Source organism: Panonychus citri, unplaced genomic scaffold (genome assembly GCF_014898815.1).
Source record: "Panonychus citri isolate SS breed McGregor unplaced genomic scaffold, ASM1489881v1 Contig00134, whole genome shotgun sequence".
NCBI lineage: Eukaryota > Metazoa > Arthropoda > Arachnida > Trombidiformes > Tetranychidae > Panonychus > Panonychus citri.
Genome location: NW_026515539.1, coordinates 1,341,619 through 1,888,928, shown reverse-complemented (window position 1 = coordinate 1,888,928; position 547,310 = coordinate 1,341,619). Strand labels below are relative to the sequence as shown.

The 547,310-nt window shown below is 31.5% G+C and overlaps 71 protein-coding genes and 9 long non-coding RNA genes across 121 annotated transcripts; 39 read left to right on the top strand and 41 right to left on the bottom strand.

Moving 5' to 3' along the window:
* The first annotated feature begins 1,611 nt into the window (after window positions 1-1,611).
* On the top strand, window positions 1,612-31,510 carry LOC128391146 (adenylate cyclase type 6-like). 2 transcript variants are annotated; one of them, XM_053350993.1, is made up of 22 exons: window positions 1,612-1,951; window positions 14,463-15,559; window positions 17,394-17,620; window positions 19,783-19,932; window positions 21,686-21,822; window positions 22,297-22,536; window positions 22,599-22,757; window positions 22,850-23,000; window positions 23,200-23,302; window positions 23,360-23,451; window positions 23,604-23,733; window positions 23,806-24,032; window positions 25,360-25,457; window positions 25,694-25,895; window positions 26,462-26,575; window positions 26,694-26,851; window positions 28,265-28,325; window positions 28,396-28,554; window positions 28,620-28,760; window positions 28,830-28,922; window positions 29,011-29,122; window positions 30,800-31,510. In XM_053350993.1, exons 2-22 carry the CDS (start codon window positions 14,575-14,577, stop codon window positions 31,375-31,377), a joined length of 4,317 nt encoding a protein of 1,438 aa, XP_053206968.1. In that variant the 5' UTR covers window positions 1,612-1,951; window positions 14,463-14,574; the 3' UTR covers window positions 31,378-31,510. The 2 variants fall into 2 exon arrangements, with proteins under 2 accessions (XP_053206968.1, XP_053206967.1); XM_053350992.1 differs by having other exon boundaries at window positions 23,200-23,451.
* Window positions 31,511-31,953: 443 nt separating this feature from the next.
* LOC128391499 (ubiquitin-associated protein 2-like) lies at window positions 31,954-36,633 on the top strand. Of its 2 annotated transcripts, none has more exons than XM_053351396.1 (8): window positions 31,954-32,111; window positions 32,807-32,882; window positions 33,071-33,365; window positions 33,452-33,942; window positions 34,031-35,408; window positions 35,499-35,666; window positions 35,745-36,181; window positions 36,296-36,633. In XM_053351396.1, the coding sequence occupies exons 2-8, from the start codon at window positions 32,811-32,813 to the stop codon at window positions 36,569-36,571; spliced, it is 3,117 nt and encodes a 1,038-aa protein (XP_053207371.1). In that variant the 5' UTR covers window positions 31,954-32,111; window positions 32,807-32,810; the 3' UTR covers window positions 36,572-36,633. The 2 variants fall into 2 exon arrangements, with proteins under 2 accessions (XP_053207371.1, XP_053207373.1); XM_053351398.1 differs by having other exon boundaries at window positions 31,973-32,111; window positions 32,769-32,882.
* A 385-nt stretch (window positions 36,634-37,018) lies between these two features.
* LOC128391501 (bridging integrator 3-like) lies at window positions 37,019-38,356 on the bottom strand. The gene is given in 3 exon segments (XM_053351400.1): window positions 37,019-37,361; window positions 37,364-38,037; window positions 38,148-38,356. Coding segments are annotated over 3 exon segments (879 nt in total). The 5' UTR covers window positions 38,156-38,356; the 3' UTR covers window positions 37,019-37,164.
* A 7-nt stretch (window positions 38,357-38,363) lies between these two features.
* Window positions 38,364-39,832, top strand: LOC128391502 (oxidized purine nucleoside triphosphate hydrolase-like). Of its 2 annotated transcripts, none has more exons than XM_053351401.1 (4): window positions 38,364-38,470; window positions 38,682-38,871; window positions 38,991-39,081; window positions 39,180-39,832. In XM_053351401.1, the coding sequence occupies exon 4, from the start codon at window positions 39,183-39,185 to the stop codon at window positions 39,756-39,758; it is 576 nt and encodes a 191-aa protein (XP_053207376.1). In that variant the 5' UTR covers window positions 38,364-38,470; window positions 38,682-38,871; window positions 38,991-39,081; window positions 39,180-39,182; the 3' UTR covers window positions 39,759-39,832. The 2 variants fall into 2 exon arrangements, with proteins under 2 accessions (XP_053207376.1, XP_053207377.1); XM_053351402.1 differs by having other exon boundaries at window positions 38,991-39,095.
* Window positions 39,833-39,925: 93 nt separating this feature from the next.
* LOC128391498 (nardilysin-like) lies at window positions 39,926-43,840 on the top strand. Its single transcript, XM_053351395.1, has 5 exons — window positions 39,926-40,071; window positions 40,204-40,488; window positions 40,574-43,179; window positions 43,238-43,315; window positions 43,396-43,840. Exons 2-5 carry the CDS (start codon window positions 40,260-40,262, stop codon window positions 43,780-43,782), a joined length of 3,300 nt encoding a protein of 1,099 aa, XP_053207370.1. The 5' UTR covers window positions 39,926-40,071; window positions 40,204-40,259; the 3' UTR covers window positions 43,783-43,840.
* Window positions 43,841-44,054: 214 nt separating this feature from the next.
* Window positions 44,055-46,417, top strand: LOC128391500 (CAP-Gly domain-containing linker protein 1-like). The gene is made up of 2 exons (XM_053351399.1): window positions 44,055-44,208; window positions 44,357-46,417. The coding sequence occupies exon 2, from the start codon at window positions 44,375-44,377 to the stop codon at window positions 46,148-46,150; it is 1,776 nt and encodes a 591-aa protein (XP_053207374.1). The 5' UTR covers window positions 44,055-44,208; window positions 44,357-44,374; the 3' UTR covers window positions 46,151-46,417.
* A 13,458-nt stretch (window positions 46,418-59,875) lies between these two features.
* On the bottom strand, window positions 59,876-67,283 carry LOC128391284 (uncharacterized protein DDB_G0271670-like). Its single transcript, XM_053351137.1, has 5 exons — window positions 66,845-67,283; window positions 66,347-66,543; window positions 61,649-62,643; window positions 61,187-61,266; window positions 59,876-60,835 (listed from the first exon to the last, which is right to left on the bottom strand). The coding sequence occupies exons 1-5, from the start codon at window positions 66,975-66,977 to the stop codon at window positions 60,390-60,392; spliced, it is 1,851 nt and encodes a 616-aa protein (XP_053207112.1). The 5' UTR covers window positions 66,978-67,283; the 3' UTR covers window positions 59,876-60,389.
* Window positions 67,284-68,242: 959 nt separating this feature from the next.
* Window positions 68,243-73,194, bottom strand: LOC128391597 (uncharacterized). Of its 9 annotated transcripts, XR_008325831.1 has the most exons (7): window positions 73,007-73,146; window positions 72,416-72,942; window positions 71,442-71,730; window positions 71,096-71,249; window positions 70,261-70,994; window positions 69,780-69,954; window positions 68,243-69,644 (listed from the first exon to the last, which is right to left on the bottom strand). It is a non-coding gene; the product is annotated as an uncharacterized LOC128391597 (long non-coding RNA). The 9 variants fall into 9 exon arrangements; XR_008325833.1 differs by lacking the exon at window positions 69,780-69,954 and having other exon boundaries at window positions 68,244-69,644; XR_008325834.1 differs by lacking the exons at window positions 68,243-69,644; window positions 69,780-69,954 and adding an exon at window positions 70,081-70,098.
* Window positions 73,195-73,319: 125 nt separating this feature from the next.
* On the top strand, window positions 73,320-75,861 carry LOC128391595 (transcription factor kayak-like). Its single transcript, XM_053351509.1, has 3 exons — window positions 73,320-73,459; window positions 74,134-74,523; window positions 74,791-75,861. Exons 2-3 carry the CDS (start codon window positions 74,212-74,214, stop codon window positions 75,031-75,033), a joined length of 555 nt encoding a protein of 184 aa, XP_053207484.1. The 5' UTR covers window positions 73,320-73,459; window positions 74,134-74,211; the 3' UTR covers window positions 75,034-75,861.
* A 1,000-nt stretch (window positions 75,862-76,861) lies between these two features.
* LOC128391596 (eukaryotic translation elongation factor 2-like) lies at window positions 76,862-80,863 on the bottom strand. The gene is made up of 4 exons (XM_053351510.1): window positions 80,711-80,863; window positions 79,245-80,545; window positions 78,434-79,154; window positions 76,862-77,567 (listed from the first exon to the last, which is right to left on the bottom strand). The coding sequence occupies exons 1-4, from the start codon at window positions 80,711-80,713 to the stop codon at window positions 77,058-77,060; spliced, it is 2,535 nt and encodes an 844-aa protein (XP_053207485.1). The 5' UTR covers window positions 80,714-80,863; the 3' UTR covers window positions 76,862-77,057.
* A 3,317-nt stretch (window positions 80,864-84,180) lies between these two features.
* Window positions 84,181-85,899, bottom strand: LOC128391593 (uncharacterized). The gene is made up of 2 exons (XM_053351508.1): window positions 85,765-85,899; window positions 84,181-85,573 (listed from the first exon to the last, which is right to left on the bottom strand). Exon 2 carries the CDS (start codon window positions 85,547-85,549, stop codon window positions 84,191-84,193), a length of 1,359 nt encoding a protein of 452 aa, XP_053207483.1. The 5' UTR covers window positions 85,550-85,573; window positions 85,765-85,899; the 3' UTR covers window positions 84,181-84,190.
* A 976-nt stretch (window positions 85,900-86,875) lies between these two features.
* LOC128391184 (uncharacterized) lies at window positions 86,876-87,596 on the top strand (the record flags this gene model as incomplete). The annotated part of the gene is made up of 4 exons (XM_053351032.1): window positions 86,876-87,023; window positions 87,089-87,193; window positions 87,258-87,347; window positions 87,418-87,596. Coding segments are annotated over 4 exons (495 nt in total), but the record flags the coding sequence as incomplete, so codon positions are not given.
* A 161-nt stretch (window positions 87,597-87,757) lies between these two features.
* On the bottom strand, window positions 87,758-89,499 carry LOC128391592 (uncharacterized). The gene is made up of 2 exons (XM_053351507.1): window positions 88,343-89,499; window positions 87,758-88,289 (listed from the first exon to the last, which is right to left on the bottom strand). Exons 1-2 carry the CDS (start codon window positions 89,362-89,364, stop codon window positions 87,758-87,760), a joined length of 1,554 nt encoding a protein of 517 aa, XP_053207482.1. The 5' UTR covers window positions 89,365-89,499.
* A 3,068-nt stretch (window positions 89,500-92,567) lies between these two features.
* LOC128391426 (uncharacterized) lies at window positions 92,568-93,203 on the bottom strand. The gene is made up of 2 exons (XR_008325787.1): window positions 93,042-93,203; window positions 92,568-92,822 (listed from the first exon to the last, which is right to left on the bottom strand). It is a non-coding gene; the product is annotated as an uncharacterized LOC128391426 (long non-coding RNA).
* A 173-nt stretch (window positions 93,204-93,376) lies between these two features.
* Window positions 93,377-97,340, top strand: LOC128391421 (actin nucleation-promoting factor WASL-like). Its single transcript, XM_053351310.1, has 7 exons — window positions 93,377-93,747; window positions 93,820-93,963; window positions 94,079-94,250; window positions 94,476-94,550; window positions 95,205-95,380; window positions 95,454-95,648; window positions 95,746-97,340. The coding sequence occupies exons 1-7, from the start codon at window positions 93,661-93,663 to the stop codon at window positions 96,421-96,423; spliced, it is 1,527 nt and encodes a 508-aa protein (XP_053207285.1). The 5' UTR covers window positions 93,377-93,660; the 3' UTR covers window positions 96,424-97,340.
* A 592-nt stretch (window positions 97,341-97,932) lies between these two features.
* Window positions 97,933-100,381, bottom strand: LOC128391422 (adenylyl cyclase-associated protein 1-like). The gene is made up of 4 exons (XM_053351311.1): window positions 100,218-100,381; window positions 98,938-99,998; window positions 98,706-98,849; window positions 97,933-98,578 (listed from the first exon to the last, which is right to left on the bottom strand). Exons 1-4 carry the CDS (start codon window positions 100,225-100,227, stop codon window positions 98,495-98,497), a joined length of 1,299 nt encoding a protein of 432 aa, XP_053207286.1. The 5' UTR covers window positions 100,228-100,381; the 3' UTR covers window positions 97,933-98,494.
* Window positions 100,382-101,441: 1,060 nt separating this feature from the next.
* LOC128391424 (probable serine/threonine-protein kinase fhkB) lies at window positions 101,442-103,071 on the bottom strand. Its single transcript, XM_053351313.1, has 2 exons — window positions 102,244-103,071; window positions 101,442-102,126 (listed from the first exon to the last, which is right to left on the bottom strand). The coding sequence occupies exons 1-2, from the start codon at window positions 102,374-102,376 to the stop codon at window positions 101,687-101,689; spliced, it is 573 nt and encodes a 190-aa protein (XP_053207288.1). The 5' UTR covers window positions 102,377-103,071; the 3' UTR covers window positions 101,442-101,686.
* Window positions 103,072-103,208: 137 nt separating this feature from the next.
* On the bottom strand, window positions 103,209-105,614 carry LOC128391423 (protein ABHD18-like). Its single transcript, XM_053351312.1, has 8 exons — window positions 105,363-105,614; window positions 104,965-105,235; window positions 104,779-104,863; window positions 104,518-104,684; window positions 104,363-104,453; window positions 104,183-104,289; window positions 103,751-104,088; window positions 103,209-103,672 (listed from the first exon to the last, which is right to left on the bottom strand). Exons 1-8 carry the CDS (start codon window positions 105,470-105,472, stop codon window positions 103,612-103,614), a joined length of 1,230 nt encoding a protein of 409 aa, XP_053207287.1. The 5' UTR covers window positions 105,473-105,614; the 3' UTR covers window positions 103,209-103,611.
* Window positions 105,615-105,745: 131 nt separating this feature from the next.
* Window positions 105,746-112,624, top strand: LOC128391420 (uncharacterized). Its single transcript, XM_053351308.1, has 7 exons — window positions 105,746-108,464; window positions 109,274-110,078; window positions 110,154-110,314; window positions 110,409-110,495; window positions 110,567-111,577; window positions 111,645-112,220; window positions 112,290-112,624. The coding sequence occupies exons 1-7, from the start codon at window positions 107,556-107,558 to the stop codon at window positions 112,401-112,403; spliced, it is 3,663 nt and encodes a 1,220-aa protein (XP_053207283.1). The 5' UTR covers window positions 105,746-107,555; the 3' UTR covers window positions 112,404-112,624.
* Window positions 112,625-112,730: 106 nt separating this feature from the next.
* Window positions 112,731-113,622, bottom strand: LOC128391425 (small nuclear ribonucleoprotein Sm D1-like). Its single transcript, XM_053351314.1, has 3 exons — window positions 113,470-113,622; window positions 113,186-113,319; window positions 112,731-113,074 (listed from the first exon to the last, which is right to left on the bottom strand). Exons 1-3 carry the CDS (start codon window positions 113,481-113,483, stop codon window positions 112,845-112,847), a joined length of 378 nt encoding a protein of 125 aa, XP_053207289.1. The 5' UTR covers window positions 113,484-113,622; the 3' UTR covers window positions 112,731-112,844.
* A 1,347-nt stretch (window positions 113,623-114,969) lies between these two features.
* LOC128391183 (uncharacterized) lies at window positions 114,970-115,791 on the bottom strand. The gene has a single exon (XM_053351030.1). It carries the CDS (start codon window positions 115,789-115,791, stop codon window positions 115,234-115,236), a length of 558 nt encoding a protein of 185 aa, XP_053207005.1. The 3' UTR covers window positions 114,970-115,233.
* A 7,393-nt stretch (window positions 115,792-123,184) lies between these two features.
* Window positions 123,185-131,595, bottom strand: LOC128391152 (protein mab-21-like 2). Its single transcript, XM_053350998.1, has 8 exons — window positions 130,495-131,595; window positions 129,584-129,693; window positions 128,524-128,625; window positions 127,976-128,087; window positions 127,752-127,891; window positions 127,590-127,661; window positions 126,795-127,063; window positions 123,185-123,774 (listed from the first exon to the last, which is right to left on the bottom strand). Exons 1-8 carry the CDS (start codon window positions 130,727-130,729, stop codon window positions 123,693-123,695), a joined length of 1,122 nt encoding a protein of 373 aa, XP_053206973.1. The 5' UTR covers window positions 130,730-131,595; the 3' UTR covers window positions 123,185-123,692.
* A 3,900-nt stretch (window positions 131,596-135,495) lies between these two features.
* Window positions 135,496-136,476, top strand: LOC128391419 (RING-box protein 2-like). The gene has a single exon (XM_053351307.1). It carries the CDS (start codon window positions 135,745-135,747, stop codon window positions 136,213-136,215), a length of 471 nt encoding a protein of 156 aa, XP_053207282.1. The 5' UTR covers window positions 135,496-135,744; the 3' UTR covers window positions 136,216-136,476.
* A 135-nt stretch (window positions 136,477-136,611) lies between these two features.
* LOC128391418 (casein kinase II subunit beta) lies at window positions 136,612-137,694 on the bottom strand. Its single transcript, XM_053351306.1, has 2 exons — window positions 137,172-137,694; window positions 136,612-137,042 (listed from the first exon to the last, which is right to left on the bottom strand). The coding sequence occupies exons 1-2, from the start codon at window positions 137,536-137,538 to the stop codon at window positions 136,744-136,746; spliced, it is 666 nt and encodes a 221-aa protein (XP_053207281.1). The 5' UTR covers window positions 137,539-137,694; the 3' UTR covers window positions 136,612-136,743.
* A 198-nt stretch (window positions 137,695-137,892) lies between these two features.
* LOC128391416 (bystin-like) lies at window positions 137,893-139,458 on the top strand. Its single transcript, XM_053351304.1, has 3 exons — window positions 137,893-138,151; window positions 138,229-138,937; window positions 139,001-139,458. The coding sequence occupies exons 1-3, from the start codon at window positions 138,011-138,013 to the stop codon at window positions 139,417-139,419; spliced, it is 1,269 nt and encodes a 422-aa protein (XP_053207279.1). The 5' UTR covers window positions 137,893-138,010; the 3' UTR covers window positions 139,420-139,458.
* A 124-nt stretch (window positions 139,459-139,582) lies between these two features.
* LOC128391414 (membrane-associated guanylate kinase, WW and PDZ domain-containing protein 3-like) lies at window positions 139,583-144,912 on the bottom strand. Its single transcript, XM_053351300.1, has one exon. The coding sequence runs from the start codon at window positions 144,609-144,611 to the stop codon at window positions 141,285-141,287; it is 3,327 nt and encodes a 1,108-aa protein (XP_053207275.1). The 5' UTR covers window positions 144,612-144,912; the 3' UTR covers window positions 139,583-141,284.
* Window positions 144,913-145,036: 124 nt separating this feature from the next.
* Window positions 145,037-146,728, top strand: LOC128391417 (uncharacterized). The gene is made up of 7 exons (XM_053351305.1): window positions 145,037-145,196; window positions 145,334-145,465; window positions 145,740-145,941; window positions 146,007-146,111; window positions 146,176-146,265; window positions 146,338-146,454; window positions 146,512-146,728. The coding sequence occupies exons 1-7, from the start codon at window positions 145,164-145,166 to the stop codon at window positions 146,550-146,552; spliced, it is 720 nt and encodes a 239-aa protein (XP_053207280.1). The 5' UTR covers window positions 145,037-145,163; the 3' UTR covers window positions 146,553-146,728.
* A 221-nt stretch (window positions 146,729-146,949) lies between these two features.
* Window positions 146,950-150,812, bottom strand: LOC128391182 (DNA (cytosine-5)-methyltransferase 1-like). Its single transcript, XM_053351029.1, has 5 exons — window positions 150,037-150,812; window positions 149,654-149,978; window positions 149,455-149,588; window positions 147,176-149,399; window positions 146,950-147,084 (listed from the first exon to the last, which is right to left on the bottom strand). Exons 1-5 carry the CDS (start codon window positions 150,810-150,812, stop codon window positions 147,013-147,015), a joined length of 3,531 nt encoding a protein of 1,176 aa, XP_053207004.1. The 3' UTR covers window positions 146,950-147,012.
* Window positions 150,813-150,992: 180 nt separating this feature from the next.
* LOC128391415 (huntingtin-interacting protein 1-like) lies at window positions 150,993-158,993 on the top strand. 2 transcript variants are annotated; one of them, XM_053351303.1, is made up of 22 exons: window positions 150,993-151,230; window positions 151,759-151,834; window positions 152,068-152,210; window positions 152,524-152,661; window positions 152,952-153,028; window positions 153,128-153,189; window positions 153,322-153,462; window positions 154,066-154,123; window positions 154,235-154,310; window positions 155,012-155,149; window positions 155,244-155,338; window positions 155,421-155,493; window positions 155,608-155,868; window positions 155,942-156,010; window positions 156,103-156,364; window positions 156,490-156,582; window positions 157,035-157,232; window positions 157,295-157,539; window positions 157,625-157,714; window positions 157,808-157,870; window positions 157,938-158,038; window positions 158,111-158,993. In XM_053351303.1, exons 1-22 carry the CDS (start codon window positions 151,210-151,212, stop codon window positions 158,490-158,492), a joined length of 2,862 nt encoding a protein of 953 aa, XP_053207278.1. In that variant the 5' UTR covers window positions 150,993-151,209; the 3' UTR covers window positions 158,493-158,993. The 2 variants fall into 2 exon arrangements, with proteins under 2 accessions (XP_053207278.1, XP_053207277.1); XM_053351302.1 differs by lacking the exon at window positions 150,993-151,230 and having other exon boundaries at window positions 151,464-151,834.
* A 4,253-nt stretch (window positions 158,994-163,246) lies between these two features.
* On the top strand, window positions 163,247-174,584 carry LOC128391309 (uncharacterized). The gene is given in 9 exon segments (XM_053351167.1): window positions 163,247-163,721; window positions 166,862-166,963; window positions 172,612-172,712; window positions 173,051-173,220; window positions 173,400-173,492; window positions 173,494-173,637; window positions 173,740-173,890; window positions 174,031-174,181; window positions 174,274-174,584. Coding segments are annotated over 9 exon segments (1,302 nt in total). The 5' UTR covers window positions 163,247-163,606; the 3' UTR covers window positions 174,549-174,584.
* A 599-nt stretch (window positions 174,585-175,183) lies between these two features.
* LOC128391304 (uncharacterized) lies at window positions 175,184-211,368 on the bottom strand. Its single transcript, XM_053351163.1, is given in 12 exon segments — window positions 175,184-176,047; window positions 176,155-176,363; window positions 176,467-176,512; window positions 176,515-177,174; window positions 177,177-177,583; window positions 177,663-177,932; window positions 178,016-179,860; window positions 179,863-181,239; window positions 181,862-182,071; window positions 183,212-183,335; window positions 184,533-184,720; window positions 210,999-211,368. Coding segments are annotated over 12 exon segments (5,508 nt in total). The 5' UTR covers window positions 211,117-211,368; the 3' UTR covers window positions 175,184-175,993.
* Window positions 211,369-212,036: 668 nt separating this feature from the next.
* On the bottom strand, window positions 212,037-215,611 carry LOC128391306 (peroxidase-like). Its single transcript, XM_053351165.1, has 6 exons — window positions 215,142-215,611; window positions 214,314-215,054; window positions 212,881-214,084; window positions 212,534-212,808; window positions 212,305-212,474; window positions 212,037-212,233 (listed from the first exon to the last, which is right to left on the bottom strand). Exons 1-6 carry the CDS (start codon window positions 215,153-215,155, stop codon window positions 212,166-212,168), a joined length of 2,472 nt encoding a protein of 823 aa, XP_053207140.1. The 5' UTR covers window positions 215,156-215,611; the 3' UTR covers window positions 212,037-212,165.
* Window positions 215,612-217,267: 1,656 nt separating this feature from the next.
* LOC128391307 (protein NDNF-like) lies at window positions 217,268-233,299 on the top strand. Of its 2 annotated transcripts, none has more exons than XR_008325778.1 (4): window positions 217,268-218,204; window positions 218,292-218,404; window positions 230,326-232,282; window positions 232,371-233,299. XR_008325778.1 is itself a non-coding variant. In XM_053351166.1 (4 exons), the coding sequence occupies exons 1-3, from the start codon at window positions 217,936-217,938 to the stop codon at window positions 232,224-232,226; spliced, it is 2,283 nt and encodes a 760-aa protein (XP_053207141.1). In that variant the 5' UTR covers window positions 217,269-217,935; the 3' UTR covers window positions 232,227-232,251; window positions 232,371-233,299. The 2 variants fall into 2 exon arrangements, 1 of the variants encoding a protein (XP_053207141.1); XM_053351166.1 differs by having other exon boundaries at window positions 217,269-218,204; window positions 230,326-232,251.
* LOC128391313 (uncharacterized) lies at window positions 218,978-222,803 on the bottom strand. 4 transcript variants are annotated; one of them, XR_008325782.1, is made up of 4 exons: window positions 222,501-222,798; window positions 221,928-222,329; window positions 221,104-221,432; window positions 218,978-220,391 (listed from the first exon to the last, which is right to left on the bottom strand). It is a non-coding gene; the product is annotated as an uncharacterized LOC128391313 (long non-coding RNA). The 4 variants fall into 4 exon arrangements; XR_008325780.1 differs by having other exon boundaries at window positions 221,950-222,329; window positions 222,501-222,796; XR_008325781.1 differs by having other exon boundaries at window positions 221,104-222,329; window positions 222,469-222,803.
* A 185-nt stretch (window positions 233,300-233,484) lies between the features above and the next one.
* Window positions 233,485-240,154, top strand: LOC128391311 (uncharacterized). Of its 2 annotated transcripts, none has more exons than XM_053351171.1 (6): window positions 233,485-233,806; window positions 234,043-234,361; window positions 234,676-234,804; window positions 234,890-234,949; window positions 235,016-235,708; window positions 239,464-240,154. In XM_053351171.1, the coding sequence occupies exons 2-5, from the start codon at window positions 234,073-234,075 to the stop codon at window positions 235,471-235,473; spliced, it is 936 nt and encodes a 311-aa protein (XP_053207146.1). In that variant the 5' UTR covers window positions 233,485-233,806; window positions 234,043-234,072; the 3' UTR covers window positions 235,474-235,708; window positions 239,464-240,154. The 2 variants fall into 2 exon arrangements, with proteins under 2 accessions (XP_053207146.1, XP_053207147.1); XM_053351172.1 differs by having other exon boundaries at window positions 233,485-233,810.
* LOC128391305 (uncharacterized) lies at window positions 235,863-239,470 on the bottom strand. The gene is given in 7 exon segments (XM_053351164.1): window positions 235,863-236,106; window positions 236,192-237,029; window positions 237,032-237,844; window positions 237,937-238,388; window positions 238,470-238,812; window positions 238,980-239,142; window positions 239,260-239,470. Coding segments are annotated over 6 exon segments (2,595 nt in total). The 5' UTR covers window positions 239,275-239,470; the 3' UTR covers window positions 235,863-236,106; window positions 236,192-236,220.
* A 2,820-nt stretch (window positions 240,155-242,974) lies between the features above and the next one.
* Window positions 242,975-245,561, bottom strand: LOC128391310 (ETS-related transcription factor Elf-2-like). Of its 2 annotated transcripts, XM_053351169.1 has the most exons (3): window positions 245,353-245,561; window positions 245,062-245,102; window positions 242,975-244,918 (listed from the first exon to the last, which is right to left on the bottom strand). In XM_053351169.1, the coding sequence occupies exon 3, from the start codon at window positions 244,848-244,850 to the stop codon at window positions 243,840-243,842; it is 1,011 nt and encodes a 336-aa protein (XP_053207144.1). In that variant the 5' UTR covers window positions 244,851-244,918; window positions 245,062-245,102; window positions 245,353-245,561; the 3' UTR covers window positions 242,975-243,839. The 2 variants fall into 2 exon arrangements, with proteins under 2 accessions (XP_053207144.1, XP_053207143.1); XM_053351168.1 differs by having other exon boundaries at window positions 242,975-245,102.
* Window positions 245,562-249,753: 4,192 nt separating this feature from the next.
* On the top strand, window positions 249,754-250,695 carry LOC128391312 (uncharacterized). Its single transcript, XM_053351173.1, has 3 exons — window positions 249,754-250,037; window positions 250,119-250,286; window positions 250,348-250,695. Exons 1-3 carry the CDS (start codon window positions 249,995-249,997, stop codon window positions 250,557-250,559), a joined length of 423 nt encoding a protein of 140 aa, XP_053207148.1. The 5' UTR covers window positions 249,754-249,994; the 3' UTR covers window positions 250,560-250,695.
* A 4,863-nt stretch (window positions 250,696-255,558) lies between these two features.
* Window positions 255,559-256,540, top strand: LOC128391382 (CDGSH iron-sulfur domain-containing protein 1-like). Its single transcript, XM_053351258.1, has 2 exons — window positions 255,559-255,755; window positions 255,985-256,540. Exons 1-2 carry the CDS (start codon window positions 255,746-255,748, stop codon window positions 256,275-256,277), a joined length of 303 nt encoding a protein of 100 aa, XP_053207233.1. The 5' UTR covers window positions 255,559-255,745; the 3' UTR covers window positions 256,278-256,540.
* Window positions 256,541-257,267: 727 nt separating this feature from the next.
* LOC128391381 (probable 18S rRNA (guanine-N(7))-methyltransferase) lies at window positions 257,268-258,609 on the top strand. The gene has a single exon (XM_053351257.1). The coding sequence runs from the start codon at window positions 257,446-257,448 to the stop codon at window positions 258,292-258,294; it is 849 nt and encodes a 282-aa protein (XP_053207232.1). The 5' UTR covers window positions 257,268-257,445; the 3' UTR covers window positions 258,295-258,609.
* A 242-nt stretch (window positions 258,610-258,851) lies between these two features.
* On the top strand, window positions 258,852-266,045 carry LOC128391378 (LIM domain-containing protein A-like). The gene is made up of 3 exons (XM_053351251.1): window positions 258,852-259,001; window positions 259,102-260,187; window positions 265,811-266,045. Exons 1-3 carry the CDS (start codon window positions 258,975-258,977, stop codon window positions 265,835-265,837), a joined length of 1,140 nt encoding a protein of 379 aa, XP_053207226.1. The 5' UTR covers window positions 258,852-258,974; the 3' UTR covers window positions 265,838-266,045.
* On the bottom strand, window positions 260,496-266,612 carry LOC128391380 (uncharacterized). 2 transcript variants are annotated; one of them, XM_053351256.1, is made up of 6 exons: window positions 265,794-266,612; window positions 265,284-265,520; window positions 264,901-265,038; window positions 263,963-264,218; window positions 263,593-263,775; window positions 260,496-261,777 (listed from the first exon to the last, which is right to left on the bottom strand). In XM_053351256.1, the coding sequence occupies exons 1-6, from the start codon at window positions 265,983-265,985 to the stop codon at window positions 261,764-261,766; spliced, it is 1,020 nt and encodes a 339-aa protein (XP_053207231.1). In that variant the 5' UTR covers window positions 265,986-266,612; the 3' UTR covers window positions 260,496-261,763. The 2 variants fall into 2 exon arrangements, with proteins under 2 accessions (XP_053207231.1, XP_053207230.1); XM_053351255.1 differs by having other exon boundaries at window positions 260,496-263,775; window positions 265,794-266,611.
* Window positions 266,613-267,586: 974 nt separating this feature from the next.
* Window positions 267,587-270,650, top strand: LOC128391376 (protein PFC0760c-like). 3 transcript variants are annotated; one of them, XM_053351249.1, is made up of 3 exons: window positions 267,587-267,778; window positions 267,994-269,272; window positions 269,353-270,650. In XM_053351249.1, exons 2-3 carry the CDS (start codon window positions 268,036-268,038, stop codon window positions 270,219-270,221), a joined length of 2,106 nt encoding a protein of 701 aa, XP_053207224.1. In that variant the 5' UTR covers window positions 267,587-267,778; window positions 267,994-268,035; the 3' UTR covers window positions 270,222-270,650. The 3 variants fall into 3 exon arrangements, with proteins under 3 accessions (XP_053207224.1, XP_053207225.1, XP_053207223.1); XM_053351250.1 differs by lacking the exon at window positions 267,587-267,778 and having other exon boundaries at window positions 267,788-269,272; window positions 269,383-270,650; XM_053351248.1 differs by lacking the exon at window positions 267,587-267,778 and having other exon boundaries at window positions 267,789-269,272.
* Window positions 270,651-271,417: 767 nt separating this feature from the next.
* LOC128391375 (helicase ARIP4-like) lies at window positions 271,418-278,265 on the top strand. Of its 2 annotated transcripts, none has more exons than XM_053351247.1 (6): window positions 271,418-273,908; window positions 274,037-274,532; window positions 274,598-274,772; window positions 274,861-275,161; window positions 275,546-277,317; window positions 277,394-278,265. In XM_053351247.1, exons 1-6 carry the CDS (start codon window positions 272,078-272,080, stop codon window positions 277,460-277,462), a joined length of 4,644 nt encoding a protein of 1,547 aa, XP_053207222.1. In that variant the 5' UTR covers window positions 271,418-272,077; the 3' UTR covers window positions 277,463-278,265. The 2 variants fall into 2 exon arrangements, with proteins under 2 accessions (XP_053207222.1, XP_053207221.1); XM_053351246.1 differs by having other exon boundaries at window positions 275,528-277,317.
* A 183-nt stretch (window positions 278,266-278,448) lies between these two features.
* On the top strand, window positions 278,449-281,940 carry LOC128391379 (innexin inx2-like). 2 transcript variants are annotated; one of them, XM_053351252.1, is made up of 3 exons: window positions 278,449-278,663; window positions 279,894-280,361; window positions 280,790-281,940. In XM_053351252.1, the coding sequence occupies exons 2-3, from the start codon at window positions 279,942-279,944 to the stop codon at window positions 281,498-281,500; spliced, it is 1,131 nt and encodes a 376-aa protein (XP_053207227.1). In that variant the 5' UTR covers window positions 278,449-278,663; window positions 279,894-279,941; the 3' UTR covers window positions 281,501-281,940. The 2 variants fall into 2 exon arrangements, with proteins under 2 accessions (XP_053207227.1, XP_053207229.1); XM_053351254.1 differs by lacking the exon at window positions 278,449-278,663 and adding an exon at window positions 278,721-278,914.
* A 905-nt stretch (window positions 281,941-282,845) lies between these two features.
* LOC128391586 (cell adhesion molecule DSCAM-like) lies at window positions 282,846-330,840 on the top strand. Of its 2 annotated transcripts, XM_053351498.1 has the most exons (13): window positions 282,846-283,361; window positions 284,606-284,920; window positions 306,738-306,899; window positions 309,398-309,550; window positions 310,541-310,912; window positions 311,403-312,539; window positions 320,170-320,478; window positions 324,333-324,635; window positions 324,738-325,040; window positions 325,502-326,317; window positions 327,750-328,046; window positions 329,358-330,070; window positions 330,264-330,838. In XM_053351498.1, the coding sequence occupies exons 1-13, from the start codon at window positions 283,163-283,165 to the stop codon at window positions 330,321-330,323; spliced, it is 5,139 nt and encodes a 1,712-aa protein (XP_053207473.1). In that variant the 5' UTR covers window positions 282,846-283,162; the 3' UTR covers window positions 330,324-330,838. The 2 variants fall into 2 exon arrangements, with proteins under 2 accessions (XP_053207473.1, XP_053207472.1); XM_053351497.1 differs by having other exon boundaries at window positions 329,358-330,840.
* A 775-nt stretch (window positions 330,841-331,615) lies between these two features.
* Window positions 331,616-335,438, top strand: LOC128391588 (histidine-rich glycoprotein-like). The gene is made up of 2 exons (XM_053351504.1): window positions 331,616-333,453; window positions 334,448-335,438. Exons 1-2 carry the CDS (start codon window positions 333,002-333,004, stop codon window positions 335,142-335,144), a joined length of 1,149 nt encoding a protein of 382 aa, XP_053207479.1. The 5' UTR covers window positions 331,616-333,001; the 3' UTR covers window positions 335,145-335,438.
* Window positions 335,439-336,384: 946 nt separating this feature from the next.
* On the top strand, window positions 336,385-344,442 carry LOC128391587 (liprin-beta-1-like). Of its 4 annotated transcripts, none has more exons than XM_053351499.1 (9): window positions 336,385-337,142; window positions 338,727-339,064; window positions 339,150-339,236; window positions 340,279-340,797; window positions 340,897-341,482; window positions 342,546-342,669; window positions 342,746-342,850; window positions 342,943-343,744; window positions 343,836-344,442. In XM_053351499.1, exons 1-9 carry the CDS (start codon window positions 336,500-336,502, stop codon window positions 344,013-344,015), a joined length of 3,384 nt encoding a protein of 1,127 aa, XP_053207474.1. In that variant the 5' UTR covers window positions 336,385-336,499; the 3' UTR covers window positions 344,016-344,442. The 4 variants fall into 4 exon arrangements, with proteins under 4 accessions (XP_053207474.1, XP_053207477.1, XP_053207478.1 ...); XM_053351503.1 differs by having other exon boundaries at window positions 336,386-337,142; window positions 340,897-341,386; XM_053351500.1 differs by having other exon boundaries at window positions 336,386-337,142; window positions 340,897-341,425.
* Window positions 341,416-341,773, bottom strand: LOC128391591 (uncharacterized). Its single transcript, XR_008325830.1, has 2 exons — window positions 341,613-341,773; window positions 341,416-341,538 (listed from the first exon to the last, which is right to left on the bottom strand). It is a non-coding gene; the product is annotated as an uncharacterized LOC128391591 (long non-coding RNA).
* A 69-nt stretch (window positions 344,443-344,511) lies between the features above and the next one.
* Window positions 344,512-345,550, bottom strand: LOC128391590 (uncharacterized). The gene is made up of 3 exons (XM_053351506.1): window positions 345,239-345,550; window positions 344,995-345,162; window positions 344,512-344,934 (listed from the first exon to the last, which is right to left on the bottom strand). Exons 1-3 carry the CDS (start codon window positions 345,279-345,281, stop codon window positions 344,723-344,725), a joined length of 423 nt encoding a protein of 140 aa, XP_053207481.1. The 5' UTR covers window positions 345,282-345,550; the 3' UTR covers window positions 344,512-344,722.
* A 1,361-nt stretch (window positions 345,551-346,911) lies between these two features.
* On the top strand, window positions 346,912-352,805 carry LOC128391589 (LIM/homeobox protein Awh-like). Its single transcript, XM_053351505.1, has 5 exons — window positions 346,912-347,756; window positions 348,297-348,438; window positions 349,135-349,288; window positions 349,384-349,508; window positions 351,808-352,805. Exons 1-5 carry the CDS (start codon window positions 347,602-347,604, stop codon window positions 352,234-352,236), a joined length of 1,005 nt encoding a protein of 334 aa, XP_053207480.1. The 5' UTR covers window positions 346,912-347,601; the 3' UTR covers window positions 352,237-352,805.
* A 6,029-nt stretch (window positions 352,806-358,834) lies between these two features.
* LOC128391109 (uncharacterized) lies at window positions 358,835-359,612 on the bottom strand. The gene is made up of 2 exons (XM_053350954.1): window positions 359,191-359,612; window positions 358,835-359,120 (listed from the first exon to the last, which is right to left on the bottom strand). Exons 1-2 carry the CDS (start codon window positions 359,521-359,523, stop codon window positions 359,028-359,030), a joined length of 426 nt encoding a protein of 141 aa, XP_053206929.1. The 5' UTR covers window positions 359,524-359,612; the 3' UTR covers window positions 358,835-359,027.
* Window positions 359,613-360,621: 1,009 nt separating this feature from the next.
* On the bottom strand, window positions 360,622-364,040 carry LOC128391107 (tyrosine--tRNA ligase, cytoplasmic-like). The gene is made up of 8 exons (XM_053350953.1): window positions 363,507-364,040; window positions 363,167-363,299; window positions 362,752-363,014; window positions 362,522-362,669; window positions 361,768-362,324; window positions 361,496-361,628; window positions 361,139-361,401; window positions 360,622-361,007 (listed from the first exon to the last, which is right to left on the bottom strand). The coding sequence occupies exons 1-8, from the start codon at window positions 363,909-363,911 to the stop codon at window positions 360,801-360,803; spliced, it is 2,109 nt and encodes a 702-aa protein (XP_053206928.1). The 5' UTR covers window positions 363,912-364,040; the 3' UTR covers window positions 360,622-360,800.
* Window positions 364,041-372,475: 8,435 nt separating this feature from the next.
* On the bottom strand, window positions 372,476-384,239 carry LOC128391042 (uncharacterized). Its single transcript, XR_008325739.1, has 3 exons — window positions 383,221-384,239; window positions 380,932-381,154; window positions 372,476-373,155 (listed from the first exon to the last, which is right to left on the bottom strand). It is a non-coding gene; the product is annotated as an uncharacterized LOC128391042 (long non-coding RNA).
* Window positions 384,240-389,829: 5,590 nt separating this feature from the next.
* On the top strand, window positions 389,830-392,587 carry LOC128391603 (innexin inx2-like). Its single transcript, XM_053351517.1, has 2 exons — window positions 389,830-390,412; window positions 390,932-392,587. Exons 1-2 carry the CDS (start codon window positions 389,984-389,986, stop codon window positions 391,919-391,921), a joined length of 1,419 nt encoding a protein of 472 aa, XP_053207492.1. The 5' UTR covers window positions 389,830-389,983; the 3' UTR covers window positions 391,922-392,587.
* Window positions 392,588-392,655: 68 nt separating this feature from the next.
* On the bottom strand, window positions 392,656-397,093 carry LOC128391601 (serine/arginine repetitive matrix protein 5-like). Its single transcript, XM_053351516.1, has 5 exons — window positions 396,233-397,093; window positions 396,108-396,150; window positions 394,594-395,308; window positions 394,178-394,523; window positions 392,656-393,924 (listed from the first exon to the last, which is right to left on the bottom strand). Exons 1-5 carry the CDS (start codon window positions 396,383-396,385, stop codon window positions 392,857-392,859), a joined length of 2,325 nt encoding a protein of 774 aa, XP_053207491.1. The 5' UTR covers window positions 396,386-397,093; the 3' UTR covers window positions 392,656-392,856.
* A 140-nt stretch (window positions 397,094-397,233) lies between these two features.
* On the top strand, window positions 397,234-400,926 carry LOC128391604 (uncharacterized). The gene is given in 2 exon segments (XM_053351518.1): window positions 397,234-398,992; window positions 399,956-400,926. Coding segments are annotated over 2 exon segments (1,782 nt in total). The 5' UTR covers window positions 397,234-398,005; the 3' UTR covers window positions 400,751-400,926.
* An 8,712-nt stretch (window positions 400,927-409,638) lies between these two features.
* On the top strand, window positions 409,639-413,552 carry LOC128391039 (cullin-2-like). Its single transcript, XM_053350865.1, is given in 4 exon segments — window positions 409,639-410,319; window positions 410,721-410,796; window positions 410,799-412,298; window positions 412,405-413,552. Coding segments are annotated over 4 exon segments (2,337 nt in total). The 5' UTR covers window positions 409,639-409,810; the 3' UTR covers window positions 412,657-413,552.
* A 673-nt stretch (window positions 413,553-414,225) lies between these two features.
* LOC128391040 (guanine nucleotide exchange factor for Rab-3A-like) lies at window positions 414,226-417,820 on the top strand. Of its 2 annotated transcripts, none has more exons than XM_053350868.1 (5): window positions 414,226-414,537; window positions 414,717-416,386; window positions 416,545-416,905; window positions 417,043-417,203; window positions 417,295-417,820. In XM_053350868.1, exons 2-5 carry the CDS (start codon window positions 415,327-415,329, stop codon window positions 417,369-417,371), a joined length of 1,659 nt encoding a protein of 552 aa, XP_053206843.1. In that variant the 5' UTR covers window positions 414,226-414,537; window positions 414,717-415,326; the 3' UTR covers window positions 417,372-417,820. The 2 variants fall into 2 exon arrangements, with proteins under 2 accessions (XP_053206843.1, XP_053206842.1); XM_053350867.1 differs by having other exon boundaries at window positions 414,227-414,537; window positions 414,717-416,437.
* Window positions 417,821-419,611: 1,791 nt separating this feature from the next.
* On the top strand, window positions 419,612-455,830 carry LOC128391433 (solute carrier family 12 member 4-like). Its single transcript, XM_053351325.1, is given in 7 exon segments — window positions 419,612-420,138; window positions 433,266-434,420; window positions 440,649-441,297; window positions 442,495-443,009; window positions 445,425-446,229; window positions 454,810-455,003; window positions 455,006-455,830. Coding segments are annotated over 7 exon segments (3,375 nt in total). The 5' UTR covers window positions 419,612-420,134; the 3' UTR covers window positions 455,059-455,830.
* LOC128391442 (uncharacterized) lies at window positions 442,924-445,343 on the bottom strand. The gene is made up of 3 exons (XR_008325804.1): window positions 444,795-445,343; window positions 444,111-444,164; window positions 442,924-443,065 (listed from the first exon to the last, which is right to left on the bottom strand). It is a non-coding gene; the product is annotated as an uncharacterized LOC128391442 (long non-coding RNA).
* Window positions 446,247-454,811, bottom strand: LOC128391440 (uncharacterized). Of its 13 annotated transcripts, none has more exons than XR_008325798.1 (12): window positions 453,965-454,811; window positions 453,418-453,699; window positions 453,191-453,276; window positions 452,744-452,999; window positions 451,651-452,203; window positions 451,225-451,556; window positions 450,627-451,081; window positions 450,380-450,489; window positions 449,868-450,065; window positions 449,445-449,684; window positions 447,864-449,314; window positions 446,247-447,738 (listed from the first exon to the last, which is right to left on the bottom strand). It is a non-coding gene; the product is annotated as an uncharacterized LOC128391440 (long non-coding RNA). The 13 variants fall into 13 exon arrangements; XR_008325797.1 differs by having other exon boundaries at window positions 446,247-447,701; XR_008325792.1 differs by lacking the exon at window positions 446,247-447,738 and having other exon boundaries at window positions 448,882-449,314; window positions 451,651-451,856; window positions 451,956-452,203.
* Window positions 455,831-456,328: 498 nt separating the features above from the next.
* LOC128391438 (transmembrane protein 120B-A-like) lies at window positions 456,329-458,321 on the bottom strand. Its single transcript, XM_053351331.1, has 4 exons — window positions 458,122-458,321; window positions 457,832-457,950; window positions 457,481-457,747; window positions 456,329-457,189 (listed from the first exon to the last, which is right to left on the bottom strand). The coding sequence occupies exons 1-4, from the start codon at window positions 458,191-458,193 to the stop codon at window positions 456,580-456,582; spliced, it is 1,068 nt and encodes a 355-aa protein (XP_053207306.1). The 5' UTR covers window positions 458,194-458,321; the 3' UTR covers window positions 456,329-456,579.
* Window positions 458,322-458,421: 100 nt separating this feature from the next.
* On the top strand, window positions 458,422-459,241 carry LOC128391439 (uncharacterized). The gene is made up of 2 exons (XR_008325790.1): window positions 458,422-458,577; window positions 459,005-459,241. It is a non-coding gene; the product is annotated as an uncharacterized LOC128391439 (long non-coding RNA).
* LOC128391437 (protein spinster homolog 1-like) lies at window positions 459,210-461,181 on the bottom strand. Its single transcript, XM_053351330.1, has 3 exons — window positions 460,039-461,181; window positions 459,553-459,913; window positions 459,210-459,474 (listed from the first exon to the last, which is right to left on the bottom strand). Exons 1-3 carry the CDS (start codon window positions 460,806-460,808, stop codon window positions 459,304-459,306), a joined length of 1,302 nt encoding a protein of 433 aa, XP_053207305.1. The 5' UTR covers window positions 460,809-461,181; the 3' UTR covers window positions 459,210-459,303.
* A 487-nt stretch (window positions 461,182-461,668) lies between these two features.
* LOC128391436 (beta-galactosidase-like) lies at window positions 461,669-464,720 on the top strand. The gene is given in 9 exon segments (XM_053351329.1): window positions 461,669-461,892; window positions 461,956-462,128; window positions 462,202-462,352; window positions 462,497-463,011; window positions 463,272-463,428; window positions 463,496-463,762; window positions 463,817-463,951; window positions 464,031-464,136; window positions 464,139-464,720. Coding segments are annotated over 9 exon segments (1,914 nt in total). The 5' UTR covers window positions 461,669-461,826; the 3' UTR covers window positions 464,483-464,720.
* On the bottom strand, window positions 464,614-467,553 carry LOC128391435 (uncharacterized). The gene is made up of 2 exons (XM_053351327.1): window positions 465,356-467,553; window positions 464,614-465,283 (listed from the first exon to the last, which is right to left on the bottom strand). Exons 1-2 carry the CDS (start codon window positions 466,606-466,608, stop codon window positions 464,614-464,616), a joined length of 1,923 nt encoding a protein of 640 aa, XP_053207302.1. The 5' UTR covers window positions 466,609-467,553.
* A 13,631-nt stretch (window positions 467,554-481,184) lies between these two features.
* LOC128391434 (uncharacterized) lies at window positions 481,185-483,491 on the bottom strand. The gene is made up of 2 exons (XM_053351326.1): window positions 482,194-483,491; window positions 481,185-482,113 (listed from the first exon to the last, which is right to left on the bottom strand). Exons 1-2 carry the CDS (start codon window positions 483,447-483,449, stop codon window positions 481,435-481,437), a joined length of 1,935 nt encoding a protein of 644 aa, XP_053207301.1. The 5' UTR covers window positions 483,450-483,491; the 3' UTR covers window positions 481,185-481,434.
* Window positions 483,492-484,804: 1,313 nt separating this feature from the next.
* LOC128391327 (titin-like) lies at window positions 484,805-503,871 on the bottom strand. The gene is given in 21 exon segments (XM_053351187.1): window positions 484,805-485,125; window positions 485,208-485,371; window positions 485,446-485,634; window positions 485,723-486,175; window positions 486,255-486,384; window positions 486,563-487,033; window positions 487,108-487,277; window positions 487,358-487,716; window positions 487,792-488,284; window positions 488,369-492,067; window positions 492,148-492,402; window positions 492,469-492,615; window positions 492,704-492,955; window positions 493,034-493,177; window positions 493,310-495,344; window positions 495,404-497,640; window positions 497,712-497,855; window positions 499,466-500,260; window positions 500,263-501,495; window positions 502,922-503,241; window positions 503,500-503,871. Coding segments are annotated over 21 exon segments (13,896 nt in total). The 5' UTR covers window positions 503,562-503,871; the 3' UTR covers window positions 484,805-484,981.
* Window positions 503,872-504,615: 744 nt separating this feature from the next.
* Window positions 504,616-505,955, bottom strand: LOC128391181 (protein spinster-like). The gene is made up of 3 exons (XM_053351028.1): window positions 505,936-505,955; window positions 505,029-505,784; window positions 504,616-504,914 (listed from the first exon to the last, which is right to left on the bottom strand). The coding sequence occupies exons 1-3, from the start codon at window positions 505,953-505,955 to the stop codon at window positions 504,800-504,802; spliced, it is 891 nt and encodes a 296-aa protein (XP_053207003.1). The 3' UTR covers window positions 504,616-504,799.
* Window positions 505,956-509,957: 4,002 nt separating this feature from the next.
* On the bottom strand, window positions 509,958-510,518 carry LOC128391331 (protein spinster homolog 1-like). The gene has a single exon (XM_053351191.1). The coding sequence runs from the start codon at window positions 510,416-510,418 to the stop codon at window positions 510,071-510,073; it is 348 nt and encodes a 115-aa protein (XP_053207166.1). The 5' UTR covers window positions 510,419-510,518; the 3' UTR covers window positions 509,958-510,070.
* A 29-nt stretch (window positions 510,519-510,547) lies between these two features.
* LOC128391328 (N-acetylneuraminate 9-O-acetyltransferase-like) lies at window positions 510,548-515,591 on the bottom strand. Of its 2 annotated transcripts, none has more exons than XM_053351189.1 (9): window positions 515,334-515,591; window positions 513,842-514,298; window positions 513,635-513,731; window positions 512,199-513,561; window positions 511,966-512,122; window positions 511,675-511,859; window positions 511,459-511,599; window positions 511,217-511,387; window positions 510,548-511,139 (listed from the first exon to the last, which is right to left on the bottom strand). In XM_053351189.1, exons 2-9 carry the CDS (start codon window positions 514,122-514,124, stop codon window positions 510,888-510,890), a joined length of 2,649 nt encoding a protein of 882 aa, XP_053207164.1. In that variant the 5' UTR covers window positions 514,125-514,298; window positions 515,334-515,591; the 3' UTR covers window positions 510,548-510,887. The 2 variants fall into 2 exon arrangements, with proteins under 2 accessions (XP_053207164.1, XP_053207163.1); XM_053351188.1 differs by lacking the exon at window positions 515,334-515,591 and adding an exon at window positions 514,749-514,934.
* A 285-nt stretch (window positions 515,592-515,876) lies between these two features.
* LOC128391332 (uncharacterized) lies at window positions 515,877-517,012 on the top strand. Its single transcript, XR_008325784.1, has 2 exons — window positions 515,877-516,746; window positions 516,888-517,012. It is a non-coding gene; the product is annotated as an uncharacterized LOC128391332 (long non-coding RNA).
* Window positions 517,013-517,819: 807 nt separating this feature from the next.
* Window positions 517,820-519,174, bottom strand: LOC128391329 (prisilkin-39-like). Its single transcript, XM_053351190.1, has 2 exons — window positions 519,015-519,174; window positions 517,820-518,870 (listed from the first exon to the last, which is right to left on the bottom strand). Exons 1-2 carry the CDS (start codon window positions 519,024-519,026, stop codon window positions 518,268-518,270), a joined length of 615 nt encoding a protein of 204 aa, XP_053207165.1. The 5' UTR covers window positions 519,027-519,174; the 3' UTR covers window positions 517,820-518,267.
* Window positions 519,175-522,122: 2,948 nt separating this feature from the next.
* On the bottom strand, window positions 522,123-524,725 carry LOC128391324 (uncharacterized). The gene is made up of 3 exons (XM_053351184.1): window positions 524,560-524,725; window positions 523,304-523,942; window positions 522,123-523,173 (listed from the first exon to the last, which is right to left on the bottom strand). The coding sequence occupies exons 2-3, from the start codon at window positions 523,313-523,315 to the stop codon at window positions 522,571-522,573; spliced, it is 615 nt and encodes a 204-aa protein (XP_053207159.1). The 5' UTR covers window positions 523,316-523,942; window positions 524,560-524,725; the 3' UTR covers window positions 522,123-522,570.
* Window positions 524,726-525,220: 495 nt separating this feature from the next.
* On the top strand, window positions 525,221-526,707 carry LOC128391323 (exosome complex exonuclease RRP42-like). The gene is made up of 3 exons (XM_053351183.1): window positions 525,221-525,867; window positions 525,943-526,213; window positions 526,320-526,707. Exons 1-3 carry the CDS (start codon window positions 525,377-525,379, stop codon window positions 526,380-526,382), a joined length of 825 nt encoding a protein of 274 aa, XP_053207158.1. The 5' UTR covers window positions 525,221-525,376; the 3' UTR covers window positions 526,383-526,707.
* A 127-nt stretch (window positions 526,708-526,834) lies between these two features.
* On the top strand, window positions 526,835-527,834 carry LOC128391325 (mitochondrial import inner membrane translocase subunit TIM14-like). The gene is made up of 4 exons (XM_053351185.1): window positions 526,835-527,116; window positions 527,182-527,304; window positions 527,376-527,532; window positions 527,676-527,834. The coding sequence occupies exons 1-4, from the start codon at window positions 527,111-527,113 to the stop codon at window positions 527,741-527,743; spliced, it is 354 nt and encodes a 117-aa protein (XP_053207160.1). The 5' UTR covers window positions 526,835-527,110; the 3' UTR covers window positions 527,744-527,834.
* Window positions 527,816-528,726, bottom strand: LOC128391326 (cytochrome c oxidase subunit 6B1-like). Its single transcript, XM_053351186.1, is given in 4 exon segments — window positions 527,816-528,031; window positions 528,278-528,389; window positions 528,482-528,563; window positions 528,566-528,726. Coding segments are annotated over 4 exon segments (285 nt in total). The 5' UTR covers window positions 528,603-528,726; the 3' UTR covers window positions 527,816-527,977.
* A 1,933-nt stretch (window positions 528,727-530,659) lies between these two features.
* Window positions 530,660-531,957, top strand: LOC128391488 (uncharacterized). The gene is made up of 2 exons (XM_053351386.1): window positions 530,660-530,820; window positions 530,968-531,957. Exons 1-2 carry the CDS (start codon window positions 530,809-530,811, stop codon window positions 531,607-531,609), a joined length of 654 nt encoding a protein of 217 aa, XP_053207361.1. The 5' UTR covers window positions 530,660-530,808; the 3' UTR covers window positions 531,610-531,957.
* Window positions 531,958-532,327: 370 nt separating this feature from the next.
* LOC128391478 (oplophorus-luciferin 2-monooxygenase non-catalytic subunit-like) lies at window positions 532,328-534,552 on the top strand. The gene is made up of 2 exons (XM_053351375.1): window positions 532,328-533,118; window positions 533,198-534,552. The coding sequence occupies exons 1-2, from the start codon at window positions 533,073-533,075 to the stop codon at window positions 534,376-534,378; spliced, it is 1,227 nt and encodes a 408-aa protein (XP_053207350.1). The 5' UTR covers window positions 532,328-533,072; the 3' UTR covers window positions 534,379-534,552.
* The last annotated feature ends 12,758 nt before the right edge of the window (window positions 534,553-547,310 follow it).

The following is a 547,310-nucleotide window of genomic DNA, read 5'->3' as shown; positions in this document are numbered from 1 at the left end:
GATGATGATTATTTATGATAAATAATGACCATAGTTTTTTTACAAATTATTTTCATCTTTCATTTCTTATATCCAATTTTCATGGGGTCACGTTGATTTTCATGATAAACTCACAATTCAATAATTGTAAATAGTTTTTCAATGATGATTCCTGATAGAAATCATCATCTTTATCATCTTCCTAACGTGACTTGGCTTTAATGAGATATCAATCAGTTTCCATCATGGTCATGGCTCTTTAACCATGTTTATTTCCAGAGGAAAAAGAAGAAAATAAAGTAAATTGTTCAATTTTTGATTTCGTTTCTCAATTCGATGATTCAAAACGATCATTGTTCCTTTATTATTATTATTTGATCATCTTAATAAGATTCTCAATCATGTTCGCCATCTTCAGGGTATTTATTTATTCCCATTGTTTTATTACTTTTTGATACAAGAACTTGTAACTTTATTATTTTCACGAGAAACTCAGAACTTTATTTTCAGCATTAATAAGAGTAAAAAAGGATAAGATATTTATTCCAACAAGTTCTGAATGAATCTGATAAAAGACCTAATGATAAAGTCTATTAGGTCTCGAAGTTACAAAGAGAAATGAACTGAATTGAACTTAGGCGATTCCATGAGATGAAAATGAGATAAATCGTATTATCCAATAGACCAAAAGGAAAACTCCACCTTTTTGAGTAATAATAATTCTCAGTCTGTCAGAGCTTTTGTCCATTCAAACCTGGACATTTCTATTCTTTTTTTTTCTTCTTTTTAAACTTCCATTGGTCATTGGTCAGTTTTATTTGCTAAAAATTTTCAATTCAAATTCATCATGTCTACATTTAGGTGTATCTATTGTGTTCTGATCAACAATTAATCAATTCAAGGGAGTTGAAAAATCCCATGAATTCAAATCTTTACATGATATTGTTTAACTTTCTCTACTGAAAAAATTTCATCCAATCTATTTGTTGAATTAAAAGGTCAATCCAATGACTTTTGGATGATTTTCACTTAATTGTGATTGAGATTTGATATACAGGGTAAGCCAACTACTTTTTCTGTTCTCCTTTTACAATTTTGCAAAAATTTTCGAGTCTATCACTTCAAGATTGACTCAAGATACTCCAAGGTCAAGGTAACAGGTTAATTCAAAAAGATCAATATGACCTTCAAGCGCGTTATTTGCTGGTCTTGACCTTGAAATATTCGGTAAAACTTCCATAGATCAATTCCTGAAGCTATTGGCCCGACAATTTCTGAGAAACTGTATAAAGAAAATAAGAAAAAACTAAATGAGCTGAATTGCTTTTTAAAATCTTAAACCTTTGATTACAGACAAAGTGATCGAAGGTTAAACATTAAACTAAATTTAGATTGATTGATAATCAGTTTGCTGTTTTAATTGTGTAATCAGATATCCAGCTAATGTGTTAATAGTAAATTATCAATGGTTTAAAAGAAGATAATCAAAGGCAAAAGTCCAGTTTGATTAGGATGATGATGATTATGATGATTAGTATGACAAGGAAATTGTAAACCATTAAAAGGTATCATGATCATTGATTGTAATCAACGAAAAAGTAACAAATGTAATCACAGAGTAATCGCAGTTGCTTGATCACAATTTCAACGTTTGCGTGATTCAAACTACTGTTGATAACTTTTCACACTCAGTCAAAGACTCACACACACACAACCTGATTCAGTTTCCATCAACAGTTTAGTGAATCAACATCTAAGTCATCATAACAATTAAATCATCGTCATCATTTCAACCAACATCCAACATAAACTTTCATCAAATATAAATAATTGTAATTGAAAATCATCTTGGTTATCAAATCCAAAGAAAATTATGTTCCAATTTGATTGAACGGTGTTTTCAGTTCTTCTAATTGTTTACTTCTAATTGTGATTATTCATCTTCATCAACATAATCCCAATAAAAGTAAAGGTAAGTGTTAAAAATAATCCAAACTTAATCCAACAATTGAATTGACAGTTAATCCGTACTTTGAATTGCTTTCAAAAATGAACAAAGAGTGTGATTGTGATTTTAATTACTTTTAAATTGATTGAGAATTCAGTAATCTGATTGTCGTGAGTTTCAGTGTCATGATAATATTAATTATACATATCATGTTATTATTTCATGAATTGTAATATGAAATTATCTAAATTGATGAGAATAGAATTTAAATTAAATTTTGTAAATCAAATATTTGCTCACAATCATCATGATGAGTATTAACTAATTCCTTGAGCTTGATAATATTGCTGATTGAAGTGAATATTATTCAATGTTGATGACATTAGATATTAACATGGTAAAGGAAAAGGAAATGTGAAAATGTGCTTAATGTTTATTATTCAGAATCTGATTCAATAGAATGAGCAGGAAAAAAATAGTTGAGAATTATCAGAATCTTATCTTTCGTTACTTATTTTTTATTTCATCTTCCATGAAATTTTTGTATCTCTCATTCTGATTCCATTTCCATGGTTCTAATAGTACATATAAATATATATCTTTTAAGAACTGAATCCTTTTTCCTTCCCCTTTCAGTGTTTGATTCCCTGTGAATAATTTTGTAGATTCAGATTCTATCATGTTGTTGATGAGAATGATGATAAAATACGAAACACTGAATTATCTTCATTTTCCTCAGAATTTTTTTTCTCTCTTCTCTCTCCTGTTCTCCTGTTTTCTAATACTTTCTTACCTGAAACTTTCTTCTCCATGAAATTACATTGAATCATTTGGTTCATTGAATTGCCTGTAATTCAAGTGACAATATCTACTATAGTTAATAATATAATGATGATAGAGATAGAAATGATGATAATAGGAATTGAAATCTGAACTTTTTGACTCTGTTTCTTGTTTGCATGATTTAATTTGGAAGGTAAAACTTTTCAACTTTTTCCTGTTTTCACCTTCATCAGCATTCTTAGCATATGCAAGACTTAGAATCAGATTCATCGGATTCAAAGTCTCTCTCAAAAATATTCATCACGTATTATAATTATTACAAGTAAACTGAATGTCACGAAATCGGAAATACAGGGCTTTTCATTTATTTTTACCGATTTTTCTCATTTTCTCAGTGATGAGAGTCTCTGAGTCAAAAAGACTCAAAGCTCGAACCGTATGAGCTAGAGCGATACTGAAAGAGTCAAGGTCATTGAGGTTATTGGTGAGCTAACTTTTTCGAAGGTCATTTGCAAAAATAATCGAATCCATGTCTTTCATCTTAAACTATTGAGCATCGTCCAAACTCATATGGTTAAAATCTTGAGTCTCTGAGACTCACAGTCACTGAGAAATTGAAAAAAACACCGGAAAAAATTCTGAATAGCCCTGTAGAAAAAGTTTCAATCGAAAGACATATTTCTTATCCTCATATTTCCTGGGAAATGTTAGTATTTATGAATTTAATTCTGTCATTTACTGTAGAAATATCTTAGAATTTTCTGATCACTCTATGGAAACGGTGAATCTTTTCGAGTTTACTTGAAATATTATCTCAGTTCTATCACTAATTTCGTTATTCAATTTTCTGAATTCTATTGATTTTGTTAGCTCTTCTATCCTTCTACTTTCATAGTTCCAAATATTTATCTCCTTGCTTTTCACTCTCCTCATCTTTATCATGTTGTCGCTTCTTCTATTATCATGAAATTATGAATTTCTACTCAAGTATCTTCTATTCTGAAATAAACAGTTCTAACCACTTTGGATAATAAAGTGAGACTCTATCTCTCACCATAACTCTGATCATCTTAACATTGACAACAACAAGTGAATACTATCAAAACATTTCTCAAGAGTCTCATGAAAATGAACCTCCATTATGATCGTTATCATGATTATCGGCAATTATTATTTTCCATTATTATCTTATCTGAAATAATAATACATCGACTCTTGTGTTATATCTGATAATTAATAATTAGAACATTTTCTGCTCCATAGAAGAAGATGGAAGAAAAATATTCTGTATTCCTTATTATTCTTGAGATGAGAAACTATTACCATGGTTTAATATCATACTCATTAGAGGTTGAATGATATTCTCAAAGTTCCGAGTATAGAGAAGCTCAGGTAATAACAGATTACATGGATATACATTTGTTTTTCCTTCTTATTCATCAGTTTTTTTCTCTCTCTTCTTTTTATCTATTATAATGTTCCAATGTTTATATATCAACATTATATTTCTCTTTGGTTACTTCCTGGTTATTTCCGGTTACTTGAAACCGAAACTATTTCCATGGACAGTAAGATGAGATTGCTCCCTATTCCTGTTTCAATTCAATTCTCAATTTCCATTTACTATTTAACATCCTACTCCCAATCATCGCTTAATCTTTCATCATCCAGCAATCAGTTAATTGCTAAGAATAATATTAGTTATCATCATATTCTGAGTTCTGTAGTTTCTTGGTTATCTCTCTCTCTCTCTTGATATAAATGATTCGCTTGAATATTTTCCAGGGTAAAATTATTTCTCCCATGATAATATTTTCATCTCTCTCGCCTTGAAATTCATATTTGCGATTTCATCACTTAATGATTGCGATTCAATTTGATGATTATTCAGCTTGGCATGATGATAATTGAATCGTTTGTCAAGCTAATTATAAAAATAACTCAGGGAATTGGTTCTGACAATTATTAGTAAACTTAAATTGATGTGAATTAATTGATATCATGAAAACAATTTTTACATTAACAGTTTCCTGAATCTCAGCAAGCTTAGTATTAAATTGTACACTTGATTATGATGATTGATTTATTATCAATCATCTGATTATATTCCCATAATCAATGTAATCACTTGATTACAATTAATTTGTAAAACTGATCAGCTTTTCAATCAACTCATTTAATTGTAATTGCAAATGGTGAACTAAACCTTTGAATGATTAAAAAGCTTTTTTTTATTCAGTAAGATTTTAATTGTAACAAATTAACTTTATTATATCAATTATTTACTTTACCATTGTGATTAAGATGATAGTCTTTTGTTAAATTTGTTGTAAATCAGTAAAAGAAACTTTCTTAATTGTATTAATTTAATTCATTGGAAGCAATTAACTCTAATTGGATTACAAGAAAGTACGACGGTTAAAATGTTAAAATCTTTATTGAAAACTCTGAATTTTTGTACCTGATTGCTATTGATTCTGATTTCATGATAAACTTTCACGATACTTTTCAATTTATTGAGCATTTTTCTACTCAATAATAATGATACCTTGTTATTTTCAAGGTATTTTATCACTTGGTGATTTTCATGTTAACCAGAATCAATCATTTGTTAAATATTGGTTATAATATTTTTTGAACGATCATTGAAACCCCATGATGATCAGATTGAAAATGCTCATGAACTGAATTAGTTATCATGAAAATAGATGATAATCTGTATTTCGCCATCATCATCTTTATCTGCCCATCCAAATTTTAATGTTGATTATGATAATCCGATTGATTGAATTGCTTCAATGAACAAACTGAACAGTAACATGGTAGATTCATCATGTTATCATCATCTCTCTTCTCATTCCTTGTTGAGGTTTGGCAATTTACATGAAACGATAATTTAAGTGAATGAAGATAAAATCGGGATGATGATGATTATGAAGATAAAAGTTCTATGTATGAATATATTATCCTTCTTTTCCTATTGATGTCATCATGTTTTCATCGTCATGAAAAGGGGAAAGATCAGAAGACGGAAATGCCTCTGAGGTTTTGTATACATTAGATTTTAAATGAACATGAATTTTTCACAATGGGAATAACATTGGAATAAAATGTTCACAATTAACTTAATTGCTTGAGGGTTTAAGATGTTCAGCCAATGAGAGAAATAATGGAAAAAGTTGATTCTAATTAATCGATTGGTATGAGAAAAAAAGAGTTACAATTGTTCATGATACTGGAATCAAGTTTCTCACAAGAATTAATTATTTCCCTGTCAACAATTTACTGAATATCTAACATGTTGTAAGTTACATTGATGATTTTTGTCCGAATATCAATTGTTTACTTATTGTTGACAATCATTAGATGAACTTAATTAAACAACAATTAGTTAACTAAATATCAGAAACAGTGACAAATAAAATAAAACAAAACTTGAAACAATCAAACATGACAATTTGATTGTTGATCAGTTTGTTTATTCAAATTGTCATAGTGTTTTATTTATCCAAGTTAATTAATGTCGCAATTTGTTTGGTGATAATCAAAATAATTACAATCTAGTGTAAATGTTTATCTTTTTATATTGCTTGACCACTTTGCCTAACTGATAATGGATAACATTTTCATCATGGTTAACAGATTATTCAGATCAGCAAATTTCAATGATAATGAAGTAATAACAGTCTAATCAGAATGATATATTCAGATCGGTAGGATGATTACTATGAATTAGTATTTGATGAATTATATGTGTTCAAATGATTGATAACATTCAAAGTGATTAATGATTAACAGAAAGATGATAATTGTAATTGTTGTGATTAAAAAAAACTAGACTAAATTATTAACATGAATCACTAATCTAAAAGAAAGATTTGTAAATATGTTCATGATTAATCATGAATAGGTAGCAGAAAATAAACCGATCAAAGTGTTAATTGTAACAATTAAGGGTAGCATTTATAAAAAGGGAAATCAGCTGTGAGGGAGAGGTGAAAACGTAATTAGCTCAAGCAATTAGTTAATCAAACGATGAATTAGATTTACCATTTTTGTGACTCACTAAAATTCGTATCTAAATTAACCATTGAATATTTTTCTGCATCAAATTGATTCGATGATGTTGATGATGATGATGATCACCATGATCCTGTGGATCACCAATGGTTACTTAATATTCTGAACTTTTTTTCCTTCTTTCCCTGGATAATCATTAATTTCATCTGTTTTGTACACTATCGTTGGTCTATGTTTAGATTTACACCATTAATGTGAATAAGCTTTGATTTGATTACCTTTTTGAACATGATTAACATTGGTTTTATATTGAGTTATCATGAATTTCATTCAATGTACATTTGAATATCTAAGACACAAGAAATAGAGTAATGATAATCATTTGAAGGAGAGAGAGAGGTGAGAGGGTGATTAACTTAGATTCAATGAGATGTTAATGGTAAGAGAATGACAATAGATGTTTAATACCCACGCCCAGGTAAATGAGAGAGTGTATTGAATTTAGAATTTTTGTTTATCTTTTCGTTACACTGAAGGTGTAAAAAAAGAAGAAGAAATCTGATTTTCTTTTGAGAAGAAGAAGAAGATGAAGAAAAGAAAACAATGACAATGAAGATAAAAGATGATAATAGAATCGTATTTAGATGGTGATGTCGATCTCATGTTGTAAACTGAAAGAAAATTGTGTTAACAGGGAATAAGAATGAAAATGAGAATTAGATGAAGAGAAATGAGATTTCGTTTTTTCTTCCTTGAAGATAAAAGATGAAGATGAAGATGAGGGTAAACAAGGTATGAAAGTATAGATAATGCCAATCAGTTTAGTGTAGCATGAGGTTAAAGAAGAGTAGAAGAGGCATGAAGGTAATGATGATGAGAGGAAGAAGATGTTGAGAGAATGAATTGGATATGGAATAAGTTAAAAGTTCTGATTATCTTCATGTGACCCATGAATTAGAAAGTAGGAGAAGTGATTTACTTTGATTATTTTCCTGTGGCGGGAAATCGTTGCTTGTGTAAAGCGCTTCAATGATCTGTCAATGCCAATCGAAGTAAATTTTATATCCTAGAATTTTCTGACTCACCTTAATCCAATTCTAACTGTTTTTTATGTTCGAAAAAAACTTTTACGACCCTCGTCCAGTGTTTCGTATTTATCTACCTGATAATTTACCTTCTCATCCATGTACAACTGTCTTGTTTACGTCACTTTGAGATCAAAATAGAGATAAATTAGTTCAGTTTTTAAAACTGAATCGTTATCATGATATATTATCATGCTGTTGGACATAAAGAGTTACAATATCGACTGAGAATAGAATGATAAGAATCGTTGATTGGAAACTTTTCTCCGTTTTTGTTCTCATTTTCCTTGTGATCCTTAATAGATAAACGATATAAAATGGTCAATAGGTATTGTTAATATTGTTTATCAGAACTTATTGACTATAGATATGATTTCATGATGAGCCATCCCCAGTTCTGGTCAGTATTATCGCACAATTTGATCTTTGCAGCACAGCTCTGATCTGAAAGCTCAATGAAAAGGAGCTCATTCTGTGAAATGCTGATTCTTCAAAACAGAACTTTTTATCTCTTACAATTCAATTTCTAAGGAATAAGTATGAACTTTCAAAAAGAAGTTCTGAACTGAAGAGCAACTGAAAATGATTGTGCTTATAATAAACGATAATATTGTTGACAGAAAAAAAGTTAGAAAGTAAAAGTATCAGTTCGATGAACATTAGAAAACCAATTAAGATCTGATTTACCAACATTCTCCTTAGCTGATTATCACAATCGATATTTTCTATCAGGAAAGGGACGAAAATCTCTTTATCGATTTGAATATCATCAAAAGGAAAGAATAAAATTGTTAATGATTATTAAAGATTCTTAATAAATTCAGTAAACAATTTCGTTTAATTCAACATGATAAATCTCGAATATCGAAAGTTTTTTTATGGTCTAAAATGATTCTAAAATCATAACAATAAATTCAATATAAGATTAAGATCATTTCCTTGATTCTATTCACATTTATTTCCACTGAACTGAGTCTCATGAGGACAATTACCATGTAACATGTAGTTTTTTTTCTGTCCAAAACAGTTTAGACTTTGATTGAATAATTAATAGTTTCTATGATTCTATTGAATATAAATAATGATCTACATTGTTATCATCATGAAAGGGTGTGGTAGATATTGAATTGAGTGTTTTTGGTGTAAATCTGAATTCATATTGATAACTAAATTTGATTGTATATGTTTTACTATTGATTGTTTTGGTTAATAGTCACTTTCTGGTTGTGAAAAAATGAGACACATGAGAATTGAGTTGAAATTGATTCAGTTGAAAGTCATGAATCAATCTGATTATTAAATAGAATCATGATTTTCAAATCATAAAAAGTTGAATCAACAATAAAAATGCTATTATTGTAGTTGTATATTTATGTAAACTCAACAATTTAAATTGTAAAGTTATAAACTAATCAAGTTAATCTATATTAACGATTAGATGGTCACTAAATTGTTGATAATCTTCATTCAATATTGACAAAGTGATTTAACAGTCCAATTGATAATCTGATCTATTATTAGATTGTCACAGATTCTGATAAAGGTAAACTCAACAGTACGACTTTAATTTAGTTCAAATTGTGATAATTATCACATTAATTGTCATTGAAACTTAAAATTTGAATTATCATGGTAATTCAAAGTGATCCTCAAGACAAGTATTCAATTTAATTTTTCATTATTAATTACTTTCTCTGTCCACTAATTACTCAGATATTAAAACTAATCAACAGAACTGAAATGGATTATAAATCAGTTTGAATGATCATAAATTGTTATCATTGTGATTTAGATCCGATTTGATTTCTACATTGTCCTCTTCATGTGTAAATCATAATCCTGGTAGATTAGCAGACTAAATCAGTTGATTAATAACTTTCCATTTCTATCACTTGAGCTGTTAAATTATTTCAAAGTTCTGTTGATTTTCAAAACGAAAAATATTCAACAATGGAAACTGAGTTTTACCATAACAAAAGTTTATTAGAAAGAAAATCCTAAATCTTGTTCATCTCTTGGTGAACACAAGTAATGAGCTTTTACTCGGAATCGTTAATTATCCTAACTTTTATTCATCACGATGAGTTACAACTTTTCTTTCCGGGTTACCATGAATGATAATTGTAAAGTATATCCGTTTCCTGTTGTTGGCATATTTATCCCATGATAAACATTAGATTAAGACTATTGTTATTACTCATGATACTTTATGGTAACTAATAAATTATAATATGAGTTTCTTAATGTTAACATTAGAAATGATAACAGTTCTGATGAAATATGTTGAATCTTATTAACAGAGGATAATAATGAATTCCCTGAGTAAACATGATCAGAACTTCATGGAGCTCAGGTTATTTATCATTGTTTATTTCTGGTCGTTTTCATTGAGTATTCAGTGTAAGTCTATCTAATACATGTGTAGATTTATTGATTTGCATGTTAATTCAGCATTCTCACGGTGAATTACATGGGCAAACCGAAAGGGTTTTTGGATATTCAAATTTTTCTTTCTCTTTCGCCATCATTATCACCATGAATACTCATGAATATCAATGATGGTGAAAGTTTTACACACAAATTGTTAACTTTCATTACTGGACAATGATCATAATCAGTCTTGGTGACAATCTAATCCAATTATCATGCTGATTTGCATGATTATCAAGTGTCAAGTTAAATGAATACAAGTATAACTTATAAATATTTTGATAAGATTAATTATCTCACTCATTTGAAATGTTCATCATGGTTGAACTTTTAATTGATACCATGGCGTTGAAGTTATGAATTAATTAGTTAGAAGAAAGCAATTTGTCATTTTTTTTTGTTCTATTGAATCTGAATATTTTCTCGATTGAACTGACATTCTAATTGAGTTGTAATGATGTTAGAACTTTTTTCTTCTTCCTTTCTTTTCTATGTCTCCATGTTGTCAGAATTTTTATCATGCTGATTATCATTCGTTTGATCATTATCTTTGATTCAATTTCATTGAATAATTTTCGTTCATTTCCAATTCTTATTGTTGCCTCATTAAAATATTATTAAATCAGACTTGATGTTTGCAGTTTTATTATTTGAATTTTGTTCAGAATTACAAATTCTGGTTACATGAAAATGATTCAAATTTTCCAGAATTAATTGATCATGATTGGGTTTCTTATTAATTTCATCAGTTCTGTTTCTCTTGAACATGTTCTGAGATTTTGTTTCAGCTTTTGTGGATAAAAATCAAACAATAGGAGATTCATGGTGTAATTCACCATTCCTCTGAATACTCATGTGACTCAGAAAAAGAAATGATTTTCATGACGAGAAAAAAAAGTTCTGTCAGAATTTTATTTCTCTTTTTTTTGTCTTATTTATTTGCTGTCATCTTCATGGAGTTGCGATTGTTACTCTCAATAAGAATCAAGATGAGTTCAATATCTTCATGAGCATCATCATCTTCATTGGATTTTATTTATCATGAATCAATGAACTAATATAGTTGAAATAAATTCATTCTTGGATTGATAAAGACTCATTCAAGTTCATCTCAACTGATTCATCAATTTCTATCGTGGTAATTTTTCCTCATCGTTTTCATTGATTAGCAATAAAAAAAATAACACATAATAGAATTTATTATTTCCATGAAAATAGATTCTCTTTTTCTGTTTATCTCTCTTCTGAGTATTCCCTGTAAATATAATAACCTTTGAACTCTTTGGTTTTTTTGTTCTTCCATCAACTTTTTCCACGCTTTAACCAATATGATATACTCAGCATCCTGAACTTTCAACAGAACGCAAAGTTTTCCCATTAAACAAATAGACTCATTAAAAGTCACTTTTAATGTTGTACTTTTTTTGTTTATCCTCCTCTTTTATCACCATAATCATCATCATCATCATCGTCATTAATAGCTACTCCACCCAATAGATTCTGATCCCTTTTTTATATATGATTATCTGATAAAATTCTGAATCTTATTGTTTTCGCATCAGTCCACAGGGTGAATGATGTATTACTTTGAATTGGTTCAACTGAACATTATTAAGCTTTAATTGTGATCATCTAATGAATTTATAGCTTCAAGTTCAATGGTGAATCAGTTAATCGTCCTCGTGATAATTAACATTTTCATTATTGCTTCTCAATCTAATCTTGGCCTAAATTAATCAATAACAATAATTTCAAGTTGACAGTTACAATTAACAGATTACAATTTGGGTTATCAATCTGTAAATTTCAACGGCGTTTATGAAAATGAGGGTTAACTCAATGAATTGAATCAATATAATGGTTGAGCTGAACAAAGTTCCGGATAAAGCAAAGTTCTGGTTTAAGAATAAGTTTCATTGAGTATCAATACTTTCCTCTCTCTATTTCTTATTTCAGGTAAATATATCTTTAATTGTTTCCCATTTTTCATGGGATTTCTCATGAACTTAATCATCATGATTTTTATTGTCTTATTCCCACAACTCTCATGAAAACTTTCAAGAATAAGAGATACAATATTCGGCGAAAAGTAAAAGCAATGGCCTCATTTTATGGTGATCAATAAGATCAAGGTAATTTTATCTCATAAAATCGTGAAATTCAAGGTTAAACCAGAAATTCATGGCTATATTTTCATAATGAATTCTGTCAAGAAAAATCTGGTCTAGAGGTTGAATCACAATCAATAGAAATACTCTGATTGAACATGAGGGTATTATTATTGACAATTAACTTGATACACACTAACCATCAATCTAATAAAGTATTTAGATCAGATGAATCATTAAACTTGATTTTCCATGAAAATTTGAATCAGATAATCAATGGAAAACCAACAATCTATTCAAATAGTAATCTATTTATAATCAACTTGAGCAGAAAAGTTAATCCAAATTTGATTATGACGTTACAACGAAAGCTAAAATAGCAACAAACGAAAAGTAATGGACTCAAAACAGAAAAAAATTAGTTTGACCTTTTGTTTTGTAGATAAAATGATTTCGATTGAATATATTAGATTAACAACGAAAAGATAAACTGTATTTATTGAGGAAATTCATTTTCTATTCTATTTTTCTGATATAATATATAATCGGAAATAAAATTCTTCCTTTTTTTTATTCTATTTCTATTTGGTTTTCTATTTTAGTCCAAGTTATAAATCAGATGAAAAGTCTCAGTATTGATTCTGCTCAGTCAGGTGACCAGTCATTCTGATTTTATCACATGAAATGATCTGAATAGTATCAATAATAATTCACCTTCAGGGTCAAAAAAGGTCAGTGTATTTATTTTGTAATCTATACGATAATGATATCACAGTCAAAGAGAAACATCTTGTAACAATAACATTGGAATGGTTTCTTCACTTGGAATATAATCATTTCTATGGTTCAAGTTTGATGAGTTCGACAGTTTTTAGAACTTTTTTTCTCTCTTTCTCCCTCCCTCACTCTCTCTCTTTCTTCAATAGTTTCAGGTTCTCATTCTAGACTGAAATTTTTTATCATCTACGATAAATATTAGGTTGATTCTTTTTTCGTATCATGAAATTAATGACTCACCCCAATTGATTTCCAAACAAGATTATCTGTCAAGATTATGTTGTAATGTTTGTTTATCAAAGATACAATTACACAATTCTGGTGGTTTTCATGTTACTCGGGTTATTGTGTTATTATCGTGATGAGTTATTTGAGTCTATCATGAAGATATTAATAACAGTGTTGAAATAATTGTGATAATAATACCAGTTGACATTCAGAATCATCCAAGCAAAATGTTGAGTAAACTGTAGTATTCATCATGGTGATGAATCAACAGTAGACATATAATACATGAGAACCCAATGAACTACTCAGGTTAATAATTTACATCTTTCAATGGTGATGATGATTTAATTGTTATCCATTAATTATCCTGAATAAATCTCTAATCTCTATTTTAATCAGTGTAATTAACTCACTTTGATGTCTAATATTTAAATTGCAAGAATCAACTGACAATCAAATAAGCTTGTAGCAATCATAGAGACTTTAAATTCATACTTGAAATCATCTCAGTTTTATTACATTTTTTTACCTTTGATTTTATCATGAACATAAGAAATAATCTTTTGTTAATTGTTGATTCAATTTGAATAGATATTAAATTATCTTACTCTTGTATTATATGAATAAAAGTAATAGCCTCCGGGGGAAATCATAAGTACATCTTATTTATTATTTTCAATAATTTCATAACTGATTCCATGCCGATGATTCAGTTTAACTGTATTATAATATTTCGTGATCTTAACAATAGAAAATATTGAATTTGAAATAAGTAAAATTAATCTTTAAATCATCAGAATGAGATTATGATTGTTTGATAAATGATTAAGAGAGAAGTTGATTAGATTAGATTTAAAATCTATTTCTTAATCCTTTACATACGTATTGATAACTGGTATGAACGAATTAGATTGCTAATAAGATGATAAGATAATTGTAATTCATCTTAACCAAGATTAATATTTAATAATCGGAAAGGTTAATCTGATTAAGTCAATTCTCATGTGAGCTTAATTGTTTGTTACCAAACGATAAATTATTTCGATATTATTAATCTGATGATAAGTTAATTATTCTCATTTCCATTAATCTCTTACTTTTCAGATCGAAACAGAATTTCAAGTGACCAGAGTTTATAAAAGTTTATCAATGGACAGGATCAAGTTAAATTAATGACTATCTTTGATTGTGATTTAGTTTAATTAAATTAAATTCAATGTCATGTTCCAATCAGATTGCTTTGAAAAGTTTTGGCAGTGGGAAACTTGGACGTTTGAACTTGAAAGACTTGACCAAACCCACTTTCATTTTGAAAACTGACCAAACCTCTGAGAGTGATGATTCCAATGGACAAGCGATAAAGATAAAAAATGTGAACACTGAAGATTCACCTAATCAATCTGATTGTTGTCGAATTGAAAGTTCATCGAGAAACAATTTATCAATCACTTTGAATGACCATGACTCGGATTTTCATGAGATTTCTTCAGGGAGAAGTGATAAAAAAGGGTCAAGTGACAAGGAGAATGGTGAAGGTAAGATTAGTCGAGGTTCCAGGTTAAGGTCATCATTGACATCGACAGCGTTTTACTTTCGTCGTAAGCGAACTTGGCAAATTGGATTAAGAGGATCAACTAGAAGAAACAATTCAATAGAAAACAATACAACAACCACAACCTCTAATCCATGTTCACCGGTCTCAGGTAGTTCAATTAATCAAATCGATGGAGATCAACAATCAACAGTTAACTCTTCATACCGTAATCATAATCCATCCCAACGGACACTTTATTTCGCCTCGGGGTCAAGTGATTTTGTTGGTGTCCATTTACCCAAGTTGTCCAATGAATTCAATGATGACCATCTTGAAAGCGGATATCAAAAGTATTCCCAAAGGCAGAGGCAAAAATCACTGGTGATTGTCAATCTAATTGATATAATATTGAAAATATCTTTCCTCACAATTAACCTAAAATCAATAAGATCCTCATCAATATCATCTTCAATCACTTCCTCACCACCTCCTCTCAATGAGTATTCCAACTTTACCAATACTGATTCTGCCTTTGGACCTTTATATGCACTTCCATGGCTATTGAACAATTGTCTAATCATTATATTCATTACCTGTTGGAATTACTGTGCAAACAATTATCTTCATATTGCTGCTGCATTTACATTGGCAACATTTAACTTGGAAGGTAAGTTTAGAGTTGATTATCGTTCTGTAATGTCATTAGTAGAATTGAGACAAAAATTTAAGCCTTTTTTTAGTTATATTTATTAGGATGATCAGAAATTGATTATCAACACGTATATTAGAGAAGTCTAATAAAATTGAATTGACAATTGTATGATGAAATGGTTCAAATTATTACAGTATGATGATTTCAATATTTTTATTGAATAAATTATTTTTTAGTGAAATTTCAACAATTAATTAATCACAATTATTAAATTTGTCTTTTTCTATGAAAATTCATCACGAGATCATGAAATTTTCCATACTCAATGGTAAAAATTTCATTTCATAAATTTCAATTTTGCTAAGACCAAATTGAATTTAATTCTCCTTAATAGATTATTAATTGTTTCACTTATCAAAGTAAAATATCGAATTTTATTTTCAATTTTAAATATTGAAATCATTATTCATTTCTAGCATCGACGATAAAATAATTTGAGGCCATTTCATCATTTTGACCTGAAGTTTTTAATTTTTCTAATAGTTTTCTAGTAATCTTAATTTTATTGTTAAATTACTCTCTAAGATTTTCTTAGTTTAATTACTGTTGATTGTTAGTTAATTTCTGACTTTGATCATCCTAATACATGAGAATGATGATAAATGAATCGATGATCATTAGATTGAAACTGTTTTTCATTAGCATGATTTTCTATCCTGTTTATTATTATTGTTTTCTCTTAATAATATAACATTTTCTTATGTTGTGACGTTTATTTATATTTATTTGTATTCTCACTCCCAGTAGATTTCGTTTTTTTTACAAAGGGATTTTCAAATTCTGTTCACTTTGTTCTCACTCAAATACTTTGGAACCTTGAAGTTTTTTTCGTATTCAGAGTTGTATATTTATCTCTCACTCTCTCTCCTTTTCTTACTTTATTTTTGGAATATTTCGCTGAAAATTCTGGTGATGATCATGTACAATGTAAATTCTGTTTCCCCTCGTGTACCCGTAACTTTAAATCGAAACTTTTTCTTCACTTTTTCTTTCTTCCAATATACAGGGTATTCAACTTTATTTTACGCGCGTTTTCAATTATAACCCAAGAACCTTTCGCCCTACAACAATCGAACTTCGTAAATAGATACTATTGAACATTGGAGAACTTCGAGCAACATGTAATGTAAACATGGGTAGTTTTATGATCTTTTTCCCAAAAAAAACTTCCAATGACCTCTAAATAAGTTCCTCTGAGAAATAGCTTCAGTGACCTTGAAATTTTTCACTGGAGGTTCACCAATGTTCAAAAGTATCTATTTACGAAGTTTGATTGTTGTAGGGCGAAAGGTTCTTGAGTTATAACTGGAAACGTGCATAAATAGAGTTGAATAGCCCTGTATAACCTATTTCTCTACAGTTGAACCTAATACTATCTGATAGAAAAAAAGAAAACCTTTTCAATATTCAAAACAATACAAAGAACTTATCATCATCTTTTTTATCTTGATTCATTCATCTTCATATTCACCCAATTTTTCATCATTACAATCTCTCTTTTCTTTCATCCTCCCTGTAAATCTCAAGAGGTTATAGTGATCTTGTTTTTGTAGAAATGCTGGATTATTGTTTCAACTCATTTACATGGGGTGAAAGTTTCAATGCGACGCCATTAAATTAATCATGAAAAAATTCAAAGTTTATCTCAATATCTGATTAACTTGCTATTTTTAATTGGAATAAAAATTTTCTATTCCTCATTGAATTTGTTCAAATCAACTGATTGAAATTGTATTACTTTTATTAATGTTTCATTTGTTCAATTTTTTTTTCTTCATCTTAACTTTAGCTTTACTTGGCTTCCAATTTGATGAAGATTTCAATAGGTTACACTTACCTAAAGGTGGGATTGTTTGGCCCACCGTGTTCATTGTTTTTGTTACTTTTGCCATGATGCCGTTACCCCTTCGTTGGTGTGTCCTCTGTGGCCTAATGACCTCCATATTTGATATAATATTTATGTGCCTCACTTTCATTTTTGATAGTCAAGAATCACCTTCAACATTTAGTAGAAAGGTGAGAGTTACCATTAAATTCAATTGCTTGCACAACAAATCAATCAATCAAACTGTTTGATTTGTAAAAATCTCACACAATTTGATGACATAATCTAATTTAGTTTACAAAAAACAATCTTCATTTTTTGATTGTTCAATGGTTTGTAGTTGATTGTCTCACTTACCTGGTACAAAATATTATCTTTTTTGTTCAATGATTTGCTCAGCATTTTGATGATTTTCACCATTCTAATGATCAAAAAGTTAATGATTCGTATCGATATTAAATGTCAACAGGGAATTCAAGTTCATAATCATGATAAGCGTTTCAAGGCCACAGTTCATTAAATTTAATAACTTTAAAGAGAGGAAATCGTAATATATTTATGAACAGCTCTGAGATAATTGAAATCAGAATTTTCTTGATTCGTTTATTCAATTAACTTTAAGTATGTTATCTTTTGATCAGAAATTTTCTCAAAATTGAGTTACAAATGATACTTTTATCATGATTTTTTCTATTTATTCATTGACCTTCATGAAATATAAAAACTCGAAACTATCAATCAAGAGTTAGAACGATATCAAATATCGCAAGTTATCATTATCATTATTGTTCTATGAATACCAATGAAATGTTAACATTTTATGACACCTACATGGATTTAGAATAAGAGTATTGAGAATCCAGGAGATATGAACCACAGAATTTCACTGAAAAAGAAAAGAATACGATAGTTTCTATTTTTCTTGCGATATTATTTTTAGTTCTAAGAATCAATTTCAGAACTTATATGTTGTATTTTCTCAACAACTGTTTATCGATCAATCGACCAATTGAATATATTCCATCTGATTCCATGATAATAAAAACATGAGATACTTAACCAAGTAAAATGATCAGAAATTCATGATAAGAAGGGTATTCATCTTGATCCAATATTTAGTAGGGTCAAACAATGATAACACAGTTATGATGGACACAACAAATATATATTAATACTAATATAAACCCTTAGGTTATACATGATATTGAATCAGATGAGACCAGAAAGCTTGAGATAATTAAGTTTGATAACATGATTATTATCATTACATGATAAAGATAAATATTGAAATTGTCAGAGTGTAAGTTTCAAAGGGGATAAGAAGCCTGGAAAAAAATATGTCACCAGAATCAGAATTGAAATGGTAAAGTTAATAATTGATTTTCTTTTGCGATATTTTTTTTCCTTACACCGAGTTTTGTCTTGCCGAAGTTATTTTCATCATTATATCTGGACAACTGAATTTACCAAAGATTCACTACCATGAAATATACTGAGTACATGATAGTCAAGGTTATCATTTTGTTTTTGTCCTCTTTTCACTTGAAGCTTTTGATTTTTGAAGCCTTTCTATTGGTGACAATTCTGATTAGTCCTCCTGTTGCTTACATGATGTTCAATGATATTTGACATGAATTTGAGTCCAGAATTCATCTTGACGATCATCATATTTTCATTTTTCCATTTTCTCATGTATTTCCAATGTCTAGATGTCATCTGATGATAGTTCAACTTTCCAAGACAATATTTTCTACTTTTTATCATTTAATCTAAGCCCATGATAATGGACATAGATTCTGTCTTTTAATACCCTGATTTCATCATGAGATTACATGTGTACGAGTTTTACACACTGTAGAATATATTATAAGAACTTTTCTTTTCGAAAAATTTTGTCAAAGTTACATCTTTGTCTTCCACATCATTGGAACATCAACTCATCCTCATCTCTGGTTTTCACCTAGAAAAAGACATAATAGAAAAAGATTACACATGAAATTCATGTCATCGAAATACAACAGAATTGAATTTTTTAATTTCGTTTGAACTCTCAATTATATTTGTCATTATCATTGACATTTAGACTCCAATGTCTCTTTCTGATTGATCAGTTTTAAAGTCTTATTGGGATCTTAACTGTTACTAAATCATCTCAATGTTTTCACCCTGATGATTTCATGGAAAATGAAATATTCAAACTTGATCCTTCGTTCATTGTTATTCATCAAGAATACTTTTAAATCTGATTAATATCTTTTTCATCGCCTGGTGATAATCCAATGGCATTAATTTTGATTGATGTTTTTTTCCTTTCTCTTGCCCTGTTTCCTTTTCCTGGTTCTGTCTCCTTTAGTTAACTGCAAATATATTGATATATTTATGCATCAACTTTGTCAGTTTATATACCAAATATTTGACTGATTGTGCCCAGAGAAATGCTTTTCTTGAGACTCGTCGATCCATTGAAACAAGATACAAAATCGAGCGAGAAAATGGTAAACAGGTAAGAACTTATTTCTCAATCCTTACAAATAAACCGAATTTGGATTCTCAGTAAAAGAAGAGAGTTCCAATAATCATTAAAACGAAATTTCCTACGAAGAACTCGTGATAATTTAGAAATGTATGAAATTACAGGGCAATTCGGCTACTTTTCTTATTTCTTACCGATTTTTTCTTCGATTTTTTCGGTAACTATGAGTCTTGAAGGAAGCTTGAACAATATGAGAAATACTCAATCGTCCTATTGAAAGATCTATGCCAGCGGTGAAATAACGTGTTTCAAAATCATTTGAAGGTATTAATAGTTTATAAAAGAGCATATTAAATGTTAATGTCAATTATTTACGTTTATATGAGTGTAACGTCAAATTTTACATGTATGATAGTTTTACTGAATGAAAGATTTTCAGTAGGATTTAAATCAAAATTCAATATCTTACAAATGACATTTACAATGGACTCAAAACTGTGATTCTGATCTGAAAAAAATGCGACACTAATGAAATTTTGAAAGTTGATATTATCTGAAATTTGTCGAATCTGTTAAATGCAATATTAACAACGTTCTAACAATCTCCGATTTGTTCATTAGTTTCAACAAAGAAGTAAAACTTTTAGCCCATTACTAAACTTTCTTGTTAGAACTTTCTAATTTCGAGTATGGAAAAAATTTCGAATATTAAAGTTATTAAAAGTTACATGAGGTGTCAACTCGAGTTTATTATAATAATAGTTTCCCTTTTTTGCTATTGTTTGAAACTTATATATATTCAGATACACACAGAACTTTTACCATGGGAAAGAAAATTTGTTCAAATTAATAAACGTCATTGAGTTTTTTTTCGTATCATGATTATCATGATTATCATGAAGTTATCCTGTTCTTGCATAAAAAAGTGCTGAAGTTTTCAAATTCACTCCTGATTCAACTTCAACTCAATTAATTAGTGTATTTAATTATCGAGAAAATCTCATACAATTTTCAAGTTTAATTCTGGTGATAAAAAGTGATCACCATCATGAGCACGTAATGATAAGTTCCCTCTTCTCCTTAATCATTTGTCTCATTAAACTTGAAACTTGTTGAAGTTCATGATGAAATGGTGACAATTTGAAACTAACTCATTAATGAAATGAGCTAAAAGTATATTGAGATTATTTAACTTTTAATAACTGAACTGAACTTACTCATTACCAATCCTCCCATAACTTTATTCATGATGAATCATTTTGTCTATCATGATAATAACCACCAAATTCATAATTCCACAGAAACTTTGAGTTTTCATCGTAAATTATGAGCAACTACTGTTAATAAGGTCACATGACATTCAGAAACTTACTGAATTCACCCTGATAATTAAACTGAAACATTTCCATGAAATTATAAAGAGATGATAATGATTTCATATGATGAGTTTTATTTCATTACATATAAGATAATATAATCTGAAGAAAATGCTTTAATTAATTGAATTAACATGATAATGAAAATCACTAATTGACATTGAATACATTTAATAGGATCAAAGTTATGGTTAACTGTTGTAATTAAATCATGATGATCATGATTAACATTTCAAGAATTTTTCTCTTAATGATTGTTATCGTTTCAATTCCTAATATTATTATTTTCAGGCTCATTTGCATCTCTGATTAATTTCTAAATCTTTTTTTCTTCCTTATCTCTTTCTATTATATTTATCTCTTCCCACATCTCGATTATCATGATAATTTTCATGATGATTCTCCAGGAGAAACTGTTACTCTCTCTTTTACCTCGTTTTGTGGCTTTAGAGATAATTAAAGATATCGCTGAAGAGGAAGATCACAGGAAACTGTTATCAGCTCAATTTCATAAGATTTATATTCACTGTTATAAAGATGTCAGGTAAGTTCATTCAGATGATTCTTAATGTTGATGAGAAATTAACATTATCATGATGTATCATCTTATCAAACCGTAGAAAAGATGAAGATGGAAATAATCTGAATTCTGTAATCAGAAAGTTTCATCTCCATCGTTATTATTTGAGAGAAACAAAATTTTCACCAAACATTGAATTCTTTTCATCATTTATCATGTTGATTTATTTATATATCTCTTTTTTTCACATTCCCCATGTCTAACTAATATTTGAATTCATCTTGTCCTCTCTAACAAATAAAGTTTAATCATAGTCAGAATGATGATCTGTAAATATTTCATCTCTTATTCTGGTTACCATGGTTACGTTCTGAATAATTTCTAACTTTTTCACTGCAATTGAGAAAAATGTTATTATAAATGTGATAAAGTTTTAAATTTCTTATGATTCTCATGACCTTTTTTTGGTAATAACTTGTGATTTTTCATTTTTCATAGTATTTTATTTGCTGATATTCAAGGATTCACTGCTCTGGCATCGAGATGTTCAGCTCAAGAATTGGTCCGTCTTTTGAATGATCTATTTGCCCGCTTCGATAAACTGGCTGCCGAGAATCATTGTCTTCGAATTAAATTATTAGGTGATTGTTATTATTGTGTCTCTGGTCTTCCTGATCCTCGACAAGATCACGCTCAATGTTGCGTTGAAATGGGTCTACATATGATCCAAGCGATCAAGTAAGTCAATTTTAGTTCGAGATTTGATGCCAAAATGTTGATCTATCATTCTAATCTTTCAGACGAGTTCGAAAAAAGACGGAATTCGATCTAAACATGAGGATAGGTATTCATTCGGGAGCAGTTTTATGTGGTGTTTTGGGTCTGCGAAAGTGGCAGTTCGATGTATGGTCAAATGATGTTACCCTGGCCAATCACATGGAATCGGGTGGACTTGCAGGGTATGAATATTTTTTCATGTAATTTTATCTTGGTCAATATGATTCACTTTTATACATGTAATTGATTTAATTGTTTCTTTTTTTTTAATCAGCCGAGTTCATATTTCAAAAGCAACTTTAAATTATCTTGGTGATTCGTATGAAGTTGAACCTGGCGATGGACAATCAAGGGACAATTACCTGAGGAATCATGAGATTGAAACATTTCTGATCAAACGAACTGAACCAACAAACATGAAAAGGGTAAATTATTTTGTTTACTTTTTTCTATCATGTTTCATGGGTTATTATCATGTTGGAATTTTAGATATAACCTTTCAGAACTTTTCAACTTTGTCTGATTCTTTCTTGTTATATGAGATTATTGAGGAAAATTTGTTGTTCTCTTTACCTATTTGATTTATTATTTTTTTCTTTTTTCTTTCTTCATTCGATTCTTAAGGTGTATTCATCTCATGGTGTTATCTGTTCATTCAAGGATCGAAGTCTAAGTCAAGATTCTACCTCAGTTTTCCCTGATAACTGTAATCCACCCAAAAGAAATGGTAAATGTTCAGTTAATACCTTAGGCTCTGAACCACTGAATTCAATTTCATCTACAGATGAAAGCAAACGTATCTTTAGTTCATTAAGTTCACAAAGTGGTGAAGATGATGGAACCGTTGAATGGACTCCAGAAATACCCTTCGGCAATGTAAATATAATTTATCTTCATCATTTTCTCGTCATTTTTCATCATAAGTCTCAGAGAAAGATAATTGATCTTATTATTATCAATTTGCTTCGTTTTTTCGTGTTCTTTTCCATCAAAATTTTCCCTCTGACCATTACTATCAATTTGGTCAGTTTAATGATTTAAGATACTCTCTTGATGATGATCCATTCGAGATTGATTCGGCCACCAAGATTGCTCGAAACTTAAATAAGGTCAATGCAAAAGGTTTATCAAAGGCTCGAAAAAGTGGCAAAAGTTCAGGTAAAAGTTCAAATAAAATGATTATTTCAATCAATTCAATTGATGGATCAATGGAAATGGATAAAATTACAGGACCCATGGGAATATGCGACTCTGAAAGTCACCGGAAAGATGATGACGATGATGATTACGTTGATGAAAAACCAAAGAAACTTAAAGCTGAAATAAGATTAACGGTCAGTCAACAAGTAGATGAACTTATTGACCATTCAATTGAAATTGAATCAAACAAGAAGATGATTAAAGACAATGTTAAATGGTTTACATTGTCATTTAAAAACTCGGACATGGAAACAAAAGTAAGTCATGAAAACGCTGGAAAAAAATATCAAAATTTCACTAGAATCTCAAATTAATCAGAGTAATCCAATAAATAACCCAAACCATTAACTGAAAACAATCAAATAACCTTTAAACACCATGTAGCTTATCACCGATTTCATCATTACCTGTAGCAATCATTTCTCTATCTGATTGTCATTAACTTAATCCTCTCAGAATCACCAAGAATCCTAATAAATATCTTATCAATTTTCATCACCAGATTCTAACCTTTGATATCCAATTGAGACAATTGAAACAATTTAGATATTTGAAAAAAGCCTTTGGTTAAATGTGTTTACTATGTAATAACAATTTGATTCCCTGACCTTACACTTCTTGATTGTTGACTTTACCTTTTCTCATTAATAACTCAACAATCAACCAAATAAAACAATCGAGTAACCACTTTAACAGGTAACAATCAAGGTTGAGATTAACTTTCTATTTTCACTCTGATTCAATCATAATGAATTAATGGATAAAAAGTTAATTTATGTTGTTGACAATTCTGAGATTGTTATAACCATTATTGTCATGATAACAATATTAATATATTAGTATCATTATCAATAAATGAAATCACTTGAAATCAGTTTAATGTACTTAGGAAAATTTAATTGTTGCTAATAATTAATTGTTATTAATTTGTTACCCTCTAAACTTTAAGAGGTGATACTTTGATTGACAAAATTAATGAGAGATAATTAATTGTCAAGATAATACAATCCAATTAATCAGTTACTTATTGATCTTTCACAACTTTACTCAGTTAGCACGTTCATTTTTTTATTTTATTTTTTTCTCTAAACAATTAATAGATTGTTATCATAACTGTCATGATTGTTAACATCATTATCTTAATTATCAGAATAATTCAGGAAATAACTATGATATTAATAAAGTCTCCTATTAATAATAGTTTCTTGCACAATGAAGTTATTAAAGAAGAGAAAAGTTCTGAATAGATTCTGAAGAAATTAATATTATTATTTACTAATTAACTTATCATTATGATTATTATTTAATAAAGAACTTGAATTATTATTCTAAATCGTATTCTTTTAATACAAAAAAAAATAGGTGAAGAATAAAATAACAATAATGATAATAAGTCGACTCGGAATTCTGAAGCTCATTTATTAATAGGTGAAAGAAAAGTCTTAGAATCGTCAGAATCTCTCTCTCTCTCTCTCTCTCTCTCTCTGAATTTATAATTGAACTTTTTCGAATGATATAAGTACATATAAAACTAAAAGAACTTTTTTCTTCATTTCTTTTTTGTTCCATGGTGGTTATCGATAGTTTCATCAAACGAAAGACAGTGTATTCAGGTCCAATATGCTTTGTATTGCTGTGATATGGCTTCTACTTTGTGGCTCTCAACTTATTATATTTTCAAGGTAAATCGTTAATTGTTACAATCAATTGATTATTTATCGCATTATCATGTAATCATAACAAGATAATGTTTACTTAATCATTCCAGCAATCAACTTAAACGCTGTTTGATTGATCAAATCTTCATATTAATTAATTTGTAACAACTTTTTTTTTTCTTCACTTTTCTCTTTCCCTATTTATCTCTTCAAATAATTAAACCTGATTATTATCATTACTTAATTATTATCATAATTAGATCTTTAATTCTTGTTACCTTATTCATAATTGGTTCACTTATCATGGGATTATCGTTGGCAATTACCTTATCATCTGAGTTTGATTGGTGTTGTAAATCCTTTCAGAAACTTTCACATTCCCTGGATGAGTCTCGATTATTTTGTAATTTCTTAAGCTGCTTGTTAATTATAATCATTTTTTTAGCGACTTCATCAACAATCGTAAGTCCAATTAAACTCACAACAATTAACTCGACCCATAATTAAGTATATTCTCCAAGTCAACTCAATCTATTGTGACCTGTAAATAAATTAACGCTCACAATGTAATCAGACTATTAGTTTAATTGTATAAATGGTTTACCAACAATCTCAATTATGTCTACAATTGAACGCAAAGTTCAGCAATGAACAATGTCATCTATCATGATGAGTCCTGAATTTTGAATACCAACACATAATAATTTGCTTTCCTTTTTTGTTATAAATTACAATGATAAAAAAAGGAATCAAAATATTCAATTGTTAAGAATTTCAGAATTTACAAAATGTTCAGAATCTTAAAGATTTCAATCTCTTTTATCCTGTAAGAGTGAAAACTAATACCTATTGGAAGCATTTATTGCTAAGAGTTATTATCATAACTGTTAATATACTTTTCTCATGGTTCGAGGTGATTTTCAATTTATTTCACTCCCCATGAACATTTGAATAACAATTGAACTTTTTTTATTTTTTCTTCTTCTTTTTCAATTATCTCACATGTTATGGAACTTGAATTTTCTCAGTTATTCTGTGATTCAATGGATTATCATCTTAGCATCAATTCAACTGAAAATTCATCTTCTCCATCTTCGCCCTGGTCCCCTGGTCTTTCAAGTCAATGTTATGTTTATCGAGAGGTTTGTTCGTGATAATTTCAAGCTAATTAATGTTTCTCACCAGAGTTCTGATCTAATCTTTGTTGGAATGGAATTATTTTTAATAATTGATCAACTTTTCTTAAATTTTCATTCTCAGTACTTCATTTACTCTTGGCTATTAACTATGGTCGCTTCAACAGCATTTCTTAAACTTCCTTATACCCTGAAATTCATCATACTATTCACCATGACCTCTGCTTATATCATGATGGTTATATTTTTACTCAATCATATTCCATCCATTCCAAGAGATGAGTAAGTTAAATATTCAATTATATCATTAATAATAAACTGTCATTATAACGGATTAGCAATTCAATTCTTTATTGATGAATCAAAATTAAGCCTGAAACAAGAAAAAAAAGTTTATCTCAAGTTTTTATCATGTTATTTATTAATTTATCCTTTCATCTTAATAGTAATTCATTAATCATAAAGTTAAGATACATGATGATAAGGCTTTTCATGTAATTATTGAACTTTTCTGATCCTTTTTGAAGATTCACATGATTTCATTTCATATATTTCATGTCTTAGCGATTAGCTAATTGTTGCCATTATGTTTCCGGTCCGTTAATTGATTCACAGAAGCTTGACCAACATCCGGTTGAATGAAAACGAACTTGAAATTCATGTGTATCATAATTTGAATTAAATCTTTTGAAGAAAAGAATAAAAAAATTCTATTTAAAAGTTCCAAGCATAATTTGAACATTTTCTTTGTCAGAATAAGCTCCAATGATCTTCATGGGCAAGAATACACAAATCAGAAGTAAAATTTTCTCTAAAAAGTAAATAAAAAGTTCTGACTGAAAACTTTTCTCATATAAAAAAGCAAATGAAAAAACTTTTCCATTGACGAAAAAGATTACAAAACTGAGTTCATGATAAAATCACCGGAACTCAAATAGTCTTTTATCATCATTGTAATTCTCAATGGAAAATACCGTTACAACGAAAGAGAAAAAAGTTCGGTCTCTTGTTCATTAGAGTTCATTTTATGTACATACTTTGAGAAACTCACAGGAAATGAGGAATAAATTCAGATTCATTTTGCTTCATCAGAATTTCAACCCCTATCTGAACTTGGAATAAACAAACAATCAAAAAAAAAGAAACAAATCTTCATGAATACAAAGAGAAAACTTGGTCGAGAATATAATCGGAACGGTGAAAAATATGGATAACTGAATTTTCACCAATTGCTTCTGGGAATGATTCAGGAAAATGAATGAAAAGATATTTATAAAAGAATACGAAAAAAGTTTGGAATCAAACTATTGAATAAATTAGAATCAATATTTTCATGGTGATATTATTATTTCCTAGTCATATGTTACTCTATTGTTTTTATTACACCCAATTTTTCAATTCTGAACTTTATTTACTCTTGAATAGGTTCTGAGCATTCTGAGTATTTAATCAAAAGTATAAACAATTGAGTAAAAATTGATATTATACAATATCAAATAATATTTACATGAAATAAGTAAAAACGATCAGATGAACGATGAATATTGGATAGAACTCAGTTACCTCGATAAACTTTTCATGGAAAAAATATAAATTTCTAGTTTAAATTTTGATTCATTTGTTTTTCTCAATAATTTTTGATTGATTTACGATTGAATAATTGTTCTGATTACCATAATTTTTCACATCTTTCAGAACTAGACCGTTGATATTGATTATTTTGTACTTCTTTGTGGTCATCTACCATTGTCGATTGGTAAGATTCAGATGAGTGTTTATAACGAAACGAAAGTTAATTGATAACTTGTCTATTATTTTCAATTCAGATCGAAAGAACTTCGAGATTGGATTTCCTATGGAAATTACAAGCTCAAAAAGAGCTTCAAGATATGAGGGAATTGAGACACTACAATACCCAATTGCTGAAAAATATTCTACCTGATCATGTAGCTACTTATTTTCTAACTCATGACAGAACTTCAGATGTAAGTATCTCATGGAATTGTCCTGATTAATTGCTTATAATTAACTTTTCCAAACTCATCTACAGGAATTGTATTCTCAATCATATGCTTGTTGTTCAGTTCTATTTGCTTCCATACCAAATTTTGCCAACTTTTACTCTGAAGATATTAACAATGGTCTTGAGTGTATACGATTACTAAATGAGATTATATTTGACTTTGATCAGGTAAATTGTTACAATTATGAATGATTAAGTTAATTGGTTAATTGTCTAATCTTTAATTTGTTAATGAAGCTTCTTGATGAGGATCGATTCCGTTCAATTGAAAAAATTAAAACAATCAGTTCAACCTACATGGCGGCTGCTGGTTTAAGTCCTAAGGATCAGGTAATTAAGTTAATTGTGATTCACTTTGAATTTCAATCTCAACTAATTGGGACAATTTATATATTATACTTTCTCTAATCACAATCAGAATAAATCAGCAGCTAATCATTTAACCTGTTTAATTGAATACACATTTGCAATGAAGGAATCACTTGAGGAGGTTAATAAACATTCATTCAATAATTTTAAATTGCGAGCAGGTAAGTTAACTTATTATTATTAATTGTTGGTTAGATTGTTACTGATTTAGCAATTTTGTTTCATTGTTTGATTTATTTATTAATTACATTGATTGTTTTACCTTTATTATTTTAATATGTTAAGGTTTAAATGGTGAATTGACTTTTGTAATAATGTAATTATTATCATGAAAATCAACAAGTAAAAAATTAATCAATGATTATCATTATGAATTAAGTAAACAATTGATTTAATCAATGTTTATTTACCTTAATTATCATGTATAAAATTATATATTGAGATATAAATTATATATTAAATATTGAGTCTACCAAAGGGTAAGGTAATATTATTAATATATTAATAAATGTACTAGTATATATGATTAACTGTAAAAATAAATTGTAAACTAAATTATTCATCATCTTAAATCAATTTAAATTAAATCATCAGTCGATTGTTTCTTGATTTGATTTACATTGATTCATATTAGATATTAACATTATCCTGATTGTTAGTCTTATTACAATTGAAAGTAAATTTTGCTCATCAACAATCAACAAGTTTCTCATTTGATTGTGTACATTGTTACAATCGGTAAACAAATTGACTGTTGATTAATTTAAATGAAATTAAGTTTTAAGTTGTTATTACATTAGTTGATTAGTTTATTATGATTGTTATTACTTTTCGTTGAATAATAAATTATATCAATTAAGTTTTCTTATTATATAAAAGTTACGATTAACTTACAATTAATGTATTCAGAGTCTAGACTTGATTATTTCAAGTTGATTATCATTAACTGATATTAATGGTTAACTTATTGTCATTAAACTGAAATGATGTAAATAAATTGTGGTCTAATAATGATAATTTGGTTGATAATATTGATAATCAATTTGATTGTTAATCGTTTTTATCAATAGTTAATTCAATATCATGAAAATAATAACAACATAAAACTTAAGTTTGATGTTGTATTAGTTTTTTGTTGATTGTTTGTTTGTCTGATTTTGTTTGATTGTCTAATTTAATTGCATAACTGATTAGCATCACTTGCAAGGTAATTGTGATGATACCGTTAATTAGATAGCTGATTAGATGAGTTGATAATGGTTAAATTATCTAATGGATATTATCAGGAGAGAGACCAGTAGATTGGTCAGTGAATGTTAACTGTCAGGTAAATAATTTAATTATTATTAAATCAAATTAGAGCCCAAATATCGTACCTGATGATCAGAATACGGTGATAACAATTAGGATGATAATGGAGATGATGCTGAAATTAATGGGTCTAAATATCGTCATTGCGACGTTTGATTAATATGTAGTTTTTTTATTTCGCCTCATGATAAATTTAATCTCATTATGAAAATGATGAGGATGAGAAATTTATCCTTAGAGAATCAGAAATGAAGTTATCTTGAGTTTCCTCATGGATCTTTTTTTTTATATTAGTCATTAACGTCATCAGAACAATTTTCGTCTAATTGACCTTAAACTTTGTTTACTGATTAATCGATTAGCTTCAACTTGGGGATATTGATCAACATGAGATAATAATGTTGATCATAATTCTGTGTTCGATTAGTGTTTGTTTGTTTGTTTGTTTTTCGTGTTCTCTTTGAACGATCAAAGGTCAGAATTATGGCTTTGAATGTGAATAAATTATCTCGTTTTTCGTGTATTAGGGATAAGCTTTGGTCCATTGGTCGGAGGTGTTATTGGTGCCAAGAAACCAGTTTTCGACATTTGGGGAAATACTGTGAATGAGGCCAGTCGAATGGACTCAACGGGTCAGCTTGACCATATTCAGGTTCCAAGATCGGCGGCTGAGATACTTGAAGAGGAAGGTTATCGTGTCCAGTATCGAGGGGCCATTCCGGTTAAGGGTAAAGGTGAAATGGAAACATTTTATGTGACGGGTAAAAAGATCGAAAGGTCAAAATCGTTTGGTAAACAAAACAATGTACAGAATAGTTTAGCTGAGGTTATGTATGGAATGGTACAGGTTCGTAAGAAACAGGCCTTAGGTGCTGCTTTATCGGTTCCAGGGCCAAGAATTAAATCTCCTGGACTTTCGGCAAGTCTGACCATGAAGAAATCTTCCCGACCTGGGCCTAAATTGAAACGAATGTTATCAGAAACACCTAACACTAGAAGGAAACGAAATCGATTAGAAGAACGTCGAATGACAGAAACTGGTGCTCATTCGTTTCCCGATGTGACAGATTCTGAGAAAAAACCAGAACTTGAATCACATCCATAGAAATTATCATTGCTTAACAAAGAACATAAACTTAATCATAACATTGTAATTCTAAATCTATTATTGTACCAATAGAATCAACTGGTTAATTATTAAAAAGAAAAATACTTTTACATTTCCAATCAAATCGAAATTAACTTTTGGTTCAACTTTCATTTCTTAATAAAAACCAACAACTAATTGTTATATCAATTTCTAAAATTATCAAATAAACTATTAAAGATTAATAGAATCAACTTGTTAATTAGTGTATCATGTGAACGTTGAAAAGTTACAAAAGTAAATATTACAACTTTCATCAATATTTGATTAACAATGGATACGAATTTGAATTGAATCAATAATGTGATTGTTTATTTTAAAATTTTCTCTCATTGATCGACACACAAACCTAAAAACCAAAACACCGCCAGTTAATTGTGATACCCAAAACGCCGAGATGCCCCAAGACCAAAAAAAACTAAATGTTCGAGAGCCGAAAAACGAACTGGTGAGTTTTCAAAAAAATCGAATGTGTAGTGCGTCGCACGACCGAGAGATGGCGCAACTTCTAAAATGTGTTTCCGGAGCTTGTGACGCATGTTTGTTTCTTTTGTTCGGTTTTGTATTGAAAATTGTATGAGAAAAACGAATAAGTAAAATTTGTTAATAATCTTTGGTTTATTTTCTTTTTGATTTGTAAATTGTTATGAGGTTTTAGCTTAAAGTTGATCTCTGAGGACAACGTAATTAAGGTGAGTGACTTTCTAACTCTAATCGTCAACTTAAATCACAGTCTGACAGGTAGTTTTGGTTGTGTTTCTATTTTGTTTCCACGGTGTGTGTTGTGTGTTGGGATTAACAACTCAGCCACCATCTTGGGTTAAAACTCACCGTTAACCAATTTCCATTCCTTGTTACTCTCCTTATTTTATCTCTTTTTTATCTTCATTCTAAGAAATTTTTTTTCTTTCTTTCTATCTCTCCTTCTCTCTCATATTTTTTTTTGTATTTATTCTATTCTCTTTCTACCATCTTTGTTTTTGCTCTATTTGTGTTCTTACTCTATCTCTCGTTTATCTCTCCCTCTAATCTTTTACTCACTCATTGTTTTTCTTTTCCATCTTAAAATCTCCCCTTAATCTGGTCATCTTGTTTATCCTGTTTTATTCCTAATCCCCTTATCCTCCCGGTCTACCCTTAATCTGTTTAAATTGAATATCACCATTTGCATTTTTGTCTCACTCTCTTTTTTTCTGTATCTCTCTCTCTCCTTGTCTCTTTCTCCCTCCTCATTCATTCTTCATCGCCTATATCATCAGCATCAGCTCTCTTTCTGTCTATCTATCGCCCTTTTTTTCTTGTTTTGTTTTTCTAAATTTATTCGATTTTAATTCATTTTCCATCGTCAGTGATAAATTTTCATCCTTTGGTGTTTTTCTATTCCCAGGAACATGTCCACATCAACTAAAGACCGAACACACGGTTCGGCGACCACTGACCGGCAAGCTAAAGTGAGCCCAAAGGTAAGAGATGATATTTTGTTTACCACCATATGCAAGCTCTGAATTATCCTAAATTTATTTGTATTTGTCAAGCATCAAATTCAATGATGATGACGGATTTAGTGCGCCTTAGATTGATTTATTTCCACTTCAACAGGTATCTAATTAATTTTACTAATCTCATATTTCTCTCTTTTTTTTACTTACAGCAACCATCAGCTGAACAGAGAAGAATTGCTGATCTTATGATTGATAAAACTGATATTTCTGAACTTCAAGGTAAAGTTGAGAAAATAATTGAGTTGACCAATGCTACCCGAGATGAAGCGGTGGTTGCTCTACATGATTGTGACAATAGTCTAGACAGAGCCATCGATATGATTCTGGAAGGGGAATCAGTTAAAAATACTGAATGGATAAGCACTGGAAAAAAGAAGAAACCAAAAGCCGTCGTTGTTTCTCAATCATCGCAACCAGATAAAGAAGATAAATCCAATGCCAACGGTATGTTTGTCATTTTGTTTTTTAAGCATTTTTTCTGTTAATTGGCTTCTTTTCTTATACTTATTTCTACTTGTTCTTGTTTACAGAGTCTTCATACACTGGAGATAAGAAGGTATCCAGCAATAGAGGACGCGGAGGACCTCGTCTTCAAAGAGGAGCAGGTGGCAGCGGTAAATCCTCTAATTGGAAACAAAAGGACGAAAAAAGTGATATAACCAGCGAGAATAATGAAAACACGGCACCAGATGATAATGCCAATAATAAAAATTTACCTCCAAGGCGTGGTGATAGCCGGAGAGGCCGGGGTCGTGGCTCAACTCGAGGTAATTTCTCAAACCGAGGTACAGGTAGTGGTCGTGGAGCTCGTTTATTCCAGAATAAGGGTTATAGAAACACCACAACCACGGCTAATAGTAGCAACAATGATGGTTTCCCCAATTCTATCGATACATGGACCAACAGTACAGCTGATCAAGCTAACAGCAAATTAACCAACGAGTGTACCACAATGAACGTCGGTAACTGGTCTGATTTTGCCGGTAATGAAGACTGGAGTGAAGAAGATTGGGACTCTAGTGTAAGTAGAATTTTTCTCGATTTTTGCTCGTGTTTTAATTTTACGTAATTTCTCATCTTGCTCTCTTTCTCTCGCTCTCTTTCATTAGTTAATGGAAACAAAAGTTTTCACACCAAGTACCAAAGCATTGACAGAAAAGGAAGATATTGGTGGTGATCTACCGTCTAATCCTATCACCAACTCTACTAATCAAGGTCTTAACTTTGGTAGTCTATTAGGTAAACAAAGCAATGATTCACCCAACCAACCAAGTCAACAATCGATGAGCTCTATTTTAGGCAGCAATGTGCCTCGAAGTAGCGCGACAAACTCTTCTGCCGGAGCTGCTCTACTACAGCAATTACAACAACAAGCAGTTTCTTCTCAAGCATCACCTCAAATCAACAAATTCTCTTTAAGTCAGTACACCAAACAAGCAACGGAGAACATTAAATCATTGGTTGGAATTCCAACAACAACTTATAATTCAAACAATGCTAATATTATGAATTCGGATAGTCTAGACAATCAGGTATCTGATTTGTCGCAACGGCAGCTGGAGGTTGCAGTCGATAATTCTTCTGGTAGCCTTTCTTCAGCTAAACCTCCACGACTTACTGTTAAGAGATCGAGTAAAATACCTGAATCTGCCGTAGAAATGCCATCCAATGACTCTATATCTGCGTTGAACGTGCAATTTGGCGCTATGCCTTTTGATCTAGGGCCTGAGGCCAATAATGCCTTCCATGATGCTGTGAATCATGTTAAATCTAAAACAAACCAGGTTAAACCAGCTCCTGGTCCCACTTCTGTTCCAGGCGCAAATAGCCTTGGTTCATCTGGTTTATTAAACCAAGCGGTCTCTGATAATGCTTTCCGTGCAGCCAATAACAATCAGAACACCGGAAGTGGTAATGTAAAATCTTCAGCCGGGACAGCATCGGATCTAGTTTTACAAAACTCTGTTCTTGGTCATCAGACAATAGCTGCTGAAATGGGTCTCGACAGAAACAAGGCCGCTTCAGCTAATTATGGAACAAAAGTATTGGATGGTAACCACAATAAGAACATTTACCAAAGTGGACCATCGCAAGTTCAAACCTCCTCGAAAACTTCAACAGGTGATATGTCAAGCTACAAAAATACATCTTATCCACAAGCCGATCCAACTTCTGCTTATGGAGCTAATATTAACTATGGTGCATCTACTACATCCACACCCTATTATTCAACTAATCAAACTCCTGGGGCATATTCATCAGCTACCAACTACTCTAATTTCCAACCAGTTAGTGCAGCAACGAGCCATGTAAATGTTTCAGGGCAAAAAACTGGAGGTATTAAAGATTTGGACGCATCCAACACTCAACACAAACACAATTATGATCTTACTCAAGGTGTACCTAATGTTGCCCCTGGAGGATCTTTAGGCCTTGTTTCAAATTCAACTGTTACAACTAATGTCCTGAAAAACTCTCTTACTGCAAGTAAGTATTCCTACTGCAAATGTTACATTTTTATCATTTTGTGACATATTAGTTTACTAATGAACATATTTCTCATCTCTCCTTTTATAGCTGGTAAGGGAATACCTAATGTCCCTCCTGGAGTTACACCTCTCATGGGAACTCAGTACATAATGAGTCAAGCTGGATTATCGGCTTTCTATCCTTTCTATGATGTTTCCTCAATTCCAACTGCGCCTCATGCTAGAGATCACAATTTTGCCTACTCTGCTAATACAGGTAAACTATTAAACCTAATCTGGTTCAAATTTTCACACCTCGATTGTCATACTAATTAACTTTTCTTTGTCTCGTTAGATCTGAAGTATAGCCGAGCTGATAATGATGGTTCTAATGTTGTGTCCACACAGTCACCAGTGTCTCAGACTCATAATCAAGCTATTTTTGGCCAGATACCTCATGCCGCTTACAGCTTCTTTTACACTCCCGGTGTTAATATGATGCCGCAAAGTTTATACGGTCCTGCAGCTCCAATTTTCCCTGTAACACCAGCCACAAATACTGGCTCCACAGGATCGGCTTTCCCTAAAGGGACAACTGGTTATGGATCTCATTCTTATGCTTCGGCTGGCTATGATTCCTTAGCTGCAGTTCCTCCCCCAACAGATTATGTCAAAACCAATTATGGTCCATCAACAGGTCAACAACAGGTTAAAGGAATCAATGTCAGTAACGCTAACGATCTTTCTGGTTCTAATGCCATGTATGGAAAAAGTCACCCTCAACTGAACAAAGTAAGTTTCAATTCTGAAAGTATATTAGTTGGTTATCCTCAGATTTACATGAGAGATTATGCTTATGCTTATCCACCAATGATTGACACTTTTTGTCTCTTACCAACTATTCAGAGTTACGACAAACCAACTAGTTTTCAAACAGCCACCCCACCCCCATTCAACATGGCCGGAGCCCAACAAGCAAATACGTTAGGATCAACGTATGCACCTCAGCCACCAAATCAATATATCCCAATGATGCCGCAAACCCAACCATCTATGTTACATCACACACTTCAAGCTGATACTTCTCAAAGTGGAGGAGCCGGTGTAGGCGGTCAAAGGTCTATGTACCAAGCTCAAAAAGGTTCTGCCCCAAACAACAAATCTTACTGGAATCAAATCTGAGAGAGAAATAATCTAAGACCTGTAATATCATAATTAACTAAAACTTACAGTTAATCTTTTCATTGTGATTTGTTTTCACAATTTTCATATTGAAAATGACTTATTTCGGTGAATTAATTTCGGGAGAATTTATTCATTCAAAAGTATTTAAACTTGAAATCAATTTGATTATCCTATTTTACATTCTGATAATTGTTTCCATTCGTGTCGTTTATTAATCTGTAAATTAGTAGAGTTGATGAAAATTAATTGATGGGAAGGTTGTTTCTTATAAATTCTGGTTTGTCTCTTATACAGCCAAAGACTTTGAGTTTTCAATCAAATACAATCAATGAGAGATAAATTCAACCAAAGCAAATTATACCCTCTTATTTAAACGATGTAATATCTTAAAATGGTCATTTGATTATCATCACCTGTACAAATGATTTAAAGATGATTAAGAACTCAAAGTCTTTGACTTGATTCGTTTAATAATTTTGATTCTCAGGTTTACAAGAATTGATTTTAAATTGAAAAAAAAAATAATGAGAATTTAGAAAAAAAATCTGATAGTTGTGTAAATAAATTAGTTAAACAGTTAATGATGATGATTAACCCCCTTGATCACCAACAATTGATAGAGATGAAATTGAGGATAAAAGTTGCGCTTGTTTGGCTGAATAGTCGTTCCAATTTTTGGTCGAAATTTGTGAAAATTCATTGGACATTGTTGAATGTGAATTAAATGTACCAAAAGAGTCGCCCCAGAAAAGCAATTCTGATTTGATTAGTCCTTCAAGACAAGGTTGAAATATTTGATTCGTGAGTCAAGTAATGCAGGAACTTGATCAGCAATTAACTTTGATTGTTTGTCAAATTTTTCTTCCGTTTCAGTGAGCTGAGTTTTAGTCTTTTCTAAAGCGACAAAAACATTACCAGTTTTCTCCTTCTTACTCAATTGGGAAACCTTTGAATTCAATTTGATCAATGATTCGGATAACGTTTTATGCTTATTCAATTCGTTTTTCACATCATTCAGAATCGATTGGAACTTTTTTGTTGGATCAACAATCATCCTTTGAATTGCCACTCCTAGATTATCGCCAAATTCACTGGTCTCGCAATTAAATGTGTGCCAGTCTTGAACCAATTCACGAAATTGTGGATAATATTGTTGACACAATAAACTGTTGGCTAAATCTTCACTTAATTTACTTTCATGTCGACTAAATTTAATAATCGTTTCGGTCAATTTTTTACCACTTTTGTGAATCTTTTTAGTAGCTAATTCAACTCCATCAACTCGTCCAGTTAATTTAATCACTTCATCAGGTAATAAAGATCCATCAGAATTTGTAGTTGAACCGAAATTATCTAAACCCGAAAGATTTACCAATAATTCATCATTATTATTACCATTATTGTTACCAGGAGTTGGAACGGAAGATTGGCCAAAAGATGAAGTAATTTTCCTCAATGGATTCCTAACAATTTAAATCAATCAAAATAACAAAACAATCACAATTAAAAACAAATAAACAAATAAAAACATTGAATCAACAATCATTAGACTAAACAAAACACTTTCACTTACCAGCTCATCTTTTAAACTCAAGCCACAAATTTAATGTAAAATTTCAATTGTGGACTAGTTAAATTAACTAATTTACTTTAAACAAGAATAAATAAACAATTAGAAATTAACTTAAATTAACAATCAACTTGATCACCAAAATTTGTTGACATTTTTCCTCAAAAATGTTTTCATTTTCCACCATCGATTCAGTCAATCGATGTATCGACGATCAGAATTTAATGTAAACAAAACTGACGAAATTGTTGATCCATTTAATTGACTATTAATTGTGTTGGAAATTAATTGTCACCTTGATGATTGAATTTGAGATTATATGTTGGGTAAGGAATCAAATTAAGTGTGATGATTAAGTTGATTATCATCCCTTTTACTATGATTAACCGGAAGAAATGAAAGATGATTGAATAGGCTTTTCTTTCAATTTTTAATTACGATTTTACTCTTTAATTATCTGATCATGTTGATTTAATATCATCACTGTTGATCTAATACAATAATAATCAATGGTACACTTGTTGTATCATGTTTAAGTTATTCTACCCCCCAGTAATTGGAGGAATCAGAGCAATTACATCCGACTCATTAAGGATTATCTGTGATTGTTGATGAACGTATTCCTCGTTAATTGCCAAGATAATTGTTGATTGGATTACAGTTAATTGTGGAAAAAGATTAACACAAATATGTCGCTTCAGTTTATCATCAGTCGACCAAACCTTAGGTAAGTTAATTGTAATCTCTGATTGTTTTAGCAAGTCTCTTGCTGAAGCGAAAGCAATCAATTTGACTTTAACACTTTCCATTGACATTTTCAATCCCTTTGTTTATTTGATTTCACAGATTAATTTGATCACTAAATTACTTAATAGTTGTCTTTCCAATCGCCTGTTGATTATAACCAATTTGTTTCACTTTTTTAAAACGATCATAAGTAAGTCATCATAAGTAAGTCATGTTTGTGACTCTAATTCATATTAATAATTTGTATCAACATCTTCTTCTTAATCTGATAATGGATTAATATCTTAGGAAATGAATAGAGGGCGAAAAGTGTACAATTTAGTTCTGGTTACTGATCAAGAGACTAATCAAGTTCTGTTGGGTTACAAGAAGCGAGGATTCGGTGTCGGAATTTGGAGTGGATTCGGTGGTAAAGTTGAACAATTTGAAGATATCGAGGTCTCGGTTCGAAGGGAACTTTATGAAGAATCATCGTTAATCGTCAAGGAGATGAACAAAGTTGGAATTTTATGTTTCGATTCTGATACTTATTCTGATGTCCATGAATCTCATGTTTATCAAGTCACCTCTTTCTCTGGAACTCCAATGGAATCAGAGGAAATGAAACCAAAATGGTTTCCAATTGATTCTATTCCCTACCATCTCTTATGGCAAGACTTCAAGTTCTGGTGGCCTTATTTCCGTTCAGGTTCATTGTTTTCCGGTTTCTTTATGTACAAAGGATTGGAATATATTACCGATCATCGGTTAATCACAGTTAAAGATGTCCAACAATTGGTGCCAATCAACTTAAACGAACAGCCAACAATCAACAACATTTACTCTTCATCCATGGAAAACCAATTAATCAATTTACCATCATACTGATGATACCCTTTTACTTTCAATAACAAATGAAAATCACTATTAAAGAATAAATTTCCAAATTGTCCAACAATTAATTCAATTTCATGATCACCATTTAATTTAATTTAACCGCTATTCGGGTAACCATAGTTTTCGGATGAATTTTGATAAACAGGATTTTCTTCATGTTGTCAACATGTTTTGTTTAATTTTAATTCTCTAACTTAAAGAAACGCTGATTAGTCTGGATGATTAGCTGTTGACCATAATCAATAACCTTCTTCTAATCATCTTTAGCAATTTAATTACTCACATTAATTTCCATCCATCAAAAGTAAGTAAATTGTGTTTGTTTTGGTTTTGGTTTTGGTTTTATTTTATGTTTTGTTTTCTGTTGAGTGGCCATTTTTAATTAATATCATCTTGTTGATTGTCTTATCCTTGATTTTTTTTATTGTCCATCCAGTTTTGGATATTATTTACCAACAATTAGTGTCGTCAACAGGTAGCTGATTGAGCGCAATGTTTGCCAAGTACTTAGTGAAAGAAGGAGCCATTCTTAAGTCAATTAATGATAAGAAAAGGTATAAATTGGTTACATTGATTAATGGTTTACGAGCTCTTCTGATTTCGGACCCTTGTGGTCATCCGACTGATTGTCCACCATCACCCACACCATCGGCCACTTCATCGGAAACCTCTCATCATGATGATGATGAATCAGATGCTTCAGATGAAACTGCGAGTATCGGTAAGGTATTTGGTGATTTATCCTTTTTTCTCATTGGAATCAATTACTTTTTATTCAATTTCTGTTTCTTTCTCTTATTCAACAGGTGAACAAAAAGAGGGTAAAAAGCTTTGTGGAGCTGCTCTTTCAGTTCGAGTAGGTACACTTTCGGATCCTCTTAATGTCCAAGGATTAGCTCATCTGGTGGAACATGTAATTCTCATGGGCAACAAGGAATATCCTGAAGAGAATTCATTTGACACTTTTCTTAACAGAAAAAGTGGTTATGTTAATGCTCACACTGAATTCGAGGACACAGTCTACGAGTTCCAAGTGCCCAATCGGTACCTTCAAGAGTCACTTCAACGATTCGCTGCCATCTTTGTATCTCCATTGTTTAGAGAATCGAGTTTATATAACGAAATTCGTCCTATTGACAATGAGTTTCTCAATTCTCTTAATGATGATGAATGTCGGACTGACAGTTTATTCGCCACTTTAGTCTTACCTGATCACGATTTGTACAAATTCTCTTTTGGTAATGCCAAAAGTCTTGTTGATGAGCCAAAGGCCAAAGGTATAAATCTCAACGAGGAAGTGGTGAAATTCTGGACTCAACATTATCATGCATCCAACATGAGCCTTGTGGTTCAAGGTGAATACGATCTGGAGATCATGGAAAAGTGGGTGTGCGAATATTTCTCTAGAATTCCACCAACAAGTGAATCTTTCATCCCGTTAGAGTCACGAGTAAATTCATCGAATGTTTTCCCGTACCAAGAATCTAAATTTTGTAAACTTTTCTACATCGAACCAGTGTCATCGGGAGACTTTTTTCATATCAACTTTTGGCTTCCACCAAAATTCAATGATTACAAATCCAAACCATTATCTCACCTTGGATCGCTTCTTGGAGATGAAGGCAAGGGAAGTTTATTTTCAATTCTCAAGAAAAAAGGTTTTGCATTGGAAATGGTAGCAGGTAACGACGATAACGGGTTCGTTTCTAATCGGTATCAAGCTCTATTTACAATCCAAGTGAAATTGACACCGCTTGGAATGGAAAACCTGGACCAAATCGTCGATTATATTTGGACTTTTATCGATAAAATTAAATCTTCAGGTCCTCATTTGAATCATCTAAAGGAAGATCAAGCAATTCGTCTTTACTCTTTTGCCTATGCTAATGAGAAAAGTGGTACTAGAAACTGTGTTACAATCGCCGAAAATATGAATCATTTTGGAACTGAACATATTCTAACTGGTCGTAAAATCATGTTTCAAATCGATGAAGATTTGATTCGTCAAGCTTTTCCCCATCTTACACCATCTCGAGCCAATTACATAATATTTTCGAAGAAACTTTTCAATGGATCACAAGCTCCCATTGAGACCGAAAAATGGTATGGAACTAAATATAAGGTGAACAATATACCCGATAGATGGTTGAACTACACTAAACCAGCTGATTTCGATGTCGATGTTAATTTCCCGTTGCCCAATGAATTTATTCCCGATAATTTTGAAATTTTACCGAATGTTGATGATTCGATTCCTAAGGAATATCCAGAATGTATAAAGGAAACTCTTAACTGGCGATTGTGGTACAAATTGAGTAACAAATACGAAGTGCCTAAAGTTTGTGTTAACATGATTTTCCGATCACCAATGGCCCGTTCTTATCCTTTAGTGGCCGCAGCTCTTGATGTTTATGTCAGAGCTTTAATAATGAAGGCAGAGGAAGACGTTTATCCGGCCTCATTAGCGGGTCTCCGTTATTATGTGACGGTTCATGACAATGGACTCATTTTATCCTTTGTAGGTTTTAACGATAAAATATCAAAATTTATCTCTTGCATTGTTGATCATTTGGTTTCACTTGAATTCGATGAAATAACTTTTACAAATATTCGCCGTGATCTATGCAATGAATACTTTAATGCCTTCAATGACTCAACCGAATTATCAAATTCCCTCCGTATATCAATAATTAAACCACTTTTCTGGACTTCATTAGTTCGACGAACTTTTCTACCCCAACTAACTCGAGAAATGGCCATTTCCTCTGGTCGACAAATTCTAAGTAATTCTTTTCTCGAGTGTTTGGTTCTCGGAAATGTTACCTCGACCGAAGCTCTAACTATGATCAAACAAGTGGCCGCAAAAGTTTCTGCTTCTCCAACTTATCAATTTAATATTGCTCAAGATCGAGTTAATAAACTACCACCAGGTCATCACATTTGCCGTGTATTGGCCTTTAATAAGGAAGAGAAAAGTTCAGAAATCACTAATTACTATCAATTCGAACCTGCCGATGTTCGTAGTAGTGTTTTAAACGAGCTTTTAGCCTCTTCGATGTATGAAAGTCTTTTCGATACCTTAAGATCTCAAGAAGGTCTAGGATATCAAGTCTACAATAGTCACCATCAAACCTCCGGAGTTCTTGGTTTCTCAATAACTGTCATGAGTGATGCAGATAAATTTGATTGTTCATTCATTGATTCAAGAATTGAAGCTTTTCTAGTGAAATTTGCTGGCATATTGATGGCGATGAAAGAAGAAGAGTTTGACGAATCGGTGAAAGGACTAATCAAAGTGAAAAGTGCTCCATTTATCACATTAAACGAAGAGACTAAATTCTTTTGGCATGAAATTTTAGAACAAGAATATCGATTCGATAAAAGATCGAAAGATATTATCGCTTTAGAACAGGTGAGTTTCCTTTCAACAAAAGTGATTCAAATAATCAAATATCTTTTCTTAACAACAGTTGACACTTTCGGAGTTTATAACTTGGTCTTATGTTCAATTACTAAATACACCATATAGGAAAAAATTATCCATCCAGGTAATTAATTGTGATAACATTAAATTGAACATTTTTCTCATCTGTTTAACTGTTAACTTTCTCGTTAAATTATTGATCAGGTGGTTGGCAATGGATCGAAAGCTTTAGGTGAAAGTTATGCCATTGAGAGGAATCCATTTATGCCTCGTCGATTTGATTGTGATGATGATGATGGAATCATCAATGGAACCGTTGATTGTAAGGAGATTGAACAATCAGGAGATAATCCAATGGTCTCTGAGATTAATTCAAACTTTGAAAATAATCATGAATGTTCACATTTAATTGGTCGTCAAAAGAGATCAGCAGCTTTTGATGATGATGATGAAGATCGAATTTATATTCTGAAACATCTTGGACCAAGATCAATATCATCCGATGCAAAATTAATCGTTGATATTAATGAATTTAAAAGATATTTATCAATTTATCCAAAAATAAGAAAACTGTATCCAAATAGTAACTAAAAGTGATCAAAGAAACAAAAATAACTAATAAATCTCAATCAATCATTTTCATCATAAATTTAAACGAAAACAAAAAAATCCAATTCATTTCTTCATATAGAATTCAACACTCTTATTCAAATCGAACATAAATTCTTTCCAGCAATCAGAATATTAAATCAATCACAATCAACAGAATAACAATTAAAATAAACACTTTAAACAAAGGAAATTAAAAGAAATTTAAAAACAACTGTTGATTTTTTTCTCGTTTGTTTTGGCGAAAAATCGATTTTCGATTAGTCGAAATTCTTTTCTAATCGATTTTTAGCGAAATGGACCAATCAGATCGCGTCTTCTGAATGAACATAAGTTAACGTTTTTTTTGTCTGTTACCAAAATTCAAACTTCATTTAATTTTCATCGTTATATTTTCCCTGATTGTTGGTGAGTTAATTTAGTAATTTATTGATTGTGATTTGTAAACAGCTTAATGTGTCTTAATTCTTATTGTTTTTGATCTGTTTTTTTTTCTTATCCCGTTTATTAATTTTTTTTGCGCTTCTCTTTCTTGCTCTTTGTGTTTTTGGTTTAGCTTTGAAGTCTCAGCAAGATGAGCACACCGATCATTAAGACGCCATTGCGAGACCGGAATCGGTCTCAATCTCAAAATAACAAAGAGTATCATATTAGCCGTGAACTTATGGATATTAGAAAGAAGCTCAACAATGAAAGAGCTCGAGCAGATGATATGGAACTTGAAGTTAAAAGTAAGGATTCTATTATTAAAAAACTTCGAGAAGAGCTGGATATGGCTAAGAAAAGGGTCCATTCACAAAATGACGAGATGGCTAATATGGTTAGCTTGGATGTTCATGACAAACTAAAAAGTGAATTTGAAGTGCTCAAAGTGAAACAAGAATCTATTTTTAGTGATTTAAAATTCGCCCAAACTCAAGTTAGAGATTTGGAAGAGGAGCTTCGATGCTCTTGGGCCAGTAATCAAGAATTAAGTGTTAAATTTGAAGGAGCCATGAAGGACATGGAAAATATCGCCAGAGAATTTGTTGATTATACTGATTTGAAAGCTAAATATGAAGATTTATCGCAAAGGTATCAAGCCACATCCATGGAGAATGAAGAACTTCAAAAAGCATTGGAAGCCATTAAAGAGCAAAGAAAAGAGGATTTACTAAATGAATCTGGACAGTTTATTCCTCTCGGTGTGGAAATGCCCGCTTTAGATGCTGAACCAGTGTCTCTTTTCACCGAAATTATGTTGAAAGATCAAGAAGAGGAATTAGAGAAAGTTAAAATTTCGAATGAGAAAATGAAGAACGAACTTGATGAATTGAAACCTAAGGTTCTCAGTATGGACCGTTTACAACAAGAAGTGGAAACTTTGAATGCTCAATTAATTCTCACTAAAAGTCGTTTAAGTGACTCTTATCGTGATCTCAAAAACTGTATTTCTAAAAGAGAAGCGGATAAAAGAAGGTCCGCCGAACAGATTAAAAAGTTGGAACAGAAATCAGCTCATTGGGAGAAAGAATTAACTTCATTAAGGAAAACATGTAATGATTTAATCACACGAAATGGTGAACTTACCAAATTGTGTAATGGCCTCGAAGCCAAAGTTCGGGAACTTTCTCAACAAAATTCTGTTCTCGAAAGTGAAGTTAAACTGTTGGATGAATCTTTTATGATGGAAAGACGAACCAAGGAAAGATATGCCGATGAGAATCGACATCTAGAGAAAATGTTACAAATGGAGCAAATAAAACTTTCTCAATCAGTTATAATGCCTCCTCCTCCACCTCCACCTTCATCAATTTCATCAGCATCATCATCATCTTCAACAATGACAATCAACAGCAAGAACAATAACAATAACCCTCATCAACTCTCAAACTCTACAATAAACAATCAGAACAGAATTAAACATAATGAAACCTTCACCATGAGTACACCAATTTTCCCTAAAACTGTTAAAAAATCTGCTCCTTCCTCTCACTATGCTTCATCATCCATCTCATCATGTAGTTCAACTCGCTCCTCTTTCCATGATATGAGCAAAAAACGACGTCCTCTCCCCCCAGGAACAGGTCGATCACTTCCTATGGCGGATGAAGAGGGTGAATTCATGGATCCAAGGAACCTTGAGGATCTGAAAAGCGGCCGATGTCTCTTACCCGATCCCGAAGATCCATTCAAACGTCTCAGTATCCTTCAAGGTCGCAATTCCCTCTGTCGACCCCATTTAAAGTCCTCGTATCCTGTTGAGATGCAGGATATCAACGTCTCTGAATCGGCAATCAGACAAGGATCAAATCAACACGAAAGACCATCAAGACCCAAAGCTGAAGCTTTCACAATTTCATTCAATTGAAATGATTTTTTTTTCGTCACATCATCACCGGTTATAGTTTTTCCTTCCTACTTGTAAATTATGTCGGTGATTTATTATTATAAATATTAATTCAAATCAACTGCTGATCAAGAAATTCAGTAATCAATTTCTCTTCTTCATTAGCAGGGGTATATAAATATTTCCTTCTCTTCCCAATCAAACCAACAATCAACTTGATTAATCGACAAAAGTTTGTAAATCTATTTTTTATTAAAAATCTTCGTATTTGATTGACACACTTTAAAATCTCCATGTGGTCTAATTAATTTCAATCAATTAATCATTCTTGCAATTAATTTTATAACCTAAACACAAGTTGAGAAAATTTATTTTAATCATTTTGCCTCTTGATTGAATTTCATTAATCAGATTAATCAACATTTATCATTAGCCTTTAGAGACAACGATTAACCCTTTAATTGCTTGAATTGACAAAAAGTTACAATAAATCAAAAAGCACTTCAAGTCAAATAAGTGTTAAAGATAATACAAAACTTAATCATCATCTAGTTAATTAGTTGATTCAGATAATCAAATAGCTCTCAGATTCCATAGACTTGTTTTTAATTATGAAAACATTGTTGACAATGAACTTATTCCGTTTCCGTAAATTGATCAAGTTAAAGACACTTTAGTCTTGTGTATTACTACAATTTAGTATTGAAAATGATTTCAATTAGATTGATTGTTTTTAGTTACTTAATTGTTGCATCAGCAGCAAACGTTTGCAATTTCATGGGGAATCGTTGTCATTTGCAATTTGCTAATGATTCATATTTCACCTCATTTGTTTATCGACCTAACAATGGTGCCGATGATTCCTGGTCACTCAGTATTTCCCAATCAACTAGTTTTCAACGTGTTTCTGGACGATTTTCAGTCAAGTTCTTGAGCCTCCTGCTGGACCATCGCCATTTTGTTTAATGATGCGCTACTCAACGAATCAACCTGGTTTTGTCTATTTAATTGTTATGGTTCAATCGGATGATTACGAGTGAGATTTTGTTTTCAGGATCAACAATTATTAGTAAATAATGGCAATTTAGTTGAAAGCTATCGAGTCAAACAAATTGCTATTCCATTTTCTATGTATCCTCGAACTCGATTAGTTGTCGATGTTTCGATAGCTGGATATCAAGGAAAGAATTCAATCTCGAATCATTTTGGATTTCAAGGAAGATTGTTTATATGGGTTTAATGATCGAATGTACGATTGTGCTGATGACGCTCCTTCTCAGGAAACACAATCAAAAACTACTGGTACACCGAGTCTCAATCCCACCAGCTCGTCCAAAGCTTCGATTTCAGAGACAACGACTCAATCTACTGGTACACCGAGTCTCAATCCCACCAGCTCGTCCAAAGCTTCGATTTCAGAGACGACGACTCAATCTACTGCCACACCGAGTCTCAATCCCACCAGCTCGTCCAAAGCTTCGATTTCAGAGACGACGACTCAATCTACTGGTACACCGAGTCTCAATCCCACCAGCTCGTCCAAAGCTTCGATTTCAGAGACAACGACTCAATCTACTGGTACACCGGTCTCAATCACCAGCTCGTCCAACCGATTTCAGAGACGACTCAATCACTGCCACCGAGTCTCAATCCCACAGCTCGTCCAAGCTTCGATTTCAGAGACGACGACTCAATCTACTGGTACACCGAGTCTCAATCTCATCAGCTCGTCCAAAGCTTCGATTTCAGAACTAACGACTCAATCTACTGGTACCGAGTCTCAATCCCACAGCAGCTCGTCAGAAACTGATTTCAGAGACGACGACTCAATCTACTGGACACAGGTCTCAATCCCACCAGCTCGTCCAGCTTCGATTTCAGAGACGACGACTCAATCTGCTAATTGAGTCTCAATCCCACCAGCTCGTCAAAAGCTTCGTTTCAGAGACAACGACTCAATCTACTGCCACCGAGTCCCAATCCCAACAGCTCGTCCAAAGCTTCGATTTCAGAACAACGACTCAATCTACTGGTACGGTCTCAATCCAACCAGCTCGTCCAAGCTTCGATTTCGAGACGACGACTCAATCTGGTACACCGGTCTCAATCTCAGCGTCCAAAGCTTCGATTTCAGAGACAACGACTCAATCTACTGGTACACGAGTCTCAATCCACCAGCTCGTCCAAAGCTTCGATTCAGAGACGACTCAATCTACTGCCACGAGTCTCTCAATCCCACCAGCTCGTCCAAAGCTTCGATTTCAGAGACAACGACTCAATCTACTGGTACATCAGTCTCAATCCACCAGCTCCAAGCTTCGATTTCAGAACAATCTGCCACACAGTCAATCCCACCAGCTCGTCCAGCTTCGATTCAGAGACGACGCTCAATCTACTGACACCGAGTCTCAATCCCACAGCTCGTCCAAAGCTTCGATTTCAGAGACAACGACTCAATCTACTGGTACCGAGTCTCAATCTCACCATCGTCAGCTTCGATTTCAGAGACAACGACTCAATCTACTGGTACACCGAGTCTCAATCCCACCAGCTCGTCCAAAGCTTCGATTTCAGAGACGACGACTCAATCTACTGCTACACCGAGTCTCAATCCCACCAGCTCGTCCAAAGCTTCGATTTCAGAGACAACGACTCAATCTACTGGTACATCGAGTCTCAATCCCACCAGCTCGTCCAAAGCTTCGATTTCAGAGACAACGACTCAATCTACTGGTACACCGAGTCTCAATCTCATCAGCTCGTCCAAAGCTTCGATTTCAGAGACGACGACTCAATCTACTGGTACACCGAGTCTCAATCCCACCAGCTCGTCCAAAGCTTCGATTTCAGAGACGACGACTCAATCTACTGCCACACCGAGTCTCAATCCCACCAGCTCGTCCAAAGCTTCGATTTCAAGACGACGGTTCAATCTCTAATTGCAGTCTCATCCCACAGCTCGTCCAAAGCTTGATTTCAAGACAACGACAATCTGGTACACAGTCTCAATCCTGACTCGTCCAAAGCTTCGATTTCAGAGACGACGATCTACTGCCACACCAGTCTCAATCCCACCAGCTCGTCCAAGCTTCGATTTCAAGACGACGACTCAATCTACTGGTACACAGTCTCAATCCACCAGCTCGTCAAGCTTCGATTTCAGAGACGACGACTCAATCTACTGGTACGAGTCTCAATCCCACCAGCTCGTCCAAAGCTTCGATTTCAGAGACGACGACTCAATCTACTGGTACACCGAGTCTCAATCCCACCAGCTCGTCCAAAGCTTCGATTTCAAAGTAAAAACTCAATTAACCCTCGTTAAAAATCTAGAAGCTACCAGCTCGTCAATCAGTTCGAGTTTTGAAATAGCTGCTCCTGCTCGCACAACCACAGAAATCAATACTAGCAGTAACATGACCACTCAGATTCTCAATAGCTCGATAAACTTTTTGAATTTCGGTGCAACAAAGTTGACAACTCAATGACTCACCTCTATGTTAACATGTCTCGATAGTTCGGATATCAGTTCCATTTTACAAACGTCAAAAACAATAAAATCTTCTTTCTGTCTGAAAATATATCTACCATCGACACTCAATAGAATATACAAACAAATATTGTGTGACTTCAATCCAGTGAACATCTCCCAAAGAGCCAATCAACTGACTCTACAGAACAAAGTCAACAGGTACGACTAATAATCTAATTTCTATTGAATAGCAATCCACATAAACTTCTCGCCAATGTCAAAGAGGTAAAACTCATTATTCTTCAAAGGAGATTGTTTTTTACAATCAAACTCTTATCAAAGTGATGTATGAAGTTCTATAGACTAACACGTGGATGCTACAATAATTCCTAGAAAAAGCATTAGGAAATGGCCCAATAATCTGTAACTGCATGTTATATGTCACATTTTTTACTCTCCCTCTATTATTCTCTTTGTGTAAATATTTCAATAGAATAAAAAAACTCAATATCAAAGTCTATACATATTAATACTACTTGTATATTCCTCTATCAAGTGCTTATCATTTGATTGAATTAAAATGTTCGAGATGAAGTGTGTCGAAAGACAATAAGTTCAATTCAACGGTTTCGAGGTGAATTCGCGGGTCATTCATTGTATCTAATGTTTCGGCTTCCAACTGATATTCCATCACCTCCTTCATTTGAATTAAAGTACAATCAAAAGGTTGACTAGTTAATTCATATAATCACAATTTGATTCTAACAATCAGTTAATTTGATTAGAATACATTAGTTATGTTGGTTTAAGTACTGAGGCAAAAGCAAAAGGCGGTAAAAAAAGTTAATCATCTATTTTACGGTTATATTGATTCATGATAATAATTTATTGGCTGTTGATTGATTATTGTTTAATTTGGTAAAATAAAAATTGATCATTCTAATAACATATCAATCTAATTATCGTGTTAATCAAGTTAATCATTAAAGGAAACGTTAGAGAGACAAAATTAATCCATTGCTCTTTGGTTTTGTTAACCCTGATCAACTAATCAATTAGATTGATTGGTTTTGTTTTGTTTGTTATAATTTTTGTTTCAATTTATCATCGATTCAATTATCAATATACCTTTGAATTAAGATAATTAAGTTAATTCAATATTTTTGACAGATTAAAGTGCATTAACTTAACCATGATAATGATTAAGGAAACATTATCAATGTCAATGTCTGAAACTTTGTTTGATTGAAAGTTACTTTGATTAAATATGATCTTGAGATTGTAACAATTAACAAAACAAACAAACAATATAACACTAATCCAACAATTACATAATTATAATGATGATCAAGTTTAATTCCCAATTGATTAACAAGTAGTAAAACAATTGAGTAAGAAAAAAATTGAATAAGGTAAAAATAATTAACTAATTTTTTTGCTTCTTTTCCATGTTGATTCCTATTGGGAATTTGAACAATTTGTTTCCTTGAGCTAATTTGGTTTTGATCAAATTAAATTACCTCAATAATTTACTAAATATTAATGTGTGTATGATTATCATCAATTTTTCACAATTAACAATCAAAATTGAATACTAATAATAATAATTCAACTTAATTTACTTCACCTCGTTTTCCGTTCATCAACCTACTTAACAATTTATTAGAAGACAATTATAATAACATTATTGTTTCAATCATGTTTTGTTTAATCATTAGTGTTGGTGATTAACAATTAACTTGTCTCATTAATTGTATAAAAAATAGGATAACTAAATTAACTATTAGTTAATCATCTTTTCCGTTGGGTTGTTAATTTAAATTATCATAACCAAATGAGTTTAAATTGTTCATGTTGATGAACCAACAAGTAAATATAATTGAGTAAATATCATTAATATGATGATTTTGTCTTCGATAATTGTTACAATTAGATTAACTAATTCTCTTTCAAGTTAATACAATTAACTCTCTTTTTTCCCTTAATCATTATCATCTCTTCAATTGTTAATTAACTTGATTACCTTTGTAAGGTAAATATCATCATAATCTTAAGCTAAGAGTTAATTTTTCTCATCATTCTCATCATCATTATCTAATTGTCACTGATTAATTATCTAATTATTAGCACACCCAATCAATAATAATAATAATTTAATCTATATAAGTGTTAATTTAATCATTATCATTTAATAATTTCATCGTTGATTGTCACTGATTTTTAGTCTAACTTTTAATCATCACAATCAATTACTTGGTTCAATTGCTGATTCTTTTAAATATAATAATCGTTGATTATGTTTTGATTAACTGATTTTATGCTGGCACTGTTACAATATAAATTCAATTAATTATCACAATTATCAATACGAGACCAGAATTAACAATTAACCTTTACGGTTAATCATTATGATGATTAAAATGATTCGTTTAACAAGATAAAAAGGTTTTCTTATATTATTATTATTTCAATTGGATTAATTTAATTATCTTTCATCACAATTTGATTCGAGTCTACAACAATCAACCTTCTTGCCTGTTTTTCACCTTAATCATCAATCTAATTAGTAAATTGTTAAAGCCAATCCAACGATAATAGTACATTGATTAACGAGTAAGAAAATTAATTCAATTCAATTGCAATTCATGTCAGGTTTATTAAACTGATCAAATCAAATTAAATTAACAGTTAGATGGAGATATAAATTTGATCAATTAGAATTAAAAAGAAGGTTGAAAAAAAACAGTAAACAATCAATACTAATAATTGAGAAATTAAATTAATCAATTGTTAGATTACAATCAGATTAATCGATCCAAAATGAGGTCAACAATTAACTCGACAATTAAAACTAACTTACCAATGGTATTTATTTTACTACTCGAGTGTATTAATGATTAAGGTAAATTGCTTGATAATAATAATTTATTTTTCTCTGTCATATTTACCCTCAGGGTATAATAATTATCCCTAATTGTTAAAATCAAAATGATATTCACAATACTAATTGTGACTCAATAATCAATTTGATTCAACTGATTATTGAAATACAATGATTAAAGATTGTGTTTATCAATGTTTTAATTGATTTGATTGTTAGCACATCATTAAATTATTATTACAATTAGACTAACAATTTGTATTATTATTTGCCCTCAAGGTAATTGTAATATATTGACTCAATTTTCAAATGATCATGAATATATTAAATCAAATGTGAACAACAGTTAATTGTTAACAATGAATTCAATCTTGAATTGAAATTATGAAAACAATTAAATTTCATGTACACTAAATTTATCATCGGTGGCGGTGAATCAAATTACAATCTTGTTCAATATTATTAACAATCAATAAATTACATGATGTAGATTGTCAACATTTTGATTAATCTAATAATCACCATTGATAAAAGTATTTAATTTACATATTATTGTTTTCATACATGTATATTATTATATCCTCATCTTACAATCAATTTAATCATCTCTGATCTGTTATATGCAAATGTAATTTATTATCATCATTGTGTCAATTTGATTCAATTTTTTTTCTGTTGTCTCCTTAATCAACAATTAACTTCATTAACACGAGAAACTTTTATTAACTCAAATAATCATCATAACTAAAATGATTACGATTATATCTCAATTGAGTGTGTGTCAGTTATGTGATTATCTCGCATAATCATGATGAAGATGAAGATGAGGATGAGGATGAGGATGAAGATGATATTTGGGTCGTTGATGGAAAATCCAATTTGTGGATAAAGATGATGATAATGATGATGAGGAAGAAAATAAAGAAGATGAGAGGAAGAAGAAAAAAGCTAAATTGAATCGATAGTTTCAAGATGATGATGAGGTTAACATGGAACCTTAAATTCCTATGGGAGTCAAACAGTAGATGATGAAGATGATAAGGTGAGATGAGGATGAGGATGAGGATGAGGATGAGGATGATAAAAAACAGTTAGTTTTTTATTATTATGAATGAATAAGTTTTCTATCAGATAATATTATGATTAGTTGTAATTCTGTTAACAGATCAATGAGGATTGGGAAATTTGTTAATGTTGATCATTGATGGAAACAATTTAATTAATTATCATAAGAAAAACTTTTTCATCTCTTCATTTGATTTCATGATAAACTCACTGGTGGATTAACATTGTGTTTATATGATAATCCAACATCATTTATTCAACAATTAGTTATCACAATTGATATTGTTTTCAACTTAGCTAATTTTTAAATCATGGGAATTGTATTGAAAGTTCAGTCCTGAGTTTTTCTCTTCATGAAATCGATTCAGATTCTTTGGCGAAATTGTTGATCCAATTTATAAGGTTAACGGTAAATTGATAATGATAATCGTATTTCTTATTATATGTAAAATAATAATAATAATAGTTACACTTTCATGACCATAAAAGCTTAGATATTGAAGGATAATGATTATTATCATTGACCAGTGATTATAGATGAATATATGTGAGTATGTTCATGATGACCATCATCATGGTCATTCTGATAAAGATAAGATCTTATTTAATGATTTCTCATGAGAGATGATATCGAGGAATTGGTAATCATTGGATGATCAAGATAATAAATATAATCAAAGATTCAGTTAAACTATTAAGAAACTCAATTACTACTAATCATCATTATCATCATTATTTGTATCAATTCATTAATTGTGTGGATATTGTGAATTGGATAATTTTTTATCATAACCTTTTATTTGATTGTTGATTAAAAAAATTATCCAATTCAAAGTTTGTTTTACTTGAAACTAATTAACAATACACAAGATCAATTGATCAACTTAACCAAATTTCGAGTCAGATATTAAATTGTAAATGAGTTTTAGATGATATTAATTGTTGAATAAACTATTAAATGAAGAACCAAAAAATTAGTTAAAACATGATAATGATTAACCATGATAAACAAATTTATCAATCGATGATTAGTAAGATTAAATAACAATCAATGACAATCAATTAACCTCAAGAGTGGCATTAAAAGTTGTGAAAAAAAAGTCATTCATAAATCAGATAATAAATTTACCGTTATCATCATCACTTGACTCATCTTCTTGATGATCATCATCCCAACAAAATAAACAAGCGAATCTTAATGATCCTTGAAACTGATTTATTTAACCAACAAACAGTAAATACAAAACAATCAACTAACTCAAACTAAATCAACATCAACACTCCCATTGAATCAAATGATTATAATGATAATAAACCAATGGTATAGGTTTGAAAATGTAATATAACAAAATGATAATAATTTATTCTGATTGTGTATTCATCACAATAGTAAATGATGATAACAATGGTGAAGATGAGGATGAAGATGAAGATAATCAAACAAAAAAGTAAGAAGCTAAAATAGATTAGCTTTTTATTATTAACCTTTATCATCTTTATTGATAAACAAGTTATCATCCTCATCATCATCATCAGCTTCAAGATGAAATAACAGTAATTTCAATGGTTGGTGATGAGGATGGAGATGAGGATGATAATGATGATAAAGGGAATAATAATAATGTATTTTACACCTCATTATTTCACAATAACAAATAATAACATTTAGTTAATTTCCAATCTTTTTATCATAATATATTGACCCTTCTTGACCCCCTGGGTGTGTCTTCTGTGTTTGTGGTCATCATGAATGATTTTTTGCTTCTTTTCTTGAATAAATTAACAGAGAAAATAAATCAACATGTTAATCAACTAATGATCGTTAAGGAGTTAATATAACATCGAGTAAATCATTATATTATTATTACATTTGGTCAGTGGAGTTTTTTTTTACTTGGGATACCAAACTGACCGGAAGTAGTTGCGAGTCCAGACAAGCAGCAAAACAATTACTTTGTTTATCATCATCATTATTTGATCATATGAATCAATTGGTGAACATGAATCAGTAGATTTTGTGTTTTTTATGATCCATGAAATAAAACAAAAAATTCAGAATGAATGTTGATGTTTGTTTCTGGAAGAAAACGGAAACGGAACCACTTTCCTTTTTGCAACTTTTCCATCCTCATTGGGAGTTAAATGGTTACCATTATGAAGATTTGATTGATCTCAGGTCATTAGGAACTTCTTCTGAATTCTGAGATGTTCAATGGTGAGATTATTCAGATTTCATGATGGAATTAATTTTTTCTTTCTCAAGTTCAATTAAATCAATTACGATTAATCAACAATCTATTTGCTTATTCATCATTTCTCATCAAGGTAAATTTCGTTTTCTTGAGTTAATTAGTCCTGATTAAGCTTATAATTAGTATATTGTTCATATAATTGAATCTAAATTGTGCTTGATTAAAGGTAACAACTAAATGGTTAATTAATTAAACCTCATGTGAAACTTTTTCTGTTACAATTAAAAAAACAAATTGATATGAAAAATAAATGATGTTGCTTAATGTTATTAAATTGTGAATCGGTTGATTGTTAAATTATTAATTGTTATTATGTTATTATTACGATTGATGTGATAATAAATTTATGATTAACTTAGATAACAATTTATCAAATTAATTGTATCTCTATGTGTATGTTTTTCCCAATGTAAACAAAATAATTAATCAAATCAATTTATCTAATTAAAATTATGATTACAATTAATGTTTTTCTCAATTTAATAACAATCTTGCTTATTATTATTACATTTAGTAATTAGTTGTAACAATTAAACTTGAAATGATTAATCAAATTTAATTGTAAACTGAATATTATTCTTGTAACAATTTTCGGTTGATTAACTTGATCTGAATTGTTAATCACAATCAAAGATATTCAATCAACTTGATTTGGTGATAATAAAATTTTTCTTTACATTTCCTCTTCCTGTTTAATCAACTTGATCAACTCGATTACCATGAAATATAAAATGATCACAATTGATGACGATAATTAAATTGATCAGATGATTTTCATTAAATCTCTAATTGTTGATTGATTATTTGAAGAAAACAAAATGATGAAAAGTAAATTAAAATCTCACCAAGGTGATCATTTACTCCCTCGGGAGACACACCCAAAGTGATGAGGATGGAAATGATTAAGATGGAAAAAGTTTCCAATAAAAAGTTAACTGTAAATTGGAAAAACTCAGTTGACAAGTTAAATTAACTAACAAATGGTTTACATTAAATTCAAGTTGATTGTTGTTCTCAATATTTAATAGCGATCAATAAATTTCACTTATTATTTGAAATTGAAAACTATTAGATTGATAATATTGATGGTCAAGTCGATGATAACTTTTAAACTGACCTTTGAAGTCAAGGTTCAGTTACTATTGGTCATCATTATCACCATTTCTATATAAAAGTTAAATGGTCAACTTTTCATTTCCATGGGTCATTTAATCAAAGTTATCATCTTTATCGTTAAATAATACAATACATATAGATAGAGATATTTGTTAATTTTATATTTATCGAGTTTAATTGATTGACTAATTATTATAATTGTAATGATTACAATTGATTTGTTATCATAATGGTGATTTAATTTTTCCGTTTTAATGGTAAAAGATAATATAATTTGAAATCAGCTGATTTTCATTGTGATTTGTTGTACAAATATACTAATGATTGTGTTTGTTGTTTGTTTACCATTAAACTAACAATTAACTTTTATCATTTTTCAACAAATTGTTGTTTATCCTACGGCAAATTATATAATAATAGTTACAATCAATTTTAACTATCGTTGACTTTACCTGTTGTCACATTATCATTGTTATTTCAATGATTCTCATTCTTGTAATCATTTTGATTCAAGTTTTAAATCACATTTCAACCATTGCACTGATTTAGCAATGATTATAATGATCATGATTTATCTTAAATTGCTGATAACAATTTACTAACTATAAGGTAAAGAAAATGTTGAAAATCCCTTGGAGCAATTGAACTTCAATTGGTTGGACAGGTAAGCAAACAAACAACAATCACATTTGTAATGATGATGAATTAGAGAGAGAGAGAGAGAGAGAGATTCAGATTCACAGCCATGGAACTGAATTCAACTGAATTCTGAGATAAAATTGTTTAGTGTATGAAGAAAATTTGAAAATAATGGATTAGCATTTTGAGTTATAAATTGATTGTCAAATAGAGTTGATACAATTTGACAACAAGAGATGTCGAGAAATTGAAAAAAAAATCAAAACAAGAATTGACTTCATTTGAATAGGTTATTTGAATAATAAGAAATCAAATTGAATTTTTTTTGTTTGATTGATTGAAAGAATCAAATAGTTTACAACACACAAATAGTATTTGTAAATGTGTCTTCTGGTTCTTAAATAACAGTATTAGGTGGATGAGTTAACGGTAAAAATATAACCAGTGATGTATTGAGATGATGGTGAAGATGCTGCATGATAGACATCATCATATGGTGATTAGGGGATGAGGTGAGATAAGATTAACATTTAAAGATGAATTGAGTTTTTGAATAGTTTGAAAGATGAACAAAAAAAAAAGAATAGGGAAATTATGTTGATGGTGATGATGATGGAAACACTGTTAACACTTTCACCATGATTAAACTTTCTCCAGGCAATGAGTGTTTTCCCTCTTCTTTCACTTTTAACAGAATTTACTTTATCTCTCCTCTTGTGTTTTTCTCATGAAAATTTCTCACCTTCTTGTTATTCACCATATTTTATCCACTGAATCATTTTGAATACAATATAACGAAAGGTGTAAAGTGTTAACTCAATTGGCTCCCAAGTGAATTGTGACTGAAACAAGAAAATAAGTTGAGAAAATGTTGATTCCAGGTAATAAGAATTGGGGTTGACCTCGTCAATTGATGCAAATTGTAAAAGTAAAAGTGATTGGACAAGCGAAAGGGGTTACAGGGTATCCTAGAATAACCATTGGAATATACGAGTTCAGTTCTGTTCTTTTCATCTTTTTCTCTATTAACCTTTAACTCCTCTTTCTCTCTCATCTGATATTTAAATACAGAATTTCAACCAATTATTGTTAAGATGATTTTCTAATTCGGTACAATACAAGGTTAACTCTCTTTCTCTATCAGAAATATTACTCATCTTCGCCATGGAATCGCTTTCTTTTTGCTCACCTTTGCCTTTCCTTCAATTTGAATCAGATAAATTAGATTATCATTGAACAGAAAAGTAACAATTGTTAAATTGATAGAAAACTGAAACATTGTATCAAATTAGGAATAAAAAATTATAATGATCAACTAATTAACTTTTCATTTTGTTTCATTTTTCATCCCCGGAAGAAAAAAATTCAATTCATTTGATTGAATTAACAAGATCATCGATTCGAGTATTTAATCAGCTGATTAACTGTTTTCGTTTTGACAATTTGATTGATTTTCTTGTTTTTCTCTTTCTCTCAAGTTTATTTAACTTCTTATTCCAACTCTGATTCTATTAAATATTATGTTAAATTGTTTTTAATCAATGATTGAATTGGTTCATTTGATGGGTTAAGTTAATTATTTATGAAGCCAATTTATGTTTACCAAATTCAATTATTTCTTTTCCTTATTTTCTTCTGGTCTTTTGATTCTCTTCCATCAAAATCTTTACCTTTTTTTACCTTTATCATCATTTCTAACTGTTTGTGACTTGTTATCATCATCTTCACGATTCTCTAACAACCTTAATGATATCAAATTCTCCCGGTAACTTTCATTTATTACATTCTATCATATGTGTGAATCAACTGTTGTTTTCTATGGTCAATCCAGAGGTAAATTGTATCTTCCTAATATCATTTTTGTCAACTTTTTATTGTTCTTCATCTTTATCACAATTCTAACATTTTCTATCTCTTTCATGATAAATATCATAACCCAAGAAGACAAGCTGATAGCCGACTAACCCTTGACTTAAATCAAGGAAAAATTGTTCAGTTGCTATTTTCTAATATGATAATCTAGTTGGATATTTATCGTGTTGTAGATTAGATCAGAAAATTCAGTGAAATTAAGGTGAAACTAACACCATGACAATACAACGAACAATATCTTCACTCAATTTACTCATAAATCATTTGAGATGTTTTTGTTTCTACTTCGATCAACTTGATCATCTTGATTAAAGTTTTATGATTTCATGGAAAAAAGTTTCATTACTTTCAAAGTTTTCCTTCAACAACAATTATCTCATTGGATCAGCGTACTGAAGTTTCAATGTCAAGTTCAATCAATATTCAGACAAGGAAATGGTTTTGATTGTTTTCATTTTTTAATTGTTATTTTTCATATTTTTTACTTTCATTGAGTTGACTTGACAAACGAAAATCATATTGGAACTATTTGTATATTAATACAATCGGTTATAAACATGGTGATTTAATATTTAGATTACGGGAAGATTGCATCGATGGTTTTTCTTGTTCTTTGGTAATTTTTGCATGATGGCTCAGGATATTCAATGGATTATCTTCAATAATTTAGATTGCATTAGATTAAGCATTTGAATGTATAAATGTTAATAACAATCATATTTATCCAGCAAAAGATTGAACAAAGTGTGTAAATGTTGATCTCTTGTTATGATTTTCCAAGTAAAAGCAAGAAAAACAATCAGCTTGATTGGGATAATCTCTCGTTGATGTTGATATCGATTCAATTACACAATAATTACTGCTAATTGTCTTTTTTATTTTAGAAAATTTTCAAGATGATTAAAGAAATCGGGAGAACAGAATTAGAAGTCTTGATTAATTGATTGCATATTTATTCAGTGATCAACTGTTCCTCGATGCTAACAAGGTTTCACAGTGTTCCTTGGCCTTACGACGTAACTCGTTGACACCACTGGAAGCTGTTACGACCGTTGATGATGAGGAAGATGAGGATGAAGATGAAGGTGATGACGAGGATAATGGAGATGTTGATGAACAAGTAATGGAAATCGGAGTTATCGTTGATGAAGATGCTGATATTGTGTTGATTGATGAATTTAATATTGATTCTTGACTTGTAACCGGATTTATGGTTGTTGTTGTTGTTGAAGGATGAGGAGGAGGTGGAGGTGGTAAAGGTGAACTACCTGTTCGAGGTGACAAATCTAATCGATACTTGGCCATGTTATTAATCAGTGTTGAGCTCAGTGAATCAGCATTCGCACTACCTGATGACCCCGAATTTGAACCGTTCCCAGAATCAGTTGGAAGACAACATCCACACATACCTGGAAAATCAATCAATCAATTAGTAATCAAGCTATTTACAAATGTTACTTTTAGAATGTTTTTAAATTGATCTTCTCTTTCTTTCTCTTTCTTTTTCTCTTTCTCCTTCTATACCTGACAAAAAGGTGGAGTCGCAACTTTGTCCTACCCTATAAGTTAATTTATTTACTTTTTCCTATTACACAGTTGATTGGATCAATTAGATTCAATTGTAATCATTTAAATTGCTTCTTTAAATGTTTAACTCTTTTCTTTAATCACTTTCATTTAGTTGAATCAATGATCATCTATTATCTTGAGGGTAATTTGATTAACCAACTTTGATAACAAAATTGAATCGCTTTGCTTACCTTTGAAATTAGCTGATGAATAGGCAGCTAATTGTTGAGAGATGAGCATCGGATGATAAGCTGATAGTAAATGAGGAAACCTGAATATGCAAATGATGATAAGACAAGAGAGAAGTGATTGTTAAAATCAATTAACAATTTACATGAGTTGATTAGATACACACTTTGTATTAGTTGTTAATTTAAATGTTCAATTGATTTGGAGAAATGTATTAGTTTATTTTAATGTGATCAACAACATTAATTTGCAGAGTCTAAAGTTAAACTCAACTTGTTAATTAGATTAATAAGAATTGAATTTAAAATTGGTTCGTGTAAGTTTTTCAATTTCAATTGTTCATTTTGTGTTTCAATTGATTAATGAACATTTGAATTGACTCATACCGTTAATTTAACACTAATCCTGATCAACTTTTATCACCTTATTATTGAACATTTAAGTTAATTGTTTCATTTAATTACCTTTCAGTGACTAGAGGAGACATGAGTGGATAACGGAAGTTAAGTAGAGATGATGACATTCCCAATGATGGTCGCCATAAGGAATGGTCAAAATGTGAGGCCATTTTACTGATTAATGGTGAAGTTAATGTTAAATTGTCTTTAACTATTGCAGAGGATGAAGATAATGAGGTTGGTGTAATTGTTGTTGTTGTTGTGGTTGTGGTTGTTGTCGAGGGTGATGATGAGGTTGTCGTTGGTCCTCCGGTCGGTGTTAATGTTGTCATCATTGAAGGTGGTGTTGTTATTGATGAAAGTGACAATGATAATGGCGATGATAATGATGAGGGTGTTACTGATGTAATTGTTGTGGTTGTTGAAGATGTTGATGTTAATGAGGTAGATGATGAAGCGGAAGATACTGCTGATGAGGATGGAGATGATGATGATGAAGATAATGCCGGGGATGCTGATGATGATAACAATAATGAAGTTGTCATATTATTGTTGAGTATAGGTTTAACAAGGAGTCGAGATGAGAGTTGATGGTTTAAATGATGATGATGATGATGATGATGATGAGCTGCAGCAGCATTTAGATGGTTAAGATGGTTTAAATGGTGGTTAAGCTGATTATGATGAGCTGTAAGTGGATGATCACCCACACCGAGACTCCCATTTCCACCCACAACTGAAGATGAATTAAGATGAACCGCATTAAAAAGCATCTCTTCCGGACTATTGTAACAATTGGTAACTTTTGATGGAACTGCTGAAACTGTGATTATATTATTGGATGAAGAGTCACTCATATCTAGATCATCGTCATCATCGTCATCTTCATCTTCTGGACAAACTGAATCAGGACGATCCATGATATTTATGTCATCTCGATCTTTAGGTGACCCATTGATGGAAAGGTCAACACTGTCCACTCCATTTCTATCTCGATCTTCCTTTTCTTTGCGAAGTCTTTCCGCTTTTCTCCACTTGGCTCGTCGATTTTGAAACCAAACCTGAATTCGAAAATAGTTCAAACACAATTAACACAATAAATTCAATGATCTGAATCGAAATCCTCAGAAAAAAAGTAAAAGATTAACCCGAAAGTGTCAAAATAATAAACCATCAACAATATTGGCAAGTAAATTGGATGATAATTTGTGAACAATTTATCTCATCCCCTGTTAATTTTATCTCACACCGATTATGTTGCTTGTCAATTGGAACAATATTTTTCTTTCTTCGACTGTATTTCCACCATGGTTGATGATCTAATCTAATCTATTACCTTCAAGACTGTTTACCCAATCTATTAACTGTTAACTTTATTGTGAAAATTGGTGAGTTAAGTTAATTTACTGTTTGCTTACATGTTAACTGTCCTTCTCTTTTTTTCTGGTCATTTCTTCACATTGTCCAGTTCTAGAGACAAATGGATAAGTTTAAAAAGTTAACCTGATTTATTCATTCTTATTATTGTTTCTTTCCTTTATCAAGTTATACCTTATTTATTATTATCATCTTTTCACTGGTACTTTCATGGTCTCAGGAATAGTATATAATCAAATTGAGTTGAAATTTTGAGAATCAAAATCAATAACGGAATCGAGTAACAAGTGAGTTAACTGGTCATCATTATCGGAATACAGAAACGTCAATTTTTTTTTCTCAGCGAAATGAAATAACCTGAGAAAAAGTTTTATCAATTTCATTTGGTTTCTTCTTTGGCTTTAACATCATCTCTTCCTCATCCCAAAAATAAAGAAAACTTTCATCATCATCATCATCATCTTCTTCGTCTTCTCTTCAATATTAAGGATGGTAATGTGTAAAATCCAATAAAATTACCTAATCGAATGAGATTTGGGAGTAAAACTCAAATCCAATCAATCAACCTGATCCAGAATTCAGACAACACTTTCAACAATAACATGATAAATCAAGAATCCAGGGAGAGAAGATGAAAATTAAATAAGAAAGAAGATACAAAACTGAAGATAGAGAAAGAGAATAGCCAATGGAAAGAGAGAGAGAGAGAGAGAGAGAGAGAGAGAGAGAGAGAATAGACAGAGAGAATTCATTTAAGATGATAAAGAAAGTAGATTAGAAAACAAAAGGAAGATGAAAAAGTGATTCTCGCCCTAAGCTGAATTCAATTCATTCAGTTTCATTGATTTAGTTCAATTTACGATTTCATTTATTCATCAGTGATCTCACCACATTCACTTTCCATCCTGATCTTCATCATTATCATTTATTACTTGATTACTTTAACCAGACGAAAACAGAAAAGGAAACAAATCTTTGATCATCCAACTAATCAGTTATTCTCATTGATCAATGAAATTTAGTTAATTACTTTTCACATTATTCTTGACAATTAAATTCTCAACACAAACCCAATTAGAATCTCAATGTCAATTTCCTTTCATCTTATACAACATTTAACAACATTAACTGATAATTAATCAATCTCACAATCAGACATTAATGATTAACCATCTTTCCATCTCTAATCTCAACAATTAACTTTTCTTGCCAATAATTGATTTTATCTTCATTTTTTAATCTATTGATTTCTGATTATTCTCATTATTAGAATCACTATTATCTTACTAATCTTTTCTGATACTAATTTAATTTTCGATTTTCTCTTCTTCTTCTTTTATTCAATTTCTAGGTTCGATAAGATTATTATTATTATCAATCATATTTACTCCTGAATTTTTACCGTTATCATCATCAGCAAACTTTGTCTTCCATTTACAGTTAGATACAAAATATAAATCAATCTACTGGGACATACATTAAATCACATTTAGTATTTGTCCATAACCATCATCTGAATGTTTCGAGGAGCCGGAAAAAGGATGAGGATTAGATTCACATGGGAATTGAGTATTCGATTGCGAAGTTGATTCAAAAAAAAGATAAAATAACAATCGAAATATAAATGTCACGAAAAAAAGTGCTGACCTAATATGAAGTACAAATCGAAAGATAAATATCTGATATTGTTTTCCAATGGAAATGAAAATATCAAATAGCTGATGGTGATAATCAACTAATAATAACTTTTATTGCTGGTATTTTATTTGATGAAGAAGATGATTATCATCATCATCTTCATCTTGTACTTTGTCACCAAACCATAAAGTTATCTAATAACCAGAGTAAGTGATATCATTATATCAACTACTATTATTGGAAAGTGACCAGAAGAAAAGGAGATGACCAGTTATTCAATTGAATTTGGTAAAACAATCATGATGATGATGATATATCACCCAAAGAATCATGATGATAATCAGATGATCTGTTGAGATGATGGTAGAATTGTGGATTGATACAATTAAATTAACTCTAAATGGATCCAGATGATGAAATTTACTCTCCTTTTCTATATTTCTTTCATCATGTAGATTATTAAATATTTAAATTGTTATATTACTCCAAACAAATTAAATGTAATTTTAATAATAACAATCTAAAGAAATCGTAATCACATTCATGGTTCAATATATCCAATTGATTTATTTTCAATATATTTTCAGCTGATCAATTGAAATGAACACAAATTCACTTGGTCAGTTGATTAATTATTGATTGACACACAATCTGATTATTATAATTTAAGTAAATTCAAGTTGATAAATTGAATTGAATTGAATCAAAGTGAAAACCTTTCAACAACAACAACAACTCACATCTACAAGCAAAAGGTAAAGGTAAATGTAAATCCAACTTGATTAATTTGGTAAATTAAATTTACTCTCAAACTAGTTAATTATTAATTAAGGTGAGAATACATTTACCTTATTCTTTTGCTTATTTCTAGTAGTTGAATTAATTGTTCATCATTATTGTTAATTAGTTAACTTGATTACATTTCCAGAGAGAGAGAGAGAGAGAAAACTAAATTAGGTTACTAATTTAATTATCCAATTGAATTGAATTGTTGGCAATAATAAGGAACCAGAAAAAGTTACTTTGGTAAAAAAAAGGTTAATCTTATATTGGGAATCATCATCAAGGTAATTTGAGAAGTTATTTAACTAATGTTATTATTGTCGATTGTTATTATTATTATATTATTATCATTATTTGAGGATTAAATTGTGATAATCAATAATTGTATTTGATCAACTGTTGATTAATCAAATTGTAACGATAGTAAAAGTTTTCACTTTTAATGTGTTACACATTGGAAATTGTTGGAAAAAAAAGGAAACTCATAAGACAATCCAATCATTATTATCATCACAATCTAATCAGGATTAACCATCAATTTAGACAGTTAACTAGTTAATCCAATTGTTATTCAGAAGAAAAAGATTTACTTTATTTACTATTCAATTGAAAAGGTGACAATTGGATTTGCGACTTTTTTTTTGTTCAGGATTAGTGTTGAAATATTTTCTTCCAATATGTTATTACCTGTAAAGAGACTTGACTGTGAAACTTTTCACATTTAATTCAATTGTAACTAATATTTGATTAACTGTATCATTAGAACAATTTACAATCTGATTAGTGAGATAATTTAATCTTTTCAATTCGATTTAAACTTCATCAATGTTCATTAGATTCTCAGTTTAGTTTGATTTTGAAGTTTCTCTTTTTTTTGTCTGTTTATATTGTTGGTTAATTGTGACCAATTTTTTTCTACTCTTTTTGGATTAATTGTTGGTGGAAGATTAAGATTAGTTAATTTACCTGAACTCGAGCTTCTGTTAGATTTATTTTCAATGCAAGATCTTCGCGTGTGAACACATCGGGATAATGAGTTTGAGCGAACGCTTTTTCGAGTTCTTCCAATTGTTGGACTGTAAATGTTGTTCGATTCCTTCGTTGTTTTCGACGGACAAATGCATCGTCTTGAAGATCACTTGAGTATCCAGAATAATTCGGATCTAAAATTAGGGACAAAAGATGAATAGAAACGGAAGAGAATGAGTATCATAATGAGAGACTGTCAATCACTGACAATTAACAACAATGAATCAAAGGATTGTGAACATTTAACACGATTGCTTATTGATTGTTAAGTTGATTGCATTTCGCTATTATGATTAACAATTGAATGAAACATGAAAACAAAAACGGAAATTGAAACTGATCTAAAAAAGAAAGGAAATCATATCAACCGAATTAAATGTCATCGGCATGTTAAGTAATTAACTAATGGTTAAGACTAATTGTTGAATAACTCACAATGTGATGGTTGAGAGAAAAGAGGAAATGATGAAATGTTAGTAGGATTTGGTCCATGGGGATGATGAGGATGAGGATGATGATGATGTCCAAGTGACGAACCGTTAATTGTACAATGAGGATAGCAAAACATTGAGAGAAACGGTTAATTGTAACTTAAATTGTTGACCAAACAAGTAAACAAACTTAATGAGAATCACTAATTGAATCCAATTGCAATTTAAATGCCGATGTAAATTAGCAGGACAAAAAATTTACTAATTTCAATGGTTAGAAACAATCAATTGAATAGGAAGAAACAAAAACACAATTCACATGTAACAACAATTAGTTGATTCTTTTGATGGTTGATTGTTACAGTTATTTGTACAAGTGAATTGATAACATCAACATGGAGTTATCTTTAAAGTCAATTGATGCTCTCATCATCCTCATCACCTTATAGGGTTTGACCCAACAACATTATCATCATCCTCATCCTTTTTATCATCTTCCAATATATTAACTAATAGATTGGTATAAATGTTTATGCGCATTCAAGTTAAATGTTTATTGAATTGATTTAATGGTTATCCAAGCATCTTCATTGGTTGATAATCAAGGAGCATGAGCATCCACTTTCACTCCCAGTTAGTTAGTTAATCACAATCATCAAGATAATTCAAATCAAACAACAATCATGATAAATGTATATTAATAATGATATCAAATTGTAATCATCAGACAATTAGTTAATCAATCAGATCTATTGATATTATGATATTATTATTATTATATTCATCTAGTTATGATATGTTGCTGGGAGTTTTTTTTATCATTCACACACAATCAATTATATAATTGTTGTTGTTGATTTAATTTTCCGTTTGTAATTGTAATTGTGACTTTGAATATTTTTATTTTTATTTAGTTAATCATAAGAATCAAATTTTCAATAAAAATAATTTGCAAATTTAGTTGAGTTGAGATTTGATTGCTTAAAGCAATGAACGTGTTGTTGTATGATTAACTTTGTTATTATTATTATTGTATCACAGAAAATGATTAAGGTGATAATCTGGATCACAATTAATTTGAATAATCAGAAATCGTGATAAATTGTATTGTGATTAACATTTGATTCAGATCAATTACCTTAAAGCTATTCATCTAATAATCATTTCAACTAATGATTTACTTAATTAACAAGAAATAAACTAATCATGTATCAGCAAAACAAGTGATTATTTCAGATTAATGAGTTGATTTATAATTAATTTTAAACAATTAACTCAATCCATCCAAATATCATATAATACATTTTTTTTATTGATTATTTATTGGAAAATTAAATTCATCTAATACTATGGAACAGTTAATTTAATTTGATTGATTGCTGTGTTGAGGTTGATTGAATCAAATTATATTCAGTAATTTGAAATAATTTATTAATTTGTTAATTGTAAAATGATATTAATAGTTAATCTTAATTGGATGTTATCCTTTTGAGTTTAATACACAAATCGCATTAAGTGTTACAATGTTGATTAAGCTTTAAATAAGATTAACAATTTAGAGGGTGTAATATGATCACTTGATGATTATAATCAGATGCTGATCAAGATGATCAAGATGATGATGGGATGATGAGTGGATGAGGGATGATGAGATGAGTATTTGCCTTAAAGATACAACAAAACTCATTGAATGATCACAATTTAATAATTCCAATATTGAATTCATGTATCAAACTGATAATATTTAATATCGATCATCATATTGATCAGTTGATTTGGTTATCGTTAATTAGTTTGAATAAGAAAAATTTAACAATTTGAAATTTGAAGAGGTAATTTAGTTACTAATTGTTAATCATTAGGTTTTTTTTTCATAGGGTTGACGATTAATTGTTGAATTATCAAAGTTAATTAATACCGTTAATCATTTGAATTGTTAATTTGTGTAGTGTTGAATTGATTCAGATTGAAATTGCTTAAGGGTAATTTAAAATCATTGAACTATTTTTTTTTACCAATCAAGTTGATTATGATTAGTATGCTGGTAAATTAATGACAACTTGATTAAGTTAATCTGTTAATGATGATTATTTTGATTATCAATTCAATTTGAATGATTAACATTCAAGATTCTGGTTAATTTATATGATGAACAAAAATGATTAGTTGATTTAATCACTTTCCTTTTTGTTATTATTCCTTATTCAATGATTAATCTGATTCCTGGTGATTAACTCATCTCTTTTTATAACTGTTGTGTTACTTTTATCATATTTAACAATAAAGTTGATACAATTACGTCAATAGTTAAATCAACTAACGGGAAGAACCAATTCCCTGGACAATTAAAGGAAAGATAATCTAAATCAAAGATTAGATTAATTTCACTGGGGACGCAATGAGATTGCAATTCTCAGTTGATTTAGTTAAATACAGTTAACGGTAAAGTTAAATTATTATCATTTCATTTTCTCTGTGTTAATCATTCTTACTAAACTAATAACTGCGAATAGTAAAATGATCTGAATTATTATTATTACTGCTCAAGATAAGTAATTAAATTGAATGTTAATCATAATAATCGTCATAACAATCGTAATGATTGTCCGAAAATCAGCAAATTAAATTGTCAACGCAAAGAAATCAACATTGATTGGCATTATCACCATAATCAGGATATAAACTTGATCACAATTAATTTACTTCTTCCTGATTGCTGTTGATTATTTTTTCCATTAGAACTTCAGATTTCCTTAATTGTTGGTTAATTTTGACTATTTCCTTTGGTTCTTCATATCTTGAGTCTAGATTATAATTGGAAAAGAAAACGAAAAAGTTAAATTAAAATTGATTGTTGAAACAATTAAGAATTATGATCAACAGAGGGAAAAAGGTTAATTATAATTGGAAGGCAATTTAATAGATGTTAATTTTTTTACCTTTTCATTTAAATATTAACAATTTAAATTGTTGATTTTAATTCCTTTTCTTTTACAAGATTTTCATTAAATCCTCAACATGATGAGATAAATAATTACATCATTTTTTTTTGTTAATCATCATCAGAATTAAATTGAAAGGGTTGAATTAAACTGTAAGGTAAATGATGATTAACTTTGATAGGAAAAAAAATGATAAAATGTAAAGTAACAATTAATGATAATGTTAATTAACTTTACCGAGAAACTTTCAATTAACTTTTGTCTATGTCATATTTTGATTTGACAAAATTGTTTGTTAACAATTAAAATGTTCAACCTTTAATGTTAATTATAAACATAAAGGGAAAGATTATAAAAAAGAAAGAGAAACAATTAATTAATTGTTAAGGTTCAGAAATCAAAGGTAATCAACTCATCAGGTAATAATAATGAGAGTTGATTACTAGTGATTAATGATCATAATTGTTATAATAATTACGGTGGATTGGATGAAATTAAATTCATTGGCTAATGAATGAATTCACATTCATAGTAAATTCAATGAGTTTTATAATGTGAACAGGTAAACATTTTGATTACTGTACAATCGGGGATAGTTAACAGGGCAACTAATTAATATCATAAAGATTATTTTAATCATGATATTAAATGGAAATTAAATGAATCCATTGTAATGAGGTTTTACTTTCAACCTAAAAGTAAAAAAGATGAAGAAAATCAAAGTTCAATTATATCTATCATAGTATCATCATTGAATCATCTTCTCATGGGATTTATTCAATGATCAATTTATCATTATCATCATTATCGTCATCATCATAATCATGCTTATTATCACCTTATCAAGATACCTTAATGATCAATATCAGAACCGTTAACGAGTATAAATAGATGAAAATAAAAAAATAAGAGGAAAAAGTTAACCTCATCATTAAATTGATGAAACTTTTTTGTCCCTTCGCTTCTGGTGTTGGTTTTATGTTTGTTTAAATGATGATTATGGTTGAATCAACTGTGATTTGATGATGAAAAGAGTCCGTAAGTTAATTGAAAATGTCCGTTTTAAAGCCATTTTACATCTTTCGATGATATTAAGGTTTAATTCCCTGAAGAGGATGAGGTGAAGGAAGAGAATCTTCAAAGTTCCATATCCTTTGGAACGTCAACAATAATGGTTATGAAATATCTCCTTGGATTATGGCTTTTTTAAGGCTATAGGAAGAGAGAGAGACAGAGAGAGACAGAGAGATGATGATGATGATGATGATGATAATTTGCTTCACTTGGTTGATCAATGGAAATGGGATTTCAACCTGATATACTTTGAACGAGGTTTCAACCAAAACTTGAAGATCCACCAAAATATCAAAGGGATGAAAATGTAATGAATCTCACAGGATTTTTCCCTCGCTCTTTTTTTTATAAATTTTGTTTTATATTTATGGTCCTTATTATGATGAATATAGCCTATTATCGAAAAGAGAAAAAGATGACAAATAAAAGAAAAACTTTAGTTAGAAATGAGTACTAAGGTAGAGAGAGAGAGATAGTGAGAGAAAGCAAAGGGTGGATGAAGAGAGGGAGAAGAGGAAGTGATAGAAATCAGTTTTACTCTTTTATGTTTTTTTTTCCAACAGAAACTGTTAATTTTTCTCTTACTATTACTATTATTGCCTCGATACGAACGAAGGTCACTCAGTGTAACGGAACAAATCCTTTCCTTCCTTCACAATCCATAATAACGGCTCGTATCGTGTGTGGTGTACATACAGATCAGAGTAATGATAATCATTTATAATCATAATAAAAAAATTCTGATTCCTCTTTATCATTCTCATTCATTATCAATTGCTCGCTTTTCAATTTACATTATAACCATGGTTTTCTTAATGGTGTAGTTTCACTCTTCCTTTGGAAATCATCATCATTCTGATTTATTCTTGTTTCTCTGGATAATAAGGAAAAGAAAAGATAAAAAATATAATAGATTAGTAAAAAAAAGTTCCATGTAAATAAGTGAGTTTATTGCATGGTCACAATTTGTATATAACAAAACTAAATAATGTTTATATCATGATTATCGAGATCTAAATTAGCTCAATCAGCTATTAATCAGGAATCATAAAGTTGGTTAAATTGTAGCTATTTATAAAAAAGAGTATCAAAAAATTGGTTATGATGTTAGTTAAGTTATCATAATATTGTCAACAATTGTCATCATTATCATAATCACAATGGAAAAGTTGATAAAATGATGAGGATGAAAAAAAACAGATGAAAAATGAATTAATACTTTTTTCTGATTGTAATGTAAATGAGAGCGAGTTAGTTAGATGATTAGTATTTGATTACGATAATTTAGGTTATAATAGAAGAGAGATAATCAAATTGAGAGATGAGAGATTAATGAGTTATAGGGAAAATGTTATCATGTAAAGAGAAACAATTGACTGAATTATAATTGTTTCTTTTTACATGGGATGGAATTTTTATCTGATTTCTTTATCTTCTTCTTCTTCGTCAATCTGATATTCTATTTGTTGCTCATTCATTGAATTTCGCTTCTTCTTCCTGTATAATGATCTCTCTTACCTATAAGATATTATTCATAACAAGTTGTAGTTTTTTTTTACCTTTTCACTTTCTTATCCTTATCCATGGTTCATTCATATTGTTGGTATCACATCTTTGCCAATGATATTATTTTTATGATGATCATGATGATGGACTAACTCGAGGCAACCATTTTCTCTTGCATAATGTACATGTAATATACACACACACACACTATCTTCCAGTAGCACAATTAGGATAAAGACATAACCTCCAAAATGTATATTGTAGCAAATATAATATTCAAATGATATATTCTACTTGTTTGCCTTGAGTAAAGATGAAAATTTGATAAGGTCCAGTGGATCAGCAGGAAGTAAAATTGAGAGAAATAGAAAAGTCAAGGATCAGTAATAGAAATAGAAAAATGCAAATGATACTTGTTTACATTTCTATTCCATTGGTCATCAGCTCGTTTGTCCAGTTTTTTCTTCTTCGATTTCCTCCAACAGCAAACGATTAGAAACATCAGATGATTAGGATTAGAGAAGAAGAATAAAAAAGTGAAGAAAAGGCCACTAATTAATCCATTTTGAGTTGGAATTTTCTAGAAATGAAGAGAATTAGATTTTCAAATTTAGAATAGAATTTATCTTTAAGATGATTTGTACTTTTTTCCTTATTATGGTTAACTCTTTGGTAATTGATATTCTTACTTTTCAAACAATTAGCATGATGATGATGACGAATTGAGGACAGTGATGATGTAAAATTGGACAAGAATAGAAACGGAATAGAAAGAGAATTAAAATGTAATTTGCTTGAAGGCGAATACAAGAAAGAAACACCAGCGAAATGCTAATCCCTTAGGCCTTGAGAATCGAGGAGAAAAAGACAAGGAGAGAGAAAGAATTGTCACTTGTTCTTCATCATTTCTCATCATCACTTGTCGTGATTTAAGGTAGAGATAATTGTCCTTTGTTGATTACCAAAAAATGAAACAAAAATCAAAATTAACGTTGTGAAACCAAAACCAAAACCAAAAAAACAGAAAAAAAATAAATTGTTTGTTGTGTTTACATTAATCACTTTCAATTATTGACCAATCACAATCTTCACTAAACGTAAGTAAACCTCAAGTTAATTGTCCAATTCTTTAATTAGAATCCAGTTAATTAGTTAACCTTGTTCTCAATAAAAGTAATTAAACTGTTCTGTCAGGAGATTGTCAAGAGTTGAAGAAAATTTTGTTCGACCTTCAGTGGAAAAGGCTATTCAATTTTGGCGCTTTTTCTATTAGAATGAGTCATCGGTGGATTTTCATCTCTGAGCAACAAGAGTTCAGTTTGTTTTCTGTTGACTTTTTGTTGGAAGGCAAAGGAAAAGCCTTTTAATTGTGATCAAAGGTTAATTGTTAAGCCTCATTAATGAACAATTTTTTTCTATTTTTAATCATCTGTTTATAATGTTAATTATTCGTCTCTGAAAGAAATTATTCTTTTTTATATCTACATCATTCTGGTTGTTTTTTCTTTTCATTATTTCTTTGTGTTTGTTTTTATCTTCGCTTTTGAACCATTCATTTAATCAACAATATAATTGAATGAATTTAACCTTTTCAATAAGACGAATTTTTTTCCTTTTTGTTTTTTTCTTTTATTCTGTTGTTTTTCTTTCTTGTTTTTCTTTTTCATTTTTGGTTATTTTTTCTTTTCTAAACTGTTGTTATAACAGAAATAACAACTAAAATATTATTAATCAATAAGAGAACATTTTTTTTTCTTCCTTTTTAAAAAAGCAACAAGTGATTAAATCTAAAGGTATATTCGGTACTTTTTAATATTCTCATCTGGTTAATTTCCTTCTTTTGTTAACCATGAGTGTGGCACGAAGACTTGATCTTAGTAATTTATCTCTACCCTTGGCCAATTCAAGTGTATCCACGATCACAACACCGACCTTAACACCAACTACGTTACGTTTAATTGATGATGTTCTTAGTGCTCCTCATTCAGAACCCATGGAACATCAATATCAAGCTGGTTTCATGCCTCCGACCATCACTCCATCCATAACCTCAGACAGTGATTCTCAATTTGACAGCGATGATCTTTCCAGAGGTGCATCACCTAATTTATCGGCTACACCAGGAAACAATGGCTCAAGTGGAGTTAATCTCAAAGATAAGGTAAATGTTTCCTTTTTCACTTTCACCCAATTTGGTTTCTCTATTTTTTCAACCGTTTACAGTTAGATGAATTGTTTATTTCTATTCCATCTCTCCATTTAAAGTTGGTTGGATTGACAGTTGGGAAAATGTTTTGCTTTTTGCTCTTCATCTATTTCAGTTTCCCTTTTTTTCCTTATTTACACTTTTCCTTTTCTAACCTCGTGCTTGTAAAACAACAAACAACTGTTATTAATTTGTTTTCTTTTACTATATTTACATATTTAGACTCCTGCTAACGATGAAGAACGTAAACGGATCCGAAGGGAGAGAAATAAACAAGCAGCAGCTCGATGTAGACAACGTCGAATTGAATACACGAACAAATTGGCTCGAGAAACCGAGGAATTAGAAATTGGAAACAATGAACTTCGACAAACACTTCAATCTCTCATTCAGCAAAAGGCTCAGATCGAGGCCACTCTTAAAACGCATAGTCAACGATGTCGACAATCAACAATCTCATCATAATACATTCAAAGAGACACGAATATGCTAAAAACAACAACAATCAAATATTTTCTCCTTGAGGTTTTTATGCCATTTACACAGAAGCTCAATTTCATGAAACAATAACCATAACCATCATCATCATCAACCCTTGTTTTCATCACTTTTAATGAACCCTTTTACCGGCCCACACATCATGTAACATGGGAATCGCTCCAGCCAAATAACCTCTAACGCATATTCATATATTTTTGTGATTATCAGCCTTAGATGGATGAGATCACCTATGCAAATACAAGACAAACAAAATATACTGACTAACAAAGGCAGTAGATCAAAGGGTGAGAAGAGACAAAAAAGATAGAAATTGAAAATTTTCTATCAAATCGACAGAAAAATATTCGCCTTGAGAAAACAAAATATTTATTTTCTATGTACATATTACTATTTTAACGTAATTACCTCTTTTTCCCCCTTAAATCTTGTATCTTTCATCCATCAAGGTCATTCATTATTCTCTCTCTCTTTCGTTCATTTCTTCTCTTGTATTTTTTTCTCTCTCTCTCTCTCTTTCTCCTTTCCTTCCACCAACATAAATATTTCTTTAAGATTTTGCTTTGTTGAAAACATGAAATTCTTAAACTAATCATCATCTCCACAATTTTCACACAATTGCCAAAATCGCCAATCTAATCAATTTGGTTCTAAATCGAACCAGAGCCAAACGTCCTTTCGCTCTCTTTTCTCTCCTTCTCCCATAATATTGAGCCCAGTGTCTTTTCTTAATTCTTTCAAAAGCAATATTTTTCGCTAATACAAATCATTTAATAAACTGTGTCTCTAATTTTACCTTCGATTAAAGATCTGTAAACTTTAATTTCGCATCAAATTAAATGTGTTGTTTTTCTTTAATTAGAAATGAGATGTCGCTCTCATCGCAGAATTTAAATCAACCAATAAAATCGAGAGAAGAAAATGACTCATACCAACTTTTCCGAACTTGAAAGAGAACATCAGATCTAATTGATTCTCTTTAATTCTTAATTAATTTCTATAATCTATTAACTGTTCAACTGTTTTCATCTAATTCTCAAGTTTCTATTTTGTCAAACTCTCAGCAATTTCCTTTTCTCTAGTGATAACAATCCGTAATTCGATTACATAATTAGTTTTACCTTTTGTGCTCTCGGCACAAAGGTCTTCACTCTCGGTGTCACATAGTTACCTGGTCGCCATTTTTAATTTCTTTGTTCAAATTCCTCGTTTGTTTGTGTTAAAATCTTCTGATTGTTTTGTTCCAATTTGCCAGGCATTTGCTCAGCTTTCAACTGACGTTCTCAAAATGTCAAAGACAGTTAAAGAAATGGACCAAGAGAAACTGAAAATACGTCGAGAAAAGAATAAAATGGCTGCGGCAAAATGCAGGTTCATTAAACTTAAGTACATCGATAATTTACTCAATGAGACTAGTGAATTGGAAAAAAAGAACAATCATTTGCGAAACATTTTAAAATCTCTTTCAGTTCAACTAAAAGTTTTAAGGAAAGATCTTTTCATGGATTCAAATCGCTGTTAGTATAACAAATTGTTATTAACAATTTCTCTTAAAACTCCAAGTCTCTCCAACCCGAAACTCAAATAACTCAAGTATAAATACAATGTATTTACAATTTCCCCGAAAAAGTTAAATGAACCCGATTGATCTTTATAAAAATCTAATTCAACAATAAATGAAACGTTGTTTTTGTTAAAATTTTCTTAAATCATTATTTCTAAAATTGAATAATCAATTATAATCCCTGCAAAAAGATGAAAATGTGTTAATGAGTTAAAAAAATCAACAAGTTGGTTAGGGTTTTGTTTCCTTTAAAATATTGTAATCAATTTAGTTGCTTATTACAATATGTATAGCGATAGTAAATTCAAGACGAAGACCATTTGTCGTCCTTTTGATTTTTTTTTGTTTCTTTAAATTATCAGTAATGTTAATTTCTTATTTTTTTTTTATACTTGAAATTGAATTAATTTAAATTCAAGGAGCATAATTAAAGTTTATCCAAATAAGATTCAAGATCGGGTAAAGATTCTTTAAGACCCTTTCGTTTACGAGTATCCATAACAATAGTGTAAGGTCGGGATTTTCCGTCCAATGGGTCACCAGGTAAGATTTGCCAATGGTCAAATACACATTGTGGGAATGCTTGACCTCCAGTGTTTGATCTTAAATCAGCAGTGAAACCGAATGATTCGTTTACGGGAAGGTGAGCCTTGACAACGAACATGGGAGTACCGGGTACTTGAGCTTCTTCGAAGACAACACCTCGACGTCTGTTGAGTACACTGTAAATACCACCGACAGCAGATTCGGGACATTGGATCTCAACAAGGTAGACGGGCTCCAAAAGTCTTGGGGCAGCGGTCAACATACAAGCGAAAAGACAACGACGAGCAGTGGGAATGATTTGTCCACCACCACGATGAATAGCGTCAGCATGAAGAGTAACATCATAAATATTGAATCGAACTCCTCGCATGTTTTCATCACAGAGAACAGACTAAAGAAAAAAAGAAAAAAAGAAATTGATTAGTCATAAAATTCAGATCGAAATTAAAGATTAATCTCTCACCTCTTTTGAAGCCCATTGGAAACCTGCAACAACACTATCTTTGATTTCGTTAAGATATTGGACTCCCTTGGTAACATCAACAAGAAGATTTGGTCCAGTACCTTCGGGTCCGAATGACCAAATTTTTCTGGCCTCAGTTGCGTCCCATTCATATTTCTCTACTAGATAACGAGCTCGAGCTTTGAAATCGTCTTTGTTGGAAACATCACCTTTGTCAATATCCTCTGGTAATCCATCGGGCATTGGGACAGCCTTCATGAAGAGACGATTGTGCTTGTTGGGAGACTTTGAAAGACACATGATTGAAGATTCCTCGCTAACAGTTTCCCGATAAGAGACAACAGGGTCAGAAGTTTTAATTGGAATCTGAGCGTGATCTTCTTCTAAATCTTTTAAGCAAATTTCAAGATGCAATTCACCAGCACCGGCAACAATGTGTTCACCTGATTCTTCAATGATACATTGTACCATAGGATCTGATTTGGCCAATCGTTTAAGACCTTCAACCAATTTTGGCAAGTCAGCAGCATTTTTGGGTTCAACGGCAACACGCACAACAGGGCTGACTGAAAATTTCATGACTTTCATGTTGTGAGCATCTTTAAAGGTGGAAATGGTACCGGTTTTAACCAAGTACTGGTCAACACCAACCAAACCACAAATGTTACCAGAGGGAACATTTTCAATTGGTTCAACGGCACGACCCATCATAAGAACAGTTCTAAGCGAAAAAAAGAAAAAAAGAAATTGATTAGTCATAAAATTCAGATCGAAATTAAAGATTAATCTCTCACCTCTTTTGAAGCCCATTGGAAACCTGCAACAACACTATCTTTGATTTCGTTAAGATATTGGACTCCCTTGGTAACATCAACAAGAAGATTTGGTCCAGTACCTTCGGGTCCGAATGACCAAATTTTTCTGGCCTCAGTTGCGTCCCATTCATATTTCTCTACTAGATAACGAGCTCGAGCTTTGAAATCGTCTTTGTTGGAAACATCACCTTTGTCAATATCCTCTGGTAATCCATCGGGCATTGGGACAGCCTTCATGAAGAGACGATTGTGCTTGTTGGGAGACTTTGAAAGACACATGATTGAAGATTCCTCGCTAACAGTTTCCCGATAAGAGACAACAGGGTCAGAAGTTTTAATTGGAATCTGAGCGTGATCTTCTTCTAAATCTTTTAAGCAAATTTCAAGATGCAATTCACCAGCACCGGCAACAATGTGTTCACCTGATTCTTCAATGATACATTGTACCATAGGATCTGATTTGGCCAATCGTTTAAGACCTTCAACCAATTTTGGCAAGTCAGCAGCATTTTTGGGTTCAACAGCAACACGCACAACAGGGCTGACTGAAAATTTCATGACTTTCATGTTGTGAGCATCTTTAAAGGTGGAAATGGTACCGGTTTTAACCAAGTACTGGTCAACACCAACCAAACCACAAATGTTACCAGAGGGAACATTTTCAATTGGTTCAACGGCACGACCCATCATAAGAACAGTTCTAAGCGAAAAAAAAAGAAAAAAATTAACCAATTAAGGAGTGGTAAAATGGAATAAATTTTAAAAAAAATGGAACAAGTTAATGACATACCTTTGAATTGCTTTTTCAACTAAATCTTCCTTTTTACCAGGAACATAATTTGGCCCCATAATTCTGACTTTTTGACCAGAAGCAACAATACCAGAGAAAACACGACCGAAGGCATAGAAACGACCTTTGTCAGAAGTTGGTACCATCTTAGAGATGTACATCATTAATGGACCATTAGGGTCACAGGATTTAATGGCAACAGCAGCCTCATCATCATGAGGACCTTCGTAAAGCATTTCCATACGATACTTTTGAGCAGTTACAGGTGATGGCAAATGAATGGCTATCATTTGAAGTAAAGCATCACCAGCAGGAAGCCAAGTTCGCATTACGACCTTCAATAAATTCTTACCATCTTTTTCTTTGTCGTCACCTTTGAGGACAACGTTCAATTTTTCTAAGAGTTTAGTAATCTCTTCTTTCTTGAAGTCCATGATGGCTTTGAAAACTTTGTAAATTGGATCCAAAACGAAGTTACAGAAACCACGACCATAACCAGCTTCTTGTTTGGTTGACCATTTTTTGGTTTGTCCATTGTAGAAGTTTTCACCCCAGAATTTTTTCATCAAACGAGCTGGATCAGTCTTGAACTTTTCGGCGTAAATTTCAGCAAACTGTTTAAGAGTGAAAGCCCAACCATGTAAACCAGAACCAAAACCAACACTACCTTTAGATGGGTCAACTTTGATGTCACCCATTGGACCGGCATCATCAGCATAAGTGGCAATGATGACGTTGACGTTTTCAACGATACGGGTGAACTTTTGGTAAAGATCTTCCATGTCCAATTGAAGGGTCAATAAGGCCAAGTCAACTTTGTTCATGAAAAGAACGGGCTTAATTCGTTCAGCAATAGCTTGTCGTAAGACAGTTTCGGTCTGGACACAGACACCAGAAACACAGTCAACGACGACCAAAGCACCATCAGTAACACGAAGAGCAGCAGTAACTTCAGAAGAAAAGTCAACGTGACCGGGAGAGTCGATAAGATTGATCAAGAAACCTTTAACCTCCTTGTCTCGTTGAGATTCCTCAGTGATGTAAGTTAAATCAGCATCGGAAAGCTCAAAGTACATAGAGATAGCAGTAGACTTGATAGTAATACACCTTTCTTGTTCATCCTTTCTAGTATCAGTGAATCTCATCTCACCAGCCTTACTACCAGCAATGATACCAGCCTTAGTAACAAGAGAGTCAGTTAAAGTAGATTTACCGTGATCAACGTGAGCAATAACCGACATGTTTCGGATGCTCCGTTTACGGTTCATCATTTCACGAATTTCATCTACAGTGAAGTTAACCTAAAGAGTCAAAGGTAAAATAGGGGAGAGGGTCACCAACAAACAAAGAAAATACCAATGCGGGGGGGGAGAGAAGAGCAGAAAGAAGAGAAAGAGAATGTTAAGAGCCAATGAGACAAGATAAAAGAAGAAATGTCAACGCAATAGAAATAAATGACCACTTACCATTTTGGTTGTTGATAATTGACGACAATCAAAATATAAGAAAAAACAAGAGAACAAGTAAGGACAAAATCCACTTCAATATTAAACCACAAAGAAAGAGAACGAAAGTCTACACGTCTTCAATGGAAAGGGATGGAAGTTTGAATACCAAAAGCAAGACTTTTAAAGATAAATTTATTCGTAAGAACCTGTTTTATACAGAGTTACTTTCCGTTTCCGGACAGTAACTAGGGGCAACACTTAAGCACCCCTACAGGAAAGGCTTTGGCCGCCTTTTATAAAAGTATAGAAATTAATTTGTCTTGAACAGATTTGTGAAATTTTCTCAGGTCGATTTGAGGAATAGGTGGTGTTTTTTGTAGTTTACATTCAATTAGAAGATGAATAATTTTGCTTTCCCTGGTAATACATTGGTCTCTAATTCGAACACATCCTTTTATCAGCCATAAAAGATATTTGATACCAGCGAAAGAGGGCAGTTGCCAAAGCGAAGGGTTTAAATGAATAACGAACGAGTTTTGACTTCGCATCATGAAGATAAAGAATTTCTTGAGAGCCATTTCCACCTTCTTCTTTTGCATATTCCTCGTAGTCCAGAATAGTAAATCCATCCGCTCATTGGGTCTCCTCCTGTTTCTTTCAATAGACGGTCCTTCAATCCAATTCCATTCATGTTCGTAAAACTTCATAATTCTTTTCACCTCCATCCAACTATTTGCTCTACAAATGTCCGTCGGTATTACAAAAGTCGTTTTAATATCTGATCCTATTTGTGAAACAACACTGAAAAGAACATTAATCATAGCAATATACTTGTTTGCCGAATTGTCACCAACAAATTCAACCAATTCATCATTAAGTAATGCACCAACCCTACCCCCACTTAGCTTAACAAGTTCGATAACATTTTGATTCAAAGACGAACTTCTCTTCTTCTCCATTACAAACTCGGGTATCATGTTTTTAATCCGAATATCACTCAAAAGGAAAAGTTTGACCAACGGATGTTGATAATCTTCATTATCCAAGAGATTCATGATGAGCATCTTAAGATGTGTAAACCAAGGGTTCACAATACCTTTCAGGTAGAATTGAGACCATTTCCCAAGTCCCTTAGTGCCGGTAAGAGGCTGAAAGTACTCATTGGTATAATTGATCATCTGAATCAACCTTTTTTCCATATCAAACAGGTTACCCCCTTCAATTACTAGGTTATCAGCCGTGATGTTTCCCAAAGAGGAGCCAATGAAAGCGTTCAACAGTTCTCTCTGAATCCGAATGTTGAGCTTTTGGACCAGTGTTATGTTGGGTTTTAACAAATCACACGATTTTTTTAGGTATTCATCTAGTAAAAAATGATTAATAGTATTCTTTAGTTTAAAACCAAGAAAACTCATTCCAGTTTCAACCTTCAACGGCACTTCTTTTAATGCTCTGGACACTTCATTTCTCTGAGTTTGTATGACTGTTTTTTTCATGTTAAGGCTTAGTCCCTTTTCCGAAAAAAGTTTTATAATCCATTGAAGCAAATCAGCTAATTCATTAATCTTCTCGATCGATAAAACCAACACAATATCATCGGCATAGCTCACTAATCTAATTTTCTTGTTTATCTCAACTAACGTATCGTCGATTCCAAGAATAAATGTTAATGGTCCACAACTTGATCCCGCTGGAGTACCTTTATCTGGCATATAAAAGGTTTTCTTCTCAAATTTAATTTTGCACCATCTATTTTCACAGAAACACTTTAGCATCTTAACCGTGTCCTCATCCATAATATTCTCGATTTTTTTATAAACAGCACCCATGTCAATATTTTCAAAGGCTTTGGTCAAGTCTAATTTGATCAAAATGTCATCCCGATTAATTAATTTTTCTAATGCCGCAGCGGCTTGTATACGACCAGTTTTCTCCTGGTAAGCAAACTGCGGGGCTTCAATGAGTATTGGTAAAAGAATTTGTAGCCTATTAGCGATTATTTTATCCACAATTTTTAAGATGTGATTCTGGAGTTTGATCATCCTAATTGAGACATTATCAGGTTTAATCAGCATCGAAACTCCCGAGACTTTCAGAAAGTCAGGAATGTAATTATTGATAAACATCTGATTTATCAGGCAAGTAACAAGTTCACCATTTTCTTTCATCATTATCTCCCACTGTCTGATGTTGTAAAAATCAGCACATCCTGAACTCGAAGGTTTCATGTTCTTAATCATTTCCAATTCATTCAAGGTAAGCGGATGACCTTCACTTGTATCACAATTGCTTTTATTTTTAAGTTTCGAGAATTTAAACTGCCTTAAGGTGATCATAACCTGTTCTCTCACCAGTGGATTATTCTTAGCAATTTGTTCAATCTGAGGTTTTATCTGTTTATTCAGAATGAATGAATTTATCATTTTCCATCTCTTCACCGAGTCCTTGGTATTTTGAATGATTTTGATTGGATTGAATTTCGATAATTTGTGTCTAATTATCTCTCTACTCCTTGGATCTTTCCTCTTCTTTAAATTGGTCAATCTCCGACTGTAATGATGTATTTTAGTCCAATGTCCATTAGAAAAAGGTAGATTGATAATCTTTCTGGAAACCAGATCTATTTGGTCCTTGATATCAAAGGTATTCAAATCTGTTTTTACTTTGATATGATAATGTCTTATTTTGTGTATTTGTTTATACGAAGTCTTCTCCTTTGGAAGATTGATTGTTAATGAAGACTCAATTAGGCGATGATCAGAATTCGGAATTGTTACCAGTTCAACCTCTGCAGTCCAGTGTTCGCTAATTAACACCACATCAATATAACCCAATGACGTTTTTTGATCACCAATACTAGTTCGTGTGAAATTTTTAACAAGAGGTGCGATTGCTGATTTCAAATGACCAATTCTGTATCTGACAAACATATCGAACCAGGACGATTTATTATTCTTATTAATTATCTGCCTCGGAGTCCAAAGAAGAGAATGAATATTCAGATCTCCCATAACTAGTAGAGGGTCTTGGATTTTTTCCAGCCGACTAATAAGATTAAAGGCATGCGTTTTAATGGCCTTATTTGGATGAAAGTAGACATTAAAAAGATTTAGACGAGTGCCCCCAACTTCAATGACTACATGAATAATACTTTTCATCGAAATGTCCAAATTAATGAGAGTAATTTTTCTTGGTAACCTCATTACCGTGTGACCATTTACAAAAAGTTTCGTGTCTTCAATTGTCCTGAGAGCTTTAAGGTTAACCTCTTGTAACATCAGAATTTTTTCCGGGTCAGATATCATCATATCTAAAGTGGCTTGTTCATTCTTTGCGCAATTAAGTTGTACGAACTTGAATTCAAACGTTTTTATTTCACAAGAATAATTGTGCTCATTCAGAGGCTGTTACAGAATTTAGATATAAGGAAAGAAAAGAAAAGTATTAAATTCATGTAATAAAAGAAACAAATAGTTCCATTGAAATTAAGCATTCAGATTATTCTATTTTTCCTGCCATCACCCAATCATATGTGTAATTGATGTACTGAAGTTCATATGACATCTTATTTTGAAATACTTCACATGAAGGATCATTAAATTGATGTCCATTTCGCATACAAGATTTACATTTGTACAGTTTTTTGTCACCCTTTATCTTACACTTTCCAATATGACCTAAGCTGCAATACCTACAGTAGATCTGTTGACTGCAGTTAATATGTCCGTAAGACAGGCAGTTATGACAGATTTTGATCCCAAAACAATCTGAGACTTGAAAGGTTTTGTATCCGATCAAAAGTTTTCCCTTTCTTCTGTAGATTAACTCTCTTATTATTGGTGAAACTTCTAATATGAGTGTCATACCATTCTTACGATTGGATCTGTGAACAATCTTCATTAACGTTTCCTCATTAAGATTAAACTTATTTTTTCTGACAATTCTCTCTATTATTTCTTCATCTTTAAGAGTAGTTAAGCTGTCAATGTTTATGATTCTCAGACAAGGATTTCGAAGTGTTGGAACCTTAACTGTCCATCCATCCTGATATTTCTCAGCATAACGACAAAAAATGTCTCTGTTGTGAGTATTCTTGAAAATAATTTTCACAAATTTGTTTGTTGTTGTGATTTCCTCGATCTCTCCAAAATCAGAGTCTTCAACCTCAAGGATACCCTTTACATGTTCTAACATCAGATCAACTTCCTCAATTTTTTCAATCTTCTCGATAAGTACAATTGGCTTTGGCGCAAGGTGATCAACTTTAAACCATCCTTCAGGAACTTCATCTTCCTCTTTATATCTCTTCGAGATTACCTTTGATTTCTTGGCTTTACTGAGATTATAATCATCAACTGTAACTCCAACGACATCAACATCAAAGTTTATCTCTTCCAATTCCGATTGTACAGCCTCTGGTTCAATCTCTGAGTCCGTGATTCCATCAGTTGTAACTTCTTCTGTGTTGTCACTACCATTGCTGACAAGATCAACTTGATGAACTCTAGTCCTTTTATTTGGTGTTGTGAGAAGTGAATTACTTGATCTCTTTTTACCAATAAATTGAGAGAGAGTCTGTTGATTAGCAGGAACCTGATTTTTTTGCTTTTGTGGAGTTTTCTTAGGTGTTTTTCTAAGGTTAACCTTATCTCCAAAGAACTTAATTATTTGATTAGCTGCCACGATGTCTTCAGGTGACCAAGTTGAGACTTCCTTTTCATCTTGTAATTGACAGTTGATCTTAACAATGGCTTCATTTAAATTTTTCTCCGACATTTTATTTACCAAGTTTTCATATGTGATATTGGAGGTGATGGCCGTTCCAATTTCTTTAATTAATTGGGTTGTTTCCGTCATATTTTTACCTTTTCTCTTTAATTCCTAAGAAAATGTAAGTAAAAAATATTAGTTTATAATTCTGAATATTTGAAATTCTGAGTATTTGAAATTCTGAGTATTTGAAATTCTGAGTATTTGTATTTAGAGTGTTTGTTTTTCAACAAATGCTCATTCACTTTGTGTTATCATTTTGAACATTTCAGTGTTGAGATTAAAAGTGAATTTCGACTTACCCAATATATCAATCGACGGCTCTGAAATCACTCTATCAGATATATATTAATTTATCACTTAATCAAGAAGGAAAAACAGGTAATTAATTAATTTTTAATCACTTAATTTCACTTAACCTGAACAAGAAGAATTTGATTAACATCCGTTTCCTTTGAGTTACTATTGGAAACTTAAACTCCCTCAAGAGGCGAAAACTTTAACCGGTAAATTTGAAAAAGAAAAGAAAAATAAAATTGATTAATGGATTTGGGGGAAAATTAAACGAAAAGTTTTCATTAAATTTTCAGTCTTATTGATTGATTAGTTTAATCTTCTAATCATCAGCAAATGAAACATCGAAAAGTTTTAAATGAAGTTACATTATTTCGAAGATAATTGTTCAACCAACTAATCATGTTTGAGAAATTGAAAAACTTAACTAAAGTTAATCAACATTACTTATGTGGTTTCCCAATGTACAATAAAGTAACAAAATTTTTTTCGAATGAGCTATATCATTAGAAATTACGATTGCTATGTTTTTCGAGTGATAAATGACTATTCTCGTTAGATTTCATGTCATTGACAAATTTCATGATGGAACAATTTAAGAATTGATAAACTTTTAACAGCTAAGTGAGTATTAGTCGACTGACATGTCAAGCTTTCGACTCAAGCAAGTGATCTATTTTATGATACCAATTTAATGAATGTGAGGAACAACAATTCTATCAGCTGCGAATCGACTTTCAGAGAATCGATTATGCTCTTTTCGGACATTATTTGCTTTCAATAAGTTGATTTGTGTGATTGTAACATTTTCTAATTGTCTTTAAGACATTGTTTCATTTTTTATTCTATTTTATCAATTTTATCAATTGCTCAATTCTAGATTAGTGTCAAGTGTGTGTGTTACGTTTGATTTGGTGTGAGATGCAAAACTAAGAACGAATACCAATTAAAGGCCCGGAGGGCTCTCAACCCATACATTAAACAAAAACTAGCAACCTCGGACTTCCAACGTTATCAGCACCAAAACCTATTAGTTCTGAGATTCTTACTTCACTTAAGTCAAATAAACAAAGATAAAAGAATTATCAATATTTACTTAAAAGTCTACAAATCGGTTAATTTGCACCAAACCATTTGAATTTAGAAAATAATTCAAAAGTGATTAATATCATATCTAAATCAAGTGGAGCTCAGGCTGATATTTGTGCTGAAGATGGACAAGTTATTGATTGTGGTTTGATTAAACTAAATGTATCTCTCACTCCAGGTAATTTAAGCTGATGATTGTTTACAGTTTGTGCTTAATTGATTTGATCATTTTCTGGTTGAAAGGTCATACCAATGGTTGTATGAGTTTAATTGATCACGATAATAAACGAGCCTTCACCGGAGATACTTTGTTCATTAGAGGTTGTGGTCGAACCGATTTTCAAGAAGGTATTTAATTGTTTGCTTTCATTGATTATCATTTAATCTAGTTAATTATCTGTCATTCATTTAGGATCATCATCCAAGCTTTATGATTCAGTTCACTCCAGGCTTTTTATATTACCTGATGATTATAATGTTTACCCTGCTCACAATTATAATGGTATGTAATTATTTTCTTATTGAATTGTTAATCATTCAGTCAATTGTTTTATTTTTAATCACAACTTTAGGTCAATTAACATCAACAATTGGAGAGGAAAAAAAGTTTAATCCAAGATTGAGTAAATCATGGGAAGAATTTATTCAAATTATGGAAAATCTTAATCTTGATTATCCAAAAATGATGGGTAAGCTAATTGAAGATTATTTTCTTACAATATAATTAACTTGATTTGATTCTTTGATGATTGATGATTGATAATCGATAATTGTCATTATTTATTGGTTATTGTTTCATATAAAGAAATTTTTGTAAGCTTGAAGCTGAATGACGGCTTCAAATAATATATTTCAAAAAAACGTGACTCAATTCTTTTCAAAACGTCTTAATATCTATGTTATCGGTCGCATTTATATTTTAGATTGAAGATGGAGTTTTGGTAGATTGATTGACGTTGATACCATTGCAATTAGATTTTTTTCTGTTTCGATCTGTGAATCGAAACGCCATTTTTCAAGCTGTTTATCGAATTCATAGATTTTTTTCGATGCTTTATCACAAACACTGAGCTTTCCATTGCTATTGAAAAGCTCCAAGCTTTGGAAATGTAAGCCGTCTTCATCAATAAACTTGAAAGTTTTTACAGTTTGATCTTTTGGACTCCTATAGAACAATTTAAATGTCGCGTCGAGTACATAAATTGTATCTTGAATCGTGCATGAATGTAATCGCGAAGAAGTGGATGGAGTAAGGAAGACACTTTTGTTTCTAATAGTTCCACAGCAAGCTATATTTGAGTTCTGAACAGAAAAACTTGGCCCATAGGGAATAAGAGTCAAAGCAGTGAAATGACTTCCAGAGTCAATGATGCATTCAGCTGATGTTAACACAATCTGCGTTCTTATATGCGCTGTGTTTCTTATATCCATGTAAAATATATCACTGTGGAATAATTTTATTAGAATTTCAATTACGCTTCGGTAGTTTTATCTTACCTCTGCATATCAGTATAATAATTCATCATATATTTTGATATTTGGCCATAATAAGAGCCCATTCCACCAAACATTCTGAGATGTATATATTTTTTATTCTCCCAATCCAATCGAATGCCTTTTCTACCGGAATCGTAAATAATATCGGTAATATATTCATTTATGAAAAGAGATGTTGAAAGTTCATTACATCTAACAAATTTAGCCAAGATCGACCAATATTTTGTCTTTGTTAGCATAAGAACTTCAACATTATTATTAAGTTCAAAAATGGCGAATGAACCATTTGATTTAATTGTTTTAGCGCAATCTTTTTTCAGGAACTCAGTTACTTTGGATACTATTGACATTTCCATAACCAAAGGATTAGCTTTTATTTTGCTCATCTCAAAAGCACTCAAGCGAGACCAGTGGATAAACTGAGACAAATTCGATAAAAGTAACTTTCGACCATTTAGATCTTGTCTTATCCATTGCATAATTACTTCGAATTTTTGATACTCTGAGTCAACAATGACATCCAATCTGTAAATATATTCAATAGTTTTAAGTGGAAAGTTGAGAAATGATGGAGTATTCGAAATTTTAAGAAAATGCCGTTTGATAAAACAATCGATTTTGGGTTTACTTATCAGGTTTAAATGACTGGAAGCACATTCATTTTCCAAGAGAGAATCAACAACAAAGGGTAAATGATCAATAGTGAAATATTGCGTGAAAAAGTTATGACACTGGATTTTAAGATTATCCATCATCAGGTAATCAGCAACGCTCATGGTTTTCAGAACGGTGTCAAACGAAAGGTGAGTATAGCCATTGATCACGGTATAGAGGATGTTTCTCAAAGCATCTTCATCCAAATCCAAATTCACATTCAACGTTTTAGACTCAGAATAATCATTTGAGAACATTTTTTCAAAATAAGGGATTTTAGAACATAAAAATTCCTTTGGTACTTTAAAAGATTGCGTTCGATTCGTAATCTCAATCTCCACGGAATCAACTCGTGTCAAATTAGCCATAGTTTGGACTAATAAAAAATCGACACTTCGAGTCCAAACTGAAAAACTCAGACACAATGAACAATAATATTAATGAGTGAAAAGGTCAACTTACTTTTAAAAAAATCTGAATAGATGAGATTTAAACGAGTTAAAAGTAATGAAATACATTGAGGCTACGTAAGCTTAAAATAAAAGGTGATAATTACCAGGTGATTATCAATTCATATCTTTGGTTAATAATACTATACGGTAGTTTACTAATTGTCACACTAATCCATTCGGTGGCTATGAATGAAAATATCATAAATTTAGTGTATGTACTAAATGCGCTTTTTCATGTTCAATCACTTACGATTTATCTCAGAGTAACAACCTTTGAGGTTTGAAATTTTCTGTTAAATTTCCAGTCGAGTCTAAATCTAAATCGAGTGGAGCTCAGTCTGATATAATTGCTAAAGATGGTCAATTAATTCAGTTAATCATTTACCATCTAGGATCATCGTCCAGTTGTCTCCAGGCTTTTTATATTACCTGATGATTATAATGTTAACCCAACTCATGATTGTAACAGTTATTACATTATTATTTTCTTATTGAATTGCTAATCACTCAATCAATTGATTTATTTTTAATCACAACTTTAGGTCAATTAACATCAACAATTGGAGAGGAAAAAAATTGCGGATTGAGTAAATCACGGGCTGAATTCATTCAAATTATGGAAAATCTCAATCTTGATTATCCAAAAATGATGAGTAAGCTACTTGATTGAGATGATTGAATATCAATCAGGTAAACGAGATCTTACCGTTAGTGATACCGACATGAGTCAATCTGTCAACATCTACAAATGTAAAGATTGTCTGGTTGTGATTAAAGGAAAGGTAAATTCAATCACCGTCGATTCTTGTACCAAACTTTCATTGGTATTTGATGACATCGTTTCCGTCGTAGAGTTTGTCAACTGTCAAAATATCCAAGCTCAGGTAAGAAAAATTAACAAATCTACCAACAAATAACCTGAGAACAAAAATGTAATTCAATATTTCTCCTCGTTTTCTCATCTTCTACCAGAGTATGGGCGCTGTACCAACTGTCAACAGTGAGAAGATCGATGTAGTCGATCAACATATTGAAAAAAATAGATTTTATATTACTAATTTAAAATTAGTAATTTTCCTCTTGATTTGACTCTCAAAGGTTGAAATTAGAGTATTTATTTTGCTATCACGCGATAATTCAAGTATAACTTCTTAATTCTTTACTTCCTAGAAAATCTAAGAATTAAGGGGATGTGAACTGTTTTAATTCGCATGTCGACCTGATTCTTAAGAAATAAATATTCAGTCTATGATAATGATCAAAAATCTATGGTAATCAATCGATAATTACTATCAGTTGATCATCATCATCATCTTGTTGATTAAAACATACACACAGACAAGTGACATGAAGATTAACAGAAAGTGTCATCGAATAAAAGTTTTAAATGATAATTTAAGTACGAACTGAATCGTCTTTTAACCCTTGTGATTAATGGTAACCCATGGAATTCAGTATATTAGAGCAGAACTATGTAGCCTTTGGCTTTAAAGTGATTTTTTCATTGAATAAAATCTCGCTAGATTGAGTTTTGTTTTTCATTTCTTTAATTGTGATGTGAAAATTATTGCATTGTAAGTAATGACTACAAATCAATTGGAGAGATATGCAAGAACATCAGTTAATCTGGACAATATTACTAATTTAAATCGACGACGATCACGACAATTGCTTAATCGTCATAATAACAAAAATCACAAAGACTTTAATATCTCTAATCGTCATCATCTGAAGGATTTGAATGATTGGAGACCAATAAGAGGTTCTTATGGTAATCGAGGCCGTGGTCGTTACATTGGAGTTGAAAGTAGACTTGGTCAACATTTAAATGGACTCAATTTGTTAAATCACCAAAAATCATCATTTTATCGTAACTCTTATCCAAGTGTAACGGGACTCGAAGTGACCGTAATGACTTCTGATTTTTTCTCACAAGTTAGATTACCTTATAGTGAAGTGATCGAAACGCTTAATTTATTTTTCCGTCCAAACATTAAAAATGATCAACAACTAGAATCAAATCGGTGAGTAAACTTCAAGTAGTATCTATTTATTGAAACTCTGTTCAAGACTCTCAGTACTTGAACCATAATTCTGGGAATGATTTCGGCAGAGTAACTGATAATAATCGATAGAATGAGATCTAAACGAAACTGCTAAAAATCAATGTAAAAGTTTAAAATTCTGATTCTCCTCAATTTTTTGTCAATCGATTACAAAAATGGCCGATATACTGTCTTTTTCTCATGTTATTAGTTTAATTGCTATTTAGATCTAAATTGCTAAAAAAATAAATGAATTTGTTTCATAAAACATCATGATAATCGCAGATTTTATCCTCAAATAATCTCGCTATTCAGTTGATCAGCGATTTGTGACTCTGATAATTGGATAAGGATTCTTGATGGATTATAATTTTACTTTCATTTTAATCTCATTTGATTATATTTATAATTTGATACAAAGAAATTATTCTGAAAAGTCTTAGAAATTGATTGATTTCTAATTTTCTCAATACAATATTGTGTAAGTGAAGTTACAATGTGAACATTGAGATAATATATTTTTTGTCTAATAGATTGAGATTATATAATTGTTTGAGGATAAGAATTAAGTAGATGAATTGATACCATTGTGATCAATTTTTTTTCTGTTCTTATTTCAAATAAGAATTGCCAATCATTTTTAGATGAATTGTATTTATAAGCTTTTTTGGTGTCTTTATCACAAAGAATTAGATCATCATTGTGATTCAATAATTCCAAGTTTTCGAAGGATAATTTCTCATCGATAAATTTTAATGTTCGCATCTTTGGGTTAGACACATCGCACTCTTGAAAGTCAAGTGACTCATCACATTTGTAAATTGAATTGTTGATAATACAAGCGTGTGCCGATCGAGTCTCGGGGTCAGTTGAGAATAGGCTTTGGTCCATAACGGGAATTGCCCTTGGAAATACCCTTGAGGTAAATTATCATTTCAACGACGCTCGTTTCACCTGTTGAGTTTATCGGGTTCAAGGGTTATCCATTTTCTTTCAAATTAACATTTCATTTCAAATCAACAAAATTAGATTAAAGAAACATTCTCAATGGTTCATCACCGAACATGTAAGATATTTAAACTTTATCTCCTTCCAATCTAAACGAATACCTTTGGTCCCAAAACCATAACGCTATCGGTGGTACTGTCATTGGTTATTAGATTGATATAGAGATCATTTTTCAAAGTGAATTCACCAAAATTGATCGAACGATTCAATTACATGATTTCATGAGGTCAGCGAAAAGATCAGCTGATGGTGGTGAAGGAGTCCCCCAACAGAACGAGCACCAGGACCTGTTGGTCAGCTGGAGAAAAAATGGTTTCTCTTCTATGCAAATCAAACAAAAAAGAGAAAAATGCATCAATTTCGATGAAAAATAAAACAAGAAACACAAAATTAATCAAAAGAAATTAACAATAAAAAGAGAAAATAAAATAAATCCATTCGATATAAAACAAATTCTTCTCTTCAAGAAATAAAAATACGATGATAATCAGAGAGAAAGAATAGAAAACAATACAAAGAATAAGCAAAGATCGAACTTACCAAAATCCATCTTGGGACAACACACACACACACTTGATACTAATTTAGAATTGAGCAATTGATAAAATTGATAAAATAGAATAAAAAATAGATCAATTTCTTAAAGACAATTAAAAAATGTTACAATCACACCAAGCAACTGATTCTCAATGAACATTCAACATAAACAACGCCCGTAAAGAGAATAATCGATTATAAGATAATCGATTCTCAGCTGATTCTTTAATCTTATCGTCACTTTTTTCATTCTCGCCACTTTACTCATCATTTAACTCTAATTCAGTTACATTTAATTACTTTATTTTCTTAGCAAATTAATTGTTTCCTTGTAAACTGCTCTGGTTAACACAATTATCACCATCTATTAATCATCATTCCAGTTAATCAATTGGTTAACTGATTCTTTCAATTTCCTTTTCTGTTGTTGTTTCTTTCATGGTGAAAATTTGCTTCTTTTTTTTTATTCTCCTTTAATTATAAACCAATCAATTGATTGTTCTGTGTAAACATTTTCTAAACATCAATTATTGATAGAATTATTGTTGTTGACATTGTTCCTCATATTTCGACTTGATTTATAAGAGATTAATTCAATTTGTGTATTAGAATTTCCATCTTTATGGCATCAAACCAGAATAAAGGATCAACATTACTCAGCAGAGAAGAAAATGATTTTTTATTCAGTCTTCTAGGAGAAAAGTGTGTGGTAAGATGATTTCCTCAAAACCTTCACAATTTTCCATCAATTATCCTGTTCTAACATTTCCTTCACCTTTAGACACTTTCAAGTACAGTTATCCAATTACTGGTCACAACACCACCGACCCACTCAAAATGGACCAAACATACCACCGGAATGGTTTGTTTTGTCAAAGACAACATAGTTCGCTCCTATTTTATCAAAGTTTATGATATCGACAATGTAAGTTGTCAATTGCTCATTTTTTTCCGCCATCATCTCCTTCAATTGTCCTTCCCCTTAAATTTTCCGTAAACTAGGATAACAATTGTGTCCATTTTCGTAATTCATATCCTAGAGAAGACAATGTGTTTGGCAACAAGAGCTTTACCGTTACTTTGATTACAAGGCTACTCGAGTCAATTTTCACACCTTCGAAGCGGACAGTTGTCGAGCTGGTTTATATTTCGCCGACAGTAACGAAGCCAATGATTTTCTCAACATAGTCCAATCTAAAGTGAAAATTTTAGGTAAAACTTTACTCTTTTGTTCAATTGATCACTTTAAATATCAATGTTATCATTTGTTACCAATTGATTCAATATTTACTCGCTTCATTTCATGTGAATCATCCCAATTACATCAACTGATTATTTAAAGTAACATTGATATTTTTAAATCTCTCTTTTAATCTAAATCATTTTTTCATTGACTAATTATGTTCATTTTTTTTTTCATTCTCTTTTATCACACAGAAAAACGAGGAAAAAGTTCAAGGCAACAAAACAATAATAGTAATAGTAACAATTATCCTAGTATAACTGGACCAGGTTGGATCATTTTTACATATTTATCGTCATTCATTCATCATTTTGATATTAGACTATTGCCAGACTTAAATGATTTAAATGTTGTGACCTTTTTTACCTGCGAAAACTTTACGACTTTTACCTCACGTAGATGAAAGTTTAACATACAATTAATATCAATCATTATAAGTAGATAATATATTGTTCAGTAGGTTTAATTGGATTCAGGTGATCAAGTTTCTTTCACTGACTCACTTACTCACTGAATTTAATGTATCAACTACTCTACTTTAATATTGGATGAACTTGATCACCAACTTAACAATTTCTTAATTGGGTTATCAAAAGATCACTAATCAGTTACCTTTCAATCAAAACTATAGATGAACAAATCAGCTTTTCCCTTCTTAAGATTTGATTGTCTTTTCATTTCTCTTATTGTTTGTGACATTTTCCTCCTTCAAAAGCTCATTAGTCTGATGACATGAAAGGGATCGAACAATAGAAATCAAATATTACTAATAATAAGCCTTTTGAATACCTAATTAGTTGAAATGGAAAAGTAATCACAGTCAAAGAAACAAATTAAGTCACTAATGCATAATTACTATTAACTGACCTGTTTTATTTTTACTCTAATCTCTCTCTCTCTCTCCCTCTCCGTCTCTCTTACAGTTTCAGACCCATTTTTAACACATACTCCGATTGCGAGTAAAAAAAAAGAGAAAGGTAAAAAGAAGGAAGAAAAGAAAGACAAAAACAAACCCAAAGTGAGAAAGGAAGATATTGGTCTTCCAACCGACTTCCAGCATCTTCGTCACATTGGTTGGACACCCGAAACCGGCTTTAATGTAAATACTAAAATCTACTTATTAGCATCATGAAAGGTTATTGATTCTAATTGATTAACTTTCTATCAATCAGGTTACTAATATCACTCCAGAGTACAAGAGATTTTTTGAATTCGCTGGTGTCACTGAAAAGCAACTTCAATTGCCCAATATTCGTAGTTTTCTCTATGAGTTTGTCGATAAACGAGGAGGGATTCAAGTATGTCTACAAGATATGGATCAACATCTTTCACAGAAACTTCCTCTACCTCCTTACTCACCACCTCTTGTAAGTTTCAATCTTCATCCGATGATAAAAAGAACAAAGTTTATTGGTCTTTTGATATGATTATTGATTATTATTCGGTTTATTTTGTAATTTTCAGCCCCAATCTCAAACATGGCATCCACCACCTCCAACTGGGGCTCCTCCACCTCCACCAGCTCGAACACAGCACCATAGAACACCAGCTCCACCACCACCGCCTCCTGCACCAATGAATCCACCAGTATCGAAGTTACCACATTCAGCGCCACCACCGCCGCCTCCACCTCCATCTTTTGGTTCAATGGCTCCACCACCGCCTCCGCCACCACCACCGCCACCTCCTCCTGGTATGGGCATGGGTCCACCACCACCTCCTCCTCCACCCCCACCTTGCTCTGGTCCACCTACACTTCGGCATGATGAAAACCGATCATACAATGCAAACGGCGGGGCACCGCCACCACCACCACCACCAGTTGATGCCCGATCTGCTCTCATGGACGCCATACGAAATGGTCCTAAATTGAACAAAATTGACCAGGAAAGTTTATCTTCCAAATCAAACAGTTCCGCTGAGACTGGACGAGATGCTTTGTTAAATGAAATTCGTAAAGGAAAAGAATTGAGAAAAGTTGAAACCACCGGCGCTGATCGACCTCCAGTCCAGGCCAAACCAATCGGTGGTATAGCTGGAGCTTTGGCCAAAGCTCTTGAAGAGAGACAACGAGCCTTACAGGGTACAAGTGATGAAAGTGATGCCTCAAGTGATACTCCGTCTGATGATGAATGGGAATAATTTAGAGAAGAAACAATTGAATGAATTCTTTTTTCAAGGTTTTGTTTCAATTCTTTTATTTTTCTCTCACATTCTCATTTCATGATAATACAGTTTGAATTTTTTACACACCCAAAAATCAATACAATCATCAACACGATTTATTTTCAACAATATTATTACCTCTGTAATCATACTCTTCGTTATCACGTCGACATCATCACTCGCTGCCGTCGTTATCATACAAATCCTGTTTCCATCAATGAATTTCCCCTTTTCTCTCTCTCTCTCTCGCTCTCTCTTTCATTACAATTAGAGGAAAACAAATTATTATCCATCAAAGTTAAATAATCAACACACGAAACAAAAGCTCTGTTAACAATTACCCACAGTGTCAACAAGTTAAAACACTCAACAAACCACAAACACTTAAACATTACCACCAATACAAACATGATTTACTTAAAAAGGTAAAGGGTTAATCCAACAAATTAACCCTCTCAACACATTGTCAAATCACTCTAAACTTTAGCAAAGGATTTTTTGATCATCACAATCATCATAATCATCACCATAACCGCCACCATCACCGTAATTGTTATTAACTTAATGAAGACTGTTAAACGAAAAAAAGACAATTTGTTTCTCCTTTTGATTGTCTCACCGAAAACAACTGAAAGACAAAACCACCCGATCGTCGATCAACAAAACAAAACGAAAAAAAGATGATAATATTGTTACAAAGTTTAATTTCAAAAAAAGAGTCTCCTGAGTACTTAATTACACTATAATTATATAAAGAGTTAATTAACTAATATTATTATTGATTATTACAAGAATGAAATCTCTGTAATCTATTTTTTCTGTAAAATCTTAATGTTAAACATTAACACAAGAATCAAGCAAAAAGCAAAGATAAAAATCAAAATTATGATCAATTTCATCGGTATCATCGATTGTTTTTCTCGTGCGATAAATTATCTTGGTTAATTGATACTTCGAATAGATTGATAAATAGAAAATTAAAATATTTTATTCGAATAATCATTGAGAATGTTATTATTTTACGAATTAAAATAATTCGATCAATCAAAAGTTCTAAAACTTTCGAAAGGCAAAGTTGAGAACAATATAAAGTCATAAATAGAATAGCAAATTGATTGATTGGTTTTGGTTAGAATTAGATTTTAAATTAGTCAAACAATCGAGTGTGAAACAAATCAAGATGATCAATATTTGTAGAAATTAATGATTAGTCAATAATCATCCAAGTAAATCAAATATGAATTCACACGAAGCCGGAAAAATGAATTGAGATTCTTAACCTTAACTGACAATTATGAATATGAAAAAGTAACTTTTTAAGTTGATTGTAAGTGTTAGTAATTTAGTGATGAGGAACAATTGTCAATTGGTTGATTGTTTACACTCAGAGACAAAAACTGATCAACAATTTAAACTCGGTCACGGTTATAAGATTCAAATTAATGTTGGCAAAAATGTTCTAAGGTTAAACTGATTCATCGTTAGTCATTTTTTCAAGTTGCTTTAATTAGCTTCTTCCTTTCATTCATCATCATCATCTATTTTTCACCCTGCACTTTGTTTACCGGATGATCCTCAGGTTTTCATCATCATCATCACTACCATTAAGATATGAACAATTTACACTTTTTATCACCTTAGAGATGAAATTAAACGTATTTATTATCTGGAAACTTGTTACTTTTGGGTTCTTGTTTTGCCTTTTATTGATTTTCGGTTGTTTTTTTTGTCTCTTTGCTCCTTTTCTGATGATCATTTAAAAATCTCGTCGATAAGATCATTTAAAGTTGTTTTCCACTGATTAAATTTGATTGTCTTTTACACCTCTCCTGTTTTCCCATGTATTGCTCTCGTCGTTGATTTGTTTCAGCTGATAAACTCTCGCTTCTCAAGTTGATATCATTCTGATATTGATTCAATGGTTTTCGCCTATTAGGGTTGTGTTCACATAGATTATTAGGTAAAATTAGATAGAGAAAAGGTAGCAGATAATGAGATACAAATGGAAAAAAAAGACAGAGGGATAAATGTAGACAGAGAGAAAAGATTAGGCTGCTTTATCAGCAGGTTCCGTTTTGAAGACTGATCCGTTGAAAATTGATTTGAATTGTTCCGGAATAGGATGTTCAACCTTCAAGAGCCAAATCAAGAGGAAAATTAGATAAAATTAAAATTTTTTTCAACATGTTGAAATTGGAAGAGGAAATAACACCAATAAGGTGTGGTGATAAGCTTAAAATGAGTTGACAGGTACTTACGAAATCACCATTGGCAGAAGGGACTGAAACATTGACTGATGATGATTTGGCGGTGACGATTTCAGCGGTAAGTGATTTAGCGTTCAAGTAGACCTCGACTACATCGGTCTTCTCAATGTTGACAGTTGGTACAGCGCCCATACTCTGGTAGAAGATGAGAAAACGAGGAGAAATATTGAATTACATTTTTGTTCTCAGGTTGTTTGTTGGTAGATTTGTTAATTTTTCTTACCTGAGCTTGAATATTTTGACAGTTGACAAACTCTACGACGGAAACGATGTCATCAAATACCAATGAAAGTTTGGTACAAGAATCGACGGTGATTGAATTTACCTTTCCTTTAATCACAACCAGACAATCTTTACATTTGTAGATGTTGACAGATTGACTCATGTCGGTATCACTAACGGTAAGATCTCGTTTACCTGATTGATATTCAATCATCCATTTTTTACCTTCCAACTCGAAACGAGGAGGTTTTGGTGGGGCAACTGATTTAACAACTGGTTGCGAAGTTGATGAAGGTGCTTTGTAAGGTGCTGGACCTGAAGATCTTAAAGCCGGATTCTTGTGAGTTTGTTGATCAGCGGTGATTTTCTTGAGACCTTTGGTAATTTCAGTTCCTCTGTTAAGCTCTTTAAGCAAAGCACTTCGAGTATCATCACCACCGGGTCCTGATTTCATGGGGTCGGCAAAAAGATCAGCTGGTGGTGGTGGTGGAGGTGGAGGAGGTCCACCTGCAGAAGGAGCACCAGCTGATGCAGTGGCAGGGGTTCCTCGTGAATTCCAAGTAAGACCAGTGGTATGATGAACTCGAATATACTTTTGAAGATCATTGAGAAATTGAAGCCAAGCTTTGGCCCAATCAATGTGTGTCTTGTCCTTCTCTTTATAAGCCACTAGAACTTTATTAGTATAAAATGTAGCAGCATCGGTCATTTCTTTCACAAAGGGAGCAGGAGTGGGAGAAACTGTTACCCAACCAAGAGCACCAATAGATTCAGAGATGGCGGACAAATGGTTAAACCAAGAAGAGGCTCGATTTTTTTCACGAAATTCTTGAATGGCCATTATACTTTCTGATAAGGGCTTAAGTAGCTGCATAAATATTCCTGTGTCTGGTTTACTGTGGTTACCAGTTAAAATAAGTAAAGAATAAAGCTTGGAAACAGCTTCACGTACCATTTGAGCATGTTGATTAACTAAATCACCGATTTGTTGACTCAGATTAAGATAAGCACCGAATGAACCTTCAATGATGTCTTTACATTCTCGAAGAAATGGTTTCTCTTCTATGCAAATCAAACAAAAAAGAGAAAAATGCATCAATTTCGATGAAAAATAAAACATGAAACACAAAATTAATCAAAAGAAATTAACAAGAAAAAGAGAAAATAAAATAAATCCATTCGATATAAAACAAATTCTTCTCTTAAAGAAATAAAAATACGATGATAATCAGAGAGAAAGAATAGAAAACATCAAAGAGAATAAGCAAAGATCGAACTTACCAAAATCCATCTTGGGACAATACACACACTTGACACTAATTTAGAATTGAGCAATTGATAAAATTGATAAAATAGAATAAAAAATAGATCAATTTCTTAAAGACAATTAAAAAATGTTACAATCACACCAAGCAACTGATTCTCAATGAACATTCAACATAAACAACGCCCGTAAAGAGAATAATCGATTATAAGATAATCGATTCTCAGCTGATTCTTTAATCTTATCGTCACTTTTTTCATTCTCACCACTTTACTCATCATTTAACTTTAATTCAGTTACATTTAATTACTTTATTTTCTTAGCAAATTAATTGTTTCCTTGTAAACTGCTCTGGTTAACACAATTATCACCATCTATTAATCATCATTCCAGTTAATCAATTGATTAACTGATTCTTTAAATTTCCTTTTCTGTTGTTGTTTCTTTCATGGTGAAAATTTGCTTCTTTTTTTTTTATTCTCCTTTAATTATAAACCAATCAATTGATTGTTCTGTGTAAACATTTTCTAAACATCAATCATTGATAGAATTATTGTTGTTGACATTGTTCCTCATATTTCGACTTGATTTATAAGAGATTAATTCAATTTGTGTATTAGAATTTCCATCTTTATGTAATCGATACCATTATTACAATAACAACACTCTAAATGAACTGAATTAAGATAACAAGTTGTTGGTTGTAGAAAGAACAATTTACTAATTGTTACCCATAGAACCTTATCCATCTAAAGTTTCAAATACTTTGTTATCACCTCATCATCTCTCTATCAGTTGACTATAAATGGTTATGATGATTATCCCCAACTCATAGTGATTAACTTGATTGTGACACTTTCGGTTCTTTCTTCATGATTTTCCTCTTCCACCTTCACCACAATTTCATAAATTCTTGTGTAATGAAAAATGATTCAACTTGAATCTTTTTTTGGCTTCAAGTCAATGATTTACATGTTCACTCAAGTATATTCACTTTTCCAAGGTTCAGCTCATGTTGAAATTCATCACTGATAAGTTATCAGTCTTCACTTGAATCATAATCATTGTGATTAACTTAAATGGTGAAAATAATTTGTTTTCAATTGATTGAATTATTGATTATCCATATTTAAGATCAACTCAAAATCAATAATATTTGATAAGTTTTAAGCTTAAATGAAACAATCATTTTATTGTGATCATTGAATTGTTCATTCAAAGATTGAGAAAGTTTTCAATTGTTTGAGGTAATAAATTAGTTCGTTTAAATTTAATAATAATGATGATTTACAAAGGTAAATGAGAATAAAGATTAAAATTAGTTAATTGTTAATTTACACAGTAAATTATTAATTTTATCACTTTTGATGATCCAATTTGTATTAGATGTTGAATTAAACTGTCCAATGTTTTTTTTTCAACTTCGTTAGCCCGTAATTTTTGGTGACAAACAAAAGGTCAATTGTTTTAATCAATTAGCAAACAATTAGACGATAATCACTCGATTACCGTTAAGAATACCAGCTAATTGTCCTTGTTTAGCCATTTCCGCTAATCCAGGTTGTTGTAAGACGTAAGTTCGAGTTGCTTGTTGATTGTTTTGTACTCCCGATTGGACAGTTTGATATAAATTGTTACTTCCTTGAACTCCTTGGCCTCGTTGTAACAAGTAGGTTGTACCTCCACCGCGACCATTGGTCATCAAATTACTGACCAAATTTCCCTGAAGATTTGATCCTCTTTGTCCACCTAAACCTTTATTGTTTTGAGTTGTAGTGTAAGTGTGACCAGTATGACCTGGACTTGAGTGACCAGTGTGACTGTGTTCATGTCCACCTCCGGTGTGATGATGATGATGATGATTAGCATGACTATGTGAGTGTTTGTGTCCATGGCCGTGGCCGTGCTTGTGATGAACTTTGTGGCCTGTGCACCAAAAAATAAATGAAAAGACATGAAATGAGTCATCACACAGAAAATTTCATTAATTCAGTAATTGAATTTGCTACTCCAATGGTCAGTTAATTTATAAAATGTTCTTACCTTCATGGTCATGGTGATGATGAACCTCCTTTTTACAACATTTATGTTTATCACAACCACAATGATGATGATGACCAATTACTACAAATGCCAAATTAAACACAATTAAACTAATCAGCAATAAAGATTTCATGATTTTTGGTCACTTGTTGGATTAACTTAGATTAGATTAAGAAATGAGTTTGTTTAATTCACTTGACACTTTCTTTTGGTGATTCTGAGACTTGATTATCACTTATCTTGTCGTGATTAACGTTGATCGTCAACTAATTGTGGTCTGTGTATTTACAACTCATTTTTATACTGATTAGCTGTCTCACTCAATCAGCAATTAAACGTAACAATTAAAAAGTTTTTAACTCTTCCTCCCCACTTTGCATTTGAATCTAATTGTCCAAATCAAATAGTTCAAAGATCAAATGTAAATCACAAATCAACTTAATTGTTAAAAATGTTTTCTAATTGTTCGGGCCTTTAACTATTGTTAATTACATTGAAATGTTTTTTACACTTTGACCGATTAGCTTCAATGATTTAACCTAACAAAGGTTAACTTTTCAATTGCAATTAAAATCATTTATGATGATTAATTTAAATCAATTGACAATCGAGGCAAATTCAATTGATTTAACACCAACAATTAGATGAGGACGAAGTGATTACAATAAAAGCCTCAACCGGCCTGATTTAATTTGATTGTAAATCAAATAAATCGCTCTAAGGTCAACTAAACGTATTTTCCGACAGCAATTAAGTTAAACAATTAGTTATAATTGTTAAGAATCTATTGAAGATTCAACTTAAATTTGATGGTAAATGAATAACAAACAGTTAATCATTCAAATAAACAGGAACAACTAATTAAACTAATCATCATATGGATAATTGTACTAATTAACTTAACCTAAAAGTGGCAATAAGTTAATCAAGATTCACACTTGGGACTGAATTAAATACAAAATATATTACATTGGTTTACAATTTAACTTTTAATTAATTGTAAAGTTAATCTTTCTTTTTTAATATAATTGCATTTCTGGCTTCATGGTTGATTATTACTAATTATGCATCAATTGAATCAGTTAATTGTTAGAAATGATTATCTCACATGGAATAGGAAAAGTAATAATATATTTGTTGAGAGTTTAAATGATTTAGATGATTATGAAACCAGAGATGATTAACAAATTGATATTTTTCCAGGCAAATGATGTACATCAGCAATCGGCCAAATTATTAATTATTTGATGAAATGTAAAAGGGGAAATTTGAAGAAGGAGTTTTATCACATTAATTGGATCTACATTCATCAATTAAGTTGTATTTTTGATTGTTAGCAATCTCGTAATAAAAGTGGCTTGATCATTATCACAGCTCTTGTCGATAATATCTCTGTGCGTTCAATTTAATTGAAGATGTAATCATTTCTCTGTGGGTAAAACAATTAAAAGAAAAACATAATTTACAATTTTGATCACAAAATCCAAATGGCCAATTAACCGATTACCTGAAAACATCCATGTTAAAAAGTATCGCTGTTACATGTCCACCCTCAAGAGTATGTAGTTTAGCTCCAGGCCAAATTTTGGTCAAGGGTATGATACCATCTCTCGGTACATAGGCATCTTGAGAAGCAGTGACAATGGTTACTAATTCGGGATCGACCGGTGGACCAAAATTACCAAGGTGAGTACATTCATCCATAATACCACGCATGAAATTAAGACAGTCTAACTTGAGATCAGAGTTTTGCTCATCTCCTTTGGAACCATTTCCATTGACCATTGAATCGAGACTAGATGGAAAGTTTTGAGCGAATTTTCTTCCCGCATTAAATACCTCATCCTGAGAAAATGAATTAACCATGAGAAGAAAAAAAAAGAAATAAAAAAATTCCAATGAATAAATGACGCGTTCTGATTATCGATCTCAAACTTACCCATTCAGGTGAATGGATCATTTTCTTGACTTCGTTTTGAAACTCTGAACCATATTGAACGTATTGATCTTCTAATGTTTGCCAGGGAATAGCACCACTTAAAACACCTATGAAAATACAGTTATCTTATTAATATTTCTTTCAAGTCTTAAGTAATTTTCACAATCAGATATTAATCACCTTGAGTGAATGCACAAGAAGCCGTTGTCCATGAGAGACAAGGTATTATTGAAATCGGCTTGTTCCAACTAACACCAGCCAAAGATGCCATCTAATGAATAAATTGTTCTGGTTCAATGAAAACTGTTCAATTATGATTCAGACGATTAACTTACATGTCCACCCATGGAAATACCCGTTACACAGAGAGGAGCAAAGTTCATTTTCTCACACCAATTGAAAAGCGCAATTGACTCAAGGATTAAACAACCACCCATGATAAAAATATCTGAAACTTTACGAAGACATGAACGAATTTGATCCGGAGGTTTACGAGATCCATCTGAATTAGAAGAGAGACAATTAACACACAGATTCTAACGGTTATTAATCACTAGCAACAATTAGAATACAGCAAAGAGTAAAACAAAACATACAAAAAGGATTTTCCAAAATGATTGAACCAATTCCAGATTCACGTAGCAAAGGTTTCGCCATTAGAGCTCTTCGCCGCCAGAAAAACTGATAATATGAAAACAACAAAACAGAGAAATAGATAAATTAATTACAATGAATCACACAAAGATCACCATTAACACAATTAACCCATGAAAACAACTAACATGATCACCGGTTCCAGCTAAATGAAGGCAAATAGGCTTGAGATATGGATGTCTCCATGTTTTGGGTACCAACAATTGGAATCTTGCAATTCTTGATTCCTCTGGAATACCTTCCGATAGATATTCTTCCAGGGGACTGATAAAATGACCTTCAGTAAGAGTATATTCTTTGGTATCTTCGACAACCTTATCGATATAAATTGGATGATTGGTTGAGACCATTTTCATACACGATTCTCGGTTTGACATAATTTTTCTTAAAGAAAATATCCTGAAAAAGAACAATTTTAAAAACAAAAGAAATTAAATAGAATAAAGGAAACACCAACAGTTAATTAGAATCATATGAAATAACTTAGAATAGAATAGAAAATAAATAGATTCTCTTGGTGACTTACTTTTTCATATTCTCGGGGTCTCCCCATCCTTGGGTGAAAAATTTACTCAACAAGATACTCCGATAAATTGTATCAATTTTACTCGAATTAGGATTTAGATTAAATCTCATGGCACTCGGATGGAAAATTAAAATAAAATCAAATCGAAAATAAAAGAAACAAAGATCAAATTTAATTCTAAATGGAAACTAAATCATGATGAACAAGGAGAAAAACAAACCAGAGAGATGACAGAGTCATCAACAAAGAAAGAAAAAGAAAGAGAAAAAAAGGAAAACATAAGACCGATAATCAGCTGATTTTCTTGTTCTTTTTTCTCTTTCTTCTTTTCTTTCTTTCTTTTTTCCCCTTAGCTATTGTAGCGACAACCAGATGAAGGAAAACAAGTTAACTGTTAATTTTTTTTTCTTCTAAATTGTTAACTAATTATTTCCAATTCAACTAATTAATTTAATTCTGTTCTGTGTAAAAGAAAAGAAAATAATCTCTTGACCAGATTGAAAATTTCTTTTTTCATTTGAGTCACTTTTCTCTAAATCATCATCATTATCATTTAGAATAAATTGATTTCTACTAATGAGAATTAATTTATTTCCGTAGTTCTTATTTTCCCGTTAATTGTGATTCTCTCTAATAATCCTAAGATCAACAGGTAAGTCTAAAACCTGAAGTGAATCTCTATCGGTGATAAAGAAAACCGACCAGTTGATCGAGAGAAAAATTTGTTTTCATTTTATTCTATTCGATTCTGTGATTAGTGCTGGTACACTTGTGTTTTCTATGAATTAACACACAGAAAATGTGTAAAGAAATTTGATCAACCCATCGTTCACTTGTTGATTAATTAATTCTCATCAAATCTACTCAAACCGACTCTCTCTCTCTCGCTCTCTCTGTGAATATATAATTTATCTCTGGTTCCTTCTGGTTTTACATTGGTTTCCTTCTGTATGGAGAATTGTATGTTTTCAATGGTGTAACTCAACTGAGATTGATCACTTCCATTCGAGATTAATGAACGCATCCTCTCTTCCTTTTCCAATATATAATATATAGCGAATGAATAAATGTAATCATTGCCATTACCATCATCATCTCCATGAAAAAAAAATCAAAATTCGCTTGTGTTTATGTGCTAATCTTCATCTAAATCGTAACCAACACGCTCACTAATCTCCATCATCATCTTCATCTCTGTGAGTTTTTCTCATCCATTGTGAGGTTACATCTGAATTACAAGATAGAGAAAAACCGAGAAGCTCAATTTAAATTACAAATTGATCCACAATCAACTGTTTCCTCTTGCACTTCTTTGGTTACCAATTGATTCAGCCTTGGTGTTTTCGGTGAACAATTTCAATTCTCTCTCTCTCTCTCTCTCTCTCTCCTTTCTTTTTCCATGATTTCAGTTCTTATTGTTTCTCTGAGCGATAAAAAAATCCTCCATCACCACACTACTCATTCTATGGTCAATTTAACCAGGATTGTTTTTCCTAATCATGTTACAATGTAAAGGAAAACAACAAACCTTGATAACGAAAACTGAATCTTCCCTGAGTGTCGACATAATCACCACCATCATCACCACCTCAGTTCATTTTGTCAATGGAGAGGAAGAAGAAGATAATGTTGATGGAGAAAGGAAGAGATGAAGATGAGAGCTTCGTTTTCTTTTATTCTAAAATTGTTTTCTTCATCTTCTTCCTCAGTGATTCTTTTGGTTAATCTTCTCATCCACACTGTAGATAGTGTTTACAATCAATTTGACTATTTGATTAAGAACAAAATGTTTCACCAATCAACTGTTTCTCATCATTGGACCAAATTAAGACAATTATGTTTGAGCTTTGGTTAACCAAACGAAAACAAATCAAAAATCTCTGTTAATTTATTGTGATCAATGTTTCCATTTGTAAATCCCTTGTAATAACAAATCAACAATTTCCTTTTATTACTACAATTATTCTGGCACAAGAAGACAAATAATTTTCTGATTAACATAAATAATTTATCTAATTGTCACAATTAGATATCATCAGAATCACCATCACCATCTTCATAATCATCATCACAAATCAAGTTAATTTTGGACAACAACAACAACAAGATCATCGTCATCATTAATCTGAATCAGTATTAAACCGTCTCAACTCTTTCTTTTTACTTTTAATTGTAATTAAATTAAACCAAATCATGGTTTCTCTCTGTTTTATCTGCGAGCTTCCAATTTTACCTCATCAAACCTGGTCAACCTGGAAAGAGTTGGGCAGTAACCTACTGACCGCCGCTGGAACCACAGCATCACCAGGAAGTTATGTTAATAATTTGTACCATGAAGATTGTTTAATTTGTTCAGTTTGTGGCATTCGTTTGGAACAAAATAATTCAAATTGTGCCAAAAGATATGGTAATAAGGTTTATTGTCCATTACACTTTTCAGATATATCGGGAATTGGAACCGGCGGAGAAGAGTTCATGGCCAAATTGAAGGATTTTAAACGGCAAAGTTTGGGTTATGCTGAGGCTCGAAGGAAAAGTAGTACCACTCTCTCATTTCCGATTCCCGTTCAGGCCTGTCCAGGGTCACCCTATTGTTCAGGTTATCCTCATGGTATTAAACCGACCTCATCCTATTGGATTGAATGTTGTGGAACACCAAACTTTACTGGTCCACCAGGTAGTTACATTAACCAACAGCAACAGGCATTACAACAACAGCAACAACAACAACAACAGTCGTCACAACAATTACAATCATCATCATCATCACAACCCCAGTTAATAATACAACAAGCCTCATCTTCAACAGGTGATTTCTCAATGGGTGATAAATCAGATAATCCATGTTCATCTTCATTGCTTGATTGTAAAGAACCTAAAGAAGGTGAAAATCTTTTACTCGGAATTCCCACCATGATACCTCGGAGTAACACTTCCTCGGAGGGTTTTAATGTCAGTCGATTGGAGAGACAAGACACATCCAAATCAACCAACGATATGTGTCCCTACGGTCGATTACAACCACCGACGATTCAAGTGATCGAATCACAAACACCAATGACCAAAGATGACATTGAGCTTTATCGTAAACAGCCCAACATTGTACGTTAATCATTAACAATTTAAATTAATTTCATCCCTCTCTTATCCTTTATCGAATCATATTAATCAAATTTTCGTTTGGTCAGTCGAGGTCAATTTTTCTATGCAAAAAACAAACAATTCATCTCACAATCTCATCCACCTTATTGACAATCTAAACTTGGTTATAGTTTTCAATTGGTGCGATAATTAATCAATTAGTTTCACTAAAACTCTGAAAAAATTGTTTATTCTTTTGATTTGAATCAATTAATCTTGCAAATCATTTTCATCAGTGATACTTGTCAACAGATTAATACTTTTAATGGTTAGATTAACTTTTCTCATCAATCATCAACGAATTAATCTTTTGCCTTCAATTTCTTAAAGTCACTACGAGATTAAAGCCACTTTCGAACCTAAAATGCATCTAATTTAGGCATTTTCTCATCATCATCTCAATTCCCACCACCACCTCTTCCTCACCACCTCCTTACCTGACAACTTAATCATCTTCTCCTAATCATTTATTTACCTCTAGTGAAAAAACTGTCATCATGTCTATACAATATTGATTCTCTTTCTTTTCTCTCTTCCTCTTCCTGTTCCTCTTTCTTTCCATTAACATCTTCATCACTTTCATCCCTTTTTTACCTCATCACCTCTGGTCTTACATATTTTTTTCTTCTTCCTCAACTTCCTTCTACCTGAATATATATTATTTGTATAATTTTTTTTCTCTTCTTCTTCTTCTCTCCTTTTTATTCTATTATTTATCTCTCATACTCACTCTCTCACTCTTTATTTCTATTCTTTTTTTCTCATTCTAGGTCATAACGCAAGCTCACTCAACTTCACCACCTCCATCTCCTCCTGCTCCTCCAAAAGGTGAACCTGAACCTTTACCATCAACAAATCAACCTCAGAGTAAATCAGAGGATCCATATGAACTTATCTCCTTCCAAGAGGAAATCTACGAAAAGCATTATTATGGTAAAGAACATTGGAATTATTTTACCAACGATGAAGGTCTTGGTCCCGTTATATTGAGTCTTAAACAGGAAAGTGCCGCTGGTCGGGATCAATTTCGAATTCTTCTTAGAACAGTTTCCTATTCTTTACATGGTCTGGTTCCTGCGAGTTCGATTTGTGCTGATCGTTATGATCGAGAAGCGGTGGTCAAAGCTCTTGGTGACGAAGCTGGACTTAAACCATCCCTTAGCCTTGGGCAACTTCCATCTATACCTGATGAATTAATCAAATTGGATCAAGTTTTCGTTAAATCTGAACTTAAGGTCGGAATAATTTATATCAAAAAGGGTCAAACTTCGGAAGAGGTTATTTTAGGGAATAGGGAAGAGTCACCTCGGTTTGCTGAGTTTCTCGAAATTCTCGGAGACAGGATAAGGTTAAAAGGTTTCGATAAATATAAAGGTGGCCTAGATACTGTTCACGATCTGACAGGAACCGAATCAGTCTACACTAATTGGAAAAATATTGAAATTATGTTCCATGTGTCCACTATGCTTCCCCACGAGGAGAACGATCCTCAAAAGTTACAAAAGAAACGACATATTGGAAATGATATTGTTTGTGTTGCCTTCATAGAAGCCGATGATACCCCTTTTTGGCCTGGTAAGTTCACTTTCCAACTTAGAGAGAAAAAGTTTTGATCCTCTTAATTGACAATTTTGACTTTCCATTTTGTAGGTTGTATCAAATCCCATTTTCTACATGCATTCATAGTCGTTCGAACAACACCTAAGCCTCTCGCTGAGGACGAAGTGAGAAAATACTCAATCAGTGTTGTCTGTCGAGACGAAGTCTCTGCTTACAAACCCTATTTATGGCACGAATCGACATTCGAAAAGGTTAGAAAATAATCAATCATTCAACAAGTGGTTGCTCTGATTCTATGCACTTTCCAATCTTAATTGTTTCCATTTGTTTGTATTTCTTTTCAAGGGACCACATTTAAGAGATTGGCTCTTAACTAAGATCGTCAATGGAGAGAGAGCGAGTTATTCTGCTCCAAAATTTGCACGAATGCAGGTAAATAAACTTTAGCTCCTACAATTTGTTAAATATGTTGATACATTGTTTTCTTTTTCTTTTTTGCAAAGGATCGAACTCGAAGTCAAATGCTTGAAGATCTTGTTACCAATTTAGCGAATCATCTTGCAACCGGACAAATTCCCAAACCATATCGCCGAGGTTCATGGAGACCTATTGGTCACATGAGACCTTCTAGTCCACTTTTAGACTCTGTACGTGATCTTTTTGAAGGTTACGATCAACTGGCCAAAGATTTTAGTAGTGCTTTCAACAATAATGCTAAAATGATTTGTGATGTCGCATTTAACGTGATGGGTAATCCCGGAAATGGTTGTCATGAAACACAGATCAGACGAATTTATGGAGTCCGAGCAATTTTGGCCATTCGAAGTCGGGTTTTTCTTGAAATGTTGTATGGCTTCAGTCCACCAGGAACCGTTAATCCATCATCCGCCCAAATGAACAACCCTGGTGGCTCAATTAATCCAACCATGGGAGGAATTGGAAGTAACTCTTTATCACCTTTAATACCTGGAAGCTCATCAAGTGGTGTTGGTATAAGTAGTTCATCATCTTCAGGGATTGGTTCCTCGACCATCAATCCATCTCTGACCACCATTACTGGACATCAGCCACTTGGACCAAGTAACTCCCTTAATAAGAATCAATCATCATCACCTGAAAAACCTCGAACCACTCGAAAAAGTAGCATCACTGCCAGTACAATTCATAAAATCTCACAAATCCCCAAGATAATTCATCCATCAGAATCGAAAAGTAAACGTAAAGAATCAACCATATCAAACTTTTCGAATGCCTCAGCATCCAAAACACCGACTTACCTTACGGTTCCTGGAGCCTCATCTCTGGGTGGAAGTTTTCGTGCCGCTTTCTCGAGGTTAGTGTCCGGTTCTTGGGCGGGTTGGGGAAGCAAAAATCGAAACGATTCAATTAAAAGATGGCAAAGCGAATCAATTTATGGTCGCACTGATTTAAATATCGATCCATCTAAAATCCCGAGTCTCTCGGTGTGTGCTGATATCGCTAAAATTGATAGAAATAAATTAGCCCAAACTGAGGTAAGAACAACAATTAATTGAAACTCGCAAAATTAATCAACTTTTTCCTCTCTCTTTTGATTATTAGTTTACGATAATTGAATTTGATGGCAACACTTTTCAACTTCTCATTGAATATCTTCATTCGGGCTCATGTCCACTGACCTGTGATACGATTCCTGGTTTAATTTGTGCAGCGGAACATTTTGATCTACCCGATTTACTCCAAGCTTGTTTCCATCATGCAAAAACTCATCTTCGTCTTAGTTGTGTACCCGCGATGTTAAATCAATTGGAAAACTATTATTGGAGATACAATTCAGCGACCCAATTGGTTAATACAATATTAAAATTTGTCGATCCTCGAGTCGGTAAATTTTTCTCTCGCAGTGAATTTTTAACTCTCAGTGAAACCATGATAACTAATATACTCTCTCGACCTGGACTTGACCTGACGGAGATTCAGAAATTTCAAATAATGTACCAATGGGCAGTTAATAAAGTGTTAAACAGTGATCCAAACCATCCAACAATTTTAGTGACCAAAGAAAATGTTAACAACCACAATTTACCTCCGACCAAATTTACCGAATTAAAAGCGATCATGAGTAGATTAACGAGAGATGTTAAATTTCACAAAATGGCTCCACAAGATATAATTAAGGTAAACAGTTTTTTTTTCAATTCTTTCAACCAGATAATAACTAATTGTTTCATTCTCACAATTTAACAGATCGTACTTCCATCTAAAACAATTACTCATGATAAAATATTGGCCACTTTACTTTACCAAGCCGATCGAGGATTATACCGAGATTCAACCAAGTACACTCAATTTGGCAGTTGATTGTGATATATAATCATTATATAGATATTTATGTATTAATTTAATTGTTATCCTTCAATTTCCTCAACATAATATAATATCTAATTCTCATATTGATTCACTTTAACCAATGTAAAAATCAAATCTCTCTCTCTCTCTCTACAAAACTGTTTACATTTCCAAGTCAACAAATGTTCAGTATCAAAAATATTTCCAATACATTTCATCAAATGTCAACAAGATTATTTATGTTTTTTGTTTTTTTTTCATTGTCATTCCATGTAATTTGATTTGATTTCTTTGTACTGACTAACATGTTAAGTGTAAGAAACAAGTTAAAAATAAGAATTCTTTCTTTCTTTTTTTGCGAAGAAATCAATTCTATTTCTTATTGTTCATCAGCAAACATGTATTACAATAAAATTGATTAAATCAGTTAAAGATGATCATTTGGTTAGAGGTTTAATTGGTTCTTTTTCTAGGTGGGGGTCCTCCGCCGCCTCGACCACCACGGCCTCTTCCTCGGCCACGTCCTCGTCCACGACCTCGAGCCGCTGCTTCTCTTTTCTTGGCTTTTGTTTTCGGTGTATCATCAACCAGTAAAGTTTCCAATGGTAAAGCATCAGGCAGTAAAAAGTATCTTATATTGTTACCTCTTATGGATAGAGCTTCCAATTTCATAGGATCACCTCCTAAGAATCATTTAAAGCAAAGTAAGAAAAAAGTCTCATTATAACAACAATTGCAGTAAAATGAACTGATTACTATTAGAGAAAATAGTAACAAAAAAACCGCGAACATACCTTTAGGTGGAACAACTTTTACAAATTTCATGTGGGTATTCATGGCAACATCAACACCGGTAACAGTTCCAGTAATGACTGATCCATTTTTCAATTCGACTGTTAAAGTCTCATTTGAAAGTTTCATCAAAAATCTAAATAATAAACCCAGAGAGAGAAAGAAAAGACAATAAATATCAGATGACATGAGTTAGTCAAAAAAAAACATCGAACCAAAAAAAAAAAAGAAAACCCGTCAACAAAGATTATAGACTTTCTTTTCATCGATGACACTTAAAACTCACCTGACAAGCTTCATTTTTTGGAATAATCAACACTTGAACCTATTATAATACAAATGGTTAATAATACACTTAATCAAAAAAAGAGATCAATCAATTAATTAATTTAATAGAAAACAATAAAAATCAAAACACTCGCTAAGTGATTGTGTTTACCGACTGAACAGCTGCTTCCATCTAGCGACCGTTTCCATGGAAACAAATTCCAAAGAGAATTTTTGAAGCGGCAAAGTTAACATAGAATATTTTGATTTTCTCTTCACTTCTCATTTGTATCTTTACCGATAAACGATCAATTAATTATCGAAAATTGTCTATTCTTCTTTGATTTTTCTTTTGTGATTACTGTTATTTGTTTTTCTTCTTGTTAAAAATGTCAAACATTCTTGAACTCTTGAAGGAACTGAAGAAATCAAACAAAGATCAACGGATGACCATTAAGAAGCTCATTTCCTCCTTTTCCAATTATTCACCGACCATAACACCGAGGTTTAAGGCTATGAAGGCGTTACCAGACTCGGAGGAAATGGAAATGTCCCCGCAGTTGAAAGAATCTAATGAAGAAGAAAGAAAATTTGTGCTTCTATGTTATCGAGCTAAATGTAGATTCCCTGCTGAAGATGAAGAAGCTTACAAATCTCATGTAAGTAGGTATCATGGTGAAACTGAACCGAACTTGGCAATGGCTCCAAGAAAATTTTTGACATCTGAAGAGATTCGTCAACAACAAGAAACTTGGAAAAAAGAAAGACTTGCAAAGGTGAAAGGTGAACTTTGTGAACTTCTTATTCAATGGGACGATGATTTGGATGAGCCTAAAAAGAAAAAGCCAAAGAATTAGAAAAACAAAACATAACCTATTGTCTCCATTTCAACAAGCAAACTAAAATCATCATTGTACCATTGTGATAATCATCTCCCATCAACCTTAAATAATACTCTATGTAAATTGTAATAAAACCCAACAATTAACGATCAAATCAAATTAAACCGTGAGGATTAACTTATCACCGATTCATCATCGGATTGATTAGTTAACCCAAACTATTTACTTCACTACAAAGAGATTCAATTATTCTATCCCTACCAATTAATATGATTTCTCTTTAAAATCGTATGCAAGTTCTAAGAGAATTCTAATTAATCACTTAATTAGATCAGTAAAAAGAAAAAATTCTAAATCGAAATTCTAAAACGAAAAATAGAAAAAGACCCAAACGCCATCTAGTTGATCGAATATCTACTTTTTCATTTTCTATTCTCTTCAAAATTGGAACTTCAAATGTTCACTTTCTCTTCTCAACCGATGATCATCATTGTTAATTTTGTTTGATTAATTTGATTTCTCTTTTTTCAATTGGACAATAAACCGTTCCAGTGATGGAAAATGGTTCAATCGCCAATTTAAATGCCGAAAAAACGTCATCCCGTCAATTCTTGTGCCGTTTAGGTTGTTTCTTTGTTCACATGATTTGATTTTTTTGGTGAGTTATTTTTCAACTGTTATGTTAAATTATCAATTGAATCAGTATAATTGATGAATTGTTTTATTCTCGTTTAGAACACAGAATATTTGATGGTCTACTATTTTTGTTTGGTTATGGATCTCAAACCAAAAAGGTGAGATGTGATTGTGATACATATAAAAACATTACATTTACCAGTAAGTAAAAAAGGTTTCTTAAGCTCGATCAGGTGAATTTTCACAATTTAATTGAATCTTCTGATTTAATTATTCACATTTTCTTCTCTGGTGTGAATTATTTTCTATTTTTGTTGCTCTTTGTTATTCTTGAAAAACTTCATCAGATAATTCATTTGATCAGGTTGAGCTGTTAACTTTTTAAATATATCAATCAATTTCTCATTGTTCACAGAATCCAATTGGGGTAATAGAGCTTCAATAACATTTGCCTCTCGACGTTTACGACCATTGATCGTGGTGGTAGCAGCTGATGGAGGAACCAAACTGAATCCACTTCCAGTGTTACCCAAGAACATGGAGTAAAGAAGGATCATCAAGGGCAATCCAATAAAACCAATTGCAAGAGAGATCATGAAACCCACCACCAATGTTTCAATTCCACCGTTGAAAGGAGCGAAAGTGGTTCCATATGATCCATAACCTTGACTGAACCATTGTCGAGGATCCCGTTCATAGTCATAATATGGATAAGGTACATTACTAGCGGTTAAATTGGCTGCAGAAGGTTTAACACCGATGTTACCATGAACCTGGTGATTAGTTAACAATGTTAACCAGAAGCAAATTGTTGCAGCAAAAGCTAAAGATTGTCCAAAACATTTACTGTTGTCAAAAAACATTTTTTTACTCACAATTTGAGGAAGAATTTAGTTAACTAAGAAATTGGAGAATCCAAATTGGACTTTTAAATCACTGGATTAGTAAATTACTTAAAGTTTTTGGACTGTTATACTTACACGATCAACGTAAACTTTGAAAGTGAATCTTTCCATCGAAGGTGCATCAACATTTTATACTCGAAACTTATTTACGGATCTTAATTGTTAAAAACTGTTTAATTGTCTTCCATCATAACATCTCTCTCTCTCTCTCTTTCACCCAGGAGTCTTAAAGAAAAATCTTATTAATTCATCACAATCAAATTTCATCAAATTGTATCTCTCCTCTGTTCCAAGACACTGATTACCAAGAAATCAGAGCAACCGTTGCAAAAACCTACTTTCATTTTAAATCACCATTTTTAAATTTCACTTCAATTGTTATAACAATTGATTTATATTTATTTTATCATTTTCTAATCTTAATCATCTTCCACTCTTCCATAACAATTTAATACAATTATCATACTTTCATTACAATTAAAATCCGTAATAGCTTCCAATTCATCCAACTCCTTTTACCTTTTTTTTTCATCACAATATGGAAAAGTGACTTTAATCAAAAATAGATTCTATCAAACAATTAAATACAAATGACAATTAAAACAAATTGAAACGAAACAAAAACCAATAGATTCATTTTAATATCAACAATTAAACTCTTAATTTCGGTTAAAAGTATAATATAATTAAAACATTGATCCAATATCGTCGTTTGAGATAATCAATCCAATTAACAGTCGACAGTCAACAATCAACAATTTAAACTCATAGAAAGAAAAATATTCTCAATAGTCGATAGAGAACAATTAACAATTAAAGAGCAATCAAATTTTCTAATTACTTGTAACATGTTTAATCTTCACTTTTCCTCCTTCAGATCTCATTCCCTGTTCCCTCTATGGTGTCTGTCAGATTTTCCCCGAGGCGATGTCACTTTAAATCGTTAGTGTCAACCGTATAAAGATGAAAATCTTGATCCATTTTTATCTTCATCTCTCTCTCATCTCTCATCTTCCATATTCTCACTTCAATAAACAGTATAACATCATCATCATCTCCAAATGATGATAATCTTTATGGACTGGTCCTTGTACCATTATCATGTTTTGGTAATCATTAAAAAAGAGCTCATCTCATCATCTTCCTCATCAAGTTTCCATCATCATTTTAATCATCATCATCATCATCAGAAATTATCATCTTCCAGTTTCTTTGTTGTCAGTTTGCTTTTATCACTGGTGATATAACAACAATCAAATTATAATAATGTTGAAAACGGTAATTTGATTATAATAATGGATTATAATGGAATGGAAAAAGTTTCCTAATCAGTGATAATATTTAACTCCCAAAATAATGAAATCTAATCACAATCAAATCTTCTCACTCAAACAAAATTTACTTAATTACAGTTTCAATGTGTCACAATTAACCAACAACAATTGATAACTTTTCACATCCAATTTGAAGGTTAAAGTAAAAAGTTCACCTCATCCATTGGAAATGAACATTTCAACCAATGATATTAAAAGGATTTGAAACTGAATCATGATTCTGATCATGATTCAGAGATGAGGATAATGAAGGATAAGGTGGGAGGTGGAAGATCATGAATTCATCATGTTCCTCATGAAGAATCAACCTAAGCCATGATGAAGACTAATGTCAAACGATTGTGACAAACAAATCATTCAACTTAAATCCTGAGCAATTTATTTATCCAACTAACAGACATAATATATTATTAGGATTACAAATCAAGAGGATGAAGATGAAGATTAAGATGAAGATGAAGATGAAGATAACCTGAGACATGATAATTTGATTGCATCTTCATTGAAAAGATGAAGATTATTTTAAAATAAATCGGAGGCCCAACAATTTGAAATTGTTTTTATCTTCATTCATTTCCAGGTCTCTGTCATCATAACAATTAACAGAATAGTTTATTATCATTAGTTGATTTTCCATATTCCCAATTCAACAGATTAGTCTTGATTAGATTTAATTAATCAAGACTAATCATCATTATCCTCTGGTTAAGATAATCGTATTCATCTATTAAATGGTATGATTACACCAACGGTAACAATTAAAACCATAATTACTAATTGAATTAAATGGTTAGTATGTATTATTTAAGTCTGATGAGAGTTAATTTTTTTCTCATTGATTAACAATTAGTTTCAATTAGATATTTAAGTCTTGTTACCTTTTCATTTTCACAATGATAATACAAAATTAACTGAGATGAAATGAAAAGACAAGAATTAATCAGTTGATGATGATTAAGAATCTAATTTAAATATGATTGATTGTTAGTTAAACAAATCCATATTATGGATTGTAATTAATGTTTAAAGATATAGGAATTAAATTGATATCCAGCTGAGATCAACGATCGTGATGAGAGATGAAGCAATTAACTTTTATAAACAGAGAATCAACTTAATCAATGATGTAAAAAAGGCGAAATCAATTTAAAATGGATTAGATTAAAGTAAAGGATGGACAGTTAATCAACATACTACATTGACAATCAAACATTTTACGAAACAATCAAATTAAACTGAAATTGGGGCAAAAAAGCAAAAAGAGTTAATTGATTGTGATTAACCTTTAAACCGATTGTTGTGATACGATGATGCGAGTAGCCCTTAAGAGATACAACTGGAGACCACCAATTGTGGGGATGCGGTGGAAACTTGATCTCACCCATCTCTCGTCATCTTCATCTTCATCTTCATCTTCTTCCTTAATCTTACAAGATGAAGATGATGAAAAGAAGATGAAGACCACCATAGAAGAGAAGATGATTTCTTTTCTTTTTCTCTTTTCAACATTTTCTTTTTTCTCTTCCATCTTATTCATGATACTAATCATTCACTCATCACCATCATCATCATCATCATTGATTGTTGAGGTGCGTACTCATCATTATCTTCATCGCATCGTTCTGATTAATCTTGTTGTTAAAATTCATGTTGTGGTTAATTTTTGATTGCACCTTCAACGATGGTAAATAATATAATCTATCATCATCTGAATCGAAAGGTAGACTTAAATTGATTACTATTGTTTGAAATGATATTATATATTTTTCATCTATCAACTTTAATCAACAATCATAATCTTTGTCACAACGTGAATTGTGATCTGTTTAATTGACAGAAATTCAATCTCATGTTAATTAGTTAACTTTCATTGACCGACCACAAGCAAAATGTAACATTATTTTCTTGATGTTTTCAATGTGAGATGTTGTTATTGATGATGAGAATGATGCAGATGATTTTTCATCATCTTCCGTGATTTTATCTTCTCTCTCTCTCTTTCTCTCTTGCATAACTGTTTTACTACCTGTGGCTCATCGAGTGTGATTCATGTCCATAAATGATACTAAAAGGTTACTGGTTCCTCTTTTAACCATCAATGATTATGCACTCAAATGATGATGATGATGTTTGATAATAATATCGAGGAGTAGAAATGAACAGTGGAAGCTGGATGATGATGAGGAAGAGAAAGATGAGGATGATGAAGATTGAAGAGGGTGGAAAATAACGGGAAAAACGAGTGAAGCGTGTTTAAGCCATTTACCAGTTCGATGGGAAACAAAGAGCGAAGAGAGAAAGAGAATCCGAGAGAATATCAAAATGGGAAGATGATGAAGAGAATAAAACAAATGAGCATCGACTGAATAAAATGTTCACTTGGATTCAAATAAAGGTGAGAGATGAATGTTACTTGTCTTCTATTGGGAATCGAAAAGAAGAAAAAAAAAGGATCATCATCATCATCTTCTTCTTCATCTCTAATGGTTTTCATTCATTGGAAAATAACCTTCATCCGACATATTTGTTTCTTTCACTTCTCCGTGAAAATCATCCTCATCCTTTCTACTTCCTCTTTAATTCCATCACTTGATTTCTCTATATTCTTAAGCCAAAGATAAACCTCTAATAGACCATTCAACTTATATTATATTCCCTTTTGACCTTCATCGATTGATGACCTTATCAATATCAATTTGATGACACAATCACAATCATTAAACATGGAACTCTCTCTCTCTCTCTCTCTCTCTCTCTCTCTCTCTCTCTCTCTCTCTCTCTCTCTCTCTCTCTCTCTCTCTCTCTCTCTCTCTCTCTCTCTCTCTCTCTCTCTCTCTCTGTATTAATGAAATAATTGTTTCCCATATCTCACATGTAATCATTATGATATAACTACAAGAATCATTAAGTGATGAGGATAATCAATTATGAAGAAAAGACTTAATGAGAGACCGATTTAAATCAATGATTTCGATTCGATGGAAATGTGGAAATTGATCAAGTTGATCATCCTGATTAAGTTGATCGTCTTTTCGATAAATTTAAAAAATTGATGTTCGAATAATTCAATTTTTTTTTGTTCTATTCTTTTCCTATTGTTAGTCATCATTTCTCGTGTTCTCTTTTCTTATCCTTACTAACCCATAACATGGAGTCGATGATGATAATGATGATGATACATTTGATGATAACAATGTATTAATACATTGGGAGTGTCAGATGATGGTGATGATGATGAGAAGTGAAGATGATCAAGGAAGAGAGTCTGTAGTTTACACGATAAGCGGATTAAGAAGCTTTTATGTGAAGATTAACTTTTAAGATGAGAGAGGGAGGGAGGGAGAGAGAGAGAGAGAGAGAGAGAGAAAGTAAAAAGCTATTAGATTAACGATTGACAAGAAAACTCAAAACAACAACAATAATCATGCAAACTAATCAACAATCAACTTATCGATGACAATAGAAGGTAAAATATTGTGACAATTTAGCGATCATTTAATTGTTACATAATTTCATCGATAATTCAATTGCAAGTTGAGTTTATCTTTCGTATTAAATTGATCATTTTGTCTCAATCTAATGTTATGTGAATATCAATGATAAGCAGATTAACTAATTTATTTGTTTTCTATTGGATTTAAAATGAACAATTAATCAATTGTAGATTAATATCATTGGATGAACAATTTGTTTCCATATTTTTGATTCTTATGGATTCTCATTAAATTGTTGAGGAAAAATTGATCCATTGAATTTAGATTATTGTTTTTTTTTGGTTAATTGTTGTTGGGTTGAGATTAAAATTGATTTAAGAAAACTAATCAATCAACAAATTAGTTAGTCAAATGTTTTAACATCCCAAAGACTTGACTTTACATTAATCCTTGTCACATTGTTACCAAGTTAATCATGATTGATTATTGTAATGTCTTTAAGTTAATCATCATCATAATCACCACTATCATCACAATTAACATAAACAATCAACATCTCAAATATCATAAAGTAAAACAAATCACCAAACAACAGTGATTGTAATTAAATGACAACATACAATTAGAAATATAGTTTGTCATTTTACCTGTTTTATTGTGATTAAGGTTAAATTGTAATTATGATTGTCAATTAAACTGATCACAATTAAGGTGATATCAAACTAATCAACAGTTTAATAATAAGAATAACTTTGATTACAAAATGATATTAATAGTTACTAATCAGTCTTGACAATTTACGATGACGATTAACATTAATAGTTAGTGAATATTTTTCTGTGCTCATTGATTTTGTTACAATGATTAACCTTGATTGTAATTAATTTATTTCAAGATGAAAATATAAGAGGCTCATTAAGAGGATGAAAAGATGATGGAAATAGCCTCAGGTCATTTTCCATCATCATTCAGATAACTGATACATAAACACACGAGCCTCGTGAATGAGAGAGAGATGATAATCATCTTCATCATCATCATGTTTTTTATGATGATGATAAGTAGGAGTTGATGATATGATACAATGTAATTGATTTATTTCAATTAATCAATTAAGCTTGATTATAAAAGGTTAAAGGTTAATCACTTGATAAAGATGAATAATAATCAGAATAAAATAAGGTCACAAAAAGTTCATTACCATACTCAGGAAAAAAAAAGAAAAAGGAAACGGAAATGATGAAAGATGAAGGTTAACCAAACAGGGGAAAAAGAAATAGGGTTTTCATCAAATGACCAAATTAAGGTAACAATTTAAAGTCAATCTACTCAAACATCATCATCCTGTTCACATAAATCATTTTGAAAATAGAAAAGTTAATTGATGAAGATAAAGATGATGAAGATGATGAAGATGATGAAGATAGAGTAGCTTCACCAGGGTAATATAAATAAGTAATATTTCATCATCTCTGTGGGTTACCTTTCTGAGACTTTCATGGAGGTAATTCAAGCTGAATTTGCAATCAACTGATCACCAATACTGATAAAAAGCTGAACTTAATCATTCACAATTAACCAACAATAAAAAGTCAAATGAAAGGATGTAAAGTTAATACATAAGGAGAGACATTGATTTGAACAAAATCTCATAAGTGTAATTGATTCACTTTTTCAAGATGATTTAGTTAATTGTTTAATATGTTTCCACACATCAAGTTGATTTATGTTAATTTTTACGTTTTTAATTATTGTTAATTATGGTTGTAAGTTATAAAATAATTAAGCAACAAGATCATAAATGTTTCTATCAATTATATTAATAGTAACGGAAATAATTACCATGGAAAGATGTTGATTTAACTGTCCTAAAGGAAATTGTTACTTAATTGTTGTCAACTAATTAACTACAAAATTCATTCATCGTTAACATAAATACATTAACCAATAAAACCTTTTAAATGTGAACATCATCTTCATCATTATCATCATTCATTGATCTTCATAATGGATTCAAACTAAATTATCATTTGATTTATGAAAAAATTAATGGTGACAACAATGAAAGTGAATTTATGATTAAATTGATTGTGAATCAAATGTAAGCTTCAATATTATTAGATTACGATTAAAAACCTTATCACAATTTAGTTGATTTCATCTCATTGGCATCAACATGTTTATTTCATAACAAAACCAATATCACTTTTCATCATTTTGATAATAATCAAGGATGAAGATGAAGATGAAGATGATGATGATGATAATCTAATTATCTTCATTGAGCTGATGGTCTATTGTAAGAATCTTGTTTTCCAATGTTAACACTAATCAAATCTAATCTATTATTGTGCAAATCAATTGGTTAACTTGATTGTTATTGTAATAGATGGAGGAGGAAAAGGAAATGATAACGATCATCATTTCAATCATCATAATCTTTCATGGTGATATCAAAATAATCAAGAGTTAATCTTAATTTTGTTAATTGTTAACAGATAATGTGAAATGATTTGTATCATTGAGGAGAGTTACCATTTTTTGGGACAATCAGATTTAAACAATTAATTTAAACACAGTTGATTGAGTTGTTATCATTATTGTATTTTATATATATAATAATGAGCTATACAATTTGATTTAGTAAACAAATTCATCAAATTGTAATCATTTATAATACACATAGATGATAATGAGATATTGGGAAGTAATTAATTGTGGGAGTTAATTAAAGTTATGGTTTGATTATGATTACAGTGGAAACAGAAATGAAAGGTAAATGAGAGAGAGAGATAAAACTTTGATGTGTCAAATGGATTGGATTAAAAATGGCGGGTTAATTAGTTTCTTTTCATCTGGGTAACAATTAATTACCATAATATTGTCTTAATCCTTAATCCTTTTCTTTTTGATCATTAGGTTAATTTACAGTTGCCTTTCATTTCTTGCTCGTAATTTACGTAATCAATTGTATTAGTTGAGTCAGATGATTAACAGTTAACCAAATTCACGAATGGTCAGTTGTCTCCAGGTGAAGGATTTAATTGGTCATCATCTCCTTAATCCTTTTCGTTGAGTATAATTGTCCAGTTTACAGTTTATCAAATGATCTTGGATTAGTTAAAAGCTCACGGGTAAGACGCCATGTTTGTTTGGCTGCAGTTTCCAAATGACTGGAAGATAAAAAAAAAGATGAAGATGATAAAAATTAGTGAGAGAATCATGGACCATGGATAAGATTACAATTCCACTAATCTTAATCTCAACTTTAGATAATCAATTTTTCCCTAAACATCCAAAGGTAAGATATTAATCAATTTTCAATCATATTCGTCATAATCATTAGTTAGATAGTCTTTTTAATCCTCTCTCTCAGATCATCGGATTTAATATAATTGTCGCTAACTCACCGATTAATATGATTAGTAAGCATTTGATTTGCAATTAATAGTATTTCAATCAATTAATTTAACCATCACTTTGATCGTTTAATTATCAATCAATTGAAATGTTTACGGTTGGATATTAATTTTTGACATTATCTTAATCTGAGAGTTTTTTTTTGTAAATTGTAAGGATGACAATTTTTATGATGATATTTCAATCAAATTTGTCACAATTAGAGGGAGTAAAGAAAACAGAGTCAAAGATGATGATGAAGATAAAATGTTGATGAGGAAGATGAAGATGATGGCGGTGGGAGAAGGAGGTTTCATGGTGGAAGATGAAGAAAGTGGGAGGAGATGAAGAAGGTGGAGTTGCATTGTTTACATTGGAAAATGTATTCACGCGAAGCTTACGCAGTCTCATCTTTATTTATCTTCATAATTATCTACATCATTCTCATCCTCATCCTCATCCTCATCATCTACATCATCATCACCATTCTTAACAACATCATCATGAAGATTGGGTGTGACATAATTCCTACTGAATGATTCTTACACATTATCATCCCTTTAATCTTGAGGAGTGACAATCATGTGAAAACAAATGTAATAGATGAAAATTCAACATATTAAATTGAAATGATTCAATGTAATTCATCAAGTAAATGATAGTACAAATAAAACTAATCAGAACGAGATTATTATTCAATGAAATCAACATTTCTCATGAGCCTTGGCAGTAACACGAGAGGATCATGATACTGGTCAGCGGTTTAATATGTTATTTAAATATATATATAAACACATGAGGAAAACTAATTGATGGTCAGTTTTGTTTTTTTCATTAAACTAATGGGAAAGGTTGATTACTATTATTACAGTTATCAGCTAATAGTTAATGAGTAAAGGGAATTGTGAATCATTTCAAATAACTAAGGATTGATGATTAAACATCAACAGCAAGATAAATATCAACGTAAACCTTATATTATATTGTTATTGTAAAGATAATAGAGATGATGAGGAAGACAAAGATGAGGATGAAAAAACTCAATGACTTCTCTTGGTTCGTCGAGCCTGTAATTGAGTTTCAAATGAATTGTTCACAATAAGTTGAAATCATTTGAAACTTATGACCAGAAATTAGGTTGATATTTATTACTATTACCATGGATCGAGATGATGACCAGTACTATAGGTTAGAGAGTGGTCAAGGATCATCATGATCATCATGAAGATAAAGGATCAAGATCATTATCAACAAGGAGAGGGAAATGAAGGAGGAGATGTAGAGTGTAAATGGGAGGAAGAGGAGGAGGTTATCGATATATGATAATAATGATAATTAGGGAACAATCATTTTCAATATCATTTAAATTTAAGGAAAATGATTAAATTGCTTCTCTAATGTAATCAATTAATAATATAATTCACTAATTATTTACCCACAAGTCAACAGGTAGGTATCAATTCAAGTAAGATAATTAAATTCATGTGGATAAGAAAAAAAAATCCTTAATGATGATGATGATTAATTTGATTGATCTGTAAAAGGTTGGGTATTCATTATAATCATATTGTTTTCAATGAAAATTAATTACAATTATGTTGAATAATATGATATCAAGATAATAGTAGTTATAATAATGATAAAGGACTTACAATAATTCACTGATTATGTAATGAAAAAAAAAGGTTGATTAGTCTGATTGTATTTACTAACCTAGTGTTTGTTATTAATATTTCACTTGATTGTTGTTAAAAGGTTGATTGTCTGATTAAGGTTCTGGTTTAAATAGTGATTATGGTTGAATGATTAAGGTGATAGTGGAAAGAAAAAAAAATGAATTCAATTCTCTGCGATTATTATTATCATTGATATTATTATATTGTTACCACTTATTGTGTGTGTATCAACATTGAGTAAACGGTAATCAGTTAACCGAGACAAGTATTTAAGTGTAACAATTATAATCATCATGATAATAATCATTACATAGGAACCTGTCAAATGGGAAAATAAAACAGAGATTTAAGTTAATAGTGAATCAGAATTGATTGTAAACATGTAATTTAAAAATAGTTTGCAATCTATCACCAGAATTTTTGTTCTCTTGCCTTTTAAATTGTGATTGTCTACTTTTTGATTGTCAATCAAAAGACTAATGAACATATACTCTCATTTTGCTAACACTTATTATTATTTTGAGGTAACAATTAACAATATAATGATGATAATTATAGTTTAAATAATCAACCATGAAACTGTAAATGAACCAAGAAAATGTAAACAATCAACAAGAGAGAGAGAGGGAAAAGTTATTGATCTTAATCATTGTATGAACAATTAACTGGTAATAACTATTATGTAGTTATAAATAGTTGAACAATTAAAAGTAAATGAACAGAAATTAAGTATCAATTAAGTTTAGAAAATCTAAATCAAAAAGTAAAACTGATAACAATCAATTGATTTTGAAGTAAAAAAGCAAAAGATATTAATCAAGATCTTTTTAAAGTCTTAATTTGTTTGACTATTAAAACATTAAATTAGTTGTCAATGTTTTTTTAATTTGATTGAATCAAAATTGACGATTAACCAAATCTAATGTAGTAATAATAACTTATTTATATTACTATTGATGATGAAATAAATGATTAGAATTAAAAGAAAAATTAATCCCTTGTCATTTGATCATTGGAGGAATAAAATTTAACCTCGAGATTATATCGTCTTTTGCTTGTTACTGATTGAAATTATCAAGATTAAAAAGACTTTACAGTTGATTAGTTGATTTAATTACCTTTGAGCTTTTCCTCGGAAAAGATCAAGATTAGGTAGGAAATAGTGTGGACATCGACGACATTGTAAACAAGAAATTAATTGTAATAATATTCCGTTGATTCTATCACCTATACACGATTCATCCCATTCAATTTCACGAGGATGTTTTTCACATTCATAAAGAACCAAAGATTTTAGATGATAAGATGTAATTGGTTGACCAGGTAGATCGAGATGACGATCTCTCAGTGTTTTTAATATGGATAAACATTTTTTCCGACATCCACCCTGTAAGAATAGAAAGATAAATATACATTTATGATTAGAAAAATGAAATTTAAACATTGAATTAGTTAATTAGGATGGAGAAATTAATATCTTTATCATATCATTTGTATCTAATACTATGATTTTGATTGATACGATGAGGAGTTGATTGTTTTTCGGTCATTTTTTTTTGTTAATGATCAAATGATTTCTTTGTTTTTTGTTGATCACTCTGGACAAATTAATATAATCGTTTCTAAGGGTTACTCATACAAACTACATTGGTAAATTGTGTGTATTTCTACTGTTGTTAGTTTGATGATTACTCAAATTAGACTGATTATGTATTCTTGTCTCGAGTCTGGGATCGACTAAATTGCAACAAAATGATTAAAATTAATCATATTCACATGATATATATTTAATTGAGTCTAATTGTTGGGCGGTTTGGTTGTTTTGACAGTTAAAGAGGAGGAGGAGATGATGATGGTGGTTGATGGGAATATATTTAAGGTTGAAATGTGGTTAATTAGTTTGATTAACAAACCTGCAATAATCGATTCTCGGCTTCCACAAAACTCAAAACCCAAGCATCACCTTCCATTGAGCTTTGTTTACCCTGTTAATTGAAGAGAAAATATTATTACAAAGATTCAATTGTTTACAATATTTAAAGTTTTAAATTAGAATAAGAAATAAAATTAATCACCTGAAGTGAAACACATTCTTTACTAAGTAAATCAAATCCTTCTGCTTTAACCTCAGAAACAATATTTGGAGGTGGCCATGGACAAGCGGGTAAAGGCCAATGGGCAGCTGATCGAGGCCAAAGACCACTGCACCGAAAAGCTAAATTAGAAAACATATAATAGTAAAGTCGGAAAATTAATTAACCATAAGTAATGGAAAGAAAGGAAAAAGAGAAAATCTTACCTGGAGTAATCTGAACAATATAACGCTCTCTAATCCGAAGTTTAACTTCACTAGTATCTCCAATCATCTTAACCATATCTCGATAGGTACTTTTATCACAAGCTTGAGCTACCTGGAATCAAGATAACAATCAGAGGGCAGGAAAAGGTAGACAAAAATAATTAGAGAAAAAAAAGACGAGAGAAAATTAAGTTAATCTGACAAAAAGAGAAAACCAATATCCGCCCGTTGGTTTTGTCTCTCAAACCGATAAACAAACGAAAATGGTGGCAACATATTCCAACCATTAACCATTGTAATCACTCAAGTTAAGAACAATAAATTAATCATAGTAAAAATGGTAATTAATCAAACAAAAAAGAAATAGAAACAATTAACTAATCCTTTGTCTCTTTCCGAAGGAGGGAAATTAACAGCTGATCGAATATCGGATCTCATTGGGATTCGATCTCAATTTTTTTCTATTCTATTGTAAAATTTAATTTCTTTTTTTTCCAATGGTTAATTAACATTTTCTTTTTCTTTTAATTGCAATTTAATCAACTTACCAGTGTTTGGAACCTTGAGCGAATCTTTCTTGCTGAAAGATAACCACTGGCAGTTATGAATTCGACCCATAGAGACATTGATCTTTTCCTACCATCGGAAAGCTAAAACATTTGGAGAGACAAAGAGAGACAGTTAATTATTAATTGGTCGTAATTATTTTTCTCCTCCAAATCAATAAAGGTAAATATAAATACACTACATTATAGAAGATCCTTAATCAAATTCAGATATTGAAATTGATCTCATCACTTATTCATCTCAATTTATCTTCTCAACTGAATTAATAATGACATGATTATAGTTTGTTAGGAGTGAAAGTATAAGAAGCCAACAATTTATGTTACCTTTTTAACCTAACCCAAAAAAAAGAGAAACACTTAACTTTAATATTTAATCAAATTAGAATTGACGAGGAAGGAAATAAGTAATAAGTTAATCAGAAAAATACAAGAGATTAATCAATGATCTGGTTGATTGAGAAAAAACAGAAAGAGATTAATTTGATGATTAAAACGACAATTAGAAACAAATGAAAACATTAACCGTTTCCCTTTTTTTTTCTGTTTTTCTTTTAGGTAACAAAAAAAATGTAACCTTTCACTCAATTGTCCTAATATGTGATTACTAATACAACAACAATTGACGATGATCACACGTGCAACTTCACGTGCCAATGAGGCCTCAGGAGGATTGAGGAGGGAAGACAAGAGGAGAGAGTCAGTGGTAAACAAAAACGACCAAAGGAAGGAGATTGAAGGCTGATCATCACAATTAGTGTTCTTGTTTTCTGGTTCATTGTTACCTTAACTTTTTTTTAGAATTCACATTTATAATTCTTTGCAATTCTAATAGTGAAAATCACCCTGATTATCACAGATCTTGACATTTAATCCAAAGCAAAAGTGATGAGGAAGCAATTGTAACACTACAACAGAGGTGGAGAGGATAATCAAAACAAAATCTTTCTCATCTTCTAATCCAACATCAAGTGGTTCCTTTATTGATCTGGATAATACAACAAATAACAATGAGTAAATTGTTATGATAACTTATAATTACCTTAAGGACAGCGCATCCAGGTAGAGATCCATCATCTACAAAATTAAACACTCCCATTTGATTTAAATATAATACAACTTCAAATTCATTTGGTGAGATAACCTCAAGACCTGATTCATGATGGAGATGAGGATGGAGATAAAAGAGAGAAAGAGAAAAAAATATCACAATTAACTAAATGGAAACCGGTTCATTGGATGTTATTATTGTTTTTCCTTCCCTTTGGATTTTACATCAATCTCATTTTCTACTTTTACTTTTTCTTCAACTCTCATCACCTGATTTACCTTGATTATCAAAAGATAATCATCATTTGTAATAACCTTGATTGTTGTTAATCTGCTTCTGGTTTTACAAACAAAGTGATTTATGATTGTTTGAGATGATCAACGATTAGCTTGGTTGGTTAGTTAGTTATTGATTAGTATCAATAAGTACAAAGTTATTACTGTTTAGTTACCTCAAGGGACTTTAAAAATAAATTACTGCTACAAATGTTGATCATAGTGATAACAATTAACTAAAATACTAAAAATTTTCAGTATAAAACAATTGATTGTCATGACGAGTGAATTTCACACAGAATTGATGATTTGATCACAATCAAAAGGGTCAATTTGTTACACTTTTCATGGTTAATTACAATTATGGTTTATAATCAGATCTCAGAATTGATTAGATTAACTCAAGTGACTTTTTTTCTGGTCCGACAATTTAATCAGAATCAATTAATTGATTGGACACAGTTAATTGAGTTTGAAATTTTCCAAAAGAAAATAATTTCCCAGTCATTGACATATTCACTTTCCCATGATGAAGATGAGAGTTGAAGTTATTTAATTGTTCACCTAAAATGAGATTGATTTAAACCAAAGGAAAACGAAATTGAAACAATTAACTATTATATTAACCTTTTAATTGGGTCAAGGGTCGGTCACCATCGTAGTGTCCATTACACTCAGTTAAACTGGAAATGAATCGAGGCTCTTGAACTTCGACCTCTTTCAAAACATCTTGAACGATCTTGACAATTTCCCTAATTGTTTTGGCGATTTGTCCTCTTCGATAACTAACCCTTTCGGCACAGTACTTATTTAGATGGTACAACAATTTAGGTGTTACCAATGAATCCGCGGGCACTAACATGTTGATTAATTGATTACAATTAGATTGACAAAATCACGAAAGAAATGTAAATGTAACACTTAAAGAAAAGATCACAAAAAATCAGATTAATGATAAAACTATTGTTGTTGGTCTGTCGACAATTAACTAATTGTTGTTGTTAAGCTCCATTGTATTGCACAAACAGTTTTTACGGGTTTACAATTTCAACTTAATTCAATTCCTTGATTGTAATCACTAATCATGATTTCACTTTGATTCTTGAACCAGAATTTTTCAAAAAAAAAATTCAAGATTGATTCAAAATCTATAACATGATTTTCATGGTGATGATAACCAGAGGAAGAAGATGATGAAGATGATCAATTAACATATTCCTTTGGATTATAGATAAATTTTCAATCAACTAATTGTTGTTATTTGTTAATCAATTGCCAATTGATTGATAATCAACGCTGATAATGTTGATGATAATGTTGAATAGATAAACATAAAAAAAACAACACAAACACTAGTCCGTTAATTAGTTAATTATATTGGTGATTTAATCATACAAATAAGTTAATTCACTTGCTGATTATCATGATAATTAACTGATATATTTATAAGTAGCAATTAACGGTTATTTATAAAGTGATTAACTGAATATCAAGATTGAAACGCATCCAATCAACTCTTAGGTTGAATTGTTAACATTTAAACAGAACCAGAAAAATTTGATTAACTTTTGATTATCAAAACAAAATGGCGATGATAATGATAATGATGATGATGATGATGGAGATGATTATTGATTTGATTTATCGTCAATGTGAGATAATAATGATAATCATTTGAATGTCGCACAGAAGAAAAGATTCAAACTCATTGAGAATATGAACTCATGGAGAGAATCATGAAAAACGAATTTTTTTTTTCGATTTTATTATCTCTCTTTCTCTTTCTTTCTTTCTTCAAGCAAAATCTCATCATCTTCATCTTCATCTTCATCACTTTGTATCCGCCTCGAATTCCCAATGATAACCAATGAGAGAAGACAAACCCGCCTTCGAGTGGAAGATAAATAATCTCTTCTTCTATCCGCCTTTTTCTCCTTCTTTTTCTCTTTCTATTTTTCTTCTCTCTCTCTCTCTATCTCTCTCTCTCTCTTTTCTCTCTCAAGATGAGAGTTGATATTCCACAGAGAATGAGTATAGATTCTGCTTGAATCTTTCTCCTGAATTTCCATGAATTCTCATGTTCACAATTCAATTTCTTTTCTCGAATTCTCATTTTTCGAAAATCATCTCGTTCCATTCCCTTTTCCTATCTGACATGTTCAAAGGCTGAAAAGCAATTTATTGATTCTGATCAAATTTGATGACGATTTTTTCATCATCATCATGTTGTTATACTTTTCAAATCAATTTAAATCATCAGCCAATCTAATTTAATCATGTTTTCCATTGTTGTAGTTTGACATTGATCAAAAAGGTTCAACAATTTTGTTTAGAAAAACTTTTTCACCAAATTAAAGTGATTTGAACAATTAATTTATTGTTGAAGAAAAAACAATTTCCAGTGTAAAGGTTAAGGAGAGATGAAGATAAGAGGTTAACTGTCAACTCGAATTAACTTACAATGATTAAGATGATTGAAGATTAGTAGGTTAGGATTAAGGAGTTTGATAGGATAGAAGAAGAAAACTTTAATTGGCCACACAGAATAATCTTAATCATCTTAATCATAATCAAGATGATAATCATAATGATCAAAATGAGGTCAGATGAGTATAAATAATAATCAGAGAAAACAACAACAATTATAACCATTGATCCATTTGGTTAATCCAATTACTAGAATCAAAGAAAAGGTAAACATGATTAACTATATTTCGCATTGATTGATATCATTTGATTGTTGTGATAATGTAATCATATTGTTGTATCAACAGCAACAATTTACTAATGGACATTAAATTGTTTCTCTCCATGATTTGGGATCAGTAAATTGTAGTGAAACTTGTCAAATTGTTAACTCATCTCTTTAATTATTTATATTGATTCAATCGCCATTGTTTTTACGTTTACACTTTGAGGTGGGAGGTGGGAACTGAGCGGTGGGTAGTTGATGGCGGTGGGTAAGTGGATCTCTCTTTATGAATGGATAACTATCAATGTCTCTCTCACTGTTTAATCGGTTCAATGAATTTCAATGGGAAATCTTTTACTTCCTTAATCAGAGTAATCATTTCATTGAAACTTTTGCATTTTCCATTAATATTTAAATAGTTAACTTTACGATTGAATTGTAAATTTTTATCCAAAGAGTAGAAACAATTATAATCTAATTGTTAACTAAATTTAATATATCCATTTGTTACTTACGTTATTTAATTGTGTTTAGTTACAATTTGATAAGTTACTTTAAAAACGATTACATTTGAAAATTTGACAACTTTACTTGTTTCATAATATCAATAGATTGATTCATTTGCGTTATTATTTTGTATTTTCTGGTGATGAAAAGTAAATTGTTGATAATCAGTACTAAGTGTTAACATTATTATGATCATAATCATCTTTTTTTTCCCAATTGAATATGATGATTAGTTGTAAATGGAAAAAAACATTGGATGTTATCATGAGCATCTTTTTGTGTCTTTGTTGTTGTTTGTACCCAAGAGTTTACAGGGATTCGTATTATTTCATGATGATAATAATCATCAGAAAGAGAGAGAGAGAGAGAGAGAGAAGGATGAAGATGAGGATGATGTGGAAGATAAAAGATGAGTCCCTCGAGATTTGGTTCAAGTTTTTCTCTTCTTTTTTTCAAAATGATGATATGATCTTTGGCTTGAAACTGTTCCTTTGCTTCATCCTATGGGTTATTGATCATTTGAAAAGTTGGCCAACCGAGACTTGAGTTGATTATAATAGAGTAGGAACAAAATATTTATAACAACAATCAATATACATTATTAACTGTTGTTTAATGTTGATTATTGACAATCAACTAACTGTGGTCCGGTTATGTTGTTTTTACCACTTTTCCTTTAAAAGCAGTCACGCAATTGTAAATAGCTTTGCTTGATTGGCATTGAAATTATCTAATCAGGAGATTCATTTTTAATTGTAATCAATTGTTTAGTTTTGTTCTGTGACATTTAATTGATCACAATGACAATTAGTTGAGTTGTAAACGAGCGTTTGTGTTATTGTTACTACTTATGAGATTTTGTTATTTGTTGCTGAAATTTTTCTTCCATCAGGTTAATTGTTGAACAAATTAAGAGTAAATTATTTAGTTTTAATTTGTTAGTTTTGTAAGAGGAAGAAAAGAAAAGTTTGTCAAACAGAATTTCAGATGAAAAGATGTCACATTATCTTGACTTCTTCATCAGAAGAGGATGAGATGAGGAAGATAATTCATGTCACAGGAAGTTGATTTTATGCAATGACAATATTATCATAGAGAACGACAGAGGGTCAAGAGTCACTAGAATAATGATGATGATGATGATGAGAGAGAAGGTGGAAGATAGAAGAAGATAAAAAAAGGAGGAGGAAAAAACTGTTAGTTTCATAGAACTTTTTTTCCCTTCATCTTCGAGGTTGATGACAGTTTCTTTTCTCTCTCTCTCATCTTCCTCTTAGGATACATTCTGTCTTGATGTAATCTATTAAGGTGTGAAAAAGTCATTATCAACCTCATCAAAGAAGGAAGAAAAGAAAAAGGAAACAGAATTGATGAAAAATATTAATATATCTTTTTCCTCCTTAATGTGAGGTCTCTCTCTCTTTCTGTCTTCGTCTTTCCGTGTTTTCCTTTGCTGGACTTTGTGGCCTAATCTTTTTGTTTTACTCTGGACAAAGTGAGTTAATTGGTCCATAAGTGGAATCTTGAAAAAAGCTCATTATTAACGGATGAATGATGAACGATACGGATGATGATGAGATCGATCTATTAGAATAATAAGGAATATGGTTTAGAGGTTAAAGATGGAAGGTTAGACGGAAGGAAGGAAGGAAATTGTTATTTTGATAAATTCTATGTTCCATTGGTGAGACTTATTCTTGATTCTTTTCCACCATCGTCTTGTTAGCATCTTCTTCCTGGTTATATCTTTTCCTTTGGATTTTCAACTGCAGGTCTTTGGGTGAACATGATCGAATAATATTTTACATTCTCGCTCTCTCTCTCTCATTTAAAGATGAAAATGTATATAAATCACTGATGAGAACTGTGACAACCATATCACTCCCATGAATCCAATTAATGGCTGTTCAATTTCATGGTTCAATCAACTGTTAACTAAGAAAACTAATATCAAACCAAAAAGAAATGAGCTAAATATTTATGACGATTTCACTTGAAAGTATTTTGGTTACATATTGATTCCAGTGAGTGCCAATAAAGACAAGAACAATGAAGAAAAGTAAAAAAAAAAGAATCACAATTCAACCATATTAAGACTAATTTCAATTCTTCCAAAAGCTCAATCAATTAATCAAAATTCTGTCCATTAAATTGTATAGATGAAAAAAGAATCAACAAGAAATTAAACACACAACTCAAAGAGAACCATAAACACACCAAGAAAATCAAAGAACTCTCATAATTTCAAAAAGATTTAAACTCTTAACAAACGCCATTAAAATTCACATTAAAAAGAAACACTAATTAATTAGAATCTAAATTAATCAAAAATGGAAAAAAATTAATTTCGAAAAAAAGAATACTGGTAACGCCATCTGTTGGAATAGAAAAAAGTTGGACCGATTCACTTTATCTTGTTGTCATTCTGAGTTTGACTTCATTCAACTTAAGTTGATTGTCCTTTTAAATTGTTTTGATTTTAATTCTCTTTGTTTCTTTGTTTAATTATTGTGAATAAACTCCAAGTATTTTAATTAGAAAATTTGATGAGAAAAAGTAGTTTTCTGAACATAAAATTGTTAACATATTATGAGTTTTAATTGAACGATTTTTGTTAAAATTTTCTCTTTTGTTTTTGTTTCTCTTTTTTGTTTGTTTGTGTGATCAGTTAATGAGAAATGAGTATTTTGGATAACAATATGAATTTACATGGAGGTTATTCAGATTCAATGGCAACTAATGATGGTCAAGATTCCCCGGATGGTGGTAATAATAACAATAACAATAATAACAACAATAACAACAACAATCTAAATAATAACAATAATAATAATAATCTAAATATTAACAACAACAACAACAATAATAATGGCGGTGGTAATTCAAATAAATTGTTTACCCTGAAAAAATGGAATGCAGTTGCCATGTGGTCATGGGATGTAGTCTCTGATACCTGTGCTATTTGTCGGGTTATCCTGATGGATGCTTGTCTCCGATGTCAAGCTGATAATAAACAAGATGATTGTGTTGCTGTTTGGGGTGAATGTAATCACTCATTTCATAATTGTTGTATGTCACTTTGGGTACAACAAAATAATCGATGTCCTCTTTGTCAACAAGAATGGGTTGTTCAACGGATCGGCAAATAGTCATCAATAAAAACTGATCAACAAACTTACATATCCATGAGAAGGGAAATTAATGGAAACAACAAACAGAGAAGAAGAGAAAACAATTTACCACCATGAGTTTCACTTGATCAACATTTTCTCATCGACGATGACAATTTAACCGATTAATTGTGAAGCAAAATGATAATTACGTTCCTCTGTGATTATAATCTACACTTTCTATTAGCTGTTTTTTTTTCAACAGTTTCTATTAAAAGAAAAGTCTTTCAGTGATCACAATTAATCATCTCTCAGTGTTTTCATTTTCTCTTTTTTTGAGATTGATTAACGATTCATCATTACATCTGATCTTTGTTAATCATCTTCTTTTTTTTACAGGGAGAGGCGAACAAAAAATTCTTGTAAAAAGATAAATTATAAAGACAAGTTAGGCTTTTTATTCTTTATTCTTGTGAGATATTTGGTGGGGAACGGGAAGGAAAGAATAAGGTTTTTTTGTTGTTATTTTTTGGGCTTATGGCTATCAGTTAGTTTCTAATTAATTTTCTACCTTTTGTTACTGTTGGCATAAGTAATTGGTCTAATTGGTTTATGATTAGCTGCTGCTTGCTGTTGTAATTGGTAAGCCAGTGGATGTATCTTGAAGCCATATAAACGTGGGACAAATTGGGATGTTGGTTTTTTAGGTCGATATTCAGGGTGTACCATAAAAAGCATATGAGGAAATCCAGTGCCGAAATAAGCACCATCGGTGTGTTGGTGACGACTTGATTTAGGATTATACACATCATTACATTTTGGACAATACACTTTGACCATTGCTTCACCGGGAATGTCAGACAAACCTGAAATATAAATAAAAGAAAAATAGGAGAATGAAAAAAGAGAAAAGAATAAAGAATGACATTAGTTTTACGGTTCTTATCAATAATATAAAAACAATTGATTGAAAGTAGAAGAAGAAAAAAACTTACCAATTGGAAGAAGCTGCTGATTTTCGCAATAAACTCTCGGACATGTTGAAAATTCACCATTTTGATATTTCTCAATCATAAGGGCGATTCCACGATTGGTTAAAATGTAACGAGCATGTATCAGACCATATAACATTTCAGCGGCTTGTTCAACGACATCACTGTGACTCGGATTATCTTCCAGTTCATCGTCCGGTTCCAGGTCAAGAATCATATCCAATGCTTGTCTATAATGTGGTACACTGTCAGATAATCCAGTAAGGTTAAATTTATCTTGAATATAATCCTCATCAACTTCACAGAAAAATTCATTGCCCCGTAAACCACAAAACCAAGAAATCCAAGAAACCTCTTCAGAAGAAGACATTATTTACTTATGAAAATTAAATAAAAGACAAAAAATTAATCTAAAAACTAAATTAATTACAACAATTAGTAAGATTCACCAATCAAACAACATAAACAAAACAATCAACTCAAGAACAACCCTCTCTCTTTTCCTCTCTTTCGCATTGAACACTTTTTATTTGAACAAGAAAGAGAAAAAAGTAAGAGAAAAATGTCGACACGAAAAAAAGAAAGACGATTTACTAGTGACATCTATCGATTTGATTGGGCGAACAATTGAAGCGACAGATCGGTCATGCGTCTTGAGGCTTTTCTTTTTTATTCGCATTCATTTTCCACAAGATGTCACCACATTTTCTTCATTTAAATTGTGATTTTTTCTCAACATGTGTCTGGTATTTTGGTGAACACAATTTGGTTTAATTTTTTGTTCCTTTAATTGTTTTCAATTTGATTGTTTTTGTTACCGTAATTTGATTAATTTAGTTATAATGCCTAAGTGGAGGTCTAAAAAGAATGTTGCTAATGTTGGCAGGAATTTACCTTTAGCCCAACAATTGGAAGAAGATGCTGTTGTTAAACCATCATCTCGATTTGGTAAAAAAAATGATTCTATTGAATCTTTTGATCAGGTAATTGTTTCTGTTTCTCTGTTTTTGTTTTTATTTTGACTAATATTTTGTTTTTCTATGAAATGTTTGCTTTCCAGTTTATCGATGGGAGAACAAGTAAGAAAATTTTGACTCAAGCTCGGAATCAACAAGAGGAATTGGAAGAGGAGTTAGGTTTAAGAGATGATGTTTCAAAGGAACTTGGTCCTGTAATGGATCATTTAACCATGGCTGGTGGAGACGATGATGATAAAAAAGATGATGATTGTTTGGTTAATATCAATGACCAGGATGATTATTACAAAGATTTGAAAATTGATGCTGCTGATGAAAAAGCGCTTGAAATGTTTATGACGCACAAACAACAGGATAAGAAAACTCTTGCTGATTATATCATGGAAAAGTTAAAAGAAAAGGAAACAGAGGTTAATACCCAATTTTCTGATGTTGCCAGTGTTAAATTACAAGATCTTGATAAAGAAGTTGTCGAACTTTATAAAGGTGTTAAACTTGTCCTTTCAAGATATCGATCTGGTAAAATACCTAAAGCTTTTAAAATTATTCCAGCTCTTTCCAACTGGGAACAAATATTAGCAATAACTGGTCCAGATAATTGGACATCAGCAGCAATGTATCAAGCAACTCGTCTGTTTACAGCTAATTTAAAAGAGAAAATGGCTCAAAGATTCTTTAATTTGATTCTTTTACCAAGAATTCGTGATGAAATCGCTGAATATAAACGTTTAAATGTTCACCTTTACCAAGCTCTTAGAAAAGCTTTGTTCAAACCTGGAGCTTTTTACAAAGGTGAGCTCACAATTTCTAACTAATTTTTTTCAATTAACTTTTTATATGTTTTTCCCTTTTCAGGTATCGTATTACCTTTATGTCAGGATGGTGACTGTACTCTTCGAGAAGCCGTTATCATCTCCAGTATATTAGCTAAATGTAGTGTTCCATTGATGCATTCGTGTGCCGCCATGTTGAAAATCGCGGAGATGGATTATTCTGGTGCAAATAGTATATTCTTATTAACTTTAATAAGAAAAAAGTACGCGTTACCTTATCGTGTTATCGATGCAATTGTTGCCCACTTTTTACGATTTTCTTCAGATTCAAGAGTCTTGCACGTTCTTTGGTATCAATCGTTTTTATCATTCGCTGAAAATTACTCGAAAGATATGTCAGATGAACAGAAAGATGCTCTCACTGACCTTTGTAAAGTTCATCGTCATCAAAAAATCACCCCTGTTATTTTGTCTCACCTTCAACCCCAAATGAATGAATAGAATCAAATCAAAACAATTAAACAAAGTGCTCATAATTTAGTTTAAAGTTATAAATTATTTCGTTCCAACTGTTAACCAACGACTATCGATCTAAAAATTGTGACTAAACTCGCGAAGTTTAAATTGATTACTGTTTGTTTTTACTCTTATTTTCAAGGCGATATTATTTTTGTTGTTTCTTTAATTGTAATTAGTCGGAATATCAATGATTATATTTATTTATGAAAATAAAAGCTGAGAAGCCACAAGAAAATGGGGGAAAGGTTAACATCAATTTCCTTTTTTATGTTGAATTATTAAGATTATTTTTTTGTTGTCATGTTGATCGTGGCTTAAAAAGAGTTGATTAACATTCTGTTAGTTAATTAGTTAGTTAGTGTTTACATTTATGTTTTACAGGTTTTACACATTGTTAAGAGTTGGTAAGCTCACATTACAAACTAATACCGGGTTGTTAATAATTATATGTAACTGCAATAGTAATAATAATAATAATAATCATAGTATTGTAATAATAGTTTAGTTAATAATAGTTAATAGTGATAATAATTGTTTCATTGATGAATTAAGCAAAGAGATGGGAGGTGATGAGAAAATTGAAGAAAACCCGAAATTCTTTGCATGATTGAAATCGCCATAAGTACCAATAATAGTGATTAGTAATAGTAACATTAATTAGCAATCAATGAATGAATTAATCAAGTCGTTTTTTCCAATGTTTTCTTTTCCATTTGGTTAAATTAAGCTTGTTAAGTCTTTGTCTTTTCGTGTTATTGGTTTAGATTGTCATCTGATCACCATGAAAATAATAATATTAAGGCGATGGTGTAATCATTGTGCAACTCTAAAGGTGAGTGAGATTTAATCCAATTGATGATGTTTGATGCGTTGTTGGTGTTGTTGAGAGTTGATGAGAAATTAAAATGATCAGAGATTTAGGGTGATGATTAGTGAGTGTGAGTAGCAATAAAATAGACGATCAACTATCAGGAAATACGCTGATTTTATGAGATTAATCCATTTGTTGACTAGAAAATCTTGACAGGTCTGAGTTAATGACGACGACGACGGTGGTTTCATGCTGATGTTAAATGCTAACGATTGAACTCGATGTTCATGATATAATTAGTGAACTTGAGGGATATGAACAGCGATTCCAGAAATAAGAGATTCCAAAAAAAAAAGGTTGATTGGAGTTGAGACTCTACATGATAAGAAAATTGTAAAAGCATGGAAACATTAACCATGGTGATTTGATTAATTTAAAAGTTGTAGTTGCTCGTTGAAGATGATGATTAGTTAATGGAAGATGAGGAAGAGACTGAGAGTTTCAGTGAAGAGTAGAAAAGTTTTTTGAAGAAATTGAAAAGAACCAAGTATCTCCAAATTGCCGTAATTGGTAAAGTTAATTAGTAAACAATGTTGTTTTCTTGTTGATTGTAAAGTTTTAAAGAGAAACCATTTCCAGTTACAAGCCTCCAGAAACGTAAACGTTGAGGAAATGTTTACTCAATCAAGAGAGGAATCGCTAATTATTGGCAAATAATCAAAGTTCAGATGATGTGATAAAAGTACAGAGTTAACTTTGGAAAATACTGGACAGAGAGATTTGCTTCTTGGAGAGATGAGAAATTAAAAGATTACATGAAGATCAATAAAAATAATGGCATCGTTAATTGTGGTTTGTTGTTGATTTAGTTTGATGAGTTTTTCCTCTCTTGTCTTCAAGATTTTCTCAAAGAGTTTCGAAGAAAACTTTAACAAATATTTAATTTCTGCCCTTTCTTAATCGTTGGAAGTTATTTCTTTATACTGAGTTGAGATTTAGGGATAAACTATTAAGTTGACGTTGAGATTATTTAGATTTAAGATGAATTAAGATGCATAGATTGAAATTGTTGCATCAAAGCTGGAGCAGAGTACGATGGGTATGAATGGTTGTGGTTGTACATTATTGCTTGAGGATAATTGGTACCATCATAAGCTGGTGGAGGAACAACATTCGGGTTGGCATTACGACGAAGCTTGAGTTTAACTTGAGCACCGCTTTGGTGAATAACTTGAACCGCTTCTGCATGAGTCATTTTAACAGTGGAAATACCATTGATCTCAATGATTTCATCACCAACATTGAGTAATGAATGAGCTGATCCATCGGGTGCAATTCTCAAGATAAACAAAGGCATACCATTGAATTCGGCTCCACCACGAATCGAGAAACCGAAACCTTTTGGACCACGAATGAGCTCAACTGAGTAACTATCTGCTGGGATAATACGTAGACACAAAGTGTGACCCGATTCTTTAATCATGTTAACTACTTCCGGGTGAGAGGTGTTACGAATGTCATGACCGTTAACCATGATTATCTTATCACGAATTCGAAGGCGACCACAACGATGAGCTGGACTTGCTTCAATAATCCGACCAATCAAGGCACAATTACCATAAGAGATTATTACAAAACCAAAGTCTTCAGTTGCTTCACGTTGTAAAACAACATCATAAGCATCAGAGTTTTTCTTTCGTCGAACTAACAATGAAACTGTATTATCACAGGAAGACATTAAGTTAACTACAGTGTGATGAGAGGCTCCGGTAATGTCTCTTGCATTGATTGACAGAATTTCATCTCCAGCCTTAAGTATACCATCTTTATGAGCCACCCCACCGATCACTATTGACCCAACGGAAATGTTTCTCCCTTCTTCTGCCCCACCGACAATACGAAATCCGAAACCAGCTTCCCCTCTGGTAAGGGTTACCACAAAGTACTCGTAATCATCTTCATCCGGAAATCTATTATGAGCAAGATACTCTTCCCCTGTTCCCAGTTCATCGCCATTTTGAATCATATGTGTAAAATGAGGATGAGGTGGGGGAGGAGGAGGATTGTTGACAACCAGACTATTGGCAACCAGACCATCACTGGTCAGTTCAGTAAGACCATAAGGATCCATATTGAGCTGTGATGGCATTGACATCAAACCGGCACCATTTTGTTGTGATATCCCAACCATATTATACATTGAGCTGCTGGTGTGTTGAAGATGGGGATGAGGTTGTTGAGGAAGATAATGAGGGACTCCATTAAGACCCACATTGGAAGATGGACTTGGTGTGGCTTTTTGATTGTTTACCATTAAACTATTGGGTGAATAATTATTTGATTGACAGTAACCACCGGTTTCGTAAGCATTGTTGTTAATTAAACTCAGACTTTGAGGTGTTTGGTAAAGTCCATTCACAGCCTGTTGTTGTTGTTGTTGTTGTTGTTGTTGATGTTGTTGATGTTGTTGATTCAACTGATCTTCGGCGGTCATCCACTCAAAATCTCGTCGCAACATCATCTCACAATTAGGTGTCTTACAATTACGCTGAGGAGTAGTGACCTCTTTCTCACAAAAAGTGTTCGAAGGGTGCAGAGTCAAAGGCGTTTTACTTCTGAACTTTTTCTTACGTTTAACTGTCATCGATGAAGTCTCACCAATGGAACATTGTTTCAATGCTTCGACCACTTTTACATGAGGTAAACTAGATAAATCTGTATTGTTAACGGTAACCAGAATATCACCAACTCGAAGTGGACCACATCGCTCGGTATCAAGAATTTTCTTCACCTTTTGTCCCTTGTCACTGTCTGATATGGTAAAACCAAAACCATCTGATCCTTTGGTTAATGAGATGTTAATAAATTCATACTCTTTATCCTCTTCCATTGTAAATTCTGGTGGTAATTGGTAACCACGAGCAAAGGTTAATTTAACCCGATCACCAACTACAAAGGTACCAAAGAGACGAGCAATCTCTGAATGTTGAAGACCTGAAACAGAAACACCGGACACAGAGACTAGGACATCACCAGGCTGAATTACTCCACTCTGGTCAGCGGGTCCTCTTGGCACAATATTTTTAACAACAACAAGACCTTTGTCAAGTTCAATCAAAGTAAACCCAAAACCATTTTCACCTTTGGTCAATTCAATCTCATAAGGTCGCTCATATTGAGTTCTCTTATTGATATGGTCAATATAGTAAACACCATAATGAGCATCACTGATTTTCTCCCATCCATGAGGTAAAGAGCTCGCATCAATGGCAGCAATATTACTACGATTTCGCCTTCTTTTAGCAGCTAAATTGGCTGAAAATTGATTAGCCGTAACACCGGGTCCATTCACAGATTCACCGTTACTGTTACCGTCTGGATGATTTTGTTTATTCTCATTTGAATCCGAATTAGGATCATCTGGATTAGCTCCTTGTGAATTGATGTAAGAAACATTTCTATTTAACATTTCTTTGTTCTCATAAGTTGAATTAGAGTCATTTGGGTGCATGGGAACAATTGAATTATCGGAATTTGATAAAGGTAAAGGTGTACCATAGTGACGACCCATGAAAATACCGCTTTCCAAAAGAACTCCACTTCTCTCCATTTCCATGAATTCTTCAGTAGAAATGAACTTATAATCAACTCCATCAATCTCATCTGATCTGGGTAATCTGGTAGTACATGGGATGGTCTTCATGTAGACATTATCTCGAATAGTAATTTGTAGATCATGGTCAACTGATCCACGAGCAAATTGACGAGAAAGATATTCTCTAAGATCAATTGGAAGACCAAAGGAAGAGCTCGAAGAAACAGCTTTAATATCAACCAAAGGTTTATTGTGAATCAGGTAAATGACATCATTTCTTGTTAAACCGGCAACTCGATAACCATTAACTTCTAATAAAATATCACCAGAATCCATAAAATAAGGCAACTGACCATAATCTGATCCACCAGCAATACTCCACTCTTCAATTCTAACATCTTTTGATTCATAAACAACTTCACTCCAATGTCTTAATTGAGGAATTGTTGGAACCGATTCCATGGGTGGGCCTCCACCTCCATATCTAATCTGACTTTCAAGAGTAGCTTTCTCATAAATATCCTGTTCTTCAATCAAACTTTTATCCAAATATTCTTGATTTATTGATTGAAGATCTTGTTGATGTTGCTGTTGTTGATCTTGTTGCTGTGATGATGGTGGTGAATGAAGCTGATGTTGTTGTTGTTGTTGATGATGATGATGTTGCGGTTGTTGTCCTTGTTGTTGTAACAATTGTTGCTGATGAAGATGGTGAAAATGTTGTTGCTGTTGCTGTTCATGATATTGATTACTAGAATCATGTTCCATGTTGATACACAATAATAAATTAGTTAAAACAGTAATCAAATTATAAACAAGCTAATTACTTAATTCACTAGGCCACTTAAATTGCATTTAGATGATAGTTTTATAGATAAGGAAATACACAAAAACTGCAACACATCAAAGGGAAACAAAAGGAAATATTTAAATCACAATTTAAACGAACCTTCACTCGGTGAATAATATAAACCACTCGTGTAATTAAAAGAATAGATTGTCGATAATCACAAGTGAAACAATTAAAACAAATTAAAAATAAAATGAAACGATTACAAATTCATCAAGATCATTTAAACAAGAGAAAAACATTTAAGAAAAATTTTTAAAAATTTTCTTCTCAAAACTTGACGCTCGAAGAATAACCTGCTATTCTCACGAACTTTTCTCTTTAAATAGTATTTGTATTCTATTCTCACTAAATTGTTACTTTTTCATTCAATTCTACTTCTTGATTTTTCTCCTCGATTAACAATCAATTCTTAATTGACTGTTGGTTTTTTGCTGATTTTCTCTCACTATCTGTGATTATCAACCATCATGGCTTCACGAGGAGCCCTCATTTTCCGTCAGGTAACTAATTGAATCTCTAATTGTTGCAATTTAAATTTAGATTCTCATCTGTTGTTTTCTCTGTTTATGTCAATAGAGTTTTTTTTTCATTAATTTGATCATTTTTTTTTGCTCGTTTATTTAATTTGTCTTTTTAGTTATTTGATCGAACTTGTTGTGGATACTCATACTTAATTGGTGACCGAGCCCAGAAAGTTGCCCTTCTCATTGACCCTGTTCTTGAGCAAGTTGATCGAGATCTTAAATTAGTTGAACAACTCGGACTTGAGGTTAGTAATTTTCAGTTAATAAATTGCTATTAGCTAGTTGATTGCCTGGCCTAATCTATAAGTTAATTTCTCACCATAGTAACTGTTATTTTATCTTTGAATATCATTGAGTTAATCATCGCAATCAATTTATTCATCAAATGAGTATTTAATCGTATGTTGATCATAATAATCTTTATGATAATTATCCTAACTCATGATACAAATTCGCTTGTATTTATTTTGATTTAACTCTCTAAATCTCTCATTTTGATTTCTTTTTCATGGTAATCAGCTTAGATATGTTCTTAATACTCATGTTCATGCCGATCATATAACGGGGTCTGGATTAATCAAGAATCGTTTGAATTTAGAAAATAATTCAAAAGTGATTAGTATCATATCTAAATCAAGTGGAGCTCAGGCTGATATTTGTGCTGAAGATGGACAAGTTATTGATTGTGGTTTGATTAAACTAAATGTATCTTTCACTCCAGGTAATTTAAGCTGATGATTGTTTACAGTTTGTGCTTAATTGATTTGATCATTTTCTGGTTGAAAGGTCATACCAATGGTTGTATGAGTTTAATTGATCACGATAATAAACGAGCCTTCACCGGAGATACTTTGTTCATTAGAGGTTGTGGTCGAACCGATTTTCAAGAAGGTATTTAATTGTTTGCTTTCATTGATTATCATTTAATCTAGTTAATTGTCTGTCATTCATTTAGGATCATCATCCAAGCTTTATGATTCAGTTCACTCCAGGCTTTTTATATTACCTGATGATTATAATGTTTACCCGGCTCACGATTATAATGGTATGTAATTATTTTCTTATTGAATTGTTAATCATTCAATCAATTGTTTTATTTTTAATTTAACAACTTTAGGTCAATTAACGTCAACAATTGGAGAGGAAAAAAAGTTTAATCCAAGATTGAGTAAATCACGGGAAGAATTTATTCAAATTATGGAAAATCTTAATCTTGATTATCCAAAAATGATGGGTAAGATAATTTAATCACAATGTAATTAACTTTAATTGTTCTCTCATTGATGATTAGATGTTGCTGTCCCTAAAAATATGATTTGTGGTGGTACATGAATCGTGATTGATTAACGATAACTTTTTAATTGTAAATGAAACAAACAACCAAATTAACTGTGAGTTAATCAACTTTTCATCGATTTCGGTATGCAAATCCAATCTAATTTGTACAAAAATATACAATTAGTAAAAGAAAAAATTACTCTATTAAATGTTTTTTTTCCACAATTAAATTATGCACGTTACTGATTACCAAATGAACTTCTAAATTGCGACTTTTGGAAAATTAATACCAACAATTGGAGAGGAGAAAAATTTAATCTGAGGTTGAGTAAATCAAGGGCGAAATTTATTCAAATTATGAGATTATCAATCTTGATTATCCAAAAATGGCGAATAAGTCAATACAAAAGCATTTGTTTAAAATAATAATTAACTTGATTGTTCTCTTTCATTAATGATTAGATTTTGCTGTTCCTAGAAATATGATGTAATATAATGAATAATCTGCTAGTAATTAACTTTTCAGTGATTTCGATACTTGAAAACCAATACTTCGAGCCAATGGAATTGGAACTGCATTGCCGATCTAATTTGTATTGAGAAAAAAAATGGAGATTAGTCAAAGAAATATAATCATGGAAGTTAATTGATTATCAAACTGTAGTAAAATAATTCACCTGAACTTTAATCTCAGCCATTGATCCAGAGAAATGGTAACTGTCAGGAAAGCCTTGTGATCGAGCTGATTCTCGGATTGAAATAACCCGATTAGCCCGAGGATGTAAGACACTTCCTTGTTTACTACTAGGAACCGTTTTGGTTATCGTCGTGATGAAAAATCCATTCCATTGAAGGCGACCAAATAATCCAGACCATTGATAGTTTCGATTAGCAGTATGGACTAAACCCCAAGGAATCAAAGTGTTTTCTGGACGGGAAGTTGATTTTGAGCAAACATTGCCTGAGGCACAATCACAGACACCACGAAACGATCCACTTGATGATTTACCATTTTTAATATCATCATAATGGTAATCGAGTTTTTCGATGACAGTTCCATCAGATAAGATCAAACGGATATTCGGCAAATCTCTCCAATCAGCACCAGGGAAACAAGGGATCTTATCAATTCGAGCCTGATTTAGTAAACTCATCGACGGAACAACATGTAGACTTACATTAGTGAGATTTTCGCTCCCTTTTCGCATTAACTTTTGGTAAAATGTTTTCGTCGATTTGTATGAACACGAATAGTCCAACGAGTGACCAACTTCATCTGGTAGATCACTAATTGCATCGGCAACGGTATATGGACGAAAATAACTGTAATTCTGATTGTGATACATTGACTTTGATCGTTTAGTACCAATCAGAATATCAAGTTGACAAGCTCGCGCTGAGAAACAGTGTAAAGGTTTCGGTAGATTAGGTAATTCAATAGTTGGATCAGTGGCTAGAATAAATGTTCTTCGACGCGATTGTGGAACACCATAAGAACCCGCTTGAAGAATACCAAAGGTCACTTGATAGTTCATCGTTAGAAGGCATGATAATGTTAGTTTGAGAATTTTACTTCGTTCGAATTGAACGAAATTACGAACATTTTCAAAAACGACAACTTTAGGTCGATAATAATCAATGTAACTTAAGAATGTGACAAGAAGTGAATTTTTGAAAACGGAATAGAGTCGATTGGAAAATCTATTCATCCCACTGAATCCCTGACATGGTGGTCCACCAAGAATCATTTCCACTTCCCCTGGTTGAGGAAGACACTGTTTCTGATCATCGTTGGAATATTTTTCACCGGAAAGTAATCGAGCCAACAATAAATTAGCATCTTGATTAAAGACATTTGCTGACGGAAAATTATAACCGAATGATTTTGCGGCCGATGAATCTTTCTCAATGGCCCAAAGTGTTTCAGATGAGCCCGATTCCTTGAAACCCGAGGCCAATCCACCGCAGCCAGAGAAAAGATCAAGAGTTTTCAAAGGTTGAACTGTAGGTAAAATTGATTGTTGGTAAGTTGAAAATGAAGATAATTCATCTTGAGAAAGTGTCTCGAACAATTTAGTAACAGGATTGTAAAATGATTTAACAAAATAACGATGAGCAATCAGTAAATTATCAGGTCGATTTTGATCATTTCCAAGGTAATAAACATTACAAGGTTCTCGAAGAGCTGAACAGTTGATAGTTTGACTTTCGTTAGTTAAATAAACTTCATCAAGAGAAGACCCAAGAAGTTGATCATAATTACCAAAACAATTCTGAGGTCGATAAAATAACTGTACTTCTAATTGACAATCGTCGTTAGTGTCAACCTTGTTACGAAAGATTTTCTTGATTCGGACAATCGTATAAATCTGATTGATATCGTCCAGTCCACCTTTGATAAATTCAGTAAATTGTTTACGATAACGTTCAGGGTAAAGATTTTCATCATAAGAAGAGTCGTTGATTTGATTACATCTCATTTCTTTCAACAGAAAATCCGGTAAATCAACTGAATCAGGACTAATTAGTGCGAACGATTCCTCGTGAAAACAATGACCATTAATTGTGATGCTTTCAAAATAAGATAAATCATCTTTTTCTATGCAACATTTTGACAGAACAATTTGATTTAATTTTCGCCGCTCATCTTGAAAGTAACAACCAAGACATGATTTAGCTTCGAGTAGATTAACAATTTGTTGATTAAAACACTTAAACCAACCATAATCTTTTGAATAGATTCGATCGCAATGATAATCTCGTTTCTCCAAAGATAAATCTAATCCAAGATCAACATCAACTTTGTCAATCAAATTGTACAACAAAATGTCACCACATTCACGAATCAAATAAACGGAATTGGACGAACCCGTTTCCTCGAGAACTGTACTCTCACTAAAACTGAATTAAATAGGCTAATTAGCGATTCCCAATATCAAATTAATAACCAACTTACCAAAGAAAATCAATGTGAGCGTATTTTTGACCATCAATTGATTCAAATAAATCGATAACTCTTCCAATTCCAGTGTTATCTTCAATGGCGTTTCTTTGATTCCTCGCAATCAACACGAAATTTCCGATGACAATCTTAACAATTTAAAAGGAGAGAATTGGTTTAAATTAAATTTAAAAATTGTTAGTTAAATGATTACTTGGATTCCATTGATTCGAGTTGATTCATAGTAAATTCTTTTGGAAAAAGAATCGACATGTTTTGTTTCACTGGTCCAAATGATTTTAGAATTAATTAAATCACGTTTCGATTTACCATAACCACGATTACCTAATTCTTTGTAAATTGTTGTTGATTTAATTTCATCTCTCCGTGGATTCAAAGCTCCTTTAAATTGTTCCTCGAAAAAAGTTGCCACGAGTTGAGTACAAGTCGCAAACGAATCATTGTTAATTGATTTACGAATCTTAGAGCCGATAGATTCATTCTCTTGACTTCCACCACAATTAGCCAATGATTTAGGTCTGTAATTAGATTAGCAGTTAGTAAATTTACTCATTAAACACAGATAATAATGGTTACCTTTTTAATTTAAGTGACTTTTGTGATGCCGATTCAATTAACTCTTGAATCGCAACAGTTTCAAAAAGTTTAAGCTCCTCAGGTGATGCAGATTCATCATACGATTGAATTTGGTCCAAAATGAAAGGTAAAATTTGATATAATCGAGATAATTTAAGTTTCGGACACTTAACAATTAAATGTTGAACTAATTGTGAACAATTGGACTCTGGATTACATTCAATCCACTCGATAATATGTTTAGTGGCCATTATTTTATCCCCGATACTTTCACAGATAATTTTGTACCTTGGATGAGGTAAAAGTAAATTGTACCTACAAAGAGGCGATTCAACACCAATTAAAACACGTTCACCTCCATCAAACCCCGAGATCCACCATTGATCAATCGGCCCAATACCACAAGTCGCCACCGAACCCTCATTAGGACCATCGTCGGTATCAGTCAAGGGCTTCAAATAACCTTTAAGATAAACGGGTTTGTCCGATTCGATTAGTCCAGAATCAATAGAAACCAAATGATAATTTGCATCATACAAACAGTAATTGGTTACATTCAATTCCAGTGAATCTTCAATTTGACTCTCAAAAAATTGGGTCAACTTCGGGTCAGCCAATGCGATCACTTCTTCGAGAAAAAGTTCACCTTTGTTTTCATCATCATCGACATTTAGATTAATACACTCATCGATTGGATTATCACACTGATCACAAATAACTAATTGACTGGTGAGTTGACGTTTACGAGAAGATGAAGAAGATGATAATCCATCCATGGATCATTAAATTAAATATAATCTCACAGAGAAACAAAACATTTTCTTCATCAAAAGGAAAACAAATTGTTCAAGTTAAACAAAAAGTTTACAATAAGAACATCGATTAATCGATTTAGTCAATAATCGAAAAAAAAGATGATCGATAATCGATAATCTCATTTTCTAATTTTCTTTTTTTCAAAACATTATCACTTCTTAACATGAGATAATCAACTGAACCATCAACATTTTTATTCATTGTTTAAGTTTTTTTATTCTTTTTATCTGTTTTTAATATTTTTATCCTTCATCTATTCAATGTTCCCATGAGCAAATTAAAATCTAAACAAAAAGTGTCAACAATCAACAGAACGAATCTTATTCTCATCTCATTTCCACCATCACCATCACTCTAATGTCTATTCACTCTGAAGTAGTAAGTTTACCTTTAATTGTCATTACGTTTCCAAATTTAAATTGTCTCTTTCTCTCTCATCCGTCATTAACATATCACTCATTTGCTGTTTTTATATTTACCTACTCTGATTACCATTACCCCTCTCATTTGTTAACCATTTCAATCCGCCTTTAATTTGTTGAAAAATGGGCAGATACCAAATTGTCACATATCAGAAACATGAAATATTTACTAATTTTCACCCGTTCATGTGAATATTAATTTACACACCTTTAAATTGTCAACTTGACTAGTACAATGATAATTTGCTAGTTTCTAAAATGTTTCAAGTTCCAAAAAAAAAACAACCAATTCTCTCCCAATTCATTGGATTCTATTCTATTCTTATATTTTTCTTTTCTCTACTCTTAATTTTGTAGTGTATTTGACAATCATTTTATCTTTTCTTTTCTAATTATCTTTTGTTTTTCTTTTCTCGTTCTTCTTGGCATCTTCATCCATATCATCATCATCATCATGGTCTCGGAAATATTTCTCTCCATCCAGGATCATTCTCAAGCCAATAGCATACGAAAAGCCATCAACAACAATGAGTGTCCAGTCAAAGAGAAACACGTTCGAAGTGAGTTAATTGTGATCATTTGTTGGCTTCAAAGTGTTTCAATGTATTCGCATCATCATCCTCTCTCTCTCTCTCTTCCTTGTTGTTATTTTACTATCAATTCTAAATCCTTTTGATTTGATTTTTTATTCTTTTGTTTTTTCTCTCTTCTCTTCTTCTATTGTCTATTCATCTGAACAATTATCATCACCATCACATCAACACCACACACAATCATAATATATGAAAAAAAGGAATTATCATCGATTCATTTCGTGAAAAGGGATCAGCATTCTTTTGGAATTTTGCTGTTAAATTACCTCTTCAAGAGAATCCAATTGTTTGCTGGAAATTCTGTCATGTTGTTCATAAACTGCTCCGTGAAGGACATCCTAAGGTAAATTATATCTTCTCATTCAAAAAGAGTGACAAAATCTCGTCTCGACTTTAAGAGAGAAAATAACTGTTCTTTTTTCTCAAATCATCATCATTAACAAGAGACATGAAAACCTGACCAATCTCTCTTACCGAATCATTTTCATTCTCTTTCTTTTGATATGCTTCATGTTAATTTTTCCAATCGTCTCCTTATTCTCTCTCTCTCTCTTTTTATCAATCGACGTCTATTTTCCGCTCTAATGAAAATTTACTGATTACTTTATTGGCAATCATGACGATGATCATGATGATAATCGTCATTCATCTTCCAGGCCATTATTGATGCATATCCAAATCGTCGGATAGTCGGTGATCTCGGACGATTCTGGGGATCCCTTAAGGATGGTTATGGTAAACTGATACAAAATTATTGTGCCCTAATTGTGTCAAAAATGGATTTTCACGTTCGAGTATGTTACCTTTAATCTCTTGTCTTGATCACCTTTTCCTTTTTTTTCCATTCTATTCAATTTTCTTCTTTTTTCACTTACCTTTTATTTCTTACCTTTTATATTCTGAAACTTTGAGTAGTGAAAAACAATTTCATCAGATTATCAACACTTTATGCTCATCAGTTCAGCTTCTTTTTCTTCCGGTTTCAATCATGTTATTGTCTTAGAAAACTAACAAATTCTTCTTTTTCTTTTATTTCATTTATCTTTTTTTCCATCTTCTATTTTGATCTATCCTCTTAATTCAGAATATTAAATTCCCGGGGAGTTTACAGGTCACCGATGAAGAGCTTGATGAAATTGGTGAACGAGATGTAAATGTATTGTAAGTTTATTCCCTTTGCCTCAATCATTAACAAGTTAATCATCACCATTAATGATTCTAAATTAATTATCACCATTTCTTTTTTTTTTACTGTTACAGTTTTCAACTTTCATGTGAAATGTTTGACTATTTAGACGAAATATTAAGCCTTCAATCATCAGGTAATTTAATCCTCCATTTAAATGAATGATTGTTCATTTGAATTAATCTACTTTTTCCTTCTTCCCATTACTAATCTTTCTTAATATATTTTTGTTCAATTTCTTTCCAAATCAATTTCCATCCATTAATAGTATTTGGATCTCTGGATATGTCACGAGCCAATTCAATGACGAGTGCAGGACAATGTCGATTAGCTCCATTGATCCCGTGTATCCAAGATTCAAGTCAACTTTATGATTACTCAGTAAAAGTATTATTCAAGTTACATGGAGGTTGGTTAACCTTTTTTTTTTCATATCATCATCACCATGTCTACCCTGTTTCTTGCTCTTTCATCATCCATCAATCGTTGTTATTACTACAATATCATTTCTAAATTGCAAAGTTGATTCCACTTTCAATTGAAACTGAGAATGAAACTGTAGACACCATTCATCTTGTAGATAGAAAAAAAAAATCTTGAAATGAGTAAAAACATGAAGCTGTAAACATCGAAACGTTGATGGTTGAGTAAACAATATCATCATTTTTGACAGATTGACATACTCATTCATATCTATCTGATTTCCAGTTAATTTTTTCACTAAATATATATAAATTATTACGCTGATTGTTATTTAACTTGTTAGTTGATTGCAATTTTATGTAATTGGTATTATCCGTAACAACCATGAAAAGTTTAGTTAATTGGAAAGGAAAAAAAAATTAATTCCAAGACTTGACCTTCAATAATTTCACCAGAATCAATTGTTGTTACCAGTAAATTGTTTAAATTGTTACACTTCCGTCAATTAATCGTAAATAATCACTACAATCTATTAATTCTTACAATTTAATCTGATTGTTTTCTTTTCTTTCATGTTAATCCAATTTAGCATTACCACCCGGGACCCTTGATGGCCACAGAGATAGATTTTTAACTCAATTTAGATTGTAATTACTTTCTTTTCCAGTAGATCAATTGATCATTCATTGATTAACCAGAATTTTATTGTTAACAATTTACTAATCATCATTTTTTTTTTCACCTTCTCCATCTTACAGATTAAAACAATTTTACCTTAATTCAAACAATTTACAGTATTTTAGGTATCTTATACAAATACCACTTCTACCAGAGGTAAGTGAATTTACTAATTGCTAAACGAAAATAATTAATTGTTGATCAGATAAATAATGATTTACATGTGACATAATTAAGATCATTTAAGATTAATCGTAATCATTATTTTACTGTGGCAATTAAACAATTTACAAGATTCTTATTATGTGGTTATTATAATTAGTTATGATATAATTTGAATCACAAATGTAATTACAATTAAACTGGTTGTCAATTGTACAGTTGTGTCAACAACAATTAACGTCTCTCTCCAAAGTCAAAAGTGATATTTTATCAAATAGTTTAGAGTGTAATGATTACTATTATTACAATTATATAATCAATAAGCGTAAACACTTATCTAATTAGTTAACTACTCGTTTGCATCGTTATGATTACCCTACAGTTAATTACCTGTATATACATTGAACACTTTGCCTTCTACTGACAATTTGTCTCAATCATATTTGATTAGCATAAAAAAGTAATACTTTTATCAGTCAAACAGTTAGTTATCATTGATCATTAGCAATTAAACTTAAATAGCAACCAAACTGTAAACAAAGTCGTCTATTACTTGAACCGATAATCATATAATAATAATAATAATAGTAATCATGTTTATCTTTGGATGATCACAATCAATTGATTATTTACTATTGTAATGAAATTATTTACCATTTTGTAAGACTGATTAATTAACTGTTTCTAATTTACAGAATCCACCTAATTTCCTATTAGCATCTGATTTGAAAAGTCATGTAACTCCCGTTGTTATCCTGCCTCAGCAATCAGATTCACCTGATGGATCTGAAGCAACCGACACATTAATTGATTTATCATTTCCAAATAATCAGGTTAGTTCTTAGTTAATTTCCCTTAATTAGCACAGAACAATTGATTTACTTAATCTATTATTAATTACCCTTTGAATGCATTTCTAATTAATAGGTTGATAAAGCTACAAGTGATGAAAATTCATCCGTTTGGTCATTCAGATCTGAACCAGTTAATGGATCTGTTTCCCATGAAGCCTTGGAAGCCAAGTATGACTAATTAATTAATTTTAATCTACAATTTATCATACTAATTATGATCTTTATCTATATTTCTATTACCTTTATTCAGAGATAATCTGATAATCAAATTAAAACGTCGAATAGAAGAGCTAGAAATGGAAATACAACAGATTCGTATAGAGGTTAATATACTTACTCCTTTTCCTTTTTTTTCTGTTTTCAATGTTACTCTCTGATGTGGAGATAATTTAATTTAATTGTTCAACTAATTGTTTCTCTTTTTATTCTATCTTTAGGATGGGCGTATTATTGATAATTTTCGTCGTAAATTAGCTGAAGTTGAATGTAATGTAGTCGAATCGGATAGAGCACTGAAAGCAATTAACATTGATAAAGATAATCTTTCCAAAGAAAATGAAGAATTGAAACAAGAAATTATTAAACTTAAATCAGGAACTGATATTCAACATGAGAATACCAAAGCTAATGAAAAATTAGCCAAAGTTCTTGATATATACAAAAAATTAAGAGATGAACATATTGAACTATTGAGAGCGGTAAGAAAATCAAACCATAAAGAATCAATAACAAGCACAACAATTAATTGCTCATTAACTTCTCACCATTTAGAAAGCTGAAGTTGATAAAAACTGTATCAGTACTAAGTCAGCATTGGAACGTGAACTTAAAGCCAAAGAGGTAAACAAATCAACTAACAATCAACAACAACAACAGAATCTCAACAATTTCGTTTATATTAATAACCTTTTTTTATATCTTTTTCTTAACAGAATTTGGAAGAGCAATTGAAAGATTTGAAGCACAAGGTAGAAGAGAATCAAGTTAAGAGCGAGACGGTGGAAAAAGCAGAAGCCATTGAAGCTTATAATAAGAAGCTACTCACTGAAATCGCTTTACTTCAGAAGGAGAAACTTCAAACGGAAGGTGAACTGAGCGATGTTCAGAAACACCTTCTCATGGTTAAGGCTGATCTTGAGGACCAATCACGAATTTGGGAATCCAAGTTTAATGAGCTTAAATGGCATCTATTAGGTATCGTATAACCATAAAGATAATCAGTACAATAGATTAACATAAAATTCATTTGTTGAATCTCTTTTATTATTTCATCTTTAATTGTTTTGGTAATTAACTGATTTTCTATCATTTTCTTACAGATCTTTTACTTCAAGAAACTTATAATATTTCATGTAAACTTAACGATGAAGCCGATACAGGACCTTGTTCAGTCACAGTATTTTCAACTCCTGGTATGAAATTGAATCGGAGTCATGGATTCCATTTTCTTCATCATGTTTTCATTATGTAATCATCATGGAAAAGATAAAAAAGATGAAAGGAGAAAAAGTTTCATCACAATTGAGATGGTTTATCAATTTAAAGTTCTGATGATAATTTTTTTTCTTCATCTTCACAGTAACGCTGATGAACCATGAAGGCAAATATTTCATGATGGAACTTTTTTTTCATGTTAACATAATTTTTGAGACAAACATCAGAATTTTGTGTCTTTTGTTTGGTAGTTTAAATTGGTTCAAAACTTAATCAGATTTATAAGAATCAGGCATTTTTAGATTGTTTTAGATGATTGAATGAGAATTTATTAATTGTCATCCAAGTTGATTACATATCTCATTTCCTCTTGATCATTTGTGTCAATATTTATCTTTATTTCCGTTTCCCATCTCATACTTTTGAACAGAAAATTTTTTCAATCAATGTGATAATTTGAAGGATTGGCTTGAAAAACTGTCAACTATTTCACAAGACTTTACCTGTTCACCCAACAATTTAGATGACATCAGCAGATTTATCATTAATTACTATTCCTCACTTTCTCATACTTTTCATTGTGGTCGAGTCATCTATCAAACTTTGCCAAATTTTGATCTAGCCCAAGGTAAACAATTAAATCTTAATCAAATTAATCATTCACTCTAATTGTTTTCTCTCAATTTACAGAGCTTATGAATCATTGTAAAAATTTGGTCTCCTCTTCAATCCAATTGAATCAAAAGATGAAAAATCGTGTTGATATAAAAGATCAATTAGAAGTAACCAATTTATGTGTTAATCAAATTATCGCACTTCGATCAAAAATTATGCCACAATTAAACCTTAATCAAAACGCTAATCTTGAACAATTGTTGACCCAAGAGTTGAGTGATATGGACAAAGCCATTGAAGAAGCTGTTAGCAAATTAGAGGTGATTTAATATTCCAATCAAACTCAAATAATCAATCAATCTTAATTGCTAATCAATAATTTATTTTTAATTGAAATTCTTCCAGCAAATGATGGTTAAATCAAAGAAACAAGATTCAGGTGTAACTCTGGAAGTAAATGAAAATATACTCGACGCTTGTACAACTTTAATGCAGGTAATTTAATCATCTGATTGTCCAAAACCATTGAATTACGGAATTGTGACAATTAATATTATCTTATTAATTTCTTTTCTTTTCTTTTCTCAGGCTATCGTCCGTTTAGTTAAAAATTCCAAAGAACTTCAAAGAGAAATCATTGTCCAAGGAAAAGTATGTTATCATCAATTCAACAATCAATAAATTGTTGACTAATTTTGTCTTTAATTTTCTCAATCAGGGATCTGCATCACCATCAGAATTTTATCAAAGGAATCATCGTTGGACTGAAGGTTTAATTTCTGCTGCTAAAGTTGTTGCACTTGCAGCTAAATTATTAGTGTAAGTATTGTACCAATAATATTAGTTAATTTCTGAGCAAATTTAAAATTGATCAATAATTAATTGAAACAGTGAAGCTGCTGATAAAGTTATCGCTGGAAAAGCTAAATTTGAAGAGCTGATGGTTGCATCAAATGAGATCGCTGCAGCTACTGCTCAACTTGTGGTCGCCTCTCGAGTTAAAGCCGATCGGAAAAGCGTCAAAATGTCCAAACTATCTCAATCCTCGAAAGAAGTTCGTGAAGCAACGGGAAATGTGGTCGCAATTGCCAAAAGTTGTGCTGAGAAAATCGAGGAAACCGATACTATGGATTTCTCCAAATTGACCTTACACCAAGCAAAGAAAATGGAAATGGAAAGTCAAGTGAAACTATTAGAACTCGAAAGTGAAATAACTCGAGAACGAATGAGACTTGCTGGTCTTCGAAAGCGACATTACCATTTAGCGAGTTAATCAATTAATTTAGATCAAATTTTATCATCAATTTTGTTTTTACGCTGCCCAATGATCAGATTAACTCTACTCGCTTATCATCAACAATTAAGAATTTCTGAATAGTCACCAATCATCAAATCTCATTATTAATCATTTCCATTTTTCACCATTGATTGTTTCACAATGAAATTACCAAGGAAGACTCAACACTCGAAACTTTTAAATCCAAATCAATTTTAATCACCATTCTTATTATTTTAATTTACTTACAACAGTCTACAGAATCAATCCCAATACTTGTCACTAAAATTAATGCGGAGGAGATTTATTAATTGTTTCTTCTTACAATTTAATTGCACAATTTCTATAATTTGATTACAATTTTGTTCCTATTCATCCCATAAATTGGAAACAATCAATTTAATCATGATAATCTATATTCATCTCAGAGATTTAAAATTTTTAATAAAATCTATTGATATTTATTTACAATCATTAAATGATTGTTAACTATGCAAATTACGACTGAATCTATTGATTGATGCCTCAGAATTTGTTGATTCTTACTGAACATGTATTATTAATATTTGACTTTTATCATGAAGAAAGTTGATAAATAATGACTGATATACTTCCAAGTGCACGTAAGTTACAAATTTCCTTGAATCTACAGATTTCGAGGTAAAATTGTCATATCGATGTACACGAAAATTATGAAAAATAGATTTAGTGCTTGAAGAAACCTGAGACTGTCTAAATATTAAGCGATTCATATTCTATCGGAAATATTACTGCATTATTCCTTGAATATGTAAACAAAAAAAATTCTGAAAGCTCATCAGTTAATAGCTATTAATTGATCCCATCAAGAAAATCAATTAGCATTGCTCTCAATCTAAAACACTGGACATCAATTAACCTCACAAGGGAACTTCATGAAGTGTCAAATCGATAATGACCAGAAAACATGTTTTTTGGAAACGGCGTGAGAAATTATGCGGGCCATTTTTGTTCTGGCCTGCCACAACCCGATAGTTGCCGAGAAAACTGGCCTGAAAGATCGGAAGCCGTGGACATTAATTGTGTGGAATGGCAATGTTTGTTTGAAATGTGCAAAAATTATCGACCTATCTGTTATTGAAATAGACGATATTTCAATCTCTGATAGACGAGGAATTGCTACGATAGAGGCTCTCAGTTAAAATAAAACAGTGTTGGCGCAATATGTTAAAATATTATATATGTATAGGAAAAAACTTAACGCAGATGAAGAATCTATCTACCAATGTCGATGATATGCTGAAATCTCTTGGAGATCATGGGCTAAAGCAACATCATCGAACTCATGCTAGTTTCCATGGGCCTATACAAATTGTATTGCAGCTATCCACGTATCATACGGGCAAGCTCTCTTCTGCCGTCTGGAGTTCGATCGGCTTGAATAGCCATCAACCGCTCATTTATTATTTTCTTATTTGTTTTTACAAATCTTAAGCTACAAGTTGATCGTATGATACGTGGATAGCTGCAATACAATTTGTATAGGCCCATGGAAACTAGCATGAGTTCGATGATGTTGCTTTAGCCCATGATCTCCAAGAGATTTCAGCATATCATCGACATTGGTAGATAGATTCTTCATCTGCGTTAAGTTTTTTCCTATACATATATAATATTTTAACATATTGCGCCAACACTGTTTTATTTTAACTTCGAGAGCCTCTATCGTAGCAATTCCCTCGTCTACATCAGAGATTGAAATATCGTCTATTTCAATAACAGATAGGTCGATAATTTTTGCACATTTCAAACAAACATTGCCATTCCACACAATTAATGTCCACGGCTTCCGATCTTTCAGGCCAGTTTTCTCGGCAACTATCGGGTTGTGGCAGGCCAGAACAAAAATGGCCCGCATAATTTCTCACGCCGTTTCCAAAAAACATGTTTTCTGGTCATTATCGATTTGACACTTCATGAAGTTCCCTTGTCAGTCTCAAATGATTAGATGGGAATTATGGCAATGGAATGGAAAAATAATTAATTAATCAATTATTAAGATTCGTCTTTTTCCATCAACAGTGAGAAACTGGACATTTGAAATATGTACAAACCAAGAAAATTCGTTAGTCCCTTTTCACTCAGATAATAAATGTGAAAGTTGTTTCTAAATTGTTATGATTGATCAAATTTATGAATTCTTTATTTTTTGTGAATTAGTTATCATCGCAACCCCCCAACAGCTGATCCAAATCTGAGCTATTTGATGGATCGCACGCACCGAGGAAAATGTGTCATTTTCTCTCATGAGAATTTCGATGGCAAAAAAGACTTAAATTTGCTGAAATTGAAGCTGATGAATTGCGCGAATGTTTCAATGGCTTAGGATTCGAGGTAATTATCCATAAAGATCTCAAGAAAGAAGAGATCAATTCAATTCTTAGGGCTTGTAAGTCTGTATACTTTTCAATTGTTTCAATTTCTTGACAATTGAGAAACACCATGACTCTCACTAAACATAAAACGTTTTTCTTTTTATTCTCGTTTTCGAAAAGTATCGGAAGAGGAACTTTCAAATGCCGATTGTTTAGTAAGTATTATCAATACCTATGGAACTGAGGCAACTTTATTTGGTAAAAGATAAAAAATATGAAGCAGGTATTTTGTCCGAACTTTTCAACGTAGAGGCATGTCCCTCATTGGCACAAAACCCTAAAATTTTCATCATCGATGTGAGTAAACTGTTGATTTTTTGTTTTTTATGTACGAAAATCTTTTGTACGAAAGCTTTTTTATTTTCTTGTTATCATGTAACTTTTTGCTTATTTATATTCGTTAGGCTTGTCGGGGAAAGAAAACTGATCCAGGCTTTGAAATTACATTGGCCTTTAGCACAAAACATGATTCGGAAGAAAATGAGCAAGATGAGCCTGACTCCGCGATAGTTAAAAGGCCATTCAAAATTCCAATAATGTTCCATTTTTGGTAGCTTATTCAACTTGGCTTGGGCATAAATCTCTTGAAGATGAAGAAGAACCTTGTTTTTTGATTAAATTGGCCGAAAAAATGACGGAATTTTCCAGAACATTATCAGTACTTGATATACTCACACTGGTGAATCACGATATTGCCTATGGAGACGAGGGATTGGAAGGCCGAAAGCAAATGCCAACTACAATCTTCAGTTTGACAAAAAAACTCATGCTTACACCCAAATAATTCTTGACAATATTGTCATTTTGGCTCACTCAAATAGTATCTCGATTCCTCTTTTTCTCACTTCTTGTTTGTCTCCCTTTTACATGAATAGGGATAAAATCAGAAAGTTACTATTTTCTCATTGTAAATTTCCCATAATTTCCATTAATAAATTAATTATTATCTATTAATTAAATAATTAATCCCATTCATAACTTTGGTCCAAAATGATTCTATGTCAATTTCTTTCGATACTAAGTCAAATTGCTCAAGAATTGAACCTTTTCGAATGACCCGCTCCGTGACAAAAGGTGCGGTCTCAAGTAGGCGACTCTGTTATTTTGGGAGATTTCACTTTGAACCAAAGAAGCTCAGCATGAAATGTTCCGGAATTTTCGGTAAATAAAACAAGAGATGTGACGAACTTGATCCTGAGTCTTTTTATTTTTTCTTTGATATTCACACGAGCTCGATAATTTTACCGAAAAGTACGAGTTTCAATATGAACTAAAGGATTAGATCGTCCTCGAAGAGTTTCTCATCTCTTGGCATCGCAAACAAAACAGAACGAAAAAGGAATAAATCTTAATCATCAGAATTATCCGAATGACTGAATCAACTATCGAATCTATTGTTATCTATTGAATGAAACATCAACAGAACAATTAAAAGTGACAAAGAGTTAATTGTTTCCAATTGACCAACAAGTAAATAGTGAATTTAAAGATGAAGGATAAGTTTGTATAAATCAGAGAGAAAACTTTTCCTTTAATAGTTTATTTCCATTCTGGTTTCATTGAGAACTGAATTGGAATCATCAACAGAATCTAATCAGATCAATCTTTCTAAAATGGAAAGAAAAAAAAATCATTAGAACTTTTTTTTTTGCAAATAGACAAAGACAAGATTATCTTTTCTCTTTTTAATATATCGATAAATCTTGTGAATTTAATTAAATGGTTAAAGCTCCATGACCAAGGAACCGGTAATATCTTCCTTATAATCTAATGAATGGCAAGAAGAAAAAGAGAAACGGTAATTTATTGATAGAAGAGAAAATAAAAAAGTTCTAAAGGAAAAAGAAAACTTTTAGTTAGATTGTAATGTAGATTTGGGTGTGTAAAGGGTGTAACATTTAAAGAAATTGATGAACGGAAGCGAATGGCAGCTTCGCAATGAGCACCCATCATTGGAAAAGTTTCTGGTAACACCAACAATGATCATCACCTGAACCATGATAATCAGCGATTAAAATCAAAGCAACCATTTAGATGATTATGCTAACCATTAATAACGAAACAATATTACTCCGAATGTATTACTTTCACTTATCCCTTGGCACCTTCACCTCTGTCCTTTTCACCCAAGTCAACCAAGGGAAACAATCATGTCAAGGATCATAGAAATTAACAGTTAATCAACCGATTGGGCTTAATCATCGAGCGGGGGTTGATCTGAGTCCAATGTAGGTGGCAGCAGAATATAAGCAAAAAAGGTTGGTAACTTTTTCTGTTGATTGTTAACAAACTTGTTTTCTTTTCATGAAACTTTTTTGTTATTATTTTCATTCACTTGTAACTTGACTACCTGAGTTAAAGGTTCTTACTTTTGATACTGTAGTTTATATCCACTGGTCAGTTCAATTGGAGATCAACAATGTATCAAACTTTGGCTATGTGATTACAATTAGTTGATTACTGTTCTCACCTTTCTCATTTGTTTTACAACAACAAAAGTTTTGGTCATTTGCTGGTCACCAACTTGTTGCTTTTTGTTGCTTTTGTTTTGTTTTGTTTATATTGATTGTTGATCTGAACTTTGGCTTTTTGGTCAATCTTGTTAATCTCCTTCTCTCTCTCTCTCTCTTCCTGATCACTTAACTGGATTAATTACCATTATTATCATTCCTTTAATTGTTCCCATTGACCCAATCAATGTATTCAAATCGATTGTGTTTCTATTTGATCATCAATTTAATCACAATTTATATTACAAATGTTGAAGCATCAACATCAAGGATCGTTAATCAAAGCTCAGGAAAGTCTGAAGGTGAGTTTGGATTAATTTTTTTCTCCCTATTATTTGATCTGATTAATTCAATCGATTGGAATCAATGATCATTAATCAATCATCAATTTCGATTAACTTTTTATCTTCAAGTTTGCAATCTAACAATTCGAATCAGTAGAAGACAAGAAAAATAAAAGTTCATTGAGAAGATTCTGAACTTGACATAGTTTTAAGACTATCGGATATTTTGACTCATCAAATGATTAGTTAATTGTTTATGGACAAAAAATAAACAATTAACAGTAATATTAGACGACATGTTTAATTATTCCAGTGGGTGTTGAGATAATTTGGAATGATGGTGATGATTTAATCTTAATTTAGGTAGGAAGATGATTAACTTTATCTACATGAAGTTTTCAACTGTTTTTTACCAATTTAACTTGATCAGTTAATTGTTGTCTTCAAACCATCTTCAGAATTGACTCATTAAAGACTCAAAGTAACAAGGTTGTAAAAGATTAAACTAATTGAAACTTTAATCGTATTCATGATCAACAAGAATCTAATTACCGTTTCATTGAGATTTAGGATATCGCTGATTGTAATTGAATAGCAGTTGATTCAAGTTATTGGTAAGATGAGACAATCTTGTAACTAAGACTAATTTAATTGCTTCAACATAACCTAAAATCTTACAACTATTAAAGAACCATAAAAATTATATTGACCAAATCAAGATGATGATGATGATTGGTTATCTTTATCATGAAATTATTATTGCAAACAGGAATTAATGTAAATTGATCTGATTTGAAATCGATAACCAATCAATCTTACTAATCAAAATTTTCATTGTTCCATCAATACCTAATTGTATTCACATTGGAAAAAGGGAAGAAAAGAAAATATTGAATTATCATCATGTTTAAATTAGGAAACATTATGATGCGAGTGGGCGAGTAATTCAAATGACAATTGAAGGTTATTTGAGAATCGAAGATTAACCTTCACAACTATTGATGATTCGATGAGAGTGGGCAAAGAAAAAGTTCTAAGTACATATAAGTGAAGAGGGTCAGGGGTAAGTGTGGGCTCGAAAATACGAAGGTAGAGGAAGAGAAAAAATATTCGACGAGAAAGAAAATAGTCTCAACTAATCGAGTTCGATACGAAATCGAACACAAAATCACATTGAACATTGTACAAACTCTTAACTTGATATTAAATTTTTTCATTCGATTCGCAACAATTAACTCAACATTTAACTCACTGATTGTAACTCAATTAATCGCATTAACCTTTTTTTTTAACCTTAGTAAATTGATGGTGATGATAATGATTGAGTGTATTCAGAAAAAAGCTTAACCACACAATAGTTAAGTCAATGGCCTGGAAAAAAAATCAAAGAAAGAGCCACAATTAAGAATGACAAAGAAATAAAGTTGAGGACAATCAAGAAACCAATCAAATAGTTGTCTCAATTTACCGTTGATTAACTTATTGTTTAATCAAATCTAATCAATATCAATGGCCATTGAGAGCAAGCTGAACAATAACAAGAATCCTCTGATCAATTAAACGGTAATACTAATCATCAATCTTCAACAATTAACCGTATTGTTAACCAACAACAAAACTAATCTCATATTGTTCAAGATTAATATTGTAACAATTAGCTGATCACCAGCCTGTAACTATAAATAATCATAATCGGAAACAGGTTAATGCTTTGAGATAAATGTTGAAATCAGTACGAGTTTTAATCCTTGATTGTAATTCAAATTATTTGTGTGTTCACATTGTGAGTGTAACAATTTGATTGATTGATTGATTAAGAAGAATAAGAAAAAAAAATGATTTTCCCATAAAAATGGTTAACCCGTTATCGATGGTGAAAAAAGGTCAGTTATCAGATTAATCTGCTATTTCAACGGAATCTTTTCTGAACAATCGCCCTGAAGATTAAGAATCAGAATGAGTCTGAGAGAGAGGAAAAAAATTTTGATATTCACAGTTGATTGAATTGAACTTTAACTGTGGACACATTGGTACAACGGTTATCATGTTACCTTTGAGGATTACAATTTATCAATCATTGTCTTTTTTGCATCATGATCATGATCCAGATTCCGTCAAGTGTCATCAGTTATTTGAACACCGATAACAACACAATCAGTTGTTCAGTTACTTTTAGTGTGGGAGGTGAAACGATAAACAGTATTTGAGATTTTTTTCCGAAGTGAAAAAGTGTTAATCATCATGATCACTGTGATGAACAAGTGGTTTACCTTGAATGATCCTTTTTTATCAAGGAAACATTCACTGAATTAAGAGATTAACTGAAAAAAAACAGTCTATCATAACCTTCAACATCTTCATCTCCATCTTCATCTTCATCAACGCTTAACTTGCTTTGTCATCAACCAAAAATGCTAATACAACAACATAAAGGGTTAACCTCTCGGACGTTGACGTTACAACGATATCAACGTTACAACGTTACTATTATGTGACTAGTTGATAATAGTTTAATCATCAATCCATCATCATCATTATCAAAATGAATTCATAATTTAACATATATTTTTTTTTCTCTCTTGTAATGGTTACTTAATTTCTGCTCATTTCTCCTCAACAATCAACAAAATTCAGAGATTAAGATTATCATTATTGGTTATCAGATTAGCTCACGTTTTTTACACGGTTCAAATTGTTATAACTATTGTATATCTAATTGATAACAATTTAACATTCAACAATCTATGGATGGATAAAGATGAAGAAAAAGTTTCCTTGTCTTGATTGATTAAAATAATACTAATTATTTCAATGGAATCAAGTTTTACCAATATTATTTAGTACATGATAACTCAATTAACTAAATTAACAGGCAGAATAATCAAATTTAAATGATCATATATTTGTATACAAAGCAAATGATTATACATTTACAAGTAATTATTGGTTATATCTTTTAATAATAATGGTTAAGTTAATTGTTGTTATTTGTTTAAAAAAGTTTAAGTTCTCTTTTTTTTTATTTACTTTCACAAATTGATTTCTCAAAACTGATATTGATAATTGATAATTGCATACTTGAAGATATAATGGTCACTAATACATGATAATGTCCATAATGGAAAACTAATTGTTAATTGTTTCTTCCGTCAATTTAGTTCAAATAAAATGCTCGGAAAGCTTAATGGAGGTAACTGTTGATGTGACCAAGGAAGGTCCAAATGTGGTCATTTACCTGGACAAGCTTAAAGGTTATCCAGGTAAGTAGTTGATACTAAGAGATTAACCGAGAGAGAGAGAGAGGAATATCTCCTTTCCTTTCCTATCTACACTTCTCTGGCTTTTAAATTGTTAGTTAATTGCTGTTGATTATCTGATTATCATTTAAAAAGGTTGCAAGTTACTTTTTCCCCAGAGATTTTTGTCTTAGGTCAACCGAGAAGCAGAAAATGACTTTAAACTTGTTTACCTAATATTCAGTAAGGTGAAAAATGAATCTTACTTTTGTGTCTACCTTTGTTTTTGATTGTTGTTGTTACAGGTAATTAATTAATTCTGTGAACTAGATGAATTGCTTGGGAACGAAAAGTGAAACACTAAAAGCTACTAATTTGTTCAATTTAAGGGGAAAAATAAAAAAGGATGAGGATGGAAAAGTGATCATGTATTTGTGTGTATATAAAATGTGAACATTATCAAGGAAATTTAGAAGAAAAAAATTCATCTACTTGTAAGAATTTTCTTATTGATAATTTCAGGTATTTTTCTGGTGATAATTTTGGTTGGTAGTTTTTTCTGCTACACTACCTGTGAATTTCTCAATTCAAGAACGATACTTGATGGTGATAATGATCATGAGTAATTGTGACACAAGTAATAGTTAGGTGATGATAATCACTGAGAAAATGAAACATACACACAACAGAAGCATAAAAAAAACAGATTAGTGAGATTGTTCAATTCTGTAGAAAAGTTTTTCATCTCTTCCTGTTTCTGATAATTGTCATGATATTTTTCTGGTCTTTCGATTAGAACTTTTTTTCTCCTCTCTTAACTTTTAAATCGACCAGGAAAAAGACTCCATTGTTTTCCATGTGTATTGACCATGCACTTCAATTAGCCTATGGATTAGAACTGTTATTCTGGTTTAAATTAGCTGATAATTTGCATATAATGACACAAAAGGGTAATGGGAAAAGTGTTAATAAGATTCACTTTGAAATGATATATAATGAAGGATGAATCTGAATGCAAGTGATGGTGATTAGCATGATGATCATTTTGATGATACAACAAAACAAACATCAGACAAAATTAACTACATTTAAATTGTCAAGTTTACAGTCAATTTAAGACTTTTGATTTACTCGCAAAGTTTATGATCGTCTTCAAGTCGTTCAATCCTTGAGTCTTTTTCCAACTCATCATGATATTATATTCACCTTGTCAGGTAAATTAAAGAGAGAGAGAGAGATAATGATAAAATCGCTAACACTTTTGATATTGAACAAGATTGAGTTTTATGATCCATGAGGAAGATGAAGAAGAAAAAAAAATTTGTATCAAAGTGACGAAAATGATGGTGAATGATTATCTCCATTGGAACCAACATGTTGATATGTTATCGTTATGATGATGAGTTGATAATTCTTGAAAATGATGAGGATATTTTCAGAGGAGAAAAATAAAACCAGTCTTTTGATTGAGAAGCAAATTGATGATGATGATGATGATGATGTGCATTGGATGAAGGAGGAAAGTCTTTGAGTTCATTAGCATTTTAGTGAATTGAGCGAGTGGAACCAACCATAGGTAAAAGGGAGAAAGGGAGATAGATTAACAAGATGAGGAGGAAAAAGAAACAGGAGAAGAAGAAGAAGAAGAAGATGATGATGATGATGATGATTATGAACAATTGAAAGGTAATTTCCTAGGTGAAAAAATGAAGGAAAGATTAAATTTCGTCAATAAAGTTTTCTCTGTACCAAGAAAATCCTCTTTTGCATGCAAGTTGAAAACTCGTTAAAGACAAAAAGTAAACAATGAGAAATTAACATTAAACAATTGTGACAAAATGAATACAACCAAGTATGACAAATGGATTGAGAGAGAGATTAATTCATGTGTAAAAAAAAGACTCACATGTTGAATAGATTAACGATCAGGGGAAAAAGTTAAGAACAAAAAGAAAAGGAGAAAGAAAAGTTCTCAAAAAATCACTTTCTCATTAATCGTTATTATTTTGATTCGTCCGACGATTTGTTCTGTTGTGCTTATTAGATAGAATTGAATTAAAAACGACCAACTCATCAACTATCAACTGTTAACCAGCTACAATACAGGGAGATTAGTGAAAAGGATTAAGGTGATAGAGATTATTTTTGAATAATTGAATAGCTTAATGTCCATTGTTGGTAAAAAGAGAATAAGAAAACTTTAAGAATTGAAAGTTAACGTGAAAACTTTTGAAAGAGTAAAAATATAAAACGAAAAGTAGGAGTGAGAAAGGGAGCTAATCATTTAAATGATTATGTAAATTGTGATGATGCAACAACGAGTTAATAAGTTAATTGTAAACACGCAATCAAAACCATTTACGAAACAATTTAAATTTACCCTTTGTGATGAATGTTACTTTTTCGTCCGATTCTGATTAGGCTCAGCGTTCTGAGCCCCTTCATCTGAATCTTGAGGCTTTTGAGTTACATGCTTTTTTCAGGAAGAAAATTGTGATTAAAAACAAAGACAAAAAGATGATAATTATTATGATGATGATGATGATGAGGATGATGAAGATGATAAAAAGCTCTTTGAATGTATATTAATAAGACAAAGAATCACGTCAGCTCCTTTTGTTGGATAATTATCTCTTCTTTGTTATTAGTTATCTTTTCAGGTTAAGAAAATGTGAGTGGACATCAAGTTAGAAAAGTAAAAGTTGAATGATAACAAAGAGCATTTATCTTCAATCATCATACGAGATAATCTACTGTTTGTGATTTACAGTCTATGATTAAGATTAAGAGGATTTAAAATTGATCACGATTTGAATCTTGTTTTCATTTTAATTCAGTCACAAGAAAGTAAAAGTAACATTTACACATGAATGTAATGAAAATGATTCGCGATTCTTATATATATATATTGTATTTGCTTTCCAATGATGACCTTTCATGATACACTTTGGGTGTTGATCTTATAAATATTTGAATTGTGTTCAATTTATTTTCAATCTTTTGAAAAAGTTTCATTCTTTTCATGATTAATAAATTAGCATCAACCACTTACCATGTTTGTTGATTGTAAAATTTGTTATCAGGAAATGTAATAAACTGACATTTCTGTTGATTTGTTGACTGGTGTATCTTTATCATCATGTTATTGTGATTATCTTCATTTGACCTCCTCCCTCTTCATCATCATCATCATTTCAGGTAGAAAAGGTAAAAAAAATAATAATATCTTTTCATTAAATCGCTACAGGGTAACTCAAAATACTTTTCGTTTTTACTTTTTTTTTCTTGTTCAGATTGAAAAAAAAAGGAAATGAACAATTGAGTTATGGTAAGAAAATTATTCTGAATAACATGAATAGAAACTTGATATTTGTGATCGTTATTGGTATTATTTATATAATTAATTCGTTCGTCTAATTAACGTTTCAAAAAAAAGGTCAGAATATAATGATAACTAATTGTGCTTTTAGAACGAAGCTAAAACTTGATGATTAACATTTTCACTAATGATTTTCGGTATTGTTTTTGGTCATTATTTGCCCTCTACGAGAAATTATTTGTCTTTTACCGGCAATAATAAACGTCGCTCTTATGTAATTAATATGCTTCTCATGTAATTAACTTTTTCATAATTAATACTTGTAACAGTTGACAGAAAATTATAACTAACGAACATTAAATTCAACAGAAATTAACAAATATCGTTAGCATAGTTTTCACAATCTTAGGTTATTATTAATATAAACACTTTGACTTGACTGATTGTTGCTCTGGATAATTTTCTGTTTATTTAATATCAACTTTGTTGTTTTTACAAATTGAAAATTAAGTTGAGTGTTTGTGATTGAATTGAACAGTTACTAAATTGTTACCATTGTGCCAATTAATAGGGTTATGATTCAGTTAACTAAATGATATGGTTTGAGGAAAAGGTGAGATGAGTTGAGTAAAGGAAATGAATAAAGAAACTCCCAGAAAAAAGTCAACAATGAAAGTTTTAATGATGAGCAAGGTGAGAGAAGAAGATGAGAAAATGGTGATGAAAAGTAGCCAGGAAAAGGAAGTGAACGATGGGAAAGGAGTGAGAATAGAGATGAGAGAAGGTCGAAAGGGCAGAGGATGAAGAAAAGGGTCTGACAACCAGAGGAGTTCTTACAGTTTTGATTCAATGAAAAGTTCAGTGAGTGAAAGGTGAAAATATTAATATAAAGAGAGAGGAAGTGAGGAATATGAATCCTCAAGAATTTCAAGGGTCAAAGAGCGAAATTATCATGAAAAAAGAATCTGATTACTTTTCTATCTTCAGATATGAAATAAAAATTATACGCTTTCACTATCTAACTAATGGGTAATATTCATCTTAAATTCTGAATTATTTTCTATTAATATCAGTGAATTGAAAAGGAAAGATAACTTTTCAATGGAATCTCTTGTTCCATGATAAAAGGTGAAGGTATCATGATGATTTATGTAGATAAAGTCATGATGATAACGTTAAAATAACTGTTTACAAAGAAGTTGCTTTTTTTATTTAATATCCAATTTCATGATATTCTCAATGAGATTAAGGTAAAAGTTGATATAACTGAATAAACTTGAATATCAATAAGAGATGAAAGAAAATGATTGCGAAGATAAATGAAAAGCGGAGGAGGAAATGATGGAAAAGGGTTTTCCCTTTTAGAACTGATTGAAAGATTGAAAGTGAACAAAGAGAAATTGATGAAAAAGATGAAGATGATAATTAAATGATGGTTAATGAAGATAAAATGATGAGGATCAAGAAGGAAGCCAAAAATGACCAATGCAAATGATTTGCTTTTGATTAGATAAACCTGAAGATAGAAACAGTTTATTATTTGACCGTTTCAATTGAATGATTATATTAGTTGATTGTTACCCAATGTCAGTTGAATTATCATCACATCAATACCCTGAATTGAACATCAACAGGGGATGTTCATTGATGGTTTAGGTGAATAACAAAAACACCAATCATCAACTTTGACACAATAGATTTTGTTAATCCGTTGAAACGGTTTTCATGGTGACAACGTTTTCTATTCACAATCACAATCATCATCGTAATTATCTTAATCATCTTATTTTCCTTTTGACCACAAGAAAAAAAAAGTTCACAATTTTCAGCGAAATTATCAAAAGAGTGACTTTTTCGCAAGGTTATCTCACCTTAATGACATTGACAATATCTGATTATCCAATCTAATTGCGTAGTGAGATGCACGCTACTTGAGGAAGATCGTTGATTACATGATGACAATTAAATGTTGATTATATACCAATACACAGGTCACACAATCCGAGTTTCAATTGATTATTTTCACCAAGAAAATTAAACATACGCAATAATCATATTTCTTAATTCACTTGACAAGATTACTCTCTTTTTCATCATCACATCACATTCTGAATTACATTGGGTAGCAACTTCCTTTTTTCCTCAATTCTATTTCCTCTTACATCTTAATCATCATTCGTTTGTTAATTTTTTGTTTTCTTCGCAATCAGTTGATTGCTTGCACTTTTTTTCCCTCTCTTCTCTCATATACAATATCCATTTCTCTCTCTCTCTCTCTCTCCCTCTCATCCATCATCATTTTCATGTTATATAATTTTTCCTTATAATCATCTCATCTTAATCCAATTTACAGGTTGTCATCCCGAATTAGTTAACAATAAAACTGTTTTCCGGCTTCCATTGGATGATAACTTTTATACCTGTGGAACTACTAGAATACAAAATAAACTAAAGGTAATTTAATCTTAATTGTTGACAATTATCGATGCAATTTACTTTCATTTTTTTCCTCTCTTTGATTGAGTTGAATGAGAAAACGTGATAGTTGCTAAACAATTCAAAATAATCAACAATTAACTGTTGATTAACCAAGTCGAGTATGATTAACTTTTTTTTTCTCGACGGATCTAAAATATTGTTTCGTCTAATTGTTGATGAAATGTTTACAATTAAATGTATATATGATTATATCATCACTCATGATGGTACATTGAGCTCATCAGAACTTGATTGTTTTCTTAATTGTCTTGTTTATATTAATCAACTTTCGTTTCTGTTATTAACTTGTTCAGGATGTTCGTATATTTTACAATCGAGTTATAATCGAGAAAGCCGATAAAACGGCGGAGGTCATTATTCCAAAATGTGTTGTTCGTAGCGATTCGGCTTACCGGTTACCTAGAGCTCGACGACAGTCCGGTAACGATTGGGAATTACCCGAAAATTTTACAGAATCAGTAGAGTAAGTAAATTGTTAATTGAACCATCATAATTATTTAAGTTACCAAAATGAAAGTTAATTGATTTTCTGTGAAATCTATTTAATTGATTTTGATTGAATCTTAGAAACTCAATCAGCCGTTTTGATTGAAATATAAAATAAGTCAATAACTTTTACTTTTTTTGCACTTTTTGTTTCAGAGAATTGATTGATTACAGTGGTAATATCACCGAACATGCACCAATACCTTATCTTAATATTGGAGTTCGGCAGAATGGAAAGTTCGTTGATACCCTTGAATGTCCACCCAGGAACTCCCCTGGAAATGGTCATCTATTTGGACGATACCAGTGCTCCAGTTTACGGCCTATTGGCGAGATATCTCAAAGTCACCGACAACACTCAGAGAAAACAAGAAGAGACCATCATATTAGAAGGGTAATGAATTTAACTAATTGCGATGATTTTACTTCTCTGTTATTATCCACTAATTTTAACAATTTACTAATTGTTGATTCTGATGATTTTCTTTTGACTTAGATGTTCAATTGATCCTTATATTTTCTCGAACTTCGAATCCGGTGATGGTGGGGATTCGATCGTTGCCAAATTTCGAGCATTCAAGTTCCCTGAATCAAATTATGTCCTTTTCGTTGGAACTGTGAATGTTTGTCTTAAAGAGTGTCAAGGAGTAAGTTAACTAATTAGCAAAAAATTATAACTACGGTGACAACAATTTACAGAATCTTATAACAGTTAATAGATAATACGTCCATCTATCGGTTTAGTTTACAAGTATTTTCTTAATAACTTTTAATTTTATAATTTCAGGTGATTTGTGGAAACAATCAGCTTGGATATGGTCGTCGTCGAAGATCAATAATTAACAACAGCCAAGATCCAAATAGGATATTCGAGATTGAAATGACCGCTTTTCTCAAAGTTGACTCTCTAGAGATGGACAATGGATCGGTATTGAAAGGTAATCAAAAATCAAACAGTTTTCGTCAATTAAAATGACGAAACAAAAGCAAATTGAACAATTTTATTGATTCATTTTCTACTGAATTTCAGGCTCAGCAAGATTTGGCCAAGATGGAGATGATAAGATGCTAAGTCGCCGAGTTGACAATAGACATGAATCAATATTAAGCGATAACAAGTTCGAATCTCGTTCTTTGCCTTTACTCGAACCTCTGAAAACAGATCGACGAACAGAATCAACCAACAGTCGCCTACAAACTTCATCAGGAACACAATTAACAAACCCATTGACCACAATACTTAAAACACTAACTCTCAACTATCTCGCTCTAAACTTATTGTATATAATCAGCCTAAGGCTGTAATTAACTGATAATATATTTTTTGTACGTAAATAATAATGTGAATGAATATTTTTCCACCTCCACAACAGTTCAAAGAAAACAATTCGGTTTTAACTCTTCTCGAAACATTTCATGATTGTGACAAAGTTTCTCTGATTCTTCCGAGGCACTTTCTCAATTTCCGATTTTCGGTTCACCTTTTAATTATTAATTATCCATGATTGTCACCACAATGTGAGAAAAACACTCCCAATGATCATTCTTGTCAGGCTTATAAAGATCATCAGCACAAATTAAACTAATTTATTTTTCGGACAACTCATCAACTGAAAATCTCAGAGACATACAGTATATTGTTGAACTACTCAGAATCGTGACTGGATTTTGTTTAGTACTAAAGTCAAGGTCGGAGATCAGGTCACCAAGTGATATTCAATGTTCGAAGTGAACTTTATTTTGTGATTGGAAAATTGATAAAATGATTACTGTGAACTCCACAAGCGAAAGTGTTTATCAGTCTTAAGAATTATTATCTTGCAGTTATCCCGAAATCGTTCATAAAAATACAACTCGAAATTGATAGAATAAAGAAATTTGTTAATTTAATTTGATGGTTTGAATCAATTAAGAAAAAGTCAATTTACTCAATTAAACTATTATATTGATAGAAATTAAAGAGGAGACTCTTTAATCATAATTTATTTACAGAATGGACACAAAAATACAATTAATTAATTTCTGTTCGTGTTTTTTGTTTTCTTAATTGTAAAGTTGATCTGATGAAGGCGATGGCAGGATTTTTTTTGCATGAAATTGGATTAATCCACTATAATTAGAATTGATCTGATTGGTAATTAGTAGATTTTGACATTAATTGTATTACAAAAGTTTTGGGATTGGAAAAGTTTCTGATTGTATTACAAGGGGTTTTAAGAGACTAATTGTCAATAAGAAATATTAATAATTGAAAGTTGTTAAAATAATTATATATTCAATGAAATAATGTTACAAAATAATGTCAACTGAGAAAGATGAAGTTATCAAGATGACGAAAATTATTTGATAAGACTAATTATCATCATCGGATGCGGAAATGATGAAGTAAAGCACTTTTGGTGAATGTCAATTTGTTTGATGATATCAACTGATGATGTGTTTACAATTAAATCAAAAGAGATGAGCAGTAATTTAAAAGATGATGATAGTGAAGATGAGGCGATGATTAATTAAATCAATGAAGAAAAGGACATTGATTAGATTGATTTTTGATGCTGAGGAAAATTAAGAGATCCATAAATGATAATGTTCAAGATGAATTGAGATTAAGTTTCAAAAAAATTGCTTCGATTATAATTATAATTGAATCGAATTTGATTTTAACATGAATAACTTTCTCAGTTTACGATTAATTGTTGATGATTTAAGATGTGATCAAGATGAAAATTAGAAGAAAACTAAACAATTATCTATGCAGATCCATTCTTTAATTGCTCCTCTCCAGGCTTTTCATCATCGTAGGTCTATAAATTAAATCAAGGAGAAATCAAATTATTAATAGATACCAAATATAATATAAAGTGTTGCGAGGCGATTTTAATTGTTAATCTCTGTCAGATTAGTTAACTACCTTATATGTTGGATTATCATAAGCTGCTTCTGATGAAGCTCTTGTAATTGCTGCTTTGGCACAAGTTTTGGTTTTCATTAGGACACAAAGTAAGGTAACGAATCCGATGCCCGTTATTATGGCGAAAACAGCGACAATCATTAGCGCGATGTAATAAGGCTTAATTGCGTCACCGGTGCTGCTTTCTTTGAGAGCTTCGGCTTCATTGGCTATTTTGTAATGGAATAGAAATTATTAAAGATAAAATTAGAAAATTGTTCATCTTTCGTTGTTGATATTCATTGATATTATTTTTTGAGTCGAAAAATTTACCTGAAGGATCATCATCTCGATTCTCTGGAATTACATTTGATAATTTGGTTCATCTTTCGTATGGAAAGTGACAGTGTCCGTTGAAATTGTCGCACCATTGGCGAGGTAAAGGTCAATCCAAGCTTTGTACCTGTTGTTTGGACTTAGTCCATCGACGATTATGGTTCCATCTTCTGATGGTGTTTTGAACATATGAACCATTTTGTTTTCTAGTCCTTCTGAATTCGCCTCTCGGAAATTGACTTTTACAACGTTAACATATTTATCAGTTGGTCTTGGAAGACCTCGAAGTTTCATCATGGTCCGATAAGATTCAGGGGTCACGTCGACTGACGGTGAGAAATCAAAATCATTTCGAGGTCTCGAAGGCATTTCTATGGTAACTGGTTTAGCCGAAAGTAGTTGGCTTGTTAATCCTTGAGATGGACGAAGAATCAGATCAATAACGTAAGTTGCTCCACTTCGCAGGTCACGTAACGTGTATTCGTTTACATCTCGGTGAATCATCGGAGTAACTGTCCATTTATCGAAAGGATCACTGGTCAAACGATATTTAATTGTTATTCCATCGATCAGAGATTTTTCTTGTTGATCTAAATTTCTCCACGATAATCTAACACTGGTTCCATCGATCGCAAGTGCTTTCAGATTAACATCCATAGTCACTTGTGGAGGTAAAGTCGATGAAGTTGTGGGAGATATCGAGGATGAAGGGGAGCAGATGATGAGACAGATGAATGAGAGCCAATTAAAGTTGAACTTGTAAGTGGATATCCATGTGATCCTGAAACCGAAGATCCTGGAGCTGGTAAGTATAATTTGTAAACTTGACTCTCAGGTCCAGAATGAAGAGCTTCAATCAGAATTCGGACTTGGAAGTAATAAGTTGTGTCCGATTTAAGGCCACCTAAGTGATATTCAATGTTCGCAGTATCAAACAGTCGCTTAGGTCGAGCAAACTTTTGAACGTTCCATTGGTGTCGAGGTGTCGTTGGATCGACGGTGAAATGGACCTCAGCATGTCCAATAAGACCAACAAATAGAGATGGAAGAGTAAATCGTATCCTAACTGCCGAGTTATTCATGGCAACAACACTCACATTTTCCAATTCTTTACCTGAATCAAGTTGACAAAACAATGAAAACAATTAGTTTATTGTGAAAATTGATTGATTTTCAAGTCAAATTAAACTCACCAGTTTCTTCTGAGTAATTACAAATTACATATGGACAAAGAATTGGATCTTCAGGTGATATTAGAATAGGAAGAGGACATTCAGCTGATGGCTTCAAATGTCGTTCAGTGATTTTGGGACAAACTCCAGCAAAACAATCAACTTGTGGTTTTCCCAAGGGCGGAGTAGGTTTACATTGACATCTTCGTCTTGGACCAAGAATATCACCCGCGTTTACATCTTCCCATTGATCACCTACTTTGTAACGATTCCCATTGTGTAGACAAAAAGCTATTATACATGAAGGAGAGAAGAAAAATATTAGTAATGATCAATTTAGGTAATTAAGTGAAATCAAGATGATTAATGTTTACCTGCTCTCTCTGTATCACGACACATCCAATGAAGACAACAATCTTCACCGGGCAAATGTCCTCGATAAGCCAATGGAGGTGGACAAGGAAGATTAGTCGGTGGAGTATCGGGAATTAGTGGACATCGATTCTCACAGGTTACATTTGAATTCATGCAAACACATCGAGTGCCACAAGGAAGGAGTTCACTAGGAATTGGTTTGAAATTCGGGAATCGCAGGCCAGCAAAGATACAAGAACCGTCGTTTTTACAGGTCGGACGTGGACAACAATTTGGAGGAGAGGGAATGAAATTAGGATCCAATTCCCAATCAAGACATTCTTCATTCGGAGTGTCAAAGAACTGAGGACAGTTCAAGGGAGCACATGAAACTTTGCCGGTGGGCAAACATTCACAAACCGATTGACAGCCGTCGTTGAATTTACCAATAGGAATCTTTTGACCTTTGTACAAGCAAAGACCAGGGAAACTTTCAGCATTGGGATAAGCTGAACGATCAGGAAGATGCATGGTGGTGGTAGAGACTGTTGGGGTTGTAGTTGGTGGTGCTGGTGATGAGGATTGATTTTGTTGATCTTTTGAAGGTAATCGCTCAGGTTCATCAACTGAATGGTCACAAATTAAGTATGGACAAAGACAGGCATCACTTGGGTTAACGATATGAGGCTTGGGGCAACTTGGGGTGGGTTTAATGGCATTAGAAGGTATTGGAGGGCAACCGCCATGACATTGGGTTGTTGTTGTACCATTTGCACGTTGAACACATCGACAAGTTTGTTTGAGACACCCACCGGGTCCAGACTCATCCCAAGCTTCACCAATAAAGTGAAGACTATTATCCTTTCCAAGACAAAACGGTTCAACTGAACCAGGTAGAGATGGTGGTGGATTTACTGGTGACGAAGTTTCCGACGTCGGTGTTGATGGTGAATTAACACTAGGCTCATTACTGTTATTATCTATCGGACTCTTAGGTGGCTCATCATATTTCTCAGTTTTCTTTGAACAATCGGGAATCTTGCAACAAGGATCTTCTGGCGATGCGATCCATTCACACTCTTCAAATCCAATCGTGTCGATATAAATTGGACAACGATCATCACAAGCTCGAGTTCCCCCCTTTTCACAGCGACATTTATAGTCACATCCATCATAAAATTCATCGCCCACTTGATAAGCTTTATTATTGAAAAAGCACCCATTGAATGAAGAGTCAACACCAACTGGGAAAGTTTTAATAAAAACTGTGTTCGAGGTCGAGTTTGATCTAACCTCTTTAACCTCTACGAAATAATCAGTGTTAGGAGATAGACCATTGAAATCTATTTCAAACATTCCTGGTTCCAAGAGTTTCAGATCATCTTCCGATACTTCAACCGATGACCAGGCTCGATTAGAAGACATTTCAATGGGCGAAGGTGACGATGAGATCATTTCCGTATCAACTTTCGAGTATCGAATTGAGAAAACATGTTTAGCTTTATGATGAATAGAATTGGGAATAATTAACCTAAGAACCATGTGAGATGAATTGGTTACAGTCGCTGAATCAATGAACAGTTCAAATGGTTCCATCTTTTTAATTGCTGGAGATGGGGACAGTTTTTCCGTGTTACAAACAGCGATCTTACAACATTCAGGATCGTCTGGATCGGGAATGAGCGAGCAAAGTTTCTGATTATAACCATGGAATACGGGACAGCGAGGTGCACACTGTAAGCGATTTCCCTCCTTACAAATACACCGAGATTCACATCCATTGACAAAAGATTCACCGGGTTGATAAGTGATGTTTTCATAACGGCAACCAGATACTGATAAAGGTCCATCCACTGGAATAGTTTCCCAATGTCACCATTTTCGTTGTCATTGTCACTATTGAAAAGCGATGATGAATTCACTTTGACCACATCAACTGGTTTCGATTCACAGGCCATTGTTTTACAACAAGAATCTTTTGGATCTTGAATGATGGTGCATAAAGGGTCAACGGTTGTCACTGGTTCTTCTGAGCCGATAAACGGACATCGTGGATTACATTCAACTTCTAATGCTTCTGAACAAACGCATTTGAATTCGCAGCCATCGAAAAACTCTTCACCGGGTCCATAGGTTGAATTCTTGTATTCGCAGATCAAATTTGATCGACCATTAGACTTTCGGCAACCATTTACTGAATCGAAAGGATCTCCTCGATATCCTGGTTTACAGGCACATTTTGGTGGTTCTTGGTCACTTCGGGTATCAAGACATAAAGCATTTTGACCGCAAGTAATAGTTTCACAGCGTTTAGATGATGGCGGAGATCCAGTGTTTACTTCAGAGCAAACGGAGCCACCACAAGAGGTTGGACAACATTTGTCCAAACCACGACAATGATAATCATGTTGACACTCTTCGAGACAAATGCCAGAATCACTACGAATCTTGGTTGGTTCGTAACAATATCCTGGTTTATCTGAGAATGTTAATTCTGTCGATCCTGAAGATGATGGAGTAGATGAAGATATTGACGGTGACGATGAAGATGAAGATACGGATGGAGCCAAAGTCGAGGTAGAAGAGGGTGATGGTGATGACATAGAAGATAAAGTTGGAGATGAGTATGTTGTCTCTTCAGATGAATTAGTGGTTACCGACGGAGGTGGATCACTTCGAGTTTCAATACAGGTAATGGTTGAACAACAATCGTCAACAGCAGCCTCACTACAAGATGGATCTATGTTACTACCAATGAGGATTAAAGGTTCTAAACAAACGGCTTTACAGAACCAATTGTCACCCGATTGACAAGTGCATCTCCATTGGCATCCATGGGTTATTTCCTTGCCCACCGGGAAAGTAACATTATCCTTATTCATGCAACCATCTTCAGTAGTAGCAGTTATCATCTCAGAATGATCGGAGGAATCAATTTTCTTATTGTTCTCATCGAATGGATATTCCCAGAGGCTGATTCGAATCAAATAACTTAATCCAGGTCTTAATCCTTCCAATGTCCAAAAAGGTGTATTATTACCCTGAACTTGAATCCAATTACCATCAGAATTTGTTGTATCATTGGCAGAATTTGATAAAGTGTCATTAACAAGTTTATATTCAATCACGTAGCCCGATTCATAATTAGGTAACTTGAAATCATCCCAGGCAATGGCGATTGAGGTTCGAGTGCTACTTGTTATCAGAACCTTCGGTCGAGCTTCAATTGTTGGCTTTAATTCATCTGTAAATCAAGAAATAAACAATTGAATGATTAGTCAATTCGTTCGTGAGAAAATTGTCAGATCTATGGAAATCGTTAGATATCATTAGAGTTAACAATCAATACAAGAGAAAGTTTATTTTCATTGCCAATTGGCTGAAAAGAAAACCACAATTTATATGTTGATGATTGTATTTCAATCGTTCACTGATTTCTGATGAGAATCTCAATTGTTACATTAAATCAACCAAATTACTTTTCGAGCCAAAAAAAGTTAACCTTTCCTAATTGTAATCATACAAAATAAGATATAAAATAATAATAAAAAGGTGATGATGATTATAATCCAATCACTTTGAGAAATCATCGTCAAAATAATAGTAATCAAGAGTTAATTGTGTGAAATTAAAAGTGAAATACATTTTTACACATTCATGATTCAGTGATAAACAATGAAAAAAAAAACTTAATTACAATAACGATCAACTTTTCTGACCCTTAATTGACAAAAGGTTATTGACAGATTTAATCATTATAATCAAACCTATTGATGAATGATCAACACTTTCACAATTTAAATGTAATGATAATTATTTAGAAAGGGTTATAATTAAAAACGATTAATATTGATTGTGATTAATACCTTCACATTGATAGATGAAACAACATTCAGGATCTAAGGGATCAGGTTTTTGTTTACAATTTGGATCACCAATTAACTTTGATTTAGTTGATTGTGAGCATCTATCAACACATTTAATTGTTGAATTAATTTGACAGGTACAATTTTGATCACAGGAAATATTGAATCGATCACCAACATTGTAGATTGATGAATTATGGAAACAACCATCTAAATATTTGAAAAGAAAAGGAAAATGATATTGAAAACAATTAGTAATTAGCAAGAAACAATTAACTTAAATAATAGAATCAAATGTAAATTAGTAGTCATTGTAATACAAATGAAGTGGTTTAATTAGTTGAACACATTGATTAGCTAAATTGTGTTAATAGCGACTAGTTAACAGAAAACAAAACAAAAATGATCTGGATTATCATGATAATTGTTAACTAAAGTATAACAATCAAAAGTTAATCCAGTTATTATTATTATTTGTTAAGGTTAATTATTAGGGAAGAAAAGTAAAAAAAATAAGATAACTGGATTACTTAGGATTAATTAAATTGTAATGTTTTCTTTTTGAGTTGATTTAACAATTAATTCATCTTTACACTTCCGTTGATACTTGAATTTTACTTCCGCTTGATTGGGAATGCAAAAGATGATGATGATTATCATCATGTGTGTATAATGATGACAAGTATCATGTTCATCGTCATTTTAATCATGAGTATCATTAAAAAAAAAACATTTCATTCACAATTGTGAGCATTTAAATGGCAAAAATGATGACAATTAAAATGCTACAACTTTAACTACTACTGTTAATTATATTAACAGTAATTAACTGAACACATGATTAAAAGGTAAGGTTGGAGAATTAATTTTTTCTCTGTTTTTCCTTCATCGCTAATTGTTATTAATTAAATGACCTTAGGGTTAAGATCCTAAATATCAACAGAAAAAGTGGATTATTGTTATTGAGAGATGATTAGAATCATAATCACGTTCTGTTCATTGAATATATTTTGGAATGAGAGTTAATTGCGATGATTAATTTAAGTAATTATTCAAAGTCAAGTGTCAATCAATTAATAAGTAAATTGTCCGATAATCATGCTTAAAATTAGGAGAGAGAGAGAGAGTAATTAATTCAGGCGAAAGGTTGGAATCGAGATGATTTTGCTTTTCTTGACAATTAAATTAGCTTCCTATCGGCTACTCATGTTTAGGAATCTGAATCGTTCAAAAAAATGAGAGATAATCTTGGATATCCTGAAACGATTAGGATAATGATCTTGTGATGATTGTTTGATGTATTCAGAGGCAAATAATCAAAATCATGATCATTATCATGATAATATTAACCTTTAGTCTCCACGATTAGGGTTTCATTCATTTTATCGTCTTCCACTTTAACCAAGTATTTGCTGTTTGGTCTCAGGTTTTCAATGATCGCTGATCCCGTTGATTGATCGGAAGACAAACCAATCTAAATGTTGATTGAGAAGAAAAAAGAAGATGATTAGTTGATTAGATAATTAGAATAAAATCATTAACGGAATAACTTGACTCTCTTTTTCCATATAACCTGTAGCTCAATTCTTGAATGAGAATCTCAATCAATGAACTTTATTAGAAACATCATATTATTTATATTCATCATTAATTATTGCATTTTAATTTTTCTTTTCTCCCTTTAATTAGTCATATTTTGGATTTACTTTAAATAATCTCAATCTAAACCAATTGGAGTGTAAGATTAAGCAACAAATATTACAATTAAAATAATTACGCCGCAAGGATATTGTTACATTTGGAAACTAATAAATTGACTCTTTTTGACTCTTAATTGTTGATTAAAGGGATAATTATGATTAAGATGATACAGAAACAATTGAATTGTATGAGAAACAATAACATGGAGCTAAAAAAAGAGATTAACTTGAAAGAAAATGTTGAGTTCAACTTAATTTTAGATCAACTGATTATTGGATTGAAAGGATTAACGAAATGATTGATAATGAATAAAGTGTCACCTTTACTACCAATCACCACAAAATGAAACAATTATTATCTTCTCTCAAATGTAATCAACAATTGATTGCTGGTGGAAAAAGAAATCAATCAAAATGGTCAACAAAATCAATTCAATCTTTGTGGATATTGACCAAGTTGAGATAATCCAATGAGTTGTTTACAATCAACACACGGACTATTTTCATTAACAATTAACTTACACAAAGTTAGCACAATGAAAATGTTGATTCAAGTGATTTAAGATACAGATTAATTGCTATAGAAATTGATTAATTTTAAAATTGGAAAATAAATCGAACAAGAAAAAAGCATTTCATCGTTTTCTTTAACCTTATAAACACAATGAAGAAGAAACAATTTCCTTATACAAATGAATGTCTTAATAGAATTAAAAAAGATAAATAATTGTAGTTATTACTCTGTTTGAAATTGGAAGAAAAATATTTGATTGATGAGGACAAAGATGGCGGATGAAAGGGCAAAGAGAAAAGAATCTGAAAGAAAATTCTACCCTCAACTATTAATCAATTTTCTGGACATACATGGAGAGAGATAATCAAGGATTAACTGTAGAATGAGCAATTCTACAGGTTGAGAAAGAGAGAATCAGGAATACGATCAATTTAGATTGTAACAATTAAGGACTGACCTTTACTCCTTTTGAGCTCCATGGTATGTTATGACTGTTGAGTGGTTCAGAACCATTAGCGAGTAAATAATGATAGACCATCATGAGTGGTGGCCTCAGGCCATTGGTGATCGCGATCTTTTTGGGTGCCTGCCATTGAAGGGAGATGGTGTTTACCGTTGTTTTAACCCTTTGAACGAGTAATTTATCTGAATGAGATGAAACAATAGAAAAAGAGACAAAATTAATTCAAACAATTAGAAATTAATAAGACACACCGAGAGTTAATTGTCAACATGTCAATATACAACCATCGATTTTGAGTTTGCATCAATTTGTTAATCAGTTAATCATTTAATCAGTTGGAGATAAATTCAAAACAAATTGTATGTCTTGATATTGGAAACAATTAGATATCAAAATTAATCTTCAATTGATTACCATTACAATTAGTTTAAATTGATGAAATTTTGTGGCCTGTTACTTGAGACTATTTCAATCAACGTGATTGGAACAATTAAATTTTCATTTGTTTTCGTTTTTGATTTACATTGTGATAGGAACAATTAAATTAAATGATTTTCCAAGTTAAATTTTGCTCCTTTTTTTGATTACTTATGAACACGCAAACATTTGATTGTGATTTATGAATTGATACGAAAATTAGATTTAATTGTGAATCTTTAACAACTTTATGATTATAATTAAGGAATAAAAATTAAATCAGTAAAAGAAACGGTATATTCATGAAAATATGAAAATCGTAAATTGTATTAACTGGTTTTATTTAATTTTCTTACTCTTCTTTTGGTTGATTAACTTGTACCAAAAATAGGTAATTATTATTAATGAGAGTTAATTTAGTTAAATTGTTTCGTTAATAATGAAAATGTAAAAACAAATCAAATGAAAATTAACCTTTCCCAACCAATTGGTTATAACAAAATTATAACTAACCAACTAACCACTGAACATGATAATAAACCTTAATTAAAGTCTTAAACTAATCATTGATTTTTATCAACTAATGGGAAAATGATGATGATGGTTAACAGTTAAATTGCAATGATGAAAAAACAAATCAACATCAAACTCCTCGGTTGATTGCTAATCATCACCATGTTATTTTCAAAATGATTTAATAGAGAGAGAGAGAGAGAGAGATGAAGACATGGTTGATAGACAATTTATTAAATTGTTGATGCTTAACTTGTAATAATAGAAGTGATGATTTTTGATTACTAGTGTAACTAATTTATCAATCAGATTAATTGTAAGACAATCATTTGTCAATGAGAAATATTTTGTCAAGATTATCAACAATTGACAGACTGGAACCCAAAATATTGAGAAGATGATTAACTAATTGTTACATGATGATGAAGATTAATAAAAAAAAGTGGATTACAATGATGACAGGCTGATTTATGGATGATAAAGATTAAAGATATTACAATTATTCATAATGATTGATTGATTGATTGATGATTATAAAGTGATTGGATCAGATTGGATTACATTCAAATGGTAACAATTAAAATGGTAAAAGGATTTTGTTTTCTTCATCTTCTTATTAACAATTAAAAAACTCGGGCGACCAAATTATTTGATCATCACTCATCTAAACTGAACAATCATAAATCCAACTAATTTAACTAAATCATTATCAAGAAAAGTTATCAACAATATCGTCATGATTACCACGCTGGTTAACGAAATACCTTAATTGTTATCAGAAAAGGTGAAATAATCAAATTGGTGATTAGCGTTCATGAGATTGTTGGACTATCTCTAATCACGGAAAAGTGATTAAACACTTAGACACATAATGGATTGGTCAATATTTCACCTTCTCTCTTGCTTTTCTTACTTTGGCATCGTATCCATAAACTGATGCCAAGAATAACCAACATAATCATCATCATCATCATCTTCTTCATGATCATTTCATCCTCAATCTCCCTGATTCCCGTTGATGATAATCATTTTCATGGTTGATAGTTTTTTCCTCCATCAACATAATAGTTTCCTAAATTGATTCGTGTAGAAAGGCTTGGTGTTTACATGGTGAAAATAGTGATCAGTTCAACAGGTAACCCCGACTATCATTTGATACTTTATTTTATTTTCAAGCTTCTGATGTTGATAAAAAATAAGTGATGAGGATGATAACCAACAAGGATCGGTTTGTGATGGGCAAACAACCAAGTTGTAACAAAGATACCGGTCAATAAGGAGCGGTAATGGTCAGAAATTAATTTTTCTCAACTTTTTGTTTACCAATCCGGGAGTTTGATCACCACACAGTCAGAAAATAACCTCTATCAAAATACATGATAGATTTAATTAACAAGATAATGATGATTAAAAATGAATTAACGATAATATAAACCTTAAGGGCTTCAAACCTCCTTGAACATTATGAACTCTCATACAATTGCCAATCGATATGTAATATAAACATGATCAAAATCAAATTGCTCCTTTCAAAGTTAATTGAAAGATGTAAAAGATTAAACTAAAATAGTAGCCATTGATAAAACTGACCAGAACAAGTTGAAAATGTTATTCTCAATTGGAAAACAATTCAAAATGAGAAAATCTCCCGCAACTAATCAACTCACCTCTTCATCTTTCAGCTTCTTGTTTGATGGCTACTAACACGTTTTCTTATCAATGGTCATCTTAGATTCTTGTCTATGATTAAAAACATTTTCATTTCTATCAAATCTTTTCCAATTAAAGTTTAAGGTGTAAAAATAGTAACAATCAAGTTGAGAACGTGTAAGAGAAAAAATTATTACTATTCTATTCTAGTAATCAATTAACCAAGAACTTAAATCAATTCCATCAGATTGAAAAGTAGAATCAACAACTAACGGTAAGTATTAATATTTACAATCGTCATGATTAAAAGATAATCAATTCAATTAGAATTGGACTCAAGTAATCAACAGGTAACAGAGAAAATCGCAATCAAATGTGGAGGCGATCTAATTAATTGTTCTAATGAATTAATGTAATAATTAATTACAGTTAATCTTTAAATATTATGAGAAAAACTTGACTAATTTTCATGTTAATTTGTTTCATTTTTTGATCACATTATGAACGTTTTTTAATTGTTGTTTGAATCTTAAATCACCTCAACTCGTTTACATTGTTTTCCAGTAATAACAATAAATTGTGTCTTCATTGTTATAAGATTAGTTAATTTGATTTAATTGATTTATTTAGTGGTTATGCTAATCATTGATTCAGTTATTACAATAGAAAGTGATGAAATTAATACAAATACTCGTGAGTATCATGATAGTTTCTGTATGTATCATCTTAAGAGTTTTAAATTACTCTTAATTCAAGAGTTTTAATCTAAATCCTTTCTTAATCTAATTTGCTTTTCTTTTCACAATTTTCTCAGGGAAGTGGTCAGTTTATATTACATATAAATAATTTGAAATTGAGGTCAATCTGAAATGAATTAGATGAAAATAAAATGAATTTCTGTTGCTTGTTAATGAGTTTAAAGTGATTATGAGAAGGTGAAAGTTGATCTTCAGAAATTTATCACCATCAAGGACCATGAAGATGACCCGAAAAAATAAGGTGAGAACATGATGATAATGATTAACGAACTGATTAACTCGATGATAATGAAACAAACAATGAAATAATAAAAAGAATTGAAAGTTTTGGGTGAAAAAAGAAAGTAAATTAACTGAAACTCCGACATCAATTGTGATGATGGTTTCTTCGTATTCTTTTCATGGTGATTAGGATGCATAACAATGGAAAGTGTTTTCCTTTTGTATCTGATGCCTTGTCAACAATTACAATCAACACAAAATCAACGACAACAATCAACAAGATTTACTATTAAAAAAAAGGTACAAGAATAATAATAAACCATAAAGGTAAACCGTCTTGATGGGAAGGATAAAAAAAGATGTAAAAATGAAACATTTACCTGACAATTTATGTAACTATTAAATAAATGGATAAATGATTAATTATATAATCTTTAAATCATGATTATGATGGTTAACATTAAATCATTTCATCAACACCAACACTTAAACATTAACGAGAGAGTAACAATCAACTTTGATCACAAATTTACACTCTGTCCACTTTTCAATTCAATTCAATTTTTAGTAATTGTAATTAACCAGTTTGTCAAAAATTGAATAATATCTTTATAATTAAATAGTCAAGTGAGATCACCATTAATGTTTAACAAGTTAATCAATTGATTTGATTGATGAAACGCTAATCAGAAACAAAGATTAACCATTTAACAATCTTGACCTAATAATGGTCATCAAGTTTAATCTTGTTGACATTTAATGAGAAAATGTTGATTCAATTAACCAGCATAATTTAATTATTGTTTACAACGAAAATATGATCTTTCAATCAGGGAAAAGCGAAACAATCAATTAGTATTAATGGATTAAGTTGATACAACCAATTGATTAAAATGGTGTTTATCCTCATCTTAATCTAATTGTCATCGTAATTATTTTGATATAATCATCAAAATAATCACCCACTAGTTGATAACCAGGATTGTTAACTAACAACAAAACAATTTGATAATAATCATGCAATTGTAATGGTACATCAGGAGAGAGACATGGATGTAAATGAACTTGAAAATAACAATAAAACAAGAAATTTAAATTAACTTAATTGTCAATATAATCAAGAAAGTTCATCATCATTAACGGTTTTTGCTACTTTTCCTCTCTCATCATCTTCACAAGCATCACCATCACCAACATTTTCCAGGTAAATACAATTTATAAACCTCGATATGAATGATGATTTAGTTTTGATTTAGTTTCTTGCTAAACTCACGCTTTAATCAACAACAATCAAAAGGTAACACAACAGAAATGATTAAAAAATTAAATGGACACAGTTTATCATTAAGAGATGAAGATGAAGATGAATAAGGAACTTGAGGAAACTTTTTTTTCCCTGTTTTTTTTGCATCATTATTACAATTAACCTGAAAAATTGAACGTCACCAACTTAATCATGATAATCATCTTGAAGAGGATCAACAAACAATCATAATCTAAATCAACTCGTATTAACAAACATAAAGTTAATAATCCATCAAAGGGAAGGGATCAACTTCAATTTGATAGTTTAAATAATTTAACTTTGTTAAACTAAATGATCCAAGTGCTAATATTAATCAACAGTAAATAATAATCATAAATGATAATTCATCAACCTAATCACCATCAACTTCAATCAAATGGATAATGTATCATAATTGAAAGAAAGGGCAAAAAGATTAACCAACAAACACCAGATTCACATTTTAGTGTTAGCATCCAATGAGATGATCATCTTACCTGTTTGATTTTGAGGTGTTAACAAAATCAAATTAAGTAAACACATACACCGATCATAATAATCAAGGATCAGCCAAAAATGATAGAGAAAAATAAAGGTGAGAGAGACAAATTGTATTTAAAATCAACAACCATCAAGGTGAAGATAATCAATGGACCGATAATCAAGATGATCAGGGAGCTTGAGGAGGAAGAAGAGAATCGACATTTTCTCTCTCGCTCAGTTTACTCTTCTTTGATTTTTGTAAACAAAGACGGAAGACATTTTTTTTCTCCCTGTTCCATGAAAAAAAAAGAAGAAGAAACTTATTCAGAGGGAAGAGGAAGATGATGATGGATTCTTCTATTCTCTTACATCGAAATTGCTTGATAATGAACTTATAATCTATCGATTAAAGTAATTAAGACAACAGGAATCATGGAAGATCATCTGTGTCTTTCTCTCTCATGATTACAAATGATTCTGAGAGTGAGAAAAAAAGATATTGCTAATCAAGAGAGAGAGAGAGAGAGAGAGAGAGAAGCATAACTGTAACGATGTCGATGGTTGATTCTGATGACAAAACACCAATGAGATGACTGAAAATTCATTCATCCATCGGAATCCATCATGATCATTACGATAACAATTTTTTTTGATAATCATGAAATTAATTCAGTAAAAATATTAAATATGAATAAAGATATAACTTTTTTTTGTAAGACTCAATCATCAGTAAATCAAAAAAACAGCGTAACTTTTAATTTAGATTCAATTTATTTTCTAACACTCAAATCGCAAGAAATCAATCAATTTTTCTCAATTTGATAGTAACAATTAAACCACTCTAAAAGTATCTGGATTAAATTGATGAATGATAAATCATCATTGTTTATCTTCAGGTCATCTTAACCGATTGGTCAATGAATGAACAATTTAAATGATAAACAACAACAATAAACTTGATGAAATTTAATATCACTGGACAATATTGGTGATGATAATTATAATCAAGATGATGATTGTTGATGATGGTCAACAATCAAACGAGTCCAGTTAAAGTAAAAAAAAAGGAGACAATCAACAACAATTTAAATCAACAAAATAAACAGTAGATTACAATCAAACAAAAAACAAACTTAAATTGCCAATTGACCTTGTAGCCTGTTTATGCCATTCACATTTAATTTATAATAATAATTTATAATAACAATTTATGATTCCATGTAAATCAGAGCTATTTAATTGTATAACAATCAGTAGCATCTTTAAACTGATCAATTGGAATTTAAAATTACCAATACCAAATACTGTTACCTGTTGATTGCTGATTGCTGATTGTTGCTTCTTTCTTGTTGATTTCATTTACTCAAATTAGATGATCTTAAATTGCAACTTGTATAATCAAATATTTAGCATTCAACATTAATACCAATCCTTTTTTTTAACCTGAAAATTGAAAATCTAAACAACAACAATTTACCAAACACAATCAAATGAACCCTGGAAACATTGATATTTGTTTACAATTTGTTGCTACAACAATCAACTTAATCTTCACAATCATCTTAAGACTTTAAATTATCATTGCTCAGGTTATTTGTTTATCTTTATATTTAATCATTTCCCCTAATCTACTTTAACCTGGATGTTTATTTATTGGGAATAACCTTCAACAATCAAGTAATAGCAATCAATTCAATGGAGTTTAAAAAACAAGTTCCTTAATCATTAACAATCAACCATTTAAGTCTAAGTAATTTATTTGTAAAATTCCGGAAATTGTGATAAATATCAACAATTAAAATCTACAATCAGAGGGAATCATCATGATCAGATATCATTTCCAATCCTAAGGCAAATAATACAATATAATTAAGATAAACAATCAACCTGGATTATCAAGCTAATCAACTAATTGAATTTTTCTTATTCAATCAAATTGATTATAACAAAAAAAAACAATATTGTTTTCACAATATAAACTAATAAAGTTAATTTAAGAATCAATTTAAACAATGATTAAAATAATTGTAATATATTTCAACCAAATTGATTTACATTGATCATAATAAGATATAATTAAATGTTAACCAGCATGTTTATCAACAAAATTGATTCAAATAAAAGTAAAATTAATGATTGTTAATCACGAAGATGAATTATCATTGATGCTGTTTGTTATTATGATTACAACAATTTATTGATTGCATGATGAAAATGTATTATTTCAAGAAATTAGCAAATTACTTTGTTAACAACAAGATTGAAAGAGGAAAAAGAAAACTAAATCAAATAGATTGCGTTGGAAATCATAGTTAATAAATTGCGATTCAATTTCATTGTAATGATCAACAATTATTAACAACAATCAATAAGCAAAAGTTACACTTTGATTGGAGATTGAAAGATAAACACAATTAGCAAAGATTCAAATTGTTGATTAGTTTGGAATACAAAAAAAAATCGCTGACTTAAGATGACGGAAGTTTAATTAGGATATTTTTCTTGTTTAAATATTGATTGTTGACAATTTCATGATAAATCAACAACAATTAAGCTTCCTGTTAAGAAACAATCAAGCATAAAATTAGTTGTAAAGATTTTTTCTTCATAACAATTATCCCATCTATTTGTCATCCTCCCACTTTGTCGTCTTATATTTTTTCATCATCATCATTGGCTTAATTGTTATCAGGAAAGGTAAATCAACCGATCAAGATGACAATTAAATTCTGATTGTATCAATAATTAAAACTATCCGCCAATAGGTAGAGTCAAGAATAGGAAACAATCAATTTAGATTCGTTAGATTGATGAATTTACATAATGAATGAATTATTATTGCAACAAAATCTCAAGCTAACTATGATTTTTGAAGCAATTTAGTTAATTGCTGATGGTCTACTTTCATAATCTTTTATAATTAAACTAATTTCTTCAGTTTCAATGTATCAGTTTTTAATAATTTGGTCACGGGAAGACAAAAAGATATCATATAAACGTAACAATTTAACTAATCATCGTGGTGATACAATAATTAAATTGAAACCGTTACAATTTAAATCAATTGAATTCATTTCTATCATGATCTTGTCACCAGGATGAAAACATTATCAGTATGTTAATTGTGGGAAGTTAAATATATCCGTTTACAACTGAATTAGTTAATCAAAAGTTGCAGTGTATGTGAGCGTGTCTGATGATCAAATTAACTTTAATTGTAAGTTGATTAGTTAATTATGAATAAATTCCTAGTGAAACTTAATTGTCATTCTCAATTTATGTTAAGTGTCATAATAATAATAATAATAATAATAATCTAATAATAAGAATCACTAAGTGAGAGTTTCCATTTGATTTGATTATCCTTGACCATGATTAGATTTGAACTTTTCAATTGTGAGATCTTTTTTTCTGGATCAACTGGACAATCATAATGATTATGATTCCGAAAATAGTTTGACAATGTTGACAAAACAATTAAGCTCATAAAACTGTTTGATCACAAATTAGCTCATCATAAAAAATTGTCCACAATTAAACTGGATAATCCAAGAAACTGATAATACAAATTTAGGTAAATGATGTTGTCCATTTAGGTTCATTGTGTGGTCATCTCGGTGAGAAGAGGGTGGAAAGTGAACAACTTTCATTATCATCATTATTTCATCTTAATCATAAAAATCGTGAGTGTTGATTGTTTACTGTTACTATTTTTTGTTTTGTCCATCTTAGTGGTCAAGCCATGGACATGAGATTCCCAGGCAAGTAGGGGAAGAGGTCGAGAAAAATTATCAACACACTTTCAAGTATCTAATGATGTAATTAACAGTGAATGTGTGTGGGAAAAATGACCATCAGACTTGAAACTTGATTAATTAATCAATTAACTGTAAACTGTCAACAGTTGACCAACATTGTCTTGTTACTCGTCCACAAGGCACAACAATCAAGGGCATCAGTTGATTGCTTGATTAACATAATTAGAATTGGCTTATTTACCTTTTCAAGATTAATGACACTTTCTAAATATACAGTTAATTGTAATTCTCTCATGATTGTAACAATTGTGTAAATTTAGATTAATTGATTAGGAACAAACAAATTGTCACATGATTGGTGTTGACAACAATTTAGTAAAAACCAGTAAGTACAATTTGAAAGTTAATCCATCAATCTTGTAAGTTTAAAGTAGTTGTTGGATTAAAAAATCGTTAAATTAATCGTGACTGTCAATATGAATCAAACTGATGAAGATAATCAAGTTATTGGTGAAAAAGCAACTATGTTTTATATGGAAAAAAAGTATTAAGATTAGATATTTAACTCGGTTTTGATTTCTAATCATGAGATCGGAACTAAATCAATCTAGAAATGATAATGATTGTAAATCAGAGATTAACTTCAAGTTGATTCACTTTCCATGATTTCTGACGGATAGTTGATGTTTTGGGCTATTTTCTCATTGAGATGGACATAGAAACTTGATTTGAATTCATCTTCAAACTTGATTTGGTTCCATTGATGATAATATTAGAAAAGAAGAAGAAAAAAAGTTGATTGATCTTTTCACTCGCCAACCAGAATTTCAACCTTCCTCTCTAGGATTAGAAAGAAAATCTCTTTGAAGAACAAAATGAAATAAAAGAGAAAGTAAGAGAGAGAGAGAGAGAGAGAGAGAGAGAGAGAGAGAACCGGTTCATCTCCATCCTCATCATTTTTGACGTATCAGTGGCAAAAGAAAAACAAGATTCAAGTTCACCGACATCAGCAATTAAAAAACAGAGAATCAGATTGATAGAAAGAGAATAAGAAAAGTAGAAATATCAATAATAATTTCATCTTAAAATATGATAGAGATGAAAATGAGAAAACTCTTCTTCTTTTTTATCTACGTCCCTCTAATAATCATCAAAAGTCCATTAATAAGAAACTCATTTAATATTAACATCAAATTGAACAGTTAATGATAACAAACATGGAGACTACAATAAGCATCATGAAGATAATGATTATCATGTTGATGGAAATGATAACAATTCCTTACTACTTATTGTAAAAGATTGATCACAAGGATAGAAGAAGAATAATTTAAGAAATAGAGACTAAGATAATGATGAAAAGAACACGTTGTATATATTCCACCCTCTTGCTTCCTCTTAGCATCCGTAGTAGAGAGAGAGAGAGAGAGAGAAGGATGAAAAATGCGATCATCATCATCATCACTTTGAGAAAGAAAGTAACCTGAGATTGTTACCAAGATATACAAAACAATAACGAATCTTAATGTGATGTTGTTCAGCTATAATTAACAAGGACCAGGTAAAGTTGAAGGTGAATCAGAAATGAGCCAAAATAAGGTAACAAGAAAAAAAGGTAGACACAAACAAATAAGGTAAATTGTTAAGGGAGATTAATGTTGGTGGTGGTTGAATATCTTAAGCACGAGCTTGAGATATCCTTAAATTAGCATTGGATGATAAGCATGTAGATCACTCAAACAATACCATTTATATAACAGGTAAACAAATATTATCAGTTTGGAGAGAAACAGTTGCTGATTATAATATACATGAAAGAGGCCAAAGATGAAAAAAAAATTCAGAAGATGAAGATGAAGATGAAGACGGAGATGATTTGATGAAGATGATGCTAATATATGAACGTGACTCCGTGAAGAAAAAATTCCAACAGCAAAGAGCCAAAAAATAAATAAAAATAAAAAAAAACGAAAGAACTTGAAAGTGTAATCATCATTTTCTAGCAAAATGGATAAATGCTCTTGGTGAGAGGTGAAAATATTTATCATCTTCTCTTGGAATCTCTGCACTTAGAAGATTATCCTAATTATCTTGCTTTGAGAGAAAAACAAAAGAAAATGAAAATGAGACAATTTCATTTGCTTTTCTCCAAGAATAAAGCTCAATGGAGCTTCGTCCATTGAAAAAGTTGAATTTTGGACTAGAATTCAATCAATAACAATCATGATTCAACGAACCAATACCGAAGACATGGAATTGACATATTAATCCCTAATCATCAACTGCAATCAAATAACTAATTGTGATCGAACATTTGATAGGATTAACGAAATGCAAATTTTAATATCAATTCCGAGAAAGGATTCTATCAAATCGATTGACACTTTATTGTTATTTTTTGTCAACTTTGTAATTCACTTCAAATGCATTAAGAAATTCACTCAACAAGTAAAACTGTTTGTAAACATTTGACTTGACATCAAAAAGTGACAAAAATTGATAGAACAGCAACAAAGACACTAAAAAGTGAAACCCGTTATCCTAACAACCATTTTTGTCCTTCTCTAAACATACGCAAGGTCAAAGTTTCCCTTTAAGGTTATTATTTTTTTCTTGTACATCATTATCGTAATCATTATCTTCGTCATCATGAATTTAAGATTAATTTCAATCATGAGTAGGAGAGAAAGAGAAAGATTCAATGGTTAATATGGCGTAAGATCTGTAAGTCCACCTAAGCAAATCTTTTTCACCGTAATTTTGTTTTCAAGCTTAATTGTTACCTGATTAATTTGATTAGTTGTGTTACTGTTACAGTATATTTAACATTTGATTACGTTCACTTTGCTTGATTGTTGTTGATTTTACTTGGTCAAGGTTTTTGATCTTATTGTTGTTTACAGTTTACATGATGATGTATCTAATTGTGAATATTGTTATTGATGAGAATGATAAATAAGTATGAAAAAGATAATCAACAATTAATCAACTTGGTAATGAATTAAATAGTTTACATGATTGTTGATAAACTTTTTTTTTCTCTATTCTTTGTCTCTCCATCTACCTGATGAGTAGTAAAAAAAACTGAAGAAAATGTTTACAAGTTGCTCTTTGTTTACCTTTTTTTTTCTCCTTCGCAACTTGATTTAGTTTATTTTTCCTATTCTTTTGACTAACATCGCAAGTCAAGTGTAGTGGCGATAATTAAACAATAGAATTAATTTAAATTACATAATGATACCAAGTTTTTCATTCTATTATCTCACCTCAAGGTCCTGTTGAAATTATCCTAAGATTTTCAAAATGCTTGTTGATGGTTTGTTGTTACAAACGTGATGGTGATTGATTGTCTATTGATATAAACTGAAAAATCACCCAAGGATGACCAGTACACTAAGAAAAGCTGAGAGGTGACTTAATTGTTGAATAGTAATTGGTGTAAAAAAAAGGACCATTTTAAAGGTTAACAACAGATGAGGAATATTTTGAGAGAGGGATTGATGATTTGACCAGCGTCCGATCATCTATTGAGTCTCATTATAATCTTTTCCTACCCTTGACCATCATCACCATATTATTTTCCCTATCAAAGCTCATTGATGAAAATGATGCTCATGATAATATTCAAAGAGGGAACCAACTATTTCCTTATTGATTGGAATCGGATTCAGGTAGGAAAAGAAAATGGAATCAGAGTTAAATTGCCATTAAATTGTGGCCTGACCATGCAGGATTTAATTCTTAAATTCTTTATCATCATTACCATCATCATCTTCATCATCATTTTTCTTTCATCTTTACCTTTTGTTTACATGAATTTCTTTGAAAAAGAGAAATGGATAAGAAAGAAAAGATCAATTGTTGTAAAACTTAATTCGTTGGTTATAATCATTGATGAGGATGAAAATGATGAGGACCAGTTAAATATCCATGATTACGGTTAAATTGGGATCAGATTAACGGCAGAAAAAACTGAGGGTTCATCAGATTAATTGATTTAATTCATATTAAGAGAAAAAAGGTAAATAGAAATACATTTTTACATGGTAATCATGGTGAATTGATTAATTACAAGCTACAATTGTGGTTGATCAACAAAAGAAAATTATATAAATTAAACAATTGAAATGATTTGGTTGTTAATTTATACCAAAGGCTTTTTGAAATGTAAAAAAAAAAGATCAAGATAAAGAGCTAATTACTATGATGATGATTAGTTAATGGTCATTAATCAATGAATCACGATTATTCATATTCACATTGTTTTCCTATCTCTTTTTTCATTCAATGTTTATCATGATTTTTACAGAATATATTTCACCATCTTCTCATGAGTTGGTCATTCATGGAAAAGGATATCGTGTGAATTGTGTGATATTATTATTATTTAACCAAGAAACAATCAAGAACCGCATCTTATCATAATTTACAATAAACTTTGATCATTCTTGGAAATAAAATCTCGCCTTCTTTTCATGTAAAAAGTGTTTTCATCATGAACATGATGGTTTTTGAAAATGCTATTATTGAAAATCAACAATATAAATACAGAAACTTAAACAACCCAAACAAATGAACAGGTTGATACATGGTATCATCATCCTATTCAAATTGTTCATTCAATTCAATGAAATGAACATAAAAATAGTAATGAATAAAAGCAGCAATAATTTCACTCCTTTTTTTAATCTAACAATTAATTTTAATTGTATTAATAACCATCATCATCGACATAATCAACAGCAACAACAATGGTAAACTTATATATACACACAATACAAGTCGCAACAATATCAGAATCAGTTCATTGTGAAAATTGTTCAATGATAAACTGAGAAAGCGATGATAGAAACCCCCATTAGTAAGGTAAATACATTAGTTGCATGATAATTATCATCATGATCATCATTAATATCAAGATTATGTTTATTATTATCTGATTGTAAATAAGCACACAAACAAATACAAAAACCAATAAGTACTGATGATGAGATGAAAGGGTTTTTTTTTCAAAGTTTCATTATTGTACCTTGATGATGATGAGGATGATAACTTTATGCTCTTTCGCAAATTCCAACAATCAGCAAATATAATTGAATAACAATAATAATTGAACTTATGGGAAGTGTTGAAGTTGATCATCATCATCATTATCATTTCTTATGATGAGATACTTTTCCTAAGAAAAAAAAACATCATCTTCTTGGGAAAATTTTACATTAAACAGGTAAGTGTCTTTCCCACAACTTTGATCATCATAATCATCATTTTCACTAAGGTATAAGGTCAATGATATACATTTAACACAAATGAAATAGTTTTGAAGGTTAATAAGGTGAAATATTTGTTGATTTATATTAGATAATAAATTATATCATTATCATTATCAACCATGTGAATTGGGTAAGTAAATAACGATTGTTGTTGTTTATGATGATAATGATGATGATGATGATGATAAGAGACCAGGTAATCATAACATTGAGATGACCATAAGGAGAAAGACAATTGATTCATTTACTTTCACATTACTTTTTAATTTTACACTTTCAACAGTTGGTTAATTAATCAAGGTAATGGTTTCGTATTCATCTAATTGTTTCATATTATCATAATTAATTAGACGTTGATGACAATTAATTATCATTTAAAGACAATCTTGACGATTGTGTTGATGATGATTAAGGAAGTAAAGTTTTTACTATCAAACTTTCAAATCTCGAGTAAAACTTTGCGCTCTTTGTAACTAATTTTTTTTTTCATTGTTTCTCTTACATTCATGATTACTAAGATGATGGATCATCTTTAATTTGATCATTTCCTTTTCCTTGATCTTTGATATTCACATTTATATAATCCTTCATTTCTACTGGTTCAATTTAATTGAATTAGTGAATAGATGATGGGTCACCTTGAGTCTCTTTCACTTGAGATGTAAATTGTTTGTTACGTGAATAGTAGTTGATTATCAAACAAAAAAAAACGCTGATTGTTGATTATGATTGAAATGACGATAATCATGATGATAGTTTTGATGGTGACCAAGATGATGATGATACTGGAAACATGACATTTAACTTGTAAAGGTGATTACAATTGGATGAAACTAATTTTCGGTTCAATTTTTCCTCTTTTAATATCAAGATACAAGTTAATCATCATAATCAACCTTGATTGTTGAACTTATTTCTTGATTATATTGTGATTCGTGTTCACTTAAGGTTAAATATTAATAATAATAATCGCTATTGTATTTTATGAGGTAAAAATTAATCGTAATTAATTTGATTACAAGTAAATCTTTTAATCTTCATCTTGACCAATATTGAATAAAATTGTTTACAAGAAAAAGTTTCATGAAATTAAAACCAATCATTGTCGGTGAATCGATTGATTAATTTTAATCAATTTCTTCAGGTAATTGTGAGTGTGTAAGGGTAAATGTAGTTCATCATGAGTATGATTCATTATTAAATTGAGTTTCAATTCAGTTTCTCATAAATCATACTGACTGATTGTTAATCAACCTGAGATGATGATGATGATGATGATGATCAACAAACAATGATCACAATTAATACCAAATAAGATGATGATTTAATTTTGTAAAAGGTAAATAATTTGAAGGTGTTTTCATGAATTAGAAATCAGTTAATCCAAATTAAATTGTAATTGAAATTTTACTCATGATGTTTATTTGATTGTAATTAAATGAACCATTTGTAGTTAGTCAAATTAATACAAGTGGTTTAATCAATTCAAATGGTTGATATTTAGTTAGTTAGTGAATCACTAATTAAGGGATCGGTTTTGATTACTGTAATAGTAGTTTGTTTTGTAGGAAGATGATTAAAGATCAACTCGTCAACCTTAACTAAAAAAGTTAATTGTTTCAATTGTATGTGTGTGTGTGTTAACTATGTTATCAGTAACAATTTAAATTGTTGCTAGTTAACTAACAACATTCACTAATGGTTTAAGAAGGAAATCAAATTAAATTAAACCAGGTAAATTCAGGTAAATTTAGGCAGAAAAAAAGGGCGAACAATCAGTAAATTTAATCACTTGTTAATTTAATCCAACCTTTGAGTTCTAGGTAAAGGAAATTAACTTTAATTATCTTACAACAGGCTAGATTTAGATGATAACAATAAACTGTCATCTTTAACTTGGAAACCCCTTCCAGGTAATAATCATCATTAAGATGAAGATAATGATGATGATCAATTAGTTTTTGTTAAGAATCAGGGAGGGAAGAGAGGAGATAATTGTAATGAACAGGAATTAGCTCAATTTCATGTGGACAATTAACAATCATTAAGTTGATTATTCACTTTCACTAGGGCTGATTGTGTATCAAGTAGCCAAACTAAATTAGTAGATAATGATGTTGATTGAGGATCACAATTAAAAGATAACAAATGATGTTTAAAAATATTGTTACAATTTACAAGAAAACAGACAATTTGATTGCTAACTTGTTTTTTTGATTATTGTCGTTGTCACATTAATTGTGACAAATCTACACACTCACACTCAAATTAATTGATTGTTAATTAAATCACAAATTGTGCCATTGAAATGAATGAATGAAACACATTGGTAGCAATCAAATTAAATCAACTATAACAACAAAATCAAGCACAATCATCAAAAGGATACAATTTGATTAGTATAAAACCACAATCAGAACAACAATTAACTTGACTGATTAACAGACTATGGACTCAGTTACAATGATTAAATTATCTTCCATCATTGTTTAATTAGCTCCGAACTGTAAACTGAATTAAAAGTTATTCATTCACTACAATTACAATAGATTTTTGTATTTAATTTTCTAAACAAGATGAATCCCTCATTCTTAATCAATGTTTACAATTAAATTAATAGTCGCTTATCATTTGGTATTCATCCTGGTTTTGTGTTAATCATTAAAAAAGAGACTATTAATGGTTACAATTAACTTTTCATTCATTTTTCTTCATCACTTAAATATACTTTGGTCAACCAACTGACTCTTACAATAGATAATCATTCAAATAAATCATCAACCGATTAAGGATCTTCTTTATTAGATTTTCGGTATTATTAATCAATTTTAATTATAGTCAGTGGCTTTAGGTTAATAGTTTACAATTAAACTCTTTCAACTGGAAGAATTTGATTATCATTAACAATTGTGTTTTCTAAATCAAATTTTGGCTAATCCATCAAGATGAGAAATCAACAGGTAACCATGTTTTTCTTTCACTTTTAATTGTATTTTAATCACTTTCGTCTATTGAATATTTAATCAGATTAATTTAACAATTCTTTGATTGTTGACTCTAAGGAGGAACAGATCAATCAATTGGAAAATAAAGATGATTATGAATTAGAATCTTAATACTATTCTCGTACATGTTTCGAATCCTTAATGAGATATTAAAAGTTAATATTTTCACTCTTCATTCATAATTGTTGACAAAATTTTCTCTCAAAATAGTAAATAGTAAGTGTCAATGACTGATAGTTTGTTAACAATTGAGTAAATTTCAACGATAATCTGATTTATCCTCAGACTTATTTCCAAGTAAATACATTTTCTGGTTGATTTGAAACAATGAAAAGTAAATTGTGTTGGTGGTCATCTTAAATTGTTGGCAAAGACTCGAGACTATAAAAAGTCACCGATAATTGTGAACAATCAGTAAATTATAACTTATTAGCATTGGTAAGGAGAGAAAAAAAAATGATCCAAGATGACGGAAGTCATAATGAACATACAAATACACGTTATTATTATTATCACCATTGTCCGAATACAGTATTGTTTTTTTCGCTTATAATTATATTATCGTTATTGTTTCTCTATGATAATCAGTTATCACTTCGTCAGCTTCCTGGAGTGAGAGATGATAATAATATTGGAAGTAGGGAGAAAAAAACTTTGATCTTATTACTACAGTTATCCTCATCTTTTTTCATCCCACTTGTTCATCATCATCAACCGATAAGGTCGATAGAATGGTAAACCAACCGATGAGATTGACAGTCAAATGAAAATTCTGGTTCCATCATTAATGATACTGGATTACAATACACTAACTAACTTAACAATACAATCGTCAAAATAGGTAATAATACAATAATCTTTCATCATCATCACTTACTCATCTTCAGTTGTGTAATTAGTGAAAACTAAAAACAATTTGCCAAAAAAGAGATGCTGTTAATACTGATTGATATCCCGATGATGATGATGAATGGAACTGGTTTAAGTGATATTATTATATCAGTCAATAACGTGTTAAAGAGTTTCAGATTTACGTGATCAATGATGAATTTAAATTATTGAAAAGTCGTGTTCAAGATGATCTAACTGACAATCAACCGATTTCCAATCGATAATAATTTTCAACTAATAGTTGGATAACAGTGACAATAGTGATATACAATTGAGAAGAAGCAAAAGTTAAATTAGATAATCTTAGACCGAAAGTCACATCATAAGAAGAGTCCAATTGATGAAAGTACAATTGTAACAATATAAATGATGAGAAAATTTGATTGACATCCTAACACACACTTGGAATTGCTGTTAATAATAATCATATATAGACGACTTAGTGTGTGAGAGTTGTAATTAAATTAATTGGATAGCCAATTAATTAATTACTTTCCCAACAGACTCGTTGAAAACAATAACATTTAAATTGTTCTGGTTGTTATCAGTTTGAAATCAATGAAATTTACCGTTTGCTTTACATTTCTCATAATTAAACGAAACATAATTATAATGTTCATTAATCAATTGCAATTAAATGTGCATAAATTTAACACTAATTACAATTAGGATACTAGTTTTATCATTTTTTTCATGAGATTTGTGTATTATTATTAATACAATTGTCTTACACTTTTTGATCAAGGTTACTGATTGTAGGTTTTAAAATTATTTAATTGTTAATCATTTGGCGATAATCATGATTATCATCAAGATAATGATCAATAACAAAAGGTAAAAGATTGAATAAGAATAGGTCAGTGATTAGTTAACAATTAAGAAATGCTTGTAATCAAGATAGGTTTGGAAAAAGCATTTACCAATCAATCAATTTTTAAACTTGATACCAAATTATTGAAGTTTGAAATAGTTAATTTAATAATAATTTTGACTGTATTGAATTTCATTTCTTTGAGATTTTCATGTTAATTTATATCAACACAAGAATCAATTAGCTATTCAGTTGATTAAACTTGGATTAAGATTGATAATGATGTTGATTAGAAGTGAATCAAATGATGATGAGAACTGATTACCTGTAATTTTTCATAAGGTGTGTTACCTTGATAATGTAACAGTAAGATAAATATCATGGTCAATTATTTTCCATTATAATTTAAATTATAATCACAACAATTTAGGTAACTAACTGGATGAAACAAACTAAATTAACCATCTTTATGTTTTTATTAATACTAACAACAATTTGAGTAGGATTGCTGTTGATTAATCAACAGGGATGTAACAATTTGATAATTTTCATAGTAGCAAACAATTTTTTCTTGCTTTTCAAACTTTATTAGTAACAAAATTCAGATTAACTGATTGTTACCCTAACGTTGAAAGGATAATTAAGCTTAATTGTTGGGCTGGCAATTAAAACAATTGTTTTTATCACAATTCCAGTTACTCGGGTCGTCTCCAGATCTTCAGCTTCATTTTGTTCATCAAGTTGATCATCTTAAATCACGACGATGATGTTGATGAACTTATACTGTCTTAATCATTACATTTAATCAACTTTAATATTTATTCTTAGATTAATTGTTTACGAAATAACAATATATCTCAATACAATAACTAAAATGATCTTTAGTGTCAATTTTCACAACAATTAACTGATTGTTCTATCACTTTTTTTTCATATTGTCCATAACTTAATTGATTCTGTCATCATGATTTTTTTTCCTGATTGTTGTCCATCTTATATTTATGACAAAACAATAATTTACTTGAGTCGATTGTTGATTGAATTTTAAATCTGATTGTTATTTGTTGTTGATTTTTGCTTCAACTACAAACGTGATACAATTAACTCTTCATTTATTAAATACATCAACCTCAATCATCACACTGATTTAGTTAATCAACTGATTAATCACGATCTACTGATAGAATAATATTAATATTTATTACAATAATCTAATCGAGTCCATAAGAATTACAATTAACAACTAATCGTATCTCGACAGTGATAATTGTTAACCTTTCACCAACATGATCATCATCATTGTACAAAAAAAATGATGAATATAATCACTAATCACTATCAATCACCGGTTGATTAAAAGATTAATGATAGTGAGAAATGTTGGTGGAGATCTATTAATACTTAGAATGATAATTGATGATTTAATCACAATTAACATTCAATCTCAACACAAATTGTCAACAAACGAAAATTAAATCATCAAGTGAACATGTAAAGTACATCAGTATTCAACAGTAACGTTAATCAAGATGAAACTCAAGTTAATTGTAAACTGTAACTTGAATTTTTTTGACAATTTATCAGTGAATTTGATATAATCAGAAAACTGGTTAACAATTGAATATACTGATTATACAATAATGATAATGATAAGTTAGTATTCAAATGAATGATGATATGAAAATGATAGGTTTTGATGAGCATAACAAAACAATTGAACTTGAGGGCATAGACATAAAATTATCTTCTCATCTTTCTTATCTTTCTCTCTGTTATTTCATCTTCATTCTTACTCTAGGTGGTCAAGAATTGTCATCTTCATCTCAGGCCACCTTGGAGCAAAGGTAATAATGAAAAAACTACTTTCCACCTTGAAGAGAGAGAGAGAGAGAGAGAGAGAGAGAGAGAGAGAGAGCTAAGAGGTTACCTTCAAGTAGTTACTTGAAATAAGAAAAAAACAATAATATTAATAACAAAGCGCAATCATATTGGTAAAAGCTGATAATAGCAATAAATTAATGTTAAGCAATTAACTTGATTGTTTTAGCCCATAGATTGAATAATTTGAATCGTTATTGATGATAATCAAAGTAATTAAATGTTAATTTGATTTTCGATACTCATGAATTGAGACAGTTTGACTTTTCACCATTGAAACGCTATAATTGCAAAGGCATATCAATAAAATAAAGTGTATTGATTGATGTTAACAGTTATTATCAAAATCAAAGTTGAACTTTAATTGTAGTTTATTGTTACAATCAACAACAATTGTGCATGAAAAAAAAGAGAATTGTAACAATTTGTAGAAAGCATCAATCAACTGATCAACAATCAGCAATAGGGAAAAAAAAGTTATCATAGTAATCGTTGAAAGTCTAGGTTCCAGTTGACTGAATTGGTAATTCTGAGAAAAGTTAATTCTAATGCTTTGAATTGACCAGTAAAAGTGAACGGACCAAAGGTAAATACTATAAATAAGGAGAAAAGTTGTACCTGAGAAGATTATAATGGTTAGGGAGAAATGATTATGAAGAAGAGGAGGAGACAAAGGGGAGAGAGAGAGAGAGAGTGATTGGTGACCAGTGAATGTTAAGGGCCAGGGAACAAAGAAAATGGGTGATCAATAATATTATCATCTTTATCATATTTACGATGATTTAAGGTGTGGTTTGCGAAAACGAGAAAATTTAAGAAAAAAACTGAAAGCAGCCTAGAAAATCAAATAGACTTGCCAATTAACTTATTTCGCTTGGACAATTATAGACCATTGTCTTTGATGATCATCTTCATTGATGATTTGGTCAGAGTTTGGGTCACCCAAGCAAGAAAAAAACATTATCGTTACAAGGTAAAAACTACAAGTCTAGTTTTCAACTAACAACAAGATTAACGTTAAGGAACCATGAACATCTCTGGGTAAGCCAAAAATCTCACCATAGGTGTGTAACTAAAAGGTAGAAGGTAAAATTTAAGCCTTAGGCTTTTTAAAGCTGAAAAAGTTTATGGTAATGAAGATTATCAACATTATCATTAAAATGATAATGTTGATGGTCAAGAACCTAAAACAAATTATAAAATTTGATCAATGAGCAAATGAGAAAAGTTATTAAATATAAACAGATTCAGTCTGAGTTAAAGGCGAGGTCATGATATTGGATTACAATTCTTACTTTTGATTAGATTTGATAAACACTAACCATTGATGTCAATTGATATAATCGTCTATCAATTTGATCCTATTTAAAGATTCAATTGTTTAATCAAATTAACTAATCAAGATGATTTCCAATTATTTGATAAAGTTCATTGACAATTGAATTGAATAACATGTAAACTTTACATGGAATATGAATGTAAATATTTTAAGTTGATTTTCAATGAAAAAAGTGAAAATTTTTTTTCTTTTCGGATTCAAGTTAATTCTGAGAATTGATTAACTATTGTATTATCATGATGATATAATGGATAATTTAAGGAATTAAATTAAAGTTTCTTTCATTGTTACTTTTAATAATAATGAATTAATCATGACAACAGAATGTAAACAATTAGATTCAATTTGATTTTTAAATTGCAAATTGTTGATTCTTAAATTGTTTCCGTTGTGTCGGGTTAGCAACTTTCGGGTTAACTTTTTACCAAGAATTTTTCTTTCACTTTCTAGTTGTTGACTCACAATTTACCAATCAGATTAACTTGCCTGAGGGTAGAAATTCATTATACTTTATATAATCTCGGGTCAAAATAAGATGACCCTTGAAAAATGACTCTCACCTGAAGTAATCACGTTACAAAATCTTGTTGGTTAACCAGAAAGTTAAACAACAATTTAAATCTTTATTATATCTAAGGTACATTATTAAAAATACTTGAAAATTATATTTCTATATAAGATTATATCTAATCAAGTGTATCAATCTGATCCATTGGTCAATTGGTCAGTTTTAAAGAGGAAAAACTCTCTGTTGATGAAGAAACAAAAATTATCAAATTGTATCTTAAAAATTGATCTTTCAATGGTAATCATTAGGTGTTAACCCAGGTTAATATCATTAATGGCTGATGATAATCAGTTAATCACTTGAAGAATGTATTCAAAACATGGTATTATTATTATTCATTATTTTTGATAAGGCATGATGATGATAATGATGTTGTTGTTGATTGTTGATGGTGATGGAAGTGATTAAAGATTATCGATGAAGGAAGGAAGATGAAGATGAAAGGAATTGATTCTTATTCCCCTTTCTTACAGATAATTCTGATGTTAGTGATCTTGATCGTGATTTAAATGAATCATGAATGTGGTTTTACATTTCCTACCTTCAATATTAACCTGTTGCTTAATCATTATCATCAATTCATCACTAATTCATGATCATCTACATCATGATCAGGATAATATTGGCTAAGTTAGGATATATAATAATAATACAATTTCATCTTCACTTAATCAACTAATTGTATCTCATTTAAACATAAAGTAGAGTGTTGAAAGATTATTAATCAAATTATCCAATACAATTTTTGTTGTGCTAATTGATTGTTGAAACTTAAACAATTGTTTAATTGATTAATCAATTAAATTGGACTCTTAAAAAGTAACCTTAATGTTTAGATATACATATATATTTTTTTTTCATCATTTGTGAACATTGTATCCGGTTGATTGTTATTAAAATAATCTTAATTGTGGATAAAGGCTAAAGATTATCTTGATTAGAGGATGATTATAATGGGTTACCTCAAATTTAAGGTAAAAGTTAGAGATTTAAACTAGAATAATGATAATCAGATAATGATGTTACAGTTAATGATAATAATGGTTAATATACTAAATCATGTTGGTAATATAATGAATAAATTGTCTCGTAATGATCAAGAAAAGATTAGCTTCATTTTAATTAGCTTGAGAAATAATAACAAAACACCATAATAGTTTAGGCTAATAAAAGGTTAATGTTAATCATGATCATCAACATTGTTTGATTAAATGAATTATATTTAAGGTACACACACAAAAGGTAAATCAAGAGTATTCATATTAAGTTACTCATTGTGTTTGAATTTGGAAAACTAAATATAAATAGAATACATAACAATATGAAAACTAAATTATCTTGAGCTGTTCTGTGTTATTTTAATAGGAAATCATCATTTATATGATGAAACATTTTGAATCAGTAACTTTTAGTACAGAAAAAAAAATTAGATCAACAGGTAAGTTGAAAAAGTAATCAGTCAACAATAGGTAAACTTGATAAGAGTAATCGTTAGTTAATTGAAGCTTAATTATTTTCTTGGTAATAATCATCATTTATCGAGTATTAAACCTAGAGATGAAAAATTCTAGATTTTTTGATGAGCATAACAATTGGACTTTAGGGTTTGGACATAGGATTATCTTTTCTATCATCTTCAGGTAGAAATAAACGTTGTTGTAATTACAACAACAGTACAATTACACAAAAGACTTAAAGTTGAAGGTGAAAGAGAGAGAGAGAGAGAGAGAGAGATCTAAAAAACAAGGTAAGAAAAGGTAGACACACAAAAAGCAAGGGAGATTGTTGTTGGGGGTGGAATACCTTTAACACGAGTTAAACATATTCGTTATATATAAATTAGTGCTGGATGTTAATCTTGTTGTGGATCATCTTGTTATTTTTTGAGGATAAGGCTAAACTCAAAGGTTATAATTATCTAACCGACCCAAGGAAGATCGATTATCTGAAAAAAAGAGAGGGAAAGAAAGAGGAACAAAGAGATTCTAGGAAACTTGATAGGAGCTCCAAGGAAAAATAGTGGTCACTAAAATGGACTTTATAATGTAGACCATCAATGGTCACTCAATCGCGTAGTTATAGTTACTAGGATACAATAATTAAATTGGTTATTTCGTAGAGAAATTGCAATCAACTCAACCTGAATTATAATATCATCATCATACTATCCTTCATCTTCATCTTCATCTTCATAATAACTTTTTCTTTGTAGTAAGTAAACAGAAAAGCAACACATAAACAAGTCAATAAATGATGATCAAAAATGAAGATCTTTTCTTTGGAGAAAAAAATACCTTCTTGGGAAAATGTTCCATTAAACAGGTATCTCCCTCATCATCCTCATCATCATCATAATCACCATCATCTTATTTAGGTACAAGAAGTATATGTAAGGTCAATGGTTTACATGAAACACAAATCAAATGATTGGTGTTTGAAGTTTGAAGGTTAAATAAGGTAAATGGATTTGTTGATTTATATATTGTTACCTTTGTAATATTAACGAGAAAGTTGATTGTTGATCATTTTGATAACCAGGATGAAGGTGATACAGAAAATGTTGATGGTTAATTGTTGCGTCATTGCAATTTAGATGAAAATTACAATTTCTCTTGATCATAATTAATGTTTCATTTTATATATTATCATCATTTGTTATTGTTGTTGTTAACTAAAATTCATATTAATTATCATGTCTAAATGATTGTTATTGTTATTATAAGAATCATGTGAATAGAATATCAATAAAGTATTAATCAAATTTGATTAAAATGATAGAATGATTCTAATGATTTGATTTGATTCAATTGTTTGTAAAACTTTGTTATCATAAGAAAAAATCAATTCAATTAACTACAATAAGTTAATTGCTGGTGAAAGGTAAAAGAAACTTGTTAACCTTAACTACACAATTAGTTAATTGTTTCAACTTTAGTTTACAATTAACTAATTTTCAAAGAATCAGTAAATTTTTATCATTAGAAAATCGAACCTTAAATTTTGATAATAATCAACGACAAAGTACAATTTCAATTTCGACAATTAATCAAGTGAGATGATAAACAATTAATGGAATAATAATAAATCGTCATCTCGAATAAGGATAAACATGAAATTAGAAATGGTCAATTTGATTGTGGAAATTTGGTCCCAGTGAAAAGAAACAATCAAATCAAATACTATAATTAAATGACAATAACGAAGAAGAAGAAAAAAATAACAGACAAATAAGAAGACGAAGAAAAGAAAACCGATAATCAGGTAAATGTAAATTTCCATTGGTAAGAGAGTATAAGGTAAATATTTTAGTTCTCTTTCTCCTCTTACATTTCTTACCTTGAATTTTTCTCTTCTTCTTCTCTAACCTTGTCTTTAACCTCGCAACCTCTTCTCTTTCAACTTCTCTTTCTTTATTTTCTTCTTCTTATTTTCTTTCTTTCTCTTTCTTTTCGGCTCTCTGGTATTTCTTTTCTATTCACCATTTACCTTTTATAACATTTTTACACTTTCTTGAGAAGAGAAAAAGAAAACGAAAACAAAGCAAATAATCAAATGGAGATGTTGACATGGGAAACATTTGGGCAAAGAGAATAGAAATTTGGTTCTTACCTGATTCTGGTAGACATTGGATTAATTGTAGAAAAAATAGATTGACAAATAGGTGAAAAAAGTGATTAGTTAATAACGAATACTTTGTATTCCTTTGTTTATTCCCGGGAAACCACATCTTTGAACAAAAATGGCCACTCAAAGTGTAACACAAATAAATGTTGTTGATGTTAATCCTTTTTCTATCACATCTAATCACAAGAAAATGTCACACTAATCACATTAATCCATAAAGAAGAAAATTAATTAATCCAAAAAAGTTCAAATTGTATTGATGAGAAAATAAAACGAAAGTTTCACTTAACTTAGAGTAACTACAAAGTACAACCGGAGAGCAACAAGTTGTTTCTTCAACTCAACAAGTCAAAAAGAGAAGAAAAATTTTTTCTAAAGAGAATTTTCTCCATTTCCACTCTGCTGCCATCTAACGTTTTCTATTCCAAACAACATGAATATTGAATATTTTTTATCTTTTTTTTGTTCTTTACGAATTACAAGTGACTATGGATGTTAATCTGAAAGCACTTGCGATCGATGGAACCAGTGTTAGATTATCGTGGAGAAATTTAGATCAACAAGAAAAATCTCTGATCGATGGAATAACAATTAAATATCGTTTGACCAGTGATCCTTTCGATAAATGGACAGTTACTCCGATGATTCACCGAGATGTAAACGAATACACGTTACGTGACCTGCGAAGTGGAGCAACTTACGTTAAATTATCAAATGTAATTCCAGAGAATCGAGATGATGATCCTTCAGGTAAATTTTTCAACTCAAAAAATAATATCAATGAATATCAACAACGAAAGATGAACAATTTTCTAATTTTATCTTTAATAATTTCTATTCCATTACAAAATAGCCAATGAAGCCGAAGCTCTCAAAGAAAGCAGCACCGGTGACGCAATTAAGCCTTATTACATCGCGCTAATGATTGTCGCTGTTTTCGCCATAATAACGGGCATCGGATTCGTTACCTTACTTTGTGTCCTAATGAAAACCAAAACTTGTGCCAAAGCAGCAATTACAAGAGCTTCTTCAGAAGCAGCTAAAATGCTCCTCGCCAAAAATTATAGTTAATAGAACTTTTTCTCAATTCGCCACAGTCGAAGTTTGGGTTAAAATAATTCGGCAATAAGAAAGCGTGTTGTTGAGCGTATTTCAATTTCGGTTCCGTTTGACACAAAGAGCAGCCAAAGATACTTTGTTTTTAATCTCAAGCAATTGAGCTAAATATATATACAAGAAAAAAAGTTAACCATTTAGAACTGAATGTTTCGTTATCATTAATTATCTTTACCTGTAGTAAATGAACCGGCCTGATCCTTGTGAGAGTAAAAGTATCGATCGCCAAATTTAAGATGATAAAATTGTATACCAACTATACAAGCAAAGGTCGGTCCAATATCGGCATCAGTCGCCTTCTTTTCATATAAACCACCGGTGAACAAATCAATATCTCGGAAATCTCTGTAATTATTATTTTTCATCAGAATAAAAATTTCTTCAATTTCTATTGGATAACTTACTGATAAAAATTTCTAAGTTTTTGTACATTTTCTCTTGGCATCAAGTTAACTAAATCATTCCAACTTCTAATTGTGTAACCAAAACAGAACTTGACATATTCAGTGTAAGGAGCGATTCCATGATCTCTACCTCTTTGAATATTGAACGCAGCTAAATCACTTCCAAACGCATCTTGTCCAGAATGAAAATAGAGATAATTTTTCAATGATGATGTCAAGAACGGATCAATTACCGCTGATTTGCCGTTCAGAAAAGTTGCAATCAAATTCGGAGTCTAATTTGTTAGATTAAAGAAGAAACCAAATGTTATCAACTAGAGATAATGAAGAAAATATCAAATACTCACCAAGCCCGAATGGATCAACTTTGGATCAAAGAACGAATCTTTAAGAGAAAGTTTCGCATCCGATTGAACAATCGCCATGAATGAGGTTACCTGTGAATGGCCGAACCTACAGGCCGCAGCGGCACATTCATTCCAAGTAGTTGCATCAATATCTTGTTCGTATTCTGAAAACAAAGTGTCCTTTTCGATGATGTTAAAATAATCGCTCATTTCTGATCCAAGAAGAACTGGTAGATATTCATTGTAAGTGATATGTTGAAGTTCAGCGATAGTTAAACGACGAGCTTCTTGGAAAAGTATCTCATCTGATGCTCGAGGATTAACTCGTGCTAATCCTGAAGCATGTTGATTGTGTCGACGGACGAAAATTAAATGTATCATTTGGATAAAAGGTTGTTGGTTAACTCGAAAATCACCTGAACCGAAACAAACTTTATCTTTTCCCAAGGCTGGTTTACTACATTGATCGGTAAGAGGAGATTTACTATCCGGAAGGATTGGCCTATTGAAACGATCTCTACCTGTCTTCATAAGACCACTTCTAAAGGTGCGTAGTGACGCAACGGTTTGGTTGTCTCCTCCATACATGGCACTTTGATCGATATAAGAAGAGGCCAAATTTGTTTGCTGCCTTGGACCCAATGAGCAAAGTGGACAAGGAGCTGATCGGATGAAATTGATACACTTTCTGGACGATGCTTGTAAATCTTCATTGGATAACATGATTGGCATACACTTGGATTCATCATGAATTCCTGGGGAGCAACACTGAACTCCTGACCCATGACTTGGGACACTTTGTGGGGTTGACATAATATCATGGATAACATATTGACCCCAAGTAAAATGCCAGGGAGTGTAATAGGTTTCGCCCTCGCCAGACTCGTGGAGACCCAATGAAATCGTACGTGGTGATGGTAAAGGTTGACCAGAAACTCCCCGCGATCGAGGTAAATAAATACCATCCTCATAATATGGAGGTAAAAATCTTACATGGCAAATGTTAGATTTACCCCAAAATGTCTGCCTCAAGTTGTTACAAAATCCATCGTAAGCTCGATATCTTGAATTTTTACATCTTGTTCCAGTGCTATTACCTGCGAAGTTACCATGGTTCCGAGAACATTTCAAAAACTTGGATTGTAACGATGAAATTGGAACTTTAGTCAATTTTTCAATCACATCAACTGGTCGAATACACATTCTAAATGAGAGAAATTCAATCAAGAGGAGAAGAAAAAATCAAATCTTAATTTTCCAATAGATTTCAATGAAGATCTCATAACCAACAAATCTGAATACAAATCGATATACACGTGAATGTATTAATAGATCTGATTCAACTCGAAATTAAGAAATTTATTCATTTAGCTTATCATCTTACTATAACTTCATTGTTATCATCAATCGTACTGTTCGAGATTTAGACTTACCTTTCTTGCAGATTTTTAGCAACGTATTCAAGGTATTGAGCTTCTTCTTGATCAATATAATCTTTAATTTCTTCAGGTAGTTTACCTGTTATCAAATGACGACCATCGGCAGAGATGATATTTGAGGCAATGATATTACCCGATTTAGCATTTTCAAGAGCTTCGGCGATTTCTTTGTCTACTCTTTCAGTGGCCGCTTTAACGGCAGCAACTATGAAAGATGGCTTAATTTCACTGTTGTATTGTTGGTTTGATGATCTACACCTAGCACTCAATTCGCCCAGGTAATCATGGTGAAATGCTCTAACGTGAAACTTTTCAAGTAGTGATGAATTTGATTTCCAATATAGTTCACTTTGATCGTAATACAATTTTGATTTAATTCCTGATCTCACTTTGTAAGATGATTGTTTGGTGGGTGTTGATCTTTTCCTGATGTTAATAGGAACATGTCTGGTAACGGGATCATCACTCGAACGAGTTCGAACTGTCGGCTCTAAGGGTAATTTCTTGTGATTTCCAATGAGCGTCTTCACACTCACTTCAGTAATGTTCAACGAAAGATTTTTATTCACGTCATTGGCACTGATAAAAGCACTTCGAGTTGATTCATTCTGTTCAAGTGGTTGTGAAAATGAAGAAACTTCCTCTTTGAGGCTACTTTCATTTTCAGAATGTCCATTGATTAGTAAATTGTTGCTCATCAGCACGAGAAGAGCGATGGTAATTCTAAGTGAAATACTAAAATTTTATCAATGAATTACTACAAATTGATTGTTCACTTAATTAAATCACATTTTCAATAGTCAATTCATTACATTTACTTACCCAATGAACTTCATTATTTCAAAAGGTCCTAGTGGTCAAGATAATTAATCCAATCAATCTTGTCTTTATTCACAATTAAAATCCATGATAGAAAAATTTAATCAAACTGAACCTTTAACTTGTAAACAACAATCAATTGTAATTACATTTTTTTTGTAGTTAATTGTGACGATTAGAAAACAAATTATGCAAACTAACATTTAATTTTCCTTCTCAAGTGTCTTCATTGAAAAGATGAAGGTAAATTGTGATTATAATTGTTACAATTTATCACCGATGAAACAAAAATTAAATTATTTGATTAACTTTATCCTCACTTTTTTTTCTGATTAAATCAACATAATCAGATTGAGTTTATTTAATTGATAACAATCAAGAGTAGCAACAAATGAACAATTTAATATTAACCATGTTGATGTAACTTTTTAACTTGATTCACTAACACAAATTAAACTTAATTGTGACACTCAAATTTAATTTTGATTATAAAATGATGAGAGAGTAGTGAAAGTTGATCATCTTGATTAGCGATTATCAAATTGCTGCAAAGATTTATTCTGGTTTGACCAGCAATTAATTGATTTCACTTTGGCCTCAAAAAATTAACATGATTCATGTAAAGATAATCATGATAATTGTCACAATCAGCATCCTCCTAATCATCATCGTAATCATAATTATTTGATGACTAGAAATCAATGTCATCATTGACACTCTGACCTGATTTAATTTGATTACTTTGTTTTTTGATTTGTTTTGTTTTCTTCATTGATTAAGATTAACAACTTCCTAATCATTATAAACTATTAATTCAAATTTAATTGACCAAAAATTAGTTCAACTTAAATCATTACTTTAACTTATTAATATTTCTGTTAATTGTTAAGGTTGGTCAGTTTTTAATTTCCATCTTAATTACTGTTATTAATATGCCTCTTTTTTCAATGGAAAAATTATCAAATTAATTGTTACTTTTTGATTGACATTTACATTTAATTGTTAATCTTTAATTTTAAAAAGCTAAAAATTGAATAATCTGATAATTTGGTTTAATTGTTGTTACTTTATCTTCACCATTGACCTTAAATCAACTGATTTAGTTTATCCAGTTTTCTTGATCACAATTAAAAAGTGATAAATGATTTTCTTGTTTTATTTTTAATCAAGCATTACCAAAGAAGTGTAACAATTTGATTAAATCACGTTCACAATCAAAATTAACGAAATCAATTATATAGATAATCATCAAAATCCAACACTTACAATTAATGTAACAAAATGGTTTCGATTTAATTTGAAACTTTTCGAAACTTTTCGAAAAGTAAAATTCGAGTTTTTCCCTTTATTTTCTGTACTTCGATAATCTTAATCATCATCAAATTGATTCTCGAAAAAGTTTTGTTAAACATTCGACTAAATAATCCCAATCATTAATAACCAAAAATCTCTTAATATGATCTATTATTTAATCCGATTGATTATCGTCACCATAAGTTGAAAAAACGATTTGATCTCTTATTTATACGTTGAAGTTTAAACACTAATCAGAAATTGACAATTCAATTAACTCGAATAATTGAATTTCAAACAAATGATTAAGAATTACAATTATTTTAGAATCTCGATTGATTTAAGAGAAAAAAATTTCTATTTATTAAAGGCCCTGAGGCTAATGTTTTATGCATTCGACTCCATTTAGAGATCCTTTTGGACACTGAACTGGTCGTTCAGTTTATTTAATTTCTCATCGATTGTCATTGAAATCGCTTTTAATTCAACGAAACATAACAATTTACTCACAATCAGTTTCTTAGGGTAACGATTGGAAACAAGCATTCGTCTTGTGGGCGAAATGTTGGACATTTTGACACTTTTTTACATCGTACGAAAGCTCAGATGATACGTAATAAATTCGATTGCTGGAAATTGATTTAGATTCTTTAATTTCACAATAGAAATTGTTAATTGAGGAGAGAATAAGATAAACGTCCATTCTTTCAATTTCTTACATTTTTCTTTTCGCTAGTTGACTTAATTCGCTAATAGATGGCAACACATTCGTTTCTTTATTTTTTTCTTTTTTTCTCTTCATCACTTTTTCCTTTTCGTTCGTCATCTTTCCTCTTTCATCTCTTTCAACTTTCGCATCTTCTTTTCATCATCTTCCATCTTCCAGTTAAGATCAATTTTCTAATTTAAGAAATTCCCTCATTCACCAAGGGCCAAGAAAGAAACTGAAATCATCAGGAACTTCCGAAGCCTCGAAAACCATTTCATGATCTTCACGAATCTTCACCAAGCAAAGAGTTCACTTGATCTGTTCAACTCAGTTTACCGCTGATCATCATCTCTCTTTTACTCTTTGACAGTTATCATCATCATCATCACTCTCTCAATCCAGTAATCATCACCTCCATCAACCAATCTAGTCGGTGGATTCATATTACGAACCACCAATAACCGATTGTCAGCCATCTTCTTTTTTCATCTTCTCCATTTTTTGACATTTTCTTTTGTTTCTCTTTTTCAATCATCTCAATCATTACATGTTGTCACCTTTACTCTTATTGCTGTACTTTGAAAATCTCTTATCATCTTCATCTTCATAATGATTCTCATGCAACAGTTTATATTGTTTACCATTCAAGTTAATAACCCTCATCATCTTCATCATCAAAGGCCAACACTTTATCTTCATCAATTGTCACCATCATTCTTGTTAAACTAAATCTAATTACTCAACACTAATTGTCTACATTCAATTGATTCAATATTTTCCTCAGTGTTGATCGTCATGTCTTCTTCATCAATTTACTGGTCATTGTTGTTTCTAATTGTTTATTGTCCATTTTTCCTTCTGTTTACAAGTCAATCTACTCAAGCAATTAACTTGATCAATTCAAGAAACTCTAAATCATCATCGTATTCACATGGAGGTAAAAAATTAGCAACCAAATCCTCCAATGAAACCTCATCACAATCAAAGCCAAAATTTTTTCTCCCAACAAGTTTATCAATCAACAAGGAAATTAAAGTTTACATTTTTGATCAAGAGGTTAAAAGGTTAGCAAATTAAACAATTAACACTTAATTAATTGTGGCCCTTCAATCAACTTAATTTTCTTTCTCTTTATTAACTCAACAATTTAGATTCACATTCAGCATTGAGAGTAAACTAGAAGCTCCATTAACGTTAACAGTTACTCCATGTTCGGACCCGATCAAGTGGACATTTGAGTTTATCGAAGACACCGATTCGAAAGGTAAGTTGATGTTCACAATTAAATGTTATTGTTTTGTCAAAATATGATTAGTTTACGATTAATTGATTATCTAACACTCATTGAGAAAATATTGAAAGATATTGACCTATTAATTATCCCTAATCAATTAATCATCTTAATTGTATAGTGTTAACCCTTTCATCTCATCTAATTAACTATTAGATAAAAATAAGCAGTGTTTAGTTAATTTCTTTGAGTATTTAGATTAACCATCTAATGATAAATTGATCTTAATACAATTAATTAGCTGATCACTGTTGATTATCAACTATCTCTGTTAATTGTCAAAATTTCAATGAACCTTTCAGATTAATAATTGACTCCAATTAGTTTATGAAAACAATTAATAATCAAGCTCAATAAGCTTCAATTTTCAAGAAATGGATGTGACAATTAAAGCTAATGATTAATTAATTTGAGTAAAATAATTAAGTTAATTGTTGACTTAAATCATTTGTCCTTCTGAATTATGGTTTTGAAAGCAAATATTAATAAGAAAAATTTATGAATTAAATGATAGTTAATTGATAATTTATTGAGAAAATCTGTTGATCAACAATTAATTTGATTTCTTTCAAGGAAAATATAACTAATTGTCATTTAGTTCACGATAACAATCAAATTAAAAGTTAATCAAATGAGTATCATTGATTGTTTATCATTCAATCTGTTGATTTATGGTGAAAATTAAATAAATTGTTTGTTATAATAAGTAAAACAAATTTAATATTATCATGAAAATTGGTTCAGTCTGACAAGTCATCAATTGATTATTGATGATTATCATGATGATTGAAACGATAAAGATCAACTTTGATTGTTGTTTATTTATCCAATAAATTGAAGGGAAAATGTTGATCAAGTTGGATGTGAATCAAATCTGTCTCATGATCAGTTAAAAACATTCAACTTGATTACATGTTCAATGGATCCTCAGTAACGATAATGTTGTTGTTGCCTGGAGGCTGAGACTATGATGAAATATCAAATTTGGAAGAAAAAAAATTCTAATAGATTGAAATGTTTTCATCTATCAGAACCATTCTAATCAAAGATAATCTCAATATCGAACGATTTTTCAAACTTTCTATCCAACAAGTTGATTAGGATTAGTAGTTCAACAACCTTAGTTCGTCTCTTAATCATAATCTTAACTAACCAACTAGATAACAGTAAATCTTGATAACTCTAAGATTTTGTTTATCTCTTTCATGTCTATTGGAAGTTAGTGAAGTTTTAAGAGGGAAACAAATGTCGACAACTAAATAAGATGAGGAAGAAAACAAAGGAAACAAAGTTCTGAAAGAAATGCGAAAATAAGATGATGAGAAGGCGAATTAAAGTTACATGGTAATCTACTGAGAAGATTCTTACGATGACTCGCAATTTCCAGAGCGAATCGAAATTCTTGAATTTGTGGCAACACTTTAAATGTAATAGACTTGAATTTATATTTGTCGAGATGAATGAGCACTTTTCCTGAATTTCAAATGTTAATTGTTACATTTGGTACAAGCAAAGTTTCCGATTGATGAAGATTAACTTTCTATCGGCTTTGTTTTCAGCTTCTTTCCACTCGATTGATGAAATTATTGTAGTTACTGTCCTTTTGTTATTGGGTCGATTCCAGTATCATCCTTGAATCAATCTTTACTCAGGGTGGGGATGGATGAATGCTCTGTGTGGTGTGACAGTGGGATATTGAAGGTGAAAATGATACTGGTCAAATATTGTTTATCTTTTGTAAACTGGCATCATTTTCAATGACTTGTTTACCACAAAGAGATCCTTTCATCTTCCTTTTTTGCTCATCTTTTCCCTCTCACGTTGGGTGATGAAATATGTGTCTATCTCCCTCTCTCTCTCTCTCTCTCTCTCCTTTTCCTTTTCTTGTCAATGTGAGATGATGATGATGATGTAATGAAGATGTTCCTTACCATGGGATGAGAACCTGGAAAGATGATAGCTGATAGAAAGGAAAAAGATTCAAGTGATTAAATTTAGCTGACGAATGTAATCCGATGAAGATCAAAATTGATTGTTGTTCTTGTTAAAATTAATAAATTGCCCATCATTTTGTGTCTACAACAATTGTGCATCTATTGTTGGAATCAAGTTTCCAGTCAGGTCAAAGAGTTTATTTTATTTTTCCTTCTAGAAAACTTATCCTAGCATTCATCTATTCAATTGATTTCTTTGTAACCAAAGGGGAAATAGATCTACACGTTACAAAGTAAAGGATCAATTTAAATTCTGAGCAAATTAAACAAATGACGTTGATTGTTGAGGACAATTTGTAAATAGTAAATTGGTTATTTTTCAATAAAACATTTTAAGTCTACAATTGAATTTTTCTCATCAATGTAATATGATGAATAACAAAAGCAAATGGATTAGCAAGTCAACGATGAGAGAAAAGGATTAAGCTTTAAATCAATTGTTCACAATTTAACTAATCTGCTTTACTATTTGTCTACATATCTAATTCAATAACAATTTAAACACTTACAACATATAATATGTAATATTATTATTATTCATTGGTAGTCAATCCAATTGAATGGTAAAAAAAAAGATACAAACCAATAATTGTCATCTTTTTTTTTCAATGGATTAAATTGTTGTTAATCAACGGAAACGAAATTATTATAATCGAGAGAAGTAATAATTTCACTTACCCGATATAATTTCAATAGAAATGATATTCGATATCAGCTGGGAAAATCAGTTGATTCTTTTTTCTTTCCGCCATTTTGGACACTTTTCTTGGTCTCTCTCTCTCTCCCGACATAATAAATGTGATTGGTATCTGATTTTATCATCATTGTTGATTGTTGTTAGTTGAGGTTTGTGTCAGCCTTTTGCTGCTCCAGACTCTCCCAGTTTCTTCATATTCTTTCATCTATTTATTTTCTCTTTCAAGGTATCACGCTGATTTGTAGTGGTGGTCTTGTTATATTCCAGGTTCAACATAGAGACCATCATTATTTAGGTATTTCTATTCAATCTTTCAGCAAAATGAGCCGTGAAATTAGGATGAATTGTTTGTCACCAAAATGTTCCATTGATATGAGTCGGTAGTTGTTTCCAGTACAATGATAATGATGATGATAGATAAATGGTCATTTGAATTAATCGTCATTTTAGTTGATCAAACATGTAAAGAGAGAAAGATATTGGAATTAGTATAATCGAAAGGTTAGAATGTCCAAGTCAAGTCAAGTGAATCTCTTCTGTTTGTCTCAATTCTGAGGATGATACATAATAATAATTCATTTACAAACACTGAGAGAGAGAGAGAACAAAAGAGAATTGGAATAAAGCCACTGATGAGAAATCTAATCACTTTGTTTCCAGGCTAATATTTACTCGCATGAATATTTATGTGTATCAACAATAAACATAATCATCCTATTGATAGAGTTAAAACCAATTCATCAATTTAACAAATGATGATTTGCCAATCGGATGATTTGTCTCTCTCTTCCTGTTTCTCTCTCACTAAGTCTTGTAGTGGTCGATACATTTATCAACGTATTCAGAGTCATCGTCATCCTTTTAATTGTCACCATTGATCCTTTTGCATTCATTTACTTTGATGATCCAAATGAACGGGATTTTCAGTCACTTTTCCCATTTCAAGTTCCATCTAAACCATTAGGTTGATAAATTATACACAAAAGACCGTTGTCTTTGTAATATCTTCGTCCTTACTTGTTGTTGGTGTCACCTTTTTGATTATCCACAGATCAATAATAAAGAGCCTTTTCTTTGTCAAATCAATACAAAAGTAATGATAGACGAAAAAGATAAAAAATGTCACCAAATTGAATAAGTGAGTGTCCATGTTTCTGAGATTTATGTTACAACTGTCACTTCTATTGAGATGGATAGGTAATCGGACCTGTGGAAATAGAAAGAGAGAACACACATTATCAACATAATACAACAAAAAAAGAATAAAAAAATTAAAGTGAATCAAATCAACAAAATCACTGATTAATGATAACAAACAACAATCAAGAACACAAGTTAGGCCTCACTTATGATCACTTAAAGGGGAAACATTTCAGACCTTTTATAACAATTTAGAACCTTTTCACTCAAACTATTCCATGTGTTGATTAATTTCCAAATAAAAAGCAATCAAATTATCTAATTACGATGACAATCAACGAAAAATTATCCAACACAATCAAAAACAATTAGAAACGTTTTCAAACAAAAGAAATTATTTTCCCGGCAAAACCTCAGCTCTTTACATAACCATTTGGATCTATTTTCACAGAAACTTATCTAATAATAGTCAATCAATTTCTCTTTTAATTTTAATTGTTTACTAATAATTAATTGTTCTAATTAAATTTTTATCAACTAAGGAACATTAAACATCTTTAACTAGTGTGAGTTAATTATTTCTGTCTAATTGTTGATAATTTAAAACTGAGTTAAAGTTGAAATTTTCGTTTCATCTTCTGTTTTGGCTCAATGATTTGTTTTGATTGCTTTTTTTGTGCTCATAATTGTAAACCAATTTACACTCAATCAGATGGTTCTTAATGATAAAGAACTAATTTTTTCTTCTTTCTCATTATTATTACCTCTCGAAATACTAATTTACTAAATTAGCCAAAAAAAATTAAGAGAGTGAGAGAGAGAGAGAGATGATGATAATCTCATTTATCTCTCCCTCTTCTAATTGGGATAAAGATTCAATTTCTCTCCTACTCTGTTTTCATCAACCTTCATCAACATCTACTCTCTCATAATGTTATATCATCATCTTTGTCTTCATCACTTTCTCATCTCTTGACCATCATCATCTTCCTCATCATTAAGAGGCCTCACCATCATTAGATACTAACTGTTGATATCAATGTGCCTACAGCAAAGATCATAAATTAAGTGACAAGGTGAGTCGATCAGATTTTGTTTTCTTACCTTAGTGAAACATTGATTTGATTTACCAATTAAATTGGTTACTTTACTGAATCAAAATGTGTGTATCATATTATTAGCCAATTTCATCATCATCTTTATAGTAGTAAACATCATAATCTTGTCTTAATCAAGGAATAGATATTTATTTGAGAAGATGATGAAAGATTGAGTGTGAGAGATAAAGACCAGAATTAGGAAACATTAGTGAATCAAATTAAGTCTCATCTATGGTAATTTAGTCTCATAGGAATTTCAACAAAAAAAGTTCTCAGGTAAATCAGTGATTTATTGTAATTGCACTTTCTCACAGTGTAAAGTGATTAACTACAATTTACGAGTATCTCTTAAATTACCAATTATTTATCCCGATGAGAAACAATCAAAACATACACAATTTACTAATTTACAACAATCTTTTTCTCCCATACAGATAAATCATTATGCTAATTCACTGAATCACTTGAATCAATAGTAATTGTCAATTCTTTTAATTACTTTGATCATGAATCTAAATTTGTCCAATTCAGAGATTTAACCGTTTCCTTACCGACAATTAAGTCTGAAAGTTAAATTATCCTCATACTTAAATAGAATCCAACTCTCTCTCTCTCTCTCCATCCTCATCCTCATCATCTTCTTCCCTAAATTGTCAATTTGGTTAATCTGTTAAAATAATATTTGACTTTCCTCCTTTTTCACTCATGATGAATGTGATTTTGTGTCTCTTTTGTTGTAAATTGTTACCAAAAAGTAAACACCATTCATCAGGTAATTGATGATGATAATATTATTATTATCCTCAAGTCAATTGATTCAGTAATTGTATATTAGTTAGAATATCAAATTTTCGTATTCAAGTGTAAATCAAAGTAAAGAAAATGCTGAACAACCATGGACATGAGAGGAAGATAAAAGATGATGATGATGATGAAGAAAATTCTAGTAGAAAAGGATGAAACCCAAGAATCTAATGATTCCTAAAATAGACTGAACCGAATCAACTTAATCACTAACAAGACCAACATTATATTGTTGTAATAATGTATCACTAACATCATCATCTTGACACATTCTGTTCATTTTAATAATGTCTTGGGTGTTACGGTGAATGATAATCTTTGATATGATGAACCATTTGATTTGATTCTCATTGAGTAATGAAACTGAATCAAGTTGCTTATGTGATGATGAAGATGAAGAAAAATGGAGAAAAATCTTCATATGAATACATTGATTTCTATGGGTTTCTTTCAATGATAATCTTATTCATCTTATTTGTTGTATCAATGAACATTTTTCTTGTTCCTTTTCATTTAATTTAGGTTGAATTACAATTTGATTGCGATTTCCAAAAAAAAAGATGAGGATAAAGATGATTTGATTAACACGATTGATGATCAATGAAGTTTTTGAGAGATGTGGATATCGATTGAGACTTTGTAGTCTTTATTGAACTAAAAAGATGAGATTAAATAGTGACACAATTATGGAGATGTAGAGGTTGACAATTAGGAAGACATTAGGACAACTAGATTGACTAGATTAACTAGATTGGATTTTTGAGAGAGGCTGTGGCTATATATATATATTGCAACAGACAATCTAGAAGCATCTAGATTAAGATTAAGTAATCAGGTGGATTACTTAATCTCTAGCGCCACAATCAACGGTTTGTTACATTTGAATTTTCAAACTCTCACACTCTCCCTCAAACCGTGATTCCTAATTCTTTACAGAATTTTTCATGTTTATTTCTTGTAAGAGCTTTTGTTAGAATATCGGCTGGCATATTATCAGTGCTCATGTAATTAATTTTAAAATGACCCAAAGCTATATGTTCTTTGACTTTATGGAAACGGAGATCAATATGCTTTGTCTTCTTGCTTGTTTGATCATTTTTCGCCAGCTTTATCGTACTCGTGTTATCATTATATAGCAATATTGGTTCTTCGGCTTCTTCTTGATATTCTAGCTCACTCAACAAGCTAATTAGGTGTTTTCCTTCATTCATAGCTGAACAGACGGCGATATATTCAGCTTCGGTGGTGCTTTGTGCTATGATCGATTGCCGTGATGATTCATATGCTATTGGGCCACTAGATAGTTTGTAAATGAATCCAGAGATACTTTTTCTATCTTCACGATTAGAAGCCCAATCAGCATCAGCATAACCATGTAGCTTTTCATCAGAGTATTGATATTCCAATGAATAGTCAATCGTACCTTTTAGATATCGGACTATTCTTTTACAAGCTACATAATGTTCTTTATGTGGACAATTGCTATATCTGGCCAATTGATTCACGGCAAACGATATATCTGGTCGTGTTGTTATCGAAATGTGTAATAAAGAACCAATTAAACTTTTATATTCAGTAATATCAACTCGTTCACAAGATTCTGATTCACAGAATAGTTGACTGTTTGCTTCCATTGGGGTAGCGATTGGGTTACATTCAGTCATGTTCATTCTTTCTAGCAATTTGTTTATCGCTTTCCTTTGGTTGATCTGAATCAGTCCAGGTGTATTCTGGTTTATCTCGATACCGAGGATATGAGATGCTTTCCCTTTGTCTATAAGGTCCAAACGTTTTGAAAGCTCTCCCTTAAAGTGATCGATATAGCCCATATTATTCGACGCGATCAGGATATCATCGACATAAACAGCAAGAATGCATTTATCTTGTTTCTTCTTGGCTATATAAATACAAGTATCACTTTGTAATCTTTTAAATCCAATTTCCTTAAGTACTTCATTTAATTTTAGGTTCCATTGGCGTCCACTTTGTTTTAAACCATATAGTGATTTCTTCAGCTTACAAACGAGATCACCTTGATTGTTAGCAATGTAACCTTCGGGTTGTTCCAGGTAAATCTCCTCTTCCAAATCGCCATTCAGATAAGCAGTGGTAACATCCATTTGATGTAAATGTAATTTGTATTTAGCACACAATGCAAATAAGAGTCTTAATGATGAAGTCTTAACAACGGGTGCAAATGTTTCGTTATAGTCTATACCAAATTTTTGACTATATCCTCTGGCTACAAATCTAGCCTTAAATTTATCAACAGAGCCATCAGTATTGTACTTTATAGCAAACACCCATCTTGAACTAGTAGCTTTTCTATGTTCAGGTAAACGAGTAAGATCCCATGTATCATTACTCAACAATGAGAAATACTCAGCATCCATGGCTTGTTTCCATTCATTTGCCCATTTTCCATTCAGAGCTTCATCTACACTTGATGGTATCGGAATAGTCTTTTCTTCTGGTTGACTAGCTATAAGACCCAACGTATTGAATATCTTTCTAGGTCGCCCAGGTTTACCTGTTCGTTCAAATCTTGGTCTACCTCTTGACCTTTTATCAGTTGTTTCTTCCGTTGATAAAGGCTCTTGACTGACCGTTATCTCTTCAACAATTGACGATGTAGCATCACCTTCTTCATTGACTATTTCCAGATCAATTGTATCATCGTTGGATTGTAGCGACTCTGTTATTTCATCGCATGATGATGGTTGACTTAATGGTAAAAAATCATCATCTTGTTGATTGTTTCTCAAGTTGATAACAGCTATATCACTTGGTTGACCATGTTCAATGAATTTGACATCACGACTCTTTATTGTCGTTCTCTTGGTTGGATCGTAAAGTTTGTATGCTTTGGAATGGTCACAATAACCGATCAAAGTCATTTCTCTGGCTTTTTCTTGAAACTTATCTAAGCCAATTGATTTGTTCAAAGCATAAGCTTTACAGCCAAAAATTCTCAGATGCGATATTGTTGGCTTCTTATCGAACCAGAATTCATATGGTGTCTTGTTATCATTGCTCTTGGTATAGCATCTATTCCTTATATAAGCTGAAGTTGATACAGCTTCACCCCAAAAACAAGCTTCCATTTCAGCATCAGATAGCATTGATCTCGCCATCTCTACAAGGGTTCTGTTCATCCTCTCAGCTATACCGTTTTGCTGTGGTGTATTTGGTGCTGACGTTTGATGGATAATACCGTTGACCTTAAGGAACTCTTGAAATGCACCATTGGTATATTCAGTCCCATTATCCGATCTTAAGATTTTTACTTTTCTTCCAGTTTGATTCTCTGCTAAGGTCTTAAATTCTTTAAAGTATTGTAGCGTTTGACTTTTGTACCTTATGATATACACGGCTATATATCTTGAGTAATCGTCAATGAACGTTAGAAAGTATCTGTTACCACCTATCGATTGATTTCTCATTGGACCAGCTATATCACTATGGATGATATCCAGAAGACCAGAGGACTTGTTTAGTGATCTTTGAAATGGTTGGACTGATGATTTACATTTTATACATGTTTCACATTGAAACGATCCACTCAAATCATCATCCATATCACTAATCATTTTCATTCTCTGCATGATCTTGATGTCTTCGATATTTACATGTCCAAGTCTACGATGAATTAGCATTAAATTCGAGGTACTATTAAGGCTACATAATCGATCAACTGGGCTGGATTTGCTCATAAACAGATCATCTTCCAATTTGAATTCCAATATCTGTTCACCATGTTGATCTATCACTTTTGATTTGTCTCTGTAGAAAATCACTTTATAGCCGAGCTTCACTAGCTTGCTCACTGATAAATAGTTACAGCCAACACCAGGTACAAACAACGTGTTTTGCAAACAAAAACTTTCACCGTTAATCTGTGTATTCAAATTACCAATCGCTTTTACTTTCATTTCAGATCCATTCTACAACAACTGATTCAGCTTTATCTTTTCTGTTCGCCATGTTTTTGTCTGAACAGGTAATATGTGATGTAGCACCGCTATCGATGATCCAAACAGATTCATCTTTATAGCCGTTCCCAACTGACAGCAATTTAGATTTATCAGTTGATGAATTAGATGGACAGTTAAAAGCTTTATGCCCTTCTTTCTTGCACTTGTAGCATATCAATTTCCGCTTGAGATGTTTGTTTCCTCTGAATAACCGATTACTTGTGGGCTTTGCGATTTGTAACAGCTTGGAGGTTTCACTGTTACCAGATAGTTGTAACCTTCGATCTTCTTCTTCAGTACATTTGGCTTTCAATGTAGCCAGCGGAGGTAAACTATCTCTTGACGTTAAAGCCACAACTAGATTTTCATATGTTTCCTCTAAGGAAACCAACAGAAACACCGAGTAAACATCATCAGGTATATTGAAATTCTGGCTATCTAGTTGATCTTTGATTCCCATGAATGTTTCAAAATGTTCGGCTATACGTTGTCCATTCTGAATCTTTGTGGTCACTAGTTTACGTACTAAACTAACTTTCTGAGCTGGACCACTTGGCTCATGGTGAGTCTTCAATATGTCCCAAGCATCTTTGGCTATCTTGCAGTTCTTGATTAAACGGAACTTTGAAGGTTGAAGACAAAGGGTAATTTGAGCCAACGCCTTACGGTTACATCGATTCCAATCATCAGCCTTTTCAGCAGGTTTCTTAGTTTCTAACACATCCCATAAATCATTGTTAATCAACAGGCTCTTCATAGACACTGACCAAGAATCATAATTTGTGTCACTTAGCTTTTCAATGGATTGAAGCTGATTAACCATGTTAACTATATAAACACTAATTCACAATTTCACTATATAACTCAAGAGGTTTCACAGATCTAGTTCACAACCACGCTCTGCTACCATGAGAGATGTGGATATCGATTGAGACTTTGTAGTCTTTATTGAACTAAAAAGATGAGATTAAATAGTGACACAATTATGGAGATGTAGAGGTTGACAATTAGGAAGACATTAGGACAACTAGATTGACTAGATTAACTAGATTGGATTTTTGAGAGAGGCTGTGGCTATATATATATATTGCAACAGACAATCTAGAAGCATCTAGATTAAGATTAAGTAATCAGGTGGATTACTTAATCTCTAGCGCCACAATCAACGGTTTGTTACATTTGAATTTTCAAACTCTCACAGTTTTCATGTTACTCTCAGAGATTTGAGATGAAAATTAGATTCAAAAAGATGATGAAGATAATCATGATGATGATCATGGTGATGATTAAATGTTGGCAAAAATCAAAGGAAAATCAAGTCAATTGTAAATGAAAAGGATAAAATTTATGATGATTGAAGTTGATAGTTAACAATTTAAATTGTTAATAGGATACGATGAAGATGCTAATTGTAATTACATTATGATCATTTTCAATTTACTTTCTGCATCATCATCTAATCAACAAACTGTTAACTTGTATTTAATTTGTGATTAGAATGGTAATTGTTATCATATTAATAATATTAATAACGTAACAATTAACTGTAATTGTTTTGATTTAGTGGTGATTTAATTTTCCGCAACGACAAGGAAATATATATTTATTAATATATTTACAATTAACTTACAAATTTAAGTTAAATTGTTGATCATCAATTAGGAAATATTAATTTAAACTTTAATTTACATAAATACTTTGAATGATTTAATATCAATTGATTGTAAAAGCTAATCCAATGTAATCAAGTAATTGAACAATTATGATTTAACTTGTTGGCAAAGAGAAAAGGTTAATTTAATGTTAATCATAAAGTAAATTTAATTTACTTGTTTAACTAACAACAACAAGCCAACTTAAAGTAATCTGTTAATCACCAATATAAATCAAGCAACAATTATGATGATAATTAATTGCTATTAGTAAAATTTTTTCTCTCAACATTTAATCAACCAACAATTAACTGTATTGATGTTTACAATTTATTAATAGTAACATTATGTATTTAATTACACTGATGATTCTTGTTTATCTTAACAATTAACTCTTATGAGAATGTATGTTTGCTTAATTGTTAATTATTTACATTTCGTAATTTGATATGACCATTTAATTTTTGACATTTTCTTTGATTGTAAACGAATTGATTTTAATTGTTTATCTCATTTTTTTCTCCCTTTATCAGAACTTATCAGTTTGAAGAAACGTCGTCGACATGGTAAACATGGACATCGTAATCATAATCGTTTGCGACATCGAAGACACCGAAATGATGGTAAACAATTACAATCGTCAACCGATGGATCTCAAAGTGAATCGTCCACAAGTCGTTTACTATTTAAATACAATGGAATTAATCGTAAATCATTTACCGATATTCGTCGTCAATATTCTGGTCAATATGTTATACAATTATCGTCGAGCAAAAGAGCGACCAGTGCAACGTTAATCCTTTCTCACTTTAATCCTTATCCATTATTGCCCGTTAATGATAATCTGTCAACCTTATCATTAACAGAATCAAGTGTCACCTTAACCTGGCAACAATCACCCAGTGAACCTGATTATCTTGTTGATTATTATGCGATCATTAATCAAGATCATAATGTAATCTCTTACTGTGAGTATCTTCAACAAACGGAATCTTTACTTAAATATCCATCATCATCTCTATCATTACGATCATCTAATATCTCAATGGTTAAAGTACCAATTACACTGACAACCAAATCACCAGTTGAATTTAATGATGATTTTGGTAATAATTTGATCCGTCTCGGGGAAAATAATATTGATAATGAAGTTATCAATCCATCCATGAGTCCATTTGTCCGTTGGTATGAACGTACCATGGCTAAAACATGGGAATCTGAGTTATCCCGGAAAAATTGGACCTCTCGCAATATATTTCGTATCGAACCTGTTGGAAAAGGTTCAACTCATTACCAGCACACTTTCAGGTCACTTGAACCCTCCACAAGATATTATATCGATGTGATTGCCGCAATCAAACACACTGGACGTACTTCATTGTACAAAGGATTCAATGTCACCACCAAAGAGAAACCTAAGATAATGTCATCGTCTTTACCTTTGTCATCATCTTCGATTGCTGTCTCATCTAATGCGAGGAAATCCAATTCTTTGTTAACTAAATTGATTAAATTACGAGATAAACGGTTGGTCAGTGTTTCACTTTCCAGGAGAAATAATTACACCGAGATAATGACCTACAATTACAATGAGAGTGATTTTAATGTTGGTGAAAGCCTTTGGCTGTTTGTTCAAGTTTGTTCGGCTTCGTTAACACCGGTTGATGTTATAATCCACGGAGCTAATCCACCGGATAATTCAGTGTTAATCAAGGAAATTGGAATCACCGGAAGTCGAGTGATCAATATCCCGATGGGATTTAAATGGTATAACCAAAGTATTTACAGTAAAAGTTTAACCGATGAAAAGCAATCAATGGTTATCTCATTAAACGCCAACAGTTTACAACATTATCGTCATCATCGTCCTCCTCTTGAAGTGAACTTAATGATGACCAAAAAAAGACTTCATATTCCGTATCCACAATTACCACGGGATCGGATAATTCGTGTTCTTGACCTTCTTTCAACATGTAATTCAGTTTCGTTGGCCTGGATCGCATCCCCAGATGAGAAAGCCCGTTATTGTATTTACGCGGCTTCCATTCAACCAAATGTACCCGAATCATTGATTCACAATGAATTAAAGTCACTCGCTGGGTTTACCGTTAATTCAACATCTCCATCATTCTGTGAATCTCTCCAATCAACAGCAATCAATGAAACAGATAAAATTAAAGGTAGAAAACAATTAAAATCCAATACGAAGAAAAAAAGTATTCTTGACAAATCGAAGCATTTTAAACGATTAAAATGCCGTCGATTTGCTCCTGGTACTAATTCCCGTTTACACCAAGTGATTATCCAAGATGTTGATAATCTAAATCCATCAACTGAATATGTTTTCCTGGTTGAACTGATCAAATCCAACAAAGGATTAACAGCTTATTACAATCCATTAACAACATCAACAAAATCAAAGGAAACATGTTAACAATTAAAATCCATTGACAGTAAAGGTAAATTTACATAAACTACAATTTACTAATTGTACTGAAGATCCAAAATTATTATTACCTGAGTTTTTCTTTATCATTTAGCTAATCATATTTTTTTTATCTTTATTACATATTCTTAGATCTTGATGTTTAATTTATGACTCGGCTAATTGTCCATCACATAAAAGATTAAGATTCACGAAAGAGGATCAACAAGGAACGTCAAAAATGTTTATCATCCTCATCATCGTAAACAGATCATCAAAATTTATCTAAAAACCATTGAGTAAAATAATCAACAATCAATTGGAATATGAAGATGACCACTTTTTACAATTTACCCTCGAGTGTTGGTCAATAATTATCATTGCTGATTATATGGACAATTATAATAACTTTTTTTTCTCATGATAAACTTGATCCTGTCTCTCAATCTTAATATCCTCTAATTGATGTGATTTTCACCAAGAGAAGATCAAAGAAGAAGAAGAAAAAAAAATCTCTCATTCTACTTTTCATCTTAATCATATTCGTGATTTACAGATTATATTTATTACCAATCCAACTAACGGACACTCACTAGACACACTAAATAACAGAAATTGGAAAAACATCCCAATCAAAATGAAGATTACACCAAGAGGCAACAATTAACTTCGGGAAAATTGTTTACAATCAATGATTTTAGTTGACCAGTTTGAAGACGATTTTTGTTTTCCCTTAATTGTAACCAATTTTCATTCATTCAGCTTAATGTCATGTAAAAATGTTATTAGTGTCACAATTAAGCTGATTGTTTCGTTTTTTTTTCGGCAACTTTCACCTTTTTTCTGGTCTTATTCATATTCATCAATTTAATCTAATGCAATCAGTTTGATTACGTTAGTAATTTAATGCTCATCAATCTCATAATTTAAATTGTGCTTCATATTGTGCTTTTTGTATTTTATATTAATTACAGAGAAAAAGTTAATCATTAATTAAACTGAAGACAAATGTAACATCAATCCAATTAAATTGATTGATTTTCGTTTGATATGAATTACAATTAAACCATATTTCAACCTGAGTAAGTTGATAGATGAACATTAAAAGAGTCAAATTTTAACCACAACAATTAACTAATTTTCTGGCTGATTCGTTATCAATCTAGTTGAACAATCATTACGATTGTCAATCACCTGGAAAAAGGTGTTTAATTAACTTTCGTTGATTAAATCCAAAGACATTGAAACAACAAACTAACTAAACACAACCTTCTAATTGTGAAGGTAAAACTTTTAATCATCGTTAACAATTAACCAGATTCATCAATCCACAACATTGATTCTTGTCGGAAAACAGTTAAATTTGTTAATCAGTTGCTACTGTTGATTTATATATTTATCAATCTCTCTTTCATTCAGTTGTTTCAATCAATCCGAGTTAAATTAGGTTAGTTAACCAACAACCAGTAACACTCATTAGTTAAATTTACAGTAACAATTAAACAACAGAAAGTAATCAAATTAGAATAAAAAATTTCTCGTTCTCAATAAGTTTCCTGTATTCAAACATTATTATCGTCGAGTCCTTGGTGAGTAAGTTGAAATTAAAAACGCCATAAGACAATTATGATTTATTCAAGGCAATTATGATGATAATTGTGATGATTAGGATGATGATGTTTCCATGATGATGATGATGATGTCCTTTATGATTGGTTGCTCATAGTGAAAGTCATAAACAATGTGTTGATTTTTGTCCATGTGATTTAATGTAATCATTTTATTTTTATTGTTTTGTTATTACTTTGATTGTTGATGGAATCAGTTACCAATTTGTTGATTGTTATAACACAATATGGACACTGGGGATACATCATCTTCAATTGTTGGATCCAAACCATCAAGTTATCAATTGATTGGGTCAAGTGACCAACGGAATCAAGTTAATTACGATCCATCGGGAAGTAATTTAAGTGTAACTAGTTCAATAGATTCTGGTGAATTTGTTGTTGACACTGGAATACCAATTAAATCAACTGCTTCTAATTCAAATCAGTCCAAATTTGATAGGAAATCACAATTATATCATAAACTTATCAGTGATGATGGAAGTGATTCCGCCAAAGGATCAATTTTATCAACAGGTAATCAATTTACAACTCTTTTCATTACCAACAATCAACACTATCTAATCTTGTAATTACAGTTGATTACAAATCATATGTTAGTTATTAAATCAACGATTCACAACAAGTAATTCATTAACCTTGATTCAGATGAATCAGTTAACCAAATTGTTGAATTGTAAATCAAACGATTGTCTATCTATGGTCAATCTTTGCTTTCGATTGACAATTGGGAAAAGTGATTACAATTAATCAAAGGAATTAATTTTTTCAACATTTTTTCAAACCCAATTAGTTAATTGTTACCGAATAACCAATGTTTCCATCTACAGGTCGTAATCTCCTCGATAAATCAGCTTTTTCCCATCGATCCATTGTTAACCTTTACACTGAATACAAACAAAGTGACGAGAAGACAATGTTTCATAAACTTTCATTTGTCTCTGTAATTATTGCCTCAGGTAAGGAATCGAGCAACTAATTAGTTAATCAACTAATCATTGAAAAAATTTGTTTCTCTTCAAATCAACTAATTGTTTCCATAAGTATTATGGATAAGCTGTTGGGCCGGAGTTATATTTTTACCCTTGGCAATGATTGTATTTGGTAAGAATTGGAAAGAAAGTTTATTTTTTTCATCAACAATTAACTAAATCATTTGACAATAATTAGGTTTCATCTATCGTACTGATTGCCCTTTAATACCTGAACTACCTGGTCTACTGATCTTCATGGGCATAGTGACAACAATTAACAATATTGTCAACGTACTTGATCATATCCGTAATTTATATATCATTGGAAACGACAATCAATCAATTGTTGGTCCAAATAGTTCATCAGAATCAACAATATCCTCACATTTATCAACATTCAGCTTCATCCTTAATCTAATTACAACAATTTTAATCATCTATTTAACTGTAATCATCTTTAAACATCCAACAATTAACTCGGATTCTAATTCAGCTGATTTCTGTTCACCGGTAATTTACAATTTCGCCTCTTGGATAATTTATTTAATTGGATTATTGTGTCTCTTCATCTTGATTGCAATCATATTGGGTTGTTGTTTTATCCTATGGAAACCAGCTCGTTGTGCTACTGATTGTGATCAATTAATCAACTAATCAGTCAACAAAAGTTTACCTTTAATTAACTATCAACACCTTGAAACAATTTAAAGTTACCTGATTTTAATTAGAGTCAAATCCTTGAAATTGTTCAATTTATTGGTATTTCTTTTAATTACTTGTTTTATTTTTTACTAATTCTAATTGTTTCCGTTAATTGTGTGACTCACCTTATCCATTCAAGTGTAAATTAATTCATTTAAGTTAATTACTATTTAATTCACTCTCATTGGTAAGTTTTAAACTCAAGTTTTTCCCCGTTTTTTGTGTTTGATTAATTGATTTATCATCACTGTTTTTATTGTCTGACAATTAAATCACTTTTGGTTAATGATTATTGTGACATACAGATTAGTTTATGAACAATTAAAACAATTGTTATCAAATCTACAGTGATTTTTGTTTAATTGTTGATCACTGGATTACAATTATTAGATTTAAATTGTTACTTTAAAAAAAAGGTATTGAAAAAGTTTTGAGATTTCAATGATTGATCATTAATCTTGGTGATTTAGTTTCTGATTAACTGATGAAAAACAAATCAAGCTTATTGTTAATCATAACCAATGCCGTTTAATTGTCTTTGTTACGTTTTGTTGATTGTCATTAATCATCCTGGTGTTTAACAGTCTAGAAAATCAGAAAGAAAAGGAACAATTAATTTGATTGGAAAACATTTAAATTAATCGTAATTCAAATTGACCATTTTGTTTACCTATTTAATTGTAGCAAAAGGTGATCATCTTAAAATCTTTGCTGAGGAATATGATTAAGATCAAATTCTGGTTGATTTAAGGTTTTCTGGCTGTAAAAGGCTTCTCGGTGATGATGATAAAAAGGATAATCCCAAGAAGGTGTTACTGGATTAACGGGATCATAATAAGGTGATGGTGATGAGGCTGGAAGTGGATAATTGTAGCCTGATGATTGCCAGGGTGGAGCGAAAAATTGTCGTTGATCAGTGAATTCTAATTGTGGGATAAATGGTGAACCAGGTGAGGATGGAGATTGAGGTGATGAAGATGATGAAACGGAAGAAGAGGAAGTTGAATAACCAGAGGTTGAAGAAACTTGATTAACTGATGGAGATGATACAAAATATCCTGATGATGATAAGAAGGGAGTATTTGATATAAATTGATTCTTAGCATCGTATGTTGTTGTTGGCACAAGGGTTTCACCGGCAACACCACCTTGTTGTTGGTATTGCTGTTGGGGTTGAGGTTGAGGTTGACCCTTTGCGACAGTTTGATCTGCTGCTGAGTCTACATTGAAAGATCCAATTGTAACTGATGGAGATAATGATTCGGAAGATGAGGGTGAAGATGAACCCCCTTTGACTCCATTGTTACCTGAAGAAGGTGAAAATGATTGGTGAGGAAATTTAGTGTCCACAGTTACGGTGGCTGGTGACTCGACGTGAGTCTTTGTGGAAGAGGTTGAAGATGAAGATGAATGAGATGCTGATGATGATGATGATGATGGTAGAGATCCAGAGACCGATGGGGAAGATGATTGAACGGGATAACTTCCAGCAACCACCGAGAAACCAAAGGACTCCAAGTTGGGATTTGTGGTGGTGCATGAAGATTGGATTCTGGTTTAAGTGGTTTGGTAACAAAAGACTCTTGCTGAGCGGATCCGGTGACACCACTTCCTCCTCCACCTCCTCCAACGATTGATGAAGATGATTGAACAGATTCTTGTAGCTTAGGTGAAAATGATGGATCGGAAACAAAGGTTGGATTACCTTTGATTTCACCTTGAGGTGAGGCAGCAACGGAAGATCCTGAGGTTGAAATAAAAGAGGGAGATGATGATACGACTACTTTGTCACCCTGAGGGGCTGATGGGCCACCAACTGAGGAAATGGAAACTGTGTGAGAAGGTGGAGTGAAAAATTGGAAATTTTTGTTCACTGGTTGAGAGGAAGATGATGGATATTGACCATAGTGGGGAAAGAAACTCGAGAAAACGCTTGGAATTGAGTTTGGTGAAATTTGTCCAACTGAAGGTGACGATAATTGTTGCTGAGGTTGTTGTTGTTGTTGTTGTTGAACATTTGGATTGGTAAAAACGGAAGAATGATAAATTGGATATCGACTTTTCCAAGTGAAACTTGATGACCCTGGATGTTGTGGGAATGATGGATGACCAAATTCATATGATTGACCAGGATAATTCCCGCCAGTAAAAGATGCGACAAATTTTTGGTGTCCACCGCTGGGAACCTCGGCTACAGTTGAAGGGACTGATGCTGGTGGTGACGATTGATTTGACTTAGATCCATGTCCAACTTGAATGGGTTGGTAAGCTGATGAACTGGGCTGGAAAAATGGTGAACTAAATTGACCACTTTGAATAGAAACTGTAAGAAAACCAATCAACAAAAAGAGATTAGAACAATTTAGAAAATTTTCTCGAAATCGAAACTTTCAAAACAAACTTTTGGACACATACCTGGTTCTGAAAACCATGACGATGACCCTGGTAAAGTTTGAGTGGCCAAAGGTCGGACTGTGTTACTTTTATGGGGAATGACAAGATACTCTCGACCCTTAATTGTGATCACAGAGGGAAATTGATCTTCTGTGTAAACATGTTGTGGAACTGATTTACCATCATTTGGTTTAAGGTCAACGGGCTTATCGTAAGGGTAAACTTGACCAACTGAGTGACCCTTGTTATCTACCAATGAAAAAACTGAAGGTGAAACTTTTTCCTTTGAATCGGAAACTGTTGGTGAAACATCACCACCATTGGAATCACTGGATGAAGAAGATGAAGAAGAAGAAGAAGAAGATGATGATGATGATGATGACGATTGGACTGGTTTATCACCTTCACCAAGTCGTCGTTTTCCTGTCAACACTGCAGGTAAAATGTTCTTATATGGATCAGGATTGGACTCACTAAATTGTGGGAGAGAAGACAAAATGAGACACACAATCAATGAGAGGAGAAAAAAAATCAATTGCTCAATATGAACTTACTCTGATTGTTTGGGTGATTCTGGTGCCAATGGAAGAGTTTCCTCCTTTTTCTGTTCAATTACATCAGGAGTGTCATTAGAAGAATACAATTTTTTATTGTCACCATTTGGATTCAAAGCCCAATCAACTTTCTGTTTATTATCACCTCCAACTCCACCTACACTTCCTCCTCCGCCTCCAGCAGCAATGGCTCCGGTTCCAGGCGATGATGATGATGATGGTGCTGGTGCAACATCGACCGCTGATGCTGATGATTCAATACGAGCTCCCCAACCCAATGGGGCATCCAAAGGACCGGAAACAGGAGATGCTTCACGTTTCGAGAATGAAGAATCAATTTCTTCTGCAAGTTTTTGTTGACATTGAAAAGAAATTTGAAGAAAAACAAAACAATTTGAAACAATTTGTGAGACAGAAAACAGAACAATTGATCTTAATGATGATCGGGGACAAATTTGATGATTTGAGGGAGAAAATTAATTGTTCAACTTTGATTTTCATGTAATTTACCTGAAGAATCATCGAAATTAAATTTAGTTGGTCCATTGATGTTTATTATTGATTCGATATTATCAGAGATTCGGGTTGACCAATCAACTGAAGGATCCTCAGGAACTGGATTTGTCTTTGTTAAGTCAATCAGTAACAAAGAAACCAGTAGAGTCTTAATTACCTTTTTTATGAATAAGAAATTAAGATGAAATATTAATAATTAAATTAAAGAATCGAAATAAAAGTTTGCCTGTTATGGAAAAGTTTACTTGAAATTGAAATGAATTCGTTTGCTTACAATTTGTTTAATCATTTTGGCTAATTAAAATGTTCTACTGATTATGTACACGACAATTAACTCCAACAAATGGTTGACACAATTTAAAATTAACTTTCACACAGAAAACTTAAAGTTAAAATGAATCCAGTGAATCCTTTACAACGAAACTACAAAAAAAAAGTTTCTCTCTTTTCATCTTCTCTCTCATTTTATCTTCCACAGGCCACTTTGTCTTCCCAACTCACCCAACTTGATCATCATCTTCATCTTCCTAATCATCTTCATTATCATCTTGCAAAGAACTACTACCCAGAGGCTAATCCTGATTCACCAGGAGCTTTCAACCAGTGGGCTTACCATGAATACTCAGAGGATTGGAATCAGAGCCAATGGAAAAATGGAAGAAGATGAAAAGAAGATGAGAAGAAGATGAGAAGATGATGAAGATGATGAAGAATAAGGTAAGAAAATGGATATTAGATAAACAGAGATGATATTTGACTGACGAAAACAGGTTACCCATCAAAGAAGAGGTTCAACCCGAAAATCCTCAAATTGGCCTAGACCATTGGAAGATAATCATTCTTCAATTTTACTCACTCATCTTCTTCTTCTCATCATCTTTATCTTCATCATCAAAAACCCTAATTACGCCTCAGGTGACCTAGCGAATCGTAATTTCTTTCATCATCTTCATAACAGATTATACTGATTCTCAACCGAATCAAATTCATTTATTTATCATGGTCACATCATCATTAACTTTCATCTTCTCATGTAATCAACTAATATCATCATTCAAATAATCAAATTAAATCGAACAAAAAAACAATTTATCTGTACAATCAAAAACGATTATATAAATTAACTCCAATCAGTTAATTTCTTTTCATTAAATCATATTTCAATCTTACCATGGGAATCATTTACTAATCAGGTTAATCAATCAATTCATTTAAATGTCAAAATTAAACATCAATCTAATTATGTATTAGTATCAAAGATGATCATACAAAATTAAATGATCATTTAAATTGTTACCAAAGTAAAAAATTAATTCTCAGACAAAATAAGCAACAATTAGAGTTGAATATGATTAACCGATTAACTGATTAATTCAATCATTCACACGATCCAATATTATCTTAATTAGTAAGTTAAGTTGTTGTGATTCTTATGGAATTGAATTTAATTAATTTAGAGAATTGGATAAGATTAATTTTATATTCGTTACTTTAATTAAACACTGAAACTTTTTCCATTCAACTCAATCATTACTCTAAATTGTAAGCAATAGTAGAAGAGATAATTAGAGTTAATAAAATCGCAAGACATTAAGTCATTTTTGTTTTTGTTTTGAATTGTAATTATCATCTAATTGCCTCAAGGTTTTCAATGTAATCAGTGAAAAATTAAACGATCATCACATTCCTAAATATGTATAGTCAACATAACGATGAGTGGAAACTTGAATATTATGACAATTTAAGGTGAGTTAATAGTTGATTGTAATGGTGGTAAGTTGACAATTAGTTTAGGGGATAATTAATAAAATGACTTTGAGTTGGTTGGAGAATCAGAGTGACCAGAAAAAAAAGGAGAGTGTGTAATCTTTTACAAGGGAATAGATGATGAAAAGTGAGTTCTTTCATCTGTAAGAAAATTCATCTTCCCTCAGGGTAACACAAGTTTCACTTTGGAAACAAGTTACAACTAAACGAAGTGGATTCATGTTGATTAATATTAGAATAAAGAATTATCATCAGATGAGATAATTGTGAGAAATTATTATTTCCAAAACCAACACGATCTGGTTTTTCTTTGTTGATTCTTGCCAAAATGGCCTCCGTTGATTGATAATTTAAATCTTTATGGTTGCCATTAGATGTTAATGATACACCCAAATAGAAAAATTGAAATTCTGATCGACATTGAAGATCTCTCATCATCATCATCATCATCATCAGGTATCATGAGGTTTCCAAGTCAAAGATTCTTTGATACTGTCAAATCTTTTGATGTTTTCCATGAAAATCCATCCAGAATATTTTCTTCTTTTTCTTCTGAACTTTTGAACCAATCAGAATTTTCATGTTTTCTTTCTTATATCAGCTAACAATTTAAGATACTTTTTGGTACAATTGAAATCAAAATAATTTGATTATACACTTTGTGAGAAAAGTATGGGATAGAAAAGCCTCAAGGCTGAAAGGAAATTCCCGATTTCACCAACACGAGCTTCTTTGTCCACAATTTGGGTTTAGTTCTTTGGCATTGAAAATTTTCTTGAATCCTTGAATTAAAGATGAAATTATCCGGAAGATAAGTTGAACTATTGATATTTCATTTGTCCTTTGAATAAGATTATCAATTGAATGAGATCACTTTCAGATTCCAACAGGTTCATTGATTTATTCTGGGATCAAAATTATGATCCACCATAGAGATAATTCATTGAAATGTATCTTTATTATTATTACGTAGTTTTCAGGTTAATGAAACTGGTTTTAAAGTTAATTAATTATCAGCTTCTTAAATTTTTCTTTCTCTTCATTCTCCTCCTATCACATTTAATGAAGAAAATGAGCTCTGTCAGAGATACACCTTAACCTGTAGCTCATGGAACCATTCACCTGAGATGAACGTGAGAGAGAGAGAGAGAGAGTAACAATTTTCTTGTGAAATTAATTATCTCCAAACTTATGACCATCTTAACCATGTAAAGAAAGAAATATTGAACTTTGGTATTGATTCAATAATAAGCGAATGGTTCAAGTGGTTGGAAAATGAAGCCATTTTGTCGTAAGATTTACGTCCCTCACAAACCAACAACGTCTCATGAGAACAGCTCAATTAACACATCAAACCATGAAAGTGATGAAAAATTCTGAAAGAAAATTAGAGAAGACGCAATTAATGAGAAACGTTTGTAATTAAAAAGATAACATTTTCTTTTGAAAAGAATATTTCTCAAAATGATTCTCAATCTCAGCCTCATTAAATCAGTTTACATTTGCGATCATTGAAATTCACGCAATTTTTCATTTCATCATTGAAAGAGAATCAAATATGAGATGCAAACTAATTTACAAATCAAACAATTACTATCAAGTCAAATAAACTTACTTTTAATTGCCGTGAAATTGGCGAAAACATAATATAATCATCAAAATCTTTCACCATCTGAAAGGAACATGGAGGACAAGAAACATTGAGAAACTCATTGGGAAAGAGAAAAAAATTCCCAAAGAACAGAAACAAAATTCACATGGTAATTAAACCAAATTATAATTATGTTACATTGAATAAACGAAACTTAGAATAATTAAATCTTGTCCTGGAGAATGTTAACCAATTAATTGTCATCAAAAATTCACAACAATCAATTTAAATAGTTGATGAAAAATTTAAATACGGAAACAAAAAGCAAACGGAAATAGCAACAAAACTTTACCATAGAAACGAATGTTCAATGTTGACCAATGAGAAATTCTAGTCAATAGTATCGCCATCTAGTGGAAAAGAAAATCAACTCTTCCTAATCACATTTGGAAATTAAAAGTTAATCAAGTTCATTTCATAGTTTTAATCATATGTCGATAATTAGATAATTAAAACTTGTGATTAATTGGAATCTGGGCTGGTCTTTGTCATGAGACTGTAGTGTGGTGTGGTTTTGAATTAAATTTGAGTTGAATTTTTAGAGACGCGATAAAGTAAATTAACAAATTGGTGATTGTTGATGAAATCAAAACATTTAATTGGATTAAAACAGACAAATAATTGTAATAATTAAAAGAGAACAAAAAAAATGATCAAAAAATTGTGAATTGTGTGTGATTGTTGATTTAATTGTATTTTCGTTATTACCTTTCATCCGATGTGTTAGCGATTGATAATCAATCTAATTTCTCAACCATATTGATCTTGATTTGATTGAAACGATTAAGTCAATTTCAATAATCAGTAATCAGATTTGCTGACAATTATTATTTTAGGGTTTTCTATTATATTAATACTTTGTTACATTAACAATTAACGCGAGTTGAATGTAAAATAGTAATCAAACAATATCGTTGTAAGTGACAAGATTAATTAACTTTTTTTTTCTTTACTTTTTCATCATATTTTTGAATGTGAAATAGGAAATTGTTTAATTAACTTAATAATAATAGTAATAATAATGTGTTAATATTTGTTTAAGATAATAATGAGTCGAGTGGTGATAATGGTCTCGATAAAATGATTGATTGATTTCCCCGATCAAAGAGTTTTCATAATCAATGATTGGGCTAAAATGGTCAAAAATTTAAGATATTAATTAGACTAAAACATTAATTTGTGTTGGGTGTTTTTTGTACGTTTTTTGTCAATTTTTTGTCTGTAGTTCTGTTGATTTTGTCAACCTTGTTCCTGGAGATACATTCATCTTCTTGATGATTTGACAATTAGTTTGCAGAGAAAAGTTTGTTGAGAGTTCAATAGTGTACTTGCAGAGTTTGTCCTGTATTTCCAAAAAAAGGTAAGAGAATGATGAGAAATAGAGGGAACGAAGAATATGGGAAATTGGAAAAGAAAATTATCTCTCTCATTTTCTTTCAGTTGTACTTTGACAATCGTCGATTTTGAGTTTGAACGACAAGACGATCCAATTCTGCAGCATCATAACCGATTAGATTCTTTAAATCACAAACAAACTTGTACACAAATCGTTTTCCATGTACCTTAGCGATCATATCTCCATCATAATAGTAACGTAAAGCACGAGACAGTTTTTCATAGTTCATGGTTGGTTTGTTTTTCCTTTGGCCCCACAATTGAGCAACCATTTCAGGATTGATTAGGCGAAATTCACCATCTCGTCCTTCCCATTTAATACATTCACGACAATCAGCGTCGGTCAATAGTTCTAATAAAAATTGCCACAATTGTATCTGTCCATTGTTACCTGAACGATTACCGGGAGATGGTAAAAATTGTCCACGACCACCGACAATCAGTCCATCAGCTGCTGATCCAACAGCGATACCAGTTCCACCAGTGGATCTGTTGATACCTCCGATCAGCCTCTTCTGTTTATTGGGTGTCGTTGGTGTGGACGAATTAGTATTCGATGGTGGAGTCGACGGGGAACCAGTATTACCTTCTGGACTTCCAGTTGAAGCGTTCGCGTTGGTCGTATTATCAGGAGGTTTAAGAATATCCAAAATGGTGACTCTTCGAGCCTCTAAGTCAACAATTAATTTAATGTTGATCAATTTGGTCTGTTGTCTTGCACCTTCAACAAGATTACACTGCTCAATGATGGATTTGTTGAACGTTAACTTATTATCTTGCAGGTAAAAGTCATAACTTTCGATATCCTCATATTTTAACTTTAACAGCAGACAAAGAGAATTGACACTTGCATTAAGTTCAATACCTTCCAGGGTAACAACGTTCTCGTCTTCTTCTTCTTCCTCGTCTTCATCATCTTCTAGATCATCATAATCTTCACCCGTCATTTTATTAACTGATCCTGTCTCCTCATAATCAAATGAATGAACCAACTCGTTTGATTCCTCTGGTAGAAGTGCTTCGGTTAAAAATTCTTCACTATTTTCAGTCATTGTCTCTTTTTTATCTCTCTTTTTTCACTGTTTCTTCAAGTGAAAATTGTCACTCTCGTTGTAGAAACCTGACAAACAGAGAACAGAATTAGATTATCGGAGAGTCGAAGGAAAACAAGAGGGTGAGAGAAACAGTGATTGTCGTTTGGGTGAAAAATAGAAAACAAAAACAAGGAAACAGGAAACACCAAAATTGAAAGAACAAACCAACCCGTCGAATGCGAATTAAGAATCAAGATACAAGGTTGGTTTCTATAGGTGAAAAAAGAGAAGACATAAAATTAGCTAAATCATGTAAATAGATTAAAACAATAAACAGATTAAATAGAGTAACATCGTTAATCTTCAAGCTTCCTGGATTCTTCTTTCTTTCACTTTCATTCCTTTCTCTCAGCTTTTTTTCTCTTTCTTTCTCTCTTTGTCTTTCTCTCTTTCTCTTTCTATCTCTTTCTCTCTCTCTCTCTCTCTCTCTTTATCTCACTTGTCACTTTGTAATATTTACCTTTTCTTTTTCTTTCAATCCATTGTTACAACTTGAATGTTTCTCAATTCTGTCCAATTTATAAGTTACGAACCATGTTCGATACAATGTGTATAGATCATAGGTTAATGTATAAAAATAAACAAACAAATTAATTTAATTTAATCACTTAATTAATTAGCAATTGAAAAGATTCATTTACTTTGATTAACTTGAATTTCCAAAGAAAAATTGACAAGTGACACCTGTTGCCATCTATCGGTTAACCAGAAATTCTAATCAATAGTATCGCCATCTAGTGGAAAAGAAAATCAACTCTTCCTAATCACATTTGGAAATTAAAAGTTAATCAAGTTCATTTCATAGTTTTAATCATATGCCGATAATTAGATAATTAAAACTTGTGATTTATTGGAATCTGGGCTGGTCTTTGTCATGAGACTGTGGTGTAGTCTAGAATTGAATTGAATTGAGTTGAGTTGAATTTTTAGAGACGCGATAAAGGAAATTAACAAATTGATGATTGTTGATGAAATCAAAACATTTAATTGGATTAAAACAGACAAATAATTGTAATAATTAAAAGAGAACAAAAAAAAATGATCAAAAAATTGTGAATTGTGTGTGTGATTGTTGATTTAATTACATTAAAATACAATTTCGGTCACTGGTTGATGGCGATTGTGATTTAATTGTTGTTGGTGAACCATTGGAACCATGATTGTCTTGATTGTTATTAGCATCTATTGGACAATTAGCATTATTATTAGCATCACCTCCTCCATTATAATCATCTTCAGGGTAATCATCATCACTTAGATCACTAGAATCAATCATCAATGACATTCGATCCAATTTATTTAATTGTTTCACCTTTTTATCAGACAATTTATCCTTACGTTTAACTTTTTTCACTTTATTGTTGTTACCATTTGATGATTTAACATTTGATTGTAAATCTTTAGATGATTTAATTTTCTTCAGGCCAAATATACTTGAGACTAATTTTTGAGATGATTGATTTGATTGTTGTTGTTGTTGAATTAATTCTGTGTCGATCATTTTCAAGTTTCGTTACTTTTGGACACAATTTAATAAGAAAAATATAATTAATTATAATACGACACAATAGAAACACTTAATTGTCACAAATGGTAACTTAAGATGATCAAGATGAAGAGTTAAAATGATTTAATTTTCCTTGAGATGATTTAGTTAAATAGTTTTGTCTTTTGATTGTTGATGATCAATTTTTTTCACATGAAAGTTGATTGTATTAGTAAATTAACTTGTAAAGGTGGGAGGAAATTAACTAAAGAGTTAATTTGATGATTAATGTAATCTGATTCCAATGTGAGTATTGATAATAATGATTAAGGTTAAAGTATTGATATTTATTGGACAACAATTGTTGTTTTAATCAACATTCAATTGATTTTGAGGATAATTTGATGACATTTTTACAATTGATTATTGATTATGATTAGATCACAGTCGTCAAAATGTTAATCAGTCTCTTGGTTAGTTAATCAAATGTAAGATTTACAATTGGTTAATATTATTAAAAAAATCGTGTAGATATAAATCTGATTTGTACAAGAAACATGAAAATACATAATCAAGTTGATTAATTAAGATAATTTGATTTGAGTTAATCACCATCTAAATGGTGTCAAAATTTTGATTATAGTTCAGGTCACTGATTTAAGTTGATTAGAAAATATTTTTAGTGACTTGATTGTATAATCTCAAAAATATAATCTCTAGATTTTAGATTGTGATGATTTATTGATTATTATCTATACCATCTCTCCACTTTGATAATAACTTAATTGTTAATTGATTTTCATCTATTGATCCAATGTCATCAGTTAATAAATTAACTCGTTTCTCAATTAGTTTCTCAATTAATTCAGGTAATTGCTCAGATTCATCATCGCTTGATAATTGACTTTCATTTGTATCACTTGTTGATCCAGGTAATGGTATCAGAAATTTAGGTTTAATTGATTCAGTTGGAACAATTAACGGTTCATCTTGTGTCAATTCCCAGTTTGAATCATCACTTGATTCAGTTTCATTATCAAACGATAAATTAGAGAAAGCTGATTCCAATAGAGAATTAATTTCATCAGGAATTGTTAAATTTTCGTTAATACAAGATCGATTCCAACTAATCCGATATTCGGGTTCAATTGTCGAGGCTGGATAAAAATCTTGAACATAAATATTGTCACCAGTAGTTGATTGAATAATAGAGTAACCATTTTCCGTTGGAATAACAATTAAACCAGTTAAAGTGTATTTTTCCAATTGATTACAAAGATCATCAACAACATTAGGTGAGTAATGCCAAAAATCAGTTGGAGTCGATAATTGTAATGGTAAATGAAGTGATTTAGGTTGAATTATATTGGTCAACTCGAAAGGATTAATGGTCATTAAACATGATTGATTATTATTTGCTAGAGTGATTATTGACTGTTTTGAATTGTTAATTGTGGTGGAAGACAGGAAACGCGGTAAATTGTTATTGTTTGTTGGTAACATGTGATTCCAGGTAAGTAAATTTTTCTGTGGATATCGTCGGTCAACCAGAATGACCTTGTGGTCTAAAGTTAATAAAAATTGAGTATCTGAGATGGACAGTTGACAACAATCTCGAAATTTTTCCCAATCTCTTGCGAATTCTGATCTTTTTCTGTCCATAATGCTTAGAATTGTTTTATTTGATCGAGTGTCCAGTAAAGCGAATTGATTAAGTTCACAATAGGCCAATAATTTAGGATGATCGCGAGTCCAGAAAAGGTTAACAGGCGATTGCCATGATAATGAACGTTTAAAATCAGTTTTAGATGAACTACAAATCCAAATGAATTGTTTCGTCTCCATATTATAATCACTTAGAGTTACACAATTATCTTCACCATACTGACCAATTGCTAGATTGTGTTTAAGAAAATGTGACCTCGATATTTTCCAAAATTCTGTAAACTGGTCAAATTCATTGATTAATCGGCTCTTTCTTTTATCTTCAGACTTAATGATAAACTCTTGAGGTGAAAGAATCAGCTGATCATCTTGTTCCTTTAACTTTAACAAGTTGATTCGTTTAGATTGTCGAATGAAAAAGGTTTCATTGGACTTAGAATCGAAACATGATATCTCGCAAATTGGTCCATCCTTTTTGGACAGTTCACAGATCGATGAGGTCGACGAGACCATTTCAAGCTTGGTAAGGGAAGGTGATTCCTCGTTTCTCTCTAATCGGTACAAATGTAAACGATTGGTGATCGGATCGGCCGAGAAGAAACATTCTAACCCATCATTGTAGAATAGACTATTACAATGGTTTCGATCTAATTGGAATTCGTCCGGTACTCGGTCAAGTCGACGTTTAGATGATGTGGCCAGTGGAAGAGCGAAACACTTTGGATAATAAGGTGAGGCTCCCATAGAATCACATTTAAGTTGATAGGCTTTGAAAGTACTTGAATCGGGTCGGTGGACATAAATTCCTGATCCTCCGCTGTCAATATAATCATGTTCATAAAGGGTTCGATTGCGAAGTGTTGTCACCGGGACTCCATTAGATGAGGCCGAATGCCAATTAGCTAAAGTAATCGGAAAATCAGTGATAAAATCAGGTAAATCCATTACCCAATCTAACACAACTATAGATACCAAAGGTTATTAAAAAGAGTCTCCGTTTTGAATCAATCAAAAGCGAAAGGTAATCAGTCTTTAGGTGATGATTAAATTGGAAACACGGGAAAAGATAATACATATCAGATTGTTAAGAACAATTGAAAATATCTAAGAAAAAGTTGATTGGAATACCAACCAAAGTCTATTTTGAATAGAGAAGAGGAAAATCTTATGAGGAGAAAGGTAAGAGAAGATAAAATTCCATATGAAAATCACTTGAGAACCTTGAGAATTTAGTTGAATCAACAATGTAACATGTTTAATTGTTAGAATTAATGGTAATTAGTGGGTAAAAATGTTTAGAATTTAAAGAAAAACTCAACAATTTAAGAGAAACAAAAGTCAGGCCTCAGGAGAAAATGTAAACAAAAGGGAAACATGTGATCTCCACATGAATGGAAACTTTTCTCAGTCAAGTTTATCGAAGTTTGGAAAACAATTGGGATGTTAATTGTTGCTATTCGGTGGAGGATTTTAATTTAATTCGCTAATTATAAATTTTATTGTTCTTGATTTTAATTCAATGGTTTCGCTCAAATAGTTAATTCGATTGTTCCAGAAAAAGAGGTTTAACTTTATTTGAATTTCTATTGGTAATCATTTGGTTTTATTGAATTGAAAATTTAATTTATTATTTGTATTATTGATTGTTGATTGTAGAAAGATTCAAGAAATGAATTAGCATTTAATTTACTAAGTTGAAAGGTTTTCGGTGAGAAATGATTTGATTTGATCTTGTTTTTTTCTCCATTGATTTAGTTGTGATCAACATTTGATCATTGATTTGCTTTGTCATGATGAGAGGCGAAAGAGAATCAAGATTTAATTGTGATTATCATCTAATTGCTGATCTAGATTTTGAAATTTTTTGCTCACTCTTAATCACGATTAATATGTATTATCAGCAACATTTACCTTTCAGACAATTAACTTGACCATTGATTATCTTTTCACTATGTTTATCTCAATACTTTTAATTGTTTCTATGTTTCTACCAGGTAAGTTTAACATTCATTTGATTTGCTAACAATTAATGTTCTCGATTCTTGATTTTTGAACTAATTGTGTGTTTGGAATAGGAATTCATTCAATTAGATGTTATCAATGTGAATATCGTCGATGTCCAACATTATCCAATTGTCGGGAAGTTCGTGATATTTGTACAATCAACAACTTCCAACGTTGGGATGTCCGACAAATTGAATGTCCAGGTCCTTGTGAGACACATTTAGTTACTGATCCAAATGGTAAGTCAACAATCAACATTTAATTGGCCATTTTTAATCATTTTAATTGTGAACAATTTAGGTAAAGTGATTAAATGGCATCGAGGTTGTTCAACTCAACCAATGCCGACCAGAGGTTCGTCCGTTAACATTTGTGAGACCATTTATCGAGTCGGAATTAAGGAAGACATTTGTACCTGTTCTGGTGATTTATGTAATTCATCAACTAATTTACAACTACAATTAACTGTCATCTCATTAATTACCATCAGCCGATTTCTACTATTGACATAATTAACTTATTCTCAACTGAACCATAATTGACTTCGATCTTTTTTTACTACATGACTATAAACTCCATCGGAGTGATTGTTGTATTCCAAATTGTTTGTAATTCTTTTGACAATTAATAAATTTTCCTTGTGTTTGAGTTGATTGTTTTCACTTATTTTCACTTGAAAATAATAATTTCTCCTTCAAATGATAAGGAAGTTGAAACATCTCTAAGCCCACGCGATGATTAAGCATCAAAAGTTAATCAACCAATATGATGAAATTAACCGAACATAATTGTGAAGTCATTCAAAGTGAATACTAATCAACTACAAATGATAACCAAATGTTGCAATTAGAAAGTTGATCTAATCAACTAAACGATTAACTTAAATTCCAAGTAATGGTTGAGCTATTTGAAGAGATAAAAACAAAGACAAAAATAGTCTATCATTTAATAGCTGGAAAAGTTAAATCAATTTCTAATAATAATCTTTTCAATATGTTTAATCGTTCAAATGATTAATGAAATTTACCAAAAGTCGAAGTTGATTAAAGTTGTTTAATAGATTTTACTTTTTTTCTATTTACCGCTTTTCTTTTTCAGTTTCAAAATCGCTCATAGATGGCAACTAGAAATTCTTGATTAGAGACCGAAGTCAGTCAGTTTTTAGCCAAGTAACTGACTGCCGAGAAAATCAAGTGGCGGTCGACTAAAGTCGACTGAAGTCGACTCGTGACAATTTTCGACTAAAGTCGACTGGAGTCGATTTAAAACCGCAAATTTGAAATTTTTTATCTATTTAATTGACAATTAAAAATTAATAGATATTAGATTCATCAAAATTGCACAAAACACGTGCTTTTCAGTCAACTTTAGTCGACCTAAGTCGACTAAATCACAGTCGAGTCAGTCATTTCCGAAGTAACTTCAACTCAGTCGATTTAATTGTGACTGACTGACTGGCTGAATCGACTGACTTCGGATTCTAATTTTATTTCTAATTGTGAACTTGAGTCTCCTTTTTATTTGGTATTTTATATCGCTGAAAAATTGAATCGACCTTTTTCCCAAGGAGATAAACGAGCTTTTTTCTTGGTACCAACAAAAGTTTTGGTAGGTCAACAGGCTGACGCTCTAACAGCTGATTCTCTTTTCTCTGTTGGCCGTTTTTCGGGTGAATCGAAAGATGGTTTTGTTGCCTCAATTGATTCCATTTCACATTTCCATTCAATTTGTTTTCGTTGCTCGTAAAGGAAAATATCAATATGTTTCATCTAACTGAGAAACGACTTGCAAATTATCAAAATCCCGATTCTTCGAGTGACCTTTCAAGAGTCAATGATGAAAAATTTTTAAAAACAAACGAACGTGGAATCTTACCTTACAATGAGAGTAAAAATCATGTCATTTTCTATTGTGATCACCTACCTGCCGATGCGTTTACGAGAAAAGTGCCACAAGTCAAGACTGATAAAATTTATTCTTCCTCATCTATCGAGTCCGAACTTTATCGTTGTCACTTGAAACTACCAAAAATATCACCACTTCACAAGTTGGTGATTTCTTGTAGACAATGTTTGGATAAACTATTAAAAAAGTACAATTTGAAAACCGATCGAAGTGAACTTAAGGATTGGGAAAACGAATGTGACTCGCTTAGGAAAGTTTGGAGAGAGGAAAATGAGAGAAACTAACAACAAACGAGAAGCAACAGAATTACCACCCAAACCAGGTACTGGCAAGAAACGCAGTCGATATGGTCTATTCGAAAGTTCTAACAGGTTATAAATCTATGGATTCGCCTTGTTGGCTTTATAAAGTGACCTTAACAACGGTAACAAGTGGTACATCGATTCCTAAGAATCGATTCATTTCTCTTCGGGAGAATCAATATAATTTGGTTCCAAGTTTCTTTCTTGTAATTTAATCACGAAAATGTAAAAGGCGGTAGTGAAAATTAACTTAAGAAAAACAAAGATGTAGAGTGTAACTAATCAGTTACATTAGTAATTAATTTACCAATCATCTTCGAAGTCACAATTAACTTTTGCTCATTAAACTCTTTATATCTTGATAAATCAATTTTTAATTGAAAATTTATTAAAAACCTCAAAATTAAGTAAAGTTACCTAATTAGGCCGAACAAGATCGCGTTTAACGTTTTGATTTTCGTCGCCTATGAGTTGTCATATGCCCATTTAATGACTTTGCACTTGAGCCTTTCCATTCACAACTTTCACATTGGAACTTTTTTTCATCTTCAGTGATTGACTCGGAGACAGTTGGATTAGATAATCTTGTTGATCTGCGACAGTTTGTTGAGTCGCCAAGTGCTTTACTCTTAGACGAAGAGACTGTAGGACATGAGGAAATATTAAATCTAGAGACCATCGATAATAGATTTTCTAAACCATCTTCCATTTTTGTAATCCGAACTTGTAGCTCGATAACAGCAGAAATAAGTTGACCCATCTGAGCTGATGAAGACTTAGAATCAGTTTGGTGGCTTGCTACAGAGAAAAGAGACACTGGGCTATTGATGATTTTACCGATGGACAGTTTTGGGTCTACTTTCTTCAATTCTTTTGTAGATGACACGGGGGTTGAATTGTTAGTGTCGTCCGAAAGTGGAAGATTATAATCGGATGAGTTATCCATCTATTATCAAAAAGGAACAAGATTGTAGCGAGAAGAAATTATTATTTCTACGAAAGAAAAAAATTGGTGAAGGTGAAGGTGAAGGTCGCCCTGTTCAAAGAGAACACAAGAGAAACTGTAAAATATGTTATTCACTACAACAATTTCTTAGAAAATGAAGCGTTGAACATATCAATAGTTTAAATCTACTTACTTGAAACACACAAAGAACACAATTTAATTTAAATTATTATATGTGCTGACAAGTCGGTAGAGACTATTCATTCATCAGTGACTGATTCAGTCTACTAAGACTCAAGATCTGTCCAACATTTACACTTTCAGCTGTTTTTTTCGGCTTAAGATTCGCGGCTATTTGCAAAAAATTAATTAATTAAATTGACTGATAGATTTATTTGATAATTTATGATTGTTACAATTTTTGGTCATAGAAAGTACAAAAAAAGTTCATTTTCATATGTAGCTGGAACCATAAGTTTAATGTTTACACTTGCAGGTGATTGAATCTAATTGTTGAATTTAATTATGTTTGAGGGTGACTATACTTATGAATAGGTGATGGGCATACATACAACGATGGTCTAATTCTTTTAGTTATCTTTTGGGGTCGAATGGTGGCGAGGTTTTCCAAAACTTGGTTCTTCAAAGCTTTTAGATGAACTTCGAGAACTGTTAGAGTGGTAAGTAGGCATTGAAACATCCTGGTTTCTAGATGAACTTCGAGAACTGTTGGAGTGGTAAGTAGGCATAGAAACATCATCATCTGGAACAGCATCACCATATGAAAAAGAACTTTTTGACCAGTACCCTGATGAACTTTGGTCTGACATACTCTCGAAGAAAAAATAGAGTAACACTTTTATGATGAGAAGAAGCAGAATAAACACAAAAATGCTTCAATCATAATTAGTCTGGAAGTAAGAAAAACAATTAGCATTGATCACATGAAAATGAAAGGATATTCTATAACTCTAATTACTGCTTCGCAACATTTTAAATCAAGATTAGACAGCCAAGGAGAAGGGTCGCCGAATTTTAGTTTTGAGTTAAGAGTTGAAATTTTGTGTATTTGTAGGGCCACAAATATGAAGTCCAAATATATTTATTTTTTCCTGATCTGATCAGTAGTTTTCGAGAAAATCGAGTTCGAAGTTAAAACTTCATGTCACTTTTTCTAAGCAACGATAAGTTTTTAGATCATGAAATTTTTATTTTATCGACAACTTTTCATGCCCTTACAGAAAATTAAATTTGTTTTGTTAAAAAAATATCCAAAGTGCTCCGGTCACAATTCCGTTGTATTTAAATAATTAGCGATTAGTCCCAAGTGCTGAGAATGATCTGAAACTTATTTTTGAGACTATCCTAGTATGGGTTAACATGGTTAATCAAACACTTTTTTCGTTTGATCAACAGTTTTACCGGAATGAGAGAATGGCCTTTGATCTTCGAGGCCTAATATCTCCGAAACTACAATACTTGGAGATGTCTAAATAAGTCAAATCGCTGTCATTTAACCAGGGCTGTCAGAAACAATAGTTTTTTGGCCTTAAAAAGTGATGGTCTAGCTGAGACTAAAGTTAATTAAAAGTTATACTACACTCAAGTTATAAACACCCAAATTTTTCATTCTTGCTCGAATGAAATATTATTTCATCAAACATTGTCAAACTATTTATAGCAAAAGTGACTCTATTTTGTTACTAAAGTGCAAGAAAAGAAAAGAAAAGAAAAGAAAGAGATGCACAAAGAGAAGATGGAAACTTATCGATAGATGGCATTAGTTTCTTTTCTTTTCCTTTCTTGTTTTCCTTTAAAAGTTGATTTTATTTCTAATTGTGAACTTGAGTCTCCTTTTATTTGGTGTTTTCCTGTTGTTACTCAATTCCCAGGATTAATTTGAGATCATTTACCATCAGATTATCTTTTTGAAAGCTCTGAATGGTTTGTTTAAGAAACTATCGTTTCTAGTGACTCAATTCCCAGGTCAGATAACAAGGAGATTCTTTGAAAGTAAAGTCTTCGATTCGCTCAGACAATTATATTTCGCTTGGTGGAAATTTCATTATTGTTCAGAACAATTTGAAATTTGCTCACTCACTCACTTGCATCGGCTAACTTCGGAGTCTATCAGTTTTTAACCAAGTAACCGACTGCCGAGAAAATCAAGTGGCGGTCGACCAAAGTCGACTTAAGTCGACTCGGGATAATTTTCGACTAAAGTCGACCTAAGTCGACTAAATCACAGTCGAGTCAGTGATTTCCGCAGTAACTGCGACTCAGTCGATTTAATTGTGACTGACTGACTGGCTTAATCGACTGACTTCGGATTCTATTCTTGATTACATTTGGATTTATTTTTCCTTATCTTTGATTAGATGATCAAAGATTAATTGTTATCCTATTTTTTTAATTGTTTCCTTTCATCTTTGATTAATTTTTGTTCTCTAATTAGTTCAATTATTGTTCTACCAACGTGGTTACGTGATTATTCAGAAAAAAATTGTCGTTTGCTTTCTAGTGAAGAACTGAAATAAACTACTCAATGGAAGGATGTAAGTAAACGAGAGGAATTTAATGTTTTTAGGTTAATTGTTAATTGTCCTTAGTAATTTTGCCAATTTTGCTAATTGTTATCACATAGTTAACGTGGTATATTGATTTAGGAACGTTGACGCTATGGTGACATTTATTTTCTGATCCATAGTCTTCTTAGAATTTTAATTTACATTTGTTATTAATCTTTTCTATTCTCTCTCTTTGTATCTTTAACAATAAATTTAGTTCAAGATAAAGGTTCAGTTTTGGCCTATGGATTCGCCTTTGTTTCATTGGCCTATGCTGCTTACACTAAATGGCAAGTGTGTTCATTGGGCTCAAAGATAAATCATTCTATTCAAAAGGATAACGCTAAAGTTGTACATTCATTTGACATTGAAGATTTGGGAAAAAATGAAGTTTTCTGCCGATGTTGGAAATCAAAGAAATTCCCTTATTGTGATGGAGCTCATAATGCTCACAACGCCAAATGTGGTGACAATATTGGTCCACTAATCATCACCCGAAAAACAGCCTAAATTTAAACATTAGCATCTTTTTTTTATCCACAATCACTAGAATTATGCATTAGGACATCCTATTGGTAAAACTATGGAAAAATAATCAGAAAAAATTACTTCAACTATCTGAAGTTATCTACAAATGCAACACCCAAACTTATCTTACTAAACAAATATTTAATTGTTGTTACAGTGCAACTCTAATATTCATTAGATTGATGGATTAATTGTTTCTTCCTTTATACAATTAGATTGATTAAAGGATTCATAATTCACGCTAATCATGCAAAATGTTAATCTTAAAATGTTAATCTGATTGAGAAAAACATAAGTAAATCCTAACAGGAAAAACTTAAATGTGAAATTGAATCAAAAACTTCACAATCAAATCAATTAACCATTTAACTGGAATCAAAGTTTGACATTAATTGAGAAACAAATTGTCACAGTTTATTTTTCCTCAACTTCAACTTTCAACCTTTTAACGATTAAATTGACGAAAAAAAAATCGGGAGAAATTAAATTTAACTTAAATTAGGTGAATCAGATGATTAAGTTTCACTAATTGTTGATTAATAATCAAGAATTAAACATAACCCTAGCTAATCAATTAACTCGATGGAGTGAAAAAAAATTTCATCGAAAGTGTTACAAAAGTGAGAACGATTATAAAACTAATTCTCTTTTCGTGATAGAAATGATTATATAGAAATTAAATTAACTCTAAACAATTAATTAATTGCGAAAAAAATAATTGTGATCATTTAAATTTAGGAAATTGGAAAATCGATAAACAAAAACTCATTCAATTGAACTTGTAATGTGATTATTTAACATTACGATCAGTTGACTATGGTGACGACAAAGTATGTTAGTTAATTGATTTACTGATTAGAAATTATTTCAATCAAATTAATTGTTTAGGAAAATCAAGAGAATTAAAAATTGCGGTGGTAACCATGGCAACTAATTAACTCGGTTGATAAGTTAACATGTGAGAGTGAAACAAATGGAAAGTGTTTTTTAATTTTCTTGTTTATTTTTATCTTGATTGTGATTTAATTGTTTGTGTGTCTTTAATTTCAATTATTTATTGTTTAATTGTTTGGTTAATTGGTTGAATTGTTCGCTTGTTGTTATTCTGTTTTGATTCTGTTGTGTAGATTTGAATATTTTGTTGACTGAAATGTCTCGACCTGAGTATCAGGCTCCGCCGGAATTTTATTATAATGACGTTGAAGCTAAAAAATATACTAGGAATTCACGGATAATTGAGGTTCAGTGTCAATTGTCTGAACGAGCTCTTGAAATTTTAGCTCTGCCAGAGGGTGAAACTGCTCACCTTCTTGATCTTGGCTGTGGTTCAGCTCTTTCGTCATCTGCAATTGAAGAAGCCGGTCATTCATGGGTTGGTGTTGACATTTCACCCGCCATGTTGGATGTTGCCTCTACTCGTGACCTCAAATCTGGTGACCTGGTTCTTGGTGATCTAGGGCAAGGGTTACCCTTCCGTCCTGGTACATTTGACGGAGCCATTTCCATATCCGCTCTCCAATGGCTTTGTAATGCTGATAAAAAGTGTCACAATCCTGTTCATAGATTGAAAAGGTTATTTGAAAGTCTTTATTCATGTCTTGCTAGAGGAAGTCGAGCTGTTTTCCAATTCTATCCCGAAGATGATAAACAAGTTGATCTGATCACCACTCAAGCAATGAAAGCGGGTTTCACCGGTGGCTTACTTGTTGACTATCCAAATTCAACGAAAGCCAAAAAGGTTTACCTTGTCCTTTTCACTGGTGGAGATAATCCAGTGATGCCTAAACCCTTGATGAATGAACATGAGATGAGCTCGAACAATGGACCTTCTGAAGTCTCCAATATTAATCGTCGAATGAAACAGAAACCCGTTCGTGGTAAACCACCGAAAAAATCTCGAGAATGGATTCTAGCAAAAAAGGAAAGGAGAAGACGTCAAGGCAAAGATGTACGAGAAGACACCAAATACACTGGTCGAAAGCGAAGTGGACGATTTTAATCAACTAAAACACCAACAATTGAATTCCCTCAGAAAACAAAATAAAACACTCATCAAACCCCCACGGTTACTGGACCTACAATCAATTTCTGGAGCAAATCCAGTAAACTTTTTTACGTTGAGAGTAAAAAAAAAATCAATCAAACACCTTCCAACCATGAAGAAATGGTCAATCAGTGACAATTAACTCTTTGAATATTTATATTTTCACTCTTTTAATTGTTAAACCTTAACAAGAAAAGAGATGTAACAAAATCTATTTGTATTTAAAATGTAAATTAACTGAAAAGTAAAGTAAATAAGTGAAACAAATAACGTCTTAATAATTTTCTCAATCAAAGTAATCAAAAAAACCGATTTCATGGTGATTAAGGATCGAAATAAAAAAAGAATCAATTGACAGCAAACAAATTAAACTAATCACAATCAACCAATAAATTCTCATTAAAAACACAAACTGTTACTAATTAGCAATTGATTCTAATCAAATGAATATTAATAAGAAAGAAAAAAAAAGTCAACTAAAAGTGACCAATAAAAAGTACAATCAACAATCACGATTATGTACTGTCCGATGAACGAAGCAATTAACGATGGTTGATAGAAATCAACTATTTAAATGAGAATAATCTTAATTATTAATTCATTTAGACTCCAATCATCAACTAATCAACTTGAAAATGCTCATCAATCAATTCCTACCAATAGTAAGTGTTTATCGTTTATATTGATTGTTCAATAGTTTTAGAAAAGGAAAAGTTTTTCTAATTGTTTCTTTTTCAATTCTTGCAATTTAATCAAATTTAGGTATCATGTGTACTAATTATCTTACCAGTGTTGATCGAGGGAAATCATCGTAACCCAGACTCGAGGAATCAACGAGATGCTAAATTTAGAGTTGGCAACAAATTGGTAACTAAACGACAACTTCATGGTCACATAATTGAAACACCGATAAGTGAAGAGGTTGCTTTAATTGAGCAACAACCTCAACCTCATCTTCATCATCAACATCAACCTGTTGTTGTTACTCATCCAAGTTCAGTTGAAATAATTCAAGAACATCACCAATTTGATGAGATTCCAAGGTATTCATCACATCCACCCACTGATTCAATAATTGCAACTCATGGGCCTTTGATCACTGCCACTACTCCTCCACATCATCATCATCATCATCAACAGCCTTCCCATCATCATCTTAATCCTCAGCATCTTCATCTTCTACCTTTGGTCCGTCCGGTTGTTAACCCAATTCATTTACCTGTTGACGTTCAAACTTCAACAAAGGTCGTTGAAGTTTCAGCAATTAACTCAGACACTGGACACAGTCATAGATTAGGTGCTTTTGCTGTTCAACCATTAATTGATCATCTTCATCTTGGCAGGATTAAAAATCTTCCTCATCACCACCATCACCACCCACAAGCAGCAATAATTTCCCTCCGGGGTCAACCAAAATCTCGAGTTGAAATGTTCCAACAACAGTCAATTGAAACTCTGGATCCAATCGAGGAAATCGGTACACCTTCTGATCCTAATCAACGATCACCCAGTAATCAGCCATCAGGTTATTTCGAGCAACAATCAATTGATTATCCAAGAAATTCAAGATTATCCTCCCCACAATCAACTAAATTCACTAAATTTAACCAACAACCAGAGCCAATAGTTAGTGAGAAAATTGTTTACACTCCATTAAGTGATGGTCATCCTCATGTCCATCCACTTCAACCAGCTCGATTAATCATTGAAGATAATCATCATTCACACAATTCCCCGCAATCAGCTGCTTTAATTGTTGAAACACCAAATCATCAACATCATTTGGTTGAATTAACACCAACAACTACTCAACATCAATCTCATTCTGCTGTTAAAACAAGTCACTCGGTAAGTAAATTGCAATCAAATTTTTACAAATGATTAACATGGAGCCAATTAATTTATATGAATGTTGACAATTTAACTGAATTATGATGAAAAACAATAACCCTTTTTTTTCATCATTAGAAGTGTTAATAACCCGGAAGATGTTAATCTAATTCCAGTTAATATCGATTATCATGATGATTGTTATTAGTATTTCAATTGCAATTCTTACGATGATTAGAGTAATTTGAGAAAATGTGTTAAATTCAATCACAATTAATATTAACCATTAGATGATATTAATTTTATTCATTGACAAGAGTTACCTCTTTTTTTTGCTCATCAATCTATTGAGATGTTTATTTATAACCACGAACAGTATTTATACAATATAATACATTTGAATTATTCAATATTATATTATCATCATCATTATCATCATCTTCATCTCATCATTTGGTTTTGTTTATGTGCGAGACGAAAGTGTTTGACAGATTGAAGAGAAAGATGATGATGATGATGAGAAATACAATATTTATAAATTGATGAAGAGTAGGGTAGGAAAGAGGCGGGTGAACAAAGTAATAAAATTAGTTAATTAAAATCGAGAATTGTTCATGAAGATGAAGGGAATTGAAGATGATGAGGATGCCATGGATTAAAATGAACAAAGAGAATAGAGATGAAAATGAGAAGAAAATGAGAAGAAAAAGAGGAAATGGATTCTGACAGAAAAAGAAGAAGATAAAATGATGATAAATCGAGATGAAGAAGATATTGTATTTAGAGTAGAAAAGGGGGTTTACAGAACAAGGCTAAGAGTGAGAGAGTGAGAGAGAAGAAGATAAAAGATAAAAGAACATTTAAAATGCGAGAAGGCAATTTGATACTACTGAATGATAACTAACTCTCTCTACTATTACACTTATTAAGATCAGTATGACAGTAGAAGTGTTGATAATCATAGTAATTACTTTTTCTTGTTGAGCGTGAAAATCAAAGGTAATAAGAAGAAGACAAAATAGAAGGAGAAAATCAATCGGCACTAATGAAGATGATTAGATGATGATGATGATGTCGATGAGTAGAGCAGCAAAAAACAAGAGGGAAACAGCAAAACAGTGAGAAGGTGAAAAAAAGTGTCAACACTTTGAAACAATTAGCGTTTGTTGAGCTATACATACATCGACAATAATATATGTATTAGTGATGAAATCCCATCATGTTGATCATTTAATCTTGTAACTCGTTTTTGTGTGTGTGTGTGTATTTAATTGTTGATCATCTCTCTCATCAATCCATCTTTTTGATCAGTCTCTCTTTTTTTTGGTATCCCTTTTCCACTTGAGATGATGATTATAAAAAAAAATTTTCGCTGATTGTTCCGGTTTTGGCTTGTAATTAAAAATGTTTAGTTAATTTGTTTTCTGCTTGTTGATACTGTCGATTGATTATTATTATAGTTGAAAGGCATCTTAATTAGGACTTTGGTTTACGTTGATTCTGCAGTGATTGTAATCATGTAAACGATGATGATGATGATGATTATTATTGTTTCTCTCCTTTGTCTTTGTGTGTGAGTTTCTTTCATCACTATTTACATGATTGAAACTGAACAATCATATTTACAGAATTACAGAAGAAGAAAAATCGATTGGTAGGGCGTAAGAAGAAGAGATGAAGATATTGGGAAATATTAAAGAAGGAGAAGGAAGAGAGAGAGAGAGAGAGAAAAGGTAGAATTTGGAAAAATAAAAAGGGAGGAGAAGAGGGAAGATGATGAAAAGATCAACGACCTTTTTTTTCCAATGTATACTAATAACACAATGGAGAGAAAGGATTTCAGGTGAGAATCAATTGTTATCGTAATTATGAAATGATTAACAGAATAGTTTCAAGGATCATTCAAATTAACGTGACTTCCTCTCTTTTCGTTGATTTAACAATCTATTAAAAAGGATTACTGGACATGGAGATTTGTTTTCTTCTCACCAAAGAGCAGAAAACTTCCTACTCCTTTTTTTCTGATCAATTATCATCTTCCTATTTCTCTTCCTTTTCTCTTGTTATTTACTGTCATTGTTGGTGATTGTTCATTGTTTTCATGATAAAAATATATACTAAATTGCAATTTCATTGCGATTCCATATATTATTATATCATAACGGACATAATAACATGTAATATTAATAGAGATATTTCTTGATGAATAAATCGATTCTCTGATCGTTATTATCATCATGGAAAGAGAGAGAGAGAGAGAGAGAGTCTTGAAAGCTTTTTCAAGGATGATATTCAGTATATTAGGTAAGTTTTTACTTCCTAGTATTGCTCCCTCATCTATCTCTCTCTTTCTCTCTCGCTAAATCGTATTTTACTCTCTTAATGTCACTGGAGTTCCATCAAGAAATTAAGAGTTCATTGGAAGAGGAAATTAAGGAAACGGAAAAAGGAAAATGGTTTGATAAATGATTATCGAGAAAAGCAGTTTACATAAATAGCTAATATTTTTAGAACAAAAAGTCTCATATCAAGATAATCGTCAATGGTTATTGTTGGTCTTCCTCTTTTTCTCATGATCTTTCTCAGTATCAATTTCAAGAATCTGATTGTGAGTTTGCATAATCTTGTTAACATTAAATTGATCGTTAGCATAATTAACTAATACTAATAAATTCTCAGTTGAAAGAGAATCAGAATAGGAGAGAAAGTTGTGAGATCGTAAAACATGAGTATTATTCTGATCTGAAACTTTGTTTCTTTCTTATTCCAATTGTCAGATCAAAGTTTGAATCTATTATTTTCTAACGATTGATGTTCTATGTTTGTTTTGTTATCTGAGGATTTTTTTTGTTATCCCCTTAATTTGATTCATTTGATAATCACAATAGTAAATTGTTGTTCTTTTTGATTAACTCACTAACAATTAAAATACATATTTGAACTCTCTTTTCATCCCCACTTTGTATTATTAGGGCTTTAGATAAATTCTTGGCTTATTGTTGTTTACTTGTCGCATTAATGAAAAAAAAAGATGACAAGTAAAAAGATATTATAATGAATTAACAACGATTAGAGGAGGAGGGTTCATGTTCATATGTATATATAAATGTTTGTGAGTTATTAGGATGTAAGTTTACATGAGGTTAATCATGACTAATTGCTAGAAAAAATTAGTTGAAGAATAATAGAGTAATTAAACAAGATTAAATTGTACGAACCAATTGATTGATCAATGAGAGGATGAAAGTAAAGAAAATGATTAGATTGGAAATAGATGAAAACAAAATGAAGATAAACTAGAGATGGTAATGAGTCAATTTCTAAGGGAGAAAATGGGGAAAAAGGGAGAGTGGGAGAAGTGATTTATTCATGTCTTTGAGTGAGGTAACCTAAGATCATGACCAAATCGATGATGATGAATACCATTTCCATAATTAATATGAGATAGACAGTTGAAACTATCTCTTGATGTTTCTTCGCATTCATCCATTCCTTCAGAATAATCTGATTCAGTTGGGTGGGTCAGGAAATGATAAGTTAATTTCGTTGGCCAAAGGAAATGTGCCATTATAGCATAGGCAAGGAAATTAACTAGCAAAGAAAACACTAAAGTAGAAAAGAGAGAGAGAAAAACAAATTAAAGAACATTAAAAATTATAAGTGATAATGAATATGATTTATGTGAATTATATGTCAATTAATGAGTGGTAACTGCATGTAAAGTAATTAAAACGATTAGATAAATAGTAAATATGTAATATAGCAAATAAAAGAAATGATAATGACGACGTACCGAAAATGAAATTATATTTCCACTCAATTGATGTTTGAGATCCTATGAAAACAATTATCGGTAGGTAAACAAACCAAACCATGATACCGACTCCAAAGTGAAGGTAAAATCGTAACTTTTGTTGATCTTGTTCTAACATCATGGTTGCTCGAAGTTCAAAAAGAAACCACATCATGATTATGATCCGTAAACCCAGACTAATCCATCCTGGAACCGTTAGATAGATATCATCTTCACTAACTTGACTCAAAGTTCCCTAAAAATTAATGACAGATAAAGAAAAAGTCAAGGACCAAGCAAATCCAAATATTGATTAGAAAATTAAAAATTAATCACAATAAAATAAGGTATGAACGGTAAAGTTTGGGAATAGTGTGGACTAACTTTTTAGCGATTTGAGTTATTTTCGAAATTTTTTCGATCTCATTCGATGAGGAATAAGATTTTGCTGAGATATTGAGAATTTTTTTTCCAGAAATTTTGTGGTTCCTCAAGATATTGCGTCATTTGGTTGAAAATGACGAAATATCCGGTTGAAAATTCTTCCTTAGTTTCCGGTCAAAATACATGAAATTTTTTTTTGTAATTAATTCTGAATATGGAAATAACACTCAGTATTCCATTAATTGACCGATTTTGACCATAAGTAATCTTCGATTAAAGTTTAGAACATTTGTCCAGAGCTACCTCTGAAAAATATGACAATTTATTTTCGACATACATTCGAAAAATCGAATTTTCGATGCTTTGATTTGATGCAATATTCGTGAAAAGATACACAATTGAAGCTCAAAAGTTGATTAATAATTTCATATAATTTCAAGAAATTTAATCGAAAATTAAATTCACCATAATAGTTTGAAAATTTTATTCCCAAACTTTACCGTACATACCTTAATAATAGATCAAGATAAAAATAGACAGAGTTTCAATTTTACCTTTGTCCAACTGTATAATAATATTTCTGAAGCTAAATAAGCAAACCAAGCCATAGCTACGAGAGGTTTTGCCGATACCTCAGATCGGGTTATTGGCCATCCTTTGGCAATTATAAGAACAAATAAAATGAATAAAGCCTGTAACAATTTAAATAGAGAGAATTGGAAACAATTAGTGTGATCGGGGAAACGGTTAGTTAAAACGGTTGAATGTAACTTTGCAAAGTAAACAGGTAAGGGAGGAAAAAAAACAAGATCTTTTGATTTTGAAATGAAACAAAAAAATTGGTTAAGAGAGTAAACAATTGAAAGTGACAAGTGGATAGATTGTGATAGTAACTGTTTGATTTGATTTGTTTGATTAGATTGATGTGGCAACGTACCAAGGCTGAAATTCGTAAAATATCTACAATTAATGGCATCAAATTGGGTTCATCATTGTCTGAGCGAAAGAGTATTGCATCAAGAGTACTTAGAAATAGCGCTAATGTGTACATTTCCAGTGAAATTGTGAACAGATAAACCAAAACATTTCGTGTTCGTTGGCGGACAAAGGCATAAGCTTGAATTAGTGTTAGAGTTAAGTAAAGAATGAGTATAACCAGTGAGAATATCCAACTCTGTTGAAGGAGAAAAGAGATGAGGAAAATGAAAGAGAATGATAAAAATAAGAGTAAATCAGTTGAGACATTTGCGTGAGATGTAATAAAACAAAATCAAGATCATGAAGAGCAACTTGCAATCTTCAATCATGTAAAAATGTCAAATAGTGAGAACACACGAAGAGAGAATGACAGAGAGAGAGAGAAAGATTACAAATTGCCCATGAAAAAAAGGGAAAAATTAATTCCACATATGTAACAATTAATTATGATAATATTAATGATAATTACTTTGTCCAACAATTCAGACTCGATGCCGTCAAAATCGGATTTAATGGACGATATTGAGGTTATATTCATAAGCATCATCATGGTATCTGATGGAGGAGAATCAGGTGAAACTGAAGAGGAGGAATTCATTGGTGTTGGTGAAACAACAACAGTATCAGCAGATGTTGAAATTAATGATGAGTTAATTGCCATTGTATAATTGGAAAAACAAATTTTCTTCTCATAAAATCACAATAAAATGTAACAAAAATATACACAATTTAAATATCATTCAAATGATCGTGATGGGGGTAAAGAGTATAGCAAAGAGATAAAACAATTTGAATCACTTGATATAACCACCTCACACACAAAAAAAATAACACCCTGAGAGATTATTCAGAGGATAAAAAAGGGAGAATCACCGGAGAAGATGATTTTACAAAATAAGAAGGCAAAAAACCTGAAATTAGTGAATAATTAATATATATAAAAAAAAATGTAATTGAAGAACAATTGAAAAAGAAGAAGAATAAAATTACACTAAGAATTTAACACAGATGATGAAAGAATTAAAAACTGGATTGGAAAATGATGAGAGAGGCAAAAGAGAATAGAATGTTGTTAACCATGAGTAATCCAAGTGTTAATTGTGTTTTACTTTTTGTTTTTCTAATCACAATCAAAGAGAAACGTTTCAAATTAAGACCCAGTAAATCACAATCTTAAATTCAATTACCGATTAATTGGGAACAGAAAATAAATAGATATAAAAAAAGAAAAACAATTCAGGTTAAAGTGAATTTTCAATTGGTCGACTTTGTTTCACTTAACCTGAAGAAGAAAAAGTAAAGAATTGATCTGCGCATGCGCAGAGAAAAAGTTCTTCGATTTGTGTGGCCTCTCGTGGAAAATAATTCAACTATTGAATAGGATCAAGTTCAACGATTGAACTTCAAAACAAAATTGGAACTTCGTCAAGTTGTAACATTCTGAGTATTTACATGAGTAATTTATTTTAGGAAATAGATGATAAACAACATTGACAATTCTCAAAGTTGTCAATCGTTTTTTCCATTGGATTTTCCTGAGCAATGTAACAAGTTTAAATTCCAATGTCTAATAAGATTGTAAATAGATTTAGATTAGATTAATTTTGTTTATTTACTCAAACTGACCATTTGACTGAATCAAGATATCAGATTAATCTTTAGTTTGTCTTGAACAACAACAACAAAAAGAAAATAGTTAATCTTCAAAGTTAATTAACAAACTATCCAAGATTAGAAACTATTTTTGTTATTGAGGAAAATTATTACAAATTAGAGATTAGATTTGAAAACATCAATCGAGAAGAAGGAAGAAAAAGTTGATTAGCTCAAAGGGAAGAAGTGAAAAGATCAAAAGATCAATTAGAATTCCTTATCCTCGAGCTTATAACAAATTCTAATCATCATCGATCGATCGGTGATCTTTTTTTTTGTCGAATTTGCTTCAAAGTAAAGTTCGTTCGAAAAGTGATAGATTTTCCATATTTATCAATGCAACCAACGGTTCCATAGGTTAACAAAAACTTTCAATCATATTTACAGTTGATAACAGTAATTAACTTGATGGAATCTGTTAATTGTTGTTAATCAGTAAAAAAAAAATTCTTTTTCCATTTGTATGCTGCCATCTATGAATTCGATTTCTAACTATTTAAGTATCGATATTTTCTCCAACTACTTGATATCGTTCTCTAAATGTATCGATATTTTTAATTAATTTTCTATTCTCTTTGTTAATTGCGTTTCGATTAATTATCTCTCTTTACTTTTGTTAACTAATCTAAGATTTTCCGTGAAACAATTTAAATGGTTAATTCTTGAAGAATCATTTTCTCTCCTTCATATTTGGCGTGGAAAAATAAATTATTTCAAATTGTTTTATTCTCCGGGTTGAAAGATAGAATATCGGTTTTGTGAATATCTGATCTGTTTAACACATTCGGACATTAATTGTGTGTGAGTAAAATTTTAATTAACTCACCTTTATATTACATTCTGATTAATTGCAACATTAATCGTTAGTTATTCTCACTAGTTCAACTCATTTGTTTAAGTGGTCTCACTACTTTTTCTTAAACTACTAATTTATTCATCAATTTCATCGATTGTTTTCCTTTGTTTCCTATTCAAGTGGTTTTATCATTTTTCGGTTTTTGTTCATTTTCTTTTAGCTTTTTACCTGTTGAGTGAAACTACTCTTGGAAATTGTAACAATGCCTAAATCCAGTGTCAAAAGTAACAATAATCACCATCACCATCACCGACATCTCACCAATAATCACCACCAACAACCAAATCACACAAGTAACCATAATTCAAGCCTGATCAATAGTCCGGATAGTTCACAACAATGTAACAATGGTAATAATAATAATAATAATACTCCACACCTTCAGAATAAGGATGCTTCTAAACGGTTAAAAAGGAAGTTGCGACTTCAAGAGATGAGGTGTAATTTAATGTCCACCAAAATGACAGAGTTGAAGACTGCATTGTCCACCAAGAAGAGACAATTACGAGTTAGTGAAAAGAAAGCAAAAGACGAGGAGAAAAAGCGTCGAGATGAGGAGAAAAAAATGAAAGACATGGAGAAGGAATTTCATCGTTTAAGAAAAGAAAATGATCAGATAAAAGAAAATCTTACTCGAAACCAAAATGTCAATGCAAAATCTTCAGTAACTGCTACCACAACACCAATAGTGTCTCAACCTCATCAACAACAACCTCAAGCTTCAACATCACATTCAAGCTCAAATAATAATAATAATTCATGTTCACAGTCTTCATTTACTACAAATCTTCTTGCAGGTACATCATCTGTTCCAAATAGTAGTAATAAGAATAAGAACAATAAACAGAATAAAAGAATGGCAGCTTTAGCTGACAATTCCCCTCAGGTACAAGGACAAACCTCAAAATCATTGGCCAATAATGTACCAATTCCAATGACAATTGGAACCAATAACGTCGGAAATTCAAAGAAAACCGGAACAGCAACACCTTCCAAGCCTTCAACATCTAAAGATTTACGTATCAATGAGGGTGCCTCATGTTCTGGTATCAATAATACAGCGATAATCTGTTCGGATGCCTCAAAGGACAACGTGACCACCAAAAATGATGTTGGTTTCTTTGGTACATCCAAATTGGAAGACCTTTTTGAAAATGAATTAATGTGTGCCATTTGTCATGAACTGTACATCAAACCGGTCGCTTTATCATGTTCTCATATTTTTTGCTCCTTTTGCATTGAACAATGGCGTAAAAAGGCTCATAGGTGTCCCATTTGTCGGAATATGATCTTGGACAAATCACCTCAGAATGTGTTAGAAAATGTGATTGATAAGGTTGTTTCCACCATGGATGAAGACTCAAAAAAGAGGAGATCCGATGTGATTAAAGATCGGCCCATTTCCATTGAACCTAATAGATTTTCTAGAAATGATGGAAGTAAGTATTTTATTTATTCTATTTTACTCTTTACTCTTTCATATTTGATCTTCTAATATTTATTATTGTCTTTTCTGTAGGTCGACGTGACCGTATAATTATGAATTTAGGAAATGATTGGAGAAATTTAGCCGAGTATGTTGATCGGTCAGATTCTTATAGTGACTCGGACTCGTACATACCATCATATTCCTCAGCGCTTCCTGCCAATGGTACTTTTCAATCAGACTCTGATCTTGATTTTGACTCTGACATGGATCAAGAACACATTTTCAGTCCCATCTTTCGTCATGATCCCTATGGTTATGATATTGAGGAATACGATGATCAAGATACTAGTGGTTCAGATGATGACAATGAAGAATACGAGGATAATGATGATACTGAGGATGCTGAATATACAACTGATGAAAGTGATATTTATGGCCTTGGTGGTGATGGTATTGGAGAAAATTATAATTTTGATCATGATTCAAGTGTTTCTTCATGGGAGGTTGATCATAGTTGGCAATCATCTGGACAAAACTCACCCATCATTATAGACAGTGATGGGAACAGCTTTACCGAATCCATTGATTACAGCAGAAATTTTGATAATGATAATTCAATTTACACCGTAGACCTTAGTGGCCAGGAAGAAGAAGATGAAGATGATGAAGAAGATGAGGAAGAAGAAGAAGAAGATGATGATGAAGAACAAGAATTTGATCACGGAATTGAAAGTGAAGAGGAAGAAGAAGAAGAGGAAGAAGAAGAGGAGGACGAAGAAGAAGAAGAAGATGAAGATGATGATGATGATGATGACGATGAAGAAGAGGAAGATGATGATGATGATGAAAGTGGTGATGGTAGTTTATTAGTTCCAGCCACCGATTCAGATCCTGATGATTCTGTAAACGGATCACCCTGGGAATCAATGGATATGACAGAAAGTGACTCAGACCTTTGAAAACACTATTGTTATAACCACAACACTCTAATTTCTATTATTATTATACTATTATGATCTTTATTATTTAGCATAACCTATGTATCTAAATTGCAAAATTTTGTTATTTATCCCCTTTCTCCTTCTTTCTCTATCACACTTTCAAAAAGTCAAACACTTTCATTCAAACTCTTCATAACAAAATAATTTCTATCACAAATCATTTTTACTTTTTCTCACCAAGAAAACAAATATGGAAACAAAAACTAAAATCTATTCCGAGAAAAGTAACTCTGATTATCCAAACAATTTGTCGAATTGCAGAATGAAATGTTTAATTCTTTACCTATTTGTCTTTCCTGATGATTGATAAAATTGATATAAAAAAAGTAAATTGTCTTTGCAAAGAAAAACATTCAAATAATAAAACAAGAAAATGATTTCAATGTATCTAAATTCACAATTATCATTGAAAATCTCAGAAATAACTGAAAAATATTAAAGGAAATCAGTTGAAACAATTAATATAAATCATTTAATTTTCCATTTCTATCTAATTTCAGAAAAAATTTTCAATTTCAAACAAAAATAAAAGTTCTACGAACTTGAAAACCTCGATAAAGAATCGATTGAATTTCTGTTCATTAAATAAATTGCGATTAAAGACAAACTCATCTCGGTTGTTAATTAAATCTTAGAGAAGTAAAAATTAAACAAAACTCATAAGATTGTGAATAACAATTAACAATTAACTAAGATCATTAACACTCATCAATTTGTAGCTAATTCATCTTAAAATAACTATGAAATTGATCCGATGTTTAAACTCAATTAAAAAACGATTAAGAAGTAACTTGAATAACCAACAATTAGAAAACCGATAAATCAATAAACATCGTTAATTGTGAAATTAAATCTTCATATCTGATTACATTTCAATGATAATCAAAGAGAAAAAGAAAAAGCAACAACACTTAATCTCTCAATTTAAATTTCTTTCTAAAATTAGTTACATTATACATTAGATTATATATAGAGAATAATTAATCAAACTAATAAAAAAATTCTTAATTGTAGTTAACAATCAGAGAGAATGTATAAGAATTTGTATTAACCGCTTAACTTTGTGTTGAATTTTCTCTCTCATTCTGATTGGTTGTTTTTCTTTTTTCTTTCTTTTCTCTTTCTTTTTTATTCTCTACCGAGATTCTGACAAACGAAAATCAGATTCTCTTTTTTATTTGTTTTCTTTTTTTCTTCCCAAAAATCTATACAATTTGTTCATGTAATTAATTTATTGTTAAATTAATTTTCTCTCCTTTTCTATTGTGATTATCTTTAAGTTATAAAATTGAAGCTTTTCTATTTACTTCCATTGGAAAGTTAAAGGTCTTCAGGATTACTCATGGTTCCACCTTTACCTTCATCTTCTCGAGATAATCTTGCATCAGTCAATCTCTTTCATTTATCAATATTTTCTATTGGATTGTAATCTTTCAGTTTTTCTCTTTGATAAATCAGTTCTATTTTTTTCTCTTTGTTGGTTTTTTCTTCTTCTATTCAATCTCATTTCACTCGATCATTGCACTAACATAAACCTCTGTGAATCAGGATTGATTTTCTTTCAGTGATCTAATTATAACTGTGCTTTCATAATGTGTTATCACCTTTAGACTACTTTACACTTGCTTACAACTACAACATCACTATTGTGGTTGGTTGTAAACTCTGTTGTTTTCATTTTCATCTTCTCTGTTAATTTATAAATAACCAGTTGATTAACTGCTTGATGGTTGTGTTTATTTACCTCTTGCTGTAAACCCGATGGTAATGATATCTGTTGGTTACTACTTGCTTGGTAATATTATTGATAAATTATGGATTTTACATCGGAGATAACAGATTCTTCATTACTTGAATCTACAAAATTAATGGGACCAACAACTACAACAACTAATGTTTACAATGGTAATTCTAAACATAATGAGGATAACATTAGTCAAGAAAATTTTTCTAGCGATTTGTCTAGATTAGATTTTGAAGCTATGCTTAATGATGATGGTCAGTCACCTTTGTCTTCATCTCAAATCAATCAAAAGTCCAAGAGTAACCCATTGTTGGATCAACTATTGGATAAACCCATGGATAGTGGTGAATTAGGAATTTTTGGTTACTCTGGTAATTATGGGGATGCCTCTCCCCCTGAAGAGCCCGCTCAATCTTTCATAACTGAGGAGCAAAACAGTTTTTTTGATATGTGTATGGAAACTCCTTATCCTCTTTCTAAGGCCCACTGTGGACCTGATGGTGCCTCAGATCCTGACGAAGATATTGAACAAGAGGATAATAAAAATGGGGAAAAAGATTTGGAGAATGAAGACAAAGATTCTGAGAACAGTGATGAAGATGATGGCGAAGACGATGACGAAGATAATGAAGAAAAAGAAGAAGGAGAAGACGAGGGAGATGGAGAAGATGGTGAGGATTATGATGGACAAGAAGAAGAGGAGGAAGAAGAAAAAGAATCGTCAGATAATGAAGCTGAAGCTAAAGAGAATGGAGATGAGGAAGACAAATTAAGTGAAACAATTGAAACATCTGGTGATGTCCAGTTAAAGAGTGAAGACAAAAAACGAAAAACTCGCCAAAAAACAACATCAAAGTCTAATGAATCATCCGAGAATGATGTTAAAGACAAAAAGGGTCAATCTGATAATGGAAAAGGTAAACGTAAACGTAAGGGAGTCAAGAGGAAATCCGACAAATCTCCCGGCAAAGATGAAAAAAACAAAAAGTCTAAAAGGTACATGATGAGAAAAAACATTAAGAAGATAATCTCAGACGGTGATGTTAATGCGAAAACCCTTAAAGCTCAAGCAGAGGAAGCGGAAAGATTAAGAAGAGTAGAGGAAAGAGCTGCCCTGATGAAACAACAAAATCAACATTTATTACAAAATAGTCAAGAAGATGTGATGATTTTAAGCAGTGATGAAGAAATTACCCCTTGCCATTCAGGGTATGGCTTGAAAAACAATGGATCTGATGCTGATGTAATCGAAATAGCATCAGGAGATGATTCCTTCAGTGATGATGATCAATTCCCTCCAAATGATTATAATAATAGTACCATAAGTGTTTGTAGTAGCAGTGGTGGCAGATCTGCCAAGAGAGATTCGCACAGAAGAAGAAAACAAGGAGGTGAAGATGTTGAATATATTGACACCAACAACGATGGTGCTCATACTGATGATAGATTCAACCAACCAGATGAGGAAGGTCGAGTTTTGGTCAATGTTGGTCATCCCGCTGAAGAGGAACCCATCTACTTGGCTTCTCAACTGGGTAAAGCCGTTAAACCTCATCAAATTGGTGGAATCCGTTTTTTGTATGATAACATAATTGATAGTCTTCGGAGACACCGAACTTCTGATGGAATAGGTTGTATTCTAGCTCATAGTATGGGTCTTGGTAAAACACTACAATTAATCTCGTTCATCGACATTTACCTAACCCATACTCAGTCCAAACATGTTCTGTGTATTGTGCCCATTAATACTCTTCAAAATTGGATGAGTGAATTTGATATGTGGTTACCTTCAAAAAAAGTTTCTGCCTTCAAGCTTGATTCAGATGCGATTAAATTTCGCCAATTCGATGTATTTATGTTAAATGAGTGTAAAACACTTACTTCTAGAGCCAAAGAAATTCGTAAGTATTATAAATCTAATTACCTTGACTACAATACAAACTTTTCCCTTAATTTGCTCCCTTCTTTCAGTTGAGTTAATTTACTTGCCTATTGATCTTTAAACTTGTTTATCTACTTTTAATTATAGTTGCATGGAGGAAAGCCGGTGGAGTTTTGTTAATTGGTTATGAAATGTACCGATTATTAACTACCGATGGTAAAACTGCTCGAGGTAAAACGAAAGCTAAAACTAAAGAAATTGAAGATTTACCCCAAGAAGTTTACGACAATTATATGCGCCAATTGCAAGAAGCATTAGTTGACCCTGGACCAGATCTTGTTATATGTGATGAAGGCCATAGGATAAAAAATTGTAATGCCGCCACCTCGTTGGCATTGAAAAACATCCGAACCCGAAGACGAGTGGTTTTAACTGGTTATCCCTTACAAAATAATCTCATTGAATATTGGTGCATGGTTGACTTTGTCAGGCCCAATTTTCTCGGTACCAAACAAGAATTTTGTAACATGTTTGAAAGGCCAATCAGTAACGGTCAGTGTGCGGACAGTACAGCGGAAGATAAACGGGTAATGAAACAACGTGCCCATGTATTACATAAGCTACTTCGAGGTTTTGTCCAAAGGTATGAAACTTTTAATTTTATTAATCGAATTTTATATTAATTATAATTTATTCTTGACCCTTTAGACGTAGTCACTCAATTCTCACCAAATCTTTACCAAGAAAACATGAACATGTAATTCTTGTTCGGATGACTCCAATTCAACAAGAATTGATGCTTGCCTTTCTTGAACGAATTAAATCTGATAAAGACAATGCTCATCGACTTAATCCAATTATGCTCTTCTCAGTATTTTGTAAGGTAAGGGTTATCGATAATGTCCTTTTTGTTCAATCTTGAATTGTTTCATTAGATTAATTGTTTTATTTTGTGTTTATTAATTTTGTAGGTTTGGAATCATCCTGATATATTGTATAAAATTGTTAAAGAAGGTCAAAATTTTGACGATCTTGACATTGATCTCGGAGGAGAGAAAACAAAAGCAGTTAAAAAAGCCCCAAATAAGAAGAAAGGAAAAGCCGTTAAGACCAATAAACGAGCTAGTAAAAATTTGCCAATAAATTATAGTGATGATGAAGATGATTCGAGTTCCGTTAGCAAAGAAAAGCCCAAAAATGTAGGAAATAAAAATGGTTCAGCGTTCCAGGCATCCGATGTGTTCACCTCAGCCAGCAATGATTATCTCGAAGGTATTAACGGTGGATCCAAAAACCCATCATTCACTGTTTATAGAACATCCAACAACTCTGTTAACAATCAATCTCGCTCTTCAAACTCATATCAACAAAATCTTAGCTCTAATTCCAACTCCAATTCAACATTTTTCAATTCATTTTCCTCTAAAAATACTAACAACTATAGTAACAACAGTAGTCTGTCATCCTTAAATAATAATGGTAGCAATCTAGCTCCCGATCCCACTAACAATATAAATCCAAAATCTGAAGACATTGAGGGTTCTGACAGTAACCATACTTATAATTTAAAACAACCCTGTAGTAGTAATAGTAACTCATATAGTAATTTCCAATCAAATGATTGGGGTGGTACTCAAGATATTTCTTCCCTAATAGGTGACTATACAAATCAATTGGATGGCCCATCATCATCATCTGTAACTGTTCCCTCTTTACCTGGTCAATATCCCAATAGAATGATGGATTACACTTGGGCCGAGCCTCTTGTCGCCAATTATAAGCCTGGACTGTTACAAAATGGCCTTAAAATGTTACTTTTTTTCGAGATGGTTGAACAAACTCTCCTCAAAGGCGATAAACTTCTGGTCTTTAGTCATTCACTATTCACATTAGATATAATTGAGAAATTTTTATCACAAAGAAAAGTTCCCAAAGTAAGAAAGGACAATGATAGTGGTTCTGATTCTGATGACGATGAGCCAGAAAAATGGTGCAAAGGAGCAAATTATTTCAGAATCGATGGTTCAACAAGTTCATCTGAGAGAGAAAAATTGATCAACACTTTCAACAAGAATAAGAATGTTCACCTTTTCTTATTATCAACTCGTGCTGGATGTTTAGGTATTAATCTTATCGGTGCCAATCGGATAATTGTCTTCGATGCCTCCTGGAATCCATGTCATGATGCTCAAGCTGCTTGTCGTATCTATCGTTATGGTCAACAAAAAGAATGCTTCATTTATCGATTAATCTGTGATGAATCGTTAGAAAAAAGAATTTACGATCGACAAATAACCAAACAAGAAGTTTCCTGTCGAGTTGTTGATGAACTTAACCCGGAAACCAATTTCACTCGCCGTGAGATAGACTCTCTAATGGAAGATCTTGATTCAATTAATTTATCCGAAGTGAAACATTATACTCAGGATGAATGCGATGCTTATGAGGATGACCTTATCCGTCACATTTGTAAAAACTTGAGCTACTGTTTGTCAAAACCTCCTTTTGAACACGAATCTCTACTATTAGATCATAAGGAATCCAAATTATCCTATGAAGAGAAAAAAGCTGCCGAGGATATGTACATGAGACAGAAACACGAAATGAGTAAATCAAGTGTTAACGGAGCTAAACACTCTAATTACCTCGCATCTATGACTGCAGCTATGACCAATACTAACAATAATACTTTTCCAAATGTACAAATAGCTGGTCCTCAAATTGATTTAGCTGGTATCAATATTCCATCTATTAGAATGATGACTCCCCAAAAACCATCTTTAGGTCGTCCCTCAAAATATCCTTCGGTGGGAATGCTTCCTCCATCAGCATTAAAACCTGGAACTTATACTCCATTCACGAATTCAGTGTGGAACAATAGTCTCGTTCAATCACGAAATCTCACTGGTCATCAATACTTTCAACAAAATCAACTTCTTCAACAGCAACAACAGCAACAACTTAATCCAATGTATCAGCATGTTCAACAAACTCCTCAGAATACAGTATATCAACAACAACCACAACCACAATCCTCACAAAATCCTTTGTACCAACAGCAGCAACAATCTTCATCGTCAAACAAAACTAATTTCACCCTGAGATTCCCACCCATATTGAGTCGTAATAGTATTATAAACCAGTACAACAATTTACCACCGGATGCTTTCGTTGAGCAGCTCGTTCGAAATGGTTACGAAGTGAAGACACTACCAAGTGATAAACAGTTGGTTATACCGCCCAGTCCAGGGCGAGATCAAATCGTAGTACCCCAAGGACAGAATATTATGTTTATTCGTAGTCCTAAGAATGAATGTTATCTTCGAACTATAGAAGGTCGAATGTTCTCTCTCAAACCAAACGAAATGAATTGTGGTGACTCGATGCCCATGCAGTCAACACCATTACCAAGTAATATGCACTCAAATGTGAGTTGAACAATTAACAATCATTATAATTTAATTTTCTAACGTTGTTCTATTTTCTCTCTCTATATATAAACAGAATTCTAGGATTGTACCCTCAACGTCCACCAGTCAACCTGAAATTATTTTTCTCGACGATGACGATTAACGAGTCATAACTTTCGTTCATTACAATCGATAAAAATTCTATTAAAATTATTATGGTAATAAGAAAATCTCGGATTCTTGTCGGCAATCAGTAAACTTTTTCTTTTGAAAACTTTTCTCAACATTAAGGAATCAATTGACTACCAAAACAGAAATTAATCACCATTGATATTTATGCGTAATTAATCACTAATTGCCTGGTTATTGATGTACATTCGTCCAGTTCATATTTTCATTGTTCAAATCGCTTTTTCCTCTTCCTTTGCATCATCCCTCTTCCAATACCTTTCTCAGGTTAATTAATCACCACAATAACGGTTAATAATGTTATGGTTGATCTATTTGATTTGCTTGATTTATTTAGATGTTATTAATTATTTTTCTCGTAAAACTATTCAATCCTTTTCCTCCCTTTACCTTTGATTTTGCTGCTTTATATATATTATATTAATATTTTCTTTCATAATTTACTTATTATTTATCTTTCTCTCTCTCTCTCTCACCTTCCTTAATTATTTTGTTCCCGAAAAACAATTAACCAGAAAAAAAACTAATGTTGTGTCAAACAAAATCAACATCAACCTAATTAATTATTCAACTTTCTCTCCTTTTTTCTACTCCTCATCATCTCTCACTCATCTATCCATCATCATCTTCATTACATTGTAATCATCATGTAAAACTGCAACAATTAAGATGTTAATTCCCTGAAAAAAAAACGAAACAAAAAAATTTATATTCAATTATAAAGAAAATTAAAAAAATTGACAATTAAACACTAAATCGTTAATTGTTATCGTACAATCGTTTATTGGATTTACACAACAAGGTAGACAATTAAATATTTTCTCACGCTAATGGTAAAAAAGGTAATCTTAATTAGCCACACCTAGAGATTACAATTTAATCACAGTTTATATCAACAATTATTACCAACGAGTCTCAATTGGTTTTCCAATAACAATCAGTTAACCGTCTCTACAATTAAATTTGCTTTATTTTCATGTCTAATCGTTTAGTTAATTCACCAAACTAATACAACTGATTAAAGTTAATTCCTTGTTGATTATGTGATTTAATTGGTTAATATTTTGCCCATGGATTAATTTAAATCAACTTTTTCATTCAATTTTCAATTCAATTAGTGATTTTTTTTTTCGGAATACAAATCAAGAAGGAAATTAATCTGTAACAATTAAAAGGTAACGTATTGAATTACTTGGTAGATTTTTTTTCCTCAACAATTAGATTACAGTTGGAAATTGAATTGATTAGGTTTAATTGTGATCTTGTTTAACTTATGGTTTAAAATGGTTTCGGAAAAACGGAAACAATTAAAAATTGATATGTTACAGTGTAAATATAATCTTTAATTACGTATTTAATTGTTAAGTTGTGCTTCAATTGTGCTCTAATTGTGAAGGATTAACAAGTTGGATTAATAGTGATTAAGGTAATTGGTTTAACTTCAATGGTCAGAAATTAATTTCAACCAGAATATTTATTTGAAATGATTGGGATTTAATGAAATCTAATTTATCAGTGATTGCTGGTTAATCATAATAAAGATGATTGATTAACTTGTTGACCTTTGATCTTGTTGATTGATTTTCATTACAATTAATTGATTTCCATGTATTGTTATCAATTGTAACGTTTATTTGTTTCCTTCATCAGCATCTTCAATCTCAATCATATTGTTAATTACAAGTGATTAATTAGTGTTACAATGATAAAGATTTTGTATTGAAACATTGATCACAATTGATTTGGTTCATTTGCAATTTACTAATTTACACAATTAAAAACTAATAGTTTTATAATCAAATGGCTCTTTCTAATTATAATCCCATAAATCATCATGTTAACAATTAGAATCAAATTTGTCTGGATAATACAAGTGATTAAAGTTGAATGTTTTTCTTATTATAACTAAATTAATAAATCACTTATCAAAACAATCAATCACTAAATTGTTATTCTTAATTGTCTCAACTTGATGTTAATTTTTTTTATCTCAAGTTGATTTAGTTCAACTGACAAAATTAACCGATTCACTTTGTTAATTGTTTCGATTCCCATAACTTAAACACTATATTAATCCAATTAGCGTCGGATTAAAATCTGATCCTTTCTGTAGTTGAACAATTAGCAATTAAACTAGAAGACTAGTTAATTGATAACAATTAAAAACAAAACAATTTAAGTTAAATATGAAACTTGAAACATAATCTTTTTAATGAACAATTAATTTTCCAATCATTTTAAATTGCACATAAAGTTAAACTAAAAAAAAAGTTAACATAAACATGATTAACAATTAAAGATCACAATTAAAATAACATCCTTATTATCTAATAATTGGATAGGAAACAAAACAAATTTGTTTTCTTTCAAACAATTTACCGTTTGATTGATTGATTTGCCAACAGAATATAACATTTACTGGAGTAATTAATTGTTCGTTGGTTTAAAACAAAATGGTGGCCACTGGCGCTTTAATTGGTCTTCTTGGTACCAAACTTAAATTTCTGGGTAAAATCAAACCAACAACAATCGACAACACGGTGTTCAAGTTACATTATCGATGGACAGTGAACATGTTACTCGTCGCTTGTGCTGTGGTCACTTCGACCCAATTTTTTGGAGATCCAATTACCTGTATAAAGAGTGAAAGTTTCATCAACTCGGCGATCATTAATAACTATTGCTGGATCGAAGGTACTTTCACCCTTCCAAGAGCATTGACCAAAGTGGCAGGAACTGAGGTCGCACTTCCCGGTATTGAAAAAACTCCCGTCGATGCAACCGACATGTTGATCCATAAATACTATCAATGGGTTTGGTGGGTTCTATTTCTTCAGGCTATGTCATTTTATGTCACTCGACTAATCTGGAAGGTGAGCTAATCCTTAATTTAATCTTCTTCTTACAAATTTCCACATATATTTTCACAATTATCTTAATTTTTTGCCGTAATTTTGATAATCAACGTGATTAACATTCACCAACACGTGTTGATACCCCTGTCATGTTCATCAGTTAATTGTTTACATCTCTTATAAAATGATTAACCATTTCATTTATTATAATCCTATGGGTTTTCAAAGTATATCAACTTTATTCAGTTCAGATTAGATTATCTTTTCAGGATGAATGTTGATTAAGGTGGATCAAGATTTTCCTTTGGATAATCTTCACTTGGGTCTTGCCTTTATAAAATTAGAAATTCTTACGATTTCAATTTTTTTCTTCGTGTTTATTATTTTGATTTGATTTCGAATTTTTTTCTTCTAATTCTCTATTCTTTTTTTTGTTTCTTTGATAGTCCTGGGAGAACGGGATTGTGGCCCGTTTGATCAATAATCTAAATCAAACTATTCTACAAGAGAGTAAAAAGAAAGAGCATTCAAGTTTCTTGGTCGATTTTCTGTCATCTCGAAGAGGAACCTTTGACCATTACGCTAAAAAGTTTCTCTTTTGTGAGATTCTAAATCTCACCCATGTGATTGTTCAGATCATTATAACGGACACATTTTTGGGCGGTAATTTCCTCGATTATGGTGCCCTAGTATTGGCCTATTCTGGTGATCCAGAGGAGACCAATCCAATGACCAAAGTTTTCCCGAAAATGACCAAATGTACCTTTCGTGTTTACGGTTCTTCAGGAGATATTCAAATATATGATAACTTTTGTCTTCTCCCGTTGAATATTATCAATGAGAAAATTTATCTTTTCCTTTGGATTTGGTTCATATTTTTGGCCGCAGTTTCCGCTCTATCGGTGATCCATCGAATTGTTTCCTTCGTCTATCCTCCCTGTCGACATCGTTTACTTCAAATGATCAGTCGTCGGGCGAAACCTGAGGCACATTCAACTCTAATCGAATCACTTAATTATGGTGATTGGTTCCTTCTTTATCTAATTGGTCAGAATGTTGAACAATCACATTTCGCCGAAGTCCTCGAATTGTTTGCTCTACAATTAGATGAAGCAACATTACCAAAGGCCAAGAAAATATCAGAATCATCAATTTAATCTAAACGTTGAAACAATTTAAACGATCGTACAACAATCAGCTAACATGACAAATCAACGCGAATCAGTGACAATATAAAAGCTCAACTATAATCAACCAATTACAATTTTAACTTAATTTCAAATAATCAGCTACGATTGTACAATTATCACTAATCAATGACATTTCATTTACATATAAAATCATATTTTATCAATTTTCACATAGTTAAAACCCAATTGTAACAATTAATTTGTCTGTTCATTGTTAATTCAATCTTGTTGTCAACAAAAACACACAACACTAACTAAATTAATTCACACAATCAATGGGAAACATTTAAATCACTAAACAGTATCAAAGGAAAAACAAATGATGAAATCTGTTCAAATTTTAATCAACTATTGATCTTTAATTAGGTTGATTAAACAAAGAAACAACATTATTATTATCAAGTTAACTTTATGAACAATTTAAATTCTGTCCATTTTTCTGGTGTATTTTCAATGATCTAATAAATGATCAACAATGAGCTTGAAAAAGTTAATTTCATTGTCCAAGAAAATTCTGAGAGAAATCAAATTATGAGTAATAAAAGGATTTCTAATAAAAATATCGTTCAAATTCATCATGTTTCTTTCTGGCTAACTCTTGAATCTCTTGAAAAGTAACAATGAACTCTCATAGAGGGAACCATTTGATTCAATTTTATTTTCTTGATTACTGTTTAGCGTTACATGTACGTTGAATTAAGAGTAATTTATTAATGAAATTATAGAATGAGATTGCAATTAAATCACAAACAATCTAGTAGATTCTTGATAACCTTACATCAAGAAATAGAGAAAAAGTTGAACAATTTTCGTGACAACATGTTGATTTAATTACGATGATAAGTTTAATAAAAAAAAGATTAAATTTATTTAGTAATGAGTTGATTACGTGTGGTAATTGTTGATTAAAAACACTCACACACACATATACAATCAATTATCATTAATAATAGATTAACTTAAACAATTAAACCTCAAGGGATATTTAGATGAATCTAATCAGCTGAATAATGATAAAATATTATAATAGTTACAATTTCAATTTGTAATAATAAAAATTTTCCCTACGAAATTAATAAAAGCGGAAATAGTTTTTCCCTCCAAATCCTCGGACACAATTTCAACCAGGAAACTGAATTTAATTCCCGGTGAATAACTTGAGAAGATAATATAATATCTTATGAAGATGATGATGATTCCAACCAATACCCTCCCCATGGTGGTATAGGTTGTGCTCAAGTCAAGAGCAAAATGTTCAAAAGCTCAAGAGCAAAAGTAAGAATCGAGTCGAGGAGGGAAAAGTTCAGTTCAGTTCATGATATCGTAGAGATAAAGTCATTTGGGAAGAGAGAAAAAAAATAATCTAAAGTTTTTCCATCTTCCCGTAACCATAATTATCATCACAAATCATCAGATGAATCAACTTGACAAGAATTAAATTCTAATCAAGTGAATTAAAAAAAGTGATTAACTGATTGTTTACCATCAAAATACAATATCAATGGTCAACAAATTGACCATAACCAATTGATTAAGGTTAACCTTTGCTAAGTGACACAACAATCAACAAATTATGGATTAAATTGTTTACATGAAAAAATGATCAACCAAAACTTATGATAATGATCAATGTTAATCAAGTTAAATAGCAACATGAGATGCTTAATTGTTTGGATATTATTGATTCTGTGTTTACCAATTAAACTTTCATCATCGATAGATAATCAAAGATCACGATCATCATCATCATCATCATCTCAACCATTTAGTTATCACAATCAATGGTCATCATCATCAATCAACAACAATTTAAAACTTTTCAGATCAAGTAAGTTATGATTTCAAGAGAAACGTTAATTGATTGTAATCAAGTTAATTGGGATTGAGAAAAATGTTACCATTAACTTTTACCACTACAATCAAATTATTAGCAATATTTTTATCTGAATGGGTAATTTGATTCGATAAGAATTTCAGAAAAATTCATTCTCAAACTTTTATTCATTTCCATGGGTAACATTTGGTGAACCCATTTGTTATCATAACGATTTAATCATTCAGCAATTTAATCAGCTATTAACTTCCCAACCTCTCAAACCTCATTCCTCTGATTGAACAACATTATTAATCAGTTGAATTTTGAAATTACAGAGTTATCACCACGATTAGTTATCATCTTCATGATAGAACTCAACTTATCTGTTATTGATTGTTTCTCAAGAAAAGATATTGATTCATGGTGATGATACAGAATGAAAAATCATTCATTTCATGATGATGAGAGAAAAATCCTCCTCTCATGAGCAAAAAGATTCACCATGAACCAAGAATATATTATCTCCTATGGAATTAAATTTGATGGAAATTGAGAAATATTTTCCTTCAGAATCAGATCAATTAGTTATAATGAACTTTTCGTAAGTTTATCCATACAAAAATAGATATATTTCTTCAGAACTTTGCTATTTTTTTTCTCTCTCAAGATGAATTCCCATTATTCTCTATCAATGTAAACTGAGAAATCATCTTGGAACTTTTTTTTCTGCTCACTTATCCTTTCTGAACACAATATTGAGCAACAATATTGAATATTAAATGCTAATATATAAAGTACAGGGTGTTGTCAGAGTAACATGATAATTCTGAGCTGTTTCCCTTTGAATATCCTTCTTTATTTTTGTCAATTTGTCTTCCAGTCTCTTTTTATTTCATATCTTTTTTTATATCATCTTTCCCTTTAAAGTTCACAATTGACTTGAAATATAATATGTATATCATGATGATCATCATGAAACTTTATTCATGATAATAATCATTCATACACTTAATATATACTTGATATCAAATGTGAATTTAAATGTGTCTCTTATCATGAATCAAATTTTTTCTCATGCTGAAAACAAAGAAGTTACTGAACATTTTTTCATTGGTATTTCTATGATTCCATATTATCATGATAATCTTCAGGATTTATCATTGTGTTCGGTGGTGATGTTTTGTTTTCTCTGGGATTGTTCAAATTAACTGTAGATACTTTTGATTAGAATTTCAATTTTCTTTCTATTACTTTAGGTAATACATTAGATCGACATGGATCGACCTTCGTCAGGTCACCTCCACCTTATGTGGACTTTTTAAATTCAACCGGAACTGTGATTCCGTGCTCAGCAAGTGGCCTTCCTATTCCAACGATAACCTGGTACAAAGATGATGGTTCATCCCTGATCGATATTCCAAATCTTCGACAGGTATCACCTGATGGTTCTCTTGTTTTTTTACCTTTCACCGCATCAAAATATCGAGGTGATGTCCACTCGACAACCTACAAATGTACAGCATCAAATACTCTCGGAACGATTGAATCTAATCCAGTTCGGGTTAAAGCAGGTAATTATCACTTTTATAAAGAAAATTAATCAGAATTGTTTTCAAATTCACCAATTTCAAACAAAGATATTAACTCTTTCAACCTTTTTGATTAAGAAAAAGAGTAAAAAATTGATGTTATTGGTCAAATTGATCGATTGGTCAATACTGGTCAATATGGTCAGTAATCATACTTGAGAATGACCAATCTAAGATAACAATGAATGTAATCTGATGATGGTGAGAGTCTTTTTTTTCATGATGATGATTTACCAATGAAACTTATCATGAAATGATATCAGTAATCTCATAGATAATCAATTGATTTAATCATATAATCATTTTTATTATCTCGATTATAAACATTTCTCATTCAACTACTCAAGTTACTGATTGACCTCTCATCTTTAGTCATCCTCATTTCAGTCAAGGTCAGAAAAAGTTCAATTTCATGAAGATAACCATTATTATCATATGACCGGTGGACATTTCGTTTAAAATTTTGTTATCCTAAATCTTCAATGAATCTAATAAGTTTAGATGGAGTAATACTCAAAGCTTGACCATCCCACTGACCAAAAGATGGGGGATTATGTACATTGAATCAATCAATGAACCCAGAATAATAATACATTGAAACTATTCTGAAGCATCAGCAGACACCATGATAATGATATTAGGTTAACCTATGGAGTTAAGAAAGAAGAGAAAAAAAGGAGAAAAAAAAAATTCGAAAGAAAAGTTTTTTTTCTTTCTCTTTTCGTATCTTTTACCATTAAAATGTCATGTTCCCCTGAATTCTGAGTTTATCCTCAAAGGAGGTTTGATCATGTTTATCATGTATCATCATCATTTTCCTCATGATACACTTGATACTCTTGTAAGTAAGATAATTGAGTAAAAACTGGTTAATTTAATAACCAATGTTGATAACCAATAAATTGAATGTACATGTTATTGTAGCAATTGAGTAACAATCAGTCAAAGAATCAGAATATCAATGAAATCAATAGTTAATACCATCATGATATTAGAATTGAGTTCACACTGAAACACTGAACAGTAACTGAGCTTTCATGAATTCATCTGAATCATCAACTAAAATCACAATTTAACTTTAATCGCAACTTTCTAATCACAATCAATCAATCAGCTGAACTTTAATTTCTTGTGGCACAATTTTTCCCACCATCAAACAATAATAATATTGCAAATGAATAAAACTTCAAACTGAATTCCCAATGAAATTACCTGGAGCTTTGTTCAGGGAAAAGCTTATCAAGTTAATTGTTTACCAATCATGTTAACCAATTGTTTCAAAATTTGCTCCTCAGTTAATCAAAATAATCATCATGATGAATATTCAATTATGAAATGAATGATGAAACAAAAGGAGAAGAAAAAAAAGAAAAATTCTAAAACAAAATTTGTAATAGATTTTACCAAAATTCTAACCCTGGTGGATTATTCACCTTACGGGGATATTTTCATTCAGAACGAAACAATAACAGATTAGATGAAGACTCCTTAGCATTCACCATGAACTTATATTTATAACAATCTAAGACATTGAATGTAAATTGATGACAAACAACAAGAGAAGAAAAAAAATATTGATAAACATTAACCCTGAGGGGATTTTTTTATCATAGTTTCAATACCCAATGAAAATGTCTTTCAATGTGTTTCCTTTGTGAATTTTTATCAAGACCTCATTTGTATTGTTACATAAGCATATTATCATTGCCTCAGCATTGAACACCTTCAAGCCTAATAGTTTACAGTTAATGATGAATGTTTAACCATTAGAGAATTCATATTTTCTGTACAGAATTTTCATATTTACATGATAGGGAATGATGGTAACATTTTACTTGAAATATTTTCTTTACACTTTTCTTTTCACTCTATGGTTATTTTTACAGAATTCTCATCATGTTTATGATGATTTTCAATAATCGGTGAGTTTTCTTATTCTTAGTTTAGATTGACTTTTATAATGATACTTTTGTTTGGTTGTTTGTGATTAGATTATATCAGGAAATAAATCTGAAATACCTTTTATTTACTTCAGTCAGGGTATTCATGGGTATCCCGATGCAAATCACTGGGAAAATATCATAGTCAATGTCATCAGAAGTATATTATTGACTGAACTTATACAACTGAGTCAACATTTAAGTAACAATTCAATTGTATCGGTTTATGTTTCCATGTTTAGAGTATGATAATGAATTCTGAATACAATTCCAAGTAAAATGTTTCAAAATCAGTTCCTCTTGGAGTCGAGCCCATTGAATTTCATCTCTAAGATAAGCAAGAAAAAAAAGAGATTCAATCATAAAATACCAAAGAGTATCTCATTGAGATCGAAACGGAACAAATAAAAGTGACCTCAAGACGCTAACAAAACACTCAATACGATTTGTACTAATCGTGTGTTAAAAATCAGAAAATGAATGTTGAAAGTTTTTTTGATAAATCGAAAATTGCATTTCATAAAGTTCTGGGTGAAAAATAGGCAAGAATAAAAAAATTACCACCGACCAAACTCAGATAAGGTCAGAATTAAGTTCCCTGGACCCATAGATGTTTGTTTAATGAACCATATTTGAACGTGTATTTGGCTGGACAATAATAAAACAACAATGTTAATGATATTATGAGAAGGACAGAAAACATTTCCCTTGTAATAATAATACAGAGAGAGAGAGAGTCAAAATGTTACGATTAACAGTTAAGATTCAATGAAACGGAAGACTCAGAACTGGGAAACGAAAGCTAGAATATAAAACAATAAACAATAATATTACCTTGATAACAAATAGAAGGAGAGGAAAAAAACATTCTTCTTGACAGAATTTAAGAAATCTCTTTTCTCTCAAAGATGGAAATACTTATTTCACTTTCATGTTGGAATTGAATTGAACAAAAGAATAATTTTTTCTCTTGTCCATCTTAATACTGGTCCACCCTCTATTATATAAACTAATCGAGTATGAAATTATATTGTTCTGTGTGTGGTGATGATGGATATTCATCAACAACATTTACCTTGATCATAAAAGTGTCACAATGAGAAAAAATCTATTAAAAAGAGATATAAAATATTTCCCATTTGGATGATTTGCTTTTATTGTTTCTTAATTGTCAACATTATCTAATCATTTTAATCATAATTAACAGTTGAATACATTATTAGTATTATCTAAACTCATCCAATTATCAACTTCAAATGAATATGATATTATTTATATGGGAAAACATGAAACCTCCCTGGGTATTGGTTGAGTGTATATTTTGACTCAGCTTAACAATTAAGATAATTATCATGATGATAACAGAAAAAAAATAATGATAATTAGTTGGTGGTAAGAGAACAGCAAAAAATGATGATGATTAAGTAAATGGTTAATCAGAGATGAGATAATTAGCCAAACACCAACAGTAACTATCTCACCTTTTTAATTGTTTCCTTAGTTGAACCATCCCAATTAATCATTAACATAACCATTATTATTTACTTGATACATTAACCCAATACTTTAGTTAACAATTAACAATTTCTCAAGTTAATCTAGGAATGGATTTGATTATCTAAAGGAAATTAAATGACAACTTAAATGGGAAAAAGGAAATTATCATTTTCCCTTTACTAATAAACCACTTTGAGATTGGACTTTTTTTCCTCCGGTGTTGATATTAAGTTGAAATTGATGTTCTCTGGTTAAATAGACAAGGATGATGACGATTATCATCATAATCATCAACTGACAACTTGATTTACTTGTTATTGTTATTGTTGTTTGGTTGATTTTACCTGAGTGATAAAAAAAATAGCAACAAACATGAGACCAACATGAAAATAAATGAACGATGAAAACAACTGAACAAAATGTTGTTCATCTTAATCAAGGCAAGAATAATTTTCTGTCATCTATCCAATTCCCTCTCATCTCTATCACTTTATGTATCCTAATATCTTGACCTGAACATGATAATATATCCAAATATTATACAAGATTAAGGTGATAATCATGTTACCTTTTTTTATCGAGTAAACAATTTTTTCCTCATCCTCTTTTCCAGTGGTTACATGAGGCAAACTTGACTAATCCATTTACACAAATTAGCATATAAAATGAACAGCTCATCATTAAAGTTAATCCATTATCCTTAATCCCAAATGATAATGTTGATCGTGAAGACTAAATAAGTTAATCTCTTTGAGTTTTAATCATCACCCAATGAAATTTTAAGTCTGAATTTTTGATTCTGATTGATGATAAGTTGACGATTATAAAAGGAAATTTAGAACAAACAAAATCGTAGAGAGAATAAAAAAAAAGTTCTAAATGTTGATTTTTCTTACTTTTTTTCTAATACTCACTTACAGTTCCGTGGGAAGAAGCAGAAAAAAATATCACATCGATTATTTCAATTCCGTCAATTCATATATACCCTTAGGGGAATTAGATTTTGAAACTTTTCCCATTGCAACTAAATCCCATTTAATTTAAATACCATTACTATTTCATTAATGATACGATTATATCACAACCATGTTGATTTCATGATGAAAAACAGAATCAATATAATCACCATCATCATTGATGATATTATATTTATATATTTAACTGAATATATCAACATGAATTCATTGATTCAGAATGAAAAAAAAAGCTTTCAGGATAAAAAAAGATTCTGATTTAAGCAAACATATTGGTAAACTTTAAATGTTACATATTTTTTCAATATTTTACCTGGAAAAAAATACCTGTCATCACTTTGGACTTATATCTTTCATGATCATCATGCATCGTGTATGAGATGAACAAACTGTTTGGGAAAAAAGATTCAATGTTTGCAAACATAAAAAATATTCAATCTACTCATGAGATTTTACCTGAAATCTCAGGTAGATCCTGATAACAAGGTTATAAAATAAATAAGCTACAAGACACTTGGGAATATCTATAAATGATATCAAGATAATTCAACAATAAGATAATCCATCAATCAGACTGATTGGTTTAGCATTAATAGCTAAGGTAAAGATTAATGATTATTAATTTAGCTGAGAGAAAATCATTTTCTCTCCTTCATCACTGAATCTTCCCTGAACAACTTTCCATTTGATTCAATATTTTTATCATGAAATACCAATGAATCGATACAATTATCATCATCATCTCAATTCTGATCAGGATTTAGTCTGTATTTGTATTTACACAAACTTCATTTTCCAATTTTTTTTCTCATCTCACTCGAAGTTTTATTTTTCCTTATGAAAAAAAGTTCGATACGTAATCATATCAGTTGTTATCTCACGAATTTCAGAATAATATCGTATCAAAATTATACTCGAATCGATCATTGGGATGAGAATTTAGTTTTCGAAACTTTTCCTATTTCTGAATAAAGTTTCGAAAGAGTGAAAATCTCTTGCAGTGAGTAGTTTTTCTTTCACCTTGGGACATTTTCTAAGGTTTATTACTTTGGAATAAATAATTTACATGAAGTTGTCATGACTTTTTCCCATCAATATGGGAAAAGGTTGATTACAAATGGACAAAAGTTATTGAAGTCTTTTGCCTTTTATTTGGGTTCGAATTCAAATTTAAGATTTAAAGATTATTCCAATAACTTGAGGTTCTAGAACATTTTTTTATCTAACCCACTCCCTGGTACTTTTGTACTCTATTAGCATTTGATAAGTTTTCCATTGATCAGATATGACAAATGATGAAGATACAATGTACTGTGAGATGATGAGGATGATATTGGAAGACAAATGTATCAAGAAGATGAATATTAAACTATAAGTATTGAGTAAAATATGAGAGGATGAACAGTTGATGATAATATTTTTTACATTATCACCCATTGTAATCATAATAATAATAATAATAATATTCAACATGATCATGAATTTTTGGGTGAAAATTTTTGTTGAATCAAAGTGTTGAAGCTCATGGTGCTTGGGATGAAAAAACTGCTTCAGTTGATACGGTTGAATGAATTGATCTCATGAGGAAAGATGATGATGAAAAAAATTGGTGATTCATCTGCATTCCATTAAAATAACATCCATCTTCCAGCATCCTCATCACCATGAACACAAAAAGCTTCAATATGATGCTGATAATAGTTCATTGATAGCCACTGATGAAGATGAAGGGAAACAAAAGCAATCAGATGATGATGAAGACGATCAGTCAAGTTAATAACAATTTTCTGTAAGAATAAAAAACTAGGTAATGAAAAAAATATCACGATGAAAAATGAATTATCAGAGATTCATTCTGGAAGAGTAAGAAATTTCATCACGATCACCATGAACTCATTGATTCAGAATTACGATTTTCAAGGAGATGATTAGACTAATCACCAACTCACTGCATGTTAATATTGTTGATGAATTAGAGAAAATATCGAATTGGAAATTTAAGAGTAATTTCAATCACTTACAACTTTGAAATTCCATGAGTTCTGATGAAAGTTTACAGGGAAATTTGATGAATCTTTTCCGTGAATATATATTCATCTTCATCATAATATCACCATGAATGGAAAGTGTAAAAGTGAGTCTTTAATAGTTTTTATCTTATTAATTTTGAAAGCATCTCCTTGAATTGAGGGAATAAAATTGCTACTGAAAATGATGAATATCTACCAACCAACATTTCCCTTGGAAAGTTTTGCCTCCGAATCAACAATAATTTAATAATCATAGTAATCATGATATTATTTTACCATTGGGTGAAAATTATCATGAAATCACATGAGTTTACATATACATTATTTCATCACATTAATAACAATCTTATCATATTCATGATTAGCTTGAAATTATTTCAACAATTTTATCAGATTATGTTAGGAATATTCATCATGGTGGTGAAAAAAGGTTGGGGTGGGAATAAGAAAAAAAGGAAGAATTTTTTTTCTTTTATTCAGATCAACACATTCATACACATGGAAATGATAAATTTCATGATAATCATATCACAGACGCTATGGAATTGGATAAGGAGAATGTTTCATCTCAAGATAATATAAATCACTTTGATTATATTTATGACTACAAATGAATACCCACCTTATATGCTCAACAGAATTGAATGAATACCATTTGGAATGAAATTTCATGTTTTATACTTTATTTCACCAAAATGAATACACTTTTGAAATATGATCACAGTAATTTCTTAAAAATCTCAAATGTGGATATTAAACAATTCATTCAGTTGACAATCAACATTCTGATTCTATTTTTTCACTACTTTTTGATAAGAGCATTTTCTTGTAACATTTAATCAACATAATATACGAACACAAAATAATAGCCCATTATTCAATTCTCAAAGTCCACGAGGAAATTAGGACCAAGTTTTCGTCTCTCGAAGATTGAATTTCAAAAGAAAGAAAAAGAAAAGTTCTAATAGTTTATTCAATTGTTATAATAGAAAATTGTGAGTATCCTTTTCCGGTTTCAATCATAAATCTCCAGTAAATATCATGCAAATCAAATTGATTCCTGAAATTTTTCGACTCGAGAAATTTTTTCTTTGCTGATTCGAAATCGAGTTTTGAACTGAAAAAAGTTCTAATATGAAATTCAAATGTTTCTTGCTCTCGATTTTACTTCAATGACAATCTGACGAAAGGCAATTACTATCAATCAATGACAATTAAATTAAATTAAAAAATTCATTTATTTCAATTGGTAAAATTTTCTCTCAAAGTCTAATCTAAAATGTCACAGTATGAGAGATGTATTCACATTTAGAATGAAAGTTTTATATTAATAAGGAAAATAATCCAACTCAATTTGATTAACTGAATCTTAATTATGATTTAATAATAATGTTGATCATCATGTTGTCTTGAAATGAATCATGAGAATGAGGATAATTGAATCAACATTCAATTTAGAATTGAAAATATGAAAATAAATGAAAAATGTTTCAAGATATTTAATAATAAGAAAAAAGTTTCAAAAAAATGAAAACAAGATCCAAAACTCATAATAGTAATATTATCAAACTGAGGGTATTCATTCATGGAATGAGGATAATACCCCCTTGATTATTGTTATTAAATTGTGAACAATTAGTTTGATATATTGATTGATACACAATTGTAATGTCAACAGCAAAAACTACCCAATTACAGTGTTAATCTCATAGAAAATGATGAATATACATGTTGACATTTTTCTTGTCACATTTTCTTTTCTCCCTCATTGATGATTAAAATTATATATGGAAATGATTGATGAATATTATATTGATTTGGCTAATTTGATTTACAATTAAATATCTTGTTACTAATTGTAATCATATTACAAAATTGACCCCAATGGTTATTTGATAGCATTCATCACCTTAACCTATCAACCGTTAATTGTTACAACCAGGGGACTATTCAGATTAATCAAATTTAACGATAAAAGGTTGATGAGACTTTGTATTCAAAGATAATGTTATGATTATCGTTTTGAAATTATAATTAATATAAGCAATTTAATGCTTTATAGCCAATGATGGATTATCTAAATGTCAGAATTCAGAAGAAAAAGAAACAAAATTAATATTCAAATGATTGATTAGAATATGAGAAAGAAACGATAGAAAGATAAGAGTAACATTCAGTTTGGATTATTTTGGAATCTAACAAGGTAGCTAAAGGAATAATCTAATGGACGATACATGAGAAGATACGAAATTAGTAGTATAAAAGTGGAAAACTCTGGTATCACCAATGCTTTTGATACCAGACTGGGGTACTTTTATACTACTAATTTCTTATCTTCTCATGTATTAAGTTGTCTAATAATTAATGTCCGTGTAATACATTATTACCACTTTGCAAATTAGAACATCATTTTATTAATTATCTGATCACTTTAATCAAGTTATATTAGAGGAGATGGGGAAATTCCTCCCAACTGAACTGATACATAGAGTTTTCTTCGTATTATAAATAATTATAATCTTCATCTTCATCTTCATCTTCATCTTCATCTTCATCTTTATTTTTAACTCGTCTCTGGTTAAGAGACGAGTAGTTGCCAATTATTTTATTTGCCAACATCTCCCCGGTCTTATGGTGACCATTCCACTGGTCAAGTCCAACTTTCGAGGGTTTTCGATTGGTAAACGATATCATGTTTTTTATGAAGAAATTGTGGTCAACGTTTTTCCATATTAGATCCGTTCCTTGTTTTTGATAAACGATGAGAAGAAATAATTATATAATGATGATATAAATCGATTGATTGTGTTCGTCGAGTACAAGGCTGTTTTTCCTTCATTGGTTGTTTTTCTTGCTTCTTATACGATTGAGTTTGAGATTCACACTTGAATTTGTCGATTAACTTTTCCGTTCCGTTCTCAGATTTATTTTGTTGATCAGATGCTTGAGGATTGAAGGTCGATCATCTATGTTTATTGGGTAGACAAGACAGTTATTGTGGCTTGAATTTTTAGCATTAACACCTAGGGGTGGATCATCATCAAGGATTAAACTTTCATCTGTTGAGTCATAGCCATTCACGATTGCGAAACTAAATATAGTATTATTTTCAGGAAAATGTCCATTATCATCCGTATCGTTAGGATCAGAAGATTGGATTACCATTTTTACTTCTCAGGATTTTCTATTTGGGGTGAGTGATTGTTTCGATTGATGAATCGCTTTACTTAAACGATTTTCTTCATTTTTATCATTCCTTGTCTCCGGACAAAAATGGAGATAGTTAATTAATAAAAAATAAGCATAATCGTTTTCCATCACTTTCTCTCACCTATTAACGAGATTGGAAATTCCCATTTCGTAAAAATTTTGACTCTCAGATTAGTCACTTTTTGAGATTTTTTTTTATTCCAAATAGTTTTATGGAAATAGTTTTGTTTAACTATGCATACCGCGAGCAGCAGCGACGTCTGAGCGCGTGTATGACGCAGAAAAAAAGAGAGACTGAGAAGCGTGAGAAAGAGAGTTAGAGAAGGAGAATGATGAAAGAGGAAAGAGGAAAGAGAAAAAAGAGAGAGAGAGACTGTTAAAACGAGAATGAAAGAAAGATAACGTGGGAATGTTTTACTTTGGTACCATTGTCCCTCTCCATGTTTACTGCGGCGAAGACGGAAGCATGGATAACCTATTTTCCTCTCTATATGGCAAGAAATTTCCCCTCAAAATGAAATTAAGTTTCCAATTAAAGATGTTAATTTAGATGCTGATTCAGTTTCGTCTAAATTATAATCGAATAATATTTTAACAGTAGCTAAAAGTAATGTTGAAGGTAACGATGTTATAACAATTATGTTGTAAGAGCATGACTTGTTAGAGACACTCGCTTACCGAAATCTTCATATTGGGCCAATCTCAATTCACAGTGGATTAAGTAATTACGTAATCCACACCACCAGTGATTAACAAAAATTAATTAATTATGAATAGTTTTAATATTGTATTAAGATTAACAATATGGACAAGAGTTTAACACAAAGAGATTTAATTTTAACAAGGATTGCGATCAACTGGTTCACATTAACTGACTCTTTGTCTTTTACAATATTGTTTTTAATATCATGTGGTTAAGGTGAAATTTCATTAGTTTCCGAAGTGTCCAAATTTAGATTTATATGACCACCAGGATGGTCTTAGATAGTTGGTGATTTGGAGGAAGTAGTTAACTTCTTCTCTTAGTGTGTATTAGATTGAGATAGAATCTAATTACCCGTTGACCATTACATGAAATGTGTATAATGAGTGAAAACGTTTTGGAACACTTTTAAAAGTTCTATCAACATAAATGTGATCAGAGACACATAAAAAGCAGCGAAATTTATCAGTAGCGAAGATTAAAATTTCATCACTTTCACCATCACGTATACGGAAAAAAGGTTCTCCATCGAAGTTGACCTTCAAATTATCAGGTATCACAATCTCTTTGCGTTTTGAAGGTAGTGATGGATATCAAGCTGATCTAGCTCTCGATAGAGTTTTTTGAAACTTCCTAAAGTTTTAAAAGATGCACTAACAATATCACCTTGATGAGTTTGGATACTGTCATTAGTATTTTTTGATATTAATCCTTCAGATTTGGAAAGTTTTCAGACTTTACATAATCTTTTCTTTTGTTTCTTTGCTCAATTTGAATAATTTTGTCGAGTTGAGGCTCATGATTGTGAGGTGAGCTACACTTGATGATTGTTGATTCAATTGTCAATTTACCTGGACAATTTTTTTCACAGCACGTCCAATATTCACTTGTTAAAGTAGTTTTTCGTTTTCGATGAATAAAATTTGATCTGACTAATAAATTAGCATTACGAGCTGATTTGATGAATTTATAGTCCATTTTAGTTTAATTTAAAAAAAGAAACTTAAAAAATAGAATCTAACTTTAATCAGAAAAGAATGAAAACTGTGGAAAATTTGAGTCAAGTTGTCGAAAAAATGAGACAAATCGAATGTGGAACAAAAAAATCCAATCTAATTCAGTTCAGTCAATTTAGTTTCATTGATTTTCATGAGCAAAAATTCCTTAAATATTAGGTATCCACATAAGTAATGTCGTTTTTTGATTGACTTGACACATTTTTCGATTTTTCGAAAATTAGTTACATCATCAACCGTTTCATCGCCCAGGATAAGGACGAGGAGATCATTAAGACCATCAACTTCTGCTTTGAGAACTTTCCTCAATCAACAAAGGAATAATTTTTACACCTGTGGATGCTGTTGAATTAGAAGATTTCGTTGCACCGAGGACAGTAGCCCAAGCAATAGATACTATTGATAGGCTTCGATCAACTCAAAGGAACCTCCGGAACATGAACCTTAACAAAATGAATCACTTAGGAATATGCTTAACGGTTCATCGTCGTGGATTCGCCACTTTAAATCAATGGATTGCTGCAGTCAGATCTCGCTTTAATATTCGTAGGACATCAGCTCTATTTTACATAAGAATAGCTACAGTCATTCAAATGTATCCGAGAATAAGACGTCTTTTCATAGAAAGACGAGTGTTAGAAAATAACTTATATATGCTCGAAAATATACATTTACTCGGTGAAGAGGAAGAAAGGTTCTGGTCATCAGAATAATACATTGTAGAATTGCATAGATACATTTTGTGCGTCTTAAAATTTTGAATCGATTGATATATTGCAAGCAATTGTAACCCTAATACTTATCTAATAATCTAATTTTCAATAAAATTCACATTTACCCGGGAAGTCATTGACCTATACACGGTCATCACCTTTTAAATGCACTTCCTCAATTATAAAGGGAAAGTTAATAAACTTGTTGTAACAGGTTGTTGGCCTTGGGTTTACCCCGAAAAATCATTAATTTTGTTAATATAAAAGTAAGAGAAAAAGAAAGAGAGGTGGTTCATACTGTGTATGAAAAGAAAGGGAAAAAGAAAGAGATAAGAAAGAGAAAAAGAAAGAGAAAATGAAAAAAAAGTGTGCTCAACTGTGTAGTTTTACTACTACTAGTTTTATTAATAAATTATCGAAACTAATTGTTTGATTGCGCAAAATCTTATAACATTTCGTAGCTGATGGATTAATCTTCCAATTTTAAAATTTTCACAATTAACTAATTGTCAATTTTCAAGAAATTGTCCAACGAGTGAACGGCAACTAAAAAACGACATTACTTATGTGGATACCTAATAGTTTAAAAAATCATCAGTTTAAGCTTAAATTAGCCTTTTATTGATGATTAAATTTAAACAGATTCGAATCGAATTTCGCTCAAATGACTTTCGCTATATTGGCCTATGCTGAGTTTACCATGTGTCCAGTTGATCTTCGCCTAAATGATTCGGGCCCATCCATTGAGTTTTTTTATGATGAGTCGATTGTTAAGTTTATATGTAGTTATCACAAAATAAGCACATTTGGAACAATACCTTAGTTCACAAGACGAACAAGATCTCTAACCAAATGCAGAAAGAGAACACAATTATCGCTACTGAAAGGTATCGTTGTCCAATGATAAACAAAATCTTGGTTTAGCATTGCATTGCTTTTCGATAGAAATTTTTTTCATACAAATAACGAGTATAAATCCTTTCTTTTAAAAATCAATATAAATGCTCAACGGAATCAGATCAGTTTTCTTAATTTGAGTCAACATTGTGATTGTGATTTCTTGTAGTTGATGTAAAGATGATATGATGCAAATCTGAAGGTGAGGAAGTGATCACTTTTTCCTGACGAGCTCAGTAAGTTGAACCTTTGGGATTTTTATTCAGTTTATCTTTCTGATTGAAATATCTCGATGATTTTTGAATTAAGAGAAAAGAAAAAGTGTGAGAGAAAAAGAGAAGAGAGAGCGAGAGCAATTACTTTCTCTTCAAAAGAAAACGGTATTAATAACTTGATGTTTGAATAACTCAAGTAAAACGTCCATGAATAAGCTTAAACTATCAATTTGGAACTTTAATAATTTCGAATAGTTTTGAATGCTGGTGATTTCTTCACTCAATCAGCATCCTTTTTGATAACCTTAGATTTTCTTCAGAAATTTTTTTCACTTTCTGAACATTTTCATCGGTTGAAACTGTGAAAACATCTTTGTTCTGAGATATCCGATCATCTAATGTTGCATATTCTTCGAATCGTTTCACTAAGCTTCAGACACAAATAAGAAGGAAAAAGTTTAGTATTAGTAGTAAAAAGGGAGGTCAGTGTTCTCGGAAGTTACGCAACAGACCACCACCCAAACCGAACCGACCATTTCCGGTATTAAGGTGATGATGTGGGTGGTGGTAACTTCCGGAAACACTCTTGTCCTCCGGAAGTAAAGTTTTCTGGGTGAAATTTTTTTCTCTTTTTTTTCTCTTGAACTATTAATAATTTTTATTTTCTAATTTCAACTAAATGAATCTTATGGCTTCAAATGATTTCAATGATGAAATAAAATTTATTTTTGCATCAAAACTTTTGCATTTTGATTTAAATTTGCAACATTAATTTTTTAAATGGAATTTTTTGCAAGAGAGTTTTGCAAGGTGAATGCAAATAGTATGCATAATATTGCATAATATGCAAAAATAATTGAAACCGTTAAATATTCGGATGACCAGCAAGTCGATTTAATTCTTTTATGAAATAATCACTCGATCGTTCCAATAACTTAATGGTTTCAATTATTTTCGCTGTATCAGCATTTCGTGCATCAAAAGAAAAATTTGCACGGGTTACAATCTCCTCACGGATACCGACCAAGTGCTCCATGATCCTGAGGTATTGCGCTTTCTGGCGGCGGGAAATATCCTCAGTCTCATCCAGGGCAGCATCCGCAATCTCACCATTGTTTCACACACGAGACTCGAGATCCTAGAGATTCCTATTGATTATCTTATTGTCTTGAACAAGAATGTTCGAGACAACGTTCATGTTGTGTAATGTAGAACAAATTGTTTCCAATTTATCCTGATGAGATGATGATGAAAAAATGGATAAGTCACCGAGGGATGAGGATGTAGATGGTGATGGTGGTGGTGATGGTTGAGTGTTTCCGGAAGTTACCACCACCAACATCATCACCTTAATACCGGAAATGGTCGGTTCGGTTTGGGTGGTCGGTAGTGTAACTTCCGGCAACACTGAGCCCCCTTTTTACTACTGTATTTTTCCAGAAAGTTTACAAAGGTTACTTACTCTCTCAAAGTTTGTTCTGGTAGCAAGTTAAAAATTCGACCGATACTTCGGATCGCTCTCAGGGCCTCACGAACACTTTCATCTCGCTGGTAATAAAATTTTAATCAGAGTGCATTTAACTTTACTTTCTGATTCGGTCATTTTGTCAAAATTTTCAAAAATTCTTTTTTGTCGATTGTCAAAGTAATAAAACGGTAATTTAAAAAAAAGATTGTTGGAATCGATTTGTCACCTAGTACTAGAATTGGCCGCTTTTATTCTACTGAAATTAAATCTGTAAAAATGAATACTCAATTATTACGAAAATGTCAGTTATATGTTTTTTCAATTACATGGAAATTCATAAATTGAAGATGACATTAAATTGTTGATAATTGTGTCATCTCATTAGTGTTATTCAGAATTCGTCATTAGATAAACTCAAGTTATGTCACGAAGATCATATTTCCCTATTGGGGTGGAGTGGGAGGTGGAAGAGTGTATGAGATACAGAAGTGAAGAGAAAAAATGAGTAATACTCAGTGAATCATAAAAAGTATATTAATAAATTAGGGAGAGGAATATGACGAAGTGTGTGTTCTGAAATTGAGGTGGGAAAAATTTCATAGAAAATGTGATGTTGATGATGAAAAAATAGAGATGAATACCCCTCTCTCTCTCAATTTCTTTTTCATGATATCATGATAATTATCATGATGATCCTCCTGAAACTGATCATTATAATGAAAAGTATCCAAAGAGGGACAAGCCTAATTTTTGAGTTAATAATGAATGACCAATGGGTATTATGGGTTAAATTGTATGTGAATATTATGATGCAAATCACTTTAGGTCATTTTTATTCAGTCATCTTCCTACTCATCATCATCTCCACCCATTTCAAGTTATCATTCCAGTTTTATAAACAATATTATTGTCCAAAATATTAATATCATGGAAAAGTTGGAAAGGAGAAACTTTTTTTTCATCTTCTAAAACTTAATCTAATAGTAATATCTATGGATTGATAATGATTATGATGATACCTTGCGAAGATATTAAATTAATAACTTAATCATAATGACAATAATTCCTATTGAATGAATATATTCAGTTGATTAAATGAAAATAATATTCTTTTGATGGTAATCATACAGGGTAATTTCTCTTGCCTTTTACTCACGATTCTTCTTCAATCTCATAGACCATTGAGGTTATCAAGATATTAGCGCATTAAAAAGTCATTTGAAGTTCCATTAAAAAAGTTCTATTTAGCGTTTCATAATTATATCGATTCTTCCAAATATGATCTTAAATCGAGATAAATATCAGCTCATTTATTATTTAGTTTTCCAGGTTCTGTCACGAATTACTTACTGAAAAATTCTATAGTTTCTTATCTGTTTTTATCTGAAAATGTATCAGTTTTGCTTTTGATAATCGACCACAGATTCCAACATTTTCTTCAGCTGAAATGCTTTTATTTTCTCTATCTAACTTATCTGAAAATTGTGATAACAGTAATTCAAATGATAATATCGATAAACCGAATGATATTGAAAATGAATTGATAAGTTTGAAAGGAGGAAAGAGAAATATTCTCACCACTTATCGAGTTTCCAATGGAAAGAGAGTAAAAAATTGTTTTGATAAAACTTTTTTTCTCTCTCACTTGACAAATGCTAATAAAATATCAGCGTATCAATATGTAGATAATATTATGTAGACACTTTTGGTTGATAATATTACAATTTTTGAAATTGGAACTATTCGAGTTTACCAAGAATTTTAAGTTCTCATAACATTTTAAATCCATGTATACACACAATTGATATTCATTGATATGAATAAACTACAAGTTTATTGTTTTTATTTGTTGAATAATATAAAAGTTGAGATGAAATGAAAAACATTCTGTATGTAAGAATTAGTGACAATTGAAAAAAAAAACGTGAATTAAAAGTTTCCCTTTGTAAGAATTTTCAATAAACAAGAATCAACACCAATAGAATAACCCAAAAAAGGTAATAAAGTCAATATTTATTCAAGAAAATAATCTAAGCTGAATGTTACCTTTTTTCTCGTTAATATGATTACCTAAACATCATCATTAGTGTATAAAGTAATAACTCTTATCAGAATCATGATAAGCTTAAGATTATCAGTTTGAAGATAAGAAGGAAAATTTTTTTTCTTGTTTGAAAAAAGTTTTTGACATTCATTTTGTATGATTTTCTCTCTGTTAACATTTTCCTTAGGTAAATGGAGGGTATTCAAATATTTTGTTAAAAGATGAAGTATGATAATGATTCAAATGCTACCACTGATAACCTTATGTTGAACATTCTGCTAAGCCTATTATCATGTATACTCTGAGTTCTGGTTCTTTGTTATTTTAATCATTTTTATTAAACTAATAATAATACCATAGGTATATGCACATTCAGAATGCTAGAGTTCTGATAGGATTTAGCCTTGAGTTGTTTACCTTTGTAACATTTTGCTTGGAATTTTTTTTCCTCATTCGCCAAGAAAAAAAATACGAGCATAATTTTTTCTGGAAGATAAACTGTCTCTACCTATGGAATCTTCATTGGAATAAAATAATATTATAATATAAATATAAATTCTTTGAGATTCTAAGGTTAATGTTGATAGATAATTGAATTGGATTTCTTTTTAATAATCGAGGTAAATGTGACACTTTATGATTTGTTTTGTACTTTTAATAGAGACACAAGATTGAATGGATTAACTTTAAATATTTAATCCGATTGGATTCTGAAAGAAAAATATATGAAATGAAAGATTAACATTTCAAATGGATAATTTCAAATTTTCTGCCACATTTATCTCAAAGTGTTTTCCTCTCTTCTTTTATTAACTAAATAATCAATTCAAATGATTAACCAACTATAATCTTCGTATGATTGTTATGATTAAACTGATACGTTAGGTGAATATACACAAGTTAATTCTGCATGATAACTTCCAGGTTGAGATTCTGACAGAATTGAAACTCACCAGGAATAATTTTGAGTTTTACTTGATTTTTTTCCCTAACTAATTAATGTATTGAATAAAAGGAAGTTAGGATTAACTTGAATATTGAAACATTGAGAAAGCTGAGATGATATTATTACGATAATTGAATGTCAAGTCGAAAGTGTAAAAAAGTTTTGCGTTGAAATTGAGCTTGGAATCGTTTTAAAGTCATAATCATAGAGAAAAAGAAATGTCGGAGTTTTTCCCAAAAAATCGTAGATTGAATTCTGATAAACAATCAGGAAGCAAAGAAGGAAGAAACTATTTACCCTGAGGGAGAAACTAAAACTGCTCGAGGAACAAAAAGTTTCAGTTCGATTTTGACTCAAACGATAAAACTTCAAACAGTAAATTAATGTTCTCACCATGAGTTAATATAATATTAGCTTTATGATTATCATATAATGGAATCAGTAATAACCTTTCATTAAGAATATCTTTTACCCCTCGGTGTGAATACTGACCACGAAATAGATCGAATAGTTTACACCTCGAACTCTTTATTTGAATTCGAAGCTTCATAAAGTTTAAGAGTGAAAAATCTGAAGACTATAAAATCTGATTTCTCGTGCTAAACATTATTCCAATAAGCGGTGTTCGTTGGAACGACTCGAACTCGCTGATGAATACATTTTTCATGGATTATATTCTGAATACAATTAACTTCATTCATCCTTTTGATAGCATTTTTTTTCATCTTTTCCTCATTATCTTAACTATAACTTTCTCACATTAATATAATTTCCCACCTCCCACTCCAGTAATACATTTTATCTTGTTACATCATTATCTTTATCATCCTAATCATCATTATCATGATAATATCTTATACACTGAACTGTTGTTGGTAATAATATTTATCATCATCATGAGGATGGATTAATGTTATTATTAAAAACCTAAACTTTTAATACAATAAGAGATTAGATTTATTATCTTGAAGGAAAGAGGAGAAGAAGAAAAAACCGAAATTGTTAAATTCAGATTCCATCATGAATCTCTGAGTAGTTAAGAAATCAACTTTTTTCTTTCACTTCCTGGTTTTTAGACTATTGATTAACCTCTCTCTGAGAATCATGTCATCTAATTACAAACGATCATCTTGTGTTGCATGATTATATCAATAACTTTACGATTTAATTTGTATTTTATTAATTTTCTTCATCTCTTCACATTGGAAACAATTAGTATCTCCAATGTAATAGTAACAAAAAGCTACAACTGGAAACGGAAGTGACAATTTACTTCCTCACAATGTTCCTCATCCCTTTTCCGGAAATGGTTGCAATTCTGGTCTCAAATTTAAGATTAGCAATTTGCTTGAAACAATTTGAAACATAGAAAATCAAAGAAAAAATAAATAACAAAATGCTAATCTCTCCAGGAAATTAATAAACTAAATCACTGTGAGAAAGGTAATCAAATTAATCCATTTGTTTATCAATAGTAAATCAAGAAGAGGAAAAAAAATTTCATCTCTTTTTATCTGTTGATTACCTTTGATTACGATTAAGTTTCGGTTAAGAATTTTTTTCTCTCTCCTCATCTCATGAGATTCATCATCATTATCATCAACCCGTAAGCGCACACATCATCAATTGTCATCATCATGAAGATGAGAATATTTTTAAAGGACTTTTGTGACATCATCTCTAACGGTTGTTGTTAATATTAACCATGAATACACCACATTAACTCTGATGATAGCGTAGTAATATAATCAAGGCAACATTAAATTTTCTTGATTACAACAATTTGCTAATCTAATAATTATCTTCTTGATAAATCAAACTACGTTATTAGTTGATAACTTAAATCTCATGATGGCGAATCAGAATTGAACTAAAGCCAACAAGGAGGATAAAGATGATCAGAAAGATTAGATAAGAGTCTTTAATCTTTGCCATTTCTAAGTTTTTCCATTATGATTGTTCACTTAAAATGGGTTAAGATGAGAGAGAGGAAAAGGATGAAGATAATGATGATAAAGTAAATGAATGGAAAGATATAAGGATTAGAAGAGAGAGAGAGAGAGAGGATAGATGAAGATGAAGTAAATGTAAGAAGTGAAAGTGAAAGTGGCAAGTGAAAAGAGACAATCTTTTTTTTTCTCATTTGTGTTGGTGGTTTTTCTTGGCATCCACCATGGTGGGTGGTGGTCATTCTGATGGTCAGGGATCTTGTATATTATCATGTGTTTGGTGAGAGGAAAAAATCAAAGACTCAGAAGTTATTTGGATGCTAATTTAATAGATGAATTGGATTCACTGGTGGACATTGTGGTGAACATGTTAAATGTTTATCATTAGACTTTTGTGGTTCCAAGTATCAATTCTGTAAGTTCTTAATCGCCATCTTCCTTTTCATCATCTCCATCTTTGTAGCTTCTGAACTTTTTTTCCGTACTTCTTTTTACATCAATTCCTTTTCCGCCTCCTCCCATTTCACGATATTTGATTATTTCTCTCTCAGGCTAACATTACCTTTCATCTTACCTTCACATTAATTCACCTTCATTTCATCCCCAACCCACTTATCATCCTGCTCATCATGTGATGATGATGATGAAACTTTAGTAAACATCCACAACTACAACATTCGCCTTGGTTAACTGTTAATCAAATTGTCTTTAACCATTAACAGTTAACAATCAACATTCTGATAACAATGTTTTCATCACTTTCCTTTTAACATTATCATCCTCATCCTCATCTTGATCACTCAATCGCTCAATAAAACAACATCATCTTGTATCTTCTCTGTCAACATTTGTCAATTTGCAATTTTTTTCTCTTCAATTACATTTACCTTATTCTGATGATCGAATATTCAAAAATTCAATTAAGCCTTAATTGCATTTCATCAGTTGTTTACCTTTCTCTCTAATCCTTTATCTTAACAGTCAAGTTCATCATTTCCGTTTCCTTTTGTACATTTTCATTTTCATTTTTTTCATTTTATTAACATCAATGATAATCAAAGGTTAATTGATAACCTAAATGAATGATAATGATCGGTAATTAAGATTATCATTTATCTCAATTAACTGTGAATTAGTTAATTGTTATCATTAGTGGAAAATGTAATCAAATCTCAATTCTAATCAATTTATAGTTACAATATCAATCTAATCAAATTAAGATTGACCAAACAAGACGGTTAGTTACAAATTAACCTTAATCACTTTCAATTAGAGGTGAATAGTTTTATTAACAATTGATAATAATAATCACAATTAGCCAATTCCCAACCAATTAACATGATGTTAAATCATTAACGAGACAATGAATGACAATTACAAAAAAAGAGACTAATGATAAACAAATTAGTTTAATTAAATTGTATCAAAAGTTTATCAGCTGATTGATTTACAATCTGTCACATAAATGACAGAAACAATTAACTAATCCAATTATTAAACAATTTGCTTTAAAGATTAAAAAAATTTGTTTGCGAGCTAAAAAAATGAATGAAACAAAAATTCATGAACCAGAATCAGATTTATATCTGAATATGAATGAAAATATAACCATGATAATAGATTGAGTTTTATTTACGATTCTCTATCATGTTGACAATTTTATTCTGTCCTACTGATTTGATAAGATGATTATAATAGTAGGGATGAAGAAGATGATAAAGATGAGAGGATGGAAATAGGAAAGAGAGAGAGAGAGAGAGAGAAAAGTTCTGATGATGAGAATGCTTTTCATCCAAAAGAGTCAAACCAACACCAAGACAACATGAATCTCATGCATTATTATTATCATTATCATCACTCTTTGGCTGTTATCTGGTGGTGACAATGAAGATAACTTTATAATACCTTCATCGTCATCACTACCTCAGGAAAATGGTGAACAAGAGAGTATGATGATGATGATAAATGAGACTCTCTCAAATCACATTTACATTATGTGAGTATTAACAGCTCGAAAATATGAATAAAATGAGAATAAAAAAATTCTCACTCTAAATTCTGTAACATTTTATAAGGAATATTCTGTGAAAATTGATGAATTAGAAGCAATTTGTTTGATTTAAATGGAAAAAAAATCTATTCTTCTGTTAATTGTTGACTTAATCTATTAATGATTTCTCTATTTCATTCTTAATAGTAATCAATCAGCATTACGAAATTCAAGTTTACGACGATTTCGTTATCAGGGGCAACACTGGCATCTTACGTTGTAATGTACCGACATTCGTGAAAGATTATGTTACAGTTATTTCATGGTTACGAAGTGACGGAAATATTATTTCATCGGATCTATTCAAAGGTAAGTTATCATGAAATTTTAACTAAGAAAATGATTCAGCTACTCAGAGTATTCATATTATTATAGTATCATCATCATCATCATCATTATGATCATTATACTTAGTTGTAAGTTCATTGTTTCATATCTAATAATATTATTCATAATCATTTGGATTGAATGAATTATTTTTCTTCATCTTGTTTCCATCATCATTATCATCCCTCATCTTTTCATCATTAAAATTATCATCATCAATCATGAACATATCATGAGAATCCATCAAAAAGATGATTATGATTATGAAATATTCTCAACAAATCTACCATTCTATTCATAAAGTTAAAGAGAGATGATTATGATAACGATAACACAGCATTTGACCTGTCAACGATATATTGGAATCGATAACAACAATAGTAACATTATATAATAGTAATTGATAAGAAATTCACAATTGCGAGGGAAATGATTATCATTAATCATCATCATCATTCATGGATATTAGATGATGATGTTTATAAAGAGGGAAGAAAAGTTTCAGTTCTAATTTAGATCATATTCTTGAATAGGAAATTGAAGAGAAAAAAAAATCAAATTGATTCCAAATTAAATTCTGGTTTAAATTATTATTATCATTATCGTTATCATTTCCCTCGTGGAAATAATATCACAATTAATTATGTAGATTTCCAATGAGTATTCATGTCAATTTATTAATTTGTAATATCGTTCATGTTAATCAGTTTAAATAATTATAATTTCTTGCAAATTAATAATATAAATTGATGATTAAAACTTTTACCATGGACAATGTTACAGAACTGAGAATGGTAAAAGTTTGAGATGAAACTTTTCAACTAATCCAAATGATAATTAATAAATTATGTTAATAAACAATTAAATTATCAGAAATAATTAATCGGATTAACAATATAATCTGATAATTGTTACAATATGAAGAGTGAGAGAGAGGTATTCATTTAATAATTGAATTGAAACAAATATCTTTTTGATATTAATACATGGAAAGAGAAAAGGAAAATCTCAATTTAATCAACATTCAGCTTGGAAAATAACTTTTTTTTTCATTATTATTCTGTTCACTTGATATAATAATAATAATATGATATTGAAAAGTAAAAAAAATTACAAAAGATTCAGTTGTTGATGGGAAATGTTTGAAAGGTATTAACATTTCCCTCTGATTGTATATCAACATGAAATATGATTAAATATCATGATGATAACAATAATCATCATCATCATCATCATGATACTCAATATTAAATGATATCAGTTATTGATTGAAATTGATATTGACAATATGGTGTAACAATATGAGAACCGATGAGATTGAATCAACAAGCTGGAAAAGGAGGTGGTGGGGTGGGTTTTATGAGAGAGAGAGAGAGAGAGGAGAGAGTGGGTGGTGATTGAACAAATATTGACCAGAATGCTGAAGAGAAAAATATTCTTGCTCTCTTCATCTTCATGGTGATGATCAACATTTCATGATATTAGATTTGCTTTGATATTATTTTTACTTTTTTACTTTACTCATTCGTTTTTTTTTCAGTTTCAATCTAAATCATATTTTCACTTATCAAGTAAATATCACAAATGATTAAAACTAATACACACTCAATATCATATTGTTATTAAGATTGAGTTGACAGGTTAAACAATCAAGTTAATCATAATAAACAATAAATACTATATTTATATAACTTAGAAGTTGAGAGAGAAAAAAAAATTGTTCTAATATCGAGTTCGATAAACATTAATATGATGTTAATACCTTATGACAATTTCAATTGGAATCAGTTGAATTGTGACCATTAAACTTTGACAGAATTGTCTATATATATTTCATTATGAGATACATGATGTAGGGTATTCATCGTTAATCTCTTACAATTCAGTTAGTTCATGAGTTTCATTGGATTCTGATTCTGAAGTTTCATCATAATTATTTGAATTTTTTATTAACTAATATTAAGTTAGTAGATTTGAACTAAATATTATTATTTGATTATTATTCCGATTGACATTTTGATCTGTCTGATTAATTGATTAATTTTCATGAGCAACTCAAATTAATTTCCTCAATCATGAAATCAATTGAAATGATAATCATTAGTTTCATCAATTGTTGATTCATATTTCGATTAATCAGAAATCAGTTGATATGAATGTAATTGAATGATTCTGATTACTTGATGATTAATTGATTCAGTTTGTTAACCATATTTCAAAAATGTCTCCCATTGAATATTTAACACCCAATGATAAATTACAACTCATGGTTGATAATGATGATGATGATAATAAGGAAGAAGTGAAAAAAAAAGTTCTGAAAATATGAATACAATCATGTAGATAAATCTGTTCCTAATGAATAATGAATTTTGAGTATGAATCATTTTCCATCATCATGTTTAATTATTATATAAATGACGAAATTGATTTAACTATTTTCCTCCTTTGGTAATTAATTTCTGTCCACTGGTCATCAGGAGGTCGATATTTTATTTTCCCCTCCGGTGAATTGTATATTCAAAAGGTTGACCCATTGACCGATAACAATTATCAATATCGATGCCAAACCAAACATCGGATCAGCGGGGAGATTAAGTTAAGCTCAAATTCTGGAAGATTGATAATCACAGGTAAGAATTTAATGTCCATTCAAGAAACTTTATTATTCTTTCAACTCTCTCTTTCTCTCTCGGAACTTTTCCCCTGTAAATGTTCAGTGTAATTCATCTTGAATGTGTTACATGAGCTTGTTATTTATTACCCACCTTGGGAGCTTTTTTATATCATTCTATCCAACATTCATCTTGCCAATTTTCATGTGCAACATGATGATAATATTATTATCTTTCGCAATGGACTTGGAATTGTTTTTGTTAGAACTTTTTTTCATATATTTTTCTCTCTGAATTTGCTATCTTATGGTTACATTGTTGTTTCTCTCGGTGTTGGTGCTTATGTTTTGGTTTAGTAGATTCTATGAATTCTCCTTTGGTTATCTATCTAAATCTGTGAATTATCATGAACAGGAATACAAGAAGAATTGTAGAAGAGGAAAACAACTAGAAAAGTTAAGAGACTGGAATGAATAATATGATTCTATGGAAGATGAAGAAGAAGAGAGGGGAAGAGGAGAGGTTGGGTGATAGTCGATGGGGAGGATAATAGTTAAAGCCATGGAATGAGAATCCAGTGGAATAGCATGTCAAGTAAATGGGGTGTGAATAGTAGCTCACAGGGTGGATTCTGAAAAAAGATGAACGTTCACTATGAGAATAAAAAGGTAAATGAGGAAACAGATGATAAGAAACAGGGTGGAAAGTGGATGAAGACCAGTAAGAGAACCGGAGATATGGTTCAGAATTCATTGTTGATTCCATGATGATAACAGTTCGAAGAAAATGTTAAGCCCGAAGGAAAGAAAGAGAGAAAAAGAATGAGAATGAAATTTATCATCTTTATCATTCTCAAGCATCTTCACCATCATAATCATCATGTTCCTCCTCTTTCAACATTTATCACCAGTATTTCTTTGGATTAATGATAAAAAAGAGAGAGAGAGAGAGAGAGAGAGAGAGACAAAACCTCTCATTTCTAATGAACTTTTTATTTTCATCTCTCAGAACCTCACAGTAACGTAGCACCAAAAATCACCGATCGCCGGATACGTTTAGCTGCTCAAATAGGAGACACAGTAACTTTACCTTGTTCTGGTCAAGGGTCACCTGTACCAAGTATCACATGGTTTAAACGTGGACCCACTGACCCATATCATTTGGTACAACAACATTCACCACAATCGCCTTCACTTACTAATGTAAATACAAGATTATCATCATCATTAGAATCAGACAATTCTGTAACTAACCGGGTAATTGAGGTCAACGGTATTCTAACCTTCAGACCAGTACGATTATCTGATTCGGGTAAATATATTTGTACAGTTAACAATTCAATCGGACGAGATCAAATCGAAACTGAATTAGATGTGACAGGTAATTGTTTTCCTTTTCCATCTTTGTCCTTTCAAACGACAATTCATTGACCACTGACCACTGGATTAGTAGAAAGAGCAATTTTAGTGACCAATACAATTTACAATGTGACCAAACACCTTCACAATTGAATCATAAAATCATTTATCCACTTGACCAATTTCATTGATAATACACACATATGATAATATCTTGAATACCCTCTTCCTCCTCTCTCAATCATACTGGACACTTAACTTATCAGTAAAGTTGATTCAGTCTCTAATGATCCATGATAATCATATGAATTGAGTTACCATGAAATCAGATTGAACTTTTTTTCACAGATAACAAGGTTTTTGATATTAACTCAATCAATTGAGTAACAGAAAAGTAAACAAGTTGGTCAAGTTGTTGGTCAAGAAGGTTAAGTGGACGAAAGAAAAAGTTTTTTAAAAAATTTTTGTTTTTCTTTTCTTTTCGTTACGATTTTCATTTTTATTATTATTAGAACCATTGAAGGTCAGTTTATCTCCTAAAGTTGTTGTGGCCATCGAAGGGCAGGAAATGGTTTCTTTTAATTGTAGTATTTCTGGCTCACCAATTCGTAAAATTTTCTGGCGTAAAGATGGTGGACCTTTACCTTTGATGGCTCGATACCATTCAAGTGAACATGGATTGACCATTGTCCATATCAAACGGGAAGATCGTGGCATGTACTCTTGTTGTGTTGCTAATGATCATAATTCAATCTGTGACTGGTCAAGTTTAACTCTTGCCGATGATCCGCCCAAGCTTATTGAGCTTTTCCAAGAATCAATTCTAATCGAACCTGGTTCACGTCTTTCATTAAAATGCTCAGCTTCCGGTTCACCTTTACCTCAAATAACTTGGACACTGGATGGTTATCCGATTGGTGAACAGTTAAGAGTCCGAGTGGGTGATTATGTGACCACCGAGGGGACAGTTAATAGTTTTGTAAATATAACCTCAATTACGATTGACGAGGGTGGTCTGTATACGTGCCTTGCGACCAATGGTATTGGTTCAACTGCCACCCATTCGGGTCGGGTCAATGTTCTTGGTCGTCCTTCTGTAAAACCGATGGGAAATGTGACCATTGTCGCTGGATCAACGTTCACAATCCCGTGTCCCTATTCAGGTCATCCAATTGAGACCATCTCATGGTATCGACGAGATTCAAGGTTACCAGAAAATCATCGTCATATCGTCCTACCAAATGGTACTCTTATTATCCGTGGAGTTGAAAGGTCACACGACCAGGGACTTTATCGGTGTTTAGTGACCAACAAAGAGGGTGAATCTGGTGCATCATCAGTGTTTATTCAGGTCATTGTAGCTCCATTAATATCAATCGACTCAGCGCCCAACATTAGGGAGGGAATGAGGAACATGTTAACCTGTAATGTACTTGATGGTGATCCACCTTTCACCTTTATGTGGACCAAAGATGGACAACCAATTGACCATCACAGTCAAAATCAGAATCTAAATATATCATCAATCAATGAATACTCATCAACCCTTTTCATTTCAAAAGTTACATTCAAGGATAACGGTAACTACACTTGTATCATATCAAATTTAGCTGCTTCAGCTAATGCAACAATTAACATGCTGGTAAAAGGTAAGATTAATGACCAATGGTCAAACTTTTAAATGATAAAAATTTCTTTTGAAATCATGAGAATTCAAAATGTTCACTGGAGTAAAATCAATCCATCATTAGGAGTTTTTTTGTTATCTTTAATAATCCATTGATTGGTTGTCTTTTTTTGGTCATCCTGTAAGGAAAATGTCCAGTATATATCATGTTCTCGAGGCGAAGTATCCAATTGCAATTGAATGTCCAATTTTCGTTGAATACAACCAAATGAATCAAATGCAATTAAAACTTGATTGCTTTCATTTATTCTTAATTGTTTGTTCAACTCATCTGAGGTTGATAGTTTCAAGTTATGATTGTGATTAATGATTAATGAAATGAGCTGTAATAATGACGATCATCTCAAGAAGATCATGACGATCATGATGATGACAGAATCCAAAAGGTCTTCAGTTATAGTTGAACAATTTTTAAGCTTGAAAGTTGAGATTCATTGATAAGAGGAAAGAAACAACAACAGCAATTGATTGACGGTAAACATGTTGATGTCACATGGATTTAGAGCTAAATGTTGATTGGTAATCATATTTTTGAATGACAAAAGGAAGAGAATGAGAGAGCGAGAGAGCGAGAGAGATGATGATGATGATGATGATAGAGCATTTGAAGCCATTAGGAAAAAAATGGATAAAAATGATGATGAAGAGAAGATAAAAAAGCAATGAAATAGAATATTGAGTTAATATGAGAAAGATGAAGATGAAGATGAGGGAAAGATGACGAAGAATGTTGCAGATGACAGAGAGGAAAGAGACAGGGAGGAAGATAATGATGATGAGAATGGAAGAAAAAGAAATTAATATAAGTGGTTGCATCTCCTGACAGGCTCACCCAATTCTCTCTCACTCTTACTCTATTTTTCTCTTTTATTCTGACTGAAAGTTCTGTTGAAGTTGTGGAAGTTATTTCATCTCTAACTTTCTCTCTGTCTCCCTTTCTCCTCCTCTTGTCTCACTTGAGCTCACCTCAATCATCATGAATCATTCCAGGGAAATGATTCCAAATCTTTCATTTCCGATTTTATTTCTTGGGTTCAAGCAAAACAGCAGCAAATAATATCACAAGGAGGAAGATGATGATGAGGCTAAAGGCAAAGGATGCTGATGATAAGGTGAAAGATGAAATCAAAGCAACAGAAAAAAAAACTTCTTCCAATAGGAAAACTATTATCAGTTGTAGTTACAAGATGAAAGGGAGAGGGACAAAAAGATGAAGAGAAATAAAAGAAGAGGGAGAGAGAGAGCAAGGAGAAGATGATGAAAAGGTGATGAAAAGACGATGAGAAACAATGGAATTGAATATCATGAGAAAATTTCTCTTCATCTCAATACTTTTCTTGAGATGACAAAATTTTCTCATCAATGATTCTTAACGTAACATAGTAACTCTTTTCATCCACCACCCACTCCCGCAACTCTCTTTTCAAACGCCTCTCTCATTCTCGTTCTTTGCCATTCATCAATTTTCAATTTTATCTTCTCTTTCATTCGCATCTTCATTCTTATCTTTCAAATTTTTTCGCTCTTTTGCTTTTATTTTCTTTCATTTTCATTGCTTTCGCTTTTCATGAATTCCTTGTATCATGTCAACTTCAGATGACTATTCTTATATTTTATATCTTTCTATTTTCTCATCTTTCATCATCATCATATTATCAAAGATCAGGGTGAAAAGGGAATAAGAGAGAAAGGAGAGAATAACAAATTCGAAATTTTTGAGCCTGTGAATATATAGCAGTTCGAATTTGGTCTTTCAAGTGATGAGAGAAAATTTTCGCAAGAGAAAAGAAGTAGAAAAGATTTTCAACCGAACTTATGTAGTAAAATTCTGAACTCAAGTGAACGTAAAAATCGTTAAGCTTCAGGGTTACACTAGAGAAGAAAAAAGAAAAATTCTTGGAATAGAAAATACTTGTGAATTGTGAATTGAAATTGACATTATTTTCTGTCTGAATTTTATATTATCATGAAGGAAATAGACTGAAATTTGAATGGAAGATAAAGAGAAAAAAATATGGATAAATTTTTGACTTATCATCATGAGAGAAAAAGATGAAAAATTCAAGGCAGAACTTTTTTTTTTCTCTCTCCATGTTCAAATTCAGATGGATGAAGATGTGAAACTGACACCGAGGGTCTGACCTTATAACCGAAAGAGAGATGATTGTGAAAGAAGGTAAAGAAAGAGGAGCAAAGACAGAGGATTCTGTTCATTCTGATGATGATGATGATGATGATGAAAATACTCAACTGAATGGGAGGCAGTTTGATCCACCCTGTTGTCGAAAGATGGACTGAAATGGTAAAAAGATGAAGCTTTGGGTTATTTTCAAACCATTAGGTTGATTCAATGGTAAACAATTCAAGTTACTCGAGTTTCAATAACCCTTGGTAGCAAAATGATCACATTATCATCATCATTTCATAGCATCTTTCACAATGATTATTATTATCATCATCATCATCATCTCCCTCTATCTAGATTATCTGCATCTTTATCATCATCATGGAAGCAAAAAGTTTATCCTCTCTCACTTGCTCTTCCTCTATCTCTCAGCTAAGATAAATGTATGAACACTTTCTGAATGAATTCCATGAGAAAGAAAAAGAAATCATTTTCAACTCAGTCAACCATTGAAATCGATTCATGGTTTTTACATGATAATCATTATCATCTTTATCTGAATCATTATCATGATAATACTGATAAATTTTCAAAAAAAAAGGATTCCAGATGATATTCATTTTGTTTCAACATTCATGATAAATTTTCATGATAATGTTACCATGTAAATGTCTACAAATTCAATATTATCATGAAACTTTTATTCAAATGATTTATGTCCAGTTGAATCTATTTGTGAGTATTATTAATATAAACAAATTAATTTTCTCAATACAACTAATCAGTTTTTGATTGTTCTGAGAGGAAAAGTTTTAAATTGTTTACCATTAATCAAGAAAATTGAAATTACCAATACAATTAATTAGTAACAATTAGTAACTTTCCTTTGTAATGAACAGTCAGTTTTCATAGGAAATTAAATTAATCTGATCAAATCTGAAACTTAATGAACAATTAAAATTTGTATTAATATGATTTCCTTGAAAAGGGAAGCCGATAATTAATATTATTAATAGTGTTTTTATTTATTTTCATTTGGAACTTTTTTTCATGATAATTGACCAATGAACTTATCATGTTACTCAGTGGGTGATGATGGTCATCGATATAAGCGATTATAAATCTCTAGGTTGAGATTAGATTGAAATTTAATGAGCCAGTGAATTTTTTACAATAATAAAATATAAAACTGACCATCACTCAGTTCTGATTCAGAAAGCATGATGATTTTCATCATGCAACAGATTCAGGTAACACCTTTTCAGTTTTAATTTAATGAACATTCAAGTTAATGGTGTAAACAGACAAAGGAGGTGGAAAAATATTATTACATTTATGACCAGTGAGTGTGTGTATTGATACTGACCAGGTATTCACTGACCATTGAGTAAACCATTCATTATGATAATGAATCATTTATCGTTACCAATGGACCAGAATTTGTTGTTTGTTTGCTTCCGGGACTTTTTTCATCTTTAATGTTCAGTTACTTCAAATTTCCAACACCAAACTTACCCATATCAAGGTGTATCAAAGGTGTTGGGAGTTTGATATCAATTCCACCCTGACATTGGTGTTTTCAGATGAAAATGATAACAAAAATCCCTCTAATTATGGTCAATCTCATCTCACAAAGTTCTGGAAACAAAGTTAACCTACTCTTTCAACTTTCACTTTTTTATCATGATGATTGATGGTGTAAATTCAATGTTTCCTTGAGTTATCACTTGAATTTACATGATGAAAATGATGAGCAGATGAATTGATTGAAATATTTTCTAATCTTTGACATGTAAAATTATCTGTATATTTGTCATGTTAACATGTTTCCAGCTAATCGATACTAACGATTAGTGGCAAAAAAGTTCAGAAACTTTGTTCTAAACATTCAGATTCTGTGTCGAGATCATGTAAATTGTTTATGTTCGTGCCGACATTTTTTCGATGATATAAGAAAACGAAAACTATTGAACAAGTTCATTGAAAGAGAGAGAGAGGGAGAGAGAGAGCATAGAACTTCAGGTTGAATCGAAATCGATAAATGAACAAGGTTCATGTGATTAAAGATTCCATCCAAAGATTCTGATATAATAGAAAAAGACAAAGTGACAAGAAAAATATGATATGTCATCATGAGAACAGTAAACAACTTAAAGTGGACAATTTTGGACTCGAAAAAAAAGTTCGAAAAATATTAGTCATCATTATCAATTGAGAAACAATTTTGAAACATTCTGAGCAACATAACAGGTAACAGAAGTAAAAAAACATTCGATGTTCATTTGATGAACAATATTATCTCTTATAATGATCATCAAAGTTTAACCAACACAAAAGGATAGAAAACATTTAAGAAGAAGATCGAACAACAACAAAAAAAAAGTTTCGAAATTGAATTGAACTTATTTTTCTTTTCATTCTTTTCCTTGATGAACTTGGATGAAGATGATAATGATGACAAAGATACAGAACTTTTTCATCATTTTCATCAGTAAATCTTCCTCCCACTCCTTCAATCGACTTTGAAATATTCTCCCCTGTAATCGTAGTAATATGTTCACATGATAAACAATAAATTGGTTCCATGTCAATGTTAACTGTTCATCTTGACATCGGAATAGGAAGTTAGAAAAGTTTCACTCCCAATCCACCCAAATTCACCCTCATTCTGAACACTTTCAAATCTTAAGGTCTTAACCTTAACTTGAGAAACTTTATCATTCTCATGGTGGGTGTTGAACATAATAATGATAATAACAATTGAAATGAATCATTTGAACAAATGACATTACATCACAATATGTATCAAAATATATATAAGATTCTGGGAATGAAACTTGAAACTTTCAAGATATGAGAAAAAGGAAATGAACAGAGAGAGAGAGAGAGAGAGAGAGAGAGAGAGAAATGAAAAAAATTCCGAATTCAATTTTTACTAAATTCTGAACTCACAACTTTCATCTATTTGGTATTATCTCTCGTTTTTATCATCATCTTTTTCATTAAAAAATATTATATTGATAGATTGTTATTATCAGCATCATGATGATCATCATGAAATAATAACAATAATTGAACAGGAGTTGAAAAACTTAGATGATGATGATGATAAGCTACGATGTTGACATTCAATTTAATTTAATGTTATAATTTCATGATGATGATAATGATGATTAAGATAAATGATGATGAGAGAAAGTTATTGGTAGAATAGTTTTTTTATTTTTCTTTTTTCATTCTATCAAAGTTTCAATCGAAAACCTTTTCTCTTGTAGAACTTTTCTATGTTCAGATGATTCTTTTTCGTTTTTCGTATTATATATATTATATATAACTTGATATTCTTTGATGATAATTTATCCTGATTATCATTAGTTAACTAATATTATTTGTTTCTAATCCATTAACTTAGATTGTTCATATTCATGGTTACATGTAACTAACAGATTAATATACTAACACTTAATAATAACTTTACTTTTTTGTTTTCACCATTTTGTCATTTAATGGATTAGATATAATCTCCTTTTAATCTGGTTCATTGATTGTAATCATGATCATGATTATTATGGGTTCAGAGTAATAATAACAATGTTGATTATCATGATTATGATGGTTATGATTTGCTTGACTCACCCTAAAGGTAAGCTAATGATGATAATCAATGTTAATATATCACCATTAACGATGGATTAAGATTCCAAATGATTTCATTGGAACCATGGATTGCAGATATTACCACCCTGAAGTTGAAATTGAGAAGATGAACTTTTATATTTATGGTTCGAGGATGTGTTGAGATAAATTTGAAAAGTTCTGTCAATCAAATTTGATGAGTTTTCAAGTGTTGGTAAAGTTCAGAGTCTCTTCAAAGCCAAGTATCATAAAGATGAATATCTGATATTCATCTTCATGATTGACTCTGAATTCAAGGGATTGTTATTATCTAATAATTGAAACACTTAAAGATATTGAAAAAAAAATCTCATGGAAAGTTTGTTTTAATTTGGAAAACTTTGCTTATTAAAATAGTTGCTAATGTGATATTATTCATGATGAATTTTCATGGGAAAGGAAAAAAGTTTTCTCCATCATGAAGTGAAAAAATCGAAAGTCATTTTTTTTCACCCTTTCAGTTTCTTCATCTTCGATATTATCTAATATAACCCCGAGAAAGAAGAGGAAAAAAAAAGTTTCATTCAGAGGTTTAAGTCTTGGAACTGAACTTTTTTTCATCATCATTATCATGTATCTGATCAGAGTTATCCTGATTATCACCAATTGCTGGTTAACTTTATAACGATTATTATTTTTTTTTCTTATGCTCACCAATGATAATCACTTACTCTCTCACTCACTTACACTTTAACCAACAGCAATCATGGTAACCACCTTAATCATCAGATTAAATATGCTATCAATGAACAATCAATATCATGAAAATGTTTTCACCATGATGAAGATTCAGTTTCTCAGCTGGGAGTGAAATCAATCCTAAGAATCATCAAGAGGTAAAAATAATGAGAAAAAAAATCTGTTCCAATTCATGATGATGATCATCTTGATAGTGATGAAAATGATGGTGATAATCATCAGCAATTAGTTAATAACATATTACAATCAATCTGATATATAATAACAATCAATGACAGAGATAAATTGATTTTAAATGATTAGCTTCAACATGGCAAATAAATTAATGATGGTTAATCATTTGTTAATCAAAAGGTTTCCCAATTATTCAGGAATCTCAATTCATGATTGAACTTTTTTTCCATGATAATAATAAGTATCACGAGTAAACAATCAGTGATCAAATGTTTGATTAACAATTGAACACGATTGATTAACCATCTCACTCTCGAGGTTCACACAATTTGTTTATCTTATCCTTTGATTGTCACCAATCAATTTATCATGATAACCATTAACATTCAACCTTATTATCAATCTGATTAACCAGCAATCAAAGTGTTTACTTAACACATACAATTAGTCGGTTAACAATAGATTATCATCCAATTAATTGTTCATGTTTGTCCATGATAAAGCTCAATAGTTTTCCATGTAAAATCATCTAATTGTTTATCTCAACATGAAAATAATTATGATTACGATTAAATGTCAATTAAAAAATCAAATCAGATGACAAAACGATCATCATGAGCTTCACAACTCCAACAATTGAAATTAACTCCTGGATAAAGTTGTTCATTTGAATTGATTTTCTCACCACAAGTTTGAGTTACATATTGATCACTCATCTTTGTCATGCAAATATTTATCGGATTATCATGATAATAGCGATGAACATGAAACCCTAAAGTTCAAATTACATGAAACTTACACCAGAGAAATTCAGTCGAATTGAACAAGAGAAAAGTTCTTAATGAACTCTCATGATTTGGTAGAAATTCATTTTCTTTTCTTCATCTCTAACTTTTTCTCGTTCTCTTTTTCTTTTCAGTTCCCCCAAAATGGACTCTAGCACCAAGCGATGCTGACGCTATTGTCGGTGATGATGTTATCTTGGATTGTCAAGCCTCAGGGTATCCACAGCCAAGAATCTGGTGGGAGCACTCAAATAGCCTTTCATCATCATCTTCATCGCCCTTACATTATCAACCAGTTATATCCAATTCTCATATCCATGCCCTTGAAAACGGAAGTCTAATTATCAAGGAAATTATCAAATCCGATGAAGGTTATTATCTTTGCCAGGCAACCAACGGAATTGGTTCAGACATTAGCAAAGTGATCAAAATCTCAGTTCATGGTAATTATCATCGAACCCTTTACAATATTATTATTCATTGATAGTGAATAATTGATCATGATAATGATGATGATGATTAATCAATGAAACTTTGTAACAACAATCAAACTTGATAATCTAAAGGTTGATTTACCTTTTAACACCAACTACGAAAGTTATTTAATGCTCCTTTGAGCAGATAATCTTGTGATTGATTAACAACACCCAGAATTCATACCCTGATCATCAAGTAAATTGTCTTGTTGATCAACAGCCACTTAACCACCCACTTCCCTCCCTGTAATGTAAATTTCCTCCTCAATCTTGAATCTAAATTTTGAGAACTTTTTTTCACTCCTTCTTCTTAATCTCTAATCTTCCCATGAATAATCATCATGTTGTCATTGCTGAAATTTCACAAATTGTTGACTAATTTAAAATCTAACCTTGATGATGATCATGTCATCATGATTATCAACATCATCTCCATCAGGCTATCAGATTATTATTATCAGCAACAGAATTTTAAATCACATCTCTTTCTTAACTTGCAGAAAAAAAATACATTTCAGATTATCATCCATCTTCATTTGATACTCAGCATGTTTGATGCAATTACATTTCATGACATGATGTCTGAACTTTTGATTTCCATGGATTTTATCATGAAAAAACATTACCCAAAGCAAAATGTTCACTGGATTTTTCTGTTCTCAGAATAAAAAAGTTCTGAGTCCAATCTTGTAACAATGAATTCAGGAAACAAACAGCAAATCAAATTGAATCATGAACTTTATTTACTGTTACTCAATAAGCTAATATGTAATAGCTACAAGTAGACAAAAGGTATAAGGAAGTGAAAACTTTTCCAGAGGAGGATTTTTCCTCCTTCTCTGTGGTTTTCAAATTAACTTCATCCCATTGAGCTTTTTTTTTACACACTACGATATATATCTACTTTCCACCTCTACTACTACAACTACCCACTCTTCATCCCCACTCCTCCTCCTTCATCTTAATTCCTGATGAATAACTTTGTATCTGAACAGTTGATGAAACTCAATCAACTTTCATTCAGCCTTCAAATAGAGGAAATAATTTCATTGAACATTTGAGATTCCGTTTCACAATCTCATTAATTTCATGGCGATAATCAAATATCATTAGATGTGTAAAAGTTTTAATTAGAAACAGTTGAGTTAATTAGTTAATTGTTACATATTAACAATTGTCAACAACATATGTTTTTCCATCATCATCTTTGAGATGGAAAAGAAAATATTTTTGTCTCTCTTTTGTAACTGAGTATCATGATGATAATGATGATGATGATGGAAAGTTCAGTAAACAGGGAAGGAAGAAAAAAAGTTCCAATCGATTTCCATGGTAAATTTAACATTGATTGAACATAGACTGACCATAGGGAGAGAGAAGAGAGAGAGAGAGAGAGAGAGAGAGTAACAGATTCAATATAATATTTCACTCTAATGTGTTAATGTGTCCAGTCAACAATCATCATGACCTTCCGAATCAATCTGATTCTCTTGAACTTTTTTTCCAAATAACATGAAACAAAAACATGATGATGAGTAAAAGATAACAATCAATATCTTGTATCAATATAAAATCAATAGAAAACATTTTGTGGATGAAAATTTTCATGAAACATTTAGGAGATTTGATCAGTTTCATTTTTGAAACTTTACACCAAACTAAAAACCTTAAATTATGATTCAATGTATCAAAGTGGATTATTATTTGATTTAATTGTTTAATCCACTAATTGTTATGCTAATCAGTTTTAATCAGAAAATAGTTTTTACTCTTCTCATGTTCATTAACTGAAAATGAAACAATATCACATGAAAGAGGTGGAAAAGTTGTGAAAAATTTTAGATTTCATTGAATTGGAAATGAATTCAGAGGAAACATTTTGTCAGAATAACAGATTATTATTTTATTTATCATCATGAAACAATATAAACATGATGAAAATGATGATGAGGAAATGAGAGTGAGAGTGAGAGAGAGAGAGAAAGGTTCAGATGAGTGTTTGGTGGTGGATGAAATGATGATGATGATGATGATCAGAACTTTTCTGTGAAGCAGCTTGCAAACTGAATTGAACCATGAGCATCATGATGATGATGAAGATGAAGATGAAAAAAATAGGTTGACACAAAACTGTTTACTTCCTTGCTTAGTGTTTATTAAAATTATTTCCCTTTCATTGTTATTATTATTTTATCCTCATCACTTGTGTGTCTCTCTCTTTATATTGAGTTTTATCACCATAAGTTCAGGATTCATGATGAAAAAACAATCACATCAAACGTTAATATAACTTTAAATTTCATCATCTGTTGCAAATAATGATGATAATAATTGAACAGAAAAACATATTACTATTAATAGTTGATAATATCGAGTGAGTTGTTGATTCATGATGATAATTCATCAGAATGCTCAGAATTTTGATGTGATTCCATAATCACATCTTCTATGGGTCTATTTATATTCTAAGGTGTCAGAATTTTTCATCTTTTTGATAAACAATTTTTTCTTGTAAACTGATTATTCAAATTCGAGTTTGTAACTGATTTGGAAAATAATTCTTACATGTGATCTATTTTTCTTTTCTCAAATTCGACACTGAATTTTCTGAATCATTCTCTCATGGTGGGTTACTTAATCTCTTTTTTACACTTGATAGTTTTGTTGGTGTAACTTTTTTCTCCAATTTTGAGTTTTTTTCTTCTCTCTCTCTCTCTCTTTCTCATGTATATAATATATTCTGAAAATATTATCAGTCAGAACTTTTTTTTTCTTCCTTGAAAAAGTCTTGGAATTTTTTTCTCTCTCACTTCGATCATGATTAGTGTTATCAAAAAGTTTCCATGTAGCAAAAAGTATCTGGTGGGTTGCTGGAGTGTTTATCATCATCAACTCATTGGAACAGATTTTCTGACTGAACACATGATGAAATTCAATTGAGTTCAGTTCAATGCTGTTATTATATATTTTCTTCACCTTCATCCAATTGAATTCCCAGTCAAATGATTAGTTTCATTTGATATTGAAGGACATTTGTTATCATGGAGGTGGAAAAATATTGACAGGGGAGAAAGCGGAAGAGAAGATGATGGAAAGAGAGAGAGACTTGAGAAGATGAAGGATAATAATAAAAAAGAGACAAAACTAAATGAATGAGAGATGATGAAGAGTAGGCGATGGATACGAAGGTGGAAGTGGGAGTATTCCAACTAATATCTATTATATTTGGTGAGTTCCAAGTGAAAAAAAACACAGAAGAAAAAGAGTAGAATATATTTTTTCCTCTTCCATTGGTTATATTATTTTCTGATACAGAAAAACACACGTTCCTTTAACTTATCATCCTCTTCATCTTTCTCCTCCTTCTCATCATCATCTTACATCAATTGTACGCTTAATGGTTATCAATGGTGATGATGATAAGAAAGAATTGCCAAGAATTTGTTTCAATAGTAATTTCTGTTTCTATCGGTCAATCATTTTTTTTTCTTCTTCATCTCAACTCTTATTTTCACTGACCGTCAGGAGTGTATCTTCAGGATGATGATCATCATCTTCTCTCATCCACTTTGAGAAGTAACTTTTTTTTCATATATATCAATGGTCATCAGAGGATATCATCCACTTCTTTATCATCATCTCCTTCTTTCTTACAACTAATCTTCACTGTCGTCCATCATTCTCATCATATCATCATCATCATCAACTCTCTTTCACTGTCTCTGTCTTTTTCTCTTTCTTTTGTATTTTCGATCTTAATTGATGTACTTGGTGATGATTTTCTTTTCTTCTTTCTTCTTCCTCTTCCTCATCACCCTCAGTTCCGCCCTATTTTGAATCTTCCTTTACAGCTCAACCCATCAAGAAAGGAGATTCCCTTGAATTACCCTGTGAGCCTCATGGTGAAAAACCGATCACCTTAAGTTGGTCCAAAGATCGAATGCCATTCGATCCAGCAAAAGAATCGAATAGATATAAGATAATTGACTCGCCGGAAAAGGAAACGAGGTTTATTCAAATTCTTAAAATTGAATCAGCGGATAGACGAGATTCAGCCTTATTCACTTGCACTGCAACCAATAATTATGGAAAAGATGAGCTCAATATTCAGGTCATTTTACAAGGTAAATTGAAGTACATTTATTGAGAAAAAGTTCTTAGAATTTCGAAAAGTATGATTACTAATGATGAACATTTTTCTCGATTTGACTGTTTACTTCCTGTAGAACCTCCTGATCGACCGGACAATGTGCGAGTTACTGATATCGAAAGTAGATCTTCAATCGTTCGCTGGTCAATTCCGTATTCTGGTAACAGTATCATTCTCTCATTCACCTTGGAGTATAAAAAGAAACCCGTTTCTTGGGAATCGAAGGAAATTCTTACTGAGACCATTTTAGGTTCGATCAATTCGATGAACCTTCGAAATCTCGAGCCAACTACCATCTACCAGCTTCGTATGAAAAGTACAAATGCCCTCGGGTCAAGTGAATTTAGTGATATTATTGAGTTTAAAACAGACGAAGAAAGTAAGTTGGAAAACTTTTGTTTTCGAAGTTTCGAAAAAAAAGTTCTAAGATATCAGTTCTCTTTCGCTTCAATATCAAATAATGATAATGATGATACTGAACTTTATCATCTAGTCCATTCATGGTTGATTAGTTAACTATCATGGAGAAAATGATTAATCAGATTGATTCAGTTTCATCCATTCAACTTAATCAATCTTATCTCTTCCTATTAAACTCTCACTCTGATGATAAGAGTTTCTCTTTCAATATCTTATCTTTATCATGATCGAACTTGAATTTCGGAATCTTGTAGTTCTTTTTATGAGCATTCCAAGAATTCTTTAAATTCTATCAAGACAATTTCGCAAGTTATCTTAAATTTCTAGATAACAGTGATTGAGAATTGATGATAACTAATCGAGAGAAAATTTTGTTCATTCAGATTTCATGATAAATTCAAATATCTCCTCTTTCTCTAGCTCCAAGTTTACCACCGGAAGATGTTAAAGTCTTTCCGGTTACATCAAAAATCCTCCAAGTAACATGGAAACCAGTCCCTTACCATGGTCAAAATGGACCAATCAAAGGCTATTATCTTGGTTATCGAGTCCATGGCTCAGGTGACCCATACATCTTTAAGACAATCGCTTCAGATGGTTCAATAAACACCATTGTTGGTGGACGGGGTGGAAAAGATAAGACAAACGGTGACCATCGAAAGGGATTTGTGACCTTGGACATTGATGACGACGGTGATCTGATGATTGAAAACTCAGAAAATGATCTAGATGAAAGACAATCATCTTCCGGTTCTTCCCCTTCGTCTTCGTCCTCTTTACTATTTCATAGTGTTAAAATTGATAACCTACGAAGGTCAACCAAATATGCGGTCATTGTCCAAGCATTTAATTCAAAAGGACCTGGACCCCAATCGGAGGAGATAATTGCTGAAACATTGATCAACGATCCACCTCCCGCTCCAATACTGACCATTGGTACTTTCACTTATTCATCAATTGAATTACATTGGAGTTTCAATGAAGATTCATTAAGCTCAACTAAAGATTCATCAACTTTATCATCTCAATCTTCAGATATTCTGGTCAACGGTTATTACATTCATTATAAAAGCCACCGATCCGACTGGTCAGAGAAACAAGTCTCAGGTCTAATTAGGTCAATTGTTATGGACAATTTAGATTGTGGTACTTCCTATCAGTTTTATATCAACGCTTACAACAATTTAGGCAAAGGCGATCCAAGCCAAGTGATTGCAGGTAAAACTAAAGGCTCAGGTAAGATAATTGTTGTTGATAAAATATTCATACAATTTGATGATAAACTATGTTAATGATTATTAACATTGATTGTTATTGTTTCAATTGTTAATTACCTTGAGGCTTGTTTTCCATTGATTAATTGCTACAATCAATGTGGACAATCATGATCAGTATTTAATTGGCTGTGTTAAATTTATCTCATTCAATGAAAAATAGCTTCAGGCAATTAAAGATGAAACATTTTAATTATCATCATTTACATGTATCAATCTATTGATAATCAAAGTTAATTGTATACAGAAAAGTTTTTATATTATGATCACAATTTAAACTTACTTGTAGATCATTTTAATCTTAGTTAATCAAGATAAATTGTTGGTTTGAATTAATTGTAATCAAGGATTTCCAGTTAATCCTGAAATTCATTTCAATCTTATTCATTGTAATTGTCAAAACAGAAAAGGTCGATAACAATTTAATCTAATTTCAGGATAACCATTGAGTCCTAATTGATTATTCAGATTTAATTGTGATTGAATTAATTATTAACTTATGGCCAAAGTTAAACAATTTAAATCAATCACGACACATGAAACTAATCAAATAATAATAAGGATGATCAATGTGACGATTAACTTAATATCTTTAAGAAACAAAGGATTGATCAAAATGAAATTGTAGTTCGATTTGAATCTAATTCAATTAACTTTAATCATGATTAATTCGAGTCTATTGTTGAACAGAATTAACTTCTCACGAAAAGAATGACGCAAAAAAAGTTCCATGTAAGTTCTGAGGTTGATCTGAATTAAGAATACAAGACATTCAAATGGATTTCGATGAATTTTCCTTCTTTTTTTGGAACAAACAAAAAGAGAATTGAAATCTATCTCATTTACCTTTACCTTCTTCAGGAAATTATCATGAATTTTCCCTGAAATCGGGAACATTATCCAAGGGTATAAATGAATCAATCTTGTGAATCTTGATTAACTGATTGTAGTCAATACATAAAGAGATTTAGAATTGTTCTGAATGAATAACATTCAATAACACCTTCGATAACTCAGACGAATGAAAATCGAAATAAAAAGTTTCAACTCGAAAACAAGTTAAGTGAATTGGCAAGTTTTTCTTACAGTTGATGAGCTTGTTTCTTTATCAGTATCATTCAGACAATCTAATGATTACCATGTAATTAATGCTCAGAATTTTGAATGATACTCTTCATGGAACCAAGTTATGAGTCTGAACATGAAATGAAAGTTATCTTGTTATTATCTCAAAATTAGCATAGTTTTCACACTGAATTATCACTAATCATGAATTATTATCGTGATGAGAAAATTTCTGATGAGTTGTTACATGATGTCTGAGTTATCACCATAAGTTCAGTTCTGAATTTAATGTCGACTTATTTTTGTTGTTTTTGACTTCCTCTTCCTAGTTCCCGCTCCACCAAGTACGGAATTGTTCATTTCCACCAATTCAACGACGGCAAATCTAAATTTGGCCTCGTGGAAATCGTGGGGATGTCCGATAAGTCACTTCGAAATTCAATATAAGGTTAAGCATTTATATTCCGATTGGATTTTGGTCTCAAATCAGATCGACGGCGATGACAAATATTCATTACTAACTGACCTTAAACCGGCTACCTGGTATTCATTACTGGTCACTGCTCATTCAGATGCTGGACCGACTGACCGGGAATATAGTTTCGCAACTCTCACCGATAACGGGGGTAAGTTTTATCTTATCAAAATAATTGATTATCGAATTGATGAAATCAAGGAAAGAAAAAAGTTCTAATCTCGAATTTTGAACTTATAATTTTGTATCTTCCATCTCTTCCATCAATTTCTTTAAATGAACCTTGAAGAGTATCTCATTTATCCTCATCCTTTATCATCATTCTTATCTTCATCTTTCCAAACCATAGATTAGTTTAAAATTAAATTACACGTTCCAACGATACAATTGATTAAATACTTTGCTAAATCGTTGAGATACAATTTCAAACTTATATCATTAACGCAGTTAAGTAATAAAAAATAGATTATATTCTTGACCCAATTCATTGGGTGGGAGGTAAAGATGAATGAATCATCTAATGGTCGGTGGGTGAAATTATTGCCTCCATTCAAGTAAAAACATTGGAGTAAAATTCAATAGGAAATGCAAAGACATTGAAAGTGCCAATGATAAGATAACATGATAACAATAAAAATCAAGGTAATCTCTCACTCGGAGGATAATGTAATCCTGTGACCATCAACCATGTTCATGAGACGATAACAAGACAAGGTGGACATTAGAAAGTGGTGGACATAATATCAAGTTTCCTTTTCATGAGGAAAAGAAAGATAAAAGAAAAGAGGAAAAAGAAATTTTCTATTTATGAGGTTTTACTGAATTTCCTTTTGAATTTCCTTCGATTCATAATCTCAGAACTTTTCTTAACTATCGATGTTCATTGTCTCTCTCTCTCTCTCTCTCTCTCTCTCTTATTTTATCTTTCTCTTTATTTGTCTATTGAGAGAAAGTTTTACTTTCGTTTTCTCTTAAGGTGAAAGAAAGAAAAAAACAAAGTTCTATCTAGAATATGAAACTATTCATAGAAATTTATCTTCATCTTTTTTTCCTATCATCATGTTCACTTCCTTTTCCTTTATTCTCTCTCAGTTTCTCATCCCAGTCGACAAAAGCTGAAACCTTCATTAATTTCACTCTCCAGCATCCACTCCCATCTTCCACCTCTCATCATCATCATCATAATCATTATTATCCTTTGTTATCTTCCTGTAAAGGACATGGTAAAAAAAAGTAGCTACGAAGATGAATTGAAACACTTTGGGTGAAAAACTGTTAACATTTCCTATTGGGGTTTTTTCATTATTGTGTCCAGATAAATGATGTCTGATAATAAACTGACCATTATCTTGATGACCGATAATGATTATTTCAAGTTCGATTCAATGATCTTTGATTATTTACCTTTTGATGAATCACTTTTCTGATGATTGAACTTTTTTTTTACTCTTTCTTTTCATAGCGACAATATCGCCACTCGATTCGAGCCGACCCTTATATCCAACCTTAAGTTTTATGGTGCCAACAAGTTGTGCTGTGATAGTGCTCATTGTGATAATAGTTATCTCCTTGTTGTTGATATTTAAAGGTCATTCTCGAAGACCAATGATGGTCAGTTATGATGAAACGTGTGGGGTCACTTGTGGTGAGGGTCTTGGTGAACAGGTTACATCGGGTCGAGATGAAAGGTTATTATCATGTGGGAATATCGTTGTTAATGGTGGAGGAGTTGGTACTGGAGGTGGTGGTACAAATGGTAATTCAAATGGTATTTTATTAACTGACCATGGAGGTGGAAAAGATCTGGGTGGTTCATTAATGGGCTCAGAGTTTTGTGAAACACCAAGTAAATTATATTATCCATCCCCTTATGCAACCAATCATGTTGACTATTCAACAATGTTGGCGACTGACACTCCAACACCCCCACCACCACCTCCTCCTCCTCCACCTCAACTCAACACTCAGGGCTTACAATCAACCGGAACCTTAAAATCAGCAGCATCTCAACAACAACATCCTCATCTTAATGTTCATCTTCATCCATCATCAACTTCATCCTCATCCTCATCTTCATCAGCTGTTATCCACTCAATTCACCATCAACATCAACATCAACTTCACCCTCATCATCAACATCAACATCATCACCATCATCAACTTGATTCAAATGAGGTGACCTTTCACCCACTAACAGTTAATCAATTAACCAAAAATTATCCTTATTCTAATTATAATCTACCCTTACCACCCAAATGGGTTTAAAAGCTAAACAATTAACTGTTAGAATGGAAAAAGAGAGAAAAATCTCCACAACAATTAACTAATTGTTATCTTTATTTTTCTTTTCTTCTTCTTCTTCTTCCAGAGAACCAGTTCTTTCAAAGGCCGAAAAAACATTTACCAAGTTGCTCGAACTTTATTGTAACAATTAACTTGGACAATTAAGAGACACACAATCGATAAATCAACAAATTCAACTTTTAATTTGTTGTTAAATTAAAACTTTCGAGCTTAAATCCAAATTAATCAACCAAAAGTTAATCCATATCCGAATCTTAATTAACTCAACCTGGTGATACAGTTCCTAATGTAATTAACTAATTGTTTATCCTGATGGTGTTGATTATGGTGACAATTTGTATTATCAAAATTATCCAATGTCTTCCTAATGTAATAATTTTTAATTTGCAAACTTGTTACAACAATTAACTTTGACTGCTCATTAATAGTTTACAATTAAATATGAAATTGATTGTTGCTGATTAATCAAAATTCATTTTGATCGGATTAATTTTCCCTTTTTTTATAAATATATTATTGATATTTGAAAATTTGTTAATTGTTTGAAGGAAAAATTAATTGTAATCAAATCCAACAAATTAATTTGTCATTTTGTATTTGCTAACAATTAAAACAAATTGTAATTAGTTACAACGATGATGATAAATAAAAATGATATTACTGATTTTTTAACAAACTGGCAACAATTAAGTTCCCTAATCGGTTCAGTTAACTAATCAACCATTAACTAATTTAACTTTTGATTAATAATTAAAGGTCAATTAATGATTGACCATTGATTGACCAGCACAGAATTTGTTAAATTGTTAACAATCATAATTAGGTCAATAATCTGATTTATCATTATCAAGGTAATAAGATTATTGATCAACAATTAACTGTTGATGTCCTAAATTGTGATCATTTGATTGTGAGTTTTTCCAATCATTATCTTTGATTACAATTAAATTAATACAATCAAATTTTCAAGTAAACAAAATAAATGTGATTACAATTGAATTTTTAATTGTTGATTGATTGGTTTACCAAAGCCAATTAATTCATTATCGCCAAGTTTATTAATTGTCCACAGTTTAAATTAAATCAGATTAAATATTAACCAATGATATTGTCATTCTGTTGACAAACAATTAATATCAGCAATCAAAATGAAATTAACAATCAAGTTGAGATTGAAAATTTACCCTTGAATTGTTAATGGTGATCGAGTGAACAATTAAGTTGATTGTTGAAGATGTTGCATTTTTTTATATTAAATTCAATTATCACAATTTACCTTGATGGTTAATTGTAAAAAAAAACTAAATTTACACAATCAAGTTGATTGAGAATCTAATCTTTTATAAATAACCTCCAGTTAATTGTCCAGTTAATTGATATTTTTAATGATAGTTGATTAAGTTAGTTACCACTAATCAAATGGATTTTATGTTTTTTGATTGTCCTTAATTGTTGTTAGCTATGTAATTCACACCCATGAGACTTATTAATGATTAAGTAAAGTCTTTAATGACAATCAACACAAACAATTAAAATCTAATCCAGTGATTATACTATAAGTTTAAATATTTGGAGAATAAATTTTTAACAATTAGTGAATACAATTAACGACTAACATTTTAATGTTGTAAATAGTTAACCTAATTGTCGTCGTTATTTCATGATTAAGATTATGTTTGACAAATTGTGCCTTCTAATTTATTTTATGTGACATCAAGATGGTTAATAATTTGAATTGGATACAAGGTGAATTAAGATAAATACCAATTACAATTAATCAAAATCGTTTAAATTGTTATATGGAAACTTTCTCGCACCCTAAACAATTAACATTCAATTATTTAAAAGTACATATGTAAATCTGTTAACAAGAAAGCCAATGGATTCGTTTTAGTTGGGATTCGAAATTTGAATTAATGATTGACAATCATCACATCTAAATCAGTCTTTAATTAACACAATCAAATTGGTCAAATCACGATGATTAGCTAATTTACCATCGATTTGATCATATCTTAAATCGTAACACCAAAAGCTCAGTTGAAACTTCATCCCACTCAAGAAAAACTTTTCATTGTTATTAGAACTTTTTAGAACTCAAATCAAAAAATCGTTAATCAGACAAGATAGTACATAAATCTCTCTCTCTCTCTCTCTCTCATCTTCCTTATCGTCATTTTTCATCATCGCCATGTTCAGATTGATACAAAATCAACAACAAGCTCAACAAGAGATACACCAATTCGTGGCGGAGTCGACAAAGTTACCAACAAGTTTTCAACCATAACTAAAGGTCATCATTTTTTTTATCATCATTATCAACATCATCATCATCATCATCATCAGAACCATTGTCATCCACAACATTATTTAATATCATTTAGTTGTTGTTGTTGTTTCATTGAGTTTCTTATGTAACCTAATTCTGCTTCGAGTTACCTGAGAGGAGGAAAAGTTAAGAAAGGATTTCACTTTTTGCGAATCAAATTTAATTAACATTTAACTATGTTCGCAATCAACAACCACCCTAATCATCATCATTTAACCCGCAACAATTCAATTAAAAATAAATAAATTATATGATAGTTTTGTGGTGAATTGTGATTATTTTAAAAAAGTTATTGATTTTTTAAATTCATTGATTGTGCCTTATGAATTTGTCACAAGAAAAAAAGTCATTGGAAACTTTTGATTGAACTAATTAACCTCAATAAGTTGCTGTTAATTGTGTCGACAGTTTAATTCAATTCCCTGTGTATCTGTGTTGGTTAATTTTAGGTTAATCTCAGGTTAATTAACATCATGAAGCTCAGAGGAATTGAATACAACCTTAATTGTGGATACAATTTTGTGATCGTTTTGTTTTATTGTGTCTCTAGAGTTTATCCATTATCAGCTGATCGTCTTAATTTTCATCCTAATGATCAGGGATTAAGTTCATCTAGTGGTTATCAGGGTTCATCATCATCCTGGAATTATGCTTATCACTTTAATTGGCAATCAACTGACCATAATAATCCAGGTAAAGGTGTGTCCAGGTTTGCAGAGACTTCTGATTCAAAGCAATATGTTCACCCACCTTTAGCCCCACCACTGCCCACACCTCGTCATCACCTTGGGATTAACAGTCGGACTTATCGTCATGCTGATCAGAATCATCGGATTAAGACAAATCATCATGTTAACCATCATGATCAAGTTAATTATCATCACCCTGGACCTGGTGATTCAAATGCGTTCATTGAAAATATAAGGTAACAATCAGTGATTAACTGATAACAATTAGGGTTGATTGTTGATCTTTAATCTTGTTTTAACTTTTAACTTTCACTTCTGGTTGGATTGTTTTTGTTAATCAGTTTCATTTAAATACATGATTAGATTTATCATTCATTTGGAAACAATTAACTTTCGTTGATTAAGATAAATTTTGTGTGAATTGTAATCAAATTTTGATTGTTGGGAAAAGTTTTTCTTTCTATCAACAATTTAAATTATCATTTTCAATTATAATCTTCCATGAAATTGAAATAATTAACTTTCAATTTCCCAGACATTGATTTTCATTTTGATAATTACAGTTTTTTATAATCAAGTTGATTGTTGTTAAATTGTCTCATTGTTTCATTTACCTGACAATTTAACTAAACAATCAAAAATTTACAGTTAATTGTTTCAATTACAACAAGAAATCATCTAAAGTTACAAAATTTAATCATAACAATTAAGGTATTTCCAAATTTCAAAAATTCAACTTCAACTAACCAATAACATTAATTACAATTAAATTGAATTAATTTCCTTACGATCGGTCAACTAATTGTGATCAAACAATTTACCTTATTACAATTTGAGTTTGAAACAATTTAACAGTTAAGTTGATAAATTATCAGGATAAAAATGTCAACTAATCAATTTAAATTTTTTACAATCAAAATGATTTAATCAACTTAATAAATTGTAATGATAATTTTTAGATGTTTAATTGTTGACAACAATTATGATTAGTCAGACAAAAAGGTCAGACTTGATTTAATAATTGTCTTCTTAATCCAATTGAAGGTAACGAGTAAAAGTGTGACAATTAAAGTAATCACGTTCATCATTGTGTATATATAATTTGAAAGGATTAAGCAACAATTAACTTTAATCGCATTTGATAGCATTTTAATTGTAACAATTGATAGAGAGGAGAGAACTCAAAATTTAATAATATTTTCCCCTTTTCGTTGTGTAAAATAATAACAGGAATGAAATAATGTCCAGTTTCAAGGAAACTTTACCTGAACATTTCAATGGTCATCACGATCATCGTCCACCTGATTATCACCACCACCAACACCAAGAACGACAACAACGTGATTATAATCAAAGGGATAATATTCTTGACCACTATGGTCAACCCAATATTCCTGATAATCTGTTTCATGGAAGAAATTTTCACCTTCCATCTCCACCAATCTCATTTACTTCCTCCCATGAGGTCAAACCATCTTCAACATTGAAACGTTTCCAAAGGTCACATAAACAAAATCATCCACTTCCGGGACCGGAAGTAGCTGGTGGAATATCAAAAAGTTCCTCTTGGAATTTTAATTCAAATCAAGGATTTTATTATCGAGTTGATGATGTTGATGGTAAAAAACACGAGGAACAAGGTTCATATGGAGATGGACAAAGGTCATCTGGGTCTCCACCTTCATGGATTAACAATTATCATCAACCTAATATTAACCAACAGCAACAATTAGGTCAACAAATCAATTCGATTCAGGGTTTTCCTTATGGTTCAGATAATTTCATATTCCCTTCTAATCATCATCATCATCGTAATCAAAATCAACCATCAATCTGGTTTCAATCAACATTTAATCACAACAATCAAGATTATCACAGACAAAAGGTTAATCATGGTAACAATTATATTAATCAGAAGCAACATTAAATCAAACTAATCATTAGAAAACAATAGAAAATCACTTTTAACGATCAACTAATCACCATCATCATCATCATCATTATCAATGAACAAATAATTTCCTTATAATTTATATTATCTAACAATTAATATCAACAACAATTAACTCTACTTGATTACTATGCCGATGATGATTGGTGATTAAATCATTTTCCTACTAATAATATATATATAAAAAACTAATTTCATATCAACTGTTAATTGTTTTCTAACCTTAATCAATTTTTATATATAAATATCATTACATTTTCATTGTAACAATTTATTTATTTTCCAAACAATTAATCAAACCATTTGTATAAAAATAAGAACAATCAATTCAATTAGAAATTAAAAGTTACTATTGTTACATTTTGATTATCAGAGATTATCAACTTAATTAAAAGTAGCTTACATCTTAAAGGTGTGAGATTAATTGTTAATTGATTAGAATCACAATTAAAAAGTTTATTGTCTACAATTCTCAAAACAATAACAATTAAACCAAAACTTTTGTTTTCCTTTTAAATTAAACTTTAATTGCTGGTAGACTTTTCTATCTCGTATACTCATTAACTTTTGAAACAATAGTTGATTAACCTTGACACACTATTAACTAATCAGATTAATTTGATTTAATTTGTTTTGGAAAAAAAATCATTCTAATTTAAATCGTTCGAAACTCACTAGATGGCGAAACCAACAGAATTCTACAAAATATGACAAGTGTCGCTCTCTTTTGGAAGTAAAAAGAAACCTTCGAACTTCCAAATAATAAAGTGGGAATAATTTCTAATGAAAAAAAAATTCATACGAACTCTGAATTGAAAAGAAATGATCTCTAACGAATCACTTGTATAATCGTATTAATCGTGACAAGAAGTCATTGGTCAATTATATTAAATATTCAGAAACTCGAGTTTAGGTAACATGGGAAAAAATTTTCGAAATTTTTTTTCCAAGTTCAATGGAAAAAGAATCTGATGATGAAGATAAAGTACTGTTACTAAAGAAAGATCATGATGAAGATAAGGATGGAGAGAGAGAGAGAGAGAGAGAGACTAAGATCTATTTATAATCGAAAATTTTTTGTTCCAGAAAAAGCTCAAGGTTTATGCGCTTTTTCATCTTTCATCCTCATCTTCATTATAACCCTCATCCTTTTCATCATCATCACCATGTTAGCAATCTCATGTGGCTCAGGAAATGATAAAATACTGTTATCAAGAGTAATTTAATTTTCAATTCTGGTGTCTTAACGTTAGAATAATAGTTTATTTTGTTTCTTTGTTTATAGTTAATTGTTTCTCTTGATAGTTAATTTAGTTTGGTGATTGTTCAAGATGAATCGTCGTGGGGTATCTGTTGATCGGGCTTATACCCGAGCGAAACCTTTAACATTACAATATTTAATTCGTGATTCAGATTCGAGTGAAAGTTCAGATCAACATGATGATGATGAAATTGGTAATAATAATAATGGTCACAATGGTTACAACAGTTTAAATGATAATCTTTTAAATGGTGCTGATGATGAAGATGAAAATGATAAAAGTGACCATTTCAATGGAGTAAGTGATTACAACAGTGGCCTCATTGATGCCAATGGTCATCATAATTCTGGACAATATCGGTATCGTCAACGTCGACCCCAATCAATGGGTCCAAGTGTAAATAGAATGCAATTAGATGATCCTCCAAATGATGGCGATACTTTTACAACTACTTCTGGTGACCATCAACAGGTCAAAGTATCAAGTCGTGTTCGAGGTCGAAGTCGAAGTAAAAGTTCTGAACGTCGTCGTCGTTACTCACAATTACGTCGTGATTTTGGTTCGGCCTCAAATGTACTAAGCAAATGTAACGTTGCAAGAAAAGTAAATGATTACGATTCAGATGATGAAGATAACAATCAAGGTGAAAATAATTATCGTCATTTAACATCAGCTAATTGTCAACATACACAATCAACTAAATCAATCACAGGTAAGAGGTCAAGGCAATTTAATGTATAACTCAAAAAAAATAGTAACTTAATTACACAAATTCAACAATTATAATGACAACCAAAACCAATCAACTAATTGATCATCTAAATGATTGACAGTTATAAGGATTACAATCAAAACCATGATAATATTAGTTAGATTGATAATCAAATCAGCTGATATTCAAACATTGTAATTAAAAGCATTGATTGAACAACAAGAATAACAAAAACCTAACCAACAACAACAACAATTAAGAGACCTAATCATTGAATTAAAGCCAAGTTAACTCTGTAATCTTATATAAATCAAACTGATTATGATGATTACGATTAAGATGATAAGGATGACAGAAAACTGAGATTATCTTCATGAAGATAATATCAAATGAGATGAGAAAAAAAAAGTTTCATTCTAATCTTAACTTTCCTATGTAATAGTATTAATCTTATTTCCTCTTCCGTGTAGGCAAACTTCCAGTTCAAATGTAATCCAATAACTGTAAATGATTAAGGTCTTTGGTTAGTTAATCATGATAATCATAATCACGATGGAAAAGGCAACAATTTAAAATCCCCATTGAGCTAACAAGTGAGAAACATTTTCAACCCAAATCAATTTGCTTAATTGTTTACCAATCAACTGGTTAACATTAAATTGTACTTAATTGTTGTTACTTAAGTGATTTAAGGTTAATCATTCCTATTGAGATTATTAACTAAATACAATGTTTTTAATGAATTGTTGTTGTACCTTATTTATTATTGGGTTAGTTTAATTGTTAACAATCAATAATGAATCAATCATTGAATTCAATTTAAGACAGAAAATAGATTTTCACAAATCTTGATTAAGATCGTTGCGAAATAATTAATATTATCAAAATGATTAACTATCATTGGAGTGACAATTAACTTTACAATGAAAGACGATGCAATTAGTTATAATTGTTTGCAACTTTTTTTTTCCTCAGAAAAAGATTAACTGATTGTGATTATAATTAAGCCTTTAATCATAAATAGGTTGATATGCTAATGGTTTAAGTTTAATTCTAACAATTTACTTTCCCATACAAATTCAATTAAAATTAAATATATTACATAAGACGTACATTTTTTACAACTGATTAGTTGATTAACTTCCGTGATTATTATTACTTAATCATAGTAATAATCTTAATGATTACTATTCGTTAGGTGAAATTTGCTCAAGGCTGAAAAGAGAAAAAAAAATTTTCTTTTTTTCGTCAGAAACAAGTTCGACTTTTCCAACGAAACGTTCCAACGTTTCGTCGTAATTCAAGTTTCACGATTAAATTTACGTGATGAAATGGTTGGGATGAAATGAATTAAATTGTTTGAATTTAAATTGTTTCAAGTACATTAAAAATCTAATGTTTACAATTTAAATTTTCTGCCTCTTTCAACAGCGTAATAACAACAACGTCAATTGATGAGACTTTTAGTCAACAATCAGTTGATTTTTGTGTTTAAATGTCAATTTTTTGATTGTTAATTACTTTTTGTCTTTTTGTTATTGTGTTTTCACTTTGATTTAATTGTTTAATTGTATATTTGAAAAGCCTGGAATCAAGGGTCAAATGGTAAATTGAATCAAATCAAACCCGATTTTTGGCCCAGAATTTCAAATTCAAATCAATGCTCTCGGTGTAATATTGATTCAGCTAATTATCATCCTCATCATCATCATAATCATCCAGTTAGACCTTCAACTTTATTCCTTATCCCAACTCCACCATCATCATCATCATCACCATCAACAACAATTCCGATAAATCATCAACAACAATCAGCTTGTGATGTTCATATAACAACGACTTTCTATCCAACATCAATTGACCAAAAACAACAACAACAATCAACAAATCAACCTCAAATTGCGCTGATTAATCCACGAAAGGTAATTATTCAAATCGCTAATTAAGCAGTTCTCAAAGCAATGGTGATCATTAAGTAAATTTAATTTTCTCATTACAATAATTTAGGAATCAATTGATTCATCAACTGACAAAGGTTTACTTGAAGATGTATTGAAAACATTGAACATTGAAAAGGAGACACTTGTTTACCAGGTAAATTGAATCTTGATCAATTAATTTAGTTAATAATCAAATTAAATCTCAATTAAATCATCAATCTGTAAACAATTTAGTAATTGGTTGTAAGTCTTTCATAGCTTAGGTTACAATTTGCTTTTCTCACCCTGACCAAATTACCAAACTGTTTTTTGATGGTGAAAATTGATTTGGTTTTAGGTTAACAATTAAATCAATCAGATAATTAAAATAATCTAATCAACTAAATCAACCTTGAAATTGCAACTTTCAACTTGATTGTTTGTTAAACTTAATTACCAAATTGAAGTAACTTAATTTATCAGAAAACCAAAAATAAAGACAAAAAATGAAAGAAAAACAGTAAAGTTTATTTTCAAGTTTCACTTTGAAAACTTTAATTTATTTTTACATTTTCTCATCTTCATCTTCATCTTCATCCTCTTTCCTTTATCCTGACCAGACTCTCTCTCTCTTTATCTTCATCACCTCTCATCTTCCCTTTCCGTTTATCATCCTCATCTCAAGTTTACATCGTTGAAAGAAGAGGACATAATGAAGATGGAGAGATGATAAAGATGATGGCGATGAGGATGATGTGTAAACTTAATAGAAAGTCAATGGACTTAGTTTTTTCTGCTCTATCATCATCATCTATCCTGTTTTCCAAACTTCATCATCATCATCCTAACCCATCATCAATTTACAATTGACATTCCCCCACTCTCTCTCTCTCTCTCCCTTAAGCTCTCTCGCTCCTTTTCATCATCATAGCCATCATTATCTTCATCTTCATCATCTTCATTGAATTAATATTCATTATGATGTAACAAGATTACCATGAGTCTTGAATTCAAGTTCAAATTGTGAAAAACATTCATCATCATGGTTACTAACACACCCTTTCATGAATCTCTTACATTAACTTGTTTCTGATATTTACTTTTAATTGTTTGGTTCAATTCTTAGTTTTTTTTTAGTATCTTGTGTGTTAATTGTGTTACACTTTCAGCTTTTTGTTTGATTAACTTATTGTTTGTTTTTGTTTTGGTGTTTCAAGGTTAACATGATGAACGATCAAATTGAATCACAAAATGAAAGAATCAAGGAACTTGAATGTTCACTGAACAATTTAAACAGCCGATTAACACCAACATCCAATGGAAATGAATCAATTTCTACCACTGGTTCAGACCATGAACGTAATCTTTGTGCCAAGGTGATTCTTGAAGAGACTCGACGATCATTGATTAATGAAATTGCTCGTTTAAAGAGGGAATCATTATTATCCACAACAACCGCCAGTAAAATGTCATCATCGTCATCAACTAAATCAATGCAATTCAATAATCATCAAGAGAAAACTAGTCGATTAAGTTCATTGGAAAATGAATGTGCTTCATTAAAAGCAACTCTTTTGGAGAGAGAAGCTGAAACTGGATTATTGAGATTAGCATTGGCCAAGATTGCTAAGAATACGGGTTACACTTTATCCGATTCCGAATTACAGTTAATCCGAGGATCAATTTCCGCTCAATTATTGTTAAAAGTTGGACATGATTTGGTTTCTCCATTACAAGTAAGTTAACCAATTTGAAAGTGATCAACTTGGCGACTTTCAATCTCTCTCTCTTGTTTGTTGTCATCAAAACTAATTTTCCTTTTGATCGTTAATTAGAATGGTGATGATGAAACAAGATGTGCTAATAAACCTCCATTGGTTCCTCGGTCTGGTACAATTAACGATGATGGACAATCAACAACAGGTCGATTGGTTAATAATCATATGGAAGAGGTAACGTCATCGTCTTCATCTTCATCATCAAATGGATATCAAGCCAATGGTCTTCATAATGGACACAGAGGTAGATCAGCTTCTCCTCATTGTTTAATCAGGAAATCATCAACATCTAATTCACCAACTAATACATTAGTTGAACAGCAAAGTAATCAAATTAATCAGCAAACACCATATTCACCTCAAAGAAGTTGTAATCTCTATGGTACTATGCCGCGTTCCTATGGATCTCAAATTTACCAGAGATTACAACAGCAACAATTAACTTCTTGTGAAGATTATACAAGTGAAACCAATCGACCTCGACCATTGTCATCTTATTTATCATCTTCTTCATCAAACAATCAACACAATTATCATCAATCATCAGGTAGTGGATTTGGAACCAAGTTTAACATAGTTACTTTTGGTAGGAATTTTTTGTCTCTCAAAAAAACTAAAAGATGTCAATCTGCACCCGAGTTAGGTGATGGTTATTACATATAATTTTTAATTCCACTTCCCATCAATACAAATCACCATCTAAAGAGAAACAATCAATATAAATAATCAGTAAATTAGTTAATTAAGTAAACAAAAAAAAACACAAAACTTACCCTTCTAGACCGGCGAGTTGATCTAGTCCCTTTACCTTAGACAGTTTGCTTATAACACACAGCAGATTAATCACTATCCCCCAATCAATTAATTGGTAAAAGAAAAAATCACCATCAATCCATTAATTGTTAACCAGAAAACTAAATTCAGTTCTTAGATTTTTGATCAATAATCTAAACAGAAAATCACCTGTTGATTGTTTCTCGCGAGAACAACAGATGGAGCCACTGTTTCGAAAATTTATTCTCACTTTTGATAAATTGTTTCTTCTTGTCATTTGTGATTACAAACAATTAGAATCAATTGTTAACAATTAATTAATTAATATCTTTTCTTTTTCTGTTAATTTAATGATTCTCTGTTTACTTTCACCTGTTGAAGAGAATAGAATTTGTTTGAAACCTGATTGGTTTTCTTTCTGTTTACTCTTTTCACCTTTTACTTTATCATTGATTTAATTTCAATCATCTGATTATTTTCATTGTTTCTTTTGGTTATTTGTATGATTTATTTCCACAATTAATTTTAATTGTTTCTTTCTTTTATTTGTTCTAATTGTTATCATTGATTCTCATCCTTTATCCACCATCTTTTAACTTAAAGGTTTGTCATTTGTTCACCCGACCGATTGTGTCTCATGCTCACCGTTTTTTTGTTGTCATAAGTTGTTGTGTTTTTTTCTGTATCTCATCAATTGTTTTTCCTCATTGATTGTTACCTAATCTCAACAATTAAGCCTTAGCTTAATTTTAATCAATTTTTCATTCTCCATTACTATTCAAGCTTGGGTGCATGATACAGTTTTTTTTTCTTACAAATCATTTACTGTGACTAACTCTTTCCATTGATGTTAATTTTATTTTTCCTCGTCCATTTCTGTTAATATTTTATTCTCATTTTTTTTAATTGTATCTCTTGTTTTTGATTAACAGCTCAAGATGATCAAACCACTAGAAGATCACAATCATCTAATCCAGATATATATCAATCGACTGGTCCAAACACCAATGGAAACAAGGATAATAAAGCCAAAGGGATAAAGAAATTTTTCTCAATGTAATAACATTGATTTTCTAATATTGTATTTCTATTTTTGCTAATATTTAAATTATCGTCTCTCTTTGTTTAATAGTATCAAGCGATCTGATTCCAATTTCAACGACAATGGTTTCAATCGAGGTGGAATCCGAGCTACCACAGGTCCAAGACTGGTCGCTGGTGAAAGACGTAGAATCGAGTAAGAGAGAGAGAGAGAGAGAACGATAATCTCTTCATTTGGAAAATTAATCTAATTTGATTTGATATAATTTCTTTTTCTTTATATTCCAGAGTTAATTTACCTTTCTCAAGGTTGGATAATATTCTGCTGGCTCAATGGTTAAGCATGATTGGCCTTGGAATGTACAGTGATTCTTGTCGACGATCAATTAAAAGCGGAGATCACCTATTGAGTTTATCAGATTCAGAGCTTGAAAAAGATCTTGGAATCAAGAATAAACTTCATCGGAAAAAGTTACGCCTCGCATTGACCTTCGTAAATAACGATGTTGACCCTTTAACCCGTCAAGCTCATCAATTGGATTACCTTTGGGTAGCTCGTTGGCTCGACGATATCGGTTTACCACAGTATAAGGAAAACTTTATCAATGGTCGAATCGACGGTGCTGTACTTCATAGATTAACTGTCCAAGATTTGGTTCACCTAAATATCAATTCAAAGGTTCATTATTATTCAATTCGACGAGGTATTCAACTATTACGATCAACACATTTTAACACAGACACATTGAAGCGACGAGCACCTTCATCAGAAATTAAATCTAATGATTGGAAACCCGAGGAAATCGCCCAATGGACAAGTCACAGAGTAATGGAATGGTTAAGATCAATTGAATTATCTGAATACACACCTAATCTAAGAGGAAGCGGTATTCATGGTGCTCTAATCATTTACGAACCAGCATTTGATTGTGATCTATTGGCCAGTTTACTCAGCATTCCAAGCTCTCGAACCCTATTACGAAGACACATTGCAACCCATTTTAATCAACTAATCGGCTTTGATTTAGTTCAAATGAAACGAGAATACCGTTCAAACAATCCTATTTTAACACCTTCATCCAAAATCTCTGTAAGTATTATTAATGTTTCTCTCTTTTCTTCCAACAATTAGAAAGCTAATTATTAATATACATTAATTGTTTCTATTTACTTTCTATTAGGTTAAGAATGTTAAATTTTCCATCATCAAAAGGCGATTGAAAACTGATCTACATCTTGATGATCTTGTTTGTCCAATGGATGATAATGAAATTAAACAATCTTCAGATGATAATGATGATAATATTAATGCAACAACAATTGACAACAAAATGTTTCTACAAAGTGAATCTCAAGTTTAATTGTTAACTACAAACTTATTGCCCTCCAGAAAGTAACTATTATCATATCAGTCATATGGAAGCGATGGATTGAATTGTAGTGTAATCAACAATTAATTGATCACTTTGATTGGCGAAAAAAAAAGTTTAGTTTCCAATCAATAACGGATAATATGAAGAAATGATTTTTAATTTAAACATTTTTTATTATAAAATCTCTGGTATTACACTAATATACTGGATATAAAATCCAGTGTTTGATTTGATTCACCTGATCTCTAAATTTACACTTAACTGGATTAAATGAACAACAATTTAATCAATCAAATCAATATTTTACCTGCCATTTAGTTGCAACTATGATAATGTAACACGTTTTTTATATTGTTATGTTAAAAGCATAAAACTTTTGATGATTAAACCATCCTGACAATTACAATCAAATTAATACTCACTGTTGATGATCAGAGTAATTCAAGTTGTTCACTGATTGAGAAATGACAAAACAAATTGTGAATATAGTTAAATGCTTTATCATTGTTGGTTAACTTCCTTGTTAATTAAAGTGACTTGGGCAAGCATTTTGTTGAGATGAATTACAATTGGTATGAACAATTAACAAATTGTTCGGATAAAAAAATTTATAGATTAATTCTTATGGAATTGGTTGAGATCCAGGAGGAAACATGGAGACACTTGATTGAGTTTCTTGGTTAGAAATTAGTTGATCACGTCAGTAATAAATATCGAGTGATTGTAATTAGTGAAATTACAGTTAATTGTAATCGTAGGTTAGATGAGGAGTTACATAAATGACCTGAACAGGTACAAATGTCTTCCTTAATTCCGACTCGATAAATGGTCTCACAAATGTTAACGGACGAACCTCTGGTCGGCATTGCTTGAGTTGAACAACCTCGATGCCATTTAATCACTTTACCTAAATTGTTCACAATTAAAATGGTGAAAATGACCAATTAAACGTTAATTGTTGACTTACCATTCGGATCACTAACTAAATGTGTCTCACATGGACCTGGACATTCAACTTGTCGGACATCCCAACGTTGGAAATTGTTAACTGTACAAATATCACGAACTTCTCGACAATTAGATAATGTTGGACATCGATGATATTCACATTGATAACATCTAATTGAATAAATTCCTATTCCAAAAACACAATTAGTCCAACAATCAAGAACAACAATTGAATTGAGTTAACAGCTAAATAGTAAACTTACCAGGTAGGAACATGGAAACAATTAGAAAGGTAAAGATGAGCATATTGTAAAGATAATCAATTGTAAAGTTAATTGTTAAGTTTAAAAGGTAAAAGATTTGATGTTGATGATACAAATCTTGATTGTAATTAAGAGTGAAATTCAATTTCTAAACAGCCGATGAGATGATAATTACAATTGAATGTTGATTCACTCTCACCTCTCATCATGATGAAGCAAAACAACAATCAAAAGTTAATCACAATTACTCATAACATGTATTATGAATTTAATTGTTATCGGAATGAAAAGTCAAAAAGAAATCAATTAAATTAAAAAACTTACCATTGATTTAATAGTAATTGATTGTTGTTTTCAGTATTCCAACATTGAAACAAAACTGATCAGTTTAACAATTAACTCACAATTAATACACTATGAATATAATAACAATACTAGTTAGATTGTTGTTACTTACACTTGATTGAAACGAAACTTAATTTGATTTTTCACCTTCAATTTGATTGTTAATAGCTGATGATTGTGATTAATTAATAGCTCATCTCATATGGTATATCTTATCAACGTCGGTAACATTACAATCAATCAATATAAGAAATTACCTAAAGATTTTGATGATATCAATTAAAAACAGTCAACAATCAAGTGGTAATCATTTCATTCAAGTTAATATAACAAAAAAAATGACAAAACAATTAAAACAACCTAATCATCAACAATTAGCCACTTTATTCAATACCTAATTCACTCAAGTTCATCAGCTGATTGATCAACACAATTTATTAACCATAATAAATTATTTCCCCAATGAACTATCAGCATATCATATATACAAATGATACGATGGACAGTGGTCATTATTAGAGTCATTTGTTGCCCTTTAACCGATGGCTCTGAAAAACGAATAGAGGTCAATAAAGTCCACTTATCGTTCTCATTGAACACATGTAAATATCCCTATTTGTGAGCCTTTAAGTAAATTCAAGTGAACCAAAAAGTCAACTGGACAATGGATTAGTGTTTATGGTCAACAGATGAGCCAAGTTCAGCTTGGAAAAGGTTTGAAGATTTTCCCATGAAAAAAAAAGATCACAACAGAGACCGATAATCACCAGTGAACATTAAAACTAAATAAGTAGACAGAAACTTTCAGAATAATGATTCGGAAAAGGAAACAGTTGATAAATCCAATCAGCTGGAAGTTGATCCTATCATTTAATCCGCAAAGAGTAAAATAAATACCCCCGCTGATAAATTGACGATAAACTTTATGGCTTAAATACATGCACTTGTAATTGTGACAAACTAATCAACAATTAACAAATCACAACTATCACAAGAAAAACAACAATTCTCAATATCGAGATGGGAAAAGTACTAAAGGTTGCATCATCAAGTCGGATCGATCCAAAGGAAAGGGATAAACTCTCGGGCTAATCTTAATCCCTGTTCTGAGTCAAGTGAAAGGAGGATTATCTTATGGAGGTGGAGGAAGGAGGAAAAAAATATATCCACCACAAAGAAAGAGAGAGAGAGAGAGAGAGAGATAAAAATGGAAGAAAAAAAGTCGAGTGGATAAAACATCAAGCACGTTTGCGCACTTTAAGGTCTCTCTGTAATCTATGTAAGTTTTTATGTTCAAATGTACAAAAAACCATTCAACTCGAGTTCGCGACGACATAAACAACAACAGATCAACAGATCAACAATTAACTCGTAGTTTAGTAATCAAGTTAACCAAGAGAAATCAATTGTTTATTTCCACTCATTTACTCACTCAAGTTTACAATTTACATGTCGCCTTGTAAACAATTAACTTGATGAATCAACATCATCTTAAAAGTGATCATCATCTTCATCCTCATCATCTTAATCATCAATAAAACAACAACAGTATTAAGTGTCTTGTGTTGATTATCAATCGTTTTTCATTATTCTAATTTACTTTTTCATTGATTGATTGATACAATTTCTTGATTTGTGTTGATAAGTTTTTATTTTTTGCTAATTCAAGTTATTGGTTTTTTTTTTGTTTCGTTTTTGGAAAAATCATTTTGTTAAAATCAATTGATTAACTTTTTGTTGTTTTCTTTTCTTGTGTTTTAATTTGCCACCCAATTGATTTACCTACTGATTAATAAATGATTACAGTTATTACAAGATGATGGTTAATTGTTGTTATCATCTTTTCACCTGGGATTTGCAAAAAAAAGTAAATCATTTGCAATCAATTGATTGTGTGTCTCTCTCTGTGTCTCCACTTACTTCAATTTACAGTGATTAACTTGATTGTTACATTGATTGTCATCTCCATCTCTCTTTTTCTCTCTCTCTCTCTCATATAAATATTTAACCTTCAAATTATGTCTCTTCTTAACGAACCCTTAACACCACCACCAACAAACCCCACTGTCCACTCAATACACTCATGTTTCGGCTGTGGACTTTCACTCTTGACCGCACCATTTATAGCCTTAGTTGCTGGACATCAACACCAATGGCACACCGATTGTCTCAGGTAATTACCTTCCAATTCATTTTCCATCTCCCCCACCCAACCCTCTCTCTCTCTCTCTCTCTCTCCTCTCTCTCGATCCATCAGCTGATTATTGAAAAGTCAACGTGCTGACACAATTAATCTTAATCAATATTATCACATTTACCTTGCATTTTTGATTTACCTTTTTACAACACACAATATATTCATATTGCTGTCAAGGTTTTTTTCAGATTATAATCTTGTCAGATCAACTAATAACAATTGAAGTATATATTAGCTTCACAAATCACAATAGATATCAGATTAGCTCAACAGTATTATCAACTATTATTGGATTAAGATTACATCGTGGATAAGGATCAATGAGCATTAGTAATAAAAATCAAATTGATATACAAACTTTTTTTTTCCCGATCAACATTAACAAAAAACACTAAACCATCATCACCACCAATTGATTAATATTAATACAAAAAAAGTTTCTTACAAATTTGTTCACCTTTTTGTTAATTGTAACTGTAACAATCAACTAATTGTTTCATCGTGTTTGTTTTTCAGATGTTGCGAATGTGAAAAATCATTAAGTTCATCATGTTTCCTAAGAAATGGTCGTATTTATTGTAAATCTGATTATCTTAAATTATCTCGAGTTAGTGTTAAGTGTTCAAAGTGTTACCGGATTATATCACCAAGTGATTGGGTAAGTGATTAGTTTTAATTGTTAATCATTCCCATTGATATTGTGTCACACCCTTGTGAGATTACTGATCACCATGTTTCCAGAAACTTGATCAGTACAACATTTCCATTGGAAATTCAAGAATCTTCATTCATTATTCAGTTACTATTTTAACAAGATTGTTATTCATGATAAATTGAATTAAATTATTGTTTTTTTTTTCTTCTATTTGATTCTGATGATGAGCATGTTAATCAATGATAATCATGTTTGCTGAATATTGTTGAATAATTCAGAAAGCATTTACAACTTTTCCATCTTGATGTTTGCTTATTGGCTTGAGTATGGATTGTCAAAAATTCTGAAATACCCTTGAGGTGAATGTTGAATACCCACTTTATCATTTCAATTCTGTTTCTCTTTCTGTCTCCTTTTCTGTAAATTGATTCAGTTATTATTCAATTGTATTCCATTGACTTTTCCTTCATATTTTTTTCTTCTTCTCATATTCATCAACATCTTATTTCTGATTGGATTAACATTTTTTTCATCCTTTCTACTCAATACCCACTCTCGAACATGATAATGATGTAATAGTGTTGATCCTATAACCGATAGAATATCATAATTAACTATCATGTGTAGTTTACAAATTTTCTCCTCCATTGATTGTTATTGTTTCTCGCAATTAAATCTGATTATCTTTCATGTTTACAGGTTCGACGCGCCGGATCCCATGTATATCATTTAGCATGTTTTGCCTGTGATTTATGTCAACGACAATTAAGTACTGGTGAACAATTTACTATCGATAATCAAACGGACGATATGAGATTACTTTGTAAGCTTCATTTCGGCGTAACAAGTGAAGGTAAGTCTTGAAATTCATGATTAGCACCAACAGCGATCACCATGATTTTCAATCAATCAAATTACTAATCATTGACCTTTAACTTTTACTCTTAGGTGATTCTCATGACAGTAGTAGCAATGATTCAATGTCCAGTTCAACTCCAAAATCAAGTAAAACAAAAAGAGTCCGGACAACATTTACCGAAGATCAACTGAAGATACTCCAAGACAATTTCCAGGTAAATTATCACAATATAATCTTAATTGTTACAATTAATCCGTAAGATTATTAACAACATTTTCTTTACAAAATAATCTTTCATTCAAAGTTTACATGAAGATTGTTGTTAATCATCAATTGGATGAAGATATTGGGATGAGAGAGATTGAGAGAGAAATCAAATAGTTCGACATAAAAAAGTGTTCATCATCTTTTCATCTTCCTCATCTTTTATCTTGATATTCATCATCCCACTTTTCTAACCACTATCATACTAATATTATATAACTTGATAAACTTTTGCTTCTTTGAACCTTAAAATTGAATGTATTATATGAATATACTGGTACTATTATCAATATAACCCAAAGATACAAAATGGGATTATAACAGGAATGAAAAGTGAATCAAGTACATTATTTAATCAAATTATCTTCCATCTTCATCATCATCATCATCAGACACACATACACATGTATACATGTTGAGAGGAAAAATCCAAGGGAATCATCATCTTCCTCATCATCTTCCTTTTTCATCCTCTTGCAAACACAGCAACAAAAGTGAAAACAAACTGAATGAAATTTTTCCCTCTTCTCCTTTTCCTCTCGCTGCTTTTTCATTGACTTCAAAATGGTACCTACACTACAACCCACCACCCAATCATTTGCTTCATTTAGTGTGAGATTTTATTATGTTACAACCTAGTGAAGAGAGAGAGAGAGAGAGGTGAGGTAGGATGAAAGAAGATGAGGATGAGGATGAAAAAGGAAAGAAACAGAGATGATAAAACCATGAGATGTATAACAATCAGTTTATTTGACAGAAAAAAAGTAACCACGATATCTAATATAATATAATGTTCTTGCCGCAAGCAGAAACTCATTGATGCTAATTTTTGTCTCCTACATGGTGAACCTTTTGCCCAGGAATCTATAAGACACTTAGATCACCAAGTCACACACTAAATCAGATACAAAATGATTTATATATTGTTCAACTTGATTGTTAATCGATGTGAAAATGAATCTTTCAAAGTAAAATCACTTTTATTTTATCATTTTTTTTTCTTACTTTCATTATCACCATTGAGAGAGATGTCCTTTTGATGTTGATCATCATTCAATATTAATTTGTATGCATATAATGATAAACTTTATTATCGTTGCAATATAAACAGTATCGACACAATAAGATGATGATAATCAAGTTAAACATTGACACACACACACAGATAACACTCAGCATTTTTATTATCATTATTTGATGATTATAAATGCTTATTGTGTGTGTGTGTGTGTGTCTATGCAAGTGACATTGTACTGAAAAAAAAGTTTCGTTAACTTTTGATTGTCATCCGAATAGTTTTAGTCCTTTTTTAATTTACTCTTGAAGCCGTTGACATTTTCGCCTTTGTATTGACACCTCGTCGAGTCCTTGTCTCTCTTTATCGTGCTCAGTGTGGGTTGAGGTGTTAGATGAAAAAGAAGAGGAGGGAATCGAACAGTTCAAATGCTTTTTTAACAGTAACTTCCCCACTCGAAGACAGAAAAACATAACAAAAAAAAGTACAAATGGAAAAAGATTCGCAAGGTTTCAAGTCTCGAATTTGTAATTGTCGCTTCAATGTCGTCTCTCTCTCTCTCTCTCTCTCTCTCTCTCTTGGGCACACACGGGCCAGGGTCAAATAAAAGGGGCAATACAAAAGTCGTATACATGTTGAAAAGGAAGAGGAAAATGTTCGAACACAAAAGAATCGAGAAACTTTTCCCCACCTTCCCCTTTCCTCTTTTAGTGTAACAATATTTTCACTATTCTCATTGTTATCTATCAAATATTATTATTGTTGTTGTTTCTTATATCACATTATTATTATTTTTTACCACCAATACCAACCTCAATCTCTATTCCCTCCATCGTCTTCCTCATCTTCCTCCTCCTCCTCTCATCTTTATTTCCTTATTGTACCTTGAGTGCTATTATATTACCCATAATAGTCTATCGAGTAAAATGGTTTAGTTGTATTTTCTATGTCACACTTTTTGTTATTTCCCTTTTGATTGTAACAATTTACAATTTGATTGTTCTGATAAGTATTCTCGTGAAGAGTATCAGTTAACTAACAGTTACTTTATTATTATCACATTTTGACCTACAATCAATTGTCAAATTTAATGCAATATATTTAAGGGTATTCATGGGTATTTGTGCTGTGTGGTTATCAAAGAGAAAGCAAAATTATTGTTATGGTTTTTGACTTTGAATTTTCGTTAAATTATTTTCACAATTTAAAATGATTTTCTACTAATTGTTTACAGACTGATTCTAATCCGGATGGTCAAGATCTCGAAAGGATAGCCAATACAACTGGACTTTCTAAACGGGTGACACAAGTTTGGTTTCAAAATTCACGAGCTCGTCAAAAGAAACATTTGAACAAAAATCGCGTTCCAATTGTCGGTGAATCTGTAATTAACTCTAGATTACTTGGTAATGGTTCTAGCATAGCGAGTATTGGACAAGGTGGGACAAGAGGTTCTATCGGTGGTAATGGTGGAGGTATTGGTGGTGGTGGTGGAAATATTAATGGTGGCAATGTTCATAATAGTATTTCTGGTATTGGTACAAGTTCTGGGAATACTTCCGGTTCCTCTTGGGGTGGTAATACTGTGGGTGAAATTCATTCCAATTCAAATCAATCCTGGTCTCTTTCAAATGCTCACTGTTCTGATGGCAATTCAAATTAATTCATTCTCATCATCATCATCATACCAATTCTCATCTAACTGATACGTACAATTTCATCATCATCATCATCATGACAAAGGTTGTGTTCATCATCATCAATAATTGATCATCATGATGCTCATCAAGTAAGACTATTATTTAAATGCAATCCCACCTTCATGTGTAAATTAAATCATCTGCCACTTTATCATCATCATGAGTCTGGAATGGGCAACGAACACATAACATGAAAAGATCTTAATCCTCGAATCTAGAACTTTTTCCCCTTGTCGAATTTCCTCTTTTTCCCCCAGTTCCACTTCTTTTTCTCAAGATTCGACGCAAAATGTACAAATATTATATTTAAGAACAAAAAAAAACTCCAATTCGTTGTAATTTGGTTATAATTTTCATCTCAAAACAATTAATTTATATTTAACTTTTTCCAAAACACTCAAAAAATAAGATTAAGTTTTATTCTGTTAATCATTACCCTTAATTACTATTGAAAACAAAACAACTAAATTGTAATTCTAATCAACAGATTAACATAAATTGATGATAACAATTAAAAATTTGAATCATTAAATGATTTTGAATGAACAGTGAAAAAAAAACAAAGTTAATAACAATTAGATAGACTAACAAAAAAGTAACTATGAAAATCAATTGATACTTTCACTGATTAGATATTTAAGTGAGCAATTAATTAATTGTTCAATATCAATGAGGTTACACATTAAATTGTAATGATTAAAAATAAATCATTGATTGAATTTGCTGAGTCTTGAATTTCTGGTTGATTGATAAACTGTATTTCTGTTACCACGATGGAGGAAGTGTTAATCAAGATAATTAAGATAATTCTGTCAATCTTAATCCCTCTGATTATTATCTTTCAGTTTATCCTCATTTTTATCATCCTAATCTTTATCTTCATCCTTCAGAGTGATGATGTTGTTTTGTTTGTTTATTGGTTAAAAATAAATCACCAATGTTTCAGTTTCAAATGAATATTCAATGAATATTGATCAAGTTTTAGTCTCAACAATCAAATCAGTGAACTTTTAATCCATCGGAAAAGATTAACTAATATTCATGGATAATCAAGTTAATCACCTTTCCTCATCATCATCACTTTTCAATGTGATTAGTGATCAAATCAATTTGGTTTCTAATCATCAAGTTTGTGATCAACTTTCAAATAACTTTGGACATCAATTTAATCAATCAGATTATTACCATGAAAATGATAATTTCAACTGTGAAACTAATGAAATGGTTAAATTGATTAATGAAAATCAATCAACGGATAATAATTTAGATTCAGTTTCTGGTTCATTGTTTCAATCTAAAAGATATAATCAATTACAACTCAGTTCACCTTCATCTTCATCTTCATCCTCATCATCAAACTATAGACGAACTCGGATAAATTTCACCCTCAGGCAAATCAATTCAATGGAAAATGTTTTTTACAATCTAACCCATTATCCTGATTCAAAGTGTTTAACTGAACTTTCATTGAAATTAAATCTCCCAGTGAATAAGATTCAGATCTGGTTTCAAAATCGTCGAGCAAAGTTCAGGCGAAATTCAAAATTCTGAAAGGTAAAAAAATCCTAAACTGAACAGGTAAGTTCATGGGGAGAAAAAGCAAATGAGTAATTCAATTCATAAACTTTGCGATTATTAATCATCACTATTATCATCAATTAACTAATTATATAATTAACTCGTATTTCTATCCAGCAATTAGCAAAGAAAAAAAAAGTTATCTTCACTCGCTGAGTTTTCATCATACATAACATGTACTATTATTTGTCTGCTTGTCTATCATGATGATGATGACGATGAAACTGAACTGAATTAAGGAATAACAAAAAGACAGAAAAACTCGTCTTGTAATTAAATTAATTTGTTTACCTGTTGTATTATTATGATCAAATAAACTTATACATACATATTGATAATATAATAATAACATCTTCAAGTCTATAAGGTAATAAAAAAGGACCTGAGAGTCACGTGGATGATAATATTGATCTAGTTATGAAAATATTTGCTGAACTAAATGTTAATACACAAGTATGATGAAGATGAAAAAAAGGGCGTGTAAAAATGTTCCAACTCGAAATTCAACCAATGAGAATGTCTTTTCCAGCCTATATAACATTCATTCCTTCCCCTCCCCCGAATACCCTCCTTTCATCATTCATCTTATCTCTCTCTTTTTTTCTCTTCGATGATGAGAAACATGATGATGATAAGCAAGAAGATGAATAAGGTAAAAGTTTCATAGTCGAAGTGGGAGAGAGAAAAGAAAAAAAATTCTCACAATAATATTATTCCAACTGAATACTGAATACCTCTGGCTTATTATCATTCTTGTTTTTTTTTGTATCTCACTCAATATGAGTCTCTCTCTCTCTCTCTCATCCATATTTATCATGAAATCCTCTCATGGTGAAAAATAATGAATGAGAAAGACAAATGTACAAAAAGATAACTTGAAATGTTAATGATAATCAATTGAATATTTTCATGTAAATAATCTTGATGATGAATAATTTGATTCTCTCATTAGATAGATAAGTTTGATGATTAGAACTCAGGTAATTCGAATAGGAGAAAAAAAAGATTCTAATGATACCAGAATCGTAAAAAAGGTTCACTCACTTCCTTTGTTTCCGTTTCCCATTCACTCATTAATTTATTTGAGAAGAAAAAAATCAGGAAGTAGTTTCATGGTGATTATTACAATTCTGTTGTATATATTTGGTGTTCCCCTGTAAAGGGAAAATCAATTGGATACGATTCACCTTTAAGAATGAAAATATCACCAGAAGAGAGCGAAGAAAAAAACTTTTAATCTCAGAGAGAAAAAAAAACAAATCCAATTTTTTTCTTCTTCTTTTTCCCCATGAAAAGATTTCGCTTCTCTTTTGCTTACTGATACATATCATGTTCGGAATAATGAATCAGTTGATGAAACTTTCTCTCCATGATACACCTCCATGAGAATTCTGTCATAAAAGGTGAAAATCATTTCCATCTATAAAATATATTAGATTAGAAGGAGAAAAAAAAAGTTCTGGTTCTTCTGAGAAAGTTGTGATTCCAAATTCCTTAATTTATCTATATATACAGAACTTTGAATACATCGCTTCATCTTTATCATCATTTATCTTCCTTTTTATCATCCCAAGTAAACTCAACACTTGTTCAATAGTAAATATCCTCAGGGTGATAACTCATGATACTAAATAGTTATCATGAAGATGAAATTCTAATTGGTTTCAGATACAATATCTCGAAAGTGATGAATACTCTAGATCTATATATATATGGAAATGGGATTTAAAATATATCAAAAATAGAAAAGAATAATAAAAAAAAGTTCTAATTTATGTTCTAAAACTAATCGAAATTAAATACAAATTCGATAATAAATTATCATTTGTTCATCTTCAGTTCTCTCTGCTAATAAGTTACTTTTAAAAGGTAACATTTACCATAGACACTTTTCTCGAGGTATTTTCCCACTCGCATACCCACTGGAGGATAAAATAGTCACTTCCCTTGAGAAGAGCGGGGAGAGAATGGGAGAGGTCACCAATTTACGCCTCTTCCTCTTTCTTTCACTTTATCATCTCGTCTCTCTCTCTCTCTCTCTCTCTCATCTTCATCTTCGGTTTCATCTTCAAGTAATTTCAATGGTTACCCTTCATCTCTGCAAATTCACTAATCAACTTACAATACATTTAGAAAGCGTTGAGATTAAGTTGATCAAGTTTCATTTTTTTCTTGTAATTAATCAAGGTGATAAACCTTATTTGATTGTTATCACAATTTGATGATGATATTAAATCGGAATTTATATTAAAAAAAACTGGGTGACACTTGATATCTTTAGATGATCATTATTATGATTATCAACATTGTTGTTGATTGTTGTTAAATTATCACGATTACTTTTAAATTGTGTATGTGGTTAATTCAATTGTATTTTTTTTATTGAGATAATAATTGTCCAAGCAAATTGTATAATATTATTATTATTAAATCTCAACAATCAATAATGACACTTAAGGTAAAAAATTGTTATATTAATATAATTGAATTTAGTATGTTCAAATTGTGAATGTCCAACATATTGATTATGGTACCAAATGATTATTAACTTTATGTCAGTGGTCAGTGGTGACAAGATGACCAAAGATATAAACCTAAACAACCTTTGAATAGCAAAAAAATAAGAGAGAGAGAAAATTATCAATGAAGATAAACTGACCTTTTGTCGTCTTCACTTTTGATCATCATCTTTTGTAGATTGTGAGGTCAAACATTGAAGTGACCATAAGAAGAGAGAGAGAGAAAATAAAAGATTCTAAATTGTATTAACACCTATGGACAATAGTGGACAACAAATCTTACACCGTACTTCCTGTTTCTTTGGACAATAGTTGTCACTTCTTGACCATTGACAAGAAAATACCCAAAGGTACTAGTGGACACTGGAAAACATAGTTACACATAAACTGGTCACTATTAACAACTAACAGAGGCACGTATTTGTGTTTATTGTAATGGTCAAGGGTAAGGGGAGTCAAAGTATTACAAAAATAACAATAATAATCAAATGTCATCAACAAAATAATAAACTAAACACAGATAATCAAATGTTATAATCTCAAGAGTTTATTAATCTTAATCTACCTTTATTGTTGATAATTTTTTGCTAATAAAAACACTTAATGGTCACTCAATGGTCAGTGAGTGTTTGTCTATCAGTGTATGCGTGTGTGTGTCCATGTTGTTTGTATCTTTCCTTTATCACTTTATGTATTTGATAATAACAATTAGTAAATATGATGATCAATGTTCAAATGGGTTTTCAGATTCTATTGGATTCAATTATCATATCAACTTCCGCTAACTGACCGGAAGTTTATCTCTAAATTATTATATACCTTTACTAATCAGCATGTACATTATGTTGTTGATCATTTAAATGGACCATACATTTTTGGTATAATTTGGTTATCACACTTTTTATTTAGCTGTATGTCCACTTTGTTGTCACTTAAAGGTAATGTCCACTTGTGATAATATTACCTGGACATTGACAAAGTTGAAGGTTGAATCTGTCTGGGAGTTTTATTGTTACTGTTTGTGTCCAGTGTTAAGTAAATGATAATTTTATTTGATTAGGAAATTGTTGTGATCAGGAGGAAACATGTTTTCTTTCAGGGTGAGAATGACCATCATGATGACCATGTCTTATGCTCTGACCTTAATTGTATTTAATTTGCTTCAATGATTCTCTGTTTCCAAATAACAAGACTGAGTATTCATTTTTTTCGTTCTTTCAACTTTTCTAACCTTCACAAGGTCAACATGAACTTTGAGGTTACCTGGACATTAGAATCGCAATTTATGAACTCGAATCTCGGTTTACTCTTTACGATTAATTATCTTCTTAAAAGATATTCGGAAAGATTCAATTGGAATCCAAAGAGAGCAGATAAGTTCTCAAAGAGAAATATCAAAATTTTCACCAATCGAAAAGTTCTAACAGATAAATTCTGGTTTATAGGGTTGGAATATCTATTTTTTTATACCCACACTGTACAACTCTACCACCCACCCAATATGTATAGGGTTTGAAAGATGAGGATGAAAAAAAAACACAGAGATTCAGGTTAACACTCACTCGAAGTTATTAAACTAACAGTAAATCACCAGGTAGATAATTCAGATAACATGATAATTATCATGATATAATTTTCACTCCGATGACCACAACCATTGATGGAGATTCATTGACCAGTTGTAAGGAGATGGAAACAAATTGCTCCTAATAACCAAATCAAATGAATGATAATGTTTTCAATGAAAGTGAATCGCAAAGTATTAATATTATTTTACATCTGATTAGCTAATTAAATTTCAAAGTTGATACTCTAATTGGCTTAGCTATTAAAATACACGAGATGACAACTAATAAATACAACATCTTGTTAACAACAATCAACTAATCATCATCATCAAACAGAAACATTAATAATAAAAAATCTTAATCCAGTTAACTGTTACTCTCAATGTTTACAATCTGTTTACATGTGATTAATATTGTCTACTCCCTTTCCCCCAATTTAGTTAATCATATTTACATTTTCACTTTACAATTAGCATTTGATAGGCACTTACAATTCACTTGCACCTTTAATCAATCTCTCACTGGTATCTGAATGATAATCTTAATACGTAAACAAGATTAGTAAATCAGTGGAGCAAATAAAAAGTGATGATAATCAGTTGAGCTTAAATAATCAATTGATTGTCATGAAAGTGATGATCAAAATTCACCCATTGGAATGGTGATATTTGTTGTTAACTCCAAACTCGCCCCTTGAGGATAAAGATGCGGGTTTAAATTCACTTGGAGCATCAATCGAGGGTGTTAGTCTTAATTTAAAAGCTTCGCCTGGTACAAAGTAAATGATTAACCTTTCAACTCTCAAGGTAACCAACGATTTAGAGCTTAAAGAGATTTGATCATTAATCCAAGTGTAAGATAATAGTTAATGATAATTAACTTGGAATACGAGTTGATAAGTTATTATATCTTCATTTTCATGTTTAATTGTCAAGATTCAATCAGCTAGTTATAAGCATTTGGTACGAAAGTTATTGTGATTGTGTCGGTGGAGATGAACTGGAAAACGATAACAATTAACAACAATTAAAGCTTAGATTGGTTGGATTTGTTTCCACAATTATCATCAAATTGATTGTCATTGACAATTTAGGGTTTACAATTGCCGAAATTGGTGATCTTTTTCTTGACCTCTCTCCAAGGTGTATTGTCAACAATTACTTCAGCACAAGTTGTTATTGGCTGTAAAGTGAAACAACAATTAGTTAATTATCTTAGTAGATTATTCAATTAGGAATATAATTGTAATTACCTTTGTTTTATCAATCGGACATTTGTCCAAAGGGCTTTGTGAATCCTTGGCACATTTCGTAGCTGCTAAATCAAATGTTAATCTAACATATTCCTTCAACAATATAAACGCTTTTTTAATTCTTATTGATTTAACCAAATATTTAGACGATGATAATGAGTTAATTTGATTGATTACGAACTGAACATCATCAATAACCAATGGATCAGTAACGGGAATAGGAGTGAATTCATTTGCTGCTTTATTGGCGTATTGAATAGCGAAACAATTAACTGACACAGTAAAGATTGTGATGAAAATCAGTGTTGTTAATTGTTGTCTGTACATTTTCATTAATTTTTCTGTCACAATAAACAATTAAGCAAACAGTTTAACACTCTGATGATTACACTTAATGAGATACACTAAAATTAATCGGTTAATTACTTTGTCCTTTTATACTGTATTAACATTTCTTTATCGTATCTTAATAATTAACTGATTTACAGCCATATCAATTATTATATTATTTACATTATTGATTAATGTTTAATTGTTAATGTAGATGATTGATAAACAATCAGATGTTATTACAAATTGATGAGTAACTTTTGATTTCAATGGAAACAAAATAACATTTAAAGTTTAGATTATATTTTATTCAGCAAAAATATTGATATTAACAATTTGATTACTTAGTTGTTTTCAATTTAATCGCAATTGACTGATTTTCTGGTTAACAATCGTAACAATTAAGCGATAAAACTCAGAGATTGTTTAGTTTAAACCATTTGATTACTTTCATTCTCGTGAATTTGATAATTTTTGTTGTTAGTTATTCAATTGTGACATTTAAATTGATTGTTAACCTTGACTACTTGCGATATGAAATGAAGGTTTTAATCGAAGAATCAAATTAAATTTGATTTGATTGCTGAGTTCAATTGTTAACAAAATATCAGGGGCATCGATAAGTTCTGTCGTATTGAGTTTTCACCCAACGATTCCATGAAAACTGTTCAGCCGAATTTTTGAAGAATCGATAAAATTGTTCTTCTGAAAAATATGAATTCTCGATAACCATAGTTAGTTAATTGTTCATCTTCGCAAAAATTAAAGATCAATTTGTGTTTTAATTTGTATTTTTAATTTCGAAGATCGATTTAGGTCCAGTTGAAAAAACACTTCGAAAAATATTCGTGTAAATTTTCAAGGTTTTGTGATTTTTTTATTCGGACTAAGTTTTAGATTTTATAATTAGTTAATTGTTTAACTTAAAAAAACTGAATTTTATTTCGTCGAAAAATTAAATCATTAACAATGTTGGATTTCAAAGAATTGACGCCAGAACTTGTTGATAACCCGAATAAAATAAACCATTAACCATCTCATACAACAATTACCGTAAATATAAAGTGCGAAAAATATTACAATTAAATGTAATTAACAGTGTAGAGGATAATAATTAAAAGGAAATAATTCCTTGGTTATCAATTTTAATGGTGATTGACTGATTTGCTTAAATGTTTTAATAGTTGTATCCAAACGCGAATATTAAATAGATCCTTTAAATATTTCAATTTGTGTTCAATCATCTCATTAATCTTAACAGCATATTATTTTTTTAATTGTTATACAGCAGTAGATAGAGTTGATTCTAATTGACTTGATAATTTGGTTACTTCATTGCTAACATCATCTTGGTTTAATTGTTTCGTAGGATAAGCTGATTCAACCAACTTTTTCAATTCAGGATCTTCAAACTTTTCACGAACTGGTGCCAATAAACGATTAACATAAACACCGACCAACAATTTAAGATCATCGGGTGTTAATTTCTATTAAGATTAGAAAAAGAAACATTGTAATTAATAAAAAAAACAGGTTTGATTAGTTTCTGGGTGTGTGTGTGAGTGCAAACACAATCTCACACTGAAAGCAAATCGATTAACAATATTAATAATATTACCAAATCTTTAAAATCAGTTTCCAATGATGTATAATTATCATAATTAATTGTTTTCCCATTGGATTCTTCGTTAGATAATTTAACTTCATGAAAAATGGGGAAAATTGCGTGTTTAATGAATGCTATTAATCCGTTATCCTCAATTTTTCCCGCCTCACAATTGGCGCTTGACAATTTACGAACAACAATCTCCGGTGGATCTAATAAGTCCAGTTTAGAATCAGCTTCAGAGGAACTCATCTTACCACCAGCTAAACCTGGAACTGTTAATTAGAAGCAAAAAGAAAGTTAATAAATCGAAGATAAATTGTTATTAACATTGAATCATTATGATGATTATCGAAAACTGAAACGTACTCATAGGATTCATGAGATGAATTCGTTTGGAATAACCCAAAGAGGGTAAGTATTTTTCTGCCAGAGTAAAGATTTTTCTTTGGTCCACACCACCGAATTGAGCATCAACATTGAGAAATTCTTCATCAAGAGCCTGTGAAAAAAAAATGATAGAAATCAAAATCATTATTCAATACAAAAGTAGAGATAAAGAGTAACTAGAAAAACGAGTAATTCTGTTACATTGTTACTTATCCTGATTGTTGATTAAGAGTAAGAAAATTAATTATTACCTGAAGTCCAGGGTAAAGTAAACTGCTTAAAAGTGGATGTTCAACTTGCTTAACTACTTCAGCTCCCGCCTTTTTAGCATCGTGAACAGTTTCGACTGCAGCTAATCTTAAAATTTCACGAGTAAATTTCGAGTCAAACTGATAATCACTGCCTTTTTGGAAAACAAGTTTATCAATGGGAACACCAAGAGATTCAAGGGCTGCTTTGAGTACTTTCTCATAATATTGAGTTCGTAAAGCCAATAATTCAAATGGAGCCTTCATATTGTCCAGGTAGGCATGTAAATCGGCAAATAAAATGGTCACATGACAACCCGCTTTCAATAGATCGGCAATTTTAGCCATGGGAACATAATAGGCCACGTGAGGTTTACCAGTGGTTGCGGTTCCCCAGTAAACAGTTAAATCTCTTTGAGTAAGTATTTCTTTTAATCTTTCATCACCAAGGATTTCCTCGAGATTCCTAGTGATCATTTTATACTTTTCTTCTCGTTTTTTCAGTTCATCAGCATTTGGTTCTTCAGTTGTAACTTCTTGCTTATTCTTTGATTTTTCTTCTGTAATAATAATCATGACGACGACGATAAATGTAGAAAGATATAGATATCAAGAGATATAAAAAAAGAAAAAGAAACGAGAAAAAGATAAGACAGATTAGTAAAAAAATTAGAGACAAATCAAGGAATAGATTATTTCAGATTAAGGGAAATGTTTAACATTGACGATAAGTAATTAATTCGTGGCACAAACTAACTTTTAACTTTCTTAAACTTAACAGGAGCTGGATAGGCCAAATCGATCAGTTTTTTCACTTCGACGTCGTTAAATTTACTTCGAATTGGATCAAGCAATTTGTTTATGTAAACATCGACTGATTTTTTAAGATCATCGGGATGCAATTGCTAAATTAGTCAATGAGAAAAGAGAAATGTTTATTAACCTATTCAAACATTTTGTGATTTTCGAGAGTTTTTCAATACTTACCTCACTCTTAAAATCAGCAACAATTTGATCATAATTAGTATAATCAATTGGTCCACCGTGATCATCTTTTCTCATTAGATGAAACTGTTTGAAAACTGGGAAAATAATGTTCTCTACGAAAGATAAAACTCCGTTAACTTCAACGTTTCCAGGCTGACAAAATGCTTTCTTTAACTTTCTCTTAACAGCATCAGCGGCATCTAATAAGGTAATCCTGTTATCATCTTCGACTGGATTAGCTGGTACATTAGTTAACCATGAAACTATTAAAAAAGACAGATTGATAATCGGGATTAAAAATCTCGGTTTCATAATGAATATAATCTATTGTGAGCTAAACAAAACAATAAAATTCCAATGGAAATCAGCAACGTGTTAGCAATAAGACTCGTCAATTAATTGGAATGATAATTACTTGGTTTGTGAATAATATGTAGTCTTTTTAAATAACCGATTTGAGGTAAGTATTTCTCAGCAAAGTTGAAAATTTCTCTTTGATTTTCGTCTCCAAATTGGGCATCAACTTTTAAATATTCTTCATCAAGAGCCTGTAGACGTGGTAAGAAAAGATAATGATAGTTTAGAAAGAGAGAAAGAGAAAGAAAGAGAGAGAGAATAGAAAAGTAAATCAGTTCAACATCATATAAATATATGAATGGAAATGATATTAAAGGGACAATAAAAGAGAAGGAAAAAAAGTAGAATAAAGAAAAAGGTAATAACTGAAAGAAACGAAAATCAGAACAACGACCAACCTGAAGTACAGGGTAAAGTAGACCACTTAATAATGGATGGTCAACTTGTTTGACGACATTAATTCCTGCTTTAATTGCGTCTGTTTCGGTAACAATTGACGCTAAACGGAAAATATCTCGAGAATAATTTTTATCAAACTGATAATCACTTCCTTTGGTAAAGGTAACATTTTCCAATGGAATACCAAGAGATTCAAAGGCTCCAGTGAATATTTGTTTATAAAGTGAGGCTCGTGAGTCAATCAATTCCAATGGACACTTAGAATTATCAAGAAAGGCCAAAATGTCGGCAAATACAATAGTCACATGGTGACCGGCGTTGATTGATTCTGATAACTTGAGTAAAGAATAAAAATAGGAAAGATCTGGTTTACCGGTCAACGGAATTTGCCAACAGATTCGCATGGTAAATTCAAGAATTGCCAACTAAATATCAACTTGGAATACAATAATAAAAAAACTGATCGGAAAAGGATTCAAATTGGAATTGAATTAATTATATAATTAACTGCGAGAAAGAGTCAAATTGTTTGATTGAAAATTTAATAGAAAATGATTGCGACTCTGTAGCGCCTCCGATGGAGGAAAATTGTACCACCAGATCAGCGAAAGGAGGGAAATTTGAATTCGAACCGAAAAGTTAAATTGTCGAAATTTTCATTTTCATGTTAATCAAGTGAGATATCGATGAGAAAAAAATTAAGGTGATTAACGATTTGATTTGAATTGATTTGATGTTTTTAGAATTTATTATGTTTGAATTCGAATTTCCTGTTTTTTGTTTGTAGGAAAAATTAATTTGTAAGTTTAATTTGTTGACCGAAATTGATTAGAAAAATTTTAGCAATTAGTAAATAGCATCAATCAAACTGAATGAATTTTTGATTGAATTGTTTTTTTTAATTGTTCTGAAGCTCTTGTGGGTCTAATTGTTGCAACTGAAACTGATTTTTATATAAATCAATTAATCTTCTCGAAAACGATCAATTAATTTTTTGATTGTCAATGAATGGGATGAAATTTTTGGACAATTAACAAATGAATTCATGTATTTTATTTACTCTATGTGATGAATGATTTAATTGTTTATAATCAAAGTTAATTGTACTTTTCGTATCCTTTCAATAAGCGCTCTTGATATCGATTTAAATCCGAGCGTTTTAATGATCGTGCCAATAATAACCAACGAGTTTTTAATTGTCGGCGTTTGTTTGGCATTCGGAAAAAATTAATTATTGGCATTAAAAGGAAACCAAGTGGCATCGACCAATAGGCCACTTCGAGTGTATGTAATATGGACACGAATAACGCTGGATCGGCAAGGAAATCGAGTGTTAGTCGAGGTGAAGCTGTTTGTCGACCATTAATTAGCGATTTAATTATCTCTCGATCACTTAATTGTCTCACTAATCCATTCAAAGTTAATTTTAATCCAGTTGATGAATCTAGTGATGGATTAGGCTCTGGATCACTTTCAATGAGCTTCAGACAATCAATTCCACTGATTGTTAACCATAATCCGATAAATTTGATCAAAGATTTACCAAAAAAGTTCATCACAGTTAATTGTTTCATCCTGGAAACTTTAATTCTCTGTGATAACTGTTGCAATTAGTTGATTATTTGGACAAACTAAAACTCAAATTGATGATTATCAAAGTGAAAGTATTAGTAGTAACATAAGTTGAATAATTAAGCTGATTAATCTGTCTAATTATTCAAAGATAACTTTACAATCAGAGAATCAGCTTAATTGTTTATAGTAAATTATATAAAGCAATTAGAGGGGAAAACTGATAACCAAAGGAAATTTGTTCACAATTAACAAGAGAAAAAAACAAATCGAAACTAAATCAATAGATTGTGATCTTGATTGGGAAAAGTTTTTACATCAACTGATCAATTATTATTTGAATAAATTGTAATCTCATCAATATATTAACAATTTAGTGGAAAAGTTAATTGTTATAATCATAATGAGAATTGGTAATCATCAGCCCGTTCAAACAAAGAGGCGGGAGAGTGAAATTAAATCGCGATTGATGATCTTTATTTTCATCGAACCGAATCAATCATGTTAACTAATCAACATGATAATTAAGTTAATTACCTTTCGAATGTGAAAAATTGACTTGAAAACATGAAGACATGATGATCATTTGTTGATTAATTTCAATGTCAGAAACAAATTGTTACTAAATTAGCGATCGTTATCATTTCCATATTCGCAGTCACTTTCAGTTCGTTAAACTTTCAATGAACACGAAGCAACAATTAACTTAATTATCGTTTTCTTCATTCTCTTGATGGAACATCAATTTAGAAAAAGTCAATTGTGATCGATTCAATTCCATCGATAATAACCGATACTCATCGATAACACTTATCGAACTGTATCGTTACATCGATGAACATTATCGATGTGATCGATTTCACATCGGACTTTAATTTCATATCGAAATGACTCCAATCATCACCATCGATGATTAAACAATTTTCGATGATTTAATTTCTCATCGATTGGAACAATTTACTCAATAAGAATTGAGAACAAAAGAAGATCAAAGAAAAAGAAAATCTTGTAAAATGAATGTTCAAAAGTTCTAATTGTACAGAATTTAATCAACGAATATGATTGTTTTTTCTTCTCCATTTTAATTCTAATTTTAAATTGTCCATTTCAAGTATTAATTAACAATTAACATTAATTAATAGAATTTCAATTTTCGAGGTTAACTCAAAGTTGTTTCTTTTCTCGTCAATAGATGTCACTAGTTGCTCGAACAAAATTTTAATCCAATTGTTTGAATTAAATTTGATTCGATTTTGATTTGATTGTTTGATCGAGAACAGTAAATTTTATCCATCAATCAAATTGTTCAAACTTTTTTTTCTTCATATCAATCAATCAATTTCTCAGTTTTTTTTTCTTAAACTCATTTCCTTTTATAAATAAAATAAGAAAAAAATATTTTTTTCTCTCATTTGATTAACACTTGATAAGTACAACAATTAACTTTAGATCAAATTAAATTATGATAAAAGATCACAATCAATCTGATGATCACATTACGATTTAATTTTAACAATCAAAGTGGTAAAAAAATTAGCAAAACTCAATAAAGATTGAGAAACTATTTCAACAATTAAGTTAACCAAATGATGAAAGAAACTTTTATCTTTAATAGTAATCATTAATCATTTTAATTACTGAATTAAATTGCCATCCTAGCTATATAAAATTACCTTTGAACAATTAAGCTAAAGATGATAATGATTAAATTGATTGAAATTTGAATATAAGTGTATTGTTAGTAAATGAAAACCGATTGTTCAAAAATGATACAATACAAAACATGATTAAAATTGATTATAATTAAAAGTAGGTGAGCCAAACATTAAGATTTGATTGTAATAAGTGTTTCCATCATCATCCTAAAACATAATCATGATAATAATAATCAACAGAATCATTTAAAATTAATTAATTGTAATATATGAGGTGTGGTGTTCAAGTGTATGTTAAGAGTAAAGGAAATGAAAATAATAATCAGATTGTTAATAAGATAATGATGATGATCAGTTGATTATCATCTGATTCATTTTGATCACAGTAATTATGATGATCAAGGTAATCAGAGGGGGAAAAAGATGATAATCTATTGATCATCTTAATAATAATAATGATGATGATGATGTTCATGGTGTTCATGAAGATGAAGTTACATGAAAAAAAGGGATAAAAATAGGAAGCAAAGATGAAGGGAGTAAAAGGATGATGATGATGATAAGGAAGATACAAGATTTTGATTGCAAAGGTAAATTGTAATGGTAGGATGATGTTGCACGAAAAATGGAGCAAATTTTTATACGATCAACATGATGAAATGCTGAATAACCAGAATATGAGAATCGATTATTTTTGCCTTCTATTTCATAGAAAGGTTCTTACTCTCAGATGAAACCTTCCCAGTCAGAGTTCATTCAACTTCCTAGGCAACTGAATGATGATATTCTTTCCCCTGGTTATCATCATCATCATCATGGTCTCTCTCTCTCTCTTATTATTTCTCTGTCTTCGTTTTATCATCACTTTCGAAATCGTTACCTTTTGAACTGAACGAAGTTTCCAATCTCTTTGTTACTTTCTTTCTCTCTTTGTCCTTTTCTTCTTCCGCTTCCCCCTTTGACCTCAAATGAGAATCATTGATAATGTTGATCATCTTTATCTTCATCCTGGTAAATTACTTTTAGAATTATAGAATTTCCAACTTATTCGAAAGATTGAACTTTTCTTTTATTCGTTTGTTTATTTTTCTATTTCTATTAACATAGATTTTTTTTCTTCTTCTTCTTCTTCTTCCTCCTCTCAACTTGATTCCAACTTATATTCGAAATTGAGAGTTGAAGAAAGATACAATTCAGTTCCGTAATTATCCATAACACTCATCCATGTATCTCTCTACCCCACCCTTACCTCCCACTCATCATCATCTTCATCAAGAGAATCATCTTTTTCCATTACAACAATTTCTTTCCTCATCTTCCATCATCATCTATCCATCTCAAACTAACCAAAAAAAAAAGAAACAATCAACTGTCAGCATAATTTTCCTCATCTTCATCCTGATCTTCACCATGATGATGTTTAATTGTTGGCAATAATTCATCATCAAAAATCATTAACAATCAGAAAAGTTCAAACACCATTCAGGATACTTGAAAAGCCCAAGGTTACCTTACATTTACTATTCAGTCAAAAAATTTTTCTTCATCGAGGGAAAAAAAAATTCAACCAGAATTAACCTGAATTATAATTCATAACATTTTCCACCATAATCATGATGCCCTTGGAATAAATTTCCCACTCTTATTAATCCCACACTGACACAAGCACATGGATCAAGTGTTGATAAGTTCAAGTTGAATACTTTTTTTCCCGCTCTCACCATAATTTCATATAATCAGATTATCACCTAAACGATAATCATGCCAATGAAAACAAAGGATTAACATATTATCAACTCCATGTAATAAATATGTTCAAACGTGAATCAGTTTACAAATTTCTTCAATTCTTAATTTAGTCAATATTTAGGTTTCCGTTTCCTTTTCCGGCCCTGATGTTATCATCCTCATCCTCATCATCATCTCCATAAACAACAACATCCTATGGAAATACATCAAACTATTAGATTTACATTTGATTGTCTTTGCCTATGGGAATGTTTTTCTTTTCATGGTAATGGTTTTTTGTTTCATGTTCACAATCAATTTAAATTGATTGTGAACTTTCAAAATGATTTACATTAAATTAACTTGAACGGTAAATTGTTGATGATCAACATGATAACTTGGTCAACACCCAAAATGATTTATTAATCATTTACCATGTCGAGTAAATTAACTGAATGAATGAAATTCAATGAACTTCAGAATTAAGATTTTTTTTTCTTCCTATTTGATTGCCAGCAAATTGTAATTGTTGATTCACTGATTAACTTTTTTTCCTTACTCTTGATTACTTGGTTACTTGATCAGTTGATTGTTTTACTTGATTGATTTAACAATTCAAATGAATCAAATCAGTTCACCAAAAAAAAAAATATTGAGAAAAAGTAAAATTTTCATCAATCAATTTGCTTTGTTTCAAAATTATAATTTATATCTAATTTAGTTATGGGATTTTCTTGTTAATTGTTGAGAGTATTACAATTAATAGATACTAATTATTATGTATTTGCAATTAAAAATTAAGATGCTCATAAAAATGTGATAATAAATCAAAAGTATTTTGTTTGTGTGCAAATTAACAATTAACTAAACCATATGGATGCGGATTGGAAAGGCGATTGGAACAATTAGTTTTAATCTAATTAACTGAGCAATCAATTGATGATAATTTATTGGTGTATCAACGTTGCTGAGTGAAAGTGAAAGGTCCGTTTAGAGGTCAAGCTAAAAGTTTCTCAAGGGATTCTAATTGAATGTTGATCTGAAAGAGGGTCCAAACACTAACCATTCACGGATCCATTTTAAGGCCAGAACCTTTTTCCGGTCATCGCAAAAGGATGAGGGTAATGAGGATGAAGATAAAGATGATGATGAGAATGTTGTTTTTGTTTTAATTCCATAAACTAGAAAGATTTAGATGGCTAATCTCAAGGAAGAGCAAAAAAAAGTAACAATATGATTATGAAAAGGATTAGATGTCGGTAGAAACTCATTGAGCTTTTGTTCAATTAGCTTTTATTATGATAATGTTTATGACGAGGGTTGAGGTTAGAGGGCAGAGGATGAAGATGGTGATGATGATGGTGGCAGATAGTCAACTCCTTTTCAGGCTTTGGTAAAAGGTGATGTTGGTACTTTTTTTGTGTACATCGAATTGGGTTGAAGCCAAAAAAAACACTACATATAAGGTAATATGTGCTTGGAATAGATTCCAGAATACTGATTGCTAATACAATATTTTTTTTCTCTTTCTTCCCTCTAAAGTCATATGGACCTTTTCCTCTCTCTTTCTCTCTCTCTCTCTCTCTGATGCTTTAGATGCTATTTTAAGGACATCATCGCCATCATCATCTACAACAAAAACAACATCTAAACCTGGTTAGCATATGTGAGTGTGTCTATGCAGCTTAATCTGTAGCTTTCAGCTCTTTGTGTCTCACTCTCTTTTCACCTTCATCATCTTGAAAAAAAAACAAGACCAAAGGTAAAACTTACACTACGAGGACTCACATAGGATTTTACCTTGAAAATGTAGTGACAAAAAAGAGGCAAGAAAAACAAAATGAAAGAAAAGAAAGAGAAAAGAAATGATGACAATGGCTTCTTCTTTACCGACAAGTCTAAATCTCCTTGTATTCAGTTTATTACCTTATGCAACCTCATGGTGGATCATGTTACCCACTCTCTCTCTCTGTCTCAATCTCCGTTGAGATTGAACATTTAGTGTGTACACAAGGGGGAATCTTGGAAGGTGGAAACAAATAATGAAACCTATGGCCCAGTGACGATATTGAAAATCTTTTGGCTTCAGGGTAACAAATGGCTTCCATTTTGTACCAATGTGTTCACTTCGCTTGGAAAAGTATTTTGTCGTGTTTTTTTCTTTCACTTCTTCTTCTTCTTCTTCCATATAATTTAAGGTCAATGCGCGAATGTGCTTTGAAGCCTTGCGAGCGATGATGGAAGAGGAGGAAAGAGGGAAAAGTGAAGGAGGAGGTGGGGAGGAAAAAGGAAACAAACCGAAGGAGAAAGTAACATTGATCCGTATCGAGATTGTAAACGGTTGGTAAGAGAGTGAGAGTTTATATTGTTACTATTGGAAAGAGGGTAAAAAATGATGAGAGGAAAACGGTCAGTTAATTGTAATTATCAAATAGAATTTAATTTATATCAATGTTAATTCCAGTCTTTTCCATAGTTGATAAGCTTCGAATCATGTGTGTACAATATGCAATCATTTGAAAATGATTTAATCATTTTAATGATAATAGAAGGAAAAAATCGTTAATAATTAGTTGATGAAACTTGAGATCACTTTAATTATCCCTAACAATTAATAATCTAGGTAAAAATTGTCTATTCTTTTTGTTTAGATTTGATTACTGTTTAGATGGTCATTCATGTAATCAACGATTAACAATCAACTATCTCAATGAAACATCATTATAATGATAATCTTAAAATTGTATTAAATCAAACACAACAATTAACATAAAGTTGATAATCATAATAATAATATGAGAGCCATTGAATTATAATTTAGTTTATCATGTATCTTTGAATAACAATTTACTTGGTAAATCAGCAACAATTGAATGAAATTGTTAAGACGTTCAAACCTTTTATTATGATTGTTGTATTCAAAAGTTACCAATGGATTTAAATTGTTGCTTTTTGTAACAATCAGTGACTACAATTAGATTGATAACAATCAGAAAAAAACATCGAACCCAAAAAAAACCCGAAAAAAACCAGAAAACTTTTTTTCTCAAACCCGAACAATTGATTTACCTTTATTATCACAGGTAGATTAAGTTTAGTTACAGGGTACATTGGTTCCCATGGGGTATCCACCTGACCTGGGTCAGGTTAACAATTGATTTTATCACTTATTGTCAAAGGTTATAAATCAACAATTTATTAACAATAAACTTAATCAAACTTTTCTTCCCTTGAATCTCCTTGGATATTGTTGATCATTTTCTTATGTAATCAGTTTGTCATAATCACTTTCAAGTTAATTAATTTGATAATTAGCTAATTAATCACTTTTACCTTAGACTCTCAACGGACGAAACAATTAACTGATTGCTGTAATTAAATCCTAAATCAACTATATTAATCATAATCTATGATACAAACCAAACCTTTAAATTAGTTTGGTTTTTTTCATTCATGTTTCTTTGTTACTTATTATCAAGATTGTTGATTAATTGTTAACAATTTAAACTAATCAATCAACCTTGGGACCTTTAAATGCTTTAATTACCACCTTTTAAATATTGGATTACATTTAATTTGATTTGATTAGTCTAATCAATTATTTATTTTTTTTTGATTGTGTTTAACTTTACCATGTAATTGATTTAAATCACAATTTAATTGTTGCTGTTTTTTTTGGGCTTTTAATTATTACAATCAGTCAAACAAGATTTAAGATGATTAATAAACAATTGATTAAAGTTGAATTGATTTCTAACCTTGATTGTTTACAATTTACCTTGAGTGAAATCAAATTTTTCCCATCAAATTGCTGCTAATTTATTTAAATCAACAACGATGATTTAAAGCTTTTAATTTGATAGAAATTGAAAAAAAAGTTGATAATCAATCAAATCACCCAAAAGTTTTGATTTCAATGATAATCAACCTGTTGATTGTTGTGGATCAAGTTAAATATCAAATTACGGAAGATTGAAAAATCCTAAATTGTTAATTAACTGAATCCACATGATACACGAATGATTAGTTGGAAAAAAAAATTCGAAATAAAACTTTTTCTTTTCATCGATAACTTGAAATGTGAATAATCATATAAAAAGAAATGATTGGCAATCGATTGATTGAAAAATCGGAGATCAAAAAAGAAACTTTTTCGAAAAATTTTACTCTTACAATCAAATTGAATTTCTCTTTCATGATTCTGAGTTCTCTGATATTGTCCAACAAGTGAATATGAGATAATAATGATAAGTGCATATACCTGTTTGCTTTTCCATGAAAATGGATGATAAATTCATGGATTTCTAATCATGAGGTTGAATTGAAGTTTAGAAAAGTTTTACAAGAGGGAGAGAAAAAAAGTTCACCTTGAATTTACCTTTTCTTTCATGGAGCCTTGAGTAATTTCCACCTTAAAGACTCAGAACTTTTTGAGAAACATGATAATTTAATAATGTCCTTGCCTCTTTATTATTATTGGGATAATTTCTTGTTTCATGATAATTTTCTGTCTTCATCATCAGGATCATCATCATCACCATAATCATAATCGTTTCGCTTGATCAGGTAAAAAAGTTCACCGCCTGAGGCCAACTCCCGTTTCTAAATGGTTACTATTGGTGCTAATGGTCATGATGACGTTTATAATGATGATGATTACCACCTCAGGGTAGTTTAAATGGTCCCCAGCACTCTGAAAACAGAATTAAATTCAATTTTTTCAGTTAAATTTCTGAAAAAAAATTAAATTCTTATTACAAGTTAACCATTGATTCACATTGATATTCATCAGCTACAAGCAATGATAATTAACTGAGTGATTTACTTAATCCAGTTTAAATTTTTCTTCACTCTTGATGTAATTCAATATATATTTACAAAAAGTTATTAGTTAATTAATTAAATACGATGACAGTGATTTATTTAATCATCGGTTGATTTGGTTCTTGAAACCAATTCGATTGGATTTAGATTAGAACGAAAAAATTTTTTTTTCTTTTCTTAATTTCGTATCCAAATGATATTTAACCTTAGTTGTATTTCTCATATAATTTAATTAATTATTTAATTGTCAAATCTTTTTCTTTATTCCTTGTTAATTGAATTTGAATATATTTAATTAATTGTGATTTGAAAATGGTAAAAGTTAATTGTTGTTAAGCTTAACTTTCGTCATTGTTTTTGTTGATCAGAAAACAAAAAGTTTGGGAAAACTTTTCATCTTTGGATTTTTGTTTTTATTTAAACTAATTGTTTCCTTTTGATTATGAGTCTTTTGATTAGTTTTAATTGTTGATTAACCATCACCATTAGCTAAATTGTTTAACTTAAATCATGATTAATCAAGAAACATTAAGATTCAGGTCAACTTATTGTAAATACATTGAAGGTAACTTTTGTTTCGTAAAGAAAAAAAAACAAAAGCTAAATTAAAATGGGTTAGATTATAACAATTAGTTAATTGTAATCAAACTGGAAAAGTTTAAGATGATGAGGAAGATTAATAATGAAAATGATTATCATGATTTAGCTTCAAGCAATTAAACGTTTTTTTCACTTATTTTTGTGATGATCAACTAATTAGTTGCAATCATTTCATTTCTCAATTGCAAGACTGGACATTAATCAATTAATTGTTATCATCCATGTTTTCACAATCAATTGATTATCAGGTTTGGTCACACATACACAATAATAAATTGTAAATGGTTAAACATGATTAGTTGATTGTTGTTGTTGTTGGATTAGGATTATTTCAGATTTAGTATATAAAAGTTAATTTAGTTTCTGGTTTTTATTTTGCAATTGGGTTAACTAATTGTGAAAACTTGTTTTGATTAATTTTGTTTACATTAAATTGTTGCTGTTAGTTAGTTGATGATGAGAGTGATTTAGATGATGATGATCTAGAATTAAATAAATTGAGGCTAAACAATTTAAGAATTAACAATTTAAATGTTAGTTTAACAAGTCCAGTTACTTGCCAATTAACAGTTACTCACTGATTGTTGGTGATTGTTAATTTAATTTACAATTTAACAGATAAAATGATTAACATTCAGTCTAAAATTCATTGATTACAATGTTAATCAACAATTTAGACTTTGATCAGTTTCAAATGAAGATATGAAAGTAAAAGTGATCAGTATACTTGATGAAGAAAAGTTAATCAATGTAACAATCAAACAATCAACCAATTAGCTTAATTAAATTTCTGATGTCTGGAAAGTTAAACAATCAATAAAACTGTTTAATTGTTTGAACGTGAACATTTCTAATCATTTAATTGGTTGGTAATTTCGAGATTGATAAAATCTGACAATTTAATCAACTAAATTTAGTAGCAAATTTTAACTCTTTTAATAGGGAAATGTAAACAATTAAAGTTCAACAATCAGATCAACATACTCTGTGCATATCAATAACCTGGCATCTTAATTGTTTACTATTAAATGTTAAATTATGGTAACCTAATCACTGATTAACGATTGTAACACCCACCCAGAGCTACTAAATTGTAGGAGTACAAACCTACAATTGATTAACATTAAACACACCAACATATGGTTAGTGTTAATTGTTAATCAAGTTAATATACTAACACAGTTTTCTCAGCATTACTAAGTCATCATGCCAACAACAACAACAACAACAATTTAAATCACAATTAAGGAATTATCTGACTTATTGATTGCTTGATATTACAACTACATCAAAATTTTGATTATTTACCAAAAACTTAACACAATTGATTGATTATCAACATTGTTCAACATGGATTAAGATTTCAAGTTGTGATTATCATTTAATTGTGATCAATATGTTATCATGATTATCAAATGATGATGATGATTGACCGCAACACTTTTGTCAACCAACAATTGTAATTGTTGTACGATTGTTAATAGAGAGAGAAAAAAAAAATTGTTGATTATAATCAACGAACCGGATTAAGGTTGATAATAAAAACTAATTTCTAACAAAACTTATTTCACTTTTTTTCCAATTGAAAAAGTTAATCTTTGGTTCAACAATTTTTCACTTTTCAGTTCAATCCCTTTGTGATAATAACAACAAACTCAGAGCCAGAACTTTGTTTATTTATCATCATCATAATTAACTGATTGTTCAACTAATGACGATAATTCTGGATGATGAAATATATCTCCATCACCCTGAAGACCCTTTGAGTTACATTCCTGGTTCCATGTGAATGAGATTCAATGGAAATCAATGAAAAAAAATAATATTCTGAATGAAAACTGAATCAGTTGAGTAAAAAAAGTGAATCTTTTTTTTCAATGGTAACAATTAAATTCAGTGAGAGTTTTTTTTTACTCGTTTCGGCTTTTAAATTGTTACCATTACAATTAACCTCTGTGGTAGAGTTCATAGGAATTAACTGATTTCCTCGTTTAATCAGAGACAATTGTAATCGGATGAAATTAGATTCGAGTTGTTATTTAATCATCAACTACAATCAACTAATCACTTAGAAAAAAAAAGTTTTCCCTTTTCCCGAAAATCTATTCATAGACTTGGCAACAATTTAAACATTGATTATTATGTAATAATTAAGCTTAATCATCCAGGATAATCTAGTGTAACATTTTGGCAACAATTATCTTATATCAACTGTTAGTCAATTCTAATTGCAACAATTAAAAAATCTATTCCAATGTAAAGTATATGTAACATTAGAAATCAAACTTAAATTGTTATAAGAAAAAGTTTTAACCAGATTAACGATTATGGATTAACTTTTAATCTTAATCCCCTCTTGTTAGATTATAATATTGTTTTCTGCCAATTATCATGAATATATTGTAGTTAAATTGTTAATCGTGATCAAATATTACCAAACTAACAATCAACTTTTAAATCAATTGAAATTCATTTATTGTTAATCTGAAAGTTAAATTGTTCAACCTTGAACCTTAAATAATAATAATAATACATTTTTTTACCTCGTTGATTGTTGAAAATTAAATTAAATTGTTTGAGCTTCTTCATGATGATCTAATATTAATAAAGTAGTAAAAAAAAATAAGGTAAACATTAAATTACAATAATCAACTGGATAATTTATTAAATTGCTGTTGATTGTTGGTTAGTGTTAATCAAAATTAGGATTCATGAATTTTGGTTTTGTTTATTTTGATTCCTATTATTTGATATTAACTATTTATTGACTCAAGTTAATGATGATAACCTTGAATTTTCATGATGACAACATGATGATAACTATGTTAATCATAAACTGATTGTGTTAAATAACAATCAACTTAAATTGCTGTAAACATAGACAGAGCCAATGACCGTTGTATTAAATTGTCCTAATGAAAAGTTGTCTAAAGTTACAATTGATTAGAAAGTTTTAACAAGATGATTAATTCAATTTTCCAACTCAAATTACTGATCTTGATTATCAGCTGATTATTAACTGCTAATCACTTTGGACTTTAAATTAACCTTGGTGGGTTCCCAGTTAATTGTTTAATCTAATTTGATGATATCAAATTAAAGATGGATTTTAAGCAAAAACAATTTAAATAGTCAAAGGGTAACTTTTTTTTTCAAAGTTAATTGTTGATAATCAACTTGATTGTTCAAGATTAACTTTCACTTATAATTGATATATGCTAATAGTTGACAATAAATTGGTTTGTCATGTAAATTAGTGATCAAATTAAATTGATAATTTATAAATTGCTGTTGAAATGTGTCTAATTGTGTTCAGATCAGATTGTTTGATTAAATCGGTTTGCTAATTGTCATTAAATAGATTTGATTTTCGTGTTCAGGAAAATTTCATCAACAATTTAAAAGTATTTAGTTACTAAGAGTCATACAATTAAATTTAATTCAGTTATAATGAGATAGCTGGTCAATTTATTTCAATTTAATAATAATGATCAATCGTAGGTCAAAATCACAATTAACTGATTGCAATTGATGTTTCCTTGATAGGTTAACAAAATCAAGGCTGGTGAGACTTGATGATGATCATTATGATTAAATATATATCATTAATTATGATTAAATTGTGATTAAATAAGGCCAAGGGTTCCTAATGATTTACTATTTAATTGTAGAGATGAAAATTTATTTTTTCCTTGTTTTCATTGATAGTTGAACAATCAAGTAAATCACCTTAACCACAATTGTGACAAATAGCTAATTGTTATAATCAACAACAATATAATAATAAACGGTAAATTGTGACAATTTGATTACTCGATTATCATTAATAAATCAACCCAAACAATAACATAAGATTGACAAAGTGAAACCTTTTAACTTTGATCTGATCGAGAAATCAAAAAAGTTAATCCAGTTACAGATCTTATAAAACAATCAATGAACCGAATGAATTAACTTTTAATTGTTAACAATCAAAGATGAAACTGTTTGTATGTATTAATATTGAAAGAAAATATCAATCAATTATTCTGGTTTTTTCTTCAGGTTTTATATATTTGAAACCAGAAAATTTTGGCTTCTATTTGTTGTTTTATTTATCTCTCATTTTCCCTGAAAATTTCATGAGCTAATCTCTCAACACTAATCACTGATTAGATGAAACAATCAGTTGAAATTATCACAAACTAGATTAGTGATCAGCAATTAAGTGAAAATTGCCTTGCATTTCTGGTGATAGGCTATAAATACTAATAGTATTCAGGAAGATATTTAATGTTATTATAATATTGGTGAAGATGAAGATATTATTTATGTTATGTAACTTTTGTCACCATGGAAACTACAAGAAAATGATGATGATGATGAAGTGGCGGTGGTGATGATGGTTGAAGGTGGAAGAGGCATTGGGGTGGATAAGATAGATGATAGATATCGACGCATGGAAAGTTCATATGTATGTTAACAGGGAAATCGATTTGTGAGACTAGAACATTTAGAAAAAGATAGAGAGAAAGTTTACCTTACTCTCTCCCTCTCTCCTTCTCTCTGTCTCTCTGTCTCTTTCTCGTTCATGGGAGTAGGAACTCAATATGGAAGGAGAATGGATGGAAAACACACCGGGGTGGGTGTTGGGTGGGTGGTGATGGTTTTATCGAGAAGAGGAGGAAGAGGAAGTAGAAGGCAAAAGAGATGCAATAAAAAGGTAATAACTTTCAATGGGAATTTAATGTTACATTGGATTTTTTTTTCTTCTTCTTCATCTCTTTCCACGAATATTGTTTTAATTACTAATTAATTAGCTTTCATTATTCAGGTTTACTCTTTTTACTGAACAGTTAAAATTTTCATCTAAAGTTAATTGTTCCCAACTAAATTGTCTACTATTATATTGGCTTATTATTGATTTCAATTCCATCTTATATGTTATAATATAATGAGAATAACAAAAAAAAAGTGTTTCAGAAAATTCTGGTTACCATAGTTACCATATTATTATCCTAATTCTGAGCATTCAGTTGAATAATAGTAGCTGTTAATGAGCTTATTAGATTTGATTGTTAACCAGATTCTCAATTTAATGATTGGGTCTTTTTTTAAATTTATTAGGTTTGATTTCAATTGTAAAATTTTCCCCATTTGTAACTAATCAATTAATTCAGTTGATTTTGTATTTTTTTTTAAATTAATTAAATTACTTCATGTTGATGATGATGTAGACATAATTGTTGTCGATCAATGTGTTTATTAATCATTAAATCATATGAATGACAGTGATATTGGGTATGGGTGTTACTCTACAATTAGTTAATTGTTATAATGAAAATTGTAAAAAAAAAGCAACATTAACCTAAAAAGAAAAGCTTTTCAATTGTTTACCATTGGAATTTGAATTTGAGTCAACAATTAAGTTAATTGTTGTCTAATTGGAAATCTACTAATGGTTAACAGGCAGAACTAATTTATCGATTTGTTGATTGTTACCATTGGAGTTTCTCTGTGTTTTTCTTGTCATTACAATGGAAAATTATAATTTAATGATAATCCAATCGATGGAAGTGAAAAATTATGGATCAAAGAATCATGGAAACATGAGCATTTTAGATTTTATGTATTCTCTCATGTTCATGTTTATCTACTGAACTGAATTCCAGATCTTTATCACTATATAAATGATACAATTCTCACTGAGGAATAATAATACAAAGTCTATGGGAATAAAAGGCTTGAGAAAAAAGGTCAATGCTCCATGACTGAAAGTCTTTCTTTTTCTCTTTCTTTTCATTTTCCATCATGAAATAAATTCTGGTCTCAGAATTCTGGAATTGAAATATACATGTGTATATTATATATCTCATGGTGTATCAAGTAGATATAATTTTCACATTAAATATCATGTAGATAAACATGGAAATGATTATGATGATGATGTGTAAACATTTTTCATCTTTTCGGTTGTTTCATTATAAAGGTCAATCAGGATTAACTTAATCTGATTAGTTAATCTTAAAAAATTAAGACATAATTTGTGTAAATATTATGTATTTCAGTGTGATAATTTTGTTAACAATGATTGTTGATTAAGTAATCAAATTATTTTCTTGACTTAATTGTGATAATATTATGATTATCAGAGATGATATTTGCTTCTCATTTGTTTGTCATCTGATTAGTGATTAGGTTGATTTGTTAATTAATTATGATTGGATTGAATGATTTGTTGATATCTGTGGGTTTTAATTGTTATTTGATAAGTTTGTTGATTTGTTGAAAGGATTCAAGGGTTGGACAGATAATTGGATAAGTGATTATCTCTTAGTTTCATTGAGATTTTTGAAAGATTATCATCATGATGGGTTATTAGTTATTGGGAAGGAGGAGAAAAAGATATAAGGACGATAAAAGGAAGAAAGAAGAGACGAAAGATGAACAGAAAAAGAAAGAGAGAATGAATTCCGGAAACGAAGAAAACGAAAAGTCGAACGAAAAGTTCAATAACCTTTTCGTTCATCGATCAATTCTAATTTTGGTACAGTTTCAATTCGAGAAAGAAAGAGGAAGACAGAGAAACCTAAGGAAGATTGGGGAGGGAGAATAGAGGAAGTAGGTGGAAAAGTAGGAGAAGAAGAAGATAATGAGTAAGGAAGAGAAGAATAAAGAGAGAGAGAGAGAGAATCTCAATGTCTTCCGTCTTTATCATCTTCGTTTTCCACCTCCAGAGATAATAGTTTATTTTTCTCTTTTCTCAGGAGATTCTGTTTCCACTTAGAAAAAAGTAGATGATCATCATGATCATAATTCTGATTCTCATGTTACTTGACTTGAAATGTAACGAAAATCAAAGGGAACGAGAAAGAGAGAGAGAGAGAGAGAGAGAGAGAGAGAGATTCGTCATTACAATACTTTCGATACTAGAGGAAGTCTTTTCTTCTCTGTCTTTTTCTTCCTCCATGGAGATTATCATCTTCCTCTGTCTCACTAACCCTCTTCGTCACAACTTTTTTTCTCTCTCTCTCTCACTTTCGTCTTCTCTTTCGACGTCACTTACTTTTCTTCTCTGTCCTTGGATCGTATGTGTTCATTTACAATAATCTTTTTATCTTCCATAGATGAAGACGCAGCCTCGGAATCGTAAGTAACATGAATTCTGAGTAAGTTCTGTGAGCGATCCTTGAACTTGGTTCCAACCAAGTTCCTGGTTTCTCTCATAGGCCATTGACCTGAGAGTTCGAACTTACGAGTAAGACAGTTTTCTCTTTCTTTTCTCATCTCTTTTTTCGTAACGAACAAGAACCCATAGGAAGAAATAGAAAAAAGAAAGAAAATCAAATTAGGATACAGAAAATGAGGTAAATACGATAATCGATCAATAAAAACGTTCAGACGTAACTTTCCTCTTCCTCATTTCCAAATTATCATCTCTACAAAATTCATTCATCAATTAACATCAATTATCATTTTCGTAATTAACTTTAAACTCTCGAGATTTCAATCAAATTGATGCAAATATTTCAATTCTCTTGTTGGGAAAACATTTCGTTGACTTTTCCTCTTGATTGTTGACAAATTTCATGATGATGATAAGAAAGATAATAATCACCATGAGTTAGCATTATAATTTATTTTCCCCTTTACCAGAAAGTTCTGGATTCAGGAGATAAATTCTGATGTAATCTGAGTCTATTATTAGTCGTCAACAAATGTCAACTCATTGTTTCATGTATTCTGTTGATATTAATAAATTACTCACTAATTGTTACAATCACAATGTTTGTAATCATCATTAAGTTGATGATGATAATGTGATAATTATGAAACCAAAACAATGATAATATTTTACTTGTGATTTTAATTGTTAATCGCATTTAAATTATGAGAATGAGAAACGTAAATCACAATTTAATTTGACTGTTAATCATCTTGATGATTGTAAACAGTTAACAAGGTTAAATCAATGATGCTGACCTAGTTATTATTATCACGAGACAAATGTCAATGTTATCGTTGTTGATTGTTGATAAAACAAATATTTATGATTATTGATTGTTGTCATGATTAACCAACAATCAATGTTTACGTTTGTATATTTTTTTAATTTGAATGGATACAATTTGATTGTAATAATATTAGGTTTGAGGTTAAATTGTTTCAAATGAATTGACAATCAAGTTAATTTTGATGAACAGGTAAGTATATCAATGACAATTTAAGTTTTAATTTTGTTAACATCATCATTTAATTAACACATTACTCATCATTAACTCAATTGATATCAATCAATGTATGATATTAATTGATGAAAGTGATTAATAATAATTATAATCATTAATTAGTTGATTGTATAAACAATAAATGTAATAATACAATTAGTTAATCAACCATGGGAAAAAAAAATTAATCCGGATAAAGTTAATTGTCTCAATCAAAACGGGAAAACAATTTAATTGTTGTTTCCTGGACCAATATTGAAAACATTGTATTAGTTTGAATGAAATTAGTTTGCTAATTGTTATTAATTCACTTGATTACCTTTACTAATTGTTGATACATGTGAAATCAATGAGTCAATATCTGAATAGTAATAATAATAATTTTTAAATGTCTCACAACATAAGAAAAGTTAATTGTGGTCTAATTAGATGTAAATTATTGATGCTCAGGGAAAATTGTAATTGTTGTTTCATTGACTTTACCCAAACATGGGAAAACTTTAACAACAATTAAAAGTAAACTTTGATTTTTACAAAAAAAAACCAAATCTCGATGAAAAATCTAATCAACTAATCCTAATTATGTCGACAACAATTAAATCCTAAGACAATGACTGATTAAGATAATCAAAAGTGATGATAAGTAAACATGGTAAACAAAATTATCTTAATCATGGAAACAAAAAACGTCGCTAATTGTGAACAATTTCAAGGTTATTAACCAAGAGAAACAAGCAAAAAAATTAGCAACAATTAACAACTAATCAGTTGATCCCTTTAACCCTAACCCACCTTATCCTTATTCCTCCCAACGATCATCATCTATCATGATTATCATCCAGGTAAGAAGAAAAAAAAATGAGATTCTCATGAAATGCTAACAAATTATTGAGAAAAAAAAGTTAAAATCAAGGTAAGAAAAAAAAAGAACTGCGAAAAAAAGTTCTAATCATTTGGAATCCATAATGATAATCGTTAAGGATTATTATTATTACCATTAGCGCTAATAACGTTGATCGTTAGCACGTAAGCACTTTAAATGCAACCAAGCAAATCCCAAGTAGTGATACAATTAACAAAGACAATAAATTGTTACCTCTTGTTGAGTTTAATTGTTGTTAGTTTACCTGAGAAAAACAAAACAAAATTGATGATTAAGTTGATGTTGTTGTTGTTGTGAGCTTTTTTTGTGTCTTGATGTTTTCTGGAAAACTTTTTAATTGTCTGACGAAATGCTAATCATTTGGGATAACAATTTACAATCAATATGAAACAATATAATAAAAAATGGTAACAACAACAATCAGTGTGACGTACACGTTGAAATACATTAGGTGTGTGTATGTTTAATTGTAGTTACCTGAACGTGACCATGAATATGATTAAAATTTATCTTTACCGGTAAACATTTACCTGGGCTCATCAAACACAATCAACTAACTAGAATTACAAAAAAAATACTAAATAACAATCAGAATCATTAGTTGATTTAGTTAGTTGGTTATTGTTGTTACGTTGCCAGTGAGAAGATCAATGTACCTTAACCCAAGAAAATTTAATGTTATTATTATGATGGAAGAAGAAAAAAAGTTGTAATAAGTTATAGTCAATGGTGAGTCTTTATTTCTTCCTCTTCATCATGATCTTCATCATCTCCATCTTCATCTTCAACAGGTAAGATGATGAAGAAAAGGGGCAAAGATTGAAGGGGAAAAAATTCTTGCAAAATTATCATCAAGTGAATATGTTTTTGAATGAGCTCCACCTTGAAATACCAATCAAATTATCTGGTTAATCAACCATGAGGTTGGTGATGATGATCATCAGTTTGGAGATGATGAAGATGAAGATGAGGATGAGGGAGAGATGAACATTTTTTCTGTTTGTGAGAATGATAAAGATGAAAAACCGGACTTGATAAAATACCACATCATCAAGGTTTCTCCATCTTCTCTCTCTCTCTCTCTTTTAAGAATTTTTTTCTTCTCTTCTACTTGACCTTAACTTGGTGTTTCCCTCCCTCTCTCATATCTTCATGACTGGTCCCTGAATCACGGTAGTCATGATGATGATGGTTGTTGACCTGAGTGAGAATAGTGAGAAGAAAGAAAGAAAGAAAGAGAGAGAGAGAGAGTCAGGTAGGTGAGATGAGAAACCTGTTGCTTTGGCGAAAATTCTGAGTTAAAATTTTATCTTCATGTTGTTGTATCTGAATGAAAGAAAAGATGAAAATTCATCATCAATGAGGAAATATTAACCTCTCTCTCTCTCTCTCTCTCTCTCTCTCTCTCTCTCTCTCTCTCTCTCTCTCTCTCTCTCTCTTCATTTTCTTTCCATTCCTTGTCATCTTCTTCTTTATTTTCTCTTCCGAAAAAAATGTTCCCTTTCTTTTCCACTCCTCAATGATTTTTCATCATCATGATCATCATCTTCATCTTCATCATCAACCAAGTGTACATACTCATGGTACCTTTTGCTTTTTTGTCAACCGATACTTTCACATCATCATCGTCATCAATTAATTGTTATATTTAATGTCTATTGTTATTTTTATCATCACCTCTGTCCCACCCTCGTCCTATGATGATGATGACGATTATGTTACAAACATAACTGATTAAAATTCAAAGTAACTCAACCAAGTTGACAGTAAACATGATTAGTAAATAATTAGTTAACTATTTGACATTGAATTGACACAATTTGGAATCTAATTTGCCTTTTCACTTAATTAGTTGACTTAATCATTGACGGTAATCATTAACACAGAGATAGAGACGTAGATTGATGTAGTTTTTATCAACTTTAATTTCCAATCTGATGTAACAATTAAATATTAATTATATTAAGGAAACGGAAACGTTTCATTTTGATTACCTTTAATAATTAATGGAAATTCATTGTAATTGTTATTACAATAAAGTCTCAAATTAATTTAAATTGTTGCTAATCAATAAGTGGCAAAGGCCAGTCAATGGTCAATCAATTAATTGTATTGATTAAATGAGTTTTCACTTTCAACAATTAGGTCAATTGTTGGCTGAACTTTTTAATTCAGTTTCAATTGTTATGAAATATTGAAGTTTTGGATGTAACAATGATTTTTGTTTGTTGAATCACAATTAACCTGATTATGATAACAATCAGTTGGTCAGTTGATAACAATTTATTTATCTATCAATAACTTAATTGTATTTATATTAATATAAATAATATTGTTAATCAAATTGTTATCATTAATAATATAACAATTTAATTTGGTGAAAATAATAATAATGAAATTATCAGATTTTGACCTAAATCTAAAATAATTTATTATTTGCATTACAATTAGTTGATTATGATCAAGATTTAGTTGATTGTAACACGAAAGTTAAGAAAAAAATTAAATTATTTGTCCAACAATTAGTTTTAATTGTCAAATGGTTAATTGTTAAAACCTTGAAGTTGTTGAAACAATTTTAATAATCATCATTCATCAATTAACTTGTAACCTTTAACTAATCATCTTGTTAATACCTTTAATCGTGTTAACTAATTGTTAAATTGTTGTTTTAAAACTCATACAATTAGTTAATTACGTCAACCAAACAATCAATCAATTAGACATTTAAATCTTAAAAGAAAACTAAATATATATTTATACGAAATAAATTCATTAACAATTAACTAATCACCTTAATCTTGTGAGCATAACATTTAGCAAAGTAAATGTGTTGGTCAACAATTAACCCTCTCAAACAATTAACATTTAAATCATTAACTAATAATAACTTAATCAGTAAAAGGAAAAAAAATTAAATAGTTAATTAATTATTAAGAACTAGAAAAAATTTCCATTGTAACAATTAGCAATTACAATTGAAATCATGTGTTGATTGCTCACAATTAAAATTAAATTGATTAGATTTTCAAACTAATTGTAATTGCAATTAAAACCAATTATTAACATTGACATAATTGATTAGCAATGAAATAGAAATTTAAGAAAATGTTAGAAATCAATTGGTTGATTTGATTGTTTCATTTATCTGTGGTGATGATTAACAATTAGTTAATCATTAAATTTTGATCATGTTAACAACTAAAATAATTAATCGGAAACTAAATGATTATCAATATTAATTGTTATTGTGACAATTAACTTGTAGATCACAATTAGTTATCATTGATTTTGAGCATCTCCATTTCCGTAATCATTAAATTTGATTACAATTAAAAAGTTTGTTTTTCATCAATTACAATAAAAACCCAACAGTTTTAAACAATCAAAAAACCTTAATTGTTGGCATACTGATCGTTATTTAAATTGCAATTGAAATCAATATATTAATAGTATTGTTTTCCCAGGTGAAAATAAATTGCTTCTTAATTAACTGTACAAATAGTGTTACAATTAACCAAAAAAAAAGGTTGTTAGATGTTGGCTTGATTAAGGAAGGTAATCAATACAATCAATTTAACCTCAAATCACAATTAGTCAATAATTTAAGAAACAATTGATTGAGTTGATTTGCTTTTCACCATCATTATGATTGTTATTTGTTGTTATTTTTAAACATTCATTTGAAAATGTTATTAATTTTTCACTTTGATTGTTTAACTGCTACAATTAAGGATAGACAATTAAAGATTCAGTAGTTGTAATCAGGAATTGATATGATTGAAAAAACAAAGTGAAAGGTTAATTGTAATGCACTGAGAGTGAAAATGATTAACTGATTTACTGTTTCTATCCGTTGATTATTACCATAATCACCATCGTCATTACCTTTGTATTAATTGTTGTAATTGATCATTAATTAGTTGATCGTCATATTGATTGATACAAATTTATATACATTATTATATTAGCGTAATCATAATTGTAATAGGACTTCAAGTTAATTATGTCAATCAGGAAAAAAAAGGTTAATTAACATTAAACTTGTTTTTGAGTAAAAATTGATTTTGTTGCTTCAAATACAACAGCAAAAAAAACAGTTAATTGTTGATTGTGTAACAATTAAAGGATGATTATCAATGGAAAATGTTAGTTTGGTAATCAGAAACAATTCTGATCACGATTAGTTGTTAACTGTAACTAACGTTGTAGTGATTATGTTTGCAGAGGATTTGGGATTAATTAATCACGATAATTATCATGATAATACTACAGATGATCAAGAAATCGAGTTGTTTTCATTGTTGTTTCAACATGTTGAGCTTTAGGTCATTCTGGTTACTTTGAATCTGGTTTTATCTTTTTCTTTTCTGGTTATTAAAGGTAACTAATCTTTAACAATGAACACTTTATAATGGCGGCTGATTGTTGGGTAAAAGATGATTAACAGGAAGAATTTAATTGAAATTTTGATAGTTAATTTAATCCCATTGATGATGTTGTTGTTTAATGATGGTGATGATTATCGTTGAAATGTTGTAATCCAGTCCTAAAAATTGACCTTCTTCTTGATGATAACCTTTATCCTCCAATTTAATCAAGTTGATCTCATTTGAATAAATTAAATTGGGATAGATGATGTTGATCATTTAAATTGTTACCTTTTCAACAGCTATCCAACAATTTGAACCTTTTTTTTCACAATTAACCTTTAATCAAATCCGAATCTTTCTTTGAATCTTGTTGTTGATTAAACCAGTTGACCCAAATATCCAAATGATGATGAGATGAAGCAAAAAACTGACCAGTAAACAATGGACACTTTCATACTAACCCTTATTGGTGATTTCCTTTTGGTTAATCCAAGATGAAGTATTTTTAGAATCAAAGGTAAATTGTTAATAATATCATCTAATTGTGAGTAATTAACTTTGTTTTATGATTTTGTTTACCTTTGACTATCTAGACAACAACATTTGAATTAGATGTTGTTAGTAAATGGAATCAAATATCATCATCATATTAATAGTAATTGTAATGGTATAAAATGTTTTCACTCTTATATCAATTGTAACATTTTAGTTTATCAAGTAATTAACAATTTTGCTAATTGTTGGGAGATGATGATGATGATGATATTTGAATTTTTATGACACCTAGAAAAGTATTTGTTATTAGTGGAATTAGTTTTCTTTTTTTTCTGAATGTAGCTAATTGTTTGATATGAATTTCGTTAAATTGTTTACACAATTAACATGGATCAGAAAAATGAGAAAGGTAATTAGTTAATATGGGATTTTAGTCTTATATTTTTTTGTGGTAATTTAAGTTAATTGTTGAGGATGAGAGTGTCTATGTTGGTTTTTTTCTGTTATTTATAATGTCACACTTTGTGTGTGTTGTTAGTGCTGGAAAGTGAGAGGGAAAATAAGGGAGAGAGAGAGAAAGAGAAAGTTGGAGCAGGAGGAGGAGGAGGAGGGGTGGGGATGATGGTGGCAGATTTGTGATCATTTCTAAGCGGAAATGTAATAAAAACGGTTACCAAACAGCACCAATGAGAGGGATATGATTTGGATTTTTAAGCGATGGCACCAAGAAGATAAATTGTAGACGTTTTTGATTGTCGTTCATCACCAATGGATTAAGTTGATCATTTTGGGTTCTGTTGTACTGGTTTTAGAGATGATGATGGCTGGAGGGGAGGATTAAGCTCTCAAAAATTTTGGGCTTTCTAAGCGATTTATAGATAGCACTGGTATTTATGCTTCTCTTACTCTACTCTTTTAAGGTGAGAGAGATGAAAGAGAGAAAATGGCAAATAGAAAAGAGAAGCGAACAAAAAAACAAGTCCAATTAATATTTTGTCTCAAAATAGTGGCTCTTAAAACTGGTTTTGGGTTTTTGGAGAAGAGAATTAAGAAGAAGAAGAGAGTCAGAGAAGAAAAGAATTGGGGAGAGAGGACACGGTAAAAAGAAAGAAAGAAGAAAGGTAAGAAAAAGAGTAGAATGGAATTCAAAATATGGAATCTTTTTGCTCTCTTTTTTGTTTTCTTTCATCTAAAACGCTCTTCTAATCTTACCCAAAAACAACAGAGAATATTACCGCTCTTTTAGGATTCAATATTTATATTATTCTTTAGTTGGATGAAGATGCAGAGAGAATGAGAGAGAGAGATAGAGGAAAAGGAAAGAAAAAGTTAGAGAGAAATGAAGACAAAAACCAAGACGATGGAGCAAAGGAAGATGATCAGATCGCCATGAGAAACACACATTGAGGGAAAGTTGATGGTGATAAAATTTTAGAGGTTAACAGGAAAAAAACTAAGGCTGGTTGATGTTTATTATCATATAGTATGTTGATTAAGCTTAGAAAGAGAGAGAGAGAGAGAAAGAATAAAGAATAAAAGAAAGAGAAGAAAGAGAAGAAAGAAAGAGGATGAGGGTTAAGAGTTAGAGAAGAAGAAAAAATAAAATAAAAGAGGAAAGGGAGGGAAATAAGGGAGAATCTCCATCTTCATCTTCATCCTCATCTTGTCTCTTTTTTCTCTCTTTTCTCTCTCTCTTCTCTTCCATCATGATGATGTGTTCACTCTCTTCTCTTTCCTCTCTTCTTTAAAAAGAAAGAGAGAGAAAGAAAACCAAGAGAAAAAGAAGAAGAAGAAAAAATTTAGTCACTTGGAGAAACAGGAAACAGAAACCTAAAGATCCGCCTTTTCTTTTTCTTTATCTTCTTTATCATCAGTTCTCTCGCTTTTGCGCATGCGCGCGTCGCCATTTTCTTATGTGGAGGAGCCACTGGTTCGAATGTTTCTTTTGTCTCTTTCTATTTGCCAGTAGTAATCGACTCTTTGGTCTGTAACAATTTTTTATTTCTTTCTCATTTCGGATTCATCTTTCCTCTTATTCTGATTTTCTCTCCCCTTTTTCAATTTTTACGAAAAAAGTTTCCTCCGTTTATGGATCAGAATTTAGAAGAAAAGTGCTCTGTGTAATGCTATGTGATCGATATGCCCGTTAATTGGCCCACCACCGGCCGCACGCCCGGCTCAGCAATGGAGTACGTTCGTCAATTAAAGGCTTTAACAGCCTTTTCTTCACTTTTTGAATTCAATGCGAACCAAATTCGTGTTGATAATATTGTTTTTAAATTACATTCAACTTTGACAGTTCTCATACTTTTAGTTGGTACTATGTTCGTCTCTATGAGACAATATTTCGGTGAACCAATTGAATGTATGAACGGTGGAAGAAGTGATATACAAATTGCTACTATTCAACATTATTGTTGGCTTGAAGCTACTTTCTCCGTTCCTGGACCCAAAACGGAATATGCTGGTGTTCATCACGCCTATCCAGGTATTAAGACCCAAGGTCCAAATGATAAAAAGGTTTACCATAAATACTATCAATGGGTCTACTTTGTGCTAATTATTCAAGTACGTATTTTAATTAATTAACAAGTGTGTTTAGTTATGTTTACATCTTTTTCTACTCTTTTTTGTTATATTCTCTTTCATTCTTTTTCCTTTCTTTCTTTACATTATATTGGATGTGTGTGTGTCTGTTTCTTCAATTTCAACCTATTAAAGTGAATCATGTTTCTATCTACCTTTTTTTTCGTGCTCTCATAGTTTGAGAACCTTGTGAGTGGGTTAGCTTCATGTTCTGAAAGAACCTTTTTCTTATCATTTCATATATCTCGTTTTTTTCTCTCTTTCTCTCTTCCTATCTTTATCTATCGTTTCTTTTTTTTCTGAGCTTATTTCAGCAACTTTTCTCTTGAAGTTTTTCAAAATATATATTAAGTATCATTGTGGGAGCTTTCTCAAGCTTTACATTATTTTTTTCTCTTCTAATCTTTTTTTCTTTATGAAAATATCTAATTTTTTGTCTTTTTCTTTTCTTCTCTCTTTCTCCTTCTCTTCTGTTCTCCCCCCTTTCTTACCTATATTCAGGCCATCTTATTTTATGTCCCACGGTACATTTGGAAAGCAAAGGAAGCCAAGAGGATACGTACATTAATCAGCGAGCTTAAACAGCAACATATACTTGAAAGAAATGAATATGATCGCCAAAGACTAGTTCAGGATGTGGCTGATGCATTATTGATCAGCAATGACTACTTTTATCATTTCTTCATGTGTGAAGTGTTTTATATGATCCATCTTGTTTGTCAAGTATGGTTCACCAACATGTTCCTTGGTGGGGCCTTTCTATATCTTGGCCTGGAATGGCTATCATTTGCTCATGCTTCTATAGACTATCGATATGATCCACTCATTCGAGTGTTTCCTCGTCTGACCAAGTGTAGTTTTCAAAAATTTGGATTCTCCGGTACAATAGAAACAATTGACACTTTGTGTTTCCTACCGTTGAATATTGTCAACGAGAAGATTTATGTTGTCCTCTGGTTCTGGTTTCTGTTTCTCTTCATTGTAACCGGTTTCTATTTGATCTATCGAATTGTTCTTATGGTACTACCAGCAGCTAGGTATCGAAGATTACAAGCCATGGCTCCAAGTACAGAAAAGAAATATCTTAAAAAACTGTCAAGCCGATCGGGTAATTGGTTCATTCTTCAATTCATCGCAAATAATATGAAACCCTCACATTTCCGTGATCTCATTGATGAAGTAATGAAGGCTCATTTCGACCCAACCGGCAAACCATTATTTAAAAGTAATAAACTAGGGAAAGCGATCCAGAATGGTTTATCTGGTGTAACTCCCTCAGCTCCTAAAAGTTCAGGAAAACCTGACAAAAAGACAAAAAAATTTGACAAGAAAGGCGGTGGCCTTGATTCAATCGGTTTCAATGCCCCAAGTGCTCCAGGTCCGGGGTTTGTGGTAAAACGTGATCCACCATCAGGACATTCAGGTGACTCAGATGACTGGGTTGGCCTTGGAAGTGGCACAGAAGACCCTCTAAATGACCCTTGGCCTTAATGCTGATGCAACTTTTAATAATTGATAAAAAAATCATCATTTTTTACAATTTTTACTCATTTGCAACAATTTAAAGTATCATTCATCTTTAATTTCTACATCTCATCATTCTCACCTTTAAATTATCATCATCCCAACATTTTACATCAAACCTCATCTTCATCTTCATCAACTTTACATCTTCATCATTGTCATCGATCTTTTAAATTTATTACCAATTTGAAAATCAGAATCAACTTTAGAATCAATTTTACAAACCAAACTCTCTTTCTCTCTTGCTATCCACACCACCAACTCTCTCGTCTCTTTTTCTCTGCGTCTTCTAATTCACATGAACACCAACACTACCATCACCACAACCTCCACCACCAATTCATCATTTCATCATCATCAAGAAAAACAAACCATCTTCCTTCTCTCTTTTCTTCTTTCTCTTTGAGACAAATCACACAATCTTTTTGCTACAATTTCGTCCAGTTTTTTTTCTACTAAAAAAACAAATCAACAAATCAATTACAAAACAATACAATTGTCAGTCGATTTATATATGTATCAATAACAATAACGATAATAATAACAGTAATAACATCAAATAAATTAAAAAACTAAAAGAAGATGAACTCAATAGCATGAAGATAAAAACATAAAAATCTCACAAAATCTTAATTGTGTTTTCAATTCTATTTATAACAATATCAATTTGTAATTCGCGTAAACAATTTTTGTAACTCATGTTTATTTGGTTGATTAAATCAACAAGCTTTTCTTTTTTATTTAGATTAGTTGATTACAATGATTCTAATTAAGGAAAAGATCAGTTGAGAAAGGAAACATTTTTACTCGTAATTCTTCATGTGGATATTAATTGTTAATCGAAAAGGAAATTGATGGAAACATTTTGTTAAAATTATTCTTTTTCTCTGATTTTCGAAAATCTAATAATTTTTGTTCTCTCTACCAAAGAAAGGTGATTTTCGCATGAGGTCACTTTTATACGGAGAATAATCTGAATTGTTGTTGATCGTCGGCGAAGCTCTTGACTTGGTGAAAGTCGCTTGTCTTTCGGGCGAGCGTGAGGGTGACCTTGCATCAGAATAACGGAATCGATCAGATAATCTACTTGGACTATTGGTCCTCGAATTGTTATATGATCGATGGTTAAACGAAGGTGAATTGTAACCATTGTCACGAACAGTCGAAGATGATCTTGAACTATTTTCCATTCGAGATTTTGAACTGTCCTGTCGTTCGATTGGAATATGACGAATAGAACCATCGTACAATAAGGGTGACATTGATTCTCGAGACGATTTACCGAAAGTTGTGTCCATCAGTTTATTGAAAGATCGAGTTGCGTCTTCTCTTTCCTCTGGATTATTAAATGACCTTTGAAACGCTTCATTTCTCGAAGTGTCGTTGATCACTTGACCATTAGAAGTAGATTTAAATTCGTGTTTAACGTTGCCCTTAATTTCACCGGAAGTTGAGTAACGCGATCGACCATCTGATGTATCTTCCATTCGAGACCTTGATCGGTGATCACTTGGAGAACTCGGTTCAGGGGCTGGATCATTAATCGAAAGTTCAGCTTGACATTCGCGTTCAAGTTCATCCATTAAAGTTCGAGCGTCTAAAGTATTGAACCAATTTACTGATTCCGAATCACGATTGGTTCGAGTTTCCTTTTTGTCCATTGCAGATGATGATCGGCTCATCGATGATTTCATTTGTTGCCTTTCCTCTGATGCTCGACTTGATTCTTCCCGATGTAATCGACTACCATGAGTCGAATATCGGTCAGAACTTAATTCCCGTTTTCGAGGCGACTCCTTTGGATCGGCATCTTGTCCGAAATAATAAAATGAACCTTTGGGCTTTTCGCTTTCCATTAATCGAGAACCAGAATAACCACTTGATTCAACTTTGATTCGATGAGAACGAGCCTCAGATTCAGTTGATTTCTTATTCCTTGTTCTTCCATAAGCTTCATCATCACTCGAATCCTTTTGAACAATCAATTAATCACAATTAATAGAATCATAAACAAAGAGAAACATAATTAATATAATGGAGGGAAAACATTATCTCTCTTTCTCAATTGGATCCATTGTATTTCTCCTCTTGATTTAAGTTGTTCTACTTGAACTTCTTGTTAATTGTTCTGTTTAATTGTGGAATTAAATTATTGAATTTTGCTAATTTTCTCCGATCGATTTTCTTTTTCGTCATTTCGAACTATTAATCGTAAATTCTTACCTCTGAGAACGAAGCTTGGACAGAAGCGTCTTCTTTGAATGGTTTCTCTTTGATCGAAGAGGAAACACTTCTATTGGAAAATCTTGATTCGTCTCTTCGGGAAATCGATGATTGTTGATACTTATTATCGACAGAATAGCCATCATCATGTCTTTCGAATCGCGATTTATGTTGATTATAATTAGGTGATTGTCGAGAATCAGGTGAGACAACACGAGGCGAATACTCTTTTTCCACTGGGATTGATTTCTCTCTATTATATTGTGAGGATGTTGTCGACCGACGGTCAACCGATGTTGACCTTGACTTGTCGAAATTCTCTGATTTTCTATCAACACTTGAGTATCTAAATTAAAAAGAAATTATCACGTGTCAATCTAATTATTTTCTCAATAGAAAATCATATTTATCCTTACCTGTTTTCTCTTCTCTCATTTTCTTCTGAAACATTTTTCGATCGACTTTCCGATCTTCTTGAGTCATTCCAATCACGATGATATTGAATTTCTTTTGTTGATTCTTTGGAAGCCTCTGGTATTGCATTCGAATCAGCTTTGCCCTCCGGAAGTTCATCATCATCGACTTCTTCATGATGCTGGGTAACCGTTTTCTCGGTGGTTATTGTCCCATCTCTCTGACGTTTGGAAACTTCTTTCATCTCTTCTCGATCGGCAAACTTTTTCGATTTAGCAGCATAATGGACAAGTTTACCTTTCGGTCGACTTGAGTCAATTTCGCTCTCATCAAGTTGAATCAACTCATTAGGAGAAACCAACGCTTTCCTATGAATATCATAGCCTGTCAGCTCTTTTATCGATTCATCGTGATACTGTAACTGCTCTTGACGAGCTTCACGTGTTGTGTTACGTGTTTCCACCTTCTCCGAAACAACAGCCTCACCTGGTAAACCTTTGTAATCCTCGACAGGCAAATCACCACCTTCACCTTTTCCTCCACGTCCCGATGAGCCTTCAAGCTCTTCCGTTTTAATATCTTCCTTGGTTCGTTGAGTGACCTGAGGGCCGCTGTCAGCGATCACTTTACCATCCTCCATAACAATTTGTCTCTGTATTCGTGTCTCAATTTGCCGAGTCTTATGATTAACTACTTTCTTAGATTTAGTCCATTCCTCTAATTTAATCAACAAGAAAACGAAAAGCAAATTTAAATCATCAAATGGAATCAAATGTTTACATGTAACCCTTACAGTCGAGGAAGAAATCAATTCATATTCATACTAATCTTTTCCTCTTTCCGATAACTAATTCCTCTTAATCTACTTGGATAATTGTCAAATCAATTGATTAGATTTATATGATTATCTTCATACTACTTTATACCATTTAATTACTTCGAGGCCACTATTCAAATGATCAACCACTAATCACTTATTTCAATAACTACAATCAACATGAAAAAAAAGTTGCGTTGGTTGATTGGCCTTTGATTGTCTTGATTCCTAAATAACATTGACTGATTATCAATTAATTACTTTTTTTGCATTATACAATTTAACCTTGAACTAATTTAACATTTTATGTAGGAAGATTAAGTTAATTGTTGTTAACTATTGGAAAGACGCAAATTGTAATTGTGATAACAATTTAAGATGAATGTCAATGTAAATGATTAAAATTAAATTCCCATGAATTATCAATAAATTAATAAGTTTAAATATATTTCCCCTTAACTATTGGTATTTAATTGTTAACAATAAATCAAATAGATAATAATGAACACAAACAATTAACTGATTAATGAAAAATTCAAATTAATTGGCTTATAATTTCAATGGTAAATCTTTTCTCGGTTAATCTTATTTTCCTATTAGATTTAATTTTAATCAGTTTAATTGTTTGGTGTTTATTTTCATTAATCGATTTGTTAATTGTTCAATTGTTAAACACTTTGTTTCTCATTAATTACTTACCATCTCTGGAAATAGGGACAATCTCATCTTTACGAGTATCAACCTAGAATCAATTGGAATTGGATTAGATCAGCTATCCAAGTGATTTAAATTCAGCAATTGGAATCACAATTAAATCAACTTACCTGAAATTTATTTGATTTATAATTAACATCATTGTTGTTGTTATTGGTCAAGTAGCTTTTGGTACCGTATGGATTAGCGGCCGTTGATTTGACCACAGTTTTGTTACGTTGTTGATAATTGGCACTTGATTGGTACGATTTTGATTTCTCCATGATGATGATGATTATAATCAACAATTAACTTTACAGCGATTACTGATTGTTGACACTTTAATAGTTTGGAATTGAATTGAGGAAAACAAAATTATCGTAAACACAGAGCGACACAATTATGATGAAGATCTCAGAATGAAGTAAATGTTAATTTCAATTTCAATTTCTTAATTGTGATTAGTAAAGTGAGTAACAATCAAGTGAGTTAAATTTTACGAAAAAAAAAACCTTAGCAATGAATGAAAATGATAAATATATACGTAAGAGAAAATGTTAAAATCAATTAGTGGGCGAAGTAGTCGATCAACTTATTAAATTAACTAAATTGTTCACAATTTAAATCCAATTCTCTTTCTAATTTCTCTTACTTTCTTAATTTCCTCCGCTTGATTTGCTTTCCAGTTACTATTCATTATCAAGGGAATGTAATCAAGTAAATAATAAGTTAATTGTAAACATTTGAATGGGTGTTCATCATGGTTAATTGTCCTTAATCACTCCAAACATGGTAAACCCAACGTAATGATTATTGATTATCAACAAACTAACTAGAGTTTGCAAGTTTGTTGAACATGAAAAAACTCAAACAATTAGTTGTTTTTTTTCAAAACAATCAAATTGTATTTACAATTTTCTAGGTGAAACATGTAAACAATTAAATCAACAATTAAGACAAATTGTCAAAAGTTAAATATTCATTTCCTATGATGGTTTAAATGATTGATTGACAATTACAATTGATGTAAAAACTTTAATTGTCACATTTTGATTTTCAAGAGACAAGATAATCAATTCTAATTAAGTTAATTATTAATTGTACAAAAAGAGATGATAATTTTTGTGTTTATTATACAAGATAAATTGTTTCATTTTCTTAATTGTTGTAATTACAAACTAATCATACAATTGAACATTAATTGTGGTTGATGGTTAATATTATCAATACAAACATTATTGCAAATTAATCTTAACTGTTAATTGTTTCCAATTTCTAATTGATTGTTGATTCCATTTAATGTTTACCTTTTAGTTGATTAGATAATTAATTTTTTTTTCTAATCAGATAATAATAATTAATTAAGTTCAACAATCTAATAAGATTTTACCTTTGATATCAATGGATTAACCAATTTGGTCAATTTCTAATCAGCAACAATCAGTTAATCACCTAAATATGAAAATTAACAAGATTAGATTTTGATTGATAAAATTAATTTAATTGTAATATTACAACAATCCCTTAATTGTGTCTATTCAGAAAATAATAACAAAACAAAACCTCTTGGTTACCACATAGAAACCAAACATGGAGCTTTAGAAATAAACAAAATCGAAACAATTAAGGATCAACTACAATTAGAATTTAATATTTTTCATGCTTACAATCAAAATTAACAATTTAATTAAGTGTTTGAAATGATTGGTTGTGAAAAAATTAGTAAATTGTGTCTTGAATCATCGATATAATCAACAGAAATCAACAGTTATCTTGACATTAGTGTTTCCCTGAGCAACTTTAATATTAATGAGCAAACAATTGGAGTTAATTAATATCAATTGTGCTCATTAATTGGTGACAATTTAATTTGTTTTGTTCTCGTGGTGAATTTGTCTACAACAATGGCTACAACAACGGTCACGAACAATGTTACTGGTTTGGGTTCGGACTCTGTGAATGGGTCAATACCTTTGACCAACAGGGAGAAAGAGTTGAGAAAATTGTTATCCGAAGAGAGGAATCGAAGTGAACAACGAAAGGATAATTATCTACAATTAAGAGATGAACAAATTAAATTGCGTAAAGATTATTTAACTTTACAATCGGAGATTAAATCAATCCTCGAAGAGACGAAAATTTTGAAGAAACAGAAAGATGATGAATTGGAAATTGCGAGAAAACAGTTAGATGATCAAGAAGAATTGATTGACAAATTGAGGAAAGAATTAAATCAACGAGATCCTGTTCTAATTAAACAACAATTAGCTGATAAATTACAAGAACCTTATAAGAGATTAATGAAGGAAAAGGATGATTTAATGAGGGAATATGATAAACTGATGGGAGAACTTAAATTGTCCAAGCAAAAGGTTGAATTTGTCCAAAAGGAAATGTCCGATTCCATTGAAAGGTCAAAGCTGATCTACGAAGCAGAGGTCAATTTAATACGAAAAGAAAAAGAGGAACTTCGAGTTAAACTTTTGGAACTGACCAAAACCCCGGAAGGTCATCGGATTATGACTCTTACCAATGAGGTGGAAACACTGAGCTCACAATTACAGAACAAGGAGAAAGCCCTTAAAGAGGCGACTCGTCAGTACGTTAAGATCCAGGACACAATTGAAACTCTTGGTTCGGAACAGGAAAAATCAATGATTGAACACGAGAGACAAATTGACCAGTTACGAAGTCAATTGACCGCTGCTCGTGAAGATAATCTAAATCTAGATGGTTTGATTAAACATCTTCGACGAGAAAAGGATAAACTTAAATCGGAAATTAAAAGGTACGAACGTGATTTCGATTCTCATGAGAAAACACTGACCAGCATGGAAAAACCTTTGACCAGGAAAAGGAGCGATTAAGACGCTTGTATGCAAAGGAAAAAAGTGATTTAGAAATTGAAAAGAACTCACTTGTTGATCAAATTAAAAGTAAGTTAATTGTTGTTATCCTTGAGCCAAGAAAACAAAAAACTATATCAGTAAATCACTTTGACTGCAAATCGCTGATTCCAACAGAAAAAACTAAATTAGCTAACAATTAACTCTACTTTCCAATTAGTTTTCATGATCATCTAAATCTAAATCTAAATCGTATATATTTGCCAATAAATCAACTAATTGTTTTCTTTTTCTTTATCCACAGGATTTAAAATTGATTTAGAATTGAAAGCTGAACGGATTAATTGTTTAGAGAAAACAATTGAGACAAAAGAGAAAGAGTTTCAACTTCAAATTGAAGTAATCAAGCAACAAGAATCAAATGATAAAAGCGCCTTGGAACGTGAAAGGTAAACAACAATTTAAACCACAATCATCTAATCAACAATCAACGAAAAGTTTTTCGAGAAACTGAAAAGTACAATGAGCAAAATTGATGAAATTTGTGAATAATTTACTTTCACTTAGTAAATACACCGAAGATGATGTTACGTTATTAACAAGAATCATGATTAACAATCTAATCTAATCAACTAATTAGATTGTTAAGACTTTTCGTCTTGTTCAGACTCTCAACTCTCAATTTCTTACCTGCTCTTTTCCTCTTATCCTCTTCAATAAACCACAACTAATCATTATCTTCGTGGTAATCGTTTAGTAAAGGTAATTAATGATCTCGAAAATGATGATTAGCGTATTAGAATTTTCTGTTTTTTTCTTCATCTTCAATTGATGTGTGTCAATGAGTCAGAAGAGAAGAGATTTAGAATTATTATATTTTCTTCTTCTTCTTTTCTCTCTCATTCCATCTCCAGAACTATTGTAATTGTTGATTGTTGGTGTGACTTGGAATTGTAATTGTTTATCCTCATTTAATTTCTTTTCTTTTTCTTCTCATTCATGATCCAGGTTTACGTTGGAAAATCAATTGCTGAAACAAATGAAGAAAAGAATCGACTAAAGAACGAATTAGATAATTGTAAACGTCTATTGGATTCTAATTGTGAGACTCGAATGAATTTGGAGAAAGAAGTTATGATTTCGAAAGCGAAACTTGAATCGTTTCAAAGTTTCCAAGATGAGGTTGATCGTCTTCGTCGTAATCAAGTTAATTGTTTGGAAGAATTGGATAAGGTCAGAAGTGAATTAACAACCGTCTCAGCGATTAACAAGGATTTAACTGTACAATTAACTCGATCAGAATCAGAATACAATCGGATAAAGATAATCCTGGAAGAGGAACGAAAAGAAACTGTTAGAATTAAAGTAGAAAATGATGAGATGATTAGTAAATTACGAGTCAATTTAGATGAGGAAAGGAATCAATTAAGGATGAAAATTGATGATTTAAATTGTGAGATTAGAAAGAAACACAAGGAACGTGAAGAAATTAAATTAAAATGTAAACAATATCAAAATCTAGTTGAAAAGTTACAATTAAAGGTTAAATCTTTGGAGGACAATTTAACCACAATCAAACAATCAACTGATGAAATGGTTCCAATTAAAGCCTACAAGGAGTTAAAGAAACAATATAAAGACTTGAAACGTAAAATTAACGATCTACCAACGAGCAGCAATTTAGTTAATTTAGTTAATCACCAACCTGGTAATCAACAACCTGCCTTATCATCAATATCGTCTCAACATTGTATCAAAGTTAATAAGTTAACAAGGGAAAAACAAACAACAACAACATCTTGATTAATTTAATTGTCTTTCCCTTAATTGTCATGATATCTTTTTAATTACCACTATCATATTTATATTAATTAACTGTCATTATATTGCAATCATATTTTTTTGTCACCTTTGCGTTTTTAATTTTTACATTTTGTTTACCAAAGTCTCACAATTTGATTAAATCAGATTAACAGCAATTAATCAATTACAAATTAAAATTATTCGGAGAAATCGTGTTGATCAAATGATCAACAAGTGACAATTAAATTGTCGTTGAACAAATTTTGCATATTCACTATCATGGTCAGAGTTACGGATTATAAATAACACTTAATAATAATCAACACGTTGGTTAAAAATATTCAAATGATTTGGATAGTTAGTTAACTAGTTAGTTAAGCTAAATGATAATTGTTGTGATTACAATTGTTGAAAGTAATATAACTTGAATTTCAAGCTCTTTCATCAGGTTGATTGTAATTCTTAGTTTGTTTTTTTCTTAATTTCTTCAACAATCTAAATTTATTCATACACAATGAAGATGAATCTTTTATGCTTGGGTTAATAATAAATTATTATAATTATTATATCTAAAAGTTGACCGGGCTAATGACCGGTAATCGTGAGAGACGATTCTTGACCACTACAAGAATACAATAGATTTACATGAATGTAAGATTTTCATGTAAATCTAAATTGTAACAATAAAGATTCAACTTTTTTTCTCATTATTTACTTAACCAAAAAAAAACTTTTTTTTTCCTTCTCGAGGAAATTTTGTTTTCTCAGTCAAGTTTTCAGGGGAAATAATTCACCAATTGATTGATTGTTATAATCAAGTGCCGATAGAACCTCAATTGGTGATGATGACAGTCAATAGGATTGGTAAATGTTGTTGTGTGTAAAAGGTGAGAGGCGAAAATTAATTGATGAGTTAACAGCGACAATTGTTTATGTTTAACTGCTGTTGTTGTTTAATCCAAGACCTTAATTGTTGTAGTTACTTAATGAGAGTCTCGTGTCTACCATAGTCCTTATGTGATCATGTTAAGTTTCAAGGGCAATGGAATTAACTTTTTGGACAAAGAAAAACGATAAGTAAATAAACAAAAGGAACCACAATTAACATTAATTCACTTGAATGATTTGTTGTTTTTTCCTTTCAACTTGCGCCATCTGTCGGTGGAATTTATCGAACGGTGATTTATTGCCAATCGAAGGTAAAAGTCTTTCTCCTCTTGAATTAACCATTAATTCCGATTGAAGTTTTGATCTTTTCTGAAGCATTTAATCAGAAAATTTTTCTCCATCTCTTCTTTAACTGGAAAATCACTTGATTCACTTTTCGGTTCCCCTTTTTTCCTTGAAACGAAATGAATTTACTTCATGTACTCTCTTATTTTGCCTCTAGATTTGTTTTGATGATTAATATAATTTAGATTCACATTTAGATTATTGATTTGTTGTTGAACTTTTCGTCTTGATTATGAGGAAAATTGGAAATGCTGAACGAATAGAAAAAAACGGGTTTTCTTTAAATTTTCTTTCTCCTATTGTCATCATTTGAAAAAGAGATTGATTCAGAAAAGTTCAATCGTTTTCTTTGATTCCTTTTTCTTTTATAATTTTTCTTTCGATGTTGGATATTAAAGGATTGGTCTTTCGTTGTGGTGATTGTAGATGATTTTCTCCGCTGGATTAATCGCATTTAATCTCATCTAACGTTCCAATCAAATCTCCAACCATGTTAATCCAAAGACAGGGACAATTAATGATCCAACGTTTGATTATCCAATTAAGTGGAAATATTTAGATAACTTTAAGATGATTCTCCAATGTTCCAGAATAGGTAATGATTATCATCCATCGTTGCAATACCAAATATTCAATATTTATGGTTAATCAGACAAAGAAAATGAGGGAACAATCAAAAATCTTGAGAACATCTTATTGAAGATTATACACCATCAGATGAGAGTTAATCATCAATCTGACACCTCAAGTATTTACTCAAATGGTGTAAAACTGATCAGTGTCTCAATCGTAAATGGACAATGTCCTTCATCTGATAGAGGAAAAATGAAAAAATTCATAGAAAAGAATAGAAAAAAAAAGAAAACCAAATTTTCTCTTAACCAAATAAACATCGTCATCTAATTTCTCGTAAATCTTTCCATATCAAATGATGTCAGTGATTCAAGTATAACCTTGTAAATCCATCTTGAGACATGAATAAATTTGATTAACAGCGTTAACACCAAATTGTACAAAATCAATCAGACCCAAAACAAGTTTGTTAATCAAAAAATAGAGAAACTCAAAAATGATCAACATCAAAATTCACCAGTTATTGTTTTCCAAATCTTAATCTTCCATTTCCATACCAACAACCTAATTAGAACATTGATATTGACACAGTTTGAAACAGAGAGAGAGAAAAAAAAGAGAAAAATTAAAACAAAATTCTAATTATTTGATTAACTGATTAATCTAATTAAAAGATTTGATGTCATTCCAATCAAGGTGAACAGAAAAAAAGATCAACATTCGGTGGAAGAACAAGTAACTCCATCTATCGATTTTTTTTCGCGAATTCCATGTCATCTGTTGTGTTCTCATGAGACAATTTTACAATCAAATTAAAGTTAATTACTTGTAGAAAACTGATTATAAAATTACAATTAAGTAAATTATTGAAAGACTAACCTGTCGGGAACAAATTAAGACCAAAATGAACAATGTAAGTAAAAAACTAAAACGAACTCGACCACAATTCACCTGACCACGTTTTTTCTAACATGTATTCTTATTAAATGAATTCTATCTCGACAGCAAAACATTATTTTTCCGTTCTTCAAAGAACCCAACCATGAACTACAACAACAATATGACCTGATAAAGTCAAAAATAATGTCTTTCTTTGAGGAGGATCATTCGACAGTGTAAATTAACAGATTTCCTGAACAATGAACCCATACAATACATTGAACAATCTATTCGTCTAATAATGCAACTTTTGGAACATCCAGTTGACGAAGAAGGAGTTGATAAGCAAACCAAAAAGTGGATTGGTTAAAGAAAATAATGGTAGCTTTTCGAAATCAGTGAAACTGAGAATAGCCTTAGAGGCCGGAAGCTGCTGCTATTAGTCCATCACAGCTCCCGCACCTCAAAGCCCAAAATGAAGATGAAGAAATATCTATCGTAACAAAACGAAAAGACCTCGGATAAGATCAGGAGACCAGAAACTGGAAATTCTCACCCGCCGAGAAACAACAAATCGATCACAGAATCTTCTACCAACGACTGCTACCACACCCACCGTGGTGAAGTGGACGATGAACCGTATATTCAAATTAAAGTAAATGGTCCATTGAAACAAGATCTGTTAACATTCTCACAGACATGATAACGACTTTTGAATTGACTACCAATTTAAAATAGTAGCCTGAAAAAATTCTCATGATTATGGTGAACACGAGAATGAACGATCAGATCTGTTCAGAAGATTTAAAGAAATTGAGTTGAAGTGAAACGATGCCTATGGAAGACCACAAATTAAAATCAATTTCATGAAACCACCGATCAACACGAACTGGGAAAGTCACATCGCAAGAATCATGCTAATAAATGGTTTCAGAGACGGAAAACAATTCAAACTGCTACATTTTTACGAAATGGGTCCAACACCGATAAATGGGGTGTTGTACTAGAATTTCCTGCGATAAGATCGATAATAGAATCGAGACTGAATGATTCGAATATCTACTGGATCAAATTACGCAGTCACTGATAATTTCCCGATCATGTCGTGTCGAATGTGTCATCGATTTGGACACTAAATGAAATTGTCGAAACCAACTAAAATGCCGGTGTTCAAATCAGCATTGCATCAGTATGCCCATCGAAATCATTTCTATGCCTCGTGTGGAAAGGGACCATCAGGCCTACAGTCAAGACTGCAAATTATATTGCTCTGAGCTGCAATTTGTAGTCTCTGACGATTTCAACTACAACTACCTAATGATGTGATTTCCGAGCTAACCCTGATCTGGCTTCACTCTGAACCAGAATTGAACCTCTGGAATAAAATACTTCAATGCTTAACCCTAATATCTATCCAATAAAAACTTTTGAGCTAACCCTTGATCTGGCTTCACTCTAAGCCCGAAAAGAAAAACACGATTATTATAAGTAATAAATTCTTTAATTTCAAAATAAATCATAAAGGTTGACCAGTTGGCAACCATTCAAAATCAACTAATTGATAAAAAGTAAACTTCCTCGGTGTATCGAGAGAAAAGCTCAGGAAATTGGCTCATGAAATTTACCATTATTAACCTCTTGATACCCATCGGAGGTTTTATAATAACTAAGTGTGTAATCATCTCAGAAGATAAGTAGGATCATCGGGTGAAAACGATCACCAAGAGAACGTACAAAATCCTTTAAGTCATATAGACTGAACTAAAAGCTAAGCGACTGAAAACAAATTCATTACCACCAAAAGGACAACAAGATATTCCTCCGGGATGATCTCGAAATCAGGTGACTCCATTAAAGGCCCACGGAGGCTGATAACTAAAAATCAGGTAACCGCACGAGTTTAGCATCCTCGATAGTCCGATAGCTGCTTACAAACACTTCATCGATCACATTGGGACAAGTTATCTAACCAATACCTCAATACTTAACCTCGGTTATGATATCAGACTTTCCTCAAAGACTCCAAGGGCTTCAGGGTCAAGTACAGGAAATCATATTTAAATTTAAACCGGAAATTAGCACAATGTTTACAAACGAAAGTTCCTTGAACACAAAAGTAAATCTATTACGAAAAACAGGAAAATCGTTACACAATTTTCTAATGAGATCGAAATAAGTTGCACTCTCTTGCCCTCCTGGTGTTTGATAAACTCGATTGCAGAAATCACTGAGGTCTAAGTAGAAGCATTTGATGATCATCGAGATCTAAATCGAGCAATGGTTTAACTTTAGGAGGCAGAAACTGATTACCGGAAATAATTTCTTCTCCAGGTGAGGGAATATTACGAATAACAAAATCACTCTTGACTGAAGCCTTAACCATATCTCTCGCACAAAATTAAACACGACAACTGTCCAAAGATATTTACTCGATCTTAGCTTCTAAAATATCTCGCTCTGAGGTTAACAACACAATTGGTCCCAATCTCACATGAAGCTTGTAAATAACAGGAGAAGAGTTCATGAACAAAAGCTGAGAGTAAATAATGAGAATGGCTGAATTAAAAACAATGTCCGCCAATATAAAGCAGTCAAAACCGAGGCTGAAAAGAAAAGAAATAATAATTAGTATCGCTAGTCAAAAACCGATTTCACGAAATCACCATTATGACCGGCCCTTTTTCAACCATTAGATTGATGATTGTAACAACTCATATCATGAGCTTTTCGGAAAAAACATAACTCAATCCCGACAAATGGTCGACCATAACAGAAACCATCACTTTAACAATGTGAAAAGTTACATCATCCACGGAAAGGGTTTGAGTAAATTAACTTGGTGATTTTAATCTTACCATCATGAACAGGAACTCACGAACTAAACTGAATTTAGAACCAACAAGAAAGAATTGGTTAACGTATTTACGATACAATTAAGTTTGATAAAACCATTGAGAGGACACAAAGTAAACTCGCTCAGGATAACGTCGGACATGATAACAGAAAATTGAAATGAGTTTCAAAAAGAGAGCCAGGAAATTGGATAGCTACCTGGCAACGGAAGGTAAACAAATTAGATCACAGTTAAAACTAAAATGAAACTCAAACTTTCCGTTAATGTTAATAGAAATTCAGATTTAACTAATCTAATTATAAATAAAACTCTAGAAGCAACTTACGCTATTGTGTCAATTTGTGAGCCATTAAAAACGATAAATGACCGAATCGATAATAAATTCATTTATTCCAACGAAGGAGATGGTAATCTGTTCACCAGACATCGAGAGCAAAGTAATCCAAAGAGATGCCAACAACTTGATAATACTACAAGTAAAAGTATTCAGTTAATAGTGATGGTCATATGTACGAGGCCATGGAAGACACATTATTTTTGATCATCTAATACCAATAATCAATTCAATAACAACTAAATTTCAAGAATACTCGATGACACTCATGGGCGATCTAAATACGTCGGATGATTACTGGCAAAAGTTGATGGAATCTTCATGGATCCAGAAATGGGAAAAATAGAGACTTTATGATGCTCTGGTTGATTCCTGAAGAGAAATGACTGAAACCGGCTGACAAAATCTTAGATCAACGTTTAGAAACACCGAATGGGTGATCGATATGATCTTCACCAACATGGAAATGGAGAATGTGTTTACTGAAGAATCGAACTCAGACCATATGAGGATAAATGTAACAGCGGAATTAAAACCAAAAGGAACGGAAACCAATATAAGAGAGAAACAGAAACAATTTGGCTCTGGCTCATTAAAATGTCCAAACAACTACGAAACACCCAAAAATGGTCAAAGAACATCCATTAGTAAAGATGACGAGAGATAATTTTTCCGGATAATCACGGAAATGGGTATGGAAAATCACAAAAAGAACCGATTCAGAAGACTATTAGAAAAAGAAGAAAATATTAAAGAAAAACCATTAACATGGAAACAAGAGTTGACGAACTATCGACGGAGATAAAGAGGAAAATAGAAAAGTTCAAAGAGAAACTTTTGAAAAAGAAAGAATAGCAAAGATCTGGAACCTCATAAAGAAACACATACTTGTTGAACCTGAGAAAATTAACTGGAATGATGAAAGAACGAAAAAAAACAAGATTGGCTACAAGGTTTTGATACAACTAAAACCAAAATACAAGGATGAACCAGAATACATTCAGAAACTTTGGCCTTACGAGATAGATATGATCAAGAAAATGACAGCCAGATCATCGAGTCTCCATGATAATTTCAGCAAAAATTCATGGAATAAATTCAAGAAAAGAATGAACCAATCATATTGTGGCTGATCGGAGAATTTTCAAAATATCTCATATTCCAAATGTGTTGACAACTGTTGGTTGTGGCTTCGTCCCCAAAAAGAAGGTAAATTGAGAATGGTTAGAACACCCTGTTATCTATTGAAAATCATAGACAAAATAATAGCGAATAGACTTATGGACGTTCTGGACGAATTCCTACTACCAGAAACCCAATTTGGTTTCCAGAGAATGAAGGAAGAGAAGATTATTACCAAAAAATTATATGATCGACAATTCAACATATCAACGATGATAAAATTGATGAACAGCTTTACGACGAACCTTGCCCAAATCCGGTGTCGGTTAATCAAGAGCTCAATCAACAGTAGCACTGATAGATGCATTGAATAACAACAGCTGGCTAACAATCTACGACAATGGAAAAAACTACAAAAGAATCAATCATATGTATCTCTGGCTATTGGACCGATATTGTTTATATTGGAGACCATTGTATAAGGAAATGGTGGCAGAGAAGATAAAGGTATTTGCTTACGCAGACGATATAATAATGGTTCCAATAACAACATAGAAACATCCCAGCGATAATGGAGGAAAAGAGTACTTCAGGAAATCAATTTGAGAATTAACGAGGAAAAAACTGAATTTATATATGTGACGAACAGGATAAATTTGAGCTGGTGGTTTACAGCATTCAGAAGGAACCAACGATGGTTGACTTGACAACGTTAGTAAAATCAACATATGTGAATGAAGATTCCAAAATTCTCGAAAAGTGGCCCATCATCAAGTATTTAAAAGGTAATACAACTGCTATTCTCGTCGATAGTATGGCCAAAGCTGTACAACATTTCCTGATGATGTTCATGTTCAAAGAACCTGAGATAGACAAATGATAAAATTAATGGGGGCAAATGGTCATAGGTTCAGTGGGAGAGAGAAACAAACAAAATGGTCTTACCTGATAATCAGAAAATATCCGAATTACATCGGTCAAATCATAACAAAACAATTGGAGAGAGAGGCCAACGAGAAAGGGAAAATAGAGAATCAGAGATGGTTAAAAGAACTTGGATACCAGTACAATGGGTACAAAGACGAATGGTCAATGCAGGTAACAAAACTGGTACAAGTCGAGACAAGGGAAAGGAAGAATTGAGATAAGAATTAAGACGATCACGGAAAGAGAGACGAGATTGATGACCTACTAGTTCCAGGATCGGCGAATCAATATGAACAACAGCTGATATCAGTGGAACTGATATACAGATGTTTCACAACAAGGGAATAACAATCGAATTAGATGAGATGTCGGCGAAATATTATCTTGGTGCATCCGATTTCGCTATTGGCCTGAGAAGGATAATGTGTAAACCGGGCGACTGGACGTATAAAATAACCAATCCAAGAAAGTGGACTGACGGGAAAACGGTTTGAGGTACCTGTCTCAGGAAACCGAACACAATCTTGACAACGAAAATAATCAAAAAAGGATGGAAAATATAATAGAAGAAAATTATAAAAGTCAAACTCTCCATTGACAAGACTCAATATAAAGATACAAATGAAACTAAATATGAGTCAAAGAATAACGCTAAATAAACTCACCTATCACTATCCGATGCCCAAGTGCTGGGGAACAAGTTAACGCAGATCACATTATAAACAAATGTCAAAACGAGTTGAGATGGCCTGAACTACTAGAGATCAGAACGAAAATGTCGATGAATGGAACCAAAAAGACCTGAAAACAATTGAATCAATAATTAAACACATTAAACTGGAAAGTGAATATTCTTGTTAACCTCAACCATCGGTGGCTTATGACCGATCGATCAGCACCGAGGTGCTCAGTCATATGACGACTGTAAATAGTCACTTCTAAGGAGGCTCAATAAACTCATTTTTTATTTCTCTTTCAATGTTTATTACATTTTCTTTTAATGGTTAACTGGTTAATTAGTGTTATTAATTTTTCTTCTGTGAATTTATTTTAAATTTTTAATTCTATTGAGACCTTGGATCATTAAGTAACCGTTTGTTTCTTTTTGTGGCTCTTAGTGTTTTGCCTTTTCATAGAAATGACTCTAAGACCAGTTGAAGTTGATTTCAACGAGAGTTGGGGTCGACTACGCAATACACTTGAATCTGTGATTTTGTTGAATAATGTTAACAAGGCTGAATGGTCTGAACGATTTTCCGATGTTTATAAGATGTGTGTTGCTAAGCCTACACCCTATCCTGATGAACTATACGAGGAGACGAAAAAATTTATCATCAACCATGTGAAAAAGTTGCATTCACAGATATGCTTGCGAGTTCAAATGGGTGATAACCTGTTGGTTAATTATTATCAAGAATGGTTGGTTTATCGGGATGGAATTCAATTTATGGATAAATTGTATATGTATCTTAATAATCAACACCTTAAGAAGCTTAGATTAGGTGAAGCTGAGCTTAATTATGGTTATGCTGATGCGGAAGATCAAAAATTGGAAATTGGTGAATTGGGTCTATCCTATTGGAGAAAATATATGATTGAACCTTTGTCAGATGATTTGGTTGATCTTTTACTTCAAGCATTCGAAAAGTATGGATTCGTTTTATATTCTATTCAAAAGATTATCGATTCTATTTGACTGGGATTAACCTTGTTCACTCTTACATTTGGAGATTCCAAAATGCTTAAGATTCATACTCACTTTCCAAAGTGAAAATACAAACAACAGAATAGCTTTGTAAACATTACATTTTCTAACCAAATATTCAATATTCTAGACTTGATCTAAATACATTTTATTTGTTCGATGTGTTGAAAATTATCAATCTAAAACATTTAGATTATAAGAAGAGCCAAGGTTTTCCATTGTTACCTTTTCTATTCCTTGATTGATCAAAGCAATCGTTGTACTTCAATATTGACCATTAAGTTATTGTTATTATTGTTTTACTAATATTTTTGTTAATTTTTTCTCTTCTTTTCATCTTTAGTGACCGTTTGGGTAACCCTACGAATGAGAGTGTAATCCAAGGAGTAATCGAATCTTTTGTTATGGTTGAACAGTATAAAAGAAGGAGAAAGACCTCAATCTTTACAGAGACATTTTCGAAACACCATTTCTAGAGGCAACCCGGAAATATTACTCAAGAGAAGCTTCTAAAATTCTTGCTCAATGTGATTGTTCCCAATACATGGAAAAAGTTTTACAACGTTTGGATTCTGAGATATTACGAAGTCGTAAATATTTACATGTATCATCACACGCTAAAGTTAGTGAGGTTTGTGAAGAGGAAATGGTTGCTAATCATCTTGACTTTTTACACGCTGAATGTCAACGAATGGTGATCAGTGAAAGTAGAAAAGATCTTCACAATATGTTTAAATTACTCAAACCAATCGGTCCTGGGATACAACATCTCGTTTCTGAGGTTCAAAAACATTTCACCAAAATTGGTTTAGATGCCATAATTAACTTGTCTGGAGAAAATATTGCCAATAGTTTTGTTGAAAATCTTTTGGAGGTTTATCGTAAACAGAGAGATCTGATTAACGATGTTTTCAATTCGGATCAACAGTTTATTGGAGCCCTGGACAAAGCGTGTTCATATGTTATTAATCATCGAGTCAATTCAAAACTTCCTTGTCGATCAGCTGAGCTTTTGGCTCGTTACTGTGACTCTCTTTTGAAGAAAACCTCTAAAAGTGTTAACGAATTTGAAATTGATGAGAAGTTACGACGATCGATAACCATTTTCAAGTATATTGATGATAAGGATGTTTTCCAAAAATTTTACGCCAAAATGTTAGCCAAAAGGTTAATCCACTCACAATCAGTCTCAATGGATTCAGAGGAATCAATGATTAACAAATTAAAACAAGCCTGTGGTCACGAATTCACCTCTAAACTTCATCGTATGTTTACCGATGTTAAAATCTCCAATGATTTAAATGATTCTTTCTCTGATTGGTTGAAAAATGATAAACGTGATTTGGGTGGAATTAATTTTAACATTTTCGTCCTTCAAGCGGGCGCTTGGCCATTGGCACAGAATTTATCTTCTCCCTTCTCAATGCCACAGATATTGGAAAAATCTTGTTCCAATTTTGAATCTTTCTACAATGAGACTTACCATGGTCGTAAATTAACCTTCCTCCATCATCTATCAACCTGTGAAGTGAAAATTTGCTTCTCAAAGAAACCCTATTTGGCCTCAATGTCGACCTATTATATGGCCATTTTACTTCTCTTCGAAAGTACCGATAAATTATCTTTCAAGGAAATCCAATTGAGCACTAATCTAACCGAAGACCTTTTATCCAAACATCTTAGTATGTTAATAGAGATGAAACTTCTTAATCACGATCATGTTAACACCCTTACCGATACTTCAACCAATCCACCAATTGTAGTCGCTGGTAAACCAATACCCAACAGCGAGGAAGGTTCATCGCCCACTTTGATTAAATACACTTTCGAACCTGAGACCCAATTAACGTTGAATCTCAATTTTGTAAGCAAACGAACACGTTTCAAGATCCTCGCCGTCAATCAAAAAGAGGTCACTCAGGTAAATTAATCTTCTCCTTAATTTAAATCTTCCATTTCATATGTATAGAGAAAAACTCTGTTAATGATTATTTTGTTTCTTCTTTTCATCATCTTCCTTTTTCTAGCAACAAGAAGTTGAACAAACTCACTCATCGGTCGACGAGGACAGAAAACTTTTCCTTCAAGCTGCTGTCGTACGAATAATGAAAGCTCGTAAAATAATGAAACATAATCAACTAATCCAAGAGGTGATAGATCAGGCCAAGAATCGATTCGGTCCAAGTATACCAATGGTAAAAAAGTGTATCGAAGCGCTCATCGAGAAACAATATCTAGAAAGGACAGCAGCCCAAGATGAATACAGTTACATTGCTTAAAGTATCAAAGGAACACCAATTTTTTGAAAATACTTTCGACGATAAATACCTCGAATATTGTTTTGTTTAGCTTGCTGATTATCGAACATTTTAATCCCAGTGTTTTCTCTCGTTCGTTCTTTTTTTGTACAAATCTTGTTTATAAACAGATTCTCCCTTTCTCTTGCTCTTTGTTTTACTTTTTTCCTCTTTCACCAACTAATCCTAATGGAAGCAAACAAAAGTGAGAGACTTGTAAACATCACAAAAAATAACAATATAAATATATATTTGAACGAGTATATTAATATATTTATAAATGTTATTATTGTTATAAATGTAATATCAGGCAATTATCCTGAAAGCAAAAGAGAGTGATAATTACGAGTATCCATCCATCCATATCATTAATATTATCGATTAACTTGAATAACTTTCAATAATCAATTAATATTGGAAAAATAATCTTCACTCTCTTTCCCATTAATTGTAATCTCCCTCTGTCACTTTCATAGTTTCAATGTTCAATCTTATTGTTTTCAAACTTTGATGACCATTAATTGTACAAAAAAAAACTGAAACATTTAATTGAAAACAAACGCAAGCATAATATGTTCAACAATTAACCCTAAACAATCAACTAAGACACAACGTAAACTGGCAAAGTGAATTACAATCAATGGTCAATGTTTTTCCAGAATGGATCTTCTTGTTAATCATGAGAATCATTTTTTTTTTGTGTCAAAATCAATGCAAGAAAAACAAATACAAATCCCTGTCACTTTTACTCCCTGAAAAATTATATAATTAGCATCTAATTATATTTTATCTCTTCTCCCCTTCCACTAATTGTATTAATCGTGTAAAATGAAAAGTAATCACTAATTTAGAAATAACAATTACCGTTGATATGAAAATTGGAAAAGTTTACGTTGATTTCGTGGTACAAATGTCCAAATATTCGTGATTGTGATCGATAAATTTTTCTTACTTTTCTCTTTCAGAGATTCTGCTCATTTCTATCATCATTTTATCTTTTCCCCTTTTCGGGTCTTTCATTTCTTCTCATCATCTCAGTCTTTTCTCCCTTTCTCCTCTCTCACCCATTCTAATATCAATAATCATCTCACTCCCTCATCTCCTTCATCCATCATCATCACCATCACCATCATCTACAACGATACAACACCATCGTTAATTGTTATTATAATTTCTGTTCTGTTTTCAATTTTACTTTAAATTCATCGTTATTTTGTTTGTTTTTCATCTCAATTCAATCACGATATTAATATGGTAAAGTCTTAATTATTTTCTACCCTCGAACAATTAATTTGAATGATAAACTCGAGATTCTGATCCATCGGAATCCTCAGGTAGCCAAAGAGAATTAATTAATTTGTTAATAGGATTGATCAACTTTGAGTTAGTTAAATGTGTCAAATTCTTGTTTTTCATCGCCATTAAATAATAATCTGAGTATAATCATGATTACGATTCGGTTATGATTAAAATGATTAGAATTTAAAAGTAAAATAATCGAATGGGACAATCGATGTATCGAAATTTTCAAAACAAAACAATTGAGTTGATTTTCCCAAGGGAATTTATAATCAAAAGGTTCACTGGTTTAAAGTGTTTAAATTTTTTAATTTTCCAACATTTGATTGATTTAAAGTTGTTGTTGGTCGATTAATATTTTCAGATTAACTAGTGATTAACAAGAATTGAAAAGTGAAAAATCAAAATACAATAACATTTGACATTCATGAAAAGTGAACATCGTTAACCTTTGTCTCTCTCTTGTGACTCTAGGAAAAGCTGTCATTGAACAATTATCATGAAAATCTAACTGGAAGTTAATTAATTATGATGGTCACACTGTTTACAATGAACTAAATTAAGGTAATTATTATTGAAATTTAACTAGCGTTAAATTAATTAAACACAATCAAATCGTTTTTGAAAAAACATATGAAAATGATTTGTTTGAAGAGAACATTTTTTATTCTATTCTCCAAAAAATGATCATTTCTTTTTCTCATTGCTCAATAATTTTTTTTCTTTCCTTTTCCACTCCACAGTCAAATTGATTTCAATTATTTGTTACCAATTTTCATCAAGTTTCCAAGAAAAGAGAGTCATCATATCTAAAGCTCTCATCCGAGGTTGATGGTTAAAATTCTGGTCTTGTGTAACTTTGATCCAAACAACTATTTTCTTACCTTGAAGAAAACCTGAAGATCTGAGAAAAGGATAAAGATCTGAAAAATCAACAATACAATCTGAGTAATCTGATTGAGAAGTAAAAGAGAACCTCTCAAAGTCTTCCACTCTCCTCTTCTCTCAGCTTAAGCCAGAAGATGAAAAACTCAAATGGCTAGTGGAAAGTCAATGGCTATTCAATTCATCCTCTCTTGTCTAATTTATCTTCTCACCTCATAACTTTTCATCTTCTTCTCCATTTTCAATTTCTTTCCCTTTTTACTTCCCCATATCTCCACCTTTATCTCACTCATTCTTTCATCCTCCTTAACTCCTTCTCTCCATCTCTGAGTGTACTAATCCAACCAACTGGCCATCAATTTCACTCCTGGCTACCCTCAGGCCTACCCAGTGATTATATTTCTAACCTGAGTCCATTCAGTGAGTAATTGACCCACCCCAGTAATCAAATACTGTCAGTGCCAAGAAATGAATTCCAGTTGTGAAATAGACTCAAAAGTCTGTACCAACGGAATTGACCATCCTGTCAGTGAGCGATCACCGTTATCTCCTTCTGATGCCTCTTCCCCAACGTCAACCCAATCATCGTCCACTACAACAATACCAACAGCTAAACCCACATCGCTCAATAACCATAATGGAATTTCTGAAAATTCTTCTGGATCAATCAATGTTCAGTCCGCTCAGCAGCAGCAACAACAACAACCAGCAAACAACATTAATAATAATAAAACAAGTGATAATAATTCATCTTCAAGTGGCCCTGGAACCTCAGCTTATTCCACTCCTCGATCATCGTCGGAAAAACTGGACGTTACTGAAGAAACTCTTTGCTATCAGGAAAAACTAATCACTGAATGTAAAACCAGAATGAAAGATAAATTTAATTCTCTGGAAAAAGAAACCGGTGTCAAATTACGAAGATATTGGTCTGAGAATGTAAATGATTCTACAAGTGATCATGGTTCAGGTGATGATGATGATTCGAGTGATAATGAATCTCACCAAGTAAAGAAAAGGGAAAGATCTTCATCAACCATTGCCGAATCATCTACTTCAAATGTAACAATTAAAGAATCACCTCAAATAATTACTACTACCAATAGTCAAGCGATTAACAATCATGATGATAACCTTCATCCTGTTGTTGATTTAAAAAGCAATGAAACAAGTGCAACCAATGAAACAATCCAGTTGTTACACAAGCAATTAGAGAAGGTTCAAGATGAATTAAGAGCAAAGGATAACGAAATTGCCAAATTAGCTCGAATACGAAGTCAAGTTGAATACGAATTGGAAGATTTAACCGCTAGTTTATTCGAGGAAGCCAATAAAATGGTTCGATCAGCAAATGTGATGAGAGCCAAATCTGATCGCGATTATAAAGAGGCAATGATGAAAATGCACGTTCTTCAAGCGGAAGTTGATGCTCTCAAAGTTCTGGTCATCACTTCAACTCCGGCGACTCCTAACAAACATCTTCATCCTCACATTGATGGAGCCAAGCCCACTAACAATATCCTCAAAGGTGAATTGGGGTCTTGGCGATCAAGACTCAGTCCATTTAATCATTTTCCACGTAATTTTTTTTTTTTTTTGTTTTATTTTCATTGTTTTACTCCCATGTGCATGTTTAATTAGATTTTATTCTTCTAAAGACTAATCACTTGTTTTAATTTTTCTCAGGTATAATTACTAAATCTCATTCTAATCAATCTACTCCGAGAAAATCTCCTAGCAATTATGAACTCGGTGGATCTCCTGGACTTAATTACGAATCAAATGGAACTACAAACGATGTAGAAATTGAAATGCTCGGATTATCACCGATCGGTGAAGTTGATCCAGTTTTCCATCAACAATTTGCTGAATGGAGGAAAAATCCATCTATCGATAAATCAAGTTCATTCATTTCCAGTATCTATGAGCAAGAAATTAATCCTGTTTTCAATTTTAAAAATCGTTCATTAACTGATTCAGTTCTTGCTGCCATAGAAGATAACTCAATAGCCATTGAATCGGTTTCCGATAAATCAGCTTTTCCCAAGTAATATTTGTTTTTATTAATCTTATAACCTCAACTTAATTCTGTCAATTAATCCTCACCAATGATAAATGAGTTTGTTACTTCCGTTTGCCCTGTTTCTCACTAATTGTTAACATTTACCTTTTTAATTACTACAGGAAATGTGCTCTACTGGATATGCCAAGAACTTGTAAATACCGAATGAAATTAGGAAATGATTGGTACAACATCTCCTTACTTTGTCGTAATCGCATTACCGCTGTCTGTGATCTCTTCTGCTATTTACGATACATTCAACAAGGATTAGTTAAAAGTAGTTGTAAGTAATTGTAACAATTAACTTCGTTATCATAATCGTTGTTATTGTTTCAAAATTGCTAATTCTTTTTTTCCATTATTTTGATCAACAGTTCATGATGTTTATTGGGAGATAATGCAACGTCGTAAAAACATTGCTCTATCACGACTTGGACTTCCTACCTGTTAATTTAATTAATTTCAAACAATTTTCACCGCAACAATTAAACGGATCTTCTTTAAACAAATGAATCTCTTCTGGCTCATATTCAAGGCCTATCACTTACACATACGTGCATATATTACTTATAAAAGAACTTGCAATTTAGATTATATTATATTATTTATGATAATTGTCCGATTTTCTTGTCCATCGCAATTGTAAAAAAAAGCGTTAATTAGTTGCTATCGAAATCCAATTAAGTTTGTTCAACCTTTTTAACATTAATTAGCTTAGAATATATTCCTTGAAAACTTTTCTTGTTCTCATTGAGATTTGATTCTCATCTCGTTAAATTATTAACAATTAACGTCTTTTAAATGAATCTCGAATATTAAATTTTATGTACATATTAATTTAAAAAGAAATTGATTGTAATCAAGTTTCTAAATTATATCAATCTGTTTACACAAACATGATCAGTTAATTGTTTCTTTTAATTAACTTACTAATTTTCTATTTTTCTCAATTTATATTAAGTAACCATCTTGATAATCATATGGATGAAATCAACACCAGGATCAAGTAAACAAACAGATTTAATTACCAATTTATGTTCAATTAGAATCAACAATTAACCGGAATCGTGATCCTTGTTTATTATGATACAATCACAGAATCAATATAATATTTAGATTAGCGAAATAATAATTATATTTAGAAAATTATTCCAAATAATTAGAGGAAGAGAAAGTGACAATTAAGAGTAACCAACCATCCAGATCATGATGATTATTGATTAATCTGAATTACTTTCATTCAACAATCAATTATCATTCTGTTTCCTATTTAATCCTCTGTTTCTTTTACTACCCAATGTTATTAAGCGTAACAATTAACTAAATATAAATTAAAAATCAGAGGACTTGAAAATCACTTGACAATCTAAATCTCTTAATGGATATTACAAGTTTATAATCATGTTAATTATTGAGATGATTTGATGTCAAGGCAACACAATCAACTAACTCGATAAAGTTAAAATGCTAAATTGATCCATTTGATTGACTTGATTGAAATTAGCAAATAATCAATTTTTTAAATCAATTCAACCGATGAAAAAACAAACAAAACCATTAATTATGTTGATTGGAAAATCCAAATAAAAATCAATTAACTAAAATAAAAATAACTTTAAGGCCAATCAATCAGAATAGCAAATTGATTAACTGATCAAAGTGAACAATTTAAGTTTTCGTTAACTTAAATTGTCTTCAACAATTAGAGTTAACTAATTATCCTAAACTGTAATGATAAAGTTGATACTGTTGATCCAAAGGTGATCAATAATCAACCATTAATCAAATAAATTGACTCTTTTAATCATATTTTCTGGACAATTACCTTTGAAAAGATGATGAGAAATTATTTATTTATTTATTTTTCATACAAAAATGTAATCCATTGAATCTGAATCAGATTTCATTGAATCAAATGATTGATGTTACAATATAACCAAAATGATTATCAATTGAATTGAAAAGAGTTGACCAAAAGTATAATGATAATATTAATAACCAATAATATATGCTAGCCTGGTTTCCGGTGTTTCCGGTCAACCAGTAAACTCATGTACTACCACCAGAATCCTCACTCCCAGTCTCTCTCTCTCATCATTATCATCATAACCTTCATCTCTCTGTTCATCTCAAATACAAGCTCAATAATAATCATATCATTGACTTTCAGTAATCGATAATAAAACGAGTGATATTATTATAACATCGGAGTTATTATTCAGGGAAGGTTGATGCTGATGGGATGAGGACAATTTAAAGATGATGAAACTGATGATAAAGATGAGAAATCAGTGAAATAGCTTGAGGGCAATTGAGTATCATCATTAACGTTGATTTTGTATCAACATCATTATTTGGTTTGATTTTTTTTTCCTCTTCTTCATCTTTAATAATATTAATTTCTAACCTAAAAATGAAACTAAAATTAAAGATGATGACGAAGATGCGGAATGAGGGATGAGGGATGAAGATGATCGTTATTTTTATTCCTCATCTGAATCATATGGAAGATTCAGAATCTGCGTGGTGAATAATCTCATTTACTCATGATCCTGATCGATAATTTTCTCTTTCTTACTCTCTTTCTCTCTCTCTCCCTGTGATTCTGCTCGTTTTCCATTTTCGTCATCTTATCATCATCTTTTTCCCTTTCGTCTCTTTCATTTCTCTCTCTCCTCATCATTTTCATCTTCTTTCTCTTCAGTATCTCTCTATCTTTCTTTTCAATCTTCCAGTCTCTTCCTCCTTCTTTTTGTTTCTTCCTTTTGATTCTGTCTCACCTTCCATTCTCATTATTATCATCAACAGAGAATCAGAATCATTATCATCAACAACATTCTCATCTCTTTATCTTCCTCTTTCTTCCACCGCCACCACCACCACCACCATCATCATCTACATCGGTACAACAACATCATCCTCATCATCTTTCAAATAATCTTCCTGTTACTCTGAACTATCATCAGCATCATCATCGTTCATTGTTGTTATTGCTTCTTCATCTGGTTTACTATTGTTGGTAACATCTAAATAAGATACAGAAAAAAACCTTATCCGTTTCTGTTATTTACTGTTAATTCAGTTGAATTTTGTCTCCTAATTGTGATTCAATTTTCAGTTGTTTTCATGATTATCATCAGAATCAAACCATCTTAGTTCTCATTTATCATCTTCATCATTTATCATCACAATTAAGTATCAACGTTAAATCAACATGGGTAAGTCTTCAATCCTTTACAGTTTTGTTTATCATTTTCGTAGTTGCATCAGAAACAATAATAATCTCAGAAGATTCAAATTTATTCCTAAATCATCAATGTGATTACTACCGTTAACTTCATTTCATCATGAATCTATTTATAACTGTTCAGCATTATCACCATAATCATTCAGTATTTTTGTTTACCTTTGTTAAATTATCAACAAATCCCAATGAAAAAAATAAGGTTAACCTTAAATACTTTTGATCCGGAAAGATGAGAGTTCATTTCTAATTAATCATCACTTTAATTGTTGAAGATTAAAGTGATTGTGCAATTTAACTAATCCATGTGGAAATGTTTAAACGATTAAAGAGACAATTTAATTGTACAGTTAAATTAATAATCAAATTGAACAATTTAAATGAGAAATTTTCTTTTGCTTTCTTTTTCATGTTATCGATACTTTGGAAAGTTTTTTCAACTAAATAATAATTGGCTTTTACTTTAATCAACTAATCAAATCAGAGCTAAATTGCTTGAAATAATAACTCTTATTATGTTTAACTAGGTAGTTGATTGTAAAAATTGATTACAGTTGACAATCTAATTGAATTAAATTAGATTGTAGTTACAGTATTTGCCTGGTATGACCTGGTTACATTTTTGAATTGAGTTTCAAGCCAAAATTATTAAGATGATGATGATTATAAAGATGAGGATAATCAGTGAAAGTGTTGTTAATATGAAACCAAAGCTAAATTGTTACTATTTAAAGACAATGAGAGAGATAAATGAGTTTCAATAATCATCCATAGGAATTAAGTTAATTTACTATGAACACGAATTAGAGTTAACAAAATTATCTTTCACAAAGTACAAAAGTTAATTGGAAACAATTGATTGGGTCACCAGATTAGATTATTGTTATTATTAATTTTAATCAATCGGTAGACAATTTAACTTTGATAATCCTCTGATCAACTAACCTTAAACTAATTAACTGGTTAATTGCTCTGTCAAACTTGAACATTTCAAATGATTACTATTATTATTTTCATCTTCAAACTTAACCAACTCATTTAATCATCTTCATCTTATATCCTAAACTTTTGGCTTCATCATCAAATTCATCTTCTTCATATTCACCATTTTTTTTACCTCATCATCTTCATCTTCATCTTCATCCTCATCTTAAGCATTTGTTTACCTAAAGACGATGATGAAATAAAAGATAAAATCTCTTGAGACACTGAATGGAATAGGAAAAAGTTAACTCATTCAACTAATATCATCATGATGATGATCATCAGAATCAGAAATCAATCCTAAAATCAAGTTGTCTTTCCAGTATCATCATCATGACAATTAACTTCATCTGAATCACCATCAGAATCCAGAATTAGTGAACAAGTGAGCAACTGATAAACCAGAAAAATAAGGAAAAATATTCCAACAAAATGAAGTTTCAATCAACCACCCAAAGTTTTATCTCCACCTCATTCATGATTAATATCATCACCCTGGTAGCTCAGAATTTCATGTGATCACCAATTCAATTGCAATTATTACGCAAACTGAGAGATATGAAAAATTGTAAAATTTTTCAATGAAAAAAATATCCAAAAACAGATTCTGATTATTTCCTGAACTTTATCTAATCTGATTATCATGAAGGGGATGAAAATACGTTCCCCAAGTTTACCAACCCTGTAAGTTATGTTTACCCTTATCATTATCATCATCATATTGAATTAATTTACTCAACCGATGAAATTGAAATTGAACAAAATATTATCAATTTTTTGGGTGAAATTCAGATGATGATGTTTCATTTTATCTGAGACTCAATCCTCTGAACTTTTACTTTACATGTATACTTTCAACTTCCATGCCAAATATAAACCTTTTTTTCATGGAAGCAAAAAAAAAACTTTGAGACTCAATTGACTTTATTATCAAGAGTCTTCTGAATATAAATCCATTATCTTTCTCCTTCCCTTGCTCAGTATCATCTTCAGCATCCTCATCATTATCAACAGAACTTTTCCTTTGTTCTTTCACCCTGATAGCAAACTTTCAGGGAAAGTCACTCAATCTAAATGTGAACTGAGAGTTTCTTGAATTTGTTGTCGATTTTTTTAGGTCAAAAATCAACACCAACCTTTACATTCATCTGATCTCAATGCTTTTAATCACTTAACTCTCAATTTCACTGAGAATCATTAACACGATTATACAACAATTAAGCTGTAATACAATCATCATTTTCTTGACATTGGAAAGAAAAACTTTTTTTGTTTTCTCGTTTTATTTATTTCAAGTTCATTTATCTGAATTTGAAATCGTTTCAGTAAAGAAAACGAATGACTTTCTTCAGTTTCAATTCATCATCATCATCGCCATTTCCCTTTGAAAGTTACATGTGAAGACACAGAATAAGAAGAGGATGAGAAAAGAATGGAAAATTTTTTTCATCCTCCTTTATCATCTTCGGCTTTAACTTATCATCTCATTCTTATCCCTTTGTTACCCAGAAGGAGAAAGAGAAAAAGGAAAAAAAGAAAGAAGAAAAAAAAACTTTCAGAGCAACAACAAGGAAACGAAAAGATATCATGCTCAGAAACATTTCTTTCCATCATCAATTTCATCTTCATCCTCATCTTGGAAACATCTATCCTCATCATCTTTATCATCTTCTCCTTCACAAATAATCAATGATCTCTCTTTTCACCTCCTCATCTTTTCCAACTCCCAACCAGCCGTAAAAAACTCCCCACCATCACCACACCACCTCATCTCCAAACAGAATCCATGTTTCTCCATTGTCATCTCTCTCTCTCTCTCTCTCACCATCCTAGTCCTTTTTTCAATTCTCAACCAGGGAGGGGAAGGTGATAAGAGACGAGAAGGAAAATATTATCAAAAATCCGGTTCCATCGATAATCTGTCCTTCAGGATGAACATCATATTAAATATGATCCAGAATTTTTATCTGATAACCTGTCATGTCCAGTGTTGTTGTTGTTGTTGTTACTGTTATTATTATATTCAGTTTCAATTTTTGATACATTTTCCCCCATCAAATAATCATCTAGATCATCATATTTATCGAGTGTGTTGAAACCAAAAACAAACAAACAAACATCCATATTCATATAACATCAAGATTTGAATCCAATCAAATACACAAAATAATCACCAAACAATACAAGTTCAAATATAAATAAGTTGCTTTTTTATATAAAAAAAATCACCGAAATTTGGTCAATCAAGTAAATCAATCAAAAACTGATCGCAATTGAAAAATCAACTCGAGCATAGAAAAAAATTAACTCCGATTCAGTTACCATAGAGATGGACAGTCAAAAGCTAAACTAATTGTAACAAATTAGTTGATAATCAGGTTGATAATTGAGTTGATTAATTTGATTGGTTAATTTATGATAAAAATGAAGCTAAATTTTTTGGCGAGATTAAAAGTTTCCATTTGTTGTGATTGGAAATTTAGATTAACTCATTTGAGTGGTAATTAGGTTACTCTTGATAACTATTTTGCATAAATCAACAATTAGGTGAAATTTTGATAAGTATCTCAATCTAATAAAGCAAAAAATTTGCTTCCTTTTAAATTTAATATTTCATATTAAATATTGATCGTAATCAGAAATTAAATCAATCATGATTAAAGCTCTTAACGGATTTGGCCAATTAATTGTTCAGTATAATCTTTGTCTTTATAAGCAGATAAATCAATTCAGTTGAAAAATTTGAAAGTTGAATCTATTGATACTATTTAATTGCAATGAATTTATATAATTGTTCTGATTGTTGAATGAATCAAGTTAATTATAAAACTCTAAGGGTCAAATTGTCATGATGATTAATTTAAATAATGAAGGACAAAGAATTGAATCTTTATTTCTGTCTAAATCATGAATCAAATTGATGATGAGTCTGTTTTTATTTCATGATAAAAACCAGAATTTTTTTCATCATGAATCTTTTTCCTGGTCAGTTCAGTGTCTTTCCATGTATTCACATAAATATAACTGATGCTAACCCATTTATCTGAATTTTATGTTAGTTTTATATCTCATGTGAGTTTCAGGGGAAATGTGAAGATGAAAAGTTCAGTTGAACTTTTTTTTTTATACCAAAGAACTGAATTGAAATTGAATTCCCAGTAGTTTAATATAACATGACTGAGCTCAGGATAACATGAGCTTCACCCTGAAAAAAAGTTATCCCATTGAATAGATGAAGACAAAAAAAAATGAATAAAATCAGATCTGAACTACTTCATGACAATTAATCATCAATTTGATTGTTGATTTGAGATTGAATCAGGTTCCAGTTGAAAGTGAATAAGAAAAGTTGATATTTCTATTGTGTGATTTATTTGATGATTGATTAATTTTTCATCTTAATTACAATCACCAAATTGACTTTTTCGAGAAAAAAAAAATCAATGTTGTTAACTAACAATTAACTTTTACAATTAGTCTTTGGGAAAAAAAAGTTCCAATGGTAACAATATATCATTATGATTATGATATTAACTCAAATGGTTTTATTTTATTTCCACGACAATCAATTGATTTGGTTTCAATATTTTTGTTTACTGTTATACTTTGTATTGATTACATTGACAGTGTTTCAAATTGTTAACTCAACAATTGATTGGGAATGATTATCAATGATCATTGCTGACATTTTAATTGTCTACAATGATATCAGATCGTAATTATCAAATCAATATGCAACTGATTAAATTGATTGATTGTCAAGTCATTGAGATTCTAATTGTGGAAGAACAAAAAAAAATCAATAAATAATCCTAACCATTAACTAAAGTAAACATAATTAATAAGTAACAATTAATTGATATTAACCTTTTTTTTATCCACGAAAAAGTAAAATCAAATCCTTGATCACTACAATTATAACAGTAATACCAAGTGATTAGAGATGAAATTTATATATAAATTGCTATCAAAAACTAAATCAGGTTAATCTGGTTGATAATCCAGTAAATGATGATTGTGATTTAGGTTAAATAACCTTTGGTCAATGTTAATTTGTTCAAATTATATCAAACTAAATTAAAGGTTTAAAAATAGAAGCCGTTGATTTGCCATTTCATAAAGTTGATCTATCATTAGCCAAGGTTTTCACCAGAATTATCATCCAATCATCATGGTAGAAATGTCAAGTCTCATGATAATCATCATCATGATGATAGCTTAAAGGATGAACACAGTAAAAGAGGAAGATCATCATCATGATCATCATCTTCTTCTGAGTAGCAAGATGAAAAACAACAACAACATTTACTTTGAATCCTTGAGGAATCTTTAGAAAATGAAAAAAACGAAGAAATTTTTTTTCTTTTCCCACCTAAAGACAATGAAAGTTGATGGTCATCTCTTGATTAGATTGAAAGATGGTCAAGATTATAGCGATGACCATTGAGATGAAAGATTGATTACAAAAATATCCAATCAGATTATTAACTTTTTTATGATCTTCCATTTAACCAGCGGCAAATTAATCCGAGCGAAACTGAAGATGATCTCAAAAATTGTCTAGAGAAAATTGGGAAAAAAAGTTAATTAATTGTTAACAATTCGCTTTAATGATTTTACCTTTTTTCAGGGTAATTAGAATGATGAAAACTTGAACCTGAACAATTTTCTAGTTTAATTCGAGAAAAACTCCTGACCATTATTTAGATTGTAATGTACATTTAATTATTCAATTAATCACGTTCAAAGCATGATGATGATTAACAATGAAGCATAAATAATTGTTGGTTTCCTTGTTCAACTCACGAAATGAACGTTGATCATGATTCATGGGAATGCTCAGAAAAAGGGGATAAAGATTCAGAGATTAACATCATATCAGGAATTGAAGCTTAAACAATAGATAAACTGTTAAATAATTAGAGGAAACGGAAATTAAGTAACAAAAATGAATGAAATCTAATCATGTAGATACAACATCTAATAGTTAACCAGATGATTATCATTTGAACCAGAATATTTTTTCAGGGATTCATGTTTGTAACACTATCATGATAATCGGTTGATTGTCTTTATCAACATTTTCGTCAGCTAATATTTTATATATACATGTATGAGAAAAGATGAAATTTTGTCACTTTTGGTAAAGTAAATGAATTGATACAAAATGTATTATTATTATCACAAATACTATACATGTAGATGTGTATAAGGAACACAATTCATGAAGAAGAAGAAAAAAAGTTCTGAAAACTCTCAGAATTCTGAATAATAATGATGATGTGATCTTTTCTGTTATTATGTGAGAGTTAATGTTATGATGATAATGATAAAAGATGAGGATGTAAAGTTGAATGATGAGGTTCAAGGTAACTCAGAAAAATGGAGAATCTCTCTCTCTCTCTCTCTCTCTCTCTTCTGTCTCCATGGAAAAGAAAAAAGTTCAGTGATACTCTTCATCTGATACTCATGATTCAGTTCATATTTGATATACTTTGGGTGTGCTGCCAGTATAAATCATAGGGACATGATACAGACACGATGATAATTGGGAGTGATGATGAGATAATATAAGAATATTATATTTTCGTGATTAAAGTTCATTAAAAAAAAAATGATTTCGATGAATTTTTTTCATCTTTTCATTTGGCTGATTCTCGTTTTACTTGATGACTTGTGAGTGAGTTCAACTAACATGATTCCCAATGAGAATCTCTGATTAATTCAAATATATTTTTATGCATTCAGTATAACAAACAAATAAAGTTCTTGATGAATGATTAATATTAATAATTAGAATCACGAAAAAAGTGATTAAGTTGTAAAAGTGATAAAACTTGAAAAAGTTTTCATCTCTTACCAATGACATTGATGAGATTATTTTTTGCTCATTTTGTTTCTCAACTCTGGTGAATATATTTCAGATTATTCTGATTCTGGTGATGAACAGATTTCAAATGAATGTCATTCATGGTTCTTTATCGTCATCCTGTTACTTTTACATCAATTATCATTTTTTTTTATTCCACAGACAAAAAATCTTATACCTTAAAGCACTTCCTGGTTACCGAGTCTTACCTGATGTTACCTGTATTTAGATCTAATGATTGAATTAAAGATTCAATCTGATTGAATTAACCTTTTCAATGCTCACAATTAGTGAGTTAATTGTTTTCATTATCCTTTCTTGCTACAAGTTTAAAGGTCACAATAGTTAATTAAACAGGAAAACAATTAAATCTTGAGTCAAATTTTAACTCCATTGAATCAAGTTAACAATCAGATATTTTTTTATTTGTTTAAATTTAGTAATTAAATATTATTTGGATTTCAATCTATTGATTGTAATCAAAGGTTTTGTCAATTTCCGTGAAATCGAAAACCTTTTGGAAAAGTTTTCTGTCAATCAATAAATTTCATTAGAAACTTGGTAAAAGTTTATTAATCAAGTTACGAGTTTAATTCATTCTGATCACGATTGATTTGTGGTGTTAATCCTGATCGTGGTTTTGATTAAGATTAAATTAAATTTTTCTCAAACAATAAAAACCATGAATATGAAAACTGAGAAAATCAATCTGATGATAAAGAAAAGGGTATTAGAACATTTTTGCCTCGAATTCAATTAAAGCTTTCGAGATTCGAAAACCTAATGAATCATAATAATAATATGATATGACAATATGATGATTATCATGATTTCTTCCCATGAAAATGGAAATTCTTGATTGGAGAAGCAAAAAAAAACTCAGATTCCAATTCAGTTTCATGATTACATCATTTTCTGATGCCAATGTTGATCAATAAGCAAACTAAGCAATATTTCATCATCATCATTTATCCTCTTTCTTTATCATCATTAATATTATCATTATCATCATCACCATTTACCAGGGATGGATATTTAAATCATTGATTGTTAATCTTGATAAAGACAATGAAGCAAATCAATCAACCATTGATGAACTTGTTAAACCGTCAACTAATTAAATCAATCATATTTATTTTACCTCTTAATTGTTTACATTGTAAGGGTGATAATTAAATACAAGTGAATGATTTAACTAGGGAGATAGATGGTGATTCCAATAGCTTCAATTTAAATCAGTAAATCGGATTAATCTTTCATCTCGTTCACCATCATAATCAATGATTGGATACAAATGAAAAGGTTTGATAATGATTCTAATAGTTTAGTTAACTTGATTTTCATCATTGATGATCAGTTGATTGAGAACCATTAACTTTACTTTGTAAGGTGGAAGAGGAAAAGGTTGAGAGTGGGTTGTTGTTTTTTTCCACTACCTGATTGGTAAATATCCTTTTCTCATTACACATCATCCTCATCTTCTTAATTTTTCATCTTCATCTTCATCGTTTCACAATAGTAAGAGTTACATCAAGTAGCTATTCAATTGTCCTAAACCTGATCAATTTATCCAACCAATGATTCAGCATCTTTATCATCCTCATCTCTTTCATTATCGTTATCTTCATCTTCTTTGTCTCTCTCCATCTTTTTCTTTCTTCATCTTCTTCTTTCCTCTTCATTTTGAAACTTGCAGATTCCCATGGTTCTGAAAACATCTCATGAAATGATTCAGTGAATGACTCACAGTTGCCTGCCAATCAATAGAAACTATTGATTTTTTTCACTTCTCTTTTGTATCGAAATTAGATGAACGAAGATGAGGATAAGGATGATGATGAAAATAGAGGAAGAAAAATCTGAATTGTTCCAATATTCATCATTATCATTATCCTCTACCATCACCATGAAAAACTACTCATGAGGATGAAGGAGAAAAGTTTCCAAAATGTTGGAACATTTTTTTTTTCTCTCTCTCCTTGTATTAAATTAATGATAACACATTAATTTGAATACTGATGATGATTATAATGAGGATGATGATGGAGCCTGGATGGTAACTATTGATAAATTAATTGTTGATTAGTTTTTCTTATTGTGACACAGAAATTGAGAGAGAAACAATGTTCCAAGTATTAGAACTTTTTTTCCGCTGACCTTTTCTTCATCTCTGAGAATTCCTATTCATTTAGCAGAATCATTTATCTAACCAATAATAATAAATTGTTAGCATCATCATCTGTTTACCAATAAAAACTGATACCTTGATCTTAATTAGCTGAGGTAAAATAACAATTAAAAGTAATCACAATAAACGATAAATTCAAAGAAAGGAAGAGTGAGAGAGAGAGAGATTGAAAAAACTCTTAATCAATAAGAGGAAATCAAGTTAATCACAATCATAATGAATATTAATGATATCGCTGATTGAGAAACCATTGTTTAATCAATAATAATCAAGTTAATCACGATCATAATGATAATTTGCATAAATGAATTTGAGATTGAAAGTAAAAGAAGGAAATTTTTTATCTTTTTCTATGGTTTCTATTGATAATCATTGATCATCATGTTAATCATCTTGATATTACATCAAGATACAAAAATGGGATTAAAGTTTTAGGTACATAAAGATGATAACCGATGATGAAAAGGGAGAGGATGTAACATTCATGAAGATAATGGTGATCAGGATAAAAAATAGATAACTGAATGAAACTCTTGAGGTGAAAAATATTATCTCGTTGCAAGTTTCAGATGAAGAATAAGATGGAATAGAGAATATCTGATTCATTCTTTCATTTTCAGATTTCGAATACTGTTCTCGAGCTCTATTCTCGTCTATTCATCTTTCATCATCTTCTTCTCAAGCTTATCATTTATGCTTCATGATTCAACATGAATTTAACCTTCTCTCTCTCTCTCTCTCTTTGCATTGTACATTTTCCTATTTCATCAGAATCTGAATAATCTCCTTAATCTATCATCATTGTCATGAGTTTCGTGAGACTTATCTTCATGGGTCTCTTCCTTTCTCTCTCTCTCTTTCTTTCTTCCTTACTCTTTTCATGGAATCGACTTAGAAAGTTAGAAATTAACTTACTTAGGATTCTAGGAATATGTATATTTGTTCAGTGGTCGGTTCTGGGATTCCAAAGGTGAGATAAATTGCCAGGATATAAAATCGAATTGAACTTGAAATTGATTGGAATCCATGGGACTTCATTTACCTTTATATTCATAGTAAAAAAAAGTTCAGATTGATTCATGTTCATGAAATATATTCACAATTTCATCTTTTGAAATTGATTTCGTTAGATTCTAACATGCATATAATATATACACTTAAAGGAGACAGAATCAAAATTGTGTTCATTTATTATCATGGTAATAATAATAATAATCAGGTTATTGCATGAGAATCCATGATTCAGTTTTCTGCATAAGAAAATAAAGTTTCAGGTGAAACTCAGTTTCTCAGCTGAATCTCTCAAATCTCATGTAGTTTATCATTCATGTAATCATAAAATCCATGAAATATTTGCAATCCATGAATTTCAATTGACTTTCTTTTATCATGATTGAAATCAAATTATTTCATCAATCATTCATGATTAATATGAATTCACAATTAAATTGTACATTTTGTATTTTACAAACCAGAGGTAATCCTGAAAATCAACTAATCAATGAACTTTTTTCAACAACTATTAATTTATTTTTTGTCCTAACAACTGAGGAGCAATTAATTCATCTTGATTATCAGGTTAATCACTAGATTGTTGTTTATCGTGTTAAATTATTGACAATCTAATTAAATTAAAGGGTTAGCACCAGGAATTAGATTAAGGTTAATATTTAATGTTAATCGTTTTATGAACCGTTTTTTTTAATCAAATTTTATAATCTAATCATATTTTTGCCTCTCTCATTGTTCATAATCATGATAAATTGTTCAATAAATTCACTTTTGACATGATAGGGTGGGAGCATTGAAATGCTAAGGTGCAGGAGTGGGAGAGACAGAGGATAAAGATGAATGAGATTAATCACAAATTGTGAGTAGTTTTTTTTATCGTAACCGTTAATCAATCAGGTGAAACTGAAATTGTTACCTTGGTAAAAAATGCATGATAACATTTGTAATGATTAAGGGGAAACTTTTTCCTTCCCACTTGAAGCAATTAACACACTTAGTGATTAGTTGATTGTTGAACATGTTGGAATTGGAATCGTTTTATTGACATTTGTCAATCTGTTTCCATTCGGATAACATGATGATCATCATCAGATAAACTCACTCAGTAAAACAGGTAACACTAAATGCTAATAACATGTTTACTGAAAGAGGAAGAAAAAAGTTCTATCGTTGTATTTTTTTTCGTTAGAACTTTTTTTTTTGCTTTTCTTACACTTCGTCGAATTGAAAATCACTTACACACTAACACTTAATTCCTACACTCAACTCGATTTGTAATCATTTTGTTGTTTGTATTTCCAACCTTTCACTTTCATCTCTCTCTCTCTCTCTCTCTCTCTCTTATTATTATTATCATGGTGATGTTAGAAATTCATTTTCTCCATGTATTCTTATTACCCTGGGTTGGAACTTTTTGTTTCCAAAGGTTTTGTCTTTTTCTTTACATTTATATTCAAACATTTAACTTTTTGTTTGTTTCTTGTCATTTATTTTTCTTCTTCTTCTTTATTTATCATCTTCATTGTCAAAACAAAAGAAGATGCGGTGAGGTGGGTGGAGGATGAACGATATCATGTAGATGATGAAAATCTAAATTTAAAAAAAAAGTTCTAGTGTAAGTCTCATGTAAACAAAACTCGAACTTTATTTTTCTTTGAGATTCCGATTTCATCTTTTTCTCTTCCTGGTCAATAATATTAATAGATTAAGAGTTAACATTATTTACTTGATGAAAGAAAAAAGTTCCAACATATTTTTTTGTTCTTCGATTTCATTATTATTATTCGATCTTTTCTTTTTTTCAACCAGAATTTGGTGGAAAAAAAGAAGGATATTTACTTTCACTTAAAAGTGGAAGAAGAGAACAATTTGAAAGATTTTCCTTCTTGCAATCCGACATCGACTTCCGTTTCCACCTTGTGATCGATACCATGAATCGATATCATCTGATATCTTCATGAACTTTCATTTGAATCTGTTGAATGCTCAAAGTTTTTGCTTACAATTTTGTTTTACTAATATTACCACACTTCCTGTTATCTGATCATCTTCATATAAATTGATTATCATCATAACATGAACATGTTAATTGCTAAATAATTTACTGATTTTAATCATTAGCAAAATCATATAAATATAAATATTTTTACCTCCTTCCTATTTGTTATCTTTGTTGCCCTGAGGGCGATTCCATTTAATATTATCACAACGGTAATGATTTCTAACTCTTATTCATGATGATTGCAGGGGAAGAAAAGGAAAATAGTTTCAAAAGTAAATGTTGATTGAAGATGAGATGAAGTTGAAATAAATGAATTAAATTATTCAACAGAAAATGTTTCTGACATTGAGGTTGAATTTATCTCCCACCCTGAGTCACGAATGATTCAGATACAGATTGATTCAGATGAATATCAATGAAATGTTTCATTTGACAACAATCATGTTTATGTTTTGTATCTGATTCTCTCAATTTCTGAATCATAATCAATATGAAATAGTTTTCAATCCCAATCTTTTAATTTCGTTGCGACGACAATTTCAATGAGAAAAAAATGAATATTAGTAACCTTTCAAGACAGAACTTTATCCTTTTAGTGATCTGGATAATAATGATAAATATTCTAAGGAATTACATGAATTGTGAATTCTAAATATGATATTATCATGAGTATAACTAAATTATTATTATTTAGGAAAAGTTAAAGTTACGTCTCATTTTTTTTTCTTAACCATCACTTTGATTACCAAAAACATGATCAATGTTTCAAGTAATATTATTATTACAATTAACGAATGGAATTAAAGTTTGATACATAATATATCATCTTTATAATGATATTAGTTAATCATTCAGAACTTGTATGGATGCTCAGGGAATGCGATGAATATATGATAACCTGGTTTACTTTTTTTGTTTTCTCATTAAATTAACTTTAGATTAGATTAACGGTATGATAATCACAATTGATTGATCCACGAAACCAATGAATTAGTGAATTTAAATTAATACATGGAAAATTTTTCTTTCTCTCTCCTTTGTTTTTAGGTGAAAAAGGTGAAGCCATGATGATGAGTGTATCATGTAAGGATGACCAGGGTTCAGAAAAAGATGGTTCCAGTGGTAAGAATATGTATCTCTATGGTGAGGAGCCGAATGAAAGACCCGCCGTGTCAACTATTTTATCCAAATTGGCCAATTACAATTATCTGCCTTTACCCAGTAAGGAGGGAAGTGATCCCAATGAGCCTGGAAAAGAGGGCGGCGGCGGAGGTGGTGGGGCACAATTGGGAACCATAGCGGGTGTTTACCTTCCCTGTATACAGAATATTTTTGGTGTTATCCTTTTCATCCGAATGGTTTGGATTGTAGGTACCGCCGGTGTACCAGCGGCGTTTCTAATTGTTTTTATCTGTTGTTCTGTTACCTTTTGCACATCCATTTCCCTTTCCGCCATCGCAACCAATGGTATAGTTCCAGCGGGTGGGTCATATTTTATGATCTCAAGGGCACTTGGACCGGAATTTGGTGGAGCGGTGGGTGTACTTTTCTTCCTTGCCACCGGCGTTGCTGGTGCCATGTACATTACCGGAGCCATTGAGATTATATTGAAATATATTGCACCTGAATTTGCACTTTTCGGTGATCTCAATGAACAATCAATCCTCTATCATAATATACGATTCTATGGGACAATTATTTTAATCATCTCGGTGGGAATTGTTTTCATTGGGGTTAAATTTGTATCCAAGGTGGCTCCCTTTGCCCTGGCTATTTGCCTGTTGTCCATTTTTAGCATTTACTTTGGTGTCTTTATCAACTACAATGGGACACCCGACACATTTTGCATGGTGGGTGAAAGGATAATGTCAAATCAGGGTTACAAGAATTGCAATAAAAACTCATCCGATCCTGATTCCATTTGGCATGTTTTCTGTGTTTTCCATAATCAATCGGTAACCGAACCTGATCAGGTCAAAGTGGGACCGGGAAGGTATAATCGACGGATGGACATTCGCCTTCAACATAGAGCAGAAATTGATGGAACCATGATTGAACCTCATTGGGACTGTGATCCTTATTTCAAGAATCATGAGGTCTCATTGGCCAGGTCAGTTCCAGGTATCGCTTCAGGGGTAATCAAGCAAAATCTTAAGGTTAGATTCCGTGAGAAAGGTGATGTAGTCACTCTCGATGAAGATGGTAAGTTCATTATCACTTATTATTATCTATCAATCTATCATCTTATCATCATCATCACCCTCATGGATCTTCATCAGTCTCATTACTCTTCTTCAATGTCAAACTTATCTTCATCTTTTTTTCTTAATCTTCATTTCCCTTTTCTTTATGTCACATACACACCATATTATCCAAACCATCTCATGATTATCATGAAATTTTCTTCATTTTTCTCTCCATCAATGATGATAAACTTTGTACTATTCTTTCTTAATACTTTTGTCAAACTTTCTCTCTTTCTCTATCTATCTATCTATCTATCTCTCTCTCTCATTTAATCATCTTATTCATCATTATAAACCTCATCATTTGCTATCTTCTCCGTGAGACTTTAACCAAACTCTGATTCGTCAAATCAGATTATCATGATCGTTATAGATAATAAAAAATTAGGAGTAAAAAGTTCATTCTAGTCAAAGTTGTGAATTTACAGTTATCATGATGATTAGTTGTACTAAATTCTCAACTTTATCTTCAACCAATTGAGATAAATATTAAATTGGTGAGCATTTGAATTGTTGACATGAACATGAACTTACAATTTACTTGAATCTCTTATGAATCATAATCTGAGTTCAATCTGTAAATTTAAATGAGTGGATAATAATAGTAGCCAATGGGAGTTAATATAATTTGTTACATAAAAGTGATTACCATGATAAATATAATCCATGGTAATTTTAAATTCCATCATATGTTGAATCAAAGGGATAAATTTCAATGGCTCCAAGTATCATTCAGAATATTTAATGAGCACTTAGCTCAGTCACAGGGAAACGATATCTTCATGGAAAAAACTTATATTAATATTTTCACAATGATGAAGATAATCATTACCATACAGAATTGAAGGATGATGATGATGATGAGAGAGAGAAAAGAGTGAAAGTTATGCCAAGAATGACCTCATGAGAATCCAGTTTTCTATTAATATGAAGATAGAAAACCAACATCACTTTTTCATCATCATGGTGATGATGATGATGTCAATATTATGCTGAATATCATCATGATCATCATCATATTTTTGCATTTTTCTGCTTCTTTTCATTATCTTTTTGTCAATAGATTCTGATTCTGATTCTGATGATAAGCAAACAAATCTAATCTTTTTTATCATTATGATCGTTATCAAGGGTTGGTAATAGTAATGATGATGAAGATGAGAATGAGAATGAAGATGATAAATGTAATATATAAGATGTAATGAGCACTTGAAATAGTTCATGATTCTGATTCTTTCAAGAGTTTGTTGTTATATCTACAGAATGGGATAGAAGATAAAAAGGAAGAGAAAAAAAATTCATTCTCTTGAAGAGTATAAGAAGATGAGGAGAAAAAAAACTTAAGTCAATTATCATTTCGTTTCAATAGAATCACAAGAATGTTTAGAATTACAATTCAAATAAGAATAATGATATTATCATGAAATGATGATGATAATCATGTTAATGATGAAGAAAAATCGAATAATCTTTTTGCAAATTCTGTGATTCAATTTCATGACTGAAATTTTCATTTTTCAAATGAAAACTTGACCATAAAAAAGTCAATACAATATAATGGTAATCATCATAATCAGCTCAATTTCAGGCACCATGATGATGAAACTTTTGTGCATGATAATGAGTTGAAAGATTACTAATCTGATAATAATAATGATCTGGAAACAAAATTCAGAAAAGAGGAAAACGATTTCTTATGAAATAGAGAGTGAAAGAGAGAGAGAGAGAGAGAGTCCTCAACTCGAATCTGGAAGAAGATTTATTCTAATATAATATTATCGATTTTCCACCTTCCACCCTACTCCTCCTACTTATCTACCCCTATTCTTTTCTCTCTCTCTCTCTCTTTCCTTCTTTTGTCTTCATCCTCATCTTTGCTCCTCTGAATTTGGAATCTGAATCACTGGTGGAAACTTTCAATTTGTTGGTGAAGAAAAAAGTTCTTAACAAAATTTTACATTCGCAACATGAATTGAAACACAAAACTGATTTAAATTGTTAACCAAACGATTGATTTTACCTCCATGAATAAGAAGTAATATTATCATGATTATTACCCCCGAAATAGGTAAAAATTCAATGAGTTTCAGATTCATAGTTACGATATTTTTTTCTTCATGATTCTGATTCAACCTGAAAATGCTTATCTTTTCATATTCGTACATTTCTTTTGAACCAATAATTTTTTTTTTGAATTCACTATTATCATTTTATCCTCTAGCATCATCATCATCATCTCTACTGTTATTGAGGAGATGATGATGATTATCATAATGTTCAAAATGTAGAGAATTTTTTCTCTGTTTTCTTCACCTCGTTTTCATAATTCTAACAAACAATTCACTTCCATTCAATTGGCCAATTGAATGAGAACGAGAAACTTTTGCCAATCACACAATTTATAGCTCTGAATAGTTATCGTTATCGTTATCATCTTCATCGGAATTGAATTTACCAACGTGATTATTTACACTCAACTTTTACCCGAGAGCATTTTTATCAGCATGATCAATACACAGGGAGAGAGAGAGACTCATCCTAGTAGGTATATAAGACAAAGATCCTTTGTTTCTGATTCTTAGTTCTCATGTAACCCTGGAAAATTTTCTTTCTCAGATCATAATTCATCTGATTTCATCATCTTCATGAGAATAAGAATTGTAGGTAAAACTTTTCATCTCTTTTCTTTCAAATCGAAAATAAATTTGGAAAAGTTTCTCCTTTTTTATTTCTTCTTTTCTGTTTACTTTCAATTCCAATTTGAAGACATAATTGAATTTAAATCACCGACAGGAACTAAATCAACATCATCAAAGTTTTCCATCTCAACTATATAATATAAATAGTAATCATCAAGACTTTATGATAAATCAATTAATTTTAACAATCATTAAGTCAATGAACTAGAATCGCCAAATTTATGATCATCTTTTCCCCTCAGCATTATAATTACTTTCATCTTCATTCATGGTGATATTTATCTCAATGTGAGTGACAAAATGATCAGGGTAACATGAAAATCAAATCAAACTGAAAGCTTAATGATCAACCACTCATCAGTAATGATTAGCTAAATCTTGACAATATTTTCAACCTCAATTTTGACAACAAGTAACCATGGATTCCAAGATTCTGTCAGCATCCTCATTACCAATGAAGATACTTTTTCATTACCTTTTCTTTTTTTTTCTGTACAACTATAATTATGTTTCATTCATGAAAATATAAAAGTAACAATTAAATACAATCGGGTTAAGGTTATACATACTCCACGCAACACTCGGCACGAAATTTCGTGAACGATTTGAAAAGACCATTGAATATCCTCAGAATTAGGAAGAAGCTTCTTCTAGAAGAAAATTTATCGATTCGGGTTTCGTGTCAAGGTGCTTATTCAATGAGAATTTTGAGAAAACTTTCGAGAGCTGAATTCATTTCCTGGTTATTTCCTGTTCTACTCATCAGAGCTTATCAACACTAGAATTACAAAATCTATTTTATGCTAATCAAACTTTCCAAACTTTCACCATTTTCATGGAGGTTAAAAAAGCATCACTCTAATCCGAGCAACTGAAAAGTGAATCTCATAAATGGAGACTTTTTTTGTTATTGCTTCCCTTGTCTCCAAACTCGGATATTTGTTTCTCATTTTGAATAATTTCCAGGAAATTTCAAGGTATAAAATCTTGAACATATAATCTGAATACTCATCTGAATGTCTGACGTTCATTTAAAAGTAATATCACTTATATTTAAGAATCGAAAAGGGCTTGATAGAGTTTGAAAGAATCTTTTCTTTTTCCTATCGAATTACATGTATATTATTGATTTATTATTCTTTATTCAGATTCCATGATAAACTTATCTTTCTTTGTCCATTCTAAAATCTCTTAGATCAATATTAACGATGTAACAATCATCCATTAGGCGATCCACTTGTTAGTTATGTTAAAGGTTAAGGGAAAGTTTGAAATTCTCAGAGTTATCATCAAGTTCAACTGAATTTCAATTTTCCCTCATGAGAAATATCAACTAATAGGTAATATTTTTATAAGAATTTGATAAACTTTCTGTTAGAACTTTTTCCCAACCCCTTCTCAACCCACATCCAGTAAACTAAATAGTTTAGTAATATTATCAAATAGAAAATATTATTTTCTTTTCCAATTCTTTTCTCTTATTTTCTGATGAAAATTGTTCATGACGGTTTTTCATGATAAGTTTCAAGTTTATCAATTTTTCCAATGAAAATATCAAATCAAATTATAGTGCTGATCAGCTTTATGGTTATTAAATTGATTAACAACAAGTTAAAAGTGGTAGAGTTGATATGAGATATCAACATATAATAATTGAATTAGATCAAGAATGATTATCAACAAATCACCATGAAAAACTGAATCATGATTATCATGACCTATTAAGCCTCTCTGAGGGTAAATTGTTGAATTGAGTTGAAACAATTGAACCAAATTGTTCATTGTGAAGAAAAGTATTTAATTCAATTGATAACAATTTATAAACCCTTTTCAAAGTTACAACATGATAATAATATCATCTCATCATTAACAACAATTGATTAACTGTTATCAATACTGATTGATTGTAGTTTAATATTCATGATAATCATCATCAATTTTATATCAATCAATTGCTGATGAAACTTGAAATGATCATGAAAACTGAAATAAATTCATGGTCTGAATTTGATTATAGTTTAATCATTTGAATCTCACTTTTTCTTCAGGTAATCAATCAGTGATTTAAATTGAATGTCATTTAGATGTTAATTATTTAGTCAATCATGTTTACATCAATTTTTTGCATCATCTTCATGAGGATGACGATGATTATCATCCAATCAGTTTGATAGAATTGATTTCTCTCTATTTGGATTTAAATTGAAGGATTTTCTCTATGAAAATCAAGTTACATGGGAAATTCATTGAACCATCAATTCAATTTTTGAATCAATCTGATAGTTTACTGATTTATGCACGATTATGATTAACTTGTTTTCCTATTTAAACATTTTCGATCCGATCAAAATCAGTTGGATTTGAGTGAAAAAATAACAGTTAATACAAATTAACTTGAAACAGAAAATTAATTCCCCAATCGAGCAATTAATTAGCATTTGATTGATTTTGATATTATGACTTATGATCATAATGATTACATGACACATCAACAGTTAATTGTCATAAAGTTATGGGTTTACGGTTGTGCTTTTTTTTGATTATTTCGTTAATCAATGAATTAAGACTTATCATCTAGAAGGGATAAAAGTAATTAATTACTGTCTCATTCAATTACTATTATTATCTGGCAAACAATTTACCTTCAAGGTGTTAACGTAAATTAATTGGCTTCCTTATCTGGTTATCTAATTGTGTTCACTGTCACTGGTTAAATTTAATTGTAACAGATTGTTTCAGATTTACTACTGTATTTTAGTCCTGAAATGATTACTTTTTATTAATTGTTACAATTGATGACTGATTGTAATTGAATTAGTTTCAGTTTTGTGATGTGTATAAGTTATATGAAATATTACACATGAATCAAATTAATTGTTGTGGTTTTGATAATGCGATTGGTTATTCATATGTGTATATTATTCAATTTTGGGTTAAATTGTCTCCAATTGCTAATTCAATTATTAATAAAACTGGTCGCCAATTTACATTTCCTAATGTTCAACTATAAATCAGATTTCGCTACCGATCATTTGAACGGTAATAATTGTAATCTATTATCAATCATCTTAAACCACCGACAATTTAATCATAAATCATCAGACAGATTGTAGTATTTACTTACAGTACCACGATACCACAATTATATGTAAACGTTGATTAATTTTTCGTCTAACCCACAATTAAATCATTAATCAATTGATGATTAATTTTAAATGAGACTCTAAATAGCTGCCAAAAACCAATTGACCAATAAAAGTGCCCTTTAAATATGGTCAACGTGTTAAACTATATTTAGAAATAATTTATTGATTGGTGACAAGTTAAATCTAATTATTAGATTTGTAAAGGTCAACAATCAATCAGAATCAATAACTATCAAAATGAGGATAAAAAACTTGTGATGATGATCATGATGATTAAGATAACCATCGATACTGAATTACATCAATAATTAATTGTTTCAATTTTCTCCTCATAATTAGCTCGTTATCTACCTGACCTGCCACCTTATTCAAATGTATTCGTGGACCTTACAACTTCATTCACCTTTTTCGTCGCTGTTTACTTTCCCTCGTGTACGGGAATTCTGGCCGGTTCAAATCGCTCTGGTGACCTGAAGGACGGTCAAAAATCGATACCAGTGGGAACCATAGCTGCTCAACTGACCACCTCGTTTGTTTACCTTTCCTCGGTTATCCTGTTTGGAGCCTGTTTCAATAATCTTTTCATCCGTGACAAATTTGGAGCCTGTGCTGGTGGTCAACTAGCGGTCACTTTGGTAGCCTGGCCTTATCCCAAGCTAATCGTTTTCGGTGCCCTTTTCTCAACCCTCGGGGCAGCTCTTCAATCATTAACTTCAGCACCTCGTCTAGTACAAGCCATTGCACATGATGGTATCATTCCGTTTCTCAATAAGTTTGCCGTCATCGATTCACGCGGTGAACCAGTCAGAGCCCTCGCACTGACCACGGTCATCGCTTGGGCCGCTCTACTCATCGGTAACCTCGACTTTATTGCACCCATATTAACAATGTTTTTCCTAATGTGTTATATGTTTGTTAACCTCGCCTGTACACTTCAATCATTACTTAAAACACCAAATTGGAGGCCAAGGTTCAAATATTATCATTGGTAAGTTTCCACCCTCCCAATTCACTCCCAGCGACTCCTCTTCCCTTCCCTCTATTAAACTCTCAATAATCATCATCAGATTATCACCATGATTAATTATTTAACATCTAATCAAATTTTATGAAATTAGAATCAAGAAAAGTTAAACTTTCTGAGACGAAAAAAAAAGTAAAGAGAACTAATCTCTTTGACTTATTAGGCTTATTTTGTCATCTTAACGTGATGATAAGATTAGAACAAATTGATTGTAAGTTTTTCTCATCATCCAAATTTTTAGTTAGAACTTTAAAGTTTTTTTATTCTTTTCGAGTTCGAGAAATTTTCTTCTCTCTCAACATTAACTACATTTTAAAACTTAGTCTTTTTCCCCTTCTCATTATGGTAAAAGCAAAAGAACTTTTTTTTCCTTTTATCCAATGTTGTTATTTCATCTTTTTCATCTACTTGGTTTTTTTACTTCATTTTTTTCTTTTACTCTGATGCTACCATTTTGTTTTCAAATAACTACAAAGGCAAAGTAATTTGTCAATGTTTTCATAATCTTTTCTCCCTCTCTCACTCTCCTTCCAGTGTTTTTACATGAGTACTACTTATAAATATTAGATTTTAGATGAAAACTCACAAATTTTGAATGATATTATTACATCTTGTCTAATATTATAACTGTATCATTATTATTATCAACAACATGAAACACAAAATTGTAACATTTTCAATTTCGATAATCAAGATAATCACAATGTTTAGAAAAAATAAAATATAATAATCATCATGATAATGATTAAAGATAGAAGGGAGAGTGAGAGAAAAGTAAGTTATTCTAAAGGTAGATGTTATTTTCTCGGATAATAATATCATCGAGTCTAGATGTTATTATCTATCGTAAATTGATTCGTAAACAATGAGAAACAATTTATGCAACAATAACAATCTGAATGATATTCATGATGATGATGATAACAATGATACTGATAATCTGAAAACATGTTATGATTATGTTTCATGATTAGGATCATTGAATAAAAGTAATTTACTTTTTTCCCCAGTTACTTTAATGTCTCTCCTGTGGTGTCTTTCTTGTTATTTACCTCTTTCCCTTGGAATCATGATTTGATTTGATTGTTATTCCTTGATATCTCTCGATCTGTTGATTGTTTGGTAAATTGATTTCTTATAAATACAATTTCTTGTTCTTAGGTCTTTATCAATGACAGGGGTATTCCTTTGTCTATTTGTTATGTTCATTTCTTCATGGTACTATGCGTTAGCAGCAATAATTATCGCCGGTTGTATATATAAATATATTGAATATCGTGGGGCTGAAAAGGAGTGGGGTGATGGTTTCCGTGGGTTGGCACTTTCAGCGGCTCGATATTCATTATTAAGATTAGAAGATGCTCCTCCTCATACTAAAAATTGGCGACCACAGATAATGGTTTTCCTTAAATTATCCCATAATGATGATTTGGCCATCAAACGACGTAACTTGTTAACCTTTGTGGCTCAACTAAAGGCGGGAAAAGGTCTCACTTTGGTCTGTTCTTGTATAGAGGGAAGTACAAATTCAATTGAAGCTCAGGCCAGAGCATCGGCTGCCAAACAGACCATTGTAAAAGCGATGCACGATGAGAAAGTTAAAGGATTTGTCAATATACTAATTACAAATAGCGTTGTTGATGGTTTATCATATTATATCCAATCAGCTGGATTAGGTGAGTAAATCATTTATCCATTAACTTGATTTAAGATGATCATTCCATTGGGTAACCTTAATGTGATTAGAAGAAAAAAAAATATAAGATTTTCATGGTTAATTCATATTTGATTGTTTGGTAAATTTTTTCTCTTCGTTAATTTGTTAAAGTTTTTAATGGTTAAAGTTGATTACTTTGACTTCTAGTTGGTAAAGTAATTAATTAATCGTAAATTGATTAGAGATTAATTAGTTAAGTGTTAGCATCTCTTTTTTAATTTTCCTTGACTAAAGTTTTATTTATCTTAATACTTTCAGGTTTTATATTGAAGCTGAGTAATTTGTTAATTGTGATGATAATTAGTAAATTATTATCAAAATGGCTATACGATATTAAGGAGAGAACGTAATTTAATTGATTACAATTTGAATCAAGAAAAAAGGATGGATTTTACTTTCTATTGATTTTCAAACAATTAATGTTAATTTTTCAATAACTAATTAAGTTAAAGATGTTGATTATACTTTTTTTCTCATTCTAAATGCAATTAAATTGCTTTCTAATTAGTGTCTTTTTGTGTCAAGACCTAATTTTTGGTAAATTATTGCTACTTGTTTTATTATTAATTGTTAGGCTTGAGTGTTATTATTATTTAATGATAAGTTTACTTGCTGGGAGTAAAAAAGTGTTTACCTTAATTTGGTAAACATAAACAAATAATAATTTAAATGTACGAATTCAATTATTTACAATTAACTTTTTTTTTAAACATTTGATTATGCTTAACATTTCAAATTACAGAATCAGGATGTTTAATCCAATTGGGAATCATAACTGAAGTAGATTCAAGCAGTTTTAATTTGAGTATCATTGATATTTACAATTGAATCAACATAATGAATGAAACTGAATTTAAAATGATGTAAAAAAAAGGTAATCAACAATTGAAAGTAAATGATCAGGATTGATATACTTTTCTATCTATGTAATTAAGTCTGGTGATGAAAGAGAGTTAATTATGATCACAGTGATTTTCAGATTAATTGATTAGAGGTGAAGTTGGTGAAATTAACCTGAGGGTTAGAGTTCAATATTGTTCATGTCGATGTGTGTACTTACAAATGTTATTGTTGTTTGTTATTGGATGTTGATTGTAACCATTGTTTGGAATCACTTTTGATCGATTGATTAGATTATATTAATATTATGAGATGTTAACATTTTAGATGCTCTATGGTTAATCATCATTATCATTCATCATCATCATCATCTGTTTTCTATTCTATTTTATTGCTACATTCTTTCTCTTAGGGTTACTTTTCCTAATTATTGTTAAAGCAAATTGACAAACCCATGTATCAACTTTAATTAGGATCAAATCTGATGAACAGTAATTTATATATGGGTTGATACACAGAAGAGAAAAGGATAGAGAAATAAACAAAGATGCTATTAGAAGAAGCTTTTTCCCCACTTTTACTGTAACTCTGGTCTTACATCTTCCCTTTATTTCACTTTCATTTTTCATTCTCTTTTTTTCGTTATTTCAAACTCTATTGAGATGAATATTTTTCTTATTACTCAAGGTAATAAAATAACAAATTATGATGATGATTATTTTCAATCATAACCAACATATAAGACTCATCATCTTTGAAAAAAGAGAACAGGGTAAACTTTTACAGAGAGGATATAAAGGTAATGACGAAAAAGATGGCGATGATAATGGTGATGAAGATGAAGATGATCAAGAGGGAGAGAAAAAAGAGCAATAAAACATCATTTATCAATTTTTACTCTTACCTTTTATCCCATAGATGTAATGATTTTAATGGAAAAGTAACATCTCTAAAGAACAAGGAAAAAAATGTCACATCAATAAACTGATCAATTTGAATTTGTCAGAAGTTGTTGATAGTTAAACTAAAATTTTCTAACTTCAAATTCACTGGTACAGGGTAAAGATGAAAAGTTGACCATGTAAGAGAATAAAAAATAACACTAATTAAATGGAAATTAATTAAAGTGTAAACAATCAACATGATTTGAAACAGAAGAGAAAATTAATCAGACAAAAAAAACGAAAATTAAAAATTCTTTTCAATGGACCAATAGAAAACAAGAGAAAACCAGAAAAGGAGGGAAATAGAAACAAAGATTTTAATCACAAAGTTGCGATTTATTTTCTTCTTAATAATTAATTGATTGTCCAAAGTGTTTTTCTCTTAATTTTATTAAGTTAATTCTCTCTAATTCTACGATTAAATGAACGGATTAAATTGTTCTTTCTTTTATAAGAAAAGGTGTTGGCTTTTGAAGGTTAATCCAAAATGTGAATGGTCAGATTATTGGGTTTGTTTTGGTGTCAGTTGATTAATTGGTTTGTTTATTTAATTTTCTTTTTCTTTTTGTTCTATTTTCTCTTTTAATTAGGTGGATTGAAACATAATACAATTCTTCTTGGATGGCCTCATGGTTGGAGACAATCAATGAATACTAGTAAAGTGGATATTTTCCTGCAAACGATTAAAAATGTTACTGCCTCTAAAAATGCTTTGTTGGTTCCCAAGGGCGTTGACCAGTGGCCTGAGACGTCGACATCTCCAGGATTAACTGGTTTTATTGATGTTTGGTGGATTGTCCATGATGGTGGAATGCTCATGTTACTTCCCTTTCTATTGAAACAGCACAAAGTTTGGAAAAATTGTAAACTACGGGTATTCACGGTCGCTCAACTTCAAGATAATTCAATTCAAATGAAGAAAGACCTGAAAGCCTGGTTATATGCAATCAGAATTGAAGCTTCCGTTGAGGTGATTGAATTTAATGATTCCGATATATCACAATACACCTATGAGAGAACCCTTAGAATGGAACAACGAACCGAAATGTTGAGACAAATGGCTAAAGCCGCTGCTGAGGCTAATTCAGGTTCTTCGGGTGGTGTTTCAAGTGGAACGGTGGCCAAAGCGGTTCGTTTTGCCACTAGACGTAAATCATCAACAACCTCTAATCCAAACTCCGATCCGTCTTCCCCACCCTCTTCTGGACCCACTGCCACGGTTGTTGACATAATACCCTCACAACCAGTTTTTACCGTTTCTCAGGCCACACCACCAAGTTCACCTGAAAGAAAACACAAAAATATATTGGATAATGTGCCAAATCAAGATGAAAATGCTCCTCAACCCTCTACACACCCTCCCTTGGAAACTAATAAACTTCTCAACCTTAAACCGTAAGTACAACATTCAAATCCTCTTTCCTTTTAGTGTGTCTATATCGTTGAACAGAATCTACGTTGATTATGATATTCATGTGATTGAAATTTAATTATATTCATATATAATCAACCCTTTCTCAGTCTTCATTGCCTTATATTAGATAGTAATACAAATGATTGATTATTTACCATGATGATAACCTTTTCCCATGAGCCAAGAGGCTTCTCAGCTACTCTTAACAATTTACAGTTAGGAGATAACCTTTTTTTGAATTTGTAACTTGATTTATTGAAATGAAGCTAAATTGCTTAGTGAACAACAAAATTACATAATGATACAAAAGATAAACTAGTAAATCATCTCGAGTTTTTCTCTTATTTAAAATGGAAAAAGGTGAAAAAAGCCTTCACACTTTACAGATAATAACAATGGAACGAGCAACGAACAAAAAAAATTCGAACTTTTTTGTTCTTTTTCGACGAAAATTACCTTTAATCAGTAGTGTAGTACAAGGAATGATAACAATATATTTATACTATAAATCGAGAAAGAAAAGAGAATAAAATTTAAATGTAACAATCATTAATTATCATGTGAACTGAAGACAATCAATTGATGTATACGAAACAATTAACTCTTTTGAAGATGAATTAGTAGATTAACCAAACAAAGTAGAATAATGAAATAATTTGAAACGATCAGTTAATCAGTTATAATAAAGTCTAAACGATTTAGTATTTTTAAAGTGGATTAAATTCACAGAAAAATAATAATATAAAAAAAAACTATAAGTTAATCTTTCAGAGTTTACAATGAGCAAGAAAAAACTGAATCAATTTGTAATAGAGATTAAATTAAATCAGTTTGATAGTTAAATTTGATTTAAACTGATTACAAAATACATTTTTCAATTGAATCTGCGAAAAGTACAAAATGTCAATCAATTTGATTATAATACATCAAAATTATAATCAATGTCTAGATTTACAATTATTGTTTGGGAATCACTATTAATCTATTAATATAACGAAGGTTAATATTGATACGATAAGTAAATATTATAACAATGATACAAAAATAACAATAAATGGTTCAAGTACAATCAATAACAATACAATTAATAATAGAAAAGATTTTGTGTCAACTAATGATCGTGAACAATTATAAGTAAATTCCTAGGGATTCCTGGGATTGGTAAATTAATATTATCATTTCCAGAGTTAATTATTTTCTCCCATACTTTCTTAATCCATATTATTAGTAATTTATTTAATCAGGTGATACCGAAGATAATTGTTCTTGTTGGAGAATTGTGTTAATCACATTTAACAACATTTAACATGAATCAGGTTCATCACTATGGCGAAGATGATGTTAGTCAATTATACATATTTTTCGATGTTTTTTTCGTCTCCTTTGTCATTTTACTCGACAGTCCTCAACAGAATATATTGCATCATGAAACATGAGAGGATTATTTTATTAACTTTCCATTGGTTGACAGATGCGAAAAAAAGATGATACTAAAGATTATATGATGAAGTTTTATATTGAAAGTGTATACGGAAAGTGTGTAAAGGAATCAAGTTAATGATACTGAAAGTGGCAAGAAAAGAGATCAAATGATTAGATGAATAAGGGATCACACCTGAATTGAACCTTTGCTTTGGTTTTCGAACATGAATTTCATTCATTATCACGCAATAGACCAATAATTAGCCTGGTAGAATTTCCAATTTTTATATAGCGAATCCAATATTTTCCGAATTTCTCACGAAAAAGTTAAACACGCAAAAGTACATTGTTGGTTTTGTTGTTGAGATAATTGTGGATGCCGGTGATGATTAGGATGATAATCATCTAAGAATTAACTTGGATTATGATTTTTTGATGTTCAAATGGTGATTCAAGCACAAGAAATTATCATGAAAATCATCTCAAAGATTCATGAAATAGATATGGGATAATTTTTCTCTACGATGATTCAGGTTTAACATTTGATCGTAATTACAATAATTATCATGATAATGGAGATCAAGATAATAACTATCATTATCACAATAAGATTTTCATTCATATTTATATAAGATGATCAGATGCTTGACCTTTAAATGAATGAGAAAATGTCCAGAGATGTTTGTAAAAGGTGAGATTGTTAGGTCATGATAGCCATTCCTTAGCATTGGTCACTTTTCCTTCTTTCTTCATGATCCAATAAAGATGATAATTTCGCCAAATTGTCAATGATCATGATAATAATCGTATTGATTTTTTATTGTTGTTTATATGAATTCATGAAAAGTATCTTCTTTTTTCGTCTGACTTTCAACTCGTTGATTTAGTTGAGCCTTTCAATTCATAATATTACCATTATTATGGTGATGATCATGATGATTGGTATTTCAGTGGAGATGATATTTCAGCTTTAAGTGTTACACATTCAGTGTTTATATCCCATGAATATTGGTTGTGATGAGCAAAATCCTTTTCCAATCTATTGGGAGTTTGTTTAAATGTTGTGCTAACTTTTTCAATGATATTTTTGGTAATGATGGTGATGATGATGATGGAATCAACATTTACCATGAGATATATCGTTTGAATGCTTGTTATGATAACAGCATAAAAAAAACTGTCATGATAGTTTATGTCTTTGTCTATGACAATTTGTGAACAGTATTTTCTTTTTTCTTACTGTTTCGAAACTGTTCAAGTTTCTTTTCTCCTGAAAATGGTAACAAATCACATCACTTTTCATCTTCTTTTGGTAAAATTGTTGGATTTTCTTTACAATGATATGGAACTTGTCTTCCTTTTTAGTGGGTCAATTTGTTGTTTCCAGTGGGAGTTAAAAATGCTATTTAGTATAACGACTTCGTAACCCAATGAATCTCTTTCTTCCTTTTCCTTTTTGATTCTTTATCGAACTGAATCATTTTCTCTCTTTAATCTTCATCTCTCTTTATCTTTCACCAATCTGAAGTAATTTAAGAGAATGAGCATGAAATCTGTTGACCTCAAACAGGACATCATTTTGATCAGAACTTAATCAGCCATTTAAAATATTATCTAATTCCGATTGTCCAACATTATCATCATCTAAATAATACAAAATAACAAATAAAATCAAATAGACTACATTACATTGAAGAGATCTTGAAATAAAATAACTAGAATCGATCCATTGATTGGTTCAATTGTGTTGATGTGAGAAAAATTAAAAACTTACTCAAGTGACGAAAAATTGACTGAGTTAATTTTTGAAACATTGATTAGCATAAATTAACGATTGAACAAGTATTGTTGTCATTAGAGTTAGATATACGTTAATTATAAATACTACGTGTCCAGTGTTGTAATAGTGACCACAAAGTTGTCGTGATGAACGTTTGTGTGATCAAAGTATCAGAAATTAATGTTGATTAGATCAAATTGGAGTAATTTAATTTCCAGGGAAATAAAAAATTATCTAGAAAACAAAAGAGAAAAATAATCAGGAATTAAATTAATACATAGATTAGAGTATACAACAATTAAGATGTCAAAAAAAAGCAACCTAAATGATTTATTTAATTACGTTTTTAGTAAATTATTTCAATTAAGTTTGAATAATTCATGTCAAGTGAAAATTGTTTCTCAGTATCATGCTTACCCTTTGTACCATTATTATTAAATTGTGATTGTAATTTGTTTTGACATAAGATTGATGAATGAAAAATATTAAATTAAGTTTACGATTGAGATTATGATTTAACTTTTGACCATTAGAATCCATGGAGAAACGACCACCGGTCACTTTTACCAATAACAATCCATTAGGATAACAGAATGAGAGAGCCACGGGTGATTCCTGAAATAGATGAAATAAAACAACATGAAATGAAAAGAGATCAAATATAATTCTCATTGGTGACTCTAATTGGATCACAATCAAGAGAAAGAGAGAAATTCAAAAGGTGATCCTATTGATGGTTAAGAAACAATAAAATAAATAAATAAGACAAAGTGAGTGAAAGAGAAGATAGAGAGATGATCAGGAGAAAATTGTTTGAGAGAGAAAGAGAGAGAGAGATAAATCTTTGTTCTACCAATGGGATTATCTTTAAATAAGATGATGAGAGTAATGAAGATGAAGATAAAAATGATGAGAATAACCTTTCATACCCTTCTAAAAGTTGTATCATAATGAATATTGTTACGTTTCTCTTTCTCCTGGAAATATATTCGCTTCAAGGTCAATTTCACAATGAGAAACATTAAATTTCCAATGGATGCTGAGACAGTAGAAGATGAGAGAACATCTTACAATTGTATTAAGTCTACTCATTTACTGTATCACTTTCGTTTTTCGTTAGAATTCTTGTCTCTTCTTCGTCTATTATTTTACTCTCTCATTATTTATCCACCTTACATTAATTCTTCTCCTCTGAAACTTCTTCTGGTCTTTATGTTTCTCTTATTTCTCTATCAAAAGTCCAAGAATTGCTGGTGTTTCTCCGAGTGATACTCCACAAAACATCATATAAATGTATTCGATTTTTTTCACAGTATATTCTTCATCTTGTCTTGAATACCAACATTTTTCTCTCTCTATGCGCATCCAGGACCAGAAATAATTCTCCTTTGCTTTTTATCCTCCTTGGTTCCTCTTCTCACTCCGATGGTTGTTATAATAACAATGATAATAACATGGTATTCCTACTTGGTCTCCATCTTTTTTCTTTAGAAAAAGATATTGTTCATCTTTTCTCGTCTTCCTTCGTCATCATCTTTCTCTTAACTTTGTGGTCTTATTTGCTCTACACTTTCTTTTCTTTCAGCATTCACGTCCAAAAATTTTATTTATCCTCCGATTGAGTTTTCATGCTGTTAATCCAATAGGAGAGAAAGAGAGAAAGAAAGAAAGAGAGAAAAACAGTTATATCATTTCAATCGATAAGGTTATACCCCATTCTTGTATATCCGTGTATCCCATTGATAATCAGGAATAGTATTGGTAAAAACTCAACTCTTATGTTACACTTTGGTAGCTTAACCCAAAAGTTGTCAGTAAATGTTGTAGTTTTCAGTTACTCCAATTTATACTTTGGTTTTTCCTTCTTTCTGGTTTCTATTTCTTCATCTTCTCTCAAATCAGCAATCATTACACAAATGTTTCAAATCTTTAGGTTACTGGAAAGCTTTTCATGAAATGTTTCATTAACTTCCGATTAGGTTAATGTTACTGTGACATTGAGTATGTGTAACCAATACCATTATTTGAACATGAGAGATTTTCCATCTTCTATTTTCAACAGGAGCAAAAGTATATTCATGGTAAAGATAAGGCATGAATTTCAGTCTTAAGATGAAAGGAAAGAAAAGAAAAAGATTATCATTCTTGATGATAAGAAATGAATGTCATCTACGATTTAAAGGAAATTGAGTTTACTTACATGCTTGTTGATTGGTAATTTGCATAATGATTATAATCGTGCATAGATCAGTTATTTCATCTATTATTTCCCTTTGCCATAATACAAGAGACAAAAATAGTAAGCAGATATCAAATACCTTTTTTTGTTGTTGTGACTATTGATCCAAATACTTGTTATGTTTATTATCACCATCATCTTGGTCTCTTTGAGCCAAATCACCCAACCTGAGTTACATGAATGAAGTAAAGGACAGAGGGAGGAAGTGAAATGGAGTAGAAAGTGAAAGAAGATGAAAAAAATAGAAGACAAAGAAAAATTATTACTCCTCTGATCTTAACAATGGATAAATGATAGCAAAGTCCAATATTAATAGATTGATGCTCATATAATGTCTTTAGGAATCGTTTTTACTGGTTTATCATCGAGTTTTTTTTCGAGCATCCAGTTTCTTTTTTCTTCTAGTTTTTTGTTCTGCCTTTTCTTTTTTCTACAGATTTTTTTCTCTTCCTTTAATGTAGACTCTTCTGGAATTGTATAACGATGTTGAAGTGACCAGTGTATTGGATTTTGCCTGTAACATAAAAAAGGTGCAAAGGTTAGAACAGTATTAAAAATGAATAAGTTTCAAGTAGATAAAGAAAGTTCGAGATAAAAAACTATGTTCAAAGAGAAACAACAACAACAACGATCTAAGAACATGGATTCAATTGATTTTTATGAACATATTGATCACTTTTCAGGTGATTATTAAGGGAGGGAAGATTATGTAACATCTTCTTCCGAGTTGAGATAATGAAGCCAATTTCAAACTTCATTAAGACTATTCATACAACCAACTATCATCAGGGAATGAAAAAGAGTTCGAAGAAAAAATATAAGAAAAGATGTAGGGTTAAATTGAGAAGGAGAACAAAAAACGGAAAAAATAGGAAAAAAAAGATGAGATAATAACAATTGATTTAGAATAAAAAAAAGAGGAAGAATGATGATACTAATCATTTATGTATGATAGTTAATGTTGAATTTGTGGTTGATGAAGTTAAAGTTGATAGAAGAAAAAGAAGATTAAATTCTATTTTCTCAGGTTGTTGTTATTGTAGATTCTTTTTACCTTGACAAGCCTTTGAACAAACATTCGCCCCTTAAATACATTGACATTTGAAAGGCTTCAGGTAGAGTGATTGTTTTATCTTTTTTATCCCGATGTATTATCCATAAATTTAAAGAGAAATTGTCAACATTTTCTGTCTCGTTTCTTTTACTTTGATTACATTTCGTTCCAATTGGTTTTCTGGTTCTCGTTCACTTTTCCCATGGAAAATAAATAATAGCTAATGATTAGTTTTCTTCAACCTATTCATATGAACCTAGAGACAAAATAATAAGATAATTATCATTAGTTATGATGATGATAATGATGACAATGAAATGTTTTTACTATAAGTAGGTAGTATTGCAGATATTGTTTCAATTTTATTTTGTAATACATGCAATTAATGCAATATATTAATATAATTATGGTGACGATAATGGTTTAAGTAAAGACAAAGTAACTCACATTGTCCATTATCATGGTAAAGATTTATATTAATGAGAGTCACTGAATTAGGAGATTATTATGATGATGGAATATTATTTTGAGTCCTAATATGATTCCAATAGGTGAAAGAAGAGGAAAGAAATTTGTACACATGATTAAACATTTTGACTCTAATTAACAGCACAATTCAGTAGACAAAAGTGGTGGGTAGTTGGTGTTGAGTTTTAGTCTGTTTGTTTACTTACCTGTTCAAGCAAATACACACAAATAACATGGAAACCAAAAAGGTGAGAGAAAAAAAAATGTAGACTTAATTTAATCAAATTAACCTTTGACGATGTAACCATAACCTCACAAAGAAAATCCTTCTGCTTCTTTGATTAATATTTTCTTCTAACAGAAAAATAACATTTTCAAATACCAATCACAATTTTCACCGATGATCATCAAAAAGCATAAGATTAAACCAAAATGTCGACCATTTTTTTTTACCAAACAAGAAGATAAATTAAAAGCAAAGAGTTAATCTAAACAAAATGGAGGGAAGACAAAAAAAACAAAGGATTAAATAAAAATCTATTTGTAAATGAGATTATGAGAAAAGAATAATAATTCAGAGATTGAGTGATTATTTTCAAATGATCAATTGTAATTAAAGAACATGATTTACACCTTCGTGACCATTTAATATTATTAACCGGCGAAAAGTAATGGTGTTGATTAGTGAACGTTAATCACAATCAAAATTAAATACATTTATTAATAGAATACAAAAATTGTGTCTCTACTTACAAGGTTTTAGTCGGTGAAGTGAAAAAAATGGTTACATATTCATGGTTGGGTAATCATATACAATCACAATTTGATTTAACAATCAATCACAAGACAGAAATTAACTTCATCGATAATTAGAGAGATGAATTTGTTAAAAAAGTAATTTACTTTTGATTAGAAATTAATTTAATTAAAGAGAACAAAAAAATACATTCATCATAATAAGAGAAATAGAAAAACAATTTACCGGGAAAATTTTTCTTCTTTTGTGGTAACGAAAATGTAGACACAGAAAAAGACAGAGACTCTTTTGTTTTCTATTCTTTTGTAATCAATCAACTGTATTGAGCTTTAATTATTTATCTTCTTAATTGTTATCATTCTGTTCAACGTTTAGCCACATAATTTTACTTGGATTGGTTTTACTAAATTCATTCCATTTAATTGTGACTAATTATCTTTCCATTTATTAATTTTTCTTTCTATTCTCTTGATCATTTTCTTAACGTTGGTTCACCATTGTCTTGGTTTCTACTCTCTTATTACTCTTATATTATCTACTATTAACATCAACTATATCATCAATATATTTTATCATCATCATCATCATTTTAACATGATGATGTACTTTTGGTTCTCCTTCTGTTGCTGATTCCATTGGAACTATTATTATTATTATCATCATCTTGATCATTGTTTCATTGGTTTGGGTTGATCACCATCATCACCATGATCTCCATCCTCTCGTGATGATCATTATCCATTAATAAATAATGATAAACAATAATATGTGTACATCATTATTATCTTGATTCGCCATTTTGTCTCTCTCTCTGTCTCTCTGTATTTCTCATTGAAATCAGGGATGAAAATAATGTCCGCCGGATGAACACTGCTGTTAAATTAAATGAAGCCATTGTGGACAAAAGTCATTCAGCGAAGCTCATTTTCATCAATCTACCAGGACTGCCACGAGATATTGCCCATGGAAAGAGTTCATCGTCTGAATCAGCTCATCATTATATGGAATTTTTGGAAGCTTTGACCGAGGGATTGGACAAGTTGTTCTTGTTCGTGGTGGCGGTCGTGAAGTTATCACCATTTACTCTTAACCCACCAAGAAAGAATTATTATTATTATTACAATTATAAATTAACTAATTAATGAATTACATGGAGAGACAAGAAAGTAAATCAGCTATGAAAAAAGAGGCAAATGTGGAGAGAAAAGATTCTGATAGGCAAGAATTAACCAGGAAAACAAATGGTTATACAAAAGGGAATCAAATGGATCCAATTAAGGTGTTTGAAAGAGTAAAGGTAAAATAGGAAAATGGCGACGAAACTGGTGAAGTGACCATTTCTTTTTGTTTTATGGATCTTCATCTATGGTTAATAGATTCTCGTAGTGTTACACATGCCGGTTCCAATTATGAATCTTCGATTAAATTGAGAGCTCATCATTTTATTGTTCGTTATATATTATTATTGTTATATCCGATTCTCTTCCTATTCTCTCTTTCATTGTATCTCTTGACCGCTCTTTCTGTCTTCATCTTCCGTTTTTAAATTAATTTCTAGTCAATTTCTATCTATCTTATTGGTCACCTTTTCTCTTCACTCACACTCATCCATTTCATCATTATCATCAACACCCTCATCATCATCTATAACTCATACTCAATGGTCAACGACAGTAAAACTAATTTGGATTAAACCATCAACAACAAAGCGAAAAAACTTATCATCAAATTTGACTAGTGAATCCATCATCATCCCGTAGTTTATACAATTAATATTTACCTGATCTTAATGAGAGATGAAGGGGAAAACTTCACCAAATCTCATCAATAAATTTGCAAATCTCACCAAAAACAAAAACAAACCCAAACCAAAGGAATCATCTTTGCGAAACCAAAACATGTTTCAAATTGAACTCATATTGAATTCACCCAAAACTCATTGAAAATCACCTTTACCTCCACAACCAACACACCAACAACCTCTTTTAAATCAATCAATCAACGCATTTTTTGGCTTCTCATGATTCAAAATACGCTCAAATCAAAAAGAAAAAAGAAAACAATTAAATGCCATTTCGCTCGTTCCTCTATTTCTAATACAAAAATATGAACGATTGAAGATATTAAACTATGTGACAAAAAAGAGTTAAAGAGAGAGAGAGAGAGAGAAAAAAAAACCAAATTAATATAACAAAATCAAAACAATGATTAGTTGATCAAAAAAATTTGTTGCACAATTAAAGTTAAAATAGTTGAAAATTAACTTTGGTTTCGAGTTTTTTTTTCGTTCCAACGGTTAATTCCCGTTAAAAGTTGAATGATTTTCAAATGATTAAAAGAGGAAAATTTAATCAAAAAAATTGGAAAATAAAAAATGCAAGAGTCTTTAATTGAGATAGTAAAATAATGTAGATTTTATAATTAATCTCATCTTATAATTAGATATCACCTTTAGGATATGATTATACAATTGTGAGGGATTTTTAGTCGGGTAGATGTTGATTTAGGTGTTTAGATGAAGTTATTGATTTAGTAAATTCTGTTTCCGTGTTTCTCTTGATCTTAAATTATTCTTGTTCCTTCATCTCTTTGTCCAAATAGTTTAATTAATTTAATCTTTTTTCAAAAGATTTGAAACACTTGGACATTTAGGAATATTTAGAGTTTGATGTATTCGATCGATCATTTTTTCCTTGAACTTTTGTTGAACGACTAGAGAGGTTGTTATTATGTTGCCCAAAAAGATGACAGAGAATATGAAACAGGAAACAGCTACTTGCCATTCGGTGCAAAGTTGATGTTTACTCAGATTGTACAAGGTATAAGCATTGTAGAATTGAAATGCATAACCCAAGTAAAGAAAGGGTATCAGGAAACCTAAACCTCTCCACATCCACGAATGAAACCCTTGGATAGTAATGTCCATCTCGTATCGCTCACCAAGAGCTCTTAAACGATATAAACAATTATGTTGATAATAAAATTGTAGAAATTGAAGGAAACTGGTATAAACAATGTAGTAAAGAAATTGTTTCCGGAAAAGATCGTACATTAATCCGTCCGGCCAGACGATTATGATTCCTGCTTTAATTCCAGTGATGAATTGAAGTGCTCTCCACCAACCCTTGATTCGTGATCCGTTTACAATTAAAATACTTTCTCGAATGGTTAACGTACAATGATACCAGACAAGTAAGAAATGAAGACATGCATCAATTACTCTGGAAATTTAGGTAAACAGAAAATTACATATGACAAATTAGAATAATCATAGAATTTTTTGAGAAAAAAAAGTGCATAAATGAAGAGATTTCAATGATTTTCTCTTTGCTGAACAGAACTTGTGACACACACTCATGAAATATTAATAGATTTTCCATTGAAAGTGAGTGACATGATGAGAAAAGAATGATGAGCTTCTCAAAGAGATAAAATATCGATGACGATTCTCATTACTGAGAGCACAAGTACACTAATTAAAAGTGTAGAAATTGTTGTAATGATTAACATACCTGTAACTGAACAACACATCCAAAAGGGCAACAACAAGAATCAACGCATTGACTACCAGTTTAAACTTTTCATACTGTTCCTTATACTGAAATTTTTCTTCCTTATCTACCAGAGTGGCATTAATTCCACCGAGAATAACTTTTAAATATAAGCTATTATTTGTTGGTAGAAGTTCTTTAGCTTCACTTATACGTTGTCTATTAGTTTTAACTCGCTCTTTGATCTCTGTGGTTAAATTAGAGTCTTCTTCAGTGATTCGTTTGATCCTAAGAGAAACAAAGATAACAAATCATCAATTATAAAGAAAAATTACACACACGAACCATAAGATTAAACTATTAAATTATTACCCTTTCAAAGATTGTTCAATTTGGCTTGTCCGATATTCCTGATGATGAAGCTCCTTAAAACAACGGGCTTCAATTTTCCGACATTCGGAATAAGCATGATGATAATCTTTAACTGTTTGCTATCGTTTAAAACCATCCAAAGCAATGAAAAAAGTATAAGGAGAAGCGAATCCAATTAACATAAGATGAAAATAGAAATGAAAATAATTAATTAACAATAGATGAAGTTGAATAGGTAAAAAAGTGACGATGATCATGAGGAAAAAAAGAAAGATAGAAAAATGTTTTACCTCTAATGATGTCAACTCAGATTCTAAACCATCAAGTTCACCAATTAAAACTTTCAAATTGTCTGAATCCATTGGATGACAATGGTTAATTCGAAGGAAAAAGAGGTTAACGTTTTTAAATCACAATTAAAAGATTAATTACAACATAGAAAAACAAGAGAACAAAATAAAAAATAATTTCTTCTCATTCCTCAGCTGAGAGTTGATCAAATGTCTTTCCATTGGAATCGATGTTAACCATCGATACCCGAAAATGGAGAAAAAAGTTCGCAATTAGAAGACGAACCCTAACCCAGAACAAATTCTTTTCCAACTTTTTCTGTTTCCGTTTCCTAATCATCACTTTGAGTTTTCTTTAAAACCATTTGATTTTTATTGTGGTTACTTAATTGTCTCAGTTATTGGCAGTGTTTAATTTCAAATCTCTTTTTCTTCAAATTAATCATGCGAGCTAAGGTACGTTTTAATTAATCTATTTCGTTTTAGTGTTTTATCAGTTTAATAGTGTTTTTAATCTGATTTTATATTGTGTCTTGGTGATACTAATCTTTTATTTCTTTCTTTTCTCTTCCTTCCTCTTATTTCTTTCTTTTCTTTATGGTCATTGGCTTTTTTTTTGGTGATTCTCCATTTTGTCTACCCTCTGTCTATGTTTAATTGTTTTATCTCCATGCTTTCGATTATCTGGTCTAATCTTACTGTCTGGTTTCGGTTTTGATGTTAATCGTATCTCTTGGGATTCTATTGATCATGGTTCACATGCTTGATGTCTTTGTTCTCCATTTTTCATCTTTGGTTTGTTTTATGTTATTTACTCATTTGCTCGTGAATTTATTTTCTCCTTGATCTTGGTTGGAATCTGCTGTTACCTGTCCCATTGTAGTGGCGTAAAAAACGTATGCGAAGGCTAAAGCGTAAACGAAGGAAGATGCGAGAACGTTCCAAATAAACGGTGGACTTTGGGGGATACAATAATTTCATCTTAGTTAACCAACCAAATTAACTAAAGAAAGCTTGTATTTCCCCAATGTGTCTCTTCTCAGACGCCCTCGTAATTAATATGAAACAAATAAATCACTCTTTTGATCTTTGTTTGAATAAAAAAACTTATTTAAATTTATTTATATGTGTTTGTTACATGATATTCATTTTTCCTCGTGAATATAAACCTATTGAGAAACCTTATTCATGACTGAATGATTTATCTCTTACAATGAAATATGAATTGTAAAGAAAAGCACAACCTCCGATGATTAAGACAATACAATTTGTGTAAAGTGAGTATTGAAGACTAACCACCGATCCTTCAGTTATTGATGCGAAGGTGTTACTTGCTTTAATTGTATCCGAAATCTGAGAAAAGGAAAAGGAAACAAAAGGAAATGAGAACATTGCGTAATTGGAGAGAAAAGGGAAATGAGATTTTCTTACTTTGCCAATAATGAAAGGACTAGTTGCATCTCCAAAAAGGTGAGAGATTAGAATTTGAATTGCCGAAGCAAAAGCCCGACGGTGCGGGACAATAATGTAGAGTAACATGTCGGAAACCAAAGTCCAATTGATGCATAAAAGTGTCACCCCGATAGCGATGCTGAGCCATGAAAGTACAGGAACAACTGTGGCTAATGCGAGAGCAGCAAAGATGAATGGGGTCGAAAGAAAGACACTTATGGAGCAGAGAAGAGGATCCGCCCGAGGGGTTCGTTTACGAAGAAGTCCAGCTCCATAAGTTCCAATCAAGATGCCGAAGATACCAGCGACTGAAGTTATGGCTCCGAAAATAAGAGATATCCTGTGAAAAGGAAACAAGAAATTGGAGAAAAGCATTGAATTAATTAAGCTTTCTAAAAATAGAATAAAAATAATGAAGGAAGGTCAAAGTTTGATTTGTTGTTTGATGAAGGAAATTGAAAGTACCCGTCATGGTCTTTTCCATCGCGAAGTTTGTAAACATTTTCCATGAAATGAGGAGCCCACCATGAGAGTGATCCTGTGGTGAAACAAACGCAAGTAAATCCAATCGTCGACCAAATGTAAGAGGGAACTTTAGTTAAATAAATTAAATCTTCTTTAACATTTGATTTTTCCATCAGCTCAACACCATCAGCCTCGCCTCTTGGCGGTTCTTCAAGGAAAAGCATCAATAAAACAACAGATAAGACACCTAAGAGAGGAGTCAATCGAAGTGCATATTTCCAATCTCCGAATGATCTTGAAAGTAAATCAGCACAAATATAACCAAAACCAGATCCAACGGGAATAGCAAAAAAGAAAGCACCGAGCATCTGAGTTCTCATGGTGCCAATAAAATAATCACCAATTATTGTTGGTGCAATAGTTGAATAAGAAGCCTCTCCAGTTCCAACCATAGCTCTCATGAAAAGGAACCAGCCCCAAGCATTGGCAGGAATAATTGACCCAAGGTAAGTGGTCATGGACCAAAAAAGGATCCCAGCGGCCATTAGATATTTTCTTGAATATCGATCACCCAGATAACCAAAAATTGGAGCCATAATCATATAACTAACAATAAAGACAGTTTGTAATATACCACCTTCGGCATCAGTAAGATGATAATAATCTTCAATATCACTTAAAACACCAGCAACTGTAAATCGATCCATATAGTTGATTAAATTGATGAAACAAAGTATTCCAACAGCGATGAACTTTTTCTTATCTCCCATGATTATTATATGGAACGATGATTATATCAAACAAACAAACAAACAAACGAAAAATAAATAGAAAGTAATAGTGAGAGTAACAGTTATTTATACAGAAAAGGAAAGTGACGAATGTCTAATTGGGATTAATTAGTTAATCAAAACAATTGAAAGAAATGAAGAATAAAAAATTCAATGTTAACAGTAAATACACTAAATTTATACTATCTCTCAAAACTTGAGAGATTAATCAAAAGATGACAACACATCGTAAATCTTAATCAATCTTGGATGATCTACTTTAACCAGTAATCACCGTAGGATAATCAGTTACCCATTAATTTACACCACTAATTGAAACTCAAAGTAATAAAATCATAATTAATCGACAATCAAGAGACAATCAAAACAATTTCATCTGATGTTTTTTTCACCTTATCGACCAATAGATGTCACTCTAAGCGTAGAAGCGGTAAAATTAATTTTCTTTCAAAATCTAAATTGTGACAATTAAAACTGATTGTTGAGATTATTTAGTAAATTTTACTTGATAATAATCTATTTAAATATGCCCAATGGAAATAAAGTTTATCGGTTAAGTGAAAGATGAATTTAGAAATAAAAATGTAATCAAACAACAATTTAGAAATTGTTATTATTTAATGACGTTAATTGTTGTTGTTAATTGAGAACAATAGGTTTAAATGATTTATCAATTATTCTGAAAATATGATTTGATTACTAGGTAAATTGTGACTTTCAACTTGACTTTGTGTTTCAATGTCCAAATCGAAACAATTGTTAAATAATGTTAACAATTTGATTGGTGATTAGTGTTAATCTAATTGGCAATGTTTTAAGATTATCAATGATTGATTGTCGATGGGGTTATGAGACAATTGGTCTCAATCTCAATGGTTGAAAACGAATAACAAAGGAAAACAATTAGTCTTTTGATTTGATTTAATTCATTTTACCAGAACCTTAGCTGGAAATCATCATAGAAGTTTGAAAATATTCAAATTCAATACTGAACAAAATGGTCAAGCTGGACAGTAACTTCCTTCTTGGCGGAATTTTGCTAATTTTTTCAATCTCCATTCAGGTAAATTATGTCCGAATTGATTCTGTTTCATAAGATACTAACTATTGCTATTATTTTGATTAGGTGACGAATGGAACACCAAGTTTTACCATAGATTATGAGAATGACCGATTCCTTATGGATGGATTACCATTCCGATATGTTGGAGGTGAGATTCATTATTTCCGAGTTCCCCATGAATATTGGTTCGATAGATTATATAAAATGAAAGGAGCAGGAATCAATGTCTTACAAACGTAAGTAAATATACAGTTTGCTTCTGATTGCATATTGAAGTTGATTGTTCGATACAATTAATCACAACATTAGATACGTTGAATGGTCAGGACATGAAACTCATGAAGGAAAATACAATTTCGATGGAGATTACAATCTAACCAAATGGCTCGAAGAAGCACAAAATACTGGATTATATGTTCTACTTAGAGTTGGACCTTACATTTGTTCTGAACGAGATATGGTAAGTTTCAATTTCTAATTAAACTAACAAATCTAATTGCTCTGAAGAAGTAAAAAATTGTTATTTCAAACGCGAAACTTATTCAGCTATTTGAATTTGAATAATGTACGATAAAAATTTTATTCTCATCTGAATCGTTAAAAGGGCGGATTACCATGGTGGTTAATGAAATACGATCTACAATTACGTCGGAATAACGATATCTACATGAAATATGTGAATCAATGGTTTTCCGTTTTACTCCCAATGATTAAGCCTTTTCTTTATCAAAACGGTGGACCAGTGATCATGATTCAGATTGAAAATGAGTACGGTTATTATAGTGCTTGCGATCACAATTATATGGCCGCTCTTAGGGACATTGTCAAGTCTCATTTGGGAGATGAAATTGTTTTATACACAACCGATAATCCTGGTCTATTATCTTGTGGTTTGGTTGACGATGTTTTCGGTACAATCGATTTTGGTACTAATACCAAACCCGAAGATCAGTTTGCAGTCCTTCGTTCTCATCGTGCTAATGGTCCTTTGGTTAACTCGGAATTTTGGATCGGTAACATTGATACTTGGGGAACTCAACACTTAACTAAACCATCGCAAGAAGTTGCAACTTGGTTGGAAGCACAATTGTCTTATGAGAAGAACATGTCTCTTAGTATGTGAGTAATTAACCATTGATAGCTGGTAAATTAACTTTACGAGATGAAAATAGAAATAAAAAGCTCAAAGATTACGATCAAGGGTTAATTGTTGCTATTATCTTACAGCAATTAATTTCTATCCGATTTTATCTTCAAATTGATTAGCCTTATGATTGTTTAACCAACCCTCAAGTATGAAACTTTAGATCCATTAGCAAAGTAAATACACATTGATAAGTTGAGCAATAATGATAATTGAATTAAATTTAATTGTTCAGGTACATGTTCCATGGAGGTACATCTTTCGGCTTCCAAAGTGGTGCTAATAACGGAGGCTACTTGCCCAGGCCAACAACTTACGATGTTGATGCTTTACTCGACGAGGCCGGTGATCCAAATGAAAAATATTTCGTCGTTAAAGATATTATATCAAAGGTAAAGAAAGAAATTAATTGTTGTTTATGGTTGGTTGTCAATTTTCAATTGTTTCTTTTTTTCTCAGTATTTCCCAGTGGCAAGTTTCAGCCCTAAACCAAGTCCAAAAATGGCCATCGGCCCGATCGATGCTAAATTAGAGTTTGATTTTACTTCACTTTACCAACAATCATTTTGGAAACAATCAAAATCAGATTCACCTCAACCCTTTGAGTATCTTGACTCGAGAAATGGTTTAATACTTTATTCAACAACAATTAACTTTAAACCAACTTCACCATCAATGTTAGTGATTAAAGAACTGCGAGATCGAGCTTATGTTTACGTTGATAAAGTAAGTTGACATTTTGATTTAATTTTGGAAATAATTTAATTGATATTCTATCAGAAATATCAAGGTACCATTAGCAGGCAAGAAAAAGCTCTGACGATTCCAATTAGAGCTTCGAAAGGAAGTCAATTAGATTTGATTGTTGAAAATCAAGGGAGAATCTATTTTGGAGATGAGATAAGTCAACATAAGGTAAATCTAAATTGTTTAAATTTATTCGATTGGTTAAATTGTTAGTAATTAGAACAATTGAATTTGTTTTATTTATAAGGGGATTTTCGGAAGTGTTTCTCTTGGTTCGAAAACTCTTACAGGTTGGACGCATTATTATATCGACGATTGGGAAGATTTCACTTCATTATTGACTTTTAACTCTAGTGACAAGGCTACAGTCTCGACGAAAATAGTTTACATCCAGCGGTGTTAAAGGCCGAGTTTACATTATCTCAGAACAGTATAATTTACGATACGTATTTTAATCCAACGGGATTGTCCAAAGGTTTCGCTTATCTTAATGGTAGAGGACTTGGACGATATTGGCCAACAAACGGACCACAGGTCACTCTTTTTACACCAGGAGTTTGGATGAAACCTTATCCTCTAGTTAATCAATTGATTATCGTTGAATTGGAAGATCCTAAGTGTTTAACTGTTGATAAAATTTGTTCGATACAATTTGATGATCATCCTACATTAGATGAAGAAACACCAACAAATTGGTAATAAATCGATCATTACAATTTTCTGATTGTTATGGACATTGAAGGATACGATAGTAATTTGAAGGCCTTTTTAATAGATAAAATATCTTAATAATAAAAATAATTATTCATGTTTGAGGCCTAAATGGTAAACTAATCAACACTGTTGATTGGAACGGAAGCAGAAATTGTAACGATTGAATCTTTTGAACTTTTTTGATTTTCGATTCTGATTAAAATTCTTGCCCAATTTAACCAAATACGACCAACTCTTTTATTCCATAGGAAAGCAAAGAATAACAATAATCCTTGATTAGTATTGATAAAGACGAACAAGTATTTGGCCAATTGATGGACAGTCGATTTTGGCGGAGTCATTGGAATGAGAAGAATAGTTAGCCAAGAGATACTAAGAGCAGTTGCTATTCGACTAAATACCGATAATTGTGTGGGTATTGATCTAATTGATAATCGATTGATACTTTGGACTGAAACTGCAACACTCGCATTCAATGTTCTTTTTATCCTCATGTAACTTGCCAAATAGAAAATAGAATTCAATGAGTTACTGAGAGAAATTGGAACAGCAAAATAAATCAATATTCCAATCGAACTACGAATCCAACAAACACCTTGGAATGGACCAAAATGAGGAGCGAAATCATTTGAGATAAATTCATTAATCAACGAAACAGCAACAACAATCAAGACCATCAAATGAGCCATGATGAAAGAAGTGAATCTGCTTCCGTATTTTGAATTATCCTCACAATGAATTGAATCACATGTAACAAATGTACGAAATATGTGAAAACCAATGATACTATAATTAAGCGAGAGAAAGAGATCAATCAGCCAAATAATCAAACTATCAAAGAGACATCTCAACATTTACCTTGACCAACTAAAATTGAGTAATATAAAGTAATGCATGACAATTGCCGCTAACCAACAATTAGTCCAATAAGCTCCCGTTAGAAAATGTAATTGTAATATCAGAATAGTCAGAACCAAATTTATTGTATTGAAACCTGGAAGAGTCGATGATATATCAGGAACCATACTAAATGTGACCAGAATCAGCACTAAAAATACACAAGAGACAATTAGACAAACACCTACAATCTTGTTTTCCGTTTGATTGCCGACGCAGAAAAAGTGTGAAGGCTCACAAATCTTCACTGACGAATTAAAGTCAACTTCGAACTTATCAGTTACTCCATAAAGTGATTTTATGTATGCACCATTATCGATAAACTCGTAAGAACCAGCGGGTAACTTGAAAGTCTCACAGAAAAGTCCAGTTACTTTCTCACAGAGAATCGCAAATGTGACTACTTTAAGAAGATCATTGTGTACTAGAACACTCGCTATGTAAGAACCTTTTGGATAAATTCGGCCATTCTCATTGTTTAACAATTTATTAGAATTTATAAACGAAAAATTTAATCCCCAATGAGGTATTTTTCGCACCGATGAGCCTTCACAAAATGTTGAAACATAACTAGTTAGATAACTAGCAGCAAAGTCCGGTTGGAAAACACATCCATCAATTTGAAATGTTTGACGTTCCGTTAGGCAAATTCGCATCTTTTCTGCTAACTGCTCAGCAGAAATGTCCATTTCAATGTCTTCGAATAGTTCAACGTCAAATTTAGCGTGAAAATTATCCAAAAGAGTCATATCTTCAACACCTATACGCTCAATGGAAATGTTTAAAACTGAAGCTAATTGCATTTCAAATTCTTTACGTGTATTCTTGTTTCGAGTAAGCTTTAGTCCATTAATTATGTTAACGAATATTTTGATCGACCATTTTTCGGCTTGGATATCAATAAACTCTTTGCGAGCATAGAAACTTTCAAATGCTTCACTTACTTTACATTTTCGATAAGGCATATCACCGATTGTAGATCGACAATAAATACGACGACATTTACCTGCCACTTTATCGTACACATGAAATTCACCACACTTTTTTGGCTCAAAGTACCAGGTTTTTTCAGGGCGATCATTGAATGCGTAATTTATTAGTGTTGCTTTCGAAGGAATCAAAAGTGAACTTTCAGTCGGATTCGAAGAGGAGTTAATTCCAAAAATTGTTGCTATAATCAAGAAAATATTAACAAAACAATAAATGAGAAACATAACTGAGAACAATATAAATCCCAACTCGTTCTAGTTATTTGAACCGTCAATTTCTATGTGATGTAAAAATCACACTATTTTATTCAAACGAAAAACATACGTCCTTGAAGTCGAAAAATCATCAAGGAAATCTGAACTCAATTATGCAAAGTAAACACAATTCTAATTGTATTTATCAATAATTGATCCATCATTTTAGTTGATAAAATGTTCCGAAACCAAGAGGCGAAAGATTGAGTCCAAATTTCACAGTGTGAACATACAGCTTTTAAGAGGAGAAAGTGAATCCACCAATTACCACTTCTATCACCAAGAAGCGTTCATTAATCTGATTGGAACGAGGGCCTGAGATTGCTTGGGGACAACTCGATTGGGACAGTAAGGTTAGCTGATCATTGTAAAACTGTATATTCAATTAGCGTTTATCTTTAGTTCATTAGTTGCTCAAATTTGCATAATTACGTCAGTGATGTGGGTCATAGCCCCATGGTGATTTGATTGGGCAATATAGCGAAGAGTGATGATTTACGATTTATGATTTGACTGATAACCCTTTCGTAGTTTTATTCCTGCTTAGTTAACGACCACACTCACCCAGATAGTATGACAACGGTTAAAGTCTCAATTGTCGATGAATTTGTTTGATGTTTTTCATTCCCCTTTGAAGTAAGCCATAAACAGTATCACAATCTATATCTCCCACCGTGTGACTTTTGGGTATGTCACTTGTTGAGCATTCAACACACTCATTGGCTCATATTAGTTTAATTTGCTCTTATTTAAGCTTAATTATTAACAATTTAATGGACCGTGGTAAAAGACAAAAAGACGAAAAGAGGCAAAAAAGAGCAAAAAAGGTCCAAAACTCTCCACCGTCAGTGGAATTGATGTGAAAGAGTCTCAGAACATTTTATTCTGAATTTTTGACGAAATATTGACAATCATAACACTCAAACAAAACAATAATCACCAAAATTCCAAAATAATTCAATTTTTCTGATTTTTGATGCGCGAAGTTTGAAAGTCAATTTATGAATACTTTTTTTTATTAATTTTTAACTAAAAATCTAATTTTGCATCGACAATTTGACCACATATACTGACCTGAGTTCATCTGCAAATCGTAAAAATTAAATGTAAGTAAAAAGAATTGAATTAAAAAAGTGTTTTTGTCTTTAAGCTCTTTTTTGCTTCTTTTTGCCTTTTACTACGGTCCCAATTTAATCGTTGGTCCGTAGAATGACCAATATACTAATCATTAATTTAAGTTGATTAGTCTCTGAGATATGACCCTTAATATTTGGTCGATTCCCAACAATTAAGTTAATCATTTTTTCTTAATTACTTTCATCTCTTTCTTCCTATGTAAACCATTATTATTATTATTATTATTACCATTATTACCTATAATTATTAAGATGATAAACCAACTAATGTGCATTACTGTCCTTTAGTTGACCGACAAAGGGTAAACCAAGTTTTACTATTCTCTTTAATGTTTTCTTTCGTTCCCAAACTGTCACTCATGTTATTCTCTTTCCTCTTATCTTCTTTCTCTTCATCTTCTCTCATCTCTCTCACGTACATACAACAACAGTATTTAAACCAAACTCAAATGATTGATTTGATTTAATTAAATTTTCTTTGTGTCTTTTTCTCTCTTTCTTTCAAATAAAAATTATCAACAATTTGTTGTGTTTGTGGGGATTTTTCGTGTCTCTCTCAATCAACGAACAACTGAATCAGCATATTTATACTATTAAAAATAATAATTTTCATTTTCCTTGATCAACAAGTTTTAACAATTAAAAAGCACAAACTCAATTTTCACGTCTGTATAAGCCGTCCTTCAGGCTAAAAATGTTAAAAATTGATCAGTTCATCGTTCATTGAAACAAGAAGGAAAGATAAAGTATCCTGAATATGGTCGTGATCATTTTCCTGGAACAAATTATTATCCTGGAGTATATTCAACAAATTGTCACTAGTATCCAGAGGTGGTGTATCCTGAGCACAATCAATAACATGATCACATAGGTGAGAAAGAGGAGATGGACTTGGAGTCGGTTAAGAGTGTTATTTTGAGGTACAATAGAGGCAGGTGCTTGAGAGAGAACAAAATTATTGACCCCAGATCATTATTGATCCGATTAGTCCAAAATTGAAGTTTCTCTGGGTCATGTGAAAACTCAAAACGTAGACCAATTTGAAGAAAAAATTGAAGTTTGAGTTGATCTAAAAGTAACTTATTCATTTTAGAGAAGAAAGGGTAAAAGATAGAGACGAAAGTATAAAGGTAAATGTAAAAAGAAAACAAAAAGTAAACTGTAGACAAAAAGAGCAGAAAGTGAACTGACAGCAGAGTGAAGAATAAACAGGTTAACCGAGAACAAAGTCAACGTTATCATTAGAGGTGGTACGTTGAAACTAAAGTATACGAGAGAACAAATATCAAGTTTACATCCTTATCACGCATGCTCTTTAGGGTTATAATCTATTACAGTGTGAAGGCCTAGTTACCTTCATTTAACCTTTAGGTTTCACTTTTAAAAATTTTTTTTCATGTTGTTGTTGTTGGGATGATATCCCCTTAACTAACTGTTTTAAAAATACATTTTCCTTTTTGTAACAGGTTCGATTTCGAAAGATGAACAATTCGATGAACAATTTAACTTTTATTAGAGTTTAAGAACAAAACTTTATAACTATTTAAGTAACTGAATAACTTTTAATGTTTTACTTGGTTTGTTGATTACAATTTGTTAATTATGAAAGAATAGGGAAAGAAAGAAAGAGAGAGAGAGAAAGAGAGAGAGAAAGAGAAAGAGAAAGAGAAAAGTAAACTTCTTCACTGAAGTTATCCTTTTCTATTCAAGATGAAAAAACTTAATGAATATTTTTCATTTTAGTCAATTTCTTTTATATTAAATGGAGAAAGAGGAGAAAGAGATAGAAAAGAAAGAGAAGGAGAAAGAGAGATGATGAGATTATCTCATCATCATCAATTTAAAATTAATTGTTTCCTCAAAAAAACCTTAAAGTTGGAAAAACAACTAATTATTACCTTTTTCTGGTAATAAACGATAAATTTTATTACACTTTTCATCATCATCATCATTATCTTCATCTTCATCTTCATCTTCATCTTCATCCTCATCCTCATCTTTATTTAGCATGTTGGGTTGCATCCATTTGGTTGCCAACATTTCCCCGGTGTTATGGTGACCAGTCCATTGGTCAAAGCCAATTTGTTCGATGTTTTCTGTGGACGTGGACCTTGTACCGTCTTACCGTCATAATTTCATTGCATTCCTTATCTGGGCATTGAACTAGTAACTTGCGAAATTTATTCATTGAAACGGGACCGGTATGTCTTAGATGGCTGCGATTGAAGGGTAACCCACATCTTGCGGGACACTCTAAGTTATTTCGACTCTGGTAATCTAAAAGGCAAGAGCTACAAAACATAACTTTACAACTAGTGTTTTCCTTATGTACACATGGGTTTTCAGCTAAATTTTGACAAATGATGCACTCGTAATCTCTGATTACATTGGTGTCAAAAAATAGGTAAGAGGTTAACTTAGAAGGGTTTACAGGGCGTTGATAACGAGACCAGTAGATATCAGATGTACTTTTACACTTATTAGATCAAACTTAATTTCACAATTCGTCATAGGTAAACACAAGATTTCAGATCACAATACTTGAAGTCAACTTACTAATTAGATTAAAGTTTCCCATTAGCAGTCGGGCCGAGTTGTTAACTGATTGTATTTGGTTGAGTATAATTTATATTTATACCTTCAAAGGATCATCAACTCAAACTAACATTTGATTAGAGTAAAATTTCCCATCAAAGTCAGTGAGAGTGATTCACTTTTAAGTGTGTTTGATACCAAATAAGGATTTCAAATTATAACTCGTGATTAGAATAAACCCTTCCCATCACAGAGTTAAGTTAAAGTTATAGACTTGGAGTATGAGTATTAACACGTTACCAAATATGCTTGTGACTAGAGTTAAGTTTCCCGTCACAAGGTTATTCAAAAGTCAAGAGGTTTAAAGAGGAGGTGCAAATTGAGTGGTTGAATTGGCTTGCGATTAGAGTCAAACTTCCCATCACCAAGTCATTTAAGGTATTCAGTTATACCGAGTTAAAATTAAGAATTGAGATCAAAGTATTTCAAAATTCGTGAATTTAACGATTTCCAAATGGCGTTGATGTGATTTTGGCACAGTCGTAATTGTTTTTAACTTCTCTTTCTAAAGGTTATAATTAGAATAATAACGCAACAATTAAAGATATACTTATCTGGATATGGTGATGTTGAATAGGAGAGTATTTAGAGTCTTTTTTTAAACTTCTGTTGAAGGTTAAAGTGTCGATGATGAATTCGTCAATTTTCCACTTTTTTATAATCGGAATTGCAAAATTATAGTTATACATACAAAAGATAAAACCTCGTACGGATACATATCGGGACTGAAGGACTTCGTATAAAAAGTTTCAAGGTCATTGAGGTCATTTCACGATAAACCTATCTAGAGGTCATTTGAAGGTTTTTTTGAAAAGAAGAACAGAAAGTTATCCCATCACTGAAGTTTTGGTGTCAATATCAGTTCAAATAACGGAGAGCCATTAATTTGGATGAAATAAGCAGTGGTTTTGCAAATTGACATAAATCGTGGTACACCGCCAATGATTTTGAATTATTAATTGAAACTTGGACCATGGCTCAATTTTTTGCTCTTCTTTTCAAAAAAACCTTCAAATGACATCTAGATAGGTTTATCGTGAAATGACCTTAATGACCTTGAAACTTTTTATACGAAGTCCTTCAGTCCCGATATGTATCCGTACGAGGTTTGTTCTTTTTAAACTCATTGGTTCTTGACTTATGACTAAAAATATGAGTAAAATGAAGTTGAATAGCCCTGTATACATTTTTTCCATTCGAGTTTAATATGTACAATTTTTTAAATGAATATTAATTTGAATCTTTGAATTCTTAATAACCCGAATAGTCAAATTGATTGGATTGTGAATGTTTTTTTCAATTAAAAACGATTCATTTCCAACTGAGCTTTCCAGAATCTTATGGTCTGAACCATTAGTTTGATTTGACTAACTGGATCAACCACCATATTTCGTTCAATATTATCAAAATAACTTAATAACATATTGTTATCATCGACTGGAGCTTGATTACTGGACTACTTGAGTAGCATATTTTCATACGCTTGGCGCTCAATTTTCTCAATATTGTGAGGAGATAAATTTGATTAAGATGATTTCCTTTGCTCTTCGTTCGGTGTAGAAAGATTTAAAACAATATCTCGGCTGGTGGAAGGTGTATCGTCATGTAGAATAGGGTTCTCTCCTGTATCTGAACGCTCATGGGTGATGATGTATAAATTTATCAATTCGTTGAAAGTCAAACCTGAAAATATAAGTTGTTGCATAAACTCTATTTGTTGATTACTAAACCTCATCACTAAGTTCCAGATCAGCTAATTCGTCGTCCAGTATTAGTTCCAGAAACCAGTCTTCTGGTCCAGTTATTGATAAGTGGTGCAAAATCAGTAGATCAATTATTTCCTGTATGGCTCCTTGAATCTGGACTACTACCGCTGTTAACTCTCTTAGGTGTTTGCCTATGGACATTCGAGTTTTGAAACTTAGATCAAATTCAATACAGTTTATTTCGCCTTGAACCTAAAGCTGTCTATAGTCGTGATGGTACTTATGTTGACCTTAGCAAAAGATTTCGATAATTCTAGTAGCGATAATGATTCGTGAAACTCTTGACCTTCGATGAAAAGCTTTATTATGTCTAGTATAGTGATTGGTCAATACAGGGTTATAATCGGTGCAATAAATTGGCGAGTAATAATAGTTAAAAGGATGGTAAAGTACCGTGAAAAGAAAATACTCTCAAGATAAATGTTGTCTCAATGAAACTGTTATCTTTGAGGCGGAGGTTTTGCGTAATAGACGTTACGACTGGCGATGAGGAGTACAATATTTAAGTTCAAAAGCGATTCTTATGGCGAAGGATCGTAGGTTAAGGTTATTGGTTATGCTGAGATATGATTATGAATAAAAAGGTAAAAGGTATGCTAATATGGTTAAGGTTATTGGTTATGCTGAGATATGATTATGAATAAAAAGGTAAAAGGTATGCTAATATGGTTAAGGTTATTGGTTAAGATAAAGGATAAAGGTGAAAGTCTGAATCTAAGTCGACCAGGTTGACTTAGGGTAATGGATCAATGGTACAAGTACATAGCATGCAAAGGTTATGGATAAGGTGAAGGATCATAGCATGCAAAAGGTTATGGATAAGGTGATGGATCAATTGGTACAGAAAGAAATAACGAAAACACTCAAAAGCCTAAGGCTTACCTTGATTATGTTTCCCGCTGCGGGTCAGTCTGAGAGGGAGTCGAGAGGGCTCAAACGGCGATGGAGGTTCTGGTGAACGCAGTGATGGTGGTAACGGCGAAACGAAACTGGGGAAACAGGGGAAACACAAGGATGGCGGAACTGGGGAAACAGTGTTTGGGGTAGCGGCGAAACTGGGGAAACAGGGGAAACACAAGGATGGCGATGATGGCGAAACTGGGGACACAAAATTGGAGGTGGTGGCGAACACTATTTATTTAAAATATTTAAATAAAACTTCTTAAAATAAACTTCTTAATAGAAGAGTAGCACTGAGAGAGAGAGAAAGAAAAACAACAAAGTGTTGATGTTGCTGATGCAAATGTTGGACTGTAAATGACTTCGCAACCCTCTGTCTTTCTCTCTTTCTCTTTTATAGCCAATTCGGCCCATTGCGAAAGAGAAAAGACAGAGCAAAAGAAAGAGGTTTGACCCCCAAACAAAGAGAAAGAAAGAGTCTCTTTCTTATGGCCCCAAAGTTAATTGGATGCGATCTTAAACTTTTCCTGCTTTTCCCTAGAGAGATGGTCATTTATAATGTCCACCTTTTCTAATGCTTTCTCTCCCTCCTAAAAGTAATTTAGTTTTCCTGCTTAATGTAAAAATGGTAAAGTCATAAAGAAGTTAATTTCCCTGGAGAGAGGAGGAGTAAAGCTACATACATTTACTTCTCCTCTCTTGTCAATGATAATCAAAATTAATAGGTTTTTGGGAGGAAAAACTCCCAAATAAAAATAATAACATTGGGGTGAGAAGGGAGGTTATGATACCTTTGTGTGCGCTAATATCTTGACTTTTATCTCCTCACAATATGCTCATTTTAAGTCATCTCCACGTCGTCTTGAACTTTTAGGGAGCACTAATGGTGTTTTAATGAGGGAACTACCAGGGGAATTAATTGTTAATTTTTTCCATTCAAAGGTTTCGTTGATTGCACCATCATTTGTTGCATAGTAGCATCGTCAAAAACTAATGTTGATTTTGACGATTGCGAACCAAGAATATCAACAAAATGAACACTTAATGGTTTACAACCAAACTTTTCAGCAAGTTCTTCATCGGTTAATGAACATTTTGTTTTATTTTTTGATGAAACTTTTTTACTTTTCAAAGAAATTTTCTCTTTTTTGTTTTATTTATATTTAAATAAATATTTGTGTAAACCTTTGCCATTGTTTGTTCCTAAAAGTTCGAATTCTTTTTCAACTTGTAACAATATTCTTGCCGAATATGGTATGGAGCAAATACCGACACTTTGTCATCGTTGTTACAAGACACGGTTGAATCCGAGTTCAATCCAGATTGAGTTCAGATTTTGAGCCTTTCGTTATTCGCATTCGTCGAATTGTCAAAGAAATTGAAGAAATTATAAATTCATCTTGCATTCAAATGGCTAAATTCACCAATATCGTAGAGCAGTTAAATTCTGTATAAAATGCAATCATATTCTTTCGGATACCAAAAATTTTGAATCATCATTGGAAGACGCAAAAATTCAACAATCGATCAACAATGAAAAATTTATTTCTCTTCTAAAATTGGTTAAATTTTTCAATTCAAGTTCTTTGCTGATTCGTTTTTTGGAAAATGGTTACATTGATCTCGAGGGTTTATCACTCCTGTTAGATGTCATTACATTTTATTTATCCATTTACAAAATCAAATTTTTGACATTCGAATTTAAAATTCAAGCAATTGAATCGAAAGAATTAGTTTGTTCACAACCAATTCATGCATACACAAGTGAAATGCAATCGGTAAGTTCTCATTCGATTATGAAATTGAAAATTTATAAATAAATTTACTATTGTATTTTTTTGCAGGTTGATTTTGATCAATATGAATTACAAGAAACGCAACCATTCAAAAGATTGAAACAGTCGGTAAGTAAAGTTAGAATTGTAATTGGTAATTCAATTGAATTAACAAAGTTTAATTTAGAATTCATAGTAAATAATTAATTTATCGATTTTCATTCTAGTTTTGGCCTCCAGGAAACATTAAAGCTTTTCATAGCCAATCTCCTGTTCAAGCTACGTCAGTGCGGTTTCATGGTCTATTTTTGATGTTTTTCGCTATTCCTGGATTGGAAGAAAATCGCAATAAAATATTGGATAAGATTAAAGATCTTAGGACATTCAACTCTATCAATCCTAATCGTTTAAAATTTGGAATTAATATTTTATTCAAGCACCAAAAATTTCATCAGGATGGACATCGAATTAGGAGGTCGAATTGTTCGACTACCTTCATCTAATAATGGAACTTATTGTGTATGGGCACTAGACTTCGGACTCAGAATCAAGGTGACAATTAACGATATTTTCTCGATTCCTGAAGAATTAAATTATACTCCGTCGACAGTCTTTAATGCAAGACTAAATGGAATCAAACCAATTTCGAATTTTACATTTCTGCAAAATTCATTAATTCCGAATTCATATAATATAATGAAAGTATTGGCAAATAAATGCAGAAATCTGATAACAATCAAAAGGATGTATGTGATTTCTGATATATATTATATACTTGCCAGTTCAATCAATAATGGTATCGAAGTCGACTGGACAAAGCATTTGATTCAATCAAGAATCGGAATTCCATACAATAGTTACGGTTGTTTTAGAGCGGATCAAAATTATTGTTATATTTACCATGTTTTAAATGAGTGTAGAAGCTCAAGAGAACCCTTTGATTGACTATTTACAAAGCAGAAATCGTATGCTAGAGACCGTGAGATTCTGTTATGCACAAGGATATCAATCGAACGTGAAGAGAAACTTTTTGCAGAATTTTTTGGTTTAAACACCCCAAACCACGTGAAGGTAAATTCAATATTGGAGCATATGGTTATATACAATGAGGATGCTTCAATTTTTTTGTATTTTTCAAAATTTTGTTATTGATTTGAGTTTTAGTGATAATGAAAATGATATTTACAATGAGAATAATTTACATTATATAGGATTATATACATATATATTATATATGATTATATGAGGGTGATTAGTGTATATGAATCTATAAAAAATTTACAATTTACTCTTCTAACCAGAAAGCAAGCTCTCTTCTGCCTTCTTAAGTTCGATCGGCTTGAATAGCCGTCAACCGCTCATTTATTATTTTCTTATTTGTTTTTACAAATCTTAAGCTACAAGTTGATCGTATGATACGTGCATAGCTGCAATACAAGTTGTATAGGTCCCATGAGGAAATTAGCATGAGTTAGCGCTTTAGCCCATGATTTCCAAGAGATTTCAGCATATCATCGACATTGGCAGATAGATTCTTCATCTGCGTTAAGTTTTTCCTATACATATATATAATATTTTAACATATTGCGCCAACACTGTTTTATTTTTACTTCGAGAGCCTCTATCGTAGCGATTCCCTTTCTACATCAGAGATTGAAATAGACGATATTTCAATCAACATCAAATCCAACCAACAATCAATCAGATTTGTCAGATTTGATCAGATTTGTATCTGTAAGTCCAAGAGCACCTCAAACCAGTCAACCGCACTTCATAGAATCAGCATCAACCTACAATCCAACCAACAATCAATCAGAACAATTTGTATCTGTTAATCCAACGGCACCTCAAACCAGTCAACCAAACTCCATGGAATCAGCAGCAACATCGCATCCAGGCAATAATCGATCTAGGAGATCTCATTTGTTGGCTCCAGAGGAAGATTTAGAGGTTGATTCAAATGATGATACAGGGGTTGATGCAGATGGCGATACAGAAGAAGAACCCTCCACACCTTTTCAAGCTTCTGCAATATGTCCGGTTGGCGAATTCAACGTTCTGAAAGTTATTGGGCAAGACTGGGTCAAAATCGAATAAAGGGAACTTTAGGCGTTAGAAGCGTGGTCATATGGGAACCTAGTAAAATAGAGACCTGTGATGTAGGAACGAATAAACCAATTAAATGGGGGCTGCCGGAAATATACAAAAAATTCCAATCAGGAGCGGTTGACGTTTCTGATCCGAAAATGTGCTTCCACAACCGATATGTTTCAGATGTCATTTGTGTGGTTCACCTTCAAATACAAGGAGTTCGTATACAAGGCATTTAAGATCTTGTTTGGTTCCAGGTGGACCAAAACATAAATGTGTCTCTGCTGACGGCAGAAAGTTATGTCCCAACAAATGTAAGGGACCTTCTCCTTACGTTGCTCCACCCGATACTAGGTATGGAAACAAGAAAGGGAAAACAGGAAGACCAAGAAAACAAGTTAAAATATAATTGCCTTAATTTGAATTAAGCTTTTTTACGAACAAAAATATAAATATAGTATTGTATAAGCCTTTATAATATTGAATGAATTTAAATTTATATGAGCTGCAATTCAAACGACATGTTTCCTTGCCTCAGATTTTATCTCACAAGTCAGATTTAAAACGATATATCTTAATTGATTATATGGCTGTTTCTAATAGTTAAAGAGTTGACAAGCTCTGCCTTTTTTATAAGCTTTCTTAACTTCTTTTTCCTCTGCCAATTGTTCGCTTATCTATCATTTATCTCATCAAAATATCCACACCTCCCATTGTTCTCATCCTCACGGTCTTAAGCTTACAATTACATCGATTTTAGTAGTCATAACAATTAATTTCACGTTTTTCGTACCTACCCATGTTTTTCAACTACACGGTCTAGAGCTGACACAATCTGATGATAGATGTGTCGAAAATCATTGCCTCTTTAAAACAAACATTACTATTTGTTCGTTTATCCATGATCTTTCACCATTGGTCGCTATTTCTATCTCTTGTTCTAGCCATTGGTGTCTCTTACAATCTTTTCCTCTTGCTATTTGTTCGTTTATCTATCTCCTCTCTTTGCATAGGTTTCACTTTCTATCTCGCTCTCTTGCTATTGGATGGTCCAATGCAATCGCTTCTTCTTGCTATTTGTTCGTTCATCCATCTCTTCTCTTTCCGTTGGCTTTACTTTCTATCTCTTCCTCTTTCTTTTTGTTCGTTTATCTATCAGCTCTTTTTTCGTAGGTTTCACTTTCTATCGTTCATCAATCATCTTTTCTATTTTGTATCACAGGTTAGATACATTCAATTTTTTTCTATTTTGTATTGCTTCTCTTTCGATTCATCTTTGCGAACACCCAACACCTACTTTGCAATCAACCTCACGGTCTCTAACTGACAATTTACTATATGGTAGTAGTCATACTATTTCAATTTCTCCGTATCCATCCATGGTTCTTATCCTCACGGTCTTTAGCACACACGAACTAATAACAGATAGGTCGATAGTTTTTGCATATTTCAATCAAACATTGCCATTCCACACAATTAATGTCCACGGCTTCCGATCTTTCAGGCCAGTTTTCTCGGCAACTATCGGGTTGTGGCAGGCCAGAACAAAAATGGCCCGCATAATTTCTCACGGCGTTTCCAAAAAACTGGTATCATTATCGATTTGACACTTCATGAAGTTCCCTTATCAGTTAATAATCGATGTATGATAGAAACAATTATCTAATTGTCATTTTTCAATTACAGGAATGGTGGAAACACATAAATCTAACCAAAGGTTTTCTTCCGCATCTTCGTAAATACATCAAAGAAGGCGGATACGGAAACGCTTCCTCGATATTCCCCAATCTCTTACCAATGCTGAGTAAATTTCCATTCGATCATTTCGATAATACGGCCAAATTTTGCGACGATTTCGTCGAATCTTTTGAACTCTGGTTAGTAATCGACTACTAGAAAAATGCAATCATTCAAAGTTCTAATTGTGATTCTCTCATATTCTTTACAATTAATTCTTTATAATTTAGCATTAACAATCCTAATCATTCAACTAAAGAATTAGTATAGAAATAGTATATTTAATCGATTTAATTCTGTTTAGTCCTCGCGTCAAGTCTGACATTCATATGACTTTTAGTCCTGGAGATATTCAGTGTAATAGCCGTAGTGAATAAAAAAACTCCATGTATTTAATCCAGTTGATGTCGATGCTATCATCAACCTTTATTTTTGTTGATCACAATTAACTAACTATAAGTGTTAAATTTATGGTTGACCAGAATTGAATACCAATCAATTGTGAACCATCAATAACTATTCAACAAGTTAATTGTTACTGGCAAAATTATTAATTTACCCACTGCTTTAAACAATTTAATTCTGATCAGCTTTAATAATGATTAACCAGCAAGTAGATTACAGTTAACTTGATTATGGTGATTATCTAGTAATACATTTAGATGAGCAACAAATAACAAACAATTATAAAATTGAGCTTAAATTTATATTTACAAGTTAAATATTTCACTCATTACATTGAGTTCAGTTAATCGTTTGGGTTCTTTCACCTTAAAACAATGAGGACGCAAACGACATGTCAAATGAACCTGAGCGGTTTAAACCCCGACCTAGAATCCATAGTGGGGAGTGTTAATCAACTCTGGTAAAACCGATTAACGAAAGGATGAGGACTACTAGTTAGTCGTTTTTTATATGGACTAACGCTGGAAATTTGAGAACAAAAATTTATTCCTCGTCCATCCTTTTTAATGAAACAGTCGGATGAGGAAAATTGTCATCGTCATCAACACCATTACCATCCTCACCATTCTTTTCTTTTTCCCCATATTCATCCTCTACCATCTCTGTCTCATTATCCCTATCCTCATCCTTAGTCTTATCGTTGTCATCATCCAACAAAATCATGGCCATCAAAACTCCTCTATTTCCTTTGCACAATGAGAAAGCCTATTCATGGTAATTACCGCTCGAAGGTATTCATTAGAGTCGGTGATCGATGGAGAAAAGCCATTTGTTTGCTTACCTCATCAATTCACTGAGAGATAAAATAAATAAAAAAACGAATCAATACAAATTATTATGGAAAGAAAATCATGTAGAAGAAAAGAGAAAGAAAAGAAATTAACATTGAAAGTTCCGAAAAAATTCAGCTGACATGATAATCAAAATGAGAGGAGGTTCGACGACGATAAGCGAGGTAAATAAAAAAAACAATTTGAAAAAAAATCAAAAAGAACCACGAAAAATTCGAAAAAATAACAAATAAATAAGATGAAACTTTTTGTTGTTATTGTTGAAATGATAAGACGGAAACAGAAATGACCCCATAGTTGTTGTTTGCAACTTTGACCGAACGGTCGAGCTATATAACGAAAGTCGATGGTATTGACCCAAAGAAAATTTTGTTAATTTAGTTAGATTAGTTAATTGTTCCTCAAGAGGCTTCGGACTAACTAGAAGGGGTGAATGTAATGATGCAAAAGTTCTAAGGTTATCGAGAAAAATTGTCAAATGTTGATTTAGAGGTTCGCTTAATTAGTTAGTCCAAAGTCACTTTTAATTAAGAAATTGTTACGAGAAAAACAAACAAAGATCGAGGTGATAATGAAAAGAAAAGTCAAAGTGCCACGAATCGTCGACAGAGAAAATAGAAAGAGAGAAAATTTTAATATAAATAGGGTAAAATAGTCAGTAGTCGAGGTTGGTCTGTGTTAAGTTGCTTTCATCACAACAATAAATATGTAATTTTGGTAATTAAGTGTCAAGAAATTAAAGCTTTGTGTCTACAAGGAGATAAGAAAGTTTGTTCCACTTAAGACCCACCCCTCAGATGCGCAATAAGTGAATTTGATTGTTGACATTTTCGCTCATAAATAATTAATTTGATTTCTATTTTTTAAATTAAGCACTTGTACTAGTGGTGCGATGATAATATCGATTCATCGATATTTTACGATATTTTATAAACAATATTTATCGATAACTTGATCGATATTATCGAAATTCAAAATTTCGATTCGAAAACTCTTACGGGTTGAACACATTATTATATCGACGATTGGGAAGATCTCACTTCATTATTGACTTTTAACTCTAGTGACAAGGCTACAGTCTCGTCGACAAATAGTTTACATCCAGCGGTGTTAAAGGCCGAGTTCATATTACCTAAGAACAGTGAAATTTACGATTCGTATTTCAATGCAACCGGACTGTCCAAAGGTTTCGCTTATCTTAATGGTAGAGGACTTGGACGATATTGGCCAACAAACGGACCACAGGTCACTCTTTATACACCAGGAGTTTGGCTGAAACCTTATCCTAAAGTAAATCAATTGATTATCGTTGAACTGGAAGATCCTAAGTGTTTAACTGTTGATAAAATTTGTTCGATAAAATTTGATGATCTTCCAATTTTAAATTCAAAAACACCAACAAATCAATAACAATAATATCTGCTATTACAATTTACCGATTTTTACTAATGTAAAAGGATAATAATATTAATTTGAAAATCTTTTTATTTTTTTTAATAAAATTCAAATTCTTATTCATATTCGATGCTTAACTGATAAACTAATCAACCATATCAACACTGTTGATTGGAACGGAAGCAGAAATTGTAACGATTGAATCTTTTGAACTTTTTTGATTTTCGATTCTGATTAAAATTCTTGCCCAATTTAACCAAATACGACCAACTCTTTTATTCCACAGGAAAGCAAAGAATAACAATAATCCTTGATTAGTATTGATAAAGACGAACAAGTATTTGGCCAATTGATGGACAGTCGATTTTGGCGGAGTCATTGGAATGAGAAGAATAGTTAGCCAAGAGATACTAAGAGCAGTTGCTATTCGACTAAATACCGATAATTGTGTGGGTATTGACCTAATTGATAATCGATTGATACTTTGGACTGAAACTGCAACACTCGCATTCAATGTTCTTTTTATCCTCATGTAACTTGCCAAATAGAAAATAGAATTCAGTGAGTTACTGAGAGAAATTGGAACAGCAAAATAAATCAATATTCCAATCGAACTACGAATCCAACAAACACCTTGGAATGGACCAAAATGAGGAGCGAAATCATTTGAGATAAATTCATTAATCAACGAAACAGCAACAACAATCAAGACCATCAAATGAGCCATGATGAAAGAAGTGAATCTGCTTCCGTATTTTGAATTATCCTCACAATGAATTGAATCACATGTAACAAATGTACGAAATATGTGAAAACCAATGATACTACAATTAAGCGAGAGAAAGAGATCAATCAGCCAAATAATCAAACAATCAAACAATCAAAGAGACATCTCAACATTTACCTTGACCAACTAAAATTGAGTAATATAAAGTAATGCATGACAATTGCCGCTAACCAACAATTAGTCCAATAAGCTCCCGTTAGAAAATGTAATTGTAATATCAGAATAGTCAGAACCAAATTTATTGTATTGAAACCTGGAAGAGTCGATGATATATCAGGAACCATACTAAATGTGACCAAAATCAGCACTAAAAATACACAAGAGACAATTAGACAAACACCTACAATCTTGTTTTCCGTTTGATTGCCGACGCAGAAAAAGTGTGAAGGCTCACAAATCTTCACTGACGAATTAAAGTCAACTTCGAACTTATCAGTTACTCCATAAAGTGATTTTATGTATGCACCATTATCGATAAACTCGTAAGAACCAGCGGGTAACTTGAAAGTCTCACAGAAAAGTCCAGTTACTTTCTCACAGAGAATCGCAAATGTGACTACTTTAAGACGATCATTGTGTACTAGAACACTCGCTATGTAAGAACCTTTTGGATAAATTCGGCCATTCTCATTGTTTAACAATTTATTAGAATTTATAAAAGAAAAATTTAGTCCCCAATGAGGTATTTTTCGCACCGATGAGCCTTCACAAAATGATGGGTTGTAATTAGCTAGATAACTGACAGAAAAATCCAGACTGAAAATGTAGAAAACGCAACCATCAATTTGAAATGTTTGCCGTTCCGTTAGCCAACTTTGTATCTTTTTGACTATTTGCTCGTTAGAAATGACTAGTCCAACGTCTTCCGATAGTTCAGCTTTGAATTGAGCATAATAACCACCAAGTGGTACCATATCCTCAATGTCTATACGCTCAATGGAAATATTTAAAACTGAAGCTAATTGTATTTCAAATTCTTTACGTGTATTCTTGTTTCGAGTAAGTGTCTTTCCATTGGTAAGGCTTACGTAAAGTGTGAGAGACCATTTTTCGGCTTGGATATCAATAAACTCTTTGCGAGCACGGAAACCTTCAAATGCTTCGCTCACTTTACATTTTCGATAAGGCATATCACCGATTGTAGATCGACAATAAATACGCCGACATTTACCTGCCACTCTATCGTATACTTGAAATTCACCACACTTTTTGGGCTCAAAGTACCAAGTTATTTCGTGACGATTATTGAATCCATAGTTTACCAGTGTTGCTTTCGAAGGAATCAAAATTGAACTTTCAGTTGTGTTCGAAGTTGAATAAATTCCAAAAAATGTTACTATAATCAAGAAAATAAAAAAATTAATGAAAAACATAACTGAAAACAATAGAAATCTCAACTCGATCCAGTCACTTGAACCATCAACTTCTTTGTGATATCAAAAGTATCAAATGTTACTATTATTAATATTTTATTCAGTCGAAAAACTAACAGCCTTGAAATCGAAAATTTATCTTGGAAATTTGGACTTTTTGATCTTCAGTCAATTATACAAAGTAAACATAATATTAATTGCATTTACCAATTATATGTATTCAGTTTATCGATAAAATAGATTATGTAATATGGTAATTGAATCAAAAGGAGAGTAGGTAAGTCCAAATTTCACTGTTGAGATCATTCATCGAGGATATAAGCTCAAGCTTTACTTTATTAAAAATGTCTTGAAAAGTAGATCTAATAAACTTACCTGTGATATTAGTTGTATTACACTAGGATGGATAATTCAGCGACTGAAGTTATGGCTCCGAAAATAAGCGAAAAGGAAACAAGAAATCGGAGAAAAACGTTGAATTAATTAAGCTTTCTAAAAATAATGAGGGATGGTCAAAGTTTGATTTGTCGTTTGATGAAGAAAATTGAAAGTACCCGTCATGGTCTTTTCCATCGCGAAGTTTGTAAACATTTTCCATGAAATGAGGAGCCCACCATGAGAGTGATCCTGTGGTGAAACAAACGCAAGTAAATCCAATCGTCGACCAAATGTAAGAGGGAACTTTAGTTAAATAAATTAAATCTTCTTTAACATTTGATTTTTCCATCAGCTCAACACCATCAGCCTCGCCTCTTGGCGGTTCTTCAAGGAAAAGCATCAATAAAACAACAGATAAGACACCTAAGAGAGGAGTCAATCGAAGTGCATATTTCCAATCTCCGAATGATCTCGAAAGTAAATCAGCACAAATATAACCAAAAATTGGAGCCATAGTCATATGGCTCAACCTCAACCTTATCCTCACTTTAACCTCAATGTTTGTCTTTTATTTACAATCATCAAATTGGATCTTTGGAATCAATTAATGCAATTTGTTAATTTTAACTCGTCATCTTCTCTTAATTATTAATATTTGTAATCCAAACTTATTGTAATTCCCCACCCTAAGTTTTCGTGTACAATTTTCCTCTTCAAGTAGCACTTGTAGCATTTACTCTACAGTTTAATGTTAAATCATTGCATCCACCAGGATGTTACCAATACAATTTAGCAATCAAATCAATGTTAAATTTGAATTTCTTGATTATCTAATCATTGATAAAGTGTTGTTATAACTCTTTCTGCACAAATAATTTTAAAATACCGTCAAACTCATTTTCTCGGCCTGTATAATGAGTATTTGCTCAACAAGGTTTTAATTGTAATTCTAATTTTGAGTACTGGCACGCAACGAGTTTGATTTGTTAATAAGTATAATTTATTGAGTAAGTTTAGTTTCAAGTTTTAAGTTTTAAGTTTTTTTTCACAATTCAAAATATAGACAAAAGTTTAAATGATGCTTAGTTTTTAATGGATCAAAGAATAAATTTTTTGTTCATGAAATTTACGCCAATTCAAACTTAGGGTTATTATTATTTGCTAATTTGTTCAACAATTAGCCTAGCTTTCGTTTCTGTTTCACCCAAGTCATTAGTTGCGCAGCAAATATAAGTACCACTGTCTTCAGGATACACTTGTCGAATCACAAGTGAACAGGAAGCATTGTCTTGGAACATCTGAAAAGAAAGCAGCAAATAAATTTTATTAATTATCTAGCAACATTAGTCTATTCAGAATTGATTTATAACGAAATTTTACCTGGAAATCACGATTAGGTTGAATAAGTTGTCCTTCTTTGTACCATAAAATAGAAGGAGTTGGATATCCTGAAAGTGAAGAGACAAAACGAGCCGGAGTTCCAACGGGTACTCGTAAGTCTTGAAGTGGGGTTAAACTTGGTGGAATAGTTAAAGAATCTGGAACTGTATCAGAATATAATTCAAAGTATAATTTTAATAATATTTGGTATATTTGTATGATAATATTTAAAACTTACGAATTACTTGTAAACGTCCTGATGTTGTGATTCTTCCCAATGAATTTGTAGCTGTGCATTTATAAACCCCTTCGTCCTCAGGGAAGGCTTCAGATATTTTTAATGTAAAAGTGTCTCTTTCATGTCCCATTCTGAAGTAACGTGATTGTTTGATTAGACTATCCCCTTTGTACCAAGATACTTGAGACGCTTTTTAATTGAAAATAATCAATAGTTAGAATTATGATTCATATTATTAATATTAGAATAATATTAGTTTCTCTCTTCTTTTGCTTACCTGCAACTCCACTGATTTTACACTTAAATGTCACTGGTTCACCTTCATTGACAACTATATCTCGCAATTGTTCAGTGAACATTGGTGGTTTCTCTTTTCCTGGCAAGGATGTTGTTGGTGTTGATGGGACGGAAGGGGTTTTGGGTCCATCGATCGTGACTCTAGCAGAACAACGAGCTTCACCTACTTGGTTAATTGCAACACATTCATAAGATCCACTATCATCTGCAAGAGCTTCTAATATGAGAAGAGTATTCTGATCTTCATCTTCGATCATTTTATGAGTAACTCCAGGTAATATTTTTGTTCCATTCTTGAGCCAATAAACATCTAATGGCTTGGAACCTACAATTCGAGCATCAAGTCGAACTAGTTCACCAACAGTGGCACGAGTATCTTCGATTGTTCTCGAAAAACTTGGTGGAACTGCTCCTGATTTATGGTCTTTTCTCTCTAAAATAATATTGTGAAAGAAAAAGAATGATTTAGATGGGAAGGTTTCATCTTAATCAAAATGAATAAATCAATTTACCTTCGACAACGAGATTAGCAGAACTTTTCGCTGAGCCAGCAGGATTTTCAGCTTTTACAGAGAAAACACCGGAATCTTCAACATAAACTTCTCGAATTGTGAGACTTGACTTTGTTTCGGTTGTTTCGATCTAAAATTTGATGAGCATATTAACAATTAGTTTATTGTAATGATTAACTTTGTATTATTCAGCAAATAAAATTAAGTTTCACTGCACTTTTAAATTGATATGATAATCACTTCTATGTGTATCTCCATTTAAAAGTGTAGTCAAACTTATTAATAATTTTCTAGGCTGTAGCACTTACTTGGAAATCTCTTGAATTTTGAATTTCAAAGTTTTCCCTGAACCATGTGATCATCGGTGCAGGATCACCAGTAAAATGGCATTCAAATGTTGCTCTTTCACCTTCATAGACTCGAACTGGTTGAGTCTTTTTGGTGAATTCGGGTGGTCGTGTTTTCCTTGGAGGTCCAATCACGACTCTCTCTTTAGTGACACCTTTGTGCTCTTGTGACAATGTTTCAGTAGTTCTGATTTTTCGAGTGATTTCTAGATCACCTTGCAACTCTTTCTGGATTTGTTTCTGTTGTTTGGTGAAAATTTCCTTTCCATGAACAACTGATTCCAAAGGCTCCTTTGATTGTGAAGCAACATGACTTTGATATGATTTCGCCATCAAAGATACATTTGATTGACCATCAGGCTTGGATTCTTGGATCGCTTTTCTGTCGGCATAAATAGCCTCAGTTGTATAGCGTTTGATTTCAGGAGCAGCCTAAAAAGTAAAAGAATCAAAAAGAAACAGATTAATTCCTGATGTTCACAATAATAAATCAGCTCTGTTCGCACCTCTTGATCTTTTTGATATTCTCTGATTTTAACTCTTTCGTCTTCACTTTCTTCGGTTCTCCAAACCTCTTTCTCAGTTCCACCAGGTGTAAGTTTCTCCTCGAATATTTTATCCAATTCAGTTTCTTTTCTTTCCTTTTGATATCTGCCAATATCGTAATCGTACCAAGCTAGTTTTGTACACGATCAAAAGAAATGATTTTTAGATTATTCAGTCTCAACTATTGGAATAGACAGTGTTAGTACTTACGTCGAGGTGAATGTTTAAGAACCGCTCGATAATCGTCGTTTCGAGGTCGCACATCTAATGTTGTCCAAACGTGAGCTTCACCCAGGATGTTTCGAGCATAAACTTCAACCTTTCCTTTATCATATTGTCGGGACTTTGGTATATCCAAATGATAAATTCCATCATAACTTAACTTGTATCGAGAACCATTGATAACGGTGTTACCATTAAGAACCCACATAACTCGAGGTCGAGGATAACCAATGACACGACAACAAAATTTGGCCCAGTCTCCTTCCAGTACAGTTTGAGGTTCGGGTTTCATGACAAACATTGGAGGACCTCTTTCTTGGTTACCAGCGTCTCCAGCACTTTCAAACCTAAAGGTATAATAGATAGTAATTGTTAATTTGATTCTTGAAATTGATTTCTGTTCTAAGAAGAATAAGATTTACCTTTGACGAGAAGATTCAATTTGAGCAATTTTTTGGATTCCACTTTCCATTTCCTTAGGAAGCTGAGGATTATAAATAATCTTTTGTCGAGCGCGGCATCGGATGATTGCACGAGTCACATCTTCACCAACCTGGTTCACTGCTCGAGCGATGTATTCACCTGAGTCTTCAGGGTGAACATACAGAATGTCAAGAGCAACAAAACCAAAGTCATGGGTTGTCTTGAATCGATGTCCAGAGGTTAAAGGTTCACCATTGTGATACCATTCGACTTTAAGCTGAGGATCGTCAACAGGTAACAATTTACACTCGAAATGAGCTGAATCTCCTTCGATAAGATTTTCAAGTGATTGAATATGAGTAATATATCGAGGAGCTTGAAGTTTGCTCTCTTCTTCGACCAAAGTGCTTTTTGCCCTCATGTCCAATTGTTTCAGTTTATCAACTGAAAATTCAGGAGGAAGTTGAGGATCTAAGATGATATCACGTTTAGCTGGACATAAAAATAATATAAATCGTAAATTAATTTTCTCCATATGATGAAAGCAAATTCGAAGTCAAGAAATGAAATACTTACATCTTACTTTGAGAATAGCTTTGGTCACATCAGTGCCAAATTTATTTGTTGCTCGGCAAACATATTCACCAGTATCTCTGGGGAGAAGCCAGTCAATTTCGAGAACCACAAAACCAAAGTCATTAACAGTTCGAACTCGAGATCCGGTTAACAGTATGACTCCATTGTGATACCATTCAATCTTAAGGTATGGATCACCAACGGGCTCAAGGCGACACTCGAAGTGGGCTGATTCACCTTCTGCCTTTTCAAGTTCCTTAATATGTGTAACAAAATGTGGCGGCATTGATTTCTCCTGATCGTAGATCATTTCGGGTGTTCGCCAAAGATTCGCTTCTAATTTTTGAATAGATTCAGTGCCAGTAATAAATGATTCCGGTAATTGAGGCTCCAAGATGATTGATTGTTTTGATTTAACGGTAAGTCGACAAGAAACAGTAGCTTCACCGTAAGCGTTTGAGGCTTTACATGTATAAATACCTGTGTCTCGGGAATAGACACCAGCGATCTCGAGGATGATAAAACCAAAATCTGAGATGGTTTTAACTCGACTTCCAGTAACTAGAGAACGTCCATTGAAGAACCATTCGACTTTCATTGTAGGATCGGTTACCGGAGTTAGTCGACACTCAAAATGGCCCATAGCATCTTCAGGAAGCTCTTGATCTTCGGGCGATGATAAAAATTTGGGTGGTTGTTTAATTTCGGTGTCCAAAGTTGCCTCACTAACCCTTGATGCAGCTTCTTCGATAGCAGCAATCTTTTCAATTCCACCTTCCATTCCTTGAGGTAATTGACTCTCCAAAATAATTGACCGCTTACCAGTGATCTGAATGGTACAGGTCGTAACTGCTTCGCCAAATTTATTGACCGCTTTACATGTATAAACACCTGAATCACTTGGATAAATTGGACTAATTTCGAGTACAACAAAGCCAAAATCATGAATGGTTCGAATACGAGTTGAAGCTTGAAGAGCGACACTATTTTTGAACCACAAAACTTGAAGATCGGGATCATCGGTTGGTGTTAATTTAGCTTCGAGATGAGCATTTTCACCTTCCCTAAGTACGGGTGGATTTTCAAGCGGTTTTATGAATCTCGGAGCTTCACTTCTAACTATTTCTGTCAATTCGGTTCGTTTACGAGACCTCATTTCTTCAATTTCAATGATCCTTTCGTTTGAGGCCATTTCAGGTGGAATTTGTGGATCATAAATAACTGAAGATCGAGCTTTAATTGTTAAGATTGCTCGAGTGATATCGGTACCCAATTTGTTGGTTGCCTTGCAAACATATTCACCAGAATCTTCAGCAACACAGTCTAGAATATCAAGAATAACAATTCCAAAGTCATGGAAGACTCGGAATCGATGACCATTGGGCAATAGTTTACCATTAACATACCATTCAACTTTAAGGTAAGGATCATTGGGTGGTGTTAATTGTGCCTCAAAGTGGGCAGATTGTCCTTCGATAAGTCCAGTTAATGAATTAATTTGAGTAATAAATTTGGGTGGAGCGGAAAGGGTCGAATCAACTTGAACATGAGAGCGACTGTAAGGAGCATTTGAACCTTCTAATGCCGCAATTGCACCCAAACTTTGAGGCTGCAAAGAGTCTCTCAAGATTCCACCAGATCCTGTAACTGTTAGAGTACATCGAGTAACATCAGAACCGTATTTATTGGTGGCAACGCAAACATATTCTCCAGAATCTTCTTCATGAGCAAACGAAATATCCATAACAACGTATCCGAAATCAGAGATTGTCTTGATTCGCGAGGACTCTCGAAGTTCAACTCGATTGTGGTACCATTTAACGAAAAGATTTGGATCACCAACAGGAATAAGATTACACTCAAAGTGAGCTGAATCTCCTTCCTTGAGATTAGTCAGTGAGCTGAGCTGCTTAGTGAATTTAGGTTTCTCTCCCTTCTCACGATCGACCATCGTCAATTGGACAGTTGCTTCAGTTCTTCCCCATTTGTTGGTTGCGACACATCGATATTCACCGATATCTTCGTGTCTCAGATCAATTATTTCAAGTAGAACTAAACCAAAGGCATAGTAAGTTCGAATTCGATGTCCAATGTTGAGTGTTTTACCATTGTGGAACCATTCAACGTTCATTGTTTGATCTCCGACAGGTTCTAGTGTAGCCTCGAAATGAGCAGCATCGCCGTCCGTTAGATTGGACAAAGGTTTAAATAGACTTGTAAATACCGGTGCTCGCCCTTCCTCTGGGGCGAGAGTGACCTCTTTTCGTCTCAAAGATTCTTCAAGACGATGAATCTCATCTAAACCTTTTTGCCCTTCAGGATGAAGAGTTGATTCAATGATCTTAGTGTCTGAGGAAACGACTAAAATAGTTGTCGAAGTAAATGCCTCTCCTTGAGCGTTTCTGGCCTTACACGAGTAAATACCACTGTCGTGTTCTCGGACATCTTTAAAGTCCAAAACAACGATACCAAAATCGTTTATTAAATTGAATCTATTTCCCATGTCAAGTTGTTTCCCATTGACAAACCATTCAATGGTCAAATTTGGATCTGCTGAAGGTTCGACACGACATTCAAGGTGAAGAGGTTGATCTTCATTGACGGTGAAATTGGGCTGAAGAGGAACAACGAAATATGGCTTGGGATAAGTAACATCGGCCATAATTGGAGCGGTGTAACCAGATCGTGCCTCTAATTGTTGAATCTTTTCCAATGCCTCAGGACCCATAGGATGTTGAGGTGTTAATATGATTGATGATTTCGATGTGACCTTAAGTGATCCAGTAGAAATTGCCTGACCCTTTGAATTTTTAGCTCGACAAGTATATATACCTTCATCTTCTGCTTGAGCCGATGAAATGTCCAAAGTGATAAAACCAAAGTCATTTTTAACCGAGAATCTTGATCCCGTTATAAGAGGCCGATTGTTGTGGAAAAATTCAATTTGTAAGCTATTGTCCTTCGAAGGTTCGACACGACATTCAAAGTGAGCTGTTTGACCTTCTTTTAGTTCAACATTATTCAAATGAGTGATGAAAACAGGGGCCGAAAACTCTGGCTCAGCGGCTTCTTTTCGGATAACTTGGTAAGATTCAAGTTCCCGAATTTTCTGTAAACTTTCAGGATGCTCAGTACCAAGAACCAAACTTTCCCTACTCTCGACTTTAATTGTGCAAGTAGAAACTGCTTCACCAACTGCATTTGCTGCTCGACAAGTATAAATTCCCGAATCATCTGGTCTAACACCAACAATATCTAAACTAACCAGACCAAAGTCGAATCGTGTTATAATTCGTGAAGCCTCTTCCAATTGTTTACCATTCTTAAACCATTGAATGACCAGTTTCTCATCATCAACTGGTTCAACTTGACCACCAATGTGAACATTTGAACCTTCAATCAACATTTCATGTGAAGTTAAATGTCGGATGAAAACTGGCGCTTTCACCGGTTTGGTGTCAATTTGCTCAGGTATTCGAGATGAAGCGCTTTCCAACCAAGCGGTTTTTTGTACTGCGGCAGGATGTAATGAGTCCAAAAGAATCGACGACTTAGATTTAATTCGAACTGAGGTTGATGTAACAGCTTCACCCGCTCCATTGACAGCTTTGCACATGTAAACTCCGGAATCTTCTGGATAAGCATGAGCGATATCGAGTGTGACGAAACCAAAGTCATTCGAAGCTCGGAATCGTGAACCTAAAAAAGATTTACAATTGATAAAAATGATCAAAACTCATTTCCTCAAAATTTCCTCTGATCATAAACAATTAACTTACCTGATTGTAATTCGACTCCATTAACAAACCATTGAATTTGCAAATTAGGATCATCTGTTGGTATTACACGAGCTTCAAAATGAATTGGTTGGCCTTCGTTGACCTCAGAAGGACCAGCCAACGGAGATGTGAACACTGGCCTTTCGTAAATCTTTTCAGGGATAAAAGCTTCGATTTTGTTACTTGATTCTTCAAGTTGACGAATCTTTTGTAATCCTTCAGGGTGTTTTGTATCCAATTCGAGTGATGATTTAGCTATTTATGATTTATCACAGTAGAAAATAATTAGTTATGATCAAATGTTAATTGCTCTAAACTTACTTTTAATTTTCAATGAGCAAGATGTAATTGCTTCACCAAGTTGATTAGTAGCCTTGCACATATAAATACCAGCGTCTTGATCGGGCATAAGGTACATTATGTCCAAAGCAACGAAACCAAAGTCATGAGTCGTTTTGAATCTTGATCCTGTAAATTAAATTGCAGCCAAAGAACAATTATCAAACTTGTGATCAAATAATTTGTTAATTATAAGCAATTTTCTTCCAATCCTTACCCATTTGAAGTGGAACTGAATTACGGAACCATTCAACTTTAAGGTTAGAATCACCGACGGGAATTAGTCTACACTCTAAATGAGCTGATCCACCTTCCGAAAGATTATCAAGATTTGTCAAAGTTTGCGTGAAAACGGGCCTCTGGAAAGTGGCCACTTCTTGACCTTTTTCAACCACTATCGGATTTTCAAGGTGATGAATCTTGGGAAGAGCAGATGAATGAAGTGTGTCCGAAAGGATTGACGAGGCTCCTAAAAAAATTAGTATTGGAAATATTGGAAATCAATATTAGCAATGATAAGAAATTAATTTTGTGTTGATTGTCATACCCTGTACTTTTAGATTAATTGAACTTTTCGCTTCACCCAATTGATTGAAAGCACGAACGGTATAAGTACCACTGTCTTCGGGAACCAAACACATAATATCCAAAGCAACATAACCGAAATCAAACGTTCGATGAAATCTTGATCCTATGGAAGTAACACAATTGTATGAACCATTAAAATTAATATCAAAGAATAAACTTAAATTATAATTGATTGTATTGACTTAATTTCAATTGAAAAATTCATCGTCATGTTAAAAATATTGATACAACTTACCCGCTGGTAATAGTTTACCATTGTGATAAATTTCAACCTTCAGATAAGGATCATGAGCTGGTTCAATACGACCCTCAAAATGACCGGCTTGGCCTTCATTGTATTCATTTCGACCTCTAAGTTCAGAGACAAAAACAGGCTTAGAAACGGGTCGATCTTCAATCTCAGATCGTTGAGGTAATCCTTGAGCTTCGAGAGCTTGGATTTTCTCCAGTCCTTCGGGGTGATAAGTGTCCGAATAAATTGATTTTTTGGCCACAACATTAATTGATGCAGTTGTCACCGCTTCTCCAAGCTCATTGGTTGCACGGCAAATATAAGTTCCCGAATCTTCAGCGAATGCATACAGAATGTCCAATGCAACGTAACCAAAGTCATGAGTTGTTCGGAATCGATGGCCAGTTTTAATCGCAATACCATTGACAAACCATTCAACTCGTAATTTGGGATCATTGATTGGCTCTAAGCGACACTCAAGATGAGCCGACTGACCTTCTTTCAATCCATCGATACTTTTCAATGGTTTCGTGAAAACTGGCCGTTGTTGGGGTGGTAAAGGTCCCTCAGTTGGACGGACATAAGTTGATTCTAATCGTTGAATTTGGGCTAACGATTCCTCATGAAGAGTACCCGTTTCAATAGGTGAACTGCCAGAAACTCGAACTGAACAAGTTACAACCGCTTCGCCATTTTTGTTTGTAGCTTTACACATATAAACTCCCGAATCAGTTGGGACAATATCAGCAATGTCCAAAGCTACATAACCAAAATCGTGCATAGTTTTGAATCGGCTTCCAGTTGCAATTGGAACACCATTGACAAACCATTCAACTTTCATTGATGGATCGTTGACCGGAGTTAGAGTGGCCTCTAAATGTGCTGTTTGGCCTTCTTGGAGGTTATCAAGATTGTACAATGGTCGACCAAAGTTCGGCTTTTCTCGTATTTCTACATCACGAATTTCCTCTCTGTAGTATCTATTTTGACCTTCGAGAGCACGAATCTTTGCAATAGAATCTGGTTGTTGAGGCTCTAAAATGATCGACTCTTTTCCTTTAACTCGAATTGCAATTGATGAAGTTGCACTTCCTAAATGATTAGAAGCTTTTATTGTATATTCACCAGAATCTTCAGATATAACTTGGAGAATGTCAAGTGCAGCGAAACCAAAGTCGAACATTGTTCGGAATCGATGACCTAAAGTCAACGGTTGCCCGTTACGATACCATTCAACTTTCATGGTTGAATCTGGGAAAGGTTCAATGCGACATTCATAGTGAGCAGAGGAGCCTTCGGCTAGCTCAACTGGTCCTTTGAGAGCTGTTACAAATACAGGCTTCGATTCGGTTGAACGTTCATCGATTTGTTCACGTCGATACTTTTGTTGAGACTCTAATCGAGTAATTTTTTGCAATCCTTCAGGGAATTGTGAATCAACCAAAATGCTTCCAGTGGCAGTTACTTTGAGAGTAGCTGAGGCAATCGCTTGACCTAAGGCGTTTGTTGCTTTACATGTATATGTACCAGAATCGTCGGGTAAAACACGTTGAAGGTCGAGTGATACATAACCAAAGTCATGTTGAGTTTTAACCCGTGAACCTTGAAGTAAGGGTAATCCATTGTGGAACCATTCCACACGAAGAGTGGGATCACCGACGGGAATAATTCGTGTCTCGAAATGAGCTTGACCATTCTCTTGGAGTTCAATGTTTCTCAACGCTGAAGTAAAAACAGGAGCTTGACTTGTGACCGGCTCATCAATCTGAGCTCGAATCCTTCGACCATGCCCTTCAAGAGCTTGAATAGCCTCTAAACTTTCTGGTATCTGAGGCTCAGTGATAAGTGATTGTTTTCCATGGACTTTAAGATCAGCTGAAACAATCGCTTCACCGAAAGCATTAGTGGCCTTACAAGTATATCGACCAGAATCTTCCTCATAACTTCCCATGATTTCTAACGCAACGAAGCCAAAATCAAAGATCTGAACAAATCGAGACCCTTGTTTAACAGGTTTACCATCTGCATACCATTCGACCTGAAATTAGAAGGCCAAATAATGCGTGGAAAAATTAAAATTATGATTATGATAATTACCTTCAAATTTGGATCACCAACTGGAGTTAATGAACATTCGAATCGAGCTCTTTCACCTTCATTTATGACCGAACTTCTCGGTGCCGAAGTGAAAACTGGACCTGATCTAATAACCTCCTCATCGACCTGTTCCCGCTGATACCTTGAGTAATCTTCCAATTGTCTTATCTTTTTAAAGGCTTCTGGATTATTAGAAGCCAATTCAATTGAAGCTTTCGATGAAACTTTTAGATTAACATTCATATCAGCTGATCCTAAATCGTTTATTATCCGACAAGTATAAACTCCAGAATCCTCCTCAATACATTGAAGGATATTAATAGCTACATAACCAAAATCATAGAATGGCTGGAATCGACTTCCAGTTATCATTTGAGTTCCATTGTGATACCATTCGACCCGCAATTTAGGGTCATTTATTGGTTCGATTCGGCATTCAAAATGAGCAGTTCCACTTTCACGAACGGCAACATCTTTAAATCGAGTTAAAAACTGAGGCCGTCTAGCGACAATTTCCTCGGTTGATGTTGACCTTTTATATCTTGAATGGTCTTCTAAATGCTGAATTTGTTGATATGCTTCAGGATGTTGTGGGTCTTGAATGACCGATGGATCCTTTGTGTAAATTGTTATATTACAACTCGTTACCGCTTCGCCTAAGGCATTTTTAGCTTTACAAGTGTAAATACCCGAGTCTTGGGCATAAACACCAAGCAAGTCAAGAGAAACGAAATCAAAATCGTATCTTGGTCGGAATCTGTGTCCAACCGGAAGCGCTACACCATTGACAAACCATTCAACCATCATGGAGTTATCTCCAGAGGGAAGAAGTCGAGTTTCAAGATGAACATTTGTTCCCTCAACGGTCTCAACATTTTTCAATGGTTTAGTAAATATCGGTGCTCGATCTACCGATGTCTCGACCATTTCTTGCCTCTTATATCTTGAGTGATCTTCAAGGTGACGAATCTGATCCACAGATTCAGGGTACTGTGATTCTGTTACAACCCTCGAGTCTTTGGTAACCCTTACTGAAGCTGATGAGTGTGCTGACCCCAATTGATTGGTCACTCTGACTGTATATTCACCAGAGTCTTGATAAAAAAGATCAAGAATATCTAATGAAATGTAACCAAAATCAAATTTGGTAACAAATCGTGACCCCGTTTTCAAAGGTTTACCATTACAAAACCAAGCAACAGTTAATGAGGGATCATTTACCGGTTCAATTCGAGCTTCAAGGTGAACCTTTGACCCTTCCTTAAATTCATGACCAGGATCTCGAAGTGGTTGGACAAAGTAAGGTTTCACTTTGGAATAATCGTCAATAGCATATGAAGGCTCTTCATGATCTCGTTCCAAGTATTTAATTTGCTTCATTGAAGTTTCATGAATGGTTGATGTATCAATCGATGTACGAGAAGTGACCATCAACTGTTTACTCAAACTGGCCTCGCCCAGCTTATTTGTGGCTCTAACTGTAAATAGGCCAGTATCTTCAGGGAAAACATATAACATGTCAAGAGCAACATAACCAAAGTCGAAATAAGTTTTGAACCGATGACCAGTTGTCAATGGACGTCCATTGAAAAACCATTCAACTTTCATGGTTGGATCGGACATTGGCTCTAATCGGGTTTCGAAATGCGCTGATTTAGCTTCAACCAAACTATCTGGACCTACAAGTGGACTGGTAAATTTGGGTCTCTCATTGATTTCAATCTCTTCTTCTCGAGTTCCATGATAACGAGATGAATCTTCAAGATGACGAATCTTTTCCCAACCATCTTCGTATTGAACATCAGTGATGATAGATTTCTTTGAGATTACCGTTAACAAGGCCGCTGTATAAGCTTGGCCTTGATTGTTCGAAGCAATACAAGTGTATTCACCAGCGTCTCGAAGTTCAAGTTTCTCAATGGTCAATGCAACGTAGCCAAAATTAAAGAAACTGTTAATTCGAGATGAGGCTTCCAATGGTTGACCATCTTTCAACCAGGTAACTTTCATTGATGGGTCACCTGTGGGCTCCAAGGTTCCCTCAAAATGAGCTGTTCGACCTTCCAGAATATTAACCTGATTACTTAATTGTCTTCTAAATGTTGGTGGTTCATTTGGTATTGGGTCTTCAAAAGTTGTCCCATGATAAGCTGATCGATAAGCCTCCAATTCCTGAGTTTTACGAATAAACTCTTGCTGCTCCTCTAAATCGGTTCGACCAGTAACAACTCCGGTACCTAAAGGTGAGCAGAGTTCAAATTAATCATCAATCGTAGCTAATTTAGAGATAATTATCTAATTAACTTACTTTTTACTTTAAGTGTTGCTGTTGAAACAGCTTCACCTTTGGAGTTTGATGCTCTACATTGATAAACTCCAGAATCCTCGATTCGTAGGTAAGAAATATTTAATGCAACATAACCAAAGCTGAAAATTGTACTAATCCTTGAACCTGAAATAATCGAGATAAAATCATATTAATATTTCATTGCATTTATTTTGTTCCCATTAATTAATTGAGCCATTAATTGAATTATTTCAAATTATCTGTTGAGAAATATTAACAAAATCTTAGTCTATCGTCTCATCTAAAAAATATCATAGTTATCATGGTAAAAAAGTCTGAGCTTAAACATTTTGAATATTGATTCAGTATATTGATTTGATATTGAGAGATTAGGGTTAATAATTTTTTACCTAAGATTAACAATTAAAAGATGAAGTTAATTAAGTCAATGTTAGGTTTTCAATTATCAAATCAGTTTTATCAAGCTCGTAATTTATGAAAGTCAATCAAGATAAATTATCAAGTCGTTTAAAGACTGAAAACCTATTTACAGAAAAACCATCTAATCATAATGGTAATAATTACGATAACAATCAGCTTGATTGTTAACACGATCAAGTCACATGTTAATCACTTTCGATTGGGGAAAAATCATGATTAAGATTACAGATGAAAAAAATATAATAGAAAATTATGATTAGAAAAGAGATTAATTGTGATTAAGTTTTGGATATTATGAAAAAAGTGATTTCTTTTGCAAAGATATTACAATTAGATTTGAAAATCCATAACTTAGATAATCAATTAAGTTGATGAATAATTATCTGTATCATAAATGTTTTATATTTAGTTATATTTATATGGTAATGATTCTGGTTGTATGATTGTGATCATCATCATCATGAAATTGATCATGAAAAGAGAAAGAAAAAGATAAAAGTAGATTGGAAGATGAAAGATAATGATAATGATGAAAATTGGATGATCATCTATTATACTTGGAAGGTTTTGATTATTGATTGTAATAGTTGATAATATTTTGGTTGATATAATACTGATTATTATATATTATTTTGGTGATAATATAATGTTGATGGTTAGAGGGGAGTTGATTGTTGATAGTTGATGATATCAATCAATTGATTGCAAAAGTTGCAAAGTTATTTTCATGGTTTGGTTAATCCTGATAACACTTTGTTATCACAATGAATACATCAACAAGGAAAATAAGAGTAGAGAGAGAGAGAGAGAGAGAGAGAGAGATGATTATGATGATAAAAGTAGCCAATGTCAACTATCAACAATCATCATCATGAGTAAACAATTCAAAGTAAGGCAGATAGAAAAGACTTTTCATCCCAATTGCCATTAAGATAGGAATCGAAGATATCGAAAAAAAGTTAGTTCAATTCAGATGATAATAATAAGGAGATGAAGATGATACTGGTGATGATGATGATGGAATTGATGATGTGTTATCTTGTCTTCTTTTTTGTATCTGTTTATATTTTTTTACCTATGATTTTTGTCTAAATGATAATGATGATAATGTTAATCTTATTGGTAGGTAAGGAAGGAAGAAGATGAAAGATGAGGATGCTGATTGGAGAGAGTGGAAAAGCTGTAACTAATTTTAGATTCAACTGATTTATTAATCCTTAATGTTACCATGAAATGAAAATTTCATCTCACTTGGTTTAATTTGTGCCATTTAATTTTTCATTTTCTGGTTTAGACTAAATTGTTATTATTAATATGATTAATTATTGACCTACCTATGGCAAGAGGTTGACCATTAAAAAACCAATCGATCTTCATTGTTGGATCGTTGACTGGTGTTATTTGGGCTTCAAAATGAACGTGACCGTTTTCAACCTTATCGTCCAAATTTGTTAATGGTTTAACAAACAATGGGGGGACTGTCGAAAAAGTTTCGTCGATTGATTGGTGTCTTTGGTATCGTTCGTGGTCTTCAAGATGTCTAATGGCTTCTAAGCTTTCAGGCAGGACTGTTGATCTTTCGATTGCTGGTCTGATTGAGACGTTCAATGTCGCGGTTGTAGTCGCCTCTCCAACTTCATTGGTTGCATGGCAAACATAAAGACCAGCGTCTTCTTGGGTAATATGGAGTAAAGTTAAGGCCACATAACCAAAGTTAAAAGTTGTCATGGCTCGTGATGATGCTTTGAGCGGGGCTCCATTGTGAAACCATTGGATGGTCAGGTTGGGATCTCCAATGGGTATTAGACGAGCATCGAATGAGGCTCGATCTCCTTCACGAACATTCAAATCTCGCAAATGTGTACTGAAAGCGGGTCTAGTTACATGATACCTTTCGTCTGAATCTTGGCGTTTCATTGTTGGCTTGGGTCTTTCAATGTGACGAAGGTAAACCGTCTCACTCGAGGGTTCAGGTTCAGGTTCGATAACTTTACTTGGCTTTGGTAGGTAGAGGCCAGTTTGCTCGGTTGGTTGTCGATAAGGTTCAAAGTTAATGTTAACCTTACCTCGAGTTGTCGCAGTTCCAGCTGAATTGGCGGCAACACATTGGTACCAACCGGCATCATTTTTGATGCTTGATTAATATACAATGATGAAGATCCCTCGTTTGTTTCAATGATAACATTTGGTGGTGATGAAAAGATCTGATTACCATCTTTTTGCCACGAAAGACGAGGTATTGGTGTACCGATGGCACGAATATGTAATGCCAATGATTCACCTTCACGAATATGAGTTGTTTTGAAACGTTCAACAAATTTAGGTGCAACAATCAATTCTTTCTCAATGATGGAAAGATTAACATTACATGTCACCTCACCCGTTTTATTCTGAGCACGACATGTATAAGCACCACCATCATTACGATGAGTTACGGGGATCATCAATGAATGAACACCTCCCTCATTAATCAATATTTTATGTCGATAATCATCTAAAACTTGATTACCATTATGATACCAAGTAACTTCGGGCGCTGGACGACCACCAACTCGACAATCAAATCGAACCATTTTACCCTCAGGCAGCTCAAGATCACTCGGGGTTTTGATAAAATGAGGTTTCAGTCCTTTCATTGATACACCAGAAGGATCTTCAACACTCTCGGTTCGTTGATAAACTGTTGATTGTTGTTGTTGTTGATATTGTTGAATTAGCGGTTGTTGTTGTTGAATTGGGGGTTGAAAGTTGTTAAAAGCTTCAATGACGAGATGACAGGATGAAGCGATTCGACCATTTCGATTCTCGGCAAACATTGTATAGTAACCAGCATCTTCGGGTGTTACACTGACTATTTGAAGAGTTGCCAAGTTATCCTGATACCTGATGGAAACTCTTGACGATGGTACCAGAATCCGTCCATCTTTGAACCAATATATTTTAGGCGGAGGATTTCCTGTTACTCGAGCTTGGAATGTAATATCTGATCCTTCAAGAAGCTTCGAATTTCTTGGTTTCTGAATAACGGTTGGCGCTGATATGGGTCGACCTGGAAGAGGCTGTTCATTGATACCCTCGTATAAGATGTTCAATGTCTCATAATAATGACGAATTATTGTCTCACGAAAATCAACCTCTCGAAGTAAACGATATTCAAAAGTGTCAACTAGAAAATTTTGATCTGTTCCACTGTAAAAAGAAGGACCTGATAAACTGTCAACCATGTAATTACTTTTCTCTTGTTGAATCTTGGTCTGTGATTGGCTTTGGTGAATTGTGCCCATGTATTGTCCTCCACCTCGATTCAATTGTTGTGGTTGGCGAGATTGAACCTCTGTCTCTTGAATTTGTCTGAAATAAGTTTCTATTGAGAAAAGTAGTTGATACAATGAAATAATAATAATTAGATTAGATTATCATGAAGAACAGGCAATCTGTTGACGAATTTCAATCTCATTTCTAAATAGAAAGAGTATGGAAACAAGCCAGAGGCAAGTAAACAACCGAGGGAATTGGGCCAACAATCTACTTTCTCATTCCAATTATTTTAACTCAAAAATAATTATCACAGAACTTTTTAGGAAAGAAAGAGAGACGAGGTAAGAGAGACCATGAAATCTAAAAGCTTAAGCTGAACCAGATTGAATCAAATGATTTGATTGGAAGTCAAGATTTTATATTCACGATTCTGATAAAAGATAAATCAACAATAAAGCAAATAACTGTTTTAATTTGTGTTACAAATGTGACTCGTATTCATGGTTCCAATATGATATTCAATTAACTTGATTAGTTTTCTAATTATTGCAATCTTGAGGTTTCATTCATTTTCAACAATTAATCTTAAAATAGTTGTTAATTTTCTGTTAACTATCGAATTTACTATTATTTAATATCATTAGATTCTTCTCAAACTGTTCTATCATTGGTGAAAATTAAGATGATTAAAACGCATTGATTGATGAATAATCAATAATTAAAGTTATGTGTCAATTTTTAGTTTCACTACCTTAAATTGGAAACAGGCCAAACTTTTACAATCGAAAGGTAGAAAAGAAAACCATTAGATTTTCAATTATTAGTCAACTATAAACCTTAATTATCTTAATCAATTCACAGAGAATCAATATTTTGACCTCATAAAACTGTCAAGTGGATTCTTAAGATACTGATTCATTTGATTGAGTAAGTTGCATTTTGGTAAACTGATTGTCGTTCAACTGATTAAATGATATTTTCATTAGAGTTTGATTTCGATCTTATTCGGTAAATTGAACGATTAATTTCCCGTTAAATTTATCCTGGTGAGTAAAATTCTGAAATTAGATACCATGGAAACTGAATATTCTACATGAAAATGAATTTGTTTGTGTCTCTTTTCAGTGAATACATCAGTATGAAGGATCGATCTGAGTCATCAAGGTCTCGTCATAATTAACACCGGTAAACAGCTAATAGGAATCAAGATTTACTGTTAAATTGGTATCTCTGTGAATATAAATAGATGAAGATTACTAATAAACAGTCGAGAAAATAAATCTTAACATTGATAATTTTTCCTTCTAAATATTGTGAGTATTTTGGCAGCGATTTAATTCTTAATCATCATATCTATTTTGTCACTTATCCTAAAGATTAACAGGATTGATTAATTGACTTTGAAGTAACTAAAGAAAAATATTCAACTACATGTTGAAATTAACTTTTATCGTCGACTATTTCTTCTAGACGATTAAGGGTTATTTTAACCGAGAAAATATTGTTCTTCGGTGATAATTAGATAAACTTACGTTGAGGTTGTTTAGTAATTGAAACCGTTAGAGATGCTTCACCAGCCGAGTTACAAGCTGTACAGTTGTACTCTCCATCATCGTCCATTGTAAGGTTCTTAATGGACAACACGGATTGACCATTGGTTGGGTTATAAATGACGGAGTGACGGTCATCGTTTACGATAACGGCCCCTCGTCGAGTCCAAACAACCTCAGGCATTGGATCACCTGAGACTTGACATTCAAATGTCGCATCTCCACCTTCAATAAATTGAGCGGTCGCTGGTAAACGGATGAAAACTGGTGGACTTGAATTAGATGTTTTCAATTTCTTGACACTTTAAACCATAGGAAAAAAAAGAAACGAAAAGAAAAATTAAAAATTCGATTCATATCGAAATCACTGAAAATGTAAATTTACATGAATTGTCAAGTATAAACAACAATTAGATTACAATCTTAAATATTCAATAATGGTACGAATCTACCATTATAAAAACACCACTAAGAGCCACTGGCTGATTGTGATAAGTAGTCAAAGTGAATTCTTGATTTAAATTGAACAATTTACACTTTGATAACAGTTAATCACTTACACTTTTGGTTGATTGCCTTTAACTGACGAAACTGATTTGCCCTTAGGGGAAGGTTTGATCATCGTGATATCTACTTATCTAACGATGTTAACTGTAACAATCACAATTTACAAAGAAAATCAACACTTGACCACAATTTAACTTTTCTAATTGTCTCTCTGATCGATATCAACAATACACAATCAACTGTTTCAAAAAGGTTATCAGGTGTAATCAGAAAGAGTTTCAATTAAACAGGTAAAGGAAAAAGGGTTGATTATCAACAAGTAACAATGAAGTTAATCACGATTGTTGATAATTTTTTCTCTTCTAATTAACACTTGGGTAAAGTATTGAAAGACTATCGAAGAGATTTGGATGAACAGTAGTCACAGATTAACTGAATTACATATTCGATCTCACATTTTGTTATTTTCTTTTTTTCGACTCACAAGAACTAAAAATATCCATTCAATGTAAATGCTCATGTATTTCAATAACAACCATGTAGATGACACGTTAAGCATCGTTGATCTGTTTAAATTTAGCTCAATTTCTCATCAATTCCATCATCTTCTTCTAGTAACCTAACTTCATTTTCGAGTCTAATCTGATTCTCTCATCATCATAATGATTACAACGTATTCATTTTTTAGATTTCCACAGCCTCATCTTTTTCTCATCTTCCATTAGAAAGGCAATAATATTATGTCTCTGATTGCGAGCAATTTGCTCAGTATTTCTTACCATTGAGATAATTATTCCTTCAAAATCTCTCACCAGTTAATATAAATCATTTGATATACTTGATGATTGTCGATAAGTTCTGAATACAAATTCACAGTTAAACATTGAACCGGTTCAATAGTTTAAAATTTTTATCGATGTTTTCATCATTCAAGGTTCTGAAATTTCATAATTTGTACAGGAAAAAACGATAATCATCTTGTACATTGATAGTCTATCAATTGAATTTACATTCGATTGTCTTGAAATTTGTTCAATTATTTCAATGATTAAATGGATATATTTTTGTCAATGGCAATACATTTATCTTAGCAATTAAATTGCAAGTAAATACACGATGAGAATCTAGACCAAATCATCTTCTTCTTTCATCATCTTTTCTCTTTATTCTTTCGTAACCTTACATGGAACTCAAATAGTTTCTATTAATAGCGAACACAAGAAACTCTGAGAGTGGGTATAAGTTGAGCCATCGTTTTCATCTCATTAGAATTTTCTTCTACTCTTCTCATATTCTTCTTTTCCATGAATTCATATGGACTTTTCATTATGATTGAATCTTAAATCGATTGACTCATTTCGTTGAGAAGAAATTGATTTGACTGTATTTCTTGGAATTACAAGAAACTCCAATCAAGAAGCCGAAGATACCAGCGACTGAAGTTATGGCTCCGAAAATAAGAGATATCCTGTGAAAAGGAAACAAGAAATCGGCGAAAAGCATTGAATTAACTAAGCTTTCTAAAAATAATGAGGGAAGGTCAAAGTTTGATTTGTTGCTCGATGAAGGAAATTGAAAGTACCCGTTATGGTCTTTTCCATCGAGAAGTTTGTAAGCATTTTCCATGAAATGAGGAGCCCACCATGAGAGTGATCCTGTGGTGAAACAAACGCAAGTAAATCCAATCGTCGACCAAATGTAAGAGGGAACTTTAGTTAAATAAATTAAATCTTCTTTAACATTTGATTTTTCCATCAGCTCAACACCATCAGCCTCGCCTCTTGGCGGTTCTTCAAGGAAAAGCATCAATAAAACAACAGATAAGACACCTAAGAGAGGAGTCGATCGAAGTGCATATTTCCAATCTCCGAATGATCTTGAAAGTAAATCAGCACAAATATAACCAAAACCAGATCCAACGGGAATAGCAAAAAAGAAAGCACCGAGCATCTGAGTTCTCATGGTGCCAATAAAATAATCACCAATTATTGTTGGTGCAATAGTTGAATAAGAAGCCTCTCCAGTTCCAACCATAGCTCTCATGAAAAGGAACCAGCCCCAAGCATTGGCAGGAATAATTGACCCAAGGTAAGTGGTCATGGACCAAAAAAGGATCCCAGCGGCCATTAGATATTTTCTTGAATATCGATCACCCAGATAACCAAAAATTGGAGCCATAATCATATAACTAACAATAAAGACAGTTTGTAATATACCAAGATCATTCGGAGATTGGAAATATGCACTTCGATCGACTTCTCTCTTAGGTGTCTTATCTGTTGTTTTATTGATGCTTTTCCTTGAAGAACCGCCAAGAGGCGAGGCTGATGGTGTTGAGCTGATGGAAAAATCAAATGTTAAAGAAGATTTAATTTATTTAACTAAAGTTCCCTCTTACATTTGGTCGACGATTGGATTTACTTGCGTTTGTTTCACCACAGGATCACTCTCATGGTGGGCTCCTCATTTCATGGAAAATGCTTACAAACTTCTCGATGGAAAAGACCATAACGGGTACTTTCAATTTCCTTCATCGAGCAACAAATCAAACTTTGACCTTCCCTCATTATTTTTAGAAAGCTTAGTTAATTCAATGCTTTTCGCCGATTTCTTGTTTCCTTTTCACAGGATATCTCTTATTTTCGGATCCATAACTTCAGTCGCTGGTATCTTCGGCTTCTTGATTGGATTTTCTTCCAATTCCAATTTCCTCGTTAAATTAAACACCATCAATGTTTGAACTCGATTGTTACCCTACATGGACCGAATGGGCTGTGAATTGTTTTGGGTCCTTCAAGATCCAGTTAATCCTGAGAAACTTGATCGTTCAATGATCTCCAATGAGCAAATAGATTTATACAGTAAAGCAGCAATTAACGTTCTTAGATATACAACCAAATACTCTGAGTTTACAACCACTTTTGCAATCATTTACGTTGTTGAATATAATCAATGAGAGATAAAGCTAACCCATAGATATGATGATAAGCTTGTCCACTAATCAAAGTGATGTAGTCTTGAAATGGTCAATTGATTAGATATCAAAAGTTATCCTTATTTGCTTAATCATTGACTGTGTGAATGATTTAAAAAGTGGCTGAAAACACAAAGTCTTTGACTGTACAACCTCACCCAAGGTACACATTTGGTCATCTGCACGTCTAGTATACCAAGGCTATTCGGACGATCAAAAAGATGGACTTCACATGGGACAAACAGCGCTCAATTATGCTGTTCAAATATTACTGAACATGTATTGTAACGATCAGATGAATCATAATGATGGAACCTGTTGCTCTGATCCTGAATCGATTACCAATATTCAAATATTAACATTTTCATTTATTCTGGTCTGTAGTATACTTGCTGTTACCTCGGTGGTTCATCGATTTCTAACTTCTCACTCTCGTCGACGTTGGCAACCCTTAATTGACCAAGAAGAGATTGAATTGATGGACAAGGGTCATGAAAACAATGGTAATGGTAACTCATTACCACCAGTCGCTTCTTCTTCCTCATCAACACCACCCAAAATTCATTCATCTTCAAATCGCTTAAAAGACCAATTACACAAATTACAAGACCAATTTAACCCGATTGTTACCTATTGTTGTTATAAGTTTCAATTTCTAATTAATTGGAAAACTAAAAACTGTTCCAAACGTGAAACTTAATCAGCTATTAATAAGAAATACAATCATTGCAAAAATCAACAGTTCAGTCAGTAGATTACAATTAACTTACGCATATGTACGAGATGATGATGATGCTGATTGTTGGGAAAAATTAGTAACATTTCCTCTTGACGAAAACATACTAATTGTGATTAATTAATATGATCGCTAATGATGAACACGGCAAATCCAATTGAATGAAAATCAGCCCACAAACACACAAACAAATGGACCAGAAATCACAATTAAACTTTTTATCACTAATTGTTAAAAGTTTATAGAAAATAAAATAAAGCAATTAACAGTTAATTACATGATGATAAACGAAAATGTACTGGAAAAGATGATGAATTAACTTGTATTGTTTAATTTTCGATTGGTTTCTCTTAATGAAAATTAAGATTTATTCTTAAATTGAGTCTTGGTGATGTTGAGGAGAACTCAGACTGAATCATCTCTCTCTCTCTCTTCTTTCATCTTCTTTCATCTTCTTTTCTTTTTATTCTTTCGTAACCTTACATGGAACTTAAATAGTTTCTATTAATAGCGAACACAAGAAACTCCGAGAGTGGATATAAGCTGAGCCATCGCTTTCATCTCATTAGAATTTTTTTCTAGTCTTTAGTTTATAAGCGATAATGAAAAATAATTTCTTAAGGATTGATTGCTAGAGCTGATTAATTATGACAATTTGTTGAATTTAATTTAATTGTCAAGGTACATGTTCCATGGAGGTACATCTTTCGCTTTTCATGATAGATTTCTCCATCTCTTTTAAGCGATTTGAAGATGAATGAATTTTGGGTTGTGTTGATGAGGAAGAAGAAGCGACTGGTGGTAATGAGTTACCATTACCATTGTTTTCATGACCCTTGTCCATCAATTCAATCTCTTCTTGGTCAATTAAGGGTTGCCAACGTCGACGAGAGTGAGAAGTTAGAAATCGATGAACCACCGAGTTAACAGCAAGTATACTACAGACCAGAATAAATGTCCATAGTCACTTATTATTTTTCATTTTATTACGATTTTCAAGTAATAGTAATAAAAAAGTGTCTCTTTGGATTAACTAATTGGCCACAATTGGCTGATTATCAAAGGTAAATCTCAGCAAACACCTAACAGCCTCCGAATATTAGATATAATTGTAATATTATCTAATTGCGAGGTTAAAACATTGATGGTGTTTAATTTAACGAGGAAATTGGAATTGGAAGAAAATCCAATCAAGAAGCCGAAGATACCAGCGACTGAAGTTATGGCTCCGAAAATAAGAGATATCCTGTGAAAAGGAAACAAGAAATTGGAGAAAAGCATTGAATTAATTAAGCTTTCTAAAAATAGAATAAAAATAATGAGGGAAGGTCAAAGTTTGATTTGTTGTTTGATGAAGGAAATTGAAAGTACCCGTCATGGTCTTTTCCATCGCGAAGTAGATATTTTCTTGAATATCGATCACCCAGATAACCAAAAATTGGAGCCATAATCATATAACTAACAATAAAGACAGTTTGTAATATACCACCTTCGGCATCAGTAAGATGATAATAATCTTCAATATCACTTAAAACACCGCAACTGTAAATCGATCCAATGAAATGAAACAATTGTTAAATAATGTTAACAATTTGATTGGCGATTTTTATTTAAAGTAATTGGAAATGTTTTAAGATTATCAATGTTTGATTTTCGATGAGGCTATGAGACAATTGTTCTCAATCGAATGGTTGAAAGCGAATGCCAAAAACAAACAATTAGTCTATCGATTTATTCTATCTTTATCTCTTTCTCTTCTTCTCTCTTCTTCTTCTTCGGCTATGGACATTTCACTTATTTTTGGCATACAGGGGATTTCCGCTTCCAACGAGTTTGGAAGGTAGTTACTCTAAAAACAATTGCCAATCAAGAATGGAGACTAATTTCATTTACAGCCAAAGACTTTGTGTTTTCAACCACTTTTTAAATCATCCACACAGTCAATGCTAAGCAAGTAAAGATAACTTTTGATATCTAATCAATTGACCATTTTAAGAACTTCACTTGAATTAGTGGACAAACTTAACATCATATCTCTGAGTTAACTTTATCTCTCATTGCATCTCTCTTACTGATGCCGAAGGTGGTATATTACAAACTGTCTTTATTGTTAGTTATATGATTATGGCTCCAATTTTTGGTTATCTGGGTGATCGATATTCAAGAAAATATCTAATGGCTGCTGATCCTTTTGGTCCATGACCACTTATGGTCAATTATTAATGCTATGGTTCCTTTCATAGAGCTATGGTTGGAACTAAGGATCCATATTGCACCAACAATAATTGGTGATTATTTTATTGGCACCATGAGAACTCAGATGCTGGTGCCTTTTTGCTATTCCGTTGGATCTGGTTTTGGTTATATTTGTGCTGATTTACTTTCAAGATCATTCGAGATTGAAATATGCACTTCGATTGACTCCACTCTTAGGTGTCTTATCTGTTGTTTTATTGATGCTTTTCCTTGAAGAACAATGATGGTGTTGAGCTGATGGAAAATCAAATGTTAAAGAAGATTTAATTTATTTAACTAAAGTTCTCTTACATTTGGTCGACGATTGGATTTACTTGCGTTTGTTTCACAGGATCACTCATGGTGGGCTCCTCATTTCATGGAAAATGTTTACAAACTTCGCGATGGAAAAGACCATGACGGGTACTTTCAATTTCCTTCATCAAACAACAAATCAAACTTTGACCTTATTCTGAATTGACTCATTATTTTTATTCTATTTTTAGAAAACTTAATTAATTCAATGCTTTTCTCCGATTTCTTGTTTTCTTTTCACAGGATATCTCTTATTTTCGGAGCCATAACTTCAGTCGCTGGTATCTTCGGCTTCTTGATTGGATTTTCTTCCAATTCCAATTTCCTCGTTAAATTAAACACCATCAATGTTTGAACTCGATTGTTACCCTACATGGACCGAATGGGCTGTGAATTGTTTTGGGTACTTAAGTAAATCAGCACAAATATAACCTAAACTAGATCCAACGGGAATAGCAAAAAAGAAAGCACCGAGCATCTGAGTTCTCATGGTGCCAATAAAATAATCACCAATTATTGTTGGTGCAATAGTTGAATAAGAAGCCTCTCCAGTTCCAACCATAGCTCTCATGAAAAGGAACCAGCCCCAAGCATTGGCAGGAATAATTGACCCAAGGTAAGTGGTCATGGACCAAAAAAGGATCCCAGCGGCCATTAGATATTTTCTTGAATATCGATCACCCAGATAACCAAAAATTGGAGCCATAATCATATAACTAACAATAAAGACAGTTTGTAATATACCACCTTCGGCATCAGTAAGATGATAATAATCTTCAACATCAGCTAAAACACCAGTAATTGTAAATCGATCCAATTAAATGAAACAATTGTTAAATAATTAAAAAGTAAATAAAACACTTTTTGTGACAATATTACTTTGGTGTGTGTGAGTTATGTCATTACAGTAAATTGTATATATAATAAAAAATAATCTGTCTTAGTAATTTTTTGTTAATTGTAATAACATATCAGTAGGTGGTTAGTATAACATTTTGACTAGATTATCAAATTGTTGACATGTGAAGTTTTTACGTTGATTTTGTTGTGGTTTGTGAACGACGGTGAATGATGATGATTTTAACAATCATAATAACGAAGAGGAATGTTTATGGCAATTATGTTGAAAGGAGAATTGATTGACAATTTTGAAACTTTCGATGTAATAGTGAATGGGTTGATTAAAACATTCCATCTCTAATTCCAAGAGGTATTAATATGAGAAGGAAAATGAGCAAATTCATCGTCATGTACCTCCAATCGGGAGAAATTGCATATTTGACCAGAGTTCGTGTTAAAAGGTTAATTTCATGGGAAATGCACACGTAAATAAATGATGTGACGATGACATTAAGTACGGGAAAACTTGGAATCAGAACCAGAACTCCATGTGTATCCGCTGCTAACCATATATGATATTGACAGATGAAAAGCTAAGGGGTAAAAAGGAAGATTGAATAATTAGTTGATTTGTAATCTAAATTGTTTGAAATTTTAATATCAATCTAACCTCTAAAGATATGCGACCAAACCAGGCAAAAAATATACTATATCGAGACCTTAAAAGACCAGAAATATTCCGAAGTGAAATGTAAGATACAACCGGAATAAAGGAAATGTAAGCATGGATAACATTGCATTCTTCCTTATTGTGACATAGAAAAGCAAAACTTGCATAACCCTGAGGAAGAAATAGAAACCAAACAGTTAATCTCGCGGTTAAAATAAATTGTATTGATTAGCTATAATTACAATTATTCCAAGTAATGATGAAGCAGTTACGATTAAACTAATTCCTCTTGAAAATAGATTGCCATGATTTTTATCATCCAATATGTGAAAGTGTTTAAGAAGATAATAGAAATAACCAAAAAGCATCCCAGCCGGAACAGCCTAGTTGATGAAAGAAACATTTACAATAAGATTTTCAATTGTTAAATTGCAGGTTATCAGGTAGATTATCCTTACATATCTATCAAGTTTCCAACGAAATTCCCATTCCTTGATTGAATCATCGGTGGTTACGAATAATGCTTTCCATGGGCGAGTGAGAAATATTTTTTCAAAGAAAACCTCTGACATATAAAGTACTGATATTACGATCAGTAAAGCCACAAATTTGAGAATCAAGTAAAGATGATGAATTGGATTGACTAAATAAGAGAACCAAAATTAAGGTAAGAAAAAAGTTTCATGTTAATTTCAAAAGAATCGTGTGTTAATGGGTGATCACTGTTCACAATAAGAACTGTTATTAACCTTCAGCTGAACTGCTGGTAACTTGCGGGAAGCTACTCATTGTTGCATAAATAATTATAAACCAAAAAGTAATCAATGGCACGAAATAATAAAATTGGTATGGACGACTCATCATTAAGCACAAGAAAACCACCAAGATGTTTAAACGAAACAAAACCTATGTAAATGAAGTGGAAAATACAAAATGAAATTAGTTTCAATTCTTAATTGACTGTTGATTGTAGAGTAACTACCTTCCAAACTCGTTGGAAACTGAAATCCCCTGTATGCCAAAAATAAGTGAAATGTCCATAGCCACTGAGAAAGAGATAAGCAGCCACCATGGAGCGAATGAGAAAATATATTGAGAGAATTTGACTCGCACCGGTCATATGGTAGATCAGAACGATAAGTTGCATGTAGCCTTTCCACTCGTCGGTTTGATCTCGATGAAGTACATATGTGTACCTTGACTCTTCGGTGAAAAAAAGGCCGAGAGCAAATACGTAGGCTACTGGTAAAAAGAAAGAGGTGTGCGTATAATACTTGTTCTCTTTCATGAAAAAATTGGTTCTATCACAGAGGAAAAAAAAGGCCATTAAAATTCCGAACTTGGCCAGAGAGGTAAGAAGTTCATGATATGATTTCTCCATCTCTTTTAAGCGATTTGAAGATGAATGAATTTTGGGTGGTGTTGATGAGGAAGAAGAAGCGACTGGTGGTAATGAGTTACCATTACCATTGTTTTCATGACCCTTGTCCATCAATTCAATCTCTTCTTGGTCAATTAAGGGTTGCCAACGTCGACGAGAGTGAGAAGTTAGAAATCGATGAACCACCGAGGTAACAGCAAGTATACTACAGACCAGAATAAATGAAAATGTTAATATTTGAATATTGGTAATCGATTCAGGATCAGAGCAACAGGTTCCATCATTATGATTCATCTGATCGTTACAATACATGTTCAGTAATATTTGAACAGCATAATTGAGCGCTGTTTGTCCCATGTGAAGTCCATCTTTTTGGTCGTCCGAATAGCCTTGGGATACTAGACGTGCAGATGACCAAATGTGTACCTTGGGTGAGGTTGTATATTTAAGAACGTTAATTGCTGCTTTATTGTATAAATCTATTTGCTCATTGGAGATCATTGAACGACTTGGATCAAGTTTCTCAGGATTAACTGGATCTTGAAGGACCCAAAACAATTCACAGCCCATTCGGTCCATGTAGGGTAACAATCGGGTTAAATTGGTCTTGTAATTTTCCAAGGCTTTAAGACTAGCATTACTTGACTTAATTGTCCAGGTTCCACTTCCTGTTACAACAACCTCGGGTCGAGTTGAAATATCAGAGTTAAGCCAATTTTGGTAAGAGGTGAACATTGATTCATTAATCACTGGTCTCCATAAAAATTCAACCTTTAAATGTAAATCTTTTTCTTCCACTTTCATATCGTGGTGAACTGGACTATCAACAATTGGTGTATCCAAATTGGGATTGATTAAGTTAATGAAGGCATAATATAACTGTCGAATACGAGAATCACCAATAAAAACAATATAATTCTGTCCACCCCAGTAAGCAATGTATCGAAGACAAACTCTACTGTCCCTGTAGAAAGAGCAATGAAATTTAATTGATTAGTGATTAATTTTACTAATAATTGTATCTAAACTTGACTTACATTTTACTGTACGTATGGAGCATACACCCATAGGGCTGCCACTCTCTGTAACCTTGAAGTCGTCCATCACTAAGTAGCCACTTGCAAGAGTTGATTCCTTGATGGTACAAATAAGATGAAAAATAAGGGGAAAGGGAAATATGGTAAATGTATTAGTCTACAAGGATAAACTAATCAAGTTGATTAATCATTTGGATGAGTAATTACCATAACCAATATGTAAAACTGAATGGTAAAGTATAAGAGATATAACTAAAATGGTGGCTATTTTTTTAGCATTTTGAGAGTTAAAATGATGGACAATGTAGTCAGATGAGTTTCGTCCGCTATCCTCGTTCATTCCTATGGTTATTGGTTCTCTGAAATGTTGATGTTTTTGATGATTAGAAGAGGGATCAAGATGATTATTATGATCTTCTTGGTGACAATTGTGGTTTTGGGTTTGGGTTTGGGTTTGGTGACGAGAAGTGTGATGATTAAGTAACCTCATCCATCCAGTAGGGAAAAAATCACAACACTTTGGTAACTTTTCAATCTACAATTGTCTTTGGTTCATTGCTTGTTTAACTTAATTTCACAATATTTTACATTAGCAATGATGATTAGTTTCAATTCTTTCAATTGATCGACTATAAATAAAGACATTACTTTGTAGTTTTCCAGTCTAAAGAATAAAAGAAAAGAAAAGAACATTAATAAGATTAGAATATCATGATTTTTTCTACTAAAGGAATCAATTTTAACCAAGAAAACAAATTTCGCTTTAAATAAGATATTAATATGATTGTTAATGAAATTAATAAACAATAGAACATCAATTAAATGAAGAACAGACGATTAGATATTAGATTAATCTAATTTGATTAACAGAAAGTTACATTTTCCACTGTAACATTGTTATGAGAAATTGAACTTCGACCAATCGGTAGAAAAGAACAATAGTTGAGCAAGAGATTCTTTTCATTCGAAATATTTTCGATATGTAATAATAGTCACCCTAAACAATTAAGTTTCAAAGGAATTCGAAATCTATTTGTAGTTAAACATGAATCAAATAATTAAAGAAAATCTGAAAACATGGGTTGTGGTTGGAAAAATAAATATAAGTAGTTACCTTTAATCAAATGTTTTTCCACTGAATGATTTGTAATGAATGATTTTTATTTAATCAGAATAAAGTGATGATAGACTATTATTTTAACTAATCAATTAGAACTAAAAATGTTAACAATTAAATGGAAACAATTGAAAGAAAGAAACAATTAATCTGAGCGATCATTTTGTTCACTAAAAATAAACAGAATTTTATTACCAACCAGATGATCATTTTTCTGGTTTCAGAAAGAAAGAGGAAGCGAAAAAAAGAAAGAGAAAAAAACTGGCGGGTAAATTGAAAATTTTTTCTTTTCTTTTTTTTCTCTTATTCTCACAAAATAATCAAAATAAGCAAACATTTGATAATTTCTTTGGCAATTAAGTTCAAATCCAAAAAGAGTTAAACTATCGAGCATAAATGGCCAGTTAAAAATCAGTCACAATTAATCAGTTAATCAAGCTAAGAGAACAATTAATTTAGTTCCATAATAATAATTAGTTAACCATAGAAACAAAAAAAAGTTAATTGTAAGTTAACATTTTCCTCCAAAAAATTGTCACAGAAAATCAAACAAAATTGAATGACAGAAATTACTAATTGTACCTTATCAACTTAATTGTCCATCAAGTTGATCACAATCAGATTTACCGGTTACACAAAAAGAGTTGATTTGTTTACACCAAAAAAGAATTGGTTTTAATTTGTTCATATTTTAAGATTTGATTGCTCGATGATTTGGTTTCCTTTTTGTTCTTGATTGTAAGTGATTTAATCGAGACTGGAATTGGAAATCACCAGTTGATTAAAACTTTAATGAAAGAGAAAAGATGAGATAAAAAGAAAGAGAAAGAAAGAGTAACCGAAAGAGGAGAAAATGAAAACATTTCTCTTTCTCTGTTATTGTAAACAAATGTTTTCCATTTGCTGTTGGTCTCCCATCCAGAGAGTATTTATTTTCATCTTTTCATTTTCATCCTTCATCTTCATTTATTTATTTATTTTCTTTTTCTTCTATTCCAACTGAATCTCATCTCTAATCATGGTTGACCTTTCAGGGGGACCGGAAGGACCAATTGAACATCGTTTCAGTAACTGGATATTCATCGGACCAGCGATCATCACATTGGCTTTGGTCTGTAAGTAGAAACAAATTTGTCACCAGTTAATTGCTTCCAAATTTCATCTCAATCTATAATTTTCCTCTAACCAATTAACCTTAATTGTTTAGTTTCTCTCATGTTTAAATAGTCGTTAATAGTTAAACATGGTAATTCTTTTAAATTCTATCATTTTCTTTTTGTTTCATTCTATTGTTTACCTTTTTTTTCATATTCCCTCTCTTTCTCTGGATTCATTTCTTTCTTTTTCTCTTTCTTTCATTTTTTTCTTCTCTCTCTCTCTCTTTCCTTGTATGTATTCTTGCTAACTTCATCACCCACTACAACAGATATTCACTAGGAATTTGTTCAGAGTCTATTAAATTGATCAACTGTCAATTCTGAGTAAATACCTAGTGATCACTTCATCTACCCAGTCATGTTAAGTGTTATGATGATAATCAGGCAACATCAACTGTTTACATTGCCTTTCTGAGGCCATCAACATCAAGTCACTCTCTCTCTCTCTCTCTCTCTCGCCATCATCATCATCATCATCATCATATACTGGGTTTTTATCATTTATCCACGTAGACAATTATCTTTTTTTCTCTTCTCTTACTTTACTTTTTATTTCTTCTCAGCTCCTCCTTGATTGATCTATTTAATCACCAGCCTTGTGTTTTTGCTTATATATTTTCTGTTATCCCTTTAATCCAATAACAGTTAAATCAGTGAACCTTTATTTCTGTTAATTGTGATCTAACTTGTTTCTTTTCTTCCGTTTAAAAAAGCCCATTCACTAGTCTCTCTCATCTAAAATTAATCTCCAGTAAAAGAAAACAAATTATAACCTTTCATTTTGTTGCCATGATTCCAATAGGATTTTTGTTAATTTTCTTAGTCGTTGGTTCAATTGGTATGTTTTCCCTTTAGCCTCTCGATTGATCAACTAATCGCAATTCTATCCTCTCACCTTTGACCACATTGATTTTCTAATCATTAAAATTTCCAATACATGTCACTAATTTGTCTTTTCTCATTTTCTTTTCTCTTTTAGGTTTCTTTGCCTACAAGTTGATCCAATCCTTACAGGAGAAGGAAAAACGCAAAGAGGAAAAAAAGAAACTGAAACAACAGAAAAAAGATCCATTATCCGGAGCAGCGGCAAAAAAGAAAAAGTGATCAACACCTAAATCTTCAAACAATCAACAAACAATCAACATATGCTTGACTATGAGAGTAAATCATACGAAAGCAACAATTAGATATTCAGTTAGGATAAACAAATTTTTTTCTCTCTCTATTTCTCTCAACTCAAATTCTTCCAAAAAACTGAGATAATATTAAATTTCTCACAATTCTAAACCATTATAAATATATAAATAGCTGATTGTTACACATTTTGATTACCATCAACATCGGATTTAAAATGGGTATCCAATTAAACGACGGACAAATCATCTTTTGCCAACAACCAGATTACAAACAATTTAACCAAATTTAACAATTACAATTGACTTCCAACATACATGGAGCTTCATGGAATCAGTAATCATCATTGAACAATCAAAGGGAAATGTTAATCAACCAATATTGTGTTGTTGGTGAATGAAATTTTCTTAATTGTTGGACAAAACACAAACAATTAATACAAATACACATTCCACTCAAAATTATTTATGGCCAATAAATTTTTCATCAATTGAAATTATTGGAAATCAATTTTTGCTGTTAATTGATTCGTGAAAACAAATGTTTATTTGATTAAGAAAATTAGTTAACTGACTAATTGAATAATAAATTAGTTCCACGTCAGTAGGAAGCGGAAATTAACTTCAATTGTTTTATCTTGATAGTTGATTAGTGTGAATGGAAAGTAATTCAAATTGCTATTTGAGAAGCTGCTTATCTTAATGTCGTTCTGATGGTTAACGATTTGTTGATTAGTTGATATTAAGTTTATTTAGTTTGAAAATAAATTGTGAATCGTTTCGTGTTTTTTGATAGTAATTGATTAATCTGTTTTTTATTTAATTTCTAGATTTGGTCAAATCATTTGATTGTGACCTTTGGCTGAATAGCTTTGGAACTAATTTCAATTTGTAAAAACCTAATCAGTTCCAAATGATTAGGTTGATTGTGTTTTACATTTCGAATTGAGCAATTTGATCAGTTACATTATTCAGATGATAAATGATACAAGTTGAAAGTTTTTTGTTTCTACTACTTTACAATTGGAAAGAAGTGAAAGGAAAACTATTATGTTGATTGTTGAAAATGCTCTGTACATAAGATGTGTGATGTGGTGAGTGTTGAATGCAACAATTAAGATGATGAGTTAATTATAAGCACTAATGGTTTGAGATTGAGGGACGAAGGAGGATAATGGGTATACACAGATGGAGAGGGGATATTGTGATTAGGATGATCGTTTAATTTAAGCCTTTCGGTAATCATCACCGTATCCTGATGATCCGTATGAGTCTGATCCATATGAAGATGAGCCATATGAGTCTGATCCGTATGATGGAGCGTAACTGTCACCAGACCATGAGTCGGCGGCGGAGTATGAACCAGCTCCGTATGATGGGGCTCCGTATGAGGATGAACCGTAAGATGAGCCGTATGATGAGCCGTATGAAGGAGCTGAGTAGCTTGGGACTTCATAAGGAACAGCAACGTATTTCTTGACAACAACTGGAACGTGTTTCTTAACTACGACTGGAACGTGTTTGGTGACGATGTATGGTTTTGGGACAGAGACAGTTTGAACAGAGACGACTTTTCGGTTAAGGTAGACTGGTTTGACAACTGGTTGTTCAATGATGATTTTCTTGACCTTTGGTGCGTAACTGACGGCGTGAGAAGCGTCACCGTAACCAGCAGCTCCATATGAAGCACCTGACGAGTATGAGTCACCACCGTATGAACCTGATGGGTATGAAGCGGCTCCATAGCTTGGGGCTGATCCGTAGCTTGATGATCCGTAGTTGGATGAGGCCAAAGTTTGACCGGCAAGAAGGGTAAGAGCGAGAACGATCTAATAATAATAATAAAAAGAAAACAGAAAATTCAATTATTATTATTTCATAATCATCATCTTCAAATGTATTAGTTGTAATCCACAATCAATTGGTTGATCATCGTCATCATGATCGTCAGACTAATTTCACTTTCAACTTACCATTGAGTTCATGATGAGTTTTGATTTTGTTGTTTTGTTAAAATTTGAAGTTGTTATTTGAATGATTGGAGATGAGAACTGATGATTTAATCCAACAAAACGATTCCTTTATATACCATTTCGTTTTTCTCACTCTCGATTTCATTTACTCCTCATTAAACTAGTTGCATAACCAAAAGGCGGTCCATCAGTTTTGTGTTTCATTACTACTCGAACTTGTTTGGTGAAATTTATGGTTTTGGGACAGCGTTAGTTTGAACTGTTTGCTATGCGTGTGTTTGTCTCTGAGAAGTTCTGTTCAGGTGAGCTTGAGGCTAAGGATCTATGCAAATTGCTCTGAATTCTTGTTCAGTTTCGAATTTCTATAAATCTTCCGAATTATATTCGCAGTTTTTCAGCTCGAAGCGCTTTTTAGTAGTATGTTAGATTTTAAGGATTAGCTATCAAGCGCTTAGTTGGTCTTGAAGTTTCTTTCATTCTTCAAAGAATCTGGGACATTCTAATAGAATTTGGAACCACCAGATCGCTCATGGCTCGACTGGTATACATTCACAGTGCTATCGTTCGTCAGAGCTAAACGTTAGTAAGATCGTGTATGAGTTTGTGTACAATTTTGGTGGTCTAAAGCGTTTTTGGTTGATCAACCGATTGTTGATAATGTCACTACAGGGTAATAGGACGGAGTGAATTTTGTAATAGTTGTTGATCAGAGTGAGGGTTTGTTCAAGGTCCTTTTCGTTTATGTCGATAAGGTGAATCATTTTGGTTCTGCTTCGTTTGTAGGCTTCGAGCATTCTGAGGCTCGATTGTTTGAGTTCCATCAGGTGATCTTTGTCTAATGAATTGAATCCCTGGATGATCTTTAACCAATTGACAGACTAGCAGTTCTTCACTGTTAGTGGCAAAAACTTATACTGTGGATGAGCTTTATTATTCTGGCAATGGTGGAAGATAACGTAATAAGTTAGTTCGGTGGCGATTTTCTGTGAAGTGTTTTCTGTTCGAGTGAAAGGGTCAAGACCGTCGAAGAGTGCGTACAGGTTAAGGAGAAAGATGATTTAGTCTGTTTATCGTTTTTCATGATACTTGGTCATGTTGAGATCTCGTTGATTTGACTTAAGGAAAGAGGTACCAATGAATTCAATTGTATTTCGTCCCCTTGGTAAGAACCTTCGTTTTTTATTTGTTTTTGAGTTTAAAGTTGGAAATGAGAAGATTTTACCTGAAACTGTCAATTGCTCGCTCAGTCAGTTTAGCGTTTTCGTTCATAACTTTTCCATTTGATATTAAACGATATTACACTAAGTGTAATACACTAAATTAGTTAAAAAATGGTTGCTACAAGAGAAACTTAATCTTACCTGAATATGAAGGTAAAGTTGGAGATTAGATTGACCTATGGCCAAGAAAAGTATTTTTGTCAATCTTCGTTATCTAATTTTACTTCATCTTCATATTCAGGTAAGATTAAGCTACATTACCAGCTCTTATTTTTAGCCTGTCAAGTTCAACATCATTTACATTGTATGCAAATGGTGTTAACGTTGTCGGCATAGCTGATTTGTGGTATTCGGCCAGGCTATTCAGCCCTATTGTTTGTGGCTGATTACTAAGAAAAAAGGGCCGAGAATATTTCCCTTTCCTTCCCGTTCGTTTGAATTAATAACCAACGATTTGGCAGAAAGGATGAGGTGAAGTTTATTAGGTTAGGTGAGGTTATGGTCTCTATGATTTTGTTTCAATTTATGGTGTTGGAAGCGCAACTCAGGTCCAGTTGGACACTAGTAAAATGCGATTTCTTAAGTTCACGTAAGTTAATGAAACTTTCCTTCAGGCCCATTATCCCGTCTACAATCGATATGTTTCGTTGATTTCCAAATTGACTGTCATGATGATCCCTCGGAATCGCTTCGATCATTCTATGTGATATGTACATTTATAAACTTTCGATAGATCGGGTTGAGGTTCAGTTATTCTCACTTTTTTGGTCTGATTCCGGGATCAGATTGAATTTCCCTATTCAAGAGGTGTTCACTAATCAGAAGGAAAAAGTTTGAAATATCGTAGAACCGAAGAGTTTGGACCTAGAGAGTTTTTGAAAAACTTAGACTAATGAAAATCAACTGGTCTATCTAATGATAATAGTTAAATTCTGATCAGATCGTGATTAGTTTTCTAAACATGTTTCTAAATGAATTATGTCAAAAATAAAAATTTCACTATATTGAAATTGATTTTTTCACCAAGACACCTCAGTATATGTCATCTAGGAATCAATTTAAAAAAAATTCAAGAACTGATTAGAAAGAGGTCAGTTTTAATGATTTAACCTTTAGAATTAAGCTGTAAATTAAATTTTGGCGGCTATCCCTTCGAGTGCCCATTTCTGAACAAAACGATAAGAGGGTGCTTAGTTGACTTATAGTTGAGAATTGAGACTTTGTGCATTAGTAGAGTCACGTAAACGAAGTTAAAATATATTTATTTCTGATCAGAATTTTCGAGAAAATCGAGATCAAAGTTGACACTCCAGGTCGATTTTTCTGAGCAACGATGCGTTTCACATTTCGATCACAAAATTTTATTTCATCGGAGTGACATTTGATCTTCGAGGGTCAATATCTAAGAAACTACAACACCTAGAGATCGTAGTAAATGCAATCGACATAATTCAATTCGAGCTGTAAGAATCGATTAAACTCCGAACTTGCAAATTAGACATTTTTGCTTAAATAGTCAAACAATTTTCATTGAAATAACATTTCATTCAAAAAAACAGAAAACATTTCGGTGCTTTTAGTACAACTTTGAATGTATAGTATTCTTAGCTAGATGACCATTTTTTAGGTTCGAAATTTAATTTTAACGATGAATCTGCAGGGTAAGTGAAAGAATAAGGAAAAGTTGTGTTTTCTTCAACACTGAAGAGATGAAATTAGTTTTAGGTCAAAGAGTAATATAAGTTATTACTCTTTGTTTTAGGTCCATGTTTAGGATTTTCTGTTAGGGTTTGATAGAGATGAGAATACTTGATGTCGTTCTGATGGTTAACGATTTGTTGATAAGTTGATGTTCAGTTTATTTAGTTTGAAAATAAATTGTGAATCGTTTCGTGTTTTTTGATAGTAATTGATTAATCTGTTTTTTATTTAATTTCTAGATTTGGTCAAATCATTTGATTGTGACCTTTGGCTGAATAGCTTTGGAACTAATTTCAATTTGTAAAAACCTAATCAGTTCCAAATGATTAGGTTGATTGTGTTTTACATTTCGAATTGAGCAATTTGATCAGTTACATTATTCAGATGATAAATGATACAAGTTGAAAGTTTTTTGTTTCTACTACTTTACAATTGGAAAGAAGTGAAAGGAAAACTATTATGTTGATTGTTGAAAATGCTCTGTACATAAGATGTGTGATGTGGTGAGTGTTGAATGCAACAATTAAGATGATGAGTTAATTATAAGCACTAATGGTTTGAGATTGAGGGACGAAGGAGGATAATGGGTATACACAGATGGAGAGGGGATATTGTGATTAGGATGATCGTTTAATTTAAGCCTTTCGGTAATCATCACCGTATCCTGATGATCCGTATGAGTCTGATCCATATGAAGATGAGCCATATGAGTCTGATCCGTATGATGGAGCGTAACTGTCACCAGACCATGAGTCGGCGGCGGAGTATGAACCAGCTCCGTATGATGGGGCTCCGTATGAGGATGAACCGTAAGATGAGCCGTATGATGAGCCGTATGAAGGAGCTGAGTAGCTTGGGACTTCATAAGGAACAGCGACGTATTTCTTGACAACAACTGGAACGTGTTTCTTAACTACGACTGGAACGTGTTTGGTGACGATGTATGGTTTTGGGACAGAGACAGTTTGAACAGAGACGACTTTTCGGTTAAGGTAGACTGGTTTGACAACTGGTTGTTCAATGATGATTTTCTTGACCTTTGGTGCGTAACTAGCGGCGTGAGAGTCTCCGGAGTATGAGTCGTCACCGTATCCACCAGCTCCGTATGAAGCACCTGATGAGTATGAGTCTCCACCGTATGAAGCGGCTCCATAGCTTGGGGCTGATCCGTAGCTTGATGATCCGTAGTTGGATGAGGCCAAAGTTTGACCGGCAAGAAGGGTAAGAGCGAGAACGATCTAATAATAATAATAAAAAGAAAACAGAAATTCGGTTATTATTTTTCTTCAAATGTATTAGTTGTAATCCACAATCAATTGGTTGATCATCATCATCATGATCGTCAGATTAATTTCACTTTCAACTTACCATTGAGTTCATGATGAGTTTTGGTTTTGTTGTTTTGTTAAAATTTGAAGCTGTTATTTGAATGATTGGAGATGAGAACTGATGATTTAATCCAACAAAACGATTCCTTTATATACCATTTCGTTTTTCTCACTCTCGATTTCATTTACTCCTCATTAAACTAGTTGCATAACCAAAAGGCGGTTCCATTTGCTTCGTCCTTTTCGACCTCCTCTTCTATCATCTTCGATCATCTTTCAGCTTTTGCAACAGTTTCTTCATCTTTTTTCCTTTCACTTTCGATTTCACCTTAATTCAATTTTTATGATTACCAAATGAAGATTGATCATAATTAATACAGTTCAAGAGCGAACTCAGTTCATCAGTTTAATTCATTCTAACGGGATTTGACCGATGGTGAGAAGATGATGATTATTAGAAGATAAAAAACGATATATTATCTCGAGCAATCAATAAGATAGAAGGTAAAGGTAAATGTGCTAAACGACATTAGTTGATTGTGTTGTTGATTAAAATGAGAGATTATGATGATCAAGATGATAATCTGGTTCACGTTTACCGGTAACCGGCTAATATTTCATTTATCCTTTGAAAATCTGATCATGTCCGCCGGCGGTTATTTAAGTGGGTGGCACTTAGCTGAATGGGAGAAATTAAGGTGAAATCAAATTAATTTACATGTATTTGGTTTGATTATTGAATTAAATTGGAAAATTAAAGCAGAAAAACGAATTAAGATAAATTAAATGATTATTTGGCTCTTCAATCCTTTATACAGAAATTAACGGAAAGTCCCAAAAGGAAAATTAATTTTTTACTGTTAATCAATGAGTGAATTTAATTGTGAGGCCTCTTAATCATAAAAATCTTGTACAATTAGACAATAATCAGAAATGATTGAGTGTTAAAATTGTTACAAAAAGATTAACCTTGCAAAGAAAACAATTCATTTGAATAGATTCATCAACTTGAGAAGAGTGTTAATCTTTGATTTAGATTTAATTGTTACATTAACTGATTTGCATAAATCAGTTAACTATCACTGGGAAAATGAGGAATTAAAAATGATACAATCAAACAATCCTTATGAATATCAATCAAATGTATCAAGTTTAAGTTTCAATTTTATCTCTGTATCATCCAATTAATTTGTCACCTTAAAACAATTGAAATGAAATAATTAATTGTTATCAATTTGCACGTTAATTAAATCAATTCAGAATTCGAATTATTAAATTAATTAATAAAAATCTTACCTGTTAATCATTTTCTCTTTTTTTCCTCTTCTTATCAATCTAATGGATGATGCAAGTTTATAATCAACAATATTGAGCGAAATGACAATAACAGGAATCAATTGAATGTTACAATTTAACCAGATTAATTTGATCTTAATCAAAAATGGATCAAATGATTAAGTTAATTTGAACGAAAAGAAAACCATTATGATTAATCAAATAATGTACACAACAGGTTACACTAAATGAGAGGATACAAATTGTCTGAGGTCAGTTACTGGATTGATTTGTAGGAAATGAAAGGTAATTTTAGAGGTCAACTTGTCAAAGGTGAATCAACAAGATTAGATTGATTATCACAAATCAAATCAAAGTCCATCTTAATTGTTGGAGAAACAAAGTTATAGAAAATTAAAACAACAACAACAACAAGATGATGAACCAGTTAAGAAGCTACAACAGTAAACACAAACAAAAAGGTAATTAAGCAAAAAGAAATTATTTTCTTTTTCTTAATTTCAACACTGTAACAAGAAAATCTACTAATTGATTAATTAGCAGGAAGGAACAATTAATAAATTAAATTGTTTTGGAAAAAAACAAAAAAAAGAAAACAAATGAAGAGAAATTTTTTCTTCTCCAATCCCGCCAATGGAAATCACGTGACCACAAATGGAAACACATGTTAGTCTCTTGTTGTTTTGATTCTTAGAAATTATTTAATTTCTAATAGAATTTACTAATTGTTTTCTATTTTTTTTTCCTGGTGTTGATTTGTTCATTTTTCGATTTAAAGTTGACTTGGTTGTTCTTTGGGTAGAGTTTTGTATTCACCATGACTGAGATATTGTTGAGTGAAGGTGAAAAGTGTTACCTTATCCATGGAGTTAATGATAATTTTAGGATTGATGGAAGATCTTGTTGGGATCGGAGAGAAATTGATTTAGAGACTAATTTGTTGGCAAGTTGTGTTGGTTCAGCTCAAATTCGTTCTGTTAATTGTTCAGTTTTGGTTGGTATTAAAATGTCTCTTGTTCCTCCAGATCCTGGTCGTCCAGGTAAAGGTAAAGTTGAATTTTATGCCGACGTTTCGGCAAATGCTGACCCATTGTTTGAAGGTCGAGGTGGATCAGCGATGGTCGGTGAGATTGTTTCTTTTTTCGAAGATTCTTTCAAAGATTGTTCAATCTACGATTGTCTAATGGTTGTCGAAGGAAAATCAGTTTGGTGCCTTTCGATTGATATTCTTATCCTTGAAGTTGGATCAAAAGCTTCTCTTTATGATTTATGCTCGCTAGCGGTCAAAGCTGCTCTTCATGAGACAAGGTCAGTTTTTTTTCTTCAATTATTCTTTTTCTTTTTTATTATTCATTTTTCTATCCTCTCACTTTCTCCCGGCAGATTACCCAAGGTCTACGTTAATCCAGATACAATGGAAATAGAGATTCCTGATGATCCTTTCGATGTAATCAGTTTAGATGTGTCTCAAGTTCCACTTTTTGTCACCGTAACCCGAATTGGAAACAATTACATCATTGATCCAACTCAAGAAGAAGAAGCATCAAGTATATCTAGTTTATTATTCTCAATAAACGATTGTGGTACTTTATTACATTCGAAAAAATTAGGATTCGGAAGTCTTCATAGTGAACCAATTAAAGAACTGATACCAGTGAGTTATTGAAATTGATCGAAAATTTTACTATCACAATTCAATTCGCTAATTAACTTATTCTAATTTCTTTTTTACTGTTTTTCTTGTTTTCTTTTTGCTACAGAAAATATCTCAAGTCTCCTTAGAGCTTCACAATTTCATAAAATCTAAAGTCTCAACCAATTGATAGCTCAACTCATCTAAAATCATCAACAATTAAAATCAACTCTATTTTCTCAATGATTACTGAGTAATTTTATACAAACTAAAAAAAAAAGAAAAGAAAACCAATCAATGTTATTTTTTCACCTTTATTTCATTTCTTTCAGAAAGAACAATCAACTTTAATTAGTAACCTAATATGAAACAAGACATTTAGTTAATTGTTTTCATGATTCTCTCTCGTTCTCACTCAATTTTCTTTATGGTTAAAAAGATTTTCCATTTCAATGAAATTTACACTAATATTATTTCAATTTTTTCGGCGGAATAAAACACTCCTTTTAATTTAATTATTTGGCAAAAATTTTCGATGATTACAAATCTAAATCTAAAGTTAATCCAATTAACTTAATTGTGAAAAAAGCGACATCTAGTGTGAGAGTGAAGAACTCGAACAACATGTGTTGAGAAACAAAATTTTGTCACAAAATTAGCCAAGGTTATTTAATTTGATTTCGTTTCAATTGTTAACTTTAAATTGTTTTTATTTATAGTTGATCGTGAAAATCAATTGTTTACTAATTGACAATTAAACAATTCGCTGTGTTGACTGTTATTTAATTACCTGAAATTTAATCCGATTTGTTTTGATTTTCTTGTTGTGGTTCATTCAATTTTCTTGTCAATCAACATTTTAATTGCATCATTTTTTTTCTTCTTCAAGTAATTTAATTTAATAAATTATTGATTACCATGGCTGTAAGTGATTTAATTGGTTGTATTAGATAATGGAAATTTACCTGATTTGTTTCTTCTACTTTCAGAGCTCAATGATTGTAGCTGGAATGGCCATGGCTGCAGTCGGTTTTGGTGGCAGATATTTACTTAGAGTATCAAAACAATTAGGCCCACAGTTGGAGCAATTAAATAAGGTTCTACCCGATGCTGTAAGTGTTATAGGTCATGGTTTTCTCTTTTAATGGACAATTGATCAACTAATTTTCTTTAATTGCATTAGAAATCTTTTGCCAATTCTAAATACTACAAGGGAGGATTCGAGGCCAAAATGACAAGACGTGAAGCTGGTCTTATATTAGGAGTTAGTCCAGCAGTTAATAAATTAAAATTAAGAGAAGCTCATAGAAGGATAATGTTACTTAATCATCCAGATCGAGGTAATTCATTTAATCCCTTTTTCCTCATCGATTATTTGATCGATCAATTTTTACTTTTTCACGTTTCTCGTTAAAAGGATCCATTTCCTATTATTAATCATTAGCCATCCAAATAATATTTATCATTTTCTTTTATTTCTCAGGTGGATCACCTTATTTAGCTGCTAAAATTAATGAAGCCAAAGATTTATTAGACTCTGATAAGAAATAGAATTGTACTTTTAACAATTTATATTGTGTACAGACCTTCCAAAAAAAAAAGTATACTTGAAGACGAATAAAATAAGTTTGTAGTTAATTAATTTTCGATTAACTCAAAATTTATTGAGAGAAACTTATTTCTGCCACAACTTGCTATCATGAAATCAAATTTTTGATTAAAATCAATTCTATGGTAAATTTGAAGAGAATGTAAATATTAACCCAACTTGAAACGGATAATAATTTAAATATCTCCGGGGAAGATTCCACGTTTTCTTTGCCAGTCCCATTTCTTGTGCTAAATAAGAAAAAGGTAAGAGAACAAATAAAAACAAAAGAGAAGATAATTAGAATCAAACAGATACAACAAAATAACGGAAGAGAAAAGGCCAGAGAATATCAACAGATTTCAACAATTTAACCATCGAGGTTTAGATTGTCGAGTCATTCAGCATCCTAGCATTCAGATTTAAGAAACGATGAACATTAGGATCATAATTTTGCCCTAATTAAGAACATCCAACCGATTAATCCGAAAACGTACCCATTGAATTGGACAAAGTGTTTCATAATTGTCTTTGTACCATTCGCAAGCTTCCCATCCAGGTTTCTTTTTCAAACACCGGTGGTAATCTACATAGTTTTGATAGCAATTGCTAAGTGAGAAGAAAATGAGAAAATTATTAATTAGATATCAATTCAATTAATGAAAGAGAAGTAGAAATATAGTTAGAAAATAATTACTTACAGTGATTGATTTACATTTGGAAACCTTGGATCAGGGGGAGCAGGTCGACCTATTCTTCCATTGGGCTTAGTAAGATCCATACGCTTTTCACGTATTCAATCTTCTCCTCGTAAGTCGCCATGGTTAACTAATTTTGTCCAAAAACGAAAAAAATGACCAAACAATTAAATGAATAAATGACAAAATAGTAAACAAAAACCTCTACTTGAAGGTGACTTGTTTAGGCACAGCAATTGAGCTAAATTCACGAAAAATCTCTGAAAATAGACTAGTTATTCAAAGAGAAAAATTTGTGTAACCAAAGAGTAAGAGAAAAAAGTAAGAGAGTTTTGTGGCTCCATCTCTTAGAAAAAAACATTAACTTGCTTTCGTCGACTTTCGATTTCGTCTTTTGGACTAAAAAAGTTACGATCTAAATTGTTTTGAATTTTATATTTTATATTTTCTTAAATTTCTATCCATTTAAATTATGCCTACAATCACTTAAGAATTATATTAGTTTAGATTGACTGATCATTGGATTTCTGCAAGTTCAATCCTCAGTTTGTGAAAAAGTTTTCTAATTAGAAACTAACAATTTAAATTCCAACTTAATGGTTACAATAAATTGTGCAATGATTAAGTGAATAGAATATTTGATTTAAGTGATGTTCTAATGGAGCAAAAATGTTCGTTAATTGTCTCGAGAACAGAATTTGACAATTGAATTGTTTTCGTAAATTAAATAACCATAATGATGAAGATATTAAATTGAACTTGCGAAAAATTTTCTTCCAAGAAAAGGAAATGACTTAATTGTCTCTTTAATTGTAACAAAATTAAACTTTCCAAAGTTTCGTGTTCATGTTTCTACTCATTGTTGATTGTTAATTGTTGCTGTTCAAATGATTACAATCAAGATAAATTATTGCTCGATGATCAATTTAAACTTTTTAACCTTTGACAAGTTTGACCTCTAAATTGTTTACTCTCATTCATTGGATTCACCTTTCAATCTGACCTGAAATTATTAATAAAATTTGTTGCTTCTGATGTTTCATATCAAATATCAAAAAGTAATAATTAGTTAATCATTTAAAACCAGTTGATCCAATTTCTTGATTAAGTATTGCACTAAACAGATTAGTAACATGTACGATGTGATGATTAATTATTGTTTTTGATTAATAAATTGATAGTAAATCTAATCAACCATTTAAAGTCACAAAATCCATATAAAAGTAAACAATTAAATTTAATTATTCTGAGGTGACAATTGATAAAATTCAGCGATAATCATGATGAAAACTATTATTTTAAAACTTTTCTTGCGAACTTGAACTTTACAATTACAACAATTAACTCGGAATTAGTTTAATTCTCATAAGTATAGATACGAATTACAATGAATTTTGACAATAATTAATTCACATTCGATTCCAATCGAAAACCTTTGACACAATTAAAACTAATTTTCTTCCGTAATGATAATCGCTAATCAAGATTGATCTTTTTACCTTGTAAGTCAAATAATCTAAATGATGAGAAACATAATTAAGCCTGAAAGCAAAAGAAAAAAACTTTTTTTTTCTCGAAATCTGAAACAATGAATTACTTAATTACTACTAATTAATTTTCTATGAGAGTGTTAATTGTTGAAAAAAAAGAAGGATTCTAATTGCAATAGATTTACATACGATTAATTTTCCTTTTCAGACTTTCCATTCAAACAAATAATTCGAATTATGAATTAATATTGAAATTATAATTTCGCTGCTAATTTCATGTACCAGAAAAAAGAGACAATCACTAATCAAATTTAATCTAATTAGATTCATGTAAATTAATCTTTAAACTGTCTCATTTTCAGATTAACAAAATCATCAAGTAACAATTACAAACTTAATCATATTAAGCCACCTACTTGAACAATCGCCGCCGGACATTGGTCACTTTGAGTTGTATCGCAAAAACATTATCGTCAACATTGGTCAGCGACGTGAACCAGATCATCTTAATCATCATCATCATCATAAGGAGTGACCAAACATATAGATCACGTTCAATAATCAACGTGTTTAACTTTCCCTTTTAATTTGATTGCTCGATATATGATATTACCTGAATGTCCATCCTACTTTTAAAGTGACCAAGTGAGAGCCTCCGCCTATTGGTGCATGTTGATGTAACGAATATACGTTTTCTCGTGGGGGAAGTACATGCGTTCGAGAGGAAAACGAAATGGTATATAAAGGAATCGTTTTGATGGATTAAATCATCAGTTCTCATCTCCAATCATTCAAATAACAACTTCAAATTTTAACAAAACAACAAAATCAAAACTCATCATGAACTCAATGGTAAGTTGAAAGTGAAATTAATCTGACGATCATGATGATGACGATGATCAACCAATTGATTGTGGATTATAACTAATACATTTGAAGATGATGATTATGAAAAAATAATAATTGAATTTTCTGTTTTCTTTTTATTATTATTATTAGATCGTTCTCGCTCTTACCCTTCTTGCCGGTCAAACTTTGGCCTCATCCAACTACGGATCATCAAGCTACGGATCAGCCCCAAGCTATGGAGCCGCTTCATACCCATCAGGTTCATACGGTGGTGACTCATACTCGTCAGGTGCTTCATATGGAGCTGGTGGATACGGTGACGACTCATACTCCGGAGACTCATACGGTGCCGGTTACGCCGTCGCTGCCCCCAAGGTCAGAAAAGTCATCATTGAACGACCTGTCGTTAAGCCAGTATACTTGACCCAAAAAGTCACACAATACAAAACTGTCTCAGTCCCAAAACCCGTCATCGTCACCAAACACGTCCCAGTCGTAGTTAAGAAACACGTTCCAGTTGTTGTCAAGAAATACATCCCAGTCCCATACTCAGCTCCTTCATACGACTCATCTTACGGATCATCATACGGTTCATCCTCATACGGAGCCCCATCATACGGAGCTGGTTCATACTCCGCCGCCGACTCATGGTCTGGTGACAGTTACGCTCCATCATACGGATCATCATACGGCTCAGACTCATACGGATCATCAGGATACGGAGATGATTCCTATGGATCATCAGGATACGGTGATGACTACAAAAAGGCCGCCGCTGCCAAGAAGGCTTAAGTTAATTTACTAATCACAATTTAACTTTACATCTTCCATCTGTGTATAGACCATTTATCACTCTCTCAACAACAATTAGCTCTCCATCATCATTTGCATAATTAAATGTACAGAGAATATCAAATTAGTTTCTGATAAATCTTCTTCCGTTTCCTCTCTTCATTTGAAGATAAAAACTAAAGAAGACAAAAGTTGTAATCATATCTCTCACCATCACGATCATCTAATTGAGTTAAATTGTAAACAAGATCTTAATCAACTACAGTTCAAGTTATAACAATTTAATCTCAATCTAATGATAAATACAATTTAGAAAAAAATAAAACTCATTTTATAAATTTTGAAAAATTTTGTCTCATTTTTTTTTCATCAATTTCCAATAAACTTGATTGGTCTTAATTGTCACTGTTAGTGGACAATAAATGATGAAAACGTCAAAATCGTTTAGCAAATGAACATGATAATAATCATGTTTTCACAACAAAATCGTAATTAAATAATCACAATTTGTAATTGTATTAATAATATTGCAGAAATGAAGACATTTCCAACTGGAAAATCATGACAATCAAATAATTTCCTTGTTCAGGTTAACCAAAGTCTTTTAATATCTTTGGCTCCACACCCAATAATTATCATTTCATGAGATTCATCCGAGGGATCATCATGTTATTCAGGTAAAATATCACCTTAAATTCATGAATTAGATGAACAGGAAGAAGATAAAGAAAGAAAAAAAGAAAGAGATAAATCAAGTTCGAAATCGATTTTCTCTTCCAACAAACACGATAACCCATTAGACCTTTTCCCTTCCTATTATCATCATTGATCATCGTTTTTTACCAACGACTGTACATGAAAATTTGGTCTCTATTATCATTCTCATCATCATCATCATTATCATCACCTAATTTTATTGTATCAAGTTGATTGAATGAAGAGATGATGATTGGGTGGAGTGAGTTTCATTTTCCTCCATAGAGTTAACATGGTGAGAAAAACCTTGAATCAGAATTGGAAAAGAAAAGAAAATTTAAAAATTGTAACAATCAGTTAACCATTTTAATCCACGAGTTAATCCTGTTAGTTTCAATTTAGTGTCTAAATTAATTAACTGACCAACTGATTACAACTTTAATCATTAAGTTGCAATTTTATGTGAAAACAAAGAGTTAAATCAAATACAATTAATCAATTGATTATGTGAGTGTATTTTTTTTTCTTGCTAACAAATAATCAATATTTATTAGCGACCAACAATCAACATGGAAAGTGAATTAAATTGTTACAAATATAATGTAACAAATTACCAACAATAAGTTGTAACCACAAATTGTTTAACAGTTATTAAATTATCGTTATCATTAATCATGGTACCATCATTATCATCATCATCGTCAATTAACCGGAATCAATTGATAAAATTAAAGAAATCGATGCAACAATTAGCAAAATAGTAGAAAATGTTGGTAAAAATGTTGATGATGATATTTAATCCTCGAGAATCTAGTAAGTATTAACAATTAACGTAAATACAATCAATTGATTAACAATCTAAAGTTAAAAAGTTATCTTTATTTTCCCGTAGGTTTACCCAACATCTTCCCAATTACGTTGACAATGTTAACCTTAATTAGTCCGTCAAATATTAATTGTCAATTCGATGAAGGTTATTACACTTCTGATTATGCGATTAAATGTCCACCTGAACGGGAAATAGCCCCATGTAAATGTAATAATTCATCAGGTGAGATGGAGTGTTATGGGGTCAAGATTAACGATTGTAGTGTCCGTCAAGTTTTCAGTCAATTAGCCAATTATTATGTCAACACTGCTGAGCGACATGTTAAATCACTTAAATTGTATAAAACTGAATTAACTCACATGGCAGAGGACATTTTGGGTGACATGTCATTGGAGGCAATTGACCTTAATGGCAATCAGAACATTTCACTGACCCGAATCCATAGGACAAGTTTGGTAAAGTCAAAGGAAACGTTGAAAAGTTTCAAATTTTCCGGACTATCGGAGGCCAGTTGGATAACCAAAGAGGAAAATGACGGATCGATATTTGAAATCGTTGATAGTTTTAATCAATTGGCCATTTTCTGGGTAACCGATGCTTCAATTCCCAAAATTCAAAGGTCAGCATTTGGTCGAGTTGAATTGCCCCGATTGACCTCCGTTCAATTGGCTCGAGATGAAATTGAAGATCTTGGTGATTATGCTTTCTACCGGTTACCCAATCTAACCAGTCTTTCAATACGAGATAATTTAATCTCTCGATTGACCAATCATACTTTTGCCTTTGAAAAATCATCCGATGAACTGTTGACCCTTGACCTGCGAGGTAATTTACTTCAAATGCAAAATATTGACAAAGATGCGTTCACCCGACTTCGTAGGCCAGTCCATTTAAACCTCGAATACAATTTAATTGAATATCTCGATGAAGATGTGTTCACACCAATTTTATCAAATGTCCGAAGCACAATATCAGTTAATAAGAATCCAATTAAGTGCGATTGTCGGATGCAATGGTTAAAACGAGATGACCACAATTATATGGATCGAGTTGAAGGGCTAGTTTGCCCCGAGGCTACTGAACTTTGGTACTTTACCGTTGAAGATTTACTCAATGAATGTAATGAAACTTATCGACTTGAACAACTTGCATTATCTTCATCCCATTTAATCAAACAATCAACTAAATTGTTATCAATCTTGATCATCTTATTAATTATTCATCCAATTTTCACCTTAAATTAAACATCATCATACTTTTAATCATCGTTATCATCATCAACTAATCAATCAAATTATTCTTGATTTTGTTTTTCTTTTCTTCTTATTCTTCCTCATCATCACCATCAGCTAATCCTAATGTTTTATCATTTTAATTGTGATTATCAAGTTCATTTGAATAAATCTAATTAATCATGACACACGATTAACAATCAATCAATTGATTTACATTAAATCACTTTGATTGTATTGGTTTTACCCTTAAGCCTTTGAGAAGCAACAATTACAAGTTTAAGGTTTCAATGATTATCTTTTAATTGCTTTAATCATTAGAGTAATAATTGTTGGTGAGAGAAACAATTTAGCCATCATAAATTACAACAATTAAATCTGATCAACAATTTAGTTGGTGAAATTGAAAAACTTGAATAAAAACCAAAAAAAAAATTGAAGATATAAATAAAATTGTATCTTTAATTATTGATGATTAACCTAAATTGTTACAATTCTCATACACAATTAGGTAAACTTCCCAATTTAACTAATTTCCTTGTTTACAATTAAATTGTTGACCAAACTTTTCCTTGTCTATTAAATCAAAATTAATTGTTGTTTATATAAAAATTAACCAACATCAATTCAATTGATTAATCGCCAATTAACAAAAATAAAATGAAAACGTAAAAATTAATCCAATTAAACCAAACCAATTAGTAATTGATACATCTATTAAGTTAAAGACAATTAACCAAATTGATTAGATGAATTTTGATAAAAAAAAAGAGATAATCAAATCAATCAATTACTGGAATTGCTTTTAATGCAAAAAAGCCTTTTGATTGAATAGTAAAGTGAATATATAGATAATTAGAGGTTAAAGAATATGATTTATCAACAATTTACAATTTAGATTAACAATCAAGTGACAATTGAAAAACAAGATGAACATCAAGTGACCTGAAAAAAAAGAGAGAGCGAGAGATGATCATAAATGATGAGAAGAAGATGAGAAATGATGAGAAAAAAAGTCTCGAAATGTTTTACATCTAATGGAATTGAAAAGATGGAAAGATGATGATGATGATAACTAAGAAGAAGATGTAACTAGATGTAACGTGAAAAAGTTACGTAATGAGTGATGAACGAATTAAATAATGTAGAAACGTTATTAGAAGAACTTTAACTAATATAAATGAACTTTATTATCCAATTGTTGATTAAATGATTGTAATGAATTACACAGATTATTGGAATGGATTAACTTGATTAAAAGATGATGACAAGATGAAATCTATTAGAATGTTTTAACTTGAATGTTATGTTGATTCTAAAGAAGTGAACATTCTATTAGTAGGTGATCTGGTTTTATACAAGATCATCGAGACTCACGAGTGTCACGTGTGTGTTATTCATCTTTGTCGGTTAGTAATAAAGATTTAGGTTGATTAGTAATTGAGGATTATGATCCAAATAAAGTAATTGTAATAATTGGTTATGGAAGGAAGTAATCCTAAATAAGGGTTAATTGGTTATTGGTAATGAACGGATTTATCCTTGTACGGGTTTGTAACCAGTGATGAATAATGGGACCGAAATTTACGTTACATTTCCCCCGACTAGAAGTTGAAACAGTCCCTTGTTTCAGTTTTCACTGTTGCAAAGTCGTTGATTTCTTGAATCCTTTAGTCTTAGAGGAAGTTGAACGCCAATTCAATGATGAAGATGAGCTTTCGCATGTTGGACTGAGGATAGCTAACGTACGTTCATATTTAAGTTGTTGACAGTTCTGTCGGATATGACCAGGTTCTTTGCAAAAGTAACAAATAATCTTACGTTCTTTGCTTGGTTCGTCCTTCGGTTGGATAGGAGTATTGAGATGTCTAGCGGTCTCCACCAGTGTACTTGCTATGTCCAAAATCACTTCAATAGTAGCAGATCCAGACGCACCTTTTTCTCGTTGTGCCTTTACAATATTATGGCAGATTTCATCGGGTGAAACCGAGAAAGGTGACTTGGGTTTGTCCAGAAGTTCACTATTTTGATCGTTGTTGTTGGTGATTGGAGTGAAGTCTTTGATCAGCCTTTCTTTAGCTTCTGACCAACTTTGTGGGAAGTTATATTCGTAAGAATACTCTTCTTTGAACAAAAGTTGGGCAACTCCAGTTAAAAAGTCGGGGAATCCAACGAGTCGATCTTTATCGGACCAACCAATGACATTTGTGATTTGTTCGTAGTCACTTATCCAATTTTCTATCGATGGTTCGAATCCATTGAAGGTTGGAACTTTAACATTAACAGTTAATATTTTACTGAGACTCATGATGAATTGTTTTGGTCTTAGGGATGAACGAAAACTGAGTTAATGATGAAGATGATCACTAGTGAATATAATTCGATGTACAATTGATGTTTAATTGTTAAACTTGCACTGATTGATGTTGACTTGGTTGTAGATTCAGGTTGAGTGAATATTTCAACGGAGAATCGGTTGTTTTATACGGAAAATAGTTTGAAGGAGACGGAAAAGACTCCTGATATTATTAATAATAATAGCGAAAAAATAGATCCTAATATGGATCAACGGAAATGTTTTCTAAATTTGGTATTTTTGAATTTACCGGGATGTTAGCAATGACACAATGTAGACGGAGCTCGTGGGAACGAGAAAAAACGGAACAAATAGCAAAGTAGAGCAGTTACTAAATGTTTGATATTGAGTAAAATTTATCTGTTTATTGTTCCCTTTTTTTTTTGTTTTGGATAATAATTTTCCTATTGATTATTGAATATTTAGTTTCATTTCATCATGCGGATTTTAATGAGTTTCTATTTCCTTATTTTAATGTTAATTTTCTCTCTGGGTAAGTGTTTTTATATGATACAAAAATTTCTTTTGTCATTTAAGTTCCTATTATAGCTCCCTCAAGATTGTTTTTTTTGTATTCTATAAGTGAAGCATTTTTTTTTTTTACTTTGAATACTGTACTGGGACCCATGCTGCCATCTATTGGTATAGCTTTAAATTATGATTTTAATGTTTTTTTTTTTCTTTAGGTATTGATGGTGGGGAAACGGCAGATAATTTTGGAGATATTCCTCTTAGGAGAAGTAGTAGAATTAAAACTGCAACTTTGGCTAAAGCCATGACACGAATGGACAGTGACATGAGACAGGATGATTCAATGTCAGGTATTAGACAGGATCTTGCTGAGTCAGCCGAGTTTGTACCTCCAGTCCCGAATCCACCGTCGATTGTTGTACCTCGATCTTTTCTTGTCATGTCTGATCGTGAATCGAGTACTGAAGAGGAAGGAGATAGTGGTAGTAGTAGCGATAACGGTGATGATGATAATGGTGATGATGATAATAACGATGGTAATGGTGGTGGTGATAATGGCGATGATAATGGAGATGACAATAATGATAATGAGGGTGATGGTAATGATGGTGGAAACTATGGTAGACTAGGTGATAGTGGAGCCACTGAGGTAAGAAAATCGAAAGGGAAAAAGAAGAAGAAAAAACACGGGAAACAACGATCTCAAGTCCTGTCGTTGCTGAAATGGAACAAAGAGTCGAGATTAGCTCAACTTTAGCAAATCGTTATCCTTGTTCCACTCCTAATTTTGTCAGATTACCAGATGGACAGATAAGTAGAGGCATAGATTGGGGTAGGACTCGTTCAGTTGAAAGTGCCTTTTCGAACGCTGCTACAATGAAACCTGAAGATGAGGTGACTTGGGAGGAACAAACGGCCTGGATTAAAGAGTCTGGAGTAAATCCAGAAGGTTTGAGTTTACAGGAACTCGAGAAAGAGGCCCAAGAGTTCGCAGATAAGTACCCGGTCGAATTTGAGTGCGTCTATTGCAAGACGACAAAATCGAGCCTAAAACGACTCAAATATCATGTCTTTGGGACTAAACAATACGCCGGTGACACAGTCTTGAAACGGGCTTGTGGTGTGCGTTGTGTTGAAGAGGGTCTTAATCCTCAGGCTGTTCCAGTTTCTTCCGTTCCGAAACGTTTTCCTTGGGCAATTGTTGTTTGTTTCGACAAGCGCGAGACTCTTGGCCAAAATTCAAATGATGCGGACTTTGAAGTTCCTGAAGAGGCTAAACTAGATTGGTCTACTTATATGATCGACGAGAGACACAAAGATAAAACTGGTAACGGTCGAGGTCGTCCGAGAAAGGATAGAGATGACCGAACACAAGAGTGAGCCATTATCTTTTATTTTGGTCTGACCCCCGATGACCCCCTATGATAAACATTTTTGATGTAACTTTTTGAATATTACTGGGTCCGTAAAGGGTGCTAATATTTTTGTCTGATTTTTGAAGTGAAATGGGGCGGAGCTAAGTAAAATTTTCTGAGCCTCTTGCGAAAAATCGACTTTTTCTTTTCTTTTCTTTTCTTTTCCTTTCTTTTTTTTTTATAATTGACCTTCGAACATTTTATTATTATCATTATTATTACTATAACCATGTATTACCATTTTAATGCTTTCCTTAATTAATTTTTTTTTTTGTTTTGGTAATTATTTTTTTTTTACTTTTCTAATTATATCCACCATAAACATTTTTTTTTTTTATGATTTTCAATTAAACTTTTGGTCTGCAAAACTTATTAAAGTTACTAATTGTTTTTTTTTAAACGGAAAAGATGGAATTGATTATTTTCAGGAAATAATGATAATAATAATAATGATCATTTCCTTTATCTGAAAATGTGTGAGAAAACTATTATTTTGTAACTGAACAGGATATGGTTGGATGATTAACGATTAATTAATTGATTTTCTTGGTATAAAAATGGGTATTTTTTTTATGTTGGATTATCATTTGTTGTTTAGATCTTCAAGAATAAGTTTTGATTTTTACTACGGTTCTATTTTCTTTTGTTAAATCTTTCTTTCATTATGGGTAAGTTTATATATATATATATTGTCATATTTTTTTTTTTTTACGATCGTCATTCTCTCTTTTGATTTCTAGATGATGCTGTGCGATTAATCATTTCCAATTTGGAATGGGATTCGATGTGGGAAGCGAAACGAATCTCAATTGGCCTGTTCTTGAAAACTTGGTCTGAGATTACTGGGTGTGAATTTCCAACGCGGGACAAAGGTTTCGAGGCCGTTAGCGATCATCTCAATTCCATAGAAGGAGTTGAGGTTTATGGAACATTCTACGTGAGACTAATTTCTCATTCCGATGTTAATGGTGATAAATAAGTCAAATTTGTGAGATTTGTTCATAAAAAAATCTAAACCTTTCATTAAAATTTTGCTCGAAACCTTATCAGTTACTATTAATAATTTGATTTCTTTCGGGTTAACATGTTGATGATGATGACGATGTTGATGATGTTGATGATATTGATGATGTGGATGATGTTGATGATATTGATGATGTTGATGATATTGATGATGTTGATGATCAAAATTTGAATAAGATGACCGGTTTTTTATCTATTATTTCTGTTGAGTTTTGTTCAGATTCAAGGTTATCCAGAGCTAATTCTTCTTGAGGATCGTTTGAGTCATTTTTCGATGTTTTAGTTTTGTAATGAAGACGAAGAGTTTTGATTTTCGGATAAATGTAACGATAAATGATAAAAGTGATGATTGACAAAATAATGATGATTGAGATAATTAATGATGTTAAATAAGTAGGATTATTACTCAGAATAACACTAAATGTTTCGTTTTTAAACTCGAGTTTTTCGAGGAGTTGGGTGTGTACTTGACCGGCTGAAAAGAAGTGATTTATGGCATCCAAGTCAGATTGTTGAAAACCGGCTTTGTACTTAAAATGAAGTTTGAAAAACTCGTGAGTTTCACCGTCGATAACAAGTTTAACATCTTTTGGAAACGAAAAGACCCAATTAGGACAATCGAATTCTTCGTCAGCTATTGTGATTTTATGACCAAAGCAATAGATGTACCTGCCATTTGAAGTGGATTTGATTTGTAAATCGGTGAAAGTGTTTTCACATTGTGAAGTTTTCCATGAATTTTCAGAGTTCGATTTGTTCATTTTACATTTGAAATTGATATCAACAACTATGGGTCCTTTCTGTATTGCTCGGTTTTGGATGTCGCAAACTCTTTTTTCTTTTGTGTGAAATAGAACGTAAGTGGGTCCAACATAATAAACACAATTATTATTTTTTGTTGTTAACCAAAATGGGTCAGCTTCTGTTATTATGTAGTTGTCATTTCGTCGAAAACCATGGATCGAGAACTTTAGAGTTGATGTTTCGGTGTTAAAATGACATGATTGGACTGTCATCAATTCCACGGGGTATCTAAATTCGTCCTCGATGGAGATATTAAGTAAATTAAACATTTGAGGACTTACTTTAGATTGTTGCATTTCTTTAAATATGTCAATCAATTGTAGTTTAAGGGCGGTAAAATAATTGGCTATTCCTGTGGCTGATAATATGGTTGGTAACATTGAGTTTTCTAATTCATCGATTCTTTTTGTGTTGTTATTGATATGTGCGATTGCTTTGTCTATCGCAGCACTGATTTCTTTTACCTTGCTCTCCAACTTTGCCATGTTTATCTTTGTATTACTGATTTCCGAATCTAGCTTCTTTGTTTTGTCCGAAAAACTTTTGACAATTCCGAAAGCAGATATTCCTACAAACACGAGAGTTGAAGCGGTTAATATAATTTCTCGTTTAGGTCTTATCACTCGGGTATCACAATATTTTACGATAGTATTTATCGTACTTTCCTGGTACTGATTATTACACCAATCTCGAAAATCTTTTCGTTTTTGCTCTGGAAGCTTAAGTGATTTCGAAAGGAAGGGACATGTGTTGATTAGTGAAATTTCAGATAAAATTTCCCCTTCCATATCGATCACAGGTTTGTTTGATTTTTGCCATAAGAGAGGATTCATGACATTAAAATCAGCGTTAGTTTGGAGTGGAATTAGACAAGCCAAGGTGAAGACGAGTCCTGTTAATCCAGCGCTTTTCGAGCGGGTGACTCTTCTATCAGTTTGATAGTTTCTTGCTGAAGTCTTAGGAGGTGAAAAATCAGGATCATGTTGTGATTTTCTCGGAGAAGATGGTTCTTCGTCAGTTAGTTCGTCGTAAAATCGTACTCTTTTTGGTACAGGGGTAGTTGTTTTTTCCTTTGGAGTTTGAACTTCTTGAGATAATTCACTGCAAAGAGGACAGTTGTCTCTACTATCGATTGAACTGTCATTATCTGTAGAAGGGTTGGTTGAGAAAGAATTATCAAAAATGATTCTTTTTGGATTTTGCACTGTAAATGTCCGGTTATTTGCGGGCGTACTGCAAGTTGGTCCTGTTTGTGTCTCTGCAAAGTCACAAGTATCATGCCAGCTATCATTAGATGATTGTGACAGATCTTGGTTACTTATTAGTTGATTTCGACTAAAGTTGAATGAAAGGTTAGGCCTGATGGTGATTGGAGTGGTCCCGTGTGATTCGTGGTCACAGCTTTCTTCTCTTTGTTGATAATGTTTTAGTCGTTTTATGTTAACAGTTTGTCTTTTTTGTGTACCAATTTCTTGCACAACGTAGACTAAAGGTGATGGTTTCTCGATGATAACGTAGGGGCCATGATATTTATGAAGCAACTTTTTGACTAGTCCGGTAGTAATTGGATTAGGATAATACACAAGAACCAGATCTCCAATTTTGAATTCTTTATTTTCATGTCTTGAATTATAATCATCAAGATTCTTGGAGCGAGATTCTTCCATGTTATTAAAGACAAATTCTCTTAATCTCGGCCAAGTATTTTTGATAAATTCGATTCTTTCTTCTTCATCATATGCTGGGGTGTCAACAGGAATATTAGCTTCGTCAGGGGTAAGAGCTTTTCTTCCATATAAAAGTTCGAAAGGTGACATTCTTGTACTAGAATGAGTTGAGATGTTATAAGCGAAAGTGACATAAGGTAAATATTCATCCCAGTCACTATGATATTCATTGACATACATGGATAACATTGAAGCTAAATTAGAATTTACACGTTCAACTTGACCATTTGATTGAGGATGATAAGGTGTAGTGAAACAATGTTTGATGTTGTGATTATCAGCAAGTTCCTTTATCAGCTTGCTCGTGAAATTTGTTCCATTATCTGAAACGAGGAACGTGGGAGCACCATGGCGACAGAAAATTTGTTGTTTGATAAATTTGGCTGTATTCTGCGAAGATGGTGATGCAATTGCGGCGGTTTCCATGTATTTGGTGAAAGCATCAACAGCGACAATTATATATTTTTTACCATGAGCTTTATTAAGTGGTCCGAGAATGTCTATGTGTACTCGTTCGAATGGATAGGTAGCGGCGAGAGGTTTCAACAATCCTGCTTCTCTTTCTCGTGGGTGTTTTTTTGTTTGACAAAGGAAGCAAGTTGCAACATAATTATTAATATAACTCGTCATTCCCGACCAATAATATTTACTACGAATCTTTTCGTAAGTTTTGGTTATTCCTTGGTGACCAGCATAAACGGAATCATGGTGGATTTGGCAGATTTCTTTTCTTAACGATTTTGGAACGACCAATAAATTAAAGGATTCTTGATTTTTCCAAATCTTCCTGTACAATAGCGCATCTTTGATTAAAAATTTCTCCAACTTCTTTTTCCTCTTGTTAGAAAGTGAATCATGATTTTTGACATTTTCCATTATTCGAACACAGAATTGATCTTTTGATTGTTCTTCTCTAAATTTCTCTAAATTTAATTCTAATTGTACAGTGAAAGCATGTACTCGATCCTCGTATTCAGCAGTTTCTTCGGGTTCGCCTGTTGGGTATCTACTTAGACAGTCGACATCGGCATGATGTTTACCACTTTTATATTCGATAGTCATGTCGAATTCTTGTAGAAGCAAAGCCCAACGAGTCAATCTGGGTGGAAGTTTCCTTTTAGATTGTAGAAATGAAAGTGCACAATGATCTGTCACTACTTTGAATGTTTTTTGGTCCAGATAAATTTTGAATTTTTCAATAGCAAAGATGATTGCGAGACACTCTTTCTCTGAGATTGGGTAATTCAATTCGTGGGAATTCATTTGTCTACTGGCAAAGGCTACCGGTCTCCAATTGTCACCATGTTTCTGTAAGAGAGCAGCACCGATTCCAGTCCCAGAAGCGTCAGTTCTAACTTCAATTGGTAAATCAGATTGGTAATGAGCCAAAACTGGAGCATTGATCATTGCATCTCTTAGAGTTTCGAAGGCCATTTGTTGATCGTGACCCCACTCGAAATTAACATCTTGTTTTGTTAAGTAAGTTAAGGGCTTGGCGATGGTAGCAAAATTTTTGATGAACTTACGATAATAACCGCAAAAGGCTACAAACGATTTGACATCCCTAACACATTTAGGCACAGGGAATTTCTTGACAGCTTCTATCTTGGTATCTTCTGGGTATTGTCCATCTTTGGTGATTTTGTAGCCAAGGTAAGTGACTTCTGGAATGGCAAACATGCTCTTGGATGGATTTAGTTTTAAACCAGCGTCAATGATTCGATCTAAAACTTGACGAAGACTTTCGATGTGATCATCGAATTTTTTATTGAAAATTAGTACATCATCAAGATATACTAAACATGAATTATATTTTAATCCAGATAGAACGACATCCATACATCGTTGGAATGTGGCTGGAGCATTTGTCAAACCGAAGGGCATCACGTCAAATTGATAAAGTCCATCCATGACTGTGAAAGCAGTTTTTTCCTTATCTTCTTCTTTAATACCAATTTGGTAGTATCCTGACTTCAGATCCAAACTAGTGAAGATATTGGCGCCACAAAGATAATCGAGAGCATCATTAATATTTGGTAGAGGGTAATGATCTTTCTTGGTGATGGTGTTAAGTTTTCGATAATCAATACAAAAACGCCAATCTCCGGTTTTCTTTTTAACTAACACGATAGGTGAAGCCCATGGTGAACATGATGGTTTTATGATTGATGTATCGACAAGCTCTTGAACTAATTGGTTAGTTATTTTTCGTTTCTCGGGAGATACTCGATAAGGTGCCACTGAGATTGGTTTGTGTGTTCCAGTGTCGATTTCATGAACAAATTTATTGGTTAATCCAACTTCTTCGGGTTTGAATGCAAATGCTTGGCGATAGTTCTTTAGTAAAGCGATTAAGGTTTCACGTTGTTTATCGTCAAGTTGTTTACCAATTTTAATTTTTCCGTCTGAATAAGCCATTTCTTCAGTGAGAGTGGAATCCTTTTTAAAGTTTTGTTGAGCTTTGATTCCTTTGTTTTCATCAGTTTTCTCATCCGGTATCTCAATGATATCTTCAGGATGTTTGCTCTCAAAGTTTCCGATTGTAGTTCCGCCGGTTAAATTGACGGTAGATGGGGTAAAGTTACATAATTGAACAATTGTTTCACCACCAACAATGTTAGTGATTGTATTAGCAACACTTATGTTGTTTTTTGTGAAAGTTGAGTCATTAGTGGATACCATATAAGTACCTTTTGGTAAATGTCGCTTATTAGATGCAGTGGCTGTAGTTAAAACTCTTGTTCTTGGAGGTAAAACTAGATCTTTTTTTAGATATAAATTACCATCGAGCTCTTTAAGGATCAATCGGCCTCGAGGATCGACCAGGATGCCAATAGAGGTGTTTACATTTTGTCCAATGAGGAGTTGGATATTAGCAGGTAGAGTTTCAACAATAACAACGGTTGCTCTCATGGTTCGAATGACGTTATCTATTTCTAGACCTAAGTCATAATCAAATTGGCCAACAGGAGTTATGTTGGTAGAAGCAACACCAGATATTGAAGGTCCAACGTAGGCTTCCATTGGAGTGTTTAGTTTCTCAGCAACCAGTTTAGTAACTATGGTTATTTGCGAACCAGTATCAATTACTCCTGCAACTTCGTGTCCATTAAGTTTAGCATTTACTTGAATCAATGGTCCTGTTAATTTGGTGTCACTTAAACTTTCAGAATTGAGCGAAACAATTGTAAATGGCGCTGAAGGATCATTTATATAATTATTTGTTTTTTGATGTAAATCACTGGTGGTAGTACAATAAGTTTGTACATTAGTGTTATGAGACTGCGGAGGCAAATTTTGTGTTGTCGATTGTTGTTGAGAAAAGGATGGTGGTTGTTGTTGCGGTTGTTGTGATTGTTGTCCAATATTGTTCATATTGGGTTGTGCCTGTTGTACTTCATTATTTTGATAGTACTGGTTCGATCCTCTACGTGAGTTCTGAGATCGCTGATCTCTCATTTTTGCACGACAATCCCTTGCAATGTGCCCTACCTTTTTACAGTATAAACACGTGATTTGGGTCCTGTCTCGTGATTTGTTCATTTGACTCATTTGTAAATTAGCCATAGTTTTGACTAATTCAATTAGTTCTTTGATTTCAGGATTTGAAGTGTGAACTTCATTTTTAACGCTTGTTGGGGCTACAGCGGGTAAACACGATACGTCGTAATAACTAGGAAGTTTGTTCTGAGTCATTTCGAGCCCACGTTTTCTCAATTCGGCTTCTCTTTCGGCTCTTCTTATTCGCGTGATAAGTTCAAGATGATTTTTGATACTGTATCTATCTTTGATTTCATAACTGATATTAATGTCCAATCCATTCATACATGTGTTGAGGAACTCATTGAAGGGTGTTTTCGTCTTCAAAGCATAATTGTACATCTTGTTGCAGTAAGCAACTGGATCTTCGTTCATTCCTTGTTTCGTATTGTAAAGGAGAAATTTGTAATCTTGATGTTCTTTGGGAGGGAAGCATTGTATCAAAACTTGTTTGAAAGCTTGCCAGGTCCGAATTTCACTTTTCTTGGTCTCTTCCAACCATGCTTGCAGGTCAGGTCCTAAGAAACAACCGATTTTATTGAATCGATCGTCATCACTCCAATTAGACTGTGTTGTTTGGTTTTCGAAAGTAGATAACCACTCATGAACATTCATGAATGGAGGACCTACAAACGGATGAATTTGTATGGGAGTTTGGAAGGTTCGGTTCATTGTCTTGGTAAAGTCTTCTAAAGTGTACGAAATCTGATTAGTTTCACTCATTGTTAAAAATTGCGGATCCCACCGCTGCCACCAATTGTAACGTGAAAAAGTTACGTAATGAGTGATGAACGAATTAAATAATGTAGAAACGTTATTAGAAGAACTTTAACTAATATAAATGAACTTTATTATCCAATTGTTGATTAAATGATTGTAATGAATTACACAGATTATTGGAATGGATTAACTTGATTAAAAGATGATGACAAGATGAAATCTATTAGAATGTTTTAACTTGAATGTTATGTTGATTCTAAAGAAGTGAACATTCTATTAGTAGGTGATCTGGTTTTATACAAGATCATCGAGACTCACGAGTGTCACGTGTGTGTTATTCATCTTTGTCGGTTAGTAATAAAGATTTAGGTTGATTAGTAATTGAGGATTATGATCCAAATAAAGTAATTGTAATAATTGGTTATGGAAGGAAGTAATCCTAAATAAGGGTTAATTGGTTATTGGTAATGAACGGATTTATCCTTGTACGGGTTTGTAACCAGTGATGAATAATGGGACCGAAATTTACGTTACATAGATGAATATAACGGTTGATGGATATGCTTTTAGCTACAGAAATGATGATAACAAAGATGAAATAACAAGAAGAACAACAATTTAATGTTGATAACGTTATTTTTTATCTTCTATCATTGTTGTTGTTTGGAAATCTCTCTCTTTCTCTCTCTCTCTCTCTCTCTCCCTAGAAAAAAAAATGAAATATCCAAAGTGTACAAAGAAGATGATTTAGATGATAATGATGATGATATAATAACGAAATGATATACAAAAGAGTCGGGGGTCACACTTGGTTCGGTAACAATTCGTAGTTGGTAGAGGGAATTTAGAGTTCGAGAATTTTTTTTTCGCTTCTTTAGACTTGATGTT

Bases quoted from the DNA above. Each gene is read 5' to 3' on its own strand.
- LOC128391146 (XM_053350992.1), top strand. From the start codon at position 14,575: ATGTCATGTTCCAATCAGATTGCTTTGAAAAGTTTTGGCAGTGGGAAA. The intron at 17,621-19,782 runs GTGAGAGTTACC...TGTCTCCTTTAG, and splicing joins CTTCAACATTTAGTAGAAAG to TTAACTGCAAATATATTGAT. The intron at 28,761-28,829 runs GTAAATTGTTAC...TTGTTAATGAAG, and splicing joins TTATATTTGACTTTGATCAG to CTTCTTGATGAGGATCGATT.
- LOC128391499 (XM_053351396.1), top strand. From the start codon at position 32,811: ATGTCCACATCAACTAAAGACCGAACACACGGTTCGGCGACCACTGAC. The intron at 33,366-33,451 runs GTATGTTTGTCA...TCTTGTTTACAG, and splicing joins AGATAAATCCAATGCCAACG to AGTCTTCATACACTGGAGAT. The intron at 35,667-35,744 runs GTAAACTATTAA...TTGTCTCGTTAG, and splicing joins TGCCTACTCTGCTAATACAG to ATCTGAAGTATAGCCGAGCT.
- LOC128391502 (XM_053351401.1), top strand. From the start codon at position 39,183: ATGAATAGAGGGCGAAAAGTGTACAATTTAGTTCTGGTTACTGATCAA.
- LOC128391498 (XM_053351395.1), top strand. From the start codon at position 40,260: ATGTTTGCCAAGTACTTAGTGAAAGAAGGAGCCATTCTTAAGTCAATT. The intron at 43,180-43,237 runs GTGAGTTTCCTT...TCTTAACAACAG, and splicing joins ATATTATCGCTTTAGAACAG to TTGACACTTTCGGAGTTTAT. The intron at 43,316-43,395 runs GTAATTAATTGT...ATTATTGATCAG, and splicing joins GGAAAAAATTATCCATCCAG to GTGGTTGGCAATGGATCGAA.
- LOC128391500 (XM_053351399.1), top strand. From the start codon at position 44,375: ATGAGCACACCGATCATTAAGACGCCATTGCGAGACCGGAATCGGTCT.
- LOC128391284 (XM_053351137.1), bottom strand. From the start codon at position 66,977: ATGTTTTGCTATCCTCATTGTACAATTAACGGTTCGTCACTTGGACAT. The intron at 62,644-66,346 runs GTAAATTAACTA...TTTCGAATTCAG, and splicing joins TAACAGAAGCTCGAGTTCAG to GTTTGGTTTCAAAATCGACG. The intron at 61,267-61,648 runs GTAATTAAATGA...TTGCATATTCAG, and splicing joins TCTCCTCTAGTCACTGAAAG to GTTTCCTCATTTACTATCAG.
- LOC128391595 (XM_053351509.1), top strand. From the start codon at position 74,212: ATGAGTGTGGCACGAAGACTTGATCTTAGTAATTTATCTCTACCCTTG. The intron at 74,524-74,790 runs GTAAATGTTTCC...TTACATATTTAG, and splicing joins GAGTTAATCTCAAAGATAAG to ACTCCTGCTAACGATGAAGA.
- LOC128391596 (XM_053351510.1), bottom strand. The intron at 79,155-79,244 runs GTATGTCATTAA...TTTTTCGCTTAG, and splicing joins GTTGAAAAAGCAATTCAAAG to AACTGTTCTTATGATGGGTC. The intron at 77,568-78,433 runs GTGAGAGATTAA...TTTTTTCTTTAG, and splicing joins TCCAATGGGCTTCAAAAGAG to TCTGTTCTCTGTGATGAAAA.
- LOC128391593 (XM_053351508.1), bottom strand. From the start codon at position 85,549: ATGACGGAAACAACCCAATTAATTAAAGAAATTGGAACGGCCATCACC.
- LOC128391592 (XM_053351507.1), bottom strand. From the start codon at position 89,364: ATGGCTAATTTGACACGAGTTGATTCCGTGGAGATTGAGATTACGAAT. The intron at 88,290-88,342 runs GTAAGATAAAAC...ATTATTCCACAG, and splicing joins TATTATACTGATATGCAGAG to TGATATATTTTACATGGATA.
- LOC128391421 (XM_053351310.1), top strand. From the start codon at position 93,661: ATGGCATCAAACCAGAATAAAGGATCAACATTACTCAGCAGAGAAGAA. The intron at 94,251-94,475 runs GTAAAACTTTAC...TTTATCACACAG, and splicing joins ATCTAAAGTGAAAATTTTAG to AAAAACGAGGAAAAAGTTCA. The intron at 95,381-95,453 runs GTAAATACTAAA...TCTATCAATCAG, and splicing joins CACCCGAAACCGGCTTTAAT to GTTACTAATATCACTCCAGA.
- LOC128391422 (XM_053351311.1), bottom strand. The intron at 98,850-98,937 runs GTAAGAAAAATT...ATCTTCTACCAG, and splicing joins GTCAAAATATTCAAGCTCAG to AGTATGGGCGCTGTACCAAC. The intron at 98,579-98,705 runs GTAAGTACCTGT...TGGCTCTTGAAG, and splicing joins CTTCTGCCAATGGTGATTTC to GTTGAACATCCTATTCCGGA.
- LOC128391424 (XM_053351313.1), bottom strand. From the start codon at position 102,376: ATGAAATCTTTATTGCTGATTAGTTTAATTGTGTTTAATTTGGCATTT. The intron at 102,127-102,243 runs GTAAGAACATTT...TTTGGTGCACAG, and splicing joins TCATCACCATGACCATGAAG to GCCACAAAGTTCATCACAAG.
- LOC128391423 (XM_053351312.1), bottom strand. From the start codon at position 105,472: ATGAGATTTAATCTAAATCCTAATTCGAGTAAAATTGATACAATTTAT. The intron at 105,236-105,362 runs GTAAGTCACCAA...GTTCTTTTTCAG, and splicing joins GACCCCGAGAATATGAAAAA to GATATTTTCTTTAAGAAAAA. The intron at 104,685-104,778 runs GTATGTTTTGTT...CTTCTAATTCAG, and splicing joins CATTTTGGAAAATCCTTTTT to ATGGATCTCGTAAACCTCCG.
- LOC128391420 (XM_053351308.1), top strand. From the start codon at position 107,556: ATGGTTTCTCTCTGTTTTATCTGCGAGCTTCCAATTTTACCTCATCAA. The intron at 110,315-110,408 runs GTTAGAAAATAA...TTTCTTTTCAAG, and splicing joins ACGAATCGACATTCGAAAAG to GGACCACATTTAAGAGATTG. The intron at 112,221-112,289 runs GTAAACAGTTTT...ACAATTTAACAG, and splicing joins CTCCACAAGATATAATTAAG to ATCGTACTTCCATCTAAAAC.
- LOC128391425 (XM_053351314.1), bottom strand. The intron at 113,075-113,185 runs GTATGTTCGCGG...AATGATTCTTAG, and splicing joins AAAAGTTGTTCCACCTAAAG to GAGGTGATCCTATGAAATTG.
- LOC128391183 (XM_053351030.1), bottom strand. From the start codon at position 115,791: ATGTTTTTTGACAACAGTAAATGTTTTGGACAATCTTTAGCTTTTGCT.
- LOC128391152 (XM_053350998.1), bottom strand. From the start codon at position 130,729: ATGTTAGTGCCCGCGGATTCATTGGTAACACCTAAATTGTTGTACCAT. The intron at 128,626-129,583 runs GTAATTATAAGT...CAAATGTTTTAG, and splicing joins CTGGATGCGCTGTCCTTAAG to CTTTCCGATGGTAGGAAAAG. The intron at 123,775-126,794 runs GTAATTAAATCA...TTTATCTTCCAG, and splicing joins TTCCGAGGAAAAGCTCAAAG to TCATTTGGAAACTGCAGCCA.
- LOC128391419 (XM_053351307.1), top strand. From the start codon at position 135,745: ATGAGTATTTTGGATAACAATATGAATTTACATGGAGGTTATTCAGAT.
- LOC128391418 (XM_053351306.1), bottom strand. From the start codon at position 137,538: ATGTCTTCTTCTGAAGAGGTTTCTTGGATTTCTTGGTTTTGTGGTTTA. The intron at 137,043-137,171 runs GTAAGTTTTTTT...TTTATATTTCAG, and splicing joins TCAGCAGCTTCTTCCAATTG to GTTTGTCTGACATTCCCGGT.
- LOC128391416 (XM_053351304.1), top strand. From the start codon at position 138,011: ATGCCTAAGTGGAGGTCTAAAAAGAATGTTGCTAATGTTGGCAGGAAT. The intron at 138,152-138,228 runs GTAATTGTTTCT...TTTGCTTTCCAG, and splicing joins CTATTGAATCTTTTGATCAG to TTTATCGATGGGAGAACAAG. The intron at 138,938-139,000 runs GTGAGCTCACAA...TTCCCTTTTCAG, and splicing joins ACCTGGAGCTTTTTACAAAG to GTATCGTATTACCTTTATGT.
- LOC128391414 (XM_053351300.1), bottom strand. From the start codon at position 144,611: ATGGAACATGATTCTAGTAATCAATATCATGAACAGCAACAGCAACAA.
- LOC128391417 (XM_053351305.1), top strand. From the start codon at position 145,164: ATGGCTTCACGAGGAGCCCTCATTTTCCGTCAG. The intron at 145,197-145,333 runs GTAACTAATTGA...TTGTCTTTTTAG, and splicing joins GAGCCCTCATTTTCCGTCAG to TTATTTGATCGAACTTGTTG. The intron at 145,942-146,006 runs GTAATTTAAGCT...TCTGGTTGAAAG, and splicing joins AAATGTATCTTTCACTCCAG to GTCATACCAATGGTTGTATG.
- LOC128391182 (XM_053351029.1), bottom strand. From the start codon at position 150,812: ATGGATGGATTATCATCTTCTTCATCTTCTCGTAAACGTCAACTCACC. The intron at 149,979-150,036 runs GTAACCATTATT...ATCTAATTACAG, and splicing joins AAGTCACTTAAATTAAAAAG to ACCTAAATCATTGGCTAATT. The intron at 149,589-149,653 runs GTAATCATTTAA...TAAATTGTTAAG, and splicing joins CTCGAATCAATGGAATCCAA to ATTGTCATCGGAAATTTCGT.
- LOC128391415 (XM_053351302.1), top strand. From the start codon at position 151,729: ATGGTCTCGGAAATATTTCTCTCCATCCAGGATCATTCTCAAGCCAAT. The intron at 153,190-153,321 runs GTAATTTAATCC...ATCCATTAATAG, and splicing joins ATTAAGCCTTCAATCATCAG to TATTTGGATCTCTGGATATG. The intron at 154,124-154,234 runs GTAATTACTTTC...TCCATCTTACAG, and splicing joins TTTTTAACTCAATTTAGATT to ATTAAAACAATTTTACCTTA.
- LOC128391306 (XM_053351165.1), bottom strand. The intron at 212,809-212,880 runs GTGAGTATTTGA...CTAACAAATTAG, and splicing joins AGTTGATCCATTCGGGCTTG to ACTCCGAATTTGATTGCAAC. The intron at 212,234-212,304 runs GTAAAGATAATT...ATATATATTTAG, and splicing joins GGCCGGTTCATTTACTACAG to CTCAATTGCTTGAGATTAAA.
- LOC128391307 (XM_053351166.1), top strand. From the start codon at position 217,936: ATGTCTTCTTCATCAATTTACTGGTCATTGTTGTTTCTAATTGTTTAT. The intron at 218,205-218,291 runs GTTAGCAAATTA...TCAACAATTTAG, and splicing joins TTTGATCAAGAGGTTAAAAG to ATTCACATTCAGCATTGAGA. The intron at 218,405-230,325 runs GTAAGTTGATGT...TCCCTTTATCAG, and splicing joins CGAAGACACCGATTCGAAAG to AACTTATCAGTTTGAAGAAA.
- LOC128391311 (XM_053351171.1), top strand. From the start codon at position 234,073: ATGGACACTGGGGATACATCATCTTCAATTGTTGGATCCAAACCATCA. The intron at 234,362-234,675 runs GTAATCAATTTA...TTCCATCTACAG, and splicing joins AGGATCAATTTTATCAACAG to GTCGTAATCTCCTCGATAAA. The intron at 234,950-235,015 runs GTAAGAATTGGA...GACAATAATTAG, and splicing joins CTTGGCAATGATTGTATTTG to GTTTCATCTATCGTACTGAT.
- LOC128391310 (XM_053351168.1), bottom strand. From the start codon at position 244,850: ATGACTGAAAATAGTGAAGAATTTTTAACCGAAGCACTTCTACCAGAG.
- LOC128391312 (XM_053351173.1), top strand. From the start codon at position 249,995: ATGTTTATCTCAATACTTTTAATTGTTTCTATGTTTCTACCAG. The intron at 250,038-250,118 runs GTAAGTTTAACA...TGTTTGGAATAG, and splicing joins TGTTTCTATGTTTCTACCAG to GAATTCATTCAATTAGATGT. The intron at 250,287-250,347 runs GTAAGTCAACAA...TGAACAATTTAG, and splicing joins TTTAGTTACTGATCCAAATG to GTAAAGTGATTAAATGGCAT.
- LOC128391381 (XM_053351257.1), top strand. From the start codon at position 257,446: ATGTCTCGACCTGAGTATCAGGCTCCGCCGGAATTTTATTATAATGAC.
- LOC128391378 (XM_053351251.1), top strand. From the start codon at position 258,975: ATGCTCATCAATCAATTCCTACCAATA. The intron at 259,002-259,101 runs GTAAGTGTTTAT...AATCAAATTTAG, and splicing joins TCAATCAATTCCTACCAATA to GTATCATGTGTACTAATTAT. The intron at 260,188-265,810 runs GTAAGTAAATTG...CCAACAATTCAG, and splicing joins CTGTTAAAACAAGTCACTCG to ACTCGATGCCGTCAAAATCG.
- LOC128391380 (XM_053351255.1), bottom strand. From the start codon at position 265,985: ATGGCAATTAACTCATCATTAATTTCAACATCTGCTGATACTGTTGTT. The intron at 265,521-265,793 runs GTAATTATCATT...CTCCTTCAACAG, and splicing joins AGTCTGAATTGTTGGACAAA to AGTTGGATATTCTCACTGGT. The intron at 263,776-263,962 runs GTACGTCGTCAT...TTTCTACTTTAG, and splicing joins GAAATATAATTTCATTTTCG to TGTTTTCTTTGCTAGTTAAT.
- LOC128391376 (XM_053351249.1), top strand. From the start codon at position 268,036: ATGCCTAAATCCAGTGTCAAAAGTAACAATAATCACCATCACCATCAC. The intron at 269,273-269,352 runs GTAAGTATTTTA...TCTTTTCTGTAG, and splicing joins ATTTTCTAGAAATGATGGAA to GTCGACGTGACCGTATAATT.
- LOC128391375 (XM_053351246.1), top strand. From the start codon at position 272,078: ATGGATTTTACATCGGAGATAACAGATTCTTCATTACTTGAATCTACA. The intron at 274,533-274,597 runs GTATGAAACTTT...TTGACCCTTTAG, and splicing joins CTTCGAGGTTTTGTCCAAAG to ACGTAGTCACTCAATTCTCA. The intron at 275,162-275,527 runs GTATTAACGGTG...GTGGTACTCAAG, and splicing joins CAGCAATGATTATCTCGAAG to ATATTTCTTCCCTAATAGGT.
- LOC128391379 (XM_053351252.1), top strand. From the start codon at position 279,942: ATGGTGGCCACTGGCGCTTTAATTGGTCTTCTTGGTACCAAACTTAAA. The intron at 280,362-280,789 runs GTGAGCTAATCC...TTTCTTTGATAG, and splicing joins TCACTCGACTAATCTGGAAG to TCCTGGGAGAACGGGATTGT.
- LOC128391586 (XM_053351497.1), top strand. From the start codon at position 283,163: ATGTTAATCAAGTTAAATAGCAACATGAGATGCTTAATTGTTTGGATA. The intron at 284,921-306,737 runs GTAATTATCACT...CATTCTTAATAG, and splicing joins TCCAGTTCGGGTTAAAGCAG to TAATCAATCAGCATTACGAA. The intron at 325,041-325,501 runs GTAAGTTGGAAA...CTCTTTCTCTAG, and splicing joins GTTTAAAACAGACGAAGAAA to CTCCAAGTTTACCACCGGAA.
- LOC128391588 (XM_053351504.1), top strand. From the start codon at position 333,002: ATGAAGCTCAGAGGAATTGAATACAACCTTAATTGTGGATACAATTTT. The intron at 333,454-334,447 runs GTAACAATCAGT...AAATAATAACAG, and splicing joins GCGTTCATTGAAAATATAAG to GAATGAAATAATGTCCAGTT.
- LOC128391587 (XM_053351499.1), top strand. From the start codon at position 336,500: ATGAATCGTCGTGGGGTATCTGTTGATCGGGCTTATACCCGAGCGAAA. The intron at 342,670-342,745 runs GTAATAACATTG...TTTGTTTAATAG, and splicing joins ATAAAGAAATTTTTCTCAAT to TATCAAGCGATCTGATTCCA. The intron at 342,851-342,942 runs GTAAGAGAGAGA...TTTATATTCCAG, and splicing joins GGTGAAAGACGTAGAATCGA to AGTTAATTTACCTTTCTCAA.
- LOC128391590 (XM_053351506.1), bottom strand. From the start codon at position 345,281: ATGCTCATCTTTACCTTTCTAATTGTTTCCATGTTCCTACCTG. The intron at 345,163-345,238 runs GTAAGTTTACTA...TTTTTGGAATAG, and splicing joins TGTTTCCATGTTCCTACCTG to GAATTTATTCAATTAGATGT. The intron at 344,935-344,994 runs GTAAGTCAACAA...TGAACAATTTAG, and splicing joins TTTAGTTAGTGATCCGAATG to GTAAAGTGATTAAATGGCAT.
- LOC128391589 (XM_053351505.1), top strand. From the start codon at position 347,602: ATGTCTCTTCTTAACGAACCCTTAACACCACCACCAACAAACCCCACT. The intron at 347,757-348,296 runs GTAATTACCTTC...TTTGTTTTTCAG, and splicing joins TGGCACACCGATTGTCTCAG to ATGTTGCGAATGTGAAAAAT. The intron at 348,439-349,134 runs GTAAGTGATTAG...TCATGTTTACAG, and splicing joins TTATATCACCAAGTGATTGG to GTTCGACGCGCCGGATCCCA.
- LOC128391109 (XM_053350954.1), bottom strand. From the start codon at position 359,523: ATGAAAATGTACAGACAACAATTAACAACACTGATTTTCATCACAATC. The intron at 359,121-359,190 runs GTAATTACAATT...TTCACTTTACAG, and splicing joins GTCCGATTGATAAAACAAAG to CCAATAACAACTTGTGCTGA.
- LOC128391107 (XM_053350953.1), bottom strand. From the start codon at position 363,911: ATGCGAATCTGTTGGCAAATTCCGTTGACCGGTAAACCAGATCTTTCC. The intron at 362,670-362,751 runs GTAAGTATTGAA...TGACTAATTTAG, and splicing joins TTGCTGATTTTAAGAGTGAG to CAATTGCATCCCGATGATCT. The intron at 362,325-362,521 runs GTTAGTTTGTGC...TTATTATTACAG, and splicing joins TAAGTTTAAGAAAGTTAAAA to AAGAAAAATCAAAGAATAAG.
- LOC128391603 (XM_053351517.1), top strand. From the start codon at position 389,984: ATGCCCGTTAATTGGCCCACCACCGGCCGCACGCCCGGCTCAGCAATG. The intron at 390,413-390,931 runs GTACGTATTTTA...ACCTATATTCAG, and splicing joins ACTTTGTGCTAATTATTCAA to GCCATCTTATTTTATGTCCC.
- LOC128391601 (XM_053351516.1), bottom strand. From the start codon at position 396,385: ATGGAGAAATCAAAATCGTACCAATCAAGTGCCAATTATCAACAACGT. The intron at 395,309-396,107 runs GTAAGTAATTAA...TGATTAAATTAG, and splicing joins TGTCCCTATTTCCAGAGATG to AGGAATGGACTAAATCTAAG. The intron at 393,925-394,177 runs GTAAGAATTTAC...ATTGTTCAAAAG, and splicing joins TCCAAGCTTCGTTCTCAGAG to GATTCGAGTGATGATGAAGC.
- LOC128391040 (XM_053350867.1), top strand. From the start codon at position 415,327: ATGAATTCCAGTTGTGAAATAGACTCAAAAGTCTGTACCAACGGAATT. The intron at 416,906-417,042 runs GTAATATTTGTT...TAATTACTACAG, and splicing joins GATAAATCAGCTTTTCCCAA to GAAATGTGCTCTACTGGATA. The intron at 417,204-417,294 runs GTAAGTAATTGT...TTTGATCAACAG, and splicing joins AGGATTAGTTAAAAGTAGTT to TTCATGATGTTTATTGGGAG.
- LOC128391438 (XM_053351331.1), bottom strand. From the start codon at position 458,193: ATGGATTCAGACAATTTGAAAGTTTTAATTGGTGAACTTGATGGTTTA. The intron at 457,748-457,831 runs GTAATAATTTAA...TGTTTCTCTTAG, and splicing joins ATTGAACAATCTTTGAAAGG to GATCAAACGAATCACTGAAG. The intron at 457,190-457,480 runs GTATGTTAATCA...CTAAATTTCCAG, and splicing joins GATGTGTTGTTCAGTTACAG to AGTAATTGATGCATGTCTTC.
- LOC128391437 (XM_053351330.1), bottom strand. From the start codon at position 460,808: ATGGGAGATAAGAAAAAGTTCATCGCTGTTGGAATACTTTGTTTCATC. The intron at 459,914-460,038 runs GTACTTTCAATT...TCCTTTTCACAG, and splicing joins GATGGAAAAGACCATGACGG to GATATCTCTTATTTTCGGAG. The intron at 459,475-459,552 runs GTAAGAAAATCT...TCCTTTTCTCAG, and splicing joins GTCCTTTCATTATTGGCAAA to ATTTCGGATACAATTAAAGC.
- LOC128391435 (XM_053351327.1), bottom strand. From the start codon at position 466,608: ATGTTTCTCATTTATTGTTTTGTTAATATTTTCTTGATTATAGCAACA. The intron at 465,284-465,355 runs GTAAATGTTGAG...GCTTAATTATAG, and splicing joins CTCAATTTTAGTTGGTCAAG to TATCATTGGTTTTCACATAT.
- LOC128391434 (XM_053351326.1), bottom strand. From the start codon at position 483,449: ATGTTTTTCATTAATTTTTTTATTTTCTTGATTATAGTAACATTTTTT. The intron at 482,114-482,193 runs GTAAATGTTGAG...GCTTAATTGTAG, and splicing joins CTCAATTTTAGTTGGTCAAG to TATCATTGGTTTTCACATAT.
- LOC128391181 (XM_053351028.1), bottom strand. From the start codon at position 505,955: ATGGTCTTTTCCATCGAGAA. The intron at 505,785-505,935 runs GTTTGTAAGCAT...TTTTTCCATCAG, and splicing joins ATGGTCTTTTCCATCGAGAA to CTCAACACCATCAGCCTCGC. The intron at 504,915-505,028 runs GTACTTTCAATT...TCCTTTTCACAG, and splicing joins GATGGAAAAGACCATAACGG to GATATCTCTTATTTTCGGAG.
- LOC128391331 (XM_053351191.1), bottom strand. From the start codon at position 510,418: ATGATTATGGCTCCAATTTTTGGTTATCTGGGTGATCGATATTCAAGA.
- LOC128391328 (XM_053351189.1), bottom strand. From the start codon at position 514,124: ATGAGGTTACTTAATCATCACACTTCTCGTCACCAAACCCAAACCCAA. The intron at 511,600-511,674 runs GTAAGGATAATC...TTCATCAACTAG, and splicing joins GTTGGAAACTTGATAGATAT to GCTGTTCCGGCTGGGATGCT. The intron at 511,388-511,458 runs GTAATTATAGCT...TTTCTTCCTCAG, and splicing joins CATCATTACTTGGAATAATT to GGTTATGCAAGTTTTGCTTT.
- LOC128391323 (XM_053351183.1), top strand. From the start codon at position 525,377: ATGACTGAGATATTGTTGAGTGAAGGTGAAAAGTGTTACCTTATCCAT. The intron at 525,868-525,942 runs GTCAGTTTTTTT...TTCTCCCGGCAG, and splicing joins GCTGCTCTTCATGAGACAAG to ATTACCCAAGGTCTACGTTA. The intron at 526,214-526,319 runs GTGAGTTATTGA...TTTTTGCTACAG, and splicing joins CAATTAAAGAACTGATACCA to AAAATATCTCAAGTCTCCTT.
- LOC128391325 (XM_053351185.1), top strand. The intron at 527,305-527,375 runs GTAAGTGTTATA...TAATTGCATTAG, and splicing joins ATAAGGTTCTACCCGATGCT to AAATCTTTTGCCAATTCTAA. The intron at 527,533-527,675 runs GTAATTCATTTA...TTTATTTCTCAG, and splicing joins ACTTAATCATCCAGATCGAG to GTGGATCACCTTATTTAGCT.
- LOC128391478 (XM_053351375.1), top strand. From the start codon at position 533,073: ATGTTGGTAAAAATGTTGATGATGATATTTAATCCTCGAGAATCTA. The intron at 533,119-533,197 runs GTAAGTATTAAC...ATTTTCCCGTAG, and splicing joins ATTTAATCCTCGAGAATCTA to GTTTACCCAACATCTTCCCA.